Source organism: Pogona vitticeps, chromosome 10, assembly GCF_051106095.1.
Source record: "Pogona vitticeps strain Pit_001003342236 chromosome 10, PviZW2.1, whole genome shotgun sequence".
NCBI lineage: Eukaryota > Metazoa > Chordata > Lepidosauria > Squamata > Agamidae > Pogona > Pogona vitticeps.
This window is the reverse complement of record NC_135792.1, coordinates 217,784-775,182: the sequence shown is the minus strand read 5'-3', so window position 1 is coordinate 775,182 and position 557,399 is coordinate 217,784. Positions and strand designations below refer to the sequence as shown.

At 52.8% G+C, this 557,399-nt stretch overlaps 13 protein-coding genes and 1 long non-coding RNA gene across 28 annotated transcripts in view; 8 read left to right on the top strand and 6 right to left on the bottom strand.

The window, feature by feature from the left end:
• The window catches only part of PIEZO1 (piezo type mechanosensitive ion channel component 1 (Er blood group)), a 79,357-nt gene extending 6,838 nt beyond the window's left edge, over window positions 1-72,519 (top strand). The window contains exons 2-51 of the mRNA XM_078380495.1: window positions 24,130-24,225; window positions 30,724-30,846; window positions 34,499-34,541; window positions 35,419-35,552; window positions 39,681-39,890; window positions 40,417-40,630; window positions 41,676-41,847; window positions 42,008-42,094; window positions 42,443-42,527; window positions 43,569-43,672; window positions 44,059-44,319; window positions 44,755-44,869; window positions 45,726-45,904; window positions 46,592-46,740; window positions 47,347-47,526; window positions 48,295-48,416; window positions 48,719-48,882; window positions 49,878-50,054; window positions 50,654-50,779; window positions 51,489-51,689; window positions 51,996-52,200; window positions 52,600-52,704; window positions 52,970-53,123; window positions 53,247-53,490; window positions 54,030-54,126; window positions 54,379-54,547; window positions 54,941-55,030; window positions 55,644-55,741; window positions 56,434-56,505; window positions 58,911-59,011; window positions 59,677-59,785; window positions 59,972-60,094; window positions 60,740-60,912; window positions 61,050-61,171; window positions 61,918-62,088; window positions 62,319-62,577; window positions 63,206-63,394; window positions 63,977-64,229; window positions 64,346-64,463; window positions 64,808-64,955; window positions 65,513-65,727; window positions 66,329-66,487; window positions 67,235-67,382; window positions 67,752-67,940; window positions 68,450-68,542; window positions 68,738-68,910; window positions 69,414-69,536; window positions 70,289-70,368; window positions 70,829-71,024; window positions 71,471-72,519. Coding sequence (XP_078236621.1) covers window positions 24,130-24,225; window positions 30,724-30,846; window positions 34,499-34,541; window positions 35,419-35,552; window positions 39,681-39,890; window positions 40,417-40,630; window positions 41,676-41,847; window positions 42,008-42,094; window positions 42,443-42,527; window positions 43,569-43,672; window positions 44,059-44,319; window positions 44,755-44,869; window positions 45,726-45,904; window positions 46,592-46,740; window positions 47,347-47,526; window positions 48,295-48,416; window positions 48,719-48,882; window positions 49,878-50,054; window positions 50,654-50,779; window positions 51,489-51,689; window positions 51,996-52,200; window positions 52,600-52,704; window positions 52,970-53,123; window positions 53,247-53,490; window positions 54,030-54,126; window positions 54,379-54,547; window positions 54,941-55,030; window positions 55,644-55,741; window positions 56,434-56,505; window positions 58,911-59,011; window positions 59,677-59,785; window positions 59,972-60,094; window positions 60,740-60,912; window positions 61,050-61,171; window positions 61,918-62,088; window positions 62,319-62,577; window positions 63,206-63,394; window positions 63,977-64,229; window positions 64,346-64,463; window positions 64,808-64,955; window positions 65,513-65,727; window positions 66,329-66,487; window positions 67,235-67,382; window positions 67,752-67,940; window positions 68,450-68,542; window positions 68,738-68,910; window positions 69,414-69,536; window positions 70,289-70,368; window positions 70,829-71,024; window positions 71,471-71,720 — 7,568 coding nt within the window. The 3' untranslated portion in view covers window positions 71,721-72,519. The remainder of the gene's footprint in view (window positions 1-24,129; window positions 24,226-30,723; window positions 30,847-34,498; window positions 34,542-35,418; window positions 35,553-39,680; window positions 39,891-40,416; window positions 40,631-41,675; window positions 41,848-42,007; window positions 42,095-42,442; window positions 42,528-43,568; window positions 43,673-44,058; window positions 44,320-44,754; window positions 44,870-45,725; window positions 45,905-46,591; window positions 46,741-47,346; window positions 47,527-48,294; window positions 48,417-48,718; window positions 48,883-49,877; window positions 50,055-50,653; window positions 50,780-51,488; window positions 51,690-51,995; window positions 52,201-52,599; window positions 52,705-52,969; window positions 53,124-53,246; window positions 53,491-54,029; window positions 54,127-54,378; window positions 54,548-54,940; window positions 55,031-55,643; window positions 55,742-56,433; window positions 56,506-58,910; window positions 59,012-59,676; window positions 59,786-59,971; window positions 60,095-60,739; window positions 60,913-61,049; window positions 61,172-61,917; window positions 62,089-62,318; window positions 62,578-63,205; window positions 63,395-63,976; window positions 64,230-64,345; window positions 64,464-64,807; window positions 64,956-65,512; window positions 65,728-66,328; window positions 66,488-67,234; window positions 67,383-67,751; window positions 67,941-68,449; window positions 68,543-68,737; window positions 68,911-69,413; window positions 69,537-70,288; window positions 70,369-70,828; window positions 71,025-71,470) is intronic.
• A 179-nt stretch (window positions 72,520-72,698) lies between these two features.
• CTU2 (cytosolic thiouridylase subunit 2) lies at window positions 72,699-80,164 on the bottom strand. 2 transcript variants are annotated; one of them, XM_072980707.2, is made up of 15 exons: window positions 80,021-80,164; window positions 79,426-79,500; window positions 79,005-79,083; window positions 78,837-78,896; window positions 78,351-78,411; window positions 77,887-77,996; window positions 77,399-77,697; window positions 76,605-76,740; window positions 76,150-76,281; window positions 75,933-76,024; window positions 75,495-75,637; window positions 74,537-74,675; window positions 73,838-73,910; window positions 73,332-73,390; window positions 72,699-72,914 (listed from the first exon to the last, which is right to left on the bottom strand). In XM_072980707.2, the coding sequence occupies exons 1-15, from the start codon at window positions 80,092-80,094 to the stop codon at window positions 72,851-72,853; spliced, it is 1,596 nt and encodes a 531-aa protein (XP_072836808.2). In that variant the 5' UTR covers window positions 80,095-80,164; the 3' UTR covers window positions 72,699-72,850. The 2 variants fall into 2 exon arrangements, with proteins under 2 accessions (XP_072836808.2, XP_020643960.3); XM_020788301.3 differs by having other exon boundaries at window positions 75,495-75,598.
• Window positions 80,165-80,335: 171 nt separating this feature from the next.
• On the top strand, window positions 80,336-88,646 carry RNF166 (ring finger protein 166). Its single transcript, XM_072980710.2, has 6 exons — window positions 80,336-80,658; window positions 84,055-84,211; window positions 85,163-85,275; window positions 85,481-85,595; window positions 86,669-86,776; window positions 87,455-88,646. The coding sequence occupies exons 1-6, from the start codon at window positions 80,435-80,437 to the stop codon at window positions 87,518-87,520; spliced, it is 783 nt and encodes a 260-aa protein (XP_072836811.1). The 5' UTR covers window positions 80,336-80,434; the 3' UTR covers window positions 87,521-88,646.
• Window positions 88,647-95,017: 6,371 nt separating this feature from the next.
• Window positions 95,018-101,702, top strand: SNAI3 (snail family transcriptional repressor 3). Of its 2 annotated transcripts, none has more exons than XM_078380494.1 (3): window positions 95,018-96,400; window positions 98,805-99,458; window positions 101,013-101,702. In XM_078380494.1, exons 1-3 carry the CDS (start codon window positions 96,325-96,327, stop codon window positions 101,195-101,197), a joined length of 915 nt encoding a protein of 304 aa, XP_078236620.1. In that variant the 5' UTR covers window positions 95,018-96,324; the 3' UTR covers window positions 101,198-101,702. The 2 variants fall into 2 exon arrangements, with proteins under 2 accessions (XP_078236620.1, XP_072836810.2); XM_072980709.2 differs by lacking the exon at window positions 95,018-96,400 and adding an exon at window positions 96,817-97,036.
• A 5,372-nt stretch (window positions 101,703-107,074) lies between these two features.
• MVD (mevalonate diphosphate decarboxylase) lies at window positions 107,075-114,148 on the top strand. The gene is made up of 10 exons (XM_020788404.3): window positions 107,075-107,298; window positions 108,597-108,667; window positions 109,179-109,293; window positions 109,685-109,843; window positions 110,056-110,255; window positions 110,876-110,950; window positions 111,346-111,564; window positions 112,156-112,271; window positions 112,918-113,026; window positions 113,293-114,148. Exons 1-10 carry the CDS (start codon window positions 107,229-107,231, stop codon window positions 113,371-113,373), a joined length of 1,215 nt encoding a protein of 404 aa, XP_020644063.3. The 5' UTR covers window positions 107,075-107,228; the 3' UTR covers window positions 113,374-114,148.
• A 1,692-nt stretch (window positions 114,149-115,840) lies between these two features.
• On the top strand, window positions 115,841-126,039 carry CYBA (cytochrome b-245 alpha chain). Its single transcript, XM_020788360.3, has 6 exons — window positions 115,841-115,998; window positions 119,812-119,881; window positions 121,307-121,381; window positions 122,432-122,515; window positions 123,267-123,348; window positions 125,002-126,039. The coding sequence occupies exons 1-6, from the start codon at window positions 115,941-115,943 to the stop codon at window positions 125,200-125,202; spliced, it is 570 nt and encodes a 189-aa protein (XP_020644019.2). The 5' UTR covers window positions 115,841-115,940; the 3' UTR covers window positions 125,203-126,039.
• Window positions 126,040-127,572: 1,533 nt separating this feature from the next.
• On the bottom strand, window positions 127,573-129,534 carry IL17C (interleukin 17C). Its single transcript, XM_072980796.2, has 2 exons — window positions 129,347-129,534; window positions 127,573-128,551 (listed from the first exon to the last, which is right to left on the bottom strand). The coding sequence occupies exons 1-2, from the start codon at window positions 129,532-129,534 to the stop codon at window positions 128,302-128,304; spliced, it is 438 nt and encodes a 145-aa protein (XP_072836897.1). The 3' UTR covers window positions 127,573-128,301.
• Window positions 129,535-142,809: 13,275 nt separating this feature from the next.
• Window positions 142,810-183,338, bottom strand: ZC3H18 (zinc finger CCCH-type containing 18). 5 transcript variants are annotated; one of them, XM_072980873.2, is made up of 20 exons: window positions 183,182-183,335; window positions 181,019-181,101; window positions 177,718-178,361; window positions 174,829-174,913; window positions 173,896-174,050; window positions 172,969-173,061; window positions 171,222-171,379; window positions 169,353-169,385; window positions 167,291-167,417; window positions 166,138-166,412; window positions 156,342-156,560; window positions 155,695-155,814; window positions 152,478-152,579; window positions 150,612-150,755; window positions 150,098-150,250; window positions 149,013-149,173; window positions 148,229-148,422; window positions 147,916-148,015; window positions 146,217-146,313; window positions 142,810-143,746 (listed from the first exon to the last, which is right to left on the bottom strand). In XM_072980873.2, exons 3-20 carry the CDS (start codon window positions 178,345-178,347, stop codon window positions 143,542-143,544), a joined length of 3,051 nt encoding a protein of 1,016 aa, XP_072836974.2. In that variant the 5' UTR covers window positions 178,348-178,361; window positions 181,019-181,101; window positions 183,182-183,335; the 3' UTR covers window positions 142,810-143,541. The 5 variants fall into 5 exon arrangements, with proteins under 5 accessions (XP_072836974.2, XP_072836979.2, XP_072836975.2 ...); XM_072980878.2 differs by having other exon boundaries at window positions 148,229-148,419; XM_072980874.2 differs by having other exon boundaries at window positions 183,116-183,333.
• A 6,435-nt stretch (window positions 183,339-189,773) lies between these two features.
• LOC110076294 (thyrotropin-releasing hormone receptor) lies at window positions 189,774-194,415 on the top strand. Its single transcript, XM_020788325.3, has 4 exons — window positions 189,774-190,107; window positions 190,588-191,114; window positions 191,556-191,976; window positions 192,805-194,415. Exons 2-4 carry the CDS (start codon window positions 190,723-190,725, stop codon window positions 193,258-193,260), a joined length of 1,269 nt encoding a protein of 422 aa, XP_020643984.3. The 5' UTR covers window positions 189,774-190,107; window positions 190,588-190,722; the 3' UTR covers window positions 193,261-194,415.
• Window positions 194,416-203,463: 9,048 nt separating this feature from the next.
• On the bottom strand, window positions 203,464-276,752 carry ZFPM1 (zinc finger protein, FOG family member 1). Of its 3 annotated transcripts, none has more exons than XM_072980813.2 (10): window positions 276,671-276,752; window positions 240,058-240,189; window positions 235,581-235,667; window positions 220,190-220,323; window positions 213,823-213,928; window positions 212,582-212,791; window positions 211,150-211,374; window positions 210,243-210,338; window positions 209,015-209,194; window positions 203,464-208,095 (listed from the first exon to the last, which is right to left on the bottom strand). In XM_072980813.2, exons 1-10 carry the CDS (start codon window positions 276,717-276,719, stop codon window positions 205,736-205,738), a joined length of 3,579 nt encoding a protein of 1,192 aa, XP_072836914.2. In that variant the 5' UTR covers window positions 276,720-276,752; the 3' UTR covers window positions 203,464-205,735. The 3 variants fall into 3 exon arrangements, with proteins under 3 accessions (XP_072836914.2, XP_072836916.2, XP_072836915.2); XM_072980815.2 differs by having other exon boundaries at window positions 210,243-210,287; XM_072980814.2 differs by lacking the exon at window positions 276,671-276,752 and adding an exon at window positions 275,583-275,766.
• LOC140702209 (uncharacterized) lies at window positions 276,258-277,040 on the top strand. The gene is made up of 2 exons (XR_012081294.2): window positions 276,258-276,367; window positions 276,681-277,040. It is a non-coding gene; the product is annotated as an uncharacterized LOC140702209 (long non-coding RNA).
• A 10,813-nt stretch (window positions 277,041-287,853) lies between these two features.
• On the bottom strand, window positions 287,854-436,901 carry ZNF469 (zinc finger protein 469). Of its 2 annotated transcripts, XM_072980424.2 has the most exons (4): window positions 436,482-436,901; window positions 390,007-390,071; window positions 305,550-305,620; window positions 287,854-302,630 (listed from the first exon to the last, which is right to left on the bottom strand). In XM_072980424.2, exon 4 carries the CDS (start codon window positions 302,438-302,440, stop codon window positions 289,748-289,750), a length of 12,693 nt encoding a protein of 4,230 aa, XP_072836525.2. In that variant the 5' UTR covers window positions 302,441-302,630; window positions 305,550-305,620; window positions 390,007-390,071; window positions 436,482-436,901; the 3' UTR covers window positions 287,854-289,747. The 2 variants fall into 2 exon arrangements, 1 of the variants encoding a protein (XP_072836525.2); XR_013538591.1 differs by lacking the exons at window positions 287,854-302,630; window positions 305,550-305,620 and adding an exon at window positions 388,442-389,376.
• Window positions 436,902-440,878: 3,977 nt separating this feature from the next.
• BANP (BTG3 associated nuclear protein) lies at window positions 440,879-538,411 on the bottom strand. Of its 2 annotated transcripts, XM_020788306.3 has the most exons (13): window positions 537,667-538,410; window positions 527,265-527,393; window positions 526,157-526,251; window positions 523,508-523,707; window positions 511,280-511,402; window positions 510,635-510,810; window positions 498,524-498,763; window positions 490,473-490,643; window positions 488,817-488,947; window positions 485,169-485,231; window positions 483,628-483,672; window positions 447,004-447,147; window positions 440,879-441,775 (listed from the first exon to the last, which is right to left on the bottom strand). In XM_020788306.3, exons 2-13 carry the CDS (start codon window positions 527,332-527,334, stop codon window positions 441,704-441,706), a joined length of 1,530 nt encoding a protein of 509 aa, XP_020643965.1. In that variant the 5' UTR covers window positions 527,335-527,393; window positions 537,667-538,410; the 3' UTR covers window positions 440,879-441,703. The 2 variants fall into 2 exon arrangements, with proteins under 2 accessions (XP_020643965.1, XP_020643966.1); XM_020788307.3 differs by lacking the exons at window positions 483,628-483,672; window positions 485,169-485,231 and having other exon boundaries at window positions 537,667-538,411.
• Window positions 538,412-538,865: 454 nt separating this feature from the next.
• On the top strand, window positions 538,866-555,448 carry CA5A (carbonic anhydrase 5A). 5 transcript variants are annotated; one of them, XR_012081312.2, is made up of 8 exons: window positions 545,229-545,583; window positions 546,671-546,868; window positions 550,105-550,223; window positions 550,771-550,866; window positions 551,329-551,391; window positions 552,574-552,626; window positions 553,042-553,273; window positions 553,379-555,448. XR_012081312.2 is itself a non-coding variant. In XM_072980931.2 (8 exons), the coding sequence occupies exons 1-7, from the start codon at window positions 545,244-545,246 to the stop codon at window positions 553,249-553,251; spliced, it is 1,182 nt and encodes a 393-aa protein (XP_072837032.2). In that variant the 5' UTR covers window positions 545,229-545,243; the 3' UTR covers window positions 553,252-553,273; window positions 553,379-555,448. The 5 variants fall into 5 exon arrangements, 4 of the variants coding, with proteins under 4 accessions (XP_020643917.1, XP_072837032.2, XP_072837035.2 ...); XM_072980931.2 differs by having other exon boundaries at window positions 552,471-552,626; XM_020788258.3 differs by lacking the exon at window positions 545,229-545,583 and adding an exon at window positions 538,866-540,278 and having other exon boundaries at window positions 552,471-552,626; window positions 553,042-555,448.
• The last annotated feature ends 1,951 nt before the right edge of the window (window positions 555,449-557,399 follow it).

Sequence of the window (557,399 nt, the reverse complement as noted above, 5' to 3'; positions counted from 1 at the left end):
TTCCTTCCTTCCTTCCTTCCTTCCTTCCTTCCTTCCTTCCTTCCTTCCTTCCTTCCTTTCCTTTCCTTTCCTTTCCTTTCCTTTCCTTTCCTTCCTTCCTTCCTTCCCTCCCACCCACCCACCTACCTACCTACCTACCTACCTACCCACCCACCCACCTACCTACCTACCTACCTACCTACCTACCTACCTACCTACCTACCTACCTACCTACCTACCTACCTACCTACCTACCTACCTACCTACCTACCTATCAGTGTGGCTCACAGGCAAAGACATTCCCTCCCTTTGAACCATCTTGTCTTTTCCACCCGAATTGCACCGTCCTCTCCTTTGAGGCCTCATTTAGGGCTGAGAGTGTGCCCTGGATTGGTCAGTGGCTGCTTGGTTGATCACCTATGGCTGTGAGCATTTCCCACAACATGCCAGCTGTGAATCAGGACGTGCTTTCTTGCCACACTGGTCAAGAAGTCCCGGAATCCTTATTTCTGGTGGCCGTTCTTCGCCACCAGCTTGAACCAGCCGTGCAGAGGGGATCGGAGTTGTGATCCAGTACACCAGGCAGTGGACCGGCTTGGGACAGGGACCACCAGCTATCAGTAACCTGGTCCAAAGGGGGACACCCCCTGGCTTGCGCTGAGAAGGGCTGCTATCTCTGGATTTCTCCCCCTCCCCCAGGCCTGTGGCCTGGCGCTCTGCTGAGCTTCCCTTTGGCGAGGTTTGGCGTGAGTTAATTTCCAGCACGGCTTGAAAAAGTTCTCCTTTTTGGCTGACCCTCCCCTTTTTGGTCTTCCACCCAGCAACCTTCCTAAGCTTCAGGTTGTGATCCTGTTGTGTGCTGGGCTCCCCAAGAAGGTGGGTGCGGCAGAGGAGCGGTGTGTGTAGAGAAGTGTGGGCCTCGCGCTATCATCCTCGGGTTTCCTCTTATCTCTCCCTTGCAATGTGTTTGTCTTCCCTGCTTGTTTTCCTGCTTTCTCGCTTTGCGATGAACTGCAGAAAAGGGTGTTGAAGTCTCTTCCAGCCGCTTGCTTGTGTGGCTGCAGTTGTCAAATAAATAAAAAGCACTGGAAGGAAAGTCTGTTTCAGAGCCAGGTGTGGAAGCTTCCCCCCAAAAAAAACTCATCCCCAACCTGAGTCCATTTCTTGAGCAAAGTTGGGGTTTGTAGAGAACCCTGTTCAAGCTCAGAGGCCTGCCATAATTTGTCATGTTCTGAAATGACGTATATTTGTAAAACATGGGCTATCTCTGGCTTTTAACAGTTTGGGGATACACTCGGCTGTGTCATGTTGGTGTCTACTTAATTTTTTTAAGGGTCTTGAAAGGAGGGCGTCCGATTCTCTTAGGGATGCATCCCTACATTCAGTTACCTTTGGACTTCTGACTAGGCAAAGAGAGGATGTGTGAAAATAGGCGGTTGAATAAATGAAACCAGCCACACAGTGTTTCAATAACCATGCCTATTATTTTCTTTTTTCATAGTACCTGAGAGTATGGTTTGGAGGAAAGTATTCCAGCAGGCAGCTAGAGCGGACGTATCTCTGAATATAAGTAAATTAAAGCCGTATCAGGATTGTCCATGACCACGGTTTAAAATACCCATGAAGTTATCTGGAGGTGCCGGTTGGTCTGGGGTTTTTTTGGGGGGGGGGGTATGTTTGGGATCTTCTTGGTCGAGAGGGATTCCGTGTTGGGATTTCAGCAAGGGAAGGCAGGCTTCCTGTTGACTTTGGGTGTTAGCTGGAAGGAACCCTTGCTTTTTAGAACCATCCTTTTTCATGCTGCCTGGTGCAAAGAGGAGGGGACAGGCGCATCGTTGTGAGTTTTTGTAGGATGGTTGGAAAGCCATTGCTTGTGGATCTCTGGAATTAGAAGGAAGTATTGGGGCTCCGTGCCTGGACAGAGTTGGGAAAGGTGGTGGTCTTGTTTGCTTTGGACTGCAACTCTCAGAATCACCCAGATCGTGGGTTATGGGAGTTGTAGTTAAAAAAGCAATTTCCCCCACTTGCTGTGGTCAGTGCCATGAGTGACTGCATTAAATGCTGGCCACCTAAAAGGAACAAGGATCTGTAGCCACACCAAGCCGGCCATGCTGTCCGTCCTTGCTCCCCCCCCCCCCTTTCTAGCTTCCATTGGCTAACTGGTTTGGCAGGCCCTTGGAAAGAGAGCAGGGACATGGCAAGGGGCTCAGAAGAGTCCTCAGCAGCCAAGCTGGCTCCAGAAAAGTGGTGCCATGGTTAGAGCAGCTTTTGCTTCCCCTCCCCCTCCACCCCCCCAGCCTGGCACCCTCAAGATGTATCAGAGGGAGACTCTCCACCACTGCCTGGCCGTTGCAGTTTAGCCCATCTGAAGGGCATCCTGTGTAGGGGAGGAGGAGGTGAAAAGATCCCCGCTTGTCTGAAGCCTGCCAGTCTGATCACTTCTCATCTTTCAAATACAGGATGTCTGCGGGCTTTCTCTGCATCTTGTGGGTGCTTTCTATGAACTGGCTGCTGCGTTATCGCTCCTTGTCTTGATCAGCTCTGCCAACAGGGTTTTTGATGAGATGGTGGTCAGAAGAGGAGATGAAAGGCTTCCTCTTGCCTCCATGTGAGCGATTTCGGTTTGCAAGGAAGCAGAGAAAGAAAGCAGAACCATCAAGATTAGCTTTCCAGCAGTCGGTGGTTTCCTCCACTGTCCCCATGTTCGAGCAGAAATGAGTGGGAATCCTGGCAGATCTGGGGATCAGAGGGTGGATCAAACATCCCATGAAAGGGATCTTGTGGTCACCCATTGGAGTTTTCCCTGCCACGCCCTCTGGCTGAAATCCCTGCAGCCGCTGGTGCCTCCGGGGCAGCTCCCAGACTCTCTGCCCCAAGGAAAGGGTGAGGGTGAGGGCTTTTCCCTTGCTTGGAAAGGTATGAAATCACACACACACACACACACACACACACACACACACACACACACACACACACACACACACACACACACACACACACACACACACACACACACACACACACACACACACACACACACACACACACACACACACACACACACACACACACACACACACACACACACACACACACACACACACACACACACACACACACACACACACACACACACCCCCATCTCACTCTCTGCCGGAGTGGTCTTAGTGTTGGGTTCCTTCTGCCCCAAACGTATCCGCCTTGTACTGGTGCAGCTGGAGGGAAAGTGGGTGTCTCGCAGAAGGTAAAGGGGTGGGCTGTGAACTAAGGTGCCAAATTCTCAGCCCAAACCTGAGGAAGTGGCCATTGGCAGATTTTAAAAAATCCTAACCTCGGCCCTTCACTGCAAAACGGGGATGGCTTGACCAGGCAGGGTTGGAGTGAACCTTACAGAGCTAAAGGACACGGAGCGCTCCGAACTCTCAAAAATGTTGCATGGCTGCTGAGTAGATCTATTAAGTGTTTTCGACTCAGAATCTCTTGGACTGGGACAGTGAGAAGGTGGAGTCTAATTTGGGCAGCAGGAGTTGCTGGTTGTATGTACCATGTTTCCCTGAAAATAAGACCGGGTCTTATGTTGATTTTTGCTCCAAAAATGCATTAGGGCTTATTTTCAGGGGATGTTTTATTTTTTTTCATGTACAACAATCTACATTTATTCAAATACAGCCATGTCCTCTTCTTCTGGTTGCTGCACAAGGGTGGAGGGCAGGGTTTCACTTAACTGGGGCTTATTTTGGGGGTAGGGCTTATATTAGGAGCATCCTGAAAAATCATACTAGGGCTTATTTTCAGGTAAGGTCTTATTTTCGGGAAAACAGGGTACCTATTTACTACATGCTCCTCGCTGTTAAAATGAGAATGCAGGTAGCATGTAGTCCACGCAAGTAGCATGCAAGTAGCACATCAAGGGGAAAGATACAAGCCTGCTTCTTCTCTGCTTCACCAGCTTTCTTCTTGGCGAGTTTAAAAATGCATATGTATGTACGGGATTGTCCACCTATGGAGTCATAAACAATCTATTTCTTTTCCGGTATGATCCATATTCAGAGGGTGGTCTAAGATGCTAGGAGATGAAGGGGATGTGGATAGAGAATCTGAAGCTCCCTGGAGCTGCCGCTGGGTTAGATGCTGCCGGCTGGTCTTGCCGGTCTTGGAAGGCCATTAAAAAAAACCTCACTGTTGGATGTTGCTCAATGTCAGAGGAACCAGGCAGTGAGTCATGCAAGCAGCAAGGCTTGGAAAACAGAGTTCTGGAGTCATGTGAATCCCTGCCAAGCAGAGACGGTCAGATCAAGGAACATGTGCTTCTTCCTCCAGAGGGCTTGCTGGATCGCCCCACAGACACACAAACACCGAGGGGAATTTTGCTCGGGACCGTTTTTTGAATCCTGGCTGGAGTTGAAACACAAAAGACTAATACATTCTTCTTATCGACAGTCGTTTCCTGTGGATTAATAAAACAAAGTCCTCACGATGATAAAAGTGTAAGCGGGAACTGCCTCCTCTGCATAGATTTCTCTGCTGGGGTGTTCCGGGAGAGGAGGAAAGCGGTTGTGTCCCTGGTTCCTCCTTCTCGGCTCTGTTGGCCACATCGGCTGAGCCTGGCCGTGGCCGGGAGAGAGGCCTGGCGTGGGAAGGAGCTCTGTGGAGCAGTGGTTAAACTGTTGCATTGCAGCCGAAACTCTGCTCACGATCCGGGTTCAATCCCAGGTAGCCGAGATTCAAGGTTCACTTAGCTTTTCTATCCTTCGGTAGGGAAAATGGGTGCTAAAAGGAGCACCCAGCTTGCTGCGGTAGAAGCAATGTGTAGCCTGCCCAGTTAACTCGTAAACCACCCAGAGAGTGCTTTAAGCACGGTGGGGCCGTAGATAAGCAGGATGCTTTTTTATCCTAGAGGAACCAGAGGTTGGAAATGTTGCTTTTTTGGACTATAACTGGGGCTGTGGATTCTGGGTGTTATAGTCGAAAAGTCTCTTTTCTGAACTCGGGCACTGGGTGTATGTTTCAGGATGCAGACGATCCTTCAGGTTTGATCCTTAAGGCATCTTCAAAGAGAAAAGTATCCATTTGTGAGGATCTGACCAGGAGGGTCTCCTTCGGATGCACCGTTTACTGCCGGGCTGGGTTTTGTTTGGGGTTTCTATATGAGCCCCATCTGTGGGGTCTCCAGTGACCTGATTTATCCAAGCCACTGCCCTAACCCTGTGCTAAATTTTGAAAATGAATATATCCATGTGACAAAACCCTAGAATCTAAGGCAGCATAAAATCTGATTGCAGTGTAAAGTTAGGAGCAGGGGATAAAATGAATATAGAAAAGTCATATGCTGCGGTGGGAGGCCTGTTCTACGATGTACCTGCCACTTGCAGGTTTCAGCAGTTCTTATAATAACTAGTGAATTAGGGTGATTTTAAGCCATGAAGGTCCACGTTCCTGGCTGCCACGAAAGCACTCTTGATTCTTAGCTGGCCTTTTGTGTTTTGCTTTGTTTTTCCCCCTTTCCTGTAACCATTCTTGTGATCTAGTCAAGCCTCCGTCTCATAAATCCAGGGGCCCTGCTGTGGGCTGTTCTGGGGCTTCTTCATTGTTCCCTGACTCTCCTCCTGCCCCTGAGACCATTAGTGGATTCAAAATCGGATTAATTTTCCATAAAAACAGGATGCAGTGGGTGAAATGGCCCCTGCGATATATATATTTTTTCCAGTTAGCAGAAATCTAGACAGTGGTGTTCCTTTTCTTCCAGGAATATTGCCGGCTTGGCATAAGGAGGATTTTTGTTTTCAGTGCAACCCCCTGGGAGTGGAGAGCACTCTGTCCTCCTTTTAATTAGCCATGAATTGTTTTTGCATCTGGATCGTCAACGGGAACTGCCTCCTCTGCATAGATTTCTCTGCTGGGGTGTTCCGGGAGAGAAGGAAAGCGGTCGTGTCTCTGGTTCCTCCTTCTCGGCTCTGTCGGCCACATCGGCTGGGCCTGGCCGTGGCCGGTAGAGAGGTCTGGCGTGGGAAGATGCTCCTTCCTCGCCACGCCATCACCGCCAGGCCGGCGGCGGCTGAGAGAGGCTCCCCCGTAGCTCCCAAAGCAAACACAATCTGGGAAGCGCAGGGCCATCAAAACCTGACTCATCCTTTTGTTAGCAGATAATCAAAACTACCTAAAAGTTTGCTCTTCTCCTCTGATTGCCCTGCAAGAGAAACTGTGCCAAAGGCCTCACCCAACAGCAGGCATGGTGGTCAGCCTGTCAGAAAAGCCATGGTTTGGGAGGACTTTCTCTCTCTCTTACCAGCGCCATCAGAACTCTGGGGGTTTTTTCAAAAAAGAGAGCGTTTGTTTGTTTATTTATTTATTTAATTTATATCCCGCCTATCTGGACTATAAGTTTGTTTTCCAGACTGTGTTTTCGGCTGCAGGTAGAATTTCCTGCAATGGGAAAAGTCAACTGTAGAAGGTGGTATTCCCTGCATTTAGAAAATCAGCCTCTCTGGGACAGGAAGCCTAGATCTCTCCTCTCTGGCCATGCTGATTGTATGTAGCGTTACTGAATCAAGGGCAATTTTCAGCGGTAGGGTGCTGAACCCTGCCTCGTTTCCCTTTGGAAGGAGGCCCCGAAGGTCTGACAAGGCAGTTTGCTGTATTGTGTGATTCTTTCCAAATAGGGACAGTAAAAGTCCTGGGAGGGGATAGGATTAAGTGAAGCACTCCCAAGAGACGGCCAAAGTCCTCTTCTCCTGTTAGGGCCCCTTTTTCCCCCCTGAGGTTCTTTCACAACACGTGTATTGTAGGTTTCTGCTGAATTAAGTCGTGGTTTTAAGGATTTATTCCCTAGTTCGTGTTAAAGGCTCAAGGGGTGGAAAGACCTCTCGCTTTCCAACAGACCTGGCTGGAGCTGCTCTGTCCACAAAAACAAACACGACTTAAACACAGAAATGTGGCCCTTTGGTGGGGAAAGTTAACTCTGCCCGGCTGAAGCAGAGGCTGGAAAAGATGCTTATTGGCTTCTCAGTCCAGTGGCTGCTCTCAAGGGGAGTAGAATCAGTGGGATTTACAAGGGTGTTGCCTTCCCAACGGGGGGGGGGGGGGAGTCACTTCAGTGGCTCTGCTCTAACTGGAGACCCCGGAAAAGTTGCTCTCCTGGATGGCCGGGTCAAGAGCCCCCGTGGAAGGACAAGCTCTAGACGTGGCCGTCCAGAAGCGGTGCCTTTAAATGAGATCAGGCCAGGGTGGTTTCCCCTCCTGGACGGTTCAAGAAGAGTTGGCTGCAGGTCCTCCCTCCGCTTTTAAGGCTGGCCTATCTGGGCTTGCAGCCTCTCGCCCAAAGTGAACTCTGAAGATCCTTCAGTGTTGAATAGTCCTGCAGGGCCAGGAGAAGCCACAGCACGCACACCAGGGACAGGACGGGATGGGACCAAGCACAACAACGTCCGTCCGAGCCTCTGGACCACGGCCGAGTCCCTTTCGTGATCAACAGCTGTTTAGACAGCTGCAAAGGAAAAGCAGCTGCTGGGAGTGAGCGAAGCCAGGGCCAGTTCTCTCCGCTGGCCAAGCAGCCTCTCACTTGCCTCCCACCCACCACCCACCCCCCTTGCCCAGTAGCTGCTTGTTTGGGGAATCAGCCCCAATGGTTCACAGCTCTGGGATGGCCGGGGGGGGGGCCCTGAGCCACCATTTTGCCTTTATTTCCTGTGGTTCCTGCATTGTTAAAAAGTCACCAGCGAAGCCTCTCCCCGCACTGGCAGTTTTCCCAGCAGAGAGCGTGTCCGGTTAAGCCAGTCCCCGCTTTAATCACTCCCCCCCCCCACCGTGAGCAAGACCTTGTGCAACTGACTTCCACAGACCAGTCTCTCCCCCCTCCCACCCCCCTGCTTTGCTGTTTACACCATGGTTGTGCTAATATTGCTAGAGGGAGGCGAAGCGTTTGCTTTTTATTGCCAGAGGAACGTTTCTCACCCTGGGAGAGAATCTTTGGTCAACACAGTTTGCAAAACTGGCACCCCTGGATATGGGGCAGGGCTCTGGCGGGGGCTGTACTTTGGGGGAGGGAGTGCTCTTCGAGGGACCCATGAAGTGCTGGTTAGCTCCTGTGCAACCCAGAACTGCTCCCGACGCTTGCCGCCGGAAGTGGAAGTCCACAGAATTATCTTACGTAGTTTGACAGGAGAATAAATGAATAAATAAGGCCCTTTCCCAAACTACAAATGGCTGGATGCCTCGGGATGGAGCCGTGGCAGGTAACGTGGCATCAGTCCGAGATGCTGGCATGGGCGGAGGCCAAACCCTCTCCTGGCCGTGGCCGCCTTTTTGTCGGGGTCTTCGCTCTTCCCACCTCTCCAATGAACAGGGTGACAGAGGGCACTGGCCATGCCAGCTGGTGGATTCTGGGCACCGTAGTCACAAGAAATAGGTAGCGTGATCGGTGCAGGTGCCCCAGGAAAGAGGTCTCTCAGGAACCAATGCCGTCCGTTGAAGATTTCCCTTCTTCGTTAGCACCGTTGGTTGTCATCACGGCAGGGACTGCCAGGGCAGGGGGCCGCGAGGCCCTCCATCTGGGCCTGTCTTTCCAATACAGCGATCCCGCCAAACGTTTGCTTTTTGGAAAACGAGGGGGAAAGAGAGCCTTGCCCGGGCTTAATATCCTTACATTCCCTCTGAAAGGGAGCCAGGATCGGGGACTGGCCCTTCCATTTCTGAACAGTTGGGCAAAGACGGTTGTGCTGTTTGTGTTTTTTTTTTTTTAAGGCCAGCCTCTGGATTCTGGCCACAAGCAGTGGGAAACACCCGTGTCTGTCCCAGAGCATGTGCAGAGGAAAAAACCCTTCAGCAACTGAGACCTGGGAGAAAGCAAAACCGATAGAATTGACGTCAGAGAAATGCAAACCAGGTCAAGTGTGCTCGAATTAAGGTCAGCTAAGTTGAAAACACACACACACACACACACACACACACACACACACACACACACACACACACACACACACACACACACACACACACAGATTCTCTCTCTCAGAAGTGGAGCTATGTTCCCCCCCCACTCCTTTCTGAAAAATAAAACCAGCTTTCATTCCCAGCTGCAAGTTGTGTTTTTAACCCACCAGCTAACATCAGACGTCCTGAGGCTGCCCTCTGTCACAGCCCCAACCCAGCCTCTGCCCTTTTCCTCGGTTTGGCTTTGCTGTCTTTTTTTTGTTTGTTCTTTTGTTTATTTGTTTCTTTTTAATGATTTCTACAAAATTGGAGGCCGGCTCTCAAGACACTGGTGCCTTTGTAAGGACCGTTAAAGATGCCTCTTGTTTCTCCCCCCCCCCTCCTCATCCTAGATCTGGGCTCAAGAGTTTTAACAAGAATTTGGAAAAACTTACTCTTTTGGAACGGGGCTCTTCCATGTGGCCAATCTGACCGGTGAGATTTAAAGTCCCTTTTCCCCCCTAAGGACGAGAATTGAGCCCCTGTGGAGCCTTGCCTCTAATCGGAAGCCAGTCCAGTCCAGATGCTTGTCGTGTCATTTCCATCTTTGGGTGGCAATGATGTTAATGCGATCAAGCACCGAAAGGTTTCCTACCTGTGCTAGGAGTGCCATTGTCACCAAAAGGAAACACATTGCTGGGTGTGAACATGCAGCTGCCTTTTTCTTGGCCCCCTCTGGACCCTCCCTTTCCCGACACCTGGTCCTATTTATTATTTATTTGTGCAAAATATTTTAAGCCACCTTTGTTCCCAAAAAACAGAGGCCTTGCCTGCCACCTTGGACTTTGTAAACCTGTGACCCAGATATGCTTCTCAGTGGGTTGGAAGAAGAAGAAACTGCTGGAGCCTTTGGGTTTCTGTCTGCAAAGCCCAAAATGGGGAGTTTGATTCCCCCACTGGGTCTCCTTGACACGGGCTGGACTCCATGATTCAGGGGGGTCCCTTCTAGCTCCGCACTTCGAAGAGTCAAAGTCAGTGGACTGTGATCTATGAAAGCTGACGCTGAAATACGTTTTTGAGTCTTGCTACCCCAAGACCTTTTCTCTTGCCTGTTTTGTTTTTGACGTTGCTGAGACATAGTTATCTCTGTGAAAGATGGAAAGGATACAAGAAGCTTTGGGAATACATTGATGCGAGAGGCATTTGGCGCCTGTTGCTTTTAAAAACACGGTGGAGAAAGCCACTTGGTCACTTCCTCCAGTGCAGGAAGCAGGAAATCTTGTGGCATCTGGACCTTATTCAAATAGGAGAGTCTCCTTGCATTGAGACCACCTAAGCATCATCATCATCATTGTTAAGTGAGGCATGGATGAGGTATCCTCTCCTGTCTGACTGTGGGTGCGGACTGGAAGGGGTGGGGTGGGGGTGGAATGGGCTTTCTTTGGGCCCTCTGTGACTGAAGCTGTGGGTTGGCTTTGCAGGGGGTGGGCGGGCGGGCGGGCAGGCGCCTTCCCTCTGTTTTGTTGTTAGGTTGCATTCCTTTGGAAAACAACAAGGGCTGGGTTTGTTACACCAACTGTACGCAGAGCAAAGTTCATGGGTAGAGAGCCATTTACATCCTCGCTTCAGACAGACGGTGTCCTGTGTGCCCCACTCCTTGTGACTACATTGCTCGGCTGCTTTTCCAGGAGTGGATGAGCCTTCGTTTGTTCAAGTCTAAAAATAAACAAAGTTATTTGGGATAATTTGCTCCGACCGAGTGGGTGCCTTCCCCAAGGCAAGCTATAGCTGGTCTCTTCCCATTTGTTTTGGCTCTTTTCCTGGGTTGTGGAAGTGAGGAACAAGGAAAGACTGTAGCACAGTGGTAGAGCCCCTGCTTTACATACAGAAGGGCCCCGAGGTTCAGTCACGGACAGGATCTCTGGGAAGGACTGAGAAGGAGCCGTGGCTGCCAGTCAGAGCTGGCGGGCTTGGGCTAGAGGGACCAGACACCAGACTTGGCAGAAAGCAACTTCCTTTATTCCCCATTAGCCTTTGAGGGATTGGCAGATTTGAATGCTCCCGGCTTTCTACCATTGCATGGGCCCTCTTGGGTAGACAAGCAGGGTATCAATATTTTAAATAAACAAATACATGTGCAGGATCCTTCTCTGATTCCTATGTTGTGTTAACTGTGCATTTGCTGTGATTGCTGAAGCAGCAAAGTGTGCTCGGCTCTGGCCCTTCAAAGCCAGCATCCGAACTCAGTCCTGGGCAGTAAGTTTTGCAGCGCCTTGGAAACAGGGGCAGGTTGATTGGCGGGATCAGCTTCCATGGACGAGGGGCCCCGGCTTGCCAGCCACAGTTTCTGGTGGCAGTTTGGACAGCGAGAGCGAGATGTCCTTTGGCTCTCTGGAAACCCTCCCAAACTGTGGCTAGAACCACATCTGGGGAGGGGACACACCCACGGCTGCTCTTGAGTTTTGCAATCTCTGGCTTTGGGAGCGCTCCGGGCTGAGTCATGATCTCGGAGGAATGCTCGCTTGCTGGGATTTTGCAACAGAGAGATAAATCCAAGGGAGGATTTTAGACACATCAACCCAGAGAGAGCTGTGGTTTCTCCCAGGGGCAAAGCCAGACAGGGTTAAATGCCCCTGTGCTTTGAAGGAGCAAGCTTTTTAGAAATACAGACAGAGACAGATAGATCGAAAGATAGAACTGAATTGATTCCTGATTACCAGGATTCCAGCAGGCAGGGGGTTAACCCCTTCCTGCCCTTCTGTGGACACGAGATGGCATGTCTGAAGGTGTGATCACCTTGGCTTGAATGGGAAAGCCTTCTTTGGGCTCACAGAGTTTTCCTCCGAATCGCGCTTGGGAAGGAAAGGTTTAATCCACTCCTCCCGACGTGCTCCTGTGGATGCTATGTGCACGCTCATTTAATGGGCATGAAATGCAGAGGGGGCGTCTGACGTCCGGGCTGCTGTGTCCCTTGCTTTGTGCAGGACCCCTTCCTCTTTTGCCATCTCCCTGACTCAGCGGGATTGTGCAATGCGGAGTAACGCGGAGGGCTGCGTCGATGGTGCTTGCGGCAGGATATGTGGCGCCATTTGGCTAAGAGGGGATTATGAGGATTCCGATGGCCTCCGGCCAGGGATGTGGAAGGTGTCCAGCAGCTGTTGTGCCCACGTCTGGCGCTCACGTGGGCAGGATTCTTGCACCCACGGTGTCTGCTGAGCGGGCTCTGTGGCACGGCTGCCATGCCCTGCCTGCTTCCGGATACGGCGATCCTCCCTTTCCAGGGTGCCTCTGCTCAGAGAGGCTCACGTTGTACGTCACCCATGGGCAAACTATGGGAAGGGGCAGAGTTGGGCACAGCGTAGCCTGTGCAGAAGGCCAGCCTCACACAGAGTTCTTCTCCTGGCCAGCGGCTCGGCTTGGCGCTCTGAAAGCCCCCTCCAAAGCCATAAAGGGATGAAGGTATTTTGCTTTGAGTCTTGTTTGAGCCTCCCAAGAGTGTCATCTCTGAGATGACAAAGGATGTGGGGGAGCCTCTTGTGGCTCTTTTACCTGTGGGGAGCACCAGGAGACCTCCTGATGCCCCCCTATCCACCTAGCAGCCGCTTTTCTTTTTTTCGTCCCCCTCCCACCGCCTTCCTCAGCTCTGGAGAGGTCTGGAAGGGCTCTTGCTGCTCTCATTGCCGACTCCCTGCCATTTGGCTGAGCCGGTTCCTTTTGGAGCCAAGAGCGTCACATCCAGCATTCACCAGCAGGGTTGTCTTTCTGACGTGTTGGACTACAAAGCCCACAACCCTCCAGCCGCCTGAGCTAGGGGATTTAGGGAGCTGCCATTTGGCACTTCTGGAAGGCACCAGATGGGGAGAGATGGTGACCAGATCTACGGTGAGTTTGATACCAGCTTGTCAAACCACCAGAAGGCACGATGGGTTTCTTCCTTCCTTTCTTTTTAAATGGGGGGATTAGCAAACCAAACTGGGCTTCTTGGCTGTTGCCTAAACCTGGGCTCACCAAGGTGGGTAAGTTTCCCGGTTTCTCCAAGCGCGAGGGGTGGGTGCTGGGAGTGTAAGGGTCACCTGACTTCTCCCAACCTTTGGCGGGCCTCGGCAGCCGCCTTGAGATGCCCTCTGGGTTCTTGTTTTCTGCAGCAGCTGCCCAATGGCTTGCCGTGGTGTTATTGTTGTTGTGTGGTTGTGTGTGTGTGTTTTAAAGCCCTTTCTAGCACCTTGTGACCAGCCTTGCGAGAGTTATAGGGCAAATATGTATGGCCTTCTTTTGTCCTGCCATGCGAAATGAAAAAGATAAGTTCCAGCTTGCCGGCCTGTTGGGAGAATGTTTAATAAGGCTCACCAGGATTCAACCGCTCTGTTTATCAGGGGGACGGTGGCACCGCCTTGTGAGGACTTACTTACACTGTTTGTCAAGAGACCGCGTCTTTTGAAGGCTGTGACCGGGAGGGAGCTTATGCCCACCATTTCAGAGACGTCCTCGATTGGCTTATACAGCCAAGGTTCTTCTGGCAAACTGGGAAAGGGGGTGGGGAGGGCAGCCATGCATGGGCACAATCCCCCCCGCCCCAAAATCCTTATTGTGGCGATACCCTCGTGGATTAGGCCAACCAGGAAGGCGCAAGAACTGTGCGAAAGCACACACAGAAAACTGTGCAAGTGTTTTGAGAAAGCAATCCCTTCCTTGGGCTAAATGTAGGAAGTGAAGAGCGTGGGGGGGGGCAGGGAGAGGTGGGGCTGGCTCTTACACCCTCGTCGTCCACAAACTCCTCTGGGAACTAACTCAGAAGCCATGTCACATTACGAGCCCATCCTTGCCCCTTCGTTGGCTTCTTGGTTGGTTTGAGGGCTGATCAAGAAAGGAGATGCAGAATCTGCCACAACAGGGCACACCGCCTTGGTTGCAAAACAAACAAACAAACAACACCTCAAAGTGAGTGGTTTGTTTTATTGTTTTGGCAACAAGTTGCCCGTGTGTGAGAACTGCAAGGTAAAAACACGGCCTTCCAACCATTACCATGTACATCTTTCTGGAGGCTGCTCCACTTACTTTTAAAAGAGGCCGGCCTCTCCTGGCCAGAGCTACCTAGAGCAGATATTTTTGCAAGAGGTGCTTTTCTGTTTGCTAGACCCCTCGGGTACAGGAGGGTCCCTGCAATTCATTTTATTACGATTTCCTTCAGTAGGTCTGGGTCCCGGAAAGTCTCGCTTGCCAGGCTGAGTTGGGTGGGTGGGAATAAGGCTTGCGCCATCCTGTAACCCTGGCCTTTACAAAGGGAAGCAATAATGAATCGGACAACGGCAGTTCTCCGGCACGGTGAGTCACAGCAGCAAGGGAGTGACATTGCTGTGGGACTTAACTGTTCGGTCCTGAGCAATCCTCCCGTTAGATACATCAAGGTGTCCAAGGCACAACCCAGTGTCTGACGCAGAGGATACGCACGTTAATGTGTTGGCCATGCCGGACGGAGATTTTGGAAGTTGTAGACCCAAAAAAAGGAAAGACTTTTCCATGCAATGCCTTAAAGTTTTCCAACCGCTAGGGCTTTTCCTCCCCCCCCCCCCGGAGCTAACTGTATCATGCAGAAGTAATAGGTGTGAGGTCAGGTTTACAAAGCAATGACACTATGCTATTTTAACTTAATTTACCAGCTTCCTCTCTACATTCCACACAAGCGGTCGTCAATATTCAGTTTCCTTTTGAAATAGCTAAACTCAAGCAACGTTTCCAACAGAAATGACAAGCAATTTCCACAGATTTTTTTTTTTAAAAAAACCTACCTGGATGCAATATAGTACCAAGCATTGCTTAGGCCCAAGGGAACCAAAAAAATAAAAATAAAGCAAGATTCACACCCGCCAAAATTTTGAAAATGCCCCAGGGAATTTGGGGAAGGGGACAAGGGGAGAGAGCCACACAGCCTCCCCGTGCACAGAGCGCTCCGTGTTTGCCCGCTGTCCTGGCATTTGAGTTACAGAACCAGACAGATGCTTTTCTTTCCTTCCTTTTAAATTAACTTCTGCATGGGGGTCTCCCCCTTCTTTTCCACTGGCTCGCAGTTGTGCAAACATTCTGCCCAGGCCGTGGCAGCCCCTGTGCCGCCTCTGGGTTGTTTGGACAGCGTTCTTTCCATCAGGGAAGGCGGTGGCCGGTTTCCCCTGCTGCGTATGACTCCCGTTTGCTTTTCCCCATTGTGCTTGGTGGGCTGCAGGGAGGAGGGCTTCGGGAGGGGCTGCCTCTGCTTAAGCCACCCGGGCCTTTGGCATCATAGCGCTAGAACAGTTTGATACCACGTTAAGCCCCCTTCCAAGCAGTCTCAGGCTTTGCAGTTTGGGAAGGTGCTTAGGATTTACGCCTGGAGAGTTCTTGAACTCTCTCTGGGGCTCCAGCAGGTAGGTCTATGAACCTCTCCAAACTGCACCTCCCAGGATTCAATACAACCCTGGTATAACGCTGTAGAGCAGGCGTATCCTATATAGAGAAGAACACCTCGGGCTGGCAAAACTGAGTGTTTAGTCCCAAGCTTACCAAAAAGAGAGCTAATGTAGTTTGGACCCTGAAATGGCAGCCGGGAGAGCCAGTTTGGAGCTGAAGCTGTCGGGCATCTTTTCTGCAGGGGAATGCAGAAGGTTACGGATGGGGAAACGGTTTGTCAAAGAGAAGTGGCTGGGCTGGCCGGCCAAGGGGAAAAGCGGAGCGCTTCTTCGTTGGGCCTGTCTCTCCGTCGGGTCTCTGTCGAGGGTGCTTGCGAGCTTCCTTTCCAAATATGGTTGAACTATGGGGTGCTGGAGGCAAGCCAGAAGAGGAGGGTGGACGGAGTCTTGGGCTCGTGTGTTGCCCCCAGATGGACGGGGCGGGTCTGATGATCGATCGGCCCTCCTGGGTTCCTCTCTTGCTCCGAGCCTTCGGCTCCCGCCTGGGAGAGGGACGCTCTCTTTGGATGCTCTTGGAGTGGGAACTTAGCCCGTTAGTACCTTCCTGGTGATCCTTTGGGGGTCACAATGTTTTCTTTGCCTCCTCTTCCGATCCCTTCCAGTGAACGAGGGTTTTTGTTACATCTACCTTTTCTTAGTTTACTTTAAAGGCAGCTGCACACCTGTCTCGTGAGAGTCCCACCCTGACTGGCTGAGCTACTCTGACATTATGGGATATTGCAAAAGGATCTAACTTCTGGGCATCCGGGAGGAAACAAGCAGGAGAATGTGGATGGTTGGTGCAGCTTTAGTGAGGGAAGTGAAAGCTCGATTTGGCTGAAGGTGACACAGGACAGGGAGGAGAGGCTTCTTGCTTGTTGTATCGAGTGCGGTGCAGCGATTAGAGTGTCGGAACTAAAACATCAGAGGCTCGGGTTCAAATTCTGCCAGAGGCAGGTAGCTGATCATGTGACCTCAAGCCTCTCTGTCAGCCAGCTCTACCTCACAGGACCGTTGTGAGGGTGAAGTGGAAAGGGAGGGAAGCCCGGACACTGTCCTCTGCTCCTCGGAAGGAGGAATGGTGTGGAAATAAGTGAGTCAATTGGTGGGAACGAAAGCAAGATTTATGAGGGAGCAGGAGGGGCTGAAAGGCTGGGAAGCCAAGCAGGGCTCCCAGAACAAACTGCGCACGTCTCTGCAAAGCACAGCCCTGGAGTTGAAATGGTGCCCAGTGCAGTCCGGGAAGCTGCTCCGAAGTGGGTGGATTCACACAGTCCCGCCTTCCTGAGCCTTGGGCGTGGGGTGGATGGGTGGGCAGGCCGTGCCCCAAAGAGGTGGTTGACCTGCCCAGCTGGTGGGTCAGATGAGCTTCAGGAATCTGGGCCCCTCCACTCGGGAGCGCTCTGCCCTTCCTTCCCAGGCACCGGAGGTGGCGTGGGTCTTCATGAGCTCATGCCAGTCCTGGGATTTGCGCTTGGCAACTGGTAGAGGAGCGGGTGGGCTTTGCAGCCGGGCGCACAACTTCCTGCAGGAGGAGGAGGAGGAGGCCACTGTTCTGTTGCTTCTGCTGCCTCCCCCCCGGGGGGGGGGGGAAGAATGGCATCATTGCAGAGGCTAGGGAAATGAAATGGCCCTTTTGGAGTCCAGCGCGGCCCCTTGTGCCCCGGGAGCTGGGCCAGCTTGTAAGGGGCGCCTGGCCCTGGCTGAGGAGGCAAGCAGCCCGGTTGGCCTCAGGATACCGCTGGGGAGGAGGAGAAGGAAAGAGAAAGTTGTTGCAGGATCCTGTCCAACCAGAGCAAAGGTTTTGGGCCCAGAGGTTGCTTTTCTGAGCAGGCTGCCCACAGCTGGAGAAGGTGGCCTGGCCAGAAGGGAAGGGAAGACGCTGGAGGGTCAGCCTGGACTTTCTAGCCGGGGGGGGGCGGGCATGGGGGCAAGCCAAGCCCTGCTGAGCTATGGAGGCCAAGTAGCCTGAGCTGCTAAGAAAGCAGATGCCTCCACGGAAGGCAGGATTGGGACCCATGGGTTTCTTCCTGCAGACACAAAGAGGCAGAGTTGCAGGGACACACATCCTCCGGGACAAATGCCCGTTCTGTTAGAGGAGCAAAGCCAAGGACACCTCCTCATCTCCCTCCATCTCTGACCCCCCCCCGTTCTGTTCTCTTAATACTGAAACATTGGGAGAACTTCATGTAGTCCCCCCCCTCTTTTGGTTAGAGGGGTGGCGGTTTCTGTGTCAAAGCCTGCTAAATTCTTGGTGTGCCAGCGTGCAAGGCATGGCCGTGTCGGCTGGCATTGCCCACGTTTCTCATGTTGACTGGATCTTCCCTGGGCCTGGTGGTGTCGATTGCAGAGCAAAAAGCCTTGGTGCTGAATCCCAGCATTTCCTGTCCGGCGTGGGGATGCTGGGTTTGTGCGCCAGCATACCTGCTTCCGAGTAAAGAGCCAATCCACGGGATCCTTTCCACCCCCACCCCACCCCCCTCTCTTAAGCCCCTGGGGGAGATTTGTGTTGCGTTTGTCTAGAAAGCTCAGGAAAGGCTAGACCCACATCGCCCTCTGCCCATGAGTGTGTGTGGGGGGGGTGGGGGGTGGCTGGGGGGGCAGCTCTTGGAGCACTTTGTGGGAGGACCGCTGGGTGGGGCTGCCCTTTGGAGGGGCTTCCTCTTTTCTCCCTCTGGCCGAAGGGCGGGGCTGGGGATGTCCCTGTGGAAACCAGGAGTTTCCACTTTTGCTTGCTTACATTGCTTTTCCTAAATATTTATTTTTGCATTGATTCATTGTTGCACTTCTGTCTCCTGAAGGTGGGAGACCTCTCTCTCTCCCCCCCCTCTCTCTCCGCCCTGTCTTCACCACAACAAACCTGTGGGACAGGTCAGGCTGAGGAAGAGTGGCTGGCCCAAGGCCACCGAGGGAGGGTCAAGAAAGGATTTGAACCCAGGGCTTTTCACCCGGTGAAAGACACAAAGAGGGCAGCAAGGTCCCTTGAAGGAGCGGTCGGCTGGTCAGGATCCAGCCAAGCTCAGACAGGTCCTGGGCATACTCTTGTTTTATTCAGGCATGAACGATGCCCAGCCCTGTCACGGGATTGCAAACGTCGTGGTAACACAAGGTGTTTGTCACGCGTAAGCAGGTATTAAGCCTGGGGTTTTCCCTTGTTTGGCCCTTGTCATCTTCCCCCCTTGGAGCGCCTGCCCTTTCTGATCGGCGGTCTGTGTGCCCCTATCCATGTCCCAGGCAGGCAGGCAGCCTGCGGCTGTTTCCCCCGCTGGTGCTGGTCAGGCAGCTGAGGATGAAGCACAAGGCCACCCTCCGGCACCCCACAGCACTTTTGCCCCACATTCCACCACCACCCCCAAGTTCAGGGCTGGATAGGCAGAGTTTTTTTTTAACCCTCCCAAAATTAAACTGTAATTTTGACCTAAAAATAAGGCCCTGGAGCGAGAAAAGCTGGCCTTGTGATTTCGTCCAGGCCGAGAGCCAGCCGGGTTCTGGATGCAGCCCCGCCAGTTTGCATGCGGCCCTGGAGCCGGTGCTGGCTTTCCAAAATGAGGGCTGCCACCGTGCGATGTCTTCTTCAAAGGCAAGCCCTCCTCTCTGCTTGCACACAGTTGCTCTTTTGGGGTTGGTGAGGGGAAAACGTGCTTTTGCATGTAATAAGGGTGAATGTTTGCACTAGAGCTCAGCCGTGCATCTGTGTCCGATGCCAGAACCCTGGGAACACAAACAGTTTTGAAAAATGTAATAAAAGAGGGAAGCTGTTGTGAGTAGGTGCAGAGAGAGAGAGAGAGAGAGAGAGAAGGCTGCTTTTGTCTCCCCATGATCCCCACAGGATCAAAAGGAAGGACTCAGAGGATGGTGTGGATGGGCGCCTTCTGTGTCCTTCCCCCAAAGCAAAGCACTCTGCACATGCTCTGAGTATCCCTACTTCGGTGTTTCAGAGTGGAGAGCCACCCCTCGCGGTCTTTCGGGGGGAGCACAAACATTAGAAGGGAGCTGCAGATAGGCTGTGCAGGATTCCAGTCGTGACCCCTGCTAGGGAAAGAGGCTCCAGTTTAAGGGCACAGGGAGGGAATCGAACTCCCATCCCTCTGGCTTCACGCAGCTGTCCAGCCGGTGTGTCTTGTTAGATAGCACGCCTGTCTTTTAGTGCTCTGTCGACGTGTTCTTCCACCTCGTTCCTTGTGAGAAGAGGATGGGGGGGAGGGTTCCTTGGAGGGGACGCTGTGGTGTTCCTTCCCTCTCGCCCTTCCACAGAGGGTCAGCTGCGAGATATGGGGAAGGTTAAAATCCCAAGAGAGATGCCGTTACACAACAGCTGGGTTGGGTGCAGGGGTTTCTCTCGCTGTGTGTTTGGCCTCAGGCTCAAGGCAGGCCAGGCAGTAAACCAGATAAAGCCGACAGCAGTCTGATACACAATAGAACACAGATGCTGAAGGCCTTGAAAAACTTCCAAGCCACTGATATTTTTTAAAAATAAAATAACAGACAACCCTGCCTTTCCCCTTGAGAGTATGGACAGATCGTAGCAGTCCCCCCTAAGCTCTGTGATATGCCCGGATACCTCTCGGCTGTCCTCCCTCTGGGCCTCCCCACACCCTACATCTGGGAGGATGCTGGGACAGAGTGTGGTGGGGGGTGGGTGGGGGACAGAATGTTGTAAAGGCAATTGCATAAGCCAACTAGAGAAGCGCAGGTTTGTAAAAGTGTCCTCCCCTCTCCCCTGCTTTGCTCTTGGCACCCCTTGGGATCATTTTTTAAGAAACACAGAGGCTGAAGCTTCTCTGCTTTGCTTTTCTCAACCCCCCCCCCCACACACACACACCGTTTGGTGCAATCTTACATCTGTGGTGCCCAGGGGGGTGGGTGGCCTGGGAGAAGGAATGGAGAGGAAGAATCTGAAATATTCCTTTTCAAGTGACAACAGTTTATTTTGAAGTGTTTACATTAATGGGGATTCCTGGAAAGTTGGCTGTTTGCAAAGCTGCAGCACAGCGCTACTGCTGAGAGTCCCTGGAGAAGGGAAGGGTCTGTGAGGGGACATCCTTAAAAAGGCACTTGGGTGGGACTACAGTTCCCAGAATCCCCACAGTGGCTGGTGGGTCTAGGAAACAGGATTCCAACCCTTCCCCCCCCCCAAAAAAACCCCACCTCCTAGATATTTTCCCCTCACTTCTCCAATCCGTGCATGCTTGTGTGTTTGGATCAAAAATTGTGCGATACCTTTGGTGTGGGTCCCTCTCATGCTGAGGAGGGGGGGGCTTTTAGGGGTGTGGTGGGGGGACTGGTCACAGAGCCTTCTATGGGGGGGTAGGTCTTGCAGAAAGCTTTTCAAGGGGGTTGGACTGGATGGCCTTACCAGGCCCCTTCCATCTTCAATTATTCGATGATAAAGGCATGGTGGGACCTACGCGGTGGCCTCCCCTACTGACAGGTGCCTTCTCGTGGGGCTAATTTCCATCTTTCCTGACCAGCAAAGCCGTCTCCCTAACGTCGTCCTTTGCTGCCTTGCCCATAGCCGGCTGGATGGCTCAGGGGTTCAGTTACCTGGCTGGGAGTTCAGATTCCCTCCCTGGCCCTCCTGAGAGGAGAGCCAGCCTTGGGGGCAAAAGCCGCACACCACCCCAGGGCGCGCAGCCCCCCCCCCCCAGAAGAAAGGAACGGGGAAACCACTTCTGAATATGCTCTGCCTAGAACACCCTGGAAAGGGCTGCATAAATCAGAATGGACTTCAGGCACACTCTTGTCGTTGCTGTTATCCTTATCATCCATTCCTCTTTTTTACCTCTCTGAAGGAGACAGAGGCCTGGAGATGTAGCCCCACAGAACAGAAAGACCCGTCCTTTCACACACTCTCTCCCCCCTCCCCACCCCCGCCAGTGTCACTCATTTCATTCAGAAAAACACTCATGAGATAAAGGGTGAGACATAGAGCTATGACGGCAAAAGAGGAGCTCCTCCTCATGGCTCCTTTCAAAAGGGAACCAGAAGTGTGCACCTGTTTCTTTTCCCACCTCTTTGGCAACCAGTAAATGTGCAGGCAGAGTGGCCTCCTCGTGAGTTTTCTACATCAGGACCTGGAAGAAGGGAAAAGGTGAGCCTGACCTGATCTCCCCTCACTTTTTCTGGACCAAAAGCAAAAAATAAAAAATAAAATCCCAAATCCCTCCAGCATCTGCAAGGCAGGAAGACGAATACTGTATCCCATAGCAGCAGAAGTACACCAAATTATGTCACACTGTGAGTAATGGTTATTATTATTGTTATTTACACAAGGCAACCCTTATAAAGGACCTCCTTGCTTAGAGTAGAGGGGTCAAAGAAGAAAACCATCCCTCTCTCGGCCTGCTGGCTTATGGCATGAAGCACCACGACACAAAAGGAAAAGGCGCTGGGGAAGGAAGAGGAAAACAAGCAAGGTTAGGCACCAGTGCTTGCAACAATATTATCTCAAAGGTCCCTGTCCGCTGGTTGAGGCAGGTGGATCTTCCTGAAATGAAGGATGCATATCCTCCAACCCAACTGCGCTGAAGTGGGGTGGGGGGGGCTGGAATAGAAGCCCCTTCTCTTCTGCAAGTCCAAAGCACAGAAAAGTGTAGCTGAGGCTGTGTTGGTGGGGGACGGTGGCCGTTGTAGTAGCTGTTGGAGGCTGTGCTACAAGGATCCTGCCGTCTCTCCCTTGTTTCTGGTGAAGCAGGTTCATGTTTAGAAATTAGTGTCCGGCAACAAAACCAACTCCCCCCCCCAGTCCCTTTTCTTCTGGATGACCCCCCCGGGGGGTGGTCATCCAGTCAAAACTAGTTGCTTGTCAATCTAGGACAGACAAAATAAAACATTTCTTCTTTCCCCCCCTCAAACATATAATTAACCGCACTGCCACAGGAAGTGGTGTCAGCCGCAGGCTTACGCGGCTTTCAGGGTGGATTAGAGAGATGCTCGGGAGGAGGAGCGCGCCCATACTCCCTGCGCACAGGCTGGTCTTGCTTTCTCTTCTCTTGAGTGTCACACACCCCCCCCCCCGGTTTCCCAAACAATTCCATACCTACCACCTGATGTGTGTGTGTGGGGAGCCTTTGCAGAAATGCCCCCCCCTCCAAAAAGCATCCCCCACAGCAGGGGGTGGGGAACCGGTGACACTCCCAAGGTTTGTAACTACAACCAGCCAAAGTCTTTATCAATGGCAGTACAGCCTGGGGATTCTGGGAGTTGTAGTCTAAAGCATCTGAGATACTAAAGGTTTGCCTGTTTGGTCTCTGTAGAATGATGCTGGGGTGGGGGGTGAGGGAGAAAACCTGATGGGAAGTGGATGATGCCTCTGGAAAGATGCTCCTTACTCCCGTGTTTAATTCATTCCGTCCACACCCTACTTGTCAGGAGGCTAACATGAGGAAGAGAAATGGTGGATCAGGTCCAACGCCTGCCTGATCCACCCTCAGGTCCTGCAGAAGCCAGGCGGATCCTGTGGGAAGCCCACCAGCCGGACAGGAGGGTGGCCGACGCTTCCTTTTCACTTTTCCCTGCATCTGATACGTGGAGCTCTTCTGCCTCCGGTTTTGGGGGGAATACTCAGTGACTGCTAGCCACTGACGGCCGTTCTTTCCATGGATTTACCTTATCCCCCTTGAAGCCGTTCATTTAGCAGCCCTCCTGGGATCCCGTGCTCGTGGATTTCACAGTTCAGTTGCGTGGAGAAGAGCTTCTGTTTATCTGTCTTGAAAACCATAGGCTATAGAAGCTGGACAAAGCCTCCACATTCTGGGGCAGTCTACCCCTCAGTTTTTGTTTTTCTTTGTCCTGCCTGTGGGTGCCACAGAAGCATTAGACCAGCCAATTCTGGGCCAGCCAATTGTGTGGCAGCGATCTTCCCATAAGCATCTTGTTCTGCCCCATCTGTGTGGTCTTTCAAGGTCGAACAGTGGCCAATTCAGAGCGTTCCCCGGCCCCAGGTACCTCCTGTCCGTCCGTCCATCCATCCGTCCGTCCTCTCCCCGGGCTTGGCGGCTTGCTCAGGTTTCATAACTGTCTTCCCTTGACGAGTTGCCATCCAGAGGGAAACATCTGTGGCCGCTCTGTTCCCTTCCAGCCTGCCGGGAGGTTTAGGAACCACCGTTGATCAATGGCTGACCTGGGGGGAAAATAGCAGCTTGTTTCAGCCAGCTTGGCAGGCGGCTGCGTTACCCCTTCGCTCCGACTGTTGTCCTCTTGCAGGGAGGGATGGAAAATCAAGAAAGGCAGGAACCTGGAAAAATCTGTGCAGAAACTTGTTTTGGTTTAAGAGTCTCTTTCGGGTATTTTTTCTTTCTCTCCTTCAGTTCATTGTGGTTTAAATCCACGGTGCAATCGTTGCTATGGTTAACCATCACCGGCCTGATGGATTTTATATATACTGTACGTGTGTGTGTGCGTGTGCGCGTGCGTGCGTGCGCGCACACACATTTTTATATAGATATATTTATGTATTACAGTGAAATAGAGGCAACACATATACACATATATACATGTTACCTCTATTTCACTGCAATACACTATTCCAGTGCAACATTTCTGGAAGTGAAGGATTTACCAGCCGCCTGGCCAAGAGATGCCTCCAAGTGTCCTCACAATGTTTCCCCCCCCCCACTCTCCAGGGAGACTCCTTCTGCCTCCCACATAGTCTGAATAATGTGTAGCAATAAAGGAGGGAGAGAGAGAAAGAGAGTTCTGTGAGGCATGGGCAGAGTGCCTCTCTCCTCTGGGATCTGTGCCAAGTGATCTTGCTCTCCCTCCTGTCTGGATCCTGTTAGCGTGTGCTGATCCCACGTCTCTTGTCTTTTCTCTCTCCCTCCAGCGTGCCTCTTCCGGTTCAACGCCCTCTCCTTAGTGTATCTTCTCTACCTGCTCCTCCTGCCGTGGTTCCATGGCCCCACAGAGTACACCGTGAGAGGTAAGGCAGCAAAGGCGTGAGTCTTTGTGGGGGGAAACCGACAATTTTCGCAACTCTAGACCCTGTGCATTTGGACAACTCGTGGCTTAGAAGAAGAAGAAGAAGAGGGGAACTATTCTAGGCTATTCTGCAACCGATGTGGGTTTTCGTTTTTGTTTTGTTTTTCATTTCCACTTTTTCTTCTGGTTCTGTAATTTGGAATGAAACAAAGAGGTGGTTTATTTTGATTTCTGGTTTATATGTCTGGATGTGAAAGGGCTTGAAATAAGGACTGTGGATTGATGCAAGGAAGGAAGGAAGGAAGGAAGGAAGGAAGGGTGTGGGCACTGAGAGAGACCAAAAGACTTGTCCGGGGGTGGGGGTGGGTGGGACAGAACTGACACAAACTGCCCACTTACTCCTGGGAGACCCGCCTCAAATGCCTGGTTTTCAGGCCTTCCACAGAAACCGTCCTCAGGACTTCCACATTGATCTCCCAGACCTTGGTCACTAGAAACTTGATCCCTCTTTTTAAAAAGCAAATTAAAATAAAGCTCTAAAGTTCTCCCATTTCCTGGGAGGAATCAAGAATGTGGATTCACAAGTTCCTTACGCTGAACTGTTTCTAGACCTTTGTCCCGAAACAGATGCAGAAGACTCCTCGCAGGCACCAAACATTTGGGTCCTCTCCTCCTGCTGGTCCAGACACAGGGCAGAGGGGCTCCGAGGGGGGGTGTCGGTTTGCCCAGCCCAGGCAGTTCGGGACATCCTAATTCATGTCAGTGAATTAGGGTGACCCTGTTCAAGGCCCTCTAAAGGAGTGAGTGTCACCATCATTTCTGACCCTTTCTTTCTAAACAAATGTGTGTGTGTGTGGGGGGGTCCGTATCAACCGGGGGGGGGGAATTATCCTCACCTGTGGTTTTGGGTTCCTGGCCACCTCTCTGGCTCAGGGCAAATTCCCCACCCCACCCGAACGGCATCACCAGATGCTTCAGAGGAAAGTGTGGGAGGAGACTCAGGGGCACTTCTGGGTGGGTGGGGAGACCCACTTCCTGCGGGCTCCAGCTTCCTGCTCTATGCCGTGGACCCAGTGGACGTGGCCTGGCTCTGCCCTGGCTTGGCATCCCTCGTTGGACCCCTCCCCTCCTCCCCCCCTGCCCACACACCCTGGTAGGAGTTGGTTTCCTTCCTGGCGAGCCCATCCTGCGGTACCTGCCTGCTCACTCCCCAGCCGTCCCCCGGCTGCCTTCCGTGGCCACCTCTGGCCTCTGAGAGGAGAGGTCATAGCGGCCGGCAGAGCGATGCTTGTCTGCGGAGCCGGCATGCGTTGGGAGTGGCATCAGAGCGAGGCATGGGGCGCAAGAGCCCCCTTGAGAAGGGGCCTCCTACCTCTCGCCTTTCCTCCTGTACATTTCTCTGCCCACCCGCCTTGCCATGCCGCGGCGTTGAGAGATCTTGTCTGGGATCGGGTGCCGAGAACACCGCCTGCTCCCGGGGTATCGAAATGCGCCCAGGGACTCTCTGAAGCTTTCCCCCCGCGGGCTGGCTCCGCTGTGAGCGATCGGTGTCAGGACGGAGCGGCTCCAGCAGTCTCTCCCCAGGGCTACGTCTGACCTTGGGCAAAGCAGAGTGAAATTCTACCGCAAAGACCTTTCTGCCGGCGGGCAAAGATCTCACGGCGGTGACAAGAACAGGGGACGCGCCTGTGTTCTCAGGTTTCCCACGGATCACTCTGCTTTGGGGAGTCAGGCAAAGAGGGAAAGGTGCTGGCATGGCTCCCCACGTTTTCAGGAATGTCTTCATCCAGCCGCCTGTCCTTCTTTTGAGATGTCTTGCAGGCGTCTCCACCGCCACCGCCACCCCAGGCATTTCGAAGCCAGTTTCTGCTTCCATATTATTGTTACATGTCATCTCATTGCCCCCGACTTATGGTGACCCTCTGAACGAGTGCTCTCCAAAACCTCCCGTCCTCTGCTGCCCGGCTCAGCTCTTGCAAACCCACGCCGTCCGTCTCGCGTTGGGTCTTCCTCTTTGGCCTTCCACGTAAGGCAGTAGAAACTCCTCTGTGAAAGAAATCCGAGTGATCTGAGATGTTGGATTCTCTGGGATCTGATCGTTTGGGGGAAAGGCGGGATGGGTGCCCCGCGGCATTTGGGTTTCACCTTTGCTGACCTGCTCTCCTCCTCCCTTGCAGCTCTACGAGGGTGTGAAAGCTTCACATCCAGTCGGGTGAGAACAGGACAGGGCCCGCTTTGTGCGGTTCTCCCCTGCTGCCCCCCCCCACTCAACAAGTGAATCCCGGCTCCGCTGTCTGTTTTAAACTGCTGTAAACTTTTTTCGAATGGAGGTGAGAGGATAAAAACCACAGGATTCTTTTAGCCTTCCTTTGGACAGGATGCCACCCGCCCACCTCTCTCCCGGAAGGAGCCCACACCACGGCAGGGTCGCCGAGTCCCTCCTTGCGCCTGTCCCGCCAGCCGCAGGTTTGGAGCAGAAGGAGGCAGCGGGAGAGGGCTCAGAAACCTGGGCTGCTGCTGTAGTTCAGCCATGGTGGGGTGTGTGTGTGTGTGTGTGTGTGTGTGTGAGAGAGAGAGAGAGAGAGAGAGAGAGAGCGATGAGCATATGGGGGTGTTTGCAAAAGACCCCGGTGGGGGGGGGGAAGGACCAACTAAACCAGGCCATATCAGGTGTTATATCATTGCACAACTTGTACAGGACTGGGGTGGGATGTCTTGGCAGGATGGGGCTGAGAACGGGATCTAGGGCAGAGGTGTCTTACCCCACCCCACTCTGCCCAGACGTGTGTGTGTGTGTGTGTGTGTAGAGCCGTAGGTGTGGGGCATGGATGGTGCTAAAGGGAGCCGCCCTCTGCTTGTTTCCTCCCTCTTGGGGTCTCTTCGGGACCCTTCCAAACGGTCCTCGTCTCTTGCCCCCCCCCCGTTCCCTGGCGCTGAACTCAAGGTTTCCTATTTAAACGATAACCCCGCCTGCTCCCTTTCTTTTGTGTTTGGCTTTCCTCCTTTCCTTGGACAGGCGGTGGTTGCCCAGGGGGAATGATTAACCAGAGCTTCTGGGACCCATGGACCTGTCAGGGAAGGGGGGTCCTGGGGGGGTGAGAAAGCTCTGGAGGCTTCCTCATTTTTGCACTTCTTCCCCACCCCGCCCCTGCCCCAGCACGGCTATTCTTTGCACGAACTGAGGAGGAACATGCACAAGCCAGGAGGAACTGACACCAGGGAGGTCAAGGGGGCCACGAGCCAGCGTGTCTCAACCTGAGATGCTCCAGACCAGCGAGAAGGGGGAACCCGCTCAAGGCGCCCTGAGGGCACCGGGAGAGGCCAGGGGGCAGCGGGCGGCCCCAGAGAGTACTGTCGGGTTCTTCCTGGGCCGTCCAAGAGAGGATCGTGATCCTGCATGCAGTGGTCAAAGAGAGCAGGATGTTTGCAGTGCGACCTTGCAGGATCTTTCTGGGCTGAACGATGGACCCTCTTTGCTTCGCCGGCTGGCTGGGCTTTAGGCAATCCCAGTTCGCATCTGGTTCAGGTCACTGGACGGAAACCACCCGTGTGGTCGCTGATGCACCCTGGGGCTCACCCCGACGGCTGGGCCTGGGAGGTGGTGGGCTTCGTTGCAGCCCTAAAAACTCACGGGGTGACCTTGGGCTGGTCTCCCTCCTCCTCTTCTCGTGGCCTGCCTCACAGGGTTCCTGTGTGGATGAAGGACATGAAGGGGAAGGGGAATACAAGGGTAACCCGTTAATCAGCAATTAATCTCATTAGTGGGAGCTGAAAAAGACGTCTGTCCCTACCAGTAAGAGGAGGAGGAGGAGGCAGCCCTGTGGAGCAGGGCCCTTTTGGTGTTCTTTCGGAGGCTTCTGAATGGCTCCCCCCCTGCACTCCCCCCCCCACATGGGCCAGGCTGGTGAGGGAAGCCGAAGCTTGGCAGCCCCTTGTTCGCCACCTGTGAGGTCTTGGGTTGGTGGCCCAAGAATCTGGTGTGGGCGTCAGGCCTCCTTGGAGGTGGGATCATAAGGGGTGTCTCCGGTTCATCCCATAGAGCCAGAGGCCTCAGGCAGCTCTGCTCCTTGGGCAGCAGTTCTTGTCTGGGGGGGGGACACCTCTTCCCTCCTGAGTCTGTCTCTTCTCTGATGGTCCCGCAGTTTTCCTCTGGTCTTTTCTCCCAACAAAAAAAAATTCCCTGATGGGAAACTGGCTCGGGCCTTTTCAATATTTCATGGGGTTTTGTGCCCTCTGAGCCTCCCTCCCTCCCTCCCTCCCCAGAGCTGAAAAGCAAACTCACAGTAAAAGCAGCCCACGTGAGCATTTTGGGGGAAGGCTGCTCCCCTCCCCTCCTTGCTGGCACCCGCCGGGGCTCCCCTCTGGGGACGCTGGAGGGGCTGCAGGAGAAGCCTCTTGCTCCCCAGCCCATCTCTCCTCTTTGTTCCCATCTGGAGAGGAAAGTGTGACTTCTTTCCACTCCCTCACACGTTCCCCCCCTCCCGTCCTCCCCACCTCCGGCAGCCAAGCAGCCGACTTAGATTTATGAGGAGTATAGAGCGTGACTCTTGCCACTGCAGGAGGAGGAGGAGGAGGAAGAGGGCCAGGGGCTTTAGCTGCAGCTGGTGGAAGGTCTGACTCCGGCCGGCCGGCCGGCCAACCGGCTGCTGCTTGCCATGGAGCCGGTCGGAATTTTCCAGTCGTGGGCCACCACCAGGTGAGCAGCCAGGAGCCGAGAGTGGGGTCCCGGCCAGGGCGGGAACAAGCTGCATCCTCGTAAAATGAGCTTTTGTGTGTTGGGAGGGCCGCGGGGGGTGGGGGGCGGGGGGCGGGGGGCGGGGGACTGGATCCTATACCACAAACTCCCACTCCCCAGAGAGGTCACAGCTCGGGGCGCCGGGGCTCCCCAAGGCTGCCCCTTGAGCCCCCGCTGCCCAGCTGCTTTGCACGACTAGTGGCTCCCTCTGGGCTGCCAGATCCTGGCCTCACAGGAAGAAAGGTTGAGAGATGGGGGGGGACAGAGGGGGTGGTGGCATCCACTCTTCCCGTGCAACAAAACGGTGCAAACTCTTGGGCACTTTGGAGAGACCATCTGACTTAATGTGTAGCCGGGGCTTTCTCTGCATTGAACTCCAATGAAGTGTGAAGTGGACCCCAAGAGGTTCAGTTTTATCTGCTTTGTGCTTAAGATGGGGGAGGGACGTGAAATGTCAGGTCGGAGCCAAGCCTAGAGATGCTTCTTCTCTGGACTCTTAACCCCCAAAATCTCAGAAAGGGACGCCAGGGAGACTGACCGATTTGCATCCGGCGTCCAAGGTTGTTTGCCGCCTGAATGTTCACAGAGTAGAGCCCCCTTTTTGCAGGTGAGGTTGCACATTCAGCACATGCACCCCCCCATGGGCCTTCTGTCCATCCGTCCATCCAGGCAGGCTCTGACTGGCTGCTGTGGCTCCTCCAGGTGGGTCTCCCTCCACCGGGGGGGGGCTTTCTCCATGGCCTCCTCTCTTCCCCCTGGTGAAGTGGAGATGGCGGGTGCGAGCGTGGGAGGGGGTTCCGCCGAGGGCCCATTGCCTGCAGAACAGGGCTTCTGCCGCTGGACAGTGGCCTCCTCGGAATGGGGAAGGGTCATAAAAAGGGACTCCCCCCCCCGACACAAGCAGTGTGATGGGAACACTTGTCAGGAGACCAGGAGAGGAACTGTGGGGCCAAAGTGCTCCAGCAGGCCACGACAGTGCCATAGAGCTCTGGCATAGATTATGCCCAACCGGGGTGGGGGATACTTTGGGGTCCCCTCCCCAGAGGTGTCCTGAACTGCCACTCCCATCACTCCTTCCTGGTGGGTGTCCTCGCCAAGGGGCAGATGGGACTTGTAAGCCTGGGATGCAAACTAAGGGCACCTGCCTGTCTCAGCCCTAGAATTTGGTGGACATTCTGACTTTGCCCCATTTGAGTCTTGGTCCAAAGAGTGAAGCCATCATCATGATTTAGGCCTGGAGCAGAGTGGCCCCAATCCCCATGGCTGTTTCTAGTTCATTAATTCCATGCGGGTGCCTCCCTTGGAAGTTCCTTCTTTGATGAGCAGCCCCAAGGAGGTGGGATGACATGTTCTCTTCTCCCCCAACCCCTTCCTGCCAGTTGGGGGTAAAATGTCATGCATCTGGGGAGGAAAGCTGCGACCCAGGAAGGCTTTGAATGCAGTAAATCGGCTTGGCTTTCGTCTGCCCCGAGACTTGGGTTTTTTCCTACCTAGTTTGGTCCTGTACATGTCTACTCAGAAGTAGCTTCTGTTGAGCTCAGTAGGAGTTAGGCCCAGGTAGGTGGAGGGTTAGGGTGGCAGCCGGACATTGCTAGCTGGCTGTGGCAGGAGATTGTTCCTAGCCTCAGCTGTTCACCTTCCGGATGGGCATCCTTGTAAATTTCCCATCCGGTGTGCCTTGTAGGGCTGACCCCAGGGGGCTGCAGGAGGAGGTGCAAGGAGGGCAAGGGCTAACTCTGGGGCTCCTTCTCCCTTGGCTTGCAGGTCACACGGGACGCCTCCTGCGCGCTCTCTTAGCCACCAGCATCCTTTTCCTCCTCGCCCACCTGGTCTTCCAAATATGCCTCTACACCATACCAAGCTTGGACCAGCTTCTGGGACACAACTGTGAGTACCCCATTACCCCCCCCCCGACAAAGGGTCCCTGTGAGTGCGGTCTCAGAGGGAGGCTGGGAACAAGATGAACGATCCCTTGCTCCTTTCTCTGGGCTGAGGAACTGGATGCGATCCTGGCCAAAGGAGAAAAAGCGGGAGATTGAAGATGGAAAGACTAAGCATGAAAGGGTCTGATCTACACTCATCACCACTGGAGGTCTGGGCTCAGATCTGGGACAGGCAGGATCTGGACCCCATTGGTCCATGATTCCTGCTGACCTTTGTGACCGAACCGTTGGAGGAGGAGGCTGAGCTTCTTCCCTTTGGAGGACCAGTCGCAGAGCAGAGCAAGGGTAGTTCTCTCTCTCTCTCTCTCTCTCTCTCTGTGTGTGTGTGTGTGTGTGTGTGTGTGTGAGAGAGAGAGAGAGAGAGAGAGAGAGAGAGAAGAGGTCCTTCTGTGACAATCAGCTGTTAAAGAATTTCCTCTTTTAATGACGGGATACCTGTAACATTAGACACCTTGAGAATCTTGAAACTCGCGGGGCCGTATCTCGTGCCAAGGATTCTCTGCCCTTGCCCTGTTCACAGGCCTGGTGTGAGGATAAAACAGGGAGGGAGATTGCCATGAAGAGACCACCTTGAGCTTGTGGGAGGGAAGGGGGCATGGAAATGTAAGAAGCCAGTAAAAGGAACTTTGCTGTGTTGCCTTTCTTTCGGTCCTCTTTCTGGATTGCAGCTGGGCAGCCAGAGAGGGAAGCTTTTTGCAGCCACGAGAGCAGGTCCCTCCTGCCTCTCCAGCCTGTGCTTGATCCCTCTCTCAAGAAGAAACGGCACCACCACCACCACCCTGCTGTTTGCCCACAGGATGCTTTGGGGGGGGGGTGACACTTGGGCTTATCAAAGCTATTTACAAGCGGCCGTAAAGCCGATCCCCAGGAAGGCCAGGGCTGGCCCTTCTGCGAGGCCCTTGTGTCTCCTGCTGCTTGTTTTTCTTGAGCTTGTCCTTGGCATGCTGGGCGCACTATCTGTGGGGGTGAGAGCCAGGCGGAGGTGGAGGAGGAGGAGGAGGCGTCTGGCAGACCCCCACGGCGGCCGGAGGTGGAATCGGAAGCATCAGAGAATGGAAATCCTGCCTGGCCCTCCCTCTCTTCTCTTGTCCATGTTCCACACGTGGAAACTTCAAGCCTCTGTTTCTTCTCGGTCCCTTCCAGATGGAAAGGCTCCCCCTGTCAGGACCTAATTTATCAGATGAGCAGCTTGGGAAGTGGAAAGACTTTTATCCTAGCACAAAGTTTACAAACAAAGTTTGTTTGTAACAAACAAAAAACGCAGGGGAAGCTGTTTCGGTCCTAAGGCAAATCTGCAAATCCTTTATTAGGGCCACCTCAAAGGACGCAGGAAGGCCAAACATCGTGCTGGCCAGGGGATTCTGGGACTCGTAGTGCAAAATGTGGCTTTTACAAGCTCTGTCACCCTTGGTCTTTGCTACTTCCCTTGCTCCTCTTTTAGCAGTTTCAGAGCAGTGGCAACAGGAGAGGGTTTGCCCAGCTGCTGGTGGGTAGCTTTTCTGGTGGCTGGGTCACAACTTGGTTTTGCTTTATTTAGGCATGTGCAAAATCCCGCCCCCCCCCCCCCGGTCACTTTGTTTTCTGGCTTAGAACACCCAAATGGCTTCCAGTCAAGAATTTAATGCAGATGCCATCCACATGTGTAAAATGTAAACCATAATAAAGAGGCAACAGAAGACAGAAACCCAGTTCAGTTCGTAAAGGAAGTCAAGGAAGTATGATGCCATCTCTGGGCAGCAAAGCCCCCCAGTCTTCCACCGGCTGCTTTAGCCCTGGATTCCTGGCACAGAGACGGGGCACCGTTCTTGCTTGTCCTGAGCCAGCAGGCTTTCTCAGGTTCTGTATACGAAGTCCTCGTGAAAGGTGTATAATTAGGCCATGATAAGGACCTTTCCAAACAAGTCATTGGAAAGGCAAACCACTGCTAGTTTTTAGTTGTCAACAGTATTCCTGTAATTTGCAAAAGTGATCTTGTCCATCATCATGTGGAGCCCGACGGACTAGCTGAATTCTTTGCCCAAACCCCGAAGTCGGGCCACTGCTGGGTATAAACAATGCAAATGTGCATGCATTTTTTCTTTGGGCGATGTTATGCTTTTGTGCCATTCAGTTTCAGGCGACGGATACTTTAAAGTAAAGCAATTAATGTGAGGCAAGTGGCCGAATTAAAACTAAACCCACAGAGTCTTATCAATGGTCTTTTGAAGTCTCTCCGGACTTTGCACTCCCTTCTGTGTCGCTGGTCCTCTAAACAGCTGGCAGCCTGGATCTGGCAAGAATGCTGAGGTGGTTGATCCCAGAACCTATCAAAGCAAGCAGGGCACGTGCAACGGCCCGCATTTTATTTATTGACACCTTTCTATGCCATGGTTGCAAAAAAATGAAGTTTAATTGTCCTCCTGTGCCATCAAGCCCATTCTGACCTAGGGTTTACTGGGAAGAGAATTCTCAGAAGTGGTTTCCCCTTCCCTTCCTCTAGGGGGCACCCTGGGACTACCATGCAGCTTGCCCAAGGCCACCCAGGCTGGTCCTTCTCCTGGGAGGCCCAGTGGGGGAATCGAACTCCCATCCAGAGACCTAAACCCCTGAGCTATCCAACCAGTAACATATATTGCAGGTGTTAGAGAGGAGTCCAAGCCAGTCTTGATCCAGATGTCCGGGGGGAGAGGGAAGTAGGTCAACCAGACAGGTGTGGTGAAACTGACCACATGAAACTGATCTAGGTTTAGGAGATGGGTCTGTAATAAATAAGTGGAAGTAGCCTTTCAGTGCATAGGGGCCTCCTCTTCCATTTCCCCCTATTCGATTTCTGCTTTATAATTTTATTTTGTTTTATAACTTTATTTAGTCCCCCCAGCCAGCCGGGGTGGTGGTGGTGGGGTGTTTCTGGAAAAAGTAGTCGGTGGGGGGAGAAAAAGGGAGCTTTCCCGAGGTCTAATTATCTCAGACTCTTCCATCAGTCTTCTTATACAGTTGGGTCTCTACTTAAGAACTTAATCCATATTGGAAGGTGGTTCTCAAGTTGAAAAGTTCTTATGTTGAATCTGCATTTCCCATAGGAATGCATTGAAAACCATTTAATCCGTATCTGCTCTTTTCCGTCCATAGAACCTCTACTTAAGAACTTAATCCGTTTTGGAATGGTGTTCTTAAGTTGAAACGTTCTTAAGTTGAAGCAAAATTTCCCATAGGAATGGACTGAAAACCAATTAATCCGTTCTGGCTGTTTTTTTGTTATGTAGAGGTGCGTTCGTACATTGAAGCATTAGTTCCCATAGGAACTAATGCAAAGCTGGTTAATACGTACTCTACCACTAGGGGGAGAATTTTTTTTTAACCTAAGATGACCTAAGGTTAAAAAAAGAGCAGGAAAGGTTTTTTTTTCCTGTTCTTATCTGGATTTTTGTTCTCAAGTAGAAGCAAAATTTAGCAAATGGAGCTGTTCTTAAGTTGGATTGTTCTTAAGTAGAGACATTCTTAAGTAGAGACTCCACTGTAATCAATGCTGGTTTGCTTGGAGTTGCACAAAAGGCTCGCAATCTCATTGTTATTATTATTTTTAATTATCCCTGCCCTAACCCCCACCCCTGATGCAGGCAGTACATGGGAAACTGTGGCCCAGCACATCGGCGTCACAAGGTAAGGGGGATGCTCCAGGAAAAATGGCCTGTGAGTTTTGGGAGGGAGGGCTTGTCCCGTGAGACCCCCCCTATACACACACACACACACACGCACACACACAAACACACACACACGTGGCATTACCTAGTGGCTTTGTGGGGGCGGGGCAAATTTTTTGTTTGGGGCAGAGTTTTCCTTTTTAGGATGCTATGAACTCTATTCTAGGTGGGGGTTTGGTATTGTGGTCCAGTCATAATTTGGGGGGGAGGGGAGTGAGAGAGAGGATCAATCTTTGTACAAGGATCAATCTTTGTACCCCAAACCCATCCAGGGCACCACTCGACCTGGAACTAGATCCAAATGGCCAGAAAAAGGCCAAATAGCGAAAAACAGAAAGGCCCAGATTATGGAATGTAAGGAAGGTTTTAGGGACAACCCGCCTCCCCCCCCATTGCTGCTTAAAGCTCATCTCGCCCCTCAAGAGTGGAAAAAACTGTTTTTTCTCTATATAAAGTCTCTTGGCACAGAGGGCCTTCACATGGGTGGGGGTGGTAAAGACTACAAAATGGCATTGGGGGTGCACACCATCTGGGGGCCCCCCAACCACCCCACCCTCGGCCACCTTCTGCCCTGATCCAGCCCTTCAGATGATCTTCTCTGGCGAGGTTCGGAAAGGAGTTCTCACTCCCCGCTTTGCAGAATTGGGCACAGGTCTTCTTCTTGGAGCTACAGTGCCCAGCATCCCCTAGCCTGCTGTGCTGGCTGGGGGATTCTGGGCTCTGTAGTCCCACAAAAGACCTTTTCCCGAGCTGTAGCTCTTTTGGGGTTGCGCCGTGTGCCCATCGGCTGCTGCCGATCCCTGCAAGGCCAACCTTCCCTTCCTTCTGCTTCCCAGGCTGGACCTCCATGACATTCCCAACTCCGTGCGCTTGGTGGCCCCCGACTTTGGGATCCTGCTGGTTGCTGCCCTCTGCCTGGGCGTCTGCAGCCGCCTGGTGCCCACGAAGACGGACCCCCTGACTTCTGGGGGTGGGACGCTGCCGGGCCCCCGCTGGCCTGCAGAGAAGGTGAGCAGCTGCGATGGATGGGCGGGCCGTTGTCTTTCAAGGAAGCCCTAGGGGCCCAAACCAGAAGCCTGGCAAGGCCAGGTTCTGCTCTCTGAGTTTCCACATCCTTATGTTAAGGGTTGCCATGGATCAGGCCTAAGCTCTCTCAGAAAAGTTACTTTTTCGGATTTCAGCTTCCAGATCTCCCAACCAATGTGGCCACTGATGGAGCTGTAATTCAGAAAGGAACTTTTTCCAGGGAATTCCCCTGTCGAAGAGGAGGCACACTTTTGGATCGTTGCCTCTTCTCGATGCTGAAGGTGCAAACAGAACCATCTCTGCCTTTCTGGCCCTGATCCGCTCCTCCTTCTCCTCCTCGCTTGCTCCTGGAGGGGTGGGGGGGGAAGAGAGACACTTTCCTGGCATTCCAGACAACGGATGACTCACACACACACACACACACACACGAGGAGGAGAAAGCAGGTTTCCCCACCTCTGCCTGAGTGAGTGAGTGAGTGAGCAAGCAAGCGGAGGAGAGGCGATTTTGGCCGATCCCAGGTTGCCATGGAGAGACCCTAACAAACACGCAGGGCTCCAACAGAGGCTGCCTTGTGCATCCGCTGGAGGAGAAATACGGCCACCATGACCCATCTGCCTGCTGATGCCCAGTCGCCGTTTAGCACATGCTTGGTGCTGTATGGATCCCAGGAGGCTCCCAAACCAACATCCAGGCTCTTATTTTACAAGCATTCAAGGAGGTTGCTTGGGAATCCCTGTAAGGGACCATTTCAAGATGCCAGAGTTTTGCCTTTAAAGACATCTCCCATGAAGTGAGCTCTGCCTTGCGAGGCTGGAACCAGACTGACTCCAATCACAGACAGGTTCCCCGTCAGCCCCTAAAGGGCAGATTCACACATGCAGATCCTTGGCCTGGCTTCAAGCAGCAGGACACCAAATATTCTCAGACATGTACCGCCAATTTTTTGGACCCCCAGTGTACCCCCTTTCTGCACAACCCATGAAGGGGTTGCACTTAAGCCTTGAAAAAGTGGGGTTTTTCTCCAGTTTGCTTGCTTTTTGCAGCGGGCCAACCAAAGGCATCGCCCACTCTTCCATGGGTGTAATCTTGGGGAACCACACGGCCTTTTCCTTGTTCAGCCAGAAAGAGGGATTTTGTGTTTCTCGGCATCTTTCCCATGCTTGGGGGAATTCTTTGTGCTGTGCGTGGTTGCGAAACTGGCCGGGCAGGTTGCGGAACTGGCTTCGGCTGCCACGTTTCCCTTGGCCGTGAGGTGCCCCCCCCGCCCTCCTCCTCCTCCTCCTGCTGTCCCTCCGCCTGTCATGGACTTCCATGGTCTCATTTCCTGCCCTCGATGCCATGAGTGTGTTCACACATACGCTAAGGCTGGAAATGAGCCTGCGGGAGGGGAGCCTTCCAAGGGGACGGTGCGCATCTGGAAATGACAGGGAGGAGGTAGTGCGGAGGAGGTGGAGGAGCAACAGGAAAGGGAAGAAAGAGAAAGGGTTCAGACGTTTGCCTCATTTCTCTGGGGCAGAGAATGTCATCTCTTCTGCCTTTTGCTGGGTACAGAAGGGTGTTGCTGGCAGAGGTGAGGAGGTGTTGTGTCACGAGAGGAGCAAGTGTGCAAACCCCGCTGCCAGGGGTGTGCATTTGCACGGCCTGGGGAACCCTGGGAGTTGTAGTCTCCAAAGCCACCTCTGCACCCCTCTCGTGGCGGGTGGGTGGGTGACGTTCGCTGGTGCTGGGGGCCAGAGCCTCTGGAGAAGTCTCTCCATACGTCCCGACTCCCAGAGGCCAGGCTGGCTTGGGGGGGGGATGGGAGGATGGGGGGAGGACTGGTCCCTCAAAAGGGGAGCTTCCCCCAGTGCTGAGACTGGCAGGGAGGGAGGGCGAAAGGCATCCGTGGGGAGGCAAGGAAGGGGTGGAAGAGCCAGGGAGGAATAGTTGAAAATGAGCACCCGTTGTTTTTTTCTATGCCAAGGGACTGCATAAGGGCAATGGGTGTAGAGTCAATGGCCTCTGAGCATAAGCAGAGTGCTTCCCCCATCAGTAGGCTTGCACTCTAGGTTCTGGAGGAGACGGGCTGAGCCCTCCCCCATCTCCCTCCTCATGCTCCCACCCAGGGGTACAGGGTGGTTCCTCCCCCCCCCACGCCATGGCCCGTCTTTTCTCCCCTTTTCTGCTCAGGCTAGAGGCTCAGAAGTCACGCGGCCTTCCTACTCCGTTCTCCCTGAAGGAAGTGGGGAGGGGGGGGTTCCTGTACTTTGTACATTTTCGGCAGGGCAATGTGCAATGGATCCAAGCTGGACTGGGAGCCCCGTGGCCAGAGCCTGGCCAGCAGGGAGAGGAGGAGGAGTGAAATACCTTTGCTGTGAAAGCCACACCAGGCTGGAAAATCACTCCGGCCAACCCGAGCAGGGCAGCCAAGAAAAACAGGCCAGTGTGGAAGAATGCGCTTTCCAAAGCAGGCTAATGAAATAAACAAGGCCAGGTGAGGGGGGGGGAGAGGCAGGCAAGGGGGGCTGGTGGCTGGGGAAGGGCCTTTGGTCCAGCTCTGACTACTAGGCACCTCTCCCTCCCTAAATAAAGCCTCTTGGATGGTCCACAGGACCAGGGAGGGCAGTTTAGAGAGCATCGCCCTGTTCGTGAGTGAGACCGGGAAGGGGACTGGGTTTTGGACTCTGAGAATCCCCTGGCCCTACTCATCATGCTGGCCGGGGGCCCCTGGGAGTCGGAGTCCCTAAAATGAACTTTTCTGAGCTGTGGTCTGGCATGAGGACTTCTGTGGTTCTTGTTTAAAACGATCTCGTCGTTTAAGGATCGGGCCCTCTGGCACACTCTCGCCTGCACGTTTGCCCTATTGGTCTGGGTCACGGAAAGATCCCCTGCAAAGAGTGGGTGGCCGATCTGGCTGGCTGGCTGGCAGGGGTGCTGCTGCCGAATCACAGCTGCCGACTCTTGTTCTTCCAGTCCTGCAAGTTGCCACCATGACATCAGGGGGTGGGGTGTCAGGTTTTGGCCTCCTCTTGTTTCAGAAGAGTGTAAGGGATCTCCAGCGCAGGTTTATTTTCCCTGGCACAGCTTCCGGGGGGGGGGGCGGGAGGGGGAGAGGGATGGGCAGAGAGATCTCCTTTCCAGGCTTCTGCAGCGACAGCTTTCTGAGTCTCCTAAAAGGCCTTGTTACCTTTAAGAAGGGGTTACTTCTCTTCAGTAGACTTTTTCAGGACCGACAGCTCTGGGCACCAGTCTCTGGAAACTTTACTTTTCTGGACTACAGTGCCCAGAATTCTCCAGTGTGCCAGCTTGGGGAGCCTGGAAGCTGTCGCCTAGAACACTCCTCCTCCTTCCTAGCTCTGGCCCACGCATGCAAAGGACGAGGCTCATTTCAAGAGGGAGCAGCAAAACAAGTGTGTGAAATACCAGCGAAAGAGTGTGGGCCAAACATTTAAGGAACAGAAACAAAAGCAGGGGGCCAGCTGCAGGAAGTCATAGCTATGGCATGAAGGAATTACGTTGAAGCCTTTCTGTTGCACAAGGCCTTCTAGGCTAAAAAATCTCATTTTTACCCTGTCAGAAAAAAAAAAAATTCTATCTAAAAATAGGATTGCATCCTAGTTTGGAAGCAACTATACTTAAAAGTTTCATAGTTACTTGTTGGGGAAGATGTAACATAGCAAAGTGTTGCAAAGCTGCGTAGATGTATCAAGTAATGCCTTAAGGTGCTTTGATTGCTTTTTAATTTAAAGCATTTTGAAAGGACTTTCGACATAGGTTTTTCAGGTTTTATTCTATCAATAGAGGCCAATTCTCCTCTGCTCCCACACCAGTTTTCCCTCCCCAGAATTCTGTTGTTGTAAGTTTGGCCACTACCAGTAAGCGGCTAATACATTTCTGCACCGCAGCGCGATCTTGAGCACCGTGGATCTTCCAGCCAGCCCCTCTTCCCCAGGGAGGCATCCTCCAGATGTCTGGAATCCCAATGCCAAGTGAAAGGGAGGATGGGAGTTGTAGTCTGGCCTCCCGGAGGGTGCCTGGTGGTGGAAAGGCTGCTCTAAAGAAGTGCAACTGATGGGGTGCCGGGCGATGCAGCAAATCATCCTGCCTCACATTTTGCTTCCCTTCAGGAAGATGTTGCTGGGGAAGAGGACGAGCCGAGGCCGCCGGGAGCCATTGATGTACCTGCCGCCGGAGCCTCTCTGCGACGGAGGGCGCGGCTGGCGGCCCGGCTCCGGATAACGGCCCACTGGCTCTTGATGGGCATCGGTAAAATCATGGCGGTTGCTTTGCTTGCCCTGGCAGGTAGGTGCCCGTGGCGGCATGGGAGGCCCTTGGCTTGTCTCGTTATCTCTTTGGGAAGATGCCCCCGCTTTGGTCCGAGGGGGGCTGCAGCCCAGAGAAGTCCCTTCCCCAAGTCCCGTGGCATCCTTGTACACTTGTGCCTTTGAGGTGAGGAGGGGCACAGAGCGGGAGGAGGAAGCATCCCGTGTGGGGCAAAGGGGGATTTTAAAAATGGCCAGGCAGAGAAAGGGAGCCGGGAAGCAAATTCTTATAGAGTATGATGGGGGGGGGATGTTGGATTTTGGGAAACCTGCCCCTGTGGACTACAAACACCCCCAAGAAAACTTGAGATAGTCTTTGGGGGTGTAGTTCAAAGCAGCGGCTTCCCTCTCGCGCTTGCGCTCACCTGGGCTGTCCCTCGCCTGTGGCTTTTCTATCGGAGCGTCAAGGGGCAATTCCCCCCCACTTGCCTGCTGCCTGGGAGAGGACACCCCCCCTCCCACCGGCTGCAGGAGGGTGGCCATGCCTTCCCCTTCCTCTCCCCCAGGGATCACCCTGCCGTCTGCCTCCTCCGCCCTCTACTACCTGCTTTTCGTGGGACTCTGCACCTGGTGGGCCTGCCACTTCCCCCTCGGCCCCCCGGCCTTCAACGCCTTGTGCATCGTGGTCGATGTCTTCACGGGCGGCCACCTGGTCTGCCTCTATGGCTACCAGACGCCTTTCGTGCAGAACCACCTCCCACCCACCAGCCTCTGGGCACGGTAAGCAGGAGGGTGTGTGTGTGCATGTGTGAAGGTGTGTGAAGGTGTGTGTTGGGGGCATGGCTGGGATTGTTAGGACAGTGGGGGGGACTGCGCCCCACCCTGATGTTTGGGAACAACAGGTCCCATAATTCCTCAGTCTCAACTATGCTGGCCGTGGCTGATCAAAGATGTAATTCCGCTACATCAGGACGGGGGGGGCATCATTATCCAGGTATTGATAAGCAACCTGCCCCCCCAGGTGTTCTGGACTACAAATCCCATCATCCCCAGCCAGAAGGGCTGGTGGCCATGAATTAATGGAGTTGAGAGTCCCAAGCAGAAAGGCAGAAAGCGGGAAGAGTCACCGCTTCCCTTGGGGCGAGCCGCGCTGGGGAGGCTGGCTCCTGGAGAGCGGAGAGGGACGCCGGGCGACACCTATGCAAACAGGGAGGCGGCTGCTTTCTCTTTGAAACTGGCTCAGGATGAAAGTGGAGGGACTTTGGCCCCTTTGAGCCTCTCTGGCCCTTCCCTGGGCCCCTCCCAGAGATGAATGGGGGGTGTTCCTGACCCTTTCTCTTCCTGCAGGGCCTCCCGTGGGAACGTCCGGTTGCGGGCAGGTGCGCGGGGGGGGCACTTCCCCATCTCGTTCTCTGTCCCCTTGGGGTGTGTTGCAGAGGACTTGTTCAGAAACAATGTGTATTGGGGGGAGAGAATGCCCCTAGCGTACAAATACATACGGTTTGCCCTTCGTTGGCTGAGCAAAACCCAGAAATGATTTCAAAGACGGACTCCAGAAACCTGGCGCAGGTCCTCCTTCTTTTGCCCATTGTGCTTGCACGGAGGGAGCGGAAGGGGAAACCGAGCCCAACCATTCACCCGCCCAGCCTGACCCTTGGGTGGGTGACCCTGAGCCAGTCCCCTTCCTCCCCATCTGCAATCTGCCTTTCAGTGGCGCAAAGATGGAGCAGAAAGGGATCACGCCCATCAGATGAGATCAGCATTTAGGCTGTAGCCAGACCTGACGGCTGCTTTTTCAATTTGCCCCCCACCCCCACCCCCGTAGATTGTTTGGCTTGAAGGCTGTCATCCTGCATGAGGACTGCAGCAAGCCCAACAGGCTGGTCCTGGACGTCAGCCTCCCTTGGCCGGTCTACGTCAATCCTGGGATACTGTTGCTGCTTTATTATGTCTTGGCCACCCTGGTGAAGCTCCACCGGTCTCACTCCTACGAGCAGGTGAGTGGCGCCAGCCCAGCCTCCCTCCTTCCCTCCGGCAGCCGAAGTCTGGCCACTTGGCTTCTGGCTAAGGGTCGGGAAGGCCCAGCCACACGGACAGAATCCAACCCCTTCCCGGGGCTTCTCTGACAGTCTTCCTTCCCCACTTATTATTTTTAAGCGAAGAGATGCCGAAAGCGCCTCGTCGGAGTTGATGGAGCTGGAGAACTGGTCCATGGACAGAGATGGGCTGGCCGAAGATGCCAAGGTGAGGAAGCCCACATGACGAGCACATGGGAGAGCCGTGGGATCTCCCGACTTGGCTCGGTTTATGCCTTCCTCTTGCAAGTGGGACTCAGGGCATTAGGGTCCCAAAAAGTGTAAGGAAGTTTAAAATCGCACCAGTAAAAGGAAACTAGGGGCTTTGTTTTGCAACAGATACACGCACAGAGGGACTTGATCGCTGAAAGGGGTTTCACCCTGACTTTCCCGGGTTCCCTCAGCCTGCTGCATTTCCCCAGACTCTGGCTCCTGCAGCTTGATGCCCATGCGCTTCCTCACTTTGCTCCCTTCCCTTTTATTTGTGTTTGTATTTATTTAGTTATTTACTTTGCAGCCCATGTTGATCTGTGGAACCGAGGCTTCTGGGGCAGATCCAGAGAACTGTACGGTGCATGACCTTGGGGAGGCCAAGCAGCCAGGTAAGGGGCGCCGGGGTGGCCCTCAGGGGTTGCCATGGGGTTGCCACCAAAGCCCTCGTCTTTGCTCCTCTGCCTTTGGCTCCAGAGATACAAAGCGGAAAGATGCTTTTGGAGCCAGTGCTTCCTTGAATGGCATGGGCCAAGGGAGGGGAAAACCTCCTGCCAAAGGGAGCTAGCCAAAGGAGCACCAGTTTCCCACCCACTCCTCTGCAGCAGGATCCAGCCCACGAAGGGCTCAGAAGAACCTGGAAGCATCTGCCAGCACAATTTGGGATATAAAGCTAATCGGGTGTAAATATGATCTGTATGTAATAAAATACAGCGGTTAGTCAGGTCCAGCAATTAGTCAGCAAAGCTCAACCGCTATGCCTTTGGTCCTGGGTCACAGGGAGTTCCAACTCTCTCCCACCATTCCTGAAGTCCCAGAGAATGTTTCCCTACCTTGGCACCTCCTAGGTGTATTGGACTACAGTTCCCATCAGTCCCAGCCAGCACTGGTGCAGGATGGTGGAGCTTATAATCTGACACATCCAGAGGAGGCCTCCTGGGCTCAGTGAAAGCTTTCCTGGACTTAAGGGAAGTAAAAGTCATGTTCTAAGCTCCTTCTAGAAACCACTTTTGATGTGGATCGTGGGAACTGGAGTGTGCTGGAAAGGCTGCCTTGGAGGAAACCCTCTGAGGCTGGTTGGCCCAAAGGCAATGTTTCCTCCCAGTGGCCAAAAGGCAGCCCTGCATGGATCTTGAGGCTTAGCTTGGCTCTCCAATTTCCCTGGGTGTAAAAGGATCTTTGGACTCCTGTGGCCTGAGCCGCTGGCCTTCCTCCCCTCGTGGTCCTTCCACGTGCAGAGGCTGGCATGGGGGTGGGGTGGGGTCCCAGGGCCAAATATGGGAGAGTGGGCAGATGGGCCTGCCACGATGTAGGGTGGCTTCAAACCTGGCTCAGAGGACTGGCCGTCGCTCCACCCGCCCAGCCGGCTTCTTCATCTTTCTGTGGGGAGAGCCGGCAGGCTGGCCTCATGACAAACCCTTTCCCGTCCACAGCCGGCCGGCCACGGGCGCACCGCAAAGAGAAGCTGCAGCTGCTCTCGTCCCTGGGCCACGTCGTCATGAACCAGAGCTACGTGTGCGCCCTCATTGCCATGATGGTGAGAGGGGAGGGCCCGGGGGGGGCGGGAAGGGATTAGGGGGGCGGGAAGGGATTAGGGGGGCGGGAAGGATGAAACAGGAGCCAGGGTAAAGAGTCTGAAGGGGCAAAATTGGGGAGCAGTGCATGTGTGTGGTGCATGTGTGTGCATGGGGTGTCTAGTAAGACCTCGCCACTCCAAAAAAGGTGGCCAGATGTTCTAGCCTTAAGGAACCGCAGTGGCCGAGCCCCATGCCTTCTGTTTTCTTCTTCTTCTTCTTCTTCTTCTTCTTCTTCTTCTTCTTCTTCTTCTTCTTCTTCTTCTTCTTCTTCTTCTTCTTCTTCTTCTTCTTCTTCTTCTTCTTCTTCTTCTTCTTCTTCTGTGCTGGCGGATGCTGCCCCTCCCAGGTGTGGAGCATCACCTACCACAGCTGGCTGACCTTCGTGCTGCTCCTCTGGGCCTGCCTCATCTGGATCGTCCGCCACAGGCGCCACTTCGCCATGCTCTGCTCGCCCTTCCTCCTCCTCTACGGCGTCGCCCTCTGCAGCCTGCAGTACGTGTGGGGCATGGAGCTGGAGCCTGAGCTGCCCACCCGGGTGGGCTTCATGCCCCTGGAACAGCTGGGGCTGGTGCGGCCCCCCTACCCCTGCCTCTACCTGGGAGCCAAGGTAGGGACCCTCCCGCTTCGACTCCGCACCTGCGGCTCCCCTCTCTTTTTTTGTTTCTGGCTGGGCGGGTTGGGTTAAGCCCTTGGGGGGACTTTTGCAGAAGCTGGACGGCCGCAGGAGGGTGTCCCCTGCCCTTTGATGTACAGTATTTGAAAAGAAGCCCCTTTGTGCTTCTTGGGAGAAGGAGGGGGGCTGGAAAGCCCCTTGTGTTTTGTAGCAGCCCCAATGGGTGGGGATTGGGACCCTGGTTCCTGCCGAGAGGAAGCCTTTCCCAGACTGGGACCCTCTCTTTCTCAGCTGCCCCCCCCCAGTCTCCCCAGCCTTTGGAGTCCAGGCCTTTCCCGGACCCTCCCGGCTGCGGTCGCTCTCTGGCTCAGAGAAGCTCTGACCCCACCCACCCACCAACCCACTGCCTTCCTCTCCCTTTGGCCGCAGCTCCTTTATACCCTGACCTTCTGGCTCCTGGTGCGACAGTTTGTGAAGGAGAAGCTGCTGAAAAAGAAGCCGCCGCCGCCTGCCCCCTTGGTGGAGGTGACCGTGGCCGACGCAGGTGAGAGCGCCAGGGGACCCGAGCCGAGGGGCTCCGTCGGTCAGAGCTGGCTTTGCGCTGAGCGGCCAGAGCCTGTCCTGTTTCTGCAGGCAGCTTCCAAGTCTAGCGCCGGGCGTTGTGTTCCTTGTAACAAGCATATCGGTGGGCTTTTTTACCTCCGACATCCAGGCCTGCAAAGATTTAGGTGTGGGTTGTTTTTTAAACTTTATTTTTGTCCCATCGTACAACCAACACAGGAGTCCAAGATGTTTCTATTAATTCCCAACCGTTCCCTGCCCCTCGTTCCCCTTGCTGTGGCCTAAGCTCCAGCCTGGCCAAGTTCACACACAAAAAGACCCTCGCCTTCAGACTCCTTAGACATGGTAAAAAGAGTTCTAGAGAGTGCCCCTGGGCATGGGAAGAGTGCCTTTCCCTCAGCAGACGCTGCTGAAGGTCCCCACGTGGAGCCTCTTGACAAGATTTCCGTGTTGGAGAAGCTCACGCCCTGCACTTTTGAGGGCAGTGAGGGAGAGTCGCTCCCCCTTGTTCCCCGTTTGGGGAGAAGGGGGAGAGAGGTAAACCCTAACCTGTTTCCTTGCCTGGACCCACGAGAGGCACATAAGGCCCCGGGTTCCAGTCCAGGGCCCTCCTTTGCTGAGCAGGATGAGGGAAGCGCCCGCCTGGAAGCAGCTGAGAAAGGCTGGCCTCTCCCAGGAGGACACGGACTGGCCGGGCAGGAGCTGTCCTGTGCTCTGCAGCCACCGGGATCCTGGCCAGCCTGCGTACTTGTCTTTTGGGGCTCTTGTGATGGCAGGTGAGTAAATCTTGGGGTGCCCTGGATTCTGAGCCCCCCTCCCCATTTGCCTCTTCCTTCCAGGGGCGGGCCACAAGCGCGACGTGCTGAAGGTCCTGGGGGCGTCCGTGAGCGGCTTCTACGCCAAGTTCTGGATCTTGGTTTGCGCTGGCATGTTCATCGTCGTCAGCTTTGCTGGGCGGCTGGTGGTCTACAAGATCGTCTACATGTTCCTCTTCCTCCTGAGCCTCACCCTCTTCCAGGTTCGAGGGCGGGCAAGGCAGGCAGGCAGGGGTGGGGTGGGGTGGGTGGAGGAGCAGTCCGGAGAGCGGGCGGTGGCGAGCTTGAGCCGTTGTGCCAGCAAAACAAGGATGGCCGAGGGCCCTGAGAACCTGGGAGCAATGCGTTCGAACTCTGAAAAACTGGGCGGGTTGCTTTATATTTTGTATGAGACCCAGACATGGCTTTGTTCTTTCTTGTTTCTAAGCTCTGCCGCAGCTTGCGGCAGAAGGGAGGGCAAGCCTCTCAAAGGCTCTTGAACTACAACTCCCATCAGCCACAGCTGGCATGGCCAGTGGTGAAGGGTGGTGGGAGTGACTGTCCTACAGTTCCACCCAAAGGGTCCCCCCGTCCCTCCAGCATCCAGGCCAAGAATGTTTGGGAGCATCACAGCTACGCCCGAGTAGTAAACAGGAACCCATAGCTTACCTTCTGCCATGCGTCCGTCTGGAACTAGCTCAGAGCTACTGTCCCTTTCACAGAATCGTACAATGGAAGGGTTGAAAGGGGTCCCACGAGGTCATCAAGTCCATCCCCTCGCTAATGGCTGGGACTGCAGTGGCTTCCTTGGATTCTGGGTCTCTGGGGTGAGAATCCCTGAAGTTTAGAAAGGGTCCTCTCTTCTCTCAACTCCTGAGTATGCTCTCCCTTCTGCCGCGCTTGCTCTGCAGGTGTACTACACTCTCTGGCGGAAGCTGCTGAAGACCTTCTGGTGGTTGGTGGTGGCCTACACCATGCTGGTGCTCATTGCCGTTTACACTTACCAGTTTGAGGACTTCCCCATGTACTGGCGCAACTTCACCGGATTGACTGACGAGCAGTGAGTCGGATCTATGCCCTCGGTCTCCTGCTGGGGGGGGGTCACAGAGATGGGGGGGAGCGAGACTTCCTTCCCCCAGAGCCTCCCCCGACCCCAACTCTGCCACCTTTCTAGATCTCTCCTGTGAGCCAAACCTAAGAAAAGCCCTGCCGGACTGAAGGCAGGATCCACCCAGCCCTTCACCCGGCTTTCCCTGCAGGCCAGGGAGAAGCCTCTGGGCAGCCTGCCAGCAGGAGAGGCGCACCGTTGCGTCCTTCCCAGCGGCTGTTCCTTCCCTGACATTCTGCCGTGTGTCCTGGGGGGTCCTACGTAGCCCATCAGGACTGTCCTAGATCCGTCCTCCAGTCCCCATTTTAGAGCCACCTCAAATAGTTGCTGTTCCCATGACTCATGGCAGCAGGTGCCACAAACGCGTTGTAGCCGGAAAGGCCCCTAAGGTCATCTAGTCTCGCCTACTCACAGATGTGAAGAATTAGAACCGTCTTTGGCCAACCCTGAATCCCTTCCTTGTGGCTGGGTGCGGCTGGCCGATCTCTGACGCCTTCCCTCCTCCGTCTCCTCCAACGTTGCTCTTTCTCTCTCCCCCCTTCCCTCCCTCCAACACAGGCTGGGTGACCTGGGTCTGGAGCAGTTCAGCGTCTCAGAGCTTTTCTCCCGAATCTTCATCCCGGGCTTCTTCCTGCTGGCCTGCATCCTGCAGCTACATTACTTCCATCGGCCTTTCATGCGCATCACCGACCTGGAACACATCATGGCACCAGGGCGGCGTGGCAGTCCCACACTGGGGTACGTCGCCATCCCTTCTGGCAAGACGTGGCCAAGCAGGTGCTTCCTCAAGACATTGGACGGCCACTCTCCCTATCCTTCGCCTGGCTGTCGTAGAATCCATCCCTTCAAGGGGGAAGAGGAGCACTGGGCTGTGGAAAGCTCGGGGAATCAGTCGTTAAAACGGAGGAAGTCCCCTGGAACGGGGTTACCTTCCTGGGGGTGACCAGGTTGTAACTAAGCTGTGGTTGGTTGCTTTGTGGCGTTATGGCATTCTCAGAGGCGTTGTGACAATAATACATCCGGTTCGATGCCATGTTCTTGTCCCTGTTAAATATAAAGGGAGACATTTCCACTGGAGAGTTGTGCTGCATTCTTCCGTTGAGCCGGCAGTCGTGATCCGATATCTTCACGATGTCCCTTGGATGGTTTGTGCTTGATGGAACAGGGATCACGAGGAAGGCGACCGCGGTGCCCAAGGGCAGAGGCTCTCAAGCTGGGCTTGCCAGATGTTCTTGGACTGCAACTCCCAGAAATCCTGGCCAGCCCAGCCGTTCTGGGAGTTGCAGTCCAAGCACATCTGGGTGACCCCAGTTTGAGAGGAAAGAGTAAAACGGCCAAGTTCCTTTTTAAATAATAGCATCCAAAACTTCTGGCTGGGTTCCTGCTGGCCCAGAGGTGCTTCAGGTTTGTCTCACTCCTGGAATTGACCTGTCCCCCCCCCCGCCATCACCGCCGCCCCCCCCAGTGAGTCCCCCATCCTGAGTTCTGTTTGCGGTTCGGTTTTAGGAATGAAGACGTCAGCGGGAGCCGAGTCCTGCTCCAGCCTGAGGATGGAGAGGACAGAGGCTGTGAATCTGGAGACGAAGGGGATGCTGCATCTGAAGGGAAGGAGGCGTCTCCCTCAGAAGGTCAGCCTCCTGGGAGGCCAAGAAGAGTCTCTCTCTCTCTCTCCCCCTCTCTGTCTCTCTTCTTGCCCCTTGGGCTCACCTCTCTGATCCTGATTTAAAGAGGGCTTACGGTCTTGCTCACCTTATGGAAGAGAGGCATCTTTTTACTCCGTGTACCCCATGCACCTGGCCCAGGCGTGCCTGCGGTGGGGCCACGGAGGGGAAGAGAAAGGTGGAATTCTGCCCCCCCCCGTCCAGGTTGTCGAAATGCTCCAGAAAGATTGTCATTGGCTTCTCCCTCCCTCCCTCCCTCCCCCTGGCAGAAGGCGCGCCCAGCAAGTGGGGCCTGGTGCTGGAGCGCCTGATGGTGCTGGCCAAGAACTTCTCCAACATCTTGAGCGGCATCCGAGTCTTCGTGTTGCGCCTCCTTGAGCTGCACATCCTGAAGCTGGTGGCCCTTTATATCCTCTGGGTGGCTTTGCAGGAGGTGAGGCTGGAAGGAAGGGAAGGGAAAGGGAAGGGAAGGGAGTGCTGCCAAAGGAGAGCAGCAAAGTCTTCGGGGGGGGGGGGAGGATCACAAAAGAGAAATGCTGTAGATAGCCATTTGGGCTGCTTGTGGGAGGGGTCTGAAGCTGTATCCCAACAATCATACAGCATATGGGGAAATGCGCTCCAAGTGGGAGCCTGGGTAGGGATCGGGGCCGGGCCGGAGAGATTTCCAAGCAGAAAGAAGGGTTGCACTCACGAAAACCAGGCCTTTCCAGCATGATCCGTCGTGTGCCCTTGAAGCTGTCTGAATGCACCCTTTTTTCCCCGTGGGAAGCCAAGCCGAATGGGTTCTGTATGCAGGATGGTGGCTTCGGGCATTCTGCCTGTGCAGCTGAGGTTTTGTGCATGCGTGGAGCGCCCCATGTGTGAGTTCACGGAGGGCCACGCAAAGAGCCACAGCTGCGGGTAAATAACCTGCCCTTTCAAAGCCACGTCCACGGGGAGGCTAAGGTCTCTTGGAGCCTCACTTACATTCTGCCCGGGACTGAGCCTTTTTCGCCCCCCCCCCTCCCAGGCTGTCTCTGCTTTAGGGGCCTCCATGTGACACCTGTGGCTACCCTTGGATTCTATTCCAGCTGCCGTGGTTCCTTCCTGCTAAATCCTGGGACTTATACTAGGAGGAGGTCCTGAGAATTCCCTGTTTTTGTTATTTTTATGTATTTGTTACCTTCTGGCCTGCCTTTTTCACGAAGGGAACTCCGCTCAGGGCAGCTTACAAACATTGTTAAAAGCAGATTGAGGGGAGATATGAAAAAAAAAAACTCATTACCCAAATCAACCGTTTCCCCCCGCCCCCAACCAACCAACCAACCAACCAACCAACCAACCAACCAACCAACCAACGCATAAGGGAAGAGGGCCCACAGCCCTGGGTGTGTGTGGGGGTGTGTGGGGAGGCGATCTCCACCTTGGGTTTCTCTTGCCCCCCCCCAGGTGTCGGTGATGAACTTCCTGCTGGTGGTCTTGTGGGCCCTCGCCATCCCCTTCAGCCGCTTCTCCCACATGGCCTCCTGCCTCTCCACCGTCTGGGTCTGCATCATCATCATCTGCAAGATGCTCTACCAGCTGAACATCGTCAACCCACAAGAGTATGCCAGCAACTGCACCAAGGTAGAGGGAGCGGGGCCCAACCGGTGTGATTTTTTCATTGCACTGATTGGGAGATGACTTGGGGGGGGGAATGACAAGACCCGAGGGCTGTCTGGCCCCCACCCCCACCTCAGCAGCTGAAAACAGAAGGTCCCTTCCCTGATTTGGGGCCAAGGGGGGGAAGCAGGGAATCAAGTCTGCTTTGGCCCCGTAAAGTCCCAAATTGTTTTGCAAAAGCAAGACACGGAAAGTGCGGTAAAACGCCTCGTTTCCAAAGAGGAGAATCTCTGGGTCGGGCAGCCCGATTCTCAATATTATGAAAACGAGTTCATAAACCTTTTTTTTAAAAAAGCCTTGGAAGCCTTCTGCGTTCCACAGAGAACGTGAATGCCACCCGTGGATTATGGATCCGATCCACTCATCTATACCATAAAAAAATTCTTTGAACACGTTGCCCAGTGGAACAGGCTCGGCTCTGAAAGGCATCACGGTCATTCAGAAAAAAAATAATAATTAAAATGCCTAGGAGGAATACCATTCTCAAAACACACCTTGCTGCCCGCTCTCTGTCCTCTGCTGTGTCCGGTCCAATCCTGGTGCCCTTTTTGCTTCCTCTGCAGCCGCAGCCGAATAGCACCAACCTCCTGCCAGAAGAGATTGGCAACTCCACGCTCTATCGGGGTCCCGTTGACCCAGCCAACTGGTTTGGCATCCGCAAGGGGTTCCCCAACCTGGGTTACATCCAGGTGAGTCTCGCTAGCGCTCACTCTCTCGGGCGCGCACGCACGCACTCTTTCTCCACTTTGACCTTCCATTTCCCTTCCGAATTTTCCAAGCACGGATCCAAACAACCCCCACGAAAGCCTTCTGGATTTGGGGCCTTTCTCAGAGTCTCTTTGAGTTCCAAGTCTAGGAGGAAGCTCTGTCTCTGTCGAGTCCCACTGGGGAATCTCAGGACACGAGTGGCCGGTGCCGGCCCAAACCTGGAGGCCACGGAAGCCGATTCTGGCTTTTGGCTTTCTCTCCTCCCCTCCCTTGCGGTGTCACTTTAGCGCAACCTCTGACGAAACTGCCTAGGTTCTGTGGGGATCCCCACCAACGTCCTTGGTTCTTGATGGCCGAGTAGAAAGATCGCTTCTACCCCCATTTCTCGCCAAGAGTGGATCGGGAGTGGAGGAGGGCCCCTCCCCCCCCATTCGCTTCCCCTTATCCCTGCAGAAGGAAGGCCCATTCATTAAGATGCCAGTCCCGGGTCGAAAAGAGGAGGCGTGCCCCAGCCTTCCTTAGCCAGAGGGGGGAGGGGAGGGATGTTCGCCCACGACGTTTTCCTTGGAACCTGTGGAACCTTCTGACTCATGGGGTTGGGATTCAGAATCCCTGAGGGTTGATGCTTTGGGGCTTCTTCAGCCCCCTCCCCCCCCCCTCGCTGCTGAGTCTCCCTTTTGACCCTTCCAGAACCACCTGCAGGTCCTGGTCCTGCTGGTCTTCGAGGCTGTGGTGTACCGGTGCCAGGAGTATTACCGCAAGCAGCACCAGCTGGTGCCCCCGGCCACCCAGACGGTCTTTGAGGGTGCCACGCGCCAGAATTTGGATCGGGGCCTGCTCCACTGCATCAAGTACTTCATCAACTACTTCTTCTACAAGTTCGGCCTGGAGGTACCCTTGCTCCACTCTTCAGTGCCTTGTGCCCCCTGCCCCATTCCTCGGTGGGAGGGGGGAGGTCATGTCCACCTGCTTCTCCACCAGGGGTGTGTGTGTCAGACTACAACTCCCATCATCCCCGTGCTAACTGTCTGGGGGCGGAGGTGCCTGGCCACGAATCTTTGCTCATCTCCCTTTCTCCCTCGCTCATCTCCCCCGGGGGGGGGCGGGGGGGGGTGAGAGGTAAGGACCACCGCCAGAGCTTCTTCACCCTGTTCGGGTCCCCTTCATCCCCGCTTCCTCCTCCCCTTGTTTCTCGAGATCTGCTTCCTGGTGACGGTGAACGTGATCGGCCAGCGCATGAACTTCATGGTGATCTTCCACGGGTGCTGGCTGGTCGTCATCTTGACCCGGCGGAGGAGGCAGGCCATCGCTCGGCTCTGGCCCAAGTACTGCCTCTTCCTGGCCCTCTTCTTGACCTTCCAGTACCTTCTCTGCGTCGGCATCCCTCCGGTGCTCTGCATCGGTGAGTCTCGGGCGCCGCGACCTCCGTGGGGATCCAAGCACCAGACGTGGGCTGCGTCCTTCCCCTTTGAAGAAGGAAATGGGAATGGACGTGGTTGCGGAGTGTGGGGGGGGGAACCTCACCCCCTGGGGTTGGATCCTGTACTGGAGTTACTGGACTGCAGCTCTCAGAGTGGCCGATGAGGGGCCACGTTGCCTTCCTTCAGCTGATGGGAGCGAATCCGTGAGGAGGGAAAGGCCCAGGGGGTTCAGTTCAGGAGGGAGGGACAGCGTCGCCTCAGGCCCCTCTGGAGGGGGGAGGAGGTCGCCTTGGGGCTCGGCAGGCACCTCGTTGGCAGACGTCGCTGCCCAGGGGCCGTTTGCTGGATCCCGAGGGTCTCTGGCTTCTTGCTTCCCCTAGACTACCCCTGGCGCTGGAGCCACGCCGTTCCAATCAACTCTGCCCTCATCAAGTGGATGTACTTCCCCGATTTCTTCGTGAAGCCCAACTCCGTCAACCTCATGAGTGAGTGGAAGAGCTCTCGGGCAAGGGCTCAGGGCTCCCTGCAGCTCTTCTCCTCTGGTCTCCTCTGGTCTAGCTGGCAGGGGCAAAGTCGTAACCACCTCCAGAATATCCCAAGCGAGCAGGACCTCTCGGGGGGATTCTGGGAGTGGCTGGCCAAGAAGGCGCTTTCCCCATCCCGCTCCGTGGTAGAAGGGCCCTTCTGGGATCCCTCCAGGCATCCCGGGACCGTTCCCACCCTTCCTGCTTGCTCTCTTTTTCCCCCCAGGTGACTTTTTGCTGCTGCTCTGTGCCTCCCAGCAGTGGAAGGTTTTTGTCAACGAGCAGACGGAGGAGTGGGTGCGGCTGGCCGGCGACAACCGGGAGCACCTGCAGCCCCCGAAAGGGGAGCCAAACCCCGTGCCCAACTTTGTCAACTGCAGGTGAGCACGAAAGCGGAGCGATGTCCCTGGCCGTCCCGAAGGACGAATGAAGAGCCGACGGGACCGGGATGGGAATGAATGGGGGCCCAGCTCACCTCTCGGGTTCTCCGCCTCCCTCCCCAGGTCTTACCTGGACATGCTGAAAGTGTGCGTCTTCCGCTACCTCTTCTGGTTCGTGCTGGTCATCGTCTTTGTGGCCGGCGCCAACCGCATCAGCGTCTTCGGCCTGGGCTACCTGATGGCCTGCTTCTACCTGCTGCTCTTTGGCACCGCCCTGCTGCGCCGGCCCCTCCGAGCCCGCCTGGTGCTGTGGGACTGCCTGATTCTCTACAACGTCACCGTCATCATCGCCAAGAACATGCTGGCGGTAGGAGCTGTGGGGGACGGAAGGCCACTGGGTCGCCCGTGCGGGCGGGGAAAGGGGAGGCAGAGGCCAGGGACTGGGAGGAAGGGTCTTTGGTTCCCTGCTAGTTAATCTCTCCAACGACAACTCATTCCAGGCTGGCTGGAGGATTCTGGGAACTGTAGTCTGAGTGAACAACATTGCCAAGCCCTTTTCCTTGCAGACGCCTTGGCAGAAGGGCAAAAGCGTGCGATGGGTGGGCGGGTGTAGGTGTCTCACTCTGTGGTGCACCGTCTCATGGCAGTCTAAAGACCAAGCCCTTTTTACGTGGCCTAAGCTTTCCTTGTGGCCCAGAACTCACGGGTTCAGATGCAGAGAAGGTCACACCCTGACCTCTGTCTGTGTTTCAGGGGCCATGAGCCTCTTTGCTGCTTTTTCCAGACATCCTGGAGGTGATCCCCCTCCTCTAATTTACTGGCGCACCCACTCTCTGCGTTGGGAAACGGGGACCTTTGCTCACTCCCTTTTCACGCCCACGCCCCCCTTTCCCTTTCCCCCGCCAGCTCCTGTCCTGCGTCTTTGTCCAGCAAATGCAGGAGAGCTTCTGCTGGGTGATTCAGCTCTTCAGCCTGGCTTGCACCGTCAAGGGTTACTACGACCGTGAGTATCTGCAGCGGTTGGTTCCCCCGGGGGCGGAGGGGGCAAGGGACTGATCCTGCCTCTCCGGGTTCAGTTCCCTGTCCCTGGATGGCCGCTCTCCTCCCACCTCTGGGTGGCCTCCTGCTCCCCAACCTGGGATAGTCCTGCTGGTGCTTGGCGGTGGGGAGGGGGGGGGGTCTTGCGTGCTCCTTTCCTGCCCTCCCCCCCAAATAAGGTCCCCTGAGCCTCCCCCTTTCGCCTCTTCTCTGCCAGCCAAGGCTGTGGACAAGACCCAGGACTGCGCGCTGCCGGTGGAGGAAGCCGGCATCATCTGGGACAGCATCTGCTTCTTCTTCCTGCTCCTCCAGCGCAGGGTCTTTCTCAGCTACTACTTCCTGCACGTGGTGGCCGACCTCCAAGCCTCGGCCCTCCAGGCCTCCAGGTGGGTGGGGAGAGGGGGGGCAGGAGTGGGCGCAGGGGGCGGGGGGGCTGCCCAAGCTGCGGGTGTTGAGCGGAGACCCACCTCTCGTCACCCCTTCGGAACGGGTGATGAAAAGAGACACAAAGCTGAGAATTGGAAAAGTTCCTGGTCCCAATGCCTAGAGTAACTTTTCCAAGCGAAATGGTTTAGACCAGGTGAGCTCACCGAGGGAGAGAATGATTTGGCCTCTCCTGGCAGACCTTGGCGGTGACTGGCTTTTCCATGCCCTGAGCCAGATGTTGGAGGAGAGGGGCTGTTTGTGCCCCCCCCCAGCGGGGGCTTTCCCCTTCTCCCTCTGGGCCTGGCTGATCCCTCTGTGTGTGTTCATGTGTGTGTGTGTGTGTCTCCTTGCAGGGGTTTTGCTCTCTACAAGGCCAGGATGATCAAGCGAATGACATCGCACCACCAGGCCGAGAAGAAGTCCTTGGTCCAGCTGAAGCGGCAGTAAGTTCAGGGGAATCCAGAGGCGGGCCGGAGAGGAGCCCCCCTGGGTTTTTAGCAAACACCGGTGGGACCGCCTGCAGCGGCTTCCACTCTGGGGTGGGGCTACGGGTGGAGTCCCGCCGTTCCTCCAGTGAGCGCTCAGCCATGCACACGTTCCCCTCCTCTCTCCACGCGCACCACTGTTTATCCTCACAACGACCCTATGGGGCAGCTCAGGTGGAAGGGCCGTGATAGACCTCAGGCACCCCTTGAGTGTTCTGGCTGTGTGTGTGGGGGGGGGGGGCGTTCTTCTCACCCCCTGTCCTCCGCTCTACCCATGGCACTGTCTTTGCTTGGAGGGGTTTACTCCACCGTCCTGCCAATGGGGTGGGAAGCAAGTCCGTTGCCTGGCCTTCAAGCCCTGCTTAGACAACCCCCCCTCCCTCCCTCCTACCTGAAACAGTTTGACACCCTGGGCAAGGAAGCGTTTTTCTTTCCTTAATACCTATGCCTCTGCCCCCCACCCCCTCCCACTAAGGAGAGGTGGGAGGGCGGGCAGGGCAGCGGGAGGAATGGGCCGCGGGCGCCGGCTTTTCCCACCGACCTGCCCCCAACTATTTCCACGTGCCTGCAGGATGGAGCGGATCCGGGCCAAGCAGGAGAAGTACCACCAAGGGCAGCAGCAGGCGGTGGCGGCAGCTGGCGAGGAGACCCTGGATGCAGAGAGCCCTGGTGCGTGGGGGGGCTCTGCGGGCTTCGCATCCTGGGTGAAGGAGGAGGATGGGGGGAGGGAGGGAGGGAGGGGGAAATCCCAAAGGGTTGCCAGAAGAGCCTCCTGGCCATCCTCGGTGGAGTCCTCTGGTCTTGCCAGGGGCAACTGGACATTTGGACTCCCAGCAGAGGGGGCGGCGTGGGGGTTTCACACCCTGCCGTTCTTGAATCTTTTCCACCCTCGTGCGCCTCTTTCAAGTCGTGACCCAGCGTTTCCACACGTCCGGGGGGCCTTTTGAAGCGCTGCAGGATCGGCCGTGGTTTTATCATCTGAAAACTGGCCGCTGAGGTGGACTCTGGGATCCCCCCGACCCTGAGAGGCACATTGGCCACCTTCTGCCTGGGTGGGGTGGCCCAGCGCCTCGGCTGAGCCTTGTTCGGATTCTCACGTAGCGGCCAACCATAGCTCTCTTAGGCAAGCCCCCCTGCAGGGCTAGGGGGGCGTCTCCTTTTTGGCCCAGTTTAGAGCCTCTGGCCCCTGACACCCTGAGGTAGAGTGCCTCTGAATAGGGAGGTTCTGTTCTGGACCTTTAACAGAGAGCTGGTGCAGGTGAGGGCCCAGGAGGCCACCGTCTCTGGAGGCAGCCCTTCACGAGGACGCTCTCGCCCGCCCTTGACCCGTCCCTCACGCTCCCGTCTGCCCTTTTCCACAGAGCCAGGTGCCAAGAAAGACCCTTCCCACCAGAGGAAGTGCTGGTGGCGCCCTTGGCTGGATCATGCTGCAGGTACACGGCCCGGCTCTCTCTCAGCATGAAAGAGAAGAGCGCTAACAGACGCACTAACCACTCTGGCTCGTCTCACTCCGGGGCAGACTCTGCCGGAAGGGGGTTCGCCACGGCTGCAAACCGTGCTGGTGGTGGATGGAAGGAGGGCTGGTGGCCGGGGGGGGGCTCCCGGGGGACGATGGGTGGCGTCCGGCTCTTCTGTTCTGCAGGCAGGCCATCCGATTCCTGCCGGCCTGGGGGGGGGGGCTTCTCTCGATGCTCTGCTGTCCGGTCTTGCATGCATGCCTGAGCCCCACTCCCCACAGACTCAGCACTTTGGGGGCAGACTTCTGGGTTCTTTCTCCACCTGTCCCTCTTCGTGCCGCCTAAGAAGCATTCCCCCCCCCTTTCTCCAGTGGGGCCAAAAAGACTTGCAACCACCAAGGCCTTTGAGCTCTAGCAAAGACGGGGCCCTCTCCGCCCGCTCAGGCTGGGCCTCCTGTGGGTTTGGGGGTTTTTGGGCTCTGGAAAAAGAAATCTCTTGCCTGGCTCCTGGAGAACAGCCCCGGCTGCCCATCAGGGTTGATGGCATGGGACCAGATTCTGTCCATGAGCCTTTGGGGAAAAGTCCCCAGAGGGAAGCAGCCTTCCCCCCCCCCCCCCGTCCCCAAACCCTCATTCAGCAAAGGGTGGGTTGGTGTGGAGGCACCTTGCATGCCAAAGAAGACGAAGCCAGGCGGGAACATTCCCTCCGTGCATCGGGTGTGTGTGTGTGTGTGTGTCTGTAGGGGTGTTGGTTTCTCTGCGAGCCTCCGGGCTGGTGCAGAATCACCTTCTTTAATTCTTCCCCCACGATAAGGAGGAGGACCACCGCCCGTTGCAGGCGACTCAGCATCCTCTGCTGTGCCTTCCGGAAAGGAAGCAGCCGCTCCTCCCAGGGTGGAGGGAGTCCCTGTGGGGAGCAGAGGCCACTACAGTGGTAACGTCCGCATGAGCAACGAGCATCCAAGAATGATCAGGGTGTGGGCTCTGGATGGGGATGAGTGCGAAGCACCCCGCTCCTGCGCCTTCCTACGGGGAAACGCTATGTGTGTGACCCAGGGGTGGAGAGCCGAGGTGCACGTCCCTGCGTCGTTCTGGGTTTTGATGGACTGCTGCACCCAGAATTCCTCAAGCAAGGGGACTTCTGGAAGCTGTAGTCCATGAACACAGCTCTCCCTGCCTGCTTCCCCTTCTAGGGAACTGCTCCCACAAAATGACGTGTTGTTGTTGTTTTCTCCTTTACTCTTTTCTAGTCATACATACTTATATCTTGGGAAAGTTTCCTTTTTAAAAATCACAGTTCTTAGAGGCAATCATTTCCCCAAGCTCTGTTTATGCTGCGTTTGAGTCCCACAGGTGTGCAATATAATGTGATTTATTATTTTCCTAAATTGCAATTGGCTTTTTGTCTTGATTTTGGCCTATCCGTTTGGGAGAGCAGTGTAAAAGGCAAGCCAGGGCAGAGGAGAGAGCGAGACCTCTGTGCAGGCGTGGGGTGTGGGTGTGGGTGTGGGGGGGGGTGGGTGCATGGGTTTTTGTGTGTGCATTGAGCACGCTTTGTAGCCCACCTTATCATGATGTCATTCCAAGACAGTTTGAGATACCGAGGAGCAGACCATGTGCCATCAAAACACTAACACTCGATCATAAACAAACCATCTCCTTTGTGCAAAAATCCCCAGTGCTAAAATGTGACTAACCTCTGCGGCAAGCGTAGAACACATCTGGACAGTTGCATGCAGCCACACCAGGCCGAAATGAAACAGTGCATGAAGCCACACAGGCTGCGCAAGTAGAGCGGTGTGGCTTCTGATGCACCAGCGTCCCAGAGCTGAAGGGTGGGGAGTGGGGGGGGGCTTTTAGAGCTGCAGAGACCTGAAGGGGACCCAAGAGGATCTGAGATGCTCTCCATCATCCCCCATAATTGACCCACTAGTGATTCCCCCCCCCCCAAGAGCTCTAGCAAATGTCAGGGATGGGAGGAACCAGCCAGCCAGGAAGAGGGGGGGGGGAGAGGCTTTTATGGCCTTGTTGGTTGTACAGAAACAACGGCTTCCGGAGGTTGGGGCTCAAGAGGGCTGGCGACGGAGGGAGCTCCCATCCAGGGACCCTTTTGGCTCGTCGCCTCCCTCTTTGCTGGTCTTCCAGAGTGGCCACCAGGAGCGTTCCTTCTGGGCAGGCGGCTCTTCCTCTCGGCTGTCTTCTCTCCTTCTTCTCTGTAGCTGGACCCTTTTTCCCGCATGGCTCTGATCCCGGAGGGAAACCATCACGACACCACCTGTCCACTTGCTGTGTTTGGTTTGGGGAGGTGTTGCGGGGGGGGGGAGAGAAGGAAAGGGATGCGGCCCATAACTTTTTCTTTTTTGGGGGGGGGTTGTTTATAGTGCTGCACTCAGGGGATTATTTCTTGTTCGATACGGACAGCGAAGAGGATGAAGAGTCGGTTGTGGAAGAGCAAAAGCCACCGAAGCAGAGCGCCTTCCAGGTGAGGGAGAAGAAGGGAGAGCCAGCTCCCCTCGCGGAGGTCCCGTGCAAGGAATGATCAGGGAGGGAGCAAAGGGGGACCAGCAGGACCCGGCCGGGACAGAGAGTCACCTGAGCAACACAGCCTCTCATTTCTCTATCATGGAGGCGCCTGCATCTCTCCTCCCTCCCCCCTCCCCGATCCCTGAGAGATTTCTCCATCTGTGGTTATGCACTAATGAAGGGAAGCTTTGTACACATGCCCAAATACACTATTTCTTTTTTTGGGGGGGGGGAATTGTGTGGATGGGTTCCCATGTCAGTCGGCTGCTCCTCGGGAGTGGAAGCGCATTTCAGGGCAAATTTCTTAGGAACTCCAGAGGCAATGGGTCCTAAATGAGGATTCCCCCTTCAGAACGGGTGTGTGTGTGTGTGTGTGTGTCTGCTGTCCATTTAAGGGGCTCAGCCTGGCTTTGATTTTCATCTTTGGTCTCTTAAGATATTTTTTTCAGGTGAGACGACATCAACCTGAGAGCCTTTTGCTTTCAGGGCCGGAAATTGGGGGTTTCTCTTGTTTGAACCTCCATGTCCAGCAGCCCCGCAATAGGATTCTGGGAGTTCTGGTCGAAAAATAACCCCCCCTCTTCCCCCTCAGTGTGTTTTTCACTCTTCTTTTTGCATTTCCAGCTGGCCTACCAGGCCTGGGTGACAAACACGCAGTCGGCGCTCCGTGAGCGGCAGAGGCAGGAGAAAGAGGAGGAGGAGGAGGAGGAGCAGGCGACGGAGCGGGCGGAAGGCAGGTCTCCCCAGACCCTCCCGGCTCCTTTCTCCCCCCCCCCCAGCCATGGCCACCGTGGCAGCTGTTGCATTCATGTGGCAGTCCAGGAGGGCTCGGCCTGGGCGGGGTCCCAGTGCCAGGCCACGCTAGGGGTGGAAGGGAGGAGGCTGGTGGGGAAGGTCTGACCGGCTCCCCGTCTTCCAGGTGACTTGGCTGAAGGGGAGATCCGGACAGGTGAGCTGAAGGATGGGGCCAGTAGCCAAGAAGAAAAGGAGGAAGAGGAGGAGGAGGAGGAAGAGGAAGAGGAGGAAGAGGAGGAAGTTCCAGGTAAGTAAAAGGAGGAGGACCCTCTCAAGAAAGAAGTGCCTCTGGGCCCCGGAAGTTGCCAAGTCAGAGTGGGAAATTCACGAGGACCCATCAGTCCTGGGCTCCAGTAAAATGAGGAGGAGGGGAGGAGGGGGAGGGGCATGCATCGTTAGCATTTGACGGAAAAAGAGCTGAACGCAAAAGGCCAAAGGGAGAAGGTGGTGGGAACACTGGGAAACAGCTGTGGTTTGAGAAGAGTGGAAACGGGCTTTCTGTGTCTGGCTTGCTTGCTTTTTTCCCCCTTTCTCTTTCCTTCCTTCCTTCCTCCCTCCATCTCTGCTCTGCTCTGCCTCTCACACTTAATCCATCTCCTGGTTTAACAGAATATTGTTCCTCGTGAGTCCTTTCCCAGGTGGATGGCCTTCTAGAGCCTTCAGCCGTACGCGCTAGCCAGCCAGCGTGGGCAACGATCGGGCATTATGGAAGTTGTCGTCCCAAAGGGTTATCGGCTTTGGGGCAGCTGTTGCTCATAATTGATGGGCGGATGGGTGGGGAAGGGTGTCAAGGATTGTCCCAGGCTCACCGGGAAGGCGGAGGGTCCCAGCCTGGCCCAATCCCCACCCACACCCCACATCCCCCCCCGGGGGGGGCTCTGCTTCCCTTCAGAGAAGAGCCACGTGGTGCAACGGGCTCTCAACGGGCTGCGCTTCCTGTGGGTGCTGTGCCAGGCCACGGTGGACGGGCTGACCCAGTGGCTGCAGGCGTTCACCAAGGAGCACGAGCAGATGTCCACTGTGTTGGGGCTGGAGAGGTTTGTGCTCACGCAGCAGCTGGAGCAGGTGAGCCGGTCTCTGGGTGGGCGGGGGGAGTGTGGCTTCAGGGCTAGCCGGGGGGGGGAAGCAAGAAGGGTGGGGGGGCGTCTTTGGGCAGAGGAAGGGGAGGCTCAGCCCCTGAGGTGGCTTTCCGGTCCCCACAGGCAGAAGAGGTCCAGAGGAGCGTCCTGGACAGGCTGTACCAGCCGACTGGGACGGACAACGCCTCTGAGGACACGGCTCTGCCAGGAACCGTGGTCGGGTCTCCAGACAGCGCAGCTTCCAGGCAGGTGCATAGTGGGGAGGGGGGTCCCCAGGTGTGCAGAGCTCTCTTGCCCTCGGGCCCCTCAGGGGCTCTTGAGCGGGGCTTAGTCTGAGCTCAGGGAGGTCCTGCACCACCTGCGTGGGGGGGGGGCATGATTCACTTCGGGCACCTGGGCAGTGCGGGCTTCGGAAGAAGAGTCCTTCTGAGAGCATACAGGGCACAGTTCTTTCACGGGGGGGGGGGGCGTGGTCCAAATCATGTGTGTCCAGGGAGGGGTTTGGCCATAACATTTCCAGCGGCTCTAACCCAGTGATCCTGCCTTCTTGGGTGGCGCCCTTCGGATGGATTAGGGTGCTTTCCCCCGTCCTCCTCCCACTGGCACACTGGAGGGAGGGAGTTCTACTCTTATAGAAGAGCCAGACGTTGTCCCACTCAGCCTCTGTATCCCTCTGTGAGTCTCCCGAGGAGTCGGCGGTGGGAGTTTGTCACTTCTAAAGGGGGAAAAGGTCTGGGGGGCACCTTAAAGACAGACACGTTTGGTGTGGCCTAGGATTCCGTGGACTGCCGTCGGCTTCTTCAGATGCCTCAGGAGACACGGGGTGCATTCTGTGGAAGCTCGTGGCAAATAAACCTTGGGCTGCTTGGTTCTTGGGCGTTCTCTCTCTCTCTCTCTCTCTCTCTCTGCCGCCCCCCCCCCCCCCGCGGAGGGTTTCTGGGAGCAGAGGCTTGTTCCCCTTTCTCCCTTTTTATAAAAATCCTTCCTCCAGGGTTGGTGAAGGGGCAGAAGCGCTCAGCACGGACACCACCGGCTACGACACCCCCAGCGATGAGCGAAGCCCGGCCGGGGACTCCTTGGGCCCCCTTTCTGTCAGCTCCCAAGATCTGCAGGCTGACTTTCCGTCCCGGCCTCGGACGGCCAGTGAGTTGCTCGTGAACAGGTAAGGAGGCCAGGAGGGAACAAAGGCTCGGAGGTCACCCTTGAAACCCACAGACAACCATCGGAGATGGAAACCAAGTGAAGAAGGGTTGGTGTTTCAATTTAGAGAAGGCAAAAAGTTGCCCTGAGAGAGATTTGTCTGAAGCAAGAGGGGAAGCCCATAACCCTAACCACAACTTTTCTCAATGTTCTTTCTCTCTCTCTCTGTCTCTGTTGGTTGTTGCTTCCTAGGCATGTCTCGTTTGAAGAGCTGGACGAATCAGAGAGGTTCTACCGCTCCCAGAACCGCTTCCTGCGGCTGCTGCTGGCCTGCTACCACTTCGTGGCGGCCCACTCGGACCTCCTGTGCTACTTCGTCATCGTCCTCAACAACATGGTGACGGCCTCGGTCATCTCGGTGGTCCTTCCCATCCTGGTCTTCTTGTGGGCCATGCTGTCCATCCCACGCCCGAGCAAGCGCTTCTGGATGACCGCCATCGTGTACACGGAGGTGGGGAACGTGGGGGGGGGGAAGGAAACCTAAGGTCTTGGCTTTCTTCCTTGACCTTTGGAAGCAGGCTGACCAGGGCATCCAGGCCCTGGTGGACAATGACATAATGGACCGTAATGGGTCTTCTTTGACCTGGCCGTGTATGTAGCCCTCGGCCAGATTTGTTTATTGGAAGATTTAAGCTGGAATGAAAGCTGCCTGGCATGGACCCTTACTTCTTAAAGTCAATTTTTGCGAGAGAGTGTTTCTGACTTTTCTTTGTCCTGGTCTGGCCATCATCTCTGTGAGCACAATCAGCCTTCTTAGGGTGATCAGTTGCTTGGCCATCTGTCAGTTCTGGAGATAGCAAGAATATTCCGTGCAGCCTACGTTTGTTATTTGTAGATATGACCTGTTTCTCCCGACGTGCTCAAGGTGGACTATCTAGCTCTCCTGTTTCTCCTCACTTTGAGGCGGATCAAGCTACGAATGAGGAGGACTGACCACAGCCAACCTGCTCAGTTTCTTTTCTCAGGGAGGGCAGAAACCTTGGTCTCCAGAGTTGCCACCCACTATGTTCTGACCACTACACCACGCTGTCTCTCCGCCTGCTTCTGACCCGCTGCCCCCTCTCTCTCTCCCCGAGCAGGCGATGGTGGTGGCGAAGTACCTCTTTCAGTTCGGCTTCTTCCCCTGGAACAGCTATAGCATCCTTGTGCGCAACGAGGCCAAGCCTTTCTTCCCGCCCCGCATCCTGGGCCTGGAGAAGACCGACAGCTACATCAAGTACGACCTCGTCCAGCTGATGGCGCTCTTCTTCCACCGCTCCCTGCTGCTGGTAAGAGGCATCCCAGGACTGGGAGGAGGGAGAGGCAGGAACCAGGGCGTTCGCTAAGCCTGCCCGGAGAAGGCAGGCTTGGGTGGACTCAGGAGGCAGGGGGGGAAACCACAGAGTCTTGTGCCACCTTTCATGATGATGGTGTTTTAATCCAGACCACCCATGTGGACTGCAGCCAAGGCCATCCCCCTGTGAAGAGGCTTACCCTTCACAAAGGTTTTTGGGCCAAATAAAAAACTAGTTGCTCTTTAAGGTTCTGCAATGCTCCCCGGCTTCAATCCACTTGCTGGTCCTGCCGAAGGAGCCCCGAGGAGTCAGGGAGAGCTTGGCAACTGAGCAATGAGTAAGTTCCATGGATTCAATGGGGCTCCTCTAGTTGGGAGCAGAAAGTGGATTGAACCCTTTGAGGCTTTTCTGCCACGAACTGCAGCCGAACGAGGCTGCCTCTCTTGAGCTCTCCCGCCGGACAGAGGGTGGTGCTCGGGAAGGCCCAGGTCGCCGTGGCAACAGATGCAGGACGTGAGTGATGCCGCTGACAAGGTGGCCGCCCATTCTGAAAAACCTCCCCTGTGTGCTCACCAGAGCTACGGGCTGTGGGACCACGAGGAGGACGTCTTGGCCAAGCCCCAGCCCGAGACGGTCGAGCCGCCCTCTCTGACGCCGAGCAAAGAGGGGCCAGGAGAGAGTTTGGTCCAAGCCCCTCCTGAGAGAGGCCTGGTGGCGATTCCAGAGGCAGAGGCTGAGCGAGGAGCGCAGAAGGGGATCCGCTTGCGGTTCAGGAGGAAGAAGGGGAAGAAGAAGCCAAGCAAGGCTCAGGAAGCGCCCCTGGAGGAAGGTATGTCACGGTGGCGGTGGTGGTGGTGGTTCTCGACCCGGCTGAGCTTCCGAAATCAGGCAGGATCGGCGGGCTCAGGCTGATCACGGCACTTATCCTGTCTCGTTGCCTTCCAGTCCCAGAGGAGCAGGTTAAGAAGCAGGAGCAGGAAGGAGGGGAGGAGAAGACGCCGAGCCCTTCCCAGGAGAAGCTGAAGGCGGCCGGGCGGAGGGTGAAGCATTTCTGCCTCTCTGCGTAAGTGTTGGCCCCGAGCCTGCCCAGGCCCTCTTTGAAATGGGCGGCAGGGGTGGGGGAACCGGACACCTGGGACCGAGCAGATGACATTCGGCTCCCAAGGCTGGGCCCACCTTCCTTCCATGCCGTGGGACTGGTTGCTGGATGAGGGAGGCTGGGGGGGGGGTAACTCTTGGGCGGAAGAGTTACTTTTTGGCTCTCCAAGTATCCCCTGCCAGCCGGGGGATTCTTGCCTGGGAGGAGGGGAGGGGCCTGGGATTGGCAGCCCCAAAATGTAACTTCCCCAAGCCGTGGCCAGGAAGGACAGCCTTGCTCTGACCCAGTTCCCACCCCCCCACCCCCAGTGCCGGGCGCGTGTTTGAGCCCCTGCGGCAGTTCTTCAGGGACATCTTGCACAGCAAGTACCGGGCGGCCACGGATGTCTACGCCCTCATGTTCCTGGCTGACGTGGTGGACTTCATCATCATCATCTTTGGATTCTGGGCTTTTGGGGTAAGCGGGGTGGGGCGTTTTCCTGGTGGGGGAGCAAAGTGAATTTACACCATGCAATGCAGTGCTGGTGCAGGACAATCTGTAGGACGTGGTCCCCGCCCCAAGGTGCTTCCAGTCCAAGCATCCAGAGTCGAGAAGAAAGGTGGGAGAAACAGAAAGGGAAACGGAAGGCAGGCCAGGTCCAGACTCCACAGAGGGAATTTTTACTTCTTGGGACTGACATGTTGCCGACCAGCACCGTCTGGGCAGGACAGAAAATGGCCCACCCCTCCTCGAAAGCCATGTGTCTCCACCTCTGACCTTCCAAACGGTGGCAGATCTCAGCTCCCGGAAGCCCCGACCAGCAGCTTTTCTCGCTTGGGCTCCTGGGAACTGAAGTCCAACCCGATCTGGAGGATCCCCTGCTCCAGATCAAAGTCCAGCCAGAGGCCAGGGTCCATCTGCCCACCGGGTGGGGGTGGGGGAGATCTGGAGGGCTCCTTCCCGCGGGAGGGGTCGGCTCCTTCTCCCGCTGGTCGGCCGAGCCCCTCCCCATGCGGACCTCTTTCCCTCTCCAGAAACACTCGGCCGCAGCCGACATCACCTCCTCGCTCTCGGAGGACCAGGTCCCCCAGGCCTTCCTGGTGATGCTGCTCATCCAGTTCTCCACCATGGTCATCGACCGGGCGCTCTACCTGCGCAAGAGCGTCTTGGGCAAGCTCATCTTCCAGGTCCTCCTGGTCTTCGGCATCCACATCTGGATGTTCTTCATCCTGCCTGCCGTCACGGACAGGTAGCCTGAGGGGCCACGCTGGGTGGTGGGAAGGGGGGGGGCAAAGAGGGATGCCAGGAGAGGCTGCTTCACACACAACACAGCCTTAAACAGTGGGACTCCCTGCCACAAGGTGGACTGAGGGCTGCCTGTTTAGAAGAAGGTGAGCGCTGTCCATCAATGCTGTTCAAGAGAGTTGGAGACCACTTTCCATGGGGGGGGAGTCACTGTCATTGCGATGGGCTCTCACCTCTGACCCTGTGAAGGAGTGACCTCCAAACTCAAGCCTGTGGTTTCCTTGAGGGAGTCGATCCCTCTCCTGTGTGTTCTTCCTCTTTTCCTGCGGCTTCCCATCTTTCCCCACATTGCGGTCTTTTCTGTGACATGTCTTGTCTTCTCGTGATGGCGCCCAGATGGAGCTGAGTCGTTTTGGACCCGCTTGCTTGTCTTTCTGGCGGTCTCTGTGTTGTCCGTCAGTCGCACGGGATCCCCTGGGCCTTTCTCTTCTGTGGGCAAGCAGGAGCGGGGGCCGGTGGGCCAGCCACCGTTTGATCCGAACACGGGGCGCGAGAGAGGGCAGGGGTCTCCTCCAGCGCATGGCTCTTTGTTTCTTCCTCTCCAGGATGTTCTACTTGAACACGGTGGCTCAGCTCTGGTATTTTGTGAAGTGCCTCTACTTTGCTCTGTCAGCCTACCAGATCCGCTGTGGCTACCCCACGCGCATCCTGGGCAACTTCCTCACCAAGAAATACAACCACCTCAACCTCTTCCTTTTCCAAGGGTAAGGATGGGGGGGGCCACAAAAGAGCCACTGGGGGGAGCTGGGGGCACCGGGGGGGGGGAGAGAGAGAAGTCCCAAAGGCAAATGCAATTGTCATCAGGGTTCACCTTTCGGGCAATGGCCTTCGGGGGGGGGGCGGTGGAGTTTCTTTTGAACGCCTTTGAAAAGCGTTTCTTGGAAAAACACTGTCAGGCTAAGGCATGACAGTGGAGAACATGTGGAGAACATGGGTGTGCGGGGGGGGCTCTCCTTCCACGTAACATCAGGCCATCCTGACTGCTCCCGGTAGAATGGCAGGTTGATGATGCTCCCGGGCCATGGTGGGTGAGTCTAAATTTAATGAAGGCTAATTTGAATGGAGGCGAATTTTCCTCATTTGAGTGGCATCAAAACACCCGCGCGTCCCCCGTTGTTGTTACTCGCTGGAGCTTGCCTTCTCCGTTCCGCCCCGAGGCAATGGGAGGGCTTGAAGTCGCGTCTCCTCCCGCCTACAACGTTCCCACGGAATCTCTGCGTTTTTCAGACTTTGGCCTTGTGTGGATTTGGGAAAGGGTGGGGATGCTCCTGTATGGTGGCCGCGGCGGTGGTGGTGGAGATACTTCCTTCTGGAAGCACTGATGTCAGAATTCCCACCGTCATTAGGGGAGGGGGTCAACAAGGGTCTTCTTGCGGGCCAGGGACTGGTGGGCAGGATCCAAGCTTCAGCCGACTCTTCTCTCTCTCTTTCCCTCCCTCCGGCGGCCACAGCTTCCGCTTGGTGCCTTTCCTGGTGGAGCTGCGCGCCGTCATGGACTGGGTCTGGACAGACACCACCTTGTCTCTCTCCAACTGGATGTGCGTGGAAGACATCTACGCCAACATTTTCATCATCAAATGCAGCCGCGAGACGGAGAAGGTGGGCCGGCATGGCAGAGGAGTGGGGGAGCCAGGGCAGGAGGGTCGGCCTTTCCCTGTCCCCTACTCTCCAGACAGGGCTGGAATAAGACTCCCATTGTCCCCAGCCGGCTGGGCAAAGGTCTCTGCAGCCAAATGCCCTCAGAGAAACCCAGGCCCTGGACACCGGCTCATCCCTTGGGGTCCCTCTGCTGCTGTCCAGTTGGCTGCTTAGCTCTGGACCGGCGGTTTGGGCCCACCCTTAAGGGGGGCATAGCCACTTCAGCGACAGCATAATGGGACTTGTAGTGGAACCGTAGCGTGTGGGGCCAGTCATAAGGTCCACCTCTCCGCACTCCGTACTGATGTTGCCCTGAATCTTTCCTCCCAGAGATACCCCCAGCCGAAGGGGCAGAAGAAGAAGAAGATTGTCAAGTACGGCATGGGGGGGCTCATCATCCTCTTCCTCATCTGCATCATCTGGTTCCCCCTGCTCTTCATGTCGCTGGTGCGCTCCGTGGTGGGTGTGGTCAACCACCCCATCGACGTCACCGTCACACTCAAGCTGGGAGGCTACGAGGTATGGTGGGGGTGGGGGAGACGGCCAGGCCGGGGGGGGGGGGAAGGGTCACTCATTTCAGCCTCCCTCTTTTTAGGAACCTCTCCCCATGGGTGGGAGAAATTTGGGGCCTCGCCCATCATCCGATGAGAAATAAGCGCAGAGTGGATTCCACTCAAGCGCTGGCCATTTTTGTCCAAAACCTTTGAGTCCAGGCAGGCTGGCTGGGGAGAGGCACGGCCGGATTTGGGCACAAGTTCGAGAAGCTGCCCTTTGGCGCTTCAGGTCAAGGTGGGCCTCCCAAATAATGGGAGGACACTGGTTTTGGCGTCTGCAGAAAGCAAGCGCAGAGTTGACTGGCGGATTGTGAAAGGAAGAGACAATTAACCCATCCAAGGCTTTAAAGCTGTTTCAAGGTCCATGAATCTGAGGAGCCGCTGTCCCAGGTTTGCACCGGTTTTTGAGCCTATGTGGCACAAAAAGGATTGTCCTTGTAAATACAGTTTACTTTTTACTGCTTTGCTTTCCAGCCTCTGTTCACCATGAGTGCCCAACAGCAATCCATCGTCGCTTTTACCCCCAAGGACTACGATGCCTTGACTGAAAAGTTTGAACGGCAGCCGGTGAGTTTCCCAGGAAAACTGGGCGGGGAGGAAAGGATTCACACAGGCAGCAGGCCAGCTGGCCCCTCTCCTCCCTGTTCCATTGGGGTGCTCCATAGAGGAGTCCGTCCCGGTGGCTGGCTTGCCATGCTAGGTTGGACAAGCGCGCTCTGTTAATGCCGCTCCCGCCCCCCTGGTCCTCTCTTGCGCCCCCAGCTGGCCATGCAGTTCATCACTCTTTACGGCTATGAGGACATCGTAACAGCTCGCATGGAGGGCAACTCGGGCTCGCTCTGGAGCATCAGCCCCCCCAGCCGGGAGCAGATGCGGGAGGAGCTGAGCAACGGCTCCTCAGACATCACTCTGCGCTTCACGTGGACCTTCCAGAGGTACGTTCCGGGCGCGGGTTCAGATCATGCTACTTCTGTGCCGTGACTTGTGATGGGAAGGGAGGGGCAGCTTGGCTGGAGCTGTTAGGTGACCAGCAAGCGACACCCAGTTTCTATCGGTTTGCAACAATGAGGTCTTGTTTTCCTGCCCGTTGCAGCTCCCCAAGCGATGTACGATAGACAGGAGCCTTGTTTTTAAGGAAGAAAGTTTTAAAGTCTCTTTTTCTAAATAAACTTTCTTCCTCAAAAATCATTGTTTTCAGAGGCCTGTTGCTCCTCTTGGTTAATTATTAGAACCTTGATGCCTTCGTTCCACAAAGGCCCAGGATGGGTGAGGCCGGCGTGGCGGGTGCCAAAGGGATCTCAAACGCCTGCTTCTGGGCACCTTTCCACAAATGCCACTTCTGTTCCTGCCTCTGTTGGATGCAGACGGTTGATTCAGATTCAGCCCTGCTTGGCCTTTGTTTGCTCCCTTTTCCCCCTCCCTCCCTCCCTCCCTCCAGGGACCTTGGCAAGGGGGGGACAGAGGAATACACCTCTGAGAAGCACACAATGGATCTGGATCAGAAGAGCGCTGTGCGAAGGAATTTGGCTGGCCTTCTGGAGGGAACCCGCAATGCCTCTGTGTGAGTTCCAGTCCCCCAGCGGTGCAAGGAGCAGCACTGCCCTCTGGGCCAGGCTGGGATGGATGAAAGGGGGGGGGGGTCAGCCAGGTGGTGGGAGGCCATGAACTGCGTGGACCCGATAGGGCTCAATGGAGAACAAAAGCACAGGATGGCACCAGCCGTCGCTTCTGGGCAAAGGACTGGCTTCTGCAGGAGCCCAAAGGCCAGGAATGCGCTCTCCTCCTGTGTCTTTCTGAGGTTTGGTGATCATCTCCTCCTCTGTCTCTGGGCAGCTCCTGCCAGTCAGAGCAAACGCCGCTAAGCTGCGTAAGACAAACAGGATGCTAGTCCCCAGTGTACAGCGGCTTCAAAATCGATCATTTGTGTGCAGGGGCTCGGCTGTGCATTGACCAGAGGCTATGATATCTTTAGTGGTCTTGGTGGCAGCCCCAGACGGCTGGGGTGGGGGGTGTCAGTTCAGGGGCATCCCAGGGAAAGAGCTCCTCGGTCCACCGATTCTCCTCTTCGGGGGCCCCCATGTTTGGGAACGCCACTTTCTAGGATCCTTGAGTGTCATCCACACTGGGAGATGTGGTTCAAAACATTTCACACAGGGAAAGTTGGGGGGCCCTGCCCGATCAGATGCAGCACAGAGCCAGACGTGGAAGCCACAGCTAGACACGGCACGTGGACCCTGAAGGGAGTGTGGGTTCTTGTGGATGCTTGATCCCTCCCAAGACATTCCTCACACTTTTATTATTTCCCCCCCCCAGGAGAATTCCCCACCTCTTCCCTCCCTACATCCGTGCACCCAACGGCCGGGAAGCCAACCCTGTTGAGCAGCTCCTGCCAGGTGAGGTGGTCTGGGGGAAAGGAGGAGGGTCTCCACCACCCCAGGGCTCTTCCGTGGCACCTCTCACCAAGCTGAGGACTGGCTCTGAAAACCTGCCGGTGTGTCGCCTGCAGTAGTGTGGTGGCAGTTTTTGAAATGCCAGCATGCACGGGTGACGGCTATGCCTCCCAGGAGGGAGAAGCAGGCAGGTCCGCTCTCCCAGGTCGACAAAGAGGTTCCAGATTTCATGCTTACCAGCCAAGTGAAGCTAATTAACAAAGGGGTTAACTGTCCATTCACGGAACTGTATTGACCTGCACCCAGTTGTCAGGCCATTAAGCCTCATTAAGCTCCCTGCCCCCCCTCCCCAAGTCCAAGGGGAGAAAGGAGGGTGTAAAGGCAACTGATAATAAAAACTGCCCTCTGTGAGTGCTAGAAGCGCTGGCTCCTGGTAGGAAACCTTCCTCTTTCTCTTCCCCAGATGAGGAGGACAGCTATTGGGATGTAGAGGTGCAGCTGAGGCGCCAGCGAGTGGGGCCTGGGAGTGGCAGCGCCAGCTTCCTGGAATGGTGGGTGATCCGCCTGGCTGAGTGCGCACACGACTGTGACATCCTACCCATGGTCATCTTCAGTGACAAAGTCAGCCCTCCCAGCCTGGGATTCTTGGCAGGATATGGGTAAGTAGGGGCTCCCCATCCTGGTTTGTCCCCCCCTCGCTTGTTGGCACCCCCTCCCTCTCCTCCCCGCCCCCCCCCCGCCATCAGAGAGGCAGGTTGAGTGCTGGGAGACTCCGGCTCCCCCGAGCGGGCTGACGTTGGCCCTGGAATCAGGATCGGTGTGGCTGGAGCCCCCTTCAGCGTTTGCAAAGAAGGCGGCTTCTGCAGATGCTTTTGAAGTTTTATTTTAATTGGCTTCATGCCAAGCGGTCATGGAATGAAACAGGAGGGGGCACAGCACAGCTTACTGGCCCAGCCCCTGCTTTGCACCCCACGGGGCCTGGATTCAGGCCTCAGCAGCCTCTCCGGGGCTGACCCATGCCGGGCTAGAGGGAAGCCCAGGGTTCTGCTTGTCGTCCACCCGCGTCCGAGGCCAGCTGACCCGCCCGCTCCTCTTCCCCGCTCAGGATCATGGGCCTCTATGTCTCCATCGTGCTGGTGATCGGCAAGTTTGTGAGGGGCTTCTTCAGCGAGATCTCACACTCCATCATGTTTGAGGAGCTGCCCTGCGTCGACCGCATCCTGAAGCTCTGCCACGACATCTTCCTGGTGCGCGAGACGGGCGAGCTGGAGTTGGAGGAGGAACTGTACGCGAAGCTCATCTTCCTGTACCGCTCGCCGGAGACCATGATCAAGTGGACCCGGGAGAAGGAGTGAGGTGGAAGCAGGAAAGAACAGTGGCCTCCGGAGGGTGGCGTGCTAAGAGCCCATCTTCTCCTCCCTCTAGGGGGCAGAAATGGGGGGGGGGTGTGGAGGGGGGTGTTGCAAATATGGACCTAAAGAGGACACGGAGCACTCCCACGAGCTTGTCACCCCCTCCAGTGCCGCCTCTTTCTCCCCCACCCCCACCCCCACCCGCTTAGAGCCCTGTGGGTGGCTGGGGCAGTCCCTCAACCTCTGAGCCATCTCTGCTGCCACACTGCCTGGAGTGGTGCGGGAGGCAGGGAGAACAGGGTCGTTCCCCTTTTTTTAAAAGAAAGCCTCTCAATTTGGTGGGACGGGATCCCCCCTCTGTCCCTTGCACATTACCCCTTCCTCTGAACTTTCACAGTAGCATAAAATGGAGGGGAAGGAGCCTGGCCAGCCTTGTGGTGAATTTTTTTATAGGACTGAAAAGGGGATTCCCTGCTGCTAAAACAGACCAGCACCTCTAGCACAGCAATACTCTGCTTGCAGCCGCTGACTTAGGGCTGCAGAGTTCCTCTCCTGCTCCTCTTGCTCAGAGGCTGCCACAAGCCCTCCCTGCAGCCGGTCTCCTCCACCATCGCCACCCCTGCCATCTCTACGGCTCGAAAAGGACTGGGTGTGTTTTCAAGTGCCAGGCCTAGCTGCTGGGAACAAGAGGGTGGATGGAGATGGCAGACCTTTCCTGCCCACCCCCACCCCCAAAAGGTGGTTTTATTTATACAGATCTCTATCATAAATATTTTAAAAATAAAAAAGGTGTGATAACAAACCACTTTGGATCATACTGGATTGGATGCGAGACCGGGGGGGGTCTCTACAGAAATCTAAGTCATGCTGGCAACTGTCGGCTTAACAAATAAGGACCCGTCAAGCCCTTTGCAGGTTAATTTACTAAAAAAAAACCTTTCCTGCCACATGGAGCTGAGCCAGGAATTATGCACTGGCTGCTACTGGATCCAAAATAATTTATTAGAAAATTGTAACCACAGCTTAGCACAGATTAAAAGGTAAGGATTTACAAGGAGATGGGAGTCTTCAGCCCCGGTGATCTCCTTCCCAGTCGTTGAGTGGGAGTTCGAAGCCAAGACGCCGGGTGGTTCTTAGGCTGTCGGCTCATGATCTTCTTCAAGCAGAAATTCCTGGATTTCCCGTTTCATGGCAGACCTGCAGTAGCAGCAGAAAAAAGCACATGCACTAGGGCTCTGTTGAAATACGTTTTTCCAAAACCAAGCGCCCTCAGCACCCACAGAAGAAGTCTGTGTCAAAGTTCAGAGGAAAACGGCTGCTCGGAGAGGTAAGTCTCCTTGGACCTTAAACAAAAAAACAAAACGAACAGCTGCCAAAGCTTAATCTGCAAGCTCCGTGGCGCTCAGCCCCTTTGCACCAAAGGACAAAAAGCTCCCTCAGATCCAGTCCTGAGAGCAAATACAGCCCTAAACCCTCAAAGGCTCCCTTGATTCTGAGGCCTGCAACGGTTGTCAGCCCTGAGCGGTTCTTCTGCCCCTGAGGCTGGTCCAACCCTATGGAAGAGTTCGGGTCCAGAGGGAACAGTCCTGCTGAAAGAACCGCCTCGGCTCGTACCTGCATCGCCGGCGCTCGGCTTCTAAGCTGATGTAAGATGGGAGCCACTCCAGGCATCTCTGCAAAGGAAGAGTGAATAAACAGAGCCATGCACCGATAAAAGCCTAAAACGGACGCTGCAGAGCCTGCCCACACCAACCCTTCTACCTGGCAGAAGCAGGAGTGACAGGCAGGAGGTCATTCCCCTTCACCAGGGGTCTAGACCTCAAGGTGGATACCAAAGCTGTGGCCCCAACTTCACTTGCTACACTTGAACTTAGAAAAGCTGCTTTTTTGGAAGGCAAGCCCCACCACCTAACTGGCTGACAATGCACCCCATTGCAAAGGCAGCCTGGGTAGACGTCTGGTCCCACAGGAGGAGGCAAATTTGGCCGGGAAAAGCATCTTCAGACCAGGCAGGGTGAAGAAGAGGCAAATTCCTCCCTGCTTTGAAAGCCCTGCCCCTGGGGGCCCGAAGGTTGCCGGCAGCCCCTCCAGCCCACCCTTCCTCCCCCTCATCTCCTTACCATGTCTTTGACGGTCAACCGGCAGCTGTAACAGAGCAAGGGAAGCAGCTCAGCTCGGCCTGGGTGAGTGTCTCTGGGGAAAAAAATGAAGGCAGGGTTACATGACATAAAATGTAGGAACTGTGCTGGATCCAGACCAAAGGCCTCTCCACCCAGTGTGGGCTGTTCACATAGTAGCCAACCTGAGCCTTTCAGAACATGAGGGCAACGAGATCCTCCGATATGTCACCCGTTCTCCAGTAACTGAGAAGCAGAGAGCAAAGTGCTTCTGATCTGGGAGTGAGGAGAGAAAGCTGTCCCACCTAGCAGCAACCTCTACATCCTGTAGCAAAGAGTTCTGCAGGCCAAATATGCACAGTGTGAAGAAAGGGCTGCTTTCTCTCTGTCCCAAATCCCACAGTATTCAGCTTCACTCAATGACCCCAGTGGGTTCTCATATACTACGGTCAAGGGTTGAAATGTTTCCTGCCCTTTTGTATCCTGCTGCTTACCGGCCCTTTTTCCCCCTTGGTGAAATCAGACCCAACGTCTTATTAATCTGAACTGCCTGTTTCTACAAAACTGTTCTTGGGGCGGGGGAGAGAGAGAGAGGTTAGCTGCGGGCATTGCTAAATAGGGAACTACCCCCCATGTGAGAACAGAGTCATTTTGTAGTGCTGGCCTGGGAATCTCGCCTGGCGTTTGCTCCTCATTCCTTACCCTCCTGCCGGAGGACGGCCACCGCATCCTGTCTGGCTCCAGGCCCCTCCTCGGCAGCATCCATTCCCATCTGGCAGAGGTGGTGGTTTCTGGCCCAGCTGCTCCGAGAACAGCGCTGCCTGCAAGGAAGAGCCGTCCACTGCAAAGAGAACAAGAGTTGAGCAGGCCACAGAAGCCACGCGCCCTCTGGAGCTGACCAGGCCCAGGGCCAGCACCAGAGCCCTCCGCCACAGCTGCCCTTCCTCCGCAGAGCTCCCTTGCTTCTCCTACCCAACCGAGCCGAGCCTGCTTGCCTTCTCTCCGCGCAGCCTCCCAGCCAGCCCTTTCCTCCTCAGGAGCCGGGGGGCCACCCACTCCCAAGAGCAGGCTCTGCAGCCGGGGTGGGTGGGGAACCTTGGGCCCCTATTCTGGAGCCAACGTCAGCCCATGTGACCCATCCCTGGGGTGCTTTCTTGCCTTGGCCAAATGTGTGGAAGGTCAGTATGCTCTTCAAAGGCTTCCTGGCGGGCCCTTTGCTTTTAAAGCAAAGTGTGCTGCTTCTATACCACCCCATAGCGCTTCAAGTACTCTCTGGGCGGTTTACAAGTTAATGATGCAGGCTACACATTGCCCCCCCCGCCCCCCAGCAAGCTGGGTACTCATTTTACTGACCTCACCCCAGGTCGTGAGCACAGTTTTGGCTGCAATACAGCCGTTTAACCACTGCGCCACAAGGCTCTGTCACGTAAGTCACTGCCTAGCAGAAAAGGACAAGGAGCCCAGCCCCCCCCCCCCCCCGTTTGCTGGGGAGCTGCTATAATAGGTGTGTGTGGAGGTGTGTGTCAGTCATGCCTTGTTGAGGATGGGGAGGTAAGGAGCTGCTAACCTTTTCATTACTGCAGTTTTCTGTGACTTCCACCCAACCCCTGCTTCACTAAGGGGAACCAAGCAGCCCCCCCACCGCCCAACAGCCACATACCAACATTTGTGTCTAGAGCACACAGACAGAAGAGGCACCGCGCTGGCCCTTCAGGTCCATTAGGAGCGGCCTCTTGAGGGCTCACACAGAGCTTCTCTCCTGTCCTGAGCACAAGCCAGAGAGGGCACCGAGTGAGAAGGCGTCTAGAAGGCAAAGCCAACCACCCCCGTGCGAATGCTGCTATTGATGTGTTGCAATGCACCATTGAGTCTCATCCATGTTATGGAGGCCCTAAGAAATTTTTCAAGGTATGCTAAATATTTAATAAGTGGTTTTCCTCCAATTAAAGTCTGCTCCTTTAATCGTCCCCTCGGCCAACACAGATCTAGACCCACATTCACACATATATGGCCAACGGGGCCTTTGGACTGAAAGAGCCCTCCCGCCCGCCCCACTCCATCCGCCCCTTGCCTCCAAGAGGGTGAGAAGCAGGCTTACCGGTAGACAGTGCTGACAGTGGAAGGGAACTCGGACTGTAGCTTGGCCAGGAAGTTCTCAATCAGTCGGTGGATGCTGGCTCGCTCCGAGGCCTGAGGAAGAGGAGGAGAGGGCAGTACCCGTGGGCACAAGGGGAGGAAAGGCAGAGCTTCTTCCCCCCGCGCACCAAAAACGGTCACAGGGAAGCCTAGGAGGTGCCAAGTTGTGGAGCTCTTACTTTGGTGTCTAGCGCAGGCGTGAAGATGGTGGGCACTCCAAAAAGGTGGTTGTAGAAGACAATCTCTTTGGCAGGATATTCCCGCATGGGGCGCAGGAAGAGCACGTCACCGTGGCGGCTGTCCGAGAAGCCCTATCAAGCAGGAGGCGGGGGGGGGAGAGGCGGGGGGGAAGACAGTGAACAGAGGCAGCCTGTCAGTGGAAACATCAGACGCAGCCGCCGCTGCTCCAGGTAGGAGTCTCTCTCTGGAGATGCCCTCTGGGGTTGAACTTGGGGGGCTCTGTGCTACAGGGCCTGGGAGTTCTCCCCTCCACGTACTAACCAGGCCCACATCTACTTAGCTTCCCCTCTGCAAATGGAAAGCTGGATGCAGTGGGCCCTGGGTGCGGATCCATCACCGATACCTCCGAGACACCCCCCTCCCCTCGTCCGCAACATGCCCCCTGCTCTCTTACTGTATCTGTTGCCAGGAAGGCCCCTCGTCCCAGGCAGAGGTTGGTCAGCAACTTGACTGCCACACGCGTACAGCTGTCCCCCATCATCACCTTGATGTACCCCCTTGTCCGGGCAACGTGCAAGATCAGGTGGTTCCTGAAGAGGAAGGAAGGCCTGTGCCGTCGGAGCAGAGAAGCCGATCTGGCTCCCTCTGCCCAGGACGAACCACCCAGAAGCCAGCAAAGCAAAGCAAGAACTGCCTCATTCCTCAGCACGGCACAGAGGGAGACAGGGAAGGTTTTCGCCTGCAGCTCCCAGAATTCCTCAGCCACCACAGCACCAGGGGCAGATTCTGGGAGGTATAGACCCCAAAAGGGTGTGAGTGTTGTTGTTTCCCCCGCACAGCACAGTGGATTCAGCAGCCACAGCAAAGACCAGCTTCAGGGCCATGACAGAACCATGGGAATCATGGCCTGTTTTGCTTCCGTAAGTCCCCAAGACCAAGGCTGCTGCCTGACCAGGGTGGGTGTGTTGCTTTCACCCTAGAGTCGGCCCCCAGCCTCTTTGCCCTTTTCTGCCACCAAGCAAGCTGGGGCCTTGTTGCAGCCACCTCAGTAACAAGGAGCTGTCTAATCCAATGGGACTAGCCAAGGGCAGAGATTCAGTGCTCTGCTATTAAATGAGCTTAAAAAACCCTGCAAGAACTCATGAGGCCCGAGAGAGAGCAACACAGGCTGGGAACTCCTCCAGCAACACGGCAGCTGGTGAAAACCTAACCTCTGCTGCAAGATCACAAACCAGACAGAGAGCTCACCGGAGGGTCTGCAGAAGTTCCTCTTTTGCGGTCAGGCTTTTCACAGCCCCAAAGAGGCGGGTCAGAGTTTCCGTATGGGAATCAGGAGGGGGCCAAGTTCCTGGAATCACGTCCCCTTCTTTCTTCGGACAGTCTTGCAGGCTGAGCTCTCCCAGCTGGTCTTCCACGGAGCCTGGGTTGTCCTCCACCTTTTCCTGCTGCTGTTTTATGAAGTCATCAACAGCATCTTTGTAGCTCTGGTCCTGAGCAGAGATGCCAGTGGGAAGCGAGCGCAGGACAGAACTAGGAAGGCTGAACACCTGTGGGCAGGGGGAAGAGCACACAGTATCACATTAGCTGGGATGAAGGCTGACCCACACAAACTTGCTGAAGAAGACCTCTGAAACTTGCCAGACGCCATTTCACAGTTCTAAAGGACAGGCTGGTTTTGTCAGAGGCCAAGATCTGACGCTTCCACCCCAACACTCCTATATGTGTGTTTTCCTTACCTCTTCTAAGCTCACTACATGATAAAGGAACCCTGTGGCTTGCAGGATGGTCTCCACCTCAGTACGGATCTCCTCCCGCTGGCTCAGGCTCTGTCCACACACAGCTCCCTCTACAAGGAAAGAAGATAAATTCAACAGTTAAACACCCACTGCTTTCCAGGCTTTTACCCAAATTTGATTTGATGCAACAAAGACCAACATCCAGATAGTAACATTTTTAAAAGACCAAAATGAAACCCCGACACTGTGAAATGTTTACAGCTTTCACCACCCATGAAGACCATCTATTCCACAAGAACAAAAAGAGTTATAAAGGCATGATTCTCTAATAACAGTCTTCAAATTTGGGAGAAGTTTGGATGCCCAAGTATTTTCACCTGCCCTCTCTGCTTTGACCAGAAACAAAGTCACAAACCTTCAGTCTCCCACCACAAGAAAGATCACACATAGCAAGTGTTATTTACCATCAACATAGATGATTCCTGGCTTGAAGCGGAGTTTCTTGGCTGCTCTTTGGCTCAGGCCCTGAGAGGAGGAATCATTAGAAAACACAACTTAATTTAAAAGAACACAAAAAATTATATCTCTGACTATCTAACAATCATAGGAAACCTAGTTTCCTGTATAAGACATTATGGCTAAAGCATTCAATGTCCAAATACTTAAGGAACTGCTGGTTTGTAAAATAAGCATATATGTTTCAGCTGTAGTCCAATTATTTCTACAGCTAATCCTTATATATATATATATATATATATATATATATATATATATATATATATATATATATATATATATATATATATATATATATATATATATATATATATATATATATATATATATATATATATATATATATATATATATATATATATATATATATATATATATATATATTTTCCTGAAAGGTGGTTTTTTTGCGTTCAGGAACACTGAAAGACAAATACCTCCTGCACTTGCCGCACCATCGCACTAGAGGCAGGGCCACCTGAAAATGCGAGAAGAACCTGCAGCAAAGAAGAAATGCAGCCAGAGGTTATGGAACAAACGTGCGCTGCTTTTGGTTGTCCGGCCTCATGACTCCACAGCCCTCAGAAATGATAAACAGGCCAGACCTTCTCTCCAGGGTAAATGCAGCGATTCTTCCCAAGCATGGCACGGAACTTGTGAACGAAATATTCCTTGAAACAGGCCCTACAAATGAGAACAAACACAATGGTAAAGAGTTGGGATAGAAATCCAGAACCTGGAAAAATGTTGCCTTCCTTTGACCTCCACTATGGTCAACAGTCCTCAACACGCCCAGTTGCTAACAGAGTCACAGGCAGGGGAAAGTTTTCATGCTTGTTGGTTGAAAGCATCTGGAAAGGAAGATGGCACTGCAGCATTTCCACCAGGAATGCCTGGAGTAGGTTTTGGGGAAACAATCTATTCTCTCGTCTCCTTTTTTTTCCCTGGGAGTGCCTCAATTTTGACAGGTATGCTGAGGTGCCGTACAGCCCCTGTAAAAGTGAGACCCCCAGTCAATACACTTACTTGCAAAAAGCATCTCCAACGCGGATGATTAACACTGGAGAGCCTTCTTTGCACTTCATGCATTTCAGAGGGTGGCTTTGGAAAGAGAAAGAGAAGACCTAATGTCTGTTTGTTTGATTTTCTGCAAGGGGTCCCAGCAAGATGGAGCACGGCCTGCACGCAATTCCAGGGAAACAAGCAGTCCCTGATCACCCATCCATCTGTAGGGAAGGTAGCAGGCCCTAGCAACCTGGGTTGCCAACTCTCCATCCATCCGGCACGTCTGCCGAGGGTTCAGGGCGAGTTCTCCTTCCCTAGCAGCCAACTGAGGGCGACCCTAAGAGGCCCATTCCCTCCCGTCCCTCTGCTCCAGGTGAGCCCCGGCCTTGGGGCCAAGGAGCTCCCTCGCTAGTTCCGCGCCCTCTTTCAAAGGGGAGCGATTTTGACTCCAGGAGGAGCCTCCCCTTTTCTCCTCCTCCGCCGTGACCGGGCCAGAACGACCCGCAGGAGGGGGTGGGGTCTGGACTACAACACCCATCATCACCACCCAGGCTTCTTTCTCTTCACCCTGAGGAGCCGTCGCCCCCTCTTGGCTTCCACCTTCTCCCTCCCGCACCTGCTCCGGGGGGCCCTGAGAGGAAGAGACCCTCGGCCGCCGCCCCCGCAGCCTCCCGGCTCGGCTTCACACATCCTCCTCCTCCGCCGCCGCCGCCGCCTGGGCAGAGACTCCGCAAAGGGACGGCTTCCGGCGCATTCCTGTGACATGTGGGGATGTCCGTCGCCGTGGAGGTGACGTATGAGAGGTTTTGCCCGTCGCCGGACGCAGAGCTGATGACGTCACCGCCGAAGCCCTTTCCCTTCTGGCCCCCTCCTTCTCCAGAAGCCGGAAGTGAGAGGAAGCTTCGGGGAGGGGGGGAGGCGGCGGGGCGCGTCGCAGCGCGATGACGCCATAGGAGGCGCGCCGCCCTCCCCTCTCTTGTCTCCCTTCCTCCGTCTCCTTCCTTCCTTCCTTCCTCCCCTCGTTCCTCCGATGGCGGCCGCGATGTTCCGGAGCCTGCTGGTGTCGGCGGGGGCGGGGGCCGGGGCCGGTTCCCGAGAGGCCGCCCCTCCCTCGGGCGCCGCCGCCCCTCCCGCGCCGCCGCCCCCGCGCCCCGCGCCGCCCGAGCCCGGGGCCGCGCTGGAGGCCCAGTTCAGCTGCCCCATCTGCCTGGAGGTCTACCAGCGCCCCGTCCGCATCGCCCCCTGCAGGCACACGTGAGCGAGGGTGGGGGAGTGGGGGTAGGGGGGGAGGGAGGCCCTGGGGGCGGGGAGGGGAGGGCGTAGGAAAAAATAGGTCTGTGTGTGTGGGGGGAATAATTGTCATGGGGCGGGGGGGCAGAGAGGATGAGCAGAAGGGACTCGGGAGGGCGGGGGGGGGTTTCATGCAAGTGCAGGAAAAGAAGGGTCCCAACAAGGCCTGGAGTCGAAGGAAACCCCGCGGCGGGATACCTGGAAAGGGGGCTGAGAGGGGCCGGCAGGTGGGAGGAGGCCGTTCCCGGGGGGGGGGGGGGAGTGGGGGGGGCAGAGACTGGGCAGATCGCCCGCCAAGAGGGCTTGGAAGAGGCTGGGGAGGGGAGGGGAGGGGAGGGGAGGGGAGGGGAGGGGAGAGGGGGGTCTTCGGCAGGAGCCCCGAGGACCTGCTTGCTGTGGGCCCTGTTTTCAATCCCCGCGTAGGGAGCGCTTGGTGCCAAATGCAGACACACGGGGGGGGGGAGGAGAGAGTCTGCCTTGGCGAGCCCTTTGTGGTGCTGGGGGGGTCCCCTCTGGAGAGGGGTTGAGGCACCCACTGCAGTGTCTTCTTCTTCGCTCCAGCTGATGGTGAGAGAAATGCAGGTCCAGAGGAGATTTTCTCTCTCTCCCAAGCCAGGCTGGCAGCCTGGGAAGATTGGTAGTACGTAGAAGCTTATGCAGTCCCAGCTTTCCTGCAGCCCGTCTGGCCCCTCAAAAGCAGGAGAAGATTTACACTTCGGGAATTCCAGCAGAGGGAAGGGCGGGAATGTTGCACAGGACTTGACAGAGCATCATCTTCCCTGTGGGAGGGAAAAGGGGAGAGCGGTCGTGTGAATCGCCAACCTGAATCATCCTTGCAGGGGCCTCCTTGCTGTGCCTTTTGAGACTCTATTTTTGGCTTTAAGCCTTTACAAGGTATTGCTTGTGGAAGAGGACTCTGCTTTCAGCATTCTAGCTAAATGTCAGACTCGGTTGTTTATATTTGCCAGTTCTTGACTCTTGGCATCCACTCCATTCTTGGAGCACAAGCGTTGCTTGGAGAAAATCCCAAGTTCAGTGCCAGGTGCCTGCTGTTAGAAGGATGGGGGTGGCTGGTGAGCAGCAAAACCCAGCATAAAAAGTCCATTCCCTGGCACACCTCCAGTTGACAAGGAGGCTGGGTGGGAGTTAGAAAGAAAGAAGCAAGCTTTTCAGTGGTAGAGCAGGAGAGGGACATTTGCTCCCTGGTGCCACTTCCATGGACCTTGGAAACAGCCAAATGTTTACACTGTTTTTGTTGGGTACGTGCAGCCAGTGGGTTGAAGCTAGCAGGTTAATTGAAGGCAGAATTACACGGGTGTCACTGTGGATAACGGCTAGGACGGCTCCTGGAAGACAAAAGCATTTTACCTTAACCTCTGTGGTTGATGTTTAGCTCCTCTCTGTACAGGTAGGAGAGGGGCTGGTGGTCAGAGGTTCCCCTCCATATGTTTGTGTTTCTTTTTCTTCCTGAGGACAAGTTTTCCTTTGAGTCAGGTATGTTGCTGCTCTGCAGAATGGGAGGATCGAGGTGGGTTTTTTTTTTTCCATTTTCCCTTCTGCTAGAGCTGCCTTTGTTGCTATGTAAGGGGGTGGGGGTTTCGACAGGGCCATGTCAGCTTCTTCTTCTCAATGGTTCAAGGTCCAAAGCTTCCTTCCCTCGCTAGCCAGATTCACAAGGTAGAAACAGGCCATGGCCTCTTCATCACACGGAATTTGCGATTGCCACTCTTCATTTGTCTGTTTATCAATTCAGTTTATGCCTTGGCGGCTCTTTATCTGAAAATAACCAACAAGAGGGGGCCACAGCTGGGAAGGTTTGGTCTCCATTCACTGCCCACCATACTTCCTTCAGGCGGCTGGAGATGCTCTTTAAGTAGCCTGGCTTCCAACCAGCATAGTATGTTAGGAGTTAATCTCAGCCTTGTGATTTGAGAAGCAAGCCAGTTACCCCCTCACCTTTCCCCCATTTCCAGTTTTGTCCAGCTAACATGGATTGGGCGGTATCGTTTTGAAGTTTTGTTCAACTCCTTGTATGCCCTCACAATTTCTGGCTGCTGGTGGTTAAGTGTGGAGGAGCCCGGAGCGTCTCCTTCAGAAAACGAACGAGACAGCAGAGGATTCTCCAGAGACAGGATTGGTTGGAGGACAGAATTACTGGAGGATTCTGCCGAAGAGCACGGAGAGGAGGAGGAGGGAGATCAGCCAGTTATTTAGCTCTGCTGAAAGGCCAGGGGGTTTCCAAGAGGGCGAGGCTGAGTTCTCCTTCTCTGGCATTCCTGGAGGGGGCCATTTCCAATCCAGCCATGCTTTTGTTTTGTTTTTTGCAGAGATTCTTCCACCAATTTAATAGGAAATGATTTGGATTTTCAGAGATAAGAGCACGTAAAGTGCACTGAACTCTGATGTCTGTGAAAGCCCAAGGCTGTTCCTGCTGTCACTTGGACTCCTGTGGCCCCTTGTGCCACTTTCAGAGGCAGAAATTCTCTGTTGGAGGCATAGAAGCAGCCACGGGCTTATAACTCTCGGTGGGTAAAGAGAGCCATAGGCCAGCCAGGCTTGCTGCTTAGAGCACCCGGAATCGTGTCTCTGAGGAGGCAGCGGTTCCTTGCTGTGGTCCAGACTTTGCGCAGGGGTTCTGGTTTGAGGACTCCGTCTCCTGTGCTGCTTAGCAAGCAGGAAACTGCAGCCCTTCGAGTGACGTAAGGCCAGATGAATGTCTTCCATCTGCCCTGTAAATGGCGAATATCATCTGAGGACCAGCACCCCCACCCTGAATAGGTCTGTGCGCAGATAGAACAGACATGCAGATAGAAGGTGGAGCTGGATGGATTGCTACTCGTCCGGGTGATTTTCAGTGGGCCAGCCAGGATGTCTCACTCCCTAGTGCTTGATAACAACAACAGCAACAACAACAACAGCAGTGCTCACTCTTTGGCACAGAGCCCTACATTACAGTATATGGGTGAAATGCTAAAAATCCCTGGGGGGTGCTTTTTGTCTGGAAGGGCTACCAGTTCCACCCAGGGCTAGCACTCAGAACAAAGCCTGGGCCCAGGATTTGCTAATTCTGAGCATGTATCTTTCATAACAGCACTGGTCGGTAGATCTCAGGGTTTTAGCAAACAACAACAACAACAACAACAACAACAGCTGTCCAATCGAGAGTCTGCCTGCCCTGGTCAAAGGCACGTGGAATTCTTTATGGCGACTCCCTCTTGGGAGACCTGCAAGGATCCGCCTCCATTGCCTGCCTTCTTGCTTGAGTGTATTTATGGTTCTAGTTAAGGCCACACACCTAAGGTTCATCCTGGGACGTTTTAAAGACAGCAGGGGAAAACGAGCCCCCTTTTTCTTGTCCAGGTTCTGCGGGGAGTGCCTACAGCCATGCCTCCAAGTCCCGTCTCCTCTCTGCCCGCTCTGCCGCATGCCCTTTGACCCCAAAAAGGTGGAGAAGGCCTCCAGCGTGGAGAAGCAGCTTTCATCCTTCAAGGCCCCGTGCCGGGGCTGTAGCAAAAAGGTAATCTGGCAAGCGGTTCTGGTGTGCACACAGTCACCACCGCCACCTCCTCCTCTTCCTCCTCCTCCTCCCCCCCGTGCCAAGCTGAGAACCGCCAGGAAGCGGTTGAGTAACGTGTGGTTCAGGGGTGATGCATCACCGCTTCTCTGGCAGATAAGGCTGGATCCCAGGAAGAGCAAGAGGGAGCAGCGCTGAAGCGGCTTTTCAGCTTCAAAGTGGCTGCTTCAGTTTGGGGTTCAGACTTCCTACAGCACAGCAGCCTGGGATGCCGTGCAGTCACGGCTCCGCAATCAGACATTTTGCTCAATTGACCTTAAGAGGAGGCTGCCACACGCTTGGAGCCGGAAACGTAGTTTTCAGATGGAAGTTTGCTAACAACCTCTTGTAATAAGCTGTCTGTCTGTGTGTAAGAGGGAGAGAGAGCTCCTGGCAGCATTCCCAGGTTGGCCACAGATTTTCAGTTGGAAACAGTAAATAAAATGTGGGGAAAGCGTTTGGTGAATGAAACTGTCGTCAGGTAAATGAAATTGAAAAGCCAAGGTTAACCCTTAAGTGGCTTGCCGTGACCTGTTCCGAGCCCTTTTAGTTTGCCCTGCCAGTAGTTCTTAGCAAGGGAGACCATGTAGCTTGAGCAGAATAATCACACTGGCTGGAGTTTCCAAAACAGCCGGAGGTCCCGCCACCCAGTTCCTGTACCTCTGCTGTTGGTTGCAGGTCTCCCTTTTGCTTACCCGGCTCGAGCACAATTCCCCTTGTGGGGACCAAGCCGTGGAGGTGGGTTGCAGGAGGAAGGAGGATCTCTTGAGGCAGCACTAGGTGAACAAGGAAAGTCACTGGACGGAGGCTTTTATCTGAAACGAAACCGTCCGGGGCTGCGGCGAGCTGGTGTCAATTGAAGCAAGAGCCGAAGCGGTGTCTCTGATTCTTTCATCTCCATTTCTTGATCTCCAGGTGACCCTTGCAAAGATGAGGTCTCACGTCACCTCTTGCGCTAAGGTTCAGGAACAGATGGCCAACTGCCCCAAATTTGTTCCTGTGGTTCCAACTTTCCAGCCTATCCCCAGGTATCTCTTTGTTCTTCAGGCGGGACAGCTGGTCCCGGAGCAAGGGGGGGCGGCCTTGAGAGCCCCACAGAGCCAGTCCCGGGCTGCCCCACCAAGGGTGGGGCTCTTGCGTCTGCCCCTTTTTGGGGAAAGGAGCTTCTGGGTGAGCTGCACAGAGGTGCCGGGCCCAGGCGGTTCTCTCCCTCTCTCTCTCTCCCTCTTCCAGCAATCTCCCCAACCGGTCGACGTTCGTGTGCCCCTATTGCGGGGCCCGGAACTTGGACCAGCAAGAGCTGGTGAAGCACTGCATGGAAAACCACCGCAATGACACCAACAAAGTGGTGAGTTGTCTGCGGGGACACAGCAGCGTTTGGGCTGCAGCTCCCTGACGTGCTCCCGGGTGGCGCTGGCCCGTGACCTTGCCAAGGCCTGGTTGTATGTGTTGCGTGTGTGAATTCGGCATTATCGCTGCATGGAAAGCCGAAGCAGCAGCAGCAGCAGCAGGAGGCTTGGAAGTAAGACTCGAGGGCCTTTGATTTCCCTCTCATTGGCCAGAGAGAGAGAGAGAGAGACTTCTTGCTTCTAAAATGGTATTTGAAAGAAGTGAAGCACTAAGGAGGACCTGCGTGGTCTAAAGAGGGGAAGACATTAGCCTGCCTTTGTCCCAAGGGCACCTACATCTGCCTGTCTTGTCAGCCACTTTGACGGCCGGGGGGGGGGGGCTTAACCTTTTCCTGCTTGGGCAGGGCCAAGTTCAGAGCCAGAGGGGATGTGACCCACCGTGAGTCGCATGCGTGTGTGTCTTTGGGTGATTGCCTCGTGTGCAGAGTTTTGTGTGTGTGTGTTTGTGCACGGTCGCTTCTAGGCAAAGCGTGCTGTGCCTTGTTTCTGCCTCAGTTCATTTCTGTCCAGCCCCTCCAAGAAGCAGGAAGCAGAGCAGAAAAGAAAGGAGAAGCAGTGCAAGCAAATTGAAGGGCGAAGCTTTGTTTTGGAGTTCCATTCCTCCCCCCCCCCACGCCTCATCTGGCAAGATCAGTGCCTCCCTGGGTCACTGGCTGGGTTGCCTTCGACCTGGTTGGCCCCTGCGCAGACAGAAGGCAGGGCGAGAAAGGCTTGGGGCCTGAACCGGCACAGCTCCCCTGGTAGAAGCGTGTTTGCTGCCTGCACAGCGGGGGCCGGCATTTGCCTCTTTCTCAGCTGACCTCTGCCTGCAGTGCGCCTGCAGTCCCTTCCGGTGCTGTTATTTTCGCTGATAGCAGCCCAGAATAGCACATGGCACTGATGGAGGGCTCTCTTTGTTTCTGAAGCCATTGGGTGGGCTCTTCTGATGTCCAGCGCCTCCTTTCCCCTTTCCCTTCACCTTGCTCATCTTCTGCTTCTTCCTCCACCACCACCACCCCCCGTATGTGCATAGGTTTGCCCGGTCTGCTCAGCCATGCCTTGGGGTGACCCCAGCTACAAGAGCGCCAACTTCCTCCAGCATCTCCTGCACCGGCACAAATTCTCCTATGACACATTCGTGGTAGGTTCTGCTCGTGCATCTTGACACATGTGGGTTGGGAGAACGGCCCCGTTGGGACCACTAGAGTTGGTTGTCAGCGCGCAGTAAGAGTAACCTGATGGTTTGTTGTTGTCTTTTCCAAATGTGTCATCTCTGCCAGAAAAGTAGCAGCCAAGGACAAACAGGCAGAAACCATGCCTTCCTTGTCTCTCAAGTTGTGACGCAGCAGGTTTTGAGGTGCCGCTTGCATCTCGCTCTATACCTATTCAGGTTTTTACTCCTGCACCGGCCTTTTACTCCCTGTCCTCTGGTGGTTAGAAGCGGTGGCTTTGGGAGAGGTGGGTTCAGACACACACACCCCAGTGAGTGGCGAGGGCTCTCTGGGGGGGGGGGGATTCTTCCAGTCCCTTTCGACCCTCTTAGCCCTCCCTCGAAGGCTGAGGACCAGGTTGGGAGGAGAAACCTCGTGTGCCTACCTGAACATGTGGAAGGAAGGGCAGCCCTCCATCCGTGGGGGAGACGGGCTGACCCCAGAATGTTGCGGCCAGGTTACCTGCACGCGCCTCTCAGACAGCAAGCTGCCCCCGTGGGGTGAAACCAATTCTTTTATTTGTGAAGCCCTGTTTGAGTCGGAGGGGGAGGCGGGCAGAAGGCCGCCCTTTGGTTCCTGAGCTGTGGCTTGGTCTTCTTCCTTTCCAGGACTATAGCATCGATGAAGAGGCCGCGTTACAAGCCGCCCTGGCGCTCTCCCTCTCCGAGAACTGACGGCGTCGGATCGGAACTGTTCCAGGGCGTTTCCGCAGGCCCCTTTCCCTCCTCTCCGCAAGGGGGCACAAGGCCCCCACTTCCCTTGGCGCCCCTCTGGTGCACGGGCATCCATTTCTTGGACCTCGGCCTCGCCTCCTTCTGCCACGGGGGAGCCTTCCCTCTTTTTCCAAGCTTGAAGGATGCCAACGTGGGCAACTATCCAGATGGGGAGCCATCAAGAGCCAGACCTTTGGGTCCAGACCCACTTTGAACTTCCAGTCGGACATTCCATACGTAACTTAAATAGGAAGGGGATATTTTGTAAGAAGCTTTTAATACAGTTTTAGCACCCTTTGCCCTCCTCTTTGCGATTTATATAGCAACAAAGCATTTGGCGGGAAAACAGTAGTTTTGTTTTGTTTTAAATCTCCTGTGTTCTAGGTTTTGGGGTCCTTTCGTTAAAAACAAGACAAGCATGGGACGTTCAACGTTTGTAGGGATATTTATTGTAGCCCTTGGGTACAAGTTTGCCTTCTGCTCAGTCATTTCCACAAATAACTTTTGGGACAAGCCTGCATGTGGGAATGTTCACAGGAGTTTCAAAAGGATCTGGGAATCCTCCGTAAGATGAGGAAGCCATTTCAAACCTAAAAGCTTTCAGCCAGCTCTGTTTCTCTCTCTCCCCCCCATTACCCTTTGCTCCCAGCTGACCTTGCTCGTTTTTTACCAGCTTTTGTGATAACTCTTAGAGATTCTCTGTGTGTTTTTTTTCTACATCTCTCAGTGTGACAATACTCTTTTCACATTTTATATAGAGAAAACAAAGCAGTTATCTCTTGATATTGCAATATCTGTGTTTGATTAGAAACAATAATAGTATTTTTATGGGACGTTATTTTTTAAAGTATATTTTTTAAAAGAAAAACACAGCACGGATTTTTTTAAAAGAAAAACTTGGCAAGGATGGAAGAATTTTAAGCTGGAAGGGTTGGGGTGGGGGGGGATGCTTTAGCCCTGTAGTGAAGAGACGTCTCTTCCTTCATCCGTGATCAAGGGAGCTGTCGTTCTTGGTTTTTTTCCATGTTGTTTTTTTTGCTGACCTTTCTTCTCTCATATAAAGAAAAAGATCTTTGATGCACTCTTACCTATCTACCTGTGTCTTCTTTGCTTCTATTAATGGTCTTTTTAAGAAGCTAGTTAGAGATGTGCAACTGTTTCAGATTGACACAAATTTGTCACCCGCTACATCTGCTGTTAAGAGTCTGGATGCTTTCATCGCCTCTGTCCTGTGCGAATGGGTCACAGAATTTCCAGCGAGCATCAAGGGCAAGGTGAATGGCGAATCGGCTAGCACAGACACGCGCCTCCACTAGAAAGGTGCCTTTGCTGCTGAAGCCAGACACGGCTGGCCCTGGTGTCTCTGGTTCAGCCTGGCAGTGGTGCAACAGGCTGGGGATGGTGCCTTTTCTGACAGCCTCGCCTTCAAAGGCTAGAGTAGCCTTCCCGGACCTAGATGTGTTTGACGGCCGCCCCCATCAGCCAGCGGCCGTGGTGGCCGCTGCTGTGATCAGACAGATGGCATTCAGCAAACGGCTCCTTCTGTGGCACCTTTAGTTGTGTGTGTGTTCTGGTTCTCTCTACGGGTGAGGGAAACACTTCCCAGGCTTTGCCCACCAGTCTCTGTGCAGCTTAAAAGCTCCCCAGTTGTGGCTCTCGGGGTCTTCCTTCCTTCGTGTGAGACTGGAATAGGAAGAAGGCCTGGGGCTGGGCAGGAGAGGCAAGGTCTGCTTGCCTGCATGGCTTCAGTGCCGCTGTGGTGCCTTTCATTTGGAAGCCCGTGGGCCTTGCCTGTGGCTGGAGGGCTTCACTGGTTCGTTTCTTGCCAAAGGATCTCTCTTTTAGTGAGACTCTCTACCCGTTTGGTGTATAAACTGCATGATTACCCATTTCCCCCCTGTGCCAATAATCGTCCAGAGGGTTTATGGTGGCATCCAGATCTTGTGCAAATATAATTTCTGTCTGTGTTACTAGTCTGAGAGGTTCCCATCAAAGCCTTAGGTCAAGCTTAACATGCAACAGGATGGGGTGGGAGGAAAGTAGCGGGATTCCTGGAAGTGGCAGGGATAAACTGTGCCCCTTCACCGTAACAGCCTTTCTGAAAGCTCACCCTCTTGAGGATCCCCTTGCAGCAGGACCATGAAGCGTAGCAAGGAAGGAGCAGAGCGGGGGGGGGGGAGGGGGCTCTTGTCTCCCTCGCTCAGAACTTGCAGTTGTAGGAGAGAGTTATTTGCATCGGGGTGGAAGGCTTTCGGAAGGAAAGCTTTCGGAAACAGACGTCCGTTCCTCTACCGCTTCTCCTGTCACCTCCCAGGGCGGCCAGTGTCTCTCCCAGGCTTCCGTTTCCAGGAGGAGGACTTGCATTGTTGGTTGGATGCTGCAAAACCGGCTACAGAGTCCTAACAGGGTTTATCTGCCAGAAACTGCTGTAAACCTAAGCCCTCTTTGTCAGGACGAAACCTCTCCCTCTTTAAGCCTCTCCGGCATTCCTACCTGGCTTAAGTGCTCTCTACCCAAGATTTTGAAGTTTGGGCGGAAATGCTTGGTCACAGCCAGCAGGTGGTGCAACAGGTGCAGGAGCCAGTTTCCTCTCCCAGGTTCCTCCTCTGGGATAGTCCTTGAAAAATGCCTTTGGGCCCCACGTCATGCCTGGCCTCCCCCCCCCCCCCCACTCCCTGCAGCCGGTTGGAAAGGGCTGCGGAATGCAGGCAGGCTTAACTCTTGCCCTTTGCCTTGTGAGGTGGGAGTGCGGCCGGCCGTGGGGTTCGGGAGCCCTGGGTCCCAGAAGGGAAGCCTAGCTCTTCCCCCCCCCCCTTCAAGTCAATGGACGAGCCTGAGGTCCCTCTCGTACAGTAGTGAGTGGCGGAGCGGTGGGGGGGAAGGGGGGGTCCAGTTGCTTCTGAGAGAGACACCAACTCATTGTCAGGCAGAAGCATCTGGTCCCGTTCAGGCCTTCCACCTGAAGCATTAAATCCGGTGTCTGCTTCCCTTCCTCACTATAGCGAGTTTGTGTGCGTTAAGAGTCCCTTCAAATGAAATGTTGGCCATGGAAGACACGCTGACCCAGAAATGAATCGCTGTGCCCTTGACCTTTGATGAAAGAGGTGCCGCTGCTCCATCCCCTCGAACTGCATCTCGGTGGGTGGGTGGTTTCTGGCCTCTGGTAATTGAGACCCATGTGAAAATGTGTGGCTGTTGCACATGTTAGACTCCCTCGGTCACCTGCAAAAATGGAATTTTAAAACTCAGTTTTGAGTTTGGCCACCTGAGGGCCTCGACAGAGAGGGAGTCGAAGTTTCCGGACCTCTGTCTGGCAGAGCCAAGCTTGGAAACGTGTATGGTGTCATTTGGAGGCGTCACGGAGCTTGGTTGAGTAGGACTTCCTAGATTTGGGGCCGTAGAGGGTTAATGGTGGCCTTCCTGATGTTCGGGGACCGCAGCAGCCCCCATCGGCCCCCGCCAGGACAAGCGGCAGGTGAGGGTCACGGGAGATGCAGCTCAACCGCAGCTGGCAGGCCACCGTTGCTCTTTCCTCCTTTCTGGGGTAGTGTCCCAGCGATGGGAGGGTGACTGTTTGAACCCCTTCCACAGCCACCCTCTTCCCCTCCTCTGTTGCCCCATTTCCTTGTGCCCACCCCAAGGCTCTCCAAACAGCTGGAAGATACAGATTTGAGGGGGTTCCTCTCGTCAGAGTAGCTGCGTCTGCTCTGAGCAGAGACAGGACCTGTTCTGCCTGTGCTTCTCCATCTTGAAATGGGAAGAGGAACCCCTGGTCCCATCTCCTGGAGAACGAAAACGGCACTGGAAATTCTCGTCCCTTTATATCATGCACGAGTCATCATCGCCTCTTCCCAGGGAACAGACATGAGCCAAAGAGGATCCCAAGGGGAGAATCGGATTGGTTTTGAGCTCATTTAGGGTGTGATGGAGGGAGGGACAGTCTGTTTTGTCAGGATAGAAAGGGAGTGGATTCTGGTTTAACTAAAGGCAGGGTTTCTGCTGACTCCTGGCCCTCTGGTTCCCCAAAAATGGGAGTTTGCTCTGGCAGGAAAGTCCTGTAGGTGGGCAGAATGTGTGTGTGTGTGTGTGGTGGGGGGGAAGCTATCTGGCAGGTGTTTCCAAAAGCTCTGCCCCCCCCAAATAAAATGTCAACCTCTCACTCCCCCCCCCACTCCCTGGCGTTACAGACAGTCGTCATCATGTTTGTTGGTAGGGCACGTGATTCTTTTTAAAGAAATTTTAAGCAGCCATAAGACATTTTTTTAGAAGAAACATAAATGCTGTGTATGTCATGAATCACTTCTCCTTTTCAGTGAAATGTCTTCCCACTCTGATTTACCTTTCAGTTTTTAGAACTGGGCAGGCGATGGGTGGAAGGACGTACCCCGGAAGAGAAGGTATGGAGGCATCTGTGGACTGGGGTGGTGGTGGCGGCGGCGTATTTTGGAAGGAAGGGCCAAAATGTCTGCTTTGCACCTAGTCAGTCCCAGGTTCAAAATGCAGAGAACGTCACCAGGAAGGGTCCGGGGACCCCCTTTCTCACTTTGAAATCCTAGAGAGAGAGACACATGGGCTTGGCAGACTTAACACTTTGGCCTGGTGGGCAGCAGGGTTCTGTTTTTGGACTATAAATCCCAGATTCTTCCGCTGGCAAGTGGATTATGGGAATTGTAGTGCCGTCCTGTCTTGACTTTTTCATCTTTCACTTTTGCTGAAAGGGGAACAGATTCAGGAAGGGGACAAAACCCGAAGCACGGGTCGTGTTCATCTGTGAGAACAAAATAAAAATTCTCAGGCAGGCAGGGTTTGAGTATGCACCCACGAACATTCTACAAGCGTGTGAGCTTTTGAATCCAACAGACCTCCTCATCAGGCCAGGCAGTTTGAAGAGGAGAGGCGAGAGAAGAATGAATGGTCTCTGATGAGTTTAAGAAGTGGTGGGGAGGTTGGTGGCTTTTTGCCTGTTGGCAGGGGTGTGAGAGGGAAGGGGTGGCCAATGGTTTGCCGGAGGGGGGGGCAAACACAGTGCAGCCTTCTGGGCATTGTTGAACTGATCCTGTAGCAAAGTTGTGAATCCCGCTGCAGCCTGGAAGCAGGTGCTTCGGTTGGCCTTTGGCGCAGGACGGTCTTCTTCTTCGGCTGGCCAAGGCTGTGCCTTTGGAGATAAGGCTGGCGCTGGGGAGTCTCCCTGCTTTCCCTCCTGCTGGGGGGCCCTTAGAGCGAGCTGGATTTCCTCACGGCTGGTCTTGGGCCCCCTCTTCAATCTCTTGTTTTCTCTCTCTCCCTGGCCAGCCGGGCCGCACTATCAGTGCCGGGGCCGCATCGTTTATCGGAATGACGCAGGATTCCCAAGAGCGTCTTATCTCCAGCTGGGCTTCTGTCAACAGCGCAGCCCTTTCCTGCACCTTCGTTAAGCGGCCGTATTATAATCATCGGGACAGTCTCCACTTGAAGGGCCTCACCTCTCGCCAAGTTGCTCTAACGAGGCCGGAGTGCTTGAAGGCTTTATTAAACATTATCTCAGTCCTCCCGTTGGCGCTGCTTTGCTTTGCAGCTTCCTTTCTGTCCCCTCAATGTGGCACAGAGGTCAGCCAGGCGATGGAAAACTCCAGGCCCTCTCCGGAGAAGCCGCTGGTCAATATTTACCTGGGCTTGGAGCACTTTGGCAATGGGCTGGGACGAGGAACAGGTGGGTAGGATGTTCCCCCCCCCCAAAAAAACCTCTCCCATTCAAATCCTAACAATTCTGTAGGTCTGGCCTTTAAAAGATGGATGGTTTATTATTAGTTTGCTTGTTTATTTTATATCCTGCCTTTCTCCACCAGCAGGGACTCAAAAGCAGCTCACAGCATCATTAAGGGGAAAAAAAGGTACAAACAGAAACAGCAAAAAGTCATGGCATTAAAAGACAACTGAACTGAAGGTAGTTTGAAAACAAAACCCCCACAACACCTTGTCCTACATCCCAGTTAGAGCAGAGCCAGGGATCCAGTTGGTTTCCTCTAGTCGGAGGCAGGGGGTGGAAGAGTACGGGGTGCTTCTTATCAGTGCGAGTGGCTGAGCGCCTGCTGAGTTACCTGTCTGTGGGGCTCCATTTCTGTTCTGCCATGTGTTCAGGAGGATACAGCCAGCTCGGTTCCCCTCTCGTGTGCCCTCACAACAGGCGTGCAAGGCAGGCCGGTCTGGGCGAGGGGGAGGAAGTGGGGTTGCTTTGGCTGCTCTCTTGGGTATCTCTGCAGTCCTGGGACCGGGCTGTTTTGGGAAGAGGGGCGGGGGGCTTCCTTCCACCTTTGAAGGGCAGCAAGCGCATGAAAGCCCCCACCCACCCATAGCGACGAGAAATGGAGGCGTGGGGAGGAGGGCCTGGGCCCGAGCACCCCCAGAGCATCCTTGTCAGCCTCCTGCCGGAGTGGGCAAGGGTCCCCATCCACATGTTTCCGTGGACTGCATCTCACAGTTTCTCTCATTCATGGGCCATGTGGACTGTGGTGTCTGTGAGGGATAGGGTAGAACATCTGGAGGGGCACAGTGGCTCTCCCCTCCCCCCAGAAGGCCAAACGAGTCTGAGCGGCTTCCTTTTCTTCTGCATAGACATGATAGTGCCTCTGAACATGTACAGAGTACTCTTCTCATGATGGGTTACACCTTAGCCAATACCTGGTGGGCTGAAGGCTTCCAGGGGCAAGCTTTTCATTCCTGGTGAACTTCAAGTGTGATCTTTCCTCCCACGCCCTTCTTCTCTTTTGTTAGTTTTTAAAAATCCACCCTGCTTCACTCAGCACCCACGCCGTATGAGAAGAGAGCTTTTCCTCTCCATTGTGAGCTAATATTTGCCCATTCCTATGCCTTTGGAGGGGGCACAAACCATCATTTCTTGCTGGTTGTCCAGCCTGGGGTGCTGCGAGATGCAGCAATGGGGGGGGGGTGCAGCTCATTGTCTGTGGATTAATTCAGGATTAGGGAGTGGTGGCGGCGGTGGAGGGAGCAGGGACAAAAGTCTTGTGGGACACAACTGACCATCTCATGTGGTGCAGTGGTTAGAGAGAAGGAGGAGGGACTTGGATTCAAGTCATGCTCAAGCCATGAAATCCAGGGATGATATGAATTCAGGTTTCCTGACCCCTAGACCCCAGAGTAGCAGCATGCTCACTAAATGGGTGGGGTATAAATTTAGACAAGACAGAGAGACAGACAGACAGACAGACCAGCATTTCAACTGCTTGATTGTTTGTTATTAAATAAATTACTCATGTTTTATCACCATCATCTCTTCCTATCCTCCCCAAACCAAGAAAAATCTCCTGACTTTGGGCATATGTTTTGTAATTGACCAGATAGGTGGGATATAAATAGAATGAATGAATGAATGAATGAATGAATGAATGAATGAATGAATGAATGAATAAATAAATAAATAAATAAATAAATAAGTTTCTCGCTCAGACCACAAGCTTTGTGGGTCGCCTTGGGCGGGAGGGGGGGTGACATTGGAGGAGGAAGGCGGGGGCAGCTCCTGATGTTTGCTTCTCTTACCTGATCCTTGGAAAAGCAAACGGTGGCTGGAGGTGGTGGTGGATTCTGAGAAACGGGCGAGGTGAGTAAGTTTACCGGTCTGGCCTCTTCCCAGCCACGCTTATCTCACCCAGTGCTTCAAAGGGGTTGACAAATCTCCCTAAGCCCCTCCGTTCTCCCAGTGAAGCAACTCCAGCAGGTGACAGAAGGGGCCAAAGGCCTCCGCCTGACTCAGCGGAGATGAGCTCTGCCCTTTGCGAGCTCAAGACCCGAGAGCAGGTGGGGCAGTTTCCAGAAGGAAATGGGTTTCAGACATGACTTCACGGTGGTTGTTGAAGGCAGGCAGCAGGAAAAGAGGAAGACCGGATATGAGATGGATGGGCTCTGTCAAGGAAGCCAAGGCCTTGAGTTTGCAAGAGAGCTAGGTTCTTTGGGAGGTCACAAATTCCGAGGGTCACCATGAGCTGGAAAGGACTTGACGGCAAATTAGGGAGGTGGTGGTTATGCCCCGTCAGATCATACACACCCCTTCACCTTATGGCATCTCTATGAAGGAGGACAGGACATTCCAGGGTCATGAAAGCTCAAGGCTGTGGCTTCCTTTAGGAAGTCAGTCCATTTTATATTGGGCCTTTCTCTTTTCCTGCTGCCTTCATCTTTTCCAAGCATTATTGTCTTCTCCAGTGACTCTTGGTTTCTCATGATGTGCCTAAACGATGATAGGTTCAGCTTTGTCCTTTTTGCTTCTAGAGTTCAGGCAAGACAAAATCCAGGACCCACTTGTTTAGCTTTCTGGTGGTTCAAGGTATCCACAAAGCTCACCTTCAGCAGCATAATTTGGAGGAATTGATTCCCCCCCCCCGCTGCCCCCCTTGTAGGTGTTCTTCACCGTCCAACATCCACATCTGTATGTAGCACAAAGGGTCTTGGCTTTGGTCTCCAGCGACACATCCTGGCCCATTATGATCTTTTCTAATTCTTTCATGGCCTTAGCCTTTCCAAGTCTCAGCCTCCTTCTGATTTGGTGGTAACCGTCTCGGTTTGGACTGGCGATGGAAACAAGGTCTACAAAATCTTTGTCAGTCTAGTTTTTTCATTGTCAACGTTAAAGTTCTGCAGTTCTTCTGTTGTCGTTATTTTTTGTCTTCATACAAAAGTTCCCGGTCCAAAGGTTCTTCAGTAGCCACATCTCCAAGTAGGGCCAGCTGGACACAGAGGACTCCTTGAGTCGGTCTGGATCCGCCACTTGCCCGATGCCTGAACTACTTTATAAGGTTCTGAGAACCGGGTGGATGGAGGGGAGCAAGGAAAGCTCTCCCTGGCCGGAAGGTAGGTGGACGTGCAGGATGGCCTTTCTCTGAAATAATTTATGGGGATACTCTTGGCTGTCGAGGCTTGAAAAGAGCCATGGCCACCCCCTGGAGTTCAGAGGAGGCAAGGCAGACTTTCCATCTAACATAACCTCAAATCTTGTGGCAGGTAGTTCCATAGGTGACTTTTGCGCCCCGTTTCCCACAGCGGCCTGCTTGTCTTCTGCCAGAAGGACCATAAGCAACAGGGCTCCCTTTCAGGGGCGCATCCCCCCCCCCGCAGGCAAAGGGCGCCGGCGCGTCGGGTCGAGAGAAGGGGCCTCCCGGGCAGCTCTGCGGGGAAAGCGGGGCACCTCGCGGGCGGGCAAACCGTCGGGCGGGCACACAGCGGCCGCCCCCGAAGGGGAGGGAGGCGGCGGGGGCTGCGGCCAAGGACTGCCCCTCGCCCGGCGGTTGGCTCGGCGGGCGGCCCATGCTAATGACCCGGCGGCTCTATATGGCCCCTGCCCGGGCGCCTCCGACTCGCTCCCGCCGCCGCCGCTGCCGCCGCCGGTGCCGCTGGCCATGCCGCGCTCCTTCCTGGTCAAGAAGCCCTCCAGCACCCGCGTCCCCAACTACGGCCGGCTGGAGACGCGCCACTGCCGCCGCCGCCGAGGTAAGGCGGGACGGCCCGCCGGCGCTCCCCTCTTGCGCCCAGGCGCACGGCACGCGTTGGCGAGGGCGCTGCCGCGGCCAGCCTCCCTCTCTCGCCGGGCGACCCCTCCGGGGATCCCCATCCGTCCGCCCGGCCAGCCACCGTGCCCCCTTCCTCTCAAGTGCCGTGTCAGGTGGCACTTCGTGCTGCTTAATTTCAGGGTCCGGGGCAGCCCCGTTCGCCTGTTGCAGAAGGCACGCCGCCGACGAGGCCTTCGGTGGCCCCTGAAAGGCCGAGACGTTTTGTTTGGCCGGAGTTCTCACGGCCGGCCGCCGGAGCGCCTGTCTTCCGAGGCACGCGCGTCCGACCTGAGGGTGCCGCCAGACTCTGGGTCAGTTTTGTAGGGCTTCAGCCGCTCCTGCCTGAATGCAGGTGGCTAGCCCAGGTCTGGTCATTCCATTTCCTCTGCTCTACTTTTTGGAGGGGGTCTCGCAAAGCCCCGACGGACATCTCTTGCTCAGCTGGGGAGGGTTTCCCCAAGGCTCCTTTTCATTTGGCGGCAAGGGAGGCGCTCCCACCACCCCCGGGGGGGGGGCGCGCCTGGTGTGCTTGGTTGTGCACGTCCTGAAAACATTCCCTGCCAGGGAGGGAGGGCGCTGGTGGGAGCCTCCTCTTTGGGTGCCTCTGCTTGGCCACCCTGGCATGAGAAATGCTAGCCCAAGTTGGCTTTTGGTTTGTCTTGGCTCTATTTTTACCTCCCCATGGCTTTGGGGCAGTTTGCGGCCCCCGGGTGTGTGTGTGTGTGTGTGTGTGCCTCTGAAAGGGGTTGCAGCTTCTCCTGGAGAAGCCGGCAGGGTGTTTTTCACACTTAACCTTTTGGTACCTTGATAAAGAATGTAGAGATTAGGAGGGTGGCACGCAGTTATTTTAAAAATGCCAAGTGTCACTCCTTTGGGCAGGGTGCTATTTGAGTGGCATCTGTTATTTGCAAGGGCGAGCTCGAGGATGCTGTGGGAAGGGGCGGCATCTTGTCCATTCCAAGCAATACTTAAATGTGGGTGTTCTCAGCACACTTTTGGGGACCTTCCCTTGCAAAACAGAACTCCGCTGGCACCCCCCAGGATTTAAGCCTCGCCGAGAGCCATGTTAGTAACCTCCCTCTCCAGACGCACCATCATAAAAAACTAAAAAAACAACAAAGCACCCAGCCTGCCAGACATGAAGTTCTTCAGCGTCCGTTGCACAGATTCTCAGGCAAGGTCCTGCAGTGCCACCTCCTCGGTCCTTGGTGTCGGGGTGTGTATGAGGCACATGGCGAAGACAGCAGGGAGTGTGGCATTTTCATACCTTGCGCAGTGTTGTGAGCATGTAACACAAACTGATTGGCATACAGCACACCCAGATGTTTGTGTGAAACAACTTCAAGGCGATACTTTTATTGCAAAGGAACTGCTGGATAGCTTCATGGCTGAGGTCTCCGGCTGGCTGCAGAGCCAGAGGTTGGGAGTTTGATTCCCCCGCGGAGCCTTCTCGACCAGGGGCTGGACTAGATGGTCCACAGGGTCCCTTCCAGCTCTGCAGTTCTCAGAATGTATAGATTATATGGGTTGCAATACTGGAAGGAAACTTTCCAGCCTAAACTAAGCACTCGAACATGGTTGATGTAAGCCATGTATTTCTTAAGAAAAGAAGACGAGACAGAAGGTGTGGGGGCTGTATGCATGAAAGAGAGGCTTCAGCGAGGGGGCTCACAGCGCTTGGCATTTACACTGTCCTTGTGTGTGCTTAGATCCCAGCGACCCCTCCCAGGGACTGGAGGGTCCTCTCCTCCTTCAGAATGGCTTGGTGCCTCCAGCAGCCCCCTGCGAAGCTGGCAGCCCGTGGGACCCCAGTCTCGTCATCGCTTGCCTCTCCCGGCCTCTCCCGCAGAAGAGCGAGCTCAGAGGAGACCCTGAGCAGAGTCTCCAAGGCGGTGCCGGTGCCACGGCGGGCCGTGCGGGGAGCAGCCTCGCCTGGGGCGCCCCGCTCAGGGACAGCCAGAACCACCTCCCTCTCCCTTCCGCGTTCAGCCTGCCCCAGAGGAGGACTCCCAGCCCGGGCAGCCCGGCTGAGGGAGAAGGGAGCAGAGTGTTGGGGGAGCCCAGCGTGGCCGCCACTGCCACTGCCGGCAGCGCCCCCCTGGAGTGGCTCAAGTGCTCAGACTGTCGGAAGCCTGGCAGCTCCTTCGTGGGCCTGGCGCGGCCGAGACAGGCGCGCTGCAAGCCGGTGGCAGCGCCGGTGGCCAGGAAGTATTTCAGCTGCAAGCACTGCGAGAAGGAGTACGTCAGCTTGGGGGCCCTCAAGATGCACATCCGGACCCACACGCTGCCCTGCGTGTGCAAGATCTGTGGCAAGGCTTTTTCCCGGCCGTGGCTGCTGCAGGGCCATATCCGGACACACACAGGTAAGCCCCACGCTCTTGGGGAAATGGCACTGGGCATTTGTCCTCTGTGATGCCGGTTGTCAGTGGGGAACCCTCGACCTGTCCCTGCCGCTGACTTAGAGGTAGCAGTTTCTCCCTCTGGCTCGGGAGTCCTTAAGACCCTCCCTACCTCCCTCCCTCCCTTCCTTCCCAAGCAAAACATCTGAATTGCTCCGCTCTGCGCATATGTAAATTAGCACGTACAGGTTTATGGCAATTAAAATGTCGTACAAAAAGGCTGTAACATGATTGGGACCAACCAAAAAGTCACAGAAGGCCATGCAAACGTTGGGGGTTCTCTGGGCCCCCACGGTGGCTTTTCATGGCATGTTTTGTTGGTCTGAGTATTGCTGGACTGCAGGCTTTTGAAATGTGGCTCTTTCTCCCTTCCCTTCCCCTTCCCCTTCCCCTTCCCCTTCCCCTTCCCCTTTTCCTTCCCCTTTTCCTTCTCCTTCTCCTTCTCCTTCTCCTTCCTTCCTTCCTTCCTTCCTTCCTTCCTTCCTTCCTTCCTTCCTTCCTTCCTTCCTTCCTTCCTTCCTTCCTTCCTTCCTTCAGCCTGTGAGAATATTCCCTTCCCTTCCTTGCTTAACTGAGTACCGTTGACTTAATTGGCTGAATCTCAAGGTGGCCCAGTTGGGTTCAGACTGGATGAGATGGACACAGTCCCAAGATATTGTCGAACTGCTCCTCCCAGCCCTGCACATCCTCCTTAGGACGGATGGGAGTTGCCAACATGGGTAGGGGCAGACAGGGGAAGAGATTTGTTTCTTTTTATTTGTTTGTTTTTAAAGACTGCCTGTCTGCCCATAAGGGGACCCGAGCTGGCTAAACTGCTGGAGTATTTCAGCTTGCTGATGTTAAAATGTTAAGAGGTTTGGTCTAAACGAATCCTTGCCCAGCAATTTGTCAGATTAGAAACATCATTTGACATGAATGACAATCAGAGAACGGTGGAGTTAGAAGAGAGCCTTCTGCTGATGAAGCAGGAACTCTAAAACAGATTTTAAGAAGTCCCAAGAGATACCAGTAGTTAGATCCCGCTTCTTTTTAAGAAGCTCTCTCTCTCTCACACACACACACACACACACACACCCTTAAAGCAAGGAGAGCTTTTCGCTGTGGCTCAGAAAATAATTGAACTCTTTAAGCGTCACTGGCATTTGACAGTGAATGTATCAAACTTTAAAGTTGCTGCTGGAAATTTATCTGAATTAGGTGTTGTTCTTGCAATGGTCTATTAAGTCACCTCCAACTTATGGCAACCCCACAGATGAGCCATCTCCAAACTGTCCCGTCCTCAACAGCCCTGTGCAGCTTTTTTTAAACTCAAGCCTGTGGCTTCCTTTAGGGAGTTCGTCCATCTTGTATTTGGTCTTCCCCTTTTCCTGCTGCCCCGTGATGAGACAATCCAGAATGAATTCGTGGTAGCAGTAACAAATTCTTACTGAACTGTTAGTGGACTGTTTCCAAGTTCAGGATGCTTCCACGCCTGCCCTGCCCCTCCTGACCCACCACCTGCTTCGCCTCTCTTCCCAGGGGAGAAGCCCTATGCCTGCTCGCACTGCAGCCGCGCCTTCGCCGACCGCTCCAACCTCCGGGCCCACCTGCAGACGCATTCCGACATCAAGAAGTACCAGTGCCACGCCTGCCTGAAGACCTTCTCGCGGATGTCCCTGCTCTTGCGGCACGAGGAGGCCTCCTGCTGCCCCCCTGCAACCTGAGCCATGAAAAGAAACCGATTCATGCCATCAGCACCTCCTGGGGGGGGGGACAGGGGTGGTGGTGGTGGGGGTGAGCATTGAGCGGCAGAAAGCCTGCCCCACGGAGGCTGAGACGGCAGAATGGAGGGATCTGATCTGAACATCTGGGCCTTCTCGAGACCTCCTGTTTCATAGAAGGGTTGGTGGTCCTGAAGCAAACACCCTGTGGCTCTCGTTTCGGGGACATGGAAGGGCGTGCGTGCGTGCGTGCGTACGTACGACCCTGTTCCTTTGTGCAGTGAATTGGCAAAAGGGATCCATCACAAGCTGGTTTTAAGGCCCTCACGCCGAGTTCTTCCACAGAGGGGATCACCTTTCGTCCAAACGGGACAGCTTGCAAACTCTTCAACTGTGACCTGCTGAGCTTTTGAGGGAGCATCTCGGTTTCTGACCTCGTTGGCCGGAAAGCCGGAGGCCGGTCTGCTTCTACCTGTCAGCTTTTGCATTAAAAGATCTTTCCCTCCTTCTTCTGGCAAGCGTTGGTTGTAGCTTCCCTGCCTTCTTGTGCTTTCTGCTCCATCCTGCTCTCTGGAGCTTTGTGGGCCCAAACAGGGATCTGTCGTTCACCAGAAGCTGCTCCCTTGTGAATGTTTCAAAAGAGGAAGGGATGGCCTCTCTATGGACATGGTCCTCCTGCCTCTCTTTTTCAGGGAGAGGGGGGCTCGGGTGCAGCGGTTTTGTTTTAACCGCAGGTTGTTTACTTGAGTCCTGTGGAAGGAGTCCTGCCTCGGCTTTTGCTCATCTGACCAGAGTCTCGGTTTTCACAGGCATCATCCCCTTTAAGGCTTCTTGGAAGGATGGAGGCCTCTCGAGTGCCTGGCCTGAGGTTCAGCTGCCCCTACTGGCCCCCCTCCCTCCCTCCTCATCTAGCTTGGACGTGGGTCATTGAGGGGGGTGCTGGTGCTGGTGGAGATCAGAAGTAGGGACCTGGAAGGGGCTGCGCCTAAAGAAGCACAAAGGGTGGGCAGGATGGATCTGGCCGGCAAGCGCTGACTTCGTAATTCCTGGTGCTGAGCGTGAGGGGCCAGATCCCCGCTCATGCGCTGCTCCTGCTGGTGGAAACGGAGCATGTGTGCGGGCAAGGTCTTGGCCTGTCTGTTCTGAGTGTAAGGACAGGACGGGCTGGTGCAATAAAAATGCCTGCCTGGCAGAAAGGCCAATGCCAAGCAACCACAGCGTTCAAATCCTGGCCAAGGCTGAACATCATGAAAGAGCAGCCAATGGTCAGTTATTTAATAGGTTATCACTGAGTATGTATTACTAGAGATTTGGGGGAGAGGCGGGGGGGGGGGAAGGACTGGTGTCTCCTGTGCCAAAATAATCTTGGTGGCTCAGAGGATCACAATCCTTCCCTTCGAGGCTCAGCAGAGCCGTCTGTGTGTTTGCGTCCCTCTTGCGACTCTTCTTTGGGGGCCGTCCGTCTTGGGTTGGCCCAGCTCAGCCCTGTGCCCGGAGGGCATAAATAAGACCCAAAGGAGGGAACCCAAAGGAAGCTCCATTGTAAATTCTGTCCTATTTTGAGCTCCGGAGCATCTAAATGTGGCCGTTGCACCTGTCAGGGTCAGGGCCAGAGCAGGAAAAAATGCTGCTGGGTCTAAAATAAGCCCACATGTTTTCCCTCCTCGGCTCACTGCAGATGGAAAGTGCTTATAAATATAGCAGCACGGACGGGGGTGGGGGGTGTGCGGTGGGGGGGGGGAGGCCCGGAGTGTTTTCCAGGCAACCAGCTGGCAGCCAACCCGTCCAGCCGGGCCCGGCGTTGGACAGGTTGGGACGGAATGAATGAATGAGATTTTCCGCTCTTCTTCTTCCTCCTCTGCTTGGTTGAAATGGAAAGTCCCTCAATCCTTGCAAGAGGGTCCTTTGCTCTCGTCCCTCTGGGGTTCGGCCACGTGCTTTCCTCACCGGCTGCTTCTCCAGGGCGAGAAGGGTAGTCGAGTGAGGACAAGGCGGAGACGTGGCTGCCCCATTGACCGCCAGGATTCGTCCCCTGCTGGGGTCCCCCCCCCCGCGTAAAGGAAGGCAGCACCTAAAATGCGGGAGCAAAGTCCACTCTGCCTGTCAGCTCAGCCAAACTGGTCTGGAGCTGAGCTTGGGAGGAACCGTTCTTAATCCCCCGGCCAGCATCGCAAAAAGGGATAATTTTTTCAAACCCAGGTCCTCTGCTCTCCACCAAAGATGTGTGCAAAGATGGCGTACGCGCGCACATGCACGCACACGCACACACACTGCAAATGTTAAGCCATCCAGGAAAGGGTAGGGAATTGCCCTCTTACCTGGCTTGTAAATTAGACCTTCGTTGGTTCACAAGAATCCTGTATTGAGCAGAGGACCTTGGCTGGATTCTGCCTATTCGAACCTTAAATTAGTTGTCTATAGCTGGCTCCTATTGGTAGCTGAGTCTTTTAAGATAACAGGCAGTGGCAATTAATCTGCTTACGTCGTAGGTGACACACATGGTGGTATTTCATGTTGCTAAGATGACATACAAGGGCGTTCAGAATGACTTCACTTCAGATACCTGATAAAAATCAAAACTGTTAGTAAATGCCTTTTTAAAAATTAATTTTGATAAGCTGCCTTGGGAGAAATCTTGACTGAAGATTACAATAAAAATGAAAGATAGAAGTATTTTGGTCAAAACTAACATGTATAGAACATGAAGGCAGCCTTCTTGTGGCATATCTTGGCTAGGTTTAGCAGGTAAAAATTCAAAGGGTAAAGTTTCCTTCCCCCAGTAGATGGTTAAGCTGGGTGGGACAGAGGGCTACAATGAAATAGCGTGTGTGTGTGTGTGTGTGTGTGTGTGTGTGTGTGTGTGTGTGTGTGTGTGTGTGTGTGTGTGTGTGTGTGTGTGTGTGTGTGTGTGTGTGTGTGTGTGTGTGTGTGTGTGTGTGTGTGTGTGTGTACACACGTAAGGACATGACAGGGACTTTATATGAGTTCAGGAAGGTTTGATCTTGCCCCAGTCATGGGAAGGCTGGATAAGAATGACCATCTTGTTTCCCAAAATGTGCCGGTTCACCAGCTGAGGTGGGAATTCATCAGCCGGGCTTAGAGAGAGAGGAGAGGTGGCTCTAAGGCCAGGACACACACGCGCACGCCACGCCTCTCCCCAGCTCAGTTTCCTTTCCCCCACGACGAATGGAAAAGCAGTGCTGTTCCCCCAAATACCATCCCCTATAAATAGCTCCTGCCTCTGGCTGGGGAAGTTTCTCTGGCGCTTCCACCCAGAAGAGCCAAAACAGAGAGCAGGTTCCTCTCTATACCTCCCTGGCTCCCCCTTTGGCTTTCTATCTCTGTCCTGCTGGCAGCCCAGCGCGGAACCGAGGGTGGAAGCAGCAGCCAGGGCTCCGTCAACGTTTTGGGAGGATCAGCAGGTGGCAAAACAACACACACACACACACATACATACACACACACTGCAACCTGACATGGGGAGGTCAAAAGTTGATAAGAAAAGGCAGTCAATCAAACCAAAACACACTCTTCACAGACAGCCGTGGGTCCTTTGGTGGTTCCTTGCACAGAAAGGGCAGGAGTGGAAGCACACACCCCTCCCGTGGGCTGAGCCCTTGAGCAGAGGTGCCTTGATCCGTGGCTGCTGCACACAGAGGAGTCCTGGCCAGGTCTTGGAGCACCAGTTAAAGCCCCTGGGAATTGGTCATCTACTCCGGGTCTCCAGGTGAGCAGCCTCTGAGGAGGAGAGGATGCAACTCGTGTGCAATGTGCTGGTCAAGTCTGGCTGCCCCTTGCTACCAATTTCCAGCTAGTAATGTGGGTGCTTTTGACTCCCTGCCAGGCCTGCGGAAAATTCCCACTCTCCCCCCCCCGGCTCTAGGTTGCCATATTGTGTAGAGAGATTGGTTTTACCCAGATTCTAGACCAGGAGTCCCCACGGCTTCTTTCCACAACCAACTGGCCCTGAAGCTGCTCCAGACTCCCTCCCAGCCCCTGCCTGCCCCATTTCTGTGACATCACAAGGCTCCGCCCCCTGGTCTCCAGCTGTGACCTCGAAGTCTCTGGGATTGGGGGGGGGGGGCTGCTGATTTCGGAAGACGAGTCCAAAGTGATTCTAGTGCCCTTGCTCCAGAGATGAGGCAACAGGCAATCCGCTCTGATGTATCTAAATCCCACAATTTGCTCTTTTGTGGTCTCTCTACTGGGTGGAATTAGGGCCACTCCTTTTTCATGCTTGGAAAATATCTAGATATTTCATTTAAAAAGAAAATAAAAGAGAAAAGGGGGCCAGAAATATTTTGGACAAAACAGTCCCACATCAAGCAAGGGTCTGGAGAAATACCTGCATTTCCCAGTATCTACAGCCTTTGAGCTCCCCCTAGCGTCATTGCTACCAAGCCATACCTGGTCAATCCCAGCTGGCATATACACCTCAGTTTGATTCCAGTTTAACTGTCATGGCTTCATCCTCTGGATTCTTAGCCATCCCAGTTGGCTGAAAGGTCCAGACTTCTTTGCCGTCGTTCAAGGCAAATTCTGGCCCAGAATTCAAATTCTGTCACCAAGCTACAAATCCTTAGGATTGACCCATGGCGGAGAAAGCACAACCAGACCGATGTAATGGTGTTAGTGCAGATGCGCCCTTATGTTCTGCTTGGGCAGTGCCTTCAGCATAGCATTAAAAAGTTGCAAACAAGGCGAGCTTTTGAGTGCTCCAGAAGTGCTTATCAGACAAACATTAAACAGAATGATCGTATTCCTCATTGGAGTGGAGGGTGAGGTGCGTGACCTGAGTGTTTCTGAGTCTGCTGTCCAGGTGGAGCTCACGGTGGATGATGGGAAACGTTGAAAAGAAGATGGTGTTTGCTGACCGCCTTTCGCGTGGAGGGACTGCCCACCCACCCTAAAAGAGTCTAGGAGTCCCGGAAGGAAATGGCCTTTCCTGGAACTGGATGAGGCAGCCCACCTTCTTGACCTGCCTCATCCCCTCATCCCAGAATGTTTCCTAGAACTCTGTGATCAGCCGTCTGTCCGCCTGCAGGTCAAACTTTTCGGGAAACCGTCTGGTTCCTCTGGATTGCAGCCGCTGTCGTTACGCAAAGCACAGATCTCAGGCTGCACCTTGAACAGCTGAAAGGCTATTTTCTTCTGCAGGTTGAGTTGGCTTTCTTTCCGCCGCACCTCCCCTTCTTCAAGGTGGCAGAAAGTGGCATAGAAATACCTGCAAAGCGATTCCTACTGACTTATACCAATGGACCTGGGAGGGAAAATTCATCTCCTAGGATTCCCCTCTGAGCATTCCTTTATCAAGACCAACTAAATTTTTTAAAAAACCCTGTGCAAGCTTTTGATCCCACCAGAATTCTTCATCAGGCTACCTGATAATACAGAACATTGGAAGAGGCAAAGAGATGCAAGTGTTTGTTTTTTTAAAAAAATTATGTTTTCTCAAAAAGCCCAGCACCACACACACACCCCATTTTTTACACCACCTAGCCCAATGAAAAACTCAAACACCGGTAGACTTGTCTTTTAATCGCTGTTTAATTGCTCTTTTAACCCCTCAGGTCGGAATGGCAAGCCAACTTTGGAGTTGCCTATGCCTATAGTGTCATGGCCGCCCTCCTTGGTTACTTATTCAGCCTGTGAGCAACGGCTAAAAACGTCCGTGCAGGAAACGCTTCCCCCTCCGGGAGCGCCTCGAGGGTTCCGTTCCCCCTTTCCCTCTTTCCTGCCTCCGCGGCGTCTCTCAATGAGGCGAAGGAGGAGTCCCATCTTCCGACGCGCTCTCATTGGCCGAGCCTCGCCACGGCAGGAGGTGGGACCGGCGCTGATTGGGCAGAGCTGCAGCAGCTGTTGCCCCGCTGGCCAATCCCGGGGCAGACAGCTGGTTGCAGGCACGTGGGGGCCCCTTTGCAGGCGAGCTTGCAAAGCGAGTTTCGCCTTCCCGCGGGTTGCAAAGCGGGGCTGCGGCCGGTGCTGCTTGTGGGCCTTCTTCTCTCTGGTCCTTCGGCAGCTGCCCTTTGGAGCCATGGCGGACGACCAGCCCCTGACGCGGGTCACCTGCACAGCCCCCGTCAACATCGCTGTGGTCAAATACTGTGAGTAGCGACTCTGCCTGCCTCCCCCCCCCGAACCCCCCCCCTGCCCGTTAGATTTTGGCCCTTCCTGAGCTGTGCCGTCAGGACCCCCATCTAGCTTAGAGCGACCCTAATAGGGCTTTCAAGGTAGGTGGGACCTTTAAGGAGGGGGTGACTACCCCACCCTGGGCATTTCTGTGTGGGGTCTTGTTGCCATGTGATAAAACTGGGGGAAGGAGGGGGGCCCCCATGCAGGTCACTTAAGGTGAGGGGGGGGACTCTGACACCGGCCAAGCGGCCCTTGATGGTGTGAACTTTGCAATAAGAAAAAAGGGGGAGGCCTCATGCAATTTTGCAGTGTGCTAAACATTTCTTGGATAAAGAGACCCATGAAAAAGTGTTCAAGTGAATGACGGACAGACTAAGAAGTCACATAAGCAGTGTGTGTGCGTGTGGGGGGGAAGCAATGTTTCAGTCTTGTGATTTGAATTAAAGGAGCTCTAAGCCTCCCCCCCCCCCATGTTTGTGTTGTGAAGCAGGTGAGCGTGGTTGTGGTTTGAAAATGGTGAGGTTTGTTAACAAGAGGAAAAACGAAGGGAGGCGAGTGACACTGGACTGTGCATGGAGAGGGAAAACACAGCAGGAGAGCAGCCAGAACAAGGCCCCGGAGCGGACAGATCCTCCCTCATTATGAAACTTCTTGCTGGGAAAAACAAAGGCAAAGGGGCGTGTTGCTGTGCCAGTGTAACATTCCAAAATAATCTTTTACATCTGGGTTGTTCAAAAATAGGGTAGCCGCCTTTTATAAATGCAGCTTCTAAATAAATGTGATTGCTCTGATACTTCAGGCTACAGTTCTCTTCAATTTCCTTGGGGTAAATCCTATGGAACTCACTGCCACTTGATTCAGGCTTCCCTATTCCCCCGGTTGCAATGTTCGTGACTGGTGGGCCCCCACCTGTTACATAGCTCAGGCTGCAGTTCAGTGCACGCCTACCTGCCGCAGAGCGAGCCCCACAGAGCAAAAGGGAGCTGGCTGACTTGTTGAGCAGCCTGGCCTGTTGGGCAAGGCACATGGCCTAGCGCAAGCAGGCCAATTAGCAGGTCGGGAGCCAGAGGGAGGCTCATGCCAGCAAATCGCAGGCTTCTCCTTCTGGCTGTGCTTTGGGCCCACGTCTGTGGTGACAGAAACAGGTGGATCAGCTTCCTCCGCTGAAGTCAGGGTTGCCCAAGGCTCTGGTTGCAGGAAAGGGGATGGGCCGTGAACGTTTCTGGGATTCCCCCCCCCAGTTCTAACGACCTGCGTGTTCATTTTCCAGGGGGAAAACGTGATGAAGACCTGATCCTGCCGATTAATTCTTCCCTCAGTGTCACACTGCACCAGGATCAGGTTAGCAGCAGATCATAACAAAGGTCTCATTTTGCCTGAGATGGCAAAAGAGAAACGGTTCATTGTGGAACCAGGGGTGGATGGGGAAGAGAGAAGGAGAACAATCGGACCTCACTTGAACGGTTCTCAGAAAATTTGAATCAGCCGGAGGTTGATTTGGGGGAGGGGAGGGTGTACTTTGGGACCCTGTAATGTTTTTCAGTTCAGGCCATTGTGGGAATTCTACGTAACTTAGGTAGATGTACTAAACGTCTTGCAGTTAAAGAGATGAGCACAAAGCTGTCTGTTCAGCAGTGTGCTCTCGTTCATCCTTTGGCACTTCCGAGCCCTGCCTCCTCCAGCAGGCGCCCACTCAGGGGCAGCACCCAGAGGAGGCAGGGCAAGGAAGCACCAAACACTTGTTCTTCTGAAGGATGAAATGCACAACTGGAAGTTTGTGCCCGTCTCCAGTCGCAAAAGATGGACTCGGGTAGCAGTTTCTGGCCCTTTTGACTTGGAGGTTTTGTTTCAGCTCAAAACCACGACGACGGCTGCTGTGAGCCGGGACTTCACAGAGGACCGCCTCTGGCTGAATGGGAAGGAGAGTGACATTGAGCATCCACGCCTCCAGTCATGCCTGCGGGAGAGTGAGTGGAAGGAGGGAGGGAGGGAGAGAGACAGAAGCTATGCCAGGAAGGAGAAGCCTTGTCTGAAGGAAGATAATGTGTCTCTGTTGGGGGGGGGGGGATATCATGGTTGGATATCATGACTGCCAGCTATGTTGACTGGGGAATTCTGAGAGACGTAGGGCAGGAAGGTGACATGTTGCTGAGATCTGGGCTCTTGCACTTCACGAGGGATCCTCTTCCCGCCAGGGGTTGGGCTGTACCACATGGGCTGGTGGTGTCAAGGGCTCCGGTGGCCGAAAGCCTCTCTCTCTGTCCAGGGAGAGCTAGAATGTTTGGGCAATGGTTCTCCCTTGGAGGAAGTCCCCCGTGTGAGGGTCATCTCACTGGCCATCTCTCGTGCTCTCGGCAGTCCGCCGCCTGACCAGGAAGCGCTGCAGCGAGAGCAACGGCGAGGGCAACAGCGACCGTCCTCCCCTCAGCCTGACCTACAAAGTCCACATTGCCTCAGAGAACAACTTCCCCACAGCGGCTGGCCTGGCCTCCTCCGCTGCGGGCTACGCCTGCCTGGGTGAGTGGGGTGGGGATCCTGGAGGTTGGGTGTCTCCCATTTCTGGGCTCTGTTGCCCCACCCCACCCCCCGTGCTCCAAAGGGGGCCTGTGGCTGGGAGCCAAGTTGAAGGGAACTGGGGGCCCCAGGGGAGGGGTTTGAGATGGGGGTCCCATGTGGAGCTGTGAGTTCGGGAGAAGACCGATTCTGGCCTCTCTTCTTTCCCCCTGCAGTCTACACACTGGCCAAGCTGTATGGGGTGGAAGGTGAGCTCTCCGAAGTGGCTCGCCAGGGCTCGGGCAGCGCCTGCCGGAGTATGTTCGGAGGCTTCGTGCAGTGGCTCATGGGGGAAGAGGCGGATGGTAAGGACAGCATTGCCCAGCAGGTAGCGCCGGAGACACACTGGCCGGAGTTGAGGATCTTGATCTTGGTGGTGAGTCGGATGGCTCAGTGGAGCCCGAGGTTGGGAGTTGGATTCCCCACATACACACACACACACACACACACACACACACACTGGGCCTTCTGCAGGTGGAGAGCCAGCCTGGGTGGCCTTGGGCCAGCTGCGCAGGAGTCCCAGGGATCCCACCCAAAAGAAGGGAATGGAAAACTACTGCAGATTGTTTCCTACCTGGACAGCCCTGAAAAAAAGGTTGCCATAAATCTGAATTGACTGAACGGTCCTCAGTGATTATCCTGAAGGGGATCAGAGGGCACCCAGCCATAGACTGCCGGATGTACCTAGAGATGGGCTGGGCCTCTTTGGGGAGGGTGCTGGTGGTGTGGACTTTTCCAGTCCCAGAGGCGTGTGCTTCAGGGTGGTTGGTAGGAGTGCCAGTGGCGGTAACGGCGGCGGCAGATCCTGATCCCCCAGATTTTGCTCACTTCATTCTACAGCAATGCAAAGGTGGTTTTTGTTGGGGGGGGGGAGTTACACTTCTGTGGAAGGTTATTTTGGACAAGCCCTGGCTTTTTTGGTGAGAGGGTTGGAGCTCTGCCCCCTCCATGCAAGGATCTCGTGGCTGCTACTTTCTGTGTCGTCTTCCTTATCAGGTGAGCGCAGAGAAAAAACCAGTGGGCAGCACAGCCGGGATGCAAACCAGTGTGAAGACCAGCCTCCTGCTGAAGGTAGGGGCCAGCACTGCCCCCCCCCATACACACACACCCCGGCTGCATGCGCCCTGCCTGTCACTCAGCAGAGCTTCTTTTCATTTGACATCATGTCGCTGTAACTGCTGGCAGTTCCTTGTCGTGTGGTGATCTGGGCATTAGATCAGGGCTTGAGAGATCCAGGTTTTCATCTCCACTGAGCCTTGAAACGCGTTGGGGTGCCTGGCGTGGCTCTTGTCCGGACGAGGAAGAAGGAGGCCAGCTTGTGCTGTTCGGAGAAAAGGCAGGGTGTGCCTCTAACGAACAAATGCTGGCGCCCTTTGGGTCTCGTGCGCTCCTTCCCAGCCCTCCTTTTTCCTCGGATGTGCTGCCGCCGGCCCTTGCCTCCTTTCTTCCTTCCTTCTGTCTTCTAGCACCGGGCAAAAGCGCTGGTCCCAGAGCGCATGGCCGAGATGATTCGGCACATCCAGCAGCGCAACTTTGAGGCTTTTGGCAAACTCACCATGCAGGAGAGCAACCAGTTCCACGCCACCTGCCTGGATACCTTCCCGCCCCTCTTCTACCTCAACGACACCTCCAAGCAGGTGATCGCCCTGGTCCATCGCTTCAACACCCACTATGGCAAAACCAAGGTCAGCTCGTGGGGCAGCCGGAGGGCTTGTGGAGTGCATATATGTGGGGCAGGGGGAAGGGCAGGTTCAAATGCCTCCCCCTAGGGTTTGGAAAAGTTATTACAGCTCTCAGAATCCCCCAGCCAACCTCGGACCCATGCTAGTAGCGACTGGATTTGGGAGTTGTGGTCCAAACATACCTAAGACCTCTGGATACCAGAACTACCTCTTTTATTTTTTATTTCTTTATTTATTTTGCACTGCAAGGTAAACCTCTGGTTCTACTGAATTGACAAGATTGTCCTTCTTTGGAAGTTTGCGCTAAAACAATGCTTTAACGTTTTTTGGTTTTTTAAATAAACAAATCAAGTTCCCGACTATTGGATCCAGAAATCTGGGGGCTGAGAGCCATGGCTTCTCTGCCTATTCTTTGAAAATGCAGAGGGGAGGGGTTGCTTAACACTCTCCACCACCCCCCCCCAAATGTTATTCTTGGATTGAGCTCTTGGAAGAAAACAGCCAAAAACATCTGCGTTGTCGTCAGGCAGGGAAGGGTGACTTTGGTGGTTAAACCCTGGCTTCTCTGACCTCTGGGCTGTTCCTTGGCTGCAGGTGGCCTACACGTTCGATGCAGGACCCAACGCAGTCCTCTTCATGCTGGAGGAGACGGTGGACGAGTTTGTGGAAGTGGTCCGGCGCAGCTTCCCTCCGGCCAACAACGGAGGCCAGTAAGTGAACCCGGGGACTTCCTTTTGGTGGGGGTGGGGGTGATGTTGTTGTTTGGGGGGAGGGGTATATAGGATGATCAAAAAGGGGGGGAAGGAACCCACATACCCAAGCAAATAATCCCCACTGTCGGAAAATGATACCTTCTCTTTTTACAAGCACAGCCCAGTGCTCATCTGATCCATCTTGTAAGAGGTCATGAGTTTCTCTTGCAAGAGGCAATGAGTCCAGCTGGAGGTCACTGTTGAGAGATAAGGGGGGTGGGCCTTCCCCTGCACCCCTCTTGGCCTCTGTCGGCCAGCAGCATGCAGCAAAATCCCACTGTTGTTTCCGGTCAGTGACCAGGGACCTCGGGGGGGGGGTTCCCTTCCCATGCACCCGCCTCTCTCCCTTCAGCCCATGGAGCCGTCGGCCAGGGGGGCTGGCCTTTAGGGGACCCTGGGCCTTGCTCGCCGAGTCCTGAGGTTGGCCCATGCCGGTTTCTCCAAGCGAGAGCGCTTTGCCCCCTTTCTCAGGGGCTTCCCCGTGAAGGGTTTCTTTGATCCGGCACGGGTGTGGTTCCCTGCATCCCTTTCGCCTTGCTGGGCTCAGGGTGGCCCTTGTCTCTTACAGCCCCCATGCCTCCTCCTTGTCTTCCTCCCCTTGCAGGTTTGTGAAAGGTTTGCCTGTGGAGGCAGCCACGCCTTCCGAGGAACTGCTGTCCGCGGTGGTGAGGGACCCTGCGCCAGGAGCCCTCCGGGAGTTGCTACTCACCAAGGTCCGTTGCTGGTCATGGCCGGGGGGGACGGGGGACGGGGACGACTGTTACGCATCACGGGAAGCTGGCCTTGATGGAGGCTGTGGGCTGCCTCTTTGGGCCTGGCATGGCTTTGCTCGTGAGGCCGGCCCTTCCTTCCACTCTGCCCAGAGAGCCGAACCATCCCTCCGCCCTGCACAATAGCGAAGGCTCACCTCTGCCGCTGTTGCTTTCACACCACCTCTCGGGCAACGTTCTAACCTTGGCTGTTTGTGTTCTCTTTCTAGCCGGGCCCGGGACCGATGCTCGTGGGAGACCCGAGCGCTCACCTGCTGGGCCCCGACGGGCTCCCCAGAAGCTACAGCTGAAGGAAGATGAACCCACCTCTCGGGGTGCCCATGAAGCCGGCTGAGGGGGGTGGCGGTGAATCTCAGAAGCTGTGCTTTCCTGTGGGTGGCCTTGGTGGAGCGGAGGAAATGTCTTCCCTGGGAATATTTGAAGCAATGACGAGCATCAGTCGGCTTCTTCTTTATGGGTGGTGATAGTGAATGTCTGGTGATCAGGGACCCCCCCCCTCAGGGTCCCATGGGAAGAGTGCCATTAAGCTCTGTGCCTCTTCCTCTCTGACCTGGCAGGAATTGGCATTTTCTCCTTTCATTTCGGCACCTAGCCGTTGGGTTTTCCTAGACCATCAAGTTGCAGGTAGTTCCTGGGGTTCTCCTGCAAAGCAGGCGGGACGGTGCTGACTTTGGTCTGAGATGGCAAGTGGCCCTTAATGGTCCTCAGATGAGCTGCATTTGTCCAGTGCTGTGTGATGGATCAGCCCTGCATGAGCGGTTGAGTCATTACAAGACTCCTCTTGTGTTTTGTGTTTGTATCTTATTTTGGGGGCAATGGGATGTAGCTCAACCTTTGGGCCCTCTGACATTGTCAGATCCTAACACTCGGAAACTTTGGCCGGCAGGGCTGGTTGGGGGAGGGGGGCGGATTCTGGGACTTGAAGGCCCATTGACATCGGAAGGGCTAAATACTGAACCACTGACATTCCAGCAAAACCTCTCTTTCTGGTTTTTCCTTCTGTTCTACCAAGTGTTGCCCTCAAGCTGCTCGTTTGCTTTTTAAAAATGTATATTTGAAGAAGGATGTCTTGAAGTTTGGGGTTTCGTTTTTCAGAAAATGCAGTGGGTAGTGAGTGAGGGTTAATGGGTGGCTTGATGTTCAACATGATGGGAATTGAGATTCTCCTCCTTAGGTTCTGCATCTCCCTCCCCTCCCAGTCGCTTGTCATTCTCTTTCACCTTATGCGCCCCATGTGGATTTCACCTGAAGGTGGGAGGGGTGGCTTAGGGGGGCTGGCCGGGGACCCCCTCAGATCCCCTACGGGGGGTGGTGGTGGTGCCACTGCCTCCCATCCTCCGCCACCCGAGGCAACTGCTTTGCCCTCCCCAGTGACTCGGCTGAAGCCAGGAAAAGTAACTCCAGAAGGTGGTTGACTTCCTGCCTTGCAAGGCAGCCCTGAGGAAACCCCCCCGGAACAAAGGCCTGAAATGACACACACACACACTGTTCCCTTCCCCCCCACCAACAATACCTTCATAGCAAGGTTATCCCCTTTCTGGTAGCAGAGGGGAAGTGCTCTCTCTCCTCCCCTCTTCCCCCCCCCCCCCCCAGGGTTATCAGGAGAAAAAGTCTCCACCTTTTCTGAAGAACTCTTGCAACAGGGAATGCATTTCCCCTTAAAAAAAAAAAAAGGAGCAGGGATGCTTCATAGCTGGAGGGAGGGGGGGGGAAGAGATTAATCAACTAACCAACCCACAGAAAAAGCAAACCATGATCCCCTTCAATGCCTTTAATTGGGCTCTTTGACGTGCAGCTCTCCAGATAGGTTGGACTACCATGCCCATGGTCCCCAGGATACATGGCTGATGTCGGCAGGGCAGTGTGCTGTAGTTGCAATGCAGGGGGTGGGAAAAGTTATGAAACCCCCTGTGGTCTGCAAGCGGGGTGGGGAGCGGGGGGGCAACATCTGGGAGTGAGCGTCACAGAAAGGAAGGTTTCCAAGGGCTGCTCCAAGCCACCCGGAAGGAGGCAGCCAGCTCTGGGGGTGCCTGCACAAGAGAAAGAGGCTACGGGGCTCGGGAGGGCTTGTGGGCAGCTACACCTTGTTCCTAGCCTGAGCAGGAGTGGGACTGGGTGGTGGTCCTGTCTGGTGGATTCTGGGAGTTGTAGTCTGGTTTTGAGCAGGTGGCAACACCACCACCCCGTGTGCCCGCACTCGCTTTGGACACTCTTGGCTAAAAGCGAACATCCAGCCCTTCGGAAGGCGGTTGGTGTGTTTTTTGGCATCTGTGACTTTATAACATGGGGGGGGTTGTGTGTGTGTGTGTGATATTTGTAGACTTCATTACCATTTAATATTAGAATTTAGTAATCTTCTCTCCCCCCCAAAACCCCCCCCCGACACCCCAGTTTTTTGGAAGTTGTCTGCGGAGGAAGGAGAAGCAATATTTTATTTATTTGTTTAAAATATTTTTATCCTGCCTTTCTCATTGAAAAGGACCCCAGGCGGTTTGCCTTATTAAAAAGACAATACTGTATTCCGAGAAAGGGAAAGTCCAAGGAGTAGGAAAGCTCCCATCAAAGCAGTCTCCTCTAAAGCAAGCGCTTCGTGCTCTTCCTCGGGGCGACGAAGCGTTCTGTGCGGCTCAGAAGAGGGCAGGCGCGCGCTCCAGGCGAAAGCGGGGGGGGGGGGAGAGGTCTTTTCTTTGGGGGCGGGGAAGGGGGGCTCGAGGAGGGCGGGCGTTCCTGGCCGGCCGGCCTGGGAGAGGAGGAGCAGGAAGGGACGTCGCCGCCGCGGGTCCGCCCCAGCCCGACCCGACGGGGCCCCCGCTCAGCCTTGGGGCCAGCGGAGCGGAGCGGAGCGCAACGGGCGGCGATGGGGCGCATCGAGTGGGCCATGTGGGCGAACGAGCAGGCGCTGGCCTCCGGATTGAGTGAGTCCTCCGAGGGGTGCCGGGGGGGGGAGAGGAGGTCGGGGGGGCGAGCCCCGAGAGGGAGGGCGGCGGGCAAGCCAAGTCAAGGGGTTCCTGAGCAGGTGCAGACGGACTGCCCAGGCCTTCCCACGAGTGTTGGGAAAGCCCAGGCCGGCAGCATTTGGGGAAGGGGGCGAGCCCCTCTCCTTCCCCCACCCCGGCTTCCAGCTTGACCTCGCTGGCCGCCCCCTGGCCCCAAAAGTTGGATATAAGAAAATAAGGAACAAAGGGAAGGCGGTCCCCCGGGGGCATCTCCGCTGGGCTGCCCCGCGCATCTCGGACAGAACTTGCCAGCTCTCTCTCTCTCTCTGTGCGTGTGTGTGCGTGCGTGCCGCAGCGCTTCCCGCAGCTCGGAGGGCTTCCCGGTTGGGACCCCCCCCGCCCGCGCCCCGGGAGGGCTGCTCCCCGATTTGAGTCTAATCCTGGGGGTCTTAAGCCCTTCTCGGTGAGCGCCGGGACCCGGGAGAAGAGCGCACCCCTTCCCGGCCTGGGCCTCCCGAAGCTTCTGGCGGCGGGGGGGGGAGTCCTTTTCGGGAACTGCAAGGGTCAGGATCCCCCCCCCCGCAGGAAATCCCCGATTCGCGCTCTTCACAGAGGATGCCTGAGAAGCGCAGGGGATGCGAAAGCCGTGCCTTCGGGGAAGGGTTGGGGTGGGGAGCAGCTGTGCCCCCCCAGTCTGAAACACACAACCTCCGCCCCCCCAGTGTCACCCAGTCAAGGTTCCCTGTAGCCTTGGCTAGGGCTGGGCTGAGACCGATATCCAGCTTTATTGGTAAAGTTTTTCTTGCCTGCCCTGCCCTGACCCCCCCCTAGAGCGCCGTTTGGGGGGAAAGGGGGCTAGAGAAAGGGGGGTGTCGCCTGCAAGATTGAGGAAGTGGCAGAAGTGAAAATAGAGGAAGGAAATGGGGTTGAAATGTGCTGTGATGTTGCAGCTGCCTGCGAGGGATCAGGCTGGGCGTTTATGGGCAGTCAGTGTGTGGTGTGTCTCTTTCTCCCCCCCCCCCCTTTTGCCAAGTGCGGAGCACCTCCAGGGCACTCAGAGCCCCACGGTGGACCCAAACAGGCTTCCCAAAGAAGCTTTGCATGTGCAGAGCGGCATTTCCAGCTGGTTAGCACGGAGGGACCCTTGCCAACGGGCTTTTGTTATCTCCCTGGAGGCTAGAACCCGCCTCTGAGAGACCCAGGGGGAGGAAAGGCTGGCATTTCTACACGAGGGGTGTGTGTGTGTAAATGCTTCCCACCCCCACCCCCACCCCCCCAACAAAGATCCGCTTTGGAAGTGAACAGCACAGTGCAGCTTGCAGAATAAACAGAGGCGCATTACTTGTGCAAGAAGCTAAGGGATGTGTGACAGGGGAATATAGATTCCTCCAGCTAATGCCCAGGGCTGGGAAGCCGGTGCCCCCCCCCCCCGCCACCCCCACCAATGTTTGGAAATGAGTTAGGAATGAGTTACAAGTATCTGTGTGACTTTAAATGGTTTTTTTTTAAATTATGAGGATGTGACAAAGTTACATTTCAAAAGTAGCACAGCAAGAGAGAGCACAATGTTACCCTGCATTGCTATAATAACAATTGATCTTCTCTAATTAACTTCAAAGAGGCGCCTTAAAGCGTTTTGAGGTCATTCGAGGCCAGTTGTTTTGGGCTATTCTGCCCTCACCCTTAAGCTGAGAAGACCAGGAAAGCCACCAGGGACCGGAGCTGCTGCAGAAGCAGGCTTTGTTAGCAGATCCAGAGGGGCTGAGGTTGAGTTGAATAAAATAGGAAGACCTAGAAGGGTAGAGCCAGAAGGGGACCCCCAGGGCTCATCCAGTCCTGCCCTCTGGCAGGGCGATGGGTGGCAACCTAAAGAGAAACCTACAGGCTTGTCCTTGTGTAAATCTTCACTGTATTTACAATAACAAACTGGCCACTTTTGAGAGGGTTTCTTGGCTGAGCTGAGCTGAGCGACTTATATCCCGATCCTTTCCCTTTTAAGAGGCCCGTCTTCTCAGAGGAGGTGGTGGGACCTCGATTTCCCCAGCTCCCTTCCTGCATGATTTAGCCTTCACGCTGTGATCACAACGCAGCAGCAGCCTCCGTACAGAACATCCCGTTTCACTTCCAAAAGGCCTGCCGGTTCATGTGGGCGCTAATGTTCCCATCCAGCGTGCCTGCTGAGGCTTCCCAGATGTGCAATTGGCTCCCTTCCAGAGGCGAGAGAGTCTCGGGAGAGCCCCCTTTGCTCTCAACAGCTTTGCTTGGTGGGGGAACCGGGGGGGGGGGGGAGGACACAAGGCAGGCCGGAGAGGAACCTCCAGCACAAACTTCCATTTGCTGCCAAAGGGCACAAATAGGCAGAAATCTTGAAAGGGTTTTTTGGCTGGTCTTCAAGGAGTGGAGGGCAGGACTTCCCCGGCATCTGGTTTCTCGAACGTGAAATACTGCCTCAGTCATGAAAGCCTGCCTGAATTGCATCTCTCCAACACTAGAGTGTTTTCAGCTTTCACAGCAGGTTCTCTCTAATCTTCATTTTCACTCATAGCTTTGCTTTATTGCTATTATTATTTTTAACCATCAGGATGAGGGTGAGACCGACCTCAATCTGGATTAAGGTATTCACCCATGTGGAGGAGAAAAGGTGCGCTAAGGGGCCACATGGGGTGCAGAAAGCTTGTCAGCTCCTCCTCCCCCCATCCCCCAACACGCTTTTCCAAGCCCTGGTTCAGACCAAAGGTCCCGCCCGCCTTGCATCCTTTCTCCTGTGGCCCAGCTGGGATGTGACAGGTTAGAAGTAAGGCCGATGCCTTCAACAAGATGCCAACAAGGGCATGAAAAGGGCATCATTGAACTTTCTTTTTTAAAACTACAGCAACCTCATGATCAGGGGGTTTTTCCTAATTGGTCCAATGAGTCATGTTTCCTGCCTACTTTTAAATGTTATATTTACAAATATTTTCAGTGGAGGTTTTGATAGAAATGTTGATGCCACAACTTCAAAAAGAAAGAAAATGGAATGAGCAGTGCAACAAGTTGGAAAGCAAGAAAAATTAAAAGGGTTTAATTCATCCTCCCTTCAGAGAGCTGAGTTTTCTGTACATGCTTTGCAGTTCCAAGATTTGCAATTCTTACAACAATACTTCAGTGAAGGCCGTACAATAAGCTTCAAGTCTGGGTCAAGATTTGAACAGAGGTGTCTAGATGGTCACCCCAGTGCTCTAACCACTGTGATACATCACCCTAGTGCTCTGATTTCAAGCAAGGCTGTGCACCTTTTTGCTTGCAAATATTTCTTTTCCTTCTGCCATGGGTGCAGGGTAAAAGACACCTGATTTGATTGCCTTCAGCAGTCATACAGCTCCCTGGATTGAGTTAGCAGATTGTTTTTAATAGCTTGCTTTTCTGCAAAAAAACACTCACAAAGAGGATCACAACTTAACTGAAAATCCAAAGCACATCACCACAAGTCTGAACAAGATGCACAGTTTGCAAACGATATAAGTAATAAAGAGGAGGCAGCAAACAGCAGCCCCCAAGAGCGAAAGCAGCAACAGCAGATAAAAGCTGATTTTAAAAGCACAGCACAGCAAAGTTAACCAAGCACAGAGGGGCATAAAGGGGACTTTTTGCTGCTTCCTAAAAAATTGCCCAGACCTTTGAGATGCTGAGTGCAGGAAGGCTTCCCAAAGTGGGAATCTGTCCCCGTTTCTCATTGTCCACTCAGTATTTCAGAAACTTCAAATGTTAGCCTGTGGGCTGTTGTTGATCTCTCCCTCCCTCCCTCCTATGTAGTTCTGGTGACCGGAGGCATCGTGGCAGTGTCTGGCCAGTTCAAAAATTGGGAATATGCAGCCTACGCGATGTATCCTTCTGTGAAAATGCTGCTCCCTCTGGGAACCCCTGCTGGGATCTGCAATCTCTCCCCCCCCCCCCCGCATGCACGCCTTCCAGAGGGTTGGTCATGCCTCCTTCTTGGGTGGTCCTTGAGTAACGAGAAAGATCCTTCCCACACAAGCATTGCCTTCAGAGGAGAGACCACCTTTAAGGTTGGAGATGGAGAAGAAAGGATTAATGGCACCCTATTCCCCCCCCTTTCATCTTATTGGGATTCCTGTGATTCTCCACCCCATATGGACAATGTGCAGTTTGCCTTACGAGAAACCCCATCGGTTAAATGCCAAAACCACTGTAAATGTCATGTTGGGTTTGGCCATCAAAGGTGCCCCTGGAGAAAAGGAGAAATCCCACCAAGCACCACCTCCCTAGGGGACACATTGCATATTCTGGAAAGCGGATCGTCCCTACAAGATCCCAAAGGGATGGTGCTGGACTCTGCAGGAAGGAGGAACGCCCTCACCTGCTCACCCTCACATCTAGAGGGGTTTTATGGGGTGTTGAGGTGCGCAGGTAACCATCCTGCCTCGTGGGCTGGGTGCAGAGGGCCAGGTCCACGAGGGGGGGACCTCTGGGCTTTTTGGAGGGAGGGACCATGGAAGGTCTCTGGACCATTGACTGGCTTGGTTTTCATTTTGGGGCAGGTGGCTGGGTTGTCCAAGAACACGCACTTTCTCTACCTCCCTTCTGCCTGCCCGCCCGCCCCCAACTGCCTGTTCTGAATGTGAGTCATCACTTCCTCTCCACCACCCAGGCTTTTACAACTGGAATAAAGTAGGGAAATCGAGGTGGTTTTGCTTCTTGCAAAGCCCAGCAGTTACAAAACGTGGACTTTCTGGGGTTGAATAATAATTTCAGACATTCCCCAGCGTTGCAGAGGATGGAGGAGTCGGGCGCAGAGGGTTGCCAAAGCAGGGTCCGGGAAAGGGCCCCTCCCTGGTCCAGAGCTGGGGAAGAATTTTCTTCCCTCCCCAGCCGGCTTTAATGCCTCGCAGGCGGAGGGTGGCGTGTGCGCTCGCAAGGGGATCTGCAGGTGGTCTAGAATTACGTTCTCAACCAAAACTGTTCTGATTGCTATTTTACACATGGGTTTTTTCCCTGTTCTTCCAAAAGGACTGCGTTGTCCTGTAAGACCACAGCTAGATCAGGAGCTTCATCCTCCAGGTCCACCATGGACCCTTTGCTCCCTGGACCACTTGGAGCCCCCTCCCCGCCCCACCTCTTTGAAAGAGCTGATTTCTGCCTCCCAGGGCAGTCCAAGGAGGGGTTATGGAGGGCCCCACATATTGCGGGGGGGCCCCCTAGGCCCCAGGGAAAACCTTCCTAGGAAATCCCAGAGCAAAGGGATGTGAAGGCTGCTTGTTTTCTGCTCCTTAACTGTTTTTTGTCAAAGAGTGGCCGGGGTTTTTATTTGCCTGCTGGAGTACCCTCGAGGAAAGCGGAAAAAAGGATCCACCATGCAGAGATGGTAAGCCGCATAAGCTTCGTGCCTTTTCTGGTGGTCAAAGATGTCACGGAGGCTGAGGGCATCCCACTCCTTTTGCTCATGCAGAGTGCCGAAGCCAACATACTGAGAATCTCATTCAATGTCATTAATTGTGTTAGCAAGAAAGCCTAAGCTTCTAGTCCTCATGGCTATCAAAAGGAAAGGGGTTTGTGCTTGGCACAATGTCATAACTAGCACTGAGGTAAGGGCTCAGCCCCCCCCCCATTGCTCCTTGTTTTCCCTCAAAGCTAGCACAAGAAACATAAAGTGTGTGAAAGAAGGATCGTAGGCAGACCTTAGCATTTAATGAAGTCAGTTACCAATTTTACAAAGTCACTATGGGTGTATATATGTAGCAGGGGCATGGATGAATTTGTTTGCACAACACCCAAGGTTTATGTTTGCTTGATATATTCACAAACTGCCCTGTGGTGCCAAATTCAAAGGGTGGCTCACATTGTCAGGTAACAAAAATAAGAAATGCAAGAGTACTAACATCACAGAAACAGCAAAAGACCGGTACATTTTGTCTTCTTTGCATGTGACAGAAGTGTTTTTCATCCTGGATCTTAACACGAGAAATATTGTTAGAAAGATTAAAAATGCAGACATTCACCATGCCTGTCCCACAAAAATGTACGTTTTCATTATGTTTAGGTATTTGGCTGCAGAGCCAGAGGTTGGGAGTTTTAATTCCCCCCCCCCAACTGGGTCTCCTTGAGAGGGGCAAGACCTGGGGCATGACCCAGACGGCTCCTTCCAGCTCTGTAGTTCTAAGAAGCAGATAATTATGAAGTGCCTGCCACAGTATTAAAGGAAAATAGCCATCGTCTAGGTGTAGGGAAAAAAATCCATCTCAGTTCTTGCGATTGTTTGATGCATGATGGTTCTTCCTAGAAGCCAGTCAGCAGAGTAGTACTCTGAATGGGCTTGGTGGCAGGATGTAAGCTTTGGAGCACCACAGAACTCTTTAACAGATGGATTCTGAGTGCCATTGCTAACTTGCCTCTTTTCTATTGGATCCCTCCACAGCGGCCAGAAGTTTCTCACACCGGCGGTGAAAGTGTTTGGCCCTCTCACCCGGAATTACTACGTCCGGGCCTTCCTACATGCTGGGTAAATCATATTTCTTTTTGGGGTGGAAGAACGAACTCTCTGCTTGAACCCTCTTCTGGCTGCTATGGGCGTTCACGTCTCGCCGAGGCACCTGTCCCCTGGAGTGGGGCGAACGCGGCCCTTTTGTCCTGCTCCCAGACGAAAAGACAGGGGCAAGCGCTTGTGGTGGCTCCAGCCAGCCTTCAGGGTCAGCCACAGAGGGCCTTCGGGACGTGAAACGGAAGGTGGGAGTGTGCTCTTCTTTCCCCCCTAGACTGTGCCCTGACTGGACAGGCTGTTGGTCAGACACAGCTTTAGGTCACTTCTTACGCAGGGTGAAAATTTGGACAGTTCTGCCTTAAGCCAGCGTCTCTTCCGTGATTAGAGCTGTGTGCGCTAAACGCAAGGTGCACATGCCCCAAATCCCCTCCCCTCTGTGTGATCACACAGAGAAAGAGGCTGCGATGTGGACCCCCTTTGGAGCGCTCCGGTGCCATCTCTTTCCTGGGGGGCCATGCAATGGTCAGGGAGATGCCTCCCACTCTGCCCCCCCATGTATTCCCTTTTTGGCCCAGATCTGGGGCTTCTGCTTTTCTGGGGACTCGGCTGGAGCGATTCCTCAGCAGACGGAAGGTTCATTTTTAAGGGAGAACGCTCCAGTTCAGGCCACCCTTTCAAGGGGAACCAGGCGGCGGGGGGGGGGGGCTGCGCAGCTGTCGGATCGCACCCTGGGTTGCTTTTCCTCTCACTCGCTCACCTCTCCCTTTTTCAGCCTGGCGATCCCAGCAGGATTCTTGTTGGCCACGATCCTCGGCACTGTTTGCCTTGCCATCGCAAGCGGCATCTACTTACTGGTAAGTGGCAGAGCTTACGGCAGCCGACTGGAAACCCCTAAAAACAAACAGCAAACATCAGATTTCTCCTGACGAGTCCTCCTACTCCTGCCCATGGGTTGAGTTCCTCTTCCGCCCCCTACTGGCTTGAGCCAATCCTACATTTAACTAACTCTTCCAAAAGGTTATTAAACAGGAGTGACTCTTCTAGATGTTCCAGCGTCTCACATGTAGCCAGAAACAGCCTTGCTCTTCCTAAGGCCTAGAATAGAAACTCCAGACGTTTGGGCTTCTGTACCCATAAAACCTCTTGCCATTAGCAATGATGAATGAGGTGGATGTCATCTGAAGTCCAGAGCATCCCAAGGCTCAGAACTTCTTCACTGAGATCTAAAATAAAATATAGCTTATCATCATCTCATTAGGTTACACTAAAAAAAGGAAAGAAAAGATAAAATCACATCTGTAGTATTTAATTCTGTTTATTTTTCCCTGGGCACTTAAACCTTAAAAAAAAAAATCCACCTTCCCCATGGCTGATCTAACAAGTTATTCAACAAAAATTAACTGAGCTAATCAGAATATCTTACCAAATTGTATTCAGATACTTGTCCCATAGTGGAGTGGCAGGGATGCAACAGTTTTCCCCACCAACAAATTATTATTATTGGCAGTTTCTGAGTTTGACAATCAAGTTAATGCCCATTGAAATTGTGGCAAATATATAAAAAGCTTTTAAAATTTCATTTCTCAAAGGTATGTTTGTAAGCACATCCTAGGTCTTACTGATTAAAAAAGATCAATTAACTGTTTAATTGCCTCATGTAATATTTTGCACCTGCTTTTCCAGATAAACAAAAGGATTATCCTAAATACAGCTACAATAACGAACCACCCCATCAAATTTCCCTAAATCCAGGATATTTTGTTTAAAATATCCAGATCAGTGGGGGGTGGGGTTGTTACTGCTGTATATGTTGTTATATATTTGTATATGAAATGTTAATTGAGTGGGGGTATTTGGAGAGGGTTTTAATTTCTGGTCAGCCACTCTGTTTGGTCTTCAAGTGTAATGAAATTGTGAGTCTTCGGGGGTTCTGGGTGCCCGGCCAGATTCAGCCACTAGGTGGCGCCCTGCATTGCACATTGTGATACGTTGATGCCTAAGAGTTTGGTTGGGTAACAAGTACAAAATCTCTCATAATAGCAGAGGGGCGAGGCAATGGGGAGCAGCCAGGCCTTTGCTCATCCAGCCAGGGCTGCCTGCACCAAAGGGCTGGCGTTGCACAGCGGCAGGGCCCCTGCTTTGAGCAATTTCATCTCCGAGGAGGCTGGGAAAGACGCCTTCCTGAAGACCCCCCACCCCGGTGCCCCAGGCCTTGGAAAAAAGAAGTGGGCTACGGTCTAGAAAAGCTTATGCCGAACAGAAACATTTAGCCTTCCAGGTGCACCCTAGACTTTTCGACAGGACTGGACAGGGTGCGCCAAGGAGCAGCCCTTTGGGGTTTCGGGAAGGCTGCTTGCTGAGGGTCTCCCATCCCAGCTCTGACCTGGCCTGACCCTCCTTAGTGTCTGAAACCAGACCGGGTTGGGTGGCGTCCAGCACCGTGCGATGGGTCCTGCCCATTGAGGTGCCTCCCCCCCCCCCACACCTTCCTGTCTTTTGTCCTTCAGGCAGCCACCCGAGGGGAAGAGTGGCAACCCATTGAAGCGAAGCCACGTGAGCGGCCACAGGTGGGAGCCACCATCAAGCACCCGCCGACTGAGCCGCCCCCTCGGCCCCCGGCAGAGGCCCGCAAGAGGCCGGCGGACGAGGCGAGGGGCAGCAGCGATGGCCAGGAAAACCCCCTCCCGGTCGTTGTGGAAGCAGAGTGATGGGCCGGGCTCGTCCTCCCCAAGAAGTCCAAAGCGGGGGGGGGGAAGCGCCTGTGGCCCTCCCCTTCCAGCCCCGGCGTCCGCCATGGGTCGGGTGCAGTTCAGCCTCCTGCGGCCGGCTCTTTCCCCGTTTGCTCCTGAATGCCCACCTGAGCCCAGCCCCCCCCCCCCCGTGCTGCTCTTGCTGCCCGACGTGGCAGGGGACGCGTTGTCTCCCTCTGCTGCTGCAGGCGGAGTTTCTGAGCCATCAAGACTGGGCTTGAACGTCTTCCTGTTTCTGTACAGGAATGGGGCCTGTTCTCTCTCGGGTCCCCCAGGTTTCTACTTTGTAATAAAGTGGCCACTTTGGTTGTTGAACAGAAAAAAAGGGGTGCCTTCCTTGTACAAAAATCCAGAAACGAGCATGGGTCACAATCTGACGCACACGAAAGGCGTCCAAAACCGGTGAGATTTTGAGTCTCACATTTGGCACAGATCTGTTGATGTCCAGGCTGAAAAAGTGACTTAAAACTCACCTCATTACCTGCTACTTTCATTACCTGAAAACAAAACAAAACAAAACAAAAACCTGTGGATGGCTGAGAATCACATGAAACTTGAATAATCTCGTCAAAATTCCTCTACAAATAATTGGTAAACATCATGAATTTGTGCAAATGAGACAATTTCCCCCCCCCAATCAGTATCTAATTATTAAAATATAACACCCTGACATTGTTATCATTAAGATCACTCCTGACAGGTGGTTGTGTAACTTGTGACTTGACCCACGGCTGCTGCCATGTGTAGGGTCGACCTGCCAGCATCCCAATAGAGTCCTCTGTGCCTTCAAGTCTACCTGCTCATTCCAGTCGCTCTGTGTGTGTGTGTGTGTGTGTGTGTGTGTGTGTGTGTGTGTGTCCGTCCGTGTGTGTGTGTGTCCGTGTGTGTGTGTGTGTCTTGAATCTCAGTCTACCATGTGTGCTTCTCCTTTGGCCCCTACAATCTGGGAGCAAGGAGTAAATGCCAGGCCTGGAGTGGGGCCAAGATAGGGTTCAGGGAGTCCATGGGCTTCCTTGAGTTGACCGAGGAAGTGGGTTCTGTCTGCCTGGCAGCTTCTTGAAGGTGCCTGGAGGTGGCGATCTAGAGTCATTTTGGCCCCGGATTTGTCTGTGAGGAGTGGAATATATGGAGTCTGGAAATGACCCTCGGCGTCCCACAGCCGGCAGGGTCGTGCTGATTAGGGGAGTCGGGAAATGATAAGCCAAAAGAGAAACTTAGCCAGACTCTGTGAGATGTCGCAGGAGCCCCAGATCGCTTCTGTCCAGGAAAGTGCCTCCTCTGATGCAGGGCAACCCTTCCGCCACACTGCTAGCCACCAGGGATGATGGGGGGGGGGCTTGCGCTGGAAGAGCACCTGCAAGCCACCCCTTTTCTCCCCTTCCTGCCCCACAAGCTTCGGCCCCTCTGGAGAGGTTGTAGGCGAGAGGGTGGGTGGGTGGGTTGGCGGTGGTGCTAGGTGACCTTTAGAGACCCCCTGGTGACCCGTCGGTTCTGTAACATTAGCAATAAAGCAGCCAGATATTTGACATAGAGAAATACAATCTTTATTTATGGAAGAATCGTTTCTTCTTACATAATAAATAAGCTTGCATAAATAATTTAATAATTTAGGCACATCATTTGTGGAATATAAAATACAAACATTCATGAAGCGTCACAATAAATAAAGGGGTCAACTCTGGGTGACCCCTGGGGTCACAGCCCGCACCTCCAGCAAGAGGCCCCAAAAGCTGCTTTTGCCTGAAAGCATCTGCAGCCGAGGGATAACCTGGCCTGGGAAAGCCTTGCTTCCAGGCAGGAGGAGGAGGAGGAGGAGGAGGAAATGGGCCCAGGCAGGTGGAAAGAGTGCTTGGGGCAGGCCTGATGCTAAAAGCCTCAAGAGCAGGACTTCCAGGCGGCCAGGAGAAAGAGCCAAGCTCTCCGGCCGAGTCTTTCTCTCTCTCGGGTATATATGGTCATCCGAGGGGGTCAAAAGGCAGCCGCCGCCGAGGGGAAGCAAAGAGTTTACACAGTCATGGCAATGTACCCTGAAAACTCACATATGGAAATGTAGTCATCATCATCATCAACAACAATATTATAATAATAATAATAATAATAATAATAATAATAATAATAATAATAATAATAATAATAATAATAATAATAATAATAATAATAATAATAATAATAATAATAATAATACACTTGAACATCTCAAATATAAATTAATATAAATACAAATTAAAAAAATAAATAAATAGGGTGAAAACAAATGAATGCGGAATAATCATACGAGCCTCTTGGGGAGCCAGGAACCCTCCCAGCTGAAGCCGCCGAAGATCCCCCAAAAAACGCTTGCCTCCATTTCTGCAGAAAGTGGGCCGTCATAATGACATAATTCCGTCTAGGTGTCGGTTTTTAAAACTGGCTTTCAAAATTGTTTTTAATCTTCTTTTTATTAACGGATGCTTTCTTTAAAATATTAATATATGGAAGTAGAACGTGGTGCCTCACTTTGCAGGCCCAACAGGGGTCAGGGAGGTGATTCATAAATAGTTTTCATAAATAAATATATAAATAAATAAATAAATAGTGTTTCATTAAATAAAGGGTCCTCAGCAGAGGAGGGAGCTCTCAGAGAGGCCGGTGCTGTTTTGCCAACTTTGGCAGCAGGCAGAAGTTCACCCGGGAGAAGCTCTGCCTGCGGCTGTGTTGCCTGTGCTCTGCGCAGCACTGACCGGGCGCACCGAGGGGGGGGAACCGGTCCCGACGGAAACGGGGTCTCTTTGTTTTTTGGCCTTGTTGGAAGGCAGGGGTTTCTCAGGACGGGCCTCCGGGAAGAGGCTGCCCCGTGTCTTTAGCCGTATGGGGGGGGAGGACTCGCTGAGACCGGTGTGGGGTCTGCGGGGGGGGTGGCAGATGGGGGGGTGGGGAAGGGTTCGGCTGTGGCTGTGGCCGACAGATGGAAAGGAACCAAGCGCTTTGCAACCAGCCCCGTTGTGCCGCCTCGGTCTCCCACCAGCGGAGCCCCCCCCCGGTTTCTCCCCCCCCCGGCGCGTCCACACAGGGTCCAGCTCAGCTGCTCGACCGGGGCAGGATGCAGGCGCAGGCCACGGGGACGGGGACGTAGTCCACCTCGAAGGAGAAGCCGGGGGCGCCGTCCTCGCGCTGGCAGGGCCTGCGCCGCAGCACCATCATGCTCTGCTGGACCGGCACGGAGTTGAGCGAGGAGGACTCTTGGCCCGTCCGGAGGTCGATGCAGCCCCTGCACAGGCACTCGGCAAAGGCCAGCTTGCGCGGGTAGCGGTCGGCGTCTTCGTCGATGCTGTCGCAGGAGAGAAGCGGAGGGAGGAAGCAGGCGTGGGGGGCGTTAGGTGTGGGTCTCCGAGCACAGCCCTACGGCACCACCCCCCCCCCCCACTGCCGCCACCCTGGACCGACCCTGCCTCCTCCCAGAGCCCTTGGGTGGCCACAGGCTCAAGAAATCCTTTCCTTTAAAGGAGGGAAACCGAGGCAAGCTCAGGGGCCACGAACTCCATGACTTCTGGTAGGATACCTTGTGGGCTCCTTTGGTGCTCCGGGAAGGGAGAGACGTTCAAAAGCAGCCCCAGTCGGGCGAGGGTTCAAAGATACGCCTGAGAAATGGGGGGGGGGACTCTCTGCCTGATCTCGCTTCATGGCAAGTGCAGGAAACCCGAAGGGCCAGGTGCCAGGAGTGGGTGGCCACCGAGGGGACAGGACGGGACCCAAAAACGGCCACACCGCTCGGCATGAGGCTCCCACTTCTGGTCTCTGGGCCCTTGGGAGAACGGCGCAACCCCAGAGAATAGGGTGGTGGCAGGAAGGAATAGAAGTTCTGGAAGAGTGGGCCCGATCCAGCCTCTCAGGAGGCCCTGGGGGTCCCTTGCCCCTTTCTCTTACGGAGCAGGGGAAGAGAATCCAGGGGTGCCCTTTTTAAATATCCAGCCAGCTGCTCCCCCTGTATGTTCAATCACAGTCCTTCTGAAGGTGAATGGGGATGATGGAAGCTGTGGTCCCTCTAGAGGTCGGCTCAGGACATTCAGTCCACCCTTCTGCCCCCCCTACCCCCACCCCCCAGGTGCTGACAAGGGGCTCTTACTTGTATTTCCAGGGCGAGATGGAGCGTTCGTTGATGTCTTTGTTCAGCAGGTCCTGGAGCTTGAAGTCGGAGCAGGTGGCCTCCGGGTGTCTCCGCTGCCTCCGGGCGCCGGCCTGCTCGCTCTCGAGGGCTGGCACCATCTGCAGGGCGATGTGGCGCGTCCACCGGGCAGCCCTCCTCTGGAACATCGGGGGCACCTCTGCGTTCTGCAGCTCCTCGGCGTGGAAGCAGTGGGCGTGCCGGTGGGGGTGGCTGCGGTGTGTGTGGCTCCCTGACCGCCGTCCGTCCGTCCCGACCAGAAGCACCAGGAGGGCCAGCAGGAAGGAGGCGTGCTGGAGGAGAAGCGAGAGAGAGAAGCCGGTCTGTTAGAGCCTGGGGGCAGCCGGCGGGTGGCTCTGCGGGCCTTTGCCTCGGGGTCGCTGGGCGGCTGGGAACAGGGAGGAGCCGCAGGGCCCGGCCTCGCTCACTCGCTGGGGGGTTCAGGGCAGGGGACCCCTAACTGTGCTTCTGTGGTCGCCAGGCAGGCCTAGGGAAAACCTTGCTGAACTTCTGTAATTTTGAGAATACCAGAAGGCTGGGGAAATGACCTTTCCCCTTTTTAGGATGACAGGAAAGGGTCAGGCTGGCAGTGGGACTCCACAGTCAAAATAAAAAGCAAAGTAAAAGCAAAGTGTGCTGCTTATATACCGCCCCATAGCGCTTCAAGCACACTCTGGGCAATTTACAAGTTAATGATGCAGGCTACACATCCCCCCCCCCCCCCCAGCGAGCTGGGTACTCATTTTACCCACCTCGGAAGGATAGAAGGCTGAGTCACAACCTTGAGCCGGCTACCTGGGATTTGAACCCCAGGTCATGAGCACAGTTTTAGCTGCAGTACAGCGGTTTAACCACTGCGCCATGAGGCTCCTAAACCCTAAACCAACCCCCATGTGCTTAAATGTGCAAGCTCTGGAAAAAATGGGTCTGCCCCATCCCAAAAGGGGTGCATGGTTCTTTCTCCCCATAGCCATTTGCTCTCCCTTGTGCAATCTGAAACTGTAAGATCGCTGGGGCGGGGTCCTGTCTTCCTCTCCTTTGGGGCACTCCATACAAAGGGAGGCCAGGACCCTTCAGCCGTTGCATCTTGGGCTTTTCTGACATATTTGGAAGGTGAACGGAAACACTTCAGAACCTATTCCTTTCCACTCCTCGCAACCCGGCTTTTGTCTGGCACCGTCCATACTGCAGAGGGTGCTTTCCCTCTCTCTTAAAACTGAATTAGGACAAACAGCATTTGAACCTGTTTAAGGCTAAATGAATCCATGCTTCAGAATTTCCCCACCCTCACCCCCTTATGGCTTCGCTTTGTTTGCTTTGTGTGATGTTTCAGAGGTCTTGAGAGTCTCGCACACAGTCGTGTGTGTGTGTGTGTGTGTGTGTGTGTGTGTGTGTGTGTGTGTGTGTGTGTGTGTGTGTGTGTGTGTGTGTGTGTGTGTGTGTATAATAGTCCAGTCCAAACATGCAGTCCAAAGCACACTTTCCTGGGAGCAAGCACCATTGAATAGACTGGGAATTACTGAAGAGTAAATCTGCCCAGGTTTGTCCACTGCTCCTTCCACGGCTTCAACCGGTCCATCATCTTTTCCCTCTCGAGACCCCCCTCTCTCCTTGAGGGGGCCACAAGGAAGGTGAGGGGCGTGGGGAAATGAGCCTCTGCCTCCTCCAGAAAAGTTTACTTTCTCCTGGAGGCATGGCTTAATTCACAGCGATCTCTAAACAAACCCTAACTTTTATTAGTCAGGAAATAAACCTCCAAACAATCAACACAACCAAGGCTTCAAAATGACGATTGTCTATTTTTAAACACACCTTTTCCCATCTACCTTGATTTCATCCACCTGAACACATGCTGGAGGATGTATGCCTGAATGAATGCGGTTTAGACGCTTAACGTCTGAGCAAGGGTGTAAAGAAGCCCCGTTAAGTAAAGGGGTTCCAGAGCTTGGCCTCAAAACAGCCCAAACCGAATTGCCGCTCATGGCAGCTAAAGCAAGGGTACCCGGAGACCGGGGGGGGGGGTTTATTGCTTCGGTCGCTTTTGTCTTCCGCCTCTCCTGCGAGGAGCGCAAGACGCCTACGTGAGGCTCTTTTCTCTTCCACACCTTCATCCTCCCAGAGAGGCAGGTCAGTCAGAAGGACAGAGAACGTGGTCAGCCCCGGGTCACCCAGGGAGTTTCCACGGTCCAACCCAAGCCTCCTCAGTCACGGTCCAGCTCTCTACTTGCTACACGACAGAGGCTCTGACGTTGAAAAAACAGTTTTCGCCGTGTTAAAAATCTACCAGGAGAAACCTACCTTTTAAAAAGGTCAGCAGTAATATATCACAACCAACAGGACCCAAAAGGACCCCCATTTTTGTCCCTTAAAGGCTTGTGAAGGCCTCCATCCGACGGAGACCCTGGCAGCAGCTGGAGAAAGCCATGCCAGGCTGCCTACAATCCGGGGAGATGGTCCTTGTGGGTGCTGCCAGGCGTTCATGGGGAGAGCTGGGTCTCAGGGGGCCGTGCCTGCTGCCCATTCCAGGGCCGGGTGGGCATGTGGGGTTGTGGCACCCCCAAAGCCCCCGGGCCAAGCTCTGGCCTGGAGGGCTCGGGCTCCCCCAAGACCCCCCTCAGGCGCCCTGGCCGCCACAGAGCAACACCCTCAAGGAAGGCTCCTCCAGGAAACTTCTCCTGCCACCTTTCCCCACCAGGCTTCACACTCCCTGGTGCTCTCTGGCCAGCCGGTCAGTTGGTCGGTCGGAAGCTTTCCAGAGCGAGTCACCGGCTGCCTCTGGAGCATTTCCCTCTGGCACCTGGAGGTGGCATGAGCGGCATCCTTACCATCTTGGCTGAGTCGGCGGTGGAAACGGGAGGCGGAGGCAGGCAGGCAGGCAGGCAGGCAGGGGATGCAGCTGGCTGGCTGGCTGGCTGGACCGCCCGCTGGCTCTTAGGCTGCTGCTGCTGCTGCTGCTGCCGCCCGTTTGCAGGGGGAGGGCTCTGGTCCCGGTGCCCACAGGATAGGTGCTCTGAAGCCAGCTGGCCACCTGTTCTCCATTTATACCGTGCGCGAGAGAGGAATGTTTCACACCTGGAAACTCCGGCTTCTTTTCCTCCTCCCCTTGGGAAATAGCCGAGTCTGCTTACTTCCTCCTCAGCAAGAAGCATTCTCTTTATTCTGCAATACTCTTCTCACATTCGACAAATACTTCTGTTACAACCAACTATTTAATTTCAGGTTGGGTGGCCAGGTTTGGCCCAGGCCCTGCCACAGCCCCTGCTGCCTGCCTTTGGACTTTAATATACGTCTTCCAGGGGCAAAGAACCTCTCCCCCCCCCCCGCTTCTGCCCCATGACACTGGACTCCGACTCCCATCAGCCTCAGTCCAATAGTCAGGGATTGTAGGGGCTGGATCTGGAGGGACAAAGATTCCCTGCCTCTGATCTGGTTAAAAACCAGGGCTTGGGAAAAAGTAACTCTTTGGACTACCCTTCCAATAATCCTCCAGTCAGCATGGCCCACTGGTGGTGGTGGGGGATAATGAGATTTGTAGTACAAGCTTTATCAAGCTCTGATAAGAATGTGGGAGATGGGGCTCTGGGGAGAATTTCACTGAGGAAATTGTGGTTGATTACAGGAGTTAGACCTCTGACTTTTAAAGTGATGTAGAGTAACAAATCATAGGAATATATGGACCTCCTTAACTTAAATTCAATCTGAAAACTTTTTCTGCTTGTTTGATTCCACAGCTAAAAATAGACTTTACTTTACTTTATTTAGACTTATACTCCACTCCTCTAGACAAAGTCTACTTGGGGCGGCTTACAAAAAATGATAAAATACAATAGAATAATATACTTACTAAAACCTAATGATACAACCAACTAGTTAGTGGATATATACATTCTCAAGATGGGAAACTAAAGAAATGAAACAATTAATTGACTGGAGGGAAGGCCTGCCTAAAGAGCCAAGTTTTTAAGAGAGAGGGAAGTTGAATAGAAGCCAAACTTTCCCCCCTTATTTCAGGCTATGCCTGTGAGGTCTCCTTAATCTTCTCTTGGGGATTTGCCACTAAGAAAACCCCACACAAATCTTCATTATAAAGAGGAGACTTTAAAGGAGGCAGAGGGCCAGTTAGGTGATGGAGAGACTGGGGTCAGTGTGGATTGAGCTATGTCCTCCCCCCGCCCCCGAGATCAAGAGTCCTGCGAAATGCCAAATTGTGCACATTCTGCGGAGAGAGTGTGCTGGCCCAGTTTGAAACAAAAACCAAATCATTCTTTCTTTCTTTCTTTCTTTCTTTCTTTCTTTCTTTCTTTCTTTCTTTCTTTCTTTCTTTCTTTCTTTCTTTCTTTCTTTCTTTCTTTCTTTCTTTCTTTCTTTCTTTCTTTCTTTCTTTCTTTCTTTCTTTCTTTCTTCCCATTCCATTCCATTCCATTCCATCTTCCTTCCTTCCTTCCTTCCTTCCTTCCTTCCTTCCTTCCTTCCTTCCTTCCTTCCTTCCTTCTTCCAGCAGCCTGATAGACTATTGGCCCACCTAGGCAAGAGCTGGGCAGGATCCTGGCCACAGCTCCGTTGGCAAAAATCTTACTTCCCACCTGGAAACTCCTGGGCTCCATCTCTGGCACATCTAAAGAGAGAGAGAGAGAGAGAGAGTGTGTGTGTGTGTGTGTGGGGGGGGGGGGTGAACAAACCCCAGAGAGCTCAGAAGGACCTGCAATCTCTCATCTATCCGTCCATTATTAACACCTCCGGCTGTGGAAGATCCTGGGTATGTGGATCAGCCTCTAAGGCAGGCAAGCCTTCCTTAATCTGGTGCCTCTAGATTGACTGGACGGAGGTGCCCAGGATCCTCCATGCCAGATTGTAGAGGCACCACGGCCCGGAAACTCTGCTCAGCCCGTGCGGCAAAGACGACCCGGCAGTTCTGGCTGTGGCTCATCCACGGAAAGCACCCCTGTTCTGTTTCCTCCTAGCTGGGCTCGCGGATCCCGCCCTCCCTGGCCTCTTTGCTGCTTTGAGGCTCAGAATGAAAGGAAGCTGGCGAGGGCCATTGACGACCTCAATGTGGGAAGCCGAGAGGAAATCCCTAGCCTGGACCTGAAGAGGGCCGAGTCGGCTGTTGCGCTGGGGGCCGGATCCCAGGAGGGGCCATGGAAGGAAAGGCATTTCCCTGAGCCCCAGAAGTTAGGTGGTGCACAGGAAGTGTCCTGCACTTCTCAAATACTCCCCCCCACTTTTCGAGGAGTTTTAGTTCCTCCAGTGAAGGAAGCCATGGTTCCCTGTTCTGGGGTTGTTGCTCCGTGCTGTCAAATCACCTCTGTCTATCTATCTATCTATCTATCTATCTATCTATCTATCTATCTATCTATCTATCTATCTATCTATCTATCTATCTATCTATCTATCTATCTATCTATCTATCTATCTATCTATCTATCTATCTATCTATCTATCTATCTATCTATCTATCTATCTATCTATCTATCTATCTATCTATCTATCTATCTATCTATCTCTGGTTTTTGTGACCCAACCAATAAGTGTACGGTTTATTTAAGGAATAGAGCCCATTTTTCATTAATCCAATTGCTTGCTTGTCCCATGTTTGTTCAATGCACTCCTTTCATCCACGTCTTGATCTGTTGTTTGGTCGTCATGGGGCTCAGAAACGGCAGAGATCAGCTGGGCTCGTGTGGTTAAAAAGACACTGCAAGTGTTGAAATTAGCAAATATCCCGACTTTGGGGTGCCTAGGTGCTTAAGGCTTGTTTCTGGGCAGGATTCAATCCCAACTCTATGCCAAAAGCTTAAAGCGAGTGGCATCTTTTGTCTTCTGTGGGCAGAGCTGAGAGGGAAACAGTCCCTTTTGGGGGGGGGGGAAATACGACTCCAAAAGGCAGCTTTTCCAAGCAGGAGGAGGTGGAGCCCAAAGGGGCACCTTTTCCACTGTCTGATTGAGGCATCAGGTCCAAGAGAAGGACCCGCAAGGAAGGGGCTTTGCGGAATCGCCGGGAGCCCCCCCCCCCTCCGCCACCACCCCTTCGCAAGGAGAGGTGTTCGGGATCAAGGGTGTCGGATGTGTTCCTCGAGGTCCAACCCTCTCCCCCACCACCACCCACAAACACCACCCATGTCCTGGGTGGGCACCACGTGCCATGCCTTTGTGCAAATCAGCCCTGCTGGAAAGCGAACCGTATCTGGGAGGTCGGTGGCTGAGGAAGCAACTTGTCCAGCCAGATGGGAACCGAGGGACACCCTTAAACCAGCCTAGTTGGAAACTCTCGCTTGGTGACACTGACGTGGGCGGTCATGACAAAGGGGCTTTTGAAAATGTCAGGTGCTGCCGTAGGCTAAAAAAATACAGTATATATACAGTATATTATTTGTATCTTACTGATCGATAGATTTTTGAGGCAAAGAGGAACTATTTTGTATCATTCTTTCAGAAAGAAACCCACAAGGATACAGAGAAAGCAGGAAGAAGGAGAAATTGTGATTGAAAGTTATAATGTTGCAGTGGTTTGTTAGTTATGTATGTATGGCCAACTTTTGTCCAGTTACCTTAGGCTGGTGTCCTCCCTGCTTTTATTCTCATAACCCTGCAAGGTAGGCCAGGCTGAAAGAGGGTGGGGGGCTCAAAGTTACTCCTGGAGTTTCATGATTCAGAGGGTCTTGGCATCAACCTCCCCCATGCAATAGCAAAATGCTCTAACCACAACACCACGCTGGCCCCAGGATGGACCTCCAGGGTTACAGGGCACAACATGTTTTCTCTGCAGTTGGGTGTAATAAAATGCCTCAGAGAATGGCCAGAGAAGTGCAAGGCCGGGTGGCTGCAAGGGGTTAAACCGCACACACTGCGAGGATGTTGAAAGTGGGTGAAAAGTCAACTGAGGGAGAGCAGGTTTTGAACCCTTCTGGGTCACAAGATCCTCTCCTCCTCCTCCTCCTCCTCCTCATAAACCTGCTTGCAAGGCAGGTGCTGAGCCTCCCCTGGCATTGCTCCACCTGCGCCGCCGTGCGTGTGTCATTCCTCCAGCGAAGGCATCACATGCTCCCACCTGCCCGGTGCAGGGAAAACCCCTCCACGTGGCGTCACACCTCCCGGCCCGGCCCCCTTCCCTTCTCAGTCCAGGCCGGAGGGAGACGGAAGGGGGAAAAGTCGCCAACCACTCTCTCTCTCTCTCTCTCTCTCTCTCTCTCTGGAGGTGACTTTGAGAGCCGGGCGACGTTGGACGTCACAGGATGTGTTGCCTTCGTGTTTCCTAGAAAAGAGCATGACTAAACGGGCTGTCAAGCTTGGAGCGCCTCAGGGTCGGGCAGGCCTCAGCGGAGAAGGCAGCCGGGCTGGCCGACGGGGAAGGAAGGGAGCAGGAAAAGGGGACAGAGCGAAGGGGGAGATGGGCCTGCTCCCTCAAGGAAGCCCCAGCCTTGAGTCTGCAGACCCTGTTCATGAGGAGACCTTTCGGAGGTCATTCATTCACAGGTTCATCCATGACGGCATGAAACCCACACGTTTTCCACAGGGAGGCTGCACCACGGAGCCAGACGTCACAGAATCATGGCGTGGGAAAGGGCCTCTCCCGTCCTCAAGTCTGAGATCCGAGGCTCTGGTGTGTTGCCCCTTCCCCCCCCTCCAAAAAAAATCTCTCTCTCTCTCTTGGCCAAGGATGGGCCATGTGTGTTCCTCCAGATGGTGGTGCTGGTGGCATCCTCCCTCAGCTGAAAGCTGTATTGGCTGGGGCCGATGGGAGTTGTAGTCCAGCAGTACCTGAAGAGCCACAAGTTGAGTGTGGGGTTTTTCTTGGTGACAGGAGGTGACCCCTTCTTTCTTTTCTGCCCCTCCCACTAACCAGGAGATAATCACGCAGGCCCACCAGACAACTCCCCTGCACCACCCAGGGTACCCGAAGGGAAGAGGCATGAAGCACCCATTCCTTCATACAGAAATAAAAACAAAACAGAAGCAAAAACCCTCATGGCCCTTGTTTGTTTCTGTGAACGTGTGGATGGGTTACAGCCTGCTGCTTCAGATACAAGGACCTGGGTGAGTGTCTGAGAGGCAGATCATAATCCTCGCAAGAGCATGAAGACGTAAATGTGTTAAATTGGTCAGGGTCAGGAGGGTTTTTCCCCCCCCCCTAGGAATCGTACTCCAAAAAAGTAACTTTTCCAAGTTCTGGAAATCGATACCCGTGCTTCCATGTCTCCTTTGGCAGATGATTCTGGCTACTGGGTTTAGACTTTCCTGCCTCCTAGTCAAGCCGGTGGCACATCTTTTACATCCCACTGGAGCCACAGTGGGAGAGAATTAAGGATGCATTTCATTCCTTCCTGTTGGACTCGACTGAAGCATCGGCTGGATTAGGGCTACCTACATGGGTAGAGTGATGGACGAGGACTCTGGACAACAGGGCCAAGTCCCCTCTCGGCTCTGGAAACTTGCTGCGGGGAACTGGTAAAACCACTCCTGAAATCTCTCACTTGCTTTGAAAACCCTGTTAGGGTCCCTATAAGTTGTTTTTTACTTGATGGCACAGAACAGAGAGAGAGAGAGAGAGAGAGAGAGAGAAATAAGAAAGGCCTTCGGAATTCAGCAGGAATTTCTTTTGGGTGGCTGCAATGTGCCTGCCTCCGCCCCCCCCCTTAGTGTACAAAACGGACTGTGCCTTCGTGTGTCGGACAGACATTCGCTTTCATCTTAAGTTCCCCCAAGATGTCAAAAGTCCTCTTTTTGTAAATTCACCCTGCAAGTAAAAGTGAGCCCTAAACCTTTCCTTTTAAAAAGATTACATCATGTTGGGGTGGCCCGCAAGTGATGTGTGCTTGAATTAGCCGAACGAGACTGGGTGTGTGGGATGCAGGCAGGAGAGGGGCTTGACAAACTCCCCGAGGTTTGCCAGTGCCCTGAGTGGAGGCAATGAAGGGGGCAGAGCCTGGCTCTGGCTTTTGGGGAGGTTGTCAGGAGGGTCTGCGGGGGGGGGGGGACGGCCACCACAAGGCCATGCGCAAAGAAAGGCTCACGAGGGGTAAGGACTGGAGAAAGGTCGTGGGGACGGGGCAGGGAAGGACCATGAGAAAGCCATTCCCTGAGGCATCACATGTTTGTCTTGTGATTTCTGGGCCCTGGGCATTCGTGTGGCTCAAAACCACCTCTTAAGAGTGACCTCTTTAGATCCCCAAGCTACGAGACACCAGCTTTCTTCACAGGTTATGGTGGTAAAAGAGGGAAACGAGGACAGAGGTTGGCTGACAGGCAAAGTCTTAGAAGACAAAGGAGAATGAAATGCGGAATATTGCTGATGTTACGTCAGAATGCACGCAGGAATCCTTCAGGCAAGGACAAGCCTCTTGGTTATTTTGCATCAAATCCGTCCAGGAAACGAGGGTGACGAGCAATCAAAGCTTTTTCAGGGAGCGGGAGAAGTTCTTTCCTTTGGCTTCTGCTCCCAAAAAGCCTCGGCCAGCCTGGCCACTTTTCGTGGGGTTGGTTGGAGAGGTACAGTCAAAAACGTTTCCACGTTGTGTTTGTACAGAAGGGAAGAGGCCAGCCTGAGCTGAAGGAAGCTCCCCTAGCTCCGTGTTTAAGAACCAAGTAGTGCAAATTCAAAGTAGTACACAATTTTTTTTCCCTAAGGGACAAGCCATGATGGTTCAGACATATTCAGACTCACCTGGCCGGCCCTACCATTAGGGAAAGTGAAGATTCTCAGGAGTCTGGGCAGTAAGGCAACCTATTCATCCATGTGCTGACATCTTAACTGGAAGCACTTCACAGCTGAAATGTGCTCCAACGGAGTGATGATGGTGTAATTTTTTTAACTGGATCCAGGCCAGTGTTTTTAATATTATAATGTATGGTGTGTGTTTTTTAAAGCTGAACTTGCTTTTTCTTTAAGGTATGTTGCAAAGTGCCTTGGATCCTGCAAGGGACAAAAGAGATATTAAATAAGCAGATCAGTCAGACTGATCTGAATTTATTATCTTTTGTCTACATATGGGGTGTGTTGGTAGCATGAACGATGGCACGGAATGCTGCCCTATAAGCCACAACGTTCCGGGATAAGCTGTGCATCGTCCGCATCATCAGCGTTAATTCATTGCATTCTGTGCAGGAAGAAAGCAAAACAGGGTAGCATCCCCTCGCACCCGCATCCCTCACCATTAGAAAATGACAGTTCTTCTCTCCCAAAGTTTGGAAAGGTTCCTTTTTAGGGGGGGCAGGTGGTGCGTGCTACAGATCCCATAATATCCCAGACTGTGCTCATGTTTCTGGGAGGATTTCGGCTGTGGCTGTCACAAAAAGGAGCATTTTTTTTCCAATTCTGATTCTGTCTGATCAGGAAACTTGCAGCTTTTACCCATTTGATGTAAAGGACCCATGGAATGAAAGCAAATGTTTTGAGCACTCGCTGAGGCAGGATCTTTGCCAGCCCTGCTTGGGGTAATAAGTCGACTCCTCCTCTTTTCTTTTTCAGAAAAGTGCTCTTTTCTTTTCTTTTTGCAAAAAAAGCATTCCATGCCTAATGGGAGCTGATGCATTTCCTGCTCTGAGATTTGGCAGCACCCACTGTTCGGCAGAGCCGTATTTGCACAGCTTTGCTCACTTTTCAAACTGGAAAGTCCATGGTTTTCAGGGCAGGGAGCCCACACCGGTTCGTTTTAACTACCTTTTTCTGGAAAGTCCAACAGAAAAGAAGAAAGGATCCCCCCCAAAGCAGCAAGGGCACTGATTGGGTGGTTCCGTTCCACGCATGATGTGTACATGCAAATGAAAAGCGAAACAGAAAAACCACCCCATCCCCGGGTCTTGTGTGGAAACGTGGCACTGTTTGTGTTGCTTCCCGTGACAGAACCACATGAGCGTCACACGGTCCTGAGGCCCATCCGTTTCTTCTGCCTTGTCAGAAAACCAGCTTGATGTTTGCAGCCGATCTTGCCCGAAGGGAGGCCAGCAGGTCGTGTGGACGCAAGAGAGGGTGGCTTCGAGAAAGGCCACGCAGGGCTTCTCACATCCCACAGCGTGGCGTGGAAATTAAAGGGGGAAAGGGCCACAAGGCAAGGAAGGGATGCGACCACTGGGAAGTCTGAGGCTCCCACACGAAGACCTTTTTTTGGAGGTGGCAAGGGGGTGACGTGTTGTTTACCCCTGTCCTTTTTATCTGCTTGCAACCTTGAGCAATGTGCAAAATGACTAAACAATCTTTCTTTGGTTTCAAGACACTGGACTCCATCAGATCCATAGGGGAGAAAAAGCAGCTTCTTTATCTCCATCCCAACTACTTCATCTGCAGAGTGAAACCTTCCCCTTCTTGGCAAAGCCCACAAGGGCCACCTTTTAGCTCCCTCCCTGTTGGGGACATTAAAGGTGAGGCTTCATTTCAGAGAAGTAAGATTTGAAAGGTGCCGCTGAAGGTCCTGGACCACCTCCAGTGCCCCAGACCCGGCAGGTGTCCCTGAGCTGCCCTTCCTCCTCCTTGGTTTTGCTTGGGAAGGAGGGACGCGGGCAGCTTGGGAGCAACAGGGGCCAGCGTGAGTCAGGGGGGCTCACGAGCCCCCAAGCCAAGAAGGCACCTTGGGGCAAGGAGGGGGGGCAGGCTGCAGAGCCCTGGGGTGTTGCAGGTGCAAGGAGCCGATTGGGCCTGGCTCCCTCCGCCAGCACACCTCTTGCCCCAAGGGAGGAAGAGGAGGAAAAGGAGGAGGAGGAGCCGCTGGCCGAGGTGAGCTCAGCACCACCAGCCGGGCCCTCTCTTGCATGGGGACAGGGGCGGTTCTGCATCCTGGACTGTTCACTTGACACCTGGAGCCAAGGCCAAAACTCCCAAATGAAGCAAGAACGGAAAGGTCCTGGGTTGCCACCTAACCCAGCCCTCTTGGCACCCTTTCAGGTTTTTCTTTTAAAAAAATAAATACATCAACCTTCATCCATCTTCCTATCTTAAGGCCTTCAGGTAGCAGCAGGGTAGTCATCTCTGAATCCGTTTCAAGGGCCTGGAACTTCAGCTTTGTTTGATGACCACTTCCAGAATCCCTCAGCCAGCAGCTGGCTCTTTTTCAGGGACATGGTTTGGAATAGTTTCCTATGACTTTGAGTGTCGGTCGTTCTGGAACAGCCCCCCCCACACCCCTTTTTCAATTGTGTGTGTGTCATCATGGAAAGGGAATCGGATATATGCATAAGTACAGTAATACACTTCTATACTAGGGCTCTGTACCACCTAGTGAGATCAGTTTTAAGAGGTGTACTTGATTTTTTTTTTAAAAAAATAGGAAGGTTCTTTGGGCCATCAAGTCAGTCACCAAGCCCATACTGGAATAATAAACCCATTATGCTAATAGAAAAGGCACAGAACACATACAAGCTTGTGAGACCACACGTTTCTTCCAACGGGTATGAAGTTCCCAAATTATGCAGTCTGTGAGTGGGGGACCCTGTGTGCGTCATCTTAAGTCCCAGGTTGTTTTGGGATGTGATCGAGGATACCAAGCAGGTGGCGGGGCTCCTAAGGGGGTGCAAAAGTGTTGAGAGATGTCCCCCAGGGTAGCCCAGAGATTTGCTGGGACTTGGAATGTTGCTGGGGGTGGGGTGGGGGAGGAAGCAGTCCTTAAAAGGAAGGAAGGAAATAAATACTCCCCCAAACCCTTCTCTCAGCATAGCTCAGGTGTTGAGGCATCTGGCTGGGAGTCCCACTCCCTCTTGTGCCTCCTTGCCAAAGGATGGGCTGCATAACCTAGAGAGGGTTCCGTCCAGCTCTGCAGTTCCAGGAGTATTATGGTTATTGTTTGACCAAGGCAGAAGGGTTTCATAGTCTTTTGTATGCTTGCCATTACTGGACTGGTGGTCGCTGGAATAAAGTGTGGCTGCATCTCCCTGGCTAGGCCTGTGTATCAGAGGGGGACCTCACCTCCGTTTTGCTCCAATCACAGAAAAAGACAGTTAAAGAGGGTTATTTGCTTCTGAAGAAAATGTGACTGGGGGGCACTTCCCTTAGCACCCGAAAATGGGTGACCTGACCTGTTGGACTGCTCCCTAGCCTTCCGAGAGCTTCATCTGGCCCAGATCTTCCTTCAGCCTGCGTGTTACTGCTTGCGGCTAAAATGTTCCCAGGATCTTGAAAACAGCAGAAAAATGCAAGACCACGTAGGCCAAAAAGAATCTTCAGAGGCTCTGCTTCTGTTTGGGGAGCAAGAGAGACATGCTGAGTTTCCTGTGTGGAAGTACCTGTAATGCTGGGGTGGAGGAAAAACCTGGGAGCCCTCCAGATGTTTCCACCCAGGCTCCCTCCAGCCCTGCTCACTGGCTCCGTGGGCAGGGAAACCATGCAAATCCAGCAACGTCTGGAGGGCCCTGGGGTTTAAGACTACAATACCCATCTTGTCAGCCAGATGCCCTGAGACAGGATTTAGGACTTGAACAGAAAAGATCAAAGAAGGAACTGTTTATCAAAATATTTTATTTTCAGCATAACCCCTCAAAAAAAAAAAAACCCTCCTCATCAGACACGCATTCTGACAAAACCTTTGCATCTTCTCTGGTTTTTAAAATTCAACTAGAGCAATATTTCTCGCTTCAAATAAAAGACGCATGGGACCTTTCAACCAGACTTCCGCCAAGGGTATCTATGCAACTGGTTTAGTTCCTGGTGGGGGACGAGGTGGGGAGGGCAGGCGGAGGAGAGTCAACAGAGGGAGACCTTTCTGGCCGGTGGCAGCAGCTCCGCCCCCCCCCTCGACGCAGGACGTAGAAACTGCATTGCTGAAGACACTCGACGCACAGCGGGGCTAACTAGGCACGTAAGACTTGCAGCTAGCAGAGAGGCGGTGGGCCAGGCAGAGGAGATGGCCCCCGACAGGGCGGCGCTTCAGAGTCTGCTGCGCACCCTGGGCATGGGGGGGGGGCAGCCACGGCGCTGACCGCCTACCACCACAGTCCCGGCAAGGTGCGGTGGGTAGGAGAGGAAACCAGAGGGAGTGGTCTCAGACTTGGGTGGGCGAGCAGGTGGGCAGGCCTCCAGTTGACAAAACTTCTCTTTTCTTTTCAATTTTGTTTTTCTTAAAAAGGATCACAGCCAAAATAAAACAGAACTTCAAAAATCCGAAGTGGCTGTTTGTTTGCTATTTATAAAAACACAGGGAGCAGTCTCTCTTCTGGGCTGTACGGAGGCCAGACTATACTTTCCCAGGGATCTTGGCCCGCTTGCGAGCAATGGCGTCTTCCACTGCCTTCAGCTGCTTCAGGAGCTCCTCTCGACGTGACAGTGTGCTGGACTTGCCTGGTTTTGCAGTAGCAGCTGCAGGGGCCGATTCGGCGGCTTTGCCCGGGATACTTGTGACTTTGCTGGAACCCTTGGACTGGGGCGACAACGGACGTTTCCTGCAGCAAAGGGGAAAAAAAACCACACACACACACACCCTGCAATGAGAATGGGCTGGGAATAAGGAGGTTTTCTGAGGCTTAGATAGATTTCCAGGAGGCAAAGCTTTCTGCTAAGTCTGCAGTGTCTCTACAACCAGAAAATGCAACCTCTACAGCTTCTCTCGTTCTCTCTGATGCGAACACAGACGTCTGAAATGTTTGTTATTTTGCCCTTCATAGCAAAGGCAGGAATCAAACTTTTCATGTCACGTGTTCAAGTCAAGGAAGCCTCCTGGCATTTCAATACCGTTTTTTCCCTTCTCCAATTGGAAAATGGCACAAGCAAGTTTTGGCAACTCCTCCTCCTCCTCCAACGTGTAGTAAAAACAGCATTCTGCTCCACCTCTTTGTGTTTTATGAATCAGTAACCTCCACAGGGTCTCTGCTATCACTAAGACCTGCACCCACACTAGCGCTTTTTAGGACGTCCCCACCAGGGATTGGGACCTGCCACCGCCTCTGCTCTGCAGGTGGTCTCGCTTCTCCACTGGGCCCTTCCGAGTGCCAGAACCTTTGAAGGGTCCTGAGGCTGCACCGTGGGGTTAAAAACGATGGCTTTGAGAACTTCCATTAAATCAGACAGGTCTGAGTGCAATTTGCAGCTGGAGGGGGGAAAATGACTAGGGAACAGTGACTGGACATTTTGTTCTTCTGCACCAGGGATGTAAAACGGGTGCCAAATATTCAAACCGAGACCCCTGCCGGCATCAACATTAAAGCCAGGGTCAAGGGTGTGTCCCCCCCCCCCCAGACTGTGCAAGGACTCCCACCGACAGACCAGGGGGACAGTCCAGAAAGCATTTAGGCTTGAGTTTGAGATAAACGGCTGCAAACAAATCATGGCGCTTCAGCTAGCAGAAGGGGAGGGGGCTTCAGAGGAAGCAACTGTGCCTTATCCGCAGGCTCTGCTGTGACCCAACAGGGCAGAACCCTGTCCAGTGAACCAATGGCACCCAGAGCAAGAGGCAGGCTGTTGCAGCATCAGCTAAGAAAGACTCACCCTGCTGTCAGCAAGGTCACTGGCCTGACACCTCCCCTGCCAACCCGCCCTGGAATGCCAATTTCCATTGACGGGGGGGGGGGGGGAAGGGGGGGAGGAGGGAGGGACTGATGATGGGGAATGAGAAGATGTGACGGGTGCTTCCAACTCCCCACTTTACAAGGCAAGTAAAACCTGATTCTTCTCAACAGACCCTGTTGTTCTTTGGATGTCTAAGGATGCAAACTTTCCAGTGTCATGGGCAAATCTTTCTCGGAGGTGAGCAGGCAGGAAGAGCCCCATTTCAGGTGTATCTGGGGCACTTCCACTGATCTGTTCCATGAACCGTCACCTGCGTGGGAGAACCTCCCTCTCTGACGTGTCCATGCATAGGAAGCCTCTGCTCTCCGGCAATGCAAGATGTCCTGGGAAGGTCACGCCCAGGTCATTAAGGATGAAACGGCGGCTCTCTCTCTCTCTCTCCCCCCCCCCACCCCATGGCCTTGGGGTTTGCACCAGGCCTTCAAACGGTACTATGATCACACGGTAACTCGATAACTGGCACCCATGGGTGATTCCCAGCCTTTGTGAGTCACATGACGTAGGATCACGGCCCAAGGGTTACCCAACCAAGGCTCTTCAGCCTGTTCCACAGCAGCAAAAGGAAGGGGCAGTTCAGAGGCACCCGGACAGGAGGTGGGGGAGCCACAGCCCCCAAGCATGCAAGCCGGAGGCTGGGGGTTGGTCTCTGGGCAAAACCAGGAACTTGCTGCAGAAGCCTCACTGCTGAAGCCGCCCCAAGCAGAGCCCACATGTTTGGGGCTGCAGAGAGACACTTAGGGACACCACCTCCTAGCCAGCCAGCCAGCCAGCCGGCCAGCCTTGGGATGGATCCAGGTCAAGGGAGAAGGCCCAGACAGACCTTAACTCCTCACTCTCAAAGCCAGGCCCCCGGCAGACCTTCAAGGGTCCTTTTTACAAACCTCACCATCCAGCAGGACAGTCATGTGAAAAACCAGACCCTGCCCTAGTAACCCCTGTAAGGCCCAAGGGCTGGGAAGGCAGCTTGTTTGCTTGAACTCCTTCCCATCCAGAGCCCTCCTATCCCTGCTCTATTGCTCCTCTAAAGGAGCCATGATGGAAAGGCTGAGGGGCCTTGGCCCTTTGGTGACCCTGCACTGTGAGCACGGCTGCCAAACAGTGGTGAAGGAGGATGGCTGGCTTTCTCCCCTAAAGAGGAAGGCCTGCACCCCCAGGGGAGCCGTGCCGTGCCAGGCAGACACCCTGCCAAACCTGAGGCAGATCAGAGGCCGCCTGGGCACCCCTGCTGCCCTTGCTTCTCCTCGGCGAAGGTGAGGGAGCCCCGTGGCCCGTCCAAGAGCCTGCAGCAGGAAACCAGGAGGGGGAGCCAAACCAAGCAGCCCGTCCAAAGCGTGGGGTGCAACTCACTTGTCTGTCTGGGTGGGGGCAGGCTTCGTACTGGGCCCCCGCTGACGCTCCTGTTTAGGTGACGAGAGCCTTCCGGCGGGTTTCCGATCGCGAGGACCTGGCACAGAGAGGAAGGGCAAAGAGCCAGTGAGGGTTCTGGGGGCTGGGCTGGAGAATCAGACGGTTTTCTTAGAACTGTGATTTTTCAATGTTGTCGTGAGCCGTTGGTTGAGTCAACAGGGTAGAAACCTTTGAATAGGACTTGACTTGTGTGCATTGCACGCTACCACTGGAGGCCCTCAAGAGGCTGGCCAGGAAAGGCACGTCTCCCCCCCCCCCACCCCCCAAGGGCCGACAACAGGGAATGGGTTCTCCGAAGAAAAAGAGCACAAATGGAATCGGCCAATTTAATGCTAATAAGGAGACAATGATAACTAATTGTTGACAATGTGCAACCATGACAGCAGCTGTTAACCAAGCGCTTCACAAACAGGGAGCTGGCTTGGCACGCATTGTCAGCAACCCTGTAAGGTAGGTCAGGGTGATTATCTGCACAATGCAGGTGGAAAACTGGAACTTGTGGCGGGGGGGGGGGGGAGGAAGAGAGAATGAACCAAAAGCCTTGTGCCTCCATCTGTCTCATGAGTTCATGGCAGGGGCGAGAGCTCATCTGGGGACTTTCCAGTCCCTGCTCTCTTGGTGACACCAACAGGCTCTCGTTTACATAACACCTTTTTTTTTCAGGTGGTGAGATCAGCCTGAGGAATCTGGCACAGCGATCGATCGCTCCTCTAAGGAAAGTCCTTGCCCCAACAACAGTTAGCCAACACCCAGCTTGTTGCAGGCCTGGGTGCTCTGGAGGGAGCCTCCGGTTCCCTGAGCAACAGCAAAGGCCAAAGGAATCCAGGTTAAATGCTGGTCACACGATCCAGGAATCGTCTAGCCAGTTCCAAGGACCGTAGCAGGCAGTGGCCCAGGGATGGAGGGACGCCTCCCTGGACAGAGTTTGCAACAGATCTCCGGGGGGGGGGGGGGGAGGGAAGCCTGGGATGCCTGTACTGGGATTTCGCCACACCTGAGTCAGAGCGGAACAGCTCATTCGCTGATGAAAGCCCGAGATGGGGCAGGAGAGGCACAGGCGCGGGGGGGGGGGGGACCTTGGAGCTCAGCTGGCAGGGCTCAGCCCTGCCTCCCTCTTAAAAAGAAAAGCAAAAGAAGCCCATCTCGGAGAGCCAAGGGCAGATGTGCCGAAAAGCCTGGGCTGGGGAATGGGCAGGGAGGTGGTGATCCCGTCGGGCTCAGCCACTCTTGTCAGGGGGCCCCAATCATGTCTGCAAGGCTGGGCCATTGATTCTTGATGCAAAAGTGGCTCTCCCGGGACTGCCTCGGATACCCCAGATCCCACACCGAGTCAGCGGAGCAGGCAGCAAGGGGTGGCTGCTCGCTCTCCCAGGAAAGAAGCTCTCTTAGGAAAAGTTCAGAGACACAGCAGCTTCCCAGCCCCGCCTGGCCATCCTGCAGAAGGATGGTGACAACCACTTCTGGACTGCCAATGCTGGCACCCCACACTGGTGATGCTGATGAGGGATTCTGGGAAACGTAGTCTGGAGGAGAGGGCCTCTGAGTTGTGCATGGCAGCAGTGGAGTGGGGGCAGGCAGAGCCATCCAGGTGCTGGGGACACTGTTGCATCCCTGCCCGCCCGGCCCGGCCCTTCCTCACCTCTGTCCGGAGACATGTTGATCCGCTTGGCTGGAGGAGAACCCGGCCTGTCCTTGTCAGACGGCTCGTACCTCTTCCGGCTGCTCCCTTTGTCGGCCGCCTAAAAGCAAAAGCAGAGCAGAGGAGATCAGGGGAGGCCAGCCTCGCGCCTCCAGGAGCTGGGCAAGGGGGTCCCACTGGACTCTCCCCGCCTGGCCCCTTGCTAGAAAAACCAAACGGTACAATTGGTGGGAGACACTCCTCTTTGGACACACGCTCCCAGCCCCTCTGGGGGTCTTGAAGGGCCCTCTCCCACAAAGCTCCCCCCCCTCACCTTATTTAGCAGGGTGAGCTTGATCTCTTTGTGGCCACTGAAGCCGGCTGGCTGAGCCTGGGGGGGCTGGTGAGGCGCCGGAGGAGCCTGGGATTTGGCCCCCGGCGCAGGCTTGGCCGGCTTGGGGGGCTGGGCTGGAGCGTCCCGCTTCCGCTTCTCCTCCTTGACGGCACCTTCTTTTCTGGGCTTTCCTGCTAAAGGCGGAACACACCACACCGAGTGAAAAAAGCAAGCAAGTGCAGCCCTACGTTACCTATCATCATCACCATCACCTTTATTGTCAATGCACAGCACACTTAGGAGCTTAGGAGGCACCACAATTTTTCAGAAATGAACTCACGGCCAGTGGACGGTGTGTGTGTGTGTGTGTGTATCACTCTTCAATCCTGTCCCTCGGATTCCAGAGGCACTTGCAGCCTCTCCCCTTACACACACACCACAAAGGGGGGGGGGAGAGAAATGGGGGGGGGGATGGCATGGGATGCTGTACGTGCTCCAAAGCCCCGCTCAGAGTGGTGCACCCATGAATCGGCGGCTCCAGGGGCAAGCATTTAAACAAAGAGCGGAGGGTGAAAGCAGAAACTTCTTTGGGATTCCTCGCCACTGAGCCACACCCACAAAAAAGGCACAAGCTTCTCGTTTGCTTCTGAAGCGCACGGGCGACGCGCCTTTGGCCCTCAGCGGCTGGTTCAGAGGAATCAGGGCGGAAGGGGAGCAGCAGTTCCCCAAAGGAAAACCAGGGAGGCCGCAGTACAGAGCGAAAGCCGGCCGCTAAGCTTCCTACCTCTCTCCTTCTTCGGCTGCGCCGGGGTCGGGGACCGGGAGCTGGCTGAGGAGACCGGGCTGGCCAGGTCCGCGTACATGTCTTCCGAGTCAGCACTGCGCACGGAGCTGCTACTGGAGGAGGCACTAGAAACGGACGAGATGCTACTGACGCTCAGAGACCTGGCCAGGGCAGGGAGGAAGAAGCGGAAAGGTTGAAAAGCAACCACAGGGATAACAGGTCTCTCAATCTCTCTCTCTCTGCTCACAACACACGAGTGGGGGGCTTCTGCTCCATGGCCCACTAGCCCGCAGGCGCCTCCCCCTCCAGCCAAAGGACGCAACAGAACATCCCACAGAATGCACGGAGAGCCTCTCCAGAGCTCCTGCGGGGGGGGGGGGAAGAGGGAGGTCAAAAGGAGAGCCCGGTCGAGGCCACAAGGCACGGCTCTTTCCAGGAAGGAACAGGGTGGGTGGGGGCAGAGGCCATGCCTGCTGTTCCCGGAAGGCCAGGAAGCTGAGCGGGAATGTGTTCCTCCTGCATGATGTCCCCTCCCGTTCGTGCTCACGGCCGACGGCCTCTGAAGCCACCACCGGGGTGTCGGGCTGAGACTCTTCCCGTTTGGCCAGCCTGCTTCCTTCTGCGCTCGGCAACGAGCCTTTCCTTTACAACTAAACTCAAGGGCCCTGCCAACGCAGCGCTCAGGGACATGGAGCACAGCTTTAAACCAACTGTGGACACACCGGCCACAGCACATGGAGGCAAAACCTCTCTGGTGGGGCGGGGGGGGGGCTTCTGATGTGTGGAGGCCAAGAGGTCGCGATGGGTTGTTCCCAAGACCTCCTGTGGCTGGACACTGTCCAGGGACAGGATGTAGACCCAGCTATATCGGGGCTCTAACCTAGCCAGGCAATTCTTAGGCCTTGCCATACAAAATCTGAGCTGTCAGGCCATTTCCCTGCTTGAAGTTGCTCAAAGGGTGGCTACAGAGACGGGTGGTGGGCTTCCAGTGACCAAACCGTACCTCGAAAAGGATGGCCTTCAGCAGAAGCCCCACCCTCCGGGGTGCTCCCCCACCTGGAAGCAGCCGAGAGGAAGCTCCTCACCTAGATTTTCTGGACCCAGAAGGTGATGGGGAAACAGAGGCTGACGTGGACCGGGAATGAGACCGGGAAAGCGACTGCGACAAGGACCGAGACCGAGAGCTGGAACCGCTGTAGCTGCTGCCGCTGCCGCTCCCGCTGCAGCTGATGACCCGCCTGCAACACAACACGCACACACGTTCAGGCTCCCTCCCTCAATCCGCGCTCCTTGTTGCTGGGACGGGCTGTCACTTGCCATCTGGAGGACAGGTCACTCCAAGGACACGGAACAGCCCTAAGTACTGATGCATCACGGTTGGAAAGGTATTTCCCCCCCTCTGATTCTTAGAAAGTTTGACTAATACATGATCCTCCCCATCAGCAAAGAGGCTCTGCCAGCACATGGACCTGGGCAAGGGAAGAGATCCGCCTGGGCTCCGACGCAAGTGTCTGTGTGTGTGTGTGTGTGTCTGGTCTGGGGTTGCTCTGGGGAACCCCCCCCCAGAGAGCAATGATGGGTGGGAGAAATCGCCCCTACCTCCTGGGTGGTGTTCTCGCCTGGCGCTCCTTCCGCCGCGCCTCTCTGTTGTCCCCAGCCTTGGCCGGCTCGGGCGCAGCAGGCGTGGCTTTCGTGACCGGCGGAGGGGCCGGAGGGGCCGGGAGCTTCTTCACGGGCTTGTCGCTGCACACACAAAACAGGGAAGATGGAACCAGTGACGGAGGGAGGTTGCCAGGAAAAGAGCACAGATCCGGATCTCCGGGAACCACTGAGCTGGTCCGCTGGTCCAGGGCGCTCCTCCCTGGGAGCCAGTGTGGGGCCACAGAACAAAGAGGTGGGGTTGTTCTCGTCCTTCCAACCTCCCTCCCGCCCGCCTGCCCCCCATGCATATCCCCAACCCAAGCCCGGGCCCTTCCTTGTCTTTTCTGGACTGTGCCTTTTCGACCCTGTCTTCACAGCCGAACAGGGTGACCTTTGCTCCTACTTTGCATCATCACCCCAAACCCTCCGAAGGCCTTCTCCTCCGTTGGGAATTTGTCTTGACCTTTCCTCTTCTCCTCCCACCCCCCTGCTCCTGCCCCTAGAACTCCCAAACCCACCCTCTCCTGTGCTCCCTGTGATCCCAACATCCTCCTGTAGTTAAGCCTTATGGCACACATCTGAAAGAGAGAGACATCACGGCTCCTGGTTCACGAGGTTCCATCAGAGGGTGGCATCTTATCAAGACATCTGTAACTTGTTCATTAAATAAAGAAGATAAAAGAAGGCCCCTTGCTGCAGGAGGAGAGGCATCCTTCTGCAGGTGCCCTCTTGAATGGTGTCAGGCTCGTGTCACGCCACAACAGGGTGTGTGTGAGAGTGTTTGTGCAGAAGGGAGATGACGTCTCTTTCAAAATCAATATTTGTGCAAGTACAACGGTTGGATTTGCGTTCATTCATACCCGGGCTCCAAACCGTCCACAGGGCGACACTCTGCAAATCTCGCCTGGGGGGAAGATGCTGCTCAGTCTGGCTCTCCACGTGACAAAACACAAGAGAACCCCTACCCTCTCCAGTGACGGACCATTCCCCCCACCCCAAAGAAGGCCCCCAAAGGTGCTAAGTACAGGTTCTTCTGGGGGAGGTCCTCAAGGGGGGGTTCAGGCGCCACCAGCAGTGGGGCAAACAGGGGCTGCTCTGTGGAGTTCTCATCAGGGAGACCTAGGTTCATATCCAGGTGCAGTCACAAAGCCCACTCAGGATTATCCTACCTCACAAGGGGGTTGTCAGAACAAAAGAGTATTGCTCTGTGTGTGCATGAGTGTGTAGCCGTAGGGGGCACACTGGGCTCCTTGGAGGCTTTGGGGCAGGAGAATATAACATGTGACGAAACCGTAAAGGTCCCCTTTTGGAGACTGAATCCCTGTGGACCCCAAAAGCGTTTGGGGTTACAGGAGGAGGAGTCACATGACTAGACCCTGAGCATGTTTTCTGGAAATCCGTGGGATGTCCCCTTTGAGGGTTTTTGTGGTGCCCCCGTCACTCACCCCAAAGACTCTGTGAGTGCAGGCCTTCTGTCCCAACCCCTCAAGGGACATGTCTACGGGGACAGACGTCCTTAGCACCAGCTACCCTGTCCCTCACTATGGACGGAGGTTGACTCCTTCCAGGGAGGAACCCTACACCCTCTTAGCTCTTTAACCTTCTAACAGCTGGCTGTGTGAAGACAGAAAGAGGTGGGCTGGATCCAGCCCCCCCACCCATGATTCCCCTCCTCCTCCTCCTCTTCCCATCACGAGAGTCTGGCTTGCTCCTCAGTGAGGCAGCGGCTGGGCAGCGACCCCTTCCGGCCAGCCGTCTGTGGACCCAGCCCGGAGGCAGCTTCGCCGCAGACTGTTTGGCCCAGAGCAGACCCAGCGACCTTACCCCTTTGCAGCAGGCGCCACAGGCTCTCCCTTAGCTTTGGAAGGAGGTTTGTGCGGAGAAGGTGTCGGGGAAGGAGACGGAGAAGAGGAGAAGGACCGCGACCTGCAGAGTTTGGACAAGAAAATGCAAGATGCCGTTCAGACTTGGGGCACTCCTGCAGCCCAGCCTTTTAACTGGTCTAACAAGGTTCAGTTAATCGACCAGTCGGATTTTTGAAACATTTACTTCTCTAGAAGAACCACCATCAACGGGTTTTAGTTAACAGTGATTGTGAAACAAGGAAAATAATCTTTTTTTAAAAAGTGGAAGGCACTGTTAATAACTTTTAATGACCTTAGATAAGCACTTTCCACGGACGTGAGCATTTCAAGTAACACTCTTTGGTTTTTATGACAGAGGGAACATCACGGCCTGGCGTACAGTTATTTTGTTTTTCACGAAAGCGGAAAAGAAGCAAAGTAGAAGCAATGTGGCTTTTTTTGGGGGGGGGGAGGGTTAGCTCTAAAAATCCAAATATCTGGGACGTTCTCTTTGGTGAGGTCACGGCTCCCAGCCGTTCCTTGCGTGCCAAGCGGCTCCTGCCCACCCTCAGGGCTCCTTGTGCTCGAGACTTCCAGGATTCCCACGATCCAAGGCCTCAGATGATTAGAGAGCCAAAACCAGCCACCCCATCCCGGCTGCTTTCAAGGCGGAGTGCCTGCCTGCGTGCCGAGAGGCAGCTGGAGGAGCCCAGGATGGGCAGGAAGGAGGAGGCCTCCACATGGCACGTGGGCAAGGCGTGCCTCGTAAACTATGAAACCCAGGGACACACCTGCCGGGGTTTCCAGTAATCAGGGGAGGCGCCTCCCCACTCAGCTTGGCTTTCTGCCCCACAAGCCCCAAACTGCCCCACTTTCCATCCCCTCCAAGTCCTGGCCTGTGCCCAAGGATCTGTTCACTGGGAAAAGAACCCTGGTCCCTTTGGCTCGTTCCCCCAGGGACCGCTTCGAGTTGCCCCCAGTGAGGCCCTCCTGCTTACTGGAGTGAAAAGAATAGTGTTTTCAGCAACACTGCAGAACAGGAGAGAGGCAGCATGTGTGTGTGTGTGTGTGGGGGGGGAGTCGGGCCTTTGTCTGACTACCTCTTGGGTTCAGGGCAAAGGCAGGGAAGCCCTTCTCTCTCCAGAGGCCGAGGGCCAGTGGGGTTACATGGCTTCGCTGATAGGTGGTGTGGGGTGTGTGTGTGTGTGTGTGATGGTGTGTGTGTGTGTGATGGTGTGTGTTTTGGTTTTGCTTCACCCGGGTCCCCATCTTCTGCATCCCGCAACAGGAGCAGCTGTTATGGGGCGGCAGAGAGGAGACCCTTCTCTGCTGGGGCACCCTAACCTGTGCAACGCCTTCCCCAGGGGTCCCCAAGCAGCCTCATTTCCTCCGCCAATTAAAACCTGGATCCTGACCAAAACCAGTGTAGGCCACTGGGGGTGCATTTCTGCCATGCTCTGCGTGGCACAGGCAGTTTCCAAGGGCTTCAGAAGGTTTAGGCAGCTTCAAATTGGTCAGTGTGGATTTTTTTTTCCTGCACCCAGTTCCAGGATCTTTGGGTAGAGGGCAGGACATAAACGTTTAAAAAGTAATAATACTGCTTCTGAATTGAAGCCCTTTTCCTGGTGGCTGGAAGCCCAGGCTTGGCGGAGAGGAAAACCTGTGAAGGAGACCCTCCCAGGTAGTCCACCTGCCTGGGGATGCTAAGAAGAAGAATCCAGGGGCTGCAGGAGGAAGTGGAAGAGCAGCGGAAACCGCCTGGCTCAAGACATCATGGGGTTCTCGGCCAGTCACAGGATGCCATAAATACCTTTGCCTGTATTCTAACTGTGAACTTCAGAACTGCCTCTGTCCTTTGAAAGAGAAAATCTTTGTCGTGGGTCATAAGATGATCACCGTTTGTTTACGCAATTCTCGTTTTTTTTGCCACTCCTTCCCATAAAGGAGGATCATTCTGCCGTGCTTAGAGATTTCATCACTCTTTGTCACCGGCAAGAGCCGCCACCAATCCAAACACAGAAGACGGATCGTGACCGCCCTGGTCCTGTGCCCGTGTCAGAAACTGCCGCTAGCTTCCGCCACGTGCGGCAGGGCTGACGGCATCTATTTGAGATTTCCACCTAAAGGCTGTGTGCCTGAATGGGCGGGCTAGGAAGTGGGAAAGAATCTGGGCCAATTTTGGGGGGAGAGTTCCCCAGTTATGGGCATGTCATCCTGACCGCCATCCTGGTGGGAAATCAGGAACCTTGCAGTCCATCATCTCTGGACAACATCATATGAGAAAAAGTTCCTCTTTAGAACGACAGCTTGCAAGACCGCTCAGCCAGCACAGGCCAGAGTTTTTCATTACCGATACAAGGGGGTGGGGTGGGTGGAATCCTTTCTCAGCTCTGCTCTGAGGCCACCTACCCCAGTGGAGCTGGGTTCCTTGCACATTCAGATAGGCTGAGCTCACCCCTCGGGTCACCTCTAAGGCAAATGGTCACTCTACATGGGTCTTTCCCCCTCCCCTCCACCCTGCTCTGTCAAAGTACGACCAACCACATACTTCACAGAATTCACTATCTGAAGAAACTGGCCACACATGACTAGCCTTGATTATTTTAATAAGGCGACAAGATAAATCTGGGGCGGGGGGGGGGAGGAACCAGAGAAGCTCTACTAAGAGCTGGCCATCATGGCTGCTCTCTCTTGCTGGAGGGAGGGACTGGGGGAGCGAAAACTGCCTGGTCTAGAAGCAATTCCTACCCAGATTTTGGGGGAGTGGCCGCGGGACAGCCAGGAGGGTGGCGGTGCAGGAGAGCGACGGTCTTCGCACCCTGCCATAGTGAAACCTGGGAGCATTTAGTGAGCCACTGTGAGACGCAGGGAACTGGACTGGATGGACCTAGAGGTGGGAAGCTAAAGACCCCCTTATCTCTTCCTCCTCCTCCTCCTCCTCCTGTGGGGAGATGCACCGCGCACTAGACCAACCCCAGGCTCCTGCTGGCGGAAGCCTTCTCTCTGACAGCTGCCATAAAGACAAGGAAAGGTAAGGTCAGCCGGAAGGTCATCAGGTGCTCCGGCCTGGAGGCAGGCCAATGGCCCCACTTCCCCTCGGTTGGTGAGGCTTCCAGCTAAGGGGACCACAGGGCACGCCTCCTTTGGCCATCGTCGGGCATCAAGAGACCCCCGCGCAGAGGCCGGGGAAACCGTACCTGGACCGACTGCCTGAGAAGGAGCTGTGCCTGGAAGAGCGACTCGAGTAGGAGCTGTAGGAGGAAGAGCGAGAGCGCGAGGAGCCAGACCCGGAATAGGACGAGGAGCGAGAGGACGATCTGTAAGGAGAAGGTGGGGTGGGGGGAACAGTCAGCATTGGAAACACGCCCCACGGGCATTCGGGTTTCCAGCTCTTACTGCTTGAAGAAGCAGTGGAAGCTCCACCCACCCAAACCCTCCCCTCTCACCCCTGCAGGCTCTTCTGGGTTCGTTTCGGACCCAAAATCGTTGGGTGGCCCACCTTGAGCTTCCTTGGGACCCTTTTCCTTTCACATTCAAATGGCACCGAGGGGGGGCAGGGCAGGGCAGGGCAGGTCGGACGGACACACACACACACACACGAAAGTGGGCAGTATGACTTTTCTTGGGAAGAGCACCGGAGCGAAATGCCCCCCAGCACCCTTGAACTGCACCCTTCTTCAGAGCAGACCCCAATTCCTGCCACTGCACCCCCAAACCCCCGTTTCTAGCAAAGTCTCCTCCTCTCCCCGTCTCCCATGGGGACGGGGATCCTACCAGCCATCCTGAAAAGAGGCAAAGGGAAGGGACTCCCCTTGCGTCTCTGCTCACACACCCCTCCCGATACCTTGAGGAACCTGAGCCGGAGGCTGAGGAGGCCGAGGTTTTCCGGCGCCTGCGGGCACGGCTGGGCGAGGCAGACAGGCCGTGCTTCTTTTTGGGGGATTTCGACCGGCGCCAAGGGTCCTTCCACTCGTCGGCTCTCTTGGACTGGGACGGGGTGGTGGTGGTGGTGGTGGTGGTGGTGGTGGTCTCCTTCTCCTTCTTTGGTGGCTCAGGCTGGCGGCTGGAAGGCAGACCAAGAATATTACTCGGTGGGGAGAAGGTGCGCTTTGGGCGACGCACCCGCTGGGGGTGCATGTCCTCCTTGGCAAGCAAGGGGCTCAATCCCGGGGGAAACAGCCGGTTTGTATCAGGTGTCTCTGCTTTTCCAAAAGGAATTCAAAGTGGATTACAAAAGAGAAACAACAGCTATGATTTAGTTTAAAAAAGCATCACATATAGAGGAAAAATAGCAATGGAAGTGAGAAGCAGAAGTCATCTGAAGAATTCTACAACAATATTTTTTTAAAGAAGGAAATAACTCCACAGTAAACGTTGAAATAGATGTTTATTTTTTTCCCTATAAAGTTTACCGTCTACCTTTCCACAAAGCATGACCCAAGCAGCGAACCAACTGCAATAACAAACAATTAAAAGTCAACAGCCAAAGATCACATGAAGCGCAACGTAAACCTGTTAATGTATTTAAGAGACATCCCAGAGCAGGAAGAGAGGTCCCAGACAGACCCGCCAGCAAGGCAGCCTCCTGTGTGGGTGGGATGCAAAACGGATCTTTTGACGCAGGACAATCTCAGATGGGCAACCATCATCCTTAAGACAGGACAGCTTTCGAAGCCCCAAACTAGCCTTTCCCTATGGGGGGGGGGTGAGGGCTGCCCTCCCTCCATATACAGGCTGTCTTACAACTCCCATCGCACGGCCTGGGACGAGAGGGATACCAGCCCAACACATTGGGAGGGGAAAAGGTCAGGGAAGGCCATTTCCAGGACCCAAACTTCAAACGGAACACAGAATTCAATTTGCATGTGATTGTAGCTGATTCAAAGCCAAAGGCACCCAATGGCTTTGCTGAGCGGGGCTGTTCCTGTGGGCAGCGGGCGCCGATTCCTCTGGCCCTTCGGGAAAACTGGGGAAAAAAGGAGCTCTCTTTTCAACGGAGTGAGGGCCAAACGGAGACCTCTGCAGTCACTCGGCCTGGAGGGAACTAGGGCACAGGCAGCTTCCAATCAGATACCCTCACAACTTCACTGGGAGGGCGGTGGAATGCAACCCGCCCTGCTGCTGGAAAGACAGGGAGCAGGGAATCTTCACATCGGCTCGAAAGGGCAAAGATAAGCGTTGAGTTTGCTCTAGTCGGGGAAATCTCAGCACCACGAGAGAAGCAGGCCAGCAAAGGACAACTTCACTGCCATTTCTCAAAACACTCCTCTCAACCCACCCCCACACCGAGCAACTTTTCGTGGCTTCTTAATACCATGTAGCGATACTGCCTGAAAAGCCAACACAGAGCCTTTGAGCCCCGTCAAGGCTATAAAGTTTTATTTGACAACAGCTTTCACGGACAGCAGGCTGTCTTCCCTCTATTTCTCCAGGAAATGGGCTGCTCCTTCCAAAAGCTCATGCCAAATTATTGTATTTCCAATTACCCTGTATGGGTGTAAAAGCTGGATAGTAAAGAAAGCGGAAGGGGGAAAAATGATTTGTTTGAAATATTGTGATGGAGGAGAGCTTTGTGGATACTCTGGATCTCCAGAAAGATCAACAAGTAGGTCCTAGATCAAATCAAGCTTGACTTGAAACTGAGGCTGTCCTCCTTTGGGCATCTCCCGAGAAGGCTGGATTCTCTGGAAAAGACCATCACGCTAGGAAAGGTGGAAGGCAGTAGGAAACGAGGAGGGCCAAATACGAGATGGACTGACCCCCTTAAAGGAAGACACAGGCTTGAGTCTACAAGAGCTGAGGCGGGCAGCTCAGGAGAAGGGCATGTTTGGAAATAGCTCATTCATGGGGTCGCCGTAGGTTGTGGGAAACCTGATGGCACATAAAAACAACCAAGTGCCAAATAAAGCTGGTTAGGGATAAAAGTGCCAGAAACCTTTTGCCTATCTATGTCACCACACAGTAACGCAGCTGCCCACCATTTAAAAAAAAGTCTGAAAGGGACTCTTTTATTTCACACCACACTGTTAACATGTTTTTACCAATCCTGGCTGCGATTCAGACCTAGCCGTGCCAGGCAATGCTCTGGAAAACTGGAAACTTTCCAGTGAGGTGCTTTGCAAGCAAATGGGCACCACAGAGAAGGAAATAATGTGGCCCTTGCCCAGGGTGATTTTTTTATTGCTCAAGATAACCCCAGGGAATTCTACAGATGACAAGCTTTATGCTTTTAACCAAGGTAGTGGAATCTCTCTCTCTCTTTTTTTTATCCTTCACTTTCACAACGGACACAAAAGAACAAAAGAGCTGCATGAATGAAGTTCTTCTCGGTTGGAAGAGATCAGCACACCCAGATAACGCTCTGTCGCGGAGAGCTTGACGGGATACACAGAACTTTTTGGCCCTTGGCCGGGGAACTCTTACTTTATCAGCTACAGCAAAGTGAAAGTCCAGTGGGATGGAGGCGGAGGGCACTGCGGTGATGAACCGCCACCCACCCCTTCCAACGACTTCGAGCCCAGTCCCTGCCTCTGTCCAATTCAAGCCTGTCGGTTTTCGACAGCCTTCAAGGATCTGCTGCTTCCTAGATTCCAGAGGGCTCACATTCCCACACTGGATCATGTGTGTACAAGCCCTCTACTTATAAAGGTAAACTGTCAAATATCCATCTGTACACTGTAGGGAAAAAAAAGGTGAAACGCACAGGCTGGAAGTTGCACTAGAGCAGGCCCACTGAATCCGTGGGAATATGGGGAGTCTGTATGTTCCATTGGTTTGAACAGGCCTGCTCCAAGTCACGTGACTTAATAGGAAGTCATGACTACATTAGGCCGAAGTGGATCAATGGAACTGATGAAGACGCTGACTCGCCAATCCCCACAAATTCAACGGGCCTACTCTAGTGCAACTTCCTGCGACAGGAATTTGGCCATCGTGCAAAAACAGTTTCCCTAAGGAAACTGTTTCAGCTAGAAGGCTCTTGCATTACAGCAATGCTGCATTTGCTTTGGAAATCTGCCACAAACAAATCACGCTTTGTTCTGGCAGGCTGCTTCGTTTCAAGAGGAAACCAAGAAGATAAATCTGGACCTGTGCCAGGGCACCGAATGAAAGAGCGAGGAAGAGCGAGAGAGAAAAACCCCTAGGAATGTTTTAATGCAAAGGGCCACGCAATTCTGTTACGTAGCCTGAGAAATGATCTTCCGCTGGGGGAAAACGTCTCCCCCCCCCCAATGCTCCGTGTGTGACATAAGCAAGCCGGGCTAATCTTATCGGGCAGGAGAGCTCAGTGTCTGCACAGCCCCTGACAAGGGTTAAGACAACACTCCACTTCAGAAGGCAGGAAGTCCAGCTAGGAAGGAAGTCTAAAAATATATCTAAAAAAAAAAAAATTAAGAAAGGTGACACAATGACATCACTCCAAATTTCCCAGGATTGACAACAGGAAATGAAAGACCTGGAAGTGGGTTGCTCAACCGACGCCCGATTTAAACATTCAAGGTAGCATTCTGGACACACATCCCTCTGGGTCTGATAAAAGGTGGCCTTTAAAAATGTCAGGTGGTGTCTTTGAAATCCAGACTGGGGTTGATCCGATCCAGGGGAGAGAGAAAACAAATCGGCAGCCCGGGGTTAGCATTTTGATTTCAAACCACCTCAAGTCACAAAATGACCAGCGAGCATCTGCATCACCCCCCAAGCACTGTTCCCCTGAGCTGGATGCCGGACCTGGGTGGGGGGGGGCAACAGGGCCTCCTCTGGCCCGGGGTGGCTTTGGTGCCGACAGGTTTTTTGGATCTGGCAAAAAGGAGAGCTTGATTTGCCTGGAAAAAAGGTTCCAGGTTTGACCTTTAAAGAAGAGCACCTGCAGGCAAACAAAGCAGGTTCCCCCAGGACTGGGATCTGCTCTTCCCATCCATCCGAGGTTTCTCTGTTTGTTACTTCTGTTTTAACACTCAGCCAGAGGAAAACCAGCTTAGAATTTAGTGATTTTTTTAGGCAGCCCTAATAAGCGTTACAGCTACACTCACGTGTAAAAATGCATATATCCCTGGGGGCATTTTTCCCTCAAGTTTTTAACCGTCCCTGTTTTACACACTGTTGAACTGCCTATTGGAGGACAGTTTTGTCAAAATATGTGGGCACCAACATTGTTTTTTTTAAGTTGTTCACACTGTAATTGCCTTAAAACTATTTGCTTTTAATTGCATTTTAAAATTTTTTGTTTGTCAATTTAAGCCACCTCATCAGGGCCATGCCCTAAATGTCCACCTAGAAGTATATGAAGAAAGAAACTGCGTTGTTGTATTAGGCTAAGCAGAGTTCTAGTAAGGCTAAGACAGATTTCTTAAAAATAATAATAATAATGGGAAAAATCCACTGAGGAACATGAGGGTCTTAAGGACCATGAAGACCAAACACCAGTAACAACATTAAAAAAGGAATAAAGAAAAGATAACAAGAACTATTAAGACAAAAAGAATTTCAGGTTTTCAAGGGAGTTGTACTAAGCAGACAGCAGGCCAATCTCAAAGCATCCTCAGTATCATGGCTTAATGGGAAAATTGATACATAATTTGATTAACAGCAGACCACTGGCAGCATCGGACTGGTCAACGGAACGGTGTATTAAGCCTAATTAATTCACTATAAGTATGTGTAATTAAATGTCACCTTGGGGCCAAGCAGGTCTCCACACTGAGATCAAGAGACACCTTCTGACACATAATGCCCAATTTCTTTCACCCTTCTGTTTAGGCTCGCTGTTTTTAAGCTGAATGAGGTTTTAGCTGACACCTGATTTGGCATTACGTAAGAGCTGAGTACTGTCTGCCAGCTTTATCTTGCCATCTATCTCAGAGAGCCATCGAGCAGGATGAGAGGGCTAAGGCAGAGGGGAGGTCAAACAAAGCATGAACATGGCGCATCTCCAGGCCAACGTAAATGGACCTTGCAAGACTGGATAATTCCGTCTCTGAAACTAAAAAGCTGTTATGTGAGAGCTGGGTACCAGCCCAGTCTCTTGTGAAATACAGTACATGAAAAAAGGATGGTTACTCACTACAGCCCAGTATTTCCTGTAGTTAAGGATATTACTTGGTATCATGCAATAGGGAAAAAAACCCCAGCCTGGACCAATGAAGGCCACCATGTGACTAATCAAGAGGGGACTCAGAACACTCAAGGAATCGCAAGAATTGCATACACTTGGGCTTGCTAAATCCTGCTCTCGCAAGGTCGCGGTTCTGTCTGTGTGCAAGGGCAGTCATGAAATTACAGGGATTGCTGCCACTCCCTTCCGGCAGCAGAGCTGATTCTAACACTTTCCCGTTTACTCCACAGGGATGTGTTGAAGGCTCTCTGGCTGACAACCAGGTGTGCTAGCTGGAGGCAGAGGCACCGTCAAGACACACCCTTCTGCGGGCAACGTTTGGCCCTCCAGACGGCTAGTGGACTCTCGTTGGCTAGCGCTGGCCACGGCCGATGGAAGCTGCAGCCTAACAACTTCTGGAAGGCTGCCCTTTATCCACACGTGTCCAGGAGAATAAGGCTGCAGGTGGAGGAAAAAGCCAACACGGACAGCCCAGAGAGCTGCATTTGCCTTTAAGATGCGGAAAGATGATGGAGGAGACAGAGAACCTCCAACAGATGTTCTGCTCCATGGAGTTCCTTGCTGATCCATGGTCAGCAAGCAATCTTGCTATGAATCCTCTCCAGCTTCCAAAGCCTATTCTGCCACCTCAGGGCTGACAGACTGATAGGAGGCCCGTCAGGAGAAGGCAGAAAGCGTCCTCGCTCAAGGGGCACCAGGCCTGCCTTGCAAACCGGTCCCCCAGAAGAACCTAGCTGACAAAATATTTTAACAAGCTGCACATGCAAATGTTGGAAAGCTAAACAGAAACGTGGCAAGGCCTTCCTCTGCTATCCTCAGCCAGGACAGACAAGGCTGGGCCCAACAGACAGAAAGCCAAACCTGGGGGAAGGTAGTTTCCTACAGTAGGTGGGCAAACAAAACCACGAGGATTTCAGAGTGGCTATTTCACCGTACGGGGCTGACTGAAACGGATGGGCAGAACACAAGCCTGGGACAAACAAAGCTGTTTTCAAATTGGGTTTCTGCACAGTGTTGCATCATCCCTAGATTAGCAGAGATTATCTTCCAATAAATAGATCATAATGCGACCAAAGAACTGGCTTGAGATGTCATCACTGCGGGATGCAAGGTGAACTGAAAAGGGAATACTGGTGCTTAAAAAAAAAAAACACACCTCTCCTTCTTTAGCTCTGAATCACCTTGGCAGCCTTCCTGCACACTGAGCTACTGCCTTGAACACATACCTGAAAATTCTCTTGTGCACTTCTAAGCCCTCCTTCTCTCGCCCTTGCCCATCCCGCTGCGTCCGGTTCCTGTTCAGTGGTTGGGGAGAGAAGAGAGATTCCTCCTCCCCACCACCACCACCTCCTCCCCCTAGAGTTAAGCTGAACTTCTGGGGAGGCATCTTTCCCATGGTGGAGAGAAGCCACGTGGCCTCACAGCCTTTCCTGGTGTGTGGGCTCTCGTTCTCTGAAGGGATACAGACGACACAGGGAATTCCCCCATTACTTAGCACCTTTCCTCTAAGCAGCAAAGGATGCTGGATGCGTGCATGTGTGGGTGCGTGCACAAGCACACACCCCTACAATGTTTAACAATGCAGAATGGAAGATATGATGATCTGCAAAGAACGAGGACCCTTTGAAAACCTCAAGCGATGGAAGAGTGGCATAGGTGCCACCGGTGGCTCATCACCCAAGGCAGGGAGGGCACCAGTCCTTCCCCTTGCAGGAAGACGCCCCCTCCCTGTGTCTGACGGTGGGCGGCGTGCTGGCTAGCGACTGGACCAGACCGCTGGTCCCTCGGGCCGAGAACTGCCCTGAACTGGCAACTGGCAGCTGCACCGAGCCCTGAGACCCGGCCTGTTCTAGCCCTGAGACACTGAATCTGAGACCTTCTGTATCCCTGCCTGGCAATTACACCTCCTTCCTTCCCACACGGCAGACCCTTCTTTTTTTCCCCACTGGCAAGGAGAGCCTCCACTGATGTGGTCCTGGAAGCGATGGCAGGGTCTGAAATGGCAGGTGGCATAAAACACACACCTTGCTCCCCTCAACTCGGCACAGGAGGAAACTAGTAACCTGCCTAAGAATGGTTTCATCTGCCTCTTCTTCCCAGCTAGGAAAACATCAAAACACCTTTGACTAAACGAACAGACAAAAATTAGCAAGACAAAACCCTTCTAGGAAAGTTCAGACGCTTGTGCATCATTTTTGGATTTTAGCCCGGGGGCCAGCTACTTGTGTGATACCACGACAGACGACAACGCCCAGACCAGCACACGCCATACGGGGAAAGGCCAAGGGCACCCTGGCCACTGCAGGCGCTCACCTGAGGCTGAGCCCCAACGGTCTGAATTCCGAAATCAGTCTCCGAGTCTCCGCAAGGGTTGGGGGAGTGAGTTTAGGAAAGTTCCTCTGCTGGACCAAAAGGCCAGGACCTGCCCAGGCACAGCAGGGTCAGCTTGTGGGTCACAAGGTGTTTCTTGCTCACTCCTTTTCTCCAGTCATGCAGGCCACAAAAAGGGGCCAAGCCCAAAGAGAAATAAATCAGATGAGGCTAGAAGCTCACATCCAGTTTGGGGGTGTAGGCTTGGTGATGGTGGGGAATCACTCAGTGGGGATTAAATTGGGGCAGTGGGGCCCCCTGCAAACTCCATGCACGGGAAAGACAGAGAACAGCCTTGGAGAAAGGGGTGACCCTCTCGGGAGGCTGCTGGTGGTTCCTGAGCTGTGTCCCCTCGCCAGGCGCCTCCCTTGGGTCTCACGGCTCCCACTGCCCCTGGCTTAACCTGTTTTGCTAGTGCCCACAGGAGCTTCCTGCCAGAACAGGCCCTTCAGATGGGGAGACTTCAGCCAGTCACATGAACACCCGGCCGGCGTCAGCCCAAGACGACGCAAGAGGCTGGAGTTGCCGAGAGCTGAGCCAAGTGCCAACAATTAGGGAAAGCACAGGAGTCTATAAATAAACTCACTGCACGCTAAGTTACTCCCACGGAAAGGATGAAGCTGGCAGGTTTAGCACGAAGAATTTCAGAAGAACACATTAAACAAACGGCCAGACTGTTCACTTCTTTGAAGGCTAAATTGAGATCTATAATTAGAAATGTTATAATTGGAACTTGACGGAGGCTGGAGGAAAAATAAAGCAAGGCCCTTGTTTTCCTGACCAGAAGGGTCACAGCTAAGGGTGTCAGCTACTGGTTAAGGAGTAGCAACCAATTAATCATGAATAAGTGATACAGCATCAGTAAAAATAACAATTCATTTTAAAAGCACACACAGCAAACTTCTCACATCTGCCATTTCTCAAATCTGCACAGGTTTACAAATAAAAGTGATGAATTATGCTGCAAACAGAAAGGTGGCCTCTTCCTGAGTTGTTCTTTACATGCTTTTGGCACAGAAGGGCTCTGATATTTCCCTTTAAAACTCTTTCTGCTATTGATGATAAAGGGAGAATACAGCCACGAGGCAGGGCAATACCTTTATTAGGTCACTAAAAGAGTAAGAGGAGCTTTCCAGAACTCTTTAGCTGGCAAAGGTGGTGCAGATCTTGGGAGCGGGTGGGTGGCAAGGGGTGCCTGGGTGGAGGCCAAAAGTTCCAAGTTTGAGCCAGAGGTTCTCCCCAGGGGCAGTCTGGCTTCCTGAGCCGTGGGCAGAACATCCGGCTCACATTTGGAATGATCTGCCTTAACCCCAAGTTCTGTATCACCGTTGCCCGATGACGAGTTCCAAAGAGATGTTGAGAACTCATCTCCTTGGTACCTGTTTAGCGATCCGATAAAAGGATTGCCCAACCTCAGCCTTGGCAGGTAGGAGTGGATCACATGGTTGGTTTTTGGCACCTGGTGAGGCAACAAGGTGAAATGATGCTGATCTACTCCTAGCAAGCATGGAATGCCTGCCCCCGAATACTTCAGAAAGAGAAGCATCCACTTCCTTGCAACTGGAAACTGACCTGGCTTTGCCAGAACATCCACTGGGGAGCCGGGGAAACTTGGCTTTTAGCAATCCATGGCCATCTCAGTCTTACTCCCAAGTTACTCCACCTGGTTATTCATCAGTTGGGTAATTTACATAAGGGGCCTTGCGGAGCAGCTGGGACACAGGACACTTTCACAGTAGCGCCCTCAGGCGGCCAAAGGCCAAGCCAACGAGGCCAGCAGTGAAACCAAGAGGGTAAAAGATGCCAGAGAGGGGCTGAGGAAGCAGGTGTGCGGTGGGCAGCGCTTGCGGTCCTGACCCCAAGGAAAAAAAGTGTGTGTTTATAGAGAAAAGAAAAGAAAAAGACTATAGGTTAGATAAACAAATGACCCAGAAAAAGGGAAAAAAAACCAATGCAGGCAAAATTGAAGAAATAATGTCCATAGGATTAGCTCCTTGGGAACTATCTCAGCGGTGCTCAACAGAGCATATAACAAACAAAGCCCTCCACTTTGCACCCTCAACCCCCAACCCCTCTGGGGCGCCGGCCTGCGAGGATCAAACCTCGCATCCTCCCTGGCAGAGCATCGGCCGCATGAAAGGGAAAGGGCAGCCCGTACCTTGCTGGCTGCGGGGATCGGGGCTTGGCCTTCTCTTTTTCCTTCTCTCGCTCTTTCTCGCGGTCCCGGTCTCGGTGCTGGCGGTCCTTCTCGTCCCTCTTGATCCGCTCCCTTTCGCGCTCCCACTCCTCTTTCCGCCGCTGGCGCTCCTTGTCGCGCTCCCGTTCCCTTTCCCTTTCCCGCTCTCGTTGCCGCCGCTCACGCTCCCGTTCTCGCTCCCGTTCTCGCTCCCGCTCGCGCTGTCGGTTCTCTCTTTCCCGTTCTCTCTCCCTTTCCTATGGAAGCAAAGATAAAAAAACAACATGAGGACTGCTCTTCTGCCCCGTGTGTGTGTGTGTGTGTTGCTGGATGTCTTCTGAGCAGACGAAAGGGTGTTTAAAGCTCATCCCTTTAGCCACCCGTCGTGGGAGAGAGCACCCTGGGAAATTAAGGCCACTGGCTTCTCATCAGACAAAAGGATCAGTCTGGAAAACTGACGAGCGTGGCTTGGTGGTGCCTCTCTCTTTGCCCGAGAATAGATGGGCCCTCCGTGGCACAAGAAGGGCTGTGTGTCTGTGATTACTCCCCAGACCAGGACTAAGGGTTGGCTCTGCATTTCAGATGTTACTGGTTGCAGGCAGGACAGGCTGCCATCTGTAACTAGTTACTTTTTCGGGAATAGCAAATTTACATTTCAAAAGCGGCAGAACAACAAGGAACAAAGTTACTTTACTGATCTAATGAGTACATGCTTCACAGTTACTTAGAGAGGGCATTTTAAAGACATCTTGGCAGGAAATTCTCAAAAGTTTTGGGCCCATCTCTTAAGCCGGGCTTTTTTTTTTTTTTTTACTGTAATGGAAACTAACAGAAAAGCAGGAAGCATCCAACACGTAATGTAAAGAGTTCCTTTTTCACACATTGCAACAAGTAATGACAGTAGGTTACTTTTCCGACAGTCTCAGTAATGGGAGCAAATTATTATCCCCCCCCCCGCAAAAAAGTCACCTTTCAAGCTCTGACTATGCAGATGCAAAAGTGATGCATATGCTATACTCAGACAGCAGATGAACGGAGTGGAGGACTGTACGCTGGCGCCCAAGTGGTTCTCTGGAACCTTCAAGGGGCTGAGGCAGCCAAAGGACAACAGCCCCGGAGGGAGCATTATACTGACCTTACTTAGTCTGTAGTTCCGATATGGATCCGGATCTGTGTACTGTACCCTGAAGTTCTCATACTGCCCACCTCGCCAGAAGCGCTCTATTTCATAATCGTAATAAGGATCCGTGTAAGGGTCGGCCCTGCAGAGGTTTCAAAAAGGAGGGAATTGTCTGATGGGAGCAGCACTGCACAACGTCCCCACCAACGGCGGCAGAAACACCCTATTCAACCACCACCAGCGCTTACAAGCAAAACCGAAAGCCAGCCTCCCAGAATTGATTGGAAAAGTCACAGGGGCAAGACAACCGTAACCTCTCGTTTGTGTGGTCAGCTCAAGGCCCAACCAGGTCAACCACCATTGCTTCAACAATAAGACACCTTAGAGCACCTTAAAGGGTAGCATGGTTTGGCCAGATGAGGTTTTGTGCCTGGCAGCCCACTCGGCTGCAGCTTATGAAAGCCAATGAGACACAAAACTTCTCGGCCTTTAGGGTCTTCCTTGTTATTTCTGTTGCAACAGGCTAATAAGGAAACTTCTGCTCAGCAAGACTTGCTTTCCCTCAGCTCCCACTACTGCCTCTGGACAGAGGCCCAGACCCGGCGGGTGTGGCTCCCATGTTGTAGAATGCCAGGGCACTCATGCCCTGGAGGAAAAAGATCAGGAGGCTACAGCGGTATGTTCGGCACTAAAGGGCTGTGATCGTTTGATACACACCAGGTAAGCCTGCGCACAAGCAAGGCCGGTAAGAAAACACAGCAGCTGGAATCGGGACTTCCTTGACCACTGGACAAAACTCAGAAAAGTGCCAAGGGACTCGTTAAAGTATTGGGGGTGGGGAGGGAGAGAGACTGGGTCTCTCCAAGCCTGCAGGCAAGGCCTGGTGTCGGCTATGGAAAAAGAGGAGGAGGAGGAGGAGGAGGAGGAGGAGGAGGGTGGAACCAGACACAGCGCTTGTTTGGCAGACATCAGCAGTGACCTCCATTCCTCGGGATTTACGAAGCAAGGTTGACATCTGATCAACTGATCCACTCAGAGGCATCCTGAGGGGAACTTCAAAGGGTGTTTTCCAATTAATCAGGCACCAAGGCTTTTTTAAAAAGTGCCTCTGAAAAAAGATGCTGAACCCTCTTTTCTCTCAAAGGAGGGAATGCCTCGGGAGGAGGCCTCCTCCGACACATGCACACGTCACCTCGACACAGAAGATCCTTCTTGCTTCGGAATGATGGTACTCACTTCGGACAAACATTGAATCCCGGTGTTTGTCAACTCAAAGCCAGGGCCAGAATGCACCGGGCATGCACAGCTTTTCCAAGGCTTACGCCAGGAGGTATCCTGTCTGCGCTTGTGCATGTATAAGCCCCACTGAAAACAATGGGGTGGGGATAAGCTGGAGATCAGAAAAGATCTGCAAGAGGCAGCCTTATGCTGTCTTCACGGTCAAGAGCATACCAACTTAAGACAAAAACCCATAATAGCAAGTAAAGACAGCTTTGGGGTTAAAGGCTGAAATGGCTACAGTTGTGCTGCAAAGCAACCTTCCTTCCTTCCTTCCTTCCACAGTATCCAACACTACTCAAGGAGGTTTACACATAAAAACAATAACCCAAACATCAGCAAATAACAAAAACACTTTTAAGAATACAAACACGTCATTTAGAAAACTTAGAACGGTAACAATGTTCTATGAAAGAGGGAGGCTCTGACTCTTGCGATCCCAGTTATTTAGGAGAGAACGCCAAAGAGAGAACGAAGGCATCGGGATGCCGTTACAGCGGCTGTTTTGCGCAAAGCCTTCCTAGGAGGAATGCCACCAAAAAAACGCCCGCCATTGGTCTCAACCCCCAGCTGTGCCCGGTTGCTTAAGAGCATTGCATTTGCAGTAAACGTTTATAAGACTCAACCAACAGCTGGCAACCTCTAAACCAGAATGGGTGCCAGTAAGAACTGGCCCACTGGAAGCCAAGCCTTATGCAACGGCGGGTGACTGATCTAAGAATGCCTAAGAATTGCAAGGGATCAAAATGAAAGCAACAGAGCCCAGCTGTAAATACAAGGGAGATTACAGACTGCTTACCCGTAGTTAATGTTCTCTTTGATGTCCACCTCACTGGAGTTTTTCCAAGAAAGCGGGATTGGGGGAAAGAGAGGAGATTTATGAACTGGTCAACCATCTTCACACATCATAAAGTAATCTGAATGCAAGCTCGAACTGCTTTTAAAATGTTTAGCTCTATGAGGAAAGGCAGCGATGGGGAGTCTTGTGGAACATTATTCCAAGATCTGAAAACTGGAGTCCCCAGCAGGATGACTTGAGGGCAGTTACATCACGTGGCAACCACCAGGCTAGAAACCCCTCTAAAAATTGTTTTAATTTTAAAAAACACACACACAGAGGACTAAGAGGCTATAAAGCGGAACAATTAGTCCCCAGCACCCTTTCTACAAAGAACTTGGGGCAGACATAGTCCACAAATGCCTCTGAACCCTAGGCTGACACAGAGATATTCATCGGCAATAAAACAGCAAAGGCCTGCAGCTCGGCTCTCCCAAAGAGATGCAGAAAGGAAGTGGGAAGTGAGGTGCTCATTGCAGGGGACCACATCCTAAGAGGCACTCCGAAACCACTTAACCAAGCTGATCGGCTGATACCTGGAATCAAAGCCAGACTTGAAGGGATGCCTTGCAGTTCCAAGGCCTCCTCAAGCCCAGGGCGGAAAGGGCGAGACCCAAACTGGCTGGGAGGGAGTTTTTTAGATTTGGGACCACAGCCAAAAAAAAAAAAAAAAAAAAAAAAAAAAGAAAGAAAGAAAGAAAGAAAGAAAAAGAAAAGAAAAAAAGAAAAAGAAAAGAAAAAAGAGGGGCTTGTTCCAGTGAGCCAAGTGTGGGGCCTTGGGAGGCAACCAGCCTTTCAAAGACACTCTTGCATCCTTCTAAGCACATCACCCCCACGCCCTACGAGTGCAAAAAAAGTGGTTTGTAAGGAAACACAGAGGAAGGACAAAACCATTTCTTTTCTGTCCCTCGAGGCTTCCAGATGTAGCAGTTTCCAAACAGAACCCAGTTTTCAAGTAAAAATCTGATTTTGATGTTTTTTTAAAAATGTATATTTATATATTCTTTTGATGGAGATTTTCACGCCAAAACCTGCGCTCACAGAGGGTGCCGTCTGGAACACAAAGAGGAGACCCTGTCCCATCTTGAGGTCACCGCTCCATCTCACTGGGTCCTGTGAGGAGGCTGCAGTGCCCGGGTGGGGGTGGGGGTGGCAGGGTGCAGCCCACACTAAATAGGGTCAAAGAGGGAGATCTTTGAAGGGCTGATTCACGAAAGGCTGGGGCCAGCTGCCATGCCAACCAAGGCTGTGATTCGTACACACACTGCGCCAGTGGGAGTTGCTGGCGCTCCAAGGAGGTTCACCTGACCTACTTTCTAAACAATGGGGCAGACCTTGCAGTGGGATAATACTGGCAGCTCCCTGGCCCTAGAAGTGAAACAGATACAGGGGGTGGCTTGTGCACTGGGAGCAGAGAGCACGTCTGTTTTACTCCCACTCAAGGCACTGACAAAAGGAAGGCATACAGATGTTTTCAAAGGATGGTTCTGCAGTAGATCAAAAACCACCGCAGCTACCCCACAGGACATGTGCAACCCTGCTGGGTGAAGGAAGGGCTCTCAAAAGGCCGAGGCTTCTGGGAAAGCCAACACTGCCCCCTAGTGGACGGCTGCATGATCTGCAGAAGAAAGCTCAGGAAGGGTGGGCATTTGGAGCAGGGGGGAGCCTTCGCACCCTCCCCACTTTGAGGGCAATCACCTTCCATCACCCCAGCCCAACTCAGCCAGTGTTGAGGGACACGGACGCCCCCCCCCCCCCACACTCCTGACTACAAGAGGAGCCGGCACTGCTAGTTTCCCTTTTGCTTGGCTGTGCGAGGCAGAACCTTACGTTGATTCCCGGACATCTCGAGTGATGCGATAGTTCCAGTCCCGGAAAAATTCATTCTCTTTGTCAAATTCGCGCTCATCTTCCCCGATGGTCACTGTAAACCGCTTCTCCTCAAAGTCAGGCTCCTGCTCTTTCCTCATGGTGGCCTTTTTCAAGACCTAGGAGGGCGAGAGGAACAGGAGTCGTCAGCTGCTCTTTGTTCCGCCTCGAGGACTGTTTACAGGACAGGTTTTTAAAAGTTTAATAAATGAACAAATAAATGAAGTGGCAGTGGCCTGCTGCAGGTGGGTGCATGTGGCTTTTTTTTGGCAGGAAACAGGTAAGGAATCCTAATCTGGATGAGGGTCTCACAACGGTTTTTTTTTTCTTCAAAATGCAAGCAGAGTGTTTTAAGCACTCTTTTTAGAAAAAACGTTTTCTTAAGATCTCTGTCTTAGTCCCCATCTGCTGATCTTGATGAAGTTTTTCTTTCCTCATAATTATTCCAAGCTTACAAAAAAAAACACCACCAGTGATGTAAACAACATATACGTCAACACCTCAAAAACACCCGTTGTTCTTGGGCTGGTGCTTTAGCATTAGAACGTTATGTTCCCTCGCTCTGTCCCTGCTTGCTGGTTGGTCCTGTAAGACTTCCAATCGTCAGACTCCATGCTTCTAAATACATCATTTCGACGTACACAGATCTGCTTTTATTGTCCCATGCATGGTTATGGAACGTGGGGCAGCACCTCCTGGTTCAGCCATGCAGGCACGCCATGTACCATCACGTGCTGTGGCTGCGCACACCACAGTGACCCCATGGGGACTGGAAGACAAGTGATATTAGCATACAGATGACGTAGCTTTTGCCTCATCATGTTTTGAAGCATAAGCTGTGCAGCAACCTCAGGCCCTTTTTTTAGAAACATACATGGCACTTCGTTAGTTGAGCTAATATTTAGACAGGATTTCCTACGGAAATTGCTCTCAATGAAAGAGATCGCTGCACCTAATCTGGAACACATTTACGCGTCACTGGGAAAATCACTTCCTTATTAATACAGGGTGTCACTCAGCGGCAGGGTGCCTGATGCTTCCCATGCAAACAAGTCCTATCTGCAGTGCTTTCAATGAAAGAATCACAAGACCCCAGGCTAGGGTCACCACAGCAGCCTGGGAGTGTGGCTGCCAGGTTGAGTAAATATGACCTTGCAAGGTAGGCCAAGGGTCTGCCCCCCCACTAACCCTCCCGGCCTTCAGTGTGGAAAGAGAGGGGGTGAGACACCTGAGGTCCGAAGCAGCCATGAACGGAATCACAAAACCAAATGGCTGGAAAGGCTCCGAAAGGCCATCGGGCCCAGCCTTCTGCCAGCAGAGGCATCCGTGAGGAAGCATCCCTGACAGAGGGACACACACTTTTTGTTTCGAAACCTCCCAAGGAAGGAGCGCTCATGCCCTTCTAAGGGGATCTGTTCCTCTACCAAGCCGCTCCTAACAGCAGGACGTTTTTTTGAAAGCCTGAATTTCCCTTCTTCTCACCTTCATCCATTTGTTGATGGAAATTCCAGTTCTGACCCAGCAGGAGAAACTCTGCGGTGGTCCACAACCGGGAGCTTCTCCTTTCCTCCCTTAGTAAATGGGTGGTGAAGGAAAAGAGGGCACACGACCCTCAGCCACCAAGCCTACAGCTTGGGAGGCTCTGTGAATCTCCTGCAAAAACAGAAAACTCTTCTGCTTTCGCTTTGCTCTCCAACAGCCTCTTTACCTCTTTTGCGTTACGGAGTCCTCGCTCCCAGGCGCTTTCGGTTGGAGGCTCCGGCGGTGGTGGGGGCAAGATTTCATCGACAACTGGCCCTCCCTGTGGGAAGAAACATCCTGGAGTAAGGAGACAGCCCTTCACCTTCTGGTCTCACTGCCGACCCTTCCGGCAAAGAGGTGGAGCAAGACCACAACTCTCCCTACTGGCCTTTGACACCTTTTTTTTGCTACTAGGATGCTTCTTACTAGATACTAGGATTTTAATGTTTTACCTATCGCTATTTGATTTATCACTTATTTACTACCTCTCTACACCACCATTCCACCAGAGTGCTGCTCAAGACGGTTCACACACAACATAAAGCACAATGGACAGAGCAGATCAAATAACTGCAAAAACGGCTAAAATTGAAAACCAGTTAAAATAATTGCAGTTAACTGCTTTTCTGTTATTCTCTCTCTCTCCCTCCTGTTTTTCATTATGCACTAGCTGCTGGCTTGAGTTTTCTTTTTCCACGGGACAGAAATGCAAAACAGCAAGATACCAACAATAACAGCCGCACAGAATTCTCCTTACACCCACGTTCTGTTTCCGCCAAAGTATAGATTACTTATTTGGCTACTTACCTTTGGCTTCCACGATAGTGACAACAGGTAAATTAATTCATGTTTCTGGTGTTTTTCAAAATTATATATCAGCTGCAATGGGGGATGAGTGTGTTTGATTTGTAACACAACCCACCAAAGGGATCCATCTCAGAATATCTGTACTTCATGTTTTGCTTCTTATCCTTTTAATTGCCATTCTTCTTATTTGCAAAGGCTACAGAACAAGGCATATGTGCAGGGCAGATACGTACAGGAACTACCTCAGCATCATGGATTAAACTAAAATGGCTTTCCCCCCTCTTTCTCATAAGTGCTATGGCTATACCCAAGGATTGGCCGGCATCAGAGGGTGAGGACCGGGACCGATGGGTGGCGCGCCATTGGGTGGGAAAGGATCCGGCTTGGAGATCAAGGAGTAGTTGCCTTTGTCGTTCACGCCAGGATGAATAAACCGGCAGTTCATGCCCCAAGTGCAATGCCCTGTAGTGGGGGGGGGGGGGGGAGAGAGACGAAAAAAACACAACACCACTGTAGAGTGATGATACACTAGATTGTCAACAACATGAAGGATATCTTTTCAGCTTTTGTAGGTGCGTGCATGCCAATTCTTCCAAAGCAAATACTGAAAAACCTTTCCAGGGATACTTGAATGGCAGAGTAAAACAGCAGGATAAAATTAAGATCCATAAAAAAATTTTTTTGCAAAATTCAACTTGTAATGCAGGGCAGTATGAAAGCCAGTATCACAGATAAAAGAGAGAGGAGGAGACCATCTACTTGTCACTCACTGTCTCACTGACAGCTGGAAGGAAACTAGGTTGCATTCAAACAGGTAAAAATGCCTGCTAACCATGGCAGCTGAACAAAACTTCCATATTCAAGGGCAGTCGATCACAAAATGTTGAGAGCTGTCAAATGGTTGACTGCTGCTTCCCTCTGCCTTCTTTGTGGGCCCTCTGGAATCGTGGCAAAGCCCCAAATACCAGGCGGACTGAAGAATAAGAACCGCTGCCCACTTATAGAGACACAATAACAATTACGTGAACTCAACTGGGTGTGATCCAACAAGGGTGTCCCTACAGCATTAGGTTGGAAAGCCTTTAGCAATGCTCCCTGCAACAACCTTTGATCTGCTGTTAACTACATCACAGGGAGAAGCTACACCAGGTAACGCTGTCTGCAGAAAGGCCACACGCACCAGGAGAGCAGACGAGAGAGGCCTCCGTCCACAGAGCTACCCATGTAGGCTCAGCCCTACCTTTCACAAAGAAGCGGCAGGTGAGCCTTGGCCTCATTTTCCTGTCACTGGGGTCTTTCACCTCTCCCTCTTCCAGATCGTCATCCTGAAAGAGAGCGGGGGGAGGGGGGAGAACGACAGGAGTTTCAAATGCAGAAGCTACTACCGCAACAGACCAGCCTAAGAAGAGGTTCACTGCAAACCTTCATCCCCGATGACTGAAGCGGCCAGGAAGCCACATGATGGGAAATCATGGAGACAGGCATCGACCTTGTCCCCTTGCTCCTCAGCAGGCGAAGGGTGGGAAGGGGTCGGCTGGCCAGAAGAGACAGACACCAGCCCCATTTCTCCCACTGCTCCCTTTGCCTCGCTGCCCTTCTCTGCTGCCTGCGGGGAGGAATCTGAAAAGGCTCGGGCCACAGGGAAGGCCCAGTCAGCAAGCTCCATACAACCGGGATCAAGACCTGGTCCTTTCACTTCCCAGCTGTTTGCTCACTGACAAACACACAAAGAGCGCTCTTTCTCTGACGCTACCAAAGATTTAAGACACTGTCAAAAACTGGGTTTTGTTTTGTTTTAAAGTAAAGTTTTTAAAAGTTTTTTTTAAAAAGCCTTTGCACTCGGAAGCAGGTAACTTTGCCCCAGGATAAGTTAACATGGGATGAAACAATGCCTCTGCCACCTCCTCCTGCTGCTGCTGTTTCCACTCCAATGCCCAACCTCAGAGAGACGCTTTATTGCTGGGCTCCTCCTCTTTGTCAAGCTGTAGGATGCCGAAGGCACAGATGAGGTTCCACCCTATTAAGCTTACAGGCAGCCTGTGTCACCTTTCGGAGAGGAAGTTAAAGCCATTTTGCCATTCGCTGTCACAACATTCCCATCCACCACCACCACCACCACCCGCATGACAGGCCTTTCATCTGGGAAGCACAACTCTGAATGTCAACGTGGCAGGGCTCTCTGACTTTTCACTCTGAATACGGAAAGCCATTTGCTGGAAGAGAGAGACAGAGAGCAAGAGCAAAACCTGGATTTTTTAAAGGACTGCTGTCACTACTCCTCAGTCAGAAAGATCAAAACAGAGGAGAGGCTAGAGAGCTTACACTTTAAATTAGTTTGTGGGCTACAAAGACCATCCAAAATGGGGGTGGGGGTGGAAATGGCCAGAAGTCCAGCCCTGGTGTGAAGTGTGGAGATCCTTTGGTGTAGGGGTGTGGATGGGTGGGGGTTGCGGTTTATTTAAAATGGGCATTGCTGTTCTTAAGAGGCTTCCTGAAGCAAGAGCTCACCATTTTTGCCAGACAAAACCACTTTGGGGCAATGGGAAATTTGATGGCAACAGGTCCTCAAGAATGGCCTGCCTATTTTTACAGGCATAAGTTTCATTTCCAGCACCTTTTGGAGCAGGGGAGGAGAAGCGGAAGGGCAGTGGAGTGCCCATGCAGCAGGTGGGGCCTGGCCATGGTGGACATGGTCGCAGGACCGGCCTCTGCCCAGGTCTCCACAGAGGCGATGCTTGTCAGATCACAATGCCAACGGCTTGGCATGAAACAGCATTTGTCTCTCCCATGAGAAGGCAAAGGAAGCAGGCCTTAAAAGTCTGGGCTTACATTAAACTATTTTGAAGCTATTTTGACACTTTGGATACAGGCCAAGTTAAAACATTCTAACAAAAACAAGAAGCCCACTCCAAAAGTAAGTTCTTTCAAGGACGCTGCATGACAAGTACGCTGCCACGGGGCAGAGGGGGAGCACCTTCTACTATGCAGAGTGCTGCCTTTTCTGCACCGTTGCCTCGTGGAAGAGGCAACTAAAAACCGGCAGGCAGGAAAAGCTGTGCCTTTCCCTCCCACAGGCTGCTGGCAAGTCCAGCTCTGTTCTCCTCTGTTCAGCCTGCCCTTCCATCCCTTCTCTCCTGCCATGTTTACCATAACAGCTCCAGCCCTCTCCCGGGAGTAAAAGGATTTCTGCCGCACAATCTCAGATGCTCCTGGTTGCCTACAGGGCTTTGTAGACGACTATTTCAGTTTCCAGACAAAAGCGGTGTTCCAGAGGCTAGGTGGAGACATCCCAATTCCACACACACACCCCTTTCCTTGCCTTCAGGGACCAAGTTCTGCAATCACACCACAAGTCCGGTCTTTCTTGCAGGCTTTTCAAAACCAGGTGCAGCCAAGAACCCTCAGAGTCTTCAGCAGCACACTCTAGCTCCAGATGGCGAGAGGTCTCCCTGCATTTCCACGCTGGCCTCCTGACTCCCAGGGCCTCCCAAAGCACCCTCACTGGCAACAGCCCAGAGCACCACCTGGCCTCTGCGAGGCCAGGGCTTTCCCCGGTCCAAGCTGCCCTCCCACCTCCCATTTGAAGAAATCCCACTGTGGCTGAGCTGCTAGCAGTAGAGACAAGCTGTCTTGGCCTGGCTCCCTCAGGACGCTCTAACTTCCTCCTCAAGAGATCCTGTCTTCATCAAGAGGCCAAGAGGTTTGTTTTTGCATTGTGGTTTCACAATGTGCAAAGAATATAATTCACACAGAAATCCTGTTTCTGGATAAAGCATGTGTTTCTGAAGTTGGACTGCTCTGATCCGGCCCAGCTCCAAAGAACTGGAACCAGGGCAGGTCCTTCTAGGAGGAGGTAGGGTTGAAGGCAATTCACAAGGCAAAATTTCTGAGTGTACAGGAACGGGCTGGATGCAAGCCGTCCAATGCACACGCACAATCAAGCTACTTGCTACAAGAAGCAAGAGAGAAAGAGAATAAGAGAGGGGGGGGGAAGCCTCAAGGGACATTTCCTGGAGGAAAGGTGACTGAAGAGAGGCCTTTTCCTCCGTCCAGGGGAACCACAAGGCGAGAGAGGGGCCACCCAAGGAGAGCTTCTGCCTCTGAAGCTTCAGGGGGAGGATGAACTTACGTCAATCTCGCCATCATCAATTTCTCCGTCTTCCTCTTTCTTCTTCTCCTTGGCGGGCTCCTGCCCGTCCTTGTCCTCCTCGCTCTTGGTACCTGATGCCTTCTCATCCCTGGGGGGTTCTTCTGCTCCCTTCTCCTCTTCTTCCTCCTCCTCCTCCTCTCCACCAGCCTTATCGGCCTCGTCGTCAGCAGGAACTGCGCTGGGCTCCTCGGGAACTTCCTCGTCGTAGTCCAGCTCATGCTCGTCGAGTTCCCGGGTGACGGAGGAGGCTTCATCGCCCAGGTCGTTGGCCGGGTCCTCCTCCTCCTCCTCCTCCTCCTCCTCCTCTCCCCTGGCAGAGAGAGGGCCCTTCATCTGCTCATGACTCGGCTCGTTCCCCTCAGAGTCCTGAGACTTGGTTTCGCTGAGGTGGTCCTCTTCATCTGAGCGGTTCTCCTCCTCGTCACTCAAGACCCCGGCGGGGCCTTCGTTCTCCCCCAAACTGGTGCCCGGCCCATCCTCTTCATCCTCTTCAGAGCCGCTCTCTTTCAGGAGCTCGTCGTCAGAGAGCGGCTGCTGGTCGTCCTCCTCTTCCTCCTCCTTCACCTTGGGAGAGTGGGGGTTTGGCTCAGGGCTTTCAGAAACATCCATGAGGGCCTGCTAGTCTGCAAGGGAAGGAAAACTCATTACTAAAAGGGGTAAAAGCAGGTGTGGGGTTATTTCTCATTGACCATTCAGCCCCAATCATTCCGACTTTTCTTAACGGTCAGGTGCAAAGGCTCCCTATGTGTCAAACATTGCCGCTCAAGAGGAAAGACGGATGGGATGGTTTATGGGGGCATCCTTCCAGCAAGGCTGTTCTTCCCTCTCAGATGCCCAGGATTGATGACATAAGATAGCAACCAGGCTCCTTAGGTAAGCCTAGGATGCTGCGATGACAGCATTCTTAGCAAGAAGCCAGTGGAGTTCTGTTTTAGCCATTAAGGTCTTGCTTTGGCTTTTGGTGGGTGACAAGAGTTTAGGACCAAATGGTTGTTTGGTGAAAGGGATGGCTAGAGAAATCAAAAAGCCAGCACGGCCCCTCAAAAGATGCCCAGGAAAAATAAGACGCCTGGCATTTCACCCTGTTCCTGATTCTTTTGCCTGAGAATGCCTCAGCCTTTGGCATTGCCCACAGATCATCGTTTCAAATGCCTGGCACAGCGGCCTGCTCTTCTTCATTCCTGTTTTTTGGTTCATCTTTACTCCTTCCCTCTTCACCGTTGTGTGTGTGTTTGTGTTGTGGGCCACCAAGTCAAAACCAACTCACTGTCACCTCAACAGAGCTTTCAAAGGAAAGGAGATATATGCAGTGCTTTTTATAGTTCTACCTTCCCCATGAGTTTCCGTAGCTGAGCAGGGATCTCCTGTTCTCCCATCATAATAATGCAAAAGTCCTTTGGCAATCGCACCAAAGGAACAATCTCCTCCCTTCATATATGGTTACCAAAATGGACAGTTCTCGTTAAGAAGATACAACAAGAGAAAAACAGGAAGTGGTACATTATTACCGCGTGGGACTTAAGCGAAAGTCAGCAACTCAAACTGTAATAGGATTTAATGTTTACACAACTGCAAAAATACTCCCCCCCTCTGTATCTGTGTGTCTGTCTGTCTGTCTGTGTGCATGAGTGAGTGTATGTGTTTCCTTATGTGGCTGGGAATAAGTATATGCATGTATGTATTAGCTGACAGAATAAAACAGACCAGTTTGGGGTGAGAGTTGTGTTCCAAGGATTCCAGAATATCACACTTCACTGGAAGGTCAAATGAGGGGGGGAAACATTTAGGAGTTTCAAAATGCTATAACTGCCTCTTGCTAAATTACAGCTTGCAACAGGAATGTGCACCATGGGTGAGCTTCCTACAAATTAGCCATTTAGATGGCTCTTAAAGGCCAAAGAAAAGATCAGAAACCTCCATGACCAATAAGTTTGAAGTACTAGCTGTTCTCAAATTAAGTTTGAAAATTATTTCACAAATTCAAAAATCAACCTTTTTTCTGATCACAGATGTGGCAGCTTGTCTACAATCTGAAAGATCCAACATAAAAGATCAACATTAACAGGTTTAAAGAAATGTACAAACCACCTGAGGGAAACAAGCCCAGACATTTGTTTCCCAGGCTGGCTCAAACAGAGAACTGAAAGCCCAAAGCAATTCAAGAGAACCTGATTGAGGCTGGGATACTTTCACAGAATGCACTGCTGAATGCAAAAACTAATATCTGAATGTATTTTAAAACTAACTCATCAAATGATTTTGCTTACTCACTGTGTTAACATCCAGTAGGCAATACAATTAGCTTATAACCTCCCTGGGACACAAAACATTTGCAGACAATCAAGAATATCCCTTGTACAGGGGAAAAAAATCAGAAAATCTGGTGGAATCTTTAAGATGTAGTAAGTTTTTACACAACATATGCTTTATCAGACTCTTGTGCAGAGTGGAAAGGAACATTTGTGAGTTTAATTTCCTAAATGTTATCCCAGCGAGCCATGTCTTCTTCCTTTTGCTAAGCCTAATTAGTTTAATATATTTGTTATCTGAGCAGGACTGAAAGCCTGGATTTTACTGAGCTTTTTGGCAGAAATACTATATTTACTGGTAGTAAGCCACATTGAACTCAGCAGGGATTTACATTTGAGTTGAATATGTGCAAAACTGCTAGCAAGGTGATCAATCATTTTGTTTTGCTGCTACTTTTAAAGATTGTTACTACAGGTAACTACTTTAGTCATTATACACACTCTGCTTTGTGAGTTCCTTTTTTAACTTTAAAGGCAAAAGCCTAAAACAAGGAAACAAAAATAATAACCCAATCTTAACAATATACTGTCTGGCTAACAATGGACATCTACTATTTTTACTGCCCTAACCATATCTGCTTAAGAAAAACAAGCACCTCATGACCTCTTGGAATCTACTGATTCATACAAGGACCAAGAAAACAACACATGTCATGATCAGAAGAAACTGACGGGAAGAACTGGAGCTAAACTGGAGAACAGTGCCCTTAGTAACCTAGAAAGGGTACAATCTGTCTTGACAACCCATTTCTTCCAAACCCAGAGAGCTGTTCTGTGGCTAAATGTTACTTATCTTGGCTTGTGCTAATGATAATTTGCACTAATTTAGAATACACATCAAAGTACCCAGGTTTTTAGAAGATGCTTTCTGCTCCAAGGCTGATAACCACAAGTGAAACTGAGAATTACAACAGGTCAGAGACACGTTGTAATTCTAAGGAGACCTGCCTTGGGTTATAGCTACAACTCACCTGCTGGCCCACAGAGGTAAGTCACTCTCTCACAGGCTCAGCTCCTTCTTCTTTATGCAGTGCTGCTCTACCTTAAAAGACCCCTGGAAGGTCAGGAAAAAGAACTATGTGAACTATTTACAAGAGCAGCAATTCTGTTAATGTGCTGAGAGCTGACAACAAAACTGCTAGAACTAATCTTGCTCCTTCAGTTACTCAAGGGCTTCCCATAACTACCAGTTAGCAAGAGCTACCTCCCAGGGCATGTACAAAAGGCTGTGGGCTTGATTCATTCCACAGGGCCTTGGGAAGAAGAACTGGGAGAGAAGTCTCTGCCAGACGTTGTCAATATAGAGAGGAAAACAGGCCAAAAGGAGCAATGGTTTAACTCAGTGCATGCAGAAGCAAGAAAGAAAGCATTTGAATCCCTAGATGTTTTCGCTTGTAACTCCCATCATGGACAACCAATAGGAAAGGGTAAAGGGAACTGCAGTCCAGCATAGCTTGAGGACCAAAGTTTCTCCAGGCCTGGAAATCCAAAACATCTAGATCAGTGGTTCTTAACCTTTGTTACTCGGATGCTTTTGAACTGCAACTCCCAGAAACCCCAGTCAGAACAGCTGGTGGTCAAGGCTTCTGGGAGCTGCAGTCCAAAACTCCTGAGTAACCCAAGGTTAAGAACCAGTGATCTGGATTCTTCTCCAGTTAGGAAAAAAAAAACCCTAGGCAACTGGGCATCCACCCAAGATCTCAGAATCTGCCTGCAAAGGAAAGGAAGACAGTATGGACTTGGATGGATTAAACACCACCCCTGGCATATACGGCAGCTTCACAGGCTCACCAAAAGTATCCACATCTTGGCTCTAGTCTAGTGCATCTATGTTGCTTGCAGAAGCAGACAGGGCGAACCCCTGCCTTTTGCACCAAAAAAGTCATAGGAGGCAGAGCAAAAAAACCAGCCTTCCTCTGAGAACTGTCGTCAAAGAGAGAAGACTGTGGCTCAGTGTATCAACAGACTAACCTGAACCTGGTAGGAAGGGTCAGTTGCAGGAGGGTGACTGTTTAGTAGCAACAGGCATGGAGAATGCCCTAGATTTAATCCACAGCACAGTCCCCCATTATGGAAGACCAGAGTCCACACACAACCAGCTCAGTCATAGAAGGCAATGGCGGGCTTGTGAGAACTGCTGGAAGGCAGCTAAAAACGAAAACTTTTTACACCCTATGGGGTGACAGGCATTTGGTACTAAGGGGGGGATGTGTCTCAGAGTAGATTCTAGCACAGAAGATGTCAGGGAGCAAGACACGGACTTGCAGGGAAATTTCCCTCAACAGCCCATGTGCTGGTGGCACAGTCACCAAAAATATGCCTTGAAATACAAACCTGGAGTCCAGTCAAATTTCAGGGTCATAGAGATTCCTTGTTAGCATGGCTCCTCGAGCTGTCCTGAAAGGAAGCCCACTTAGGAGGCAGCCCCCCTCCCACACACCACAACACACACACACACACACACACACACACACACACACACACACACACACACACACACACACACACACACACACACACACACACACACACAACAAGAGAGCTGAGAGAGGCTTTTCTGCAAAGGGTCTCCTCCTCCTATTCTTGATGCTGAGATTGGTTTCAAGGTTCCTGTTAATAAAGCCCATCATCCCCCCCCCGCGCCCATCATCATCCCCGCTACCCGCAACCAAGGAGTCCCCCTCTTCTTTCTCCCCAAAGGCCACTTACATCCACACTTCTTGGAGGAGGAGGAGGAGGAGGGGGAGGCCTAGGGCACCCCACCCGAGGGGGAAGAGGAGGGGAGGCCAATGAGGAGGACAAGGGAAACCACCCCCGCGACAGACAGACAGACTCTCTCTCACACTCACACTCACACACACACACACAACTCGGGAGCCAGACCGACTGACCGACCCTCCCTCCGCCCCCCCTTCCCGCCCGCCCTCCTGGAGGGGCCCGTGACGTCACCCGCCGCCTCCCCACAGAAAAGGGAGGGAGGGAGGGAGGGGGGAGAGCCCCTCCCCCTCCCGGCCCCTCAGTAGCGGCGGCGCTAGCCGGGCCCTCCCGGCCCCCTCCCGGCCGCCCACCTCCGGTCCTGCGGGGCCCGAGCCACAGGCCCCCTCCTCCCTCACGAAGGCCCCGGCGCCCCTCACCTAGAGGGTCGGGGAAGGGACCCGGGAGGAGGGGGGGGAAGAAGCGGCTCCGGGGGCGGCGGCGAGGCGCGAGACGGCGAGGCCTCTACTGGCGGCGGCCGCGGAGGAGTCGGGCGGCCATGCCGTGACGTCATCCGGGCGCGACGTTGAGGCGGCTGGCCGGCCGACGGGCCGAGCGCGGGTTGGGGCGCGACCGTGCGCGCACGCGCGGCTGGGAGCCGGCCCCGTGCGAGGGTGAATGGAAGGAGGGGCAAAGAGGGCGTGGCCGAGCTGCGGGGAAAGAGAAAGGAAGGCGGGAGGGGGATGAATCTGTCTCAGTTGAAGCCAATCATAGGAGGCGGAGGGCGGAGCGAGGATGGCGCACGCGCAGTGTGTGTGTGGGGCCTCCCAACTCCGGAAGTCTTTCCCAGCCCGTGGGCGTCACGAGCGCGTCAGTCGTCCTCTGGCAGCAGGACCCTGGGGCGTGGATGATGGGTGGTGTAGTCGAACACTCTGGAGGGCGCCCAAGGTGATGGGCAGCCGAAGGGACTCTGAGCGTGTGCAGAGGGCCCCCTTGAGCCTCCTCACCTCCCCCGCCCCTTCTTTCCCACCTGGGGCAGGTGCACGTGGCCACGTGACCCAAGGGGAGAACCCCCCCCCCGCAAAAAACACCCCTCCCCAAATCCGGGAGACCCTCGTGTCGCCTAGAACTGCCTCGGGCCCTTGGCAAGGGGAACGGAGTCTCTCGGGTGGAGAGCCTGGCCGGCAGAGAAGCAGGGAAGACAATGCAAACAATAAAAATACGTAATAATAATAAAAAAAAGATCAAGCAGCCAAGACTCCCCCTGAAATGCAAAAAAGGGGGGGTGGGTGGGAAGGGTCCCGTGAGGAGAAAGAAGCAACACACGCGGATCCTTCCTGGTGCTTCAGGTGGAGGAAGGAAGGAAGGAAGGAAGGAAAGGAAGGAAGGAAGGAAGGAAAGGAAGGCAGGTAGGAAGGAGAGAGAGAAGGAAGGAAGGAGCTGATGATAGGTGGGAGGAAGGAAGGAAGGAAGGAAGGAAGGAAGGAGAGAGAGAAGGAAAGGAAGGAGCTGATGATAGGTGGGAGGAAGGAAGGAAGGAAAGGAAGGCAGGTAGGAAGGAGAGAGAAGGAAGGAAGGAGCTGATGATAGGTGGGAGGAAGGAAGGAAGGAAGGAAGGAAGGAAGGAAGGAAGGAAGGAAGGAAGGAAGGAAGGAGAGAGAGAAGGAAAGGAAGGAGCTGATGATAGGTGGGAGGAAGGAAGGAAGGAAAGGAAGGCAGGTAGGGAAGGAAGGAAAGAAAGAAAGAGAGGAAGGAAGGAAGGAAGGAAAGGAAGGCAGGTAGGAAGGAGAGAGAAGGAAGGAAGGAGCTGATGATAGGTGGGAGGAAGGAAGGAAGGAAAGGAAGGAGCTGATGATAGGTGGGAGGAAGGAAGGAAGGAAAGGAAGGCAGGTAGGGAAGGAAGGAAAGAAAGAGAGGAAGGAAGGAAGGAAGGAAGGAAGGAAGGAAGGAAGGAGGACCTCTTGGCTAAAACCACCCGGGAGACATGCTTTGGATGCAGATGCTCTTGCTGCTGCAACTCCTCGCTTAGAGCGGCTGCAATCCATCCAGGGCGACTGGAGCCGTCATCCTGCTCGGTGTGTGGTAGGAGGGGAAGGGCTCGCACGGAGAGAGGCAGAATTTGGAATGGCTTTCACCTGAAGAGGGCAAGCAGGTGTCTTGTGGCGCCTGCTCCCTCTGGGTGATGGAGGGAGCTCTCCCTGGTTTATAGTTGTGCTCCTCTCCTAAAAAATCCAGATCAGAACACCAGGCAGCCCTTCAGAGGGAGAACGTCCGCTCTAGAGCCGGACACATGGGCACCCTAAAGACCCAGAAGCTTTGGTCGCAGCTAAACCGCTCCCAACGTCCACTGTGTACAAATAGAGGATTCTGTGCATTTCTGAGTGAAAACGGGGAGACAAGAGGAAAGATTTTAAAAGGTTTGTGTGTAAGGGGGGGAAATCAAAGAAAGAAAGCTGAGGTGGCCAGTGGTGGCTGATGTCAATTGCTGCTTGTGCTCCTGACCATTCTGCCAGTTGTGTGACCCATTGCATGCCTGGCAGCTGTTGGAGTCATGAGCCACAATGTGCCACAGAGGCCTTTGTGGTTTCCCTCATGCAAAGCATATAAATCGGTAGCAGGATTCTGGCCAGTCCCTTGTCATCAGCTGTTGCCCTCGGACTGAACACAAGAGGGAGATCAAACACAGCAATAATGAGAAGCTGGCTTGGTCCATAGGCGGGCCTTCAAATGGATTGCAGAGACAAGCATGGATACCTGACAAGTGACAGCCTCTCACCCACTCACAAAAACCTTATACTGATTTACACATGTTTGTTACTGTGTATGAACAAGTACAGAATTCTTGATCATATTAGAACAAATGGGGGGGGGGGGAGAGATAACTAGAGGCTATTTCCAGTAGCTGAGGTGTGGATGTTGTCCCCACCCCCCAAGGATTTGACATTGTTCATCAAAGTTGATACAGAGCCCAGCCTTGGTTCTGGACTAACACACGGCTTAATCTCATCCTTGCTACAGAGGAAGACTAATTGAAGACTGGAAAAGTTGAAGTTTTTAGACTATACATTTCCAGGCCTCGAGTCCAATATGTATAAAACCAGGCAGCCAGAGAAAGAAATTATAATCTGAAAATCTCCATAGAAATGTGGCCCCATGCTTTTGATTCACAGATGGGTCCCCTGGGGTCTTTCTGCCTCGTTTCAGGTGGGTGGAAGCTCAGGAGGAGGAAAGCAGGAATGGACGGAAAAGGGGAAGTTGTTCGTTTATACATTGAGGAAAGAAGGGGAGCGGGCCCCCACTTTGAGAGAACTGGAATTGATGGGAAAATGAGAAAAGGGGAAGAGAGGAGGTGTCAGGAAGAAAGAAAATAGGGTGCTAGGGTCATTCTCCCAGAGCAGATATACCCACATATATTGGTAGCCTACGTTTACTATGGATTTATTAATCCAGAATAAAAAGTACCCCTTCTATGGGAGCTGCCTTGGCCTCAGGCTTTTTTTCTTCTGCGAGCATGTTGGGATGAACAAATTAGTAGGGGGCATTAGACTCCTCCGATTGAGCAAACACCCCCCCCCCCCATTACCAATCAAAGTTGGCCTGTTGAGAACTATCCTTGATTCATGAGGAGAAGCTGAAATGAGCATTTGCATGAAAAGGAAAGAGTAAATATATGTGGCTAGGTTTGAGCCGGCATTCCCATTGTGACCACTTGATTAGCGTGAAATGAGGCAGAAGAGCTGGGAGACACGGCGAGGTGTTTGTCGTGAGTGAGCTGTGCGCCAAAGAGAGCTCAGGTCTATGCAGGCACTTAAAAAGAAGAAGCGGGGGTGAGACCCGAAAAGAATTGCTCTGGGTGTCACCAGGTCTTGAGTGAAGGACTTTCTGCCCCTGAAGCTCTTGAGTCTCTGCACTGAGGGACGGAGCAATGGAAATAAGCCTTGTTTGCTTATTAATTAATCTACAGACGTGCATGGGACTAATATTGCTCTGGTAAATTATCATCAGATAAATAATCGAGGAGAAAAAACAACTTTGAAAAGTTGTGGGTTTTTGTTTTGCCCTAGGAGAGAAATGGCCAGTGGGATTCTGGGAGTTGTGGTTCAACGAACTAACTTTTCTAAACCCCGGACACAAGGTGTCTAACGTGACTGGTGATAAAAATCTTCTGCCATTCGTATCATGTTAGAATACAGGGCCATCTAATGAAATTGTCTAATGGTGGGTAGTGTTTTTTTTAAAAAGAGGATATCTTCATATAAACACTTTTTAAGGCTATGGAACTCATTGCCACCAGATCTAGGGAGGACTATTAAATCCAATGGCTTTAAAGGGGGGATTTGACAGATTGATGGAGGTATAAGCCTGGGCAGGATGATTCAAGGCTGCCCTACCAGTTTGGGTGTTTTGCCAAAGGCAGACCTCTGAGGTGCCACCAGCTTCATGGCCTCAGGAATGGTGAGCCAACATTCTCCCTCCATCCCAGGAGGAACAATCTGTCTGTCTGTCTCTCTCTCTCTGTCTCTCTGTCTGTCTATCTATCTATCCCACCTTTCTCCCCAAAGATTATTATTAAAACAGTATTTAAAGGCTAAAAACAGTTAGTATACACATATTAAAAAGGAATCAAACAAGCCTTATATTAAAATGGGAGTCGTTTGCTCCTTGCCTGCCTATCGGTGAATCCCTGAACCCGCCTTCCTTACCTGGGAACTGAGTTGAATGGCAGGCCTTGCAGCTTAAGCCATTGGGCCCAACTTTCTGGAATTCTGTGTGGCTGCTGCTGGTTTTCTTCCCTCTCCACCTCATTTTTTCTCACCTAGAGAATTTGAAAGCTTTCAGACTCTTCTGGAACTGTTCTTGGCTCTAATAAAAATGTTTTCTCTCTCTGGGTTCTGGTATTTGTTTTTTCCTCCTTATTTTCCTGGGGGAGGGGAGGGGAGGGATCTCCAGCATCTTGGTGAGCCTCTTTCTGTTGGTGGTGATGGGTTTATTTTTCCTTCTTTTGCCCACCACGAAGAGCGGAAGAGCCCCTGCTGGGTTGGAATGAATTGTTGGCAAATTGGTCGCAGTAGCTGCGTTGGCCTCGGGTTCGGGCCAGGCCTCAATCAGTGCCCTGCCAGTTGCTACCCAGGGAAGGCTTCAGATGGAAAGGGCCCCTGGCCAGCACACCGCCCACCTGTTTTCACCCCAAAGGAGGCAAGAGCTGTGGGCATACAGGAGCGCCAGTGGCGTCGTCCAGCTCGCTCGTATTTCAGGCATATTTTTCCAAGGCTTTTATAAGAATGACAGGATCAAAGTGGCCGAGAAGGAGGTCGGCTGTTTTCTAATGTCAGTGGGAAGCCCTATAACAGCTTCCTCTTTGCCTGGGCAAAATCAGCCTCCCTGGGCTCTGGCTCCGTGTCGGCCCCTACCTCTGTCACGACTCAGAAATGAAGAGGCTGTGATGAACTCACAAGCGAAAGTGCAGTTTCAAGGCTGATACAAGGTGTGCCGGGGGGGGGGAAGAGAACTGAAAAGTATGGGTTGCCCCTCCTAGGTGTGTAAAAGCATGAGCTTGGAAATGTTACCTTAAAAAAAATTGCAGTGGTAACAGCAATCCATGACCTGCAATGCCAGAAAGTTGTATTTCCAAGGTTGAGAAATGTGGTTTGCAAAGGGCAGCCAAAAACACCCTCTATGAACCTCATGGACATTTGAGAAGGCGGCTGGTGGTTACTTGCTTGGTTTCAGCACCGGCCCCCGTGGACAGCAGCAGGACGGACTGCCCTTGTTTTTGCTGGGTGGCCGCACACGGGTGGGGCTCCCGATGGGAGGCCAAAGAAGCCGAGGAAGGGGAGCGTAAGGGTCCAGCTCGGTAAGGCAGATCTTTGGAAGCCACTTGGGCTTCTTTCAGCACTTAAGGAATTCCTGCTTCTAATGATGTGAGAAACCGCATTGTCTTGTTGCATATTGTTGAGACATCAGGGATTCCCCAGCAGTTTTGGACACGTCCTTCCCAAGCAAGGAGTCTGATTTAGATGGACAGGGAAGCCTGAGATTTAAAAAAAAAGAAAACTGGAGGCTGGAGAAGGGGACGAGATTCACATCCTAAACCCCAGGGGTCACAGAGAGGATGTTGAGGGATTGGGAGCCCACAAGAGCTTTCTAGGAAAGACCTCTCATACATCCCATACCAGACTCTGAAGTCCAGGATTCCATGGGCATGAAATCAGGGCAACTCGAGGGGTTTCGAACAGCTATGACTGCAGGGCACAGATAAGCTATAGGGAGGATGAGAGGAGGTGGTAGGAAATACTGCATGTCTTGCTGGGATGTTGCCCAGTGCAGAGGGTGTCTGTTTTGTGAAATCTCTACGACTACCGTAAGGTCCCTCCCCCCCCACCTGCTGTGCTCTGAGTACATGGAACTACAGGTCCCATCATCCTCATCCCTCAAGGACACACTTGCTGGCTATGGGGGGGTTGTTGTGTTCAGCACATTGGAGGGGGTTAGGCTGGGGGGGGGAACAGAAGTCTGGAATTTGGGGAGAGTCAGGAGCATTGAACCCTAGCCAAGAACCCAATCAATCTGTTCCCATGTAATTTCCATGACCGATCTATAAGGGCTGCACCACAAGGCTCAGAAAAGGTACTTGGGGGGGGGGTGCTGTAACACTCTCTAATCCCCATGGCCAAGCTGGCAGGAAAGGGCTGGGAGCTGCGATTTCCCCCCCCAAACCTCTGCATTTCAGAGAGGTCAACAGAATCACTCCGTGGGAGAAACTGGTGCCCCTTGGATCCCCATGGCTGTCAAAATGTCCCCTGCTTGGCCAACAGCGCGCGTGTTAAAAACCAGAGGCAGCACGCAGGCATTGCCTTGATTTTGCTGCCCACCCCCCCTGAGGGAGCGTCCTCTCACCCTAAACACTCCTGATTATAATTTCTTCCTCTGCCCCCACCCACCCCCACCCCCCGCTTTCCTCAGAAGGCAGCGAAGAAGACACGGGTCTCTCTCCTCTCATAGGTTAGCCTGCCAGAGCGGAGCAGCCTCGGCTGCCGAGGCCCTGCCTTATATCGGTGAGCCAAACCCACGGCACCAGCTGAATGCAGGGCTCCGGGAGGCAGGAGGCTCTCAGAAGCAGGAGGCGAGGCAGCCTGGGTGCTTAAGCGAGGCGGAGGAGCAACCCGGGGAAGCCTGTGTATATGTGTGTGTGTGTCTGTGTCTGTGTGTGAGAGAGAGACAGATAGACAGAGAGAGAGAGAGAGGAGAGAGAGAGGGTGGAGGAATAATTCTGCACACTGATATAATTCTCTCTGCTCTGGGGGTGTTGCTTTCAAAGCCGAACCTTACCTACATCTGAGGATGATGCAGGGCAGAACAAGGAAAGGTAAGTGCTGCTGGAAAAAGTTAGTTAGTCTCAGGCTTTAAAAAAGAAGAAGAAGTGATGGATTTTGGAAAGAGGAGCGGAGGGAAAAAGGGAAAGAAATAGGGGGCCTCTTTGGATGGTGGGGTGACCGTCGGGAAAAGCCTCTGTCTGTGTGTGTGTGTGTGTGTTTACTTGCTATATTCAATTGTGTATTTTCTTTCTTTTAAGCTGCAAAATGTTCTAGCAGCTACTCTCTGGGTTACTTTGTGTGTCTTCTGCTATCAATAATTTGGCTTTTACCATGCTTGTGTTAATTAGTGATCAGACTAAAGAGGGTTTTTTTTAAAAAGGGGGGGGAGAAAGGTAAGGAGCTGCTTTAAGTAAATGCTTTAAATAAGTGAGAACACTGGAGCTGCTTACTTCAGCTGTCCTCAGAGATGGCCGGAGTTGAGGCTCAACCACGAAAAGCAAGAGAGTTCTGATCTCTTTCCGTCCGTTCAGGGCGCCCCTGTTTGGTGGCGGAAAAAGCTGATCGTCTTGAAGGGGAGAGAAGAACCCTTGTGTCGTGAAAAGGGAGATCCCTCCCCTCTCCCCTCTCCAGGACCTGGGCACGCGGTCCCTGCTCTGCAACTAGAAATGGAGAACAACAGTAGCAGTGGCGGCCGGCTGGACAAGCCCACCAACGTCTCACTGGTAGGCAGCGAGGCTGGCACGTCTGCCCTTCTGGAATACAAGGCCACCTCCATCTTCCTGGTGTTGGGCATCTGTGCGGTTGGCATCGTTGGCAACATCATGGTGGTGCTGGTTGTCCTGACGGCCCGTGACATGAGGACGCCCACCAACTGCTACTTGGTCAGCCTGGCAGTGGCCGACCTGATGGTGCTGGTGGCTGCCGGTCTGCCCAACATCTCCGATAGCTTGGCAGGGACGTGGATCTACGGTTTTGCCGGGTGCCTCGGCATCACTTACTTCCAGTACCTGGGCATCAACGCATCATCCTGCTGCATCACCGCCTTCACCGTGGAAAGGTAGGGAAAGCCCCCCCCCCCCAAAAAGCAGCTCTGTTCGCCTAATAGGCATGGTGGGCACGGGGCTGGAAACCTGAATTCACACAACCCCACCCTGACCCTTATTATGAAGATGGAGACCCTTCGGCGCTGGGGCTTCATGTGGCCCAATCTGGACCTCCGGAGTTCTCCAGATGGCCACCCAGGCCATCCTGAGGCAGGATAGAAGATCTGGAGACATGAAAACCAGCTCTAGGAACTTTAAAGATCTCTTCCCATCTGCACTCCCTCTAAGGGGATTTTCTAATGCCATGGCCATAAGCCTTCCCTCCCACTTTAGCCTTCGTCCCGTTTCCCCAGGGTGGTTATTTTAACTCAAAAGAGTTGTAAAACTGGGCCAGGTCGCAGCACTCTGCAAGGATCCGCACCCAGCTAAAGCTGGCCTCTTTCCTTCCTCTCCAGGTACATTGCCCTCTGTCACCCCATGAAAGCTCAGAGGATGTGCACCATGTCACGGGCCAAGCGCATCATTGCCTTCATCTGGATCCTCACCTCCGTGTACTGCCTGATGTGGTTCTTCCTGGTAGACACTGTGGTCAGCAAAAGCCGGCAGCTGGAGTGCGGCTACAAGGTCTCTCGAAACCTTTACCTGCCCATCTACCTCCTGGATTTCACCCTCTTCTTCATCACGCCTCTGTTCCTGACAACGGTGCTGTATGGCCTTATTGGCAGAGTCCTCTTCCGGGGGTCAGTCCTGTGCCAGCCCACCACCGTTCCTGAACGCTGCCAAGAGCCAACTGGCAGGAGGAAGAACAGCACCAGGGCAGACCCGGCCAGGGCCAGCAGCTCCGGAACCAGGGTCTCCGTCTCTTCCCGGAAGCAGGTGGGTCAAATACAGAAGGACGCCTCTCTCTCTCTCTCTCTCTCTCTCTCTCTGTGTGTGTGTGTGTGTGTCTGTGTGCTGAGACCCCCAAGTGCCAAGCTGGCAGGAAGGCCAAAATTTTGGGCAGATGTTCTCCGGAAACCAGTGAGTGGGAGGAGAAATGCACATTATTCTGAATAATGATGTGCGTCTCCCAAGTCACGCCAAACAAAGCCATTTAAAAATGGAAACATCACTGGGATGTGTCACTTGCCCTTTTCCTTTGCCAACGTTTGCCTCCTTCCGCATTCTCATAAACTGGCTTTGTGCGGAAAATGAATTATCCCTGGGGCCATCTGCCAAGAAAGGCTCCCCAGAGCTTTCATGAGCATTACACACTCCCCTACTTTTCCAGAAAGATTCCTGGAGAAGAAAGCAGCACGGCAAGGAAAGTTATCATCCAGAGTGTGGGTGGGCCACGGACAGCAGTAAGCAGAAACGTGGGGCTTGGTGATCTGACAGACCACCAGAAGTTGCTTTCTGGGACTCCTGCTTCCAGAACCGCTCAGCCAGCAGGCCCACACCCTTCTCCCCTCTCCCCCAAACATCTCACAGAGAAGCTACCATCCCTTCCACCATCAAGACTCCTCCTGGGTTTTTACATGGGAGAGCAGGGGGGGGGGATCCGAAGCCACAACACCAACAACAGCAGATGCCTGGGTTGTCGGCGGCCCCAGATTCCAAGCCTGCGAGGGAAGCCTGCCTGGTCTAGACCATGGACTTCCTGCCTCTCGCCTTGCCTCGGCCCCTTGGAAAGCCCCCTCTCGTCTCTCTCTGTCTCCTCTCCAGGTCACCAAGATGCTGGCCGTGGTGGTGATCCTCTTCGCCCTGCTCTGGATGCCCTACCGGACCCTGGTCTTGGTGAACTCCTTCGTGGAGCGCCCATACCTGGACCGCTGGTTCCTGCTCTTCTGCAGGGTCTGCATTTACACCAACAGCGCCATCAACCCCATCATCTACAACCTCATGTCGCGGAAGTTCCGCCTCGCCTTCAAGAACCTTTGCAAATGTCGGAAGGAGAAGCGGCGAGGGCAGCTGAGCGTCTACGCTGCCTCGAGGAAGGGGTCTGATGCTGCCCACTACCAAAGCTGCAGCCGCAAGAGCAGTGTCACCATCACCGCCAAGGAGGAGAAACGGCCCCTGCCAGGAGGGGAGGAGCGGAAGCCCCCGGCTGCGTCCCCAGGGCAGTTGCCGGCCTTGGGCAAAAGCAAGCAAGACAAGGGGCTGTGCTTTAGCATGCTCTGAATGCCCCCCATCTCCCTCCCCCGAGGTCCCCTGCTACCTCCTTCTCCTCCTCCTCCTCTTCTCCAGAACATGAAATACTTGTGTTGCCTCTTCTGGCACAACATTTCGGTCACTGAACAGAGATTTTTGCTCATTTTTCGCTTCCTGTAATGACTTTTTCGGCTCTGGGGGGGGGGGGGAAGGGCAGAGAAGCCCCGAAAAGGCAGAGTGTGGAGAGCCCGTCTCTGGACTGAAGAACAGGTGAGCCCGGCAGGGAGGCTGCTGGCAGGAAGACATCAAAGGAGAAGCCCCAGAGAGGGAGAAGAGCACCAGCGCACTTCAGCCCCTGCTCCTGATGAAGAAAGAGGACTCTCCCCCGCTTCCTTCACAAGAGGCAGCCCATTCTTCTGCGCCTGCTTTCGGCTCTTTCCCAAGAACGGGGGAAATGGCCAAGCTGCAGGAGGCAGAAAGAAGGCACGCTGGGGACATTATGAAAAGAAAGGCCGGCTTTGATCTATTTTCCATGGTTTCCTGGGTTGTTTTCCCCTTTTCTCTCCCCTCATCTTAGTTTCTTGCAAATTTTTGCACAAGTTGTAAGAGCCACTAGGTTTAGCTCCAAGGTTTGCTAAGCCTGCAAATTTGCTTTGGAGGGGCAGGAATTGCCATCCCTTAAGCTGGAGCATCTGTTTGCTTGACACATTTCGGAGCCATATTCCCACTTCTAATCTTGCCTCGCTTATGGATGGATTTATCAGCCGATTTGGCTGGCTGCTTCCAGGAAGGAGGCTGGACGGAAGACTCTTGCTGCACTGTTTTTAATGTAGTAATTTATGTTTGCCCCATGGGAGTTTAACCCTTTATGTGTCTTGGTTTCTGGGAGGTTTCTTTGCCTCGCTTTCAACCCAGTTCATTCAAAGGACTTGAGCCTTTGACCCCAATTTCCAGCCTGTGCCCAGGCGCGTCCCATCTGCATGGGTGGTGCCTAGGTGGCTTCAAAGAACAGAAATGAGTGAGTGATTGATCAAATGGATTCATTTATATCAAGCCGTGGGAGCATTGAGTAGCTGATGACTGAAAATGTTGTGTCTTGTTGTGACATCTTATAAACGACAATAATCAGCATCACCAGTAAAATGTATGTATCATTCCAAATTAAAGGAATTTCACACTGTTGAATTTCACTCTGTATAATGCTGGTGCAGTTGCACTGTGTTATTTAAAGGCCAGGCCAAAAGTTCTATGTGATCAGGAGAGGGAGTTCGAAGAGGGCAGGCAGAGAGGAAAAATACCAGTGTAACTGCAAGAAAGATGCTAAATCAGGAAGCATCGGCAAAGGGCATCCAGTCAGCTGAACCTCTGCTGGCATTTCAAAAGTCAGAAGGCAAGGGCTTTTAAAAATATATGATGATTATTTGAAACATTTTGCCAGCCTCGAAATGGTGGCAAACAGAACCTTTGCCGAGAAAAGCTATTCTGGGAACATCAATGCAAGCTGCCCCCCAGATTATGGAAAGAAGGGAATTGCAGACCTTTGTCGGCCATCACCGGAGAGCCACCCTGCTTCCCATCTTGTCTGGGGCCACCTTTTCATAAGCAGGCCATGCTCTGAATGTCTGCTGACAGGAGAAGGGAAGACTCTCAGAAAGAATCTTTTCCACCGGGGGGGATTCAAAACATGGCATTTTCACCATGAAGCTCGACCAAAGGACTTGAGAAAGACCCTTCTAATGCCAGACTGTATTTGCGGAAGTGATTCCAGGTTTTGTAAAACAGCACCTGCTCTTGGTGGGGGGGGGGTGTGTCATCCGTCAAGAAAGAAAAATAAACTTCACTCAGGTGGGAAAATCAGCCCCACTCCTTTGGGTTCTGCATCAAGCAGAATCCGTCCCCCACATGCTGGCTTCCATGATTCTGGTAAGTTGTGATCCAGGGCAGAGATGCTTCCACACTTTAAAGCTCCACCAAATGGTGCCTTGATGGGTGTAAACAAGGAATGGAAGAGTAAGGTGCAAGAGGTGTTCAGGGCGCCTGTTTTGCAGCAAGCGACAGGAGATGGGAATGTGCCTCGTCTCCATGGGGGCCGCCTTCCACTTCCTGATTTGAGCCGAACATCCCTTGTTGACGTTCTTCTTAGCAATAAACCGATGGCTGAAAGCTCTCCCTTCTTCTCTCATGCTCAGCTCTGATCCTGACATCGCCGGACTTGCCTAGAGGATCCACAATCATGCATTCTCTTCCAGGGGCTGGTCATGCCAGCACAAAGCTCTAAATCATGGGAGCATTTGGGCTTTTCATTTGCAAAGGGAAACATGCAAGGGAGAAGTAGCTGTTGTCACCCTGGGATCATGACCCCAATTAAGCAGAGTGGCTGGCGGAGGAAAGCAGCAATTAGCTGTGGCTGGTGAGAGGGAGAGAGGCAGGCCCGGTGGGAAGATGATGCATCCAGTGGAAGGCGAAGGAACACGTGAGGGGGCAGGAGTAGCTTGCCGTTCAAATGGGCTTGTGTGCAGAAAGGCTGTTTTATGCTGATGAAAGAGGGCCGTCATTACACAGAGACAACCAGCCAGCCTTTGTTGTTGTTGTTGTTTAGTCGGTAAGACTTTTTGTGACCCCAGCCAGCCTTACCTAGCTGATAAACTTTTTTGTCTATTTTATAAGTCCTAGTTTTTCATCTTGCAAGTACAGGGGAGGCAAGAGAGGGGAGATGACAGACAGACAGACAGACAGACAGATCTGATAGTAGATAGTATTCAGACACTACAGCAATTTGTTGCCAATGCCTCAGATCGGTAGACATGCACCCCTCAGAAATGGCACTATAATTTTTTTTACTGCTGGAAAACGATGAAACATCCGGTGTGCCCCAACGCATTGAGAAGGCTGGCTTGGCAAAGGCCACTGGGGGAGTGAGGCTCCACCACCGCAGCCCTCTTGGGAAAGAAGGGGGCTGTCTACAGAGGGGATGGTTCACTGACTGGCTGAAGGTCAGAGCACGGGGCAAGCAGCAGCTGCCAGCCACCCCTGGACACACACACACAGAGAGACAGAGCATTTGCTGTCAGGGGGCATTTCGTGAGGAGCAGAGTGAGCGCCTGTGAAGCCTCGGGGCAGAAGGGAGACCCTGCCTGCCTGCCTGCCTGCCTGCCTGCCTGCCTGCCTGCCTGCCTGCCTGCCGGCCGCCACCTTTGGGGAGCTGATGCTGGCCTGGCCTCCTGCAGGAACAGTTTAGGGGCTGCTGTGGTTGAGCCGCTGCCGCTAAAGCCCAGTTGCAGTGGACGGAGCAGAACAGATGCAACCCTTTCTTCTGCACCTTGAAACTTCATCTCCCTTTTAAAACTGTGGAGGGGGAGATGATATGAAACCCAGTGCACGTGCCACAAAATGTGTTGAAAGCCCTCTGGTTTCATCTGCAGCTTGTGAGAGTTGTCCCAAAGTGGACAGTGTGCCTGTGTGCACACCTCTTTCTGTGTGCGCGCGCAGGGCTCCACCCTCAGAAGGCAGATTCCCTCCTTGGAAGCTTTGCTTTCAATGAGCTGCCAGGGGCTCTTGCGTACCCAGACCTTCCGATGAGATTTTGTTTGGTTTTGCTGTGATAAAAGCATTGCCACCGGCTCTTGGTTTAAGAGGAGAAATTTGAATCTTCTTGGAAGAAATCCTGTCACGGCTTTTCATCTCAAAAGCAAAGTGGAGAGGAGAAAAGGAACAAGCAAGATGCAAAGAGAGGAGATGGAGTGGGAGGGCGAGAAGGGGGGGCAGAAACATTGTTTCTGATAAGGAGAAGTCCTCCAGGTTGGGACACAAAAGGCCTCCCTGGGTGTTGAGAATCTGGGTTTGTAGGCTACACCACAGAAGTCACAGAGGGATGAGGGGGGAAAGAGCAGCTGAGCCAGTGGGTGGAGAGACAGAGCCTTGCTGATTTGACTCAAGACAGACAGATAGACACACACACACACACACACACACACACACACAGAGAGAGAGAGAGAGAGAGAGAGAGAGAGAAACTCCTCTGCCAGGAGGAAATCATAGCTTCTTTGAGGATGGAAAGCCTTGAAAAAGAAAAAGCAATACTGTAATTGCAAAAGTCATTCAAGTGTTTTCAGCAATTTGTGCCCCTCTGTGTTTTCCAGAAAAGATTTCAGGATTATTTTCAGGTTATGCATCTTCCAAGCCCACAATCCTTTCGCTAGCAGAGCCACCGGGGAATTTTGGGATTTGCTGTTCCAAAAATTTCCCCAAACTTTGCCCATTTAGTTGGGAATTCGACAATGTCTGAGTGACTTTAGGAGGTGGAAAAACTGGTGGAAGGTTATAATGTAAAATATCTCCCCCCCAACTTTAAATGGTTTAGCAACCCACCCCCACCTCAAATGACTGCAAACCAGTTTAACAAATCCCTCAGATGATATTTATGTAGAAGTGAGCCTTATTGCAAAAGAGAGCAATAAAGAAAATTAATTAACTTTGTTAATTTTGTTTTGCTGGCTGAGAACTCCTTTGATGCTTGCCAGCCTCGTTTTGCAGAAAGCTGTGGCATTCAGAAATTGGTTGTGTTAATAAGTCATTTACTGATGGAGCCGCTGGTGTGAAAATGACATGTTACAGGGAGAAAGTAAAGAGGGAGAAGCTTGCTCCCCTTCTCATCCTCCTGGGACCCAGCCCGTTTGCTCACTGACGCTGGGCCATTGGACATCCAGAATAGACAAAAGGGAGGACTCCATGACCCAACACAGAGGGAGTTAAACTGTGGAACTCACTGCCACAAGATGCACTGACGGCTTACAGCTTTGGTGGCTTTAGGATGAGATGGGATAAATTCAGGGAGGTGAAGGCCATCAGGATAGCTACTGGACAAGACCACTATGCATCGTACCCACAACTGGGAGAAGCTGGGTGGCCACATTCATCTGTTCTTTTGTTTCTCAAAGACTAACGAGTTCTCTTTGGTTGATGCTTCCTTGGGCTCTCTCTCTTGGAGGAAATGGGTGACTATTTACAGCAGCTTATGTCAAACAGAATGTGAGTATTTTTTAAGGAGCCAACATCCCTCCCTTACCTCTTTTGCAATATTAGAATTGTTCAACTGTTCTGGAACAGCTCTCTCTCTCTCTCTTTCTCTCTCTCTCTTTCTCTCTCAGGCTCCAGCCGAGCAAACCGTCAGCCAGCCGCCCTCTCTCCTCCCTGGGTGCTCAAGCTTTCCCGTTTGTCCAAAGGGCACTTCAGCATTTTTCCAAAGGCACGCAGTGGATCTCAAAAGCAAATTCTTTGTGTTGGTCTTTAAATGTCAGTCACTGCATGTACCTCTACACCCGTCTCCCTCCAGCTAATCTAAGCAGGGTGGATTATTCAGTGCAGGGTCTTTTTGGATGTTGCTTTTCTACAGGCACAACATGAAATAAGCCTGAATTTCACCTTTGTAAGAACAAGGCCTTCTATTTCATGTCATTTTATTTTTAGTAAAGATACGGCGTTTCCTGGCTCATGACCTAGACGCGCAAGGAGGAAAAGCCGAGGGCAAGATGGCTGGGAAGAGCCAGACCAAGACTGGCAGACGTGCACCATCCAGGCTGTGGGAGTCAGCCACGTTTGGGGGCCAGCTGCAGGGTACCTCCAGAGCTGGTTTCTGCTTGTGCAGCTCGGCGGGTTGGAGTGCCTGGCTGTGAAGGGAGGAGCTGGGAGCTGAAATCTCCACTGTGCCCCCACAGGAGTCCGGCGAGACTCCTGAGACCGTGGGTGACTGATGGGCTCACGTACCGTGTCCCTTGTGTGCCCTTCGACACGTTGCAGAGTGATTCCCGAAGGCCACCAGAAAGAGAGTCTAACCAAAAAGCATTTCTCAGGATACCTAGAAAACAGTGGGAGGGTCACCCTATGTTGGCCAGCTCTTGACGGCACTCTCCAGAGCTGCCGGTGGGTGGCGTGCTTTTCTAACTCTGCCAACCACTTGCCCATCGTCCCCCACTCCCCCCCCCAGAGTCTCTGTGCCAGTCAGCGTGCTGGAAGAGAAAGAAGGGGAGCCAGCTGCCGGGAGGAGAGCCCAGGGCACCAGAGCAATGGCTGGCATCAAAACACTTTAAATTTCTAGCAGGGCCAATTAATAATAATTAACTCTGATTTGCAAGGAATTGAAGTAACCCACACAACCCCAGGATTCCCTCCTCCCTTCTTCAGTCCCATCTTGCAGAAGAGGGAGGTTACGGCAGAGGGAGGCTGGCCTGTCCCGGGAATGTCCCCCAAGCTTTTCACAGATATGAGAGTCTGGGAAAGGATTTTCTGGTTTACGGGTGCATCCCTTGGCGACTGCCTCTCCTAGACTCCAGGAGAGGCTGAGCTCAAGAAATGCCATTTCCAGGAAGGAGGAACTCATATCCGGCTATACAGGGAAGAGCTTTCAGGACCATGGACAGAGGGGCTGTGGCCGGTGCCTGCTAGAATATGTGAGTTTTTGTCTCAGCCACTGGTTTGGCCTTGACCTGATCACCCCCCTGAGAGAGCTGTGGTTTCCGTAAAGGGGCATCTGCCAGGTTCTGGGGCCACAGGATCCCCATTTGGGTTTTATTCCCGCTGAATCCACTCACCAAGCTTCCTGGGGATCCCCTAGTCCTTTCCTCTTCCCGCTACTTTCTACCGCAGGCAGCAACATGTCTGCGGAGAAGAGGTGGTTGTTCAAATGAAGGCTGTAAACAAACAAACAAACAAAAACAGGAGGGAGCCAGTCTCTTGGCACTGTGCCAGGCAAGGCTGGCCAAGAGGCAGCCTGAATCCTGAGCCGTGAGGGGTCAGACTAGCCAGGGTGACAGGCCAGAGAAGTTGGTCTGTTTTCCTCCTTTTGAAGCCAATGGATGAGTCATGTATTTTGCAACCAGAGCTACCTGTATATTGGGGGGGGGGGGGGAGAACAGAAGCAGAACTTGGGAAAGGGAGTTATACCTTGGGATACTATGACCAAAATCCCCCCCAGTCGTGCCAGCTGGGGGGGGAGGGGAATTCAGAGAATTGTAGTGCAAAAAAGCAATTTCCTCAACCTCCAGTTGCTTTCAGATGTTCCACAAACAACTTTCTAATAACTCATTTCTCTGTTGTGCCACCCACTGTGTAGAATCCTGGAGTCCCTTTCTGCCTCCCTCCGTCTTCCTCTGCTTCCCAGGAAAGTACAGGAATCTCGGAGGCAGCCCTGGCTCCCCACACCCTCTCCTGGCCTGCCAAGATGCTGGCTTCTCTCCCCGGTCGTTCAGCAGCTGGCGCGCTGTCGTTGGGCCTGCCACGGCATGGATTTGGGAAAGATAAGCAACCTCAGTGGCAGCTATTTTTAAAACCTGACCATTGCCAGAAAGATGGGCCACCCAGCTAAGAAAATTTGCCACTCACTTCTGCCTGTAAAGCTTCCCTTTTAGATCCTTCTTATTCTAGGGTGAGGAGACTACAGGATCTGCGAAGGCCAGAGGCCGAAAACAGGAGCCACGGACTTGGCCCTTGCTCCCTTCCCCAAGCATGATTTAGAAACGACGGCTGGAGGATTCCACTCCCAGTTTTGGGTCTGATACTTCACTGTGACACAGGAAGGGAAAATCACAGCAGTTTGGTTTGTTGGGTTCTCCGTGTGCGCATGTGTGGGTGGGTGTGAGAGACAAAGATTGACTTCCTCATATCACACTGGCTGATTTTCCCACCCAGTGTGTGGGAGCCGCCCTGCCAAAAATGTCAAGTGCAAATCAATAAAGGCTGGAATTTGCAGCTGGCAGAAAATGGAGAGGCATTCTCCTCCCCCCCTCCCCCCATCATCACTTGGTGCAGGGTGTTTTTTTTAACAGCTGCCACTTCTGGCGGCATAATTATAGAAACCAGGTTTCAATAAGCTGCTATTAAATGACCAGATATTAAAATATCCCCTTGGCTTTGCTGCCGACATGGGTGGAGTGTAAGAGTTACTTTTGGGGTGGGCTTCCAAAAGGCAGCAGAAATCATCATCATCCTCACAGAACTGCAGAGCCAGAAGGGCCCTTAGGGATGATGGAAACAAGCCCCTGTCAAGGAGTCCCCATGGAGGAATCAACACCCCCGACCTCTGGCTCCGCACCCAGAGACCGAAACCTCTGCACTTTCTAAAAGGTTCCAATAAAAAGTTCGCCCTGTTTGACACGGTGCAAAGTGCTGAGCCTCCTGAATTGGCAGAATTCAAGGGCTCCATTCATCCCTTTCCCCCGCCACCCTGTCTCTCCTCTCCCCTGCCTTCCGCACAACCTCCCTTGACCCAAGCAAACCCTCTTAAAAGTCTTGGGACTCTTCCAAATCAAGGCTAGATTTGTGGCAAACCAGTCCAAATCTCAAACTCCCATCTACTCCCAGGCTCTCATCTCCTGGTTGGTCTAAAGCAGATATTCCACTCCCAAGGAGCTTGCAATGTTATTTTAAAAATGCGATTCATCACCCTGGGACAACAATAAAGTACTACTGTCAGTTGTTACCCCAAGAGTCACACACTGAATAAGACATTAGAGTGTCCATTACACAACCAGTTGCAACCAGTGCACATGCAAAGATGACGCCCCCCATGAAGCGCAAGACTCCTTGAGCGATTACTCTTGTGCACCCCCCAACAGGATTCTGGCCAGTGGCGCAGAATGCACCCATTCTGCTAACATTCTTCTGGGCAGGCTCCCCCTCCAGGAAAGGCCCCCCTTGACAACCGATTACTGGGGAGCATCCTTCCCCACTCACCCTAACAGACCAGCCTTGGGTCAGAATCAGTCCCTCACCTTGGACGAGGTCTTCGTGAAGCTGGTCCTCCGAAACAGGTATCCCTGGGAGCGGTGCTTTGGCGGCATCCTGTGGCCAGGCTCGCGAAATGCAGGTGATGCTGCCACCCACCGGGAAGTGAGCCCCCCCTCACCTCCCCCTCCCAGGCAAGGAGGTGGGGATGGCCTGGCATCAGCCTTTGCCTTCCCTGCAACCGCAGCCAGTGATTTTGCTGCCCTCTGAAACCCCAAAGGCTTCCTCACGGAGAGGTCCTGCTGCAGAGTAGACAGCCGGTATCCCCCCCCCCAGGGAAGGGGAGGGGGAGGAAGACTTTACCGAGTATTCTTTGTGGGCCTGTGAGGTTTTGCTTCCACCTTCTGCACAGAACAAATCCAGGCGCAGACGGGCAGAAGGAAACATCCTGTTCCCCATGGGAAAGACGCCTCCCCCCCCCCCATCAGCAAAATAAAAACCCTTCCCAGCCTCTAAAATGTTAGAATGGTATTAGAAGCACGTGCTGGAATCTGGTCCCTTGGTCCGGCTCCTTACTTTGGGTGGCTGGATCTTAGCACATCCAGGTGGGTGGGGGATTTTTCCTTTGTTGCTCTTTTGCTGGGGGAGCAAAGCCACAACGCTCCAGGCCCTCCCACAAAGCCTCTCCTCTTTAATTCCAGACCTCTCCATCTCCCCTTTACAGGAATTGCTAAGCAGCGAAATACACCCACAACCACACTCACAAAACATCTCTATCCTTCCCTCCCTTGTCCCCCCGGTTGTCTGATACTTTTATATCAAGGAGGGAGAGATCTGGGTAGTTTCTCATTCAAAGGTTTGAAAACCTCTAGTTATTTTCACCCCAAATACATCCCCTGCCAATTTTAGTGAGCTCCTCAAAAGCAAACGGAAACAAAAATTTAGTGCATCTGCACTGGCTGGATTCTCTACAGAAAGTGGTTGCCTTGCCTGTTTTGCCTGCCTCTTAAAGCAGGGGAGATGAAAAGCTGCTTCATCAAGCATTTGGCTGAACACACTGGGATTCAAATCCCAGGCTTTTAAAGACTTACCAAGCAAAAGCCCTGAGCCGAGACGGACCAATCTGTCCGCACGCCCGCCTTCTGCCTTCCAAAGCTTACAAGTCTTTTCCAAACCTGAATACGTGATTTGCAAATTTTGGTAAATTCTTAAAAACAAACCAACAGACCAAAAAGGAAATGAAAAGTTGGCTCACCTGCACATCATGCTACATCCGATTGGTTCAGCGGTTCCCCAGAGGATGAGCACACGACTGTGTCTGTCGGCCACAAAGATGTTCAAGAGGCCAAGCCACTCAGGAAAAATAAAAACCAACCAACCAAGACAAAACAGTCTCCTTTCCAGAGTTCAAATCCTCCAATCTACACCCGGAACACGCATTCCAGCGGGCGAGGACCGCTGTCGTTCTGCAGCTACCCATGTGCTCCATTTGTGCAAACACAACTCAGAGGCAACTGCTTGGTAGACATTTATTTTATGTACACACTTATACACTCAATTCTCAAGGAGAGAGGGTTTCCCCCCCTCCTCTTCAGTGCTGTCTTGTTTGCATTTAAGTTCCAGTCCACATTGATTCTACATAAACCCACCGGACGACAATTTGGGATGCAGACAGGGAGCAGCGCGCATCCCCCGAGGGCAGATGGTGCCCACCCGCTCCTGTCCGACGAGTGCTGCAGGAAGGGTCCGGCAAGTTACCGGCTGCTCCCTTTTCCAGGGTGGGGTGTCCCCCCTTCTCCCTCCCTCATGCCAAGGGGTGCCCAGGAGGACTGCCATCTTTAGATGGCGATGAGCAAGTGCCAACGGAGACCTCCTCCAGAAGACCCTTGAGACAGGGAAGGAGTTCTGACACGGGAGCAGGTCACTAGGCTTTGCGCCTGGCGGCTGGGCAAACCACCCCACACCTCACAAAACCCCACCCGCTGGCTGACCTGCCCCTCGCTGTGAGGACCCCTATGGGTCCCAGAGAGATTTCCGCTGCCCCCCCCAGCTGCCCCTGCTTCTGCCTCTTGGTCCCCCTCACAACTCCATCGGGGACATGACGCCAAACCCCCTCCCTCAGAAAAACTTGGGAGATTTATCCTTCAGAGAGAGAGAAAGAAAGAAAGAAAGAAAGAAAGAAAGAAAGAGGGATGCTCAACAACTAGAAGGCGCCGGGTGGCCACCAGGCTCCATCTAAGCCCCCTCCCCCCACACTGGCAAAGGGCAAAGCCAGGGAAGGAGGAGACGGGGCTCCCTCCAAGCACCGGCCTGGCTGTCATTGGTTCTCTTTCACAGCAGCCCTTCCTCCTCCTCCTCCTCCTCCTCCAGCCAGCCTGAGATTATTGGGAGATTTTAAAGTCAATTCTCTGAAAACACAGTGGGATGATGGGGCAGAGGGGCGGCCGGAAAGGGCAGCATCGGCGGGCCTGCTTCCCAGATGGGTCTCCCCTCTTCTTTCTGGTGGGTGATGCTGTGCAGTCAAGATTTCAATTTCATGCCACTTTTCTCTTTCTTAAAAAGCAGCCTTATTTCGGAACATAATTTAAGTTTGGGTGAAACATAAACCTGGCCACAAGAGGCGTCCTTGAGAAGATAAAGGTGAGCGGGTGAATCCACCACACAATAAGGAATCCTGTGGGGTTGACCCCTTCAACAGCCTTGGGCTGCTCTGTGTAGACAGACGCCCTCCACTACATGCGTGCGTGCGTGCGTGTGTGTGTGTGTGTGTGTGTGTGTGTGAGAGAGAGAGAGAGAGAGGAAGTGCTGAGACCCAACGTTTCCCTGGGACGTGGCCCACTCTGACTTGAGAATTCATGCTCTCTCACCCCAGGGTACGGCAGTGTTCTCTTTGCGGGCACTCGGTGCATGCTCAGGGGCAGGTGTTTTTGAAAACAAGGAGTCCATATCTGGAAAAAGAGAAGGGAAATGGCAGCAACCACCAAATAGAGTTGTGTGAGTGCGGGGAGGTGGGGGGGGTGTTGAGCCATGACTCAAGCCGAAGCCCACCCAATATGGACGTTGGGCTGGTGGAAAGTCACAAGATCTGGGGGGAAATGGAAGAGGGGGGAACAGAAGGGGGGATTTTAACCCTCTCAAAAAGGGCCCGCCTGTATGCTTGACAAGTGAGGTGGCCTGGAAGAGCAGGCTCGGGGGGGGGGGGAAGCACTTCCATGGGGCAGCTGTCCCATTTCTTACTGGGGAAGCCCCCAGCCCCTCTCCAACAGGCTCCCCACCCTCGCCCCAGCCCCCAGGGGTTCAGGTTCAGGGCAGCTCATTCTGGGCAAAGCAGGCTTGAGGAAGGAAGGAGGGAAGCACCTTTTCCTGACACCTGTATCTCTTCCCCCCGCCTCCCCCCCCCCGGCACTCCCCAGAAAGGGAGAAAGGGGCTGCTGTGATCCCTGCATTCTTCTGAGAGCCTGGAGTGGGTGAGGCTCCTGACGTCTGCCTCTGGGCTCCGGGCTTGCCAGTCGGGTTACAAGGCGGGTTACGGTTAGCTGCCTCTCTCTCTCTCCCCCCCCCCCCACATTTCTCTCTTTCTCTCTCTCAGACAGAAACAGCACCTGAGGGACAGCTGCTCCCCCCCCTTGCACGTGACCCTAGTGCAAAGCTCCCTCCAGTCCCAAAAGGGGAGAGGTGGCACAGAGCGCTCAGGGCAGCCGAAGCGCCTCTCCCGATCAACCCGCCTCCCCCCCAGAGCCATGGCGGCCAGCGGGGGGGGGCCCTGACCATGCCCGGGCAGGAGGCCCTACTTGACGTGCTCGGCCGCATGCGAGGAGCAATAGTACTTCTTGTGGGCGATGAAGGTCGACAGGCTGCTGAACCGAATGTTGCACAGGCGGCAGTACCGGTGGTTGCCGTTGGCCACGGGGCCCGGGGGCGGCCCTTTGCCCGGCAGGGTCTGCACGCTCTTGTCCGTATACCCCGGGGGGGAGTTGGGGGAGCCTTCCGGCAGCGGGGAGAGGGGCAGAGGGACGGGCGGGGAGAGGGGCAGGAGGGGCTGGGGGGAAACGGTGGGGCGCGGGCTCCCGTTGGAGACTGGAGGGGCGGGCGGCTGCCCCCGGTCCCCGTTGAAGCTGTCCTTCCGTAGCCTGGGGGGCGGCGGGGGTGGGGAGGCGGCGGGCAGCGGTGGGAGCAGGCTGCCCTCCGCCAGGGTCCGGGGGGCCTCCACCAACGCCGCCCCGGCCATCGTTTTGGCCACAAAGAGGCCGTGGGCGTTTCGGAAGTGCTCGGCCAAGTCCCCCTTGACGGCCCCGTTGAGCGGGCAGTAGGGACACACGGCCAAGAGGGCCTTAGACCCCGGGAGGTGGAGGGCTTTGGCGTCCAGCTGGCGCTGGGAGAGGGGGTCCGGGCCCGGAAAGGCGGCCGGGGCGGCCACGGGGCTCAAGGCGGGCGCCGCCTTCTCCGCCTTGGCCGGCGTCTCTCCGGGGCGCTCCTCCGCCGGCCCTTCGGGGCTGCCCCGAGCCTTCAGCAGAGCCGGGACGGCCCCCTTGATCTTCTGCAGCTGCTCCAGGGTGCTGGGCTGGAGCGGTGTGGCCGGGCAGTAGTACTTCTTGTGGGCCAGGTAGCTCTCCAGGCTGTGGAAGCTGATCCGGCAGGCGGTGCACTCGTGGTAGTCCGCCAGGGGCAGCGGAGAGGCCGGGGGGCCTTCCCCGCCCCGGGCGAGGCGGGGCTTCTTGCTCAGGTCAATGGGGCCCTCGGCATCGGGGCTCAAGCCGGGGGAGGAGGCGGCCTTGACCACGGAGATGAGGGCCGGGACCGCGGCGGGGCCCTCCGGGCGGGGGACCTCCAGCGCCCGGCCGGCCGCCTGGTGGATCTCGTACAGCTTGCGCCGCTTGCGGGTGCGGATCGGCTGCGGGAGGAAGGGCACTTTGCTGGCCGCCCCCGCCCGGCGCAGCGGGGGGTCGTGGCGGGAGGCGCAGTAGTAGCGCTTGTGCACCATGTAGGTCTCGTGGCGGCTGAACCGGATGCTGCAGGCTTCGCACACGGTCCGGCTGGGGTCGTCGTCCGGCTCCTCCACGGAGCTGGCTCCGGGGCTCTGGCTGTCCTCGCTCAGGCGCCCCGCCCCCTCCGCCTCGGGGGAGGGGCTGGCTTTCGCCCCGCCCTCGTCCCCCTTCGCCTCCTGCTTGATCTCAGGGACAGGGGGGGTGGCCGACAGGCCCCTTTCCCCCTCTGGCCCCCCAGGCTTGCCGTCTCCAGGCGGTGGTGGCGGTGGCGGCGGTGGGAGCACCCCGGGTGTGGGGGGCCCTTTGGAGGGGGCGCAAGGTCCCGCCTTGACCTTGTGGGGCCCGGGAGAGGTCTCCTCGGCCGCCCGGCGGCTGGAACAGTAGAGCCGCTTGTGGACGTAGTAGTTGTTGATGTTGTTGAAGGTGATCTCACACTCAAAGCAGGTGGCCCCCTTGGGCACGGGGCCCCCCGGGAAGAGGGCCGGGGGCACCCCTCCGTGGCCCTGCTTCAGCCGGCCATGCACCAGCTCGGACATCTTGGCCAAGATCTCGGAGGCCTGGGGCACCACCAGGGCCTCGGGGCCAAAGACATACTGGGGCAGGAAGAGGGTGCCGGTGGGAGCACTGGAGCCCGGCTCAGGGGGCGCGGGGCTGGAGCCCGGAACGGGGCTGGTGACCTCCGACTTCACCTTGACGGAGCGCAAGCTGTGCGGGGAAGAGGCCCTGGAGGAGGCCTCCGGCTCTGGCTCCGAACTAGCCAGGGTGGTCCTTGCCTGGAGGGGCCCGGCATGCCCTTTCTCCTCTTCCCCCTCCTCCTCCTCCTCCTCCTCCTCTTCCTCCTCCTCGGGGGGCTCCTCCTTGACCTGCACCAGCGGAGCCGCATCGGCCAAGGCGGTGCAGGGGCTTCCCTGCTGAGGAGGGGAGCTGTTTGCCGCTTTTTCCTCGGCGGGGGGCGCCTTGGTTCCCGGCTTGGCCGCTTTCGCCGGGGCCTCCGGCTGGCTATGGGTGGCTCTCGGCTCTGAGCTGGGCAGGAGAGCTGCCGAAGCAGCCGCTGCCGCCACGCTGTGCAGGACCACGTGTTGCTGGAGGCTGGGCAAGCAGTCGGCCACGTAGCCGCAGAAGCTGCACTTGAGCGTTGGCGCTGGCACGGGGCTGCCCAAACCTGCAGGGAAAGGAGGAGAAGGCAGCCGTGAAACCCCTGGGCCTTGCCGGGACGAGATGCTCCCAGGGCCACTTGGTTTCATTTTCCTAGCTCCGGGCTGTATTTTGTACGGCTTAGCTGAGAAGTATAGTAAATCGTAGAAGCCCGAGATGCTTCCCTTAAATACAAAGTGAAAAACAACACCCTCTGCTCCCCAAGGTCACGTCCTCTGAGAACTCAAGTCTTCCCTCAAACACATCCACCTGCCCATCACACTCCACCTCTAACTGCGACTCCCTTTTCGCTGCTTGGGCAGAGGAGGAAGGGAGGGAGGGAGACCTGGAGAATGCAAACTTCCCCAGACTACCGACACCCACTGGGAGCCCTCGGAAAACTGTATTTCCCAGTGCTCCCAGTGCCTGGGTCACAACTCACAGGGTGACACCTGGCACAAAGAGTTGAAGTGAGGTGGGTGGGATGGGATGGGAAGAGAGATCCTCTCCCCTCTGCTGCTCCGGCTGCCCAAGTGACTGATATGGGGTTTGGGCGCAAGTGGGCTTGGAAGAGAAGGAAAGGAGGAGGGAAGGCAGGTGGGAGCTCTCTGGGAAGGGGGCCGGGCCGGGCCACGATGCTCTCCTGTCATTTCCTTAATCACTTCATCTCGGAGCCCTCCAGGCCACCTTCTCCTCCATGAGGAGAACCAGCCTTGGAAGGTCATCACTCATCTGAACATGGGCGCATGGCGCGGGCAAGACATGCACGGACCGCACAGGGGCCATGAAGGGGAATACATTTTCTCCACTCTGCTCCTGCGGCGTTTTATGCTTGCTGCGATTCTCGAACCCATGTCTCCCCACTCCCTGGCCTGGCACTCTGACCACCCCACCAGGCTGGTTCTGTTTCACCCCTGGTGCTGGAGGCCCTCCAGCCCACAACTCACCCGGCGTCAATGGTTTCGTGGCAGCAGCAGCAGCAGCAGCAGAAGAAGAAGAAGGAACCATCGCACCCGGGGAATAAACCTCTCCCTTGGAGCCTGGCTGGCAGATCATGTGGTTGGTGACCAGGTGGCTGTAAAGGATGTCCCTGGTGGTGGAGATGAAGCCACAGCTGTGGCAGACCCCTGCCGGCAGAGAGAAGGAGACGTGGGTGCAGGAACCACCGCCCCCCTTCAAACAACTCAGACCTAGCTCGCTGTCTTCTAATGGGGGTGGAGGGGCCTTCTGCACAGCTCTCTGGTGCCCGGTCCTGAGCCACAGCCTGGAACCAGCTGGTAGGGGCCACTGGTGGAGAGTTTGTGGGAGGCGGGGGGGGTTCCTCTGGGCAGCAGCCATGAACAAGAGATGGATCCCTTGCCTCTCTCGAGCTCAGGAGGGTAACTTTTCTGGAGTAACCCCACCATCCCCACCATGCCTGGTGGTCCTGACCCAGCATGCTTCTTGGACACCGCACGTCAAGAAGGATGCTGGCAAACGGCAGTAAGGATGATTAGGGGGCTGGAGACCAAGACCTAGGAGCAGAGACTCAAAGATCTGGGCATGTTTAGCCTTGAGAAAAGAAGGCGGAGGGGAGAGAGGAGAGCACTTTTCCTCATACAAAGGAGGGGGAGGATCTGTCTCCAATCATCCCAAAGTGCTGGACGCCTAATAATGGACTCCAGCGACAGGAAGCCAGATTTAGGCTGAGTATCAGGGAAAACATCTTAACGGTTAGAGCAGTACGACAACGGAACCCATGACCTTAAGGGGAGGCGTTGAGCGCTCCAGGGCTGGAGGCATTCAGGAGAAACTTAAGACAACCACCTGGCGGATCTCCTTTGCCTTGTACACCTGCCCTGAGCAGGGGGCTCGGAGTTGGTGGCCTTGGTGGCCCCTTCCAACTTAAATGATTCTGTGATTCTATGATTCTACTGCGCTAGCGACAGAAAGCACGAAACACGGTGAACACTGAACAGCTTGGGACCCTCCTAGCCAGAGGCTAGAAAAGCTGTCCCCTGGGCCACCGTTCCCAGAATCCTCCTGGTAACATACAAGGTGGAAAGGGAGGGCATTCCGGGGGTGGTAGATTCAAAGGAGCCCCCCCCCTCCCGGCTCAGAGGGTCCCCAGCGGGGAGACGCATTTCCTCCTGGCCGGCCGGCTGGCTGGGGCTCGCCAGCGCAAGAGGGGCTTACCATTCAGCGTGTCCGTATGAACCTTCAGGTGACGCTCGCAGTTGGCTTTAGTGGTGAAGGCAGAAAGGCAGATGAGGCAGACAAAGGGCCTCTCTCCTGGAAGAGAAGCCAGAAGCAAGCAAGGGCGTCAGGACATCGAAACATTACAGCGCACCACCGTCGCCCCATTGCCCAGACGGCAGGGCCGGCCCAAGAAATCTGGGTGTGCTCCCCCAGCAGGTGGGCTGTCCCAGCCCTGAGAGGAACCCCAGGAGCTTCTGAAACATGCCCAGAAGAGGCATGAAGGAGTCAGGTGGTTCTCAACTTCCCTAAAAACGGGGCCGTGGAAACATGGCATGACTGATCCTTTGGCATCTGGTCAAGACTGGCTATGTGCTTCTAGGGAGCTGGCACCCCAGTGCCTTCCCGGGCAAGGCTGGGGAGGGGAGTCAGTGGTGGCGCTTGTTCCGAGCATCCCGCCAGCAATCGGGGAAGAGAGTGAGCGTGGAGGAGGCTTTCAAGCCTTTGGGTCCACTTGTGGGCATTTTCTGACGGAACCCAGATCCAGCCTGACCACTGAAGTCCCTGGCTAGGGAGCAAGGCCCATGGAACTTCACTTCCAGAATTACTTCCGAGAAGAGATGCTCCAGATTGCAGGATCACAGTTTTGATGCAGAAGATGCAGCCCCTAAAATATTCCTTGACTTCCACGGAGAGGTGGGTTTTTCCCCCAAGGGGTGGGGGTGGGGGCTGCCAGTTCCAGACCCTCTCTCTCTCTCTCTCTCTCTCTCACACACACACACACACACACACACACACACACACAGCCTTTGCTCTTAGCTGAGCTGTCTTGGTCTCCTCCTTCTCCTCCCCCCACCTCCGAAACGAGCCCCCAGCTGCCCGCTGGGAGAGGCGCCCCCCCTCATACCACTGTGGCTGCGCATGTGGATCTCCAAGGAGCTGGCGCTGGGGCAGCTCTTCTGGCACTGAGGGAAGGGGCAGACGCGCTCGTTGGGGTAGGCCTCCTTCGGCTTCTCCTCCACCGTCGGCGAAGCGGCGTTTTGCCGGCTGGCGCAGTAGAACGTCAGGTGGGCCCGCAGGTTGCGCTCGCTCCGGTACCAGATGCCACAGTCCTTGCATGGGAACACGTCCTCTGGAGGGGAGGGTCCGCAAAGAGAGAGAGAGAGAGAGAGAGAGATTATGGAGAACACAGAGGTGGAAGCGCTGGATGCCATCCCCAGAAATGGCAAAAGAGGCAGAGCTTGGGAGATATCCTTGTGTATGGGGGGGGGGACTACAACTCCCATATCCCACTGCCAGCCTGAGGGGAGCTGTAGTTTACTGGTGCCGCACACCATCTGCATCCCTAGTTCACCCTTTAACCAGCAGCATCTTCAGGAAGTGACTGGAAAAACACCTTCCTGGGATCCGGGAGGACCACAGATGCTGCCAGTCAGAGTAGACCATATGGGGCCAGAGGGACACCAAGGGACCAGCTCTGAAAGGCACCCTTCTAGGTAAGGGGAAGGTTGGTGCAAGCTACAGCCGGGCAACCACTGCTTAGGCGGATAGAGGCCCATGCCTTCTCTACCTCACTGAACAAAATCTTGCTGGTTAGTCGAGTATGTCGCGACGAGAGAAGGCGCAGTGGAGCATCGGGGAATCCCACTGATTCCATGGGCCTAATCTAGTCGCAACCTACTAGGCTAAGCAACAGGATTTCAGTCCCTGGTTGGTTTGCCTGACACAGAAAATGGTAAGAGGGGGAGAATCATGCATGGCCCCAGCTCCTGGGGGAAAAGAAGAAGAAGAAACATAATAAATATATTCAGAGGCCATTTCCCACACAGAAAGATGCCTGGGATGTACAACTGCAAGAAATGTAATTTCAAAAGCCAATTTGAACAACTACAACTAGAACAATCACCATAGTCAAGGTGTTGCTGCAGAGCTTCAAAATGTTGGTGTTTTGATTTATTCATATATGGATGTTAAACCGTTAAGAATACTTTATGGAGTTAATTTGTTAACTGGCTCACCTAAGATGGAAATGTCATTTAGACTTACTAATAGGACCAAGCAGGGATTAAAGTAATATGAACCGTGAAATCGTTACTCAAAAATAACATTATTTATACTGAACAATTAGGATCATTATTTTTAGACCTGTTATTGATTCTGCCCTTCCCTCCTTGGGTTTGCGGGGTAATGATTTCTAACGAATTATGTCCAAGCTATGCAGAACAGGAACCACAAATCCAACACAGCCCGAGTCTCCTCGTGAAACAACGGTATGACCCAACAAGAACCATGAAATGGCCTGATCCAGCCAGGGTCCAGTTCCCCAGCTGGCCACTTACTGTTCACGACTGCCGTGGCCAAGATGGCCGCCATGCCTGCTTGCTGGGGCAGAAGCTGGATTTCGGGGGGCAAGGAGGCCAAATAAGAAGACTCCCCGGCCTCAGTCTTCACCGTGTGGTTGGGGATCCCCATGGGCTCAGCCATGACGAAGGCCCTCAGCGCCTCTCCTTCCAAGATGGCCTTGGTGGTCTTGCACCAGATAGAGTTATCTGAGGACACGGCAGAGACAAAATGACCTCAGGTGAACTGCTCTCTCTCTTTGTGTGTGTGTGTGTATATATATATGGGAGTGCATTTCAAAAGCGATCAGCGAGGGGAAGGGTCCCCCCCCCCGGCACGGTACTGCCACTTTGGGAGGGCTCCAGCTAAGACATGCTGCAATAAGTGAATTAAAATAAAACAAGCTGATCCTGAGGGGCCCTCAGAAGACCACACTCCCTCAGCCTCAGGTCCCCACTTTAAAAACAGGCAGGCGGGCGACCTGCCTCGGAGGGCCCAGGGGAAGCTTTAAAAAGAGGAAGATTTCACCTCCCTGGAGAGAACAGCAGGACCTACTCTGCAAGGGCTGGTGCCTGCAAACCATACGGCCACCCATAGGGGGCAGCATTGGCCCAGGCATTCACCAGCATGCACTCCATGGTCCGCACCCCCCCCTCAATTAGTAACTCTTGGGTACTCCCTGCCCATCACTTTGGCCTCTCCAGATTTTTACCATCGGTTGCTCCTCGCCTGTTCTCCTTCATTCCTCCTCTGCCTGGAACTCCTCAATGCTTAAACAAACCCACCATCCATCTCTCTCTCTCTCTCTTTCTCTCTCTCATTCATCTTTTCCAGGAGTGGCTTGCCTTAATCTTTAATCCCTTCTGCTTTAAGCAACTAATGTTTTCAGTTCATTCAGCTGCCATTTCCCTGCAATCATCCCCTCGCCCTTTTCACCACTCTTTCTGTTATTTTCTCCATTGTTTCTCACAAGATTGTATCCTCCTAGATGGCAGGGACCTGTCTGTTCCTTGCCTAGGCGACTCCCGACGAACAAGAGAAGAAATCACGACAAGATCAGCAGAGCTATGTGAACAGATCAGATATGGTAGGTAGGTAGGTAGGTAGGTAGGTAGGTAGGTAGGTAGGTAGGTAGGTAGGTAGGTAGGTAGGTAGGTAGGTAGGTAGGTAGGTAGGTAGGTAGGTAGGTAGGTAGGTAGGTAGGTAGGGGGGAGAGAGATAGAGAGAGAGAGAGACTGACCCTTCTTGTAGATCACAGAATTCGCCTCGCCTTCGCCCGGCACCAGTGGCAGCTTCGACAGCCAGCAACAATCATCTTCCAGCACAAGGGTCACTGGCTGGTTGGCCTAGCAAGAGAACCAGAGGCACGTGAGCGCATTCCGAGTCTACCCATTTCACGGGAAACAGCCTCATGGGCCTATGAGTGGTCCTCGTTTGACCAGATAGGCGGGATATAAATAAAATAAATAAATAAATAAATGATGGGCCGAAGGCCAACGGTTGGCCCCACCACTCCTGGGCACCGGCCAGAGACGGGGTGGAGGTCGGTATCTTTCTTCACCTCCTTTAAGGTTTCACACTGTGCTCAGAACCTGGTTTGGGAGTCACGTTAGTGGCAGGATCCAGAATTCGTAAACCTCTGTGAACACCTCCACAGGTTCGGCAGGGCGCCCAACTCTGCACCAGCCCCTCCCTCAGTGTGCCTGCGCCCGAGAAGAAGAGGAAGCCCAGAGCTAGCAGGACACAGCCCCTGTTGTGCACCACACACACACACACACACCCTTGTGGAAACGGATCCCCGCCTGCCTTGCTGCCCAGCTGACCCGATGGCATGGCTTGAGGCCAACGGAGCAGCGTGCCTGGAAACACAACAGGCTTGTTATTTCCTCTCTCTCTCTTGACCCCGGGGCCCAGCGTTGCCGGCTATGGAGGAAACAGCCCCTTCACCCCGTCACCTCAGCCACGCACAGGGAGGAAGAGAGAAGGGAGGGGGAGACGGTCAGGAGGAGGGGAGGAAATGGACCGGTCCTCGCTTTGCACCACCTGGGCAAAACAACAACGGGCACCCCAGCTCCTGGGCCCTGACCACTCCCCACCCCCACCTTCATGGTGCTGCCTCCATCACAGACTTCCAGGAGAGAAGGAGAAAGTGCCAGGAAGCCAGCCAGCCCGCGCCCGAGGCCACGATCCCCGCGGACCTGAGGAGAGGCCCGCCTGCCACAGAAGGCGAGATCCCTTCTCGTCCCCCAACAAACAAGCTGGCTATCCCTTCCCGCGGGGATCCTGGTGGCCAGCCTGGCGCTCTGATCCTGTGGAGCTGCTCCGCCTGCCTGCCCGGGCAGAGATGCCCTCGGCCCCCACCAGTGTCCCCCAAACCAGGCTCTCCGGGCTGCAAAGCATCGCCTCGGGCTGGCCGGCCGGCCGGCCCCACAGGGAAGCTGTGCAGACAGAAGGGAGTGGGGCGGTGGGCACCCACATGTCGCCTTGTGCCTGCTGGAGGAAAAGTGGGGTGGAAACGGAAGGAGATGGGAATGAACGAGGGAACAGCTCCCCCGCTTGTGGTCTGTGGAGGTTTTGTCCTTCTAGAGACGGACGGCTCCTTTTGAGCTCCTGTCAGGGTTCAAACGGAGTCCTCTGGGTCACGACTGAAGGGGCCAGCAGGCCTCGTGCCCATCTCGTTGGATCAGCCCCGACTCTGCCCAGGTTGGGCAGGAAGGTTCACCTTGGCGGGACCCCCTGGTGGGAAACGTACCGTGCCATGCTGATAATTCACTTAAGAGGGTTTCAACAGTTTCAAAATGGCCCAAGCCGTCCTACAGCACGTGGGCAAAACAGAGCCCTTATGAGGGTGTGGGTGGGATCTGCTCCCCCCCCTCCAGGCCATTTCTGGTAACCATTAGGGGCTGGAATGGAAAGGCAGATTCGGGGTGCAGAGGCCCACAGAGTAGAATAGGGGCATGTGCTTGTCTCCACAAACGCCGCAAGACACACACACACACACAAGCAGCTTCCTTGACTGTCTTTTCCTGCCCGGTCCTGCCCTCCTCGCACGCGCACGCCCCCCTTCGCCCCCGTTGCTGCTCCCTTAACTTTGCAGGCCTTGGACTCTGCCTTCATCTGCCGCTAATGAATATTAATGAGAAGGGAGGGAGGGGGGAGGGAGGGAAGGGGGGGAGAGAGAGCGAGGGAGGGAGAGAAAAAATTAATCTGCCTGATCCTTCGATGGCTGCAGCAGTAACGATATGAAATCTAATTATTCGTACCAATATTTCTAAACCCTCCAACTCAGACTGACAGTCTTGGTCGGTTTAGGGCTTATCGCTTGAAGGAGCAGAGTGCTCACAGCTTGATAAAAAAAAAAAACCACACACACACACACACACACACACACACACATTCTCCCCAACACTCACTCACACACGCGTGCATGCACACACGCTTCTGCTGATGGTGTGAGAAAAGCAGCCTTCCTAATTCCGGCAAGTGCATCTCCATGTACAGTATGTGGGTAGCTCTCTGTGTGTGCGCGCGCAGAAATAAGTGTGTCGCTGAAAGTGTGTCCATGTGGGTGGCATTTTTGGGTGGGGTGGGGCAGCAGGCATCTCTCCCGCTGTTTGGCTGAATCAGCACTTCAGTCAGTGGCGACACACACACACGCACACATGCACACACACACACACATATGCATACACACACACACACACACACACACATACCGTACCCCAGGCTAGCATTTGAGAGTGGGGTCCCTGCGCTGACCCACACTGAGCAGGGAGGGACACTCTTGAGCCAGCAGTGCTTCCGTGGGGAAAAGCCACATAAACACCCAATCCCGTCTGGGCCGCCCCCTCCCCACCTCAAAAGCAGAAGGGCAGAGTCCATTTAGCTTGCTGAAAAAGACTCTCTCTCTCTCTCTCTCGTACTCATGCAGTTCTCCTCTTCCCCTTAAAGCCCCCCTCCCCAGAAAGGAAAACACCCTCAAAATAAACAAATAAAGAAGTCCTCTTAGATCAACCACACTGGGCGTAACTGATGCCGAGACAAAGGTGGCCTGGAAGGGCGATGCCCCACGGAGAGGGGAACACCACCCCCAGGGAGCACAGGAGCCCTGCTCCCCCATTGCCCCCCCGACCCTATAGCTGGCATGCCAGCTTCACCAGGCAGCAGGACCCCCGAGGGATGAGCTCCCAGCTCGGCCACCAGCCCGCCATCTGAAGCAGGAACCGTGGCCGTCGGAGTCCCAAGGTGCCAGAGTTGGACAGCCCAACTTCTTCTTCTCCCCCACCCCCCCGCGCCCCCCTTGCCTTCTCTGCAGATGGGCTCCTGGCAGCCGCCTCCTGGCCAGCCGGGGTCCCAAACAGCCCTGGCTCCCTGCAAATCTCCCTGGCCCTCCCCAGCGCCCCGCTGGGTGGGGAGCCGAAGCCCCCCCCCCCGAGAGGCACACCCGGGCAACCCTTTCAGGCCGGTTCCCATGCCAGCTCTTCCCTGGGACGTGGCGCTGAAAACGCTCCTTGTTCTCCCCGTAAACAAAGAGGTCAGTGTCTCCGATCCGCCAGAGGCCCGATAACCATCGGAAACTGTATCTGAGCAACATCCGCCCGGGATGCTTTATCTGTGGCAGCCCGGACCCCTCGCCAAACGCCAAACACGGGAAGAAGGGAGAACCGTCACACGGGCTAATCATTAAACAGCTGAGGAGAATTTGGCCTCCTCGCAAGCAGGCAGGGACTGGGGTGGGGGTGGGGGGGCTGGGAGAGAGAAGAGGCTTCTCAGGAGCCACGGATCTCTCCAAAACAGAGCTTCCAAAAGTTACTTCTTTGGAAGGGGGCTACAACTACCTGGACGCGCTGAGGTGAAACTCTGAAACGTCCACTGATAAAAAGCCGGTGCTCCACCACCAGGCCAGGGCCAAAGCGGTGGGGGGGGGGGGAGATCTGAGCAGATGCCCTTGCAGCAAGCAATTCCTCCCCCCCCCCAAAGGAATACCTCCCAGCCCTCGGTTCCAAGGAGGTGCCGGCCGGGTTCCTGGCTGGGCTCTTTGGCGTGGGTTGGCACAGTGCCTCGGGCCAGGGGCAGGCGGGGGGGGGGGCTCTCAGAATCCCAGGGTGGAAAAGATTTTTCTCTTCAACACAACTCAAAAAACTGCCCTATTCAATTCTCTCTGGGGGATTATGGGAACCGTAGTCCTCAAAGTAACTTGCCCCGGCAGTCTTGGCTGCCTAGGAATGTCGGAAGAGCTATGCTTGATGGATTCAACGGCACAGCCTTCCAGCGGCTGAAGGGGAGGGAAGCCTTGGGGGAGCCCACGCAGATGGCGCGAAGGCGAAAACCTCCATTGCTGGACACGGCAAAATTTGCAGCACGTCGGAACCTCAACCGTGGCCCTGTTTCGACCCACCGGGGAAGCGCAAATGGTGCCCCTTTGCTAAAACCAGCAAGCGTACAAAACCCCACACCTGTTGGAATTATCCCTTGTGCAAAAGAGAAATTGGGAGGGGAGGGAAATGGGAAGGACAACGCACTTCCTCGTGAAACTCTCAAGCGCACACGTGCGATGCAGGGGCAGAAGGGTAAAGGCGGGCGGCCTCCCTTCCTAGCTGCCTTTCCCCCAGAGGTCTCGCATCCCAGAGGCGCCAAAGGGAAGGTGGCGGTTGGAACACCAGGCTCTCCCTGGTCCCTCCCAGCCTCCCTCTCTTCTCCGCCCTCCAGCCTGAGGAAGGGTCCTGTGAGACTCGGAAGCCAACACCTGCTGGCGAGGTTGCCGTGGTCTAAAAGAGGCCCCACCACCTTCTCGCCCTGTTTGCACTTTTCCTTCCACCCTGTTTTGTGCCCAGAAACAAAAAAAGACCCCAAGACATTTTGTGGTTCTCGGGGGTGGGGGGTGGGGGACCAAGGCCATCCTCTTCACACATACCCCCCCCCAATTCTCTGGCCAGGAGATTTGGGGGGGGGTGAGGGAGGTAGAGGCAAGTGGCAACATACAGGAAAGGAAGAGAGGGAGAGAAAGGGGGGGTGAGGAAAGCGGGTGGGGGGAGGCAGGGCTGGGAATCATCAACACAGCTTGATAAGAGAAGCTGCTGAAATGGGAGCAAAAATATTTAGACAATAAACGAAGTATCAGAAAAAAGCAGCGGCATATCTTTAAGAAATCAATCATCCTGCACCGGTTGTCTGGACAGATGGCGCCACCGGAGAGATAGCCGCCAAGCTGGCAAGATAAGGGTTAATCAAGGATTTAATTCGGCAAAAGATAAACGGGGAGGCTTGAGCGGAGGAGAGACAGAGAGCAAGAGAGAGAGAGAGAGAGAAAGAGACGGGGGGGGGGGGAGAGAGAGACAGAAAAAGGAGGCCAAGACTGGGTGTCCCCCTTATTCCTCTGTGAGAGCTGGATGGGTTCCTGGCAGGCCCTCCTCCTCCTCCTCCTCCTCCTCCTCCTCCACTTCCTCAGCTTTTCCCCTCCGGAGGAGACCCAGGCCAACGTGTCTGGGACAGAAACTCTAGAGGGAAAGTCAAGGGGGGGGAGGAGGCGAGGATGAGCTGCGCGTGGATTCCCCCCTCCAAGCAACAGCCACCCCATCCCTATCCCAAAAGGCCCACTCACTGCCCAGAGAACAAATAACTGCCCCCCCCGCATAGCTATCTCATGAAATGTCTGTCTGTCTGTCCGTCTCCCCCCCCCACCCCCCCCGCTAGGGTCTTATTCCTCTGGCAAAAGGGAAGGCTGAGCCCTCTCTGGGTGGTTGTTTTCCTTCACTGAATTCCAGGGCGTTTCAGAACTCTCTGCGCCGAAGCGATAAATCATGTCCACGGCACTTTTTCTTGGTCGTGGTGTACACGCTGCTCTATTATTCTTATCACTTTGTTTCCGAGAGATTTTGCAATATTTTTATTGGAATCAGACAAGAACGTGGTGCGCAGAAAGGGAGGTTCACCCCACAGCCCCCGAGTCCCCTTTTCAATGGCATCGTCTCCAGCTTTTGAATTCCATGGATTTGTCCACAGCCAGGAACCGAAGGGCAGGAGGACGGAGGCGGGAAGGGGGGGGGCTGCAAGAGGGGGAGGGAAAGAGGGTCCTTGGGGTTGGGGGGCAAAAACGGGGTTCAGGGGGCACGTGCCCGCCCCCTCCCGTGATTTTGCAAGAAGGGGGTGACCGAGGATTGAACTCAATGGAGAGGAGAAGAAGTCGGCCTCTGCCGCTGATGTCCTCTGTGTTCGACCCAAAGTTTCAGAAGGAGCAAGAAAGGGGGAAGGAACAACCCAGGAGCGCATGAAGAAGCCCGTTCACCCTAAGGCTCGGGAGGAAAGCAACGCCCAGCACTCTCTGAGCCCGTGAGCCCAGCGGGGGCAGCCCTCGGATGACAAGCAGGCTGGCCTGGGATCAAGGATCATGACGAGGCCGAATGATCTTTGGGGCCAGGTCTCTCCTGGTCTCACACACCACCCTAACCCTAACCCTTCCCTTCCCTTCCCTGCAGGGCGGATGTGGTGTAAAGAAACTAGACCGTTGGGCAGGGCCGATCCTGCCCCCTTGGAAGCAGAGCGGAATCCACCTGCCGTCAACCGGCCCACCGTCTCTCCCTTTCCCACTTTCTCTGGCCGACGCTTACCGGCTCTGTGGGCGGCGGAGACGTGGGTTCGCTGTGGATGTTCCCCCGATAGGGACCCCACGACAGCCCCTCGGGCACGCTCTGCTTGGCCCGCAGCTGGCTCTCCCCTTCGGACGTCACCAGCTCCAGCTCACCTGGAAAGAGAGAGAAGGGGAAGAAAGGGTTGAGGGAGCCGAAGGAAGGGGGCGAGGACACCCGGGTGCCTCCTGGCTGTGGCAAGAGGGCGTCTGCCGCCGTGGGGTTCCCAGACAGTCCTGAACTGTCACAGGAAGATATTTTGGCGTTACACAATCCAAGAGGTCAAGCCGGAAGCCACTCTAAGGGCGATTTAGTCCACCCTCTGCCAGTGTGGATTAAAAGCCTCCAGGAAGGGCCACCGACCCCCCCTCTGAATCTTAGTCGTGGGAGGAAAGCGGCCTGCAAATCAACCAACCGAACAAAGGAAGCAAGGAACAGCCGGGAAGCTTTGGCTAAACCTGTCCCTTGTCGTGCTGCTGACTTGCAGGAGATAGTCTCGCTTTCTTTTTGCACGGGGAAGCACCGCCGGTTCTATTCCTCCCCCTGAGTCTGAAGAGGCGCAGAAGGGGTGTGTGTGCGCTCTGCCATCTTTCTATGTAACAGGGAGCGACTGTCCTGGGGCAGCCCAAGAGTTCTCGGAACGCTCAAGGTGAGAAGGAGACCGCTTGTGACGAGGGACCCTCCGCTGGCCCAGCCTCGAGAGCAGCCAGAGGGCAGAGGTCTGTGAACCTTAAATGCTGCCCAGAGGCCTCGTCAGAGCCTCCGTCCATCAAGACCAGTGTTGCCAACTCTGACCGGCAGCAGCTTCCTCAGACACCCACCCAGAGAGGCTGCTGGGGGTTAAGAGTTGGGACCCTCAGAGTGCTGAGCAGGGGACGCGGGGGGGGGGGTCTCCCTTCCAGCTGTTTCTCCTTCTAAAACATGCATTGCTGGGGAATAGCTACCTTTCCCGCACCCTGCCGGATAAAGCCGCATCGTGGCCCTGAGGGCAGAGGTGTCGTCCTTCCGGCCACTGGACACGCTCTGTGGCGTTTCTCCAATGGCTTTCTGAGGTCACTCCCCCAACCCCATCTTCTCCCCAGCCGCCCCTCCTGTGGTCCCCACCAGTCGCCCTGCCGGGGGTCCCCATAGGGCCAGGGAGGAAATGAGTGGACCGGGGGGGGGGGCTCAGAGCCATTCTGGCAGGCCTCCGTCCCAAAGGGAGTCTGCCTTTTGCTCCGTCAGGACCCTCAGCCAGCCAAGGCGGCCTGGTGCTGTAATGGCCTTGATCTTCCGATAAGCGCCTCGGTTTAATGGGGGAGATAACATGTAAATCGGCCCAGAAGGCTGGCCTAAAATGTTTTAGCTGCACCTTCATCTTTCAGCGAGCAGATAAGATGGCAGCTAAGCAATACCTCCGATGGATGCACAGTGGAGGCTCCCAGTGCCCTCCTCGCTGTCTCTGGAAAGAGGGGGAAAGGGCTGGCCTGGCCGGGCAGGACCCCCACCCCACCCCCTTCACAAAGCCCTACAAGCAAGGTGTATCTGGGCAGGGAAGGTGGGAGGGAAGTCCAGATCCAGCCTCCTGGGTGGGGAAGAATCCCACGGGACCAGACTGATCCTTCCACTGGAGGACGGCAAACACACTAAGCAGAGCAGAGCAGAGCAGGGTGGGTGGGTGGGTGGGGGCTCAAGGTCTCTGTGCCCTTAATGCTGAGCCCAAAGGCAGAGGGGGTGCACCATTGCTAGAGAGGTTTCTACACCCTCAGCAATCCAAGCGGAAAAAAACTCCAGTTCCCAAGCTGGCCTCCTGCACGCGAATACGACACACAACACAGCCAAGGGGGAGATTCGCCTTTCCGAAGAAGGGGCTCCTTTTTCTGGACTGGGCCAAAAAGGATGCTAGACGGCACAATTATTTGACTGTGATTTCGTTTGTTTCCCCACACCTTCCTTCCTGCACGTTCTCCCATTTAGCCTGACATAGACTCTGTGAGGGAGGACGCCCACGGTCGGTCCATCGGCAGGTTTCATGGCTCTGTGGGGATTTGAACACACGCCATGGTGTGGCATCTGACAGAAGGCAGCTGGGTTCCCCCAGCAGAAACCCCGGGGATTACTTGGAAGTAGCTCCTCCTACTCGGACGCTGCCACTGCTGCTTCGCATCAAGCCCGCCTCAGTGGAGGGGAGAAAATGGGTTCCACAGCCAACACGGTGTCCATTATTGATCCAGGTTTTGAGTTTTTTAAAAAAAAAGGTTTGCCAACATTTACGAATGCCAAATTCTGTGAATTCTGGCCCCCACAACACCCCTCCCTCCAGGAAAGCTCTCCCTCTGCAGGGGACCTCTTGAGGGAGTCTGCCAACTCAGGGTGGGTGGGTTCAGGTGGCTTCCCAAACAAGCTTCCTTTGTGCCCAAATGCCTCCTCTCTTCTCTCTCTCCCCCCCCCCCTGCACACAGTTCCTCCTGCCCCCTTCCTGCCTGCTCCAGCTTCTTGCTGGCTAATCAGCAGCGTTTGGGTCAGGAGACCATGTCTCTGAGATAAGGGCCTTTGCCTGACACTTTCCATGTCAGAGCACTCCATCTTCTGTATATCAATGCCCACCAGAGAAAACACACCGCCTCTGATAAAGGAGGCAACTGTTCCAGACACAAGGGGACAAAAATAAGGCGAGCCGAGCCGAGCCGCCCGCCTGCCCGCCCTCCCCGCCTCCGCTCCGGCCGGATTTGGCCAAAAAGGGCAGAGCAGGAACTGCTCCCTGCACTTGCACGCCAAGCGGATGCTGGAGGCCACGCCAGGAAAGCAAACTGCCAACCCGGCCAAGGAGAACAAACAGCCCCTTCGGAAAGCGCCCACAGCCACCCGGCCGCACTCAAAGCCCGGAGGCGCTCCAATCGGCATCCTGGCCCTGTCCTGCTTCCGAGCACCGATGGGGAGGCAGCAACAGGGCAAAGCTTAAGGTGCACTTTTAGACTATCCCTCCCCATCCCATAAACACAGAGCTGCCGGGGGGGGGCTCACCCGTGGCAAAAGGGGCCCAGAAAAGGTGCCCAAAAATCTTGTCCCAAAGCTTGGGTGCTTCGTCGCTGGGGGTGGCTGAGCCGGCACAAGCAGCCCTTCCCAATCATCATCCTTCCCAACCGAATGGCTCTCACCTTCGTAACAGGCTTTGAAAAAACAAAAACTGAGAAATCCAGTATCTGGGACACCTCTTTGGCCCATGAGTTTTAACTGTTCCCCTGCTGTTTTCTACGTTTTCTCAGTTTGAAAGGACGCATTGCTCTCCTGACTAGCCGTAGTAAGGGCTGATGCTAAAATAGGTGGAGATTTTCCATCTCCTCACTTTTGCCCTCGGCACCCCCTGCCACTGGATTGGGGCCCCTGAGAGCTTCTCTGGAACGGAACGCGTCCCTCAGGCAGAAAGAGGTGCCCCGTCCTGGACTCATGCAGACTGGCTTTAATGGAAAGAAAGAGAGAGAGGGAGAGGGAGAGTGGGCACATGTGGACGTGGAATCCCGCAAGGGGACCTGGGGAGGCAAAGACGCCCTCCTGCCCGGGTGGCTCCTCCAGGGGCCTCTCTCTGGCTGCCAACCCCCTCCCTGAGCCCCATCCAGGAGGAAAGCAAAGCCACAATGACGCATCTATTAATAAATGCTGGCCCAGCCTAGCTAATGGCCAGCAAAATCTCCCAGATTATCGCAAAGAACAAAGTCCATTTCCCCTCCCCGCTCGCTCTGTGCGCGCGCAGCAGCGGCAGCAGCGGCAGCAGCAGCTCCTCTCGGTGCCCCTAATCTAGGGATCGGTTGCGCTGCCTTTCGTTTCGCCACCCTGCAGGTTAATACAATTCCTCCCTTATCTTATCTCCCCATCGGTTTCCTGGCAAAGCCAGCCTCCGATTGGCTCCCACCAGCCAGCTGGCCTGGAAGTTATCGGAATAATTCTTATCTCCGGGATCATTAACCAAATTGGGCTGGTATCGGCCTGTGCGCCCGTGATAATAAAGTTACAAAAGGAATGGAGGGGAGAGGAGAGGGAAAGGGGGAGCGCAAGGCGAGGGACAGGCCACCGCCTGAAAAGGCTTCCTTTCCTGGGGGGCGGACGGGGAGCCGAGGGGGGGGGACCCTCTTCCAGGCACACTCCCCGGAGAATCGCCAGCGCACAGATGGGACTGAGAGCGATTTGGACTTTTGCTCTTTCCAAGCCCAGGCAGCGCCATCCTCTCCCTTCGGAGAGCAGCCGACGGCAAGCCGGTTGGACGTTCCAAGGCAGAATATCTTGGTGCGCACGGCTCACCACACGGGGTGCGTGGATACCCGTCATCCTGCAGCAGAATCATATCAACGACAGTGAGAAGAAGAGAGGCTTGGTCAAGCCAGCCCTTTGCTCGGCTCCTCTTCCGCCCTTAAACGTCCCTGCCGCCGGCAGTTCTAGCTCCCTCCCTTTGCCCCCAGTTCTTCAAACGCAGACCACTGCAGCATCCTGGGGCCAGGAGCGGCCTTGGGATCCGCGAGGCCCAACGCCAGCTCTTACCTGCTCTCCAGCAGCCAACCCACGGACTGGATTTCGAGGCGGAGCAGCCTCTCCGCATGCCCACGACAGGGAAAGGGGACAAGCACTCGGGCCCACGGGCGGAACCAGCCCTCCTGACACTAAGCCTGGGGAAGTTACGCCGCGGGGCCCCTTTTCTGAATCACCCAGCTGGCATAGCCAAGGGGGCAAAAGTTGGCTGAATGATCCTAGCAGAAAAAAGGGAACTTCTCCCAGCTGTGCTCTGAATTCAGAACAGCGATATTGACACTGAGGATGGAAAGAAAGCCCCCGGGGACGATGGCGACAAATTCTCGGTGCATAACTGATGCCTAAACAGAGCCTGCACTGGCAAGAGCCGAATCTCTGAGGCTGGGGACCAGGAGCCAGGGCAGGTGGGGACCGCCCAAGTCCCCTGCACCCGGGGGGGATCAACAGTGGAGAGGGGGCGCTGACCCACGGGACAGAGGGAACCCCCTTGTGTCCCGTGGCTGTTCATCCAAAGAGGGCTTCCTTTCAAGAGGCGGCCAAAAGCCTTCCAGAAGGGCCCCCAAAGCCCTGACAACTCAACTAGCAAAGAGAGGCACGATAGCGCCGGCCCGATAAGATGGAGGGGGTGGATCGGGGAGCGTTTTAAAGCTCCGCACAAGCCGCATCTTCACTCTTCAGCTTCCCGCACAAAAGGAAATCTCTCCAAAGGGCTCAGAAGATTATCCCAGCTTTGCCAGTGCGGGTGCCGAAGTCATGGGGGGGGGCAGCGCCAGGAATAACAAAAGAGCCGGCAGGCCTTAAAATTAGACAGGCGGAGAGGTGGAGGGGCTCGGAGAGGCCGATCCCCTTCTTCTCAGGAGCCTGGGGGCACGCCACCTCAGGACTACAACTCCCAGAATCCTCAGGGCTGTGCTGGCTGAGGGATTCTGGGAGTTGAAATTTGGACAAGGGGGCTTTCCATGGTCCGCAACTCCCTTTGGCCACGGCCGACCCCCCGCTTGGCTAGCAGGGCCGAAGGAAAGGCAACCCAACTCAGAAGAGGACTCAAATAGACCAGATGGGCGGGATATAAATCAAATCAAATCAATAAATAAAGAAGCCAAGTCTTGGGGAGGTGTGCAAGTCAGGTGAATCAAGCACGCCCAAGCACGCCCGCCCAAGGCCAGCCCTCACCAGAACCCGGGAAAGAGGCTTTTTCAGGGACAACAGGGGCCAGAATCCTCCATTCCGGGTGAAGGCTTGCAGGGGGTGGGGGGGGTGGGGGTCCTCAAGTGCCACAATCTGAACCCGTTCCATGTGGGTGAGGCCACCTTTCCCTCCGCCCAGATGAGCTCCTGCTCAGGTTGGCCCTTTCTGGGCCAGGTGCCTCCCCTTCCGCGTCATGGAAGACGGGGCGAAAAGCGGGTTGAGTCCACATGGCTGCCCGCAATCGAGCACACTCAAGGCGCCGCACCTGAAAACACTCAGCAGGCCGGAGGGGGGGGGGAGCCATACCTGCCGGTCCTTCCTCCTGCCACCCCCCAACCATTGTCTGCTCACCTTGGCCGCTTGGCAGCCGGTTCTCTGGCCGGCCTTCCGTGGGCATCCAGTCTTGTCGCTCCCTCTGGGCCACCCTCTCAAAACAGCCTTCCCGCAGCCCCAGGCTCATTTGCCAGGCAAGGGGGGGGTTGGGGGGTTTGGCACCCTCCCATTCCCTCTGCCTCCCCCCCTCTTTTCGGCAGCATCTCCCCTTTTATCCTCCCTTCCTCCCCCACTGCATGCACACGTGCCCTTCCCCCACCTCTAAGCCAGCGATTGGGGATTTCTCCTTTCCTATCGCAGCCCGGCATCGCTGGGAAATTATTGATTTTTTGACACAGTTAACAACAGCAAATCTTTATCACTGCAAACCCTGACCCCATTAATGGAGGAGCTCTTACCAAGCCTGCAGAGCGGTGTGGGTCTCTCTCCCTGCCCACCCCCACCCTCGCCCAGCCCAGCATCATCCTCCCAAGCAGACGTTTTAGGCCAAGGGTCAGGTGTTGATGGGGGGGGCGGGGGGGGAGAGGAAAAAGGGCATGGCGTGAGCAGCCCTCTGCTGCTGCCTGTGGTCCCTCCCTCGCTCCCCTTAGGCGAACTTTGCCGTAAGGACGCTTCCACTGCCAGCCAGAGTTGGCCATACTGGGGTCTATGGACCCAAGCAAGCATAAGGCGGCTTCCAGCAAATCCCGGGGCTGGAGAGCCAGAGAAGCTGCTTGAAGCACACTGGCTGGCCTTGGGCCGCTCCCTCACGTAGGCTCAGCCTGGCCTACCTTGCAAGGCTGCTTTGCAAGGAAAACATGAAAGAGGGGAAAGCTGGGTTCACCTGATGGGAGGGAGGGAAGGCAGGTAAGTGCAGAGCAGGAGGAACAAGCAGGCGGCTTCCTGGGGCTTAGCCCACGTCTGCCCCCGCCCCCACTCCACCCCAGCCTTTCCTTTCTGATTCCCGCTTGCGTCCTTTGGCTGGCACCCCCCCAAAAAAACCCCATTCTCCACAGGCCACCTCTCCGGTTTCCCCGTGCTCTGCACCAGGTCTGATTCATTTCGCCCCTCCCCACACGCCCTCGGAGAGAATTTCTCATCAACGGGCGCCCTGGTCGACCGCCCCCCCCCCCGATACCATCAGCTCAAAGGAGGAGAGGACAAAAGGCAGATGGGCTCTGGAGGACCTGATCATATCCTGGCAGCGCATTCAGGCCGGGAATGAACCGTGATCCTATCTGGCTCCCTCCCCTCCCCGCCAGGATGGGGGTTATTGTGTCTAATAAAAGGAGGGACTCTCGGCTTATGCCTTTTCTTCTGTTTTATGTGCTCCTGCCACTGGCTTATCAGGGCCCCCCCCGCCCCCGCTGTCACCCATCTGGCCTTCTTTCCCTCCCCGCCCCCCTTACGTGCACCCACCACCGGAAAAATCTCTCCCTAAGTGGTTCTCTTTGAAGCATCCAGGTGGAGGCAGGCCTTCACCTGGCAAAAGCTTTTAGCCCCGGAACATCGGAAGCAATACGGAAGGGTGTTCCTGAGCATATACCATTAGCTGGCGCCTTGAAGCAGCAACATCTCTATAATCTGTCAACAAGCAAGGCAAGACTTATTTTGAAACTCTTTCCTCACTTGATCAACAAGAAAAGTGTTTTTATACTTTCTGTTTATTTAAAAAACAATGGAGGATAAACATGGCTGAGGGACTCCAGTAGTTCACCCTGAATGAAGAGGGATGATTTTTTTTTTCTATTTTTAAGCAAACCAAGCCATGACCTAGAAAGGATTAGAACTCGGATCCCTCCAGCGCTCAACCACGGCAGTGTCCCAGTTTCCAAAGAGATCCTTCTTGGGTTACAGAGAACACAGTTTCCTGTGAACCTGCAGCCAAACGCGGTGGGCTTGGCGGATGGAGGCCACTTTGGCCCCAGCATGCAACGGGCTCCTCCCGCCTCCCCTTATTTCCAGCACAGTAATCTAAAACAAATAGGACTATCTCATGTAAAATTCTGCTAGCAGCGATAAAGAAAAATAGCTGGAATAATTTTTCCCACCCACACATGCCAACGTCAAGGGGAAGGGACGACAGACACACACATACCCGTGCGGACACACACGCATGCACACACGAGAGAGAGAGAGAGAGAGAGAGAGAGGGAGGGAGAGATAATCAGGATGATCACTTCCAACCCTGCCCTGTCCATCAAAATGGGCTGTCCCGCCTCGCGCCGCCCTGCACAGCCTGATAATAAACCTTGAGGTTGGCTCAGAAAACTTCAGGCAGAGAGAGAGAGATTACTCACAGGCAGGAGTCACCGCGCAGATAAAGAAAGAAAGAAAGAAAGGAAAGGGGGGGGAGAGAGATGGAGCAAAAATAGAGGTCGAGGGAAGGAAAAAGAGTGAAACGGCTGTTTTAATTAGATAGCAAGAGGCTTGGACAATATCCATGGTCATTACAGTTTGGAAAAGTTACTCTGGGTAGTTGTGTGTGTGTGTGTGTGTTTGTCTGTGACTCCTGGGGTCCTCCGTCTAACAAAGCCGCTGGCCCAGGACAGCTTGGAAGTCCAAAACCAGCTTTGGCTGCAACCAAGGAACAGAACCCCATGCTCTAAGGCAGTCTACCTTGGTCTGGGCAATCCAGAGAAAGGTGACTGCTGAGGCCGTGGCGGGACTCAATGCTCTGTCATCCACTGCTTTGAAAGCCTTGCCTTCTGGAAGAGCTCCCTTGGGAGCGATTCATTGTGATGGACCCCCTCGGTCTCAGAAGCGGAGGGAAGAGGGAACAACCCCCCCCTCCACTCTAGCCTCTCGTCCTGTGTGCTCACAACGGTCCTTGGAGGAGGGTCCAGCAGAGCCTGTGTGACCGGCCCAAGCCTGCCCTGACCTTTGGTTTCCAATCCCCAAGTTCCTGTCCAAGCCTTGCCTGTTATAATAAAGGCATTATTTAAAACGGAAAGGAATCCTGGTTTCTCACATTCACATCTATGCAGATTTAAGTTAGTGATTCAACTGATGTGGAAAGCAGTTCCATTGGGAGTGATTAAAGCTGGCCGGGCCATGCCCAGCAATGCTGATGCAGGAGGCAAGTTGAGATGCCTAAACTAGGCGTGGGGCTTAAAGGGGGGGGGGGGTCCTCAGACCGTTCGCCTAGGGTGAGGAAAGAAGCAGACCAAGGCAATCCGCCCAAGAAGTTGCAAAAACTTAAGGGTTTTTTTTTTCTGTCCTCATAATGACTACAAGAAAGACTGCAAGAATACCATCCTCAGGGCTCACGGAACCATTCTGGAGGAACACAAGCCACCTTGCTGAAGCTACGCAGGTCTGCCTCACGACAGCACCTGGATGGGACCCCGACCCAGGAACTTGGCTTGGCGGTGAGTTCTTCACAGAAGGAAAGAAGAGGGGACAGACGAAGGGTTAACCAGGCCATCCTTAGGGAGAGCCCTGCCTGAAGGCTCATTGGCAATAGGACGTCTGCATCTTAGAGAGTGGAGGAAGCCAGCCGGACTCTGGCGACCTCAACAGCAAGAGCCGGTCTTTGATTTACTGGAAGAAGCAGGAAGCCCCTTCTCCCTCAGCCCCCATCATTAATGGCGAAAGCTTTTTACTAGGAGACACAAGGAAATAAAAAGTGAGAAATGGCCCTGCACAAAGAGGCTCAGAGGTTGCAGATATATTTGAATATTTGATGGGGGCGTGAAAATAAAGCAACCCATAAAAAGGAAATAGGACAATAAAACACAAAGCCAAAACACTGGCTGGGAAGGCAGCCCAAGATTTCCAATTATTTCTCCCTATTTTCTTCTTCTTTTTAAAAACAGGCTGTTTGGTATTCCACAGGACCTGGCAGTTGCTGTGATGAAGCGCCAGGTGTGTGTGGATGGGGGGGGCACTCCTTGATCTATCCACACTTCTACTTGGTGTAGGAGATGCGGAACAGGAAGTCAGCCCCCCCACCACTAATCCCGATTGCATGTATCGATCCAGTTGCAGGCTTGCGAGGGCCAAGTGGTGCAGTCCAGGTTTCCAGAGAGGACTGTTCCACCTGCCGGCTTAGCTGAAGGAACCAGCCCTGGGACACTGAGTGGGAGAGAGGAAGGGGGGGGGGCGACTGCTTCTGTCCTGATACCCAACCTCTCCCTGCCCAAGTTAGCAGAGAAGGTCTTCGTGCTCATAGTGGTGGGCTTATTCAGCCCCCTGAAAGACAGTCTGGGGTAGTGGTCAGGTCATGACTTGGGAACTCTAGGTCCTTGTTCCCAATGAATGATGATGGCATTTGCAGCCTGGCCTACCTTCTAGGGTCGTGCTGAGGATAAAGTGCAAAGAAGAAGAAGAGAAAAGCAGAATATCAATGGAAGGATTTTTATAATATATTTCACATCCATCATTCTAAATTGTGCAATGCTCTCATACGAAGGAAGGAAGGAAGGAAGGAAGGAAGGAAGGAAGGAAGGAAGGAAGGAAGGAAGGAAGGAAGGAAGGAAGGAAGGAAGGAAGGAAGGAAGGAAGGAAGGAAGGAAGGAAGGAGCTGATGCTGGAAGGAAGGAAGGAAGGAAGGAAGGAAGGAAGGAAGGAAGGAAGGAAGGAAGGAGAGAGAGAGACAAAGATTGCCCAAGTCACTCGAGGAACATCACGGCCCAGTTTGGGAGGGGGGCGCTTGACCTTCAACCTCCTGAATCCCAGTCCAAGCTTCCAACCCTTGCACCACGTTGATGCTGCCCTGCCAGATGGCCCAGTGGCCTGGCTTGGCTGAAGCCGCCCTTTCTCCAAGGGATTTGGCCCATCGCTTCTCAAGGCTCTGGCCACAACTGGCTCGCCAGGTCTCCGAGAGGTGGCCAGGCCAGGCCAGCTGGCTGCGGTGGGAGTTGCAGCCTTTCACGGCAACCTCACTCGGACCCCTGGAGCAACATGGAGGGCCAGGGACACCCAACGTCGTGAACAGGCACCCCCACTCCGTGCAAAGCCCTCGGTGGGTGGAACAATTGCATTCTGCTGGTGAGCAGCCAGGGATGGGAGAGAACGGGAAGGAAACGGAACAGGCCACCACCTCTGCAAACGCTCCCAAGTTGAGGATTATAGATTAGGCTATCAGCTATTTGCATATCAGAATTTTAAAGCAGCCAAGACCCCTCCAGCGAACAAGGTCACTGCAAAGATTAAAAAGCGCGCTGGGGGGGGGGCGGAATTCTCTCTCCACTTTCCTCTCCTTTCCTTGACTTTCTCGTTTCACTCAACACACTTCATGGCACTGACAGAAACGTGATGGAGAGTCATCCTTGTTTCACACACACACACATACACACACACACGTCCACACCCCAGGGGTCCACACCATCCCTCCCGTGCTGGAGGACGGCAAGACCGAGCACCCTCTTGTGCTTCAGCTGGGACAACGGGGCACAGCTAGGAAGGAGGCAGTGCGAGCCAACTCCACCCCCACGACGTCCTTTCAGAACATGCCCACCCCCCCCCACCCCGCCAGCACCCAGTCCCTGTTGGAGGACAACTCCCGGTCGTCTAGGTGGGACTATGGGACAATGGGGAAGTGAGGCTCCTCATGATCTGGGCGCTGGCTTTCGGAGAAGGTGCCTGCTGTAGCCACTCAGGGGAAGGGAAAGGGACTTGTTCCCTTGGAGCCTCCATCCCCCCACAGCCCACCTGCTCTCTGAAAAGCTGCCTGCAGTGGTACGTGAGAAGCTGTGGGGGCCACCACGGGCTGCGCCAAGGTGAGGCGGCACGGGCTCTCAGCTCTCTGCCAAGCTGGGCGGGCGCTCCTTCTGGAAACAAACGGCTGTGGTTTCCCTGTCTGTGGCCTGTCTACGGAGACAGGCTACCCAAAGCTATACCTGGGGTGACCCAGCCCTATGCAGTCAGCTCTGGCTGGCAGCCGTGCCTGCTCTCAGGGGTCTTCTGGCAACGCCCTTAACCACACCTGGAGGTTTCTGTTTAACTGGTCCTGGCCCTCTTTAGCCTCCAAAACCAGGCCAGGTGGGGTGTGCTCGGGGTGGCCTGGAGGCTCGGAGCCCCCACGCCAGCAGACAGCCCTCCGCCTGCCTTGGTTGCCCCCCCTCCCTAGCCTGGCGGCGGTGGCGGCAGCAGCATCTCCCTGGCCTGCCAATGCTGACACATGGCGGATCCTGGCAGATAAAGGAGAAGAAACTCAAGCTGCTCAAAGTTGTTTCCTTTTTCTTTTCTTTTCTTTTTTTTTTTCCTTTTCCTTTTTTTTTCTTTCCCCCATTCCATTCCTGATAAGTGCGGTGCCTGCATGGAGACAGATAGAAAACCCTATCGCCGTGGTGGTTAGCACAGAAAGGAAAAGCCTATCGCCGCCGCATCGCCGGACTCACATCAACTCCCAGCCGCACAGAAATTAATATCAGTCCAATTACCAGAGTGAAGATGGGCTGCACAGTGGCGATAATAAAATCTCTTTTACATAAAGAATGCAAATGGCCAACTCCAGGAAAAGTGGGGAGGGAGGGGGGGAGGGAGGGAGGGAGGAGGGGAGGGAGGAAGAGGGAACACAACGGCACCCTGACTTCTGGGGCTCCAGGCGGTAAGCCCAGGTTCCACCCCAGGGCCATTTCTGGGGACCGGCTGAAAGGGAGCTATTTGATTGCCTGTCACCTGGGATCCACCTAAGACAAGAGTGTGTCTGACCACGTGCAGAATGCACCGTCCCTCTCACGGTGGGAAGCTGGACCTCTCACACATGCCTACATAGAAAAGCTTGCAGACGAGTCCTCAGGCAACCATCTGGTCAAGGGTGAGGAAGGCGAGGAGTTTTTATACTCGCTCCCCTCCTCCCGGATTCAGCCTCAGGGAGGAATTTGAAAAGCCCAGGAGATCCCCTCGCCTCCCACCAGAAGCCAGACTGGAAGCTTCCCCCTCCCTCCTCCTCCTCAAGGTCCTTGCAAGGGGTACAAAAGAGGTGCCCCTTCCCCATCGTAAGCAAAACGCAACCACCCAGGAAGCGGAGAAGGACCCACTGGCTATGAAGAAAGATGTGAGCAACCCATCAAATGCTTCATGAAACAAAGCCGCCCTGGCCTTCGTTTTCTTCCAACAGCACATTTCTGTGCAGGAACCTGTGCAAACCATCACTCCTGGTGCTGGGAGTGGCTGCAAATTCCTCCCTGTCCTTGGGGGTGAGGAAGAGGAGGAGGAGGAGGCGTCAGTGGCTCCGAAGCCTCACTCCCCAGGATGTACAGCCCAAGTCAAGGCAAAACGAGGCAGGCCTTTCCTTGAGCTGCAGGTGCGGACAGGCCACGTCCTCAGAGTCCGGCTCTGAGATTCGCCCCGCCAGCCCTCGATGGCTTTCTCAAAAGGGTCTGAGGGGCGCGCCAGCCCTCCCTTCACGGCTCCAGGATGGTTCCAGGGTGCTGGTGGTGCTGGTGATGAGGGACCAGACACTGGGAGTGGGGGGTGGCGGCGGGTGGCGGGGGGGGAGGAGAGGGCACTGGGGCAGAAGGCCAGGCCAAAGGCCAGGAGAATCCCAGGGGGAGCCGGCCAGCCTCCCCTCCCTCCGCCTTAAGGGGCCAAAGGGCTGAGGTGGGAGAGAGAGAGCAGATAAAGGAGGAGGAGGAGGAGGAAGAGGAGCCGGCAGAAGGGCCGGGATGTCCGGCAGATACCAGCCAACGCATCCAGGAAAGGCTGGGGATATCGGCCAGCCTGGCCGTGAACACACACAGTTCCCTTCCTGGAACCCGGAGACAGACGGGGGGTGGGAGCAGACAAACACTTTTTAAAGCTACTGAGAAGCCACCAGGGCTGGAAGAAGGGGTCGGGGTGTGCGTAGATGTGTGTGTGTGTGTGTGTAATCACACTCAGGCCAAGCAATCTGTACACTGGAGAGAAGTCTGCGAGGACTTAAGTAAAAAATTCCGTAAGACAAGGAGGTCTGAAGACAGGAGCTGCGAAACGATCCACAAGGATAAAGGAAAAAGAAAGCAGGAGAAGAGAGGGGTTTGGGTGGCCTGGTGCAGTTCAGATCCGGGGATGTTTGGCCCAGCATGGGGATGCGCCCCTTGGCAACGGCAGAGGCTGTGAGTGAGTGATGGTGTGGGCCTCCTCCAACAGAGACTGTGCTGAGCTGTCCCACCATCAGGAGGACTGTGTGTGATGCAACACAAGCCCCAAGAGAGACGTCTCCAATGGAACACAGATGCCTGCAGATTCTCTCTCAGCCTGGGAATCTATCCAGCTGCCCCTTTTTGAAGCTTTGGCGACAGCCTTCCCTCCCTTCTCATCCGCTACGCTCAGCTTCATGAACAGCTGGGGCTCCCCATGCCAGCTCATCCCACATTCCCAGGCAGCAAATGGAAAGGTCGGATTCTGGCCCAGCCAGCTACTCCCAGAAGCACTATGTTAGCTGACAGAGGAAATCCACTGAAGAAACCGCAGCCAGCCTCTTGTGTCTCTCCAGCTGCAAGCCAGCATCTTCCACAACATCCATGGCTCTTTACCTTAAGGTGTGTTTGGAGGCCCAACCCAAACCGGGAAGAGCCCAGGCTTTCACAACGGCAGCCCAAGGCAAATGGCAAGACAGACTTTGCTCACTGCACATGGCTGACCCTTCTTCTGAATTACCTAATGAGAAAACGCCTCATCCTTTTCTTAAAAACAGCAACGTAATAATAATAATAATAATAATAATAATAATAATAATAATAATAATAATAATAATAATAATAATAATAATAATAATAATAATAATAATAATAATAATAATAATAATAATAATAATAATAATAATAACCGTTGAACTTCTGGGCTAGAAGGGACCCTCTGGATCATCCGAGTCCAGCTTCTGTCAAGGAGACCCCAGCGGGGGAATTGAACTCCCAGCCTCTGGTTTAGAGACTCAACCACTGAGCTATCCAGCAAGTATCAAGCAAAGAATATATACAGTGGTGCCTCGCAAGACGAATGCCTCGCCGAAAAACCTGCAAGACGATTGGTTTTAGCGACTGCTATGGTGCCTCGCAAGACAGTTTCTTCTATGGCCATGCTTCGCAAGAAGTTCCCCCCCCCAAGACCAATGCCTCGCAAGATGAATAAATTTCATTCGTCTTGCGAGGCACCACTGTATATATATAAAAAAGGTATGTCATGGATGAAGAGTGTGATACGAAAACTGATGTCAAGAGTCTGTTCCCATGTCAGAAGTGGGTGTTTTGTGGAGGTGGCTTACCCAGAGCCATGGAGCCTTGGGGCCACAGGAAAGCGCCCACCCCCTTCCCCAGAGCTTTGAGGCTGCCGTGTAGGGACGCCCATTCTCTGCAGGTGGTTTCTTGTCCCACCTGGATGAGTCTGAACGGGACTTTTTTTAAAAGCAAGAGAGGCTAAAGAAAAAGGAGGAAGAGAAGGGCTTTACCTGGCCCGCGCCATTCTTCCAGCTCCTGAGCCTTTTCTGCCTTCTCGGGCTCCTTCAGACCCTCGGAGTTCTCTTTGGCTTCAGCCCCTGAAATCGAAACCACAAAAAGTGACCCAAAAGGCATCACCCAAGTCCAGGGAACAAAACACAGCCAGCGTGCGGGTCCCTCCCTGCTAGTGAGATGAGCCATGGGGCCAGGCTGCACGATGCTTGCCCCCGACCAAGTGGGTTTGCAAGAGGCTGCATCTCACGCAAACCACGTGTTGTGCTCTATATAAGAGAGGAGCACGTATCAGAACAGGGAGCTCCTTAAAGGAAGAAAGGATCTGATGGTCACCCACAGGAGCTTTCCATACCTTCAAAAATACGTAGGCCAGCTTGCTTTTTTAGTGTTTTATTTTATTCTTGTTACTGGTCTATTGAGTGGTCTATTGACTAGATAGGTGGGATATAAAATAAATAAATAAATAAATAAATAAATACTGGTCATCAGGAAGAGGCTTCATTTTCCAGTCTGACTTCTGGGATTCTAAGGCTTGCTAGAATCATGCTACCTGTTTGGAAAAGTCACTGGACATTCGCCGACCGACAGGGCCCACAACAATATAAGAATGCAGGGACTTCCTCCGGACCCGTCTGGGGAGACCTTCCCCTGCTCTCCGGGTTTAAATGCACCCCAACATTAGATTGTATATAGATTTCATTCCTTGCATTATGTTCTACTAGGTTTAAAGGCCAGCAAAGCTCTACTCTTTAAAGAAGGAGGACAACGGAATCCATGACCTCAGGAGGCTATGAGCGCTCCGTTGCTGGAGGCTGTCAAGAGAAAATTGGACCACCCTCTGTGAGATTTGCTTGGATCGGGATCCCTGCCTTGAGCAGGGGATTGGGATCGATGGCCTCCGAGGCCCCTTCCAACGCCATGATTCTAGGACATTTCTGTGAAGTCTCTCTTCTGCACCAAGAACAGCCTTCTAAGATCTGGAGAAATTATTCAAATTAAAAGCCTTTGCATCTCTTTCTCTCTTCCTCCACTCCCCCCCCCCCCAAAATTTAGTGCAACATTTAAATAAAGCTGGTGCAATTGCTCTTTGAGGGGCTTGCCTCACAAAACAATAAAACACAACCTTAAAGAGGCTTGTGCAGGTAACGCAGTGGGGAGGAAGTAGGGCACAATGCCAAGGAAGTGGAAAGAGGGAAACCTCCAGATGTTGCTTCACTGCAACACCCATCATCCTTTGCCACTGGCTAAGTTGGTCAGAATCGGTGGGAGCCACAGTCCTGCCATGCATAGGAAGCCACGCCTTTGCGGCCACTGAGTGGCCCTCATCGCATGCTCCCTTCCTGGCTTCTGAGGCTTCTCTGCCATTGCTCTTCCAGTCTCAAGCTTCACTTTATAGTCAGAGAAGCCCCTTCCGCCAGCATGAGAGGCACACCCCATAAAACAACGAAGGCAGCTCATGACATTTTGAAACAGCACCACCGATGAGAAGACAAACCGGACCAAGGAACAGATAAAATCCACAAAAGATGTTACAAGACTCACCAAAGAGCTTTTAAAATGACTTGCAGAGAAAATGCGGCACCAAAACGCCAGGTTGATGAAATTGCCATTTCATCGGGAGAGATCCAAAACATTCTATGTATTTACAAAAAGAAAAAGGTGGATTCCCCCCCCCACTCGCCCCTCCCCGGCAAGGCAGACCCAGAAGAGGGTGGACTCAGCCGCCCCAAGCAGACACGGCTCTGAGCGCGGAGGGAGCGCCGGCTGAAGGCCTGGATCAGCGGGCAGCCCGTGAATATTCCCAGAATGCTCCACTCGAGGCTCACGTCGTGTGGATGCGGAAGTCAAGCGTCAGTGCCACTCCGCCCTGGGAAAAGAAGGCTTGGCTCACAGCCTGTCACACAAACGACCCATCCTTCCCGGACGATGTGGGGCAGGGAGGGGCCGGATTCTGCCCCTGCTTCCCAGCACCCTCAAGCCCCTCCCCCCGCCTCCAAAGAGGGGCACTCAGGCCATAGAGTGACAATTATTTTCCCCATTAATGGCTGCTGGCGATGCAGCGGCCGATAAGGCTCCCTTCCTGAGACGGCAGGACAGATGACCGGCCAGAGTGCATGTTTGCCTTTGCATCCAAGAACCGCTGCAAAAAAAAAAAAGAGAGAGAGAGAGAGAGCACGTCCCAATCGATGGGTCCTGTAAAGGGCACGGGGGGGGGGAAGGGGACGGTGACGTCACCGGCCCCTGGCGATTATTAATACAGGTGATAAGGGACGGAGGGGGAGGTGGTGATTAACATCAAATAAATCAATCGCCAAGTGTAAAAGTCCCATTATTTTTGGCTATAAATCAAAGCAGCTGGCATATTGATTGTTATCCATCGTGCTGAAAGCTTTTTGCTCGGTGCCATGGGAGCAGCCGTTATTGCAGCCGGGACGTTATCGCCCGCTATCGCCTCCTTTTATCGGGGCCTGCTAGTGCCAGGTGCACACTTGCGCTGAAGCTCCCATCGCTCTCACCCCAGCCGCCGCCGTCGCCCCCCCCCCCCACACACTCCCATCTCCGCCTGGGGCTTTCCTCCAGAATCAGATAGAGGAGTGTCTCGCTTCCACTCCACAGAACCACTTGGATTGGTGTGCACCAGGCCTATTCCCGGAGAAGCCCCTGCCTGGGCCCTTCACCCTGCCGTGCGCCCCTCACTTCCCCGTGTTTTTTCCCACCCTGGGGAGGGGAGGGAGGAATGGGTGCATGCCACGTCGAAGGGCGCTCATGGTGTGCTGATGTGTGAGTAAAGGGGAGAGATTAGATGGGCAACGGTCACCAACTAAAGTCTGACATTTATCAGGATGATAATCAAAGCAGGACCTGGAACAAGCTCTCCCTTAAGGAGAAAGCTTGGAGGGTTTGATGCCCTGAAACGATGATGATGAAAAGGCATCGGAAGAGAGGGGAAGGGGTGAGAAGGGGATTACAGCGGGTCCAGGTTAAAAGTGGATCCAGCCCTCAGACGCTCTGCTGGTCCCATGAGCAAGGCAGGTTTCTACAGAGTGTTTCAGGCCACAGAAGCAAGAAATGCAACCCCTTAATTAGATTATAAATTGCTGCCAAGAAAGAGAGCAGAATTTATTGGCAGGGACCGGAACTGGAGCAGAGGGAGCCTCTGCTGGAGCCGGGAGGCCGGGATCTACACGTCACCAAGCTCCCCGGTTTGAAAGTGGTTTCTCTCACAAAGTCCCTTTTTTGGGGGGGGGGGGGGCTGGGAGGAACTCTCACCATGAAGATAATTATAGACTGATCAACATCCCAGAGCAAGGATTCCGAGGGAATCTGGAAGTTGAGTCATGGCAACTGGATTTCTTCGTTACTGGGTGCAACCTAATAAGAAAGAAGTCCAGTGGCCATGACCCAACTTCCAGATAACCTCACCTGGAGGACTGAGGTTCTTCACAGATCTATTCCAAGACAATGTTCATGAAAAAGCTTGGGTGCTGTTACTGTCCTTCAAAAACACCAGGCACAGTCCAGCAAAATGATAAAAACATTGACTAGTATTATATAACAGATACAAGTTTAAACCCAAAACCAAAGTATCTGTTAAATATCGGCTCAGTATGTATGCTGTTCCTAATACTGCCATTTTTCGTAGCTCTGATGGTGTGATTTCTGAGATCTGCAACGGCTTATAATACTGTGTGAAAATTTATTTATTTATTTATTTAATTTATACCCCGCCTATCTGGCCCACCGGACCACTCTAGGCGGCTGATATTATTCTCAAAGCCCTGATAACTACGGGGACCACTGAAGTGTGTTTGATCCACAAGCAAGATGTTTCGATGGCCAGGTCCCTGCATTTCAATTCTTGTATTCTCTGTATTTCCAATTCTTTATTTTCAACTCTGGCATCCCCTGGAATTGCAGGGTCAATGATCCAGATGTTTCTTTGTTCTATTACTACTATGTCTGCCGTGTTATGTTCAAGGTGTTTATCAGCTTGGATCTGGAAATCCCACAAGACCTTGACTTCATCATTTTCTGACATGTTGTTGTTGTTGTTGTTGTTTAAAGCAGTGAGTATTATTGCAGCACAGTTTAAATTAAGAAGAGAGAGAGAAAGGTTATCCTAGGCAAGCAGAACTCTTGGCCAGCAAGAGATTCTGTGATATCATGTCTTTGAGCTCTAGCCCCTGGACCCACTGAGAGCGTCCCCCACACCCAGGGCACTAGAGTGGACATCTCCTTCTGCCAGGCCAGGAAAGGGACAGGAACTTTGCCCTCCTATGTGCAGCCCCTGAAACTGAACGCCAGCCCTGCTACTGGACTGTGACTCCTCCAGCCCCTGGGAGGCCCGAGGCAAAGGCAACCTCCGTTTTTAAAAGTGCCTCTGTGCAAAGGCAGACGGCCTTTCCCCCACCAGCCCTTCAACAGAACAAGCACAGCAATGAGAGGCAAGGAAGGCGGGCCAAAGGAACTCACCGCCACTGCAGGATGACTCGGGTGACTCGCCTCCCACAGAGCCCTCGTGGTCAGAAGCTCCGCCCTCGTTTTCCGATTGGCTGTTGTCCTCCAAAGGGGCGTCGTCTCCTTCTTCCATCTCTCCCAAGGTGCCTGCAAAGGCCAGGAACGCAATCAGAAATCAGGTGGGGCTCTCTGTGCATCCAGATAAACAAAGAAATAAAGGAAGGAAGGCAGAACAGTCCAGCTAAGGGCCCAAAAAGCCTGGCGCTGCCCTTGCGGATGGGTACGCTCGGGAGATCACTCCAGATAAGTGGCAAACCGACGGATGTTGGCATTTAGTGTGGGATGGGATGGCAGCATGGGGGTGAAATCCCGAGAAGTAAAAGTAGCCAAAGAGTTAAGCAAGGGAACGAGGAAGGGGAGCCAACACAATAACCCTTTGTGTCTCCTAGGTTTGAGACCCAGTTCTGAATCACTCCGTTGCCTGCACCAATGAGCACTGGGCCACCGTTCAGCCAACTCAGTTCGTTCGTTCGTTCGTTCGTTCGTTCGTTCGTTCGTTCGTTCGTTCCATCCATCCATCCATCCATCCATCCATCACCAGCTCCTTCCTCCCTCCCTCCCTCCCTGTTAAAAGGTTTAGTCACCCTGTGTTGGGTAAGGACAAGGTGAGGCTCTGCCATGAAACCAGGGAGAGATGTTAATCTCCGTCCATGATCACACATGAGGGAACCACCACTGCTTTTGTGCCACACGTGGCCCTACCAGTTTCCACAGAGGCCGTGGCATTAGCATCTTGACAAGATGAAAGAGGGGGGCATAAAAAAGGGGGGGGAAGCAACGGGCCCCATGTGGTGGCACCTTAAGGACTCTCCAGTGTGTCCCAAGAGGAGCACTTGTGGACCCGAATCCCCTTCCTCAGGCTCCGTTTTGCCAACTGGGTCCCTTCCAGCCTCCAACGGGCTGCATCCGGGTGGAAGGAAGCGGCTGGGGGGGGGGCGACTTAGGCCAAGAGGCAGGAAAAAGGAGAGAGTGGGTTAACTTTATCAGAACCCAAGAGCCGTAAAGGCGTGAAAGAAAAAATTAGCCTAACGATGTTTCATTTACAGCGAGAGAAACGATTTGTTAGCTGGCGATTGTTTCTGAATATTATCAGAGCCTTTTTAATTGTCCTGGAACTGAAATTAGTAGAATTAGAATAAATTGCCTTCCCTTCTCCGGCAGCCTCTTTATTCACGCTCATTGTTGTCTGCTTTGTATAGATTATGGGCCCTTTGTTCTCCCAGCATAAATATACATGCCTGGAGTCACAGAGAAGGGCTGAGGTCTGGAGGAATGCAGAGCGCCTGCAACCTCCGCCCGCCTGCCCGCTCTGCCCGCTCTGCCCGCTTCCTCCCATCCAGCCCTTTCTTGCAGGGGTCAGTTCAGAGTTTCCTGTATGCAAGGCTCCCCAGGTAGAGGCTGCCTGTGGGATGTGTGTGAGTGCGCATGTACGCCTCTCCAGTGGTCTAGGACCTCCTTGGTGTGGGGAGAAATCAACAACAGTGGGACTCACTGGAACGGACCACCAGCACAAGGAGCAAGTGGCCAGAATCAATGGGAGGAAGGCTATGGACAGATGGAAAGTCGGCCCTAGTAGGTCCTCCCACCTTTTCTAGATTGACATGTACACTGGCACTCTTAGGCTTCCTTCCTCTCTGCTCCTTCCCCTTCCCTTTGTGGTTAGCGAGATACATGGAAGATGCCTCCAGAGACCCCTTGGGATTTTTTTTTTTTTTTTGAGAGCTGCCCTCCTGCCCAGTCCTGTATGGATTTCCCTTAATGAACAGAGAGTGTGTTTGTGAATAAGCACAAGCTCAGCCCTACACCGCTGCCACATTCTGCCAGCAAATACCAAACAGCGCTCAGAGAACTGGCCTTCACTGCAGCGTTCTTCACACACCACACAACTCCCTCTGGGGCACAAGGCACAACACTGCACAATCACTACCGCCACCTCCTGCAGAACGTGGCTTTCCTTCCTAATTTTTTTTAAAAGCAACAACACTCTAAGCCTTTCTGGGCAAGCAAACCGGTTGGCAAAATGACTGAGAATCTTGAGATCCGGAGGCTGAATGGAGGAAGGACCTGGGCCAACATCGGACAAGGCCGACGAGTCACGTGACCAACCCTATTAAAGCCTCTGCCCACCCCATCCTTGCATCACTAGTTCCAAAGGACAGCAACTGGTCCCAGTGCTGCTGGCCAGCTGAGGGCCCCGGCACCCGACCTGCAGCTGTCCAGACCCTTTGGCCCTACGTAGGCTGAGTGGCGCTTCTCAGCCCTCGGGTGCTGGCCGGTGCTTCTGAGACTCAGAGGTCCAGAACAATGGGAGGCCAAAAGGGCGACAGCCACTGGCCCCATTGCGTCTAACAGAGAAGCGCTCAAGAGGGCAGGAGGGGCTCCCTTCCGAGGGAGAAGGGAGAGCAGATGCGGCAGCCGACTCCAAGGACCAGAAGAGCTGTCAGTCACGGGGAAGAGGGAGCCAGCCTGTTTGCTGAGGCTCCAGACACAGGGATGGGAAAACAGCCGGTTTCCCGTTCTTGAAAAAGGAAACCCAAAGGGAGCTTCAGGAGGAACCTCCAGATGGCTCGTGGGGGGGGCGCCCGAGAGACGCTCCTCCCTTCTGCCCGCCTTTGGCTTGCTCCAGTGGTGTTCAATGTGGGGATGGGAGGGAAGGAGCCCAACCGCCCTGCCAAAGGGAATGAGGAATCCAGGAGGTTGCCTGGCTCAGAAACCAGGCCCGTCCTGCTCCGAGCCAGGCCAGTGCTCCCAACTTGGACCGGCAGTCAGGGCGGGCCCTTCCCCAGCCCTAACAGGAGAGCCAGCCTAGAAGTGGCTCCTCTGCCACAGGACCAGGATGCTGGCCATCCACTCAACCCCACCTCATAGAGGGGCAAACGACGGGCTATCGCTATAGTATCGCTAGCACTGACTGGCAGCAGTAGCAATGGCTCTTCAGGGCTTCAGGCTGCTGTTTTCCCAGCCCTGCCTGGAGATGCTGCTGGGGATCATTGCCCCTAGAGCCTTCTGCTCCATCACCCATTCCGGGGGGGAGAGAGAGAGAGAGAGAGAGAGAGAAAGGGGGGGGGGGAAGTGTTGCACCAAGCCATCCCTCCCTCCTGCTGAACAGCAGCACCTCGAACGGGGCCACCAGCCCTCCCTGTGCAAAACTGTTTGAGTTAATCGTGCTGGCGAGATTTTTTTTGGCAGAAGAAAGGGAAGGGATTTGGGGGGGGGGGAATATCAAGAAAATGGTGCGGGGAGAGCGAGGGAAGAGAAGAGCCGAAGAAAGCGGTGGCAAGCGGCAAAGGCAGGCCGTCCAGCGTCATTTCTGTGGGATTGCTGGAAGCCTTGAGGAGTTATCACCTCACGCAGGCTCCCTCCGCCAGCCTGATCTGTCTATTCTTCATTAGGCAAATACGCTGAAATGGAAATGAAAACATAATAGCTATTTGATTTTCTGCGAGATATTTTGCATATTGGTTCAGTGCTGATAGTGGAATTTCATCAACTCCCTTTTTTCATGCTTTAAAACTGAATTACTGAAGGCTGGCTTTACAGAGAGGGGATGAGCCCAGAAACACACTCACTCCAAGACTCTCCCGCTTAGACGATTAGCCGGGGCTCCCTCTGCCCCCCCCCCTCCCTCCCTCCCTCCCTCCCTTGCTCCCCACCCCACCCTTGATAACAAGGATGGATTTCTTTTTTTAAAAAATTGCCGTGATTGTAAGGAAGAACTTGCACTAATCTGAGATGAGGTGACAAAGTTAACTCTGCAGATGCTAACTGGCTCCCCCTTTCCCCCTTCTATGAACCCCAGGGCCGGAAGGGGAAGGGAGGGGGGAAGGTGGTGTATGTGTGTGTGTGTTTGTGTGTGTGTGTGTGTGTGTGTGTGTGCGCGCTAGGCAAGGGAAGAGTCTGGTTGCCTGTGCAAGCGGGATGAATGGGAGTCGTTCTTCTCTGGCAAAATCCACCCAGGGCCTGACAAGGGAGAAGGCAGCTTCCTGGGTCCCGCTTGCCTTCAGCGAGGGGCCACCGCGCAGTGCAGGAGCCCCTGCTTGGCAAGCCAAACACTGTAGAGGCTCCGACGCTTCCAGCACAGCGAGTGCCAAAGGTTGCAAAAAGCCCTCCTAGATTCCTTGGCCGCCAGGGGAGAACGGGGGTTGGTGGAGCGGGCCCGCAGGGGATGCCCCGGTGCAAACTAGGATCCAGCACTTTGCAGAGAAACCTTTCTGCAGAACCTGTGGCCAAGCCTTCGCCCCACAACTGGCTTCTTAGCCCGCGAGTCCTGTCAAGCTACGTTGCTCCCTCTTCTGTTGCCTTGGGACCCGAGACCCCCTTGGCCCATCTGTCTTGGGCAGCACCTCCTGCCTCGGCCATTTCGGTCCAAGGACTCCCAGCCTTGACCTTGGGGTATCCTGGCTATCCCTCCAACCCCCCCCCAGATCTTCAACCAAGGCTACTGGAATGTGGCCCGTCCTTGCCCTGGCCTTCTCTTCCTGGTCCCCTTCTGCAGCCTTAAGCTCTAGGCACCGGTGGCTCCTAAAAACCTGATCAACTGCTGGTTTGACAAGGCTCCCTGCCCTCCCCTGGGCTCTGACGATCCTGCCTTTTTGTACCCAGAGCTTGGAAAAGTTACTTTTCAAGGCATGCTGGGGGGGGTGGGGGGTGGAGAGCGATGGTAGTCAGGGTGTGCTTCAGCCCTATAATCCCAAAAATAACTTCTCTAAGCTGTACAGTATTGGTATCACACAACGCTTGCTCCTATCGGCCGAAGAGTGACTGTTCAGCAGATCTGAAAGGCTAGATCAGTGGTTCTTAACCTTTTTGAAAGAAACGCCCCCTTGAGCCATTGAGGAAATTATCATCGCCCCCCTCCCCATGGTGATGATATTTATTTATTTATTTATTTATTTATTTATTTATTTATTTATTTATTTATTTAAGACACTTAAATCCAATGACCCCTGAAAACAAAATTCAATTCCAAGAAAATGAAATGCCCCCCAAAAGTAACATTTAATAATTTAGTTGCAAGCGAATTTTAAGACGCAAAAAGAAATACAGTATTAAAAGGGCATAAAAACAAACCGCAATACAGGAACTAAAAATTTCAAGACAAAAACTCTGAAACTAAATTAAAATGGGAGGAAAATATATATTCATGCACACTGTAAAAAAGCTGCAGCCATCTTCACAGGTTTGGCTTGCTCCAGCGTCCCCACACCGCCCCTTTTCATTCTACCGCCCCCCTGAAAAATGAAATCGCCCCCTGGGGGGCATTATCGCCCACGTTAAGAACCACTGGGCTAGATGAAAAAACTAAAAGGCCCAACGTTGTCTGCAGGCAGGAGATAAGAATTCCGTAACAGGATGGGTGTGATGCAAATTCATCACATTTGCATAGGCTTCCTTAGTTTGCGTTGGGTTCAACCCTAATCATGAAATAAATCATATATATATATATATTTAAAACCCTCATAATTAGCAACTGAAGGTAACAACAGACAGAATCAAGAGGTCAGGGAAGCTAGAAGAGAACAGAGTGGTGGTGGGTAGGGTGGGGGTTAACGTAGACCAGAAAATAAAGTTTTATTCAGGAAAGGAACAGGGAAAAACTAACCAAGAATCCCACCTCAATGCTTATCAATTTCAAACGTTCAGCAGAAATTGCCTCACTGTTTGAACTCACTGCTATAAAACATACGCACCAAGAAATACATTTTACCCTATTCATTCTAAATAAACGTGCTAAATGAATAACATTTTTAAATGCTAGACATTGTTGCATTTGTACTCTGTAGGCACAGCTTCCCCCACAATGGAACAAAACGCCTTGAGCTTTGCAACAACAACAACAACAACAACAAGCCCACAGAAAGTGAGGATTCCCTTCAGATTTTGGCTCGCCCCACCCTCTCCTTTCAGACTCACACAAAGGAAAAGTGGCTCATGCACCCCATTTTCTTGTCCAAGACACAGCATGAACAGAGAGAGAGAGAGAGAGAGCGTGCAACAGACTCAAAAGGTGTCAGCTGGTACAGGGCAAGTCAGCTGAGATCATTCCTCCCCCCCCCCGCAAAAAAAAACCCCACCCCATTCACTTACGGCAGGCCCCTATTTTGCTCATCGGCTACCCTGCCTAATGACAGCCTCCGGGGGGGGGGGGGGAGGACGCTGGGTCTCCCCTGGGCGCTTTAGAGGAGGACTAAGGAATGGGCAGGAACACTTGGGTCTGTTGGGGGAACAGCCGCCCTGCCCTCTTTTGCAATTCGGCAGAGGGGAGCTGAGGAGCAAAAGGGATGCCAGAATGGACTCTTGGAAGGAGACCAGGGCCCATCAGGCAGAAGCGGCGGCAGCAGCAGCAGCAGGGCACCCGACTCAGCCCCCCCCCCATCCCTAATCTTTCCCCATGAGGAAAGACACTTGGCCACTCCGGTGAAATGCTGGAAATGGTTTCTGATTTTGTGCTTCTGCTCATATGGAGGTGGCACACCGCTGCATGCTGACTGCTGTTCGTTCCTGTCCTCTGTTTCGGCAACATGCAAGCAGCCCTCTCAAGATTGGGGGGCATTTTGCCCTCTAAGTCCTGAAGCAGAGAGCAGCTGGCAGGAGAGAACAAGCAGAGGCAGAGGAAGACCAGGCAGCCCACGGTCTGGTCGCTGCACGCAGACCTCTGGGGCCTGGCGGTTACCACCGCCCCGTTGACTGGGGAGAATACTTCGGTGTTCCACTTCCACAAGATCACCTCCTGTTGTGGTTGCAAGAGACCAAGAGCATGGTTTCATCACATCAGGGTGACCATATTAAGTGTGTGTGGGGGGAGGAGCAGGTAATTTTTAATTACAGCGTCAGGCACCTCCTGCCCTTCTGCAAGAATGGGCCGTGCTGGTTGTGAATGATGGGAATTGTAGCCCAACACATCTGGATGGCTCCATGCTGGAGAGGCCTTGCTTTACAGGGTTCAACAGGATGGGGGGGGGGAGCATGGCTTTCCTCAAACAGAAACCCTGCCTTGAGAAACCAGTTAGAAGCCCACCCGTAGCCTCAGCTTATGGGTCTAACTGGCCCATGGTCTCTACAAAGAGGTCATCTACAAAGGGTGAATTTTTTAAAGGATCAGGCTGCAAAAGGCAGCAAATCCTGCCAAGCCCAACACGCTTCTCCCTGTGCCATCCATATACGGCTTCTGTGGCTCCTACTTGACACAATTATTCCCGAATTATTCAGGAAGCCAAGGGCCCTCCTCTGAACAGGAGACCCCGTGAACCAAAGGCCAAGAGGAAAGCCTGCACAGAACCTTTCCTTCAGGGCACAGAGGAGGAGGAGTCCAGGCCAACACTCCTCCCCATCAGATGCGTGATCGTTTGATCGTTTTCACTCAAATTAAACTTATTTCAGTGACTAAACAATAAACCTTTTCTTGAGCCTTCCCATTTATCCAGTAAATTAGGAGGGGGGAAATCCCTATCTATCTATAGAGAGTAGATATTTTTCCCCCCGGCTGCCAAGAGAGAGACCCTGGACTATCCGAAAGCAGGCATGCAGACAAGAGCTCAGCGATAAGACGCTGCGATAAGACCCAGAAAATAGCAACAGATTCAAACTTTCCCACCAGCCTGGCGATCAGGGGAGGCAGCGTCTCAGTAGCCAGCGCAACTGACAGCATGGCGGCCGCCTCTTCCCTCCCTCCCTGCCCCACATCAAGCCAGGGATGGAGGGGACTCTTCTCCCCCATCTGGAAGAGAGGGGCACCTGGTTCTTGGGAGGTGCCCTACGTGTGCATGCGCTGCCTGGCGTGCAGGAGGCAGGCTCTCCGGGAGGCTGAGCAGGGAGCTTCTGGACAGCAGGATTTCACCTACGCAGGAAAAGATCTTGCATTTAACTCCCTTACAGGGACAATGATGGGGAGAAGTTCAGATGAGGGCTCTGCCTGTCCCGACAGCGATGCTTGCTTTTTGGGAGGGAGCCCATCCTCCTTCTGAGGAAACCTGCTGCTCTCTGGCCAGGGAACACACCGAACACAAACACAGCTTTCCTCTGCTGCGTAGAGAAGAGGAGGAGAAGGATGGCAGAGATACACCCACCCGCAAGAGATAAGGCCCTTGTCTCCCGGGAGAAAGCTTGCTCCCCGGCAGTCAGCCGAGGTCATTCCCACCAGACAAAGAAAGCTTGTTGGCTTTGTTTTACTTTTTAAAAATTTAAAAAAAAAAACCAAGAAGATCCTTCCACACCCCTTTTTGGAGAAAGACAAAGAAAGGCAGAGGAAGGGTGAGGCTGGCTGGAACCCAGAAGCAAAAGAGCACATGGAAGCATCAGGCCATCCTTGGAAAATGTCACTCTTTAGAACAGAACCTTCCCAGAATTCTCCTCCAGGGTGGAAGACCGGGGAGTCCTGGCCAACGCAGAAAAGTGACCTGTCCAAGCTCTGCCCGAGGTCTCCGGCACCTCCAAACAGGAGAGGCCGCAAAACAACTAGAAGGGCATCTTTGTCAACATTTCAAGCCCTCTTTGAAGCTCAGAAGGTCTTCGGAGATTTGCAGCATTATGAAGGATTTCCTGACACTCTCTCTCTCTTTAATCCACTGCAGCAACTAGAAAATGACCCCCCCCACTCCCTAGCCAAGAGTGGAGCTCTGCCTGGAACTCAGCATGGGAATAAGAGCCAAAATCACACGGTCCCCATGAACCCTTCCTGGAGCAGGTGGCAGGTTCTTTGCTCAAAACCTCCCCCGCAAGACCCACCCCTGAATAAAGAGAACAAGCAATGCGGGAAGCTGCCTTTCACAGAACCAGACCATCGAGTACGGCAGTGCCGGCACCAGGCTTGCGAGGTGGTTCTGGAAGCTAGTGGCCGGAATCCCACGGCCAAGTGATGCTCGCATAAGGGACAATGTGGCCTGTAGGTCTTGGCAGCCAAATGACTCTCATTCATGTGGTGTGGGTTCTATTCTGATCAGGTACACGCCTAAGCACAACTTGCCACCCGGACCTGTGCAGGCGTAAACTGGCAGCAATCTTCACAAAACAGCTCCTCCTTTTCGACCGGCGCTCAACTGAAGTCGTCTAGTGCTGACAAACCAGTATCTGGGCTGGGGAAGATGGCTCAAGGACCAGATAGCGGTGGATACCACCAAGAGGATGTTGGGCAGATAAGAGGCAAAGAGAAGCCCTCGGCCAGACATGAGGCAGAGATAGAAGGCCCACAAGGAGGCCTGAATCGTTAACGATCAGAACCCTATTGCCCACAGTGGCTTTCCCTTCCCTCGGGAGATGGCAAAGATGGTTTGTGTGGGTGATGAGCTGAAAAGCATTTCTCTTCTTTAGAAGCTGGGACGGTCAGTCCGTCAAATGGGCCGGCCGCAGTTATAGCACTGTCAAAAGGAAGAAACAGCTCAGTGCAACCCAGAATGAACCTAATCATTAATTCACTACATAATCCATTCATCCTGTAATTAACGTTGGGAATTTGGCTTCTCCTCACATTTCTAAGCCACAGATGACAACACCCCACCTTTCTCCCTAAGAGGACCCAAGGCGGCTTACAAAATACTCCTGACACGGTTCAGAGTATGATTCCCCACCCACCTACCCACCCCCAGTGAAGTTTGGAGAAACCTGCCTGTTTTGCCTCTTCCTGCACCCATTCCAAGCATGCAAACATTGGTAAATTCCTATTGAAAACCCTGACTGACCCAGGATTCTTGCCCATTCTTAGTGGATATCTGCATCAAGGCAGCCCCTAAAAGGCTCGGAATGACAATGTCCCATTTTCTGACTGTCCAGAGAAGGCAGCCCAGCAGTTCCAAAGCCCATGGGGTGACAGAAAGCCAGCCATCCTGCCATTCAACGGGAATCCTGCCACATCCTTCACCCCATCAGTTTCTGCATGCCTAACCCCCACCGACCCACCCTTTCAGGTGTGCACCCAACAGATGACAGGTTAATCAACCCCTTGCTTCCTCGGGGACCCCAGGGGCTGCTAGGCCCTTGGGTCTCAGAAACCATGCCTCAGGTCATCGTATGGAACCCACTTCCAGAGGAGCTACACCTGCCCCCCCCACCTCCGTACTCAGCTGGGAGGCATTTGAAAACATGACTCTTCAGGGTAGCCTTTCGCATCGGCCCTGGTTGAATGCCTCACCTCCGGTCTCACCTCCCTCCGAAAAGTGGTTTCCATCATTGGTTGTTACTTTTTTTAGTCTATGCTTTTGGTAATTATGTTGTAGTTAGTGATTCTTTTGCTCTGTAGAGTTTATTTTAGCTGTTCGTAAAGAAGAGTGCTTCAGCAGTAATGGGGTGGTACATAAATCAAAGTAATAAATAAATAAGTATATAAAAATCATCAGTCCAGCGTCAACATTAAGGGGCCAGGTGTGGGCTGGCTTCCGGCCTTCTCTTCCTCCATCCCTCCCCAAACATTTTACAGCTTGCCTGAAGATAATTTTAATATCAGTCCAGTGTGAGCAGCTGATAAAGTTTGGGCAACGCCCAGCAGGCGAGGCGAGGCGAGAACCTCATCTCCCTCCCTCTGTCTCCCTCTCTCAGGAGAAAGAAGTCCTTCTTCGTTGCCCCAAAATGATAAACCCGGCCTGACCTCCCACAGGGGCCTCCACAGCAACCAAGGCACCCTCGGTGCATCGTCCCTTCCCTAGATTCCCCCCCCCATGCTTGAAACACAGGGAGCTCGAGAGGAAGAGACAGACAGAGAAAGCATGGAGGAAACAATTGGTTGGAAGCCTCCCGTTCCATCTCTTCCACCCGAAACGCAATCCTTGGTTTAAGTACCACCGGAGCTAAGTACGGCCCAAAGATTCAATCCCACACGAGTGTACCTCCATTAACTTGTTGTGGCAGTTTGAGAGCATTTAATGGCCCCGGCGCCATCCTGAGGAAGCCCGGGATCTTCGCTTTGGCGAACTACTAACGACCCTCTGCCAAGGATGTGTTCTCATGCCCCTCGCGGCCCCCCTGCAACCGTATCAGGGGACTTCGAAGCTGGAGCCAGGGGCCAGTTAAGGGCACCTGACCGACGGCTACACCTTGGCAAAAGAGGCGGAATGCGCGCTCAGAGCAAACTCCTTCCCATTCCCACACATCCCCACAGCTCTACGCCACAGTGAGCAGGATGCTTCCACAACACATCCAAGAGCCCTTAGTGGTGGCGGTGGCGCACACGTCAAGGCGGGTCTGTGGGAAAGCGCATAAGGGAACCCTGGAATCACATTGCCTGGCTAGGCATACCGTGAAGAGGGAAGGGATTTCGCCTTGAAGAGGCTGCACATCCCTGCATTTTTAAAAGACAAGACCGCTCACAGTTCATTCACTCCGCCACAGGAAAGGAATAACCCTTCAGATGTGCCAGGGTGGGGCGCAGGCAACAGGAACGGTTTTAAAACCTGACTTTTAGCGCATCCACAAAACCTGGCCGGTTAAATCAGTGCCAGGAAGGGGTGCCACGTGCCCCTCCCCTCAAATGGGCCAGAACAGCCTTTCTGTTGCTCACCAATACCCTCCCCACTGAGAAACGGGGCAGAACCTTTTAGCAGGCCTCCCAAAAGGCTCGGCAGAGTCCAGGGTGGGTCCCAAATGAAGGTCGACTGAAGGGATGCCCTTGATGGGGTCCTGCTTCAGACACAGACTGTCTCATTCCCCCCCCCCCCACGCACAGAGCTCTGTCCCCAAATCTCTGGGGAAAGGAAAGCGAAGGGGTGGAGAGCGAGGAGGAGAGCCACGGCCTGAGAAAAAACAGTCCTGCCACGGCTATCGGGGAGATTGGTTTCAGACGGAGCTCTTCCCTCCTCCTCCTGCCAAGTTCATATCCTATCTGAGGCGGGTGCAGTTACTTAACATTCATCATGGACTGAACTCCTGTAACTTTATCAGCTCCCGAGTGTGGCGCCATCTCAGGGACCGGCCATTCTCGGCTCTCAGATTAGTCACGATAAACCACTGATAGATTACAAAAGATTGTTTCACTTCAGGGGCTGCGATTACTAATTGTGTGTGTGTGTCTGTCTGTGTGTGTGTGTGTGTGTGTGTTGGAGAAAAAGAGGGGGGGGGAATGAGAGAAAGCTTCCCCTCATCTCCAGCCAGGAAGGGAAAGTGAGAGAGAAGAGGGAGAAGAGGACAGAAATAATGAGAAAGAAAATAGTACGAGAGAGCAATAGCAACGGAGTGACTTTAGGTTTCTGATGGGGGCCGATAAAGCGCTGATAGATTTTAAGAGAGGAAAAGATACTAATAGAGCTATCCCCTGTCCTCCGACACATCAGATGGCGGGGGGGGGGTGACTGAATGCATTGCTTCACCCTCCTTCTGGTGGGGGGGGAAGAGAAAGGGAGGCCTGGGATGGAAAGGAAGCTGAGGGTGAAAGGGAGGGGGGGGGGCTGCCTCCGCTTCCTTTTCTATTGCCCACACTTTAAAATTGAAATTCACATTCAAAAGGTCCACAGAAAGGAGGCTGCCTCTCTCTACAAAAAGAGCGAAGGAGTAACTTCCACCCATCACTAGCCTGTGTGTTGCAATTCAAAGTCTTTCACGTGGATGATCTCCACTACGAGGCCAGAGCGTTTCCGGGAATCTGTTACACCCACCCAAGAAAAAGAGTCTTCTTAAACCAGTCCAGTTCTCTATCTATCGACCTCCTCAGGTTGATAGCAAAACAAAACAAAAGGTCAATCAATTCTGTGCGACCCGAAAGCAAAGCCGTCACATCGCGCGCCATGGCATCAGGAGTCAAGGGGGAAGCTGTTCCACTGTCACTACGCCTCTACGTGGCTGCCCTGCCTGGCCCCTCTCGAAAGGGGGTGCCCGGCAGACAGAGGTGGGTGAATCTGTGGCATGGGGAACAAGAAGCCCCCACAACGCCCGGCGGGTTTCCCTCAGAAGCATTTGCACGCCGGATTGGGGGGGGGGGAGAAACAGGGGCCACCAACACCGCAAAATAGAAAATATGCTCACCGTACACTCTCATTAACACGTTTGCATTCACACACAGAACTACTTTTGCAAAGGAACTACAGTACTTCTTTTTCTAAAGTACTTCACTCCCATTACTCATTACAGAGATTAAAAGCAGCCCATGGCTATTTCCTGGTGGATGTGGGTAAAAGGTTTAACACATTGCCTGACTTGTGATTTTTTTGCTAGTTATTTGGTGGGGGGGGGGATCTCCAAGATTAATAAAAGATGGGGAACACCTCCATCTTAAGATGCCCTTTAAAAGTAATGTTTAAGAAAACATATTTTACTACATCAGTAAAATCACTCTGATGTCACTTTTGAAGGATGATTTCATTACATCCTTACTATTTTAAAAAAAACACCTAAATAAAGTTACTTATGTACCTGAAGGTAAATTACTTTTACTTGTAACTTGCTCCTCCTATATTCTGCCTAAAATCCTCAGGACTCTCCCCCCTGAAACGAAAACCCTTTAAGAATTGTGGGGAACTGTTCAGGTGTCCTATAAATGGTAACCCTGCATAACTGCCCGTTCTGGCCTTCAAGTGTTGGAAGAGCCACTGGGAAAAGGGATCCTCACCAAGGCAGAAAATTCACTCCTTTGCAGGTGACAGGTCCGCCGTTTGTTTGTTTGTTTGCTTGTTTGTTTATTTCTCCACACTGGTGGGGGTTTCCTATGCTAAAACCACATATTTGTATACTGAGCAGAAACAGATAGAGGACTGCCAATGAACACAACCCTCCCTTTAAAAATCCCGTTCACTTCAAGTTTTCATTTCAGGATATGTTGCACTGGAGAAAGTTGCAATGGATCGGGCCCTTTTACAGCCCGTATTTCACAGGATAATGCCTGATCTGCTAGGGCATTATTTGGGGGGGAGTCCCCACTTCTCCTGAAAAGGGATTCGAAGGAAGAGGGGAGGAAAAAAACACCAATGTGCACAACATTTAGACCTCTGCAAGTCTTCAAAGCCCAGATCCGATTACCCAATCGACCGAAATATGGAGTCAGCTATTTTACTCTCCTGTACAGGGTCTTTTTTTTTCTTTTTCCATGTTTTGTTCCCCGGTTTGTGTTTTGACTTCATTTGCAAAAAAAAAAAAAAAAAAAGGGGGGGGGATAACGTGCAATTTTAATTTAATGGTAACATTTTATCACCAGTTCCATGAATTATCAAGGCACTGGGGTTTGTGTGTTTTCTGTTCTTGGCATTTTGGTGGAGCGAGATAAGAGTAAAAAACAACAGAGCTGCTCAGAGAGTGAAAAAGGGAGATAGATAACGGAGATATCAACTCCTACACAAAACAGTCCTGGGCCTTATCTCTGCTTTTTATCACAGTTCCTTTAAAAAGAGAGAGAGAGAAAGAGAGAGAAAGAACGAACAGCCCAACTGGAAAGGGGCAGCCCATTCCAAGTGAACTTTATACCGCTTGGTCTTTTGAGTCAGGAAATTTAGGGAGAGAGGAAAATTTGAGAAGCGAAAGAGAGAGAGAGAGAGAGCTTCAGAAGTCAGGCCACCTGGAACAGGCAAGACATGAGGCTTCGTCTGCCAGCCCAAAAGCTGAAAATTAAAAACTGCCGTCCCTTTAGGTGACAATCTATGGATTGTAAAGATTACCCCTAAATAGTGATTCCCCCCCCCCCATAAAGACAAGGAACACCCAAGAAAGAAGCTCTGACATGTGCAAAGACGGTCCCCTCCGAGCAGGAGCACTTCTGGATGGCTTTTCTTGATGGAGGGGGCTTCTCACTAGGGATCGGGAACGGGGCGTTAATTAATGCCTTTCTCGTCCTGGCACAGAGAGGAGGCCTGAGCACCTGCCAGCCCCACTCAGCCAGTCCAGCTGCAGGCAGTGGGGCACCAGTGGGGAGCTTCCCAGGGAGTTCTTCCCATGGAAAGAACTGCCCCCCATGCCCTGGGAGTGGGGTGGCGTGGGGACTCTGCCTGTGGCCAAGCCCAAGGCTCTCTGCTGGCCACTCTCTCCTCCCTGTGAACGTGTGTGTGTGTGTGTGTGTGTCCACCCTGCTGACCAAAATCTGTCAGGAGAGCATTTCTATCACTAGATCTCAAGGCCTGTGGATCCAGTCCCAAAGAGAGGAACCCAGTGTTTACAAAGTCAATCCTCTTCTCCACCATCACTTACCCATTTAGGTGTCCTCTGTTCCTTTTAAATGTGTTTTGAGTATTGGTTTTATTTCCTGTTTTGAACAGTATACTTTTTAAAATACTTTTTAAATATTTGGAATGTTTTTAGCTTTTTAATATTGTCCTTTTAATGATGTAAGCTGCCCTTGGGTCCTTTGAAGGAGAAAGGTGGGGTAAAAATATTCTAAATACATAAATAAAACACATTTACAGAGTGAAGGTTTTGCCCCTAAGACTGAAGTCAGCTGGACATTCATGGCTCAGTGACTCTATATATATATGTTCAGACACATTCTTAGCCTTCAAGGATTCTGCACACAGCAAATATTCAAAAATGGGCTCGGATACAGCCTCCCTTTGCTGTTCTGTACGTCAACTGTTCATCCGCCACTGCAGCCTACGTGCTGGGAGTTGGGATCCCAGACCCTGGAGAAGATTACGCTGGAAAAGGGCTGCTCTGGAGGACCTCTATCCCAAATTACCAAGCCCTGAACACTCTCCAAGAAAAAAAGGGGGTGCAGGTCGAGGCCGGGAATAGGAATCCCATCCCATGCCATGCTTTGGGGCACACAATATAGGGGAATGGTGCCACGGACATGATTGAGGGGACCTTTCTTAGCCCGTTGAGGAGGAAATGATCAATAACTGCTGCTCCCTCTTCGCTTCATGCCTCTGAAGAAGTGGGACAGGTAAACAAAACGGCCTGGTGTCGGAGGCCTGCGGGTCTCCAATGGGACCGTGGGACTTTGCTCCCTTCCCATCACCGGCTCCTTGACCCTCTGCATTCACTGGAGAGGCCAGGATTCAAAGCCAGGCTGGGCTTTCTTCGGAAGCAACCGATGCCCCTCTCTGGCATCCTCTCTGTTTAAGCTCAGGAAGGCTCCCCCTTGTTTCTGCAACACCCCTTTGCAGATCCTTTCATGGTTAGACTGGGATGCATCTCGGAGGGCTCCCAACAAGAGGCCAGCCTTTCTGGTCCTTGAAACCTGGGGCCGAGCAGAAGAAGAGGCAGGGAGGGGGAGAGAAGGATGGATGGGGGGGGGGATGGACGCAAGGCTCTCTCCCCCCCCGTTTCCTTCCTCCCTCCTCTGCCCTCACACTCCCGTCCCTTACCTTCTTTTTGAAAAACATAATTTATCTGTGTATTATCAAGAAATCCAGACACTTTAATCAGTGAGCTATGAAGTCAGTATTTCCATTCTTATCTAGTGGAGGAGTGGAAACGGAGAGGAGATAGGCAGCTCCGAGCCGGCCGCTGGTGGGGAATGTTAATGGGAGAAGAGGCTGAGGGATTGGCTACCGAGCGCCGGCTATCTCCGGCATTATCAAGCCTTTATCGTGGCAACCATCAGTGGCGCAGTAATGGGGCCAGTTCAACTTTCCGCATTATCATATCCGCTGAAACCTGCATGAGAGGCCTCGGCGAGGAGACAGAGGAGTGAGCGCCAGCGAATGAACTCTGCTGCACTGGAAAAAAAGAAAGAAAGAAGAGGAAAAGAAGAAAGAAGAAAGGCGTGGGGGGGGGTTATTTGCCAGAGGTGCGACCAGCCTCAATGCCAGACGACTCAATCTGGACCTGAAAGCAATGAAACAGGGCGAGTGAGGAGAGGAGGAGGAGGAGGGTGACGGGCACCCACCCATCTGGGCTGGGTTCAGTTCCCTCCCCTTAACTCTCTCTCTCTCTCTCTCTCTGTGTGTGTGTGCATGTGCGCACACGCATGCACACAAACGTAGGGGACTCATCCAGAGCCATCTTTGTGGGGCCTGCTTCCTCTGGAGGAGGGGACCCCTGGAGATCAACAAAGTTGTCTAAAAAGCTGGTAGTACCAAACCAGAGGTAGGTCTCCCTGAGAGAAGACTCTGGAATGGGAAGAGAGACCCACCACCACCACCACCACCACCACCACGTTGCCTCCCTGTGGAACATTCCAGCAAGCCAGCCACACCATGTCCCACTTCTCTGGGTCCACCCACAGCCCCGGGTTCAGGAGGCCTTCACCACCAGAGAGGCTGCCCCGTCTATCCGAAGCCCAGCTCGGCTCCAAGGAATTTGGGACATTTCCTCCTCCTGAGTTGGGCTTGGAGTTCCTCCAGTCCAGGATCGCTGCCTGACCCCCAGAGTCACGGGGAGCGGATCGGCTCCTCCCTGACACTCTAGGGCAGTGGCTTTCCAACCTTGGGTCCCCAGATGTTCTTGGACTGCAACTCCCTGAAACTCCAGCCAGCGCAGCGGAGTGGAGAAGGCTTCTGGGAGCGTTTGTTGAGGGGCCCATGGTTGGGAAGGGGTCTTTCCTAGCCCTACCAAGGAGATCCCCAGGACTTCCTGATCACCTCCCATCCAAGGATTCAGCAGGTCTGACCTTGCACAGCTTCCAAAACCAGGGTAAGATCAGGCCCATTCAGGGCGGCTGAGTGGTCTTCTTAAGCCAAATTATTGCCATTGACTGGTAGACCCTCGCTCCAGTTAGCAAGCACTCTTAATCCTAAAGCCCAGCTTTGAAGGGAGAAAGGTGGGATACAAATATTATTCTTGCCTTTACAGGTAGAAATTCAGCACAGAGGGACCGTTAAATTGTGCATTTAAAGCTTTCAAAAAACTCCCACTCCATCAACAAGGCGCCTGAGCTCAGCAAATGACAAGCAAGTGTACCTAAGACACGTCTTCCCTTCACTGGTGGTCCAGCCGACCCCCCCCCCCCCCGCCAAGTGGAACACAGCTTAGTATATTCGGGCAGCCTCATGCATCGAGAAGGCACCAGCTTCGGCAGATGTGTTTGGAAACTAAGTGCAGCCTCTCCAATGGAGCAGCAAAGCCCAGGCTTCCCTTCCTACGGCAGAGAGAAGCACCAGGCATTCACCCCCAGATGGAAACAGAGGCAGCTGAAGGTTCCAGAGCTGCAAGATGCTGATCTTTGGGGGGGGGGGGGAGAGACGGCATGAACATGCCTTGCATGGCCTTTACAGCATCCAACATGAGTACGTCCGCTTAACAGGTGCAACTCTGGTCCTTTCATTAGCAGCCGTGCCCATTGTTTGGGTCGGATCAGGACCGCCATTCACAGGGAGGAGGGTCAGTCCTTTCCCAGAGAGTGGGGGTCCCGCCAACCTCCCCCATCCCCTGCAATGGAAGCTTCCTTCCAAGGCTGCCATTCAAAAAGCAAAAATCACGGCCGGGTGCCTTTGGCCCCTGAAACCCAAAGGGGTCTTTGGAAACAAAGGCTCCAGCATTTCAGCGGAGGAGAAGAGGCCGGGAAAAGCAGGGGCCACGTAGCTCCTGGAAAACAGTTGTTTTCATTTTTAATCCACAATGCCTTACAAAACATACACAACGGAGACCTATGGCAAAGCTTAAGAAGTCATGTGGCAGCAATATGTCATGAATGGAGAGAAGCCAGAGAGAGATGCAAACAGGAAGGGCAGCCTTGAGAAAGGTAAAGTTCTCTGGATTATTCTGAGTGCATCCCCTCTCATTCGTTTTGAGAACAAACAAACTCATTTTCTTGGTTTGCACAATGTTCAGGATCTAGGTGAGTCACCTGCCCTGACCCCTTCCCTTCCCTGCCCAGCCCACCTTCAGTGCCAGCAAATCCTTCCCAAGCGTCATCCTCTCCACGCCAGTCCATCAACCAGTCCTTCAGCCAGCCAGTGAACAGACCCCCCACTTCCTCGTGACCACACTGAATGCAGCAGAGAAGACGCACTCCCTTTGCTCCCCCACCCCACCCCACCCCACGGTTTTGGCAGGCCTGCGCGCAACCCTTACAAATATTTTGTGTGGCATTACAGAGCACCACAGAGATTTAGTGAGGCGAAAGAGGGGCACCCAGCACGTCCTCAGAACAAACGACTCCCCCCTCCCCCCTGCCGATGCCGGAGAAGCCTTTCAGCTCCCTTGTGAAGGACCCACCCACCTGCCCACCTCTCGCTCCCACGGCCTCTCCCCTCACCCCTGACTTCAGACCAAAACGATGCAACTCAGCCATGACAAAATCCAGGACAAGAACCCCCGGGCCTTCTTTTATGCTGGTGTTGGCATAAAAAACACAGCCCGGCTTGATTTACTAAGAAAGCACCCCGTTTAGGATCTTGGCGGAAGCTGGAAGGCAGCCACGGTGCAGAGCCTTTGTCTCACAGGTGGCACTCAGCCTCCCGAAGGCCTGGAGAACAGCCAACGGCTGCCGGCCAGTGTGGGCAGTACTGGGGTAGATGGACCAAGGCAGCTTCCCCGGTCCCTAAGGTCCAGCCTGACAGCACAGTTCACACATCATTAGAGACAGAAATCCTTGAAGAGATAAAGGTGTTTGGTTGTCCCAGAGGGAGTTTCCCTCACTTGACACGTTGCCTCTTGCTTGGTGGCTGGTCCTCAGAAAGCAAGCCAGGCTGCATTTCCAAGCCCGTCCGTGCTTTGCAGCCTGGAGGAAAGCCATGAGAGCAGGAAGCACGCATTTCCCTTGACATGAGACTTGACCCAGAGAACCGAGTCATGCCTTGCCAGGAAACCTGAGGACTGAACTGCCCCCCTGAGTCTGACCTCCTTCTCATCCTCAGCCCCAGACTCGCAACAGTGGATGCTCTGCTCGCAAAGATCCAGATAAAGATTGTCTGCAGGGGAGAGAGAAAGCCAGAGTATTTTATCTCTCCTTGGTCTAGCTCATCTTATTTATTTAAAATGTTTCCTAGTAACCTTTCAGCTCACAAGCAGGAAGGGAGGGGTAAAAAACAAAACAAATTCAAGACACTTAAAAAAGAAATAAAAAATATTTTAGAAGTTAATTTTAAGAGGCCAGTTTTGAAAATCAAAGGCCACAGCAGAACACAGAACGCTGCTTTGGTTGCCTGTCAGAACCTCAGCTCAGATGGAGCCACCCTTTGCTTTCTGCCTGCACAGAAACTATGGGTCCCTCCAGATGTTGCCTCATGACTCCTGAGGCCTCCCACCACTGGCTACGACCGCTAGGGCTGATGGGAAATATAGGCCAGCAACCGCTGGGTGGGCACCCAGGGCCAGCTGTCCTCTGGGTCTTGGGTCTTGTCACCCAAGATCCTGGAGACGCTGGCAGGGACAGAACCCAGCACTGACAAGGTATGCAGCGCAGGAAGAACGGTGTCAGGTTGGTGCAGACCTTAGACCGCTAGAAGGCGGGCCAACTGGGCCCATGCCATATAGGGCTTTGGCTGTCCCCTAATGAGCAGGCATGCCAAAACTTCACCCAGCCCAACTGAATCTTCGGTCCAATTGAAGTTTTGTATTTTGCCAACATTTGCAGGCTGGAGGGAGTCCAGCCGAACTGCCGGTCCTTCAAATGCCTACACGACAATAAATCTGTTTATCTTTCAGCCCGTGGTTCCCAGAGGCTCTTGGACGGAAGGCGAGTTGGCCAGGGGCCTCCTGGGGGTTGCATCCAAGAACATCCGAAGTTTGGAGACTGCTTTTTTTTTTTAAGGCAACGCGCAAGGCTCTGTCCCTCTTTCTCTCTTCAGGCCTCGTCCACCAACAGAGCAGACCAGCCACCTCAGATCCACCCCTAAAACCAGCAGAGGTTTGCATCTTATAAAAGCCAGTCATCTGGAAGGGGGGAAATCTGGCCTACAGGGTTCAGATCTCCCAGCCACTCATAGATTAGCTGTGGGCGCAAGAAGGGGTCGTTCAGCCCATCCGGAAGGCTGAGTAAAGCCATCCCAGGCCAACAAAATGTGCCCATCCCATAACACTTCCCAGGGTAATCCGTTCACACGCTTGACAGCCGCACCATGGCCAGGTCTATTGAGCCAAGCCCTCCCCCCCCCCATCATCATCCCCCCCCCTGTGTCTGAATTAGGTCTTTTTCTCAGAGGCGAGTGAGGGGAGAAATGTGTGAGCTTTGCTAATAAGAGACAGGCAGGGCAATATTCAAAGAGATTATAATAGCAGGAGATTAACGAATTAGAGAAAACACCATTTCCTTTCTCTGCTGGCAAATGAGAGATGTCACCAAAGCATGTTGATGTGAGAAGAGAAGAGATAGCAGATATTTTGGAAGTTGGGGGGGGGGGGAGAGAGAGAGAGAGAGAGGACTGGAAGGTCCTTATCTGGAATGACTCAGAAGCGTTCGTTCCTTAACCCTACTCCAGCCCAAGGTCAACTGCTACATTCCTGCCCGTGCTTCATCCTTTCCAACACACACACACACACACTTTGCTACAGGAAGAATGAGGCGTCTCGGCTGCCCAAAGGCAAGCTGGGGGGGGGGGGCAGAGCCTCTTCTCTGCCCGCAAGGCAGTCGCGCAGCTGGGGAGAAAGAGGACAGAACCCTGAAGTCTGATTCAGATCCACCCAGGAGCAAACGGTGATTCTTTTAAAGCTAGTTTTTTTTTTTTTAAATGAAATGAATTCTGTGTGTGTAAAACGATTCAGGCAGCCTGAAAGAGTTTTCAAACCAGGTAGATGACATGCCAGAAATTCCACAAGCCTCATCAAAGACCCACCTCTTCAGACAGGCTTTTAATAACTTTTAATAACTAGAACTGAGTCATTGATGCTGGTCTTTTGCTTTGTAGAAAAAGTTAGATTTCATAATATCACACATTTTTAGTTATTGGGTTCTTAATTAGTAGTATAGTTTAATTTAGCTTTAATCATCCATTTGTTGAGTTTTCAGTTCTTCCCACTGTAACGTAGTGGGCCACCTGGGGTCCCTTCATCAGGAGAGAGGCAGCCTTCTAATGGCACAAACAAACAAAGACCCAGATGCCTCAAAAGCGTTGATGGAAAGCCGCACCATTTCCCCGGTCACGGTGCTCTTGTCTGGTTTTGGAAGCTAAGTAGAGATGAACCTGGTTGCGACTTAGAGGGGAAACTATGCTTTTAAAAAACCATCACAAGGATCTCCAGACAAGACTGGAGAAGACCCTTTTCTGAAACCCCAGAGAGAAGCCTCGGATGCCACTCAGGAGTTTAGTGAGGAGCAGAGGACAGATAGACAAACCAACTCAATAGAGTGGATGTTGCTCTCCCTTGGGGTCAACCACAAGAGTAGGGGGCCCAAGGAGGCTCCACTTGGCACGCTTCCTCTCCTTGGGTGTCCCCACAGCTGTCAGGATGCAACCTTCTGAGGAAAGGGGGAAGCTGTGGTTCAACTACACTGGGGGGGGGGGGTCATCCATCACCTACAAAGGCCCAAGCAGAGGGAGAGTTCATGTCAGCTTCCCTCTGATGGTGCAGGGAACATGAGAGACAGACTTCCAGAGGCAAAAGCAGGAAGCAGTCTCTGGCTCAGGGTTGCCACTTTGCTGGGGTTTCCAAGAAGGGTCTTCGCAAGCCCCATGGGGCAATCCTACCACTGAACTACACCCTCACAAACCCCTGCAGATAAACGGATGATGCAAAATTCCTTGGATTTCCCATTTCTTTTTGGATTTCAAACACCTTCCCACTTTGACCTCTATCCAAAATTTATGTTGTTCAAACCAACCAACCAACCATCTTCCCCCAACAGCCTCCACAAGGCTCCCGGCCGTGGCGTTGTGTTTTGACTTCATTTTCCTGGCTTGATTCCTTCAAGCACCTCCCGGAAAAAGGAAAAAAAGTTAACAATATCCTCAAAGACAGGTCTTCAGATTAGACAGAATTAATGTCAAACGTCGCACGTGGATACAGGTTGCCCGATCAGATGTAGCTAAGAGTGAGCTTAATACCTCTACTGATAATGCTACAGCAACTGCAGGTTCCACCCAGGCCCTGGGTGGGAGAAACTGGTGTGTTGTGCTGCAAGAGGAGAAGCTCCCAATAAATTTGGCTCTGGCTTGAACTTTGCGCCACTCTGTGCGAACAACAGGGAGAACTTTCCTTGCAGTGTTCAAGATGTAATCCTTAAATTAACTCCCACAGAGTAGCCCTGTGATCAATTGCGCTTACAAAATCAGCAGGTTAATCTACAATGCAAATTCCCTTGCCCGCATTCCTGGAAACATGGCCTCCTAGGGCAGCTTCTGCACATCTGGATGCAATTCCTGAATGCTGGGTCCACGCAACAGTCAGACCGACATGCGCACCAAGCACACTCGGAGAGGAGAAGAGCATCCAGATTAAAAACCTACAATGGCTGCCTGATTCTTCTGCGGCCTCACCTCTGGGTGGCCGAAAGGCAAGGCCAAGGGGTGCAGCCTCTCCATTGGAACCGTTTGACTGCAAATGGGTCCGGAAGTCAGCCACCTGGCAGCATCACCCAAGTTTGTTGGGGTTTGACATAAAAAGGATTTTTCAAAAGCCCAAATACCTTCAAACAAAGGTTGAGGTTTAAGATGATGTCTAGGGAAGTTTTTTAAAAAAATCAAAATTTGCTCTTTCTCACACCAAAACTTGCCCCATGATTGATAAACATAGTTTTAAGGAACTTAACAGGTTGTTGAACCAAAGAGTAAAATTCACCCCACCATTGAGCAACGAATGCTTCCAGATAACAAGGCCAGCTTCCCCCCCCGCCTGCGTGCGCACACACACACACCCGCGCACCCAAGATGTTCACCAGTATATAAGACACAGTTCCTCTCCATCACCCGAGTGCTGCCACTGAGGAGGATCAGACTATCAACACCCTAAGTTTCCCCTCCAGAAAAGCTGAGATAACCATCCAAGTGCCATCTCGGCATAAATCAGTGCCTGCCTCCCTCTCTCTCTCATTCTCTCTCTCTCTCTCTCTCTCTCTCTCTCTCTCTCTGAGCTGTTTCTCCCGCCTGGCCAGCCTGTGAAAGGCCCAGAGGAGTCTCTGACTCTCTAGGTGGCCCATGACTCAGAGCACAGCAGAAGGGAGATGCTAAGGAGTGCCTTGGGCAGCATGATCCTCAGCACTGAGCAGGTTGCCAGCCTAGGGAAGAGGCTGCAAAAGCAGACACTGATGCCCAACACAGGATTCAATCCCTTAACGCTTTTGTGCTTAACAGCAAGCGGCTAGCCCTTAGGGTTAGGTTAGGTCAAGCCAGCTGGAAGGTCTGTTGGGGGAGGAGAGAGCCGAGCAGGACCTCCAGAGATCAGGGGGCTCTTCCCCATCTCTCAGAAACCAGCCATAAGGACTCCTGCTGAATGAACAGGTGGGCATCGAGCCAAATAATAAAACTGAGAATGACTGATTAAGGGTAAAACAATGATAGATCTGCTCAATAAAGGCCTCTTTAATTTGCACACCACACACCGGTTTGGGCTCATGCCGAATCTCCCAAGGCTGTTTGCATTGAACTAGTGTCCTTATTCCAAGGGCAGCAAAGGTCAGCTCCCTAGATAGCACCAGACTACAACTCCCATCAGCTCCAGCTAGCCTAATCAAGAGTGAGGAATGCTGGGAGCGGCAGTCCAATAGCCTCCAGAGGACTGCATCTGGCCAACCCCGTCCTAGATCACAGCAAACAAACACACGGGCACGCTCGTACCCCTCCTGATGCCACCCCTCCAGCTGCATTTCTACCAAGCACCTCTTCTCTCACCCTTGTGAACTTTTCCAGGTGTGTTAACAAAAGTTGTGGAAGGAAGAGAGCCAGCAAAGCCATGAAAAGAGAAAAGGGAAAAGAGGCAAAGTGAAACAGAAGCAGGAACGGGGTAAAAAGACCAAAGGGGGCCTTTGTGTATTTCGAAAATGAAAGCAATAGGGGTCCGAGAAGGATCACCCCAGATTATAAAAGACCATTCCAACCTGCCATACAGACCTTACAGATGAGGAAGTGACATTTTTTTTTGGGGGGGGGGGGAGAGGCAGCAACCCCAACACAGCTGAAACTCAGCTGAAACCATAAGGATGAGGCCAAGCCAGACTTCAACAAGCCAAACCTTCAAGGGCCTCAGCCTGGAAGGCACAAGCCGTCCGGCTGGGTTTTCTCCCACAATCAGTTCTAAACAAACAAATTTCCAGTTCTTTCCATCTCGTTGATTTACAAACTGCAACATTCGGGAAGTTCTTCAGAAAACACAAGCTCAACAAACTTCTTCTCGAGAAGGAATCTCCAGTTTCCCAGGAACCCAAACAAAGCTTGGAAAAGTTACTTTGTAGACGGCACCTCTCCGTTTCCCCTCGCCGGGAACGATTGGAGCAGCCCCAGTCAGAAAGGGGGGAGACCAAAAAAAAGTAAAATGAAACAAAACAGACCCCCCCCCCAAAAAAGGGAAACAGCCCACAGTTTTTCCCTAGGCTCCCATACCAGAGCAAAGAAGGAAGGAAGGAAGGAAGGAAGGAAGGAAGGAAGGAAGGAAGGAAGGAAGGAAGGAAGGAAGGAAGGAAGGAAGGAAGATGGAATGGAATGGAATGGAATGGAATGGAATGGAATGGAATGGAAAGAAAGAAAGAAAGAAAGAAAGAAAGAAAGGAAGGAAGGAAGGAAGGAAGGAAGGAAGGAAGGAAGGAAGGAAGGAAGGAAGGAAGGAAGGAAGGAAGGAAGGAAGGAAGGAAGGAAGGAAGGAAGGAAGGAAGGAAGGAAGGAAGGAAGGAAGGTGGAATGGAATGGAATGGAATGGAATGGAATGGAAAGAAAGAAAGAAAGAAAGAAAGAAAGAAAGAGGAAGGAAGGAAGGAAGGAAGGAAGGAAGGAAGGAAGGAAGGAAGGAAGGAAGGAAGGAAGGAAGGAAGGAAGGAAGGAAGGAAGGAACAAGAGAGATGCATAGATGGTGGTGGGGAGGGAAGGAAGAGCAGCTGCACCAAGCCAGGAGCCCATGCGTGGAACGGCAGCCTCACTAACACATCCCAGTCACAAGAGCAAGGCTTAAAGCCACACTTCCGCCGGCCTCTGCAGGGGACGGGGAGGCTGAGGAAAACAGGCAGCCTCTTCCGCCTGGCTTGCAAGCCCAACAGCCTCCCACAGGAAAGTGGGCCTTTTTGAAGCCACCCCTCGCCTGCCTCCTCACCCACGTGGCTTGAAAGCAGCTGAGAAGAGAAGCCAAGAGGGAGCCTCTGCCTTCCTCCCCTTTCACGGCACCGGCTGCTTGGATCCCGTCAGCAGAGCTTGTCTGAGAAGCAGGCATCTTGGGCCCAGTTACTTGCCAGGCTAAAAGGCAGCCTGGGAGGAATGGGGGTGGGTGGAGGTCCGAATGTGCAGAGCCTGGCCAAGCCCTGCTGTCCAGTAAAGCACCTTCCTGGGAGCGGGTGGGGGTGGGGTGGGGGTGGGGGGGGTTAGGGGAGGAAGGCTGGACATGGGAATGACAGAGTGACAATTGTCCAGCTGCCGGCGACACGCTGCCAGGGAGCAGAGGAGGCCTGAGCTGGAAGCCTGCAAAGCTAAAAATAGACACCAGACGGGCTACTGCAGCCATAAAACAAAACTAAACAAAACACCCGGGCTCCTTTCTTTTTCGCAGCCGCCTTAAAACACCAGGAACCAAACTAGAAAAAAATTTTAAAAAGCAGAAGCGAAGCCATTTTGTCCAAGAACTGAGATGAGTTGGGGCCAGAAGCACAAATTAACCGGAGCCCCAGAAGGCTAAACAGCAAAAGGCACCTCCACGCCCGGGATCCCCACTTCCGCCACCCGCTGGGTTGTTGGCTTTTTGTGGGGCGGGGGGGGAACTCGGGCTCAAAAAAAGTTAGCCATCACTGTCCTACAGAGTCTCCGCAGGATTTTGAGAGGGGGGGGGAACAAGAGGGAAGGGGATTGTAGATGTGATACTTGTTACATCCTAGGCTCAGGTAGGGGGGAGAATGCATTGATTGACTGAGGAGTTAATTGGGGCAGAGCCACTGCTGCCCACCCTCCAGAAAAGAGCAGCCCAAAATGGAACTTCTCCCTGCATGGCCATCCCATGTAGAGGCAGGAAGGAATCCACGAAGTGCCACTGCCTGAACTGCCCAAAACAAGAGCGTTGTGGCACCTTGACAAGCACCAGCTTCATTTCCCACAAGGTTTTGTGGCCTGTTGTGGACTTTGCCACCTGCAACCAGGCCCCCTGCCGCTCGCTCAACCCGGCACGTTGAAAGGCACCACCTTGCCTGGGTCACCAGAGACGGCTTCACCTTCGAGCCACAGAGGCGTTAGCGGAGAGCCCGGGTCAGGACAGCAGGAGCCGAGCCTGGGGGGCAGGGGGGGGGAGACAAGCCACCTACCATGCCAGCGAACCCGAGCCACCGACCCACAGCTCAGGGGAAACATCCATATGCATTTCAGCCTCGCCTTTTGGGGTTTATTAAAAGACATATTTGCTACACTTAGCAGAACGGCAGATAGGGATCTAAAAGCTTACTTTGAACAAGGGAACATCTGGGGCTGATAAAACAGACCCAGAAGAGAAATCGAGCTTTTAAAAAATACGAAAGAGAGAGAGAAGAAGAATTTTATGTGTGTGTGAGTGTGTGTGTGTATATATATCTATATATATGTGCGCATGTGTGTTATAAAATGAACTTGGGGAAGGACTCAACCTCTCTCCCCCCCATCTCAATCAGATAATTAAAATGCCTGCGTTAATCACATCTGCAATGGAACAAATCGTTGGGAGCCCTCCATCGCCTCCCCTTTCCAGGGTCTGTTATTTTAGCAGGCGAATCCTGCTGCAGTCTGTTTGGTGGAGATAAGGGAGCCCTTATCTCACTTGGCAATCTTCATCAGAGGAGAGATCGGAGTCCTGCCCTATCTGCCGCTCAGATCGGATTCAGCAGAAAGCCAAACGGAAAGGAAGGCGGGTGGGTGGGTGGGTGGGGGGTGGATGGATGTGTGCGGAGAGGAGAGGGGCGATGGAGGAAGAAAAACTCCTACCAAACTTCTGCAATGTTTTTCTTTCTTTTTTTTTCCTTTTTCCCCCTTGTGCTAATTGGTGTGTTTTCTCCCTGAGTCTGTTTTGAAACATTACACACTCACACACACACACACAGAGAGAGAGAGAGAGAAATCTGCCCAATCGCAACCAGATCAATCTGCCAGGTTTATCGCCTCCCCCAATCTCAAGCGCCCAAAACTGTAGCTGCACACAGAAACACACACACACACAGAGGCAGTGGCTGCCAAAAGGTTTGATCATGTTCTCCCGCGTACCCACATTCCCATGTTTGAAGTTAATAAATGTAACCAGCTATCTCGGCAAGAGATCAGTTCCCTGACTTTCCTGCCACCCCCAGCCCCCCCCTCCTGGTTATCAACCGGTCACATCTATCAAAAGGAGAACAAAAGAGACACAAGACAAGAAGACACCGAGAGAGGGAGAGGGGAACAAAACAAAAAGCGGCCAGATGCATCTTGATGCGCGCTTGCTGGGGAGGCTCTCGTCCTATCCGAGAGGAGGAGGAGGAGGAGGAAAAGACTTGATGGGTGGAAGCAGAAACCGAGGAGGAGGGAAGAAAGCACCCCGACAGCCTCCCTCTGGAAGGGGGCAACTACCTGACCAGACGAGACCAGCCGGTGTCTGTGAGCCCCGAAAGAAAAGGAAGACTCTCCCAGGCACAAGCCCAGAAGGATGCAGAGAAGTTGCAGGCGAAGAAAACCAGCCACCGAGGAGGAGGAGGAGGAGCTGCTGCTGCTGTGTGGAAGTCCCAGTCCCAGTCTTATCCGAGCCCCCATCAGCTCCCAGTTACAACCAGGCTTTGAAAGCCTTAACTCAACAAAGCATCTGAATTTCTGCCAGAAAAGGAAAGAATGAAAAGGGGGGAAACCTAATAGCCCACACAATTACCGGCCAAACCTCCACACTTCTGGCTGCTCGCTAAGAAGGGACAGGAAGGCCATGGCATCCCAAGCAGGCCAGCCAGGGGCCCCCCTCCCTCCCTCCCTGTGTTTTAAGGTGGGCCAAATGGACTCAGTAGCCAAGGGTACCCAATTCCCAGGGGTGGGGGAGGGGGTGGGGAGCAGGGAGTAGCGGCATGTTCGTCTGTGGCAGCAAAAACTATACAGGGAATCTCAAAACCGAACACGTTTTATGGAGATGCGCGTGGACACCTCTGAGGAACAGGACCGGCAGGACATGAAGGATCAGGTCAATGGCCACAGGTTAAGCCTTCAAGCATCCCCAAGGCGCTTTGTTGTGTGAGTTTACCTGTGAATCTCAGGGCCACCTCCAACCCCTACAGGCTCCCTCTTTCTCCCTCCACGGATGGCCCCACCTCTCTCATTCCGAAGACGGCGACCCCGGCCAAGCTCACTTGCCTTTTCGCCCTGGAGTCACTTCTGAATGAAGTCTACAGGTAGTTCTCAGCATCCACCTCAACTGTCATCTCTATGTTGGAGTCCTACTTTTATCCCACCTTCCTCCTGGAAAGGACCACCCCATATGGTTTACAGACTAATAGGATTTTTTAAAAGATAACTTTTTTTAAAAAAGTCAGAACTAATACAGTAAATTGTAATAAGATCGATGTTAGGATTAGAATGCTTCTTTTTTTAAAAAAACTCAATTCCCATATCTACAAACTCTTGACCCACTTCAAAAGCCACTGACCTTAAGAATCTGTGAGGGACCAAATACCTGCGGAAATTAGAAAGCTTTTGTGGGCCATCAGAAGGACCTTAGAAGATGGACAAGCAACTGAGCCAGTTTCCAGCCCCCACCCCACCCCCCACCCCCGCCAGCCAGGGAGTTCCCTCATTTGGGAGCAGAGCACTGGAAGGGCCCTCTTTTGCCTCCTCACCCAGCATTCCTCGGAAAGAGGTAGGGCCAAGAGAAGGGCCTTTACGTGCACATCCCAAAGTCTGGGCCAGATATTTAGGGAGCCAGAGGTTGGGGGTTCGACTCCCCGCTGTGCCTCTTGGGAGAAGAATTAGCCTGGGCAGCCCTGGGTGAGCGCGGCGCGGAGGTCCCAGGGCTCCCCAGATGAAGGGAAGGGGAAACCGCTTCTGAGTACCTTCTACCTGGAAAACTCTGAAAAGTGTTGCCATAAATCAGAGTTGACTTGAAGGTTCCCTGTTATTATTCAGGTCTTTCCTCTACACCCCAGTCTGAAGGCAGAATCCATCATGGGGCCAGAAATATAACATAGTTACCGCCTTGGAGAGCTCATTAAAAACCAGGAGTAAACGGTAACGGTAATTACCAGGATAATGAAGAGAGAAACAACTGGCCCTTTAGTAGCCCCCAGAATCAACAGGATGAGATGGCTGGACCGTGTCATCAAAGCTACCAGAATGAATTTGACCCAACGTCCGGGAGGCCGTGGAAGACAGGAGGGCCTGGCGTGCTCTGGTCCATGGGGGGGGGGGTCACGAAGAGTCAGAAATGACTAAACGACGAGAATCAACCAATGCTGGTCGTGGGGCTAATGAATTGCCATGAGGTGGTCAGGCTGCGCGGTGGTCACCTCAAGAGGAAAGCCCTTCCCAATCTCCCTGTAACCAAAGCAACTCACCCCTAGGCCAGGCAGGGGTAAACAAAGCCACCCCAGTAAGCGGTACAAAAAAAGAGGGTCACTCCGACCATCAGCCATGTTGAGCATCTCAGGTCCCCAAGAGGGAGCCCAACTCCAGCAGATGGAAACAGCCAGGAGAAGGCAAGGGTCCCGAGTCAGCCCGAGTCGGCCACGTTCCTCTCTCCAGGGGGTGCAGGAAGCTGGCTTCCCTCTTTTTCAAATCAACCAACCAATACATCAATGACCACACACGTGAGGCCTGTAAATCCACTCTGACAGAGAGAAAAAATTAAAGACCCACCAACCAACTAACCAACCAACCGGTTAAATAGAGCCCAACCTCCCTGATCTTTAACTTATCAGTGTCTGTCAATCACAGGCTTACACACACACACACACACACACACACACACACACACACACACACACACACACACACACACACACACACACACACACACACACACACACACACACACACACACACACACACACAACCCCCAGCTCTTCTGCTCTTTCTGTCTTATCAACATCTGGGACGGAGCTTCAGGGGTGGAAAAGAGAAGTGAAGTCAAAAAAGCACACTGGAGTCAGCAGATACGAATCTGGGCCAGGATGGAGATAATCAGACAGCGCTTTGAAAAAAATACAAAGACGGTCAGCTGCTAGGTTATAAGAACCTTAACCCCTGCAGGTACCCCTTCCCCCTTCCCGGGAAATCAGAAAGTGCCAAAAGACTCATTCCCCCCCACACACACACACACCCACACACACACACACACCCCACTTTTGACCAGTAGGTCCCTATTTTAATCCTCCCTTCTTCCTCCTTAGTGCTATTTTCACGCCAAGAGGCACACAGGCACACACAAGAGGCTACAGATCGTGCATCTTAAAGGCCTGCATCAGTTCTGGCCATCTCTATCTGGCGCCAGATCAACTTCCCATCACTTCATCATCTCCTCACATCTCTTCCCAACGCCGCCCAAGAGGGAGGTGCTCTGGAGCCAGCCGCCTTCAAGCACAACAAGGCAGCCTAATGTATTCCTCCCCCCCACTGCCCTCCCCACTGCCTGTCCTAGGCAACACCCCATCCATCTTCGGATCACCTTTGGCTGCTTATTAAGCACAGAACACCACCAGGCCAGGATGACACGAGAGGAGGTAGGAATTAATGCACAACAGCCACGCGCAGAGAGACCTAACAACTCCTGCAAGACAAAAAAGGGTGGAGGGTGGAAAGTGGAAAGGGAGGGGGTGAGGAGGGGGGCGAGGAGGAGGAGGAGGCAGAGGCTCCCAAAGGAGGTTGCCATGCTCCCCCACACCCCACGCAGGCGGGCCCACCGCCCTCCCCTCTGCTACTGGACCCCGCAAAGGATGCCCCATGCCACCAGAAGGGAAAAGCCACACCACCCGCCGAGGGAGGCAGGCTGGGGCCCCTGAGGCCTGCAAACAAGGTAGACGTGTGCTTGCCTCCCAAGGAGTAACTGGCAAAAAAAGGCAGCTACTCTGCAAAGGAGGAAAGGCACACAAAGCTCCAGCCGCTCTCGGAAGGGGAGCCGGTCACTCTCCCTTCCCTCTCCATTGGGTTTGTTGCTGATATTTGACCAGGTAAATGACAATTCCCCTGACTTTTCTGTGACAAGAAAAATCTTTGTGCTCATTTATTATCATTATCATTATCATTATCATTATTATTATTATTATTATACTGGTGCTTTATTTATTTTTTAATTTATAGTTTGTTTGCTTAGCTCAAGGCGAGGGATGATGCTGAAGGAGATGTGAGAGACGGGGGTCACGTCTCTGTGCCCATTGCGAGAGAAATGCAAAAGGTGCCAGCCCAGCCCGGTGGTCTTAACAAGAGGTGATGAAGGCAGATCTCAGCAGAGGGGTGTCTCAGAGGGCCCCCCCCCCCGGGGCTTCCAACTACAGGGCGCAGACCCTCCAGACGAAAAAGGTTCATGTCATTACCAGGGTCAAATCTGCTGCCTCAGCCATATCCATAGGCCCACTTTGCCACCAGCATCCCAAAAGGGGTTCTCAGGATCCACCAGGCATCCCACGAGATTCCAGCATGAAGTGGTGAATCGCCAACCCTTCTCATGGCAGCCAAGGGGCTCCGCCCGTCCCGTCCCATCAAGGGGCCACCTGCACACTACCGGGACATCTCGGAGCACGTGGTTGAAATGGGGGCTCTTTCTGACTCTCTCTTTCATTCCTTGACCCCTTGTGTTTGTGCCTTTCCTCTTCACTGGCCTGGCATGTTCCCCTGTGCACTGCACCAACATTTCTGTTGCATTATCTTCTTGCTGTTGCTGTGGTTGGATAATAATACCCATTTATATTTTGAAATTAGGGCACTGATTTTGCAGCCTGATTTGAGTTTCCTTCCAAAAGGAAGGAAAAGTGGGATGGAGGTAAACTGCCCCCCCCCCTCCTTCTTCTGTTTTTAAGGACATTTGAGTTACATCTCAACCTTTTACAATTAATGCCAATTATGGTGATGGAAAGGCACACTGTACATGCTTAAGGGTACTATTTTCAGCGAGGACCGAAAGAACCTCAGGGCTCAACCTTGACTCCTTCTGAAGACAGGAAGTCATCCCTCCCCGCTCTTCCCCCCCCCGCCTCCATTGCTGGCAAGGGGACTGTGCCTCCCCCACACTGTCTTTTCAGAAGTCTCACTTTTAAGGTCACAATTATTTCTGTTCTCCCGGAAAGCCGCAGGACCACGGGCAAGTTCAGTCTTACGAAGGCGATCCAACCGCCAGCTCAAAAGCCTCCCCTTGCCCAGCCCACCCAAAGGGCAAATGGCCAGTGGCGAGCGGGGAAGAGTGAGGAAAGGCAATCGAAACATGAATCGCTTCTGGCGGGGGGGGGGGAAGAGAGTAGGAGAGGAACTTTCATCCAATTTTTCAAAAAAGTTTGCCTTGGTCTTATCAGCAGAATAAATCACCTCAGGCAGGCAAACAGGTAGATGCAGCTTAGTACAGCAATTATTTCCAAGAAAAGATAAAGCCCTATTATCACATGGGGGCCGGCCTTCCTATCCAGAGATCTCCAAGGCCTTATCAGTGGGCGAGATCTGTGCAGGAAGGAAGGGAGGCAGGCAGGCAGGCAGGCAGGCAAGGAACACAGTAGAAGAAAAAAGCAGCCAAACCTGCCGGTGGAAAAGTTCCAGCAGCTCAGACATCCTAAAATCCCCTGTGGTCCTTCCCCTTCCGCCAAGGCCCTACATCAAACAGGCCGGAATCATCACAATAAGAGGGCCATTATCAGCCGGGGGATGAGGTGGGGGGGAGGGGTGGGGAGAAAGCAAGAAAAGCGAAAGTTAAATCTGGAAGGCCAGATCTCATCTAGATGCCTCAGGAGACCTTTGGCAAAACTTCCCAAAAAGTTGTTCTGGTTAGAAATAATACATGGGGTGGAAGCCTCAGGGTGGGCAAGAGAACTAGGAGGTGAAGACGGTGAAGGAAAATCAGGATATATTTTCCACACACGGAAGGACTTCTGCTTTGTTTGTTTTGTTTTTTTTAAAAGGCAACTTGAGGCTATGGCTCTCCCGGCCCAGATGGAAGAATGGTTACAAAGCAGGAAAATAACCTTGCTTGGCCTACCTATGCAAGCTTCCCAACTTCACAGAACGCTTTATCAGATGAAACAGAAAAAGAGCCAGTCCCAGGAATGGGGATGATGGTTCATGCTCCACGAGCTTAGCTGACGGAGGGATTTCCGCATTTCCAGCCCCTTCCGCCTGGCAGCTGGAGGCCCTTCTGGCCACTCCCAGCCCCAGATGATGAGTAGGCACATCTGTACGGACTCCCCAGCTGTCCAAAAGCACCAAGCTCAGGACCACCGAGGGCTGTGCGCCAAGGAGGGCACCTGGGTGCGAAAGGACCCGCTCTGCTCCCCTGAAGGAGCCTCCCGCTTCCCCCCCCCCCCGGCCTTTTCTATTTCTGCCTTGGGGGGGGGACTCCAGTTAGGGAAGAGGCCACCTCAGGCTCTTCTCTCAAAGGCCAGCAGGTGCACCACTGCCTCCTCCATCGCACAAGAGGGGCACCAACACGCACTTTGCACATGCTCAGGCAGCCTCACCCTATGTCCCAAGCTTTCCTAGCAGCGAGAGCTGACGCTGGGAAAGGGGTTCCCAGCCCTCCCCCCCCCCCAAGACAGACAGACAGGCAGGCAGGCAGGCAGGCCGGCGCACTTTTCCTCCTCCCGCTCGCCCTCCGTCAGGCTCGGCAAGAGGTCCCTCCAGACCAGAGGAAACACCTTCCTGCTCTCCTCCTCCTCCTCCTCCTCCTCCCGCAAGAGGCGACGGGAGTGAGTCAAGCGCCCGATAAGATCGCAATTTCAGCCCGTCCCGACAGGGCGATCTTATCAGGACGGGACTTGCAGAAAGGAATATTTGAGAGCCTTTATCGCGGGCCTCATCGGGGGCGGCTCTATCGGCCGGGCGATCGCGCCGGGGAAGGAGCAGGGGAGGGGCGGGGAGGGGAGGGGCAGGGCCGGCGCTAAGGGGGGGGCAGGACGGGCGGCGGCGGCGGCGGCAGCAAGAGTAGCGGGGGGCCCCCCTCGCCGGGTCTGGGGGCGAGGGGATCGGGCCCCTCGAGCGGAGGAAGCCGAGAGCGGCGGCCGGCCGGCAGGAAGGCAGGCAGGACCCCCCCCCCCCGCCCCGCAATCTCCATGAGCGCGCCTCCGGGTCCCTTCCCGAGGGGGTCCCGTTGGGGGGGCCGAAGGGACGGGGGGGGGAGGCGATCACAAAAGGGGGCTGGGAGGACCCGATCCGGGGCTCCCTTGGGACGACCCCGCCCGTTCTTGTCACTCCCAACAACTGCGGAGAGGAAGCCGCCCCTCGACTCTGGCGAATGGCCGGCGGGGGGGGGGGGGAGAAGGAGCGCGCTTGGAGGGGAGACCCGGTCGGTCCCACCAAGTTGGAATCAACTGGCGGGGAAGGCGCGCGGGGGGGGGGCAAAGTGGGAGGGAGGGAGGGAGCCGGGTGCCCCCCCCGAGGGACTTGGCCAGGAGTTCGTCGCGGAGGGGGGGGCGCCGAGCCAGGCAGGGGGGGGCGGCGGCGGCGGCGAAGGGGAAGGGAGCTGCTCACGTTTGATCTGCCGGGGGTTGCTCTGCTTCCTCCTGGACATCGCGGGGCGGCGGCGGCGGCGGCGCGGGCGGCTCGGGGCCCCTTCCCCTCTTCCTCCTCTTCCTCCTCCTCCGGCGAGAGCAGCAGCGGCGGCGGCGGCGGGCGCGCGACTCTCATGCCCACCCGGCGCTCCCAGGGCTGGCCAGCGGCGGGGCGGCCGGGCTCGGGGACCACACGCGGGCGGCGGCGGCGGCGGCGAGCTCCTGCCTGCCTGCCTGCTTGCCTTCCCTCCCTCCTTCCTTCCCGGGCTGGGGCTCCGCGGCGCTTTCCCGGCTCGGGCGCCGCCCGCCTCCTCCGCCTCCTTCCTTCTCCCGCCGCCGCCGCCGAGCGCCCTTTTTTCTCAATGGAACCTGGACGGGGAACGGCGGCGCGGAGCGTTCCGAGGGGGCGGGGCCTCCCAGGTTCCGGGGGCGGGCGCCCTGCCCGCGGCCCCGCCCACCGGGGGGGGAAGGGGGGAGTGGTGACAAATAGGAAACGGGGAGGGGAGGAGGCATGAAGGAGCGCCGGGGCGGTCCTAGCGCGCCCCTGGCGGCCGGCAGGGGGCGGTGGCGGGGCCGGCCCGAGACCTTTTGCCGCCCGAGGCCCTTTCTTGAGCTGCCGGCTCTCCGCGAAGTCTGCGGGGCGGGGGGGGGGGGGGAGAGAGGATGCTCCGGGAACAAGAACCGCCTTCAGAGAAAACAAGAGGAAACATCGTTTCCTCAAATAACTTGCCCTGCTTCCTAACCTGTACTACTATTGCAATTCGGGTGAGCCGCCTTGGGTCCCTTTATGGGAGGAAGGGGGGAGTGCAAATGGGAGGAGATGCTGTATAGACAGACGGATGGCTGAGAGTGTGGAGGGAAGAGAAGTGCCTTTTATCCCTGCTTTCCAGGGAGTTCCTGGATCTCTCTCCAGAAAACAAAGGGGGTCCCGTTGGCTTCAAGGGTCAAGGTGCCTGTTTCAAAATCTCTTCGGGGGCTTCAGCTTTTTTTTCCCCGCCCACTCACTGCCCTCCCCAAACTATGTGAGATGACATCTTGGCGACGACGAAAAAGTGATAAAGGCATTACCTCTCCACAGGGTGCATTCCTTCAAAGCTGCTGTCTCCGTGCAGTCCATTTGCGAGCGAAGCCGCTGATTATCTCCCGAGGTGCAACCCTCAGACAAACACAAGCACCTCTGCGGCTTCCGGATCACCAAAGGTCTCTTAGGGTGTGGTTTTTTATAAAGGCTACACCTGGGTTGTTAATTTTTACAAGTAGCACAGGACTAACTACCCACGAATAACAAAATACATTATTAACAAAATGGTCTTGATTTTTTAAAAAATGTAGTGGCCAAAAAATCACTAAAAATTCGTTGCGCCCAGCCATATTTAACTGTAACGTAAAGGATGGGTGCAAGATTATAAAATTCGGTAATAAATATGAAGCAGTGGGACCTGCTCTCGGCTGCCTCTGTGTGGAGCGTGGATCCCACTGTTGAAAGTATCAGCCACATATATGCACCTCACTCGCCCGCCCACCCCATGCTCCGTCCCCATCCAGAGGAAAGAAATATTCAGCTTTCTGTAGCCCCCAAGCACGCTCTGGGCTTAACTGGGTTATATGTTTGGGGTGTGTGTGTGTGTGTGTCCCTTTTATTTTTGCAGAGGCATGTTCACAGACGTCAAGGCTCCTTTGCCACTTGGTTCATGCGGATGGATGGAGCTGGTTGGGTTACGGAGGAAGAGGCAGGCCAGAGCTGACCCAACCCCTCTCTGGTCCAGCCTTCCATCTGGACAGTGGCCAGCAGGATGTCCTCATGGGAGGACCACAATTAGGAATTCAGGAGCCCATACATCACCCCTCCCACCTCTGCTTGTTTTAAGGTGATATCTCCCAGATCTAGGACTCCAAGCAGCATGAGACATGAGTTTAAAAAAAGACATGCTAAAACGCAGTGGGCTCTTTTAATGTCAAAAGAGAACGAAACAGATTGCATGCTGTTGCCCCCACCTTCTTGTTCTCTCGCCTCTAATCTCCATGTGCTGACACCCACCCACCCATGCCTTAATCTGTATCCCCTAATTCAGGTTTCGTCTGCTCCGAAGGTGACACCGGGGGGGGGGGTCTCTCTTATTTTCTGCACCTCTTACCAACCTGCTGGGATTCTGCTTTGGGCACTTTGCAGCAGAAACGGCCTGAGCGTGTTGTGCCTCCCCACTCCCCCCCCAAAAAAAAGACATTGGCCCATTTTACTTTAAGCAGACAGCATTTTAGCATCTGAGGGATCCTCTCACCAAATGATAGCAAGTGCTTTTGACACAGCATTGACTCCTTGTTACGATCCAAGAAGTCTGGGCAGATCTAATCTCTCCCCTGAGAAGCAGAGGTTTGTGTTTTGGGAGCAGGTGGCTGCTTTTGGGCAATCTCCCGGGGATCCCCTGGGGAAACCACGGCCCAGCGTTCCTGCACCGTCTGCACCAGCTTTGCAAAGGGGGCACCCGCTGTGTGGCCAGCTCTGCCACCTTCACTTTTGAATCCCTGTTTCACACGGTTTGATTTGGGCTGCTGCCTTCTGCCCAGTTCTGCTCCTTCATAACGCCTCCCGGACCCTCTTCATTTTTTTCTCCACTGCCCACCTAATGGTCTTACTGGGAGCTGGTGAAGTTTCCAGCAGAAGCTGGAGGAAAAGAAGGCCCCGTGTTTGGCCCAGCAAGCTCCCTCCCACACGTGTGGGTCTCCTCCACGCTCCCTTAACCCAGTGAGGTGGGTCAGGCTGAGGGAGCATGATGACGGGGAGTCCAACATCGCCCTGTGAGTTTTCCTGACTCCATGGCAGGGGAAGCCTGGATCTCCCAAGGCCCCCCCCCCGCCGCTGGGCCCTCCGGCTGCTCCAGCACACCGGTTCCTTCGCATCACGTATACCGCCTGTAGTAAATTAAAAGCAAGACAAAATGGGGGTGGGGGGTGGGTGGGAGAGCAGGAGCAAAGCATGAATCCTTACCTGCTGACTGGGAGGATGGCCCCTTTTATTTGATCCGGTGGTCAGACTAATAGAACAGACAGGTCCTGCTTTTTGGAAGAACGGTTAACTCCCTGCGCTCACAAGCCTGGAGCCCAGGGATTTCCAGTTTACTCCCACCAAGGACGGAAGGCCTCTGCCGAGGAGGCAGCCAGCTTGTCATATCGACCAATGGTTGAAAAATAATATCTCTCCCCCCCCCAACTGCTCTTGTAGTCTTCAGCCCACCAATGCAGTCTAAATCCCTGGCATTTGTTGTGGATGGTGGCCTTAATCAAAAGGCAGGGGAACGTTCTGTGCTCCTAGGGGGCAAAATGGGAAGCTCCCGAAAGGTGGTCTTTGAGTCTGGGGGAACCCCCTTCCCAGGCTGCCCCCGCCCCGCCCCACCCCAGCCAGTGTGGCCAGGTAGGGGCTTCAGAGGGGCGTCGTCTCGGCAAGCATGTGTTCAGAGTCCTGGGAGCTGCCGCGTCCCACACCTGCCTCCTGGGCCCTCTTGTGCTACGTTACCAGCAGCCTCCTGGGTTTTCCAGAATTGGCCGGCTCCTGGAGGTGCCGGTGGGAGTGGGCTGGTGGGAGAACCTGGCACTTTCTGCATCCCAAGAAGGCCTCTGCCCTTCGGATGGCCCTTCTCTCCCCCCCCCCAGAACAGAGGCCAACCTGAACCCTTTGGGGGGGTCTCTGCCCGCCCCACGGTCTTCTTCCACCAGCCTCATGGGTCAGCCACGCTGCAACCAAACGGATCAGTCGCTGCCCGTATGTGTCCGGAACCCACAGGCTTGGCATATGGGGAGCTCCCATGGGGCACGGTGTAGACGCCCACCTCATTAATCTGTGGGAGAAACCCTTTGCTTGGCAACCCTCTGAAGCAGGGCATCGCTGGAGCCTGGGAGGAACCCGTTCCCTGTAATTAACTTGCGCTCCATTTCACACTCGCCCCCCCCCCCAGCCACCTGGCATGTGTGCCACACAATCAAAGCACTGCTTTTGCGTGGGGAGGGGGGAGTCAACTGATTTCAAATCACCACGCTTTGCAACCCTTTGGGGGCTTATTTCAGCCAATTATCTCTGCCGTTTGCACCCCAAGTCCCTTTTCAAAAGTCGCCCTAAACCCAGCTCGACACCGGACGCCCTCGCCACCTTCTTCAGGGCTGGAGGTCAGGAGGAGAAGCCGAAGAAGAGGCGCTTTCTGCTCCCCTCGGCCGGGTTCTGTTGCCACACAAAGGAGGCCGAGGAATGAGGACAGCTCACACAAGACAGAAGGATGGATGGTGATGGCAGCGCAGCCTCGGCCAAGGGAACAGCTTGCTTTCGGAGCGGAGATGCCAAGAGTGCTCAGAAATCGCAGCTGCGGCCGGGACGGGAGAGGATTCTGGGTAACTGGCAGGCGACTCGAACCAGCTGGCAGCCCCCTCCCCTTTCCCAGCGATGCGTTGGGGGGAAGCCTGAAGCTTGGGGAAGTTACCTGTTTTGCAGAACGGTCCAGTCTGCTGGATGCCGCTGCAAAGAGGGCAAGCTTTCCCCCTCCCCGGGGTTGTTCTAGGATGCGGGAGGGCAGGGCCCCCTGCCTGTTCCTTGGCTTCTTTTTTTTAACGAGACCCCTAAGATGCACCCACCGCCTGGTGGGAAAGACACTCGACCAGAAGGAACTAACCCCCCCCCCGGCAACGGTTTGTGAGTGTTCCTCTGGAAGGTTAGTCTTACTTGCCAAGGGTGTTGGGAAATATAAGGGTATTTTTCTGATTGAGAGCTCACCCCTCCCAAAACATTTCCCCCACATCCCGTTCCCATCAGTTACTTTGGGCACATTGTGAGAAGACGAGAGAAGCTGGGAAACGAAGGAGAACAAAAAAAAAAAACTTAAGTGGAAAAGAGAAGGTAGCAGGGAAGGAGGAAGGTCAAACATGAGATGGGTCACTCTGTTAAGGAAGCCACAGGCTTGTGTTTGCAAGAGGCGAGCAGGAGGGCTGAGGGCAGGGCCTTCATGGGGGGGCGCGTCTCTCGTTCATAGGGTCACCATAATTTGGAAGTGACTTCATGGCACAGAACCACCACCTTTCCAGTCATTGAAAGCTTCTACAGCCTAACGAGTGCACTCCTCAGGCCAACTGGGTCACCAATAATATCTTGAACGAGCCATTTCCACCCGTTGGGGATGGCCTGTGGGTGGCCGAGGCCGCGGAGGCCTCTTCTGATCCTACCGTTGGTGCTATCTCTCGTCTGGAGAGCCAAAACTGCTGACAACTCATCAAAACTCTCTCCCTTTGTCTCAAATATATATATATATAATGGGTTTTTAATTAACTTCTTGTTTCAGTGGGGGGATAATGAGTTTTATGCACCACATGACTCCAGTAAAGAGGTCATGCTTGGCAAGGCGGATGTTGAAGCAAATTAAGCTAGAAATCAGGAAAAGTTTTCACTGGAGGAGCAGAGCAGCCAAAGGGGGGGGGGGAGAGCTGGCCATTGGGAGGCAGGGCCTCTTGACCCCTCATGCCAGGCAGGCGCACACACACATGCACATGCACACATGCACACACAGGACCTCACTCTCCTCCTCTCCATCTGAAGAAGAGGCACAACCGGAAGACGTAGGGACCCTGTCCTCTTCCAGCCTCCGCCGTTGATCCCAGGATTCTTTGGGAGCCTGGCGCCTCCGGGAGGGACCTGCTCAGGAAAGCCTGGATGAGCCTGCCTAGCCCGGTCCATGCCCACCGCGACCTACCCACCCCTCGCCCTGGTCTGCGCTGGCTGGTCAGGGCACCCCCACGTCTCCTCTGGAGAAGGGTCTTTCCTGCCCTCTGTTCCCAGATCGGTGTCGCTGGAGGTGGGGCTGGGGACAAGGTGCCAGGGGGGGGGGAAGCAGGAGCATCGGCCCTTCCTCAGGACCTCCCACCCCCACCCTTTCACCCTTCTCATTGCAAGGGAGGGTGGATGTTACAGGAAAAGGGAAGGGAAGGAGAATTCTCTATCCCCCACCACCACCACCCTCCTGTCTCCCTCCCTCCCTCCCTCCTTCCTGCTGCTTCTTTCTTGGCTGAGGTTACAATCCTGGCAGCTTGGAGAAGGCTTAACCAGGGAATGACAGGAGGTGGTGGGAGAGCAGCAGGCAGCCTGCCTTGGCACCCGGCCAGAACCCCAGGGGCGATGTCTTATTTGCATATAAATTTCCATCTCTCTCTCTCTCTCTCTCTCTCTCTCTCACTTTCTCTCTTTCTTAAAAAAAATGTATCACCCAAAATAAATAAATAAATGCAGACAAGCAGCACATCATTTGCTCCACCACCTGGCATGTTTGCGTAGTGGACGGCCGAGCACCTTCCTTTGGGAGATGAGGGGAGGAGGGACTCGGATGCTGGAAAGCCTGCCCTGCAAACCTCCCTCTTGGGCGCCGTGAAGGCTTCAGAGGGAAACAGGGCGCCTTGGGGGAAGCACCTGGACGGGGAGGTGGCTCAGGCCAGAGGATGGGAGCCACCGCTTTTTAAAGGGGTTGCTGAATGCTTTTAACGGATTAGGGGTTGCAATCCAATTTTTGATGAATTCTTTCTAAAACTCCGGCTTAGTGCTCACAATTCCTGCGTGCTCTCTTGCGTGCCGGCTTCGTTTTAGGCAGCCAGAGGCTGGGGAGCCCCGGGGTCGACATTTGCCTCCCTTTTCAGCAGAAGGTTTGCCAGAAAACATCTGAAAAGAACCGTCATTTACGGTGGGAAACTCAAGACACACAAATGGTCATTATTTTGCCACGATCGGAGGCAGCCACAAATGAGTGTTGAAAGGCAGACTACATCTGAGGACGTGGACTCATCATCCACGAAAGCTCACCTGGAAATGTAGTGGTTAGCCTTGAAGGTGCAACCTTTTCCTCTTCCTAGATCTACTCGTCTCACCCGATCTAGCCAGGAGGGGCGACTGAGGAGCCGAGGGAGGCCCAGAAAGAAAAAACAAGGCTCTGGAACACACACACACACCCGAGATTTGTCTGGCCCCCTCGCTGGGCAGTTTCAAAAATCAACTCAAGACCTGGTTACAGTATATAGACAGGCCGCCCCCCCCCCCGGTCACTACGTAATTCTCTTTCTTTATCTTTATCTGTTCTGTTTTTGTATTACTGTTGGAATCTGTTATTTTCTATGAACTGTTTTTATTACGTGTTCTGTGAGCCGCCCAGAGTAGACAATGTCTAAATGGGCGACCTATAAGCTCAATCAATCAATCAATCAATCAATCAATCAATCAATCAATCAATCAATCAATCAATCAATCAATCAATCAATCAATCAATCAATCAATCAATCAATCAATCAATCAATCAATCCCTTATTTGTTCATTGATATATAACTAACACAGCTGCTCTGCTGAAGCTGCATTTGAGAGGGCCGCCTTCCGCTCTGCCTGCTGGCAAGAGGGGCAGGAAAGGAGGACTTCGTTCGCGAGGTCCCCCCAAAGAGGGAAAACAAATTAGGAAAGAATATGTTCCCAAGGTCTACGGGTCAGCTCAGCCTCAAGCCTTTGTGGGGACCATGGGATCAAGAACCTGTGGCTTTCCTGAAGGCTCCGGACTGCACGGCCCATTGTCCTTCACCATCAAAGGCTTGAGTGCCTTGGTTCCAGTGGGTGAAGGACGATGGGCCTCGTGGGCCAGAGTCCTCAGGAAAGTCACCGGATGGGTGGTCCCCACCATCCTCCTCCTAGCAGTGCTTTTAAGTGATCGAGCGTGGCTCGGCCATGTCTGTAGGTGTGTGCGCGTGGGCACGGGTGTACGCACGTGTAAGTGTGTGCGCCTGCTTGAGTTGTGTTTGCAGAGAGATTGTCATAACACACCAGAATAAATAGAATGTTTTCCCGCAGACGGAACGGCATGCCTGCGGAGGAGAGATAATGGCCCAGCCGAAGCAAACCTCATTGTGCGGGAAGTGACATCTTTTTATGGAGCTGTGTACATTTGTATTAGTGCTAATTAATCAGGGGCGATATTAGGAGCAAGCGGAGGGAAGGTGTGTTGGGATGGGGAGGGAGAACTGGGAGGCGGCAGGGAGGGAGGGAGGGAGGGAGGGAGGGGAGAAGACAGAGTCGGCCAGGGCGCAGAAGGTCCTTTCCCGATAGCCAAAAAGGAAGGGAAGAGGAGCGGAGCGGAGGGGCCTTCTGGAAGAAGGTGGGTGCTGGTTTCCAACACAGAAAAGCCCTGGGCTGGACCCCTTTGGCGGCAGGAGCAGCTGTAACAAAGTGGCTCTGGCTAGCGGTCCTTTTCGGCACAAAGCGATGGCTTCTCAGTTTCCTGCCATGGCCCACAGGGGATGGAGCCACGCAACGTGGGGTTTTTTTAAAACCTTTGACTGATGTCTAAAGATATCATCCACAGTGGAAAAAAATAAAATCACCTGTGAAATCAGCCGGAAAGTCACTGTGCAAAAGAGAGCTGGTTAGGAGGAGGAGGAGGGTGAGGAGGATAAAAAGAGGACTGCCCCCCAGGCTGTGGCAGGAGGGGCACGGCTGGCTCCCCCCGCCTTCTTTTTAGATCGAGGGGGCAAAGGTCCTTTCATGACTCAAGTGGGCTTCTGGCCACAGAGCAGCCAACGAGGAAGGAGTTGTTCTCAACTGGACACTGGACTTTGTGTAGGTGAGTTTCAAAATCAGCTTGGTGCTGTTTTGAACTTAATCATCAGTTAAGAAGCTGCTTTGGCTTTGGCTTTTAATGGGCTTCAGTTTAATGTTGCGATGACGGGTCTCGGTTGAGTGTCAGTTATGGGAGAAACATAGAATGCCTACGTAGCCTATTAGCCAGTCCATCCATCCATCCATCCATCCATCCATCCATCCATCCATCCATCCATCCATCCATCCATCCATCCATCCATCCATCCATCCATCCATCCATCCATCCATCCATCCATCCATCCATCCATCCATCCATCCCCCATGTTTTAAATTATAAATAAACATTAGGATCCAAGCATGGGAGGGTCTGGCCAGCTCTCCAGTCTAACTCTCTGCTTGGTTCAGAAAAAGCGGGCACTGGGCATGGGATTGGCAAAGGGCTGCTTGGTAAGTGGGGCATGATTTGGGAAGTCCCCAAAAGAAGCCCCAGAATTTCCCCCCTGGGGCTTTTAGGTAGAGTGGATGTGCGCATGGAGAAGACCTGCCCCCAGAGGGAGGCTGGGCTGCCCCCTGCTGGCCAGATCTCCCTGTGGCGAGACTTGGGACTTGACCTCACCAGGTGGGGGAACAGAGGAAAGCCACCAGGTCTTCCGCCTGGGCATTTTGCAAGCCAAGGCCCTGATCCGATCCCTAGATTTGGGCAAGCGTCACTTCAGGTCCAGCTGCTGGTGGGCAGGGAAGGTTGCCTTCTCGAGGGCTGGGGCAGCTGGGGGTCTTCCTCAGGCCGCTCTGTGGCTCTTTCTTCTCCCATGCCTGCACCCCCTCCCTTCCCCCTCCTTAGCCGCACTCTTTCTCCCTGGTCCAAACGCTGCCCCCCCCAGCTCACATCCACACCCTGCGCCCCCCCTCACCAGCCCAGCCCAGTGTTAATCTGCAAGGACTCACGGCTTTCCTTTCTCCTTTCCCTTCTTTGTGGGAATTACGGTGTCCTCCCCAGCAATCTTCCAAGTGTCACACGCGTCCGAAGCGCTCAGCGATCAAAGCTGGGCTCAGGAAACTCGAGGGCTTTAGGGAGCTGAGTCTGACTGACGGACAGGCAGGGCTGCTGCTCCCTTCTTCCTCTCTCTCTCTCCCCCCCCTCCTTTATTTCCCCAGGATTGCCCTCAGATCTGGGCAAATCACCTGCCCTGGCAGAAGTCCTGAACATCTGCTTATGGTGTGGCAACAGGGGGTGTGGGCCATCCATGTTTCTGCGCTGGCTCTTCCTGGTGCCCTTTCTATGGCGGCCCCCATTTCAAGAGAGTTCCTTGGACATACTGAACTGGATGCATGGTGGGAAAAACCTGGCTCCCTCCCTCCGAGAACCCGGTGGTGGTGGGGAAACTGGACCTGGGGGGGGGGCACCCAGTGTCTTCCTGCCTTCCTGAGACAGGAGAGTCGTCGTCCTTCTAAGGCAAACGGTGCCCGGATGGGCCAAGAGCTGTTTGGGAGATCCTCCTCCACCTGCGAGGGAAGCCGTTGCCTTCTTGGCTTGCGACCCCAAGAGCCCAGAGGAGCAACGTCCTCAAGGTCCTCTTTGTACCCCTTCCCCAGTTGAGGGCCTCAACCTCTTCTCTTTAGGCCGTCGGCCCCCCAGGCAAGCTTTCCTACCCGAAAACGCTGCGCGCTGCGTCCCCCTCCTCTTGGGTCCTCACTCGCCTTCATCAAAGCTCAGCTCCGGAATCCTGGCTTCGTTCTGGAGAAGGCAAGGGAACAGGAAGAGCCTCTTCGGTTCTTCCGCTCCCATACGGTGCCCTCACCGCTTGGCCGTCCACGATCCACGCGTGCAGGCTCCCGGGACTGTTTTCCTGGGCAAGGCCGAGGAGACCCACTTGGGCCCCTGCTTCTGGTGTGTTCGAACGAAATAAGGTGACGAGATGAGGGAGCAGAGATCGGCCGCCACCCGGAAGCTGCTTTTTCTCGGCCCACCGGCTGAGGACTTCCAGAGGAGCCTGTTGCTTCTGAAAGCGCTTCATGAGATTCATCTGGAGGAGCGAGAAATCTGGAACACACGGGGACACCCTCTCCTCTCTTCCTGGTGCTTTTGTGTCTGCAACGCAATATCTCCAGGCGGGAGCGCCCAAGCCCCTTTTCCGCCTCCGTGATATTTTTCGCCAAAGCCTGCTTGCAAAATGTGTGCGGCTGTACATTTCTTGATCGGGAACATTTTTTTGGAGGTTATTTTTTTCCCCTCCCTAAATTAAGCTATACTAATTATTTTCAGAGAGCGTTATCTCGACTTCACAACGCTCTGCGAGGGTGCGGGCTGTGAGCATTTTAAGCCGCCATAAACAAAAGAGTGGTTTGGAAAATAATTCTATCAATTAATCAAATTAATCCTGCAGTTTTAGTTACAAGCCCCAAGTGGCAGGATTCTAGCCTGCGGTTACGAGCTATCTCTCGTTGACAGTGTTTAAATGTTATGATTGCAACAGTAATTAAAGAATATAATATACCCGTTGCTTTGTGGCAGGCACCGTGACTCTGCAGCTCAAGGATGCTCAGTCAGAGGTCAGCCGGAGGGCCAAAGGGAACTGGCCGGGACCATCTGAGCAGCCGTCCCCCCCCCCCTCTAGAAGGGCCAGGGGCTGCCATGATAACTCAGCAAGGTGGCTGTTGCTACTGTGCTTGAACTTTCTGTAAGCACGTACACCCCGAAATGCAGCAGGATATGCTCCTATCTACAAGGTGGATAAGCGGCATGAAGACCTGGTGGTCTTCTCTCGTGCCCATCAGCGGAAAAGATCTGCTGTGGCACAGATTTCATTCGCTCCCATCAGTAGAAAGCTTTGCTCCATCTGCTGGGCTGTGACTTTGCAAGGTTGGGGCTGTCAGGGAGGAGGGAGCGGACCACCCCCACCCCCCCACCCGAGCTTCTCCCACGTCACGGAGGTGCATTTATTTCTATGATGTCAACATGGGTTTTTAGAGTGCTAATTGAGGGCAAGGGGGCGGCAGCATCATCCTCTGCATTTGCTGAGTTGACAGAAGCCCGCTTTCCTTTCCCACTGAATTTGGGTGGCTAATTAACTTGAATGAGAGGCGTTTGGAGGCAAAGCCTGATTCTAGGAAGAGAGGTCTGTGGATGGAGTCAAATGGGTTGCAACAGCCAAGGAGCCCAGCATGGCTCAAGATTAGAAGCTAGAAGTGCCAGCGTTATCAACCCACCGTCTGGGGCTCTGTCTTTTTATCAGCAATTGGGGGGGGGGGAGTTACTCTTTTTTCATTTACAGTCCCCAGGATAATTTGCATCTACACACCACCAACCTGCAAAAATTGGCCTTGTTTCAATGGGTACCTCTGCCCAAAGAGACACCCACCTCTGCCCAGCCCCCATGATTTCCACGGCTCATGGGTGAGGAAGGAGAACCCCTTTCACACACCCCAAAGGATCAACGGAGTTCCAGAGAAGATTGGGGGGGGGGGAGAGAGGCATATTTTAGAGGTAGCTGGGGGCCAAAGGAAGAGGATTCTGCAGACAGAGTGCGTGGGGAGGCATGGGGTGGGGCTGGATTGGGCCCCCGAGGAGGCTGTTCCTCTCATGGCATACCCATGAAGCAATAAAAGAAGCAATAAAAGCAGACTGTATGAAAAATGCCACTCAGACTCGAGAGCTTCTGTGAAAATATTGGACTATATTTTGAGAGTAGAAATCCGGGCCCTGTTTTACAGCACCGCCTCGACTGCTCATCTCAGACTTTATTCGACAGTATGAAAAGAGGTGCTCAAATAGCACCTGTACAACGTTATATTTTTAAAAACTGTACCTGCTGATCTTTTTTTTTCTCAGCTTTCTGACAAATATCAAAATAAAAACTTTTAACATAAAGCACCCAATGTATAATTAACCTATCATTCTTTCTTTCTTTATAACACAAAGAAACTGTAAAGGTACCTATTAACAGGATAAAGCCATTTAATTCCTTTAAAATTCTTAAAAACACACCGTGCGCAGTTTGCAAAATGCACGCCGGGTACTCTGAGAGCGTGCCCTCCCCCACCCCCACCCCCATTAACCAGTCAGTGCATAGTCCCTCCTCTTCCTCCCGGACCTTAGGCGCCCCTACGAAGAGCCGACCCCCCTCCTCCTCCTCCTCCTCTTGCACCTGAGATTCGAGCCTCCAGATGTGACCGTCCTTAAGTGTGCTGCAGAGTGTTTGCACAGCAGAATTGTGTGCAGGGGAGCTATCCAAGGCCCTGGCCACAAGACCCCAAGGAGGTTCAACAGCTTGGGCTGCACATTTAATGTTCAGGCTAAAACCCAGAGCGCCTTCATGGCCTCTCTGATGTCGGCACCACCAGCTCCCAGGATGCCTGGAAACGCCACCCTGCGCTGTCTCCGAGTTAGATTTCTACAGGCAGATTCTTTCATGAATATCTCCCTTTTCCCCCTTGAGTTGCTCTGTGTCTGTCTGTGTGTCTGTGTCTTCCCACCTGTATTCACATTACAAGAGCAAAATAAAAAATAGCACCAGTTATCTGCAAGTTGTAACTCCCCTACCAGGTGTAGCTACTACCTTAATACAGTAAGAGTTTTTGGTTCAGCAATGACACTTTGCTGGCTTTTAGAACACAGTACTGCAGGTTTGCATGTGGGGGGAGGGGGAGGGAGGGGGGTTGGTAACTTGGCACAGTTTTCTCAATGGAAAATAACAACAATAATAAAAACAATAATTAATATGAAACTATATCACACATCTTCAAGGTGCAGTTCAGCTAGGAGAGCTGTCTCTTAAAAGACAAACATTCAAACCCCTTTCAGCAACATCTACAGTGGTCTCATAAAGGCAGTGACTTCTCATACACCTCACAGTCATACCAGTTTGCTCCTGATGCAATCTTCCTGGAAACGCTTGTCTGTCCAAACTCTGGCCTACTTCCTCCTTTATATGTGTGTGTATATATATAGGTTTTTTTTACACACACACACACACGTTTATGTGTCTGTGTGTGTGTTTTTTTTTTTAAAAAAAACCTCTATCCCATCCTAGGCGGCTTCCCAATTAAATGTGGGTTTTTTGGGGGGATATTTGTGCAAAACCTCCAGGAGGGGTGGGAGGTGGGGGGAGCGCTTCCTACAGTGTGCTGCACCTTATGAATAAGACATCTCTGGAATGAAGTTCATCTCTTCAAGTACTTTGTACAAAGATAACAGAGACACTGTCTGAAAAGGGGTTGGGATTTGCAAAGGATCCTTCTAACCTCAGCACTTCTCCCATAAAGCATTTCCTCTTGACGCTTCGCTCTGCCCAAAGCGATTACAGTTTTAGTTCATGGAAATCATCAGCAACATCAAAGTTCTAGCATTTGCATGATAAATCAGGTGAATTAAAGTAGATTAGTAAGACACAAAGCAAAACTATTTCAGAGGCTGCAGTGCAAGTTCATTTAAGCTAGACAGAGAAATCTCGCTACACAAACGAATTTAATGCTTTGATAATTTCAACCCCCCTCTCCCTTGCAAACCCCATGAAAGCAGCGAAGGATCACCATAAGTCACTTTCATAAATTACTCAGAAGTATCTCTTCTTAAAGGAATCTTAAAGCTAGTTAATTTCTGCCCAAACAGTTGGCTTAGCAGATTGTTCTGGGATTCCGCCGTCCTGTAATTGTGAGCGGCGTCGGGCAGTTTAGCACCTTGGAGAGCTCTCGGCCGGTTTGAAGAGCCGGGAAGGGAGAGGGAGGGGTCCTTGGCTCCCAGCGGGTGGAGGGCCGCCTTGCTGCCCAGAAGGCCTCTCCGGCGGGGCTTCCCGTCTCCGGGGGCATGGGGGCGCCCCTCCCCTTTCTTCGGGAAACCAGGGTCCGGCAGGAGCCTTCTCAGCTGGCCGGCAGGCAGGGGCACCTTGAGCTTAGGGGTCGGCTTAGGGCAAGGGGAGTCCCTCCTCCGCGGAGAGAGCGCCAGGCCATCACCACTCGCCCAGTCGGCCCGTCGGTACCCTCTAGGGCCGTCATTTCTCACCGGCTCCTGGGTCCGGGCTTTCTTCTTCCTGCTCCCGTCTTCCTCGAGGTTCTCCTGGGAAGCAGGGCTGCCCTTGTGGGAAGACTTGTGCTCTTTCCTTTTTGCCGGGTGAAGCTTCGCCTGCCCACCGGCCACGGGTCTCTCTGGGCATCGGCTTGGGTCAGAAGCGTGGTGCTTTGCTGGCGTTCCCCCCGCCTCGCTTCGGAAGGGGCCACCGGCCGGTTTGATTGGGTGGCTTCCCGGTTCTTGGTTGGCAACGTCGGTGCTGCCCAGCGCCGGAGGAGGCTTGTCCTTTGGGCAGGGAGGGTTCTGAGCCCCCTCCCCACGGTCAAGAGAGCCGGGCACACCCAGGGCCCCCTCCGCCGGGCCATGGCCCCCTGTGCTTTTCTTGAAAGGTATCTCTTTGGCCAGCCGGCTGAGGGCAGGGGAGGCTCGCTTGTCCTTTAGAGGCGGAACCCCCCGGAAGGGGGCTTCCCGTAAATGCGGCTTGGGAGCATCCTCCTGGGGCTGAGTTTCATCCGGATGAGGATCGGTGCTGCCCTGGGTTTTACCCTCTGTGGCCTCAGTCCCGGCTTTTTTGCTCACGGGGTCTTCCTCTGAGTAAAGACTGAGCCACGTCCCCAAGGCGGGATCCGTGTGGCCGCTCTCGGGGGCTTTTCCTGGAACACCAAGTTCCTCGGGGGGATGAGCCGTGGAAGGCGCAGCGCCGGCGGCCCTTTCCGTAGCGGCTGAGCTGGCGAGATCCGCACCGGCTCCTGCATCTGGAGGGTCTAGGAAGGGAGGCAGCGGCCCAGCCAGGAAGCGACCTTCGGAGGGCTGCCCGGTCTCGACGCAACCGACGTCCGGGCCCCTGGCTTCTCCGTTCGGGGCCACCAGGAGCGTGGCAGGAGGAGGAGGAGGGGGAGGCGGAGGGTGGCCCAGAGGGGCTTCGGGCCCTTCAGCCGAGAGGGAGGAGGAACTGGCCCCGGAGACTTTGGTTCGCACAGAGCTCTGGGCTGGATCCGCAGGAATCCCGTTGGCCGCGGGGGGCCGAGGCCTGCCTGGAGAGGAGGGGAGATCCCCCTCCAGAGGGGTGGCGGCCTGGACGCCCTCTGAGTCGGCCGGGGGGACGGGGAGGCCGGGGCGGGGGGCGACCTTCCTCCTCTGGGTGGCTGGCCTGCCTTCCCCCAGGGGCGCCTCGCCTGGGGCCGCCGGGCCGCCCTCCTTTGCCCAGGCTCCCCCCCGCGGCCTCATCACCCCCCGGAACCGGAAGGTCCTGCGGCTCCCCGCCCGGTGCTTCTCCATGTGCCGGTCGTACTGCTCCTTCTTGGAGAAGGTGTAATTGCAGGCGCTGCAGATGAAGGACTTCTTGATCACGTGCATGACATCGGCGCAGAGCTCGCAGGCGTAGAGGGTGGTGTGCTTGACCTCCGGGGCCTCGGCCGCCGGGTGCTCTTGGCTAAGGTGGCGCCGCAGCTCCTGGGTCTCCTGGTAGAACATCGGGCACCGGGGGCAGAGGTAGATCTTCTGGAAGCTGTGCACCACCAGGTGGCGCTGGAGCTTGAAGGGCTTGGGGAACTGCTTCCCGCAGTGGTGGCAGTCGCGGGAGGGATCCTTGCACTCCGGGTGCACCGGGTGCGCCAGCTTCTGGGCCCCTTCGGCTTTCAGGGCAGGGTCCGGGGAAGGCGGGCTGGGCGAGGGGGCAGGCGGCGGCGGCGGCGTCCTCTCCAGGGCCCCCGGGGGCCCCCCCTGGCCAAGGGCGCCTTCCTGCCCAGGAGGTTCCCGGGGGCCTTTCCTCTCCGGGCCTGCGGGCCCTCGGCTCCCTGCCTCCGCCTGCCGGGAAGCCTTGCTGGGCTTGCGATAGATGATGGAGTTCAGGAAGCTGGTGACGGCGGCAGCGTCTTCGCCGAAGCAGCCGGGCAAGGCCAGGAGAGACTTCTGGGCCTGGCCTTTCCGGGCGAACTGGGTGGCATGCTCCCGCAGGTGCTCGTTGTACATCCCGACGCCCGAGATCTCCTTCAGGCACATCCCGCAGGCCCAGAGGCCCGCTTTGCTCTTGGCGTGCTTCGCCTCCAGGTGGTCCCGCAGCTGCTCCCGCGAGCTGAACCTCCTCTGGACGCACATGTAGCAGGTGGGCGGAGGCGAGGGGCTGTGGCTCAGCTTGTGGAAGTCCAGCTCTCCCAAGGTCCGGAACCACTGGAAGCAGACCTTGCACTTGTACTGCTTGTCTTTGGCCTTGAGGGTCGGGTCGCTTCGGGCTTTGCTGGGCTTCCCTTCCTCCGGCTGGCTTTTCGCAGGCCTGCTTGGCAAGGCGGGAGGCGGCTGGAAAGCAAAGGCGTGGGCACCATCGTCTCCTGCCTGGCTGAGGGGACCTTCCCCGTCTCCCCCACCACAGAGGCACAGGTCCCTCATTTCAAACTTGGCCTCCAACATCTCCATATCAATGGTGTGAAACGCAGGCGAGGGCCGGCTCCCCTCCGTTCCGGCTCCTTCTCCGAGGTCAGGAGGTTCCGGACTGGTGTCGGCGGCCGAGCCCTCCACGGCGAGCTCCTGGCGAGGGCTGAGCGATGCTTCAGCCACAGGGACGTCCTCTGCTTTCCTCTCGGGGCTGCTCCAGTGGCTGAAGCCTGGGAGAGACCTCGCCGGGTTCTTCTGCTCCAGGAAACTCAACTGGCCCGCAGCCTCCACATCTCTGCCGTCCTCCCTTGGTCCAGCATCCGGCCGCAGAGCCAGGCCATCGGCGAATCTGGAACTGACCTCGCTCACGCCTGCGCTGCTGCCGTGACACATGTTGAGCATGAGGGTGTCGTTGAGGGAGATGGTGTCGTACTCGCATGGATCCTCCCTGGTGACGCAGAGAGAGCCGGTATCCCCAAGGTCCGAAGCCATCCGGATGGTAAAAGGGTCCGCTGTGCCACCTTCCGGCTTGCTCTTCCACTCTGCAGCAGCTCTGAGTAGTTTCTTGGCCCGCTTGCCATACACACGCGTGCATTTCCTACGGGCAAACCGGTCGTTTCTGGGGAAAAGCTGTGAAAAAGTGGCGTCGTCATCCAACAAACTCTGCAGGTCGGGGGCTGCGCCTCTGCTTCCACGGGACTCCGCCTTGGGCGAAAGGTCTTCCATCCTCCAGGACTCGGCCTCCCCAGGAGACGGGCAGGCAGCCTCGGTTGCTTCGCCTGAGGCAACGTCAGGGAGACCCTTGCCAAGGTGGTGGGAAGCTTGGGCAGCGGAGGGGCCTGGCAGGCTGTTTGGTGGCACCGTCCCCTTCCTCTCTTCCGAATCCCTTCCTTTCGTCGGCCGAGACCCTTCCACAGCTTTGTGGCCTTCCTGTTCCTCACAAGCCCTGTTCACTCCTTCCTCCCCGGCGTCCCTGGATGCCCTTGGACCCTCATCCTGGGGGGTCCATGTTCCTTTTCCTCCTGGCTCTCCTGCCGGCTCCGGGCCGCTCTCGGCGTCGTGGAGAGGCTCCTCCTGCGCAGGGGCCCCATCCGTGGAAGGCCTTCTTCCAGCACCTCCTTCGGGTCCCTTAAAGGTCAAAGGGCAAGGCAGCCAAGAAGAGCTTCCCTGCCCTTTGGTGGCAGGGGTCGGAAAGAGGTCCAGGGGGTCACGAGTCCCATCAGAGTGAACGGAAGGGACTTCAGTCTCCTGAGAAGACCCGGTGGCCTCCTTTTGGTTAGAGGGCCCTTTTCCTTTCCCCTTCCTTGCTTTTCCTTTTAGTTTCCTTCCAGCAAAGCTCCCTGACTCCTTGGCACCAGCTTCTCTTCCTTTTCCTCCTGTGGTCGCCTTTTTGGGAGACCTCGATGACGCCAACCCCTCTGATCCATCAGCCCAGGAGCTCCTAGGCTTGGTTTTAATCTCCTTACTGGGACCGTCTATCCTTTTCAGTTTGTGAGAGATGGCGGATGAAACGACACTTAAGTTGCCGAGCACCTTGCTGACGACCTCTTGGATCTCTCTGCTGGGCTCCTGCCTTTGGCCCCGGCAGGGTTTTGGGAAGGGTCGGCCACTGGCTGCCTTCGGAACGCGTGAGCTGCTGGCCTCCTCTTTTGTAACTAGGGCCTTTCTGTTTTTCCTAGAGAGTCGCTTGCTTGGCTCTAACGTTTGTTCCGGCGGAGCAAAGCCAGGATCCTGTAACGAAGGGTCAACGTCCTTCTTCAGATGTTTCACAGCTTTGTGTCTCATCAACCCGACTTTTGATTTAAACGGAATGAAGCAAAGGTCACAGACAGAAGGCAACCCTCTCTTCCTCTTTGCCAGCTGTCGCCCAGTCTTGGAGGCCTCCCATGGACGTTCTCTCTTGCTTTCTTCCAGCCCTGTGCAGCTAGGGAGCCCTTCTCCATCCTCCTTCCCTTCTGAGTTTTTCTTCTCCAAGTCGGGGCCTCCACAGTCTACCCCTCGCAAAGCACCCTCCAGCCCATTCTTGGCCCTTTCAGGAAAGTGATTGCGGCCTGGCTGATCTCCACCAGCATTCGCCACTCCTGTGAAGTTCGCCCTTGGCATCGCTGGCACATGGGCATCTCTGCTAAGGACCTCTGTTTGAGTTGGATGGCGGGGGCAGTTTTTATTTCCCTCTCCTGCCAGGTTCTTTGGTGAAAACTCCACATTTTGACCAGCTCTTCCGTCAGTAAGCAGAGCAGAATCCGCCTCCGATGGAGACTGGCCAGGGAAGATGTTTTGCCTGGAGACCGGCGCAGGCCTGGTGACTGTGCCCCTCTCACTACACCGGCTGCTCTCCTCATCGTCCAGAGGTTTGGGTGGCTCTTCCAAGTCAGAAGGGTCTTTATTTCCAAAAGGTGGCACATGGAGGGGTCGGCTGCTGTCTCCCTGGAGTTCCCTGAGAGGCCCTGTGCCTACAAGAGGGGCGGCTAGATCACCGGAGCAGCATGCCACAGAAAAAGGAGAGGTCTGAGGACCTGCCAAGTCTTGGGCCACCTCCTTGGCACAGCACTCCTGCCCGCTGGCAGTCACCTCTGAGGTCAGGGGCGAAGGGATGGGGGAGAACTGTGGCGCCCCTTTCTGTTCTTTGTGCTCTGAAGGAGTCGATCTCGTGTTCCCAGGGGCACCCTTTCCGGCCCTAGGGGAACCCTCGCACGCAAGGAGAGGACTCGCTTGGCCCTCTGCAGCATTCAGACAGCGAGTCTCTTCAGCCGGTGGAACTCCAAAGTCAGAGCCGGCCACCCTTCCTGGGTCCTCCTCCCGTGAGGAGTCCTTCTGCTCAGCAACGTCGACATTTAGGGGAAGACCATCCGGAGAGGCTTCTCCACAGCAACCCGCCTGCTTCTTCTCCAGACTATTCTCTTGTGCCAAAACTGGGCCAGTTCCCAAACGGAACTCTGTTCCCTGCGGAAGGTAACGGTCCTCCGACGGAGGGAGGGAGGGAGCCAGGGACAGGCCGGGCCGGAGCTGTCCCATCTGGGCCCCGTTCTTTTCATCCCGGTGGGTTTCCTTCGTCTCCAGCGCTTGGCCCTCAGGGCAGGCGTCACCCCAAGGAGCCCGGCAGGGGAGGCGTGCCTTGAGCAGAGTTGCCGGCGCACCACCTGGCGTTTCATTCTCTGGGGAGACACGGCTGACAGGGGAGTTCCTCTCACTCTGAAACGCCAAGGCCACTTTCTCTGGACTTTCCTCCGACTCTCCCTTAACCTGGCCTGCTGGTGGTCCCTCCTCCTCCCTTGGTGACAAGATTGTTCCTGAGTTGCTGTGGGTGGCGAGGGGGCTGCATTCTGGGGAAACGTCACCTGGGGGAATATGCCTGCCTCCTTCCTTTGAGCATCCTTCTTTTCTAGGCTGCCACTGCCGTCCCTCTGCCATGGCGTTGTGTCGTTCCGGACTCCGCAGCAGCGCTTGCCCTGCAACGCAGGAGGAAACCTGCTCGCGTAGCTGCTCGCTTGGCGTCTCTGGCTCCAGAACTTGCTTTGTGGGGTCGGAGGCTTGGGTCGTGCGATCCGTCTCTTCCTCGGCTAGCAATGCCCTCCTTTGCTCCAGCGCAGGATTATTGCTCACCTCTTCTCCTTCTCCCGGCACGGCACCTGCAGGCTCCTTTTCCCATCCAGGATCCACACCAGGTTTTCTGTGCAGGTGGGGGGCGGGAAGCACCACCGGAAAACGGGGAAGGAGCAGATCCTCCCCATTGTGTTCGGCTGTCCGGGCCACAAGCAACTGCAACTGCTGCAAAGGGTCGGCTGCCTTCTCTTCAAGATCCGACTGGTATTTGGCCTCCTCTGAGTAGGCCAAGGACTCAATAGGCACAGCTGCCCCACCGCCAGCTGTGCCGTGGGCTGCCGGGCTTTGGGAAACCGCCTGGCTGTCACCGGGCTGGACCTCCAGAAGCCCAGGACCCTCTGGGCCGCTCCGGAGGGGTGTTGCGCTTGCTAGCCTTTCAGGGGACCTGCTCTCAGGAAACTCCTTCTCCTCCGGGCAGACAGGGCTAGGAATTCCAGAAAGCACATGGCCCTCTGACGCTTCTTGACCAGTCACATCTCCTTGCCCACATCCTGGTTTCAAGCACGGAGCCGGGCGGTGGTACAATCCCAGGCCTTCCGCCTCCTCCAAAATCTTCTCCGTTGGTGGAAATTCCAGGAAGGCGTCTGCTGTTGACGGGGAAGCCCTGTGTGTCGGTAGCTCGGGGGGCTCTAGAGTTTTGAGGAGCAGTGGGTCAGGGCTCTGCATCAAATGCTCTGCGTAGCTGGCGACCCCAATGCTGAGGTCTGGGAGGCAGGAGTCGGCCACGGTGCCAGGAGGGTCATTCCTCATCCCACTGAAATCGACGTCCCCAGAGAGCTCCGCATCCTTCAGAGTTTCATAAAGTTTTTCTGGGTCCCCTTTGGCGCTAAAGGGATCGGCCAGCATCAGTCCCGAAGCAGAGGGTGCGTGGAGGGTGGCCTCGAGGGGGCTGAAGGGGACCGAGCAGGGCCAAGGGTCCTGGTGGCTTCCGTTCTCATGGTCCAGGTGATCACAGCTGTAGGGGTTTGTGGAAAGGAGGTTTCCAGCCTCAAACCCAGTCTCGGTGAGGAACAAACCTTTCCCGTCACTCTCCCGGTCCAATGTCAAGGGCAAAAACTGTTGCGGGTCTTCCGTCCTTTCCGTGTGAGGTTTCGGGATGATGGGGTGTTCCCCGGGCACCTCCTCCATGTGAAGTTTGCCCGTCTGAAGCTGATTCTCCAGTTCTGTGACCAGCCTTTTGATCTCCAGCTCATCCTCCGACATGGCACTCAGGAAAGAAGGCACGCTGTAGTCGGCCACCCTCTTAGGGCCGTGGGCATCCAGATACCTCTTGGCTTCTGGCTTGTCCTCTGGGAGGCTATGGAACTGGGAGAGTTCGTCCGGCAAAATGGGGGAGCCTTCCTCCATCAAGCCCCAGCCCTTTTCGTGCAGGAAGGAAGAGTAGTGTGGCTCAAAGGGCGCCATTTTGCCAAGCTGGTGCCCGGGGCACTCGAAGGGGACATAACTGGCCTTGCTGGAAGCTGCACCCTCATACAAGGCATCATCAAATGCGGGTGAAGGGAGCTCTCCAAAGACCGAGGAGGAATCGAAGCCGAGCGGGGCGGAGACAGCGGCTTGCTCATTCCCGGCTCTATAAGGCACTGTCTGGTGGGGCTTCTCCTTGAACGAGCTGGCCTCCAGGTCCCCCTGGCACAAGTAAAAGCTGGCGCTGGGTGACGGCTCCATGGACACTGCCCCTGAGAAGAGGGACGAGGGCTCGCAGCGGTCGGACAGTCCCTTGCAGTCGGAAAACATTCCAGCGACGTCCACCGGAGCGACCGGCCCTTTACCCGCAATCCTGGCGCCAACAGGAGTGTTGCTGAAAGAGCCGACGGGTGCCATGAACTCTGCTGGTTTCCTCAAGTCCTTAGTGTCCGCCTGTCTGTAGCTGGCGCTCCCATCGCTGGGGAGGCCATGCGGGCCGAAGGAGGGGCTGTCCGTTTGTTCTTCCTCTTGGCATTTCGAGGTCTGCCCATGATAGGCAGGGAAGGGCTGGGCGTGTCGCTTCGCTGCCTGCCCGCCTGGGTCGGTCTCTAAGGCTGCCGCTTCGGCCCGGCAGCCGTCACGGGGGCAGCCCTTGCCATACTCTGCTGACTCTTTGGGGCCAAGGGGCGCACTGGGGCCATTGTCGAGGGCACCCTTGGTGTGAAGGGGCTTCTCCTCGGCGTGGAGCCAAGCTCCGTCTTCGTGGGCGTAAGGGACCCGGGCGACGTTCAGACTCTCCCTCCGAGAGGCCTTGAAACCCACAGGGTGGGGTTTGGCTGGGCGGCTCCCCGCCGTTTCCTTCCCAAGGATCACCTGCCGTTCTCTCGCAAGGGGCCAGGCCTGTTCGGAGCTTCTCGGCAGGAGCCTCTTCCTTGGCTCGCTCTCCTTCTCGGTGTCCGAGTCTGCCCGCTCCGTGCTCGTCGGGGAGCTGGCGCTGGTTTCGCTGGAGATGCTTGTGCTCTGGCAGCTGCTGGCGGACGACCGGCTGCTTCTCCTCCAGGCTCCTCGGGCCAGGCGCTCCTCCTTCCTCCTGGGCTCCTTGCCGGCGGCTCTTGGGGGCTCTTCTCCCCCAAGACTCCTCCTGGGGCCGAACCTCCAGGGGGGCTCCTTCTCCTTCTCCCGCCCACCCCTCCCTGGGCGCCTCCTGCCGAAGCTACTCCTCAGCCGCCCGTTGAGCCTGGAGCCCAGCCTCCTTCGGCAGTGCCGCTTGGCGTATTCCACTCTTTCGTCGTCGGACTCCGAGATGTATTCATACTCGCCAAACTTGCTGTCCTTCATTTCTGGAACCAGGCGGTCCGCAAGCAAGGAGAAGGACATGACTTCGCCCCCTTTGGTCTGCAGTTGGTGGAGCTTGTTTTTCTGCTGGACAATTTTATGAATGAGCTCCTTGCTCCAAGTGCCGCTCCGCAGCTTCTGCTTCTTGGTGTCTTTGATGTTCCCTTTGGCTGCCATGGACCTGCTGGTAGACCTGAGTCGGTTCACGGGAAGAGACACGCTGCTCTTCGGCTGCTTGGGGGCTGGTGTTACTTTAGCTCCCTGTTTCCTGTGCAGAAGGGCGCTACTCCTGCCCTCTCGCTGTCCTCCCTTTGCTTGGGCCCCTGAATCCCTGGGCTCCCCACCCAACATCTTGGGACCCACCCCCTGACTCTGAGATAGCTCTGTGCTGCTCGGTATTTCGAGACTGCCCTCCCCGTGGACAGGAAGCCAGCTCATCCCTCCCTCCTTAGGGCCGCGTTGCTTCCCAGAGGCCTTGTCTTTGGACAGATCTCTGCCAGGGTGATTGTCGTAGCAGCTCAATGTTCTGACGTTCTCCTCGGTGTCCGTGTGCTTCGTCTTCTTCCCTGAAGGCAAGTCCTCTTTCGGTTTATAAGGCATCCCCCCACTGGTGACCTTGACCGAGGCCAGTTCCTCATCAGCAAAGACGTCAATGAAGCTGCTGTCAATCTCGGGGTTGTCCGACTGGTACCCAAGTCCGTTTAGAGCCTCTGTGATCAAGCTATCCAACTTGGCATCATCAATTTCCAAGTCGGAAGCGCTGAGCGGCAAAGGGTTGGTAGCTGGGCCGCTGAGCGAGTTCGCCCTCAGTGAGTCGTCCTTGGGCTCCCCTTTGCCCTCTTCGTCCACCAGGAAATCGGACACCTTGCTCAAAGCCATCAGCTGCGGATGAGGCTCAAGGGGCAGGAGGAGCCCCGGGACCCCTGGCCCCTGCTTTCCAGGGGCGGGAGAGGCAGGGGGCTGTCTCCTGCACTCGGTTCCATGGGGAGCCTCTTTGGCCTGACTCTGGAGCACCAGGTGGGAACTGCAGAACTGGCGGTGCTCCAAAAAAGAGGAGAGGTTACTGAAGTTGTGGTCACATTGTTTGCAGGTCAGGAAGACGTCCAGCTGGTCCAGGCTGGCGCTGCTCAGGGAGCTGGCCAGGAAGTGATGGGAGGAATAAGGTGGAGGAGGCAGTTCGGCTTCCAAGCTCTCCAGGCCCCCTTTGGAGGCCTCCGGGCACGGCTCGTGGATGTGGCCCTTGGCCGGGAGGGCTCTGTGGAGGAGCTCCTGCTTCGGGGTGCCCTGGGTGAGGAGAAGGGCCTGGACCGGGTCTGCCGCCGGGCACTGGGCTGCGCCAGAGCTCAGCGACTCTGAAGCCTGGAAGGGCTTGTGGCTGCTCTTTGGATGGCACGGGTGGTGGAAGAAGGTGGGCGTGTTGAGGGGAGCACCGTCTTCAAAGCGGCTGGGGCTGCTCGAGGTGGGTGAGAGAGAAGAGCAGGTACTGCTGCTCGGGGGGTTGAGGGCAGGTGATGGGACGGGCGACTCATCCGGGGACGTGGTCAAAGCCGATGGTGGCACCGTGAAAGCTGGGATGGAAGGGAGGTGGGAGTCGGTGGGCAGGCCAAAGAACCTGGCCTTGCTGGCCCGGGGAGTGCCCGCCCGGGGAGACTCGGCCTCCTTTGCCCCTTCAAAGCAGAAAGCGTGGGCCGAACTACAGGGCTGCGGGTCTGGATCCTGCCTCTGCGCGAGGGTCCCCTCCCCGGCCAGGGGGGCTTTGCCCCCTGCGTAGCCGGCGGGGCTCTTCTGCGCCTTTCCACTGCCCTCCCATTCCGAGGCCTCCAGGAGGAAAGGCAGCTTCTGGCCGGCCAGCTTCCTCGGCAGCTCGATCCTGCTCTGGCCGGCCAGCACTGAGGCGAGCTGGAGATGCGGCCAGGATTTCTTCATGTGCTGCCACGACTCCAGCCCCGAAGGGCCCCCGAAGGGCTGCTGGCTGCCCAGAGGGCTCAGGTAGGCGGTGGCGCCCTCTTCCACGGGGGCGTGGGGCTTCCGGCTGCCCTCCCATGGCTGCAGGAGCCGCCCGTGGGCTTGAGCCACGGAGGGAAGGGTCTTTTCGAAAGGCACGGAGCTGGGAAGGAGGCCGCCGGCCGGAGGGTCACTACAGGCTTTGTTCTGAAAGTGCACTTGGGGGAGAGGGATCGGGGGCACCGCCCTCCACAGAGCGTTTCCAGGGTCCAGGGTCCTTTGGCTGGTGATGCCCTCTTTCAAGGAGGGCGGCCGCTTACTAGAGACCTGGAAGCCAGCGGGGAAGAGGGCAGGGTTTTCTTGGAAAGTGCTTGAGTTTTGGTCCATAGCACCAAGAGGAGAAATAGCACCATTGTGGTCAGTGGGGTGTTCCTTCCTTCCCTTGTAGCCTGGCAAAGGCCCCGGGGTCTGCGACGGGAGGAAGGAAGGGGGCAGAGAGGGCAGCCCACAGGCCCGGCTCTCTAGGGCCAAGCCGTTGCAGGACCCGAGGGCGAGAGCATCCTCTTTCCAGTCCCTGGAGGAAGAATGGAAGGCAAAAGCACCATGAGACGCCTGGCCGGAGGCCAAGGGGAGGTCCACGTAATCTGCAGCAGCGTCATCTCCGGGGAAAGGATCCGTCGCCGGGCTGGGCGTCGGCTGGAAGGGGCAGTGAAACGACAGGGCCGCCAGAGAGTGCGCGCTGGGCTTGCCGCTCTCCGGGAAGGGGCAGGGCTTCGGGGCCAAGAGTCCGTTGCTGTTAGCACCTGGGAGGTTTCTGTCTGGTGATGGCCACGCGTGGCTCCCATTATCCAAATAATGCAACGGCCTGTTGGGGCTGGGACTTTCGTGAGGGAGGCTGAGGGGTGGCTGGATCTTGGCAGCGTGGGTCAACCGCGGGGTTGCTATCGATGAGGTATAGTTGCTGGAGAGGTGGGTGGAGGCAGCCTCCGGGAAGCCTCGGGCAAAGCCTCGGTCCTCCTGCGGCAGCTCTGCCTCTCTTTCGGGGACGTGGAAGTGGAAGTGCCTGGAGACGCCCCCGCCCTGGGCGACGTCGGCCTTCTTGGGAGGGGTGACCTTCTGCTGCGGGTAAGCAATGCCAATGGTGGGGCCGGGCCGGGCGCTGCTGATGGCGAGCCGGTAGAGCTGCTGGGGGCCGGCCCGTTCCCCTTTCCCCGGCCGCCGGGTCTTCTCCCTGGCCCGGCTCTTCCCGGGTGGGGACTGGGGGCTCCCTTGGACCGCACCCCAGGGGCCGTCGCTGAGGAACTTGGGCCGGTTCTGGAGGGACTTGAAGTCTATTTTGCCGGCTTGCTGGGGGCGGATCACAGCTTCCCGCTGGTTGTGAGGCTCTTTGTCCTTGACGCCGACTGCGCTGAGCCCATTCTCAGTCCTGGACTGTGGACTGCGGGACTCCAAACTGTCCAGAAACGAGCCGCCCAATTCACCGACATCTTTCTTGCCAAACGGCTTGAAGCTTCTGTCTTTGTTCGGGACGCCGGCCTCAATATCACTGGTGGTGAAATCATGATGGGTCTCTCCCATCATGGCGCCGAGGGCCAGGCCCGAAGGGAAGCGGCTCGTCCTCTCGGCTCGTCAGCACAAGAGCCGCCCATCGCAAGCACGAGCCATCATCCTCCGGCCGCTGGGAGGCACCTCAACCTCTTGGACAGCTCCCGACGCCATCCTGCCTACAGGACATGTTTAGCCTCTGAACGGCAACGAGCGTCCATCTGACCTGCAAAAGAGAATGGCCCCGTGAGTGTTTGGAAGGCCCGCGAGCTGACCTGAGCAATCTGATCAAGCTCAGCATTTAGTATATTCAACAACGCAATGGAAGGACTTGGAATCTGCAAAGGAAGGCCGAGGCCAAAGACGGACAACAAACGTGCTCACGGAACTAAAAGCTTTGCATCAACTTTGGTTCACCTGTTTTTAAAAAGTGACACCTTTTCAATATTTTTGTTTAAAAGACTCTGAATGTTAAAGAATGCATTTATCTTTCTCTACTTGTGCATCTCACTGGGCTGAGAAATTGTAAATAAATACAGTAGGACCTCCCCATAACTGCCGGGGATGGGTTCCAAGACCCCTGTGGATACTGAGAACAGTGGATAATAGCAAACACTGTGTGTCCGTGCGTGTGTGTAATGGTAAGAGGAAAAAAACCTAGAAAAAAATTGTTCACCTGTATTATTAGAAGTAGTCAGTAACAAGTAATCCTAGCATGACATCTGGCTTCATCCAGTGGCCTGTTCTGGTAATACATGTGAAAAAAGTTTTCTGGATTTTTTTTTATTTTAATATTTTTAATATTTTCTGACCGTGGTTAAGTAAAACTATAGATACTGATCCTGTGGATATTGGGGGGGGGGGGTCATACTGTAGTCAAAAGGAAGGAAAGAAGGGTTTGTTCGCCCTGGGCAGCTGCCTGTGGTGGACACCTCGGCTGGAACCATCCTGCCCTTAGGGAGGGCGTGCCAACGGCATCCTCAGGTGGCTGTTGGTGACAGACACAGCTCCCACCCCTGCTGTTCCTGCTGACCCCCCCCCCGGGCAGTCTCCCCTCTGGGCCTCTGGGAGGGGGACGCCCTGTCCTGCACCTCTAAATGAGCCTGCGCCCTCCCCCAAGAAGCAGGCTTCTGTCCATGGGGCGGAGAGGTGCCTTTTGACTCAGGCAGCGAACCCCCTGGGAGCCAGCCTGAGAGGGCGGGTGCTGTCTGCCCACCCATCGGCCTTGAGAGAGCCCCCCCCGATGCTTTGGCACCCCCACCCCACCCCCTCCAACACTTCAAAGGTGATTCTAAGCCATTTACCTCCAGACAAAACCTGCTGATGGAGGCATTTCCTGGGCCTTAAAAGATATTTTTCTTAGCAGCAGATGATGATGACAGCTCGGCCCCGCCTGTGGCTTATTGTCAGAGGAAAGCTCTCTTCCCCCTGCCGCTTTGATGGGGTCAGCCTGGCCCTGGGGGTTCCTCTCCCTCCCACCCAGCCCGCCAGGAAAAGGCAGCTCTGCCCTTTGCCACCCTCGACTGCCACTGAACCCCAAAGGGCTGCGTGGAGTCGGCTGGCACGAGGAGGGCTGGCCCCAGAGGCGTGAGATCGGCCCGGGTCTTCTGGACTAGACCCATCGGGGACCTCCGGCGCCCGAGCGGGTGCTCCGGTCTTTCCACTCCCCAGCTGTGGGAAGCCTGGCTCACAAATAATTTCCAAAGTTAGAAAGGTGTAGACATAGGATGCGAAAGCTCTTGATTTAAAACAAACACACATATAAGCAGGAAACAAACAAACTCCTGCACGCCCACCTTATTGCACCTTGAGGAGTGGATCCCTGGAAGACCTCTTTCACACCCTCAGAAACTGCAGCAGCCCTGCTTCTCTTTCAGACGAATAGGGGGAGGGAGGGGGGGCAGGCGCTGCAAGGGGCCCCTCGCCCCTGGGTTGAAACAGACCAAGACTTGGGAACTTTTTCTCTCTCTCTTTTTTTTTTTTTTTTTGAGGGGTGGGAGGTGGGAGAAGGCCCAGGAAGAGGTGTGCACATCCCTCCCCCCCCAAAAAACCCCCAAGCTTTTAAACTGGGGTGCCTCAATCAGAATTATTCCAAAACAGAGCTCAGGGTAGACCCTTTGCCAGCACCGCGGGATGGGATGGCGAGAGGATGGCCTCCTTCTCCTCGGTGCATCCATCCTGATTTGAACAGGAAAAGAATTACCTCACAATCTCCACCCGGAGCGGAAAAGCAAGCATTAAAAGCTCTTTCTCCAAAGCGAGCAATTAGAGTAATTAGAGAATACAATTACAGTAGCCTTCGTTAACTTGATGCTCTTCTTGTTTGTTGAACTACAATGCCCATCACTTCCAGTAGTGTAGGAAAGAGGGGGGGGGGTTGTCCTCCCATTTGCCTGGGAGTCCAGCCCATTAGAAAAGGCAGCTTCCAATGTTGTGCGTTGTGAAACCGACAGAAGGCGACTGGATGAGACTGTCACCACCCGCTGATTCTTTTTATTAACTGGTTTCAAGTTCAGCATCTAGATTAATTTAAAAACCTATGTTTCTCCTTTAAAAAAAGAGGGGCAGGGGGGTCATCTCAGCTGTCCTTCCGCAAGCAGGCAATACCAAGCCTTCCCTGTGTGACCGGCTGCCTGAGTGGGGTTTGTTAAATGAATGTCCATACTTTCCTGCTTTGAATGGGGTTTTTTGTGTGTGTTGTTTTTGTTTACCATTTTTTAGTGTGTTATTCGTTTGATCCTTTTCAGTTATTTGTATACTCACTGTTGTTAGCTTTAAATATTGCCCTTTAAAGATATTCGCCAGTTTGGGTGGGGTAGACATATTTTGAATGAATGAATGAATGAATGAATGAATGAATAAGGGTTGTTGGGCTTCATGATAAGTGGGCAAAACAGCCTCAGAAAACTCACTGAGTGGATTAAAACGACAGCCAAAATGTTTGCAGGGGAAGCAAGAAGAATCCAGGTAAAGACAGGAAAGTGTACTTCTCTGGATGGAAGAGTTCTGGGCACCATAAGGGAAGGCATTCGAAAAGGGGGAGGGGGCTGCTCAAGTGGCATAAATCAGTGCAATGAAAATAAGCCCACCTGCCCGCCCACCCCCCCACACAAGTTCCTTATTCTTCCGCATCAGCTGGTCATACCTTGGAAAATGCCCGTCCCTCAGCTACTGCTGGGTCTCAGCTTAACTTCCCCGGAAACAGGAGTGCCTTGGCTGTAAAGAAAGTGAAAAGTATGTCAGGAGGTTTTGTTTGGCTTGGCAGCCACTGCCACGGAGCAAAAGCTCCTCCAAGCCCTCGAGCCCAGGCTGGACGTGAAAGGCGTGTTCTCCCCGGGGTGGCTTGAGCTGCCAGAGAAGCGTGCAAGGAACAGGGGCTCCCGGGGGAGCAATGCACAGAGGCTCTGGGCTGCCCGCTGGCTCCAAAGGACTCTGCGCAGCTGGCACCCGGGGCCCGTCCCGCAAGGGAGCCTGGCTTTCTCCTGGCCCGGCATTGTTTCCCCCCGCCCCCTTGAGAGCATCTCTCCTGATCCTCATCCCTTGGGAGAGTGGCCCCTGGAACACCCCCAGGAGAAAGAAGGGCAACGGAGGGCACCTTCTTTCATAAAATGGTGAACGTTAAGGTGCAAAATTAGAACAGAGGTTCATAATGGCAGCAGGTATACAATATACCTCAAGATACCTCCCATCTAAAGAATGTTTGTAAAAAACCCAGCTCCGTTTGTTTGGTTCTGGACAGTTACTAAAGGGCTTTACACAGCAAGCAACATTTTTCTCAGCTTGAGGCTTTTTGGTCCGTATTGTGGGTGGGAAAACCCACCAGCCCCCCAAACTATAAGGACTGGTGTGCAAATCATTATCTACCGTGTGAATTTGCTCTTGTGCCACTGAAGGTTTACACCCTGCCCAAAAGCTGCCTAGAGCAAGGCTGCAGCTCCTTTGAGGGACTGTAATAAAGAGTGAGTTATTTTGACATTTGTTTAAGAAATATTTATCTCTCATTTCGCTTCTAAACGTTGCCATTCGCTAAGGAATTATCTGTTACCTAAGTATACTGATAAATCTTCTAAGGTAAAAGTATATCTCAGATGCTGCCAGAAAAGGTACATTTAAGAACGCTTCCTAAATTATCGGCTGCATTAATCTTAATTACTTCAGTAGAAGTGGAATCTCGTATTAGGGCGAGTTAAATTGAATGGGCGTTTGTCTTTATCATATCACCTATTTGAGATGGTTTAAAGAAGATAAGGAGAAAAGGGACTTGGGATGCAAGGGCTGGTGGGGGGGGAGGCAGGAGGGCTGGGCAGCCCTCCAAGGGAGGTTGCTGGAGGGAGGGAAGGGAAGGAGGGTGGATTGGATGGGTGGGTGGGTGAGTGGGTGGGTGGAGGAGCATTGGCAGGAGTCTCCATGGGAGAGGACGGTGGCAGGCAGCCTTCGGAGCTCTGCAGAGGTTGTGCCGGTGAAAAAGGAGCCTTGGGGATCTCTTGGTTGTGCGAACGCTGAAATATAACATTGACCAGAGCTGCTGGTCAGCCTCCTTTTAGGACCCCCAGAAAGCTGCCTCTTCCCAAGTCAGCCCCCTCGTTCATTTCAGCCCCTCCTACTGTGACCGGCAGCTGCTATGGCTGGTCTCCCAGGCAGGATCCTTTCCCAACAATCCCTGGGGACCCCTCCGTCTCTCTCTCTCTCTCGTGTGTGTGTGTGTGCATGCTCCACTCTGATTTCTGAAATCAGACCTTTTAAAGGCCACCTCTTGTGGCAGTGAGTTCCGTCCGGCGATGGCTGCACTGCACACAGACACTTTCCCTTTCACTACAGGTGAGCCGAGCGAGGGTCTGTGAGTGTCCTTGGCAGGCAGCCGGGATCCCCCTCAATGTTTCTCACCCAGGAGAAACGTTCTGATCCCCTCGTCTGCTCAGCCACCCTCACGGTCGATGTCAGGGGCTCTTGGGGGCCTGGCAGGTGAGACCACCCACGCTCCACCTGCTGCTGCCATCTGCCAACCTGCCTTCTCCCCATCTCTCTCCTCCTCACGCCTCCGAGAGGGGGAGCTTCACCCAGCTGGTTTCTTCTCCCTCCTCCTGGCTGAGGGGCTCTGGGACTTGGGAGCGCCTTTCTCAAACTCTGCCTCCCTGCCCCTCTCTTCCACAGCCCTGACCCTGAGCATCCGTCATGGCCTCCTCCCGTCTTGTCCCTTGCACTGTCCTCTAATTCTCTCCAATCCATTTCCACAGCAACAAAGCTGCAAGGCTGGGTGTCCATCTGGGAGGGAGGCCACCAGGAGCAGCAGCAGCAGCAGCAGCGAGAGGAGAAAACCGGGGGGGAAGGAAGGTGCAGAAGCCGAGGCTGGGGCTGGGATGAAAGCAGCCAGCGGGGAAAGCGGAGGGAAGGAAGGAAGGAAGGAAGGAAGGAAGGAAGGAAGGAAGGAAGGAAGGAAGGAAGGAAGGAAGGAAGGAAGGAAGGAAGGACGGAAGGAAGGAAGGAAGGAAGGAAGGAAGGAAGGAAGGAAGGAAGGAAGGACGGACGGAAGGACGGAAGGACGGAAGGAAGGAAGGAAGGAAGGAAGGAAGGAAGGACGGAAGGAAGGAAGGAAGGAAGGAAGGAAGGAAGGAAGGAAGGACGGAAGGACGGAAGGACGGAAGGAAGGAAGGAAGGAAGGAAGGAAGGAAGGAAGGAAAAGGAAGGAAGGAAGGAAGGAAGGAAGGAAGGAAGGAAGGAAGGAAGGAAGGAAGGAAGGAAGGAAGGAAGGAAGGAAGGAAAAGGAAGGAAGGAAGGAAGGAAGGAAAAGGAAGGAAGGAAGGAAGGAAGGAAGGAAGGAAGGAAGGAAGGAAGGAAGGAAGGAAGGAAGGAAGGAAGGAAGGAAGGAAGGAAGGAAGGAAGGAAGGAAGGAAGGAAGGAAGGAAAAGAAAGCAAGAAGGAAGGAAGGAAGGAAGGAAAAGAAAGCAAGAAGGAAGGAAGGAAGGAAGGAAGGAAGGAAGGAAGGAAGGAAGGAAGGAAGGAAGGAAGGAAGGAAGGAAGGAAGGAAGGAAGGAAGCAAGAAGGAAGGAAGGAAGGAAGGAAGGAAGGAAGGAAGGAAGGAAGGAAGGAAGGAAGGAAGGAAGGAAGGAAGGAAGGAAGGAAGGAAGGAAGGAAGGAAGGAAAAGAAAGCAAGAAGGAAGGAAGGAAGGAAGGAAGGAAAAGAAAGCAAGAAGGAAGGAAGGAAGGAAGGAAGGAAGGAAGGAAGGAAGGAAGGAAGGAAGGAGCTGGTGATGGGTGGAAGGAAGGAAGGAAGGAAGGAGCTGATGATGGATAGAAGGAAGGAACAAAGGAAGGAATGAAGGAAGAAAGAAACAAGCGAACGAACAAACAAACAAACAAAGGAAGGAACTGATGATGGATAGAACAAAGGAAGGAAGGAAGGAAGGAAGGAAGGAAGGAAGGAAGGAAGGAAGGAAGGAAGGAAGGAAGGAAGGAAGGAAGGAAGGAAGGAAGGAAGGAAGGAAGGAAGGAAGGAAGGAAAAGAAAGCAAGAAGGAAGGAAGGAAGGAAGGAAGGAAAAGAAAGCAAGAAGGAAGGAAGGAAGGAAGGAAGGAAGGAAGGAAGGAAGGAAGGAAGGAAGGAAGGAAGGAAGGAAGGAAGGAAGGAAGGAAGGAAGGAAGGAAGGAAGGAGCTGGTGATGGGTGGAAGGAAGGAAGGAAGGAAGGAGCTGATGATGGATAGAAGGAAGGAACAAAGGAAGGAATGAAGGAAGAAAGAAACAAGCGAACGAACAAACAAACAAACAAAGGAAGGAACTGATGATGGATAGAACAAAGGAAGGAAGGAAGGAAGGAAGGAAGGAAGGAAGGAAGGAAGGAAGGAAGGAAGGAAGGAAGGAAGGAAGGAAGGAAGGAAGGAAGGAAGGAAGGAAGGAAGGAAGGAAGGAAGGAAGGAAGAGCCCTATTCTCTCCACCTCATTGGGTCTGGAAGTGGATTTTTCTGAGTCAGGCAGCAAAATGTTTTGGTCATTTCCTCATCATTACAGGGCCAAGGAACCATTCCTGACTCCATTTCCTTCCTGGCTCCATTTCAATCTTGGAGACTCGCTTTTGGCTTTTAGAGACGTCTCCTTCCATTGCTCTTCTCATGGGCTCTGGAACCCCAAGGTTTGCAGAAATACAAACCTGGTACTTTTTTGGAGGAGGGCGCGAGGGAGGTTAAGCCCATGAAGGACCTGGGTGTCCTCAATGAGGATGTGACCACCCGCTCTCTCTTGACTTCATGGCGCCCCTGCAAGCCTCAAGAATGCTCCATCTCCATCCCATCCCATCTTTTCTTCTAATCAGGTGACGAGGCCTCATTAGTTGAATTGCCCTTTGGAACTTCATACCCATCATCGTGCAGCTCCCTTGCCTGCAACTTAGGCCTTTCTCGGTATGCTTTTCCCGACACCATGGAAGGCTGGGGGGGGGGGGAAGCTGAGGGAACGTCACAATCAGGGGTGCAGGTGGGAGGGAGGAAAGAGCCTGATGTCTCTCAGAAAGGGGTCAAGCAGGCAGGCAAGAGGACATAGGGACAAGAACCCCCAGGCTGCCAAGAATCCGCGCTGCCCAAAACAGACACACCTGCTACGCCATCGTGCGGCAGGAGGGCCCCTCTGGGCAGCCACAGCATCCATTCCCACATGGCAATGATCAACCACAGGCCACAACCACAGCTGAATCACAGGGCTGGTCCACGGTCCAACTTCTTTTTTGCACCCATTTGCTGCAGGCCCAGAGCCTGGAAATGTTATGGTTTTGGACTACAACTCCCAGATTCCACCAGGTAGCATGCTGGCTGCCTACCCCTTCCTCTAAAACCCTTTCCATCTAAAGCCAGGGACAAAGGGAGGGTCTCCTGAAACATACCAATTTTATGTGATGCAATTCAAGTCCATTGTTGCCTTTTAGATGGACAACCAACCCTGCAAGGTAGGTCAGGTAGAAGAACAGTGGAAGTTCAGGTAGTGAACTGGGTTTGCTTGGAGCTTTCAGGATTGTAGTTGCTCAGCTAAGACTTTAACCACTGCACCTCCCTGTCTGAAGAGGGCTCGGAGGGGGAAGAGAATCACCCCCCCCCAAAAAAATGCCTCTGTTGCCCCGAGCCATGAAGCACATTCTCTCCCCCTAAGCTCCAAAGCAACAAGTATCTCCTGAGAGAAAAGGCCAATTTGGTCCCAGATTGGGGGGCAAAAATCAATTTTCTGCAGCCTTGATCAGAATTTAGGGCTGGGGAGCTTCTGCGCCCCTCATCGGTTTTGTACGCAAGTGCTTCCTAGCAAGAACTTGCTTCTAAAAGGCAAAATCCAGGAGCATTTCAGCTGTAGATTCGTTACCACCCCACCAATTATTCTGACCCAGAAATTTAGTTCAGAGTGTTATCAGCTTTTAAAAAGTTATTTTCAATTAAAAATGGGCATAAATTGGTTTACAAAAGAGAAGCTGAGGTTTCACAGACTCTCCTTGTCAAGCGGAAGAACCAAAGCCTTAGGGAATTTCTAAGAAGCTTTCTCCCCCCCCCCCCCGATCCTCAGCCGCCCACCTTCAGCCGCCACTCACTTTAAACTCCATTCTTGACAGGTGATTCTGCCAAGAAAGCTGCTGGGTGTGTGTGTGTGTGTGTGAGTGATGATGGCGGGGCAGCCCCAACCCCCACATACAACTTATCCGGGTTTCCAGCAGATGGAGCCAAAGGCATCCGAATGGAATTCCCAGGCCGCTGAATCCCAACGTGGAGGAAAGACAGGATCAGGATCTCGGTCAGCGGTCAAGAGAGAAGCCAACCTGAATTGCACAGATACAAAAGCCTGGCTTAATCCTCCTCTTAGCCCATTGCTTAACTAACTAATTAAACGCAATCCGCTGTTAACTTGAGAGGTCAGGCTCTCTCTCTGATTTCTAAGGGTCTTTCTTCCCACAGAAACGTCTCAGGGCCTGGAAGTTTTTGTTCAGTCCATGCCTCACTTTTCTTTCTCCCCACAGTGGGACTCCTGGCTGGGGCGGGGGGGGGGGTGAGAGACACTTAAAATGAGAGCAAAGGCCATTAAAAAACCCAAGGAAGAGGAGGTTCTAATCTAAGGCACCCTTTTGAAGCTCCTGACTCAAGGGGGAAAACGGCACTTCCTTGGTGGCAAGCTCCTCTTGCAGCCAGGAAGGTCCAACCAGAACGAGATGATTTTTCTTGGCTCTTGGCCGCCTCAAGTCGCTGGCTCTGTTTTGTGACCGGCCGGTGAGGAGCAAAGCCCAGGCTCCCTGCGCTCGGTCACCGAGACCGGCTCCGGACACAAAAGCTCCTTCGCGGAAGGAGGGGTCCCTGGATCGAGGGAAGGTGCCTCCCCAGGGAGGGACGTTCCAGAGTCCCAGGCAGGGCGGCAGCGGCGGGGGGGGGGGTTCAACAACAGTCCAGCTGTGCAAGATCTTCTTCTCTAGTTATCCCTAGCCTGGCAATAAAGGCACAGCCGTGGGAACAGGAAAGATGCCGTTCTTCTTAGACCAAAGAAAAGCTAGACCTGCAAAAATGCCCCGTCTGGTGTCACACGGCAGGCAGGGATCTGCTCATATCATAATCTGTCTTGCATTTAAAAAAGAAAAGAGGGGGGGGGAAGAAAACCCGAAGGGAAGGGAAAGAGGGCACGCATGGCCCCAAGCGTCTCACTGCCTTCCGGGCCCTTTGACGCTCACACAAACGCAAAGCAGAAAGGCTGACTGTCGAACAGAAAATGGGGCCGCTGGCATTCAGGCAGCCTCCCCTTGACCCAACTCTCCCTTGTCCTCTTCTCTCTCCTCTCTTCCGTCGCCTTCCCACTCGCTCGGGTCTTTGAGGGAAAGCACCCTCACTTTCCCGGCTGCCAGCCTGGCCGGCCGGCCGGCCCCTGCCCTTGTCTCTCAATGAAAGAAAAGTGTGAATCGGAGATCTGTCTAGGAAAACATTTCTCCGGGCGAGTAAACAGACACTCCATAAACTGCCCAGGCTGCGCCAGGCTGAGCCGGGCGAGCACAGACCCGGCCTTTCATGGGATCGCTATCTCCCAACAATGGCGCGCCACAGACCGGCCTGACCCCACGGTCCCCAGGAAGGGAAATGCTGAGGATGCCGAGGGCTTCTGAAAACAGGGGCCGTCCGCAAGAGCCGCCGGCGGCGGAATAAGACCGATATTCATCGGCCAGACAAGCCGAGCCACTGTTTGACGGGGCGGCCACCACCGCCTCTGGCAACGGCCGGCCCCTCCCTTGCAGCCCTGTGTATTTTTCTTCCATCCATCGGGGGAAAAAATGAAAATGGAATATTTCAGAGGGCTGAAGAAAGGGGGATGTGAAAATATTTTCCTTCTGCTGCCGCCGCGCAAGCCAGAGGAGTATTTTCGGCACAGCGATGACTCCCTGCGCCAACATGCCAAGCGTGACGTGAGACCATGAAGACAAGCCGCTTTGCAAGCCTGGGCCGTGGCGCTCGGCGCCCTCCGTGCCATGCGGTGGCGGGGCAGATCCTGCCTTCCTTTCCTCAAAAGTTATGTCTTCCGGGGAAAGGGATGCCTCCAGGCATTGAGTCTTGAAACAGGAAGGGCTCTGGAAGCACGCAGAAGAAACAAGCCCCCTCCCTCCCTCCCTCCCTCCCTCCTTCCTTCCTTCCTTCTTTCCTTCCTTCCTTGCCAGGTCTTCTCACAGGCACAGAGGGTCACGGAGACAGTAACCCCCCCCCCAAGGCAGGCTGGTGTTGGACGAGAAGCACTTTCACAGGGCCAAGCAAGCCACCTTACCTGCCTCCCTCCCTTTGCTGGGAGCAGACACCTACCCTGAACTGAAAAGGGGGAGCCACAGCAGACACCCCCTTCCCACGGCTGAGGCCCTTTCAGGAAGGCCTGACACCGGCGTCCAGTATTGCTCAGCAGTTGGACAGCCCTAGTCAGAGCAGCTTTTCCCAAACTGGCGGCAGCCCCTCTCCCTGTCCCTCAATCTCATGGGCGACAACACCTATGACTCCCAGCTAGGTGGCTCGTTAGCACATCCAGAAAGTGCCAGGCTGTTAACTTTGTGGCACAGACCCTTCCAAAGGACGTGGGTGCAGATCTGATCAGAGAGAGAGAGAGAGAGAGTTCAAAGCTGGACTTGAATACACCAACAGATTCAACCCTGTCTCCCTTGACATAAACAGGGACTGTGGCTTTTAAATCTCCCTGACTACATACACTAATCAGCTCAGTGTCTATGCAGGCTCATCTGCATTAACACCCAGTTACTGTATGCTTTATGACAACACCTTGGATAATTTTATCTACCCATTTTAGAATCCTTCCCTCACCAGCCTCTCTAATTTCCTCCTGCACTAGTCAAACCTATGTCTACCGGTCAAACTCTTTCTTTCTTACTTGGCTTCGGCAAACAAATTTCGCCACCACACAAGGGTTGCTCATCTCTGTTTCTCTGTGCTTAGGTGGACATACTTGGCTCTCCCCTCAATGAACCGTTTGACTACAACCATTGATAGCAATACTGAGTGCCTCCCGGGGACCTTGAAAGGCTCCAGATGACGGCTGCTGGGCCTTCTGCATTTCTGTTAAGTTTCCAGACCTCTTCCTCTGCACATCTGTGTAAACATCTGCTCACTGAGGCTTCAGTCCCCACATCTGGGGAAATGGGCTGCAGTTCATGGCAGCTTCTGCCCAATGCATTCAGCTAAGGGCTAATAGCTCACAGAGTTGGGCTCCTAGCTAGGGAGTCAGAGGCCGGGAGTTTGATTCCTCACTGTACCTCCAGTGGGGTGCTACGGTTAAAGGGCTGGGCTGGGCTGGGACTTGGGAGATTCCAAATTCTGCTTTGGGGTCCCCATTTCCCCTTTGGCCTGGGCCACTACCAGGATACTCCCCCAACACACACACACACACACACACACACACACACACACACACACACACACACACACACACACACACACACACACACACACACACACACACACACACACACACACACACACACACACACACACACACACACAAAAGAGATTCCCTGATACTGGAGTGGGTCAAAACAGCCCCCCCTTTTTTTCTGTACATCAATCCAGCATGTACAGGGTGAACGCATGCCTGACCCAGGTCTGCCCGACCCCTGCCTGCAACCCTCCACCAGAAAGCCAGACCCCCCCACACACACACACACACTTCTAGGGAACTGCTTCCACTGACATAGTGTGCCCACCACCCAGGAGCATCTGCTGACGCTCCACCAAAGCCCGTCCAATCTGGCAAACAAGAGGCTCCACACTGTTCTGGGATTCTCCTGCATAAGGTTAATCATGGGCTTATGGCACTCAGGGCCACAAGAAACTCAGCACACCCTGGAACACTAAGGCAGACCAGCCCCTGAGAAAGACGGCTGTAATGAGATGGGGCTGAGGCCCTGGCGTTCTGCGGCCCCCAACCTTTTTTGCACATTCTCCCTCTTTTGTAAACGGAGGTGAGGGAGGCGTTTGCGACACCCCTGTGGTCTCACCAGGGATCGCCAGCCAGCCAGCCAGCCCTCTGCACGGCTGGATGTCACCGGCTGCTTTTTTCCACCTTCCCGCAGTTGTTCACAGTCTGCTGAACCCCATGGCCTGGATCTTAAAGCCAAGGCTCCAGGCAGAAAGAACGGTGTGCCCCTGACCCACCTCACCCCAGCCCAGCCCATTCCTGCCTGTCTTTCCTGGTCCTTGGAGCCCAATGTGCCAGGAAGCATTCAGGCATGAGAAAGAGCTTGACAGCCAGCCAGCCAGCAAGCAAACATGGAAGAATCCCTTTGGGATCAGGCCCATGGCCTCTGGAGAGATCCTTCCAGCGCCTGATCCTGGGCTCCGTGGGGCTGAGTTGGGCCCTTTTGATCCCATGAGAAAAAGACCTCCTGGGGAAGGGAAGAGGCTGCTCGAGGCTCTTCCGCAGCAGCCAGCCAAGGGCTCTGTTTCTCTCTGCTTATACAGAAGCCAGAAATAGAATCGGAGAGACCTGCTCCTCCGGCTCGTGCTCCAACCTCAACATGCAGCACCCTTTAATCTTCCCCTCCACGCGATGCTAAATCGGGATCCCCAACAAGCAACCAAAGCCAGGACAGAGTGGGAAACAGCACCTCTTCCCTCCCCTTCCCTTTTGTTTCCTTCTGAAAAGCAACGGCCATTCCCAATTGCTTCTGGGCTTCGACGCCCTCCCGCCAAGCCCGTTTTGGCACAGACAAGAAAGTTAGGTAGGGGAACAAATCAAGGATGGCCAGAGCAGACGCTCAGAAGGGCATGCTGATGTGTTGAGGCTTCTTTCCCCCTTGGCTACTCGTAAGAAGAATCCGGGCCTTGAGGCAGCCTTTCTCAAACCAGGGCATGCCAGATGTGCAGGGCAACAACTCCTGCAATCTCTAGCTTGGCACATCTGGAGGGTATCTGGTGGGGTGGAGGTTGCACTCAGGGATCCCACTTGACGGTCCATAACAGCCAGACAAAATTCCCTAAACAAAACCGACAGGGCCTTCGTTGTATACACGAACTCTGCTCTCTCGGGGCCGATGAGGAGCCCCCCCCCCGCGCGAGGCCCATCAGCCTCAGCCTGGACAGAGTATTCTCAGGGCACCCTCGCCCTTGGAATGGAGGTCCTTCCCTTGTTGTCAAAGTGATACAAGCGACCCAGAACAAGCTGAGCTAACTTGGCCTCAGGGATCATGATTCTCAGATCCTCCCAGCCACCATGGAAGGAGGACCTTGTCTGGGGAGGCAGGGATGATGAGGATGATTGGTGACAGAGTGCTCCCTTTGCACACAGGCTGCCTGGGTTTTATCCCCCGGGCATCACACAAAGGCCACAATCCAGTGGCTGGTTCTCTCAACTAGTGAAGACCCATCGAATCCATGACTGAAGGGTGAGTCAAGATGAATGCTCCATGGGTCTCCTTTGGAGGAACTCCCTGTTGCTCTCAACAGGCAAGGATGAGGTTTTTTGTGGCACTAAAGGAGTGGCCTCTCCTTTGCGGTGGCTGCTTTGGAGACGAGGAAAGGGAGATAGATGGTTTAGGACCACACAACTGTTAAAGCGGCAGAGAGCAGATGCTCAGCTCCGTATACCATTCTGGGTAGCTCGTATCACTTTGACAACAAGAGAAAAACTGGACAAAACTGGCCTGAGCAGGACAAGAGATGACCTTTGACATCTCATCCCCCCCAACATTACAACAGAGCCAAGAACCACCCTGCATCGGCGTCCAGGGCCAGAGGCAACAACAGAAGCTTGGGAAGGGCAGAATGCCCGGGGGGGGGGGGTTCATCCGACTGCCCCTGCCTGCTTCTTGCTTCCCACCTGTGGCTTCTCTGAACGATCCGGGGTGGGTGGGTGGGGGGCAGAGGGCCTTTTCCTGCACCCGGGCACTCCTTTTGATGTTCTAACCCCTCTTCCCAGTCAAGAGATCATCAAACAGATGCAGGGTTTTTTTCTTCCCACTTTCCCAGCAAACAATCAAAGGCTCTTCATCGTCAGCAGCTTTGGGTCCCATTGCGAATGGGCTTCCCGAAGGATCCAGATGTCCCCGGCCAACCCCAGCACGCAACTTCTCCAGCCAGTGAGTGTCACAACACAACACAACCACCTCCCCACCTCCTCCTGCCATCCAAACAAAAGAAGATGGAGCACTCTGTCGTCTCCTCAGGGTCTCTGTTGACACAGCTGGGAGGAAGAGGAGGAGAAGGAGGAGGAGGAGGAGGAGGAAGAAGAAGAGCTGGTGCCCCCCCCCCCCACACCCCTCAGAGCCCCAGGCACACACGCCCGGGCCAAGCAAGAGACTTGGAGAAAATCGCTGGCTTTCTTCCCCCGAGGTGGGGAGGGCATTGAGGGGTGATTCAAACAGCCAGGAGGATCAGCCCCCACTAAGGTCAAGGAGACAAGTGTGGTGAAGGTGTGGGCTGGATCAGGCCCAGCCAAGACCATCCAGGCCAGCAGCCGGTGTCTCAAAAAAAGGGTCACAAAGCAAAGAGTGTGCTGCACGCCAAACAGATGTCTCCACGACAAAGCCCACATGCCGGGCCCTGAGCTACATGCGCCAATGACCGCATATGCATGGACATCTAGGCGCACACTTCCGCAGGGCCGTCTGTCTTTTCGAAAAAGAGGGGCAGGAAGGGATTCACCTCCGAGGGTGGGCTTTTCAGACTTTAAGTCCCCCCAAAACTCTCTCAGGCTGTGACCAGGCCGGCTGGCAAATTTCGGGAAGTGCTTCAGGATTCTGGCAACGGCCGTCCAAATCACGGACTTCTCCAAGTTCTGGAGAGAAAGTGTTTGGCATTTTCTCACAGCTGCTACCAGGCATCCTGCACATGCTCAGGGACACTGCTGTCCTCCTAGTTATTCGGCAATTTCCAAGCCCTGCCTTTGGGCCCACGGGCGGCTGACACGAGAGGAGAGTCGTGGCTCTCCTTAACTCCTGGTCCTCCCTCATTGGGGAGGGGCAGAGGGCGACCCTCTGCACGCGGTCCTCCTGCTATCAAATCCGCTCCACCTCCGACTGGAGGAACAAAGGCGCACACCTGATTTGTGTTAAGAGGAGGAAACATGTGCCACCGTAGGAGAGAGTGCGAACAAGTGCCGTCCTCTTCCACGGCTCTGCACAGAAGGCAATTTGGGGAGGAGGGAGGGGGGCGGGTGGGTCACGAGAGGCCTTCAGTTGTCGGCCGCTGGAATGGGCGACCCTCATCCCCCCCCCCCCTGATTCCCTAGCATGACGCCGCTTTCTGAATCCTTTAACAGAGGTCTCTCTGAAGGCAACCTCTGCTACACACTTGCCCAAGGCTGCCCAGAGCCTGGCACCCCTCCTGTCTTGCACGCTTGGTCTGGACGGTCTGGACGGCCCCTCTCTCTCCTGGAAGACACAGGGAGGACTCAAACTCCTGGCCCCAGTTCCAACCCACTCAGTTTAACCAGCACAAAGAAAAAAACCCACATGGAATCTAGTGAGGACTGCTGAATCGTTGGTGGCTGGGAGACATTCGGAGCCCACCGTCATTCCTTCAGAAACAGAAAGAAGACACCGGGACCCATATTCCCCCTCTCCCACCCGCCAGAGGATTTTCAGTGGCGCCGAGGACTTTCAGTGGACCCAGTATCCACCCCCTCCACAAGAAGAAGAAAACCACCTAAGAATTCACGCCAAACAGCACCACAACCATCAGCACCATCCTCTCTTGGGCTGGGCTGGGGTCAACCGGGAAGACCACCAGGACTCCTTCTACAACCTCGCTTTGGACTACAGCACCTATGCTGCTCCAACAATAACTTCACATCTGGGATGTTTTATTGAAGGCTGAAGCGTGGATGAATCCCCCCCCCAGACGCCTCGCTACCCATGTGTTTTGGGGTGCAACTCTAGTTGGGGCACTGAGGAGCAGCTGGCCTGTGCATCCTCCCCCAAGTGAAATAAGTGCGGTCTTTTTTGGAGTGGGGGAAGGAAGGAATACCTAGAATTCCTTCCAACCAACCAAGGGAGAAAACTGCCCGGAGATCGGCCCAGGCAGGGCGGATCCCCTGAAGGGACAAACTCCGAGAACCTCCAAATTCCACCAGCAGCCACAGTGGCCGTCCTCGCTGCCGCCCCCTCCCCACTTGCCCGCCCCCCCACAGTCCATGGAACCGGACTCTTTAGCGCGCTCTCTCCCCCCCCCATCATTGTGAGAAGAGCAGGGGCTGGCGGGTGGGGATGGTATTGTATTGCATTTATTTAATTATTTAGCCTCTGGGCTGCTGGTAGATGAGGAACAAATGCAGAACATTCCTTTATCTCGCTGCCTGCTCTCGCTGGGAGGACAAAGGCAAAGCCATAAAGCCTATTCTTTTTAATGGAAAAAAAATAAAGCTGTAAATTTAATTTCCTTTTAAACCATTTGCTTCTACTTAGAACTCAATGGAAAGCCTGGGATGCTGGCAGGAGCAAAGGTCTCACTCGAGCAGCAGCAACAACCATCGGCCCAAAAGGGGAGACACAAAAGGATCCGTTTCTCGAGGAAGACGTGGGGGAGAGCGGCGGCGTCAGGCACTGGGCCGAGGAGGACGAAGAGCCGGTCCTCCTCTCCTCTCCTCTGCCTCTCGCCTAGAGCCTGCACGGTGGAGCATTTTCTGGTTCGAGCATCCCGTCCTTCCAGTGGGGACCAGAGGACGCCTTCCCTGGGGTCCACATCCCATCCCGGCTGCAGAGGCTCTCCCGGGGTGACCTCGGGCCAACCTCACCCGCCTGGCAGGACTGTTGGGTGGATGAAACGTAGGAGGAGAAGGATTAGGTACAGCGTCCTGAACTCCTTTGCAAAAAGGATGGGTAGGTGGGCAGTAATTGGTTGGTCGTCTTGCCATTCTAACTCCCAGAATGGGAATGACGAAAGGAACTCTTCCAAGGCGACCTGGTCCGTACGTAACATAAATCCAAGGTGGGAGAAGTCCTTGTTACTGGTAGGAGACCCTGGAAGCCTTTTCTCTCTCTTGTGTTCAGCTGGATAAAAAGAGGCGAGGATTCCACTTCTGCAGCCACTGGAAACCATGCTGAGGGCCACTTCGCGTGCAGAACTACTGCCCGCTGCCCAGACATTCAAGATGCTCAGGGAAAGTCTGCTGGAAGGACTGTCAGGGCACCTCCGCTGGGGTGCTTTCCACCCCCACCCCCACCCCACCCACTAGCCCCGCCTGCAGGACCGTTCTGCCCACTCTTTCCGGTTTGTCTTCTGGGCGTCATCGTCCAGAAATGCAGCTCTGTTGGACTCTGTGAAGCACCCTGGATCTTCCAGGGTTTGGCTGCATCAGAGAAACTGACAGCTGCCATGCAGATGCTGACGGGTCTCGAACACAGCCTCCTCTCCCCCCCCCAATTGTGGGCCACTTCAGAGGCTCTCCCCCCCCGCCGCCTTCCTCCTCTCCAGGGAGACCTGGCGCAGAAATATCTGTGGAGGAGCCGGCCCGGGACCAAGGTTTTGGGAGTGCCGGACGGTTCCAACATCATAATAATGCAAATCCCTTAAATAGAATCACTTCAAAGGACTGCAGCTTCCTACGCGATAACATCAGGAGGAAGAAGAATCAAAGGCTTCTTTCCCAGAGCCCCGTGCAGGAAAAGGACAAAAATAAAATTGCTTCCTTTAAAGCCTTCCCATTTAGAGCCAAGGCCTTGGTGAATTCGGGTGGGGGGGGCAGAAGTGGTCTCTCTCCTTCACTGAAAAATGATGCACCCGCTGTTGCCTCCTGCTCATCCTTTCCCAAGCTGGTACCCTTTGGAGGGGCTTACTACAAGTCCCATGATCCCAATGAGCATGGCTGGCCAGGGATAATAGGGGCCGTAGTGCCACCTGCCTGGAGGGCCTCAAGGCAGAATCATAGAATCACGGAGCTGGGCCTCTAAGGCCACTGAGTCCAGCCCCTCTGCTCAAGGCAGGGATCCCAGTCTATGCCCATCTGGCCGAGGGTGGTCCCGTTTCCTTGTGAAAGCCTCCAGCGTTCGAGGGTAACTGGTTCCACTGTCGTACTGCTCTAATAGGTAAGAAATTTTTCCTGATATTCAGCCAAAATCTGGCTTCCTGTCACTTGAGCCCGTTATTATGTGTCCTGCTCTCTGGGATGATCAGATCCTGCTCCTCCTCTGTAGGACCATCTTTCCAGTATTTGAAGAGTACTATCCTATCTCTGCAGTAGCTACTAAAGACAGTAGCACATACCCAATTTTCACATGAACCTGCCCTGTTAGTATTAATTCTTTTAAAATTATGGTTCTTTCTTGGGGAAGAAGGAAAGGGATATGAAAAGAAACAAATTGCTTGAAGTCAATGTTCATATTTTTGAGCCAAGCCTAGACTCCAGGGTTCAAGCCTACAAGTGTTTCTCCCCAAGAGGGCAGAGTCAGGCCAGCTGCCTCTTCTGACCCCCCCCCCAAATCCCCATCCCCATCCCCATGCTGTAAGGGCTGCGGTCACCACCCTGTCTTCTACCCAAGACATCCTAGGTGGCACATGACCCACCTGTCACAATGCTGGCTGCAGCCCCCAGCATGCTTGGGAGAAAAACCATCCCAGGCCAGCTGTGGGGGTAAAAGAAACGTAGCAGCCTCTGGTCCTGAAGGACAGGGAGCTGCCCTCTGAGGCCCTGCTGACCCCTGACCTCTGGCCACAGACATATTCTGACCAGCCAGCTCAGGGCAGACCTGGACACAGCCATGCATAGGAAGGTTGCCAAGGGCATCGTCCTTGTCTAGGCCCTCTCACAATCACTAACAACGCACAATCAAAGTCACCTCTGCTCTTCCTTCTGGAAAGCAAAAGGAGGCAGGAGTGGTAAGGGAGGTGCACCCAGGAAAGAGAGGTGCACCCAAGGGAGGTCGGCTTAGCAGCTCACAGCAGGACGGCCAGGGCGGAAGGAGGATAATGAGCGCCCTGACCTTGGCCTCGCCCGGGATTTCACAGGGAGACCAGCTTAGGAAACACCTTTCCTCAACTCTTAGCGTTTCTGCCGACTCGGCCGGGAGCTCAAGGCACTGGTTCTGCGTACACAAGGGAGCAATCTAGTCTCCGCTGCCAATGATCGTCAGGAAAACGGAGGCTCCTCTCTCATTCCACGGTGCCCTCAGCTCTGGACAGCATTCTTCAAGGAATCTGACTTTTAATAATGAGCAGCAAATTGGAGTCTTGCTCTGTCAACGGACTCCTCCTGCCTCTTGCTAGGAAACACTCTCCCAGTGAGGCAGCCGCACGGATCGGGTCACCCGTTCAAGGGTTAGGAAAGAGGGAGGTTCCAATCCAAGGGGACAAGGGGTGGTGACCAAGAAGCAACGCTTTCCTGCTGGCTCAGTCACGACGGGCTCCTTCTCTTCTTCCAAGGTCTTCTCACAGCCTGCATGGAAGAGCCGGCCGGCCGTGAGCAGCTGGGACTGCCGGGGTGCCGGCACTGCTCAGAGATCACGCAGCCAGGCGGCCGACTGGACGTAGCCAGCTGGGGAGAGTAGCGTCAGGATAGTAAAGGGGATGTGGGATCCCCTCGCCTGGACTTCAATGTGCAAGTGGACCCCATCCACCCACTGCTGCTGCTGCTGCTGCTGCTGCTGCCGTCTGAGATGGGCCTTCCCGCCCACAGCCATGCCTTCTGCATCAGCCAGGAGGGGATCCGGTCTAGCCACCCATGCCTTGCAAAACATCTTGTAGAAGATATCTGACGTGAATCAGGAGGGCCAAGCCAGACTAGCTCCTTCCCCCAGTGGAGGGCAGTCCCACACACTCCTCAGTCTGTGAGACCGACAAGTGAATGTTCCAGATGGGTTCACCTTTTTTAAAAAGCAAAAATTATCACCTCTCCCCAAAATCAAGAGCAGGAGAGACTTTACAAAGCCTGACATTTCCCAATCAAATAATCCAGGCAACTTGAAATCAAAACAAAAGCAATCAAGCAAGATTCTTAAAAAGTCCTCGCTGTTTCTGTGCACATATGCAGGCAGGTCTAGAAGAGGGGCGCAAGGCAGGGAGGAATGACTGGCAGGAGCCAGAACTGAACTGACCTGTTCAACTCCAAATCTAAGGGTCAAACCAGAGGTTGCTGTGGTCCCATCACTAAAAGCTTGGCTCGGCTAAGAGATTACATTTCTACCTTTATCCTTACACAGAATTTCTCAGCTCTGCAACATGTAGGTTGGCTTGGTGGTTTGTTGTTTGTTGTTGTTGTTGTTGTGGCTGGTCTTTGAGATGTAAAGGACAGGTTTCATTTGCAAGTCGGTTCCTCAGCTTTGAAACATTTTATCTTTGGAGGGAGAATGTTGTCTCCCCTTCTAACTGCAAAGCTCTCATCTTGTCTAGTCGTGGCTTAACATTCTAACCACTCGCTTGTGCACGAAAGGCAGAAGATGCCTCCAAGTAAGAGCTGCTCTCTCCCCCTTTGGTGCTTTCCCTTCGCCACTGACCCACGTGCACTTCTGAGGTTCATGAGCCCCACAGAGTCTTTTCTGCTGCTCCTTAAACACCCAGCTGGTGATCCCTGGGCGGCAGATGTGAGAACAGATAGTATCTCCGGATGAAGGAGCCCATATGGAACGCAGATGCCAGGAGTCTCACTACATATCAAAGCTGACAATGGGGCAGGTGGGGGGGGAGAGAGAGGTTTAATTGGGGGGGGGGCTTAAGGGAAGGCCCCATGGATTCCTTCTAGCTGGGCTACTGTTAAGGTCCCTCCCTCCCTCCCCTCCTCCTTGGGAGATCACTCTGCACTTGGACCAGCCGGCGGCTTCTGCAGATCCAGGCAGAAGCTCTGGCTGAAAGAGAAAGGGAAAAAAGTCCTGGCTGATTCATGGTTTTCATTAGAGGTTATAGAAATGATAACTGCTGCGGAAGTGGCCACCGAGGGGGTCCTCCCGTTTCCTTCATTTCATGCTATCAGAGGCCACCTTTTCCACAGATGTTTCTGATCGGCGCACGCTGCTACTGTGATGCTTTTTCGGCTGACTGCTCCATTCCCCTGCCTTTCCACTGCCTTTCAGAGACCAAATGGGAAACCAGACCACCTAGGCTGAAAAAACATCCTAACAAGCAGTCATCTTGCTAAGGAAATGGAAGGGAAAAGTGAACACCCGCGTTTGACGACAAGAACTGCCAACTGGCAAGCCCCCCCGAAAAATAAAGGGGTGCAGCTGAGCTTTTTACATTTAGGAGTGAAAAAGAGATCAGAGATAAAAGAAGGTGCAAAACTGACTGACAGGCAAGAACTTTAGGAGCATTGGGTATAACATCAGTATGCATGCAAGCTTTTGTATTCTCCAGATCACTTCGTCAGGCTCACTAGGGAATTTGAACGCTTGCATACTTTGTGAATTTGTGGTCCACTGATTGAACATCAACAGGAAACTGGAAAGCAAGCCCTGTGATGAAAGACTGGATGAACTGGCCCCGTTTAGCCTTGAGGGGAGAAGGCTGAGGGGAGATGATAGGATGGCCCTTGTCAAGCATTTGAAAGGCAGTCAGTCCTACAGAGGAGGGGCAGGATCTGTTCTCAATCATCTCAGAGCGCAGGACACGGAAGGATGGGCTCAAGCGTTCGGCTGAATATCAGGGGAAGCATCCTAACTGTTAGAGCCATCCAGCCATGGAACCGAGGACCTCCCCCCAGGGGAGGGGGCGAGCGCTCCAGCGCTGGAGGCCTTCCAGAGAAAGCCGGGCCACCCTCTCTCCGATCTGCCTTGAGCGGGGGGTGAGGGGTGGACCCGATGGCCTTCGAGGCCCCTTCCAAATCCATGATTCTAGGACTCTGTGGTAAACAAACACGGGCCCCCGGCCGGGCTAACTGAGGGGCTCTGAGAGGGGCAGTCCAGAGCCCCCCGCCTGTCCCTGTGCCAGTTCAAGTCCTGTCTCGGCCATGAAACCCCCTGGTTTCACTTTCTTTTCCAGCCTGACCTTCTTCACCAGCTGGTTGTGAGTGTAAAAAGGAGAGGATAGAAAGGGTGTCAGCTGGGGAGAGCGGCCTCTGCCCTTCCGAACCCCTTGGAGAGAGAAAAATGTGACCTTTTAAGAAAGGACAATAACTATTTCTTTTCACTGGAAGTAAAACTTTCTCCAGGATAACGGTAATAAATAAATAAGGGTCCTGACTCAGATCCAGACCCTGTTTTCTTAAACACTTTTGCAAATTCCTCAAATAAACAGGCAAATCTCTTTTGGATGGAGAGATAAAAGGAACCGCCCGCCGGCTGGCTGCATGGCCTTCCGAAGTCTGCTCTGGGGCTGCCCAAGGCAATTCTGGCGAGGTGCAGGTCCTCTCCTTTTGAGAGCCATGCCCAAGCCACACCCACCAATGAGGGCACCCTCTCCTCACCTGTGCCTGGCATGAGTGCCCTTCCCTGGCACCTCCTGGGCACGCAAGCTTTAGAGCAACAAGGAGGTCTTTCTCGGGCAGAAGGCCAGAGTCGTTAAGTATTGCATGGACAAAATTCCTCCCTGCCAGAAAGTGGCCGATTCAGACGACATGTGTTTGCTGAGTTCATCTGCTCACACTAAGAAAGATAAGAGGCATGCGATATACTAACTTTCAGCTCAGTTCCTCTTGCAAGAGGAATGCTCAGCTTTTCAGCGGCAATGATGGAAAAGAAGCTATGGCTGAGTCTCTGCTCATGGAACAGTGTCCATCACCCTTCCCTGCACTCTCTTTGACCCCCCCCCCATTACTAATCCCAGAGCCAGCCAAAAGCTGGTGGAGAACCACAGCCTCTCTCTCATTCCTCATGAAAATGCGTAAGGAAGGAAAGTCCACAGAAACCTTAGCAGTGAATCACAGAATGCTCTGCCTTGCAGGGGTTTGCAAACCTGGACCCTTTGGGAGTCTGAGCTTTGCATCAGGAATACTGAAATCATGATTGGGTTTTATGCATCTCTAGGGCTTTGCATTACAGAATCCATTGGTCAGCGTGGGAGGGATCTTCCAAGAGCTCCTTGGGCTGAGTTCCCATCCAACTCCATCGTGTGCGTTCAGCAATCCTTGCTCTCAAGGATGGAAAAGTAAGGGCTTCCCACTTCTCTCTCCCTCTCCTTTTTAGGCACCAAGAGACTTCTACAATCTTTCTCAACTGTCCTGCACGTTCTGTGCAGCTTTCTGGTTTTTGGTACCCTGCATGACTTGATAACATGGTTTGTTGGTTTTTCCACATAAGTTTTATTCTGGCCATTTGGACTGCAGTTTTTACACTGTGTTTTACACCCACCCCTCTTTTTTGATACTTCGCTTTACATTTCTTTGCTAAAGAAAGCAGGTTATAAACAAACAGGAACGGTTCCTGTTCTTGCCCACTTCTTGGCAGAAATGTTGCACCAGAAGGAAGGAAGAGGGGTCCCAGTGGAGCAGGACCACCCCCATCCTTGGGCTTTGGAACTCAGTGTCTTTCTTCCTCATGAGCTTGGAGAGGATTCTGCCCACCTTCTAATGCCCCCACGGCCCCCACAAAAGGCAGTATCAGAGCATTGGAGAGGTTCAATCAGAGGCCATGCTGGCATACCTACCTACCTACCTACCTACCTACCCACCCACCCACCCAACTCATCCATCCAACCCATCCATCCATCCATCCAACCCATCCATCCAACCCATCCATTCATCCATCCATCCATCCATCCAACCCATCCATCCATCCATCCATCCATCCATCCATCCATCCATCCATCCATCCATCCATCCATCCATCCACCCATCCATTTGATTTCTATGTCACCCCATGAGTTCAACGCACAATTCGAATTTTAAGAATTTAAATCCAAAAAGTAAAAGAAACCAAAGAAAACAGGGACTCTTGCTCGGCCTTTGCTCTGATCGGGCAGGCCCATTCCTGGGTCTGCCTCAAGCGGTTGGGCTCCATCCTGGCCCCAGCAGCCATGTTCTCTTCCCCAAGCCTGCCTGCATTAGATGGGGGAGCTGTTCCTGACGGCACTGGCTGGCCGGCCAGCTGTTTTGATCCTCAGGCTACTGTCGTCCTCTCCCGCCGCTGCCCTCCCCATCAACACATTGTTTTAATCAGAGGCAACAGCAGAGCAGATGTTTCATCCATTCCGTCTGGGCGTCTTGCCTCGCTCAGCTCAGCCGGTGGACTTCCAAGGGGGACCTCAGGAGAAAGAGGGAGAGAGTGACAGGCCCAGGCAAAGAAGCCGGCGCCTGCAGGATGGCTGGGCAGGGTGGACGGTGATGCTTTGCCAGGAGGAGCAGCAGCCTACTTTCCCCTCCTCCCCAAGGGCAGCAGCAACAGCACCCCAGGCTCACCTCTCCCACCTCCTCGGCTACCATCCTCCACACTCTGTGGCCGAGGCCATTTTCTTCCCCGTCTGGCTCCCCATGGAAGCACCCCATGCACTCGGGTTGGAAGCTGTGGCTTGTGACGGTGGATCCGGCACATGGTCAGACTCAAGCAAGAAGCAGGGACGGGACAGCTTCTGTTTCAAACTCACATCCCCAGAATCTCCCGGCCCATCTTGATTACAAATTTCAGAATCCTGCAGCCTGTGTGGCTAGTGGCTAGTTTGGCTAGTGGCCACACCAACTAGGGGGTTCTGAGAGATGTCATCTCTCAGGTTAACCTTTCCACCAGGATCCACAATGAGCCAACGGCTCTGTCCTGATTCCTTCCACCCTGTGTTCAGTTCCTCACCAGGGCCTGACCTGGGCTCTGGCCGAGAAGCTTCTGGAGCCCATCTGCCTCCCAGGAGGCCTGGCCAGCGACTGTTTTCTGTTCAGAAAGCTTCTGGATGAGCCAGGGTGGTGGCCTCGTAGCCCAACCTGTCAAGTGTCTCGGGTGAAAAACCCGTTCCCTGAGAACCGAGGGGAAGATGCTAATTACCGCTTGACATAGGAACCTACATAAGTACACCGCAGCCTTCCAAGAAAAGCTGACGGCAAGCAAGGGGAGCTCTTCCCAGACTTAAGTGCAGCCTCCCGCTTCTCTGGGAGAGCCAAAACCCATCTAGGGCAGAGAGCAAATTGCCAGTGTGGCTTTCCAGGGACCTTATTCAAAGCCAGAAACATTCTCCTGCTAACCTGCCCCACCCTGGGCACACAAGAGACCGGGGGGGGACAAGGGGGGGAGAGAGAGATTTAAGCCAGCCGGGGTCTTTTCTTTTGCAGCACTGAAGAGGTTCCTTCTCCAAAGGCCAAGAAAGAATCACCAGCTTCTCAAAGCAGATTACCTGGATCAAACCACTCTACAACTTGCTTTCCTTTTTACTTCTAAAATATTGCTTTCCTTCTGGGGTCCTCGGAGTTATCGTCCTGAAAAGCGTATCTTCGCCAGGTCTGCCCCCTGCTTTGTAAACAACCGCGGGCACCGAGAGCGCACGCTCAGCCGCAAGCAACAAACCAGGCAAGTCCACTGTAAACGGTAGCAGTCATTACATCCCATGCATTTCCTTTAAATGCTGGATCTCAGATTTAGAAAGGCCAACTTCCGAGCCTCCCGGGAGTGGCCGCACCCCAGCCCGCTGCCAGAACGGTTGTGTCCAAGTGCCATGCGGAGGCACTCACCTCCCCACCACCCACCCGTGTTCTGACTGCAGTTCATTCAGCACTTGGCAAAGGGTGGGAGCTATTTTTAAAAAAGTATGCATCTCTCGGTTTCTCGCTCTTCCTCTGAAAACTCAACTCTGGAATACAGTTCAAGGCTTTGTGTTGCAGCTCAGAAGGAAGGCAGGAGGCGGAAGGGTAGGGAAGAGAAGATTTTTGAGGAGAGGGGAGGATGCTGGGGAGCACCAAGGCGAAGCCAAGCACTGATCCGCAGCCAAGCAGGGCCAAGGGGAAAAGGGGGGTTGGAGCGTGGCCCTCCTTCCATTCACAACCCAAAGGGTCATCTCTCTCCTGGAAAGGTGAGGCCACTGCTTTGGTGCCCTTGCTTTGGGCCTCGGAATTAACGCCTTACGAGTTACGAGCTGCCAGACGATTCCTGGATAACAAGGATGTGACGACATTACATTTCAGAAATAAAACAACAGCCTGGTCCAGGATGCAGTTGTGTAGCTCCCCCCGAGTCACAAACAATCTCTTTAATTAGGGGTCGATCTGCTGTGGCTGGGGATGTCATGGCACACTCCCATTATGCTGGAGGAACTACGCAACAGGATCCCATCCAGCTCATAGAACTGAAGCCACGGGACCGGAGTGTCGACCAAAGTTTTCTGGTTACTTTTCCCAACACTGAAACAAATAGCAATATTGTGCTACTTCTCAAACATTGTTCCAGAATAACAGGAATAAGTTGCTTTTCAAACACCTTGTCTTTTTTTGGGGGGGGTCTCTTTCCAAGGGAGGGATGTTCTCCAGTCCCATCCACCCCCACCCACCCCCACCAGGTTCCAGTCACACACAGCAAGGTGGTCACCCTTGCCACTCAAATGCCCTTTTCCTACCTGTCCCTTGGGCAGAAGCAGCTCTTTGAACCTGACAGGTTGCCAGACCAGCAATTAAGCCATGGTGGACAGCAGGCAGGGCGGGGTGGGGAGGGAGGGGGGGAGAGAAAGAGATCCCCCCACCTGCAGTAAATGAGTAAACCTGCCCTTCCTAAAGAGGAGCTGGAAAAGACCAGTCCCTTCGCAAAGGCAGGTGAAATAACTGTTCGAAGCCACATCTCCAAACACCATCCTTTCATGACATCCTTTTCTATCAAGTACATACATACACACACACAGAGAGAGAGAGAGAGAGAGAGAGAGAGAGAGAGAGAGAGAGTTTTCGGTATGATTACAAGGAAAGGGGCAGTGTCTCCACCAATGCTTCTGGCTGTGGATGTGGCCAGTTTTGGCTCGACGGGATTTGGCTCGATAGGCCTTATAAGAGCAATCATAAAACCAGGCCCTCCCCCTGCTGTCGGGGGTGGTGGTGGATTCTGGGAACTGTAAGTGTCCCCAAAGCTAGGCCAAGATCCTCAATGAAGCATTTCAGGCATGGCCTGCAACCGTCCCTGGTTTCCCTCTGTAGGTGGGGTACCAGTCCCCCTTCTGGCCTGCCCCATCCCTCTTTTTTGCCTTTGGGGGAAGGGGATGTTCGCGCTCTGCAAATGTGGGAGCGGTCCGTCCTTCCTGAGGTCACCATGCCCTCCCCAGGCAGCTGCGATCCAAGCTGAGCTTAGAGAAAGCCATCTGCCTGAGCTCAGTGGGGCTTCCCCTCACGCTGACATGCGCAGGACGGGGTCGTTCAGTGTGAGCGGGTGCAGTGTGTCTCTTAGGCACACAACAGTAAGCGCCCACACAGATGCAAAAAGGCCAGCGCCGTCTGCAGAACCCCGACTGCCCTCGCAAGCACCTGCAACAGCCGGCGCATGTCCACGTTCCATTTGCGACATCCTCTGAAGGTCTCTCAGGGACAGCCTGCCGGCCACCTCTGCACCCCTCCGGCCTGGCAGGGCCCGCCAGGGTTTGGGCTCTGCTGGCACAGTGTTGGAGAGGCAACGGTGCGCTCCACACCACAGCCACCGGATCCTCTGTGGCTCTCACAGCCACGCTCAGAGCAGGCAGGACCGTGGACAGGGCAGGCTGGTGGGGAGTGCCTTCCAAAGGGGGGGGGGGAACAAGAACAGGACAACAGGTTCTTCTGGGGGAACAGCAGTGATGGGCAAAGTTCCTTTTCCGGACTACGTCTCCCAGAGCCCAAAGGGCCCCCACTGGCTGCTGCTCTCCGGGCAGAGGTGTGACGAGCAGGCCCTGTTTCCTGCAGCAGCCAAACGCCCGTGGATCTGCACACACGCAACCTCCGCCCACGGCCGCCTGGTTTGCACAGTTCGCTGGGCGAAATGTTGTGGGCGAGCAAGGAAGCTCTGGCTCAAAGTTCCCGGAAGGTCTCTCTGGTGCTGACCAGCCCAAAGGAGGAGAAGGGATGGGGGCGGACGATTAACCCTGGATCCTCCCGGAGGCTGACCCGGAAGGAAGAGGAGAAGGGAGGGAGGCTTCGCTTTCAAGCCAGCTGGGCTGCGGTGGGGGGGGGGGGAAAGAAAGAGAGAATTCTTGCCTTTCTTCCATGATAAGAGCAATGCAAAATCTGTATCAGCTTTCCCAGGAAGTGGATCTGAGGGGAGGTGGGCGTCAAGCTCCAGAGAGGGCTCTTAAAAATACCAAGCTCAGGGAACATTGGAGCAAGCTGTGAGTCACCCCCAAATGGCCCCAAAGCAACGTGATTTGCTGCTCCGGAGGAGAACACGAACAAGCCCCGGGATTGTTCACTGCACTCCACTCACCAGCAGGAAGGCCATCCCTCTCCCTCCCCCCCCCCCCCAGAACGTCATGGGTGCCCAAGGGGATCCCTTGCTCTCCTGCCTGCCCTGGTCCACTCAACTGAAGGATGGGAGAAGAGGTGGACCCGCCGGGAGCAGCAAGAGGTAGACGGGGGGGGGGGAGGAGGAGGAGGAGGGCCACAGAAGGGAAGGCTGAGGCCCCAGAGCAGCGGGGTGGCTGGCGGGAGGCCTGGGTCAGAGGTGCCGAGAGCTTTAGCCTCCCCTTTACAGGAGGGGGTCTGCGTTGCGGCTGAAACCCTGTCCGGGAGATGGTTCCAGCACCCCCGACAGGGCTGTGGACCACAGGCTGAAAACCAGAATGCGTGCGCGGCATTCCTGAAATCAGAGTCACCAGCTGCCATTGCTCCAGAGGCAGCAGGTCTGTGTCTGGGGGTGGGGATTGAAATTCTGCTCCCAGTACGATGAGCCATGACAGAAGAACGTGGCTCTCTCCACGCAGGACACTTCGAGAGCAAAATTGCATAATCGTTTTTACAGCTTTCAGTTCCCCATTTTAACTATTGCTTGCAATTTTGTTTAATGTAATTTCAGCTAAGGAGATGAACAGGAAGCTACCGGGTCTCTCTTTCAAACGCTTCCTAAAATTTTAGCAAGTGTTGCCCAGAAACATCCAAGCAGGGCGTTTGCATCCCCCACCCCTCAGAAGGCTAGAAAGAGACTCAGGGTTTAGAAGAGAACAAGGAAAAGAAAGAGAGAGGGAGGGAGGGAGGAAGGAAGGAAGGAAGGAAGGAAGGAAGGAAGGAAGGAAGGAAGGAAGGAAGGAAGGAAGGAAGGAAGGAAGGAAGGAAGGAAGGAAGGAAGGAAGGAGCTGATGCTGGAAGGAAGGAAGGAAGGAAGGAAGGAAGGAAGGAAGGAAGGAAGGAAGGAAGGAAGGAAGGAAGGAAGGAAGGAAGGAAGGAAGGAAGGAAGGAAGGAAGGAAGGAAGGAAGGAAGGAAAAGAAAGCAAGAAGGAAGGAAAAGAAAGCAAGAAGGAAGGAAGGAAGGAAGGAAGGAAGGAAGGAAGGAAGGAAGGAAGGAAGGAAGGAAGGAAGGAAGGAAGGAAGGAAGGAAGGAAGGAAGGAAGGAAGGAAGGAGCTGATGCTGGAAGGAAGGAAGGAAGGAAGGAAGGAAGGAAGGAAGGAAGGAAGGAAGGAAGGAAGGAAGGAAGGAAGGAAGGAAGGAAGGAAGGAAGGAAGGAAGGAAGGAAGGAAGGAAGGAAGGAAGGATGGAAGGAAGGAAGGAAGGAAAAGAAAGCAAGAAGGAAGGAAAAGAAAGCAAGAAGGAAGGAAGGAAGGAAGGAAGGAAGGAAGGAAGGAAGGAAGGAAGGAAGGAAGGAAGGAAGGAAGGAAGGAAGGAAGGAAAAGAAAGCAAGAAGGAAGGAAAAGAAAGCAGGAAGGAAGGAAGGAAGGAAGGAAGGAAGGAAGGAAGGAAGGAAGGAAGGAAGGAAGGAAGGAAGGAAGGAAGGAAGGAAGGAAGGAAGGAAGGAAGGAAGGATGGAATGAAGGAAGGAAGGAAAACCTGAAGATTTCAGACGTTCCTTTTAGAGCTTCAAGGAGGCCGGGGATATTCCCATGCATCGTGCCATTTAAAAATGTCATTTCATTCTTGCTTTGTTGCCTAGAAAGATAGCTGGTTCCAAGTAACAGCCTTGCTCCCACCTCATTCCTGTCGCGCTTGGAGTCCAGGGCAGTCCCAGGTAAGGTCTGATTTGGTCCTGAGATGGTGACAGGAAAGACCTTGAGCACGGGGAAGTACTCTCTGGACAACAATCCCCATGATCCCCTAGCTCTCCCACAATTTGGGGAGTTGCAGTCCAAAAAGAAACTCTTCCACACTCTGGAAAGACCATGGCTTGAAATCATGGCGATTTTCCTGGGAAGTGGGGGGTTTTTTGGACCTCCCACTGCCTCTGCCCCACAGCAGGCATGCCCCATGGGACTTAGTAGGAAGCAGGTCCCAATCTTTGAGGAGGAAGAGGAGGGGGAAAGGCAGCCTCTGGACAGCTGTTTCCAGCCAGCCTAGACAAATGGACGGGGGGGGGGCTGACCAGGAACAAGCCAGGCTTCCTTAATCCTGGCCAAGCATTTCTGGGAAGCCTCCAGAGATGGGGAGCTGAAGCCTCCCCCTCCGGCTTTTCCTGTGGCCAATCCACAACTGGAAAGCTCTTCCTTTCCAACGTAGAGGCTCCGAGTCTTGACTCCCATGGAGGAGGAAACTCAGCCCATTGGACGGCTTTTTGGCCCATCCTGCCAGGGCCCTCTCACCGCCACCAGCACTGCTGCCTCCTTTGAGAGGCATTTCTCAGCTGTCACTTTGTCACTCCTCACTGCAGACACGGTTTTGATCCAGGAGCCAGTGAGAATGCCAAGCCCTTAATCCCATAATAGAAGATAACAGGGGAGGTTTTGCATTTTGAGTGGCAGCAGAGAGGCAACATCCTCCTGAGGTGCTTCAGGACGTCTTGTCGCAAAAGGAGCTGTTAAGAGGCGCTGCAGGTCCTTTCTGTCAGCTTAAAACTAAACAAGCTCTGGCCAGCTCCCCCCCCCCCACGCACACCCCTGCTTGGACTGCAGAGGGTCCCCTTGGCACAGCCCTCTTGCTTCCAGCGAGCAGCTGAGCGTCAAGACAGTGCCAGGTGCTCAGGCCCCTCCAGAGCAACACTGGGGGATGCTCCCCCCCTCCAGATGTTCTGGACAACAACTCCCACGATCCCCCACCCACGGCCATGCCTCAAACAGCTAGAGGGCCCAAAGTTGTTGCCTCTGCACGGAGGGCGCCAACCAGCAGGAGAATGAAAGCATGTTCAATCTGCTAGCGTGGGGCTAACCAGGGTCACGTGAAGGGCATTGAAGCATCTTCCATCAAACCACCCTGCAAAGTTGCACCAAAAATTTTGTTTTGGTTTTTGAAAGCAGGACTCGCTAACAGGTGAGGCTGGAAAGAGTTAAGCCGAGAAGCCGAAGATTCCTCCGGCAAACCCTCAGAAGCTGCTCCCCCTGCCCCAAATCTAAGCCGAGCTGGCACTTGGAGAAAATTTCACAAATCCAGAGGCTGAAGCTGGCCTGCCTTCCGCTTGTCGGAAGGGGGAGGAAGGGAAACCCAAGTTAATTGAGGAAACAGAACCCTTCCCTCAGCCTCGCTCCCTTGCTCTCCATTGCCGCTGCCTCTGCTGAGCTACCTGCTCAATTTCCAACAGCAGACATTATGAAAATAAAATGAAAATTAATTTTGGCCAACCCTCGTGTGATTTATGGCACTCTCCAGCTGGTGGGAACGTCTCTCTCTCTCTCTCTCTCTCTCTCCCCAGCAGGTTGACCGACCCCGGGCGTGCTCGGCCTCTGGCAAAGCACAGCCACCCCTGGCAGCCTGCCTGACCCCCCCCGAGGCAAAAGCCCATCACCCAGAAGATGCCAGGAGTTCCTTAGGCTCCCCAAGATGACACAAGGGGAAAGGCCCAAGGGTTCTCCTCCAGAGATCAGGGAAGTGCCCCTCTGTGTTACCCGGAGGAAGGGGCACCCCATGCCACTCAGTGCCCGCACCAGTCCTGTCAGCGGAGTTTGCAGCAAGGGGAAAGGAAAGCACAAGAACCATGACTTAGCAGCAGTTCAAGAGGGATCCGTGCAACGGCACTTCTCAGCCGCACACGAAAGCAAAGGGGACAGTCCCCATGAGGGGTTCTTCCCACTTTAAAAGGAAAGGGCTTATCGCAGACCAAGAGACATTGCAAGGGAAGGCAGGGCCGCAGGTTCCACTGATCCAGTAGCAACAGGATCAAAGCCAAAGCCAGTTCAGGAAGACCAAGGCTGGGCTACACGAGCGAGCGCTTTGCCTCTTTGCAGCCCAACTGCTCCTCCAGACCCTTCAATGACCCCAAAAGGCCGTCCTTGAAAAGTGCATGTGTGAACACGTGCATCCCTGGCTAGTTTGGAAGAAAGCATGGACCTCCTCCGCCCAGTGGCACTCACAGGAGAGCTGGCCATGCCAAGTTCTCACTGATGTGGGGGGGGGGCACTCCAGCCAGAACGAATATTTGCTCATTTGGGGTCATCTTCTGAATGAGTCTTTCCAGTCCTCAAACACTGGCAGCATCCAACAGGAATAGCTGGAAGTGAGCCAAGTTCATGCGGCCAATGCCAGGGTTCAGCCCCTGATCCTGGGAAGCAGAGAGGGTCCCACAGCATGTACAGAGAGCATCCCCCCCCCCTCGGACTTCATAGGGCTGTGGAAGGTGGAGGTTTTTGCAAGGAAAGCTGTTTGAGGGAAGGCAAGGAAAACTGTGCAGATGCCAGGCAAGTGTGGATCCCTGTGCCGGGGGGTGGAAGGGGGAGGCCCCTTCCTCCAGTCATGTTTTGCCTCTCCTTGGGTCTGATGCAGAAATTTGCAATCCTTTCTTTTGGGGAGGGGGGGGAACGAAACTCAGCCACTACCCTGGCTGGAGGATTCTGGGAGCTTAGTAACAACAAAGGAAGCCCACCAGGCTCTGGAGACACACCCTCCCGACAGCATCAAGGGCCCCCTCCCCATTGAGCCCCAGGCTCATAAGGCAGCCCAATGGGGTCACAATGAGAACCCGCCACCCACCCACCCAGGGGTTCTGAGCTTCTCCTGTCCCTCCTCCTTCTGCATCACACTCTCCTCTGGGTCTTTTGAAAAGCATCCTGTCACTCCCCAGAAGCAAAGGTTGGGATGGGTGCAAGAAATTCACAAGACCAAGTCAAGTCTCCCTTTGGGGTCTTTGTTCACCTGCTACTCCTGCCATTCTTTTTTACGCATTACACACAAGGCACAAGCGGAAAAAAAAGCTTCTACATTGTCTACGTGCCAAACCATTAATCGCTAAGCCACTGTAACCATTCTGTTATTGGGGGGGGGTGTATTAAGCCCAGAACTTTCTTTTGACACCTGCAAATACAAAAGGCAGCTTAGCTTTGAAGAGGTTTTTAAGATACCTAGAAGTGCAACTTAGGAAATCCATGGAAAGCCATCAGCTGTCTCTCATCAGTGGCATTATTTAGCCTCCCTGAGTGCAGGATGTGTAAGCCTTACTATTCTGTGCTACAACTGCCAGGAAGTTTTTGTGTGTTAAAAACAAAACAAAAACAAAAGTAACCTTTTGAGGCTCTGCCTGGTTATGAGAAGGGAAGGGTCATGAACCTTGCCGTCTTACGCATGTTCACCTGGGAGTTGCCTGCCCTGCACACAGTCCAATGGACTTCTGAGTAAATGCACACACACACACACACACATACACAGAGAGAGAGAGAGAGAGAGAGAGAGAGAGGACTGCACTGAGGGACATGTTCAACCATGGGCAGGCAAGGGGTGCTCTCACACTCTGGGTCTCCAGCAGGCAGGACTACTTGGATTCATCCAGAATTGTGCAGAACCTAAAAGACTGGAAGGCGTTTGTCATCACCCTTCACTTCAAGAAATGACGCGTTCTGGGGACTCCCCTTCTTTCTCCCTTGCCTCCCATCTCCTCTGCCCACTTCAGATGGCGTTCAGTACCAGAGCCACCCAAGATGCCTGGCTGCCTGAGGCACTCTGCACGTGAGGCCCCCTACCTGCCCCACTCACGGCGATTAACATCCAGAAACAGCCATGGTCTTGTGGCCCATGAGGTGTGTGTGCTGGGGGGGGGGGGAATTAAGGACCTTCCTTTCTGAGCTCCGCACAGGCAGTCACAACAGGAGAAGAACCAATTAAACTATTCACTCTTTGCTGTCCTTTGGGGGGTCCTCCTCCTCCTCCTCCTCCTCCCCTTCTCCCAATTGCTGCTGGGGGGGGGGGTCACCTGAAGCCACGGTAAGGCCAGCCCCACTTCTAGCCACTAAGAGAACAAGCGAAGCCCCCAGCCTCTTTTTCTGGGCAAAGCCTTGAGTTGAGTGTGGAGCTCAGCTGGCAGGCAAGAAGGGAAGGGTTAAAATAAGAAAGGAAGGGAGGAAAGGACGGAAAGAGAGAGGAAGAATACTGAAGATCAAAGGCAGCTTCTCTGCTCAGCAGATGATCAGAACTATCTTCACTTTTTATTTTTTACAGATGAATCCAGGAGATAGAGGGGGGGCGCAGAGGGGGAGCCCTTAACTCCTTACCTGCCAGGGCCCTGACAAGAGGAGGCTCACGGTCACCAATGCTAAGGAGAAGTTGGGGGATGAGACGACGGAGGGTCTTCACGTCTTAGCCTCGCCCTTCCTGGTTGGTAGCAGAGGGACACACAAGGCAAGCCCTGCTGCGTGGTACCCAGCGGTGGGTGATGGGGCTCCTGCCTGGGCACCCTGGCAGAGGGCACAGGAAAGGCAGCAAGCTGGCCCTGCTTTTCTTAGCCAAGGCCCCAGAGATGACACAAATAGCTCACATACTTCAGGGGCAAGGCAGAGTCCCCTGGCTGCTTTTTAACTCCAAGTCTTCCCCCCTCTCCCTCCCTCCCTCCCTCCCTCCCTCCTTCTCTCTCTCTCTCTCTCTCTCTGCTCCACTTTTGATGCAGGACTGAATGAAACAGTTCAAGAGACGCCACCAGGCAACCAAATTTTCCCCCCTTCCTGCCAAAGACTGACGCATCGCTCTCTTTTTTTAACTGTATTTGCAGACTGCCTATCGATATACACATGCATATAATAATAATAATAATAATAATAATAATAATAATAATAATAATAATAATAATAATAATAATAATAATAATAATAATAATAATAATAAAAAAGGCAAGGAATAAGCCAACCGCACCAACCATTTGTTAAATGGCAGCTGACAGCAGAAGCTGGAAAGTCTGCGAAGAGCGACCTCAGCCTCCCGAGGAAAGTCGGGCTCGGGCTCGGGGGGGGGGCGAAAGGGGCGGACGGTCCAAGGGGCCCCTTCCCTCCGCGGGCTCTCTGCGCGCGCGCCCCGGTCGGTCTCTCGGTCTCTGGTCGGCCTCCTCCGGGCCACCCGCTGCCCGGCGCGAAAGCCCCCTCGCCCTGCCCGCCTGGAAGGACCAAGGAGAGCCGGCTCACCTCACGACCGGGTCCCGGGGCTTGCCGGGCGGGCGGCTCCTCAGCAAGGCGGCAGGGGCCGGGGCCGCGGGCGGGCGGGCGGGCAGAGCGCGGCGGCTTTGGCGAGCCCGGGCGGCGAAGCGAGCGCGAGGGACGTTGCCGGCCGGACCGCGGGCAGCCTCGGAGCGCCAGCCTCCCCGCGCCCAGGCAGCGCCGCTCCTGCCCCCCCCGCCGCCCCCTCCCGCCAGCAGCGGCAGCAGCAGCAGCGGCGGCAACCACCGCCAGACGCTGCCAGGGCTCCCCGAGCAGCAGCAGCGGCGGCGGCGGCGGCGGCAAGACCGGGGGAAGGGGAGGGGGGGGCCGCTGAAAGAAGAGCCACCCCGCCCGGCACCGCCACGCTGGAGCGCCTTGCTCCTCTTCGGGGGGGGGGGGGGCGGGACGGCCGCGGGCAGCGGAGCCAGCCGGGGGGGGGGCGCGTGCCGGGCGCCGCGGTCCGAGCGGGTCTCTCCCCCCCCACTACCACCCGCACCCCCACCCTTGCCCAGCCCGGCCTGAAGGGGAGCCTTGTTCCTTGGACGGGGCGGCCGGGGGCTGGGTGGCCTTGGACGACCTCCTTCCCGATTCGGCCCCCGGAGGCACAGACGCACCGCGCCGCCCCGGCTGCCTTCGCCCTCGCCCCTCAGGCGGGGGCCGGGACTGTGCCGTGCCCCCCCCCCCGGCTCCAACCCGCCTGAAGCCAAGGGCAAGCGAGGGGAAGAGGGGGGTGAAGAGGGGCACCGGCCCCCGCCCGGGAGAAGGCGTCCCTCCGGAAGAGAGCGCAGCCCCGGAGGGAGGCGGCCGGCAGCGCCCCCCCCTCGCCAGGCGATCTGGGCCCCAGAGCCTGGGCGCCGGGCTTCGCGCGGGAAGGGGAAGGCGGGGGGGGGGACCCCTGGGACCCCTTTATTTAAAAATAACGGTGGTGGTGGTGATGATGATGATAAAAGCCCTGCCGTGTTAGTCTCTGCTCACCTCCACCTGTTCGCCCGCCCATCCGCCCGGCTGTCTCCGTCCTTAGGAGACCCTTCCCAGCCCAAGCCTCTAGGGCGGACAACGAGGGTCCCGCTCTTGAGGTCAAACGCTCAACAGGCACGTGTGATGATCATCATCTCCGCAACACCATCAGGCCAGAGCTTGGGAGTATTACACCCTCTTTGTTTGGACCACAGCTCCCAGAATCCCCCAGGCAGGACGGCCAGTGGCTCCGTTGATGGGGGAAGATGGGGTGGGGTGGTCTCGGAGAGTCCTCCTGCCCCCCAAAAACAGTACATGTCTGGGCTGGGAATTGAGCCGACAGGGAAGATTTGTGAAGGACCAGAGTCTGTAAACCTCTGGGAGGAAATCTATGTAGAGAGGAAATAATGCTGAGACTGGCGGGTGGGTTCGGGGGGGGGGGCACAGAATCATGGGCTGTCATTCTTGAGAATGAATTTGGTATCTTCAGACGAGAGACAGGCAGGTGTAAGATGGCAAATACTTGCCAACAACAACAACAACAACAACAACGAAAAGCACAACAACAAAACACAACTACGTACCTCCATCCAGCACTCTTTATCAAATTCAGCCCCGCTCCCTCCATAGAGTCTCTCTGACATCTCTGTGTGCCCAAAATGTAACTTTTCCAAGCCTCACACAAAGTTCCCTTTCATATTTCCCAAGCATCGAAACAGAAAATGGTTCTAGCTTCGACCCCTGCCCCCCACCCACCTTTGCTCTTCCTGAAAACACCTGGATCCTCAAAGCCCTGCCTGTTCTTCCAGTTGTTCCTCACTATTTGGAAAAGTTCCTTTTTTGGGGCCGCTGCTCTGAGACTCTCCCACTAGTCTGCGGCATCCTGGGTTGTTAGTAGCTTAAAGCCTTCGTCCATTTGCTGGCCCAGAGGAAACGCCAGCCCCATGTCAGGCCATCATCCCCACGGATTCCACAGGTCTGCCATGAGTGGGGCTGGCCCTCCGGCTCAGCTCCCTTCCTCCCCACTCGCAGCATCCCTTTTGGTTTCCTTTGAGCCCTATCCAGTTGGCCCAGGATCTGCCAGACATTCTCCTCTCGGGCAGCAAGGGCGACAGCGCCCACTGTCAGCTCATGGGCAAAGCAAGGGGAACCTGCCCCCCCGGCCCCCCTCCCCTCGCAGCACCCGGGACTGGCTTGGCTAATTAAAAGAAAGGTCTGTCTCCTTCTTCCCCGGAGTGTGAATGGATTCTGCTCCGCTGGGTTTGGATGCACAGGAGTCTTTGAATTCCACAGGCCTTGTGTGTGTGCCACTGACTTTCTCTGGACCACAGTGAAAGGTTCCATTCATACCGGCAGCCCAGCCTTCTTAAATTACCACACCCCAGGCCTCTGCTTCTCCGCCGCCACGCACTGTTTTCCTTTCATTAACAGGATTCCCAGATCGACTGTCTCCGAGATGCTGGGAAAGGGATGCCACCTCTACCAAGGACAGAGGGACAGAGGAAGGGGCTGGCCTCGCCTCCTCAGGTGGCAGAGGAGACCGTGGGACAATGGTTTAATTTTTTTTTGAAGTCCTAACTCCGAGTTGGACTCTTTTTTTCAGTCTTTTTTTTTTAAATGCAGATTGCAGTTGGAATATACCAATGTGGAACAGCTGTTGTGGGGGCTGTCAGGAGAAAGGAAGGTACTCAAGACACCCCTTGGCCTCCTATAGGAGCTTGCAGGGTCATTTCCCCCCCCCCCCCCAATATTGGGTGTTTAGCTGGTGAATCAAGTGTTCTTGCCCAGGGAGCTCCAGGCTCGGAGGCAGGCACCTCCCCCCCCCCCCCCGGCCTTCCTCTCTGCGGCTACCCAGCAGTTCCCCATCCAGAGTTTCCCCTTGCCTTGCCAGAGTTGAACCCAGAACCTGTTTTCCCACACAAAAGGTGTTCTGATACAGAACCCTCACCAGGGCTTGGAGAAGCTACTTTTTGGCTGTCACTCATTCTGGCTGGAGATTCTAGCATTTAGGAATACGGGAAGTCACTTAAACTGAGTCAGGCTTTGGGGGGGGGCATCTAATCAGCTCTGACTGGCAGCCTCGAGGGGGAGGCATGGTTTGGGCAAGGTTTTATCCTAGCCCTCCCTGGAGCTCCCTGGCTGAGCTGGGCCGCCCAAGGACGAACCAGGCCTGAGCCTGCCCTTGGAAGCCTTCAGGAAAGTAAGGTGGGAAGCCCATGGGGGGGGAGGGGAAGGGGAAGGGGCTGGATTGCTCCTTGGCTGCCAAGACCAGAACGTGGGCCTTCTGCAGGGTCAGACCCTTGGCGACCATGGAGAAACCCATGGATTATACATAACCCTTATCCATAGCCACAGGCAGCCACACGCTTTATAAGGTGCTTATAAAATCGAAAGACTTTTGCTGGCGAGGGAGTGCGAGCAAATGATAATAGCATTTTGGGGGTTGTCCTTAGACAAGGAAGTAAGTGTGTGTGTGTGTTTGTGTGTCTGGGAAGCAGGATGCGTCTCCATCCCAGAGAAAAAGGGAACTCTTGGGGGCCTGGTTTGAAGTGCATAAACAAAGCCCATCAGCAAGGAACGCTTCTCCCCCCCCCCCCCCGTGCAACATACAGCCTTTCTAAGTCATAGGGTAGCTCTCTCTCCCTGGTCATAAACCCAGAGGGACAGAGGGAGTCTCCCTCTCCCCCCCACCCCGTCCGAGGGGTGTCTTGGCTGGGATCTTGATCCCATCTAAGACTTTTATTGAAATTCCCCTTGATTTCCCAGATTAGATGGCAAATAACTGCCTACATTTAAGGAGCTGCATAAATAACCCGCACGGCAAAGGAATTCAGTCCCATCCTACAGCGATCAGGATCGCCCCGTGTGGGGGTTTCAGATGTCCTGGTTTGTTCTCTCCTCCGGGAAAGGGGTACCTTCCACCCGCTAATCTCTTTCTTCCTTTCCACCTGGCAAAGCCAAAAGCAGAGTATTGTTTCAGTGAAACACAGGGTACATTTTGTGCAAAAAAAGCCACCCACACACCCTGCCTCCCTTTCCGTGTAAGTCAAGAGGGGGCAGCAAGCTCCGTTTTCAGAACAAGCTGCAGGAGAGAGAAAATCTTGCCACGGAACCTAGGAAAGCAGCCTCCACATCCTGGATGCGTGAGAAGCTGGCTATGCTGCCTGGGCAGGGATAGGAAAACACTCTGTATATACTCAGAGGAACTATTGTTTATGATTGCAGGACTGGCCAAAGTTCTGCACACACCAAAAGGTCCTCCTGGGAAGGGGCGCTGCAATACTAATTAATCCTCCATGTTGGGACAGTCATGGGCAAGGTCAGATGGGGCATACAAGTGGTGGACGCTGTCTATCATCAACCGCACTTCCCACGGGGCTGCCCTTCCCTCTGGCACTCAGCGTGGCTTGTGGGAGTTGCATCCCAAAGAAAGCCCTTTCCTGGGTTTGTGAGACTTCCAGCCAAGATCCATGAAGACCACCTGGGGGGCCACCGTTCACCTGTGGACTCAAGAGGCCCCAAGAGGCTTTGGGGGCAGGCCTGGGGAAGGCAGGGTCCTGCCGGCCGCCTGTGGTCTTGGACAATCTCTCCCAATCTCCCATCCCTGACCATCAAAGATCACCCTCGTTGGGGCCCACAAAAACCGGGACAGCCACGGGTTTCCTCCTGCCTGAGCTACCCATTCGTAAAAGGTGTCATACAGGAACCATGCTCGCTCGGGAGTCCGTCCCCTCCATCCTGCAACCTCCCCAGGCCTTCTGCCCTCCCCTCCACCGTGTGCAAGTTGCGTACCGCCTCCCCCCTCCCAGGGCTGTTGGCAGCCTTCCTGCCTAAACAGAGGCTTCCGTTACATCGTCGCAGAAGGCAGTAGAGGAAGCGGCCGCGCGATCCATTCACAGAAACAAAGCTGAAAGCTGGCAGTGCCTTTCCCCAAACCCTGGTGAATCGACTCCTTCTTAAGTTACAGTATCATTATATAATGTAGCTGAACCTTGATTGTTGGGGGTGGGAAGGAAATTTTGCTACAAGCAACCAGTGGCATGGAGGCGAATCCACTTCCTAGCCCAAAGTTTGGAGAAGTTCCTTTCTGGGACTGTTAACACCAAAACTCCCAAGTGGCCACACTGGCTAAGAAGTTCATGGACCTGATGGCCAAAAACGTCGCCAAGTCCTGCTCAAGCCCTAAACGGCGGGTCTCGGCTCAGTTCAGGGGGGGGGGGGCATTCCTCCTGGCCTTGGGAGGGAGGAATCCTCTGAACCCAGAAAGCTGCCTTATCTTGGGAACCGAAACGGACAAGGCAATGATGATGCCCATTACCTTGTTAGGAACAGAGCCCTCTTAAGAGGCTAAGCACACTCCTCGTGCCTCCTCGAGTGGAATGGGGTTGTGTCTCATCTTTTCGGGAGATGAGCAGGGAGCTCATCAGCAAACTGGCCACTCAGTCCCTGGAGCTCCAAATCGTGGCCTCTTTGCAAATAAAAGAGTTTCTCCCCTGCCAGTGAGGAAGCCAGAGGTGCCTCCTCTTTAATACTTGGGGGGGGGGAGCTGCGGAACCTTCTGTGTACAAAAGTGACTGTCGCCTCTGAGCATGCACAGGCTGCCGTGATGTCCATGCCAACTTCCCCTCTCCCCCCCCCCCCCAGCGCTCTGCAGACTGGCTGGCTGGGGATGATGGAAGTTGGACTCCATCACACCTTTGAAAACAGAGCATGGGAGTCTGACCTCTGGGACTACAGTTCCCAGACTCCCCCAGCCCAGGCAACCGACTGTGGCCCTCCAGGAAACTGGCTTTCCCAAGCTCCTGCCTGGAGGAGGGCAGACTCTTGCAGCCGCTTCCTACGTTCAAGGCGAGTGTTTGCCAAAGGCCTTCCAGGACAGCATAACCTTTTCCAGTGCTGGCCTCCTCCCAGGGAAGGAGGTGCAGTGGAGGGGTGTGTGTCTGCGTGCGGGGGCGGGGGGAGGCTGTGCTGCTGCTGCTGCTGCTGCTGCCGCCACCACCTTGGGTGGAAAGGAAAACGGCTGTCCTTATTCCGCCCGCCTGCCCCGAAGCAGGACAATCCTGTCTCCAAGAAGAACTAGCCAGTGGTCCTTTGCACGAACGGTACCAAGCAGTGTACTGACCGGCTGGTTCAGCCAGACCTCCCCTCTCTCTCTCTCTCTCTCTCTCTCTCTCTCTCTCTCTCTCACACACACACACACACACACACACACACACACACACAGAGAGAGAGAGAGAGAGAGAGAGAGAGAGAGTATTCAATCCCCAGCTGGGCCATGAATAGCTGCAGTGTCCTGGGCTGGATTTTACAGTGGCTCTCCAAACCTTTGCAGCCAAAGAGGTGAGGAGAGGGAGAAATAAGGCTCCCCCCAGCCTCTCTCTCCCTGCCCTTGCCCCTTCCAGAGCAGCAGCCACAAGAGTCATTGCTCTTCTCCAGAATAATCACAATACGTGCGGCCGTGGCCATTCTCCCTGGTGGGAAGGAGGCCACGTGCCTTCCTCTTCCCCATCTGGTCTTGTGTGCAGAGCACACCGAACCCGTCCTGCCGCCTGAGGCACGGCATCTCTGAAGAGGCACCAAAATGCCCTCACGGGAGTGTTTTCAGTGAATGAACACCACCTGCCTTTTCTTCCCAGAGAGCCAGAAATGTAAGCCCTGAAACCTTGAGGAATGAAGAGCCAACACATTAAAAATATTTACAATATTGTATATTCTGGAGGTTGATGAACATTTTGCTCTCTTTCCCCCCCCTCCACGCGCTCATTTACTCAGGAGGAATTAATTGTACATCTGATAGTCCCCATGTGTGAGGGCAGCCGGGCAGCTACAATTGCCAATGCCATCCACTCCCCCCCCCTTGCCAGGTGCAAGAATGTGCACAGGAAACAGGCCACAAGGTTTTGCACCGTGGCTGTTACCTGCAACTACTTTGCCAGATTCCCCTTCCACTTGATTCTTGCACAGCCTTTAAAGAAGGGCTTTGAAGAAAACACTGAAATATTGTTTCCAGGACACAACCCAACAGACCGCAAGGGCTAAACACCTTTGATGGTGAAAACGCCTTTCTGTCCGTGTGGCAGGCAAGCCAGGGACTGTTTCTGCCCCTCAGAAACGCGCAGCTTTGCTCCCAAGGTGCTCATTTAACACCCATTTTAGCTGTGGGGTGGCCAAGAGGGAAGGCACGCGCTCTGATCTTTGACCTTGCACCAAGCCTGCTTTTTTCCCCCTTCCTCGGAGGACAACAGGCTGGCAGCTTGTTTAAACACAGGAGGCAAGGGGTGGGGAGGCGGAAGGCCACCCTTGAAGCCTCCCTCAGGAAAGCCTGCGAGGAACCAAGAGAGGCGAACCTCTTTCTCCTCCACACTCCAAAATACCCGGCCCGGCCCAGCCTCCCACAAAAGAAAGCCTGCTGCTTTGTGCCGGGGAGATTTCCAGCTTGGCCAGACACCTACAGTAGGTGGCCTTATGTTTAGCTGGCCTCAAAACTCTGGGCATAATATTATTTTTAAGCACTGGACTAAATATTTTTAACATATGCAAACATGCATGACTGAGGCAGCTCCAGCAGTCAAGGCAGCAACGCAGTTGGGCATCCAGGATGGAACAATGACAGCTTTCTCCTCTTCTGAGCTGATAAACTTTGGCACTTTGAGGAAAATGGGGGAACCGGGGGGGGGGGGGAGGAGGGTATGGAGATGCAGAAAGGTTTTTCCAGGCTAACTTTATAACAAAATGCATCAAGGCCAAGGGAAGGGGGGGAGGGAGGAAGAGGCAGCATCCAGGAGGTTGCAGGATGGATGGAGAACGTGGCCCTGACCCAGCACCTTCGGGCCTGGGGGGGGGGCAGGCGGAAGGCACCAGATGCTAAACAAACAGAAAGGCGGCAGCTGGAAGAGATGGCAGAAAACATCTTGCAGTGTGGGGAAGGTGCCAGGGACAAACAGGCCGAGGTGCTCCTCGCACGCGTGTGCCCCCAGGAGAGAAGCCGACTGCTCCAACTGCTCCGTGGCGTCTCATGTCAAAAGGGAGAGCAGCTCCCCTTCTGAAAGGACCTGCTTGCCCCTTCCTGGAACCCTCCACGTTCCCTGGACTAACATTTCCATCATCCCCTGCCATCACAGCCACTGGGCTGCCGGCCCAGATGGGGGAGGTGCTTCTCCCCCCCCCCCCAGGTGAATCAACAGGTCAGGCTCTCAGCTCAGAACTGGAACCCCTTTGAGTAAGGCAGCAGGGGACCCTCGTGTGCTCTTATGGTGTTTGGGGGGGGAACCCATCAGGAAATTCACCGGGGAGACCCCCGGGGGGGGCCCTCTCCAGCTAGGCAGAAGGGAGAAAAGCAGGGAAGGGCAATTACTCTCGGAAAATCAGACTTGGAGAAGATGAAGGGTTAGGATTGAGGAGCATCTGAGTGGGTCTGAAAATGATCTGTGCCCCCCCCCCACTGCTGCCTTGGGAGGGTGCGAGATTTGGCATTTTCAAAGGGAATGGGTTCTCCAGGGTAACATGTGGGCTGCCCGGTTGCCCAGTGAGGGGTGTGTGCTTGTGTGTGTGTGTGTGTTTGCATGTGTATTTGTCTCTCTCTCTCTCTCTCTGTGTGTGTGTGTGTGTGTGTGTGTGTGTGCCCCCAGAGAGCCATGTTTACTCCTCCCAGCTATGCCAGGAATGCCCTGCCCAGCCTCCCGTCTCTGGGTCCTCGCCGCCTGAAACAGGAGACGGAGCACCTTGGCATGGCCGATCGACTGCCTGTGGCCAAGACAGATGCCCCTGAAGTGCGCCGGGCACATTACGGATCGGTATCAACACCCCTTTGGGTGTTGAGTTCCCTCAGTGTCACCCAGCAAAGGCCCTCCAGAGCGAATCAGCCAAGAAAGGCCCTTGATTCGATAACAGCCAAGACAATCAAGCACTTATTTTAGGGTTGTGGGCCGGGGGGGGGGAGAGGGGGGAGAGAGAGATTGAGAGAGAGAGAGAGAGCAATTGCAGGGGCTCTGGGCTGGACGTGATGTGCTAAGACATAGCTAGGAAACCTCTCCCAACCCAAGGGCTGCATCCAGTTTCAAGGAAATTGTGGGGAGGGGGGCACATTCCAGCCATGGGTGAGCCTGAGGGTAAAAGAAAAAGAAAAAGCCCTCCCCCCCATCAAAAAGCTTGAAGGTCAAGCTGCTATTAACCAAGCCTTGCAAGAGATCTTTCAGAAAACCTTGCAAAGGTTTGGAAACCACCGAAGGAACGATGGCATCATGAGAAACAAAACGGGGCTGAGCTCTCTTGGAGGCAGTGTGGGACCCGAGGAGGGCCAGACTCAGCTGAGAGCCTCCGCGAAGGCCGGCGGGGAAGCCGAGGGGAATGGGGGATTTGGGATCAACTTGGCTTCACCATCGTGGGAAGGACATTTGTGGGATGAAACGCCTATAACCCCACAGAAAGCGTGGAAGCCAGAGGGAGAGAGGGAGGGCCTGGATTCCAGGGCGGGTGAGCAAACAAGCTCCGGAGGAGGCCAGGCCTGTGGCAGGAGCAGCTCTGTTGTTAAGGCATGTAAAGTAAAGCTTCCCCCTTGACAATTTTTGTCCAGTCGTGCCCGACTCTAGGGTACCGGTGCTCATCCCCAACTCCAAGCCATAGAGTCAGAGTTTGTCCAAAGACAATCTTTCCGTGGTTACATGGCCAGTGCGACTTAGACACGGAACGCTGTTACCTTCCCACCGAGGTGGTCCCTATTGATATACTTGCATTTCCATGCTTCTGAACCGCTAGCTTGGCGGAAGCTGGGACAAGTGATGGGCGCTCCCTCCATCCCGTGGATTCAATCTTACAATGGCTGGTCTTCCGACCTTGCAGCACAGAGGCTTCTGAGGTTTAACCTGCAGTGCCACCACGTCCCTTTACGGCATGGCAGAGTGGCAAAAAACAAACCAAAAAACAAACAAACAAACAAACAACAAAAAAAAAAACCAAACCATCAGGTTTGGCTGCAACACACCCACATCACTGCAAAGGCCTCACCAGCTGGAAAATTGATTGGTTGGTCTTGAGCAAAATGGCCTATCCAGACTTATAGGATACTTGCGATACATCACTGGGAGACCCCAACCCCCCCCAAAAAAACAGCCCCTCCAGAAGTGCCGGAACACCCCCTCCCCTCTTGATGCAGGCGCTGCCTGAGGGCAAAAAAAACCCTCCGCTCCTCTGAGTCAGTGTCGCCTTGGTGGGGCTGGCTGTGACCCCCCCCCCCAAAGACCATCCTGCCAGGAGGCTAAAAAGTCTCACTTGGTGGCTGGCAGGTCTCTGAGGGATGGCAGCGGGGGAGGGGCTCTGTGACAGAGGGACAGAAGCCCTCCTGAAGGCACGCCGGGGGGGGGGGGGTCTTGTCAGCCACGACCGCACCAGCACTAGCTGCTCCTCAAGGTCAGGGCGCATGCCCAAATTTGCCCCCCCCCAACAACAACAACCACCGCATTGTTTTTAATGAGCTGTCCTCTGTTTTTCCCTGTATGGCAATACTGCTCCTCGGAGCCGGGAGGGGTGAGGGTCGGGTAGCAGGACAATGCCATTGCCCTGTGAAGAGTGAGCCATCATCTCCCCGCCTGATTCCCGTACCCAACACACACACACCTCCACACAGGCACAGAAGGAGCCGTTCAGATGGAATGACATGTTTATTGTTGCTGTGCATAGCCACAGATTTACTGTCTGGTCTCCAGACTGTTGTGACTGTTTTCTAGTGGGGGGAGAGGAGCCCCCGCCCAGCATCGCCTCATTCACTCCTTCTGACTCTAAGCAGGAGAGCTGCACCAACTTCGAGAGGGCGGAAAAGCCCAGAACAATCATCATTTTTTTTATGTGCCTGCAAAGAACCGGCGTGAGTTTCTTTACAAGGATGCAAGTGACATTTATGGCACTGGAAGGATTATCGCTCTGTCACTCTTCCGTAGCACAAGAGTGGGATTCGAGCCAGCCCAGAAGCCCCGAATAGGGATATGTTTATTTATCTATTTGAAAGGTTCCTTCCCTGACTAGCTTCCGAGGAAACTAACAATTACCAATTTTTTAAATCCTCCGCTCAGTGTGAAACAGTCAAGCAGGTAAATCACAGAGCAAAGCATGAATAAAAGCAGAGAACACACACACACAAAGCAAGCGTGGCAGGACCTTATGAAAGCAAAGGGGAAAGCGGCTGGCCGGCCCCAGCTAGAGCAGGTCCACTCAATGAATAGGGCTCGAAAAGTCAACATTTATGCAAGTCCCACTGATATCATGGCATGCGCTTTGTGGCTGTTTAAAGAGGGAATCTGAATGAACTCTTAACAAGTTGTTGGTTGTGATGATGGAAAGGCCCAGCAAGAGCTCTGAGATCAGAAGGGCAACACAGAAACCCCAGATGGAGATAATGATAGAAATGCAACTTAGTCACAATTGCAGTTATTTATAGATTGGCTTATTTCTAATCACAGGGAGGTCACGCTGCAACCAGCTTTATGGTAGGCACCTTCATGGCCTGCCCTATAAGGCTGTGGTGAAGACTAGAGAAAAACGACACGGAACATTTTGACACTTGCGAAGGAAGTGCCTTATCATCAGATGGGCTGCAGGTTTCTGAGAGCCAGGGCCAGAGTGGGAGATGCGGTCAACATGGAACCCCAAAATCTAAACCGAAAGAGGAACTAGGGATCAAGCTGGAAAAGGTTCCCCCCCCTCTCTCTCCCATAGGAACCACCCTTCCTGCACTCAAAATCACCCAACGTGGGCTTCATCCTGACAACGATCTTCTGAGCCTAAGAGTTCAACCAACACTCGCGTTGAAGGTGCAAACGTGAAAACAAAGAAGCATACTAAACAGGACCCTGTCATTGGCGGCGGGGGGGGGGAGGATTCAAAAAATTGCAGTTTGGGGCCCGGAGTGAGAGCATATAAAGAAAGCAAGATCAATATTAAATGTAGGGGGATCTGTGCTTTGTTTTGCATGGATGGATTTTTGGCTTAGTTTTGCAAGGCAGAAGACTCTGATTTGCCTTTCAGGTCAAAATGTTATTTAAGTTCATGAAAAGAAAATTGATCTTTACTAACTAAGCTCGTGAGCCCCACCTACAATGAGCCTGCGTGACAGCGCCCATTTTGCACATGGAAGCCAAGAGTGCCTCAGGCCACTTAGTGGAGTCGAGGGAGCAGTAAGACTGGAACCCAGAACTTCCGGCACTAAGAACGTGGTGTCCTCCTCCCGTGGCCTGATGAGCTGAGTCACACGTGGCATGATAGCCACAGAGAGGTGGGCTCTCGCTGAGCCTCTGTTTGCAGCTGCTGCGCATCCCACTCTGCCTGACAGGTGGCGCTGTTGCCCTCCAGAATCACACTGCTCAGGACTGGGGAAAATTGGGAAGCTTCCTTAGATCCCGGCTCCCACCAGAAATCCTTTAAATAAATAATAAAAAATCCAAAAAGTTTTGTAAAAAACAGCAACCTATTTTTTTTTCTTTTGGAATGTTGAACCATTTGCTTTCTTGGCTGGAAACAGAAAGAAAACCCTCCTTTTAAAGAAGGTCTCAGCCATCTCATCAGGATCCGAGGGGTTTGTTTTGCGGGGGGGGGGGGGAGGAAGAGGCCCTTTGAGCAGCAACATGGCGCTGCCCTTCCCCCCCCACACACACACACCCAGGCTTGCTTTCAGTTTCCCCCCTCTGTGCTCACACTGGAGCAAACCCAGGGCATGGGAGAGCCACAGCCACCCTTGGCCCTAGGAAGGAGCAGCCGCTGAGGAACCCTGCAGCTTCTGCTCTCAGCAAATGATCCCCACGAGTGGGATTGCTGGAGGGCAAAGGCAGGTTCTAGCCCGCAGGAGGCATCAAAGTAGACCCCTCGGTGCCTGTTCTGCCATTTAGCCTCTGTGTCGTTTCTCCTTGTGCAGCCGTGGTGCTGAGCTCTCTCTCTCTCTCTCTCTCTCTCTCTCTCTCTCTCACACACACACACACACACACACACACACACACACACACACACACACACACACACACACCTTCACCCTCTTCTGCCCACATCCTTGGGTTCTGCACCAGAGGCAGAGAGTTTGCTCCTGGGCTATTCCAACAGCTCTTTTCCCCGCACCCACCTGGACTGACATCCCAGGCATTGCCATGAGCTGTTGTTAGCTGCTCAGAGTGGTATAATTATACCAGATGGGCGGGATATAAATCAAATAAATCAAATAAATAAAATAATAAGCTGCCAGTTCCTCCCTGCCAGCCTGCTTCAGGCTGGCAGGGCCTGAGCCTGGGTGCCCGGGCCAAGCCAAGCAGCCAAATGGAGAACACAGCCCAAGTGTCTCCATGTTCCACTGGCACCGAGAAGAAACAAATGCCCAAAATAGAAGCTGTGGGGGCAGCTGGATGCAGGGCGGGGGTGATGATGATGACAAAAAAAGGGGGGGGGAAGAGAAGCAGATGTCCTAGAGATGGAGGAGAGGAGTCCTGGTTTGAGGGAGGTGCCAAAGTGGTCCGGCACCTGGAAGAGGAAGGCCAGAAGCTCCCGGGCGGCTTCATCACAACCAAAACCGAAAAATCAAAAACTCCTCGGATGCTCCAGGGAAGCCGAGGCAGGCCCGGAACAGACCCAGGCAGATTCTCACACATTGTGCTTATTTGCAGCAAAAATATCCCACGAGGACATTTTACACACACACAAAAGCTGGCATTTCCCACATCAGGGTCAATTGCTGTGGAAAAAACATTAAGAGCTTGGAGAAGCTGAAGCCAGAGAGAAAATATTTGTGGGCAAGGACTTTTTATATGTATTATATAAACTCTCCCGGCGGCGAGCATTTGCCAGAGAAGGAAGGCCCGGAGAATTCCCATCAGGCAACAAAGCAAAGCAAAACAAAAAGGAGCAGGAGAAACGTTGCTGTCGTCGTTGTCATTGTTGTCGTTGTCCTCCTCGTGGTGGGGGCACCTTAAAGACTAAGCGCTCTCATTTAACATGAGCTTCTCTGGATTGAATCCCCCATCCATCCTTAGAGAGGATCACCCGGCCTTTATGCATGTGGAAATTATTTGGAAGCTCCATTTAGAGGAAGAACATGAAATGCCTCAGGCCCTCGTTTACTGTATTTTATTTTATTTTATTTCGGTGAGCATTCTGTCAATGGATCAGGTGCCGCGGATGAGGCTTTGAACTGAGGGGTGCTGAACATTTCCTTGATGTGTTTTGAAACTGGTTTTAACTCAGATGCCTCTGACTTCCTGCAATGGTGTTTTCACATCAAAAGTTTCCTCTCTTTTTCGGATCTGATTTCCCCCTTTCTATGAATTACTTGGGAGAGCAAAGGCAGGAGAGAAAGAGAGAGAAAGAGAGAGACCGATCATTCTGTCCCGACCAAACCGTTGTAAGAGCGTCGAGTCTTCTGAGGGCAGAAACACTCCTGGGAGGCGCCCCATAATCAGAGCTGAAAGCCCATCTGTTGCTGTTGGAGAATTGAGATTCAGATTTCTGTGTTGAGGATATCAGACAAATCGAGGACTTCAGTTCTGAAGGTCCAGCAGCACAAACCAAAACAGACGAGCAGGCAAACGCCGAGGGATTGCCGGCAGACGCTTCCCCGTTAAAGAGCGGCTCCTTCTAACGACAGAATGTCTACAACGTCTATTTCTGTTCTCAGGGACTAGCGGCTTTTATTTCCCAGAGGCTCTCAATGAAGCGCGGACTTGGCTCTCGGTGGCGCGCCTCCCCCCCCCCCCAAGATCCCTTCTCGAGTTGGGCCGCCACAGGGGGCTGCTCCTCTTTCGGAAGATCCCTGTTTGGGCGGAAGACCTTCTTCCTCCGAGCGAAGTTCGGAGTTTTTCTCAAGCTGAGAAAGAGACGTCGTTCGCTTTCTGGATGAAAATGAAAAGGTGGAAACACCCCCACCGCGCGCGCACACACACGCACACACAAGCGCGTGTCTTTCTTACGGGGTTAACTCTGTCCAAAACACCTGCCATCACTTCCTCTCCGAGGGCGCTCAGAACCTCTTCCAACAGCGTGTCGGGGGCCCCGATCCCCCGCCGGCTCCGGCCACAGCCGCCCCAGGCCCGGCTGGCTCCGTCTGCAGTTAGCGCCTGAATCGCCTTCTCCGCCCGGCTTGGCGGCGGGGCTCCCGTCCCATCCCGTCCCTGCGCTTCAGCGCCTGGAGGAGGACCCGATGGGAAGCGCGCGGCGGGGGGGGGGGACAGGGGACAGGAGAGGCCCGGGGGGGGGGGGGGAGAGACCTTGCGACGCAGCCTGAGCTGTCCAGGGCAGCCACAAAGACGCAGGTGGACCCCGCCCCCAGGGCCCGACTCTGGTGGATAGGGCCCCAGGGTGCTTGGAGGGCAGCCCCGTTCCCCGGGAAGACGGGGCAGGGGGTGGAGAGGAGCGGGATCCTCCTGGCCGGCGGGTGGCGTCTCGAGAGGGCGAAGGAGCGCGTCCGCTGGACGACTCCGGCTCCCAGGTGGAGGGCGAGGAGGTGGAGGTGCGGGAGGGGCACTCGCCGCAGGGGGTTTTCTCACACACACACACCCGGACTTTAATAATAATGGCATTCCTTCCATCCAAGAACGGCACAGCTGGAAGGGACCCTTCGGGCCACCGAGTCCAGCCCCTCTGGGGGGGGGGGAAATCGGTCTCCCGACCTCTGGCTCAAGCGCTGAGCGGCCGGGCGCCTCTGTCTCGGGCTTGGGCCTCACAAAAGGCACAAAAGGCCAGCCTTCCTTGGCAGATCTGATGTCCTGGCCACGCCGAGACCTCTCTGGAACAAGCCCCGTGGCCCCGCAGGAAACGTGGCCGGTGGCGAAGCTGCCCGTGGGAGACACGGACGGTGTCGCCGCCGCCGCCGCAAAGCAGCCGCTTCCCCACGCGCTCTCTCTCTCCCCCCCCGTTAGGGCTGCTGCGGAGGCTGTGCTCTGGCTGGGCGCGGCCCGGAGCCTTCTTCCGACCATCCCTCGCGCGATGCCCGCTCGGGAGCCTCGCTGCAACAAGCTCCCCCTTTTTCTAGAGTCGCCCTCTGCGGACGGGGGCGCCTAGAGCCACCTCACAGGACGCAAGGTTCTCCACAAAACAAACAAACAAACAAAACCCCAACAATATCACAAGCAGTTGTGAAGAACCCCTGCTTTGTCCACTTCCGGTGTTCCCTCTGGGCAGGACCCTCAAACATTGTGATCTCTCCAGAGGGATCAAAGCAAAAGTGCTCCCCTTTCCTTTCCTTTCCTTTGGTGACCCTGACTCGCCTCCCATTTTAGCGGGACCTCGAGGCCCTGCAATCGCACTTTGGGCAGCTGGAGCCCCCCCCCCCCCGCCACTCTCCGAGCCTCCTTCTGGGCCCCTCCGGGTTGTCACAGTGGGCATCACGAAAGGAAAGGAAAGGAAAGAGAGGGGAGGGGGTCTGACTCAGGAATGGCATGAGCAAGAGAAATGGGCAACCGTCTTCTTCTTCCTGTCACACGAAGGGCGGGGGGGGAGGGAGGCAGAGAGGGGGTGGCGGGGTAACAAACCTCTCCTGGGGCCCCCAGAGCCCAAGAGTCGGCCCTGATCCCGCAGCCAGATTCCTGGCCTTTCTGTGAAGCACGGCGAAGATACAGCACTGACTCATCCAGCAGAGACGCTGGGAAAGCGCGGCCTGTTCCTCTGTTTTCACAGTCACACGTTTTATTTGCTTAAGGTTGTTGGTAACTGTTGCTCAGCGGAGGGGCACCAGCCGTGCCCAGAACTCTTCGTCCTCCACCATCCAGAAGCCCAGCCGTCCAGGCTGGCAGGAATGCGCCTCGAGGCTTCTCCAGATGAGGAGCTGGCCACTTTGCAGCCGCAGCTGGTTCCACCTGGAGGGTGTCCAGAATTCCAGAAGGACGCCACCTCTTGGATTCTTCAGGGCTCTGTGGCCCTTCCCCCCCCCAACCCCCACTTAGGTTTTTAAAAGAGAAAGTGAGAGGGAATCAGATGTCGAGCAAAATAAAACGCCATTTCCTGGCAAACTGAGTTTTGGATGTGAATAACGCTTCCAGCCAATTACAACTGGACTCCACCTGAAGTTATTCTCTGGCAGCTTGTCAAAAATCCACCCCTGAAAGAGGTGAGATGCATTCCGGTTTTGGAAAACTTTCAGAAGGCAAGAAATAACTACACAGGATTGCGCGTTGGAGCAGCTGTTGCCACTGGCGGCTACTCAGCATGGAAGGCCCAGGGCAAAGTCTGTTCAAAACGCTGAAGGGGACCAGCAGCCCATGCGTGGATCTTGCTCAAGGCAACCTGTTGCTTGGTTGTCCATTAACAAATGGGAGTAGCGCTGGAGATGAGGTTCCTTCCCTTCAGCTTCTTAGCTCCCCCCCCCGTCACCGTCCCCCCCAGACTAGTCTTCCACTTGCAAGCAAAGAAGGCGCTCAGACCAACTGTGTCCTTATACTTGTACATGGATCACAAGACCCTAATTTAGCAGATGATGGATTTAGTGTCAAAAGATACATGAAGGACCGGGGAGGAAGTTTCTTTTGATCAAAACTTTTTTCTTCCAGTATGCAACTCCTTCAGCGCTCCATCCCATAGTGATTAAGCTTACAAAGGAAGCCTGTGTTTGTCTCCAAAGGTGTTATTGCAAAGCGAAAGCAAGCTGTACAGAATAAGGCAAGCTCGTGCTGGAACAAACGAAAGTCTCCCTCCTAAGGGACTGCCACGTCTAACGATGTATCGGTTGTGTCATCTCATCTGAACCTTATTTTCAGGGCCAATCCCCAAGTCAAGCCAACCCTGATGGAACTGCTTCTTTAGGATCACTGCTCACATTACAAAAAATATTTGCGACCATCTCAACTGGCTGTCCAATATAAACAGTGCTTGGTCCCAAGATAGCATTCATCCTGCCATAGGAGACCAGATTCCTGCTATTTCCTGTCCATGTGGCTCTCCCAGAAAAATGAGTGCACAAAGGCTCTGGTCATTTCTTGCACATTTTGCCTCCACAGACTCATTGTGCAGCATTTCCTCTCTGCCACAACACAAACCCTCTTTCCTAAAGCTAGCTGGAAGGCCCAGACCTCTGTTTTCACGGAATATCAACCCCCAACACTTTAGCAGCGCTACAAGGGGACTCTGCCACTGTTCCAGCTTAGATGCGCATTGCCCCACACGTTTCTCGGCAGGCACATGGATTTAAAAACAGCTGGTGGCAAACCTGGACGCCCCTCTCCAGTGCCGACTCCACTGGGAGGTTGTGGCCCTGGGGACAGACGCCTCTCCCGGCCTTGCCTGCAGCCACCGACTGCCTCCGCTGAAACAAACCTGGCCACCTGCCTTCCCTCCAACCCAGAGCACCGAGTCGTTGCTCTTCCAATTTTGACCAACGTTGAGAAAGTCATTGTGAAGGAGGAAGGAGATCAAGACACCCTAAAGCCACCCGTCACCAAGCAGGTTGATGTTCTACGATCGACAGCATCGTCGGAGTGCTGCTCAGTGATCAGCAGCTTTAAGGGTCTTTCTCTCCATCCTTCCGACTATTCTCAGCACTGCCTCTGATGTTCTCAAGTTGGTCACTTAAACTGGGGAGGAAGAAAAGAGCAGTAAAGTTATCCAAACCTTTTATTGTAAGGCAGGGCATTTCGGACCCCAGAGGCCAAAATGCAGAGCCCCTTAGCTCACAACGCAGCATGGGAAGCCCCCGGGAGCCCCCTTCAGTGCTGCAGCAGCGGCCGCAAAAGAGCTCAACATTCAGCCAAAGAGAGAAAGACGCCACCAGCAATTCTCTTTAGTCACGCGCAGAGTTAAATCCAGTACTGGTTCTGGCTAGGAAAGACCTCCTGAAATCAGTGGGTATTTTGTAAGTCAACGGGGCTGCTCAAATCCAAACTAAAAAGGAATCTAGTCCTCAAATTCTGGAAGACACTAATTTTCATCAGCTACTGTAGCACGGAAGGTTTAAAGAGCTGCCTGTAACAGACGCCTTTGATTGTTTAAAAGTATTACAACTCATGGGGAAGCACTGCTTTTCCTCCATATATTCGTGTCGATTTATAATAAAACTGTCAATATAAAATGTATTGAGTCGATGCAAAAGCCCATTTTCTTTTTCAACGCAGCCTTAAAAATGGCCCTGGCAACCCGGAGATACAAGAGGAAGGAAACGTAGCAGCAGACAAACATCCCACGGCTGTCGCTGTGAAACATTCCTTGTGAGATTCTGGTACGCAGAGAGAGCATCTGCGCCTGCACATGAACGGCCTGCCTGGACTCTTACACAAACAGAGGCTCCCTACGCTACAGCTCAGGAAAAAAAGAAAAAGAAAACCACCACCATGATGCCCACTGAGCAGTTTGGTCGGCCCATTGGCCAAAGGTCCATTCACGTACAGTACTCGGAGCTGGAGGGAGCTACCAATAGGCACATCCAGTTTGATAGGACCTTACACAGCCTGCATGGAGGGTAAAGCAAGAAGGTCCCTTAAATGCTCTTTTCTAACCTTGCAAATTACTTAGCAGTGGTTGCTACTGAGCTCCAGAGGCAGGTATTCCCACCCACCCCTCACCTTCACCCTCACCAAGGCATCTTAGCAATTGTAGAATTAGACTTCTTTTCCACATTACAATGATAGAGTTGGAAGGGACCTTTGAGATAATTTAGTCCAGCCCTCTGCTCCTTGCAGGGCTGCGGAGCAGAATGCAACGCGAGCGGGCTTGACAGACAACAGCCTGCCATTTGCTTAAATTCCTCCAGGGATGGAGAGACACACACACACACCATCTCCAGACAGTCTCCATCCCTGTCCGGCAGCTCCTTCCAGAACTCTGAGTCTCCTTATGTTTGGCCCAAACCTGTTTCCCTGCCTTTTGCACCCCCTGGGCCCCCGTCCTGCCCGAGGGGGCAAAGGCCAGCGGCTTGACGCTATCGCACAAGATGCTGCCCTGTGTCTCTCCTCATTATTATTCCCTTCTTCAGGCTGAAACTTGCCCAGCTCTTTCCTCTGTTCTCCTTCACTTACTTTTGAATTTATTTTTTAAAAAATTGATCACTGGAAGAGGTTTGATAGGGTCCCATTCCCGATGTTACCTTTAACACGAATTGAAACCAAAGCGGGGTTTTTTCCCCCCGGAGAACTCAAGGTTATTACGTCTGGTTGGGCATGTGGCACGAAAGACCCCAAGAGTCGCCAGAGGCACAGAGAAAAGATCAGAGGTTGGGGAACGTAACCTTCTCGGGGGACGGCGGTCGCCCGGCTGCCTGCAAGGAATCCGTGTAGACGGGGAAGTCATTGGATCACACTCTAAAACCAGCATTGAGACACAAGAGCGACCCGCTTCACTTGGAGAGCGGGAGTGTTATTTTCCAGCTCTCAGGAGGATGACTCAGTCAGCACAGCCATGCCTGGTAGGGGACACTGGGAGTTGTAGTCCCATAAGATAACTTGCTCAAGCTTTCCCTCTACTCTGGAATTTCCTAAAAGCAGAGCCCTCGCTTTCTGGAGTTTGAGGCAAGCCGTTTTTCAAGCTGCCGTTGAATCTGGGAACCTCTGAGTGCAGAGCTGGGGGGTTGGGGGAGATCCTGTCCCTCAGTGGCTACCCTTTCCATTCTCCTCTCCCTCGCCTTCTCCCTCCGTCTCCTGTCACAGAAACCAGCTTTAAGTCATCAAACAGGGTCTCCGCTCTGGGTATTAATTCTGCCTTGTGAAGCTCAAGCTCAAACGGCACTTTTTGTGGTTAATCTGAGTAAGAACTGGATGCTCAAAAACAACAATTCCCACTCCGTGGTTTTGACATTTCATAAGACACCCAGTCATCTGGTCAGCAAGGAGGAAGATGAGGAACCAGCACGACCCCGTCCGTCGGAATGGAAAGAAAGCCCATTTCAGGGCAGCCGCGGAGCAAAAAGAAGCTTCCCGGAGAACCGAGGGTCTGTTTTCAGTAAGGCAGGGATCAGTGGAAACTTCTGTACGTATGTTATGCATTTCCTTATTTATTGACTTACACCCTTACACCCTTTTACCTGGACTGAGACTCAAGGCAGCTCATGACAAGATTTAAAACAGATATAAATTAAAAGAGATAAAAGCAGATATGGACAGAAACATGAAGTAAGTTCCAATGCCAAAACTCCATTAAATAACGGATGGTTTCAGAACACTGTTGAGGTAAAAAGCAATGTAAAGACATGTTGATAGACAAGGCACACGGCAACAAGCCATTAAAGGCCTCCCTGCCTGTTGGTGGAAAGAACCAAAGCAGGGAGGACCAGCGGAGCTTCCCTTGGCAGGGAGTTCCACAGGTTGAAAGCAGCCTCTGGAAAGGCCCTCTCTCTCAGGTCCCCACCCCCACCCAGCATGCCCCTGACAGTGGCTGGATCCCAAGAAGAGCCTCCCCTGAATATCTCAGCGTCCAGGCCGGCCGGTAGGGAGAACATGGGGCTTTGGGTCACCCGAATGGCTGTGTAGCTATAGAGATAAGAACCGGCATTTTGGATTGTGCCCTGAAGCAGATCGGTCACTGCCGATCCATAGCAGCAAAGGGGGGGTTGCAACTTTCCTGCCATCTCTTAGATCAAACCACGCCGAATCCGGATTGCAAAAGCTTATGAAGTCACAAAGTGGATTTGCCGTGAAGGTCTAGGAGAAACGGGGGACTTCGGCAGAGACCTTACAGGCCCCCTATCCTTTTGAGGAATGTTAAAATCCAAGCGCTGCATAACACAGTCATCATCATGAAATGTCTGCCAAAGTCATACTCCCAGTCCACTGTCACAAATGATTTTGAAATAGATTTGAACGTTTTATTCTGGTGTGACCCAAAGAAAATGGCTGTTTAAAGTCACCTGCCACAAAAGCAAAAGTGACGAAGAACGCACGACGCCTCGAAGACAGACAGGCGGCCGTCGTCGACAGAAGCGTCTGTGGGCGACAGCCAGCCTCCTCGGAGGCCTTCAGCACAGCCCACAAAGACTTAACAAGGAATACCACGGGATTGCATTCAAGATCCCGCAAACTCATCTTCTGTTGCTTTTTCTGCAAGAGACAGAAGCGTCCCAACCCTCCAGGCAACAAAGAAAAAGAAAAAGAACAGAACAAGGGATTTCCCCCATTGTTGCTGCTGAAGAACCAAATTTTAAAAATGAATCTTGTTTTCGGTAGACTTCCTTCAAGCAGCCCTTCCATCACCAAAGCCTCACAAAGAGCTGGGAACTGTCCAGAGCGCCACACCGTGCCTTGTACACGTGTTCCTACAACTCAAAGGGTGAACTCAACCTCTGAGAAGCAGAAAGTCCTGGGCAGCACCCAGTCCACGTCAATGCACTGGAACGCAAGCCCATCCATCCGCCTTGGCCCAGTGGCCCAGTCATGGTCATCCTTTTCTAATTTACAAGCCAAAGGATAAAAAAAAAAACCCCCACACACCCCAAAATAATTTTAAAAATATATGCCAGTGGAAAAGAAGGTCTTGCAAGGTACAGAGTTTCAGGAACAGCACAGCATCCGTGGCCCCCTCCCGACTTTCTCTGAAAGCAATGGTGCAGCTCTACTTAGAAGAAAGGGGTTGAGCGCAGTCTAAGGAGTGGAGCCATTCCCCTGCTGGGCAAGCTCCCATGGAAACGAATGGGAACCTGGCTGCAGTTGAGCACGACCTCCAACTCATTTCCTGGAGAATTTTCTCTCTTGGCCCATCTGGGGGTTGCGCTATGAACCCCACGGCAAGTTTTAAAAGGGAGAAAGAGAAGCGATTTTACAGTTCTTTCTGTCACATATGCAACACACATTAACAGTAAAGTTGGTGGAGTGGGGGAGGACCCACTAAGCCAGGATACAGATGTTTATTTCTATGGGCCTATTAAATTCTTGGTATTTATCCCAAAGAAGCAGCAAAATAATCTACAACAGAGAGAAAGAAAGAGAGAGAGAGAAAGAGAGAAAGGAGAAATGGACCATGATTACCTTCCCAGCCTATTTCCTTGGCATGATCCTTCCTGAGGCTGAGAGAAAGGCCATGGTGGTGACTTTCTGGCCTGGCGAGATCGTTGTCCACCCTTAGCAGTGACCATCCGGGAAGGCTGCTTTGGGCCATGTTGCATCAAAGAGCCCGCGAGGCATCATTGGAGGGGGGGCACCTCCCAGGTGCGCCGCTTTGGGACATCCAGCATTGCCAAAAGTGGTTCTTGCAGGGCGGGAGGAAAAGCTTTCCTGCTCTTAGCTTTGTTTGTGAAAATCAAGGGCTCCCCGTGAGCAATTCCGCCACCCTCTCCCTACCCGGCTGTTCCTTCCAAAGCACTGCCTTCTTCATCTTCCCCCACTTTTCAGATGCCAGACCCCAAAAGGCTTTGCCTGGAATCTTTGCCTTGCTTTTTTCTTTCCTCTTTTCCTCTCTCAAAGAGCCTTCAGAAGTAGGAAAACCATCCGGCTCTGCAGAGAAATATTTAGCAGCGTGTTAAGAAAGCGCTCAGAGTCCAGATTTTCAAGCAGGCAGCAGGTCTTCGCCCTCCAGGCAGGCAAGCGGCCGATCAGAATCCCAGGCGCTGCTTTTCGGATGGGGTGAGCCCACCTGCGCCCAGCCTTCTGCAGATCCGTCAAACCAACGTTACCCTCTTGGAAAGGGGATGAAAACCTCTCTCTGGTGCCTGTTGATGACTTCACCTCATTAGCATGCTTCTGATAGTTTCCTCAGACTGTCTTCTCTTTTCCCCCCTTTAGAAAAATGACTTTAAGGCTTTCTACTAATCAGAATTCTGGAGCACTTAACTATTTCCTCCCTCCGAAAGGAAGGAAGGAAGAGAGAGAGAGAGAGAGAACCAAAAAGAAATAGAAATAAGAGGCGCATGAAGTCTGAGCTCTGACGCTGGGCTTGTGCTGAGGCCAAAAGCAATAAATCCCATCCCGATCTGTCCACTGCGCTCGGCTTGAGCACATCTTCCGAACCCTCAAGGCAGATGAAATGGGACGGGGGACGCCCCTGAGGAGCCACCTTCCGAGGGTCTGGCGCAAATCCCGTAACCCAAATAGTCTGTCGCCAAACTTATCAAAATCAGTTTTTAAAATGGCAATTCCTTGAAAGCCAGAATCGTTGTGGGGTGTGTGGTCCAGAAACATGGGAACTGTAGTCTAAAAAAAAACCCTACCCATCCCCAGCTTTTCCACGTATTGCTTGAGAAAACAAAACAGAACTGCTTTGAGGGCGTGACCCTGTGGCTAGGATCAATTGCACACCTCATTAACTTGTGTCATTTATCTGTTTTTGGGGTGTGTGTGTCTGTGTGTGTGTGTGTGTGTGTTTTGGGGGAGGGTTCAGCCCCCCCTCACACAACTCCCAAGGCTGCTCACAGGAACTAAAACAGATACAGCTAAAACCACAATTAATGACAGTGTTAAAACACAATTTAAAAGTAATCATTTTAGAAAGAAGCAACAAACTGAAACAATTTAAAAGATATTTGAAAGCACACAAAGGAGAAGAAGAATGTTTTCTAAATCATTCCTTAAAAATTATGGAAGCAAAGCTAGCTCTGTTGAATGGCATATAAATCTATAAATGTTAAGACTAGATCCACAGATCTACCCTGTTTCCCCCAAAAATAAGATAGGGTCTTATATTAATTTTTGCTCCAAAAAACACATTAGGGCTTATTTTCAGGGGATGTTTTATTTTTTTCATGTACAACAACCTACTTTTTTTTTTCAAATATAGTCATGCCATCTTCTGGTTGCTGCACAGTGGTGGAGGGTGGGGTTTCACTTAACTAGGGCTTTTTGGGGGGGGTATGGCTTATATTACGAGCATCCTGAAAAATCATACTAGGGCTTATCTTCAGGTTTGGTCTTATTTTGGGGGGAACAGGGCATCTGAAAGCCTCTACACAAAGCAAAGAGAGGGAATGGAGTCCACTGAATATTCTGTCTGTGTGTGTGTGTGTGCATGCATGAAATGCTTTAATAGCTCAAGGGGATCCTGAAAAACAAAATTATCAGAAGAAACTGCTGGGAAATTATTTGAGGAAATCAGACCCTCTTTTTCCAGGTTTCTTTGCTGGGAAATCTCCCAGCCTGTGCTTCTTGAATGGTTTCATGGGGCTCAATGACTACATTCCATGCCCTCCTTACATCCCCCCCACATGCATGTGTTTGCACACCTATGAGAGTAACACTTCACCTGTCGTCTGAAACAGGTCGGTGTGCAGAATCAACCTGAATACGGCGGAAGCTTTGTTCTCTCTGCTCTCCATCAGATGACTTACAATCTTTGTTGACTGCTGGCCTAAAGTCCCACATGCCTCTGTGTGTGTGTGTGTGTGTGTGTGTGTGTGTGTGCGCGTGCGTGCACGTGCCCTCTTTCACACATGTGGCACTGGGCAATTTGCCCAGAATTATCACAACTTTAGCCAACAATACCATCTGCCCTACCTTGATCCCTGCGCTCTAAGTCACCCGATCCGGATTACAACCGAAAGACCCCTGCCCCAAATCTTAATGAATTAGCACTCCTTTAGTTGCAAAGGTTTAAAGGAAGGCAGGCAGGCAGGCAGGCAGGCAGGCAGGCAGGCAGGCAGGCAGGCAGGCAGGCAGGCAGGCAGGCAGGCAGGCAGGCAGGCAGGCAGGCAGGCAGGCAGGCAGGCAGGCAGGCAGGCAGGCAGGCCGGTGGCTGCTGCCCTGGGAGGGTATGAGGGAAAGGCGCAAGGGCGAGAACAGCTGCGGGACCCCAGCCCAACCAGAGGCCTCTGGACCGAGCAGGAATGACCTCCGGGAAGCAAGGGCTCCCTAGACATCCCTTGCGCGGCACAGGAGATGACCCACATATTTGACTACTGAATCACCAGCTCAGCTGCAGGGGGAGGAGAGGCTGGGAGAAGCCGAGAGGCGTCCAAGGGGAGGGAGCCGGGAGGACTCCCTCCAGAACGGAAACAGGCAGCCGGGTCTAGAACGCCTTGGGTCCCTCTGAACTGGGGAGCATCCCCCCCCACCTCCGCCCGCTGCCCCTTCCTCGATGCCACCAGAGAGCCTGGACAAGTTCCTCTCCTTCTCTTCAACTCCCCGAATTTCCCCACTGGAGAGATTTCCCAGGCTTTGCAGGAAACGAAGCCCAACCCAAAGTCGCTCAATATTCAGAAGACAGGAAGCCCTCTTACTCTGGGCCCGATCCACCAATGAGGTGATGCCAAAGGCCTCAACTATGCCAAATTTAAAGGTCCTGCACCATTGCATCCACTTTGGGGGGGGGGAGTACATTTTAATTATGATACAAAACTGGAAATGTTGTTTGGTATCCTTTAGGGAGCCTCGTAAACTGTCATTTATGTTGTTTATGTGCAAATCCAGCCCTGTAGGAGTAGTGTCCCTCTCGAAACACCCTGTGTGTTTGGGGGGGGGGTGTTGCTAAGGATGAAACCCCTCCCTTGTCTCCTCCTCACGAGCAAAATGGAGAACTGCAAGTTTGTCCACCTGGCCACAAAAGGGCAATTCTGTGGCAAGAGAAGAGATGAGAAGATTTTATGCAAGTTAAGCAAAAATTAGCAAGCCGGCTGCAGCGTAAGCAACACCAAGCAGAAAAGGGCAGCTGTTTTGCTGCCTGGACTCCGAAGGTTTAGAAGCAGCTGAGGGGGCTGTTTGCATCCTTTTTAACAACCAGCCAATCCTTTTCCACGTGTGGAGTGCAGAGAGGACACTGTTTTTTTCCAGAGAGAGAGAGAGAGAGAGAGAATCTGTGCAAATTGTGGAGAACACCATGTGCAAAAACAGCCCTCCTTGTCTGATGTCCCCCTGGAGGCAATGGGTCTGGCAGGACGTGAAAATGCCTAATTGGGGGTCTCTGGTAGAGCAGAGGCAGCTGAACTGGACCCAGATGAAGCAGCTCTGGGGTGTTCTTTGCAACCCTACCAGGGACTAGAAACTTGGATACTTCGTAAAACGTTGACACCTTCAGGATGCTGCATTCCATGGCCTTGGCCAATTCTTGCCTTTGCTCAGGCATGGAGGAGTCCTGCACAGTGGATGGAGGCTGCAACCCTCCCGGCACCATCAAAGATGCTGCTTTCCTTTTGAAGGCAGGACACAGGCCAGCTCTTGAGGTTGTCCTGTAGGGTTGGGGGGCCCCCTCCCTGCTCGGGTCACATATTTTATGGACTGTGTCAGTGGGGACATGGCGCCCTCCCCCCAGCCCCCGTCTCTCAGCAGGTTTCCCTAAAAGTGATGCTCGCCAACTTCCCAGCTGCGTGTTGTGGACGCCGGCCCAAGCGTCCTGGGGTGCTGAGCTCTCTCCACTCCCGAGAAATCTGCTGCTGGAATGGCAGGTCCTCCCAGCTCAAGCACAGCCCTGAAAGGCAGGGGGAGGCTGCAGGGTGCGGGTGGGGGTCCAGGAGGCAACCCGCTCCCGCAGGGGGCAGGGGGAGAGGGCTGCACGCAGGCACGCCCACAGGATGATCCCAGAAAGGGTGGCATGTGGCCTCCCGAGCAGGGCTCAGCATCGTGACCGGAAAGAGACCGCCAGCTGGCCAGCGCTGCAGCCCACGGCCCTTCTCCTCCCTGGCCTGCTTCTCTCTTGTGTTTCTTAGGCTTGGTTTTTTGGGGGAAAACACTTTGGACCAATTCAGACCATGGCTTTACATTTGAACAATTCTGAGCATAAAGTCTCCCAAAAGGTCTCCCAAAAGTATCTCTTAGACCATGACTCATTGCATCAATAGAGAGACCCTGTCCCTTCTCTTTATGTTAATGTTAACTTTTTTTCCACACCATCCTTCTGTTTCTAAAAACACACACACACACACACACATACCCGTCCCCTACCAGGCAACGCCATCGCCTGCAACTCTTTACTTCCAGGGTTCAAGAGAAGCATGGTGTGGAACAGCTGCACTAGAGGGGGGGGTGTCAAAATGATGGACTTCCTCTCCCAGGGAGACTCAACCCCCCCCGCCCCACAGGACCCCTTGTGCAGCTCCAGAAGGGCTGTGAAAACATTGTGTTTTGGCAACCCTTTGAGTATCATGGTGCTATTTTTCTTCAGCTCCTCGAGTAATATATTCAGTTGCGCTTGATTGTCATTGCATTTTATAGATGGAGGTTGACCGATTGCCTGAATTTCTGTTTTATTGCTTTGTTAGCTATGAGTAACCTCAGGACCTCTGGCTTCTTTTTTAAAATGTGGGCTTTTTCAAAGAACAAAAAGGAGAGCAAAGAACGCAGGAGAGAGGAAAGCAAGGGAGCCTCATTCCTGCTGCTTGGGCTCCTGCCCTCCTGCTCACAAGGCATCGATCGTCTCACCCTCGAACCACAGAAGGAAGGCTCCTCTTCGGATGCCCGAGTGAGAGAAGAGGGCAGAGGGGCCGGATGGAGAACGACTGCCCTTCAGCTAGGCCGTGTGAACCAGCGGCAGGGAAACATGGGCTCCTATTCAAACGATCACTTCCAGACTCTCTCACTCAAGGTGGTGGAAACCACACTGTCGTTGCAGATTCTCAAAGGTCAACCAAGAAAAGAAGCACAGCCCTGCTTGGTCCGTGTGCCAAACCCAAGGCAGGATGGGTAGTGCTTTTCTTGGATTACTAAAGCATCACAACAAGCAAGCTTTTCAGTCACTCTTCACAGCCTCCTTGCTGCCTCCATGGAGGCATCTGGCTGGCTTCTGGCATTTTTTGCGCTGATTCCAACTGAATCGGCAAGGTCATTCCGGCGCCGCTTCGGCCAAGGTGGGCTCCGTTCCAAGCTAGATGAGTGGTTCTTCCATCCATCCATGCTGTCTGGAGCCAAGTCAGACCGACTGCCTTGGCAATGCTCGTTGTCCAAAGATTTGTGACACTCCCGGGAGGAAGGGCAGCCGGCAAGGAGGAGGAAGAGGATCTGGCACCCCCATCCCTCCAGCGTGGTTTTGTTCTCTCTTGGTTTGAAAGGAACTGGCAGAGTTTGGAGACCGTTAGCGGGCAACTGCCACACCCACCTGGCCAGCCCTAACGTTTGGCCTCCTTGGGAAACTGGGAGGTGGAGGTTCGTCAACGGCAAGGATCCCTCTGGGCTCCGTCCATGCTTGGGCCTCTTTTGCCCATGGGAAGGGACTGAGCAGCCATGGACTGAGACCACGTTGGAGACTCAGGAGTGGCTGCATTTAATGAGGGATGGCGTGTCTATTGTATGTAGGGCGGGAGACATTCCCAGGCCATTTTAACAGATGCTGGGTTTCATGGACATATTGTACTGATTTCCCAGTCTGCTCTGAAAGCATTCTCAGTTGTTTACTGAGTGTTATTTCAAAAATTCACAACAGACGGCAAGATTCCATCCTGGTTTTGTTTGCTTCCAAATTTCTGTCTGCTGGGAGACCCACTGCAAGAGGCGGTGGGCGAGTCTGCCTGCCTTGCCTCCATTTCAGCACAGTGGAAGATGACAGACGAGGGGCTGACACGGAGTCTCCTCGGTTGGGGCCCCTTTCTGCTCCACGGCCACGGCTGCTGCCTGCTCGTGTGGGTCACCCAAGGGCTGCTGAGCACGAGAGCCAAGCGCGATGCTGTCATGATACGTGGACGCAGCGGAGCGTGACGCCAGAGGACGGGCTGGGCCAAAAACGGAGGAGAACATGCTCTTGGCTGTGCAGGCGATGGATGGTGGAGCAGCGATGGAGGGAGGGAATTAGGGCCGCGTCCGTACATCCATCAAGAGGAGGGAAGAAAAGAAAGACCCGATGGCAGATTAAATTAAAAAATCTGCCAGAAAGCAATCAAGCCCCAAAGCCCCAAAGCACAAGTGGAACGTCTCACACTTGCCTGACCAGTGAGCAGGATGACGGGCAGAGGGCGGAGGGGGGATCCAGAGCTCAAAAAAAGCTGTTGTTTTTTCAACTGCAGCTCTTAAAAGTACACACACACACACACACACACACACAAAAGGATCAAGGCTGTGCCGGCTGAGAACGCCTGGGAGTTCTAGCGCCTTTTCCCAGCCATTGGGTGTGTAGGTCAAATGATACGAACTGCGTTCCTGGCTTCTACAAATTGGCCTTCTTGAAAATGCAGAAGGAAGAAGGGGACAGGTTTCCGTATCCACCTCCACCTCCTCCTCCCTTTTGGCTCCTTCCCCCCAAATTCAGACCAAAACTGACAGCCGGCAAGATGTTTGGCCCAGGACGGGTGTCCGTCGGGGTCTCTTTCAGAAACGGCTTCAGCCCAGGGTTTTCTATGCTTGCTCTCTCTCTCTCTCTGAACACGGGACTCGGCCTGGGTCCTGGGCCAGCCGGGGGGGAGGGGGGCTAAAGAGAGGATGGTCCCAAGGGGACTCATTCGTGGCCACCCAAAGCACGGCTTTGGCCCTGCCTGCCCCGTCGTGCCTTGTGGGCCAAGGGTTGCCCCTTCTGGCAGCCCAACTTTCCGGAGGGAGGGAGAGCTGCTTCAGGAGGAGCTCCTGCTCTGCCCCACGAAGGCAGGCCAGGCCCCTCTCCGACCCCCTTGGGCACCTCTGGGGAGAACTGACACAGCCTCCTTGCCACTGGCCACCGTGCCCCCCCCGCCCCCCTTTCCCCCATGGTCTCCCACACACCCCGTCCGGCAGTTTTGTTTTCCCCAGCACACGACTGTCGAAAAGAGCAGAGCAAACACTTTTTGCGAGCCCTTCACTGAGACATTAAAATCATTTGAACGGCTCTGACAAACTGACATCTCTAATCACCAGGGAGCGAGGGCCAAGATGTGAATCATTCCCACTTCCCCGGCCAACGTGGGGCATTTCCAGGCTGGAGCGAGGCCGAGCCCTCCTATCTTCCCATAGAGGAGAACCTTTCGTTGGCCACCACGAGTCCCTCGGGGTGGCTACAATCTTCATTTTGGAAAATTAATTCAAATCATAGTAGGTCTCTTAAAGAACGGAAGAACGGGGCTGGAGTTGGACAATTCGGAACAAAGCTTCGGAACAGACTCCCCTCCCTCCCAGCCCCCTCCCAGCACGGCCAGGCCTGGAGTTCCCCAAAGGGACTTTCCCAAACTCCGACCAGTTTGCAGAGACAGAAGCGGTAGGACCACCGTACCGCAGAACAAGGCAATTTCAAGGAAAATATCTCCATCTTCGTTCAGAGGCAGAGCTTCGTGCAGTACTTTGTTTAGCAGTTGCTGCTTCTACCAGGCACTAATTGCTGGTTAATTGGTTTGTTGCCTTTAGTCATGGGGGGGCGGCGCACGAACTAGACATCCCCAGTCATGAAGTTCTTTATTGTTCTAGAGGCTGGATGCAAGCAAACCTTGGCGACGGAGCAAATCACACTTGCAAATCCCGTGCCCCTCCTCCAAGAGAAAAACAGCTCCTTTGCAAACCCTCAGAGGCGTTGAAAGTTCCTCCTGAGGCCATCAGATTTTACTCAGCATTCAAGGAATCCCCTTTTCTCTCTTTCCATCTCATTGGGACCCCAGGAGAGGCAGGTGGGTAAGGACTGGGCCACTCCTGTGGAGCCGAGCTGGCGCTGGAAAGCAAGGGCTGAGTTTCCCCTGAGAAGAGGCAGGAGGCCCGCTCGGCTCCTCCACAGCCGTGGCTTCAGGTGAACAGGTGATTCCCCCCAAGAGAGTGTCAGCTGTCACTGGGGGTGGGGGGTGGGGGTGGGACTGGTTGCCAAGTCCTGCCTCCCCAGTTGCTGTGAACTTTTGAACGGCCTCTGGCTACAGATCAGCATTTGAACCTCTCCGGCGGCGGCGCAGCAGCAGCGGCACAGCGGCACTCACACACCTGGTTCAAGTCCCTCCTCCCTCTCGCCAGGCTCAGCAGGCAGGTTGGGGCCTGTGAGCCTGTCGGCAGCTTGACGCTTGCCCAGACCACGGAAAGATCATTCTCATCATCATAAAAAAGGACTCTGCCCCGGAAACAGGAAGTCATAGACCTGGGGTGATAAAAGAGGATTTCTCAAAGAAAAGCTGGTTAGACATCTGCAAATCAGAGAGAGTGATAAAAGAGGATTTCTCAAAGAAAAGCTGGTTAGACATCTGCAAATCAGAGAGACTTTCATGCACAAAGAGAAGGAGGCAGCTGTTAAAGAGGGGAAGGAAGGAAGGAAGGAAGGAAGGAAGGAAGGAAGGAAGGAAGGAAGGAAGGAAGGAAGGAAGGAAGGAAGGAAGGAAGGAAGGAAGGAAGGAAGGAAGGAAGGAAGGAAGGAAGGAAGGAAGGAAGGAAGGAAGGAAGGAAGGAAGGAAGGAAGGAAGGAAGGAAGGGAGGGAGGGAGGAAGGAAGGAAGGAAGGAAGGGAGGGAGGGAGGGAGGGAGGGAGGGAGGGAGGGAGGGAGGGAGGAAGGGAGGAAGGGAGGAAGGAAGGAAGGAAGGAAGGAAGGAGCATGTCTCAGAAAGGGCCACTTTACAAGGAACCATCTCCCTTAAAGTCACCCTTCTGTCTGCCAGAGTCTCGCTCCAGCCTGGCCCCAAGAAGTAGAAGCCCTGCAGGCAGATCAAAAAGGTTCATCTTGGGCACGGATTGAGATTGGGCTGGAGCACAATTCCCAGCATATTGTGTGAGGGCTGGGAAATCGATCCCTCTCCACGAATGGCTCAAGAGGCAGCCTCTTTCCCCTTGGGGTCATACCTCCGGTAACCCTTTTGTGGCCCTATCGACTACATGCAGGGCCTTCTGGAAGGTCAGGGCTCCACACACCCCTGTGTGTGTGCGTGCACACACACGCACGCACACAAAGTCCAAGCCCTTGCCTGCCTGTTTCTGTGACACCCCACAGACCAACCCATCCCCCCCCCCAGCCTCAGCTTCCACTCTGAACTGCTGTTCACTTGGGCAACCCTCCCTGTAGGAGGGACTCAGACCTACAGACCCCTAAAGTGCCCTCTCACCATCGGGGAGTGTGTGTGATGCCCTCTCTTAGACCGCCATGGCCCCACCCGGGCTTTCCATTGACCTCCTAAAGGGAAACGTCATCCATTTGGGAAGGGTCATTTTTTGGGGGGGGGGGTCAGGGACCAATGCTCGCCAGCCACTGCAACATCCGCTCTGGTTTGCTTTGCTGAAAGTTGTGTCGTTTCTGCTTTGGAAGCAGCCTGTGCTGAGTCTCTGGTGAGCCCCAACTTTCAGCCAGAAAAGATCTGTAAAGAACCCCCCCCCTTGGCGCCTGGGCCAGGGGCCTGCTCCAGAGCTGGTTCCACCGCTGCTGCTGAGCCCAGACAGACCTTGCCTTCTCTGCTCCCATTCTCTCCAAGAATAATGGAAAGAGATGAAGAAGAAGAAAGGGGGGGGGAGCAGGAAATTTCCTGAGCTGGGGCCAGCTTCTCCTTTCTGCCAGGCTATTATTACCATGCTATATTAATCTGCAAGTCCAGATTTCTTTCGAAAGGTGGGAAAGTGGGAAGAGCAGGATCCTCCTCTCCTTCCCCGGCACAGAACCTCCTTCAGGTCCAGATCAGGGTGAGTGCAAAGAGGCCGCCCTGGGGATGCGAGGAGAGGGCTCTGCCGCGGCCACTGCTGCTGTCGCTGGACCTTTTATGAGCCTGGTGTCCTCTGACTTTGGAAGCTAAGGAGGGCTGAGTCTGGGAATAAGGGGGAGCTGCACTGGATAATTTGACCCAGCTCCAGGAGGCCGTGGAAGACAGGAGGGCCTGGCGTGCTCTGGTCCATGGGGTCACGAAGAGTCGGACACACTGGATAAGGTCACAGCTGAAGCCCTTGCTTCATACCCAGAAGGGCCCAGTTTCATTTCCATGGAGCATCTCCAGGTCAGTGGGAAACACAGCTTAGAAATTCTAGCTTTCTGGATTACATCTCCCAAAATTCTGGGAGCTACATACGTTCCATAAAACTAGCATCCTTAAGCTCAGGAAAGGGAGAAATCTTCTTTGAAACCCTGAAGGGTCTTGACGTTGCCAGCACGTTTACTCCCCAAAGGTACCTATGAAAACACTGGGCGAGACTGAACAGCCTGGAGAGCCATTCCTCACAGTGCCCTTGGTACAACATCACACTGCAGCCCAGCGGGGGAAATCAAACCTCTGCTCCCATGGCCCTGGCAAGGTGTTCAAGGGAAGCGAGATGTCTAAGGAGTGGTTTTGCCAGTTCCACACACACACACACACCCAGTGAGTTCCCATGGCCGAGTGGGGATTAGAACCCTGTTCTCCAGAGTCTTTGTCCATCACTCTGTCCACTACACACCACACAGAGAATCCTAACTTCCAGCAGGGTGTGATAAATGCACCAGAGGCTTTGCAGGAGATCAGGCTGTTATCACCAGAGACGGTCACCCACCATGGATCAGAGAGGAGAGGAGGGGAGGTTCTAAGGAGGCCTTCCAAAAAGGCATCAATATACGGTGCCACTCACAGGGATCACACCTGGCCCCAGAGGTGGGTAAGGTGGACAAGAGTCCAATATGGCCCCCGTTGGAATTTCAAAGTAGCAGCCAGCAGGACCTCTCTCTCTCTCTCTCTCCCTTGCAGGGATTCTGCACAGAGCCTGTCTGTGTTTTGATGTGGCTTTCTCTCTCTTTCATCCCAGTCTTCTGATTCTGTCCTGTCCCTCCCTCCAGTGGCTCACTTCCCCCCCCCCTTAAAAGTCCTGCCAAAAACTGTTTGTCTGCAACCTTTGGCACAAAGGCAGCAACAGAAAGTTCTGAAGACAAAAAGGATAAAAGAGGAAGGAGAAAACAGTCCACCGTTCCGCAGCCTCTTCAGGCAGGCCTAAAAATAGGACCAGGGACACGGTTTGATATTAAAATTAGCAGTGAGCCAGGAGAGAAGTCACGAGGCACAAACCTTTCCGCTAAACACTCTCTCTCTCTCTCTCTCTCTCTCTTTCTGTTCCCGGACTTTCAAGTGTGCTCCAGCAATACGTAAATTTTTTAGGCAGGGTGAACTCGAAAGCCTGCTTTGTTGACTGCATACCAGCAGCATCCAAAGGGGTTTATAGTGGAGTCGAGGAGCGTCTCCCGCTTCCGATGTTTCTTTCCCTTCCAGCCACATTTTGCGAGGAAACCGCACCATCTGCTTCTCTCGCCCCACACCGGGGCAGCTCCTTCCCGCTTGCTTGGAAAGGAAGGCCGAGGGCCCAGATCTCGAAGAGGACCAAGCTGCCCTTTTCTTCTTCTTTGTGTTTCTAATGAAGAACCGAAGCCAGCAAGAAACATAAACCCACCACCACCTAAAAATAGGTCCTCTCCTGCTCCTAACATTCACCACGTGACCCCCCTCCTCCCCCACCCCCCCTTTGCCCCTCGCCAAGCACTCCCTGGCACTCAGTCAAGTTGTCCTAAACTAGGGTCTCTGTGGCTTGGGCTTGGTCTCCTCCTCCTCCTCCTCCTCCTCCTCCTCTTCCTCCTCTTCCTCCTCCTCCTCCTCCTCCTCCTCCTCTTCCTCCTCTTCCTCCTCCTCCTCCTCCTCCTCCTCCCTGCTGCGAAGTCCTCCAGCTTTATGGCCAGCCATTGCCTAGGGCGGCGCTCCTCAGGGCTCAGGGCCTTGCTCATATCAAGGCAGGGAGCCGGGCAATCGGACTAAGTCTGACCCTCCAGGTCTCCCTTTGCAGCCACATGATCGATTGTCCGGCCACACTCATCGCCCCACCCAGTGCAGCCAAGTTTGGGGGGCTGTGGAAGTTGTCGTCTAAAATCTCTGTTGGTCCAAAGCCCCCCCCCCACAGCTCAAAGACCCGAACCCAGAGAGGAGGGCGTAAAGGTAAGGACCGAACCGTCTCCTCAGAGGCTTTCTGCCTGACCGTCACCACAGCCCCTAGTCCTCGCACATCCAGAGAAACGTTGCCGTCTCCCTATCCCATGTTCCACAGCAAAAACAAGACAGAGGAGCTGCTCTTCAGGCAAGCCAAGGGACCTTCCACACAGCCTGAGAACTTGGACAGGAGCTGCCCCTTGGTGCAGGGCAGCACGGTGTCCAGCCGGCGGAGCCCCTGGCCTCCCTTCCCTCCTGATGCAACCCAGCAGCAGACCAGGCTCGACGGCCCAGGAGGAGCGGCCACTTGGCATTCCGCCCGCGTCCGGCGTGCCTGCCTGGAGCCCCGCGCCTGCCACCCGGATGGCTCTCCCCGCCCCCCCCCCCGGATCGTGGCCAGCAAGCAGGCAGCCTTTCGCAGCCAAGTCCGTTCCGGGCTTCCGCCCCCAGCCTCATCGCCGGGAGCTGTCAGGGGACGCCATGAAATGAGAGAGAGAGAAAGAGAGAGAGAGGAAGTGGGTGGAAGGCGCTTTATCCAGATTAAACAGATCCTGTTGCAGAAGACGGACAGTTTTCTTCAAGCAGCGGAGCTCTTCAGAGGGGAGATGTGTGTGCGTGTGTGCGGGGGGGGGGATAATTCCCCTGTAACAGCGGAGCCACGTGCGGGGCGAAGTTCCTAATCGCTCGCTTCCCGGCTGAAAGCGAAGAGAAACCTCCGGCGAGGCTTCTCATTTGGCAGGGACGCCCCGCGGCAATTAAAGCGCGCCGGCTTTGAAGACCGGGGCCAAGGACGTGAGCGGACGGCGCGGCAGCCGCAGCCGCAAAGAGCTCGGCTTCGGGGAGAGACCGTCGTGTCCGCGCTCCTTGGGAGGATTCCTCGGCTTCGCGGGCGCGACTTCCCAACGACCCTCCTCTCCTGGCAACCACCCAGCAAGGTCTCCTTCCCGCGCCTCCTCGGCGTCAAGCCCGAGAGGGTAAAAGGAAGGAGGCCACCCCTCCCTCCGTTGGGCGAAAGGAGCGGCGGGTGCGGGTGCGGGTGCGGGTGCGGGTGCGTGCCCAGAAGGGGTCCGGAGGAAAGGCCCGGGCCCCGTCCTCGGGCCAGCTGGGCGGAAGCCAAGCGATGCCACCGGGCTCTTGCGCGCCGGGTCCCCTGAGCCAAAAGAGGGCTGGCTATCTTGATCCTCTCCAAAGCACAGGGTCCCCCTTTGTTGTGCAAGGAAACGTCATCATGGAAGTCTGTCCATCACGGTGGGCACACAGGGGCCAGTGCAGGTGAGGCGGCACAGAGCAGCAACACTGACGGTTTGCCCCCCCCACACACACCCAAAAAAGGGCTTCGGGCAAGCGGGAAAGGGCTCCTTAGGTACCGCCTCCCATGTTCAATGCCTGCCTTGAGCTTTAAAATCAGGCTCACCCACTTCTAACCCTGGCAGTCCCTGGATCCCAGGAGAGCGACTGCACCAGGCTGAGAGGGGCCCAACATTTGGGGCTGGTTCATGAATGTGTTGGGTTGACTTACACCTGGCTTTTCTCCCTGAATTGGGAGGTGGAGGAACAGCTCGGCACAGCTCTTAATGGCAGAAGGGTCTGGCTCCCCTTTTCCTTGGACCAGCCTGTGCAGAATAAGCAAGCGGCTGCGAAGAACGTGCCCCAAACACGAGCAGGGCGCCATTTCTGAGAGCTCATCCACAGCCCTCCAAAGCTGACAGATTCTCCTCCAGGGCTGCTATTTTTTCTGCCATTTGCAATCTTAAAAAATAAAGAGAAGCCAAGAAGGGATTCCAAAGCAGATTTGCACTTTAAATACCTCTCTGCTGGCCTGTCTTGGCTCAGGCCTGGGAGGGAGGGAGGGGAGGGAGGGCCCTGTGTTTCTACCTCCTTCGTACCTCTGACAATCAAAACGGGAAGGCACCAAGGCCCAGGCAGAGATCTCTTTGGGAAACCTTAGGGTTTGCCCGTGGGATCAGGGAGGGTGGAAACCTGGCCTGGCCGTCTTTCTCCTGCTGGTGGGCCAGAAGGGAGAGGAGCACCTCTCTCTCTGGAGAGTGTCAGTCATGACATGCCACAGGCACCCTTCCCTTGACATGCTGGGTAATCCTTTACGACATCTTATTTTGATGGCTGAAGTCGGAAAATGCCTTGTAAATCCTGTCCTTTCCGACATGCTCCAGTCACACTTTGGTAAACACATGATGTGATGTCGGCCCTTCTCCGGTTACCCTGCCTGTCTCGTCCTGTCCTGTAATTTGCTCGGAGCGATGATGGTTTTGAGGCATTTGGAAGTCCCTCTCCTTCACTCGCCTGGATAATCCTAGGGTACATGATCCCTGACTTACCAGCTCCACCAAATCAAGAAACAGATTCCTTGAGGTTTGTAAATTACATTCTGCAATAAAGGGAGGAGACGATTGTGTCCCTCGCTAGTCCTGAAGGTTGCCTGACATTCCAAAGCATTTGGTTCAGGAAAGAGGGAAAGAGTGGATCGCTCAGGGGTTGAAGTCTCTTATCTGTGGAGCCAGAGGTTGGGAGTTGGATTCCCTCCATTGGACCTCCCTGACAGGGGCTGGACTCGAAGGCCCATAGGGTCCCTTCCGGCTCTGCCGTTCCCAGATTATAAAATTATAAGATTAGATTAGAGCAGGAACAGAGGGAGTGTTTCTTGGGAAGACACCGCCCACTTCCCGTGGCACAGCCCAAGGACAAGCCCGTTGGCCCCATGGCTCCCTCGGGCTGGCTCTATCAGGAGGCAGAATGGCGTTGCCAGTGGCTGAACCCAGCATCTTTTCATCAGAGCAGCCCTGCCTAACCCGCTGCCTTCCAGCTGGGCTGCACCACAACTCCCATCATCCCATGCAGACATGAAGCTAAGGAACTGAGGCTTCTTTCCAGCCAGATCCTTTCCCCACCTGGACTGGCTTAAATTAACTCCTGCACCACCAGGAAAATTTGGGAAGAGGCTCTCTTTCCCTTCTGTTTTCCGGCTTCCCCTTCTTGGAGAAGAAAGTGGCCAAGGAGACGCCCAGCTGATCTGGTGGGCTTCCTCCCTAAGATCAGATGAGAGGAGACATGCTCTCTGCATATGCTCAGGGAAACCACATGCCATGCTCAGCCGCACTATTTCAGGGGGGGGGGGGTTGAGTGAAAGCTTGGCACTGCAAACTCCTTGTAGGGATCAGCCAAAGCTCAAAATAAGCCTTGGACACGGGACATTGCAGAACGTACATTGGACAGATTTCTGCCCGCCCAGCCTGTCCTGCAGTTAAGAGAAAGAATTTGATTCTTTTTTTCAGCTGAAAAGCACAGGTTCTGCATGACACATTGACAAGCGATGTTGTGTGCTTTCCCTTGAGGCTGTTATAATGTGGCAGGAAGCACAAGCAATGAGAGGCAGCCGTAAGTTGGATTCACCCACCCGCCTGCCTGCAGGGCTTCTGGGGGCCAGTTGAGTTGTTTAATGGGTTGAACTGAAGACGATCAGCTTGGCCCTTCAAGGAGGGAGAGGAAGTGGGTAGCCCAGGCTTTGCCAGCAATTCGGAATGTGCACAGAGAAGGGATGGGAGTATTTGCCCCAGGCGTGTTACATAATCATCCGAAGGAAAAAAGAATGGTACTACAGCTCTGGTGGCTGTTGTTGTGCAAACTAATTAGAATGGCATCCCAAGGAGGCTGAATTAATGACTCTATGTGCAAAGGTGGCCTAGGAATCTGAAGCCGAGTCCAGGCGAAGCCTCAAGGTCCGGAAGCCCTTTGCAAGACCATGTGCACCTTGTGATGGTGTCCATCAGACCCCCTTTGCCACCCCCACCCCCACGCCATGGACCGTGGCTGGGGAGCCAAGCCGAGGCAGGCTCCCTGGAGAAAGGGCTGGCCCAAGGAGGTGCACACGTCCCCACAGAGGCAACCCACATTCCTGCACTGTGGCGTTGTGCTGATGCATGAAGCACAGCATGCAGTGATGGGGTGAGGGTGCCGGGGATCCTCCCTGCTCCTCCCTGCTGCACACCCTTGCTTGTGGATATTTTAGGATAACAGGGGAAATGCCAGATAACTTCTCTGCAGGCCAGTAAGCAGTACGAAGTCTCAGGAGGTAGACAAGGTGGTCAGGCACTCCCATTTCTTTAAGGACTTGCCATCGTTTGCTCTGGTCCACACAGTCAAAGGCTTTTGCGTAGTCAATGAAGCAGAAGTAGATGTTTTTTTCTGGAACTCTCTAGCTCTCTCCATAATCCAGCGCATGTTAGCAATTTGGTCTCGAGTTCCTCTGCCCCTTGCCAGCTTGGAAGGGAAAAGAATCAGGAGGTATAGAACCTGGGAGAGGCAGCGATCCAAGCGGGTGCACCAGGAAGGGGCCATAGGAGCTGGGGGAGCCTGGGACTTGCTGGGACTACATCTCCCAGGTCCCCTCAGCTCGTATGGCCACTAGGGAGGGTGAATTTGGGAGCTGTGCCTCCAAGAAAACCTTCCCAGAAGTTACAAATAACTTGCAATGAATTAGCTCACTCAGCCATCTCCCTAAGGACAAAGTTGTACCCAAGTGACCTTCAGGGAGGTAACGGGGGAGGGGGGAGCAAGAAGGTGGCTACTTTTGCAGAGAGGCCACGGCTTTTGCGCTCATCTGGCTTGTGACCAGGATGTGGCCTTGCATGGTGGCCCAGGAGCCATCAGTGGCTTGTGCGGCTCTGCAGTGGGTGTCCAAGGGAGTGGCATCCAGGTCGGCAGGAGGCCAGGGGGGCTTGAATGGCTGGATGGGAGTTTGCTGAATTCAGACGCCTTCCCCCCCACTCCACCCCCGGAAAACTAATCCAAGGGCAGCTCATTGCTTGGGGGGGGGCGGCTTTTTACTGTAAGCAAGGTTTGGCGGGGACCTCTCAAATTCTGGGCACACCCAGCGAGTTTTTTCGGTCCCGGATGTGAAAGCCTCTACTGCTCTTGTTGTTGCGGCATTGCTATATCAAAATATACACATCTACTTGCAAACAGCTTTAAAGGATGCAATAAAATAAACGCGAGGCAAAATAGCCCTGGAACAATCATGAAAGCGACGCGTTCGATCCATCAGGGGCCAAATTAAAACGTAGCGGCCAGAGATCAAACCGGGAGAGCAAAGCCAGGCGTGGAAGGAAGGAAGGAAGGAAGGAAGGAAGGAAGGAAGGAAGGAAGGAAGGAAGGAAGGAAGGCTCGGTAAAAACCCCAAGACCCTCGCGCGGGGAAGCACCCCTGCCTTCCGCCCCCGAGAGCGCGGGGCTGAGGAGAGCAGGGATTCACCGGGAGCCTTTGCTTGCCAGGACGGCAAAGCAGAGGGAGAAGCGGGCCGGGCTGCTGTCGCCCCCCCCCCACACACGCACCCCACACTCCTTCCCACCGCCAGCCCTCCCTCCCTACCCCCCCCGCGCGCCCCCCCGGCCTTCCCCAGCAGCTGCGGCTCCTGGCAGGTGCTGCGCGCCAGGGAGGCCCGTCAATCTCCGTCAATCCTGATCGCGGCGATAACAAGGCAAGCTTCTCTCTCTCTCTCTCTCTCTCTCTCTCTCTCTGACACACACACACACACACACACACAACACGGCTGATGAAGAGCGACGGGGAAGAAGCCTCGCGACTGCCGGGCGGTGTCGGAGCAAAGCGGCCGCCCGGACGCGGCTCCCGCCCCTGGGCCGCTCGCTCTCTTCCCCCGGCCCCCCCCTCCCGACCGCGGAGGGCCGAAGGACCCGCTCCGGGCACGGGCGCTGCCTCGGAAGTCCCCGCGAGCCTCGCTGCCTGCCCGCCTGCCCGCCCGCTTGCCCTGCAGAAGCCCGCCGTCCTGCCCCGGGGCTCCTGGGCCCTCCGAGGCTGCTCCTGCGGGCACCGTGAGCGGCCGAGAGGGGTTGGCAGCGACCCCTCCGGGGGGGGGAGACACCTGCCCGCCCCCCGCCCGGCTGCTTCCTCAGTACACATCCCAGCCCTGGATGTCCTGCCTGGGAGGGGATGGACTAGATGACCCTCGGTCCCCTCTCTGCTCCTCTTCCCCCTTTCGGGTTCTTGGAAGCCAGCCGAAGCGTGAAAGCTTCCCCATCAAGGCATTTGCTGGCGGGGGCTCTGGCGACCTCTCCACGTGCGAGGAGGCATTCCTTCCTCTGCTCCGAAAGGACTCCCCTTGTCCAGGTGACAAGCTCAGCGAGGCCGAAGGAGCTAAAGCGCTCGTGTCCGAAGGCCCTCCTGCATCACCGCAATTGCTGCGCCGCCTTGACAGGGGCAGCGCGGAACCGGGCCTGGCCTGGGGCGGGGGGCGGGGGGGGGGAGAGAGAGGGAGGGGCGGGGGGTCAATGGCCACGTTGGATTCTGTGAGGTTGCAACCTGAAGAAACTGGACTCAAAGGAAAGGGAAAGTGGGGGGGGAGCGGGGGGGGAGAGAAAGAGAGCGCCGGGAGCAGGAGAAAGGAGGAGAGAGAAGAGGATTGAACCAGGCAGGCAATGACCTCCTGGTGAACTCCTGAAAGGATAAAGGGGGAAGATGAAAACTTCGGCAGCCAGGAATTGCTCCTGTCTCACCTGTCATCACCATAAACTGCAAGATGCAAGGAGTGGCTGACAGATTTCACCTGACTGCTTAGCAGATCTGTCATTCTTCTAAATCTTTCTATTTTCAATAAGTGGCATTTTTTTTAAAAAAAAATTAAAATCCGGCAGCCAAATAATTCAGAGCGCAGAGCTGAGACTCCCCCCCCCCGCATCCAATTCCCACCCACCCCCATTTCAAAGCGGGCTGTCACTTTGCCCCTCTGCCTTCGACATTTGTTTGTTTCTAGATTGTTATCAAGCGCCTTGCTTGTTCATGGTTTCAAGGTGCAGCTCCCAGCAGGAGCCCAGCCGCGTTGCTAAACATGGAGGCAACGGTAAGAGCAAAAAGTAACCTGGATTCATGGGTGGCAGAAGGACCTGCTTTGCACCATGCTGGTCATGCCGGAAGTAAGTTCCACGCTCTGGTTTTTCCAGTAGACCAGAAGAGGTCAGCTATAAGAAATGCTGATGCAATTCTTTGATTCGGGATGCAGAACGATTTCTATTTGGCCCACATCTGGAGGCAAAGGGACCGGAGCAGTGCTGACTGGAGCGCAGCAGGCCTTTGGATCGTGCCCTCCTCCAGCTGGGGAGAGGCGGTTCCTGAAGGGTCCATCTTGGGGTCTTCTCCCACCCCCTGCTTTAGCCCCTGATAAATTCAGCTGACTGTGTCTTGAAATCCTAAGGCCTGGGCGCTAGAATACTATGTGGTTTATTCTCCCATTCCACTCTGGAGGTTCTCCAGCACCTGTTGTAACAGGGCAGTGCAGCCACACCCACACACACACACACACCCCAGGCCTTAATTTCCAGTAAAGAGGTCAAGGCATTTTTTCAAAGTGGACAAAAAGATGGAAAGGTCAAGTGGGAGCTGCCTTCTGGTTACCTTTTCAGCTGTTTCAGGGATTTGGGGGGGGGAGCCAAGAGGGAGGCTGCCACGAAGGCCGCGTCGGCCGAAAGGCCCCACCCGGCTGAGTTCAAGCCAGAAATTCCTGCCAGGTTCAGTCCATTTCCAGAACTCCTCAGACCTCACGACCAAAACAGTCCTGTTGCCATGGGAACCACCTGCGTTATTTGGGTATCCAGAGCCTTCTGCTTTGGGCTGGCCGCCTGGGGCTCTGTGAGGTGACGAAGTTGCTACAACAACAGAGGAACAGCCCAGATGAACTCAGTTTGGACCTGATCCGGGAGCCTTTTCTTGCCTCCCTCCCCAGAGACAGAGGGAACCGTGGGCCGCTGCTGATGGGAGGGTCCGGCCGGACAGGAAGTCATTGGGGCCCATGAGACTAACCCCCAGGTCCTCTCAAGCCTTCCTTCCACTCACCTGGCTGGAGGACTCTTATAACTACTTAAGACTCTTTGTTTGGCATCCCTGAGCATCCCTTATTCATTCAGAAAATTCAGACCATATCCGTGGCTTGGGAAAAATTCCTTTCCCCAAATCCTCAGCCAAGCACAGTCAGCCCTTCCAAATTCTAACACCATCGTGGTCAAGTAAGTGCATCTCAGAGTCCTCTGTGGGTTGTGTGTACAGTGGTGCCCCGCTTGATGATGACAATCCATTCCAGGAAAATCGCTGTTAAGCGAAATCATCAAATGAAAAAAAAAAACATTGGAATGCATTGAAAACCGGTTAATGCGTTCCAATGGAGGAAATACCTCATCGTCATGTGAAAATCCTCCATAGGGGAAGCCATTTTTGATCTCTGTCTTGCAAACAATCGGCCCGGAAAACAGCGGGGAGCCATTTTGTGAACCGCCAATCAGCTGCTTTAAATTGTCGTCCAGCGAAAAAACGGTTCCCGAAGCAGGGACCTATTCATTGTAAAGCAAAAACACCCAAAGGAATCATTTTGTGATCGCTATAGTGATCGCAAAAAACTCATCGTCAAGTGATGTCATCGTCAAGCGAGGTCATCGTCAAGCAGGGCACCACTGTATGTGTTTAATGATCATCATGGTGTCTTCCTCGGCAATACGGTTAAACAAAGCTTTATTATCAGGGTTTCTGAGTGCTATTGCTCCTTCAGTTAAAGGCTTCCCCCTTGCAGTTCTTGCATGAAATCTTGCCTCTCAGGCATAGTTTTGTCTGGGAAGTTTTGCCTGGGAACCTGAGTTTAGTAAACCGGAAGGTCAAAGCTGATGACCTCTGGGCATATTTGTATTCGTGTGGCACAAGAACAGAACTCAACGATCCCTTGGTTGCAGGTATTTCAATGCTCAAGATGTCACACTGTGTGCCAGTTATCTGATTTTCAGTCAAGAAACAGACAAACAACCCATGCTGCCATTTGATCTTGCTGAAAGTTTTTGTCTGACTTTCCTTCCTCTGCTCCATTTAAAATTAAAACATAGATGCTATGTTCTTCCACTTTGCAAAAAGAAAGAAAGAAAGAAAGAAAAAAGGGGGAATAAAGAAAAGGAAATCTAATTCCTCTTGAGCCAAGAACAGATGCATTTCTAGACCAAGGGAGAAAATGCTTTTGGAACAAACACCACCCTTCTCGCTTACAGGAACAAACTGTGAGAATGTCTGGAGGCGGAAATAAACTTCCCCACATTTAAATGAAGGTTTTGCTACCAAAACAAACAATGGCAAAGACTTGATCAGATAAGAAGGCTATAAAATAACGGGATGATGAAACAGAAGAACAAACTCTGGGCTCAAAGGATTAGTAGACAGACTGTCCGGGGGGACTGGGTGTGATTCTGGTCCCTCACTGTCACATCTCACCTGGACATTAGCCCAGCTGCCTGCCTGCCAAAACGTAAGCTCAGGCACATATTGCAGAGATGGAGAAGGTTTGGCTGGCTGTGCTTGCTGGGGGATTCTGGGAATCGTAGTCCAATGTGCAAATCCCCACGTGGGGAGGAAGGGGGCAGGACCCAAAACACCACCCAGAGGAGAGCGTCTTTTGAGGCCAGGGAAGGCAGCTGATGGAAGGTCCTTCCAAAAGGTGCATTAAAGTGTTGCTAATGCATTTGGGGGATGGGGTGGGGACAGAAGAAGCAGGGAAGAGGCCCGGGATGCGGAACAAGGCTGGGAGCTCAGATCCATCCCCTGCACCCTGCCTTCGATCCCAGAGGAAGCCGGGCCAGCCTAGGAATGGGGTGGCAGGTTTTGTTCAGCTGTGCCACTTTGAAGGGGTGCAAAGCCAGGCAGCCTGATCCTCTGGAGATATAGGACAGGAGTGCAGGATCAGCCCTCTGCGGTGCGTCGGAAACCCCAGGCCAAAGCAGTGATTAGACCACAGTGAGAGCCTCCCCAGCCCCCACCACCACCACCCCACCCCAAATGTGGACCTTGGAACTGCAGCTGAGAGATGTGTCAGGGATGGGCTTCTCTCTTCCCCCCCCCCCCTTTTCCTTTCCATTTGTTAGTTTTTATAACAGCAAGCTGTAAAGACTTTGCTGAAGTATGAGAGAAACAGATGGGAAGGGAGTCTGCACTTTCCCTCTCCTGTCCTAATGGCGGCCTTTGGCAGGGTTTCCCCGGGAGGCAAGGAACCCGGGCGATTCTCCAGGAAAAACCTGCTGATGGCAAGGAAGGAGTGCCAGATCCTCCTCTCAGGTGCTGCTTCACTCAGATTGCTTCCGCCACGACGGCACAGTGGCTTGTTACGAAGCGAGAACTTGGAAGCTGCATCCATGGTCGGTGGGTGGGTGGCTGTGCGTCAACACACTTGCCACTGGGGGAGGCGGTACATTTTGTAACAGCCTAAGGACAGCCTCCAAGGCTGCAGGACCCACAATTGCAAAGAAAGGGGTAAGGGAGGCAAAGAATGGGAGCGAAATCTTTTGTTCTTCTCCATTTAGCTGTCTCAGCACACTGAACATGGAATTCCCTGACTCCAGAAAGAGTCCTCATTTTTTTCCCCAGGCAAATGAAAGACAATATACGTCTCCACGTCTCCATTATTTGCACTAAATGCCTCTGTGTCAAACTGGCATCTGTTTCTTTTGAGAAACCGTGCACTAACCCCAATGCAAAAGGATGTTTGTTTGTTCTTCCAAAAAGACGCAAATCCGACCCTTTGCAAGAAAGTAGCAGCCGGTGGTCCTTTTGCACCGCTTGCCTTGTTCAGGCAGCTCCGAGGATCCCCGTAGTCCTTGTGCCTGAAGGTTTGTCTTAAAAGGGTCTGTTTTGCTGGCTCTTCTGCCCCTTCCCTGCTCTTGCCTAGGGTGTTTGGGGATGAGCCTTGTTCAAGCAGTGGTTGTGAGCCAGAGGTGCGTCCCGTTGGAAGGCCAGACCACAGACGACACCCTCTGCCATCAGGGAGGAAGACCCCCAAGATGGGCTATGAATGGAGGCCAGGTCCCAAGAGGAGCAAGGAAACTAAGACTGAGAACGGACGCGCGCACACACCCCTGTCCAGCGGCCTTTTGAGAGGGAGGAAAGGGCCACAAGAGGGACAAAGCGCTTTCCACCTCTCTTCCTCAACGCAGGGCGCAGCGGATTCCTCAGCCCAGCAAGAAGAAGAAAAGTCTGGACTCTGTGGCATCCACCTTCAATCTAACACTGGAGGTTGGGTTTTTCTTTACGTCCGTGATGGACTTTGAACAAGCGGCCCCACAAAAGAAGACCCCCTGAAAAGGAATCCCACTGCATCAGAACCTTTGGGGGGGCCCTCTTGCTTTCCCGCTCACCCCGCATTTCCCCAGCAGGATCCAAGGAGGAGGAGGCAGCGAGAACGGGTGGAACCACTGGCTGGATCTGCGCCTCGGATGTTGCAGGCAACCCAACAGGGACAATGGGAGCTGAGGGGCTGAGCTTTTGGAGGGGAGCCTCAGTTCTTTTGACAGCTGATGGCCTGACGCACCTCCTGTCACAGCTAATAGGGAGGAGGGGGCAGCCAAGCAAAATCAGGCTCCCTGGCTGAGCCTACCGGTGATTTGGGAAGACTTTTCAATTAAGAAAAACCCCAGAGGGGACCAGAGGGGGTGGTGGAGAGAGGGAGTGGGGAGTGACAGGAGTCAGGAAGCAAGATCCCTTGACCCCTCTTTTTCGGAGGAGATGTGGATCGACTCTTCCAGGCACTGTGATGGAAAAGAGGGTCCAAGAGCCACCCAGGAGCCCCCGAACGCCTTTCTCAGGAGCACGTTTCAGGTCAATACACTTCGTTCAAAGCTGTGATTTTGCTCTCTGCCAGGGGACGTCCTGGATTTACCGTCGGCTGTCTTCCTTAATTTGAACCTGGGAACCACTTTGGGCTTATCTCGGTCAAGAAAAGCAAGACGAAACTTGCCGTGAACAAAGCAATAAATGAAATGCATACTTGTGCCACACTCAGCACGTTCCTTCAGAAATAGGATTTCTGGTTTGCTTTTCAGTGAAGACCAAATCCAATTCTCTCCGTTCGGTGTACGAAGCTGCCACAGTTTAGGAGAAACCTGTGTCCAGAGTGTGTCTAGCGGTTATCTCTGAGCTGTATCGAGATGTGTGTGTGCATAAAAGAGAGAATTAAGGGCTCTGTAACCATGTTTGCCTCAAATGAAGAGGATTCATTTCCAGTGTCATTAAACTTAATCCATAATTATGTAAACAGCCATCTAAGCACGCATGTATGTATGACTCACAAAGCAAGCCAGCCGCAGACTAATCCTTTGCCCTCTGACAGAGCTTTTGCAGATGCCAGTGCCACAATGAACCCTAAATATGCCTCACAGAGCATCGGTGGAGCTATCAGGCAATTCTGTCGGGTCTTCCTAGGGAAGAAGTCAACAGTGAGTGCCACCGGCCAGGGCTGAACCCTTTTGCAAAGGGTTGAAAGGTCAACACGACCAGCCTCGGAAAAGGTTAGAAAAGTTAAGGCCTGGAGAAATGCTGGAAGAGGAACCACCAAGAAAATCCAGGGGCAAAAGTTGCGCTCTCTCTCTCTCTCTCTCTCTCCTCTTCTACGAGGACCGCTCAGGGGCCTTCCAGCTCAACGATTCCATGCTTCTATGATGCTCCGCATCTCCTCCAGACATGGAGGCCTGGTCTGGCACCACCTGGCAACTGCCCAGGGATGCAAGCTGATCCTAGTGTGGCTCCGGAGGGCGGAAGAAGAAAATCCACCAAGCCACCGGTGTGTGTGTGTGTGTGTGTGTGTGTGTGTGCTGCTGCTGAAGGCAGGGATCCTTCTTGCCATCTTGGTCACTTGTGGCCAAGGGCCAGAGCCCATTGGATGAGTACCACCTCCAGGAATCTGCTTGCTGAAGAGTTTCCAAATGCCGACTAATGATACACACGGCCTCTCCTGGCGAGCAGTGGCCAGACAGGATTGCCTCATCTCGACCAAACTCCCTCCACCGTGACATTGTTCCAGGATGGCCTAAGCCTGCGAGAGAAGCCACAGCATCCTTGAGCTGCCAACACAAACCCGGGACTGTAATGCCAAATATTAGTGTACTTTTTAGGCTCGGTTTTCCTATGAGTCATTTTCCATCCTTCCCGTCTGTCTCTTTCAAAGATATGATTTTAAAAAGGAAAACATTCGTTTATCTATTGAGAAGTCAGTCCACGGCTTTCTGGACAGTGGGCCGGGCGGTGATGACCCTGGGCGGAGGCTCCTGCCACTTGGCGGGAAACCTCCACACCTTAAGAGGAGGTGTGGGACCCTCTGGTGGAACCAGGAAGGCTCTGCAGTCGACTGCCTCGCCCTCGGTGACTTGTGTCGAGGCGGCTATTGTCCCCTGGCGATTCCCTTTCCTGGGCTGGCCCTGGACATGAGCTGCAGTTCTGCTGCACTCTGATAAGGCTGAATAAGTGGATGTCTCCAGAAAAGCTCACCTTGACATCTGACTGTCTTTAAGGTGCCACAACGCTGTGTAGAGATGGGGTGGAGCCAGAATACGCTTGTACCGACTAACAAGCTGATTTGTTTGAAAACAACACCTTTCTGGATAAAGGGAAGTTCCCCTTTTTGGGTCCTGTGAGGAATCGCCTCTTAATCTTCCCTGTGCAAGGACAGAGGGTGGGGTTGTATATAAAATCAGTCAACCCCCTCCCCGCTTCCTGCCCTCCAGACAGATATTGTAGCATGTGTGTAGAGAGGGGGGTTGTGATGAATCTTTGCAAAGAGTCTGAAAGCGTTCGCCTCATTTTCTTGGCACACTCTCAAGAAATGTGGGACGTGTTCGCTCCAAGCAAGGTGCTCGGAAAGGCCAAGTGATAACAGAAAAGGGAAATCAGGGGCATCCCTAAAGGCCCAGCTAGGACTTGGTGGGCCACTCCCATCCCTTCGGACAGAATCAGACGTTCCACCTTGTGAAGGCAATCATTGCAACTCAAGTACATCTTACGGGTGTTGGAAGGAACTGGCACACAGGAACACGCGGGTCAAGCAAGGGGCGGGACATGAATGACTGAGAGATCAACCAGCCAAAGAGACTGAGGTCCTTCCACCCACAGTAAGAAGAAAAATGCTAGAAGCACTTGAAATGGGGGACTGACTTATCCCAAGGTGCTGAGAACCTCTTGGATCGCGGGGATGGCCAGCCTACCCGTTTCCCCATTTCATAGGGTATGGATGCAAAGCCATAAATCTCTTCAGGCAATAATCCTCCTCCTTCATCAAGACTGCTTACCGCCCTGCGCTTCACTGTGACTCTCTAGAGTCCAACGGAGACTTTTTTTCTAAAATCACCAATGAGCAGGCTTCATGGGCCCCGTGTACAGGTACCCCTTAAGCTCCCCATAGATCACAACAGGTTGGTGGTTCTTGCATCTCCCAGGTCTCTCCAGCATCCCCATCAAGCACACTGCATTTTTCTCAGGTTGGAGAGAGGATGATCAGGTGACATTTCTCTCTTTACACCTCTTTGCTCAGAGACTAGAAGGCTGGGGTGAGGGGGATCTGCCAAGGCTATTCTGGTAGACCGGCCATAACTGCAGTCACAGGTACTATTATGATTCCTACACAGTTATATCCCACCTGATTGGTGCAAAAGAATGGCTTGCCAATTGCAATTTCACACTGCGCAGTGCAGGTGAACTGGGGTGCCGAGAGGGGGGATTTTTGACCTAGCCCAGGGCCCTGGAAAGGAGGCAGCATCCGTGTGTGCCCTCCTCGTCAGGACTCAGAAAGGCCACCTTTTGGAGGGGCCCAGATGGCCCTCCCGGCCAAGGATGTTGGGAGAGTCAAGCCAAAAGGATATCTTGCAAGAGAGCCCACGGGCCCCACTCCAGTCCATCTCCTTTCCCTTCCGCATGATGCTTGAGAATTTTATGCTAAGGGTGTACAAAAATGTGGCTTCACATAAATGTTTCGAAAATGTATTTTCTCACAAAACGCATGCTTCTAAACTTATTTCTCTCATCCTCCCTCTCCCTCCCACATGGTCTCTGTCTCTCTCTCTCTCTCTTTCTCTCTCTCTCTCTCTCACACACACACACACACAGAGAGAGACAGACAGACACATGCATATGCCTTTTTAAATGTATTTTCTCTCCAAACTCATCTGCATGAAGAAACGCACTGAAATGTTCAAGCAGCGCAAAAGCCAGCTCACGGAGGGTGAAAACAGCCACCCGTTCATCCAGGAGGGGCGATGACACCGGTCGGCTGCCTTCAGAAGCTCCAACTATCCACTTATCTGACCCGGCTAGTCCCTCTTTCTGCGAAAGATCAGGGAGGAGAAGAGCAGGAGGAGAACAGGAGGGAGGGGGGCTCCCCTGGGATTCCTGACCCACTGTCGAAACTCAACATTGAAGTGGAACTCAGAGAAGTTACTTTTTTGAACTGCACCTCGTCGAGTTCCCTGGCCTGTGTGGGCAGCAGCCATGCTGGCTGAAGGCGCTGTCCGAAGGTTTTTCCCAAGCTTTGTCTTCCAGTCAATTAGGCAATGCAGATATTTAAACCAAGACAAGCAATGCCAATGGTGAGAGCTGTGCTCAGAAACCGGGTGTCAAAATTACAGTGTGCGATCCTTGCACGCTCGTCACTTTCCCTGTCTGTTAAGGAAGCGCCTGCCTCCAGGGCAATTTTGCAGAGGGTTTGTGCATGTTTACCCCTAACGACGACGTGCTAATTAGCGCATCTGTTTTGATCCCTGTCTTGGGGGTTCCCATCAATTTGGTGCCTTTGAATGTTCTGATTTCTATCACGACTGTAGCCCCTCAGACAATATGGCTTCAACATGATGTCTGGAGCAATTACTATATAGACGCACGACCAATTCTCTCAACACCATCTCTAGACAAGGAAACAGACACTAATATAACCACAGAAATGCTTCACGTAACAAAGGCAGCACAAGAACAGTTTCACCAGACACAATGTTACTGATTTCAGAGCGGCTGATCTCAAAGCAGACATTCAAAAGTAGATTTGTAAGGGACACCGATGAAGTGGAATATGTCCATGAATCCCAACGTGCATCTGGAAGCTAAATGTGCGCTATAATTAATAATAACAAAATAAGCTAGTTTTTACTACTGTCCTACATATATACTTGCAGAATTGTGTTCTTTGGCAAAATCCTGGCATCAACACAAACCACCTTTTCCTGAGAGCAGAATCCATTGTTTCAGCACTTCAGAAGCAAAAGCTGGTGGGTTAACTAAGAGGCTCTTTGCATTAGTAATGTTTTTTGCCCCCTTCCTATTCCACTCAGCACACTCAGCACCCACCTCCACAACCATGTAAACCATCTGTAAACCTGTAGCCCAGTTTTGCACTCCATCTGTCCAAAGAAATGGATTATAATCCACAAAAGTTAACACTGAAGTGAATCTGTTAGTTATAAGTGTGTTGCAAGACTTTATGACGGGACTGGCATAGTTTGAAATGAAAAGGCTTATGTCAGAAATATTTTGTCCTTACCGTAAAAAGATTCAGCACGTATAAGAAAGGTTTATCCTTCCAGATCTGCAGGTCTGCCAGCATATCTAGGGGGGAGAAGAAAGAATTGTTAATTTACTTAAGGAAGCTACAATGCACCTGTGCAATATGCTTTGATAGAGAGGATGATGTTCAGAGAGCTAAGGATAGTCTGGAAGAGGAATACCACTCTGTGGTGGGCATGATTAGACTATCATCCCCTCAAGTAAACGAAGCTTGCAGGATTTTGTGTGTGGAAACCTAGAAGGCCTGTTTAATGAGCAGGAAAAGAAAACAATCCATGTCTACACCAGGAGTGAACCATTTTTGGCCCTCCCAATGTGGTTGGGCTGCCGTCCCCTTCAGCCCCAGTCAACGTACCCCAAAATGCAGGAGGGCAGAAACCGGTGCCCAACGGTGTCAAGTTGCCCCCCCCCCAGGCCTACTCTGTGAGAAATGGAGCCCCTCCCAAGCCGCTTTCAAATCTCTTTTTTGGAAGAAAAACAAAACACCATTCTCCATCCTTGGCAGTGCCGATTCCCACACCCTCATGGACTGAAAACAGCCCCCCCTCCACCCGCCCCAGTTGGACCGGGATGCAAAATCCATGTGGATTCCATGTTTCCATGTAAAGAAAGGGCCCCTGGCCACAACTTCTAAGGGTTCTCCCAGCTGCTGTCCTTACATGTCCCACGTGAATCTCTCTCCTATCTGCTAACTCGTTGCAGATTCAGTGCATGTCAGAAGCCAGCCAAAGCGGAGAGGGAGGGAGCTGGGAGGGCCCTTCGCGTTCTGTTCCACCTCGTGCATCATCCCCAAAGCATCCTGGCCAAATCTGGAGCCCAGGCATGAGGGTGTACTTCCCCCACCCACCCACCCTTGCACCCCCATGCCGGCCAGTGCCGGGTGAAGCCGAGAGGCAAGGAGCCCAGCGGGGGCTGCCAGCCCAAGGGGCAGAGCAGAAGCCATGCCTCCTGCGGATGGCGGAAGCTGCCGAAAGAGGCTGAAGGGTCTCCCAGTAGGCCAAAAGTCTCCTTTGGAACGTGGTGCATGCTCTGGAACCCGTCCCAGACATTGCAGCTGGGGCACGTTAGAGATGAAAAGCAGCAGGAGACAAAAGAAGAGGAAGAAAACAACCTCCAGATGCCATGAGAGATCAGATCCAGACCTGACGGCCATCACTGGCCTCTTCCAAGAGTGGCTGAACAGCCTTCCGTTAAGTCTGGCAAAAAATCCTCTTCGGATCTTTCCTGGATTGCAAGCATCGTCCGGCTCCCTCCCAGTCCCCCGAGGGGAAAGCTACGGGGCCCCGGTGTGCCCTGCTCTCCCCTCTGCACCCCCCCTCCAATCCCCAGACAGGCGCTTTGCACAGCCGGGATTCGCAGGTGGCAGTGTCTGGCCTCCACCCCCCGGGCAGTGCCCACGGAAGCGAGCCAGGCACTTCCTTGGCAATGAGGACAGATGAGCTGGACCTGGAAAAGTTACATTTTGGACTGCAATGCTCCCAGAACTCGCTAGCCTCCCTCCCTCCCTCCCACGGCAGGGTTTGATTGTTTGTTTGGCTTCTGACAAGCCTCAGATTTGGAAACTGCAGACCAGAGAGAAGATCGAGCGGGACACAGAAGGATGGGAGCCACGGCGCCTCTCAGCAGCCGTGGCCAGCTTTGCAAGGAGACCAGCCTGGATCCTGGACGTCGGAAGGTGGCACCTGAGAGGGTGTTGGATCCCAAATGCAGCCTCTTTTTCTAAAATGGACTCCAAAACTAATTTTTAAAAGCGGAGAGCGATTGGAATAGTAAACATGCAGCAAGAATGGTTCCCATTAGTGAGTTTTCCATTAATAAAAAGTGCAAACGCAAGAATTCTTCCAAGATTTGGATTCTCTGCCTCTGATTTTCTCTGCTACCACTCTGATCTTTTTCTTTTCTTTTCTTTCTATCACAATTCCCCCCTTGTCTGTGGAAACTCACTGACGTTGGCCATGGTAGACTTTTCTGTGAGCATCTCAGGTACCTCAAAATCCCAGTCAGGATCACTGTAGGTTGGAGGAACGAGGAAGCAGCTTAATGATAACACAAAGGGTGGAGGGAAGGCTATAAGAAGCACGCCCCTGTGCTGGCAAGACCAAGACCAAGACAAGCAATGCCAATGGCGAGAGCTTGCATAGTAACAAGCTTTCGGATTATACAGAACCCAACCTAATTTCACACAGGGATAAAGGAAGGGGAGAATGAATACTCTCTGAACTCACTGGGTTTCCCCTCATTTGTCTTTGGTCCAAACTGCACTGAAAAACACGATGTGCGCCTGTGTATGTTTTCAGTATGCTTGGCCCTATTAATTTAACGAGGCCCATAATGAGATAATCAAAGTCAACGACTCCTATCTGTGCCCATCTGGAATTCCAGTTGCTAAGTAATATTCAGCATCAAAAAGATTGTGTTTGGCATAAATCTTCCGCAAGGGCAGACAGAGGCTGCTCCGGCCAAGAACCCTGCCAAAATAAACCGTCACCGATTGCATGTTGAAAAATGATGATATTATAATTGCCATTAAACTAACATGAATGCTAATAAGTTTATTTTGCATACCCACACATTACAATAAAACGGTGCTTAAGGGTTCTGCTTTGAATTATAATAACCAGAAACAATGTCCCTCCCTCCCTCCCTTTGCCTTTGTGTGTATTGTGTTATTTTACTTCCCAAACCCTATCACAGGTTCTGCATCTGGTTTGGGTTTTTATTGTTAGGAGACACTTTGTGACGCCAAAGGAGAAGCAAGAAAAGAGAGAGAGAGAGAGAGAGAGAGAGAAAGTTTCTGTTTGTTTCTTCACTTCTCAATAAGAATGAAAGAGCTACATGTAAAGCTTAGTAACGTTAGGGTATTTTGGAAAGGAGCTCCTTGAAAGTCACACACTAGGAGATTCTGTAGTAGGAAAAAAAATTAGCTTCTTCAAAACCAGGCTAAACAGCAGTTCAGAATACACCAAACAAGCAGGTCCCCCTTAAAAGAAAGCCGTGCCCGATGGAAAGCTACAATGCTAAAGGTCCAGTCCCTTTTTTTTTTTGCACTCCAAAGTGGCTTCCCCTGGACAGAGCAGTCCCTTTTTTTGGAGAGAGGCGGAACCTCAAAACTAACTTCAAATGAAACTCAAGCTGCTAAGTACATATTAATGCAATTAAACCCGCTCTCTCTTCTGCAGGTAAGCCCTAGGCTTGCAGAATGAGGTAGATCTACCTGTTTTTATTCACACACTTGATGCTTATGGACTTCAGCAGCCTTTTTCCACTTTTCCACCATAAAGGTCTTCAAGGCCACGGCAAACCACTGAAGCTGTGGAAAGCGAGGGAAGGAGCCCATCTCTGCAGGAGCTTCAGCTGGGAGTATCTATGGCCAGATACATTCCTGCTGATTTCCTTAACCCTGTATGAAGAGACACAGTCTTTGTCTGGCCTCTTAAGGCTGAGGACATCGACCCACAGAGGCTTCAGATCTCACAGAACCACAGAAATGTTTGGGCTGGATGTTTTCTCTCAGAGGAGGTCCACAGCTCCAGCACCCTGGACCGGTGGCCATGCCAAGCCCTGCGCAAAAGCACCTGGAGAAGGCTGGCCCAGTTTTCCTGGCAGGGCTTCCTTCTCCCTGAGAGCTACACCCACCCACCCTGTTCCTCTGCAAATCTCCTCTCCAGTTTTCTGGTGCAGAAAAAGGATGGAGGGGTCCTCCTTATGCTCAGGTGAAGCCGCACCTCTTGCTTGAGAGGAGAACCAGCTGTGGCTTCTGGAGGTCCCCAGGACCTGCTCTTTAAGGCAAAGGCAGGGGGGCGTCTGAGCGGAGGTCCTGCGTGCACACACACACCCCATTAGACTTCTCGGACATGCAGCATCAGCTCTGAGACGATGGCAGGGAGTTTCCGATCCCCTGCTTGAACTGTGATACCAAAGGTGGAGGCTGGGATGGAATCCTCACCCCAAGGATTGGGCTCCACCACAGAGATAAGGACACACACCCCCGGGCCCCAAAAGCCCAGTGAGCATTTCTCGGCATCTGCTGAGGTCAAGAAGGACACACGTGGAAGCCGTTTGGGCTCCTTGCAGCTCTCGGCCAGACCCGAGGAAGGCTCTCCCTCCGTTCAGCTGAGGCTTCGTCGGGCCGAGCGCGCCAACTGGCCAAGACAGCCGTGTCCAGAAGGGAAGGAAGATGGGGGCCAGAGCTCTTCCCCTCCTGACCCAAGACAGCCGTCATCGCAGATGAGCTAAGGTTGTTGTTAGGGTATGGGGTTGGGTTTTCCCCCCCCCCCTTTCAGAAGCAGCTCCATAAATGAACCAAGATTAGGGATCCCAGCTCCCCACCCCCACCCCCACCCCTGTCTTAGTGGGATAATCATAACCAAAAACGGGGGGGGAGGGGAGAGAGCTGCAAGAGGCGACCTTCGGCAGCCCATCCGTATCTTCTCCCAGGAGCCAGCAGTAAACAAGCATGAGTCACCCGGGGAGGAGAAACGTGCAGCTGTTCTGTCCCAGACAGGAACCCCCTGACCCTCGGACTGGCCTCGCCCGCCGGGCCTCCTGAACCGGCCCCACATTCGGACAAGCGGGCTCTGGGCAACTGCCTTTCTTTGCTGTGGAAGGGACTTTCCACTGGGTGGGGGTCGCGGTGCTCCCTTAGGATCTGCTTTCACATTTGGTTTACGTTGTTTTAACCCTAAAACCAGACAAAACAGGCCTGCCCAGATGTTTGAAGGGAAGAGTCATTCCCAGTCATTCCTCAAGCCACCCACCCCAACGGGATGGGGCATCTCTTCCCCAGGCACAAAGCAGGGGGGGGGGTTCCCTGGGTGCCCCCCCAGTGGGAGCCACACTTCCTGCGCAGGTCAGACAAGAGACCCTTACTCAGAACTGCCCTTGTTTCTTTACCCGGCACAGGCTTTGATCCCAACATTCAGAATTAACAGACTTGTTGCACCTAGAGGCCCGGATCCCATTGTACAAGTTTCCCTTATAGAGTAGATCCATTGAATCAGTGGGATTTACCTACATGCTGATTCACCATTCAACCATGGATTCAGTGGGCGCTGTTTCACTGGAATTAGCACCGAGGTCTGGGCAAAACACTGCTGGAGAGGAAGTTTTTTGTGACTTTTTAAAGGCAAGTGAGGGAAATGGTGGCCCTCAACTGTAGGGGCTGGGCTGTAACTCCTGGCGTTGTGGTCAGACCAGGTCAAGAGGAGCACGGCTGTTCAAAATCCTCTAGGTTTCCAATTGAATGAATGAATGAATGAATGAATGAATGAATGAATGAATGAATGAATGAATGAATGAATGAATGAATGTTTCTCTTCCTTTCCCAATGATATAAAGTAACCCTGACTGTTTCAACCAACCAAAGACTAAACATTTTCATCAGTTGAGTCCTGAAGGATTTTTAATTAGATTCTATTTTAAACCAGTTTCATTTACCATAGGAACAGGGCAGCAGAAGACCTTGATCCATGACGCAGCCGGACAGCCCAGACAAAACAGTGGCACATTTCATGGTAGGACATTTTGAATGATTAGCAAACTTTGCAAATCTGCAAAAACTTCACTTGTTTGGATGAAACCCCATGCTAAATATTCATTTTTGCCCCTGAATAGAAAACAATAATGCAATGAAATGCGTGTCCTAAAATTCTCTCCTTTTTGCGTCTAATTGCTGCCTTGTTTGTCTCTACCCTCCTTCAGATTAAAAAAAATATATCTCTTGATGCATTTGTTGTTGTGTCTAGAATTTAACAAGGTGAAAAGTCAAAATAAATTGCAGAGACTCCTGGCATTCACATGGCCGACAGCACAGAGAAAGATTTTTTTTAAAAAAACTCTCCCAGTTGGGAAACCTTTTGCTTGTAGTTTACCTGACAATGGGAGTTCACCTGAGAAAGCACTTTTACGAGGCAAGATCCATTATCCAAACGAGTGATGCTTCAAAACTGTAGCTTCAGCCTGACAATGAAATGGTTTCTAATATTTACAAAGTATGGAAACGACTCTCCCAAAAAACCACACCACCCAAACAAAATTCCCGTTTGAAGCAAGCCCAGGGATCCCGCTCCCCCCTCTTTAAACAAAAGCCTGGCTATAAACAGCACAAGTCTGGCTTGCTGTTCTCCTCCATAAATTTTGCATCCAACCCCTGGTGGCTCCAGAGCTTTCCAGCCACCCTGTAGATCTTTCGTCTGCAAGAAAGCCATCCAGCGCTGCCGTCGTGACTAATGCCAGAGTCTCCTGTAGAAATGAGGCTTCTACGTGTGTACACCCTGCAAAACATCCCGGTTTTGTACCAGTTTAACTGTCCAGACGGCCTCGCACACCAAGAGCTTCGGGAATTACAGTCCATGCAACAGTGTGAGGAGCCCTCTGACAGAGATCCCCCCCACACACACCACCACCCCGTCTTCCACGGTTCCTGAGCTCCTTGGGGGAGAGGAAGCTCCCCACCCTGGTCTGGTCCATCCTCCCAAGTGACAAAGAGTGGTCTAACCTGAGAGCCCAGAGGAAGGTGAGGTGTCCCCCCCCCATCTTTGCCAGCCAGACTCTCCTCCCTCTGCAAAATCCCACAGGATGGGCAGGAAGGCCTCCAGCCAGTCCTGGGCAAACCCTCTCTTTGCCTGAGCACAAGAGAGAGGTGCTCCAGAAGGCTTCTGGCGCTGCAACCAGGTTCGCTTTGAGTTGGTTCCAGGACGGACGGAGGAGGTTTTTGCTTTCATATCTTGGCCCCTGGCCCCCCACCGGCCAAACAGGCCCTCTCTTTGGCAGCCCGTGGATCCCCGGAGATCCATAAATGGTTCAGCAGCTTGCTGAGCATGGCAATCCATCAAATTTATGGTTTTGAAACACTCAGGGAGAGGAGAGGAGAGAGTGGCGGCTGAGGAGGAGAAAGTGAAGACAGGCAGGTCAGGAACAGCCTGAGAACCAGGAACGAGTCAGGAGAAGTCCAAGCAGATGTGGTCAAGCAGTCCCAAAAGGGCCCCGTTGGAACCACCTGTCGTAACGTCATGTTCCCAGGGATCTGCACATTTCCCTCCTTCCCAAGCAAAGGACCCTTTTTGCAATGCCAGGAGTTCTAGGAGGAACCTTGTGATTATAGCCCCTGCCCGGTAGAACATCCGTCGCCAAGAACCAACAACAACAGGGAAGGACAAAACAAAAAACCGCTCCCCCTGGCAAAGTTGCAGCAGAAGACCTCTCTCTCTCTCTCTCTCTCTCTCTCTCCTGGTCACTCTGGATCCCTCCTGCTTTGTCGAGACTCCATGATAAGACAGAAGCAAACTTTAACGACCTACAAGATCAGAGTAAGGGGAAGACTTCATACTTGTTACGGAGACCCTGCCTCCACCTGGAGGACGACGTTTGCATCTCCCTGAGATGCCACCCATCGGACGGATGGAGAGCCACCGGCCCAAGCAGGCTTCGTGCCATCCTCGGTTTCATCCCTCGACCTCAACGCTCACCACGGAGGCTGTGAAAGTGCAGGCGAGCCTCTGAGTGTTGCGCCCCTTTCCCTCTCGCCCTGCCTGTGGCACGACAGTGCTCAGCATCCTTTTCCTTTCTTTGCCACCACACCATGTCTCAAACAGCAGGAGCCCCACAGACGTTTGGGAAACGGTCCAGGTTGCGAACGATCGGCTTGGTTTTCACTCCCCCCCCTTTTCCTGGCTGTCTTTCTGGATGGGTGAGGGATGGAAAGCGCTGCAAAAAGCGTCTAGCGTTACAAAGGAGGGATGCCAACATTCCTGATCCAGTGGGCCACCCGTGCCTGCTCCAGAAACATAGCCAATCATGCGGTTGTACTACACACACACACACACACACACACACACACACACACAAGTACACACCACCACAGAGAACATGTTCCGCAGAGTAGGAGCAAGCAAAAGACCAGAGCACAACCTCCAGCACATGGCAGGTCATGTGGCCGTGTCATCAACACCCGCCTTGTGAAGACACTCGGGGGGGGGGGAGGGAGAGGCTGGCCAATTCATGCCAAGCTAGGAGGACGGCACTTTCCCCTCTGGTTGGAGTTGGGGAAAAGCAGGGCGGGACCAGGCGCTGGGCTGGCCAGACGGCCATCTTCATGTAGCTCTGTGCACCCAGGTCATGCATTAGCGCATCCCACACAACTCCCCTTTCCGACCGCTGTCGCCACAAGGAAGCTCTCCCTGTCGAGTCCTTGATGTTTAACCCACAAGGGATGAGATTCAGGAGGCAAGTGGGGGGGGGGAGGGAAGGGAGCACCCAGAATTGAAAAAGGAGGGAGGACAAGGCATCTCCCTGCCTGCCACTGCCGCCTCCGGTCTTCTGGCTCTCTTCTCCTTCCTAGCCTCACAGAAGCGTAAGGCAGAAGCCAGGGACTGAACCCCAGGGGAAGAAGGAGGCAGCTCTCTCCCCCCCCCCCCGATTCAAAGCATTCGAGCGGCTGCCAAACAGGAGGGAGAAGAAACCTGTTCGGAAGCAACCCGAGAAGCTTTGAAGCTCGGCTTCAAGTCTCCACTGGATTGCAGAGCTGCGTGGCCTCTCCAGGCAGAAGACCTCTGTGTGCCACGGGCAGGCGGGCGGGGGGTGACGGTGCCTTATTTCAGACATGTTCAGGAAACGAAAACCAGCTTTTGCACCTCGTAAACAGAATTCCTCTGCCGGCCAAGGATTTGAGGACCTGGCACCCAGAATGGCAAAAAAACAAAGGCGTGCCAAGGGGGAGCCCTTGCCCTGAAGCCCGCCGGGCGTCTTGTGCCGGACCGTGGTTTGGGCACTTTGAACAGCCCCAGCAGTCGAGTGCCTCCCGAGCGGAGGATGGCACTCGACTGCAAAAGAAGGAGCGCGGGCCGTCAAGATGTTCCTCCCCCCCACACACACACACATGGAGGAGCAGCAGGTGTCCCATAACTCGAGCACCCCATCAGGGGAAAGGCACTCTTGCCTCCCCCTTTTCTTTTAATTCCTCAGGAAGCACACCTACTGGCACAAGGGGGGGGCGGGCGGGATGGAAATGGGCAAAGCTTTCCTTGACATCTTTGGGCAAGTGGTCCAGCCACATTCCCAGCGAAGGGATCTCAAGGGCCGCCTCCACCAGGGCGGTCAAGGGGGCAGGGCCAGACCAAGGACCCAAGTGAAGCCAGTGAAAAATGGCCATGTGGTTTGTCCCGAGGGAGCGACCATAAAGCACACACACCAGCCATCGGCCACTGTGTGCCCCCCCCCCGGCTTGTAGTCCTGAGGCGCTTTCCTCCAGCTGCCACCCCCTTCCTCCTCATTCTGCCTGGGGGGGGTCCTCTGCTTTCAGGTTCAGGTCCCCCACTTCGGGCCAAGCCAACCTTGCCGGCTGCTCCTGCCCGCGAGGCCGGGGGACTGAGCTCTCGGGTCTCCACTCAGGATATCCTCAACCGTCCATTCGCTTCCTCTGCTCCCCACCTGGTCTGTCTTTACTTCGAAGGCCATTTGGGGGGGGGGGGGCGGAAATGAAGGATTTCACCACCTGGAAATTGCGAGGCCGGCTGAGTTCTTTCTCCCACGAAAGCTCGGGACCTGTGCTCACACGCCTGCCTCTCCTGTTTTCGCTCTGCTCCTTGGGATGCCGGGCGGGGGGGGGGGGGGCGTTCAAACAGGACCCAGAGGAGAGAGAGGAGGGGCGTCTTCCCAGCCCCCCCCCCCGATTCCTCCAAGGGGCTCTTCCAGAGGACTCCTCGTGGAGGCTCTTTAAAAGCTGGCACACGCAGCGTCCGCAAGGCAGGCGTCCTGCTGTCATCATCCCTGGATCACAGGCCACCTTAGAGCTACAGAGCGTTGAGAGCGTCACATCCGTCGGGCACAAGGCCTCCAGGAGACAGCTGCCCGTGGAACCTGCAGAGGATTGAGCGGCCGAGAGTGTCGGCACCCTTGCCCAAAATCTGCCCCTCTCTTGCAGGTGCAGTCCTGCCTTTGCCCAGGCCAGGGAACACCCACCCACCTACCCACTCCAGCCTCATGTGGCACAGTGGGCAGAGGGCCAGGGCAGGCCCACTAAAATGCCCCCTCACCCCTGTGCTCGCCCCCCCCCCGTCGCCTTGGGCAGGTCACCTTCCCTTGGGCCTCGTGTCTGTGGAGAGGAGGCGTGGGGCCAGACTCTCTCGCGCGCGCGCACCTTGGCTCTCGCCGAGGGTTCAGTTGGTTCCTCTGTTCTGAGGGAAGGGAGAAGCCCCCTGTCCCAAAGGAGGCAGATGGCTGGAAGCACTGGGGGGGGGAGGGGGCTCGCCTGCTTTCTTGGAGTCCCCACGTTGGGGTCCTGGATTTAACAGCGTGTCTTGCTTTCCAGCGGGATCCACTTCTCTGCTCTTCTTCGGACGGAGCTGCTCTGTTCCAGGCCGAGGTCTCTTCAGGCCACGCCGGACGCCCCTCCACGTACGGAGAACCATGAGAACATTCTGACAAAAGACGGTCCGTGAAGGGGACCCTTTCTTGGGAAATCCCTTCCATCCAAGAAAGAGTGGTTGAAGCAGAGAATTAATTACCATTGGGGGCCTTCTCTGTCAAGCGTAACAAGTTTAGCATCTGCTTGAATGTTTCATCTCATCAAGAAGTGGAGGGGGGAAATAAATCAGTTCCTTCCAGATATATATATATATTTAAAGCACCAATCCCAAACAAGCTGAGCCTTGCTTTCTCGAAATGAACTTGAAAATGTAATAAATATGACTACGATTTCATTAGATAGTCAAGCTGCGAGGCGTTCCCTTTGTTTGCTTTGAGGGTGGAAAACCAAGGCAGGTGGATGATTGATTTCTAATATAGTTTGGTATCTATCTGAGGTTTGCTTAGAAGGAGACAGATCGGAGGCAGAGGCAGAGAGGAGACAGAGTTTTCAACTTTAATCATCTTCCAGCTTCACTGATATAATTTATCAGGTTAACAGGAGAGTTTTGGAAATTCATGTCTCATTACATAGAAATGTTTGGATTGCAGACAAAATGTTTGGACTTCAACTTAAGAACTCAGTTGACATCCTAAGGAAAAGAGAGAGAGAGAGAGCGCTGGAGTATCAAGAACGACCAAAGCTGTGATCTAGAAACCAGAGCCCAGTCCAAGACTCTTCCACGGCTCTTCTGCTGTTTACAGCTCAATGGTAGCAACGAACAGCTTTCCATGCAGAAGGTCACCCAGGCGTAAGCCCTCCTCTCCCCCCACCCCCACCCCAGCCACATCTCCAGGTAAGGCTGGCGTGGAGTCCTGGACAAGACCCAAGGAAGGCATTGCTGGTCATCAGCGTGGGCCACACTGATGGCTGGGAGCCTCTGACTCAGGAGAAGGCGGTTTTCATCGTCGCTAAATCCCTAAGGTCTTCTTCACGAGCATGGAATCAGACTCTGTTCTTGGCACCTGAAAGTATCAGCAGACAAGATTCAAGGCATGAAGTATGGATCAGCCAAATGTTCTCAGATCTGCAAAGCAAAATGACGACATCTCTGCAATGTGTTCGTCCCTCGAGATGGAAGTGGTGAAAGCTCTTGTGGAAAAAGAAAGAGACCAAGGTCCAACATGTCGGACCAAAGCCAAAGGATTCAACACGCCAAAGCGAGATGCTGCTCCTTCCTTATGTTGAAAGGCTGTTTGCAAAGAAAGGGAGGGAGAAATCCTACCGTTTCGATGGGGCTGGTTGCAGGGCAGACTTTTTCACCCCAAAATAATAAGCTGAGGATTGCTTTGCTGGGTCCCCTCTTAAGGCCCAGCACTCTGTCCCTGACGGGAGCTGACTGGGGGTCTTGTTGGAGGATGTCCCAGGGACATAAGAGGCACAGCCACGGGGGAAAAGGCACAGCCTGCGATCTTTGGTGGAACAGTGAGAGTCTTGGGCTGGTCTGTGGGTGATGCATGCTCAGGTCTCCACTGAGCCCTGAGGATCACCAGGTTTGCTGCCTAGAAGCACCCGGAGGAACCTGCAGCAGTGACGTCAGGGCACCTGCAGGTGATGCGGCCCTTGGCGTGCCAGTGCACAAGGCCAAACTGCCCCCAAGCCCACTAGCAGGCACTGAGCACAGCTGACACAGCACACATCTCTGGCACCAAAGGCAGTGGGAAGGCTGTCTGTCGGACCAGCTGGCTGCTTGGAGCCCAGGGTGGAGTCTGAGAGACCAGGTGCTTTCCAGCTTCCACCAGGTGTTTCAGGTCAGATTGGAGCCGCTCGGCATCCTGGGTCCCGTCAAGCACAGGTTCACATCTCTCTGCTCTCCCTGGCCAGATGGAATGGCCTCGGAGAAGGCTTCCTCCCTCCGGACGGAGGCATCCCATTCTGGCCTCCCTGAGTGGCCCCTGGATCCTGCCGCCCTGCTTCTCCCTTCATCCAGCCTCTTAGGTGACCCTTCATCATGGCACTGCCTCCAGTCCTCTCTACCTGATTGACACCATTGCCCTTCCGTCACGCTCGGCGGCTGCTGCTCCCTGTGACCCAATGCTGGTGGCCTCTCAGCTGGGAAAGACCCGCCCCTGGGCCCCTGGGCCAGTCTAACCAGCCAGGCAGCCTTACGGGCAGCTGAACCATCTCACCTTCACCCTGAGGTTTGCGCTTTCCTGCCTATGGTTGTGCTCCGCTGAGCCTTTTCTCTCGGCTGCCCTCCAGCTGCCCTTAAAGCTCTTTTCTTTAACTCTCCGCCAGTTAGAGAAATATTAAACCACCAAGTGTGAGTTTAACTTGGTTAATCAAATAAATCGCTTGCAAGCAGTGGTTCTGAAATGCAAAGTCTGTTTCATAAGCTTAGAGAGGTACCTGCAAGGATCGTCCGAGGCCTTTCCAGCCCATTGGGGAGGAAAGAGGGAAGCCTCCTTGAAGACAGGGCTGGCTGTCAAGCACATCTCTGTCAGCAGAAGCGGTGTTGCTGCTGCTCCTGCTGTCTTAAGGGTGGGGGTGGGGGGGGAGAGATACACTCTTCCCAACTACTGTACTTGATGGCACATTTTTCATCAATAAAAAGTTCAAGTGAGCTTTTTTTAAAAAACAAGACCAATTGACCTTATTAAGGCATTAATCACAGGTAGCCCTAACAGTTGCCCTGTGCTGAGAGGGCTCCTCAGAGTAGCCACAGAGGCTGGGGTCACCTTATTCCCCATAGATTTCACCCGGAGGGGCAGCTGCCTCGCTCAGGGCCTTTGGACCAAGGAAGGAGGGAGGCGTCCGTTGCCAGGCCCCTTCTCTCTCCTCCTCCTCCTCTTCTTCTTCTTCTTCTCCTCTCTCGCTGAACGATCCCAAGATCAGAGAAGAACCTGGAGACCGAGGAGCTGAGTAACAGATTTATGGTCTTCGGCTCCTGGGTCGGTTCAGGCGATGGCTTCCCTCTTTCTCCAAGGCAATCTCGCCTGCTTCTGGCCCAAGTCACTTCGCTGCACGATCCACTGGGAACCAGACAGGCGGCTGCTGAAGATGGAAAATCCAAGACAAACACAGCCCAGTATCCCACAGAGGGAGGTCTGGTTGTTTCCAGGGAATTTCGGGATGGAGTCGATCGGAGAGCCGGGCTGGAAGCTCCTGCCTGTAACTGGGGGCAGGTGGAAAAACATGTTGTGTCTGGACGGGGAGGCTTTTTTTTGGATGGTACACCACCTGACCTTGCATGACAGATGGAAGTTTAATGCATTGTAACTTGGATCCTTCCACTGTTACAGGGTCACAGACTTGGCCCCCATGTTTTCCACTGTTTTGCAAAGTGCTCGGAGGAGAGCATTAATCAATTGCACAGCATCCTGCAGGCATCTTTAGATCTTTCGTTCCAGACATTTGCTGGGAGTGAATGCAGGCAACCTGTTTCCAAGGGTATCTCTTTTAAAGGCGTATTTATCCTGATGTTCAAGTGGCTTACAAACTATCAAAAGCAAGAGACTATCAGCGGTATTCAAATACTGTGGCTTAGATCCAGTTGGAAAACTCAACCAGAGTAGATCCACTGATTCTATGAAAACTAGTAAGTTAATTGCTATGCACGTTGTGTTAATTCCTTGGATTTGGTCTTATTGGGACTGGGAATTGTTGTTACTTGTTGATGTGTGTGTTTTTTTAATTTAAACTTAACAAATTAATTAGGAATTATTTGTATTAAAATCATTATATAGTTCAACAAACTAAAGAACTCCATCATCTAGGCACCGGTGCCTTAACTAGCCATGTGCAGCCACAGGCACTCCAAGCCAAGGAGAGCCCTTTGCTTCTGTAATTAGTGTAACCCTCCCCCCCCTTCTAAAGCTACCTCGGTTGGGGGGGGTGATTTGCAACCCATCACATGCATTTCACCAATCAGTTTTCTTGAGAACGCCTTTCTTTTTCTTTTTCTTTCCTTTCCTTTTTATTTCATGAATCTCACTGAATCTCCTACTGTTCAGCTTTATTGGATATGCCCAACATAGGAATGTTAATATACGCAATGCGTACATAATAATAAATCATGATGTTCAGTCTGATATCATAATCATATTGGGGCCAAAATCGATGATAAACCCCAATCAGAGTGGGCCAGTTAATCCAACCCATGCCTATGCCCCACACACTCAATGAGCCTACACCATGCGCTGATATGTTGTGCATAGTGCATAGAAAAATTATAAATGAGTGTCCCGAACATTCATGGTGGACATTTGTGGCAGGTCTACTTCTCAGAAGTGAGTTTGAAAACAACACCGGCTGCATTGGAGGTGTGGTTGACTGGACATTAACCCCCCCTCCCCAAACAAAGAATTCCAGGCAGCTTGCATGCCTGCCTCTCCCCACCTCTTCCACAAAGACATTTCAATCCACTTCCATCAGTGTTGTACCTGAATCATGAGTACATAATAGTCATTAGTTCCTGTGACCCTTCATTCACTAGTAAGGAGGTTGGCAGAACGCAGAGGAGGGTTGCCCATCCAATCTCCCACACTGCTGGCGTACCTTCTGGCCTCTCAGCCGGGCCCTTTTCTTTTCAGGGTGAGGGCTGATTTGACTTCCACTCTTCCTGGCCCACATCGGGGTAATGGACAGCTTTCCACACAGGGCAAACCAACCTCAGGGCGACAAGCCAACTTGGACGGTAGGGTTTCCACCCATTGCAGGTAGCTCCCATGAAGCATTTTATTGCGTTTGGAGCGGCAAGGCGGAGCTGGGACCGAACACCCCATCCGGTTCTGAACTTCCACTGAGCTGAAGAGCAGGGGGGTTGATCCGGTTCCACCACATCCAGAATGTTTGCAGCTTCGTGACCAAAGATCAGCCTCTGGGATTATGTGGATGTGTCCGGCCTCCTCTTTGGTCCTCTTGGCACAGACCGGAGTCCGAAGAAGCCCAGCATGAGGCCCCATCCAGAACGGAGCTCCATGAAAGTCATGGTGACTTACAGCACCGGCCGTTGCCAAGAGGATCCATGGACCCCATCGCCTCGCTGCCGGCCAAACCAGCAAAATATCTTAATGCACTTCCCATCCTTCGCCCGTGCCTGCCAGCAGCTGCTTTTTTTCACAGCACTGCAAAGGAATCGCCTCCTTTGTTTTCCTTGCGGAGGATGAGAGGCATAGCTCTCCTTTCACATCCAAATGGCAATTCCTCCCATCCCGCTTGGCGGCCACTCCCTGCGCATCTGCACGTTTTGCGTGAACGGAGCAAGCCGCGTGTTTTTGTAGCTGGGAACGGGCAGCGTCTCCCGCCAGGTAACCTGCTGAGCTCTGGCCGTTTCGGATTTCTAGCTTTTTTCAGGTTTGACCAACATTTTCAGGACACAAGTTCACTGGAAAATATTTGTGTGCCCGTTTGCAGAAGAGATTCACACCTTGAAAAACAGAAGCACAAAAATGGAGGCCATCCCACCACACATGTCCAAACGGACCTGACATGTACAGACGAGGCGCTGGGTTATTTTGCCCCTCCAGCTGGCAGCTGAATGCAAGATCCAAACTGCTGTGCTAGGCAAACAACAGCAGCAGCAGCAGCAGCAGCAGCAGCAATATACTTGGCTTGGGGTGGACAGACCGCTATTTAACAGCAAGATGCTCTGACCCCCCCCCATCTAGAGCAGTAGGGCTAACGCAGGGGTCTGTGTGCATGCGTGCTTGGGCTCGCTGCTCTGCAGGGCGAAGGACCCAGGTTCAACCCCATCCTCTCTCTGAGGAAGGCTGGGAAAAGCTCCTACCCCAAATCCAGCTGGGTGGTTTTATGCACCCCTTCCCTCTTTGCCTCCACAAGAATGACAGAAACATCAACGGCAGCCTTGCAAGGATGAGGTGGCCACAATACCTTCACAGGTCCTGGCCAGTCCCCAGACAACTCCGCATCCAGCGCCGCCGCCGCCGCCTCCTCCAGACGCACAGGCAGAGCTCCCCGTGGATGCTTGCACTCTCTGTGAGCCCAGAGCTGCTCATTTCCCATGAACTGACTCACAGCTGAGCACGCCTGGTGCTCTCCTGCCTGGAAGCCTTCCCATCTACTGTGGACCCCAGCAGATCTCTGGACTGGGTGTGGTTATTGGCTCAAGCCCTCCTCAAGATAAAAGGATGGGGCAACGATTCCTCCCTGTAACCTCATTCCAAGGAAGGAGCCACAGTTTCTCTCCCCAAAGGGTGCGTCAGAGGAAGGCCCCTTTCCTTCCCCATCACGGTCCCATCTGCAGTGCTTAAGAGAACCAGGTCTTCAGCCTTGAATGACACCCAAAGGCACCTCTCAGCACACCCTTGGAACAGGAGTTGAAACCAGTTCACTGGGGAGCCCACACAGGGAACACGAGTGAGAGAGACCCTCCCGTTTGTCTCCCAGTATCTCGCCTTGAAATAATGCGCCAAATTATTTTGCTCAAATCATGGACGAGAGAGGCTGCATTTTCGCAAGCCAAGTGTTCCAAATATTGACCCAACCACGGCCAGGGTTGCTGCAGCTCCGTGGCTGTAGCTAAGCGGCTTCCAGGGCCAGGAAGATTTAATCCTCCTCATTCTGGGAGTTTTCTTCCAAAAAAGTCGTTCTTCTAAACTGTGATATTCTCCAGCTGCAGCAGCTCTATTGCGTATCATTAGCAAAGCAAAGCAATGATGTAAAGAAAAGCTAGCGTCCCTCCCAGGGAGAAAACCGGCATTCCCAGATTAAGGCACAGGAGAGAAGGTGGCCTAAGCCAAACGACGGGGCATTTGTTTTGGGGGCTCGCTCAGTCACAGGGTCACCATAAGACGGAGGCGACTTAACAGCACACGGCAGCAATAAGAACAAGCTGCAGTCCTGCCTGGACCCTTAAGCCTCACCGTGAGTCGTAGGACAGAAACTAAGGCCCAACCACATCAGTGCAACGTCCTCATTCCGCTCCCTGTTCACCAAAAAACAACACGAAGCAAAACAGCCAGATTTCCTTTCCTGGGCACCCCGTGGCCCAACCTATCCATTGCTCCAGAACATTCCAGTTTCCAGAGCAGCTGGCCAAACACTTCTGGAGGCGCAAAGGCATCCAGGGATCTTTGGCACTCGGCCAGCTAGTTCCCACTAGCCGCTCAAAGAGATTTTGCTGGGTTCCCCCCCCAACTCTCAAAAACTGGCCCATAAGAGCCACTTTAATTCCAAAGGAGAGGAAGCCCCTTGTCCTGGAACCTTTAGGGCGAGGCAGCAAGAAGGCCTCTCCATCGTGGCTCTCTCTCTCTCTCTTCCAAAATGGGGCGCTCAGTCCTTCCGGTGCAAACTGAGGCATTGCACACAAGTACACAGACATGCCCCCTCCTTCGCCCTTGCTCTAAAAACATCTGTGTGCATAGATCAGCTTTGTTTCATGCTCTAACTACAGCCCAGATTGGGGAGCCAGGGAGTTGTAGCCCAAAAGAGTAAGAAGCCTGGTGGGAAGCTGTGTATGATCTCACACTGGGGGGGGGGGGGAAGAGTGGGAGGGCGGGGAGCGGGGGGGGCAGAGAGACCCTTCTGACTCTGTCCGTCCTGCACAGTGACCTCAGTTTTCACCATGGAAGCCAGAATCTCTCTCTCTCTTTCTCTAATCAGATGAAAAGCCTTGTTTCGTCCAAAAAAACAAGAGTATCTTGTAACAATTGTAGCTGGGAACATATTTCTCAGGCAGCGCATCCAAGAGGGAGGCAGGAGGGCCCTTTTCATCCCTTGTGTTTCAAAAGAGACCCTGCTGCTGCGAGGGGGGGGGCTGGTTAGTCATGCTGATTTGTTTGGTTTGGTTTGGTTTTGAAAAGAGGCACAGGAAGTTTTTGGAGCCCACCATGATTCACAGGCCTCCCTAAATGCTGAGCTCCGTAGTTCTCAAGCTAGGAGGGAATCTCCCCGGAGGAGAAGTGAGGCGGTGGCCGGGGGGGGGGGAAGAGGTGCATGCAAGACACCTGGAATCAGGGACCCCACATAGGATGGAGGGAGGAGGGTCTGCTGCAGAGGATCCCATCATAAAGTCGGAGGCCCTTTCCTCCTGGCATCAGGGGCTGCAAGTGCCCCCCGCCAAGATCTTCTGACCACAGGAGCTGGGGGAAAGGGGGGGCTGAGGTAGCTTGAGACCCTCACAGCTCTGCCCCCTCCAGCCTCCTTCTCAGGATAGCCATAGGATTCCCCCAGATCTCAGGCTCTCCAGGCAACCTGGCAGAGCCCCTGCGCCTGACCGCCTGGACAGCCCTGGCGCCACCTGTGCAGACAGACGTGGAGCACAGGTCTGGTCCCAGCCAGGGGTTTCTCTCCACGGGCAGCGGCTTCCAAGGCCTCTCACACGCTGCCAACCTGAACCCATGCCTAGAACTCACCAGGGCCGGTTCTTCCTTATGAGGTGCCAGTGTTATCCCGTGATGGAGGGGCAGGGCCCTCTCTGTGGTGGCACCCCGGAGGAGGAACATTCCTAACGAGGAGAGAAGAACTGGTGCCAGCCCTGCAATCTTTTCAGCAGGTGGTCAAAGCCATCGGCCTGCTTGGTTGTGTTTCTGCAACATGCCCGGCTACGTGAGACTCGTTTTGGTCCTTATCGTTCCTTTGCTCCATCCTCCTTCGCTCCTGGAATAAACAGTCAACCAATGTAGAAAGGTCAAAAGCCAGCCTTCCTCAGTAGAGTATCTTCCAGATGTGCTCAGCTGCAACAGCCATCGCCCCCAGAGTACCCCAGGTTTATGTTATTCGTTATGTATCTATTATAAGTCTGCATCAGGGACACCTCAGAGCAGAGGAAAGTAAAGCTCAAACATGAAAGAGCACAGAAGTAACAACGCAGTAAGCAGAAAGTGTAGCTAAGGTTTGAACTTCAGTCAAGGTACAGTATTTATCTGGGGGAGATCAGCCATGTTTAGAATTGTTACAAATAAATGACTCTTAATTGTGGAGTGTAACACACAGGCTTTGGCTGGCTAGATCGCCCTGGGACCCAGCTGTGATTAGTCCCTCTGCGGTCACCTCCCCCTGGCGCTTGCGTTGATCCGTCTTGACCACTCTGTGAAAACTCTGCAGATCTCCTTCTTGCAAGGAGAGAAAGAGGCAACAGGCAGACTAGCCCAGGCTTGGAGGGTGAGTCATCCGGGACCAGAAGGGAATCTGCCGCACCAGGAGGATCAAAAGCCCATCTTACTCAACAGCCTGCTGGGTTAACTGGGAAGTCCCAAGGGTGGGTTTGCAGGCGGTGGGGCTGCTGTTTTGCAAAGTTTTGATTCATGTCTTAATCATCAGTGGGAAGAAGAACCCTTTCTCCTTGCCAGGACCTCACTTCAGCACCGTGCACTCTGTTCTTTCCCGAAAAGACCACAACGGCCCTGAGGAACATTTATCTCCCTACCTCTGACACCCAAAGACCTACATCTTCTGAGGAAAGAGCATGCTGCCAGACCTTCCTCTGAATCATCCCCCCCCCAACTGAACCCAGCCCCTGATCCTGCAAACCACCTCTGGACAAGAAGATCAGGGCACCCCCAGCTGTGCAATGTCACCATCTCCATTCAGGAGAGGTGGCAGAAATGGATCCAGAAGCTTCCAAGCACATATTAATCACCCGAGGTGGACGTTTACAAGATTTCTACACATAAAGGCATCACAAAATAAACAATACAGAGCACAGAAGACTTGCTTCTTGCCTGCAGCTGGCCGCGGGCTGGGCGCTAGAGGCCCAAAAAGGAGCCTCTCCAGAGCCTGCTTCTGTGCAACACAGCATCAGGTGGCATGAAAATTAGGCAGCCTCTTTTTGCATTTGCCAGAGAATGGCCAGTATCCTCTTGAGGAGTTCTGCCAGCTGAGAGAGAATCACATCACCACCAGTGGCACAATGCTGCTCCTTAAAGAGTTCCTTTTTCAATTTTGGGATGTCCGCATCTTGCATGCAATGGGACAGAGTCATGTGTCCCTTAAAACCAGAAAGGGAAGTCTTTGATCAGCATCACTCTGCCATTGCTACTCCTTCCTGCCATGGCAGCAGAACCCTACGAAAGGGTACTGGCCAAAACTTAATACAAAAGCAAACCAACCAACAAGCAATCCTACTAGGAGAGATGCCGGCAAGGAGTTTAGTTGGTAGAGGACAAGTTGTATAAAGAGAACTGGGTGTTCCTCCCTCAAACCATTTCCTTCTATTTTCCCAAAAATATAATAAAGTTAATAAAATGTTTTAAAGGTGTGTAGAAGGTGAGTGCAAACTCTCTTTGTAAAAGTCATAGCCAAGGTTTATCTGCAATGCCCCATGAGAAAATGAAGTGTTTGGATAATGAGACAGACAGAACAGACCACCAGAACTTTATGGGCAGAATCCCAGCTCCCAAAGCAGAGTGAAAAATAATTAAGAACCAGAAAAAAAGCAGGAAGACAAGCCCAGGAAGCAGCCAGATTTTCCCTCCTTCTCCCACTCACGCTGCTCTCTCTCTCTCCCGGGACCAGCCTTGCAGATTAAGCTGGCCGACACCAGGCGAGAGTCGTGAGCGCCGGCCAGGCTTCTCCTCCCCTGCTTCCAGCGGATAGGGTGGGATGCTCAGAGTGGAGGCAGGAGGTGTGGGGAGAGGGGACCCTTTGCCTGCTCCTCAGGGGTAGCAGGTGAGTCAGCATCTGCTGATCGCTCCAGCTGAGCATGTTAAGCACCACATTGAGCTCACACGCTCACACGAGCAGCTGGGGAGGGTGGGGAGCGTTCTTGTCCGGCACCACCGCTCCCAAAATTACACCAGCTGGGGGGAGGAGGGGCAGCAGTGTTACTGGCTGTGCGGGATGAGGGATTCTAGTGACCATTCCCCAAAGCAACTCCTCCACACTCTGGTGAGGGGTAGCATTACCTTGGACAAGCAAGGTGGCACACCAAGGCCAGTGGTGCACAAGGAAGAAGAGGCCCCAGCATCCCTGGTGAGCCAGCAAAGGTCATGAGGCAGGGCGTCTCAGAGGGTAGAACGCCCTGTGCCAGGATGGGAGCAGAGTTCTGGGTACCAGCTGGTTTGTTCTTCATCCCCTAAAACCAGCCCTCTGCCCTCAGGCAGGGAAGAGGAGGAGGAGGACATGTCCCAATGAAGGGGATGGAAAGGGTGGTGGAATCGGGGTGGGTCTTCCCTCTGGCCTCAGCCTCACGTGGGTCCCAATCTCTTACACTAATGGCAACTGGGTGTCCCCAAGTTCTCTACCATGATGAGAGTACAGTATTTCCATTTAAATGCCAATTATATACTGGTTATTCCCAAAGGTGCCTCTCTATTGGCAAGCTGTCCGTACCTCTGCCTCCTCCCGGATGCTGCTGCATTCCCTCCCCTCCCCTCCCCTCCCCTCCCAGTGCTGTTCACTGCAAGAACTCTCCCCCTAATTACCTTCCCTGGTGAGAAGGGGTGTGGGGGCTACGGGAACCCCACGCGTAGCCCACCCGAAGCTCCCTCCCACAGGAAGTCTCATCCACACCTCTGGTAGGTAGGTAGGTAGGTAGGTAGGTAGGTAGGTAGGTAGGTAGGTAGGTAGGTAGGTAGGTAGGTAGGTAGGTAGGAAGGAAGGAAGGCAGGCAGGCAGGCAGGCAGGCAGGCAGGCAGGCAGGCAGGCAGGCAGGCAAGGCAAGGCAAGGAGGCAAAGGAACGAATAGATTTCCAGCACTCTCCCTGCTGCTCCTTCCTCGTAAACGCCCCACTGCAGTCACTGGAAATAAAAGGGCCCAATCCTCTCCCCTCTTATCTGATTGGAAAACTAATTACTGCCACTGGGGGCTAACAACAGCTTCATCTGCCAATGTGAAACCTAAGCAGCCAGGACTGCTGACTCCAGAAAAGCTCAAAAGGGAAAGGAAAGGAAGCCTTTGCAAAAATATGAAACAAAAATGTCCTCAAAGGCCAGAAACCACAAGACGCAACCACACACACAGCTGCTGTCCGCACATGATGCAGGAGGAGAAGGCGGACGGCGGACCCTACGAGTCATGAGGGCTACGTAGCCGGCATCAGAGGCCCCACGGCTCTCCGGAGGCCCAGGCCTTGGGGGTGGGATGCCTCTCGCCCCCCCTCCAAGTCACCCTACTTGCAGGCTTCCCATTGAGGCGTCGGGGTAGGGCCTGGGTCTGCCGCCCTTCAAAGAGGACAATCCGGCGGCAGAAGGCCTGCAAGAGAACAAGCCTCCTCTTGAAAATGTGCCCTTCGTTCGGAAGGCTGTCCGTCAAGTCTCCTTCAAATGTCCAGAATCAGAAGGGGGAGGGGAATCGGGGGGGGGGGGTTAACCTGCCCATCATCCACCCACCCTGAGCAGCTCCCAGGGGGCAGCTCGGCAGCAGAGATCCAGGACAGGTCCTCACACCTCTCCCTGATACTTCAGCAATAAGATAGTCCTCAAAGAAAGAGGGAAGGGGATGGAGAGAGGCTAAAATTACAGCAAACTGGAAAGTGTAGACCGTGCTGGGAAAACGCTAATATTTTTCCAGGAAATTCTCCTCTGTTTGCCTCCAAAATTCTTGAACAGCTCCAGCGAAAACAGCCATGAAATGTGTAAAAACGGAGCCCAGCCCGAGGGTCCTGTTCCAGAAAACTTGCACGGAAGACGACCTTGTGGCCGGGGCGCTGACATCCAAAGAGCCACCGGCCACGGGATCCACGCCCACTGGGTGGGGTGTTGGGCTAGCCGTCTCGGGTCAGGCAGCACCCTCTCAGAAATGGTCAAAGATTCTCTGAATATCAACTGGGTTCGCGCTAGGGATGGGCACAAACTGGCGGTTCATCTTGGTTTGTGGTTTGTCAAAGTTCATGAACCACGAACTACGAACTTCTGAATTTTTCCCAAACAAACCACAAATAGGTTCGTTCGGGCTTTCTTTTTTTCTTTAGGCCGCCCAGCCAGGCTGCCTCTAAAACGAAAAAGCTCAACTGCCTCAACGGCTCTGGGGAACACCTTCTCTTGAAGGGAACCAGCATCTCCAAGCACATCCCCTGTGTGGCCTTCCTGGATCCCTGTCCAGGGAAGCGTCTCCCGTTTGGATAAGGCTACAGAGATGGGCTCAGAGGAGGTGGGTGGCTTGGCCCAAAAGGGCCAAAACATTAGCAGAACAAAGAGATGGTGGTGGTGGGTGTTCCAGGTTGTTTGGCCGCCTCCTTAAGGTTTTTCTTCTTCCTCACGTTTCGCCAGTCTCTGTGGCCGGCCTCTTCAGAGGACAAGAGTCTCCTCTGAAGATGCCCATGGCCACAGAGACTGGCAAAACATTAGGAAGAACAACCTTCAGAACACGGCCAAAGGGCCCAAAAAACCCACAACAACCATCAGATCCCGGCCGTGAAAGCCTTCAAGAATACAGAACAAAGAGAGATAACGTCAAAGAACTCCCCCCTCCACCCCCCAAAAAAACTCTTAAGACTACCAGATGCCGTAAAACTGTAAGTAAATGGATCCCTCAAAACAAAGGCAGAATTTGCAAAGTTCATTTAAATGACAGGAGATAATGGCAACAGAATACTGGTCAGAACTTCTTTTTCTGCAGAGCTGCAGAAAGTTACTTTTTCCGGACGACAGTTCCAAGGATGAAACTGAGTAACTTCGGCAGAGCATTACCACCTAAAAAGACCTTCCTGAATGTGGCCACACAGGACGCCCACATTTGGCCCGACGGACTTCCCTCTTTTTTGGAACCCTAAGCAAGAGAGAGGGCTTGGCTGCTGGGGTGCAGAGATTGGCCTCTTGTAAGGGGATATGCATTTAGAGGTTTGAGGGCTGTTTTTTTCAGGGGGGGGGCTGTTGAAGGAACATTTTCCTGGCCAAGGGGAGGCATTTGGTGGAAGAACTGCAGGCTCAGGAAACGCTTTCCATGTCTGAATTGGTGGGGCGCTCACACATACATACAAAGCCACAAAGCAGTTGGCAGCTCCCTCAAAGGTTCTCAGTTTCACAGTTACACCAAAAATAATTATCATCATGTGACGGGCATGTTACGAATCAACATGCCATTAATTCAGCCACCTTACAAGAAAAGTGATATCCATGCGGGCATGTGTGTGTTTAAGGGAATCTGTTCTTGATCTGCAGAGAGTAAGGCAATCGGGGTCAAAGTGACTTCGGCTGTTGGTCCAAAGCACTCCCACCACAATGAGGGTTGTCCCAGCAGTTTGTCCCAGCTGTGTGGCAGATGATGCTTGGTTCACTGCTCTCCCCACCCACAGCTTGGAAGCATTCCTTTCCAGGGACTACAGATCCCAGAATCCACACCCACCAAGGACCTGGGGCAGGGCTGTCCCTAGATCTGACCAACTCCGGGGAATGACCCCAGCCACGTCGTGACCCGTGCCATGGTGGCTGGGGGAATCTTCTTGGGTGCCTCCTAGAAGCAGGATGGAAGGAAGGTGCCCCCAGTGGGACTTCACCCCCCCAGCCATCAATGTGCACCCCCAGAAAGGGTGGGGTGCACATGCCCAGAGCACAGCAGGCGCTTAGCTAACAAGAGCTCGCTCGAAGCATCCCTGCCCTTCTTTTGGTGACCCATATGGAAGACATACCTTGGTTCGGCTGTGGTGGTCGCGGAACGAGGTCGCGCTCGTTTGTCCCCTTCGTGGTGAAACGGGGCCTCTCCAAGCGCACTTTGTCGCGATTTACTTCCGTAAACGAAAGGCAGAGTCGTATAACCCAGCCCAAGGTCAGAAGCCAGAGAAGCCGTCGGGACCCGCAGTCACAACGCTGGAGGTCAAGGAACCACAAAGAGAAGTCCCGGCCTGGTCCAAGGGGGTCAAAACAGCTCCAGGAGGTCTGCAGGTAGAGCCCACCTGTTGGTTCCTGCAGGGCTTCCTCCTGGGAGCCTGCCTGACTGGGGGTGGGGGTGCGTCCCTTGACATTGCTCTCCCCTGGAGTCCTCAGGTGGGATCCTTCCCTAATTACCCATTGCTAATTGCCCATTGGCCCCAGCTGAGCCCTCCACACTTCTAGTCACCGAGAGAAAGAGCAGCCCTTTTGAGAGAAGCTGCAACCGCCCGCCCGGGCCGAGAGCTGAGGGGCTCATTCGCAGGACAAAGCACCCCCGCCAGAGAAGGGAAAGCCAAAAGAAAGGGGGGCCCAGTTCTGCACCACCAGCAGCTGCCCCCACCTGCCCCCTATGAATTCATGGCCAAAACCTGCAAGCAGGGAAGGCAGGCGCTTGTAATGGCAGAAAGGGGAGGATTGGGACCTGGGCTGAGATGGCTTCTAGGCCAGCGGGTTGTGGAAATGGGCATGAGGGGCAACCGGGGGGGAGGGGGGAAGGGGGGCCCTGCCTGTCCAGGCAATGCGGCAGCTGAGAGCCGGTGGGGGGGGGGAAGAGATCCCATTTATGGCACCGGGGAGGCAGCGCAGCGAGTGCCGCAGTGTCGGCAGAGAAAGAGGGCCGGTGGGCACCAAAACGTTGAAGCCACTTGGGCCACAAAACTCAAGCTCTTTTCGGATTTGCCTCCTCACCTGGAGACCCAGAGGGTTAGTCGTCATTCCCTGAGGCTTCATCCTGAAGGGCTTGGCCCCCTTCCCAGGAGATGCCCCCAGGGTCCGGATCCAGAGGGCAAACAAAGGAGCCCTTCAGCCACTCAGGCAACATTCATTCCCCTCCTGGTCACAAAGACGACTCACATGAAAAAATGCCCTCATTTTCCACTTAGTTCAGCTGACACTTCATTTCTGAGCACATCTGGAGCCCCTGAGATCAGGGACAAAACCACAGCTGGGTCAGGAAATGAAGGAAGGAAAATAAGAATATGAGGAATATTAATGCCGCGCTGGGTCCCCTTTGTGCCTGGCCCGCATGTGCTTCAGTACACAGATAAAACACGGCATCTAAACAAAACGGCATTATCTGCAGCCATCCAGAGACAAAACATGGCCAGCCTTATCGGAGGAGGAGAGTAGCAGACAACCTCTGGGCAGGAAGGAGCTGGGGCCCCAACCAGAAGCAGGGGTGGGGTGGGGGGGTGGCACAACAGGGAAAGAGCATTGGGGGGAGAGAGAAGGAGGCTCAGGGGCACGTCGAGGCGCTCTCAGCCGCCAGGTACAGCGGGTGGTGCACGAGAGGGTGCGCAGGCACGCTGGCCCTGAACAGGGCCTTGAAACCCCAGGAAAGAGCAGCAGGCTTCAGGGAAGGGGAGCAGCCACACCAAGCACCCCCCACCCCCCCCCCCAAAAAAAACCCCACACGTTGCTGCTGCAGCAGCCATCACAGTCAAGGCGGCAGGTGCTGCTGAGATCTTGGGCAAAATGCCCCCCTCCCTGCCCGCGCCACTGATCAGTGGTTTCATTTTCAGAATCTGGCTCAAGGAGGTCGAGTCTAGGGCATTGCCTTCCACCAAGCCCAGCGCTGACTCGGAGGGCTGCGGCGCCTCAGGCTCTCTCCAGTCACGGTCCTCTCCATCGGGGGGGGCGGGGGGGCAGGATTGAACCTGGGGCGTGCGTGGCCTCAGGCATCATGCCACTCGGCCACTCAGCCATGGCTGCACCCTAAAGAGCGGCCTCCCTTTAGGGTCCAGCCAGCACCCATCTCCCTCGCTCTCGTTCTCCTCGTTCACTTGGAAGGGCAGCCATCCTTGCGCAGAGGCAACCCCCCCCCCCCGCAAAGCAAGCCTAGATATGCCACCAGAGGAACCCACTTCCAGGCCCAGAGTGCCCCCAAGACAGACGGAGAGAAAGCCCCCCCCCAGCTCCCTTTCGCCGCCCGTTAATCCGCGGCTCTCCCTTGGAGCAGCTCCACTTCCATCAGGAGTTGAAACCAGTTCACAAGAGGCCAACCTGAGAGGCGAGAGAGACCCGGGGGGGGGGGGGGTTGGTTGTTACCAAGAAGGAGAAACTGGAGCTAATGTGTGAAGAACACGAGGAGACCCACCAGCCAGTCACCGTCTGACAGCTCTTGGAAGCAGCTCCCCTGGCCTCTATTGTGGGGGGGGGGGGAACCGCCTGGTGTCTCCAACCCTTTTTTCCTTCTCAGGCTCAGGAAGGCCCCCCTCTCTCCAAGCCCTTTTGGCTGCTTGTCCTGGCTATTTCCCCGAAGCTTGTGAGAGAAGTCGCCTGCAGGGAAAACCGAAGGAAAACTGCTCCGTCCTCCCTATGTGACTGAACCAGGAGGCCACGCATCTTACTGACGCTTTCTATAATCTGAAAGGATGACCGAGGGACTGTTTCTCAGCATCTCATGCTGTCCCTCTCTCCAGTTCCTCCACCACCAAGAGCAAATGAGATGTTTAAGCTGTTGAGAATGTGGCAGACCCTCAGGACAGAGGCCACCAGGGCAGCTTCAGAATTAGAAGGTAACAAAACATTACTACTCCAGAGACTCATTCTCACAGCTGCAATATTTGCAAACAAAGCCTGGCTTTTACCTCCTGATGGCCAATCAGAAAACAACATATGCAGCTTGCAAAGTTGCAAAACAATTTTAAGGAATAATCAGATGTCTTTTAGTTGAGACGTGCCGCTTGTAACTGCGAGGCTGCCATTTTATCTATTCCTTCCCATAACCTTTCACATTCAAAGGACGGTTTGCAAACCATTTGGAAATTCCACCCACCCTAAAGGGCTTTGCCATGTTTTTCTGTATCTTATCACCACATTAATGGCTTATCTGGCACACAAAGACTCTTGATTCCTTCCCAGATTTCACAACTAACCCTCTCATGTCAGGCGCTGTCAACCCCCTTCCAAATTCCAGAAGCCACTAATCTTTCCACTGCATGAAGTTTGGGAAGGAAGGGAGGGAGATGGGAGAAACACTTTTCTCTCTTTTACCATAGTTTCTAGAACACAAGCGGCCATGCTGGCTGGTTGATTCCCAAGCCAACATATCCACAAGGATTCTGCAAACTGCACTCTAAGCGGTAACTTATCCAAACACACAGACAGCAGGAAGGTTTTTGCTAGCAGTGAATTCAGCCTCTGAGAGTCGTTTGACAGACAATCTAGTTGAAATGGGACCATCCAGATGATGAGAGCAGTGATATTTGCATGAATGGAAGAACTTGGAAGGAAGGAAGGAAGGAAGGAAGGAAGGAAGGAAAGGCAGGCAGGCAGGCAGGCAGGCAGGCAGGCAGGTTTACAGGCAAGCCAAGGACAGCCAAGCGTTGAGAAAGAATACCAAGCCAGAAAGGGGGTCCAGTGGTGGAAAGTGATTGTGAAAGGTGACAAGGTGGCCAGGCACCTTGGACAGCGCCCCATTTCAAGGCAGGCCCTACCTGCCCTTCCTAATTGCGCTTCCAAGGTGTTGTTTAATCCCAAAATCTGCCTGCCACTCTGGGAGGGGGGCAGGGAAAGAAAAAGAAAACTCCAACAACCCTCTCGTGAAAAATGAAATCAAATACAAAACAAGAACTGAAGATTATCAGGTGGTGAATCAAAGAGTTGAGTCAGAATTTTTCCTCCACTGTGGTTTGTGGTTAAATATCTGGATATTATTTTCTTAAAAATTATAAGCTCTTTTGAATTTTTACTTTATAAGCCAGGAAGTTTCCAGTAAATTTCAACATGTAATCCGGGCAAAGCGGCACATTCTTCCCTTTGCAAAACGACCGACCACTTCGGGTGGAACAGCCTAAGCCCATGAAAATGATCTATTTGTTCAGCTCTGCTCTTCCAGTTATACCTTTCAGAGAGTCTGGGCTCTTTGAACATTTTAAATAATAAGAACTGGCGTGAGCGGAGGTTTCTTTTGGAAAGTGGTGGCATCCTGCACTCCAGACCCTCTGATTCCCAGAGTTTTGCCGGCCAGCCCTGAAAGTGGAAACTCCATTAATGCGATAGGTGAAATATTATAGTCTTTTTTGCTTAGCCTCCCCCCACCTCCCCCCGCTTCACCGAAGCAGAGCCAGTTTTCCGGAGTGACAGTGAAAAGCCACAGAAGCTGTTCTGTTTTGGAGAAAATGCAAAAGTTCACTGGATCTGCAGCACCGGCATTAAATGTCCCATCACGAGGACTGGTGAGAACCGTCCAGGAAAAATCAAAACACTTTCGCTTCATCCCACTTTCCCAGAGTGCTGCTGACACACCCGCGTCTTGACACACACACACCCCCGTTTGCCCCTCGCTGTAGAACCACGGAACTGTAGAGTTGGGAGGGGCTCTCAGGGTCACTGGGTCTAACCCCTACGAGGAGCAACGCCAAAAAAACGAGTCACCCTTCGGTTCCATGGCCAAAATCATTCTGGCCCGTCCAGAGGTTCTGCTTGAGGTTTAGCTGGGGCCTCCCATCCTTGCTATTTGGATCCCACGGGTGGTGGGCTGCCCCCCCGGAGTCATGGGAAACATAGCTGCCCCCTCCTCCACCGGACAGTCCATCAGGTCTTTAAAGACGGCTCCCCCCCCCTCACATTCCAGCACAGACTCACCTTCACTTCCACCAGTTCCCACACAAAAATGTTCCAAGGCTGACGTTTCCAACTCTGAAGGAAAGCTGGGCGGCTTTCCCACCTTGCTCGCCTGCCTGTGGGAGATGCCAAAGAACAGCCCCCTCTTCTCCCTTTCCCCCCTCCCCATCCATCCATCCATCCATCCACCCACCCACCCATCTGCTTTTGGCCAGCAACGCAAGCTGTTCCCTGGCGGTGCCCTCCCCGCCCATGGTTCGGGGCCCTGGAGGTGGGAGGCCTGTGGTCGGTTCACTGCTGCTTCCCGAGGCTTTCCTGCCCCCTGCTCTGCGGCCCATTGCAAGAGGCGGTGTCTGGGATTGAACCGTGGGCCTGCCGCCTGCAGAACGTTTTGCTTAGCCACTGAGTCTAAAAGGACGGCATGACTGGAAGAGGAAAAACCCTTCGTTAATGAAAGTGTCTCAGCATTCGTTACAGTAAGGGCTCATCTCAGCTCCCAGTGTTTGTCAATTAACTCCCTTGGTTTTGTGGCCAGTCTTAAGCTTGGGATTCCTTTGGAATCTGTTGCACAAAACCCGAAACACTGCCTCAGCCACTTCTCTCCAATGTTAACCTGCTTCGAGGTCTAATTACGGGTTGCCTATGACACTTGTTTCATGATGGCCGCCTCCCGTAAAGAGAGGCATCTTCGACTGCAGTTAATGCTGTCCAGCATCAGAGATAAAACACCAGGCTGGACAATCACCCCTGAGGAAGGCCAGCCTCGTGTCCTGGATTCAGAAGCGTCCCATCTCAACTCTTCTCCGTTCAAAGCCTGATAACGCCACTGAGAGAGGCACCAGATTTTCAACACATCCCTCCCCCCAAGTGAGCTGAAACCAAGAACATTGCCTACAGTTGCCGAGAGAAGCGCTCCCCTAATTAAACACACCCTGTCATATAAATCTGCAATTCCTGGTTACTGGTTCAGAGCCTTTCCTTTCACGCTCGGTGTCTTTGGCTTTGCCGTGTATATAATAAAGTCCAAAGGTGCTGAAATTCCAGCCGGCTCCCTCCTGCCAGCATCGCCCCTGGCCTGTGTCCTCTGCATTTAAAACTCATTTTCCTACTGACAAATGGCTGGCATTTTATAAAGCACAGAAGAAAAGGAAAGAAAGGCGCCAACCATAACAGAGAGAGAATAAACAAGGCTGAAGCCAGTCCAGAAATGTAGGCTCCTGCCAGCGGCTCTGGTGGAGGAGGAGGCAAACTGGGGTCTGGCCTGGACCCTTTCAGAATGGGGCGGGCGGGCGGGCAGCCAGACAAAGCGAACGCTGCTCCCTATCAAACAAATCCGATGGGAAATAAGAGGCCAGGGTGAGGGCGGGCCAGGACCTTGCCTTCCCTGCTCGCTACTCCTCTGTGCACGGAGGACATGAGCAGAGCAGAGGGCGCATTTGTTGGCGCAAGCCACCAGCCTGGCTGAAGAAAGGCTGGAGTCAGTCCACGGGGAGGAGGAGGAGGAGAGTGACCCCAGGACCAGAAAGACAGCAAAGAAAGGGGGTGGGGGTGGAAGGAGAAAGTCTTCAGGCGGGTATCCACGAAGAAGGGACCAACCATGCTAGGCTCCAACTGCAAAGATGTTAGAATGTAGACGCCCAGGAACTGAACTCCACTGAATTTAAAACGTCCTTCCAATCCACTCTTGGGCTGCTGAGCTCACCTGCCTCTCTTGCACACCAACGGACCCTGAATCCAATTTGCAGCTTGTTTTCCTCTTTGCAATCCAGCGGGCCTCAAGCAAGGCTTTGAGTAAAGGGAAATTCGGGGGGTGGGAGGTGTGAAGATGGTGACGTCTAATGTAATTTACTGCTAAATAAGCCCTCACATGAAACTAAATTCAATTTAGCCAACTCTGCAGTTAAAAAGTTTCAGTAACAAACAACTGCCTTCTCTAAACTATCTCACATGTCCGTATGTGTTGCCGAGATTTTAATCGGAGTCTACAGATCTATTACTATATTTTGCTAAGTAAGTGCAAACCACAAGCCACTCCATTCTAAGATGGAGTGAGTTCACAAAGATAAGCCTGCTTTAGATTGCTTCCGAAGAGGAAGATAATTCCATTGGCCCCTCTAGAGAAGACCTCTTGAACCAATGGGCCTTACCTAAGCGCTAGGCTGCTCCCTTCAGTCAGTGGGTCTGCTTTAACTGGGACAAAGAATTGTATGGAGTTTTGCATCTTGAAAGCGAGCTGCATATTTTCACACAGTTTTAGTATTTCACATTTTATAATGCTACTTAAAAATAATAAAATAAGGCATTTGTTTCCTTTAACCAACAAAGCTGACATGCAGAGAGAGAACACTTTGCCCAGTGCTGTTGCCAAGATCTTTTTTTTTAAAAAAAAAATTCACATATTTATTTTATGCTCATGAAAGCACATGGGTAAAGTCGATAAGAGAAACAGAGTGCCAGAGCTTATTTGAGCTCCAGGACAATGTGGAAGATATAAGGAAGGAAGGAAGGAAGGAAGGAAGGAAGGAAGGAAGGAAGGAAGGAAGGAAGGAAGGAAGGAAGGAAGGAAGGAAGGAAGGAAGGAAGGAAGGAAAGGGAGCCCACCCAGCTATTTTTGCAGCAGGCTTTGCAGATCAGCACAAATCTGCACCAAGGTGTATCCAAAAGCCTGGATGAGGCCTGGTGGTCCTGGATCCACCCATCCTGAAATACACAGAACTGTGAGAATGTCTGCAACAGATCCTGCCAAAGTCCACTACGATGTTACCGATCTGTGCACACATCAAAATTCCTTAAAGAACATTTTAAAAATATAGAATCAAACAAAAGCAGAGCCTGCATTTCAGAGGAGTCGTAGAAGTTCAACTGGCTGCTCAGTTTATTCTTCCCTGGTCATAAATCAGCGGGGGGGGGGGGGATCCCCCTGCAGAGGCTATTTCTGTGGATCCAAAAGATGCAGAATGTGCCCCCCCCCATAAGCAGGAGGGCCATTCACAAGCACCCAGTTGGGGTTTCTTGGGCCGGGGAGGCAGGGGGCTGGCTGGGATTTACACAGATGCACATTTTTTAAAAACTCATTTATGTGTGCCTCTCTGTATGCATTTATCAAAGTTATAATTTATGTTTCTTCCACTTAATGCTGCTCGCAGAAAGACAAGCAAAACGCCATTTTAAAAAGGAACCAAAGGGACCCTCCAGGCAGGGACCCACCCCAAGGACCACCTGGGCCTGCTGCCCGCGGGGGGGGGGGGCTGGCTTTCAGTGGCAGGTGGATTCCCTTTCTGCCTTTCCAGGGATCTTCACTCTATTCCCCCCTCGCCCCCCCCACCTTTCACAACTGTAGTTTCAGTTTTTCTGCATTCTGGTTGAATGGCTGTTTTAACCATTATTATATTTCTGTCCTGTGAGCACTTAAGGAATACGTGGGGTGTTCTTTTTTTGGGGGGGGGGACCTTCTCCTCTCGAACTGTGGTGAGTGGAGAGCGCCTGAAAAGCCAGGTTTCTTCAGCATTGGGTGGGCGGGTGGGGGGGGTAAGTGGGCAACATTTGCCCCTCCAGATGCTGTTAGGCTGCCACGTCTGCCATCAGAGCGTGGCCCATTCCCCATCGCTATCCAGCCAAAGAGGAGGAGGGGGGGCGGAGGAGGAGCAGAAAGTTGCCCTGTGAGACGAGCGATCCGGGTGGGTAGGGGGGTGGGGGAATAAATGCTGCCATTCTAGGCAACCCTCAGAGGCGGGGGGGGGACCCTCCTCCCCCCCTCCCCCCCCCGGCTCTTCGGCCGGCTGAGGAAGACCTCAGCCCACCCGCCGAAGGCTCGCCCTGCATGCCTCCACGAGAGGGCAGTGTGCTTTAGTTCACTGGGAGGGAGGGAGGGTGGGAGGGAGAGAGGGAGAGCGCACAGGCGCATGGGCAGCCCATGCTCCCAAATAGCTGAGGCTTGCCCCGAGGCATTCGCTCAGCTTCCGCAAGGCAGCCAAGACATCCCACAGCTTTGTGTCTGAGATGATTATCTTCCCCTCCAAATCACCAGCTTTTCTGCAGGCATTTCCATCGGTACGGCCAAGTCGCCTTATCTCACCACTTCTCCCAGCTATTACCACTCTTTAAGCCTTAGTTCTGGTGTAACACATTTGACACCAGACAATTATAACTCCAATCACAGCTTCCTGGCTAGAGGAAGCTGGCATTCCAGAGTTCAGCACCAAAAGGAGGCTTGTGGGATCTTGGAAATGTGGTGTGTGTGCACACACGCACTCATGTGCATGTGTTTTTTTTTTAAATTACAAGATTTGAATGCACTTTGGGAAAAGCGGCCAAAAGGTCCGCAATGCTTTTCTGAACTTTAACCAAAGGATCCGGCGCCAGAGTCAAGCCTGACGCAGAGAGCAACCTGCCCGGAGGCCCTGGGGGTGGCAGGAGGAAGGGAAAGGCTGGGGAAAACAGGTGGTCTCCTACCAACTGCACCAGGCTTGTCCTCAGCTGACACTTTGTGGCTCTGCAAAAACATATACTGTAATGCAAACACATTTGTGCACATGTTTACGCTTCCTTCCTCTCGCTGGACCATGCAGCTCTGTTTTCTGTCCTGAGAAAGCAACGCATGCTGCTCATGTATTTCAAAATGCTGCGCTCCCAAATAAACTCCATGAATATAATCCATTTACACAAACAGAGATTAAAATTGCCCAGTTGTCTGCTGCTATTGTACACTATTGTATGGGTTTGGACTAGTCTGTACCGTTGTACTCCCAGAAGCCACCTGACACTCATTGGGGGACTCTGACAGCTTGCAAGGGTGAAGAGGAGCAAGCCTGTTCTGCCCTGGATCCGAAGCCCCACTGCCTGCCCCACACACTTTCCAAAGCCCCACAGAAGGCTTTGCTCTCCCTTTGGCAGGCTGCATTCATTTCCTTCCCTTGACGTATTTAAAGAGAAAGGGACCTGGTCTCAGTGATGGAGTGCAGAAACTCGCAAGTCACTGTTGTTTAGTTCGAGAGCACTAATTTCAGAATCAATGAGTCCAAGATGCTGGAAACAGAGTGGAAGGGTCAGAGGGACCAGCAGGACAGGACGGGCTTTTTAGAAAGTGCCATGTTGTAAGCACCTTGTGCCATTTTGCTGAAATGGATCGCAAATGGGTTGGGTTGCGCACAGCAGGATGAGAAAGCATTCCCTTTGAGGGTGGCATGTAAGCTTCACACATGCCCCAAGATCACCCCCCCCCCCGGAGTGACGCTTCCACTCAGAGGCTACAGTAATGAAACTCCTGGAGGCTCCCCAGTCATCATCAACCACCACCCCGCTCCAGGGTCACCAAGAACACCCATCAGAGCGGAACCATCAAATCTTGGACTTTGGCCTGGCCAGACTCAAACACCATCAAAAACTATGGTGGTCCACTCCAGAAAGCCAGCCGGGACTTCCCTATGCGGAAGAGGTACCCTGCCTCTCTCTCCCCTTGCAAGAGGCACCACATGAAAGCAGGAGGGGTGCCAAAGCCCAGGCATGGGGAGGCCTCTGCGTGGGTGGCAGCTGCTGGGGCCGTCCGTCATTCCCCCCCCCAAGCCCACTTTCCCAGTCAGCCATCAGTCCTGCTCCTGAAGAGGGGGAGCACTGGAGCCAAAAATACAAGCCAGGAAGCCTCTGGGCAGCCCAGCCTCTCCCCACACACACACACACACACACACACACACACACACACACACACACACACACACCACCACCACCACCACCACCACCACCACCACCACCACCACCCCCGGTCAAGCTGCTCTGCAGGAGCCCACCCTTGGCTGAAGCACCGTCTTCTGCTGGACAGCTCCCCACTCGGCCACCTCTCCCCTCCTTCCTCTTGAACCAGGCCCAGCACTGCTCCTGCTAAGGAAGGCCTTGGGAGGGGCGCCCCTGGGAGAAGAGCATCATCCTCTTCAGAAGTGAGGTTCTGATGATGTCCATGCACCCGTTCCCCAGCTGGAAAGGCAGAAGCTTTTGAGTCTAACACACATACAGAGAGGGGGGGGGGCTTGGCAAGAACCTGGGAAGGTGTCTTTAAGAGGAAAAGCACAGCCTGGCGTGGGGCAACGGGAGACCCCCTTCCACCACCGTGTCTGGCATGCCTGCACTGCTGCCACACAAACACAGGGCTGTACCCAGCCCGCTGGCCTCTGCTTTGCCTCCTGGACACCCTCCCTTTGCTTCTCTCCCCCACCCCACCAGGGATGCACCGGGGAGATCAGCCCGAACAGCTCCTGGCTGCCACCACAGCCGGCTTCAAGTGGGCGGCGGTCCTCGGGCAGCCTGTGGACGGCACGCTGCCCGTTCCCGAGAAGGAAGGAGTCCCCCGTTTGTGCTCCCCATCCGGGCTGGAAGACTCCTAGCTCTGCCTGGCTGCTGCTTGAAAGCGATGACCACAAGCCGGCTGTTATTCCGCCCTGTGTATATATTATAAGGATGCCTCAAACATCTGCTTACATTTAACAGCTGAGGTGGGGGGAGGGAAGGCAAGAGAGGGAAGATTAGATAGGTAGATAGATAGACAGACAGACAGACAGACATCTTATCAGCAGTTATCACCACATCAGCACAGGATAAATATCTCAAAGAAAGAGTGGCCAACTCTCAGGATCGGTGCTAGCAGAGAGCAGTTTTTATAAGTCTGTCGTTTAATAATTGTTTTTTCAAAACTCTGCTGCCTCAGTAATATTGATATCATTTTAGTCTCAATCTCACCAAGTTTTGTCTCTTTTTTTCTTTTTAAAAAGGTGAAAGGGAATTGTCTTTCCTTTCTAGTGAAGAATAACGTACAGATGCCAGGTTTCTGCCAGCTGAGAAGAAGCAATTTTTTTAAAAAAGCCAGGTCTCTCTTCTCTGTCACTATCATGCAGGCAGAATTTTGCCCCTTAGTCTGACAAAGGGAGAGGATGAAGCGGGAAATGGTCTTTTTCAATGCTCTGCAAATTCAGTTTAGTGCCCATCTTGATCAATTGCTCCAACCGATTATTAATCAATTAGCTGCTGCGCCCCTAGTTTTGTGTCCCACACGGTTTGGGGAGGCTGAATAATACCTGGCGTGTAATACCTTAGCTTCGCAACTCACACTAACTTTGCTGCTTCCCCAGATTATTTCTTCCTGCGCAGCCTGCAGAATAAACATGAACCACAAGCACCAAACAGACTCGGAGTGCTCTTTGGGAACGGATCCAGTGCTCCTCCTGTGCATGGCTTTGGCCCTCGGCCTGCGACAAATGTGTCCCACGCCACCGACTCTCTCTCCAGGCGGCTTTTAAACCACTGGCTCTCTCCTCAAAGGAGAACGTTGTCTTTCCGAGCCCAGAGAGCGGTACAGGGCGTTCAGCATCGCAGAACAAGCAGCGAGGGCCGTGCAGCGTCGCATGCGCCTTCAGGGAACACGTGAGCCTCTCTCTGCCCAGACGTCTTGCTAATCTCCACAGGGTTGTGGTCCCTCACGAATGCGATACAGCTGTGCCTGTCCTGGGCTCCGAGGCAGGAAAGGAGGCGGGCTGGCCCTCCATCAGAAGCACAGGCCCCCTCAAAGCACAGCGATCAGCCTGTCGTACCTCCGTGTGGGTGCCCTCTTACACACATTCAGTGTGTGAGGAGGAGGACAACAACAACAACCGTGCAGCCCCATTCAGGCAACCAGAGCAGGTGAGCGGAGAGAGAAGAGGCCGCTCCGTCCTTCTGCTTGGCTCGAGCAATCCCTTCTCCACCACACAGAAGTGAGAACCTGCTTTTTCTCCCTTTGGAAGGACTTGGCACCTCCAAACAGAGATAGGTAACATTAAAAAAACAGGCGAGGGAACACTTTTAAAGGCAGTTTCAAAACCAGTCCTCAGAAGGAAGGAAAGAGCTTCAAGGGGGGAAATGTTACAGTATAAGCTGCCCTGAAGACGCTTGGCCTTCTAAATAGGCTCCTTCCATTCAATTCTCAAATAGGAAAAGGCCCCAGTGCCGTTTTTTTTGCAGGAAAAGGGCCATTACCGACCAAGCACAACCACAGGGAGGGAGGGAGCGGGGGGGGGGCGTAATTAAGTAGTTGCACCTGATTTCTTGTTTTCCAAACCAGCTTTTTGTCAGCTATGTCCGTGCATTGTTTTTAAAATGCATTTCTTTTGGCTCCGGGTCTCTTTTCAAAAGACGGTAATTGTGTTGTTATTACCACCCGATCATTTCAGAATCAAAGGCAAGCAATTCGGGGCAGGGGGGGCCCTCTTTACAAGGAGGGGGGGGCGCGCGGAGGGGAGTGTCCGGGGGCGAGTAGGGGAGGGTTAACCGCATTGGAATACCTGGGGGGGGGGAGAGGAAAAAAAAACCCCGCGTCTCCCTCATCGGCCAGGAGGAGAGTTTAGCCTCCGTGGGATGGTCCCCCCCCTTTAACGAGGCTCCCCCAGCAAGCGGGCGGGCCTTCCCTTCCTCTCCTCCATCAACCCTCGGGAGGAGACGCGGCGGGGCTCCGGGGCCGAAGGCAGCCCGAGGAGGTCTTCCCTTGGGCGAGGAGGCCGCGCCGCCCCCGGGGATCGCCGGCCGGCGGGCCAAGGGGCGCTTAGAGCCCCCCACCCCAGACGGCCCGCGCCCGCGGCCCCCCCCCTTCTCGCCCGCCGCCCCGCCCCGCTCTCCCTCCCTCCCTCCGAGGGGAGGGCTCGCCCGGCCAGGGGGTCCCGGGGCGCCTCCTTGCTGGAGCCTGGGGAGCCCCCTCTGCCGCCGCGGAGCCCCCCTTCCGCCGCCCGGAGTCCCCGGCAGGCCGCCCTCGCGCCAGGCCGCCCGCAAGCGCTGCCTTTTACGCGCCGGGCGAGCAGAAGCGCCGCCGGCCGGAGCGCTGGAGCGCCTTGCCTTGCCTTGCCTTGGCTGGTCTCCCCCCCCCCCCAGAGGCCCCCGACCGTGCGCGCCCAGACCGTCGGCCGAAAGGCGCCCCTGTGGGCCCCCCCCGCAAGGGCAACGCCGAGGCGGCCTCAGAACAGACGCCCCCGGTCCGAGGGACCCGCCTCCGCCCCGAGCCTTGGCAGAGGACGGCGCCCGCTCGCCCGCCCGCTCGGAGGAGAAGGGGAGCCGGAGCCGGAGGACCGGCCCAAGCGAGAAGAAGATGAGGAGGAGGAGACGCTGAAGGCGCCAGAGCCGTGCGCGGAAGAGGCCGGCCAGCCGCCTCCCCCCCCCTCACACACATATACACCGACAGACAGGGTGGTGGGCCGCCCCCCTCCGCCCCGCTGCCCGCCGCCAGGACAGGAGGGCAAATTCCCGACGTTTCTTTCAGAGACGGGCAGGGGCACCCCATGGAGCCCGCCTTTCAACCGCCAGGGCGCTTGTGCCCCCCCCGTCCCGTCCGGGCTGGACTGAAGGCTCAAGGCCTTACGAGGGGGGCTAAGGGCAGAGTTGCGGGGGTGAAAGGGCTACCCAGTTCAGTAGCCAGGGCATGGTGGGACTGGAGCCTTGCTTGGAGCTTCTTGCAGTGCTTTGGCCTGGAAAACAGACAAGCCAATGCTTGGGGGGAATGCCTCTTCCTTCCTTATTCCATCCCTCCCTCCCGCCCGCCCACCTTTCATAACTAGGACTGACAGACATGCCCCCCCCCCCCCCCCGTTCCACCACGGTTAGGGAACTTACAAACTCCCAGATCCAATGTAGCTGTTGAACTGCCCGCGAGTGCCAAGATGTGCCCCTGCACTGGGTGATCCAGACCTCTGGCACCCTTCCGGGAGCGCCCTGGTGCTGCTGCCTGTTTAGAGGACTGACTGGCCGCTCCTAGAAAGCAGTGGATCGCAACAAAACTTCCGCAATGAGCTTGGGCTGCTCACCATTCTTTCAGACTCCTCTCTCTGAAAAGTTTGACTTGACTGAGGCAAACAAAAGCATCATCGGCGAAACTGACCACGCCAAGGGTTTCACAGGGGCAAAGTTGCATAAGGGCAAAACCTTCGGATCAAAGAACAAAATTAAGCCACCAAGATCTCAAATTTTGGCACCTCTCTGATCAGCTTTTCCATCTGTCCTTGAGCACAGAGAGAGAGAGAGAGAGACTGTCTTTGGTGTAAGCACCATATTTAAAAGACAATATAAATATTGTTGACACTGCCTGCGATATCTCACTCACTGGGGCAAATGGGTTTCATTAATCATTTCATGCTCTTTTAAACATGATATCTTATCTGGAGATCATTCTCCCAGCTCACCGCATAGGACATCTCAAAAGCAATGGCTACGCCAATAAAATATGGATTAAGCATGATTAATATTCAACCGAGGGAGACAGAGATGGTTCTGGGGTGGTGCTGAGGGGCATTCCTGACACAATTTATGGTGTTTGAAAGAGCCGAGACTTCCTCCAAATGCACCATGCCCTTAATCCCACCTGTAGCATCCAGCGTGCTGGACTTTTGGCACCCGGGAGGGAGGGAGGGAGAGCACAGGCCGCACAGGTCGAATGTCCCATGCCATTTTAAAAGGGCTCCAGTTTTTGCTTGTGGTGGTCTCCTCCTGCCCAGGGATGGAAGAGGTTCACCTTCTCCTTGGATGAGCTCCATCTACTGAAATGTAAAGGCTGGCTTGGGCACCCTACGGACTGCCCTGCGACTCCTCTGTGCTAAGCGACTCCTCTGTGCTAAGCCAGCTCTGGAGCCAGGGTGCTCTCAAGCGCGGGCAAGGGACAGCCGGGCTCCTGGCCTCCAGAGGCCAACAGCATGCTTCCATTATGCATCTCAGCAAACAAGGCACGGGGTCAATGGATGCTTTCCCACCCCTTTCTCCTTCTCTGAGGCTGCCGCCTCCCTCCTAGTGGTCAAGATCTGGACAGGTTCTTGGGTGACTTCTTCCTCCCCCACTTCGTCCCTTAATATCTTGTCCCCCGAGCCCTCACCCCTTCTGTGACATCTGTAGCAGCCTTGTAGGTACACCTCAGCTTGGATTTTCAATCTACCACAAAACAGGGTGGCGAACGCTCCCCCTTCAAGGCTTCTTCCACACGGGGTCCAAAATGGGACTAGCTTCAGGAGGGGTTAACCCTCCGGCTGTGGCCAGTCTGCCAAGCAGCCAAGCTGGCCCCACGACATGGGTCAAGACTGTGCGATGCATCAGGGCAGGCCAGCAGGAGGCAAGAGTCAAATCAAACCCTCTTCCCCTCCTGAGCTAAGGATGGGGAATGGTGCGTTTGTGCCACAGCAAAAGGGGGGCCATCAAGATGGATGAAGCACTGATTTTCACGCCTCTGTCCTTTCCCCCCCCCCATGAATGATGGCCCTCCTCTGACGACTCCTCCCTCCCACCCACAGGCACCTTCTCTGCTCCTTCGCTGGTGCATAAACTTAAGCAATGATTTATTTGCATCCAGCAAGGGAAAACAAATGGGATGTTTTACATATTTATATTGTAAGATAAACCGATGCCTGAGCTGATCAAAGCCAGCGAGCGAAAGATCTGGAGGCGATTAAGGCAGCTATTTGCTCACCAGAGGTCACACTGCACAGAGAGCGGGCAAACCGGCAGCCTGGGGAGCATGGGTTTGGGGGTGTGATCAGAAGGAAGGATGGAGACGGAGCAAAGTCCAGGCTTGGAAGAGAAAAGCTCTCGAGGAGTCCAGCAGGCAGAGGCCTCTCCAGGGTCCCCTCAGGATCAGGGGCTTCCCCACCAGTTCCAGTAGGAATCTGCCCCCTCCCCACCTAAAGATGCTGGTGTGTGTGGGGGGGGGACCACAGAAATTTCACCAGAGGCCTTCTCCAACTTCCGTTGACAGTGACATGTCCCTGAAGGTGCAATTGTAATTTTTAAATAGCATTCCTGTCATTAGGCTGCAGAGCTGCTCTCTTGGATGAGAGAGAAGGAAAGGAGCAGGCCGGCCAGCCAGTAAGATCTGCTGCTTTTTCTGACACTTACCTCGCCCGCCCCCCCCCTGAGAGAGGTTCCTGTGGCCAAATGCTTTCCCAAGGAACAAGGAGCAGAAGGGAGCAGGAGACCTCTTGGAAAAGGGCCCTGGAGGAAGCAGGAGGCGCCTGATGCCATGGCTGGCCTTGAGGGCTGCCTAAGAATAACGGGGGGGGGGGGGGAGCAACCCTCCAGGGTGCTTTGGGATGACGAAGGGCCCCTTAGCTGTGAGAAAGAGAGCCCGTTGGACCGCTGTCTCCCCGCCCACCCCCACCCACAGATCTCCCAGACACATTTGCTCCACTTGTTCCCTGCAGGATTCTCCCCTTTGGGGACCCGTTAAGAGGAGAAGAAGAGCAAGGGGGGGGAGAGAGAGAGAGGCCAGGACCGCCACCTGGCTGCACGCGCTCCCGGCTGCAGGTGGAGAAACTTGCTTGCGTGTGGAGCCCAGGCACTCCCGACAGCCCCCCCCCGGGGAGGGGGTCTCTTGGAGAGGAGAGAGAGCAAGGAAAAACCCTCTCCTGCTCTCAAAAGCCAGAGCCCCTTAGGCAAGCAAGCCAAACTCCCCCTTTTTTTGGGGGGGGTGGATGCCAGCTGTCCTCCCCATGACCTCGGGCAGGTCCCCGAAAGGAGCCCCTCCAGGTTCCACTTCCCCCCCCCTTGAGCCAAAGGGGTCAAATCGGGTGGGTGGCGCGGGGCCAGCCAAGGGACTGGTTATAGGTTATCAGGAGGCTTGCTGGTGGGATCCTGAATTGAGGGGAGGGGATGGAAAGGCAGCGCGGCCCTCGGTTCTCGTGGGCCCACCTTGACTGAAATGAGGCGCAAGGTTTTTGGCCAAGAGAAGAACAGGCCCCAGCTGGGCAGAAAGGAGCCACTCCTCTTGGCCCTTGGAGCAAGAGGAAAGGGATCGGGCCGGGAAAGGAAGCCGGGGGATCCCACCGGGAGCCCTCTGAGCGCAAAGCGCCTTCTTGCGCGCGACATGCTTTGCGAGGGGTGGGGTCTGGGTTCGGTCCAAGGCCCAGGAATGCCAGCCGAGGCAGAGCCAGCCAGAGCGGGCAGGCGGTGTGTTTTGCTTTCTTCCCTCCCAGCCACACCCGTGTCCAAATCCATCAAGCCTTGGGTGTTTCCGAGGGAGTGAGAAGGTAAATATCCAGACCAGCCCACCTCGCAAAGCTCTCCTCCGCTCTGTTTCCCCTTTTATAAGCCCTGAACCAGCGAAGAGGGCCAGATGGAGTGGGAGGGAAAACAGGCGCCAGCACCACGGCTTGGCTCTGGCAAGGCCTGGCCGTCTACCTTCAAATCGTCTCCTGTCAGAAAACTGACCGGAGAAGGAAGCTGCAGCCCTCGGGGCCTTATGGTGGACGAGGGAGGGAGCTCCGAGGAGCCATCGGACGGTGAAATCCCCATCCAAGAGATCCCAGGCAGGAATCTCTCACCAGGGACAAGGGCACCTGGACCCCGCCCGCCACGCAGGGGATCGAGTCCAGAAACACCCGCTGGGCAGAGGCAGGAAGTGGCCGGACCGGGAGTCCGGAACTGGAACAAGGCGCCGAGAGGCAGGAGGCCAGCAGAGGCAAGAGCAGGAGGACCCAGGCAGGGGCAGGAGCAGGCGCAGGGATACTGGGACGCAGGGACTGTGGAGCTCAGGAGCATCAGGGCAATAAAAGCACAGCAGGGCTGAGCACCTTGGTGGCTGAGGCCGGTTCTGGGAGGAACCCCTCCTTCAATAGGCCTTCCCTCCCGGTTTCCAGGTGAGCCTCATGAGTGGCCCAGCAGCTGCTACCCAGGCCAGGGCCTGAGCCTGCAAACACCAGGCCCTTCCTGAGCCAGGCTGGCCCCGATCCTGCAGCTCCCAGGGCGGTGTGGGCCAGATCCTGACACTTTCAGGTGCAGAGGGGTCAGTTGGTCAGCCCAAGAAGGCAGCAAGCAGGAGGTGGAGGCTCAAGGCTCCTCTCCCCCAGCAGCCACCTCCAAGGGTCAGAGCGAGAGGAAGCCGGCGTGTGGCAGAAAGCAAGCCGGGGGGGGGCAAAAACCACAACTGCAGGGGAGAACAGCAGGACTACAGGGGGTGCTGGCACTTTTATCTGGGACTTATCTGTACTCCACCCCCACCCCACCCCAAAAACCCCTGTGGGTCTATTTTTTCATCTTTGTCAAAGGAAAGTTTCCTAAGTGTGTTAAGTTTATGGGGGAGGATGCATGTGACATTCAGAGGCGAACGGGTAAATCATTTGGCCCAACCCCTGCCCCCCCCCCCGAAATCCTGTCCCTTGATTGGCATTTCTGGAAAGCGTTACTTTAGGAGGTCCTAAATGATGACTACCCAGGATCAGGAAAGACCTAGCAGGGAAGGGCCTGCCGAGCGGCTGCAGTGTTTCGCCCTGCCTGCCCCTAAGCATGCGTGGCACCAGGACCACCGTCTTATCGGCTTCTGACATGCAGCCACTGATAATCGCTTGCACGCTGCATCATCATTAGGAGGGCTCTTTAATGCGATTTTTCTCCCCTCCCATTCATGAGAAACCATAAAATCTGATGAAATTTCCACCATGACTAACCCATGAAATGGATTCATTTCGCCCTCCCCACATGTACACAAGCCTCAGGCACCACACAGAAAACAAAACAAAGATGGAAAAGGCAGGAACCTAAACAAACTTTCTGGAGGTTTACAGAAAGACCAACCAGGAAAGCTCCTTCCTTCCTTCCTTCCTTCCTTCTTCCTTCCTTCCTTCCTTCCTTCCTTCCTTCCTTCCTTCCTTCCTTCCTTCCTTCCTTCCTTCCTTCCTCCTTCCTTCCTTCCTTCCCTTCCTTCCTTCCTTCCTTCCTTCCTTCCTTCCTTCTTCCTTCCTTCCTTCCTTCCTTCCTTCCTTCCTTCCTTCCTTCCTTCCTTCCTTCCTTCCTTCCTTCCTTCCTTCCTTCCTTCCTTCCTTCCTTCCTTCCTTCCTTCCTTCCTTCCTTCCTTCCTTCCTTCCTTCCTTCCTTCCTTCCTTCCTTCCTTCCTTCCTTCCTTCCTTCCTTCCTTCCTTCCTTCCTTCCTTCCTTCCTTCCTTCCTTCCTTCCTTCCTTCCTTCCTTCCTTCCTTCCTTCCTTCCTTCCTTCCTTCCTTCCTTCCTTCCTTCCTTCCTTCCTTCCTTCCTTCCTTCCTTCCTTCCTTCCTTCCTTCCTTCCTTCCTTCCTTCCTTCCTTCCTTCCTTCCTTCCTTCCTTCCTTCCTTCCTTCCTTCCTCAGCCCTCTGCCGATCTCCGACCACACATCAGAAGATCAAATGCGCGCGACCGAGCAGAGGCTGGGGCTTCCACATACGGTTCCTTGTCTCTCTAAAGTGCACCGTTCAGAAGCCTCTTTGCAAACAGTTCCACATCAAGAGCAGGGAAATGGTGTGTGTGTGTGTGGGGGGGGGGACTGGCAGGGCAAAGGGAGACCCGCTTTGGGCAGACCATGCTGCCGTCCAGCTGGACTGTGACTCAACTTACTGACCCTCAACAGGCTGGATCCAAGAGCTCAGACAAGTCACTTTGTTGGGCTACCAGATCCCTCTCCCCCACCCCCGCCCCCCAACCAGAGTCGGTTCTGGGAGCCTGGGATCAAAGAGAACTCTTCCCCAGGGCTCCCTCAGCCCTTTTCTGTCCCTAGTCAGGAATGAGGCCAAGTCCTGCTCCTCTCCTCTCCATGGGATGGTCCTCAGCAACCTCGGCCTGTCTGGGGCATCCCCCTTCTCCAGCTGCTGCCCCCCCACAGAAGAAGGGCAGAAGGAAAGGACTCCAGGGAGGCACAGACCAACCCTCTGGGGGGCTGCCCCCAAGCTGGGGAACCCCCTTGCCATGGAAGGGCTCCGCTCCCTCCCTCCCTCTCTTCCAGCAGCAAAGCAAGCTTCACCCTCCAGGCCAGCCGGTTGCAGCTGAGGGCCTGCTGAGAAGAGAGCGCCAGGCATGCAGGGGCCGTGCTTTTCCCCTTCCTTGGAGGTCTTTGAAAAGGGTCTCGAAGTGGCTGTGCGTTGATAGGTCAACAGGTCAGTTGTTGGGGCTTTGGCCTGGACCTGCTCTCTTAGGTCCCGCTCAGTTTGAGGAAAAGGCAAGATACAAACGAAAGGTAGGAATAAAACAAGGAAGGGGCCTCCGCTCCCCGCAGCTTCTGCCCCATCATCCAGGATGATGGAGGCAGGCCTAGAAGGCGGTCACAGCACCGCTTCCGAAGGGAAGAGGCCGTGGGCCACGATCCTTCCGTGGGACAGACAGGGATGCAGAAGGCAGGCCTTTTGGGAGACCCTCCTGCACCTACAACAAATGCACACCAGCAGACCCCGTGTGAGGGGAGAAAGGCCCATGACCACAACCCTGTTCCAGGGGGCAGGGCCCAGGCCTCTCCTGGTGGGCAGGACCCGCACGCATGCACACACACACACCCCCCACCGTAGGCTTCCTTTCAACCCCTGCCCCTTGTCTTTGCCCCTCCTCTGGGCAATGGGGCCACTTTGGTGCCTTGCGCTGTCTCACCTTCTGAGGACCTACAGACCGCCACGAGCCCGAGAGAGCCCCCAGGGTCTTCGGAAGGAGGCCCCCAGCCACGCTGCCCAGGGACAAAACCCGGGATTCCTCTCTCTCTCTCTCTCTCTCTCTTTCCTGCTGCCTCTCTTTCTCAGCTCTGGGCCAGCGGGCAGGCACTTGCAAGTGCCAACATCGCAGGGCATCTCCCAGCCCCTGCCCAAAGGGCACTAAGCGTGGCACAACTCTTGTGTGTGTGTGGGGGGGGGGGGGACTTGCTCTGTTTCCCTTCCTGAGCCGGACTCTAAAGGGGAGGAGGGGGGGAGGAGCCGACGGGGGGGGGGTGCGGGGAGCCGAGCGGAGCGCTGCCCGGCCTTTGCCAAGGGACTCCGGAGGCCGGCGCTTCGCCCGTCCTCTACTCACCGGCGGCGGCGGCGGCGGGGTCGGAAGTGATGCCAAGGCCCCTCTTGGCTCTCTCGCTCTCTCTCGCTCTCTCTCGGGTCTCCGCAGGCAGGCCAGCCCAGGGCCGCGGGCCGGTGATGCTCCTCGCCCGGACTTCCCTTCGACGTGGGAAGGGAGCCGGCTGGCCGGGCGAGGCGGCGGCGGCGGTGACGTCGGCAGCAGCCCCTGCTCAGCTGGAGGAAGGGCTCCAGTTCCCGGGGAGCGAGGGATTCCCTTCCCGCCCAGCCCGGCGCTCTTAACTCCCTGCCTCCTGGAAGGGCCGCCGAGAGGGAGGGAAGGACGGACGGACGGAGGGACGGAGGGCCCGGCGCCGAGGGCCTTGACCTCCGCTCAGCGCGACCGGCCCGCACAGCTGCCGCTGCGGATAGGATGATTGCACCCCCCCCCAGCACAGCAGGGATGGCCACAATGGTCACAAGTCCTTTGCGGGAGGGGGGGGGTTGGAAGCATCCTTTTCCTTTTCTGCCTGTCAGGGACAACAGACGCCGTCCGGTGGCTCCGAGGTCCTTGAACGCCCCCCCCCCCGGCCCGGGTCTCCTCCTCAGCACGGGGGGGGCAAGGAGGCCAGGGCGGAGGCGGCGGGACAGGGAAGGAAGGGGACGCGGGGGAGCGGCCCCCACTTGCCCCGCGCTCAGGTCGGGTCCCGTCTCCCTCACACCCAGCCCCCCCCCCGCAGAGACGCCGCAAGGAAAACGGCCGGCCTGGCCCCTCCCGACTCGAAGCAGCAGCTCCACCATTGCAAGCATCTCACCGGGGGAGGAGGGCCGCAAGCCCTGGACGCCCCCGAGGAGAGAGAGGGAGGGAGGCCCGGTTCAGGGCGGAGAGGGCAAGCTCTGGAGAAAGACAAGCCGGGAGGGATTACGACAGGAAGAGGACCCGGGGGATGAGGAGCTGTGTGGGACTTCAAAGCCATCCCTAAGGACTCCCAAGTCCAGGGACAGACAATGTGATGGCTGGCAGGCAGGCAGGCAGGCAGGCAGGCCTGCCGTGCCCAGCATAGGCATCCTTCAGTCTCGAGAGATGATGATGGGAACGTGCTCTGAACAGAGGTCTTGGAACAGCTTCTACTGTGGCTGAGAAGCCGTGCCCAACATGCTTTCTTAAAAAGCAACTTGGAAAGTTACTTTTAAAAAATACTTTGACACGTACCTCAGGACAACACCCGCCAGCAATCTGTTGCTGCAAAAACTGCAAAAACTGAGCCTCAGTTTCCTGTGTTGCTTTTCACTTTTTCCTTCCATAAGGAAACCAGAACCCTTGACACGGATTAGAGAATGGTACAAAACCAAGGAGATCCACTCCGGTCACCTCTGACAAATGCCTTTAAAGGCCCCCAAACAGTCACCGCAAAGCATCCAGAACATGTTCCGCCTTACACCAATTTCGCAAAAATTACTTTTGAAGTGCGACTTGTCACACCCACCTTACGCAGCAAGCAAAGCACCTCATTTTTGCGTCCTGCTTCTGACCGGTTGCTCCCAAGCTCTGATTATAAGGAACCCAAGCAGATCCTCACTTTCTAGAGCAGGGAGGAGGAGGAGACGGCTCCCGTCCAAAATAGGTTCTCCTCTGCGCATCCTAAGATGATGTTCAGTCAAGAAGTGATTACTTTCAAAAAGTGGTTTAATCTTTGCTGACGTTGGTAGAAATACGTAATGCTAATGGAGGAAGGCAGCCAGGTAGGCTCCAACCCTCAGCTCCCAGCAAAGGTGGTTGGTGGCCGACACTGATGGCTAACAACCGGCGACGTTTGCAGGGATGGGCGCCAGCAACAGCTTAAGGACCTCCTCTCATCTCTCATCTCATCCCGTACAGGTCTCTGGCTGACCTTGGGGTCCATTCCTTTCCTACAACAGATATGGAGGGCAAATGGAGGCCAGGCTCCAAACTGTCTCCTGGAACACTGGGGCGCGCTGGCAACACAGCTTTGGTGTCCAACATGGATTTTCTTCACCACGACCCAGCTCTTCCAAACTCATAAACTTTCCAAGGCTGCCGTCTTATAGAGTATTTTATTTCAACTCATCATTCTTCAAGGCTTGGGGTGGGGCGGCTACTCCTTTTCATGCTAAATCTGAAAAGTGTAAACTGGTGTAAAAAATTCAAGGAAAGCAATATATAAATGTCTTAAAATCAATCAGCTGCTGAGTGAATTCAGGAAAGGAGAGTGTAACTTAGCATTGCTCAGGAACTGCATGAATCCACTTCTCCTCCTCCCAAAACAAATTAGATATGATGATCCAGACTCCAATGCACCCAAAATAAATAAATAAATACATACATAAAATAAAAATGTGGATGAGAAGGAAAAGGATATTGCAGAATCATTGCCCAGATTTTCTTCAGCTTTTCTTTCCCTGTTCTGTGAGGCTATTTTCAAGAGGGTCGTCCAGCTGGCACCATTTTTAAGAGTTAGGATTTTAGAGGCAGAATCGAGAAGAGGTGGTTAAAGTTATAGCTTTTAGTGGACATTGTGGGGAAGGTCTGTTCTGTTTCACCCCGGAGCCCTATAATCTTGCTAGGCATGGAAATAATCATTTTTGCCTTGAAACAAGAGAATCTTCCAGCTAACAATAATTTCTCTACATCAGCAAATATATGCAAAGTTTTAAATTTACATAATTCAGTTTGGTTGCAGGATCTGGCTTTTCTGGCATGGGGGTTGGAATTGCTAAAGTCATTCCCCCAGCTCCACTGCCCTTTCCATTTTACAGAAGAGGATTCAAAGTCCCAGAGGTAAGGGACAAAGTCCAAGGTCAGGCAGGGAGTCTGGAAAAACTGGCAAGTCAAAGCTCTTCCTCTGCTCTATTAGGGCTTCTGTCAACTTGTCCAATTTGCTCAGCCTGGCTTTCCATTTAACTCGCCTTTCGTTTATTATGGGGTGCAGCACAAAGAGGAAAAAATACACCACAACGGAAGAACCAAACACAGGAGGCATTTTTGCTGTAGTCAAATATTTTCTTTTCTCCTGCATTGCCATTTCCATGCTTATTTGCACCAAAACGAACTCTTCCAGCCACACTGGTCGTTCCGCAGAAGACAACGTTGCTGAAAATCCCCCAACTGCTGTTTCTGTAAGAAGGAGGAGGGCTGATCTCAGACAAGCAGCGTGCCAGCCGGCACCTTTCCCTGACCGGCCTCATCCATCGTGTCTCCTGCGTGTTTCTCCCAAGGAGCCTGACCATCAGAACTCTTGGGCAATTGTTCTGCCCCTCTCCCAAAGCCCTCTCCCCCACTCCATTCCGGGGAAGTGAGAAGGGCCCCTTTCCAGAAATACGCTTTGCATGCACAGACTCCCCACTCCATGCCACCGGTCTGAAAACCTCTCCCTCAACTGACCGCTTTGGGATCTATTTGGAAGGAGGGTGCTTCCCGGTATGTTGAAGAACCAAGACGGGGCGATGATCCACAGAGCTTGAGTTCTTCCATAGGCTGCCGAGACGGGCGTGGGCCCAGGCAGGGCCTGTGGTCCTTTCTCACATGGCATTTCCCAACCCTTGTCTCCTGAAGGAAGAGGACCTGCAGTGTGCGCTGAACTGGTGCCCCCCACCCCACGTTCAAAGCCACAAACAGGACATGGGAATATAGAGGGGAGGTGTTAGGACCAGCCCTTGCCCCGTTCAATCACCTGGCTCCTTGAGGGCTGTTCTTGAGGACTGTCTGGAAACAGCTTCTAGTCCTACGCACAGTCATTGAGCTACTGAGGAGATCAAGCGCTGGGGTCGTATCTCAGTGGTCCTGAAGCAGTGGCTCCTCATCCACTTCCAGGCACAGTCTGAAGTCTTAATGCACATTTTCAAAGCTCTGGATAGCTTAGGACTGGGAAGCCGGACGGCCCCTTCTTCCTTTGGAGGTTCTCATGGCCACCTGCCTCGCCATCGGATGCATCTTCACCGATAAACCCCTTCCCAGGATGGTCCTCTGGGTGTAGAAAGCTCTCCCCAGGCCAGAGATTTGCACAGCACTTTCCACGCTTATCACTGGAGCATCAAAGATAATCCTTTTCATTTTCCAAGGGATTATAGTTCCTTTGTAATCCTCGATGGAACACCGTTTGCACTGGTTTTAAACACCGTCTCTCTCTCTCTCTCTCTCTCTCTCTCTCTCTCTCTCACACACACACACACACACACACACACACACACGTGTATCCTCCAGGAGCACTGCTTTTTGCATCAGTGGAAGGAGGTGAGCAAAAGCCAAGAGGAACAGTGTGGGTTTCATTTCCACTCAAGGAGGGTGAACAGTCCAGAAGCCGCTTGAGCCGGCGGGGGAGTGGAGGGGTTAGGGTGAAGCCCTGCAACCTGAAAAGCAATTCCATCTAAAGCATGAGATGCCAAGGATGGGCAGCCACAGGACACCCTTCATAAATACATATTTATTTCTTTAGAAATGCATAATTACAGGGTCAGATCGCAGTTCTCCCTCTTTAGAAAAGTAGCTGAGTAACCAAACCAACGAAAAGATGATGAATGTTGTAGGAGTGTGGCCGGGGGGGGGGGGGGGGGGGTTGGGTTTTCTCTTCTTGTTTTGGAAATGCTTGATAATTATGTCACAAAAAACAGCAACAAAAAGCTAATGTTTCTGATAATGGGACTTCCCCCCAATCTCCCCCCCCCACTTTCCTTAAATATATCTTTCTTTCTCTCTCTCTCTCTCTCTCTTTATTATAAACATAGCAAACTAAAATTTTTCTTCTTCCAACAGCAAAATATATTTGCACTCTTGATTTTTTTTTTCCTGCATGGCAAAGTTTGCACAGTAAGATGGGCTGATGTCTGACAGGATGTCTATAGACATTGAAAGATGAGCCACGGAAGAGATGAAACGTACTTAGATAAGTTGACTAGCCCTCCCCCCTCTTGGGAGGTTAGATTCCCACCCGCCCCAGGTGTGGCCAAAGCATCTCTTTTGGGGATCCTTCTACACGGCATAGAACAGGCAGGCTCTCCCTCTAGCTGTGCGCCGGAGGGTGAGAACCGCCTGCAGCTGAGGGTCTGTTTGCAGGGGGTCCAAACCATCAGGCCAGTGGAACTGGGTCACACTGGTATGTCCAGGAGAACCTCCTCCAGGCTGTGAAGCAACGGCCTCGCTCCCCGGTGTGAATCTCGAGCTGCTGCCCAAGGCGGCACTTGGATGCCAAGCTGCTGCTGCTGCTGCTGCTGCTGCTCCGCTGGCACGGTTCACTGGATCTGAATGGCTCCATGGTCTATTTGCATTTCTGGCTGGATGGCCGTCTGCAGTGAGTCTGCGTTCTGCAGGAGAGGGAGGGAAGCAGGCACACCAGAGTTTAACTTCAGCAGGGCTCAGCCTGGGGGCCACCGTCCCCCGAGTGGCACAAGCAGGGAATTCTAGAACCCCTGCCAGCCGGAGAGCAGGAACGCCCAGCCGGCGTGAGCGTCAAGGCCCACCTGCACACACACATACCCCTGCCGTGTCCAAGGCATCGGCCTCAGGGGATGAGCACCCAGAGGCCCCAGCCTGCACGGCAGGGCCCGAGAGCCACGGACCCCAAACCCCTGTGCCCAGAAGCCCCGGGGGTGTGTGTGTGGGAGGGTGGGCAGGTTTCAGCCTCTCTTTCTCCAAGAGCTCCACAACCCCTGCCATCAGTGGGCCTGGGCTGAGACCGATCCCTTGAAGGGTTCCCTGAATCAGGTGGGAAGGCCTGAGGCCTGAGGGGGTAGCCTCTGCCCGAAGGGGAGCCAGGCATTTGTTTACCTGGAGACCTTCCAGGGGCTACCGTGACGTTTCTCTCTCTCTCTCTCACCTGCCCAGTGGGCTGGAAAGGAACCCCCTGGCTCGGGACTCCAGCTGCAGCCAGTCCAATGGCCCTGGCCAGGAGTGCCAGAAGCCCCAGGCGGCCCCGGTTCCTTGGTCCAATTAGCTTCCCTGTCAATGGCTGCACTGAGACTCAGGAGGGCACAACCTCTTTGGTCAGTGGCGCTGGATGAAGTTCTTCCTAAGCCCGGAGTGGCGAGGGCCACCCTGCCTCTGTCCGGTCGCGCTGTGTACTGCCTACAGAACCTGCCATGACTCAGCCAAGCCCACCTTTGCTAGGCCTCATGCCTCTGGCCACAGGGCTCTTCCGAGAGAGGTGTGGGTCCTCTTCTTTCTCTGCTGAGTTCCCTAAATCACTCGGCAACCGCCAAAATCTTCAGCTAGCTGCTGAGCATTTTTGTTCAAAGCCAGCAAAAGCCGTGTCCCCTCTTTTATCTTCCACCACAAGAGAGTGGCAGTGGGGGAGAATCTGCTTCTGACCGACCACAACTGCCTTCTGCAAAATCCAAGGCGTGTCAGCCCTCTAGATGAGCTCTGAAGACAACAAAGCTGCTGGAGGGTTTTGGACGTCTCTAAACTAACGCACAGATCCTAGCAAATAACAAGATGAACCTGAACTCTTAACCCAGGCAGCAGGGGAGCAAATCTGTTTTAACTGGCATTATTGAAACCTGATGGGATGAGATTCATGATGGAAATATAATTATGAAGAGACAGGACTTTCTCCAAGTAAGAAAGAAAAGAAAAGAAAAACAAAATAGACTAAAGGAAGGAAGCAAGGGGGCCTCTGAGATGGAGCATGCGAGACTGGATGAGAGCATCTGGGTAAAAATTACAGGAGAGGAAAACAACAGGTGTATCACTACAAGGGTCTGCTATATAGCCCGCCAAGCCACCCTGAAGAACCAGTTGATGCCCTTCATGATCAGATCATAAAGTGTTTTAAAAGGAGAAATTGCAGCATGAAGGGAAGACTTCCAAAGGCAGAGAGTGGGGGATCCTAAACCTCCAAGGGAGGGGCAGCAGTGAACAAAAGAGGGAAGCTCAGCAAATCCTTTTTTTCCTCTTCAATATTTTCCTGTCCGGTCAAGGATTACTTGTTTGTAAGGAGAGGTCATGAAGTTCAGAACAGCAACCTCTGGTTCTCAGGTGAAGGTCAGGCACTCTGACATGAATCACACCCTCCTTCTGTTTGTTCTCCTGCCAATAATAACCTGTGGTTCCTGGCTCCTGCTCCCAGCTCTGTGCCCCCCATTTCCATTTCACTGCTCTCGCTCCCCCTCACTCAGCAGACCGGCCAGACTAGTGAGAAAATTCACAACAGCAGCACTTTGTCCGCAGCAAAAGCAGTCACCTAAACACCTGGAAGAAAGAATTCGCTTAAAGGAATGGGGACTTAGCCAGTCCTGGGTTAATGATCCAACATTTAGCCAGATGTGGGAGGCTTTTCCAAAGGCCTGACTTTTAAGCGGAAGCCATTTCCTCTTGCACAGACTTCAGCAGAGGAAAGGAAAAACAAATCTTGTGTGGTATTCCAGGGTTATTACTCTAATTTAACATGTCAGAAGCCATTAGGACTTCTGTAAAGCACAAATGCAATCAGTGCATGAAAATAAACATGAGAGCTGCACACGAGCCTCACTGCTTGCTGGCATCAGCTCACCCCAAAGCACTATCCTTCCATGCCACACACCCTGAGCACATCCCCCTTTAGCTGCCTCAGTAGCTCGACTGCGAGTGGTGCCAAGGCTCCTCCTCCTCCTCCTCCTTGGGTGACTGGCCAGCCGGGCATTGGCACCTGCACTTTGCACTCAGCACCACCTGCAGAAACCCTAGTGGCCACGGAGCAGCTGAGAGCGAACCTACTGTCACTCGACTGGCATGATGACGGAAGAGTAGCAATGCAGGCTAGGGTAAGTGTGCAAACCCACCAAGTTATGCAAGATTTCATGATCAATGAAGAAGAGCTCTGTGCAACTTAAAAGCACGTCCAGTTCCATAGAGCAGAAGCTGTTCAAACGGATGCACCATTCTGTGCTTCTGGGCTGAGGCTGTCCTGCTAGGCAGGAGGGCCGAGAAGAAAGGTATCATGCAGTGCAAATCCCCCAGATCTGCCCCTGTCCTTTCTCTCTTTTCAACTTCCCCGTTGCTGGCCATGCATTGTAGTGTGGATGGTGCCTCTCTCGGAGGGTTCTGCAGGCGGCCCAGACAGTATCAGCAAACCCTTGCCTCACCTTGTTTGCATTTTTACGTACAACCCTATTGCTTTCAGTTTCCACATTCCTTTGAATTTATCTGCAGCACTGTAAAAATCTCTGTGGTTAACCACAATATTAAAAGCTAACACGGCAGAAAGTGTCTGAAAGGGAGCAATCCCGCTCTCGCTGCCAACAGTGTGGGAGACAGAGAAGCAGAGATTTATCGCTAGGCTCAAAACCTCCAGAGCTTCTCCAAGGGGGGCTTCAAGAGGGAAAGACAAAGTCACAGGTGACCTCTGTCTCCCCTCATGGGCTCCAGGGAAAAAGACGGGTGGAAAAACAGGAGGCCTGGAAGCCCTAGAAGAGTCGTCTGTTACAAGGGAGCCCTTTCCTGCTCCTGAGATGCACAAACATTTCATCCTTTTGGCTGTGCTGGGCCTCCGCAGCGCGCTGAGGTGTGTGTGGCGAGGGGGAACCACAAGAAGTCAAGGCTGTCCTGTCAGGAGGACAGCCACCCTTACGGGCACTGCCGTGGGTGACACCTGGGGGGACCGGGGGTGGTCCGTGCCTTCAACATGTCAGGGAAATCTTGAGGGACTCTCACTCACTTTGTGGGGGGGAGGCTTTTCCTAAGCACAGGCTTGCTGATTGACTGATTGACTGATCGATCAATTTGATTTATATACCACTCCATTAATGCAGTGCCCTATTCTGAGCAGTTTATAACAGAGATGCAATGACCAACATCGTCCACCCGCCCGCCCCCTTTCTGCACTGCAGGCGTTCTGTCAGGACAGGGAACCACAACCAGCACACCTTTGTGTTGTACGCTGGGGAAAGAGAAGCCCATCTAGCAAACACCCGATGAGGAAACCCCAGGGCTCCTGACACACACTCCGTCTCTGAGTGAAAGACTGGCAGAGCAACCACGGTGGCGCAGAAAGCAGAGCCTCGTTTCTCTCCCCCCCCCCCCTTTGTACACCCAAGTGCTGCAAAATGACTGCCGTGTCCCTCAGGGTCTGAAGAGTGGTCTGAAGAGTCTCCCAGCCCCACTTTCAGCAGGGACCCTTCCCCTTCCCCGGCCCCCCAAGTCAGGCCACCAGTTCCCTCTCTCCCAGAGAGAGAGAGAGAGAGAGGAGCGTTGCCCCCAAGGGTCCACCCTACCCGCCCTGCTGCCCCTTCCCCTGCAGGGGGGATTGATCAGGGTCCCAGAAGGAAGGTCCTCGGTTTGCAGGAACCCCTAACCTTCCTTCTCCCCATCCCTGAAGACCTCTCATTTGGACAGAGAGGCGGCTCCTTGCCCTGGCAAAAAGGCCCTGAGGTGCGTGTGAAGCTGAGCCACTCCAGCTTCAATAATGGAACACATTGTTCTGGGCCAACACTTGCAGCCAGGTCCGAAATAGCTGCAAGACAGGGGCCGGGAATGGAAAAACTGACAGACCAGGCTCTCGGAATGGAAGCGCCTGCTGGAAGGAAGGCCCTGGGTCACCCGCACGGCTGCCGGGCAGAGAGTCTCTGGCCAGCAGTCACGGCGCTCCCCTTCGCCACATCGCCGGTACCGCAGCCGGCTGCTCCTTCCGGCCATGGCACAACCGCAGAAAAACCTACTGGGGGTGCATTGTCTCTTTTCAGCTCTGAGCCCCCACCTGGCCCGAGAAGAAGTACACAAAGTTCTTGGGCCGGGGAGCTGCCAAGCCCACGAGCGATTCCCCTGGGGCTGAGCGGATTCTCTGGCGCTGAGCCTTGGCACTCTGGACCTGGCCTTTGGCTCGCCCCAGCTCACAAGAAGCTCAGGGGTCTGACGCTGAGCAGACCAAGTGGCTGTGCTGGTTCTGTTGAGATAGCCCAAACCCCCTGTTCCTTGGGCCACGTGTGGAACCCTTCCCCTGCGCGTCTAGAACGGTTACAGAAAAGGTCCCAAAAGCAGACTCTCACCCTCAGCTGCGCCACAGAAAGAGCCACCAGGCCAAAGGAGAGGTTTTGTTCTTTAAACAAGGAAAGAAAAGGAGAAGGGAGCTTCCGATGCTAGTGAGACCTGCCTCCTGCCAGCCACAGTCTCTGTTGGGGCCGGCATCATCCTTTAGGCTTGCCTGCTCCTCCTGCCTCCAGGAATCAGTAAATGTGAACAAGGGGGGAAATGAAGGGGGAAAGCACAACACTGAATCTCCAGGGATTATTTGCTCCCATTTAAAAAAAAAAACACCTGCAAATAATTACAAATAAAAATATCCAATGATCCTTGGGATGTGCAAGGAATCTGGCCCCGAGGGCAAACATTCCATGTTACATTACTCAAGGGCAAGTCGACTGTGGGATGGGGGTGGAAGGGGGGAACACTGGTGGCACTACATGAGAAGGATTGGGGGGCATCAAAGGAGCCCCACTCAGGAGGGCAGCAAAGCTTTACGGGCCCAGCAGGAGCAAAACACTGGAGAGGAGGTGCCAGACAGCGTGTCTCACCATTCTCCTGCCTCCCTTCCCTTTGCAGACGTAGAAGATTTACACACCTGATTCGCAGCCGCATGGTCCGTCACCGGCGCCAGCTGGACATACTGGACCTGAATATCGCTCCCTTGGAGCGGGGATCCGTCAACACCCCCAGCTGCTGGATCGGAAGAGGCCACGGCAATCAGCTGAGCCCCCTGGAGAACCTGCAGGGGAGCAAGAGCGAGGGTGTGATCGCAAGGGCAGGCCACAACATCTGGGACAACACAAACGGACGCAAGACACACACACACCATCCTCTACTCGCCTGTCTCTTAGTGTAAACTGTTCTGCAGCCTTCCTGGAGTGCAGGACATGACTTGACAGACCACAAACCCTGGGTGAACCATCAGCTTTTCCCAAAAAAGTGTGTGTTTCCCAGCTCTGTGTGTGTTTACAATTCAAAACCCTTATTTCTTTGGTATTTTATGGAATCAAAAACAAAACAAAACAGCCCCCCACCCCATCCCCACCTGCATGATTTTTATAATCTATACCAGTGGTTCTTAACCTTTGTTACTCGGATGCTTTTGAACTGCAACTCCCAGAAACCCCAGTCAGGACAGCTGGTGGTGAAGGCTTCTGGGAGTTGCAGTCCAAAACTCCTGAGTAACCCAAGGTTAAGAACCAGTGATCTATACCATTGGATCTCAACTTCTGGCCCTCTGGCTGTTTCAGCCTCTGCCCTCCAGAATCCCTGCCTGGCTGCTAAGGCTCCTGGGAGTTGAAGTCCAAACACCTGGAGGAGCAAAGGCTGGAAAACACAGGTGGATGCGCGCTGGGTGTGAGATGCTTAAAGAATAGGCTTTAGATGAAGTGATTTTTACCTTCAAGTCACATAAACTTAGCAAACTCCCCAGGATTCTAGCCATTGTGAAAAAAACAGCATAGTCTTGTAACATCTTAAACACTCACACATTTATTATGTGTACATCCTCATTTTTAGAAACCCTGCTGATCTGGAGAATGTTTAGCTCTGAAAGTATTGTTTGTCATGTGAAACCATAGCCAACAATTTGTTGAAATACACTAATTTCTTTTTTCTTTTCTTTTTTTGCACTTAAAAAACAAAAATCATATAAGCTTAAAGCTGTGGAATTTGGAACACCATTTTATCCAAGACAGCATTACAACTTTCTAAAATAGAGTTCGCTTGCTCTTCTCTTCAATCATGAATATTGCACAACATCTCAATGAATTTCAGGAAAAGAAAACCTCTCATAAACATAAAACCTTTTCTTCCCAAGGTCCGTGCCCTAGCATGAAGGAGTGGTCAAAAACATCTGGGTAAACCAGCTCTATGGCTAATTGCTGGTGTTTCAGAAAATAACTCAGCATCACAATGTTTTTCATTGACCAGATCTCCATGAACAGATGTTGCTTCTATTCTCTCCCTTCACTTTTATTTCAGTCCCGTGGATTCAGACAGATTAAACATGAATATTTCCATTTCTCTTCACGATTTTAAAAAGAATGCAAAATGAAGATGAAGGTATTGAATTCTGAGGGGAAAGTGTGGTGACACCCAAGCCTTTTGTCACGAGAGGGAAGAAACTGGAACATAAAGGGGGTGAAACTGGGGTTTATTTGTCAGCTGTGTTTTATTTTGAAAACTGCCTTTGTTGGGGCAGAAATCCTTCTATAAATAAATATTTTATAAATAAATATGTTCAATTTATTGCTGTGCCACAGTTCAGAGGATCTGGGACCATCACAAGCTCTCCTCAGTATTTTGGACTACGGTGCCCAGAATCCCCCACTGGCTGCGGGATTCTGTCAGTGGTCCCAGGGAGTCCCTCTGCCGACAGTGCTGGACTCCCACTCTGACCACTAGGACCTGGGTTGGGCTATGGTGCTGACCGTTGTACTGGAGGGGCTAAACTGTTATTGGATGACTGGGATAGCAAATGAAAGCCAAAACCCAGAAACGTCCTTCGCTGTGGCAAAAAACAAACAAAAAACCCATCTCGTCAGAGGTCTACAAAAAGACGGGGGGAGGGGGGTCTTTGTCCTGTTCTGAAGCCTGGTGCCTTCCTTCCTCGGGTGGGGACCAAGGGGCCGTTGCCATACACCTCACGACCTCCAACCCGTCCCAGAGTCTCCGGCGCTGGTGTAGTCCCTCTCTGGAAAGTGGGAGGAAACGTCATAAATATTTTGCTTACAGAGCAAATGCCAGACTTGTTTGTTTATTTTAAGGAAGCGGAAGCTTTAACAAGGGGAATGCCGAGAATAATTTATGGGTGCTGCTCACCCGCCATTGCTGCATAAAGTATATTATTTCCTGGCCTGGGATTTCTGAAATATGGTTCCTTGTGGCTTAAGGGATTAAGGGCATCCAAACACAAACAGCCGGTGAACAACTGTGGGGTAAGAGAAAAGGCAACAGTCTCTATTAAAACATCTGCTAGTGGTGCCATTAGAGTTCACAGTGAAGGGATTATCATCTAATTTATTTGACAGCTACTATTCAAAGCTACTGTTCTGCCAGTGGAATTAATGCAGAAACCGATAAGAACATTAGTAGAAAATACACTTTTTTCCTTCAACCCATCCTTTCACCGTGGAAGAACTCTGGACAGGAAGCCAATGCAGCTTCGTGCTGTATTATTTCTAAGTTAGCGGAGCCAAAGCGTGGACCAATCCAGATGCTGTCACAGCTCAGTACAACCGATTCCCCTCCAGTTGGCTCGGCACCTCCTTTTTTGTTACCAAACGACAGAAACGACCTGCTGAACAGTCCAAAAGCATCACCGACCGATCAGCCGCACCGTCTCCAGCAGGCAAAGGCAGAGAACGCCTGGAAGCCGCCAAGCAGCTCTGCTGCATTTCTGCTTCTCACCAGGACTGCAGAGGCCATGCAGAGGGTGGCCTTTTATGAGCCATAAAATGTGGCCAGAGGTGGGCTAAGCCCTTTAATCAAATGTGTCTGTGAATGGGCATTGGATACTGACAGCAGGCATGTAAGAGCCCTTTTTTTTAGCACATGGGTGCGTGCGTGTGTCACCCGGGTAGAGCTGCTACATGCTTTATTCAGGGGGGATCAGGGCTGCAGAGAGGAGGCAGCAGAAACTGCCAAAGAAGTTAAGAGAAGGGGCTTCTGCTCCAAGGAGACCGCGGGGCTCCTTTGCCTGCCTGTCCTCCCACATGTGCTGCCCTGGACAGAGAGCGGGGCTGCTGTGGGGCAGCCGCCTTGTCCTGAGGATGAACTTTCTGCTGCCCTTCCAGAGGGCTTCACAGAGATTCCCCACCACCAGGCTGACACAAGCAGGGAGCAGAAAGGCCCCCTCCCAATGCAACTCATACTTCCAGGACACATTTATGTGCCCAGGAAAAAAAAGGAGAGCGTCCCCTTCCTCCGTCTGTCTGTCGGGTGGCCTCGGGTGGAGCCACTGCCGGGCGTTAATGCCCTGGCCACTATCGTTCAGGCTCAGGCTGGCTGAAGCCCTTCAGGAGACAGGAGTCGGCAGACTCTGGAAGACGGAGCCCGACCCCCCCCCCAAGGGGAAGAGATGTTTCAAGGGCCGCTTCCTACTCAGGAGCCCCCAAAGCAGGACCGGCCGATGGGCCAAAGTGACCGTGGAGACAGAGTGGTCAGGCACTGAGTGGTCCACAGCTTGGCCTCAGAGCTGAAGTGCAGGAAGTCCCCAGCCCAGCCCAGCTGAGGAGCAAAGCAGGATCCCACCCTCATCTCCTCTTCTGAGAAAGTGAGCAGCTGGGAGTCTGGTCTACAAAATGCGACTTCTGACTTTTGGTTCAAACCTGCAACCAAGACTGGATGAAAAGATGGATGTTTCTGCAAAGCAACGGTGCCGGTCTCAGAAAGCGTCACCAGCCTTGGGTCTGGACTGGCCTCCCCCTCTCCAAATGAAGTGAGACCGAGCTGGCCCGGCCTCTTCCCTGCCACTCCAAGCCTGGAGGAAGGCTTACGCCGTGAATCAGAGGCCGGCCGTGACTCACCCCAGTGGCCGACTGCGGGGCCGGCTAGCTGGTTGATGGGAAACATCCGGCTGTGACATGAGGTGGCGGAAGGGAGAAGATGAGTGCCAAACCCTCCAAGGCCAAGAGGAATCCATTCCCCGAGCACTTATTTGCATGGGAGCGCCTCCTCGGCACCGATAGATGCAACCGAGGAGAAGGGGGTGGGCAGGCGGTCGCCTGCCTGGAGCGTCTGGTTCAGAATTTGTTCCCTCTGAGTGGAAGTCGCAGGCGAGAAAGGTGGGCGCCTGCCAACGTCTGCACAGAGTCCAGGGGCAAGCAGCATCCTCATGAACATCTGGGTGGCATCTTCATCAACAGAAAACAAGACTGCACATTTGAGGGGAGAATGAAAGGTGGAAACACAGAAAGAAAGCTCCTTGGGCTTCCACCCAAGGTTGGCTGGTTTCCAGATAAGAACTCTAGGAGAACTGTTAAGAGGCTGCTGAGCTTTGGAAGTATCTGTCATTTGCGCTACGTAGGTGCAAGAGCCCATGCGTGTGAATCACAAAAGCCACAGAGAAGAGCCTCCATTAAGCCGTCACCAGGAACCAGGCAGAGTTAGCAGAGATCTAGTCTTGGTCGGGAGGTGCAAAATCTTGTCAGCCTCCAGAACCCGCTGGCTTTTGGCAAATCCAGTTCCTCCTCAGTAGGCAAGTTACAGATATTTAACTGGCTCCATAAGGACAGCTGTGTCTGCCAGCAGCATGGGGTCAGCCTGAGCCTTTGCCATCCCAGGAACCAGCCAGTTTACCATCATCACAATGTCTCCACACACTAGCCACTCAGGATGGGTGTATGTGTTGTGGGGGGGGGGCAAAAGCTCTGCTCCTGGCTGTTGTCCTGCAGTGTTTGATCTGCAACTCAGCATTTCCGAGAGAGAAAGAAAAACAGGACCTCCACATGTGTCCCTGCACATGTTGACCCTGGTCTCCTTCCAGGCTGGGGAGGATGGGAATCTCTCTCCCCCCCCAGCCCGCCCTGCTCCCTTGGAGGAGCCATGAGTTGCGTTCTGCCTCCTCCAGCTACATGGTCCCCCCCAAAACCCTGGAACAACCTCAAGGGTCAAGGAAGAACATGCTTCAGAACGGTCTCTCTTATGGACCTTCTTCTGCATTAGATTGCAATCTGCATTAAATGGTTTCTCTCAACTGGCTAACTATTCTGGCTTCTGCAAAGAAATAGCAGGAGCGGGAGCTTATTTGAATCCACTTAGAAAGAACTATTAATTTCATAGACCCAAGTGATGTTGACCTTCAAAATTCCCCTAATACCACTTGGGCACCAGCTCCCACTTTGTAGTTCTTCAGTTTACATTCAAAACACCAGCTCCATGCCAGATTCCAACCGGGGGGGGGGGGGCAGAAACAAGTAGTAAAAATGAGTAAACTTTACAAATGTTTTAATTTACATCATAACTGGCAGCAAGAGGGTTTTTGGGGGGAACACTGTAAGCAAAACAGCATACAAAAGACAGCTTTTGTTGCCAAGGGAACAAAACATTGCTCCAGCAGCACGCTGCACAGCTGTATGAAGAAGCTCGTGGAAAAAGAAAGCGAGGAAGCACGGAGGGTTTCACCTGTACTGCCTGCCTGCGTGGAAGCTCCGGGTGGCCTCCCTCGTGCTGCCCCTCGGTTCTCCAGAGAGGCTGTCATGGAAGGCCATCCACCCAACTGTGAGCTTACTTGGAGCTGCTCACAGAGGGGAACCGAAATGCCCCAGCATGGGATGAGACCTGCAGAAACCCGGGAAGAGCCCGGCTGCCGGAAGAAAAGGGAACGACGGGTCAATAACCAGCCAGGAGAAGAACCACAGAAAAGGCACGGCCACCACGGCTTCTTCCAAAAAAAAAAAAAAACCCTCATTGACTTTACGGAAACCTGTGGGCTCCCTTTTAGGGAACTGAGGCGCCACCAGACTCCAGCAGGGATGACCCTTTTGACAAAATGGAGAGAGCAAAATGGGATTCTCCGGGGGGCCTAGAAGGTTTGGTGCCTTCTGCTGAGAGGGAAGGAAGGGGGCTTTTTCCAGCACATCTCCTGACCCTGAGCTGGACTCAGAACTTTCCCCTGAGAAGTTCTCAAGGACCTGCAGTATCTGCCGGTGGGGAAGGAGAACCGCCTGATCTAAGAACATCCCATAGATTCAGGACCACGTAGAGACCTTATGAAGGCAAGCTTCTAGGCAGCCCTGGAGGAGAGTTTTAGTTCAGCCTGATGCTCAACTTTTTTTAAAAAGTCTACTCAAATGAATTCTAATTTATTCACTAGTTAGCTAAACTGAGATTAAATCTGCATACGCAATCTAACACATAGCTATGAAACACCATTTTAGAAGCACTGAGGTAGGATACTAAAGATGTGACATCTTTCCTAAGCAGTGACTAAGTAATAGGTGCTTATTGATTTAGTTGGAAAGGTTTTTGACTGACTACACAGCCAATTCCTTAAAAGCTGCAGCCTGGGTTTAGCCGAAGGAAAAACCAGCAGGCCTTTTTTTCCCTATGAAGGATGTATTTTCAGAAATGTGTATCTCCTGCCCTATATAAGTTCTTTGCAGGACTCCCCTTTCCTTGTTTTTACAACTCCTGAGGTGTCAAACCTCACAAAGGCTTTTCCACAGCCAGAGGCACCGGGAAGTGCTTGCTATAAATTCATCCCACATCTGCTCGGTCTTTAATCAGAGCAGAAGCCTAGGCCAATGTTTGCCCTTTGCTGGTGAGGAGGGAAAGGACACCCCAGCCATGCTGGGCTTCCTCATGATGCGGACGGAGAAGCTGCTTCTAAGGACCGGAGGGACCCTCCCAGCTGGTCAGTCGGTCTGGCCGAGTCTTTCTCTGAATGCAAAGGAGACACCGCTGATGGTTTCCTCCTTGTGATAGCCTTGGTCGTTGAAGGCGCAGCCTTTCCCTCAGCCCAAATCAAGTTTGCTCATTTTGGGAGCCAATAACCTGACAAGTTAGTATTATATAAGCCTTCAAAAATGCAAGCTGGGACGCACTTAAGCTTCGCACAGAGGAAATCAAATAGAAACGGGTTTGTTCTGTCCAGATTTTAGAATTCCACGAGTTGATTACTTTCAATGGCCAAGACCCAAAGCGGGTCAGGAGAGCACCTTGTGCTTCGCTAAGCGGGCTGCTCCTCTCTTGGATTCCTTGACCACCCAAAAGCTTGCCAGCAACCCCATTACTCCAGCCTACTCGGGATTCTCTCTTTCAGACCTGCAGGACAGATTCTCTTGAGGCACAAGAGACCGTTCCAGGATCCTTTTCCATCCTGCTGTCACCAAGCGTGAACTAACATGAACAACCATGTCATGAAATCCAAGATCAATTGGGGTGGGGCAACATTCTGGGATTTCAGAGCCATATGTTTCCATTCTGCGGCTTTGTTTCTGATTATTTATTTGTTGCTAGAGAATGCCTGTTGTGTTCGCGGGAGGGGGGCCATTACAAAATTGTCCTTACACACACCAGGCATGAAAGTTTGCTGTCTGCTGCTTGAACAGGAAGGCAGGAACAGCTTCCAATGAGGAGGTGCGTGATCACATCTTCAGTAGGGTCTACCTTCATATAGGACTCAAGACGTACCTTTCTGCTGAATTCTACTGTGGAGGAAGATGGCGCCCATTTCCTTTGTCTGAAGGCCTACTTTCAAAGCCCAGAAGAAGGGTCAGCACTTGCTCCCAGGGAGCCATTTCAGATGGCCCAGGACTGCCTTTGCAGAAGGCCACTGTCTGCTCCTGCTGCAGCTGGCCCACAGACGAGGGCAGTTCCTCTTTTTCCGCTCCTCCTGAGAGCTGAGCACGAGGGCACATGTCCATCTTGCTTCGTAGCTATGGCTCTGGACTGACCTCCATGATCCTCCCAGCCAGATGTTCCTGGCCTGTGACTGACCTTGAGGCAGTTCCTTCCCCCCACCCACAATAGCAGCAATATATTTTGCTACCAGCTGACTAACTGGGCTGGCCAAAGACCTGTTCTCTCCAGGATCTAATCCTAACAGCATCTGGCATGTATGTCAAGTTTTCCAACCAGCAGATGAATTTTTTTTAAAAAAAAAAATATTGTAATATATATTATTATTTTTAATGCTACTCAGCTTCTTTTAGGGAAACAGAGAGCAATATGAGGTGTGAATTTGAAGCAGACTTCTATGAAAGTTCTGGACCTGAAACTATTGTTTCCTTAGAGTTCACATCTGGTTTCCCCAATACCCTGCCAGTTCTGTAACTCGCAGCTGGGAGGATATTAAACTATATAACCCAAAAGGAAGACAAGGCATGCTTCTTTGGGTTCTAGCAACGCTTGTTGGGTATGTACATAAACCAAACCGGGTTTTCTTTACCCATACTCAGGAAATAAATGTGACACCTTCTCCCTCCACAAAAAAAAGAACAAAAAAACAACAACAACCAGAAATGATGCTGACAAGAACCATCAGATTTTAAAATGTAGAGATAATCTTTCCGGTTGCAATCAAAACACAAGGAGAAAACTAGTCCTCTCATAATTAGAAAGCAAATCTCCTTTATGCTGCCTTACAAATAAAATTGAACATTTGTTGGTCCAGAAGGATCTCTGAAAAATTCTGTAAACATACTACTGAGGTCTCAAATTAAAGGAACAGGTGTTTCCTCAGCTGGACAGCTGGTGAGGGGATTCTGGGAACTGTAGTCCTCTAATTAAAACTGTCAGGTCCCCAAAAAAGTAAGAGAGAGATGATTTTGCACAACTGATTTTCCAGCTTTGATGGCTGGATAGCTTGTATCATGACTAGCCATGCCAGATGAAGGATCGTGGGCACTGTAGTCCAAAGAGGTTACATTTCGATCACTGAGCTAAGTGCTGGACTGGAAGGAGAACAAAGACAAAAATGGAAGAAAGAAGCTGCAGCAAGGGAGGAAGAGAGAAGGAGCCCTGGGAGTTTCCAACCCGGATGAATGCGGAAGGAAGGCCAGAGCAGAGTGACTCCAACTGAAAAGAGAGAGGGAAGGGAGGTGAGTGTGGGCTTCATGGCGACCAGTCCCTAGATGATGGCGAAAATTGAGGAAATGTTTTCTGCACATGTCTCAAGGTCTAAATACGAAGCCAGAAGAGGCTAGGTGAAACCTGTAAAGAACAAGAACAACATAACCCGTCGAAGGGATGGATGCTGAAGAGTGTTTCCTACTAGACCCAAACTCCTGCTGGACTCACGTCACAGGCGTCAAAGCAAAAAAGGAAGATCAAAGAAAGATGAGATAAAAGGGGGCGACTTGGATGCAGGGACCAATTTTTTTTTTGTTACGCTGGAGAATTTCAGTTCACATAGCATTTATGTGCATGTAGTTTCTGCCCCACATGTACAAAACAAGATCTAGCAAATGGCCACGCTAACACGGTTGAAGCAGTCTGCTTCTGGTCAAAAACAGTCTATTTCATACATATCCATAATTTTAAATTCTGCACTGCTCTGATACAAACAACAAAAAAAGAAAGATATGCATTCTGCGGTATATAAACCTCTACTCTTCTCCTCTTACAACGGTAAGCCTCTAAACTAGAAAGAAAACAAATTTTCAGTTGGACAGAAAAGTTGGACTGAGCACCACATTTAAGCAAAACACAAGGCAGTGACCGTCCCAGAACACTGCTGCTGGTCAACCTGGCACCCCCTCTTTCAGTTCCAGTGTAAACTCACTCAGGTTTAAATTTGTAAACTAAAAAGGCATGTCAAGTAATCTCCTACAGATAACCTGGCTGTGGAGAACAACTCACAACGGGTGTTTCTGATTCTCTTAAAATAGATTTAAGTATTTCAGAAAGTGGAGAGAGGAATTCTTTTGGAGTGGATAAAACCTGGCCTGCAGACAAATTACAGCACAATTAGATTTGCAGCTATCATATGGTTTCTGCAACTGCACTGGGGATGAGAAACGCCAAGAGTCGTTTCGTATAAAGTCTCTGGACTGCATGTGGCCATAAAAAGCATTTTTCTTCTCCATACGTCGCAGAGGACATGTTACATCTGTGTGGAAAAACCGCAGAAGTATTTCAGTTTCCAAGTTAAGAGATGATGGAGGACCCGCTGCTCTCAGCCGTGCTGGAAGTGGGTGTTCATCGGACTAGGAACTCGGGGTGGGGGAGGGATGACCCTTTCGAGATGGACGAAGCCGGGAGGCTTCAGCCACTCCTGGGGCAGGAGAGAGAGGGTTGGCTATCGCGCCAACTGGGTTTTCCTCTCCTTTCAAGTGAACCAGAATTCCCAGAAACACACCTGCCCCCCCCCGAGCGCTCCCCAGGAAGCAGTGCTTTATAACGTGGGGCTATAAATTGCGACAGCCATGAAATGAGATCTCAGAATTTCACGCACCATGACTTTACAAGTGCAAACCGGTACTAGATCAAATTCTGATTGGCAGAACAATCGATCAGGCGCAATTCTTAAGTGACAGTGGTTGGGAAGACAAAGACCACATGTGAGAAAAGGCTTTGGAAATTCTATATGGGAGCCACCAACTGCACCACCCCCTATGAGACCCTGCTCCTTCCAGACCCCTCTGTCCTGGCCAAGGCCGCTCACCGTTTTGTGAGGATCCAAGAGGCGGGCCTTTCAATGAGATGCTGATATTTTTCTCATGTGTTTCGTCTGCTTCAGGTTTGCCGTCTGCCTTTGGTTCCCTCCTCAGACAGATGGGAGGAACTTGGCATGTCGACAGTTGCCCTTCCTTTGCCTGTCATCCCCTCAGCCAAGCTCAGCACAATAATTTCTTGACATACAACCTCCACAAGACTCCTCGTGGGTAAAAGAGAGGAAGAAAGCAGAATGCTGCTTTGCCAAACCCAACCAAGTGAAGGCAGGCATGCCCGGGGCCAGTCTTCACAACCACTGACACCAAGTGTGCTCTACATTCAGGATTGGATGTTCCTGAATGATGCAATGGGGAGCCCTGGTTCCGCCAAGGCCCGGCTGGAGGAAGTCGGACTTCCAGGCCACGCACGGCGGCAGCTGGAGGCTGGGAGGAACCTGGCGTGTGGAGGGTCCAAACGATCCTCGCTGTGCCTCTGACCGCTGCCCGTTTCATGGAAGACGAGCAAAACGGTAGTACCTACCCAACTTTGGGACTTAAAATGCCAAAGACAATGCTAGGGAAGACCCCAGGGCTTCAGCACACCCAACCCTGGAATCATGCTTGCACTCATGAGGTCTTTTTAAGGGTATGTGTGGATAATTTGCTTCCAGATTTCCATTGGGGTCTCCTGCTTTAATATTCTTTTGTTCTTCTATGATCTAGCAGAATAAATATGAATATTAAAACATGCTTCCACCCATGATGCAAAGCGTCATATCTTCTGGTCAGAAATACATGCCTTGGTGTTGAACTCAACCCTTAGCTGTAAGTAATCTGTACAAGGCACACGTTATGGCATGAACCTCTGGCGACCCTTGGTATTTCTGTGCTGAGGTCAAAATTTGTCACAGTGCTAATTCCCACCGATGCCCAAATATACCGTCATTCTGTGGAGATAATTGTGCTTTGCTTCTGATGACATTTACTGTGTTCTTTCAGGGGCCCACACAGGCTTGCTCCACACTCACTACATGCTTTGTTTACAAAGAATTCCTTTGACTGATGTGCCAAGTTCTACCGAGATGGATGCCTTTTTAGGATGATTACACATCTATGGGGTTTCACAATGGCAGAGGACCATGGCTCATCTCTCAAGATGTATTGGAAAAGTTAAGGAAGGCCCACATAGATGAAGGGGAGAAAGCTGCACCAGAGGCTTATAGGAAGAGGAAATGCTGCCTCTCAGGAATGAGGGAAGTTGGATCACTCATCCACTGACAGGCACAAGGTAGCACATACGTCAAAGACAGTTTCATACCCAAATCAGAAAGCAAAACCACTGGCTGTGTCTCAGAGAGAAAGACACGACAGCACAGAATTAATCACCCTCAAAATGTTCAGGAATCACCATATTCTACAGATGCCCCCACTGCCACCCCACAGGGCTCTTCTGTGCACCTTCTAGGCTAGAGAGACAAGTGGCTGCAGTGGGATACAGCCCCCCCCCCGGTGTGCTGAGAAAGCTGGCGGTCACTTCCTGTGCACGGGGCCATCTCACGGAACCAGCCTCTGTTACACATGTCCAGAAAACACTTGGAAGTGCACGGCTGATGTACTGCAAAGGGTTCAAGGGCTCTGCCCCTCGTGCTCCCCTTGGGAAGACAGGCGCTCCCCTAAATGGTTTCGGACTTCAGCCCTCCTTCCTCAGCCTGGCTTCCCAACCACCATGCAAAGGTATCTTTACCTCTAGGAAGGTAACCTAGAGATTAGCATCCAAAGGGTACCAATACAGACGGAAGGAAATTGAGGAAATCTCTCAGGTCTACTTAAGGATAAAAAGTGGAACTCTGTTACATTATCCAGAGCCATGGAGACAAAATCCAGACCAAGGAGGTTCCTCCCCAGTGAGCCCAGCCAAGGTTTTTGTGGAGCAACCTAAACAGTAGATTACCTCATCATCATCGTCATTTGTAAACATAATCTTTATATATTGTTTTTGATGTTTCTAATCTGATGACCAAGTGAAAGCCAGCAATGTGACACATCCCTTCCTCGTTGCAGTCGAAGAAAGGAGCAAACTGAAGTGCCACCTTGCAGCCGCTGGCTGTTGTTTGCTCAGCACCTGTCCCACCCTGACACCTCTTTTGCTGCCGCAGGGGGAATGGCGGAGAGGCCCTCCTTCGGGCAGAGCAGCCTCCTCCACCTGTGCTGTGGGTGCCTGCGACCTGAAAACAGCCGTTTGCTGCCCAGGAGAGGAAGGAAAGGCTTTGGGGGCCCGTTTTAAGAGACAAGGCTTTGTTTACTCTCTGATCTGCTCTCAGCCAAAGGCTCAGAGCCAAAGAAAACATGGCCAGTGTGAAACTGACCCCTTAAACCAAGGAGTGAGCAAGCCAGATTCTAGTCTGGGCTCTCCAGGATGGAGCTCATGCTAAATGATGTGCTACTAAACGGGCCTCCGACGGGTGTGACAGAGTCTCCCCCACCCCCAAAAAAAAGCCTTCTCAGAAACTCTGAATTAGGCATAGCAGAGATAGGAAAGATCAGGGTGAAAGAGTCACTGCAGAAAAAGAGCCAAAGTATTTGGAGCGCAAGCTTTTAAAAATATAAATATATAAGTTATGTTTTCTCAGTTGATTAGGGCCATGGGTGTCTCTGCGTTTCCAAAACAGCCCATAACATAAGAGGAGGAACCCAAGCATACTTGACAGGGAAAGGAGAGGAATTTTTTACAGGCTAGTTTTGTTTAGAATTCTCTTAGATAATGCGCGGAGTCGACCACCAAAGCGCCAAAGCAAAGAAATGGGTCAGTTATCTTGTGCAGATATTTCTCCCTATGTACTCGTTGTGCAAGAACAAAACAAAAACAAAAAAAGAATGGAAGGCTGCCAAGCAGGTTTCTGCCTCTTAGAGGCAACTCCTTTGGCGCTGGAGAAAGGTCCCTGAACCAAGGCAGTGCCTGCACTCAGCAGGCCCACGCTGGGACCCCCCCCCCCCCGCCCCTTGGGCTAGGACCCCTAACTCTACCTGGTGACTGGATCCGTCCTCAAGTCAGGTCAGGTCAGGGAGAAGGTGTGCCCCCCCCCCCCCGGGACATCCTGCCTGAGACTCAGGCACACCGAGTCACAGGAGAACACTTCCTTGACTGCCGCACCCCAGGGGGAAAGCCTTCTCCCTCTCGAGGTGCAGCAGCCGGCACGGACTGAGTTGCCTTTGTTTCAGGACACCGTAAGACCTGGCTGGCCACCCAAGCATGGGCTACTTCTTAGAGAGAGATCAGCAGCTATCGGTTTTCTGGGGTTTTGTTTTTATCTGAATTGCTGAAGAACATCAAATGAATACAAAAGAGTTGTCATGTCAGAACTGACTTGGAGACACATGATTATTCTGATTTAGTCTCCTCTCCTGAGTCGGTATAAGGAAGATGACAAATACTTCAAAAGAGACTGTTTTGTATATTTCCTATACAAATAATGCTAGCTCAGTCCTTTATCCAAAATTCGCCTTTCTCACTTCAAAGTCTGTTACTCAAGTGTAGGTGCCGTTGCTTCCAATGTGCGAAAGAGGAAGCCCTTGAAAAACACAGCCTTTGTGAGGGTCCAACGTGTCTTTATGGCCCGTCAGAAGGAAAGCACCTTAAATACATGCCCACTTGAAACCTTTTTACTGCTACCTGTGTCGGGCTTATTTGAGGGTAACAGCAATTGCAAATAATTCTTTTTAAAGTTTGGATGCAGAAACTGGCAGAATTATAGCAAAAATGTCAGTGGCTTTTAAATCAAGAGCAGTTTTAAAAACTCAAGAGAGTCTGAGCATTACAACTGCTATTAGGATATTGCTGTCATGGGAGCCCAAGAGTTATTTATTATTCTGTTTCACCACACATTTTGCATGGCTCCTTGACCATGGCCAATGGACTTACCCTAGCCAGCCCTTCTGGTGTAAGATTGGCCGGGTGCAGCCCGTGTGGGCCAGGACTGCAGCCGTAAAACAAAGGCTACGTAAATCAAACACATTCATAACCTCCACAGAGGGGTGATTCACAAAAACCGGATCCTCACCCATATGAATTATGCTCATTAATGGCTAATGCAGATTCAAAGCCCTGTGGCCAACACTCTCTGCAGTGTGGCAGCCTTGGTGGTTTTTGGGTCAAGCTGATGCTCACAGAGAGTTTGGGGAAGCTGGATCTGTCGAAAGGCCTCTGATAAATGCCCAGAAATGGGCAAAGCAGCAGCACCTCTTTCCTTTTAGCAGAGGGTCACCTCCAAATCCTCTTCACCCTTCGTCCTAGCGGGTCTACCAAAGCACTTTCCCACCTCTTCATGGCTTGTAAATCTCCTCTTCCTCAAGGGCTCCTAAACTAGTTCTCTCCAAGACTTCCTGGATCTGCCTTCAGTTCCTTGTATCTGCCTTCAGTCTGCTTTTCTACCCTTTGCACAGAAGTGCAACCAGATAACCAGAAGAGTGCTGTATGTTTTAATTCAAAACTCCTCTAAATTTTACTGGGAAAAGGTGCTAGAATGATGACTGTTTGAAATGAAAAGCAAAAGGGGCAGATTCTCTCTATATTTTTGCTAGCATGTGTTAAAACCTCCCTTCATCCCCACAGATCTCAAGACAATATACAAAGAAGGTGACAGTAAAACTCAATATAATAAAACCACAAATGTCACTCCACTGCTATGATGAAAACTTGGAAAGCAGCAAATGGCATTAGAAGAGACAGATGCATGAGCTAATTCTCTGCCTGGTTCTGAGCTGGCAGCGCCAAGGCAGCTGCAACCCATGGCCAGCCCTTCTATGGACCTCCAGCTGCTTCCCCGGAGCCTCTCCTCCTCCTCCTCCTCCTCCTCCTCCTCCTCCCTCCTGCCTGGCCTCTGTTCTAGCCCAGGGGTTCTAAGGCTTGTCTATCTTCTCTCCCACCAATCACTCACTCCATCAAAGAATGTGGGAACCATGCACGAGAGAAACAAACGTTCTCCACAGTTGGCGCCAAGCAATATGGAAGAGAGGGAAAGGCCATGGGATATGTTTGTGTGTGTCCCCTTTAGAGGGTCCAACTGGCTTCAAAGCCACCGTCGTCTTCCCCCTCCTCCCACATCATCTCGGACACAGTTTGCTGGGAAGAGCCCAGCTATCCATGATAAGCTCTTCAAATCTGGCAACCCCTTGGCCAGCTGCCTTGTCTGGATTCTGTGCTCGCTCTCGCTCTCATTCTCTCTCCCCAAGGAGGTCCCGGTGCACACTCTTCCCACACTGCTGCTTGGGATAAACTCACTGCTGCCAGACAGGAATGCATGACAGCTGAAAGGGAGCCATAGCCTTGAGCAGAAAAATGAATGGATTGGACAAGACTTTGGCAAGGCAAAGAAGAGAAGAGGACAAGGGTGCTGAGACCTGGCTGTCTCCAGTAATAAGAAAGGCTGAACGTAGGGCGGGCTGCGGAGGTAGGGGTGGAAGAGGATCTATGGCAAGCTAAGCCAACTGATGGAAGGCTTGGCTTCGTGACCTTCTGCCCCTCCCAGGAATGCTTCTCTCCTCATTCTGCCCAGTCTCGAAAAGAACATCACCCCTGACTGGCCTGCCTCCTGCCTCCACTCACTGCTGTGGGGAAGGTAAGAGCAAGCAACCGATCATTCAAGAGCGCAAGATCGTAGGAACAGTTTAATGTGGAAGCCTCAAGCAGACCTCCTTAAGCTGCACTGATAAGGACGGGATGGAAATGCTGTGTTCATTTGCTGCCTTGCAGGTCCTTTGGTGTGCTGCGTTTTTGCAGGGAGGCAAACCGCCTTTGGCCTTATTCTCACATGGGTACCAGAAACTGCAATATTTTGTGCCAAGGGGCAAGATACTTTCTGGCAACACCGATTATGAGCGGTCTGACCCAGGCATTACTGCACACAAGACCTAAATCCCGATCTCTGCCTGCTTGTTAAAAGAACTGTTAAATGCTGGAGGAGCATCAAATGGCTTCTGTCTTTGAGGTGAATTCATTCAGTCCTGCTGTGCCTGTCATGTGCAAATGTGGAGGTTCACAAAGGGAAAAGACCATCATTTTCTGCAGAGAAATTTAGCAGAAACCTCCATGGAAACTGCCCTTCCCCTTCTCCCACCCTTGCGCTGGATGTGAGGAGCCTTGCAGGAGTCACCAGTTTCTCAACAGGCTGGTCTGTTATGCCCGGAACAAGTAATGTTGCCAGAATGCTCAGCATCCCTAGGTTTCCATGACACCCCTGGTGTCCCGGGACCAGCCAGTCTTTAAGGAAACCCAAGAGCAGCAATGCACAGACCAGCACCGTTACTGCGCAGCGGAGGGACAGAGAATTCCCAGAGAAGTGCCTGAATTTCCAACAAGCCTCAGTGAAAAGGCATACACTGACTTCAGTGAGACCCTATTCCATGCCACGCTCTCAACTGTCTCATTATTTCATCATAATCTAAACAATAATATATCTTTTCAAGGATTAGGAGGAGAATGTCAAATGTATTTAAGCCACAGACGCTCACACGTAAGATGAAAGCATGCAACGAACCCTGCTCACGTTCGCCATCTATCAAACTTGGAGAGCTGCCAAGGCAAGCCAAAAAACTACTGAAAAACTACCTGAAACAGCCACAGGCTGTGAATATTTAAATACATCTGACAAGAAAGCCCAGCCACACACAACTGGAAGCTTCAGGAACCGACCTGAAGCCAGAACAGGGGTGGGAAAGGGCACTCTCCCCGACTTTTTTCTCTCTCCAGAGAGAAGGATGGGCACTCAATGCTTGCAGGCATGTCGGTGGCGTTTTTCTCAAAAGCAAACCGCACAGGTAATCTTTGCATTGGAAGATAATATAAAGACCTCACACTAATGTGCAGAAGGTAAAGTAAGATACCTTACTCCATCCTAGCTCCCCACAGGAAAAACCTCCTGATCAGCTCCCCAAAACCAACTGTATTACAGGCTTTGCATGTCCACATCATGAGGCAGGGCATCCAAACACCAAACCATCCCCCCACCCCCACCTCCCTCTAGGGGTGTCCTAAGCATCTGGTTCCTTTCTCCCCCCCCCCTCTGGTGTTCAAATCAGAAGCAGCTTTTGCCTGATGTTGTAGTGTGGTGGTTCCCAACCTTGGGTCACCCAGGTGTTCTTGGACTATAACTCCCAGAATCCTTCTCCACCAGGTGTGCTGGCCAAGGTCTCTAGGAGTTGCAGTCCAAGAACATCTGTTTAAACCAAGACTGGAAAGAGCAGAGGATGGAAGCAAATGGTGAAGCTATTAAATGTTCAGCCTGGTCTTTACTGGTCACAGGATTTCATGTCAATGTTTCCATGTCCGTTTCCAGGGAACGTGAGAGCAAAAGTACATCCACACAATACATGGTAAGAGAGTGTGGATCTCCCCTGCTCCTTGTCCAGTGTGCTCTGAGCCTTTCCGGCTGGCCTACGTTTGACGTGCGGCGGCTGGGCCATTTTCTTAACTTCTCCCGGCTGCATCTTGGAACTGTCCGGCCAGCCCTCAAGGCCACCCGTCTCCGCTTCCACCTGTCCTTAGCTGCAGGGACCTCTTCCCTTCCTCGGACAGGGAAAGGGGGTCTCAGTTTTCGCCCTGGTGCCTCCCAAAGGAGAAGGGTGACGCGGCTGGTGTGCTGCCTGTAAAACCGAACATATTTTCCCCTCCCCGACAATCTGTTGAAGGTCAAACAGATTTTGGTGTGAAGAGGGGAAAACTCACACATGCAGAGACTACACAAAACATAAAAATTACTGACCATCCCATTTCATCTTAATATTTTTCCTCACTGTGCTTCCAAAGATTATTTAATGAGAAAGGCCAATGGACTCTCTCTTTTTTTTTTTCTTTTTAATGAGCTATGAAAAATGTTTTCTTTTGTTCTGTTTTAACGGTGCAAGGAACCAAGCTGAAGGATGCCAGGGCTGTTATACTTGGCTGAGTGCTCGAACGACCTGAACACCAAGGATGGAAAGGGCTTTTTAGAAGAAACGCCCAGGTTTTGCCAAATCTGTGCCGGCGTAAATCAAGTGCTGTTCCATTTGTGTTTCTCTTTCTTCCAAGCCTCAGCTTAACAAACCCAGATGCACATAAAGCTCAGGCACCTGCCTGCAAGCCCTCATTCTTTCCTCCATGCACGCCAGGAAGCCACAGTTGGCAACGGGTGGGCATTAGGTCTGAACTGGGAATGGCAGTTAATGCCTTCCAAACAAGCCAGGCGCGGGAAAGAGACTGTAAGCCAGGGTTTCCTACCCTCACTCATCTGGAAACCATAACCTCTTGTTTTCTCGTCCAGATGACTGCGGCTTTCCTGGCAGGTTGCACTACTTGCCCAAGGTTAGGGTGGTGGGGAAACACCAGGAGAAGGCGCAGTTGCCCACAGCTTGGGCCATCACGCTCAGATTCTGAGGCCGCGAATGGTGGGCAGTCTGTTTTTCTAAGTTGGCACAGGGGGCCAAAACAAGGCTGACCTTTCTCTCTCTCTCTCTCTCTGTCTCACACACACACACACACACACACACACACACACACACACACACACACACACACACACACACACACACACACACACACACACACACGAGCCCACCTGCAACAAAGGAGATATCACCCCCTTCCAAGCTAAATGTTCCACTACTACTGGAGAGCAGGAGAGCTTTTCCTAACACTTCCACCAGAATCCCCTTTGTTGTTGTTTGGATCCCAGCGTCCACAACCACAGAATGAGGTAGCTCCCATCTTGGGCACATTACAGAACAAGGGTCCAGAGAAAGACCACTGAGATCAAATATACACATATGCTTAATACCCATCTCAAAGAATTAAATATTAGTCAGAGTTTCTTAAGCCATTACCAAGTACAAAATACTACAATAGTTATGTTGTTATCTGCTGCTATTTTCAAAGCCCGGGTTCCTTCCCAACCAACCACGACCACTTTTACAAAACAAGCTTCAAAGGTACAGTCAGGGATTCTGAACACGTCACCATATGTGCAATGCCACAATGATTATGTTGTTTCTGCTGCTGTTATTTATAATGTGGGGTTCCTTTCCTCACTAACAATTGGCGATTTTTTTATAGAACAACCAAAGAAAGAGAACTTGAGTATCTAACAGGGGTCTTAAGCCATTACCAGGTGTGAAATTTGCAATTTATGCTGCCGATCCAATCCCTGCCTCTTTATCCTGGGGATGGCATCTGAGGAAGTGGGGTTGGTCCATGAAAGCTCACATTAAAATGGAGCAATTAGTCATTAAGGTGCCACAAAGCTTTTGTCTTCAGTATTACTACTTTTTTGCTTTTGTGTTTGCTTCTGTTTTGTTTCTTGTCTAGTAAAAACAAATTATATGTTAATTAATGCTGCAGTGGTCACTCCAATCTTTAAAACTGGATCCAGAAAATTAAATTCATGCCTTTCATTATACTGAATAGAAAGTAATGTGCAAATCATATGTAATATGTGACTATTTTGCACTATGCAAACTAATGGGAAAACTGAAACAATTAAAAGAAAAAGAAAAGAAAAACCCTGGCCTGTTAATTAGAGGACTGAAGTTCAATAAGCTTTTGGAATAAAGGTAAGTGTTGAAAGAAAATGTGGGGCATGGCCAGAATATCTGGCTTGGAATTCAAACCGTCAGGGCTACACAAGAGGCAAGGCCTGAGTTTCACTGCTCCTCTACTCGGAGGGAGAGGAACGCGGCCGACTCTGTTTGGTCTACATCACCGGATGCTTTCCTTGGAACTGAGACAGGTGAGGATTTTGGAGTCAATAAGATTAATCTGAAGGCACAAAATTCTGAGCAATCCTTTTGGCACAAGACCGGAACCCTCCAACCCAAGACCTCGTCCCACCAGCCAGCTTATTATCATCTAAATCACAGAAACTTCATCAGAGTCAACAGGATGTTGAAAATATTTAACCACTTATTCCTACCAAGCTTAATTTATTGTTTCACAGACGAGGAGCCAAGGAAAGGAGATGCTAAGGAATCTACTCTTTGGGAGGAGGGAGCTTCTGCTCCCACTGACCACAGCAGGAAGTGCAGGAAGGGCGATTCTGCCGGATGTGGCCCGGCCACCTCCCTGCGCCACCAATCATGGCCCGCAGAATCTGGGCACGGCTGGAGGCCGCAGTGGGCTTTCCTGAGAAACAGGCCCGTGGAGGCTCCAGCCGGACGTGGATCCAGAACAACTGGCCTTGAGGGAAGTGAATGCCAGAGAGGCCAGTCGGTGCAGCACCCCAAGGACGGAGGGGGCCGGGGAGCGCCCCCCCCCCAGAGCGGGAAGGAAGCCTCAGCAACACCAAGCGAGACACCATGTCACGGCACTGGCTCTCCCCTTAAGAAGCTTCCCAGTCTTAAGGGCCCTTGCCTGCTACTACCCCGTTTCCCCGAAAATAAGACCTAACCTGAAAATAAGCCCTAGTATGACTTTTCAGGATGCTCATAATATAAGCCTTACCCTCAAAATAAGCCCCAGTTAAGTGAAACCCCGCCCTCCACCCTTGTGCAGCAACCAGAAGAAGAGGACATGACTGTAAAATAAAACATCCCTTGAATTTTTTTTGGAGCAAAAATTAATTTTTTTTCCGGGGAAACACAGTATGACCTAAGATAGTCCTCTTTCCGTGTCCACCCCACGAGAGGTATGGATTTGAATTAATGTTTATGGGACTATTTCTTACAAAAAACATTTATTTATCTATTTCCATCCTTCCTTATTTATTTATTTTACAGTTTAAACTGGCTATGCTACCTTGGGGAGGGGAGGAGATAAAATCTGGAGGGGAAAAGCTCAGCTTATATGTGCCCCTTTGGATGATGCCGGAGTGCCATTCTCATCAGCCCTAGACATCAGAGTTGGAGGATGATGGGAGTCATCGTTTGACAGCAAATGACATGCCATCCACTTCCCCCTCAGGTCATGTTTTATCATGCCCCCCCCCAAAAAAAATGTTCTGTGGGCTTGTGTTTCTAGAACCGGCAAGACAGCCCTCATATCCCAAGGATGGCATTTGAATTTCAGAAAACAGTTTTGACCATTTAAGTGAGAGGTACAGAGAAGGTTCCAAAGAAGCCAATGGAGACCCACCAATCCAAGACAAACACCGTTATTAGAAGGCGGCCCCCGCCGGGCTCCCTTCAGCCATCCTAACTGTTCTGGGAGGCAGGAACAACCGTCTTGTGTTGACAAGGCAGCTGGAGGCCAACCCTGAACCCCAGGCAGGCTCTCGCCTTTAGGTACACTTGGAAACGCCTTCCCATGCGGACACCCAGAGGCTGCTGATAAAACGCACTGCAGAACCAGCCTCTTTGCAAAGCAAAAATATTTGCACAACTTTTGTGCGACAACTCTGACCTGCAGAAGTATTTGTATAGTGAAAATGTTTGCCTTTCCATGGGTCTTGCTGCTCGTAAGGCCTACAAAGGGGAGGTTCTCGCAGGCTTCCACCACAAACAAGCTACCACTTCAGGAGGGGAGTTCTTCACAGGGCTTTCCGAAAGAATAACGTTTTTTTTAAAAAATATAAACAACTGAATGCATTTTCCTCCTAATCTTCTCTTCTATTTAAACTACAGATGCAGGAAAACAGACAACGGTGGACAAGACGGAAACATACCTTTTAAACCAAAATTCCTCTGATGAGACGGGGGGGGGGGGGGAGAGGAATATTCTGGGATTCCAGGCTTGAAGAAGCCTGGCAGCTAGATTAGAGTATGTATGAGTATGAACTCCTCTGTAGGAATGTTCTACGTGTGTCAAGACTCAGAGAGAAAACCCCTTTCACTCAGCCTCGCCCTTCCCATCTACAACATGGCCTCAGTTGGAGAGAGAGCAACTGAGCACTATTCTGTTCAAACCAAGGGTCCAGAGAACACAATCCAACAGAAGGAAGTGAATTAGACTCCTTGATGGGCTACAGCTTTCTCAAAGATTTGTAAGAGGTGCATGAGGCCCCAGAGTGGAAAAAAGCCATATTGCTGGACTTTCGCAAATGGAGCAACCACATTTTGTGACAGATACACCTGTGAGTTGTTGTAAAAACCTTTCCGTGGGCATCCCCTTAAGTCTTGCAGAGCGATTTGGGCAATGAAACTGCTGGGATCAGACCTGCTTTTTAAAAAGCACAAGCATTCCAGTGGTCCATGGGGGCTGGGGTGGGGGCCGGGGTGCATTGGGACTAATCTTGCTATGACCTTTGGCACTCCGTGACCATAAATCCCAGGCAGTTTAGCAGCCACAGGACTGTTCAAGAAGGGCATTGAGAAACCAAGCCAGAAGCTTATTAAACACCGGATTTCTGCAATATTTCTGCAGATTTCGACAAACTATATGAATCGGCCCATCCCATCCCCTGGCTGGACAATCAAGTATTATCTCTGCGTATTTAAGAGTCCAACAAATCCCGCTGGATCACAGTCAGTCATCAAAACAAAGCCAGCCAGGAGCTGATGCCAGCTGCCTAAAAATATGGACAGTTGCTTTTCAGAAACAAGTTTTGGAGAGATGGGTTGCTCTGACTGGACCACACATGAGCCTTAAAGCAACCATTTCTCTCCCGTTCTCACAGTCAACGGAAGCCATGATGGAAGGAAAGATTTCCCTACTCTAAGAAGGGAACCCAGGGCGCCTCCAGCATCTCGCATTGACGAATCTCTTGTACGCTGACTTTGCAGTATGTGCGGATCCCCTGGGGGTTCATTTCGGGTGCTGGTCAGTTTCTTGGGTTGCTGCTATTACTACATGATTGTGTTGGCTCCTTGGTTGGGGATGTTGTGATTTTAATGTAGCAATTGTTTTAATTACATTGTATACTTTGTTTAACTTACTGCAAGTTCTCCATTTAGCAACATCCTGCTCTTCCTTCAAAAGTTTAGGGCAATTTACATTTCAGTAGTCTCCCACCCAGGCACTGATCAGCTGTGAGGCCAACAGCGGGGGTGGGGGTGGGGGAGACGCTAATGGAGGCTGCTGGTCACGATAGCAATCTGTTGCCTGCCCTGCTCAGGGAATATGAGGAGTCAGGTGGAGGCTTCTCCTTCTTGTGGGGGGTCCCACAGGGATGGGGTCGGCCATGGTGAGAACAGATGGGCGGGCTAGGCTGTCTTTCCGCTTGCACCAGGTGGCTTCTCCGACTGCCCTAAGGATTTCCTTTGCGTCGGCAGACTCTTCCGAGGGCCGCAACACCGATGTACATGAAAGGCATGGGCATCGTTTTGTACCCGTTACACCCATATAGCACATGCTTGCACAAAGGCCCAGGCTGGTACTAACTCCAACTCAGCGACTGATGACTCGGACAGATAGATACTCACTGGCCTGATGGATCAAGGTCAACAAACCACAGCAGACCCCTTAGAGAGGGTTCCTCACGGAGGCACAGGATGAGACTGTGCTGGGTGGGGTGGGGGGGCTGCTATCCCCAAATTCTGGAGTGACCTTTCGGAGCCCAAAGAGTAGACCTTTGGTCTAGATGGATGGGGTAGAAGTTCAATGAAATAAAATAAAGGAGGAGGAGACCTCCATGATCACAAAGCCATCTGCTCCTGGAAGCTTAGGCCGGTGCCGCCTTGGTGGGGCAGGAAGCCAAGTGCTCAGATTTCCTGCCCCCCCCACCACCTTTGAAAGAGACAGAAATAATGTATAGCTGGCTCAAGGCTCCTCCCATTTGGTAGGTTCTGTGAACTTCAACGGAGGGCTGGCACGCTGCGCAGCCTGAGGAATCCAAGAAAGCAGGAAGAGTTCCAGTCTAGCATCAGAACCCAGCCCAACAAGGTCCTTACCCTTGAGGAAGAAAACTGGGCCAACCCACCGCTCTCCGAGAGCTTCCCTGCACAAAGTATACATCCTAGAAACTAATCATTTTGAGTGTAACTTGGATGAACTTTCGATTCTGTCTATGAAGCACGCCTTGTGAAATATTTCTTTCCAACTCCATTTTTTAAAAAGGTTAGGATCCAGTCTTACAGATTGGCAGGCGCTAAACAGAAACCCAAATGTTCTAGCTCACTCAACAGGATGAAACGCCACCACAGTAGAGAAGACAACGACAATCAGGCAGGGAGAAGGAGGTGGAGCAGAAAAGGATGGGATCCTGTCTGCTTTGTACCTCAGGATGGGCTCCTGTTCTTCTTTAAACAGATTCACATAATAAATGCCTCAACCACCCTCCTTCTGCACATGTATGGGGTCTCTCACAAGGCAGTTAAATGCTCCAGCAAGCCCACAAGCAGTGGGAGTCAAAAGCCACAGTAATGATGGGAATGTGAATCCAATCACTCTCAGGCTTGCTGGGAGAACATGTCGGATACTTGTGACGGCGAAGCTGTCTTTGTTTAGGCTTTTGGGAGATCCTCCTGATGCCTCGACCAGCTCTGCAGCCTGAAGGGGCTGAATGAACAAACATCTGCCAAAGAGAGAGCTGACTGAAGCAGGCTAACCAGAGCATTCCTCGCCTGATGAATACTGTCATGCCTCATCAAGAGGCACACAATAAACCTTGAGTAATGATGCTCTTGCAACCTCCTGACCGACACTCCTACCATTTACTGCCTGGAAATTTCATAAGTAACAAGAATAGCGCTATTCCAATACATCTTGCAGATGTGGCTCGCAGAGCAAGCCATCTTGAACGCAAGCTTTTTTCATTTAAATGGTAACAGGTATAAATGTTTCACTGACACCCAGCAGATGCCAATTCCTGGCTGTTCCTGTGAACAGGGATGGTCAAAAAAACTTGTGTGGGCCAACAAAAGGTTGAGATGGGGTTGGATTAACCAGAGAGCTGTACTAATGAATGCCTCTTATCACGAGGAATTTACAGAATGCTTGAGGTGCCTAAATGTCCAGCCAAGGGAACATTGCTCCAAGTGGGACAGGTTAAAACCATCTGCATGGGATGTAAGGTTTTTGTTCACTTTAGCAGCACCTGTTAATGTGCAATCCAGGAGGTGACCTATCTGGAACAGAAGCTGCCTTCCTTCCAGAAGCTGAAACAGAAGGCAAGTCATGGAACTAGGGAGCTTTTAAACCCGGCTAATGAGCAGTCTCTCCCTCCCACCCTCATTCCCTCTCTGAAGAGGTCTCAAGACTTATTTTGCTGAAATGACCAGGCCTTTTGCCAGATAATCACAAAAGAAGTAGGGTTCCTTGTAACGTGGCCAGCAAGGGTGCAGCACGAAGCACAACACCATTTCCCATTCCTTCTTTCCCGATGGCCTTTGGAAACAGAGTCCTTCCCCCTTTCCAGAACACTGTCATCTCCAAGCAAACATCAGACACGCACATGTGGTACAAACCAAGCTTGCACTCCACAAAAGAACACCCACGGAGGAAGCTGAAGATGGGAAAAGACAGAATTACTGCAATCAAACCCAGATTATATTTTGCACAGAGACCAGAAGGGAAATGAGAAAAACCTGAGGCTCCACCAGCTTTCCCTGCTAGCAGACACTGGCCCCTGGTATTTTGTTCTTGGACCACTCCTCCTAGAATTCCCCAGCTGGCATGGGCAACGGCCCTGCTGCCCGAGGAACGAGGGTCCCAGAGGACAAGCAAGGAGACCTCTGATCCCCAGACTCTCAGCTATGCTGCATTTTGCCTAATTTTATTTATTTATTTATTTATTTATTTGATTTGATTTTTACCCCGCCCCTCTAGACCATGTCTACTCGGGGCCAGGATGTTCCACTTCATTGGCAGGAGAGCATGTCCTAACGCTGGCATCAGCATCTCCTCTTCTTCCACGGCAGGTCCAAGGGCTTACCACTCCTCTCTCTACGAAACTCTGACCCTTCTGGGAGTTTCCACAGCAATCGGCTCCCAAGCCACAGCCTGGGATGTGTCTCGGCGTCTTCAGGAAATGCTCTGCAGGGCCGGGCCCTTCTCCCCTCCTCGAACTCCTCCGGAGCACGGCGGGTGAGGACAGGAGAGGCGGCCTTCTCAGAGACCACTCGAGGCCAAAGGAAGCCAGGCCTAACCTCTTCCCAGCCCCCTTCGGTGGGCAGATGAGGACAGTTTTATTCAGAGGAGCTCCCGGCAACTGACTGGCTCCTAAGAAAGCTTGCCATTGACCAATTAGCCATGAACCTTTCCATCGGTACTCTTTTAATTTGCTTGTTTAATTCCATTCTGTTTCTATCATTTTGTCTAACTACCGTGTTTCCCCGAAAATAAGACAGGCTCTTATATTAATTTTTGCTCCAAAAAATACATTAGGGCTTATTTTCAGGGGATGTTTTATATTTTTTTTCATGTACAACAATCTATATTTATTCAAATACACTCAGGTCATCTTATTCTGGTTGCTGCTCAAGGGTGGAGGGCAGGGTTTCACTTCACTGGGGCTTATTCTTGGGGTCGGGTTTATATTACGAGCATCCTGAAAAATCCTACTAGGGCTTATTTTCAGGTTAGGTCTTATTTTCGGGCAAACAGGGTAGTCTTCAATGCAATATCTTTTGGCCATTTTCCCCACCTTTTGGCCACTTGGGATATTAATGGACTCAAGCTTTCCTTCGGTTGCATTTCCTCAGCTTCAACCTGCTCCTGAGGTTCAAGAAGTTACAGGATCTCAGAATGGAACCTGGGCCTTCCTCAGGATGGCGACTCGACTGAAGCAAAAGCCATTTCACAACCCGTAGCTTTGCCAATGAAAAAAGGAGGAGGAAGGCCAATTCCGGGCAGCTCCACAGACAAGACTCTCCACCCACCCAGCGTGGCCCTACCAGCCCTCCTTTTATGAGGCTGTAAAAGTCCCTGTTTGTCGAAAGAAAACATCTTCCTTTAGCAGAAGGCTTCCCTATCTGTAGAGCTCCATTCCTGGAACCGGGTGGGAGGGAGGCTGCTTCCCAGGCACTGCCCTGAAGACACGCCATCGTGCTCTCCTGAGACATCCTGTCCAGGCTCGGGAGGCCCCCCAAGGCCACCACCCAGACTCACTCATTCTTCAGCCCCCACCCCACCCACCCCTCGGTGCTCTTGTGCCTGCTTTCCAGTGGTGGAGCTGAGCACTGCATGGCACTCCATCCACACCCACTGGAGGCTGGATTTGGCCTGCCCTTGGACCTCACCCCTCAGGAATCTCTGCCCATCCTCTTAAAGCAAGGCTCAACCCTCCCACCTCCTCAGGGAAAGACACGATGATGCCGGCCTTTGTCTGTATACCAGAAGGCCCCGCCGAGGGCTAGACTCTGAGCTCACGGAAAGGGGCTGGTTTTCAATTAGGGAGCCTCACAGGTTTCGTGTTCAGAGGGTCTGGAAGACGGCCACCAGCCATGGAGGCTGCCTGGAGTTTGAGATCTGCGTTATTTCCCCTGGCCATGGGCTTTTACAGCAGGCTTTCAACCTGCCTCCAGAGAATGGACGTATCTAATCTATTGGATATCCTTTTGTGGGCTCCAGTCGGCAGAAAAGCAAGCAACCAATAATTTAAATAAGTAAGTAAGGGTGATAGAGAAATAGAATCTGGGATAGGACTCTGCAGACAGCAAGCGGCCTGGCTGACCATCATCATGAGCATCATGCTGCCTTTGGGTGCACCTCTTTGCGCTCCGCCACGCACACACGCAAAGGAAGATAACACTTCTGACGACTCCAGGTTCTTCTCCTGAACTTCCACCAAATTCTCCCTCCAAGGGAGGAGCCCCGATGCCACATTGCATGCCTAACTTTAGCCCCATCCACTGGCACAGGGACGGGGGGGGGGAATCTAGAGGAAATATAATAATAAGAGGGGGGGGAGCCGGCTCTCACAAGCACTGCACCTGAATAAAGCGCATGACTCCCTACAGAGGCACTGATCTCCACAAGGTGGGTGGGTGACACACAGGGTCCGTCCCACCCACCAGCCCACCTGCCAAGCACCCCCAATTCACAGCTAGGACCATTTTGTTCATTTGAGATTCTAAAAAAGCAGTCTTCTTTCTGAGTTTTCCACTGTGATAAAAACAGGGCTCATTTCCAGGGGGCTGCCGGTTGATGTCAAAACCTCTGGAATGAAAGAACGGAGCGCTTTGCAGGGAACCCTTGGGGTGTGGCTCTTTTGGGCAAAGCCGAACGATGGCAGGAAGATAACAGGAGCCCATGTGCTCTTGGAAGGGTTCCTCTGCCCAGGCAAGAGAGATGCGCCGCCTGGGCCATGGATCAGCTCTGGCCCCTCCGGGGTCCACATTTTCTCCGCACTGCTCTAACCACTGTACCAAACAGATCACACTCATGTCGAAAGACAAGGTTGGGTGGGTGATTGCAAAAGGACTCCAGGGGCATTTTTGCCCTTTGTGTTCTCTTAAATGCAGAAATGTTGCAACATCCTAGGTGGACAATATAGGAGGAAAGAAATAACACATGGATTTCTTTCTTTTCTTTTTTTAAGTAGGGTAATGAGATGAACAGAAAGAAACCAGCATCATCCCAAAAGAAAAGAATTACTGTCCCTGTGCCCTCTTTGGACTGATTTTTTTTAAAAAAAAAATTGCAATAATAGAAAGAATTGAGCAAATGAACAACAGAAAGTCAATTAATATGATCCTAGAATGTCTGTCTTGGCCAAAAATGGGAATAAAAGAGTCCAACAACCCGTCCTTTCCTCTCAAGACAAGTGTGTTCTTCATTAGCAGAATGTTCTATTATATTTTAATTAACCAGAAAGAAAAAAGCATTTCCTGTGCTTTGTGTAACTCCCACCCCCCACCCACCCCCAAGTCAAAAAGTGAAACCAAAGATTCAAAACCAATCCCAGCTCCTTTACAAGGAGCGATTCCACAAGGAGGAGAAAGGATCCTGCGCCAGTCGGGCCTTCTGGTTCGCCCGCTGAGGAAGAGAAGCGGAACGACTCCGGGCCCTGCCCTGCCCCTTCTAACAGCCCCCCTGGACCGCCACCACCACCGACCGGGTGCAGCCTGGCCGTTCTTTAGGGACACCATGAGTTGTCAGGCCTGCAGCCCTCCCTCGCCACGGAAAGACACAGGTAGACGTACACACCCACACGGACACACATGCCTGTCTGGGAACCTTGGTATTCCCAGCACCATCTGCTCCTGTTATCAGACAGAAGCCCATTCACGGGCTAACCCCCAGCCCTCCTGATTTCGGACAGATGTTCTCCCATGGGAAAGTACCGTGTGCACTGTGGACCTGATGCCACTCTTCCTCCCCACAGGAAAGGCTTTGTTGTGGTGCTGGTGCTGGTGGTGAATTAAAATACAACAGAACAAGCTGCTAATGAAGAACATACTTGTCTTGAGAGGGGAGGACTGGCTGTCGGGCTCTGTTTTTCCTGAATGGGTAACCCCGGGATGACAGCATCACCCTTCCTGGACCAAAGCAAAGCCTCCACCAAAGCTGGTGGGTAGACGTTCCAACTGTGGTCGGTGCTGGAGATTCTACGCAGGGAGGTCAAGGCAAACAAACATTGAGGAGAAAGACCGGCCACCACCATGACCTGCCAAATCGCTGCCGGGACCGATCGTGAGGCAGCATGAGCAATCCACGTCACCCATCAGATCCGTTCCGTGCCTACATGCCTGGTGACTCCCAAGCACCCACAAGAAAGTGGGGCAGAGGGAGGGACCATTCAGCCCTGATGCATCAGGAAGGAAGGGAAGGCTGTTGTTATCTGCTCAAGGGTCCAGGCAACAAGCCACAGAAAGAGGGTCCTGCCCCACTGCAGAGAGGAGGGCCTGCAACACCACCCAGGGGAGCCAAGCCCACCTCTCCCCTGTCCCCTGGTGGGCAAGGGAGGCTTGTGGAAAGGGAGAGGGGGGGTCACCTCAAAATGAGAGGGGGAGGGCCCCTAGCACAGCATAGGAAGGCAGAGGCAGGGACCGTCCACAGAAAAATCCCTCCACGGTCTCCTGCCCACGTCCCCACTGGGTCTGTTTTGGCTTGCCTTCCAAAATCGGAAAAGCTCAGAGCAGCTCGGCCCCTGGGGCCTGGGAGCAGAGAGAGGCAGGGCGCTGGGAGTGGAGGGGATCCTTCAGGGAATCCTCCAGTTAGGAAGGGACAACATCAGGTCACGTAGGGCCACATGTTCTAAAAGGGTTTTTTAAAAAAAGGCTAGGGGAGGAGAGAATACAAGAGTTACTTCCACAGCTTAAAGAGAGATTTCCCTAGAAAGATGGTTGGTCCGGTAATCACTAATACCCCAAACAGAGGAGCGTCTTGATTACCCCCTCCCTCCCAAGAAGTAAATGAGATGATGCCTGAGCACAGGCACTGCCTTCATGCAGAAGGAAAATTATGTTTCCTTTCATTTAAAAGATTACTCTGCCTTATCACATTATTACATTTATGGCAATATTAAAACAAGATTTGGGTGAATAAAGAACATAATATAGGGCCAGTAAAGAACGGATTCTTTAAAGCTCTGTAAATACTCCTGGCTGTGTGAGTGGAATTTTAATGGAGCCAGCCCTGCTCTCAGGAAGAGGACAAAGGAACCTGCCGATTCCGGAAAGCTCACGAAACAGCCACCGGAGACTCTCCCAGGGACCCGGCCGCTCAGGGACTCCACCCACATAAGTTCTACGTCTCCACAGAATTCCCCACAGGGGCCCCCAGTGGCTCTGAGGCAGGTGGGGCGGCCCAGGCACATGCTTCGCTCGTGTCCAAGAGTCGGCGTGCCCCCTGTGCGCAGTCCTGCAGGCACTCACCCCTGGCGGCCGCCAAAAGGAGGCGGGGCAGACTTGCAGGGCAAAGGCATGATTGGGGAGAACAGCCACCGTGGGCTCTGCCATTGCCAGACGACTCTGCCGCGAACTGCAGCTGTCGTCCGGCCTCCAAGGGGGAGGACTCTCTCCCTCGGCCTCCCCTCCCCAAATCTGTGATGCCAGCTAGGCTGGTTGGGCTTCTCAGGAGCTGAAAGCCAACCATACCTGGAGGACCAAGAGCTAAGCCCCCTTGCACAAGGCGCTTGGGGGCGGCTGCTGTTTTCAAGTACTGGCAGGTAGCTCAGCGGCTCAGGGAGCTGGTTGTGGAGCCAGAGGTTGGGAATTTGATGCCCCCGCTGGGCCACCTTGGCAAGGCGTTGGCTTAGATGATCTGTAGGGTCTCCTCTTCCAGCTCTGCGGTTCTAGGATTAAGACCGAACTGAGGGGCTTCTGGTTCTGAAACCTCAGCTGCTGCTGCTGCGCCACAAGGACCCTGGGACAGCATCAACAGGAATGGGCGAGGCAACCATGGAAGAAAGGAGGAGCCTTCAAGGCGGCCTCCGAGTTCTTGAAAAGTATTAGCAATTTCTCAGTACATGGTTCTTACTATCTGCAAAATTTCTTCGGAAAAAGTGGGAGGGCGGCTGTACTGAGACCCGGAATGCCTTTTAAAGATTAACAGCGAAGTTAGTGAGTGCTGTGTAATGGAGTAGGACTGATACAGAAGAGTTTTAAACTCAAAACATCTGACTCTTTTGACATCCAAGCAAAGTAGTGATGGGTGAGAGCTGACTGCCACCGAAGGGACAAAGAGCAACATAAAAGGATTGGCCCAGCACGAACAGCTAAACCATTAGTATTCACTTAAGAGAGTTCAGGGGGGGAAAAAACAAGGAAAATAGCGGAGGAATTCTCAGGGCGACGTCTTAACTCCAGCAGGCTCACTGAATCAAAGGGGCTTTGGTGAGTTAACCTACTCTAGTTGAGAATAACCACTAGACTTAGGTGCCAACTTACAGAAATTAAAATGGGAAATCCTCACGTTTCCTTGGCAATCAACAAGATATGAGCAAGGAGCAAACGCGTCCAAGTCTCTGCATTGCTTGACCTGTTCTGGCTCGTGCCTGGAGGGGGCTACACTTTCGACACACTGGGTGCAACTCGCACTCTGCACCGAGGAGTCACCACTGCCTTTTGCCAGCTTGCCGTCTGCCTGGCCGCTGGCACCGTTCTCCCCTGCCAACTCCTGCCCTCACTGGGTGGAACTGGGGGTTCCTCTCTTCCGTCAGAACCCTCAACAACCATCACAGAGTGACCCGCTCACTCCTGCCATCAAAGCAAGAAGAGTTCCCGTTTTATAACTGGAAGGAGACCTTTCCCATCCAACTTAACATCACAAGCTGTCCTACAGCACCCGGAGCAGGCGCTCAGCCGGAGGAGGCGGGCGCTGCTTTTTGCTGCTTTCTCTGCCACAACAAACAACAAGAGGGCAAAGGGCCAAAGGAGCCTCCCCGGCTGAATGCACAAGAGCACATACCTTCAAGAAGCCTTCCTCATATCTGCTCTTTGGCTTTCTTTTCTTTTCTTTTTAAAGCTGGAACCCAAATGTATTTTATGCTGTTGAAATATTTGCACTTCTATTTTCATTCTCAGGGAGAACCTTATAAAACTGGGCGGCAAACAGCTTCAACAACTTGTAAAATGCGGCGGCTGAGACGTGGCTGCTCTCCCTCCATCAGCTGCCACCAGAGTGTTGCGCGGACACATTGGGGCTTCTCCTTATCAGATTCTTTCCAGTCAACTTCAAGCTCCTGTAGGCTGGGAAAACAAGGGGAGCAGCCCCCCCCTCCACAACAAGCCCTTTTCTATGCAAACCCTCTCCCCCCCCCAAGCTTGGTAGACTGACTGAGAGGAACTTGACACCCAAGCCGAGATGCCATTTTGAGGCAGAACGGTGGAGTTGGAAGGAAACACAAGGGTCTTCCCCTGGCACCAAGGGAGGAAAGGCTTGCCTGCCCCCCCCCCCCCGACCGAGGGATGTCCCATCTCTGTCCGACAACCTCCAGCGAAGGAGAACCCAGGCTGAAAAGAAGTCACTTCCGAACTCTCGGATGGTCACAATCCTGCCTTTCGGCCTTCTCTTCCAACACACTCAGCTTATTAGAGAGTTAAAAACCAATCTCCGATCCAGGGCATCCAATGATGGATTAGGTGAATGAGCCAAAGGGTGGGGGCATTTCCCAGCCAGAGGAGGTGCAGCATGAGGACAAGTCTTTTGGGAGGGTGGGGTGAGCTGACTGTGATGCCGATACATTAACAGTGAGGATCAGAAAGGAGCCTTCTCTGGGAGCAATGACATGCAGCGTGTTCCCTTATTAAGTTGTCCTATATCACCATGCACTTGAGATGTAAACATGAAGGCCAAGATTTTAGGACAGGCTAATTTACTTACATTTCACTGATTGGTTAAAAGAAAGCTTCACAAGGAGCTAGAATTACTTAAGGGAACGGGAGCTATAGGGTCTTCATTGTGCACTACGTATCTATTCAGCGTGCAGTCCAGTTATGGTCAGGACTGGCACCTTTCAAGAAGAGGGCAGGCCCAGTTCAGGGGACGCTGGGAGGTGGTGGGAGCGCAGAGGGTGCCCCCCCCCCGTTTCCCTGCTCAGAGGAACCCTCCCGTGCAAATATTTGGTGAAAGGCCCACCCTGCCCTGGCGGAGCAATGGACCTCCGATGGAACCCTGCAGAACCCCTGCATTGCGGGGGCAAGAGGGGGCCGGTGGCTGAAAACCCTTCACCGCAAGAGTGGTGGAATAAGACGGCTCCGTAGATTGGGAAGAGAAAAGGGTGCTAAAATGGCTCGTGGGCAGGCCGAGGGGGAAAAAATGCTAGTGCCATGTGCCAATCTCAACAAGCTGCACTTTAATGCTCCTCACTTCAAATTAAAAATTTAATTCCTGAAAGCAAGGGGTAATCCAGAAAGAGCTGTTTACAATAATGTATCAACAAACTGCCAGTCACTATGCTAATTTCTCTTGGGGGGGGGGGAGAGAGCGAGAGAGCAAGAAAGAATATAGGTAGGTAGGTAGGTAGGTAGGTAGGTAGGTAGGTAGGTAGGTAGGTAGGTAGGTAGGTAGGTAGGTAGGTAGGTAGGTAGGTAGGTAGGTAGGTAGGTAGGTAGGTAGGTAGGTAGGTAGGTAGGTAGGTAGGAAGGAAGGAAGGAAGGAAGGAAGGAAGGAAGGAAGGAAGGAAGGAAGGAAGGAAGCGAACAGATTCCAGTTCCCAGCTGTAAGGCTTTTTAGTTTTCTGTCTTGTTGTTTTTCTTCTAACCATCTTGTTTGTTGCTCTGCAGTGATTATTCAAAGCAGATGTGCTGAGAGAGGAAACCGCCTTCTCCAGCCCACTCTGCAGCTGCTGCAGAAATGAAGCGAAGGGCTTCAGAGGCAAGAAAAGACAGAAGGTCCCTCTGTCAGCAGCTGTCCCAGCCTTGGCCCACTACCTTCCACATGGCTGCATCCCTTGAACCAGCGTCCGCTTACAAAAGGGACCTGCCGCAGATGTACAGGATACGCGATCCAAATCCCCTCTGCTTCCCTCCCAACCTTCAGGAAAGGAGGCGGCCAAGATCCCACCGGCACTGCCCTCTACCGGCCACAGGCAAGGAAGGAAGGAAGTGGCCCACAGGAGGGGCCCGTCTTACCTTTTCGGTAGTGGGCATGCACCTGTGCACACCTTCTTACAGGCCCCAAAGAACTTTGGCACATTTGCTACAGCATGCCAAAGCAAGAGAAACACCATAACATTTCTACACAACAAGAAACGTTTAAGTATCAAGGTATAATTTACCAAAATAAATATTGCTGAATTGACTTCAATTTGCTCACCTAACTGTAAAGAAACCAAATGTGTGTAGCCAGAAAAAAGAGAACTAAACCATTTCAAGGGGGGGTTACTCTCAACGTCAAATTTAAACCTTTAAAAATACTGTGTGCGCGTACACACACACACACACAAACACACACACACACACACACACACACACACACACACATATGGATGGAAAATCTGAAGTCCTTTGCCAGCTGCTATTTTTCTAGTATCCAGTTAAAAATGCTTTCAATATCAGGAGAGGGGGACTGACACTGCCAGGATGAAAGAAGAAGTTGGGTGTTTGCTATGAGGCTGCCGCCCTGCCCTTCCTCACGCGAAGCCCTGTTGCCTTGCCGCCAGGGGCCTTGTGCAGGACACACACTTCTGGCACCCTGAAGCTCCTCGGCGGAGGAAGGGGAACAGGGAGGAGGGCAGCAAGGGGACGAGAGGGCAGAGGAGGGCCCTGTTGGAGAAAGAGAAGGAATCTGAGAAGGACCGCCACCCTTTGCCAAGAACTAAGCGCTCCCATTGTTCTGAGGACCAGAATACACTCCATTAGTTAAAATAGAATGCATAATTATTTCTGCTGTTTGGTATTTCTATTAAACGTGCACTGAAATATGAAACGTCAAGCTAATAGAACACATGTGGAGGTAGAGAGTTCTTTTTGGCAGGACTTTGTGGGTTCCGTGGTCTATCCTGCCAGAAAAACAAGACCTAAATCCAATGCAACTACCAGGACCAAATTTTTAAAAGCCCTCTCTCAAAAGGGCAGGCGGGGGGGGGGAGGCGGGCAGGGAGCCGTGGGGAGAGACCTACTCTGGGTGACCCTCGGCTCAGGATGCTGAAGTCCCAGGGCCGGGATGCAGGAAACGGGGAGGCTGGCTCCACCACAGGGGTCTGACCGGCTCGCCTGACCTCAGGGCAACGTTGCCTGTTCTCCTTTGCCCAGAAGAATCTCCGCCCTTGGTAGCATCACAGGGAGCATCCAGGCCTGACTCTGTGGTTCCTCGAGTCCCTGGAAGTTCTCTTGAGAAAAAGAGGCACTTACAGTACACCCGGGGAAAAGATCAGGGCATAGACATGGACCTACTTCACAGTATCAAGGTGCTGCCCTGGCTGTAGAAAGATACATGCACAGAGCGCCTCACGATCAGCCACCCCAACAAGACCCTCGCACATCTGAGAGCAGCAGGAAGCACGGGCCCTTGTCACAGCACTATGCGAAGGAGCTGTGTCAGGCCTCCCCTTCTCACGAGGAGGATTAAGGCAAACGCCGGTTATCAGCCTAACATCGAGCGTCCCCAGGCCTGTGAGGTTTGTTGACCCCATCTGGCTGCGCTCACAGCCAGCGATCAGGGGAAGAGGAAGATCTTTCCCACTTCGCCCTGTGACCTGGGAGCCAAAACTCTGGGAAGCGCTTAATGCAAACGTGAACGAAGAGGCCAAAGGGAGAGCCTCGGCCTGCACAACAGTTTTACTTGCAAATGGGTTCCCACAAAATCCATTACGGTAGGAAACGCGACCTTCCGCCCGGCCTTGCCAGGGCACCCGGGAGAAGGCGTGAAAGTCACGCTCCGGGGGAGGCTCCCCTACCTGCCCGTCTTGTCCCACGTGGACCTGGTGGATCTGCAAATTGCCCTGCAAAATTTAAAACAAAGAAAAACGGAGACATGAGGTGGACGTAGAGAAGGACCTGCAGCAAGGCAGCTGGACAGGCAGACCGACTGACCGCTGCTCTCCCGTGAGGGCTCCGCCAGGGCGTCCCCCCAAAAGCTCGCCCCTTGCTAGAAGGGCTCTCTGCCACCCCGTCGGCGCCACAAAACCTACAACCCTCGTAGCAGCGGCAGCAGCAGCAGCGGCGGCTCTCATACCAGTCTCAATTCCAATACTAACCATAAAGAATATACCTGGACCTTCCTTGAGAATGGCTAACGTGCCTCAAAACCAACCACTGGCTCATTTTATTTATTTAAAATGTTTTTACCCCACCTTTCTCCTTAAAAAGGATCCAGGGTGGCTCACATCATTGCCAGACCATATTTAATGCAGAAAACAACTTCAAACTGAAAACTAGGTAGCTCTGCTTCTCTTATTGATTTGTTTTTAAATGAAAACCTCGCTTTTCTACCATCAGGTTTTCAATTTCTGAAATGCTAATTTTCATTCTTGCTGATCTCCCACCCACAGCCTTGATTCTGTAGTAGCCCCCCCTCCCCAAAACGCAGAGCACTACCTTCCCAGTTTCAAACCACCATTCACGAGCAAAGGCCAAGCGAGAAAGAGAGAGAGAGAATCTGGCCTAAGCTCACCCAGGAGGTTTCGCGGCTCAGCCACAAAAACCTGGATCTCCCAGTTCCCCACCCAGCCCTCTAAGCTCTGCAAAAGACTGTTCCACCTCTGGCTTTCTCTCTCTCTCTCCTCTCTCACGCAAAGGCAGCCTTCCCTTCTCTGACAAGGAAGACCGTGGTGATTAATAGACGCCCTTCCTGACCCTGCTGGCCCTTTCACTTCTTTGTGTCAATTTACAAACGCACAGACGTCCCCACAATTAATACGTTTCTCTGCCCAAAATCAGCTGAGCATCACAGCACGTTAGCTGGTTGAGATATGGCCCCCGTATCTGCTCTACTGAGGGAGTCACTTCTGTTCACCGCGGCAGCTTTTCTATTATGGAAACTAAGTCCCAAGGCTGACAAGGGAGCCATTCTAGTAACCAAAATAACTCTTTTGGTTACAAAAGAGCCCGAGAGCCGCCACTGACCACCACGCTGCTTTCGGAGAAGCCCCTGGGTGTAGAAGCACAGAGGAAGAGACCGATCCCAGAAAGATGCTCCTGCTGGGTTCCCAGTTAAGCCCTGAGGAATCTGCCCTAATCAAGGGAAGGAGGGGAACCAGCTTATCCGCTTTATCCTGCTAAAGATGTGGAAACTTGCTGGGGGGCGGGGGGGGAAATTCCTGTATTTCTTTCAACCAGCACAAGACTGGAGGGTGTAGCTTTGCCTCCCAGCGCCCTGCGTTCAGCCTCCCTTTTGTCCCCTCGAGTGGTGTGTGCTAGCCAGGGGTATCAACCACAGTCATGGCACCGCAAGGACGGGTCTGATTCTGCCCAGCAGGGCAGCCTGCATGTCGCTCACCTCGCTGTCTTGCGTGATCTGGACCTGCTCCCCTTGTGGGACCTGCGCGATATGGAGGTGACCCTGTGGGACACAGGAGGGGAAGCAGGGAGGAAGGAAGGAAGGAAGGAAGGAAGGAAAGAAAGGGGGAGAAGAAGAAGAAGCATAACTCAAACTGAGAAGACTGAAGTGAACTGAAAACAGTCCATGTAGAAATCAAAACCTCTCATGCCAGAAAACATGCGACACCTACACTTTGAGATAAGTAGCACAGAGGGAATTCTCCCTCCCCCCCCCTCCTGGGAGGTTCATCACTAACTGATCCAAGTTTTCCCCCCTGCTCTTGATCTCCAGGGGTTTTCTACATCTGGCAGCAACAGAAGGATATGGATAAGATACTTGTAGAAAGTGAGGATTCTCCTCCTGGAGCATGGCCTTGAATATATCCGCAGGGGCAGAGCTCATTCAGAACATGCAAGGTCATGCTCTTTAGGAATGACTGATTCCTTCCCCGAGGAGGAAATCAGCTTCAAACTGATCCTTCCCAGGCTGTGAGTTTGGGATGAGCACTCGAGCATTCACTCATCCTCTGTCAACAAAGAGGTGTGGCCCAGCTGATTTGCAACACTGGAACAAATCCCATTTTCTCTCCCCCACCCCCAACACATGCGCCTTGGGCCCAAACATACACAAAAGTCTTGACTCTGTAAAGAGGTCTCCCCGGAGTTCCCTCAAACCAATCAGTAAAATCAAATATATAGTTGCAATCAAGACCCACTGGACATCTGTTGAGTTGTGGAGGATGCCATAGAATGTTCATGACCATTCCAACTGTAATAGGAAAAGGACAAGCAGGCCACTTTCAGGGAAGGAGTGATAATACAATTCAGTTGGGCAGAAATGCACAGAGGTCAGGAGAGTGGGGCCAACGCAGTTGGTTTGAATCACTCGGACTAATCTTTAATTGGACGCGTTCAGCACATACACATTTTAGCTACACATTTAGGGTGTATTAAATGTTAAGCCCTGCCTTGCTACCAGACCAGACTCATGTGCCCTGTTCTGAAACTAGACTACAGATGATATAATCCCTGTAAATGTGTAATGAATTGTCCATGTTCTTTGCTCTCAGTTTCACCTCTAGTGCGGAGGGGAGCACCTCCTCCCATTAAACTTTTCTTTGGTAATGGCAGCGTTCCAATCCTCTCTACTGAAGTCGTGCCAGTTGACAAGAGCAGAGGATCTAGCCTGAAGAGCTTTAATTTAAGAAATCACTGCTGTACCTGTATAAGTACCATGGGGAGGGGGGAAGAAACCAAGTGTATATTGCTTGATAAAACCAGAAAAGAAAGGAAAATTTGATTAACTAAAACAAAGGAAACTTCCTTGTGAATCCTGACTGGCCCTTTGCGAGACCCATTTACCTCCTGGCAAACTGGCTGCTACTTTGTGTGTGTGTGTGTGTGTTTTAAAAAGCCTTTTGTGTTCATTTTCATATTGCTTGTGTATGAAACCGAGATTAAAGATATCTGTGTGGAATTCCGTCAAAGGCCCTCCTTCTATTACAGTACACCAACAATTGCCCACGCGTTTCAAAGGAACACCGATCCTTCTATTTCAAACAGTTTCATTTCCTTTGGAAGGAAACTATCTATTTATAGGGGAAAGTGGCATGCCGAAAGTATCAAAACGACAAGAGGAACTGTGTATAAAATTAGCCTGCAGATCCAATACGTGACGAGATTAGCATCGCCTTCCCTTCACTCTGCGAGACCCTCGCAGGCTTCGAGGGGGAAAGTCTTCAACACGTGGGCATTTGAAAATCTGATTAGGGTGTTTGTAAGTCAAGGAAACCCTTTCAGAGGCAGTGAGAAAAGCCAAGTCCTCCTGCCATTCCACCCTGGCCACTCACACAAAGGACCACGAACTTGGCAGGGTGGCTTCCTTCGGCAAATGAGCAGGAGCAGAATTTAAAAAAAAAATAAAAATAAAAAAATCCCCACAGTGTATTTGTGAGCAGAACTGGCAGTTATTCAAAACTTTAAAAATTAAATGGGAAGTGCTACGCTTAGCTCTTGTGCATCACACTTTTATTTATATTAATGTTAGTAAGACTGTGTTTTGCTCTTCCGAAAAGGCTGGCACTCCCATGCAACTATTCCACAGGAATGGAATATTTAAATATTTAATCTTGGGAAGAAGACTAGAGTGCCACCTGGTCTTTCCTGGTGAATCAAGTTGTATACACTTGGCAGACAATGAGATGGCTGGTGTAGGAAGGGTGGCTGGCTAGGTGGGGGGATGGTACCATTTCTCAAATGGTTCAGAAAGGGGCCGCCTTTCCCCAAAGAATCTATTCATATGTGCAACTCGAGTTGACAGAGAGATTCATTCATTTTGTATTTTGATACCAAAAAACTAAATGAATTTGCATTTTCTGACTGAATAAGCGAACAAGAATGCAATTATCCTTCCATTTTGGAGCACGTCTGAAAGTTATGATCTCCCGTTTAAAAAAAAAGTTATTGAATTTGAAAAAATGCACAGTTTTCTTTTTAAAAACTCTGTATACACCAGGAGAACTTGCATACAAAAGAAATACACATAAATGTGAGTTCTGGGAGAAAAAAAATTATATTAAGGGAAAAGTTTTCTTCAGGAGAGCCCAAGACACACTCAACCCTTAAAAGAAAGGAAATGTGCACCCTGATGCCTTTTTAAAAAAAGGATCAAGTGATTGAGGGAAATGGTGAATTCAGGAAAAATAAAATACCTTCCTGCCTGTACAAAAAGCATACAAACTGCCATGTAAAAAATAACAATACAAAATAAAAATTATAAAACCCAAACCCTCACACATGGAAATGGGACAGAACGAGCCTATGGCTGATGATTTTTCAATGTTCATTTGTCCTTTTGAATCCTTTTGCTTCATTTCGCCATTTTCTTGGGTGCGGAAGTTCCCTGAAACATTGCCCTGTGTTGTAATGAAATGAAATAAAGCAATAGAAGCCAGTTCCAACTCTCCTGTGGCCCAGGAACGCCATCGTTTCATGCAACACAAAAGCCCGCAGAAAGGCACGAGGGCCTCGCTTAACTTCTAAACTTCTTGCATCCTGTGGGTTTTCGGGCCAAAGTGTTAACTTTATTTAGACTTTTTTGAAAAAAAGACTGTAATGTCAATGTTTATAAGCTTTGCTTATATATATGGATTTAAATGGATACACATGTAATGAATTCAGGGAACAGATGTAAAAAAACACACTTCAAGACATACTTTGGGGGGTTTCCAGACTGCTGGTGCCACAGCAGGCTGTAGGCTGGCGGGGGGGGGAGTGTGGAGTGTGAGACACACACACACCCCTGTGATCCCACCATGCCTGCAAACAGCACAACTGGAAAACCACAGAAGCTGCCATTTGCAGGCCAGTCCCTCCACGCAATGCCAAATGACAGCCATTATTCATGCCCACGGTGGATCTCCACTGGGCATGCAGGTGTACATCCTGCTCCAAAAATCCTTGTTTTTTCCCACACGGACACGCTCAAGCACCATCAAGAACACCACAGGTTTTGGAAGCAAGAGGAGGCTGGGCCGACCCTGCCGGGATGCCAAAGGGAAGGCCTCGGCTCTGGGGAACGGGAGAGGGAAGAGGGAAGAAGACCTACCACTTGGACCTGCCCGTCTTCTCCGATCTGGTGGATCTGGACCTGCTGGGCGTTGGCCAAAGCGTAGTGGAGGGCTTGCGGCTGGCCAGCCTGCAGGTCGCTGGGGGCCGACGTGGTGCTCTGCGTACTCTCTGGAAAACAGGCAGATGTACAGGGTGATCCCCTCCTCCTGGAATTCCCCCCCCCATAGCTGTGATGAAGCACAAGCAGATGTGCAGGACAGGAGGGGGGAGGGGAGGGGGATGTATGTCCCAGGAATTGGGGGGGGGGGGGAGAGGGAGACACAGAGAGAGAGAGAGAACTTTCCTGCCCAGCTGCAAGGACTGAAATGTTCTATAACCTCAAGCAGCTCATTCCCATCAGCTCAGGTTTTATTAACCTATAAATGGTTCCAGGCTAATTAGTGCACTTTCCAACTGGGAGAGGAGGCTTCCTCCTCCTCACCCCCCCCTCCAATCCCCACCCCAGCAACCTTTTCAGTTCACTGATTACCTTGATGAGCTCCAGTTGTGACTTCCTGTTTCCAGTGTGCTGTTCAACTCCTCAGGACAACCTAGCAGCTGGAGAGGCTGCGGATCCAAACCTATTGCCCTAAAAGTTCCCTCTCCTTGCAAAACACCCCCACCCACACCCACACCCACACCCACACCCACACCCACTGACAACATACAGTCCACAAAGTGCCTCACTTGTTCTCTTGCCCCCTTGGGGATGGCCGGCCCTTTTAAGGTCTTCAGAAGTCCTTCCCAACCAAAAACGGGTTGAGGGGAACCAGGCCAGTGTGCAGGGCATCGGACGTGGCACCCTGAAGCCTCGCATCCTCTGTCTTTCCATTAAAATGGAGGTAAGTAGAGCTCCTCATTAGGTTTTGGGGGAAAGTGTACCTTTCTTTGGGGTGCAAAACCATGATGAGTTTGTTTGTTTGTTTATATGATGATGCAGTTTAATAATCCACAAGCCATATGGCAGCTTTCTTCCATCTGAAAACCACCGTTCGGCATTTCCTGCTACGAATGGAGGCCTCTTAGAGATACGAACTGCTCCACTATGCCGTCATCAAGGAAAGTCTAGTGGCTCCTCAGAGCCTAACAAATGGCTTGCGGTGGAAGCTTTCATGGACCAGTTATATTTGCAGATTATTAGTAATAATGGTCTATTTTTGTACACAGTAGCTGGAGGTCTTCAACCTCTCTCTCAGGCACACACGCAAATCTAATTCCAAACTATGGCATGGCCAGAAGCCAAATAAAACACCTCTGAAGGGCCCGTTCTATTTTGCCTCTTGTTGCTCTGTTGCAGAGCCAGGCTTTCCAAGAAGGCTAACTTTTTTTTCCCCTTCCAAGAAGAGAAAGGCAGCCCACAGTAGATCTCTGGAGGGGGGGCCTGGAGAGCAGCGACTACATAGAGAACCCTCTGACTCCAACCACGGCCTCAGCCGGAGGGGCGGGCGGATTTCGCCCTCTTTGAGGCAGTTTCCTTGCAGCTCCTGCAGTTTGCCTCCCGTTCTAATTTGGACAGTGGCCTTTACCAGTTACATGACTTTCGCTGGAAAGGCAATTTTCAAAGCCAAGAGTGTAATTTTATTTTTACTTTTCTGAAACAGTGTTTAGCGCAATTCAGCAAGAGGGACCGGAAGGGGAGGGGGTGTTTCTTTACCTGAGCCGCTGTAAGAGGAGGAGGAGGAAGGCGTCCTTCTGGAGAAGCTTTTCACCGCCAGGCTCTGGCCCCGCTGCTTCCGCCGCCAGGCCGTCCGGCACTTGGAGTCTATGCTCTGCTTGATCCGGTACCAATCAGACTCGGTGATCCCAAACTTATAAAAAAGGTGGCCTGCAAACCATAGGAAACAGACAATGCAACATGGGGAGGCCACGGTGGGGGGGGGAGTTTTCCTCTTCCCACAGAGGGACCGCAACAGGGAGCTCGGACCATGTCACTTGTCAGGTGGCCGTTCCCAGCAGCCTGCAGCCCCCAGGGCCGTGGCTCCCTTCGCTGAGCCAACTCATGCCATATGGGAGCTGATTCCCCCTTTTAATTGGGAAACCCACCTGAGGGAGGGCTGACTTCTGAATTTGTCTCCTATGCACCGTTTTTAATAAATGTAGATGGTTGTACATGAAAAAAAATTAAGCATCCCCTGAAAATAAGCCCCAATGCACTTTTGGAGCAAAACTTAATATAAGACCCTGTCTTATTTTCAGGGAAACACGGTATCGGTCTCTCTCTCTCTCTCTCTCTCTCTCTATCTATCTCTCTCTCTATCTATCTCTAACCGATGCACGTAAAAGCCTTCCTGTTACATAAGCTCTTTCACAGAATTCAAGCGGGATGGCCATCACCACCCTGCCTGCTGCCAAGAAAAAATAACTTAGGCATCAACAATGAAGCTTCCTCCCCTTGCAAAGAAGCTTGTGGTTTTGGACACTGCAGCTGTGACCAAAAGCCAGCAGCTGCACAGCTTTATTTACATTTTGCCAACAATGGCATTGTCAGCTCCAGTTTTTGATGGTTTAACCCTTTTAGATCACCAGAGAAAGAAAAAGAGGGAGGGAGGGAGAATGTGTGTATATGTGTTTGAAAAGAATGGTCAATGCAACTTTCTGGAATTTAAAGTGCGTGCCTTCATGAACTCATTGCTTCCCTTATGCAATGCACTTTCCAGATGAAATGTTCATTAATTCTCACGCAAGGCAATGGCTCGCGCTCAGCAGCGAGGCTGTTTTTCCTCTCCAGGTGACAATGCGGATTAAGCGATTCCAGGGATGCTGCCCGACTTCTCAGTCCTGCCAGATAAAAACTGCCACAACCACCAAGCACTGCAGGAAGTTGGGCTGCAGATAAACTACGCGTCTGCTGCTCTCCCACCGAGGAAGACAGGCAGGACTGGATGAAAGAGGAAATGCCCCTGCTTTGCTCGCAGGATGTCTCAGAGTCAATCCCCAGCGGCATCACCTGGTAGAAGCCAGGAAAGAATCAAGCTGAAGGAGAGCCACGGCTGGGCAGCCACTAGCCACGCCTGCCGGCCAGAGCTGACAATGCTGGCTGAGGTGTCTGAAGGCTCTGATGTGCTGGAAGGAAACGTCCTCAGTTTCCAAAGGGGCCGAGAGGAGAAAGAGAAACACTTCCCCACGGCAGCTCTTCCTGGACAGATCCAAATGACCCTGGAGCTGATACTGTATAACTTCCTAGATTTACAATATCCATGAAAACTCAACATTTCTTGTGCGTGCCCTGAATGAAACAGGTTTCCATATTCCGAGGGAACTCAGGTAATTCTGTGTGTTCTCCTTCGCAATTAAAAAGAAAAGAAAGGGTCTGTTTTTCAGCCCAACCTTAAGACAGCTCACCTGGTGCAAGCAAAACAAGAGACCGGCTCGCCACTACCGGCAGCTTCATCAGCCGCAAGGCTCTCGAGCAACCAGGTTGGCACCCAGCTGCTCAATGAGTAGAGGATGTCGGGGAGATCTTCGCCCACGCCCAGATTTCACGCCTGGCCCCGGGATTCCTGGAGGAAAGCAAGGGAGCCGGCAGAGCTTCCCCACCGACCACAGCGCCACAAACCATGCCTGCACCTCAACAGCCTTGTATTAAGGGCGGACTGGTTGAGGGGACGTGTTGCAAGCCACATTTAAATCAAAAACAACACAGGCAAAGCTGAGGCCAAAGTTGATGCCACCATCCCAGAATTTATATCCCTGACTGGAGAATTCGCTCCCAGCTCTGCTTGCTCCCTGGCTAGCAGCTCCTCCTCGCAGACGTCTCCTAAATGAACACGGCAGTGCAGCCCGAGAGCAGGCCAGACGGCTTTCCAGCAACAGCCTCGGCTCTTTGCCTTTTCACCAAGCAAGCCCGGTTCTGGGAGCTAAACTGAGCTCTGAACAACCTGAGCATCCGAAGAAGAAAGACCTTTTCAAGACTCCCAGCCGTTTCTGCCAAGGAGGGCCACAAAACCGGCCTCAGCCACTCGAAAACAAATCTCAGCGGACCTGTGACGCACGCAGAAGGCTCTGGGGACAAAGGAGACCATGGCGGGTCACAGGCCTACTCCTGTGTGAAAGCAACAGAATTGGACGCTGCCTCCATTCATGTGGCTCTGTGCCTCCACTGTAAAAGCAGCTTCAGTACCTCAGAGGTGAACTAAGAGGAAAAAAATTCCAAAACTTGGGTAATAATCTTGGGGTGAACGTCCTACCGAAAAAGAAGAAAAGGAAAGAAAAATATATAAAGCCGCCCTGCAGGATTCCCACCTGTTCTCCCCTGAATCCGTCTGGGTGGTCCAGACTCCCCACCTTCAGTTCGGCAAAGCAGCAAAGGGTCCCTCCTCAGAGCAGGAGCTGCTCACACACAGGTTGAGAGAGCAGAAGCCTGCCCCCGTCCGTCCGTCCGTCCGTCCATCTAGCCACTCATCCATCCATCCATCCACCTGACTCTGCTTGGGCGCCTCTAGGACAGCTCGCCTATCCATGGAAGCTCCTCCGTCCCTTGTGCCAACAGCATTGTCATTTTGTGCTATGCAGTGCGAGAGCCCCAGGAGTCTCCTCTCCGGACCCCATCCCAATCTTTTTCATCAGAAGAAAGTCAGAAAAGAAGAAACGTTCCTCCCGTACCTGCAAATCATGCACCCTGAGGGTGACGTTCATTGTGGCTGAGCGGGCAGAGGCAGCCGCTTATCTCCCTCCTCCTCCTGTTTCGACCGGGCAGGCAAGGGAATCTGGGCTTCAGGTTGCAGCCAGCTGTCTGCATTACTTCAAGCGCTGATGGCTTCCAGATGAAACCCACCCAACGGCAGAGGTATCAAGCTGATAGCAGATCCAACAGGCCCGAGAGCCAGGTGGCTGCTTCCTGGTTCTTGGTAGGATTGTTATCAATCATACTTTTATAAAGAGGCCTCTTGAAAGTAGCCAGACCGTGGCTGCTCTGTGTCCTCCTGGTGTCTGCTTCTATCTTTCCTGGCAGAATCCCCAAAGGAGTTCAGCTACCTGCAAAGGCAGGAGGCTAAGCAGCCAAGGGCTCCCTTCCTCGCTCCGCTCTCAGGCCTCCTCCCTCCCATCGCCCCCCCCCGGAAGGCTTCTGTCAATTGCCTGGCCAAGGGGTGGCTGAAACGGTCCTCAACTCCGGCCAATGGGCACCGATAGAAAGATGGGAGGGGGGCTAGAATTCCTTGTCCTTCTGAGATGCCGCCCCCCCTGCCCCGCCCCAGAGGGAGAGTGGGGAACTTCCTTCCCAATATCCCACTGCCTTCCTTGCCGCTTTGGCCAGGCCTTGGTTGGACGTGGGGGCAAGAAGAGGCTCCAGGCCCTTGGCAGCAAAAAAAGGGAACGGCCGCCAAACATGCTTGGGGCAGGAGGCAAAAGGGAGGAGATTCCCCCTCGCCACAGAGCAAAAGGCGCCAAGGCTGATGCAGGCACACTCTCCAGTTTTTTTTTGTTTTGTTTTGTTTTTGCTTTTTATTTTACGGGGGAAACGGGAGAGTTTTTTAAAAAAACACATGGAAGTAAGCAAAGGGGCAAGAAGGATGAAGAAAAAGATGGAAAGACTGACAGGAGAGCTCAGAGCGAGGGAGCCGTGAAGGCAGAATGAGCCTGTTCTGCTTAGTTCAGCGAGCGGGGGAAAGAATCCAATCCCAGGAAAGCTTCTTCTACGTTCCCAATCCAGGACATGGTCCTGCAACACCAGCAACCCTTCTCCACCCACTTCAGGTCCTGCACTTCTCACTGTAACTTACAGCACTGCTCCCGGCACGATTTATTTTATTTAAAATGTTTTTATCTCACCATTCAGTACAAAAATATAGGTCATCACAGTATCTGGCTAAATAATTAAAATGGTCAGTTAAATCATGTCACATCAACAACGTACCAATGAGACAAAGCAGAAAAGCCAGGAGTAGACACCACAGGAGAAGAGCGATTTCCACTGAAAGATGGCATAAACATGTCTTTCTCCCCCCCACCCCCAGGAACCTAGAAGCGAACCAGGTGGGCTACCGTGAGCGCTCCTGGCGAAAGTATTCCACAATGGGGTGCCACCACCAAGGTGGAGGGCCACCAGTTCCAAGCAGTTCCACTTTTTCATTTTAAAACATCTGGGCTGCACCTTTTGAAAGAGCACATCTGTAATCATTGTAAAATATTGCAGTACCTAAAGCTATATTTTGGGTTACAAAGAAACTCCTGTTGCCTCTCAGATTTCTCTCTCACACGCACATAGATTTAAAAAAAAAATCTGTTTCTTTTAGTAGTCCTGATGTAATGAGCTACTTAAAGGTACATATTTTGCCCGAATCACACATCTGTTGATCAACTACTGTACTCCAAAACTTTTCTCCACGAGTTCCATAACCATTACAACCAAGCAACCAAATGAAAACATATACCTCAAAAGATAAATGCTTTGTGGGAAAGCTTTTGCAACATATCAAGAATTTTTAATAAGCGTATTTCCCTTCACTTGGAAAGTGTGGCTTCAAAATGCTATATACTTTTCAAAATATTTTCTATTAAATACAGATTTACTTGGGGGCTCAGTTCCCAGGGACAAAAATCTTTCCACTGACAAGCTGAAAGAAGAGACTCAACCGAAAAGCGACTTTGGCAAAACTATATGGTGTGGCCGACACATGCGGAGGTTCCCTCCACCCCACCCCCACCCAGCTGAAAGCAGAACTAAGAAGTGCCAGGCTAGACGGAAGGGCCCAGCTGATCCAGATGCAGCTATTTGCTGCAATGTGACAGAACCTTGCCGGGTAGGTGGGGCTCGTCAGCCATGGAAGGCAGCCCATCTAGGAGAAGGAGAACTCCAATTTCAAACCTCCACTGCCTTGTGGCTATATCCACTCATGGAAAAGGCTTCAGGAGTTAACCTCGAGGCAAAATCCAGAGCTGGAGTCCCGAAGGCAGCATGTGTCGTTTTGCCAACTCCTGCGACATTGCTGGAACCAGTTGTATTGGCTCTTGCCTTTCCATTGGACCATTTCAGCAATGTGGAGAGGGGGCATCTGCTGCTTGGGTAACAGCCTCTCCTCCATATTACCTTACCCGGGCCTCATGCTCTGGAGAGGACACTCCTCAATTCAGAGCATGTTACCATAGTCTCTCGAGACTGAAGGATGCCTATGGACAGAACCTTGAGTGTCAGGGAGCCCCTAAGGAACCCAGATGCAGGACGGCTTCCCTGAAAGGAAGCAAAGCTAAAGCCGCTCCAGTTTCCATCCTATGGAAGGAATGTGTTTGCAAGGTTGCTTGTGACACTCCCGACACCTTCAACAATGATGGTCCAGCTGAACCAGGAAGTCTGACAGCATTTGGGCCATGCCTGTCCCGGAAGCTGGCTCTTCTGCCTTCCTCCTCCAGCCAATGGCCCCCCAACTGGTAAATCAGGTGGCGAGGGCAGAGGGGAGATCTCACAGAACACCTTAATTCAGGCATCTCCTTAAACCTCATCTTGCTCTAACCATGAATGAGACGGCTAGCCGCCAGCTGACCTGCAAAATGCAGAGAGCACAGAGCCACACTTTAGGGCTGCCATTGTGCTTTTATCACCCTTCATCTCCGCAGGTGATCTTCATGAATCTGCTCCCATCTCCACGGAAGGGCAGCCTCTGGGGGCAGAGCACAAACTATGTTCTGTCCGTTCAGGCTTCAGGCCAAAGGCTGGTGAGTACAGACCATGGTCTTGAAGGGCAGAAGAACTCCTTCTCGTGTCAGGTAATGCCTTTATTAAAGGCAAAGACCAGGATTGAGAGCAGCACTCTTTGTCTCCCTCTCACACTGACGAAATCTGACCGAGAAGCGCCTGGCAGGCCGTCTCAGCCACTGCCGACCCAGCATCTGGAGCAGCGCTGCCTGAGAGCCTGTCTCAGAGAGGAGACGTTCCAGGAAATGTCTTCACGTTTCCTACTGGGGACCGGAGAGGGGCTTGTGAACCAATGCAATGGCATCCGTCTTCCTCTTGAGTCGGAAAGGACCCCTGCCCGTCCCATCTTTGCTTCTCCTTTCAAAGCACAGGAGCACAAAATGAGGGAATAAAGCAAAACGACAGGAATGCAGGGCAAGCCAGAGGCTGTGTTGACGAGGAAATGACTGCTCTTTTGCAGGCCCAGAACTTTCTCCTTTCTTGACTCCATGAGATCATTCTCTGAGTCCCAGTCAACCCTTCTAATCAGACTTGTTAATTAGCAGGCATGAGCTACCTCCAAAGTATCCTTCCCTACTGAGAAAAGCACAGAGACCTTATTCCAGAAAAGGACATGACTGAAGACGTAGGGCCAGTAGAGCCATTTTTTCTCTCATGGAGGAATGAATGTCTACGCTTATGAGAAACAGCTCTACTTGCTCCAGTTCTGTGCTTTTGACAGGAACAAGGTTCAGCCTCTGGATGATGTACATGGAAAATGAGGATCAAAGGAGCTTTCCCTGTTCAGTCAGAGCAGCTGAAGCAGGTAGAGCAGAAACATTCCTGCTTTCAAGTTGATCAGAAACAGAGGTCTCTTCTTCAGCTCTCCTGAACATGCCTGCAACATCTGGGTCTTGAGAAGCTGCTATTTTTGCTGCAAAGTTTTAGTATTTCCATCACTTTCTCCATCAGGAATGCATCCCACACCTGGCTATGTTCTCTAGCAGCAAGCTAGTATGAATTCAGAGTGACACCCTGAATTGAAAGTAAGGCTTGGGATGATTCTACAGAGGAGCCACAGTGCTCATTACGAGCTTAACTGGTCCTCAAGGAACATGCCTTAAATAGAAGCTATCAAAACATTTGCCTGGAGATAAGAGAAAACAAGCCAGCTCCCAACATCTGCAGAGTCACAAAGCTGGAATCCAATCATTTTGGGCAGCTGAACATCCTTCTTGTGTAGTTTTCACTGGATTTCCAGGATTTACAAAGGAAATCCTCCACGGCAGATGGAGCTACCCATTTCTGGTGCCTCCTGCGGCAGCACACGGGGAACTGGCAGGGCTGGGGTGTGCAGACTGACACAGTTCTTCAGTCTAGGTGGCAGCTCTGCAAACACTAAGCCAAAAGCACACAACACTACTGCAGGAGACACTGTTAGCTTCAGCCTCCTCCTGGACAAGTCAGAGACACTTTCCAAACCAGTATCTAATAAATAATAATCCTCTTAGAACCGGAGAGCTGGAAGGGCCCCCGTGGATCATCAAGTCCATTCCCTGTCCAGGAGACACAGTGGGGAATTGAACTCCCAACCTCTGGCTTCACGGCTGAATACCTAAACCATGGAGTTCTTCAGTAATTCCGGAGAGCTCAGTGGGAGCGAGGCAGATTCCAAAAGGTCAGAACGACGGTGTGAGAAAACAATCATGCAGCATCTTTACAATAAAACTACTGGCAGAGGCCCTCCCTGAGCCATCATCTAAATTAGTGCTTCCCAACCTGGGATCCCCAGATGTTCCTGGGCTACAACTCCCAGAAATCCTGGCCAGCACAGCTAGTGGTGAAGGCTTCTGGGAGTTCTAGTCCAAGAACATCTGGAAATCCAAGGTTGGGAACCACTCATCTGCATCATAACTTGGCAAGAAAGTACTGAGCCATAGCTAAAAAGACACACCCACCCCCTCAGCCAGCCGTAGGGAAATCATTTTGGTCTATATGTGCTGCGTATTTCTCTTTATCTGCCTCTCCCAACCATCCTAAAGCAACCTTTAAAGAAAGCACTTATAGCAAGAGACCCTAAGGGGATCTATACTCACAACGGATGCCGTAAATCATGAGAGGATCTAGCTGTTTCTTTCCATGCTTCCCCTGCCCTGAGAGGTTGGAGATGGCCTGGACTTCCCGGTGGAAGAGGTAATCGAGCAGCGTCAGCGCCATCTTCTCGGCTGTCCGGCAGTTGGTGCTGATGTGAAGCATGTCGGCCGGCGTGATGGGGCATCGCACGCGCATCTCGGGGTTGTTTTCATCTCCAAGCCAAGTCCCACTGGGATAATCCTCTAAAGCACAAAGGATTTTAGAAACTTTGTTTATTGATCTTCTACTTCTATCTTTCCACAGTGGTATAAGCACCTAATACATGTCTTGTGGCTCTGAGCAAGACTAAATGCAGTTACAGATAGAAAAGGATTCAGACTAAAAACTAAACAAAGTATAACATTACAAGATCATATGATTAAAAAGATCTAGTTTTTAAAATAAGTGTGGCATCAACCCAGTAAAAGCCTCTTTCTCGGCAGCTAGTCAACAACTGAACGTCTGCCTGAAGGAAAAGGCCTCAGCCTGCCAGTGGAAGGGAAACAAGGGTCCAGCCGGGTCTTCCTTGATGGGAAAACCCACCTCCAGGTTCTTCTCTCATGTTCCCACCAGATGTGCCTCAGAGGGTGAAAGGAAACATGGGAAGGCACAAACACACAGACTGACACACACAGAGAGAGAGAGACCTCAAAAGCTCAGCTTCTTGGCACCCTTTGGAGAAAGGCCCCTGGTCCCAAGCAGAGCCGGATCGCATCCTATGCCTGTTTGTAATGAGAGCTGAGTTTATCTATAAACAATCTGTAAATCTCCTCTTAACCCCCAGGAACCTTTTTAATAGCTACAGCAACAGGCCTGCTGGTCTGCAGCCACAAAGAGTGAAAGCATTTTCTGGTGCTTTTAAAACAAACCATAGTCCTCTGTGGCAGACAGACACAGCGAACAGGTTTGCTCAAACTACGGCCAGTGAGAAGGAGCCTGAAGGGATTGGAAGTGTTCTCATCTTTTAAAACTATTCTCTCTTTGACCTGTTGACATGAATGTGGTCACTAAGTCCCTCTTTCCTTGCTGAAGGGTATTCAGGAGATCCTCAACAGAGACAAGCAAATGCTGCCAAGGTGGAGAGCTCTCTGCAAAAGACAGGAGGATCATCAAACGGAGAGAAGCAAGTCAGCCCCGTGCGGGTCAGCAGCGCCACTGCCTGTCGTGGAACACAAAGCATATTGATGAACCTTCATCATTCATACGGACTCTGGTGCTTGGCTTCTCTAATTTTTTTCTTTATATTATACTGTTTGTCAAATAAAATTTTCAAATACTCTCTGCAGAAACCCATTTAGAAGTATAAACACACTAATGAGCAGACACTTCATGAGACCCCCACTGGACTTGGAATATCAAGGTTGGATGCTGATCATTCAGGCGCCCCCAAAGAACAGATCAGAGGTCATTGCTCACAAGTTCTCTTCCTCTGATGGTCGGCTTCTCTCTCTCTCTCTCTCTCTCTCAGTCTCTCTCTCTCTTTCCCATTGCCAAGTTCTCTTCTCTTCCTTTCTATTAAATACCAGTGGGAAGAGTGCCCCATCATAAGAGTCCCTAGGGATGGAAATTCATGGGAAATCTGAGACCGTTCCTTTCTCTGGGACTTTAGGCTGGGCTGCTCGTTACTTCTGGATCATTGCAGACCAGTTCTTCCCCAAGATGGAAATCTTTTCTAGCATGTGTTGGATGAAAACTTCCTGGAAGTCAGAGATTGTAGCAGAGAAGGAAAACATACCAAAGAGACAGTACCTCAAGAATGTATAGGCAGATTGTCCAACTGCTGCCCTACCCACTGACTCAAAGGCACGTCCCGTAAGCGGAGGGGTAGCCAGACGTCAAAAGTCCATTTTCATGCTTTGCACAGGGGCTGGGGGCGGTGGGAATCACATAAATCAGACAAATGCAACCTCTTATTTAACAGGCCTCCACACCAGCCAAAATCCTGAATCTCCAAAAAAAAAAAGTCCTACAGGAGTTATAAACTAATTTTAGACACCCAAGAAGCCTGGGCCCCATAGACCAGATGGGCGGGATATAAATCAAATAAATAAATAAATAAGCTGAGTGATCCAGTTCCTTCCATGGGATGGGGGTGATTTCCACTGGCTTAAGAGAGATTTTGAAGCCAACTGGACAAATTAATGGCAGACAGAGAAAGGCTTCAAGAAGTTGACTGGCTTTTTTGTTTTTCTTTCTGTTTTATTTTTTGGGGGAAGAGCTCTCAGAATCCCTCACCAGCTTCTGGAAGCCACTAAAACAAACAAAAAAAAACCCCAAAAAACCCTTGAAAATCATCTGCCGAGGTTGGTCACAGAGAGGCCAAAGGTAGACACCGACAGTGGCCAACGAGTTCCTAGGAAGCACTGAGGAAGGTGCAGGCGCCTCTCCTGAGCGAAGACACAGCCACCAACTCCTCCCTTCTCCTGACCTTCCATCTCAAGGCTTGAAGCCATGCAGAGCTCTGATGGGGAGGGTTCCCCCCCCCCCAATGCTGGATGCATATGCATGACCCCTGAAAAGCACGCTCTTCATTTCCTGCCATTGGCTGGAGTTAAGCAGCCCGTACTTTGTTAGATAGCAGGCCAAAAGGAATGGCATTTAAAGTTTAGTCCAAGAAGTGAGTCCAACACGTGAGATCACTTGTCAAATACCTCACGGAAGGAACAATGAGGTCACCAGCAGCAGCAGAATGAAAGTGAATGGTGATAACGTGAAGTGCTAATCTGGGCCTCTGTTCGATTTCTGCAGAACTTGCTTTTCTAATGGAGAAATATGTCCCTCTCTCCATAAGAAAATCCAGAAGCCAACACAGGGAGAAGGGTTTATGAGAATGTAGATTCAGCACACACAGTTCCATGAAAGTGATAAAACATCTCAGGTCACCATCTGGAAAATGTGACTACTTAGGCACTATCTTGCAGGAAGGCTGTAAAGAATACTTTTTTAAAAAAATGACACCATCCCAAGATAAACCATGCTTCAAGTCCCAGTGGCTTCAAGGCGGGGGAGTGAAGCCTGCTGTCGGCTCCAAACTTTACTCCCAGGCACTCCGGCTAGGCTGGGAAGGAACCATTGATCCAGGGCTCATCATCTGCCCACACTCGCCCAAAGGCCCGGGGCAAAAATAAAAATGACTGCCAGCCCCACAACGGAGTCTCCAGACCAACGAAGGAAACCTCTCCTGGCCGCAGAAGTGGCTTCCACGGGCTTCCTCTGCCAACCACTTTGCTGAAGGATGGCAGAACGGTTAAGTCGGTTCACATTTTGCACAGCTGTGTCCACTACATTATGCCATCAAATTTATCCAGAAACACTTAACAGCCTCTCTCTGACCCAGTCAAAGGAAGATCACGTGGTTCTCAGAACACACAAAAGGCACACGTCATGCCCAAAGACGGTGGTGGATGATTTCTGTTATTTGAAAAACAAAGGAGACTTCAATGGACCCCGAAGGTAACTGCCCAGCAACAGGTGGGCGTTCTGCTCAGTCAAAATGGCACTTCTGACCCGGTTTCCCCAGCATAAAGAAAGACCTGCTTTGCTGCACCTAGCCAAGCTTTCCAGGAGCCACAAACCTGGCAGCTCTCTAACTTGTAAATCAGTGGCCGCCTGTAGCAGCCCAAAGATGAGGCTGTGGTGTCTGCAGAGCCAGGGGGAAGGGGATCCATATACAAACATCTGTCACCATGGGAACAAGGCACATAGGAAAACGTACATTTCAGATTTACAGAAATGCAGAAAATGCTGATAAATTGGCCTTCAGCCTCTTCGGAAGGCTCCCTCAGTGTGTGCACACTTATTTCTTCTTCTGAGGAGGAGATGGCTGACTCTTTGCTGCTGCCTGCCTGCCTTACTCCAGTGGGGAACATTTCCTTAATTTGCTAACATTTCAGCCTCAATGTGAAACCTACAAGCAAAATCCCAGTCCGGTTCTCCAACTAGGTGCTATCAATCAATTCTTCAAAACAAAGGGAAATGCAATGAAACACCTGCCCATGTAAACATTTAGAGAATTAAGTGGTTTCTCTCGTCCAAACATTTTTGTTTATTTAACAAACTAACACTGGCTGCAACTCAGACACTCAAGCTAAATGAAGAAGACTCTCGCCTGGTAGCTGCACCAGAAAGGCAGAACATGGAACGAAATGGCTGCAAATAAAGAAACTGGTAGAATTATAAATTTGTCTCTCTGGAGCAATTAAGTAATGCATTGGCAAAACTGGAGGACAGCCTTTTAGAAAGGCAAAGCAAGTCCTCCTCAGTTAAAGCTGGCTGTAGGAACCCCCCCCCAAAAAAAACCACCCTGAAAACCCTCAGAGCTATTCATCTCACAACAGCAGAATCCTGATTCCCAATCTAGAACTCCTCAGCCTTTAAGGGGACTCTGAGCTTGCTGTGGTCAGTCAGAATCTGTGGTCTTCTGTGGCCGTAGCACCTCAAGCCAGGAAAGGAAGTAACCAAAGTGTTTTGGCCAGGCAAGGACGAAAAAAGGAGGAAGGCAAGCAGGCAGAAGTGGACTAAACAGACCGAAAAGACTGGGGGGGGGGGGGGGGGGGGAATGAGGCACAGGCAAGGTACCTTTTTAAATGTCTCAGGAAGCTGATTTTGGCCCACAAAAGCTCACATGGAAAGAAATCTGCGAGTCTTTAATTCTGTAAACACACTGAAACAAATTTACATAGCTACCTCCCTAAAAATGCAAAAATGACGCAACATAATTTGAATTGTATTCACAAAGGCTTTGAATTTGAATTATTTCGACATCACCTTTCTGCACGAAATGCACTGATCCCAGAAAAACAGTGGTGGCCGAGGGCTTTAACCTCTCCGGATTAATCTGCTTTGCGGTAATCATACCTCAAGCACACACGGCTGCTCCAGCTGTGGTTCTGCTTTTTTTTTTAAAGGTAAACTTGTTTAGAACAATGGCTAATTTGTTCCTATTTTTCTGAAAACAAACAGAAATCTGTTTAAAGCAAGCAAAAACTTTCAGCAGAACCAATTTTATGTGGCTCTTCATTGTCACTGAGGAATTAAATCAACAGCATGGCCTCTGCATTCTGCAACCCGCCAGCTACTAACAGGCCACTGAATGGCCCCGAGAGGCCTCGCCACCGTCTATGGTTGGAAGGAAGCAAGAGACCAAGAAGCAGCCCATGGAGAGCTAACACGGGGGGGGGGGGGGCAGCTGGGAACGCTTCTGTAAGGTGCCTTAGCAAGAGAGAGGGCCCTGCGAGCTTGTGAAGACTGCACAAAAAAACTTGCACATGTGCAAAATGCGTGCACAGAAAAGGAAATCTGGACACTCTCTTGGTCCCACTGGACTTTATTCAGAGCATTAAATGTGTGCCAAGAGCCTAACTTACAAAATGCCACCAAGAACCACTTTTCAATGTATTTATTTGCTCTAAAAGCTTCATTTGCAATATACCGTTCAAAGCCCACAAAACTGACAAATCTCTCTACCAATTTTCCTGCACTATTCAAATAGTGTCTTTTTTATAAATTAAAAGGTAGTTTTACATTAAACACATACCTTTTTAATTCAGCATCAACATCCTTTGAAATGTGAAAGCCCTTTCTGTTGCTTTTTTTATAAAAAGCTGCTAGACTTTTTTAAAAAAAAACTGCATTTAATCAGGCACAATAGAACTGATAGAAAGATTCTTTCCTTTGGGACATTTTTTGCTGTATAAACAGGATAGGCCATGCTGGTTTTTATCCCTTAAATGCAAGGGAAGAAGAAGGCCATTTATTGTCAGTAAAACAGATTCCGAAAGAGGCCACAACGGACTCCAGCTTCTTTGTGAGCATCAATTTCACCATTACCGTTCCATGAAACGGCACGCTGCAGCCAAAATGTTTTAGGGATAAAGACAGTAAAAGAGAAAGAGGCATACGCTGTCTCATCAGGAGGCGGGTGGGTGGGTGGGGTAATCATAATTATTTCCAAAGCACCAAGAAAGATGACACTGACAAAGGAAACACAGTGCAAAACATCTAAAGGGCCAGATGAATCCAAAACCAGAGTGCGTTCCTGGCACTCGCTCTTGAAGTGCATGCAGCAGTAGAGGTGGCGCTACGGAACTGCCCAGATGGCCACAAAAGCCTTCGAAAGCCAACGGAACCAAGTGCGGGAGAAAGTGGTCACTTGGGGAACAGAGCCTCGGATTTCTAGCTCCTCTGGTCTGCAGATTTACGCACCCGCCGCCCAGCCTAGCTAAACAGCGAGAGGCTTGTCGTTTCCAATTGTGACCAACTGGCCACAGCAACGAAGGCATGAAACACTTGCAAACTGCTTTGATGGCAATCTACCCACATCAACAAAACGGCAAGTGTTTGAGGCATCTTGATTGGTACTGCCCACAATTTACATAAGGTGAGAACAAGACGCCAGGCTTGCAGAGCAACTAATCCATCTGCGATAGCCCAGCAGATGGCTTGCGGCCCCCTTCAAGTGAAGAGCCACCGTGAATGAAAAAGCACCCTCTGATATGGACCTATTCTATTACTATGTTTCCCTTCAAGAAAGAAGAGCTGCTCTTAATCTGTTCATAACTACTGTATCAGTCCCCATCTCAATCATCAAGGGCACGACTGTTCCACAGAGGAGAAATAACCTCACAGCCTTAATCTTCCATTAACTTCCCCAAAGGCCCACGGCGTGTGCACACACAGACACACAGACCACGCAAGCAGCCTCTCTGTGATTGGCAAGCAAGTTCTACCGTAACACTGGCTGTTTGTCCATTTGACGTATTATCCTTGGCCAGGACAAATGGATGGCTGTTGACTTAACTGTTTTTTTGTCTCCTTACAGGATGGAAGAAGATTTATGAAACTGACAAGCTCTTCAAAAATGATCAAGAAAACAAATCCAAGGAAAATGATCTCAACCTTTGGAAACTGGGAACACAAATTGTTTTGGCAAAACGATATCACCCAAAGGGTTCTCAACATATGGAACAAGTTACCAGCCAATGTCCAATGGAAGGAGCACCTTTGGCGCTCTTGGGGGGGGGGGAACGGCAAGGAATTCATCTTTAGCCTCTCCAAGCCTCTGCAGAGCCCACGGGACACACGCCAGGGGAGCCGCCGGGGCACCCAGGGGCCCCTTTATAGCCATTCCCCGAAACCTCCAAGCACCTCACAGGACAGGAATGGAACAGAGATCAGCAGGAGGCGGTCGTGGGCAATTTGGAAAGGGGTTTTTTGATGAAACAAATTATCCTGCTAGGAAAATAACCCTAATGGCGGTTATTTCCCCCAACGTACCCTGTTACTAGGCTCACCTCCCTCTACAGAGAGCTGTTCAAAGATAAATGGTGTGTTCTTTCCTTGTAGGTGGCCAACGACAGCATCCAAGGAAGTGGACGTGGGAGGTAGGTAAGCAGTTCTCCGATAACAAAGCCCTCTGTGGGGGCTCAGCTGGGGCAGGCTTCTGTTTGGCAGAGCCACTCACCTCGATGGGAAGCACAAGGAAGTTCCCCGCTGGCTGGAACACCAGCTGCCCTTCTTCCTCCTTTATTCAAAACGACCGATAAGAGGATCTCTGGGAAGAGTCAGCTCCAGGTCCATTTCCTATTAAGCGCTCTTCAATACACCCTTTGAAACGGATGTCTTAAAACCAGTTTCAATTCAACTTTCTATTCATCATGTAATTTAGTGTCTTAACTTACAATAGTTAATTTAACATAATATAATAGTATTTTGCCCCTATCACAAATTCCTAATATTGTAAAATTCCTTCCAAATGCGTGTTAAACTGTGCAACTCTCTCCACGGGTCCATCTGCTGACATAACACTTCGGGCTGTCCTTTGCACATCTGGAATCAATTGGAAAGTCCAACTTCAGTATTCAATTAGCCAAACAATAGTAACCAATCTGGTTACTATTCTTTGCTAATCTCTTCTTTTTTTAAAATTACCAGATGGATCTGCATTTGCTTAGTTTTATAAATGCGATCAAAATCTACATTACAACTGGGAAGCTCAGATAGCAATCTCTGCTTCTACTTCTGTGTCCCACCATGGAACACTGTGGCCACAGGTTGCAAACTGATGCTACAGAAGGCTGGATGTGACTGGCTGCCGGTCGCGCAAGATCCAGTTCACAGAGTTCCCTCCTTCTTTCACCTGTGTACTCTCAGATTCCTGTCCCCAGTTTCACTAGTCTTATACTCCCTAGAAAACCGGAAAGGGCTTATGAATACAGCTTAATAAATGTCAAGAAGAAGAAGAAGAAGGCGGCGGCACTGATATTAATTGTGGCAAACTGAAAGAAACATTTCTCCTATTCCATCCTGACCTCTGATTTCCCTGAAGAAGAAAATATGACCTTGCTGTACAAAAAGTTTGAATGTTTCCCCTGTTTTCGGAAAAGCTCAGCCTCCGTCCGTGCTGATAAATGCTGGCGTGGGACAAAATGCTTTGCTAAGCCATTTGACAGGTTGTGCTGCCATTTGTAACAATTAATTTTTAAAGCAAACATTTATACTCAATCAAGAATACCTCTGTCACCAAAACACACATTGTTTGGAAAAAGTAGCCAAAGCAGATGGAAGCCCAGGCGCACACGAAGCAACATGCCAAACTTCTACAAACTGTTCAACACGGAGCAGGCGGGCGGGGGGGGGGAGCCTTTGCAAGAACACAGAGAGGGTGGTTTGAAATGAATTAGAAGCTGCCCTTCCGTTCTCACTTGCTGAAACACGCTTCTGCGGAAGAGGACGCTGGGCTTCCACCAGGCTCAGGGACAGCCTTCCTGTCTGATCAGCGCATATTAGATCAAAAGCAGGGGGTCTTTCTCTGAAGGGAAGCAGCCTGCCTCAATCCTGATGGCCCACATTTTGAGACCCTTGCCAGCTCTTTTGCAGGGAGTGTGGGCAGCCGTCACAGAACTCGACCCGCAGAGAGGCGCCCCTGCAGCCAGGCCTTGGACCTCTTCGGCTCCGGGCAAAGACCCTCATCATCGGTCGTTCATCTGCTTTGACTGGCCTTTGTTTTAATTTTGCTCATTTATGCTGTTTTCAGCTCCTTATTCTCTGTTGATACTCCTGGTTTCGTAATTATTGCCAATTGCCCTGGGTTGCTCAGCTGGAACCTGAGCGATGGGATGTTATATTTTGTAAACACACAGTAAGCCTGCCTGCTCGGCAGCCAAGATCCCTACCGAGCACGGGCTGACCTTAATTTTCAGAGGCATCTTCCAACCGAGGTCAAGTCCTCAGTGGGGCAGAGTTTCTCTTGCAGCACGGACAAAGCTTCTCCATTCAGAGAAACACAAGACAGGTCTTCCATCTCCTGGTTCCCCAGGGCTCAGGGCCTCACTCTTAAATCATCATCATCATCATCCACGTGTACAATATATTTACATAGAAAAGATGAGAAGTTGGGTCGCTGCTTTGGGGGACTCAGCATGGACGAAAGGCTGCTTTGGCCGGTTTTTAGCACACTGACCTCAGTCGAGGGCAGTTCCCACGACTCATCTTGGTTCTCCCAGAGTTCATACATATCAGTGAGAGTTTCGCTGGATGGGTCATTTATGCACACAATAATCCTATTAAAAGGCTGACATCTGTCTGCAGGGAAGTCTGTGCCAAAGGATCACGTTGAAACGGACAGGCTGTGACAACCCCTCCCTTTTTTTTTTTGCTCCACTAGAAATTGCTTCCCTTAAATAAACAGCTGAGAGAATTGCACTATTACAACAGCTGTCCTGATGTTTAGAAAAATGGGATTACAAAATGAGAGAAACTTTATTTATTGTGCGGCAAGATTCCATTCACAAATGAACCTTTGCAAAAACTGGGAAAACACAGACCCCATCGTGCCACCTAAGCACTACTTACGTCTCAGTTTGATAATACTCCATAAACTTCAATGAAACAGCTTGCATTTGGCTTCTGTAGGTATGCCTGCTTTACCTGGCAGAGGGGGACCCAAATTCAGAAGCACCTTTGGTCTCCTGTGTCTCTGAAAAGCTGAGTGATCCCACTTAGTCCTCTGCTCCAGCTTGTCCTCTTACAGAGTCCACCTGCAACGACTCCTCAACCCTGAGTCCGAGGCTCCCCTCACTCCACTCCGTTCACCTCCCTCTCTCTTGACTTGCATGGCCTAAGACACCCTGACTCTCCCCTTCAGGATCCTGGCAGACTCCTTGCTTGGCCCTTGCCTGGCGGTGTTGCCCATGCCTCAGTTCTTGATTACCTCAACAGATGCAAAGCTGCATCAAGTGTGAAGGACAGTAGGCTGGTTCTCCGGTTCCAGGGTGAGTCAATAAAGGAATGGAGTCCGTCCGTCCCCACCCCCTGGCAAGGTCCCCATAGCATCTCCCCCCCCCCCCCCCCGTTCTTCCTTGCGACACCTTTCCCGGCTTGGAAGGAAGACGAGGTGGAGGCCCAAGAAAGAACCAACTGACCTTGCGCCCCAAAGACATGAGGCCAAGTGGAGGGGGAGAAAAAGGAAACTGATGGAAAACCTAATATGGGAACCTTCTGGGCCAGGAGCTGACTCTTCTCCCAGCCTCATCTCCCTCATGCCTCACCCCACACTGAAAAAGGCAAAAAGGTGACTGCAACAGCCATGGCGCGGCTGGGTCCCAGAGCGTTCTCCTGCCAAGGCTCCAGCATGGATGGGCCGAGCCTGGCCTCATATCGGTTCTTCTTGAAAGGAGCTTTCCAAGCTCCCGTGGAGACGATGCAACTCTGCCGGGGATGTCCCACTTCAGACGGATGCAGGAGAAGGGTGGCCTCGGTACAAAGCATTTCTTCCCTTTGGCAAGTCAGCACACACACCAGAGAGGACAGAACAAGCCTTCCTCCCATATGGGGATTCCACACAAAGGAGGAGCCAGGCAGGGTGTCCGTCCTAAGGAGGAATGCTCCCTTGTGCGAGCTGCTCCCTCCGCCGGCCCCTCAGGCCGCATCCTGAAGTGGAAGAGCCACCATCTTAACAAGGAGAAGGCCTCTCACATGCCTGCCCCAGACCGACCACACACACACACACAAACACACACCAGCTGCTCTGCACACTCCTGGACACATCTGTTGCTCAACTGATCGCTGCACCTATTTTTAATTTTCGAATATATACATACATACAGCACAAAAAAGAGTATTATTAGAGGCATGTTCCAAATGGCTGCATTCCAGGGATGTTGATTTTTAAGAGATTTGGGGAGGTTTTTTGGAAGCAGAGAAAATGCTGACAAGGCTATCCCATAAACAATACATTTTTGATAGGAATTTCCTGTTTTTGAAAAATATTGTTTAGAGTTGCCAAAGTAACTGTTTACTTTCAGAGGAGTTCCACATTAAGAGAAGGGCATAATGAGTTACAGGAGGCAGCAGGGCTGGTACATTCTGTTGCTTCCTAGAGAAGTGGAGTTGTTTTCACAGGGCAGCATTTCAGCTCTGAGGCACAACCGCAGAATTAGGTCACGGCTCTGAAGGCCTCATATAGTATTTGAAATTGAAATCAAGTGCTCTTGATCTGTTGAGACAACGGGGGTCTCTTTAAAAAAAGAACTCTGTTCCGGGAAAGTTCCATGAATGGAAGGAAGGTCAATTTGGACCAAGGAAGGGCAAAAAGCGGAACACTTGGGTTTAACATTGCTCAGGATGCCTGCGTGTCTTCTCCTGTCTGTTGCTTCAGAATCACAGAGCATAGGGGCTGAGTGACAGTCCAGTCGGGCGGATAAGGGCCCTTCTTGACAACTGGAAAGAAACCCGAGGCCTATCATTCTTTCCTTCCTCAACAGAAAACCCAGCTGACAGCGTAAGAAAGAACCAGAGGGCACCTCAGCGTGGCTCCGTTAACTCCTGGGAGGGAGAACAGAGAGGCCTCTGAAGAGGTCCAAGAAGGATCAGATGCAACTTAAAAGCAGCACGGCTGCTGCTGAGCAGCAAATGAAGCAAACGGGTCAGTTTGCTTTGCCAGGCCACAGAGGTGACAACTACTTTGTGCAGATGTACATTGAAACTGAGGCGTGGAAAGGAACCCCAAGAATACAGCCGCCCTGACACGCCAGCGCTACTCCGGCAACAGAGCTCAAACCATGAGACCCACCTACCTTCGGAATTCAGGGTGATGAGGGTCACGTTGCTCCCGATATTCTGGTTCCCCAACTGGCCGCTGTTGGAAACGGAGTCACTGGCTTCGGAGCCGCTCTCCCCGTCTTCGTTGTGACTGTCTTCATGCCCCGGGACTTTCACCACAATGGTGTTCTGCCTTCTCCCGGGGACAGCGCTGGGGTAGGGGAAAGGGAAAGAGAGAGGAGGAATTGGTGGAAACATCGTGGTGGTGGTGGTGGTGGTGGGGAAACCACCTGACTGATTTCAATCTGCCGCAACAGACTAAGGCAACCAGCTGGGTTGTTTGCAGACTCAACGGCAGACTCTTTTGGTATCAGAAAACTAAGGCAATGTTGTTGAGCCCAAAGAACACAAACCGTCTTATTTCCTAGGACAGGTAGCCTTCCAAGGTGAGGGAGGGGAAATCCATAAAGCCCACAAAGAGCCAAACAGAATCAGAGATGCTGTCAGTGGGGACGGTGTGTGTGTGTGTGTGTGTTTGCTAAAGGTCTCAGTGAGGCTGGAATAGACACTGGATTCAAACCGCTGGGACAGGGGCTGCAAGCCAGCACTGTCGTCTCCCCCCACCCCCCACCCCCGGGTCTCTAACCAGGGGAAGCTATTAGAGAGCAGCCATTACTTACTTGCTCAGGATATTTTCCAGCGAATCTGCTGCTCTGTTCAATGGCTCTTCCTGTCCTACCATCTTGGCTACAATGGAGTTCTGACGGTCATTGTTGAGTATTACTGTGGTCTGAGGGACGACACTACAAAGAGAACAAACAGAAAGAGAAATCAGGGAATGGGAAAAGAAAGCAACACTTGGGTCATTAATTAGTCCACACTTGGAATTTTATTACATCCCTCCACAAAAGACATTCTAAGCATGGCTTTCTCCCTCTTTCGGTTTCAAGGCTGTTTACTATGCACTGTGTGCTAAAGCTTGTAATCCATCATATTCCGCCTCGGTCCCATTCCTAGAATTTATAATTCTTTCAAGCAGCTGCCTGCTTTGCTGGAATTATGTAATGCCCCCTGACCTCTGGCAGAATTTCTTCCATTTTTTCAATCATCTCAGAGCACACAGCAGGGAGGGAGGAGTTGGTTGGTGCCAAAAGCCAAAGACGGCTCCAGTTCCTGCAGAGTAACGGATGGTCTCCCTTCAGACCCGCAAGAGAGCTCCCAGCAAGGGGTTATTTTTACCAGTAGAAATGGGAAGGGAGGAAAGGAAGTAAGGAAGAGGCAGGTAAGAAGTGTTTATCATTTTAGCATCAGTGCTTTCTTTATCAGGCAAAGGTGGCACAGCCAGATCTGTCAAGGGATCCAAATACACACACACAAACACAAACACACACGGGGGGGGGCCCTTTGGGGCCCAAACCATTCCGGCCGAGGCCAGGCTCCTCCGTCCTGCTTTGCTTCCCATGGAGCCACAGGCCAGGTCCCTCTCACCCACTTCTAACGGGGCATTTTCTTTGAAGCTCCTTTGAGGCACTTTATGCTCTGCCTTTGGACATCCATTTCTTTATCACCCCATCCTTCAATTTCAATAAACTCAGAATGCCCATTTCAAAAATGTCACTTACCAGGACTGTAATTTTAATGAACATTCTGAATAATTAATTGCAGCCATAGAGATAAATGCAATAAAATTAAGCTTCCATTTATGGAGACCTGAGGCTTTGGCTCATATTCTGTGGTTTCCTTTGAATAGGAAATCTTAAAAATGAAAATTAATATAAAATGGGAAAGTCCTTCTTTCTAAAGATCTAATTCATTTTTGTGGACCATTTTCAAGTGTGCCTGATGGCATTTAATTAACTTAAAACAACTTAAAAATGAAAGGAGGAAAAAAATGCCCTGATATAAGCCATTAGTAATTAATTTAGCACATGCAGAGGGTTATGGGATCCTCCGCACTGTGGCGACTTTTTGCTCCCTGCCCAGCATCCCCCGTCCCCAGCCGCCACCCTCATGCTCCCTTTCCAAAGGGACACATGGAACCGGGCCGCACATTTCCTTCTTCAGCTCAGCAAGAACTCTGGCAAACGACCTCCTCCCTGACTGGAGCGACGTGCAGGATGCACTCCCTCAGAGCCTCGTCTGTACAGAGAAAGATGCCAAGAGCCAAGACAGGGTGGAAGAAGCTCCGTGAACGGGTGAACTTCTAAATGCAGCCATTGATGCCGCATGTGCTGGATTCATTAGCAAACCTGGCAGGCCGGTGGACCGGGGGGGGGGGGGACTCTTTCAGCTGAAATGGCTCTTCACATAAACAGGCTGAAAGCACCCATTGCAGAAGGCTGTTACACAAGAGACTGACCAGCAGGTCCAGAGAGAGAGACTGAGAGAGAGAGAATGGCTACCGACACGCCGGGCAAGGTGCAGCCTATCGCTCTGCAGGAAGGGCAAAACGAGCCGGGTGGCTAAGGCGATCAACGTTTCCCCCCTCGTTTTCAGGGAGGAGGCTCTCTGAGGGAGGGAAATACACAATCGCTCGCCTGGCATGCACGCAAATGGCAACTCTTGGCATTCTAGACCTGTCCCTCAGACCTTGTATGAGATGCTTTGACTTTGAGGTAGAACACAGAGATATAAGCCAAATAAAGCTCAGGCATGTACACATGCGCACAAAACTCTTGCCTTCTCTTCCCCTTCTGCTGCAGACTTCAAAGTTCCCAATCCTGTTCTTCAGCAAACCAAATTTTCAAGATTTGGGTAAGACCAACTACAGTTTGCTACAGGTCAGAATCAACCAACTCAAATCTGGGTTTACCAAAGATGGAGAAGAAGCGGCACAAGCCTTCCCACGTTCCTCAGACACAGATCCTAGCTAGGAGTACGCTGCTCGCAGCTGCCGCCTCATGGCACAGGGCACGGCACTCGTCCTCAAGCAAGCGAGAAGGCCTCTCTCGACTTGATCTGTGTCTCGGCTGCTTAGCTTGGCTCCCAGTTTAGAGAGACAACTATTTCCTGCATTAGTCACGCAGACCCTCAGCTCCTGCCAGCTTTTTCTTCCCATACACATCATGGTGGTATCTGATGGATGCAGAGGGTCGGACTGATAGAAAAGCAAATTAAGTTGACAGGACGATTTGTTAGTCATAGGCACAGACAGAAGGAAACGATGGCCAAAATTAGGGACAAACAACAAAGCCACTTCTTTTCCGCATGGAAGTAAAACAACAACAGCAACAGCAGTCGTGGTAACAATAATAATAAGGTCTATAACAATAATCTCGACTCCTCTGCAAAGAAAACCAGAAGGAAAATGAACTGCAGGCAGTTCCAGAGCCTTCTTCTTTCAAAACCATATTTCGAGAATCTACACACTCAGGAAAGTGAAGATGAAACCCTGCCATCACAGCTGATCATTGCCAGCTTTCTTTTTCCCCCCAGTCTGTTTGGACACAAAAGGGAGAAGGAAGAAAAGGGAGGGTGGAGGTTTTATTCTCGCAGAGGCATCTGCCAGTGCCCTGTGGATGCCAGCTTCACACAGGTGGAGCCTCCCTCATCTACAAAGGCATCAAACCAGTGACAACACTGGGAGGGTGTCCTCTGCTGGCCTTTGGGTTTTAAGGAGAGGAAAAAGTGTTAGTCTTTCATAAATACATTCCTGCCGGAGGTGACTTTCAACATGGAAAAATGTCTGCCCTTGTGTGTGTATGTGTGTGTGTGTGTGTGTGTGTGTGTGTGTGAGAGAGAGAGAGAGAGAGAGAGAGAGAGAGAGACCCACATCCATCCCCCAGCAGGCAGCCAATGACAGGAGCAGGCCTTCGGCCCCCTCCAATCTGCCTGGAACCTCCTCTCCTTCCTCAAGGCATCTTTCCTGGCTTGGTGGGGAGCCAGAAGGCGCCATCTGACATTTCACCTTTCCCAAGGTAAACGCTGGAGTCGGGCCAGGCAGATGGGGTGGAAAAGTGAGCCAGGAAAAAGTCAGATGGAAACCCGCTGGGCAAAGGGGAACCCTTCTGGCAGCCTCACACCCAACCAATGTTGGCAGAACTACCAGGCGGGAGAGGGAGGGCAGGGCAGTGGGATTTCCAGGCTCTGGCTAGCAACCAATTCCCTTACACCGGCTTAATGAATACCACCCTATATGCTCCTCAGTGTTAAGAATGCAGAACAGAGAATCAAGGCCATTTTTCAGATTAGCCAAGAGTGTCGTAATCATCTGCTGCCGGCCCGAGATGGAGGCACCCTCCTTCCCCTTGGGATTCCTACAGGGTCTCAGGCTGGCTGCTGTGGCAACCGAAGACTGGGCGACAGAGACCTTTGGCCTGAGCCAGCCTCCGGGATCCTCTGAGCTTCTTACCTAGGGCTTCACCAAACAAACCTCTATGCAGAGTCACACCTTTCCCTCCTCGTCTGAAGGGATGCAATCAGCTCCATCAACTCAGTCCTCTTCCACCTCTTTCGGCTGCATATTGCAGAATATGGAGGTGAAGACCTCACTCAAGAGGTAATTCCCAAATTATAAATGTTCCACCGCGGCAAGCTACCCTAAGGCTGCAATCAGCCCAAATGAAAACGTCATGCTTCAGACCTCTCTGGGGTGTGGACTCCCAAGGCAGACAGAGGTTTCCTGGCTAGCCTCAACGGGCACGCCAGCCCTACACAATCGGAGTGCAACAGGATCAAGGGAGCCGTGGCCTTGAGGTTGCAAGAGCTCAGCAGGGCTCTTCACGGCAGCCACTGTGGAAAGCCACACATTCTTGGAGTTGGCTTGCTGCCTGATCTACCCAAGGAGGCCAAGTCCAAAGGAGGAAAAGCTGGAGCAAACAGGTCCACAACTCTCCTTCAGTCCACGCTCAGGCTGGACAACGGCAGGCGACGGTCCTTCCAAGAGCTGGACTCCATTCACGCGACTGACCACCCACCTCCTGGGGACCAGCTGACCGGCACAGGCCACAACCTGCTTCCGCCTCCCCAGGGCCGTTTCTAGTTTTGTTCCTAGAAAATTCCCTTCGGGTCCTGAGCGTCATGACAGCAAGTCAGACATTAGAGCCATGGTGAGGATTCTGCCCTTTAAGGCCAGAAGCCAATCCATATCAGCCGCCCTCCCAAGGTGACTCATGAAGCTGGAAGATTTATGGCACTGGGATCCATTTGCAAAACGGACAGACAAGAAGAGTTGTATTTATTAAAACAGCCAAAACATTTTAGCTATACTTTTTAACTTCCAGCGCAGCTAGACAGCAAAAGGGGAGGGGTTATTTCTGGCCCTTCGGGTGGTCAAAATAATGTGGCTACACAGAGACATTTGTGTTGAGTTAATCCCCTAAGAAAAAGCCTTACAAAGACCCCCACACACACCTGAAGGGGCAAGCACGCGCACAGGCAGGGGGGGGAATGGCCTCTTTCGAAGTCCACCTTTATCAACCAAACTGGAAACGCTTTTGAAAGAAACCAAGTTGGCCATGGTCTGCTCAATGGCCTCTGGGGGAGGCCACTTAACACAGGCCCGTAACCCACTGTCACTATCCAGAGCAAACAGTACCTCTAGAGAGCCAGGATCCAGCCAACGTTCCAGAGGCTCAGCCATCCCAAGGCTGGGGAAAGGAAGCTTGCTCCAGCCCAGGCTGTACAAGACCTGGATGGGCATGAAAAAGGAGCGGCCCGTCCCTTCCCCTGGCCAAAGCTTGTCCCTTTCCAGCCCAACCAGAAGGCTCTGGGAAGGGAGCAAACAGCCCTCCTTAGTCTGCCAAGAGCTGGCTTTAGCTCTCTAATCAGACGGCTGGGGCTGGCAAGAAGACCACCTTGCCATGGAGACGAGCCAGCGCTGGAGGTAATGTGATTTGTCTTAAAGCAGGCAGGCAGGCAGGCAGGCAGGCGTGGGGTGGGCAATAGCCGGCCCAAGGCTGTGTGCCCTCCCCCCCCCCCCCCCGCCCAGAGGTATTTCTGCAGGCCTCAAGGAAACCAGGCCAACCCCTCTTCTTTAAAAAAACAAAAACAAATAACAAATGAACAAACAAAAACCCTCTGCTTACTACACATAATTTGTCCCAAACAAACTAAGTGGACTCCAGGAATTAACCACACATTTTTCATGCTAAACTTAACTTTTTACAGGATATACGCCTTTATTCTGTACACGGGGTCTTCTTCTTCTTCCAGCGGACATTCCAAATGGAGGACAGATGCTGCCTATTCAGAATCATCTGGCTTGCGATAAGCCATCTGACTTATTTAGCATCCAAATATTTTGTGTAGACAAGCAGTTCCCCACATCCATCCTCCCCCATCATTACCCACAGGATCTCCCCCATCTCCCTTTTTTAGAGGACAACCAGGAGGCCTCGCACCTTGATTTATAAGCACACTTCAAGCAAGGCAGCTTTTAAAATTTGGAATCTCAGCCCAGCTCCCAGGTGCAAAAACTGTACTTGCCAAAGATTTTGAGTTCTCCATGCCAAAGGGCCAGCTTTATATATAAGGCATTTCTGCCCCCTTCTGTTTACTATTAACCAAAGCTAGAAAGAAGTAATGCAGCCCCCTTAAGCATTGACGAAGGCCTCCAGACCTGCCCTCAAACTTCTGGAAATGATGTTTTCTGTACTTGTCAATCTATAAGAATTGTAGCAGCACCAGGTAACTGTACTCCTACAAACCTCACTACATGTGATGCCCCAAATCTGAGACATCATGTGGCCACTTAATATTTCCCCGAATCACAGAACTGCAGAGTTCCAAAGGGTCAGCAGTCCCAGATCCCAGTCATGCAGGAACCAGCGATTCAAGGGCCTCTGACCACTGGCCGCACCGCCACAACTTGAAAACTTACAAGAATGGGGCAGCCGGGGGGGGGGTTCCACTACCTCTGTTCCGCTGTCAAAGAACCCTGACAAGCAGGATGTTTCTCCTGATGATGGGTACAAATCTATTTCATGCTGAAGAGCAGAGAATTAGAATCACAACAGAAGCCCTACCACTGGCACGGAAACGGAAGCGATCGTCCCCTTCTAAGCAGAAGGAGGGCAATGGAACAAAAACGGGCACTTGCCTTGTGTCTACCAGAAAGAGAGAAGCAACGGCACACAGACAATTTGTATTGTGCGAACCGTTCAGAAGTCAACATTTGCAAGTCCAGACTCTGCCCTCCTCTCCAGAAACTGCCAATCCTCTCGGCCCAAAACACCCTGGAGCCTGAAACTTCCCTTGGGACCTTGGGAAAGCTGCAGAGAAGCTCCAATGCCCCCCCCACCTCCCCTCATTAGAAGCATACTGTGCAGACAGCAAGCTGCCTTCCCCTCAGTGAGAGCCCCTCGGTCTATCCTGCCCTCTCGTACCAGCAACACGGATCCCCAGCCAGGGCTGCTCTCCAGGGTTCTTCTGGCCTGCTTCAGAGACGCTGCCGGCTGGGGCCTGGGGCTGGGCCCTTCTGCAGGGAACGCAGGTGCTCCTCCGTTCCTCAGCCTTCCTTCCAAAGGAACGTGTTCAGGAGGACAGAGTGGAAGTTGCACAGACTGAGAACCCATCCTCCTGGTTTGTAAAAGCCAAGACCTTTCACCTCGTCTTAGCACTGATCGTTGGGGCAGATCAGAACTGGACACAATCATTCTCAGGCAACAGCAGAATATAGTAACAGCCACCCTCTTGTTTTCCAGTATTGCTGCTTTTCCATTTGTTCCTTCCCAGCGAGGGTTATCACCTTGTTAATTTTTGTTCTTCTAAACCTTTCATTAAGATTTTTGGCTTACAGAGATTTTAAGATTGTCCAAGACTCTTTTACAGCAATCTTCTGCACTGTAAAGTTTCTTATTGTTCTTTGCCTGAAGAGACGTCATTAAAAATCTTGATGCACTCACTTTATTCCCCTAGAGCCACATATAAAAACCAGGAAGTCCTACGTATTTGATCTTATTATTTATCTATCAATATAGCTTGAAGCACTCAACTTGCTCCACAGACCTTCAACAATTTAAAAACAAATGGCTCATTAATGAAACCATTTAGCTAATAGCAGCTGGCTCTGGAAGTATGAAGCAGATGTGGTTCAGATTTCGGTCAGTTCAAGAAGTTTTGACAAATCTAATTCTGCAATATGTTTGCATGAATAATTGTTCTCATTTCCAAGAGGCATGTTGGCTTTAAGCGGCTCTTCTTAATTCTATAAACTGACCTTGTGAAACTCAACACCAAATGCTCACATTGGAAGGGGCTGCGTTTTTCCAGGAATTGTAATATATTGGACACCAGATTACGGAACGCTTGGCTCCTTTACTCCAAGTTCAAGAAATGCAAAATTCCAATGAAAGGAAAAACTGGGATTTAAGCGGGTAATCCCCCCCGTCCGCCCGGACTCCCCAAGTGCATCCTCAGACACCTTCAGTCTTCACTGAAATCCAGCGACAGAGGCTGGGCTGGGCTGGGCTGGGCTGGGCTGGGCAGCCTTAGGGAGTTACTCTCAAGTCTCCTTTTTGCCACAGCAAAAATGGGAACAACTGTGATCTTCTCATCCCAAGGTATTTCTGAAAACTGTGCCTTCTATGGAGGCAGGCCAGGAGACATGGGGTTTCATCGCGCCCACACCAGCCAGCAGCCTCTCCAACCGAAGAGGCTTAAAAACTTAAGAACCACCAGAAGGGTCCTTCCTTGCATGAAAATTGCTTTAAAACTGCCTAACCCTTGAAGGTGTCTGGCCTTCATGCAATGCTCCAGGCTCTCCATTTCCAGGAATCCTCTATATGTCAGGTTTGTACACCAGAAGAGTCATCTGTGCAGGTCAACCAAAGAGGAGTACGAGTCCCCTTCCGCATGTACCAGTCGGTGGCCTGGAGGGGACAGACAGCGTGGCAGAAAGCTCCCCCATCTGCAGGCTTGGGGCTCGCAGGGGAGAGGAAATGAGCGAAAGAATTCAGATGCAAACTGACTATTGAGCACATGAGCCAGTAAATTACCACAGCTGCTAGTCCAAAAAGGGGGGATTACTGCACACCCCATGAGACTAAGACATCAAAGTTTTGTGATTAATACTGACAAACTAGTTTCCTTTTTAAAAGCACTTGGTCAGGCCTCTGGGAGAGTTTATTGCAATCAATGAAAATCTTTATGATTCAAATAAAAGAAAAGGAAGAAAGGGGAAACGCACCAGGCTTTAGTGCTGATAAGTAGAAAACAGCCTGGCTAAGGTATGGCTGTTGATGGCAAACTTATATATATATAATTTAATTACTTTCCCTTTAGAGTTCTAAGCTTCCATTAATTTCATTTATTGAGACAGTATTTTTGGTCATATCTGCACATGGCTTTCCCAAGGGCAATGCACACAGCAGTCTCATCACAACGTCTTCTTTACCTGCATTATTAAATTAAAGGTTAACAATAATTCCATTTTCTGCAGCTCTTCTGGAACTCTTTTCTCAAGTTGTTCCACTTACTACCTACATCACAAAAGACTGAACTTCTACAACTGGAGTCTAGAGGGTGTGCATGCACTTCAGGAAGCAAAGCCAAAAATGCATTCCAGCTGACATTAACCAAAAAACACTGCCGGCCACATGCCATTAATCAAAGGCTAACACACCCAATCTGGTGGATCTTGAGAACAATTCACACCTCATATTGCTCAGCTACACCTACAAAGCATATGTGTGCATGAGTGCATAGACACACGGCCACCTATGGCTGCAAACAACAGGCTCCTGTTACAATCCCTCCAATGTGCAACTGAGAAACCTCCCTTAAGAAAGTGCTACTCAAAGCTAAACTGTTCCAAATTCCAAAGGATTGGCAGGGTATGGGAAGATCCTTGGGAAAGTTACTTTTTGGTCTACAATTTCCAGAATTCCTCAGTTATGCTAGATGGGAGTTTGCGAAATTGCAATCCTCAAGAGTAACTTCCCAAGTTCTGGGGGACAGGAATGGGAGAGTGGAACCAGTGGAGCAGAAAACTCTTCCACGCACCTCTGCGATGGGTACCCACATTGAGTCTTCTCCAGAGGCAGGAGGGCTAGCACTGCTCCCACACCAACCACCAGGTAAAGGAGGCTGTCTGACGATAGCCAGCTCCACGACAAAGTGCCGCAACCCTTGAATACCAGTCTCTCCATGCAACACACACTGTTTAGCTAGACAGATGACACTGCAGAGTGTCTTTGGGGCTTCTGGGCTTCTGAAGAGGTGGACGATATTCCACAAAAGTTCCCATTGAAATATAGCGGTTATCCTTTAAGGTGCCACAACATTTTTGTCTTCTTTATTTATTTATTTTAATTTTTTGGTTCTGCCTGACATTCTTCAAGCAAAGAAGGCCAGGATTGCGCTGAGAGTGCAGGACAAACCAGGACCCCTTTCCTACTGGCCAATCTTACACTGGTGATACATGGAGCAAAGCATCATTTTGTCAGGGAAGGAATGATCTTCTGAAAGAGAACTCTTGTTCCTTCCTTCCGTGAAGCTGGCTGGAAAAGGTCAGGCAGGCAGAGTGTCAAGTTCTGTGCATAAATTTGAGACTCTGTGAATTGTGGCAGGACACAAGCTCTCCCAAAGAAGTCTGGTGATACAATTAGTCAAAAGTTATGCAGTTTAATTGCTCAAGTTCTGATGAGAAAAGAGATACACTGGCAAGCTTTGAAAGGTTGTAGAAGCAAGAGTCTTGCTTTTTCAACATCAAGAAAATGATAAACTATCCCTGTTCTTCAGCCAGGTACATATTAGCAACAAGTCAGGATGAGCAAAAAAGTTGTGACACTTCATGGCAAAGGATATGACTCTTGCACACCAGTGTGAAAGTAACTGCACAGAGGCTGAAAGCCCATTTTTTGTGCAGGCTGATGAAGTGCTGCTTGAGAAATGGTAAGCTTACTGGGCATGCAGACGCAGCGGCATCATACTATGGATCATGGCCAACAGGCTTGGAACCTGAGCTTGATTCTGCCCCAACACAGAATTTCTAATACATCAAAAAAAGCAGGGTGGCTACAGCAGAGGGCCATATGGAGCCATCCTGCAGTGAAAAGGTGATAGCACTGTCATCTTTCACACACTAGAAGCTGTGATCATCCTTGAAAGGGAAGATAATCTTGGAGCCAGAGGAAAAGGCTGATAGACTAGACTTCAAGTCTTAATAGTCTCTACTTCCTACAGGTGCTCACAATTCAACAGAGCCATTCACACTTGCGGCTTCTGTTGCAAAAGGACAACATTGTAAGCCGCCTAGAGCGGTCGAATAAGACCAGATAGGCGGGATAGAAATCAAATAAATACAGTGGTGCCTCACACAACGAGTGCCTCACACAACGATGAATTCACACAACGATGCCTTTTTCTGTCAAATTTGCTGCCTCACACAGCGATGTTTCCTATGGGGGATTTTCACACAACGACCTCCCTTTTCGCTCCTGTAAAAGTGTCTTACAATGTTTGGATGCTGTTTTAAATGATTGCAATGGTTAGTCCACCTCCTGAAACCTATGCAAACTGATTTTGGTGTTGTTCTGACATTTCGTTAATTTATGATATTTTTTTGTTTTTTCTCCATAGGAAACCATTGGATGGTCTGTCTAATGGTTTCCAATGGAAAAAACAAAAAATCATCATAAATTAACAAAGTGTCAGAACAACACCAAAATCAATTTGCATAGGTTTCAGGAGGTGGACTAACCATTGCAATCATTTAAAACAGCGTCCAAACATTGTAAGACACTTTTACAGGAGTGAAAAAGGACTTCGCAAAGGCATTGAAATGTATTGAGTCGGCTTCAATACATTCCAATATAGGAAACATTGTTTCACTCAACGATGTTTCCTATGGGGATTTTCACTGAACGATGGCAATCCGTTCCAATTGGAATGGATTAACCGGTTTTCAATGCATTCCTATGTGAAATGGTGTTTCACAGAACGATGTTTCACACAACGTTGATTTTTTTGGAACCAATTAACATCGTTGTGTGAGGCACCACTGTAAATAAATAATAAACATGGCTACACTTCCCATTTTTACACACACACACACACACACACACACACACACACACACACACACACACACACACACACACACACACACAAACACACACACCTCATTTTATGGAAGGAAAAGCCATACAGTTCTCGGCTGGCTCATAACTCGAAGATGAAACACAACTCCTTTCATTATATTAATTTAGCTAGCAAAATACAAACCCCAGTACCATAGTAAAGAAACAGAGACTAAACCATAGATGATAAGGCTAAATTATTAATTGCCACAACTATCTTTATGTATGAGTTATAAAGTTGCTGTTTTTAAAAAGAAGCACATGAAGGCCGAAATACAGTGGCCCTTTAATACATGTGCATGTACACGTGGGTGTTTTTAGGGCAACACTGAGCACACCAATTTCTTAATGAGCATAGATTCTGCTTCTGTTAATCACAGGAGGAAGGGATGCAGAAACCATCAGGAGGTGCCAAAACTTGCCTTCCAAATCCTGCCTGCCCTCCTAGGCTTTCTCTGACTTCCAGGATGCCACTAAGTATTGCATGCACACTGCCAACCACAAGAAGCTTGCTGTAAAACACAAATGCTGTTCCTCTCAGGACACTAAATTCTTTCTTCAAAGATCCCTGAACTTCTAAAAAAAGGAGCTAGGACATTCCATCTGTAACGTAACCTACATAAGCTCCCACAGTCTCTTATTCACACGGGCTGGGGGATTCTGGAACTTGTCCTCTGAAAAACTCTGGCACAGGTTAAGTCAAGAAGGTATAGAGCAAGAACCCCAAAAGAACCACAAAGCAAGCAGCTTTGTGGTTCCTCTGTTTTTCTTCTTCTGAACTGAACATCAGGCTCCTGACAGCTACCCAGAAAGGTACCCATTTTCCCCCATGCTCCAGAAGGATGCCCTGGAGACCTCACATGGGTTTTTCACACCCCTTTGCCTTACCATCTCACTTTGTTGCAGGTCTGGGTTGCACCGAGGGGTGAGCCGGCCACCATCGGGACCTGGATGGGGCTGTGCTGCTTGTTCATTACCAGGTCCAACTTCTCTTCCAGCGATTTGCAAGTGGCATCAAGAGCAAGAAGCTTGGCTTCAATGCTATCCAACCGCAGACAGATTGTCTGGTTGATGGAATACAGGAATGACTGGGAAGGAGAAAAAACAAATAAGACTGCGGTTCTTCTGTTTTACAACTTACAAAACTACCTGAAAAGATCATGCACACATTCAGATCCTTCAGACCATCCAGACACTAAATGCAATTGTTGGCAAACTGATGCTATCACAACATGGGTCAAACCTGGCCTGCATCTCTCAATTTAGCAGACTCTATCTTTGGGCTTATCTTTCACTCGTGGTGCGATGGAACAGTGCAGACCTCCCCAGCTTTTCCTCTGAGAGGAGAGAAGCAGAAGAGTTACCCATTTATTTAAAAAATGGGTGTTCTGCAGGATAAACTGTATTTTTAAAAAAAATATTACACTATGCAAACGAACAGAATAATGACAGAGACAAGGAGGCTCAGCCTTTGAAACTAAATGACAGGACCTCCTTCTAAAGGCCAAGACTGTCCCGTTAGTCCAAAGAAGAAATCTGGAGCCCCTTCCCTCTTTGTATTGGATTACTGGGGACTCAAGAAAAGCCCTTTTTGGCAGCTGAAGAACCCTCCTTGGTCATTTTCAGATGGGCAGGAAGGAACATCCTGTTCCATTAAGACTTTGAATGGGAGACACAGAAGAGCCTCCACAAAGAATGGGAGGACCGTGGACACTTTTGGGCAGCCCCACGCAAGAACAGCACCTGTTGGCAGTTTTTCCCCACGCTGCTCCAGGAGCACCACTGGACGGCTTCTGGCACGAACAAAGAAGCAGCACATGACTTTGTATATTTTATGTGTTCCTTTTTTTTTCAAGAGTTCTTGCTCACATTGAGAGCCTACCCCTCCATAGGAAGCACCACCTCTGCAGATGCAACGCTGCCCATGACGAGAAAGCAATGGTTCGGGGGGGGGGGGGGCTCAGCCCTCTTTCCCAAATTTGCTGCTGAGAACCCAGCAAGTAATGTCAACATGCAAAAATGAATGTTCTTGGTTTTTTCTTTGTTACTCTGTGCCTTTCCTCACACTGTAATTTTATCTGCTGTTCTAGTTTGCTGCTGTTTTACACCCGTATTAAGCCTCTATGGATGCTTTTGGAAACAAACTGCAAAGGAGATCTATAAATACAGTACTGTATGTATTCTGAAATAACTCAAGTTTATTAGTGTACTCCTTTTCTGTTCTCAAAGCAGCATGCTGAAAGGAATGACTACAGAGGAATATTTAGGAAGAGCGCTTCCCCTCCTTCTGATAAGAGAGACATTCTGCTCTCATTTACATTTAACTTCCTCAAGAAACCTCTGGAGTGCCATCTAGTGGGCTTAAGTTGAAAACAGCACAGAAGAAGAAAATTAGCTGAAATGTACCGTATTTTTCGCACCATAAGACGCACTTTTTTCCCACAAAACAGGGGGGTGAAAAGTCTGTGCGTCTTATGGAGCGAAGAAAACAGATTATATTTTCCTGTTTTCTTCTCTTAAAAATTGGTGCGTCTTATGGAAAGGTGCGTCTTATGGAGCGAAAAATACAGGTATATTGTGGTAACACCTTTACTAGGTTAACCAATACACATTAAAAATCTGTGCATGATTTCACAATCACAAATTCCTTTGTCAGGCAAAATGCACCCCCCCCCCAAAAAAGGAAGGAACTCAGTGTTGAAGTTATAAAGTTGAAGGTACAAAATGAAAACACAGATGTAGGAATGCTTAAATGTAGAAAATCATTCTCTGTTAAAGATCCTGTTTTCCACACACACATCCAACCTTGCCTTGAAGGCATCACTAAGCAACCTGCTTGGTCTCAGGTTTGACGTTTCCCACTGCTTACCTGCATTGTGTTTAGCCCATTTGAGCAAACGTGCATTATTTTCTTTTTTAAAATGTGTCATTTTTTATTATTTTACATGTGTGTTATTGTGAACCCTATTAGTCACATCAAACTCCTACAGAGCATTAATAGGCTATAAATCAAATGAACAACAAACAACAAAACAACCATCTGAACCCACAGTAAGAGCTCAAGCAAACTATAAAAACTGGTCCTTGAAATATTCTTGATGAATCCAAATTGCTCGTCAGCCCATAAACCAGTAGTTTGTGCCAGCATCATAAAGCCAATATATGAGGACACCAAATTTGGGCAAAATTCATGGATTCTTGCTCCCTGATCAACACCTTACAAGTTCAGGGGAAAAGAAGGTTCATTACAGCCCACTATTACCATAACATTACAGTGCTAACTTTTAAACAATGGAATACCAGCCACAAGTAGACTAAAAAATAAGGCCTAAATCAGCCATACTAAGGCAGTTCAGAAATCTAAATCACAGCAAGTCGCTCCGTATATACAGTCTTCGGTCCTATATTCATGTTATATATGCTACCAAAGGCCCACAGTCAATATGTACTGTAACCCTTCAGCACCATCAGGTAACTTGAATAGTCCATCAAGCGCTAGCGGTCTATTATGAACAATCACAGCAGCAGAGCCACAACCTTAATCGAGGGATCCTGGCAATTAATTTCTATCCGTTGCCGTTTTAAAGGTGGATCTATGTCTTCATCGTTCACTTCATGGTTTTCCAAAACAGCTGCAGAACAGAAACAAAACAAACCCTTTTTAGAACGGCTGTAACTGTGTCTTGGGTGGGGAGGCAATTTGAAAATGACAAGGCACCTAAAGCCTAAATATCCTCCTCCAAGGAATTATTCCCATGAGAGAGAAGGTGGGGAAATGTCAGGGCCCAGAACAGTTTCCCAACTGGAGCGACTGAATCCCTGAAAGTATTTCCTGGAAAGAAATGCTTCCTCAAGAGGGCACCTTGTCGTTGTCCCCCCCCCCCCCCGCACCTGGCCTGCCCATCCTCCTCAGAGGGGGGCCCTCCTCCAAGAGTACTTTTCCTAAGCCTATTCTCTGATTCCTGGCCATTATCGGTACCTCCGTCTGTTTCTGTCCCACGGGTTTGGAAGACAGGGATGGGGGCTGAATCAAAAATTGACTGCCGGGATTCCCTAGGGGGACCCGGGCACAACTCAGGGAAAGGTTGGGAAGGACTTTTTGGACTACACCTCCCAGAATCCCCTAGCCAGATTGACTTGATTGGCACACTTATTCTTTGCTAGATGAATTTGAATAGGTTTGTCAAGGATTGTTTGGGGGGAGGGAGGGAATAATCCCAGCTGTGAGGGACACAGGCTTCTGATCCTTTCCCTGGAGGTCTATAAAGTTTTGATGGACTTTTAGGGAGGGTTCAGGGGTCGGTTTATCCGCTGTGACAGATAAGTGCTGGCTGCCTTGCTATGAGGCAGTACAGTCCAAAAAATTACAAAATAATTACAAAACTTTTCCAAGCTCTGCCTAGAAGCTGAGAGGAGAGGCCGGCAGCTCAGGAACTGGACGCAGCCTTGCCTCCAGCAGATGGAGATTTTATTCCTCCCCATTCTCCCGATGATGTAAATGGGGAAAGGCCAAGAGGTACTCTAAAGAAACCGATTTACAGCCCACAGCCACATGCAGGGGGTCGCTGCTACCGCTGCGGCCCCCGCCTTTGTTTATCTTTGTATCACCCTTCCCACTACAGCTCTCCCTAGTACAGTAACCTACCTGGATGATCTGGGTTCAAGTCCTCAACAGCAATCTGAACCACATCTGCTAAATCCTGCTCTGTCATCATTCAGAAACAGGCAGCAGAGCTGAATCGAAGGAGATCCCTTAGTTCATGCAGTTCTGATTCTGAAACACATCAGGAAGGCAAAAGCATGGTCACCCAGAGGCTGCTCAGGCATCACATATCACACCAGAGGTAAGATCATGTTCAAACCATATTCATACAGAAATTCTTTTTTTTTTAACATCAATCAATTATAAATTTTGACTCATTTTAAAAGAAAATATCCACTGAGCTTTCATGACGCAGATTTTGTAACAACCCTTTTGGCACAGCTCATGGCCATGAAATGCTATTGTCTGAATTCCACGTCCCACTTCTAGGTGCGCCATCAAAAAGGAAAGTGCCAATCCAGCAGAGCCAGCTCTCCCGCTTGTCTCTTTCCCAACAAGCCAGGGAGCTGCATCCTGATCAATAAGGGCACGATAAGCCAAGCCCCCCCCCCCCGGAGCCTGTTTGGTCAGCTCTGTCACAACTGGGGCTACGGATGACACCAGTCAGGGGGCTGGAGCATGAATGCAACTCCCCACCCTCTTCTTTTTTACTGATATGGGCACAATCTAGACCACATTAAGGGCTTTCACTTTTCCACTTTTTTCACTGAGAATTAAACTGATCCACAGGACACGGCAGTGCTTGAACCGTGCTACACGGTGCCCTCTGGCTCTTAGCATCTTAATTCAAGCTGAACTTGTCAATTCATGAAGAGACTTCCTAGCAAGAGAATCAAACTCACTCTCACCCTTGCTCATTCCTGCAAACATATGAGAATGCAGGCCTGGGAGCAAAGCAGCTTTATAGGTGCTTTTTGTCAGTGCAAAATAAGATTTGGAAGCGCTTCTGGTCTGAACCCAAATCCGGTTTCTCTCGTCGGTCTCCAGAGTTTCCACAATCCAGCTCCTGCAAGATTCCGTTGCAGTCCCAGCCCTTGGCTCCAGGTCCACAGCCAAAGATTTTTCAACACTGTCCCCCTGGAGTTCCCTGTCAGGGATGGTTAGAGCTCTTATTAAGGGAAATCTCCAGCCTCCAAAAGCCAAATTAAAATCACTGGAGCAATTCACAGCTGCATTTCCCACTGTTACAGAGCAGTGGCGGGAGGGGGGGCAGGGGAAGAGAGGAAGCACAGGGACAGGCAAGGGGAATTCTCACTACCTGGAGCAAGGATGATTACCAGGATGAATCTGGTTTGCCAGTGGGAGTGGCAGTTCAACCAGAAGACAAGCCACCTTTGCACAGTTGCTGCCCCTTTCTCTTCCTCAGCCTAAAGTCAGGGCGGTCATCAGAGCAGACAGGTGCAGCCCAGGGAAGAGGAATCCACCTCACAGCATCACTCAAGCCTCTGGACCAGCCAAGGCAGCAGCTGCTCACTCATCCCCGCCCCACCCACCCCACCACATACCAAACACACACAGACACACACAGAGAGAGAGAGAGACGCACACACAGGCACAGGCACAGACACAGACACACACACACACACACTCTAAAGTCTTCCAAATGAGGACACCACATGAGCTGTTTACTCAAAACATTTCCGCTGCCAGGAGAGATTCATTTGAATTTCGGACTGCCATGAAAACTACCATGGCTGCATTCACTGGGGCAGGATGCCCAGGCATCTGGCGGGAGACTTAGGGCATGTGGCTGCCATTTCTAGCCTGTTGGCAAATTAAGTTTGCCATTTCTCAGAAGTCCTGGGAACTGGCCAGCCTTAACATAATAAAACAGCTGTGCTAGGGTTACTGTTTCATAATGTCACTGACTGCAGACGCTCTTGGAAGCCCGGCCCTGCACTGAAGGGTGCTTCCAATCCATCCTTTTTAAAAAACGGACAAAGCCCAATCAAAATCTCCTTTGTTTCCTATCAAAATGGCACACAACTGAAAGCAATACAATCTTTCTTCTTCTTCTTTTTAAAATGTTGGTACCAGCACTTGTATTTTACAATCCCCAGAGCCAGAGGCTGAGAGCTCAGTCCACCACTGTGCCTCCCAGGAGAAGAACCCACCGATGTGACCGTGGGCAAGCTGCTGCACAGCAGTCCTAGGGCTACTTCTCCCCTTCCCAGAAGGAGCGAAGGGGAAATGACGTCTACGTATCCTCTACCTTGGAAAGGGTCAGAATTGACTTGACAGCACATTATTATTATTATTATTATTATTATTATTATTATTATTATTATTATTATTATTATTATTATTATTATTATTATTATTATTATTATTATTATTAAAAAACATCAGGCACAGTCAATCTAAACCATAAAAACATTGATTGGTATTATATAACAGATACAAGTTTTAACCAAAATCCTAAGCATCTGTTAAATTTTGGTGCAGTATGTACGCTGTTCCTAATATTGCCATTTTTTGGTAGCTCTGATGGTATTATTTCTGAGATCTGCAAATGCTTATAGTACTCTGTGAAATGTCTTGATATTGTTCCCAAAGCCCAGATGATTACTGGGACCGCTGAAGTGTGTTTCATCCACAAGCGAGATATTTCGATGGCCAGGTCACCCCCGCACCTGGCATCTGTTAAATATCGGCGCAATATGCATGCTGTTCATAATATTGCTCGGTTTTTTGTAGCTCTGATGTTGTTGTTTTTATTCCGTGCCTGCAGCAACTCAGGTTGATCAATGGGAGGAACGATTCACCTAATCTCCTGGCCGAAGCAGAGGTAAGAATTTTATCACTGAGAATCGATAAAGGCAGGTAAGTCCCCAGTAAAGCTGGATCTTTATCAGATTCTGGAATCCACGCTGCATCCTGCCAAGGGAGAGGAATTCTGTCTCGTCTTCTCCATTTCCTTTTACTGACACGAAGGAAGCCCTCTGAGGAACCTGCATCGCAAAGTTTGATTCTGAACTCGTTGGCAAAATCAGCTGGCTCTCCAGACCTTTTGCTGGGGCTGGGGCTGCTGAGCTTCCCCACGCCAGATACCTTCTGTATCTTCTCCTGTGGATGTGGAATCTTTTGGATTCATCATTTCTGGTGAATGTTTGGGGATTTTGCATTTCTCCCCCTATTCAGGAGGGCATGCACGGCTCACAAGAAAATCGGAAAAGCTCCAAAACCCAAAAAACGATCAGAATTGTCCAGACTCCCCCATCCCACAAAAGAAACCAAATACCCTCAGGCAGACAACACCCAGGGCTTGAGCGGCAACCGTCCAGGCTTGTAAATAAGCCCACAAATGTTACCTGCCCGGCAGAGGAGGAGGAGGAGGACTTACTGTCAGTCCAACTGGTCCTCGGCCATCTTGGCTGGTTAGGATCACGCACTAAGCCAGTTCAATGGTATTTACTTCTGAGGGAATACGGCCCATGTAACAAAATCTAGAAGTCGTCTGCGAATGCTCCTGCCATTAGCAAAACTAGGGTTTGCTGTTGTTGTCGAGGAGCCAAGAAGCGTGAAAACTGTCCACCTTCTTCTCACCTGCCATCCTTCTTGACTAAGACGGATCTTCCACATCCTACAGGGCAGGCTCACAGACATGGGATGATGGCATCTAGGAATCTGCATTGATTTCCCAGCCCTAAGCAGAACTAGTTTCCTCCCACAATCCATTCTGTTTTACAGACATCATTATCCAAACATTTGTAACAGATAAAACTGAAAAATTTCCTAACAGTTTCATCCAAGAATTTCAACATCTTAATCCAAAAATCTGTATGTATGTGTGAACCTTGTCACAATTCTAAAACATATAAAACACAGTAAAACTAGCTAACTGGAGGCATCTGTCACGACACCGGGAAGTTTTTTCCAGTAATTAAATTATATTTACTTGAAGGGTCATTCTTGGCTCTCCAGAGTCGCTGGATTGCCTTCTGAACCATTTTCTTCCCCCTCACATGTCTGTGGTTCTCTAGTAATACACGGCACCAGAACGCATCATTGCGAGGATTATTTTTTGAAAAGCCTGTGGACAAGCCAATTCAAAATGAGAGAAATATATAACCAGTTGTCATGGTTATTTCATGCATCATTTTTCCTTTCTCAGGCACCAAACAGCAGCCAAGCCTTCCCGCCTTTCGTAGCCCACGGTGACATGAGGGGTTAACAACGCCCTTGTAAACGCTCACCTCTGTGATCCGTTCGAACATCAAGGGACCTAGACTTGGCTCTCCTCATCACACTGGTTGGCAGCTGGTTCTTAGTCCTTTTCTGCTAGCCCGTTGCTCCCTAACCAATTACATCATATGTCAAAAACTGTAACACGGATTAATCAGAATAACATAATAAAAAGCAGGCCTTTTGGAAGGGAAGGTCAACTGTGCTGTACACCAGAGACCTGGCAATTCTCCACAGGCTTTTCTGTGCCACTTTTAAGACGAGAATCAATCAAGGTGCACCTCAAAAGGGTTCCAATTTCGTGCTGCATTGAAAGCTACAAAGCATGTCTACGTGTGTTCAAAGTTGCTCCCCTTGTTATGTTTCTACTCTTCTTCCTGCCTCCAAGGCTCTTTTAAAATTATTCCCATCAACAACAGACAGAGAGAGAGAGAAAACCATAGGCACCCAAGAACTGAACATGAGGAATTCTGTACGCAAGAAATGTTTGCGTCTTCTACTCTGACCATATATTTTCTCCTGGCAATTTGGTACTAAACAGTGGGTGCTTTTATCATCAGACTCTGAAACATTCTTCCAGCTCCGATTTGCAAACACTACATTCTTATTGCTGTTAAACCAATCAATCTAAGACACTAAGCAGTATTTTGAAAATTGCATAACACAAGAGTATCATGCACTGTGCATTCCTAAGCCTATACAGTGGGCCCTCGACTTACAAGCGGCCCTAGTTGCGAACATTTCGGGTTACGAACCCAATCTCATTGCAAGTAGCAGACCCTAGTTACAAACGCAGATTAAGTTATGAACCCAAAGGGCAGGGAGAAAGGGCGGGAAATTCGAATTTCCTGCCATTCCTCCCTGCCTTTGGAGCTTTCAAAAGGCTTCCTCCGACATCGGAGGAAGCCCTTTGAAACCTCCGAAGCCAAAAAGGAGGCAGCCCCGGCAGCATCAGGTGAAAGGAGGGAGCCGATTTGTCGGCCATCCGGCTTGCTTTTCCAAACGAGAAGCAAGCCTGGCGGCCAGGGAGAAATCAGCTCCCTCCTTTCACCCGATGCTGAGTCCCTCTTTGGTTCATGAGCTAAAAAGATTGATGGAAGAGCAACTGGTGTGTCTTCTGGCTCCCACCCATGCAGCCCGCTTTGACCTCCATCCCGCAGAGGCCACACTCAATCAAGCCTGAATTCTGTTTAGAGTGCAGGGCAACTCTTAAAACAGTCCGGAACTTCTACAGTAGGCCTTTTAGTGTAACCAGAAAAGGCTAAGTATTAGGGGTTAGGAGTAACGTTTTGGATGCACAGTCAAACATTACAAGAGTAACTACAGCACAATAACCTATAGTTTACAACAGATTCAGCCACTTATATTCAGCCAAGTACAGTAAGAAGGCAATCACTGCCTGGCAGGATCCGACTCTGGCCGCTCTAACATCCAGCATTTTCCTTCCAAAGACATGCCTTTGGGAGTTTGCAAACAGAGCACAAGGCAATTCAAGGTACTGTATTTCTCAAAGTGTGCTGGACTACAACTCATCATCCTAAGGCTGCACAATCAATGTGCATGTTGACTGGGGATGATAGGATCTGTAGGCTAACACACCTCTAACTAGGTTAGAGGAAAATGGCCTGAAATGACAAACCAAGGTACTGTAAATGGCTAAAACAGAATTCATCTAACTCTTTTGGAGTACACTACTTTTTGAAATATCATCAAAATCCTTGGGTTTCAGTGTATAGCCATGACCACTTAAGAGGTTAATGAACATCATTTTTCAGCATTCCTCACCACTGAGTTTGCTCGCTCACCTGCAGTTGGAGGACCAGGCTTTGCCCACCCTTTCTGATCAGCATGGGAGAGCAAAGCAGTAGCTTAAAAGACCTATAGAATCTGTAAGTGTACACCAATATAGGAAGATAGGTGGCTGGGGTAGAGCTTTTTAATGATTGCTTCTTTAACTACACCAATTTCATTGAAAAGAACTTGGAGCTATTTTATCAGGCAACAGGAGTGATGGAAAAGTGAAAGACGGACAGTTTTTTGCTGCTCTACTCAGAATCAAGGAAGCCAGACCTCTCCTTCTGTGTCACAGGATCAATCCCAATGGTTTGAGAGACTGGGGAGGCAAGACTCTTGCCTGGTGAGGTCTGCTCAAGCTCCTTCCTTGATGGGACTGGCACAGAGCTCACAGCAGCTAGGCACGGGAAGCATGCGGGCCTTTTCTCCTTCCATGAACCACAGTCCAATTGCAAAGAACTGAATGGGACTGGAAGGCAGCCACCAAGGAAGGTGAGGGCTGAGTCCCATCCCCGCCCCCCGTCCCCCCCCCCCCAATCCCTAGCCTTCTGCAGTCTAAACTAAGCCCAGAGTCCCCAGATGGAGTCACGGTTTCAGGCTGCCAAGGGTGTGTTCTCACACATTCCCAACAGGCTGCTTCAAGGCTGTAAGCCACTTTGTATTTTTATTTTTTGCACACACAGTTAATAAACAGGAGAAAGAAAAGGGAACCATGGCTCCAGTTCTCAACGCACCTCTGGGGAGCAAGACTTATTTCACTCAGCAAAACTTTCATGGGAGTACGTACACACGCACAGGACCCGCTTGCAAGAGTCACAGATGAGCCCGGCACGACTCATTGAACAGGCCAGTCACACCGTCAGTGGGCAAAAACTGCTTATACTTGGGGGTCGTTGGTAATTCCCACCAGGGAAATGGAACACAGATTACAGCGAAACTTTGCCAAACTGATTTGACTGACATTGTCAAAACAAATTACACAGCAGAACAGTTCTGAGTTTAAATATTTATTTTAGAAGAAGGTTGTGCTTTAAATATCCTTTAGAAGATTTCCAGCAGTTTCCAAACAAATAACTTCAAGCTCACAACATGAAAGCTATTTGGAAGCATTCTCTACGGTGACTGAGTAGCTGGGATGTCAAATTGGCATTGCGTTCCCAAGGCCACAGGCAAGGCCAGTTGGGATTTCCAAGGGAAGAGCGCCATCTGGCGCAACCCAAACCTCTCACAAAATGCATCATTGCATGTTCTGTCTTGTGTGGCAAATACTGAATAAAGAAGCCAAGTGTGCTATGCTATTGCTGGAGCAAATACTCCCATTGGGGGAGTATTCCAGGCCAAACAATGAAACGGAAATGATTTGGGCACAAGCTGGAAGTAAAGGTAAAGGTTCCCCTTGACAATTTTTGTCCAGTCGTGTTCGACTCTAGGGAGCGGTGCTCATCCCCGTTTCCAAGCCATAGAGCCAGCATTTGTCCAAAGACAATCTTCCGTGGTCACATGGCCAGTGCGACTTAGACACGGAATGCTGTTATCTTCCCACCGAAGTGGTCCCTGTTTATCGACTTGCATTTGCATGCTTTCGAACCGCTAGGTTGGCGGGAGCTGGGACAAAGCAACGGACGCGCACTCTGTCGCGTGGATTCGATCTTACAACTGCTTGGTCTTCTGACCCTGCAGGACAGGCTTCTGCGGTTTAGCCCACAGCGCCACCACGTTCCCAAGCTGGAAGTAGCAGTGAAGAAAACGTCAGTGTGAGGGAAATCCAGACGCATATCAAGGAAAAGCAGGCATGGACTGGAGCAGGCCCAGCCATCTTTCCGGGAGTGGCATGGCTAGGAAATCTGATGTCGAAGGAACACTGGAAGCCACCTCAGACCTCCACGAGGTTATTTGTCCACCAAGCCTCTGGCTGTCTCTTCTGAGTGGTAGTCACTCTCCGTGGCTTTGAACAGCCATCTTTTTGCATCCAATCCTGCTGTCTGATCCAGTTGGAACAGAGAGTCCCTCCACCAGCCCCTCCCAAACATTACTTTGCTAAGGGGGGTGGGCAGAGGGACCCCCCCCCCTCACACTACCAATCTTAATATCCTGCACGGGGCCAAAGTGAACCTTGCACTGTCAGCTAAAGTCCATCTCACTTGTGTGGTGTATTCCATATTTAGAGATCAGGCTACGGTCCTGTGCACTACGGAGTTAGAAATGTCAACTTGCCCACGCACCTGACTCCTCTCGATGGTGCAGGTAAGTCTTATAGGCTCTTGCAACCACAGCTGGCGTGTCTTTTTTCATTTGCTGGCCACCAAAGGATCCAAATAACAGTCTCTTTCTAGAGTTGAATGGTAATTCCAGGAAGCATATGGAGAGCTATAGGCTTAGCTCGCCACTGCAGACCCTGACAGCTTCCCCAGCCCCACTCACTCCTTTGAGGTTTCCCCTGCCCTGACTCTCCAAACAAGTTCCATTTAGTACTGCCTAAAATTATTGAAGTTATCCCAAACCACACTAACAATATACTACAGTACCTAGAAAGTTCAGTGAGTCCTGGGTAGGAAGCCGTGGTCCACCGTTGCAGGAAAACAGTGAGCCTATGTGGCCTTGGCAATCTGCACGTTCCCAAAGTCCCCCCAAAGACGGGACTGGGAAACCATCCCTGGACTGGGTCACCTTAAACTGGAACTCACAACAAGAAATTATTATTGCAGAAGTGGTACCATCTTGTTAGTTGTGCTAAAGTTATACAACTGACAGCTTTGTATTTTATTCAGAAGAGCACACCTAACATGACAGAAGTTTGTTTCCTTGTAGAGAGATCGATAAAAAGCAGCAGGCAGAGTTGGAAGAAGATGACTGCAGAAGGACATGGCAAGAGGTGGAGGGAGGGAATTCTTAGCGAGTGTTACAAAAAAACCTGCAAACCAGGAGGATTACTGCTGTGTCCCACCTGCAGAATGTGGACCAAAGGGTCACATTCCTGGTCTCCACACTAAATGATGTTAAAGGCCTTAGGGAAGCACCTAAAGCACATTCCAGAACATACCTACTTACACAGAACAAGAGCCCAGAGCTCCCTGACCTTTGCTCCAAGCAGGCCCCAAACCAATCAGAATAAGACCTCCTTCAAGTCCTGGGGGACTGATCTCAGGGGAGATGCCCCTGCACAACCCCTTCCCAGAGCCTTAAGCCACAGGCACGGCTGTAGACCACACTGGCCAGACTGGGGTCTGTGGTGAGGGCATCAAAGCTGAGCCCTCCAGAGATTCTAGGCATGCAACAGAGAGGAGCTGTAGGTCCAAACATCCGGAGGGCCACAACCACCCTCCTCCTCCTCCCTGGAAAGAGCCTCTCAACAGGTGCACACCAGTCATCTCCTGCCTCCTTTCCCCCTCTGCTCCCCCGTTGCTCATATCTCACTGCCACTGCTGCAAACCATTTACCTGAGGGGATGATGGGGCAGGATGCTCCCCCCCCCCCCCCCCCCGGCATTCAGCCACCAGGGTTTGGCTGGGGCTGCAGGGCCAACCGTTGAGCCCAGGGGGTCGCCGGCGAGGTGGGGGGGGTTTGCAAAGCGAGAGAAAAGGCTCCCCGAGGTCGATCCCTCCCAGGGAAAGCTGTAACCCCCGCCGGAGCCCCCACGGGCTTCCTTCCTTGCTCCAGGTCCCGCTAGCCCTTAGGGACGCTCCCCACCACTAAGAGCCACGTGCAGAAAAGGCAGGACCGCATAACACTCCCGACCCACAGAACCCACACAACCCGAGGCTTCGACACGCAGCGCTCGTCCCACGGCTCGGGGCGGCCTAGCGGTTAGAGCTGCGAAAGGGGCTCAAGACAGACACATATACACACGTGTGTGTGTGTGTGTGTGTGTGTGTGTGTGTGTGTGTGTGTGTGTGTGTGTGTGTGTGTGTGTGTGTGTGTGTGTGTGTGTGTGTGTGTGTGTGTGTGTGTGTGTGTGTGTGTGTGTGTGTGTGTGTGTGTGTGTGTAAATACACACAGAAGCGCAAGCGCGCGACCCCGCAGAGCCAAAGGGCTCGCTGGGCGGCCTCGCAGCCCACTCCTCCTGCCGGCCTCGCCCACCTCGCGGGGCTGTTGTGCTCGGGAAGCGGGAAGAACGCAACCCACAGGAGCGCGACCAAACTGCACAGAGGTCGGGTGGGGGGGGGGAAGAGAGAAGACGACACCCCCTCCTTTCGCGGGGGGGGAGAGAGGAGGGGTCGGGGAGGGAGTTCCCCCCTCCCCCGAGGGTCGCAGGGGGCGGCGCCGACCGGGCTAGGCCCCGCCCCCCGCGCGCCTCCCTCCTCCTCCTCTCCCCCCCCTCGCCCCTCCCACGGGCGTCCCAGCGGCCGTGAGGGGAACAGGGCCCAGGTTCCGTCGGCGGCGTCTGAGGGAGCCGCGGAGGGTCCCCGGCGGACCCCGGCAGCGGAGCTGCGGGATGAGGCGGCCGCCGCGCGAGAAGCCGGGTTACCGTTTGTCTCGCCGAATTCTCGTGGTGTTTGGCCGGGCGGCTGCGATAATGGCGTCCTTCCTCGCGAGAGATCCTCCGGAGTCGCGACTGCGCAGGCGCCACCCAGCCGCCACTGCCGCGCTCGCCTTCGCCAGCCCCGAGACGCCGCGCAAGCGCAACAGGAGGGGAGCCGCGCCCGCCGCCTCGCAGCGGGAGCTGCGTGCGGACTACGAGCCCCAGCTTCCCTCTCGGCTCGTCCAGAGGCGCCTTCCTCCCGCTGCATGCAGGGAGTTGTAGTGCGAACAGAGGTGGAGGGGAAAACAGAGGGCGAGCTGCGGTGCACGCTGGGAAATGGAATCTCAAGACGTCTGGACGTAGTTTTAAGCGGGAAAAAGGCCTCGAGAAGGTCTGAGGAAAAATCGGGGCCTTTGTTTGGCCGCGAAGCCTCTCTTGATTTCCCTCACGAGATTTCTGGGCGGCTGCAGGAAAGGGCGGCCTCCCCTCCGCCGAGGCTGTCTTCCAGGCAGCACCAAAAACAGCACCTCTTCCTCCTCCTCCCGCGAAGGGCCCATCCACGGCTGTTATTCCTCCGACGACAACGGCCATAATGTCCAGCGAGTCCCCCTCACGGAAGGCGCCCTTTTCGTGTCCCCCGTGTGCGTTTGTGGGCCGTGGCCCCTTCGGCCAGAGGCTCCCTCCTCAAAGCCAGTCTCCGCATGCAAAGGCTGCAGCGCCTTCACCTTTGGATCCGGCCCGCCAGGCAGCCGCTGCGCCCCCCCCCCCCTCCGGGGCTTCCTGCCCTTCGCTGGCGGGGCCCCAGCCAAAGTGGGCGAAGGAAGGAAGGAAGGAAGGAAGGAAGGATGGGGCCCTCGTGCCTTCCTCCGAAGCAGGCCAGAGGATTTCGGAGTAAAACAGACTGGGAGAGGACGTTGGCAAAGGCAGGGGCCTTTTTTGGCTGTCTTCTCCTGCGAGGCCGCTCCGTGGTTTCTGAGGTGGCTGTTCTAGAGATAACACAGGGAATGTGAGGGGAAAGTCAAAAATTAACGCTGTGCACACAGGATCCTTCTGGAAGAACAAAGGTTGACCAAACAAACCCCTCGAGGGAGGCCCAAAGCACCATCGTCTCTGTTTGGTAATTTTAGCTTCTTTGTGAGAGTTCAGACTAGATATGCAGAACCCACTCACATGTCTTTTTGGTGTGGTCCATGCCTTCCTCCGGATCTGCACTTCAAGTGAATGTATTTTTGGAGCGGGGGGGGCGGGTCCTGTCAAGTTCTTCAGTGTCTCCAGCTTCCTCATCCATAGGTTTGGTCAGTAAGACCATAAAATGGATGCCCTGGACCTTGGATCTCCCGTGACACATTTGAAACAAAGAGCTGAAGAGCCTCTGAGGAGAGAATCTGATGCCAAGCTTTTTTTTTCATTCATAAACCTTTGACAACAGTTGCCTGAGGCTGTGGTGAATGTGGTTTACCTGCAAGTAAACATTCCAGGAGCATTTGGGCTCTTGGAAGAATATTGATGCTTGTAGCTGTGGGGTGGGGGGGTCTCTGTTTTCATTCTGCCTGTAGCCAACATGAGAGCCATATGCCAAACACTGCAACAGCTCCCCTCGCTGAGAAGATCCACATGCCATCAGTTTCCTTTACAACCCCATTGTTCTCCATGGGTCTGTTCGCCATCTGTAAACAGTTTAGCATGGATGAAAAAAAACCTTTTTTTAAAAAAAACTTTTTTTTTAAATCAAGCAATAGAAGAAAGTGGGGACGTGGTGGCGCTGTGGGCTAAACCGCAGAAGCCTGTGCTGCAGGGTCAGAAGACCAGCAGTCGTTAAATCGAATCCACGCGACGGAGTGAGCTCCCATCGCTTGTCCCAGTTCCCGCCAACATAGCGGTTCGAAAGCACGCAAATGCAAGTAGATAAATAGGGACCACCTCGGTGGGAAGGTAACAGCGTTCCGTGTCTAAGTCACACTGGCCATGTGACCACGGAAGATTGTCCTCGGACAAAACGCTGGCTTTATGACTTGGAAACGGGGATGAGCACCGCCCCCTAGAGTCGAACGCAACTGGACAAAAATTGTCAAGGGGAACCTTTACCTTTATCTAATAGAAGAAAAGCAGCTACACAAGATGCTGAAATGCCATAGAGTAGAACTCCAAAGCCAACTGACACAGAGCAAGGAGACAACAGTGTCCTACCAAAGGCCAGGAGAACTTATTGGAGATGGCTGGATCTGAAAGACCAGAAGGAAGGGATTATGGGCACCTCCACTCAAACCTGTGAGCCAACGAAGAACAACATGGAGAGATGAGTTGAAATTTAACTATTTGTTTGGCTTTTTAGAAAAAGAAAAAAAAAGGGGGGTGTCTCTCAGTGAGATCAGAATACTTCATAAGCAGGACTGGAGGTCGCTGGTGGTTTTAAACACTACTCTTCGTAGCACCTTATTTCGGGTCTGAGTGGTCCGAGAGCTTGTCCCTTTGGCCAAAGCACTGGTGCCAGTCCAGCATGAAGATCATGAACCTGGCACGTTGGAGCAAGCATCTGAAAAGGCTCTGGGGGCAGAACCCAACAGCCAGAAGACCCTGCAGCTTGGCTGCCTGTGCCATTACAAACAGATATGCTTCTTGTAAGTATCCATAATGTGCTTGATTTTTGTTAAAAGAGCTGTTACTGGCAGCCCTGTGCCAGGAAAGCAGAAAAATTGTGGGGAGAAGATAAGGAAAAGAGCTTGGAAATTTTGTTTTGGTTAGTCCCAGCCTTCTTCATCTTTAAAAAAAAGTGATCTGTTCTTGTTACTCATGATATTTTAAAAATAATTCACTGTCACCTGTTACAGTGTTTAAAAAGTAATACAGAGCTTGATGGGGTAGTTTTATATATATATAATCATTATATATTGCTTTAAGAAAGAAAGAAACCAAGCTGTCCTACCCTCAGGACTGCTCAGAACAGAATGAAACTTGAACTATCCTTGCCTCTAAAGTGCTAAAAATGGCAATTAAAAGTAATTTATAAAGGTAATTAAGAAGCATTTTTCATTATTATAACAATAAAGTAACCTTGTTTCCATTTCTTATATTGCTTTTGAATCATCGTGTTCCAGGTGGCTACATTATTTGTAAGTTCATACTTCTAAGTTCCAGTTCTGCTTTTCTTCATATCCTGAGCAAGAACAACACAAATCTTACATATGATTGAGTGTGGAAAGGTGGAGAAAGAGAATACTTCCCCACAGACAAAGATGTGAGACAATTTTATCTTCCTGTCTGTTCAACAAATTTGCAGAACAAATCAGCTGAAATGCTGGACTAGATTCAGATGAAGGAGGATTGGGAATTGGTGGAAGACAAATGTGATAGACAGGGAAGATGGTGGACTCAGCAGCAAGTGGGTCCAGGAGGCGCCCTCCAATATTGTGATCCTCTACCCCTGGCTAAAGCTGCATGAAGTTTAAGGCTTACCCTTCAGAGAAAGCTGGTGATTATTGTACAAATTGTGAGCCCAAAGAAGGCAGCAGCATTAATGGTTATGAAATATAAATATGCACATGACATGATTTCCTCACCGGAGGCTGTACTGAAAAGAATTTCCTTCAGCAGAGCCCTGAATAATCAAGGTTGTAAATACTGAGGTTTTTCTGAACATCAAAGAAGGGAGAATGCCAGGATGGGAGAGTGATGTGCGAAAAGTCTTTTGTAGTCAGAGAGACTTCAGCTGAAATTATCCCTGGCCTAGAGCCTTTCTGCAGTAATTAGTTTATAGAATAAAAGCTCAGGGACTTGTCACTCAGTCTTAGGTGTGCAAGGATAGGTTGTGCCTCCTCATGGTAGCGAAAACCTATTCTTCACATGTGCAGGGCCCCCTCTTTTTCATCCTTAATCCACTTGTTAGCATGGCTTTGAAAACCTGGCCTTCTCCTTACTCAAAGGAATCCTGACTTTCTGGTTGACCCTGAGAAAAGGACATTCACTCCTAGCTTAAGCATTATTATTAAGCTATTATTAAGACTCAAGTGCATGTAGCATCACCTTGCTATTCAGATGAGTGAGCCACTTACTATGAAACACTTTGCAGCCTGCTCTGGTTTAGAAAAATGTGCAATGCAATGCCTTTGCAGTTGCTCTAAAATCTGTGCTGTGGGGACAGGGTTGGTGGGCAGAACAGAGCCTATTGGCTGTGGTGGGAAGGAGAGGGAAAGAGGTTTAGGCTATATGACTTTTCACCCAGATCAGTTGGGGGTTGAACAGAGTGTTGAAAGCCTCCTGATGTTTACACATTTGTCTCTAGAGACATCTCTGTGGGGAGGGCTGTAGCAGCTCAGGGCAGAGCCCTTATTTTGCATCCGGTCCAATCCCCCATGCCGGGCTGCTGGGAAGTACCACCCATCTGAATCCCCAGAAACCCATTTGTCTTCCTTGATAGAGTGCCTGTGGTTGTTGCCCAAAGAGGATGAAAACGGTAGCCCAGGCAATCTGAAAGCTGCCAGACTGGGCAAAGCTAGAGGAGACCATCCTGAACCCAGTGGGCTGACCCCCTGACTCTTGTCTCGGGCAGCCTCCTGTGTTTCTGGAAAGCATTGGCTAAAAGCGAGCTCCCTAAGCTAGTAAAAGAATGTGTTCCCCTCTAGCTGGTCCAAACTGAGGGGGTCTGTGCAGAGAGACAGGATTGGGATGGTGAGTGGTTGGGAGCCACAAAGCCAGTGCTGCCTTCCTAGGAACCACCCCCAGATTCTTCTTCCTATTCTCAGAACAAATCTTCTCCCACTGCTCACCTGGGCTTTCAGGAAGGAAGCCAGTGAGGTCCCATGTTTCACATTCAACCCATGGGCACCACTGATGCACCAACAGCCCCATAGGCCGTTGTCTTTGGAACCTACCCTGGCATCTCCGCTGTGTTGAAAGGCCAGATAGGTGGCAGGAAGCGGGTTTGTTCATCCAATCTAAGCTGCTAGTAATTTGTTCTGATCTTGGTATGTACCGTTTCTATAACTCAAGTGTGTTTCAGTGACTGTGTTTTTCCCTTTTCTGACCTTCACAAATATTTTTTGAAACAGATGGCAACAGCCTTTTAGAAACATTACTTTCTGTGCCACACTGCTACACCACCTAAGCTTGAGTTATTCCCTTAAGTATACGTGTCTGTATATAGCTATGTAGACGCATGTGCTCAGATGGATGGATTATAGTGCTACTGAGGACAATGAAAAGTTCTGTGCATTTCTCATATTTGCAGTGGATCTTATGCATGCTCAGTCGAAATACATGCCACAGATTTCACTGGGGATTCTGCCAGAGTAAGTGTGCCCAACGTTGGAGCATAAATCAACCAACCACATCACAATTGTTACTTTGTTTGCTTTCACAAATTCTTAGGCATTTCTATCATGCTGCCATTTTATAGATAAGACCTAGTGGGTGAAAAGGGGCTGGAAGGGACATCTAGCCTGTATTTCGGATTTCTTCTACATTTACTTCGTACAGAGAGAAGCCGTTTGCCTTCCCTGTCTTCAGGCTACCAAGTGAAATAGAGGTCCCTCCAAGCATGGGATTACTTGATTGCGTGATCACATACCCTCTGCTGCTGTTGTTTTCTCCCAAAGATACTTTTTCTTGTTAAGAAAAAGTGTGTATGAGGCAATAGAGAAACACAGGAGACTGTTGGGTGACTGAGAGGGAAGGTGCCTGTGATATTCTGTGTTGCCTAGAGGGGATTGAAGTTTTAGCCAAGTGAAGTTGGCAATTTCCTGGTTTGAAGGAAGTGCTTTCTTCCCAAACAGAACTCTGACAGACAAGCAGACGGTATGGATCGCAGCAAGACAGCCACTGGCAAGAAACTGTGTGACTTATTTGTGCTGTGCCTTCACTATCTGGAGCTTCTTCCAGATTGTCAAAGAAGCCTTTTCTACCCGGAAAAAATGGTGACGGCTGTCGCCTCAGCTTGTGTTGCTCTGGCAAAAGCCTTCGAGCCTGCCGGGAGTGGATTCAGGAAGACTTGCCTTCCCCACATCCCAATCCCACCTCTTGCTGGTTTGGCCTGTTCGAGGGATTTCCTGTGGAAATAGATTGAAAGCTTATTTTTAAAATCTTGCCTTTGATTCACCTCCTCCCCCTATCTATTATTATTATTATTATTATTATTATTATTATTATTATTATTATTATTATTATTATTATTATTATTATTATTATTATTATTATTATTATTATTATTATTATTATTATTATTATTATTATTTCCAACTGGAAACACTTGGAGGGGGAAAAATAGAATGTCCCTACTTTCTAACTATAGTATCAGGAGAAGATGAAAGCACAGGCCCTGAAAGGAACCAGTACAGAGGCAAACGGCAGGCTCTTTTTTTGATGAGAGTTTGTGAAGTTGGCTGTTCTGGACTATAACAGGCTCTCCAACCTGCCGCTAGCATGACTAGTGGCTGTGCGGACAGAGGGATTCTTGGGGGAACTGTCCTCAGAAGGAACGTTTGCAGCTTCACCCAAGACAGCTGCTTGAGAAGCCTTGCCAATAGCAGAAAGTTATAACAAAGTGTTCCTCTGGGCTTCTTCCTCGCTCCGGTAATTGTAAGATACAAAAAAAATCTTGAAACAGGTGGCATGCCCCCTGCCATCTTTACTAGACAGCTGCCCCTGCTCCAACGTCTTGGGCATCTTCCCTGAACTCTGTTACCCAGTTGCCTTTCTTTTCTACAATTCAGTTTTGCCTTGTCAGAAGGGTTAAAGATACAGAACATTCCATCGCAGCATTGATGATAACAAAAAGTTAGACGGCGGTCTGTCAGATCTGCTTTGATTTGGATGCCTGCATTGAGCAGCGGAATTGGATTCTATGGTTCTGTGGGCAGGCCAAGATTCAAGATGGTCTTGGTAGCCAATGCCATTAGGACTGGGACCCTTCCCCCCCTCCTGCTGCAAACTTCTGTGGTTCCCCCCCCCCAAAAAAAGAGAGATTGGGGAGGGGGTTACAGAAGACGGGCACAAAGATCAGCTTTGCAGAGGGGCTCCCCTTGCCTTGTCTAGGGAAGAAGACGCAGAGGTCCCCAGTTTCCTCCGGTGGGAGAAGGGCGAAGGAGGCCCGCTGCCCGCTATTTGGCAATCCTGGAAGGTGGAGTCCAGGCGTCCCTCCCTCCTAGAGGAACTGATTCCTGCTAAATCCATGGGATTCCCCTCCATGTTGGCCAGGCATTCCTGAGTGCAAGGGATTTATTTCCTCAAGGACTGAGGGGGAACTTGCCCCGGCCACAAGCCACCAGGTTTCCCGATCGGGTGGGCTTTCCGCACAGGGATGGCCGGCCTTCAGCTTGTCATGTTTAACGGAGCTGCTTGGGCCATTTTTGTATTTACGATGTTTCCTTTTTAAAATCAACACAAAACAAGGCGTGTAGAAACATGGCACTAGCACGTACTGTAGCCCGACGGGAGATCTGACGGTTTGTTGTTTTGCGAATGAGTAACAAGGACAAGTCGCTGGCAAGGGGGCGGTTAGCGGGGGTGGGGGGGCGGCTCTGCTTTGGGCCCCGAGGCTCCGGGCGCGCTCCCGGGTTCGGCCGCAGGAAAAGCCTGCCCCGGGCGCCGGAATGCGGCCCGGCCGGCCGGCCAGCCGGTCTGCCCGACGCCTCCTTCCGTCCCTTCCTCCCTCCCTCCTTCGGGGGCCTCCAAGGCAGGGCGAGGCCGGGCTCCTTCCCTTTCGGCGGGGCGGGGGCCCGCCTGGGCCAGCCTCCGCGGAGGGAAGCCGGCGGGCGGTCAGGAGGAGCCCCGCCATGGTCGCGGCCGCGATCCTGCGCCGCCTGGGCCGGGCCGCCTGCGCCTCGCTGGTCCCGGCGGAGCCCCCGGGCGGCAGCGGCGGGAGCCGGGTCCCGGAGCGCCGTCGGTGGTGCAGCCTGGGCGCCTGCGCCTCGTACCGTCTGCGAGACGGCGGTGAGTGACCGCGAGGGAGGGAAGGAGGGGGCTTCCTCCAGCCCCTCGGGAGTCCCGGGGAGGAGAAGCAAGGCAGGGAGTCCTGCCCCCCCACGCCAGGCCGCCCCGGGAAGGGCCAGAGGCCCTTTGCCCTCTCGCCCGCCCCCCAGGAACCCCAAGGCACTCCCCTCCTGCCAGGGTCGGCTCTTTCCCCTCCGAATCCTCCTCGGCCTCTTTGATCAACCTCTCCCCCCCCCCCCCGGCGCGCCGCCTTTGCTCCCCCCAGAGGCCCTGCCACCCACCCCCAGCCCTTTTTTCCTTGGAGAGAGCCAGAGTCTTTGGATTGCCTTTCCTATAGGCTGCACCCCGCCACACCCAGAATGGGAGAGGAACTTTTCAGCCGCCCCCCCACCCCACCCCCAGAGGCGTCTTCTTCAGTTTCTCCTACAAAGGGGGTTCTCCCTCCCAGGGATGAGGAGCGAATAGACCCCAGCACCAGGCTGATGACTCTGCCCCTCAAATGGGCCATGAACCAGATGCAGGAGCTCAGTCTCTCGTTGAGCAACTCAGATGGGGTTGGAAGCCATGGGCAGGAGGCAGAGGCTAACATAGGCCACTCCGATTCCAGCCCTGCTGGGCGAGGAAAACACCCACATCACCACCTGGGTGTTGCTTAGGCACAGTTTGCCTTTGGGGAACCCATGGACCTTCTTAGGGTGGTTGGGAGGTGGTGGCCAGGATCCTAAGGACTACCTCAGGCCAACTCTGGGACTCGCTTGCCCTGCCTGGGCTTGAGGCTTGATGGGTTTTGCATGCTTGCTTGTCAAGCAGTGTTTCACAGAGGCCCTTCCTTTGGGCACTATTGAAGAGTGAATTTTGTGTGTCTTGGAGCCTTCCGGGTGTTTGGAAGCAACTTCCTGGTTCCTTCTTCCAGGAAAGCTACTATGTTTTCCATTACAGTAAAGCTGCCAAAGTCCTGGCTTGGTCAGGCCCCTTGCGGCCTGGTTCTTCCCATGCTGCAGCTTTGCCAGCCCTTTCTGTTGCTCCCGTGGCCTGTGGGTTTCTTGCCACTTGTGAGAGTCTGTTCATGTTGTTTTCTTCTTTCTAGTGCATCCCCTCTGGCAAAGCCCGCTCACCATTCCAGGAGGCAGCCGGCAGTCCCCGATCAACATCCAGTGGAGCGACAGCCTTTTTGACCCCCGCCTGGAGCACCTTGAAATACGCTATGATCCAGCCACTTGCCTCCACATGTGGAACAACGGGTACTCCTTCCTGGTGGAGTTTGAGGATTCCACGGACAAATCAAGTAAGAGTGGCAGAAGTGACCCACGCCGACCATTCCCCGCATAACTCTGGTTAAGGCTTAGAGGCCAGTGTTCCCCATCATGCAAGAGTCGTGGGACTTGGTGTGCAGTAGCAAAGGCAGCTGCCAGACTTTGCCACTAGATGTCGTGGGATGTAATTACATTGCGAGACCACTGCCCTCTTTTCTAAGGGATGATAATGGAGGGCTTGAGAACACTGGCCTTATTTCTGCCAGGATATACTTGACCGTTTGGGTGGGAAGAAACCTGCACAGCTGCTCTGGAGTCAGTTCTGTGCTTTCATCTCTCCAAGTGAGAAGTATAGCTTCAGCACTAAACATTAATGAAATAAAAGGTTGCTTATCACTTGGGCTGTATTTACAGATAAGCTTTTCAATAACATGCTTGAAAATACCTTGAAGGCAAGATAAGCACTCACTTTTTTGGAAAGCATGTTCTGCTGTTGTTCTCCTTGGAAATATTTAAACCTGAAGGGAATGAATAGAGACCACCCCTGCAGCCCCACAAAAGCAGTCCTTTGAAAAGCCCCCCCTCCTCAATTCTTTAAATGAAATCTTTGTTAACTCTCCCAAACAAAGTGTTCTGTGCTTAATGTCGGAATGGGTTGCAGCCATTGTAGACAGGGACGATAATGCCATCTTTGAAGCCATTCAGGGATAATTTGCCTGGCCTGTAAGTAGAATAAATGTTCTTTGCATGCAAACCTTTTGGGGCTGGAATATCTACGAGTCTTCATTCAGGGAGCCGTGCATTGCAAGCATTTGAGTTGAGTCCAGTTCATCCAGCATTTGTGTCCAGGCATGGAGGTCCTTCCAGTAGGCGTCTTATGTTTATTGAAAACAGATAGAGATGCAGGGCGAGACGGAACAGCCTGCTAGGAGAAAGAGAGAGCCTTGCTTTGCAGGAGCAGTCTCTCTCAGCTTAGTTCTTTGCATCCTGATGTTGGTCTACTTTTGTACTTCCTTCCAAAAGTTATTCAGAGAGGCCACTTTGTGATTATGCCAGTTGTGGCAAACTCCTAGAGCAGTTGTGCACTCCCAGGTGAGTCACTTTGCCCCATAAACTTCAGCTGCTCACCTGCTTTCCTCTTGCCTCTGAAATCCTTCTGCACCATGAGACCCTTTCAAATGGTGCAATCGTCAGCTCTGTCTGAAAATTCTTCTCAGTATATACAAACCTATTCCTTTTTTAGATCAGCATTTAGTCAAGTGTTTATGCGTTGTTTAGAATTAGACATCCAGGTCAAGATTTAATAAACCCACCTTGGTGCTGCACTTCCCAGTCTTTTTGACTGATGCAGAGCATCCTTTTAACAAGAGCTAGACTGGGACAGCACTGAAAAAGATGGCTTTTTCCTTACTTTACTCTCCCGCTTCTTCTCTTTGTGTTTTTCTGAATCATAAATGCACGATGTACGCCTCCTTCCTCATTCGCCTATGGTGCTCTTTTCTTCTTTTGTTTTCTCTCCTTCTTCTGCTGAGCAACAAAAATAAAAAAGAAACACGGATAGAGAAGAGGGAAGAAAAAGGATTAAACCTAGAAGTTAAGAAAGAAGAGCAATTCAGGAAGCTGAATAAAGGAGACGTAGAAATGCAGCAACGCCCAGATTGAGTTCCTGCCTAAATTGAGGCTAGTTTTGCTGCTAGAAGGCAAAAAGGAGGAGGACTTGAGAAGGACAGGTATGTTGTGAGGGTTGTGTGTGCAGGGTTGCCCTCTGCTGGTGGACACGGGGCTTGGAGCGTGGTTCTGGTCTGCTAGAAATGGCAGCCAGGAGATTTTGCCAGTGAGTCATAGAGGTTTTGTTTGTACTGCGAGCAGCTTGTGTGGTTCAGGAGCTAAAGACTCTGACAGAAAACCTGGATTAGGACAGTGGCTTCAAAAGAGCCAATCAGAAATGCACAAATATTTGTGTTCCAGATTATTCTTCAGGTTGGACAGGAAGGACAGCAGGGGTGGGACTTGGCTGGTACTGAGCTGTGGAGGCGGCCTCTCCCCGCAGCCTTAGGGGGAGATGGCAGACCCCAGGGCTTCAGCATCCACTGGCCTCCCTCTCCCCACCACACAGGAGGTGGTGCTGGTCCTGGTGTGCGCCCAGTGGGTTGGACGGCTGCAGCCGTAGGGAGGCTGGTGGGAGTTGAAGTGCAGCAAATCTGGAGGGGAAGGCAGGCGTAGGTGTTTCACTTGGAAGGGCACAGGACTCAGAAAAGAGGCTGTCTGTCCGCTACTCCTCCTTCCCACCCCAGCCCAGATATCGCCTTCAGACTCATATTTTCTTTTACTACTACTGCTGCTATTTATTTTATTATTATTATTATTAGTAGTAGTAGTAGTAGTAGAAGTAATCTATCAAATTACATAACATAAACCTACTAACACACACACACACACACACACACACACACACACACACATAAATACAATTACATATCACATTAGTGCCACCATCACTCTCAGGGCTAGCATTAATAATGTTCTAAATTTCATTCAATTCATTTTCTCTCCCAAACTTTATTGTTTCTTCCCTCAGTGTATACCCCTTCCCTCTCCAAAATACATATTCCAGGAATACACTCCATATTTTCTTAAAATCATTACTTTTTGATAAGCTTCTTCTTACATTATTTTCATATCACATATCAATTTATCATTAATTGCCATACCCCATAGTTCTCTATACCATTCTCATTGAGTTGATTATCATTTTTCCAGTTTCTTTGAAAAAATTAACCTTGCTGCCATAATCATTATTACTATTACCATATTTTGTCCCATTCTTCACCTATTACTTTTTTATCCAAATCATATTGTCATTGAATTTTAGTCCTTGTGTATCCTGTTCGGCTTGAATTAATAATTTATATATTTGACTCACAGTTCCCTTTCTTTCTGTTTTTTTTTTCTCTGATTTCACTCTTTTTTCAATAATCTCTTCAAATTTTGTCTTGTGACAAACACCTGTATTTTCAGCAGATGCCCTCTTTTTTCAGAAGACCGAGGAAGATTCTGGCCCCTTCATTTTGTGCCCAGCTTAGAACAAAGGGGTCAGTGCCATTTCGCAGATCCTGCTACTGATGTGCTTAACGTCTGTTTGGCCGAACTCTACAGATGCCTCTGTTCAGAAGTCATTCCTCCTTGACTCTGATTAAACTTTCTCGCACAGGGATGTGTGCAGAATCACACCCTCCTGTCTCCTGACACCTGTCTTTTCTTCTGTCAGTTATCACAGGTGGCCCCTTGGAGAACAACTACCGGCTGAAGCAGTTCCATTTTCACTGGGGGGCCGTCAGTGAGTGGGGCTCTGAGCACACAGTGGATTGCAAGGTCTTCCCAGCAGAGGTAAGGAGGGGGGGAAGGGGAGGAGGGTTATTGCCCCCCCAAAAAAGGAGGCTTTTGGCTCACTAGACGTGTGTCGTGGGGTGAGATGGGGCCAGATGTAAAGAGGCGAGGGCCAGTGTTGAACCCCCTCCCGCAGGCTGCTCCACCTCCTCCTAGGGATAGGGGAAGCAGCCAGGAATCCACTTTTGATTTCAACACACACACAACCCATTTTCTTAACTTTTAAAAAACAGAGCAGGAGGCGAAGTGATAGGAGGGCTACCTGAACCTGTTGCCCCCAATGTTGGCTGTAGGTAGGACAGTCCTTTTAGTTCCCTGGGGAATTGATCTCTTTTCTCTGTCTATCAGATTAAATGGATTCCCAGGACCCAACCATCTTTCCGTATCTGTGTCTTCTGTTCTGCCCCCACGTGCTTTATATGCGGCCAGCACCCTTGGGGAGCCAAATCATCTCCTTTAGGACCCCCCCCTCCAGAGGGGTGGCTGATTCTCCTAACCTGTTCCTCACACCCTTTAAAGCAAAGCACTCCCCATTGTTCCCTTCCAGCTGCATTTGGTACACTGGAATTCTTGCAGATACGGCAGTTTTGAAGAAGCATTGATGGAGGAGAATGGGTTGGCTGTCATTGGAGTCTTTTTGAAGGTAGGACAGTGAGAAACCCTACAATTCCGATGATCTGTTCTTCACCAAGTAACAAAAGAAGCGCTTTTAAGTCATCTTTTTAACTTTGATGGGAAAGGGATGATTTTAATATTACAGTGGTATTATTAGTACAACAACAAGCAAGGATGCATCGTGTTGGGTAACTGATCTATGAGATGTCAGAGAACATGGAGGTTGGGCTGGAATAAATGGAGATAAAATATAATTAGAGGAAGGGGACAAGGAAAAAGGGACTTTGGGCACATTCCATTACCAGAGTGGAAGGAAGAAAACTGCCAGTATTTGTCTGTAAGTCAGCAATACATCAGCAGTCTGTTGATTATGAACATCACAGTCCTTGCGCATCCCACAGCGTAGCATTGCAGGGGTTTCAGCTGTCAGCTGTCAGCCTGTGAAGCGCAAAGAGTAAAAACTTACCTGTTTCTGTTTTTTCACCAATAGCTTGGGGCTCACCACAGTGGCCTACAGAAGTTAGTTGATGCATTGCCGTTAATTAAACACAAGGTAATAGGACACTTTCCTACATCTCTGCTGTACAGCTAATGGTGGGTGAGCTCTGGCATGGCTCAGAAGCTGGGCCAGACTGACACAAAGAGCATGCCTGCATGCCGCATGCGCACGTGCTTCATTCTCATTTAATATTCCTGAACGGGTTAGAAGTGGAAGAGGCTCCTGGTCTGAGAGAGTGAGAATTCAGCGGCTAGTTGGTATTTTGCTTTTCCTGCCTTGGGAATTCTGGGCATCTGGAGGGGGTGGGGATGGTGGTTGGTGGGGAGGGAGGGAGGGACTTGCCGGCAGGCAGAGGAAGTGTTCTCTGGGGGGGTTGTGCTCCTGGTGTGTTAACCAGAAGGCCAGGGGTTTCTCAGGCTCTCACTTCCTGTAGCGCTCACTCCCACTGAGAACGAGACATTTCTTTTAGAGTGGGACTGGCAAGCTCAGCAGGGCTGAAGGATTTGCCAGCAGCCTGAAGGGGGAAACACCTTGATCTGCATGTGCATCATATTTACGTGTATAGGTTAACAAACAGCACTTCACCCAAGGTCTTTCTGGGTCTGTGTGTGTATGTAATGGGCACCTTTCCCCCCCATCAAGGCTCAAGAGCAGATCCTCTTTTGGAGTCTTACCGAGGCGTGGCGGCTGGAGAACATGGGAGGTTCCCAAAAGGAACTTCCCGCAGTGCTGGCATATGCCCGGGGTGGGCAGGGCTGTTGCTGTCCTTCTCCCCCCTTCCCTCAGAATCATGCATGGCCCTCGTTCTTTCTCTGTCCTTGTTTCTTCTAAGAATTTTTACGGAAACACCACAGCGTTGGAGGGGGTGGCAGCCTGGCATGGAGAGCCAGCCCTGTACCTCCAAGCAGGCCATGACAGGGCCATGAGGGCAGCAGCTTCCTCCATTCGGTGGCTCCCTGACATTGAATGTGGTCTCTAGCCATCCTGACTAGTAGCGGCAAACCAGCCCTGCCTCAATGAACACAAACCGCCCCCTTTTAAAGCCCAAGCCATCCATGTTAGCAGCTATCCCAGTATCCTAATGTACTGAGTTCCACAGTTCTATCCTTGGTCTTGACGCTTGATTCGGCTAGGATGCTATTGTTGAGCTGGAGGACTTTGACCCGTCCTGCTTGCTGCCGTCGTGTCCCGATTATTGGACTTACTCTGGATCTCTGACCACCCCACCGCTCTCAGAGTCTGTCACATGGATCATCAAGAAGAAGCCAGTTGAGGTCGATGAAGATCAGGTACAGCAAGTGGAAATTCCCTGCCGGGGTCCATTGTCTCGCTGGGGGTGGAGGTGGGGAAGGGGAACAAACATTGTGAGCCCAGAAGCTGCCTACAAACAGCTCCTAGTCTAAGACCTCTTTGGCTACCTTGCAAGTAGAAAGGCTGGAGTCCGTCCCGTGAACACCTGGGGCCCATTGCGGCCTCAGCCAACTGCACCTGAGAGTGGTGGGGGTTTGTCCGTAGTTGGGAAGGGACAGCAAAAGTCACGCCTTAACTCAGCTCTGGATGAGAACTGAGCCATCATCAGCAACAGAACTGGAGAGAGTTCCTGAAAAGGAGCTCGGGAGGGAGCAGTGTCATTCCCTGCCCCACCCTCCATCCCCTTCCAGTTCCAGTTCAGCTCTAGACTCGGCCATCTCTCTCCCTTCCCAGCTGGAGGTGTTTCGGATGTTGCTTTTCACACCAGCGGGAGAGGAAGAGAAGAGGATGGTGGACAACTTCCGACCCCTTCAGCCGATCATGGATCGTACCGTCCGCTCGTCTTTTCCAACTAATCACCGGCTGAAGGTTCTGCCCAGATGCGAGGAAGACATTGACCGGGCCCACAATCAAGCCACCCATCAGGATACGGCACATCTTTAGACAGGAAACCACAAATCAAAATGTAACTCGCATTTCATATTTACCTTAGTGTATCTCTAGATGCGTAACGTTGGAGGAGGCATCTGGTCCTTTTTTCCCTCCTTTCTAACAATCTGTCTTTCTGCAGCAGAAGAATGTCCTTTCCCGAAACCTTTCCGGCCAGTGAGAATTCCCAGGCTGGTCCACCATCCAAAACTCCTCTGTGGCCCCTTTTTGGTGTCCGCTCTCGTCTGCAGGCTGAGCAGCCCCAAAAGGAAAACCCACAGCGGGACAAAGCTGAAGCTCTGGGCAAACAAAACACCTAGGCCTTAATAGAATGCTTAGTCCCAGGTCAAGTACTGTATACCCACCGAATCCATAGGGATGTGGTAGATTCACACTTTTGTAAATTCTTTTGATTCAGTGGGTTTACTCTACTTGGTGGGACTCTCTAGATATTAGCTTTTTTTCAGCGGAGCACTCTGTTCCAATCCTGTCTACCTCTGGAATGCATCAGCTGTCGCATTATCAAGTTTTGTATTTTTTACTGGATGACTGAATCCAGTAATAAGTCACGATTAGTCCCATTGAAACAATGGGGATTTGACCATTCAACTCCTTTGTAATTTCCACTGATTCAGTGGGCCTCCTCTAGTTGCAACTTAACTACATTTTTGCCACTCTTTTATAGAAAGGAGACATGGCTTAGCTGTAATAGAGTAAAAATAGCCTTATTCCATAAAGCAGTGGAGTGAGTAAGCTCAAGACTATATTTCTAAGCACACTTACTTGGAAGAAAGTTCCGTTCAACTCAGTGGAACTGACTTCATGTAAATATATATATGTACGTGCTTGCAGCATATATATTTACTTTTGCGGCTGAGGCTCTTATACATGTATTTTATCAAGAGGTTCCTTTGTTTTCAGCCAGTAGACTGATCTCAAGACACAACAGAACCACATTTTTAAACAAAATTGTCAGTACAAATGGAACAGAGGCAACATGCGGCAGCTTGGAAGTCACTTCTGCTATGGCGCTCCTGTGGTCTGGCGTGTGCTGGAACAAAGCCTCAGCTTTCTGCGCAGTTCAGATTTTCTCAACCGTTACAGAACAGTATTGAGGAGTTCTCTGTTACAGTTTTAGCATTTAAGCCTCAGCAACCATGTTCATTTTTGAAGGTGGTGCTTAAACAACAGGGTAAGCAGTTATGTAGCCATTACATTGGCTGTTCTTTAAGCCGGAACCCTTTTTGGTGGCATAATTTACTGTCATAATTTGTGTTCATGTTTCTGCAGTCTTCTCATTCTTGTGCTCTACCCTAGGTAACAGATTTCAGTTCACTTCCATCCAGTCAGTGGATAGAACAAGGCTTGTTTTCGGCAAGGGTATAGACTGATGGACCTTTCTGCCAAATATAACTCAAGCTTGGCAGAAATTAGAATATGGCCAAGGCTGTGCAGATATCCTCAGACTGATTTATTTTAGGAGGGTGTGTAGAGAGGGCAGCAGAGTTTGCTTGCTTGCTTGCTTGCTTGCTGGACAGTTTTGTCACTTAGGGAAGGCAGTTGCTGCCTTTCCACCTGTGGTGGTGACAAGCGATGCCCCCAGCTGGCATTGACGTGGCTTTCAGGAAACTGGATTGGTGCCCAGACTTTTAAGTTGTCTTCGTGATTTATGTTAATGAGAGAGAAGTTGATTTCTCTACCGTTTCTTCTGTTTCTATATTCAAAGTAATCTGATTTATCCTGAGATTAGTATAATAGGGGAATGATGGGATTCTTGTAGGGTTGATCTGTGTTTCCCCATTCCACCTCCCACCTCAGCTTAGCGTACCAAGCAAAAAGAATGTATAAGCTCTTACGTTTCCAACTTTCAAAGCATGTTTTTAAGGTAATGAGTCAGTTAAGCAGAACATGTATCTGTGAACCTTTTCTTCTGTTGCCCAAAGTTACTTCAGTTTTATCCTCTCTTTGAAAGGAACTGGGAGGGAAAATGAACAGTTTCATTGTACAGAGAGTGTCTCGAACTAGATAAAAACGCCACTGGGATGGAAGAACAATTGCGGACTGTGTTGCGGCATTCCCTGAAGAACAATGTTAACGGTTCATTATGCTCTTGGACCGCATGAATCATGGACTCCAAAAGCAAATTGTGTTTTGAAGACCATTGTGTTTGTCTCTTCGCTTCAGCAGTGACCATAAAGGAAAACCAAGCAAACTGTTTCCCAAGTATCTTTTCATTCCACAAACTTCTCGTTTTGAAAAGTGTGAGAGCCCCTCTGGGGTGTGGGGGGGGGAGTGTTGAGGGAGCTGGCAGGACTCTTCCCTCCCTGCTTTCTGGCGGGATGGCATTGCAGTGACGCACTAGACTCTTTTCTGGGCTGGGAAGCTAGGACAATAGCCTTTTGTGGGACTTGTAGGCCAAACAGCCACATCCTTCATACCCAAAGGGTTGCAGAACTTGCTCAGCAGGATCTGGACCGGACTGGCTATCAGAAGCATGCAGGGCTCCCTTGCAAGCTTTGTGGGGTAGCCCTCTTGTGTGAGGAAAACAACTTATAAATGCCACTGACCTGCCCTGGGAATAGACCCACCAACAGCAGGTGGGCAAGTGGATCGCCACTGAGAGAAACCCTGTTGACTTTGGTGCATCTGCGTATCCCACATGTGGGGTCAGGTCCACCTCGGCTGGTGCAAAGGAGGGTCCCGCTTCCCACCGGCCTTTGCCACCCACTCCAGCATGTTCACGGAGTCTTCTGCTGGGGTGTGGGAGACCCTCTGGAGTTGCAGGGATATGGCCGAGGGGGCTGCAGTAGGTCGGGTGGATCGGCTTGGTTTGCCCAGGTGGAAATGTGAGGCTGCCGTGCGGTGCCGCTCAGAGCATGCGGACAAAACCATTCCTCAAGAAAACCGTCTCCTCTTGCACATCTTTCTCAGCAGCACTACAGAGTGAGGCACCCTTTTAAAAAAATTTTAATCTCCCCCTCTTTTGTATTGGCCTTACCCCATATTCTCCCATTCCTTCCTAAGAGCAGGGCACCCTCTAGAGACTTTGGCATGAGTCACATTTTGGTCAGAAACGCCGGCATTGCCCCATTTCATGACTCTCTTGGGATTCACGCAAAGAGCTGGGGGAGCATTTTGCAAGACCCTCGTGGGCATCCCTGCAAAGCCACGGCTTGTGAAGAACAGAACAGAAGGTGTGCAATCTGAAGCTAGCTGTGCACATTTCTCTGGGAAAAGTTTCTCTCCTTCCACGTGCAGCATCTGCGACTGAACTGCGTCCCAATGCAAGTGGCTCATGTCAGGCACCACTAAAGTTTCCTCTTCTTCAAAAGCTGTCTGGACAGAGAATCCTCATGGTGTTTAGCAAATACAGTAACTCAGATTTTGGAACAAGGTAGTTGTCCTGACTGTTGCGTTGGAAATAATCTCTGGATGATCTCCCGGTCATGGGGCCACTTCACGTTTGCTGAGAGTTTAATGATGCCGGAGGGGAAGAGTCCCTTTGATGTGACAAACAGGGCTTCTCTGAGCCTGAGCACATGGAGCAGGGATCCTGGTAATCAAATCCTCTTCAAAGCCACTGTGGCTGAACCCAGAGGCCTGAGCAGAGCAGCGATAGCAGGGGCAAGCGGCAATCCGAGCCGCTCTTCTTACCTTTCCGAGGGTGACTTCAAAGCTCTGCCTGCGAAACAATCCGCCAGCCTTCCCTTCCCCTCTGCCGAGGTGGGCAGAAATGCAGAAGCCTAAAGGGGGTGCTTGGGCCACGGGCTCAGCGTGCTAGGCCCACCCGGGTTGGCATCCTCACCCAGTGTGGTGCCGCACTTGAGCCTGTGGGGCGGAGGAGGGCCAGGCTCTCCAGCCTCCTCTCTAGGAGCTGAGAGCAGAAGCCGCCAGAGGGCAGGATTGGATAACAGGAAAAGACAAGAAGTGGTCCTGGACTCCTCTCTCTGTGCGTGTGCGCGTGCATGTGCCCTGCGCATAAACACACACACACACACAAAACCCAGGACCTGGCTTCTGGCGAAGCAGAGCCCTCTCTTTTTCAGGTGCGGAGTCGGAAGAAAACCCAGGAGGCACCTTCTGGTCTACATACCCTGTATGGGAAAGTGTGGGTTATCCGTACTTCTCCGACTGGCACCTCATCCAGCCTGGCTCCCTTGTGC

What these genes read in the sequence shown, in the direction of transcription:
- RNF166 (XM_072980710.2), top strand. Translation starts at nt 80,435, where the DNA reads ATGGCGGCCGCGATGTTCCGGAGCCTGCTGGTGTCGGCGGGGGCGGGG. An exon ending in ACTTTCCAGCCTATCCCCAG is followed by an intron (nt 85,276 to 85,480) that starts GTATCTCTTTGT and finishes TCCCTCTTCCAG; the next exon opens with CAATCTCCCCAACCGGTCGA. An exon ending in TCTCCTATGACACATTCGTG is followed by an intron (nt 86,777 to 87,454) that starts GTAGGTTCTGCT and finishes CTTCCTTTCCAG; the next exon opens with GACTATAGCATCGATGAAGA.
- ZFPM1 (XM_072980813.2), bottom strand. Translation starts at nt 276,719, where the DNA reads ATGGACTGCACGGAGACAGCAGCTTTGAAGGAATGCACCCTGTGGAGA. An exon ending in TCATACGGACACGCTGAATG is followed by an intron (nt 209,195 to 210,242) that starts GTAAGCCCCTCT and finishes CTCTGCCGGCAG; the next exon opens with GGGTCTGCCACAGCTGTGGC. An exon ending in CACGAAACCATTGACGCCGG is followed by an intron (nt 208,096 to 209,014) that starts GTGAGTTGTGGG and finishes CTTTCCCTGCAG; the next exon opens with GTTTGGGCAGCCCCGTGCCA.
- LOC110076294 (XM_020788325.3), top strand. Translation starts at nt 190,723, where the DNA reads ATGGAGAACAACAGTAGCAGTGGCGGCCGGCTGGACAAGCCCACCAAC. An exon ending in ACCGCCTTCACCGTGGAAAG is followed by an intron (nt 191,115 to 191,555) that starts GTAGGGAAAGCC and finishes CTTCCTCTCCAG; the next exon opens with GTACATTGCCCTCTGTCACC. An exon ending in CCGTCTCTTCCCGGAAGCAG is followed by an intron (nt 191,977 to 192,804) that starts GTGGGTCAAATA and finishes TCTCCTCTCCAG; the next exon opens with GTCACCAAGATGCTGGCCGT.
- CTU2 (XM_072980707.2), bottom strand. Translation starts at nt 80,094, where the DNA reads ATGTGTGAAGCCGAGCCGGGAGGCTGCGGGGGCGGCGGCCGAGGGTCT. An exon ending in CCTTCCTGGCAACAGATACA is followed by an intron (nt 76,282 to 76,604) that starts GTAAGAGAGCAG and finishes CCTGCTTGATAG; the next exon opens with GGCTTCTCGGACAGCCGCCA. An exon ending in GCCGAGCGCCGGCGATGCAG is followed by an intron (nt 72,915 to 73,331) that starts GTACGAGCCGAG and finishes CTGCTACTGCAG; the next exon opens with GTCTGCCATGAAACGGGAAA.
- ZNF469 (XM_072980424.2), bottom strand. Translation starts at nt 302,440, where the DNA reads ATGATGGGAGAGACCCATCATGATTTCACCACCAGTGATATTGAGGCC.
- IL17C (XM_072980796.2), bottom strand. Translation starts at nt 129,534, where the DNA reads ATGTTCCAGAGGAGGGCTGCCCGGTGGACGCGCCACATCGCCCTGCAG. An exon ending in ATCTCGCCCTGGAAATACAA is followed by an intron (nt 128,552 to 129,346) that starts GTAAGAGCCCCT and finishes CTCCTGCGACAG; the next exon opens with CATCGACGAAGACGCCGACC.
- MVD (XM_020788404.3), top strand. Translation starts at nt 107,229, where the DNA reads ATGGCGGACGACCAGCCCCTGACGCGGGTCACCTGCACAGCCCCCGTC. An exon ending in TCACACTGCACCAGGATCAG is followed by an intron (nt 108,668 to 109,178) that starts GTTAGCAGCAGA and finishes GTTTTGTTTCAG; the next exon opens with CTCAAAACCACGACGACGGC. An exon ending in GGGAGTTGCTACTCACCAAG is followed by an intron (nt 113,027 to 113,292) that starts GTCCGTTGCTGG and finishes TTCTCTTTCTAG; the next exon opens with CCGGGCCCGGGACCGATGCT.
- SNAI3 (XM_072980709.2), top strand. Translation starts at nt 96,946, where the DNA reads ATGCCGCGCTCCTTCCTGGTCAAGAAGCCCTCCAGCACCCGCGTCCCC. An exon ending in CCACTGCCGCCGCCGCCGAG is followed by an intron (nt 97,037 to 98,804) that starts GTAAGGCGGGAC and finishes GTGTGTGCTTAG; the next exon opens with ATCCCAGCGACCCCTCCCAG. An exon ending in CCATATCCGGACACACACAG is followed by an intron (nt 99,459 to 101,012) that starts GTAAGCCCCACG and finishes CTCTCTTCCCAG; the next exon opens with GGGAGAAGCCCTATGCCTGC.
- BANP (XM_020788306.3), bottom strand. Translation starts at nt 527,334, where the DNA reads ATGATGACAGAGCAGGATTTAGCAGATGTGGTTCAGATTGCTGTTGAG. An exon ending in CATGATTTACGGCATCCGTT is followed by an intron (nt 490,644 to 498,523) that starts GTGAGTATAGAT and finishes TATGGTTTGCAG; the next exon opens with GCCACCTTTTTTATAAGTTT. An exon ending in ACCATGCGGCTGCGAATCAG is followed by an intron (nt 441,776 to 447,003) that starts GTGTGTAAATCT and finishes CCTCTCCTGCAG; the next exon opens with AACGCAGACTCACTGCAGAC.
- CYBA (XM_020788360.3), top strand. Translation starts at nt 115,941, where the DNA reads ATGGGGCGCATCGAGTGGGCCATGTGGGCGAACGAGCAGGCGCTGGCC. An exon ending in GGCGCTGGCCTCCGGATTGA is followed by an intron (nt 115,999 to 119,811) that starts GTGAGTCCTCCG and finishes CCTCCTATGTAG; the next exon opens with TTCTGGTGACCGGAGGCATC. An exon ending in CAAGCGGCATCTACTTACTG is followed by an intron (nt 123,349 to 125,001) that starts GTAAGTGGCAGA and finishes TTTGTCCTTCAG; the next exon opens with GCAGCCACCCGAGGGGAAGA.
- CA5A (XM_072980931.2), top strand. Translation starts at nt 545,244, where the DNA reads ATGCGGCCCGGCCGGCCGGCCAGCCGGTCTGCCCGACGCCTCCTTCCG. An exon ending in GGATTCCACGGACAAATCAA is followed by an intron (nt 546,869 to 550,104) that starts GTAAGAGTGGCA and finishes TTCTTCTGTCAG; the next exon opens with TTATCACAGGTGGCCCCTTG. An exon ending in TGCCGTTAATTAAACACAAG is followed by an intron (nt 551,392 to 552,470) that starts GTAATAGGACAC and finishes TGATTCGGCTAG; the next exon opens with GATGCTATTGTTGAGCTGGA.
- ZC3H18 (XM_072980876.2), bottom strand. Translation starts at nt 178,347, where the DNA reads ATGGATGTTTCTGAAAGCCCTGAGCCAAACCCCCACTCTCCCAAGGTG. An exon ending in CGATCCCCGCAGCCAGCAAG is followed by an intron (nt 156,561 to 166,137) that starts GTACGGGCTGCC and finishes TCTGCCTTCCAG; the next exon opens with CCGCCAGCCTGAGCCACCAA. An exon ending in CAACATGTCTCCGGACAGAG is followed by an intron (nt 146,314 to 147,915) that starts GTGAGGAAGGGC and finishes TCTCTGTGCCAG; the next exon opens with GTCCTCGCGATCGGAAACCC.